Genomic DNA, 576716 nt, shown 5'->3' on the forward strand with positions numbered 1-576716 from the left:
TGTTTGTCATTTAAAGTTAGGGACAAATGCATTCTGGCTCGAGAAATGAGCTTGGCGATTACAGCAGGACACAACCTAGCACTGAGTTAACTGTCAGTTGGCTAAAGAACCATGTACCACAGTTCTTCAATATTTAAATGCATTAGGAATCTGCTTAAACTGCAATTCTGAGGGGAAATTAATCAGTGACCAGTACCTGTCTAGGAGCAGTGTTACAGTAATTGCTACAGATGGATGCGCTGGGCATTTGTACCAGCAGGATGTGACCTGACTAAAAGCAGCTGGCGTTCCCTTGCACTGCCCACCACACACAGCAAGTGGTCGCCACAAGTTCCCCCTCCCCCTCACTACCTTACCACCCACTACCAACTGCCTTCATCACGGTAACACCGCTTACTCAAAGGATTCCCATCCTCTGATCTCGCTTTTAAATGGACAGTCTCATTTTCAGGGGCTGTGTTACGAGGTCTCGCTTCACCTTGCCCCTAGCGGTCCCTCAAGTTGTACAGCACAGAAGCAAGCATACCCCTTGTGTGCCCCTGGCCATGTCACCTTGTATGCCATTTACACAAACCCCATTTGCCTGCATTAGAAATATAGAATTCTATGCCTATTTGTGTCTGTTTAAATGCCTCTTAAGTGTAATTATTGTATCTTAATTCAACCACATCCCCAGACGGTGTTCAGATATCAACCGTTCTCCGTTCAAAAGATCTACATCTCAGACCCTCTTTAAACCTCTTTCCTCTCACTTTTAGACGATGTGCTTATGTTCTTGATAGTCCTTACATGATTGCCACTCTCTACCCTATCAATGCCTTTCATATGCTTATGTACCTTTTCAGGCTGCGCCACAGCCTCCTTTGCTCTATGGAAAACAAGCACAGCCTAGCCAACTTCTCCCCATAGCTAAAGTCCTCCAATCCTTGCGAACTTACAGCACCATCCCATCTTTCCCATAGCGTGGTGACCAGAACAGCACACAATTCTCTAAGAGGACCAAACCGCTGCTTTGTGAAGTCGCAACACAATGTTCCAACTCTGACATTCTAACTCCCCACACACAAAGGTAAGCATGCCAAATGCCTTCTTTACCACTTGCAGGGAACTCTAGACGTAGATCTATGAGTTCATCGATATTCTTCAGTGTATTGGCCCTGCCCCTATGCGGCAACCATGAAATAGCAGGTAATGAAAAATCTTGCATTAATCAACTTCTTTGGATCAGAGAGAGTTTCAGCGCATGAATTTAATTGCAGTCATTTAATTCAAGATGATGGGATGGAAAGGTCAGCAGGAACAGTTACAAAAAAATCCAAACAGAATTTATTAAAGATTCATCACATTCGACATCTAATTAGTGTGTGTTATGTCAAGCTGAAAGACATTGCTAAAACATTGATAAGTGATTAGTCTGGTATCTATCATTCAGGTGACATGGCTGCACCACCTTAATGCTCATTGGACTAGAGAAGACTACAAAACTCTTCCTGATGCTTCAGGCTCTTTTAAACTATCTACTCACTCTACACCCATGACTGTGTGGCCAGGCACAATTCAAATGCCGTTGACAAATTTTCTGAAGACACCAGGGTCGTGGGCAGAATCACCAATAAGGAAGCGTACAGGAGGGAGTGGATCAACTTGTTGAATGGTGTCACCTCAACAACCTGACGCTCAACGTTAGCAAAACTTAGGAACTGATCATGGACTTCATAAGAGGGAAATCAAGAGAACACGAGCCAGTCCTCCTCGAGTGTAAGAACTTCAAATTTATGGTGTCAACATCTCTGAAGATCTATCCTGGAGCCTCCATGTCGATGCAATCAAGAAGAAGGCTCGCCAGCGGCTGTACTTCATAAGAAGGTTGAAGAGATCTGATACGTCACCAAAGACCCTTGCAAATTCCTACGTGGAGAGCATTCTGACTGGCTGCATCACTGTCCGGTATAGTGGTGCCAATGCACAGGACAGGAAAAAGCTACAGAGTTGTGAACTCAGCCAGCACCATCTCAGGCTTCAATATTCTCTGCTTTGATGACCTATACAAGAGGCGGTGCCTTAAGAAAACAACCTTGATCCTCAAGGATCCCTCACCCCCCAGACCATGTCCTCTTCTCACTGCTACCATCAGGAAGGAAGTACAGGAGGCTGAAGACAAGCATCCGAAGATACAAAAACAGCTTGTTCCCCTCCGCCATTAGGCTTCTGAATGAAGAATGACCCACAGACATGATCAAAGTTTCTCTTCATATGCACTCATTTATTTTTTAAATGTAATTTGTGGCGCTATTAGCGCTATTAGCGCTATTAGTGATGATGCCGCAACATGTTCATGACAATAAATTCTGATTTTGCTTCTTTCAGTCACACAAGCAACTTTATCAAGCAGGTTATCAATTAGAAGTAAAAGAATTTTCACTCACTGCAAGACATCCTGACCCACTTCACGGTCAATAGCATAAAGGCCAAGAGGATCAACCACGGGACATGAGTTCAAATCCCTTCATGGCAGCTGGGAATTTAAATTCAGTTAATGAAATAAATCTGTAATAAAAAGAAGAATGGAACACATGGACCATGAAACTACCCTATTGTCATAACAATCCAGATGGTTCATTTACATCCTTTAGGAAAGAAATCTGCTGTCCTCATCTAGTCGAATCTACTCATAACTCCAGATCAGCATTTTTGTTAACTCTTCCCCACCCTCCGATATGGTGTTCCTGGAGAGTCATAGTGTGCAAACTGGCTGCTGTCTTTCATGCCTGACAACAGTGATTGATTGGCAATAAATGGCTCGCAAAGTCTTTCTGTTTAACACATGGTCTCTCCTGTGTTTGTAGTCTCGAGGTTAATGCCATTGATACAGATGTGTCAGAGAAGGCAATGCATCATCTGATGGAGAGTGAGAGAAGAGGTAAAGTTATCCTCTTCCTTTCTGGTGGGTCTTTACCTCCCCCACCCCCCCCCCCCCACCTCCTCCCTAGCTTGCTGTAGATACAGTTATTGGGAAGGGGTGAAACCCTCTACTGGAGCCTATGTGTGCAATGCGTTACGAGGAGGAATGGGGCAGGGAGTGTGGGAACAGGATATGGAAAAGGCAGGGGAAGCTGAACTATGGTGGATAGGTAGCCCCAACCTTGGCTGAAAGCCCTTCAGTGACCTTGAAGACATGACCCTGAAATTGTCCCTGATCATCCCCATTTTGCTCTCACAGATTAAAAGGAATGACTACTTGCTGTTGCACTGATTGCGAGAAGATCTTGTCTTTGTGTACAGGATTGACTTGCTGGATCATTGGTACCTTTGAGCATGAATAGGTCACCGCAGGGTAGTGGCTGCTCACTATCCAGACTATCGTTGATTCCACCAATAAACTTCCAGAGTTGCAAATGTCATCCTTTCTGCTTGGCGTAGCAGACCTACAGTGTCCTCCATAATATTTGGGACAAAGGCATTATTTTCCTTTCTTTGTTCCTGTACTTCAGTTTTAAATTTGTAATAAAACAATTCACATGGGATTAAAGTGCACATTCCAGATTTTATTAAAGGACATTTGTATGCATTTTGGTATGACCATGTAGAAATTACAGGACTTTTTAATACATCATCCCCTCATTTCAGGGCACCATAATATTTGGGCATGGTTTGCATATTAAAGTTGTCATGTTTAGTACTTCGTTCCATATCCCTTGCATGCAATGCCTGCTTGAAGTCTGTGATTCATAGATATTACCAGCTGCTGAGTATCTTCTCAGGTGATGCTCTGCCAGGCCTCTATTGCAGCCATCTTTAGCTCCTGCCTGATTCAGGGGCTTGTCCCCTTAAGTTTTCTCTTCAGTATATGGAAGGCACGGTGTATTAGATTTAGATCAGGTGACTGACTTGGCCATTCAATAATTTTCCATTTTTTAGTTTTGAAAAGTTCCTTTGTTGCTTTAGCAGTATGTTTGGGATCATTGTCTTGCTGTCGTCCAATGAGTTTGGAGGTATTTGCTCGAACTTGATCAGATATTTCTATAAACCTCAGAATTCATTTTGCTTCTGCCATCAGCAGCTACGACCAATATAGATAAATGCACCAGTACCTGTGGCAACCGTACATGCCCAGGCCATATTTCACTGATGAGGTGATATACTTTGGATCTTGGGCAGTTCCTTTATTCCTCCACATTTTGCTCTTGTCATCATTTTGATACAGGTTAATCTTGGTCTCATCTGGCCACAAGTCATTTTTTTCCAGAATTCTGCAGGCTCTTTTAAATACTTCTTGGTAAACTGTAACCTGGCCACCCTGTTTCTGTGGCCAACTAGTGGTTTGCATCTTAGAGTATTGGCTCTCTATTTCTGTTCATGAATTCTTCTGTGGACAGTAGTCATTAACACTTTCACACCTACCTCCTGAAGAGTGTTTCTGATCTGTCGGACAGGCATTTGGGGATATTTCTTCATTATGATGAGAATTTTTCTATCATCAGTAGTGGAGTCTTCCTTGGAATACCAGTCCATTTGCGATTACTGAGCTCACCAGTACACTCTTTCTTCTTAATGATGTTCTAAACAGTTGATTTTGGTCATCCTAAGATTTGGGCAACGTCTTTTACTGTTTTATTCTTGTTTGACAGCTTCTTTGACTTTCATTGGCACAACTCTACTCCTCATTAAAAAATGGTAATACAGGTTCCAAGGAAGATCAAAAGCTTAGAAACAACCCTTGCTCTCTTATACCTGCACCACTGAGGCAATTAAACATACCTGAGTACTCATGAACACCTGTGAAGCCAAATATCTCAATTATTAGAGTGTATAGACAAGTACTGTAATATCTACATGGTCAAACCAAAATGTATATAAATAACCTTGAATAAAATCTGGAATGTGCACTTTAATCACATGTGAATTGTTTGATTACTAATAGAAAACTGTGGAGCACGGGGGCAAATAAAGGAGAAAAAAGTCTTTCCCTCAAACATTATGGAGGGCCCTGTATATTGGAGTTCACAGGAATATCTAAGGCCGTTAATTAAACCCAATCACATATTTTCCTCCAATCTCTCTGCCCAACTACCCTCTGACTTCACAGCGATACAATAATTTTGACAATGGAGCAGATCCTGAAGCTTGAGAATTTGGAAATTGACAACTCAATCACCTGAAGCCTCCACCAACTTTGAGATCTGGCTGCATTGTTTTGAAACATTCTTGCGGGTACCGTCTGCCATCGTCCAATCAGAGAATTACAAGCTGCAGGTATCACACTCCCGGGTCGGGCCCCTGGTGTACTCAATGATCAGGGACCTGGAGATGAAGGACAATCTGAAAGGCCAATACCTGGTAAAAAAAAGTCTATGTGAGACACCTCCTGGGCAGCCTTAGACAGCGACCTGGGGAATCGAGCGCTGAGTACCTCTGGGCCCTGCAAGCTCTCAGACAGGCCTGCCACTGTAAGGTCCTGATGGCCACAGAGAACACAGAAGACCTGATTAGAGACACATATGTATCAGGCATCAGGTCCAACGACATCCATAAGAGACTTTTGGAGCAAAGTGAGCTCAATTTGCAGATGGCGGTCAAATTGTCAGGCATGCTGGAGGTGTCCCTCCAGAATATGGAAGCCTACTCGGCTGCCTCATGGTTGTTCTGGTCACCGCCATCTTGGGTCGCACCGCCTCTGTCATGCACAACCAGTGATCCAACCATGGCCACTGTACAATGTGAGCACCCAAAATGGTACTTCTGTGGCCTGAGCAAGCACCCGAGGAAACGCGACATGGTGAAAGAAACAGTCTGCTCCAACTGTGGGAAGCAAGGGTATTATGCAAAAGTAAGTTCAAGTCACCCAAATCCAACAGTGTCACGTGTAGACCATGGGGACAGCCATCTTGGATGCCACCATCTTCGAGACCCAGCAGTTCCTGACCTGTGGACTCTCAATTCACCTTTGTTCGTGAACCTCACCTCCAGCTGTAAACCCATTGCCACTAAAAGTAGGCGGGACAGTGCCAGGGACAGGGCCTCTATTAGGTTTGGAGGTGCAGCGACTACTCAATGAGGGGATCATCGAAGCCAGCACCAGCCCTTGGAGACCACAAGCCATCAACGACAGTCAGACCATTAACAGATACATGCTGTTTGATGCATATCCAATATGGTAAACTAAAATGCTCAATATTGGATTTTCTCCACCATCAACCTAAAGTCAGCATACTACCAGCTCCCCAACTGCCCAGAGGACTGCCAATATACTGTTTTTGAGGTGGATGGCCATCTCTATCATTTCTTGTGGGTGCCCTTCCATGCCACCAATGGGATCTTTCAGTGGGAGATGGACCGAATGGTAGACCAATATGAGCTGCAGGCCACGTTCCCGTATCTGGACAACGTCACCATTTGTGACCATGACCTGCAGGACCATGACACCAACCTCCAAACTCCTTCACTCCATGTACAATAAGGCTAAATGCATTTTTTCGCACAACCATCCTTGGCTGCATCGTGGAGAACGGGGTCATCGTTCCCGACCCCAATCGCATGCATCCGGTTTTCGAACTCCCTCTTCCCCACCGCCTCAAAACCCTGAAAAGGTGCCTGGGTTTCTTCTCCTTCTATGCCCAGTGGGTCCCCAATTATGCGGACAAGGCCCACCCCCTCGTTAAATCTGCCTCCTTTCCCCTGGCAACAGAATCCCGTGCAGCTTTCATCCGCATCAAGGCAGACATTGCCAAGGCTATGATGCATGCTGTGGATGAATCTATCCTGTTCTAGGTGGAGAGCGATCCATCTGACTTTGCCCTGCCTGCCACACTTAACCAGGTGGGCAGAACCTTTGCCTTCTTTTCCCATTTCCTCCAGGGCCCCGAAATTCAACACACCTCTGTTGAGAAAGGGCTCAAGTCATTGTTGAGGCAGTACGGCACTGGAGACGTGAACTAACCAGCAATCAATTTACCTTGCTGATTGACCAATGATCAGTGGCTTTCATGTTCAACAACCAGCAGCGAGGTAAAATCAAAAACGACAAGATATTGAGGTGGAGAATTGAACTTTCCACCTATAATTATGATATCTCGTACCGACCCGGGAAACTCAATGAGCCCCCAGATGCTCTATCCTGCAGAACATGTGCCAGTGCACAAATAGGCTGATTGCAAACCCTCCACAGCGACCTCTGCCACCCTGGAGTCACCAGGTTCTTCCACTTTATCTGCCATACTCCATCAAGGAGATCAGGACCATGACCAGAGACTGCCAGGTCCATGCAGAGTGTAAACTGCACTTCTGGCAATCAGACAAAGCGCAGCTAGTAAAGGCCACTCACCCCTTTGAACATCTGAGCATCGATTTCAAAGGTCCCCTCCCCTCCTCTGACCGCAAAGTGTACTTCTCTGCATCATCAGCGGATATCACATTTTCCGTCCGCCATCCCCTGCCCGGACATGAGAGCTGCCACCATCATCAAGGCCCTACGAAGCCTCTTCACTCTGTTTGGGTTCCCCTGCTATATCCATAGTATCTAGGGGAGGGGGGGTTCCTTTATGAGTGATGAGCTGTGCCAGTACCCACTGGCCAGAAGCATCGTCATGAGCAGAACCACCAGCTACAACCCCTGAGGGAAGATGTAGGTGGAAAGGGAGAATGCCACTATCTGGAAGGCCATCCTCCTAGCCCTGGGGGCCTTTCAGTCTCCCACTGGCAAGATGTTCTGCCTGAGACATTCCCCTCCATCAGATCACTCCTAGGTACCGTCATCAATGTCACTCCACGTGAAAGAACGTTTTCCTTCCCCAGGAAGTCTTTAACAGGGACCGTGCTCCCAGCCTGGCTGATGACCCCAGGACTGTTCCTACTCCAGAAGCACGTGAGGAACCACAAGTCCGACCCACTGGTCGAGAGGGTCCACCTCCTCCACGCCAAGCCCCAATATGCCTTTGTAGCGTTCCCTGATGGGCACGAGGGCACAGTCTCTATTAGGGACCTGGCACCCTCAGGGGTTCCGGAGACTATTACCGAACACCCTGCACCCCCCTCACCTATTGTCACCCACAATACACCAGGCTCATGGCATCCAACCCCAGCCCCAATGGATGACGTGCCAGACTCATCGCCACACATCCACCCAACCAACGCTGACGACTGCAGACAGGTGCCCCAGACTGTCCAGGACCCCATCATAGCGGTGTAGCCACAGCCGACCCTATGACGGTCACAGCGACAGATCAGACCACCCAAAAGATTAAATTATGTAACTCAGATGCTCTTCACCCGCTGAACAAGGGGTGAATGTGGTCATCACTGGTTGTCTATTTAACCGTCTGGGCATGGCCTCTGACCAACTGGACCTGTGGCTCCTCCCACAGACTTGAATAAAGGGGACTGTTCCACAGCCCCCTCCCCAGTTCAGGGCAGTCAGCCAGCAGGGACGTGGCTCCATTCTATAAGGAATAAACGCCCATCAGTTTTACATAATTTCCAGTCTGTTGGAGTTACTGATGGTGCATCGCTGTATTAATAAAATATGGGTTTATCTTGAGAGGGAACAAGAATTCTCAAAACCTTATTTTGTTGTGTGTGGGGTGAGTTAGATGCTGATAAACCTTTCAAAGCAATTTGTCATCACCCCCTAAATTTAAAGGAACAGGCACTGAAAATTTTATGCGTCCATGATGATACCTGAAGGCGCTGTATGTTCAGAGCCTGTTATCTCCTGTCCAGCACATTCCCAAATGTATTTCACCACATCCAATATGCTTTCAACGTTGGGTGCTCAGGTTTTGGTGACACAGCCGTCAAGAAAATTTGTTACACTCGTTTGTCAAATGATACCATTTCAGGTCAAATCATTGATTTTGCAGAGGGCATTGAATCCCTGTTGAAGAAGCAGTGAACACATAACGCTCATTTGCCGTCCTGCTGATTGAAATTCGGAATGCTGTGGTTTACATGTAGTATTCTGGTCTAAAGGGGCCTTTTGTGAAGGTTTATATTGCTGTGAAATCATGTTGCAAATTACCACAGGAGCTGAACATTCTGGGCTCTGCTCAATACCTGACAGGTCATGGACTCCACTGATAGAGTGCCAAAATTAACAGGTGGTTGATCTGGTGGCTAGAGTGATGCTTGTTGTTTCTGTGCTCAGACAACACATCGCATCCTTCGTGGAGAGGGAGTGAGAGCCAACAAATTGTCTCCAGAGATGTCCTCATGGTAGGGACTAACATTTCCCATTCCTGTATCTGTGCTACTTTGTGAAGAACTGGCCCTGAACACGATCAGCTACTTCTCCTGCAGGTGTGGTGACTATCCTCTGGTGAAACACTGAGCCAGGACTCAGATCTGTCTTGCACTATAGATCAACCAGAGTCATGATCAATAGGCTTTAATCACCTTAAGACATTAGCACATCTCATAGGTTGCTGGCCTGCTTCTAAGGCAGGCACTGAGGGAGGAGTTTGGACGCAACAGCCTTTATGAGATTTCTGAGGTGAGGAGTCACAGGTGCAGGGGATGGACCAGTCCATACAATACATACATACAGAAAGGGCTAATAGCTATACAGTGGTCACACCACAATCTGTAACTGTGATGGAACACTTTCAGGATTTACAATGACTCACCAAGCTGGCCCGCCTGACATCACTTCAATCATCTAAATCTGACTGTGCAGAGTAGTGTATCCAGACTGTTGGAAATGGCAGATCTGAACATAGCTTTTAAAAGAAGTTTAAAATTTGAAAAGAAAGAGTCCAATGTACCTTTTGCCTGATGACAGCAACAAGTCAATCTCACTCACCAAAGCAAAATAGTATCATCCTGTGGCGGCTCACCACTAGGCAGGCGAACCGGCCCCGCTTGTAAGCCACCCGGCGGGGCAGCCGGCCAAAATGGCGCCGTCGGGGGGGGTTCCCTTCCTCCCAGCACAGGGCTCAGAAGCCCGCACTGGGGGACCACTTGACGCCTGGGTGTCCTCTGGGAGTATAAGTCCAGCCCAGTAGCCTGCAATAAATCAGTTCTGCTCACTGAGCTCAACCCATCTGGTTGTGTGTGTTCTTTCAGTAGCAGTGTAGCTGCTGCTACAAATGGTGACCCCAACTGACTCAAATGTCTTTGAACCCATCACGAACGAGCCTAGGATCAGTGCTATAGCCATGAAACTGCCTGAATTCTGGGTTCAGAAGCCGGAGACCTGGTTCGGTCACGCAGAGGCTCAGTTTCACCTTCGCCAGATTTCGTCCAACACAACCAAATTCTACCATGTGGTCGCTGCCCTGGACCAGGCCACCACCAACGCGTGTTGCACCTCGTTCCGCACCCACCCACCAAAGACAAATACGAGACCATCAAGCGAGTGCTTACCAGATCCCTCGGACTATCCAGACACCAGCGTGCCGCTCGGATACTGCACCTCGACGCCCTGGGGGACAGGTCCCCGATGGAGCTGATGGATGAGATGCTCACGCTCATGGGTGAGCACAACACCCATTCTTCAAGCGCATCTTCCTCGACCATATGCCTGGGGATGTCCGGCCGCTGCTGGTCCAGGAGAGCTTCTCCGACCCGAGGAAGGTCACCCAGAAGGCCCAAGAGCTATGGCTCGGATGATTCCCAGAGGGCTCAGTAGTCCAGCAGGTAACGAGGCACAGGCACGACCATACCAAGCCTGCCCCTAGTGCTGCAATAGAGCATCCGGCCCCTACAGGGCCCCCCAAGAGCATAACCAAGGCCTCAGCATCTGCTCCAGGCCTCTGTTTCTACCACCAGCGCTGGCGAGCCAAGGCTCGGAAGTGTCATCAGCCCTGCTCATTCCAGGGAAATGACCAGGCTGGCCATTGTTAATGGCTGCAGCAGCTGGCCAAGGACACAGCCTCCTCTACCTGTGGGAGTCAGTCATCGGCCGATGGTTCATCGTTGACACTGGACTCCAGATCAGCATCATCCCGGCCACAGCCATCGAGTCCAGGAACCGACTTCGTGGACCTCCCCTCCATATGGCCAACGTGACAAAAATCTGGATGTATGGAGAAAAGACAGTCCACTTCCAGATCGGTCAATGAAATTTTGCATGGAGGTTCACTGTCTCATCCCTCCTGACTGCCATCCTGGGTGCAGACTTCCTCCTCGCACATGGGGTTCTGGTGGACATTTGAGGTACCTTCCAGGCCGTTTGCCTCGACACCTCCCGCTCGGAGCAACTGCAGATGGCCACGATCAGCATGCCCAGAAACGAGTTCTAGTGAATCCTGGATGAGTTCCCGACACTCCTCAAGCCATAGTTCTTTGCTGCCTCGCTGTGTCATAGGGTGTTCCACCACATCCCCACCCAAGGCCCACCGGTTCACGCCAAGGCACGCCGGTTCCTGCCTGACAAGCTCCAGGTGGCGAAGGAGGAGGTTTTGCACCTGTTGGAACTGGGGATCTTTCAGTGGTCCAACAGCCCATGGGCCTCGCCACTCCACCTGGTCCCGAAAGCCTCTGGTGGCTGGTGTCCCTGTGGAGACTATCAACGGCTCAATGAGGCAGCAGTTCCTGACCGTTACCTCATCCCTCACATCCAAGACTTTACGGCCAACCTGCACGGTGCGAGGGTTTTCTCCAAGGTTGACCTGGTGCACGGATATCACCAGATCCCGGTGCACCCTGAGGACATACCCAAGACGGCCATTATCACCCACTTTGGCTTGTTCGAATTCCTGCACATGCCATTCGGGCTCAAGAACTCCACTCAGACCTTCCAGCGCCTCATGGACTCTGTGCACAGGGACTTGGATTTCGTCTTTATTTATTTGAATGACATCCTCGTCGCCAGCAAGGACCAGGCACCACACAAGGCCCACCTACGGGTCCTTTTCTTCCGGTTGGCCGATTTCGGCCTTACCATCAACCCGACCAAGTGCCAGTTTCGAAAAGAGTCCATGCAATTCCTGGGCCATACCATCACGGCCGAAGGAACCATGCCCGTCACTGCAAAAGTCGCCATTATCAGGGAGTTCCCATGCCCAGACAGTCTCAAGGGGCTGCAGGAGTTCGCGGGTATGGTCAACTTTTACAACTGCTTCATCCCGGGAGCTGCGCACATCATGCAGCCGCTATTTGCCCTCATCGCAGCCAATCACAAAACGCTCGCTTGGAATCCAGAAGCCTGCACTGTATTCGAGGCCACCAAGGAAACCTTCACAAAGGTCACCATGTTCGACCACCCGCACACCAACCTGCATATGACACTCTCTGCCAATGCCTCTGCCACAGCCGTCAATGTCGTCCTGGAGCAGTAGGTGAATGGATATTGGAAGCCGCTGACATTCTTCAGCTGCCTGCTCCGTCTGCCAGAACGCAAGTATACTGCCTTCGACCGCGAGTTACTGGGCATATACCTGGCGGTGCGGCATTTCCATTATTGTTTGGAGGAGAGATCTTTTACCATCTTCACCGACCACAAACCCCTCACCTAGGCACTCGTGATGGCAAAGGATCCTTGGTCGGCCCGCCAGCAGCATCACCTCTCCTTCATTTTGGAGTTTACCACCGAACATTCGGCACAAGGCGGGGAAGGACAATGTGGTCACCAATGCACTCTTGAGACTGGCCATCTGCGCACTGACGCCCGGCCTCGACTTCGACCAGCTCATCTGGGACCAGAAGTCTGATGAGGGGATGAGGGCTTTCAAGACTGCCATCATGGGTCTGCGGTTCCGAGAGCTCCCAACTTCGAGTGGCAAAGGCACCATCCTGTGCGATATCTCCATGGGCTCCCTACGACCAATGGTTCCCCAGCAGTGGCGCAGGCAGGTCTTCCATCACATCCATGACCTTTCACATCCGTCTATCAGGTCCACGGTCCAGATAGTAGCAGAACAGTTCGTATGGATTGGGCTGCGGAAGCAGATTGCGGGCTGGGCCAGAACATGTACTCATTGTCAGACATCCAAGGTGCACAGGCATACCAAGGTGCCTGTACAGGAGTTCGAGCACATCCAGGAATGGTTCAGCCACATTCACGTGGACATGATCGGGCCCTTACCCGTTTCCCGGGACAACCATTACCTGTTTATGATGGTGGACTGCACCCCTCGCTGGCCTGAGGCGATCCCGATGCCAGATGCCTCCACCGACTCCTGCTACTGAGCACTGTTGCATGGTTGGGTCGCCCGGTTCGGCATCCCAGGTCACCTCACCAGCGATCGGGGCACCCAGTTCACATCTGCGCTCTGGGCACAGCTCACCAACAGGTTCGCCTACCACCCGCAAGCCAATGGACTGGTCGAACGTCTGCACCGCCACTTTAAGTGGGCACTCATGGCTCGCCTCACCAGTCCCGACTGGGCAGATGAACTGCCTTGGGTGTTCCTGGGCATCCGCTCCACTCCCAAGTAAGACCTGCAGGTGTCATCAGCTGAGTTGGTCTACGGTGCGCCGCTGCCACTACCTGGTGAGTTCATCAACGCACCTCTCAATCCCCAGCACAGTCGCCGTATGAATTACTTCCTCACCTCAGGGCACGCTTGGACTTGTTCGAACCCCCACCACCGCCCAGGCACGGCACCTGCTCGCCTCACGTTCCCGGCGAACTGCTTTCTGTTAAGTACAGTTTCGTTCCGTGGAGCCCAACCGCAGCACCTCTGCAGTGACCGTACGAGGGGCCATACAGGGTTGTACAGCGTTCCAGGTCCACGTTCACGCTGGGCATTGGTGGCAGGCAGGAGCTATTTACCGTGGACAGGCAGAAGCCAGTCAACCTCGATTCCACTGAGCCCATGGTCATAGCCCAGCCCAAGAAGTGAGGCCGCCCGGTGAAAAAAGACATTGGCGCCAGTTCTGGGGGGGGTGGCGGGGAGGGTTCATCACTTGGCAGGTGAACCAGCTCTGCTTGTAAGCCACGTGGCATGGCAGCCGGCCAAAATGGTGCCATTGGGGGTGTTCCCTTCCTCCCAGCACGGGGCTCAGAACCTCACTCTGGGGGACCACATGACGCCCAGGTGACGTCAGCGCCCTCCAGCGTGGTTCTCAGCCAAGTCCTGGCTGGGAGTATAAGTGCAGCCCAGCAGCCTGCAATAAACTAATCTGCTCACTGAGCTCAACCTGTCTGGTTGTGTGTGTTCTTTCAGTAGCAGTGTAGCTGCCACTACAATCTCATCTAAAATCAGCTCTCCAAAAAATTCAAGGAGTATTTCCCTTTTAATTCTGATCCACAGATAGGAAAGTAATGGGTTGTGACCCACGTTGCCACATTTAGTGGGCAACTCCCTGCATTTGTCAAATGATTAGAGCCTGAAATTAAAAATTCAAACTGCATTATTTAGCTGTTTTCCCGATTAAAGATCCAGAACTCAGTGAACTTGCAGTCAAATTCTTATTGCCATTCCAGTTGACTGACCTTTGTGAGAGCCAGGTATCAAAACAGACTCGCCATTGAAGAGACACTGAATGTCCTTGGCTAACATCTCTGAATTAAAAAGCTGGCACAGAAACATCATTAGAATCGTCTGATTGAACCAGTTTTTTCTTAAATTCCATTATCTGCAATATTTAAATGTGGAATAATAGTGAGAGCTTGATTTTGTAATTAAGACTTTAATTATGTTTTTACTAAAATGATATAGTGATACCTGCAGTTTAATTTAGTAATGAAATTTGTGCAAAATAGAAAATAACTTGTGTGTGTGTGTGTGTGTGTGTGTGTGTGTGTGTGTGTGTGTGTGTGTGTGTGTGTGTGAGTGTGGACAGGAGGATTGTGCATGGTGTGTGCACAGTGTGAGTGTATGCGCGCATGCATGTGTGTGGACGGGAGTATTGTGCCTGATGTGTGTGTATGTGTGTGATGTGTGTGTGTGGGTGTGTGTGTGTGAATGTGTGTGTGTGGAGGGGGGATTGTGGGTGGTGTGTGTGAGGGGGTAAGATTGTGCATGGTGTTTGTGTGTGTTGGGGGATTGTACGTGGTGTGTGTGTGGGGGTGTGTGTGTGGGGGAATAGTGCATGGTGTGGGTGTGTGTGGGCAGAAGGATTGTGCATGGTGTGTGTGTGCGAGTGTGTGTGGGGGGATTGTGTGTGTGTGTGTGGGTGTGTGTGTATGTGTGTGATATGTGTGTGTGTGCATGTGTGTATCTGGAGGGGGATTGTGTGTGCTGTGTATGGGGGTAGATTGTGTGATGTGTGTGCATGTGTGGGTGTGTGTGTGTGTGGAGGGGGGATTGTGCATGGTCTGTGTGTGGGGGGGGAGGATTGTGTGTGGTGTGTGGGTGTGTGGGGGAGATTTGTGCTTGGTGTGTGTGTGTGGGTGTGTGTGGGAGGATGGGAAGATTGTGCATGGTGTGTGATGTGTGTATGTGTGTGATGTGTGTGTTGGTGTGTGTGTGATGTGTGTGTGTGGAGGGGGTATTGTGGGTAGTGTTTGTGTGGGTGGGGAAGATTGTGTGTGGTGTTTGTGTGTGTGTTGGGGGATTGTACGTGGTGTGTGTGTGGGGGGATTGTGCATGGTGTGGGTGTGTGTGGGCAGGAGGATTGTGCATGGTGTGTGTGTGCGAGTGTGTGTGGGGGATTGTGCATGGTGTGTGTGCAAGTGTGTGTCTGGAGGGGGAATTGTGCATGGTGTGTGTGTATGTGGACAGGAGAATTGTGTGTGGTGTGTGTATGTGTGTATATGTGTGTGTATATGTGTGATGTGTGTGTGTGGGTATGTGTGTGTGTGTGGAGGGGGGATTGTGCATGGTGTGTGTGTGGGGGGATTGTGCGTGGCGTGTGTGTGTGTGGAGGGGGGATTGTGCATGGTGTGTGTGTGGGGGGAGGATTGTGTGTGGTGTGTGTGTGTGTGGGGGAGATTTGTGTTTGGTTTCTGTGTGTGTGTGTGTGGAGGGGGATTGTGCATTGTGTGTGTGTCTCTGTGTGTTTCTGTGTGTTTGTGTGTGTGTGGTGGTGTGTGTGGGTGCATGAGTCTGTGTTTGTTTGTGTGTGAGTGTGTGTGTGTGTGTGTGGGAGGATGGGAAGATTGTGCATGGTGTGTGATGTGTGTATGTGTGTGATGTGTGTGTTGGTGTGTGTGTGATGTGTGTGTGTGTGGAGGGGGTATTGTGGGTAGTGTTTGTGTGGGTGGGGAAGATTGTGTGTGGTGTTTGTGTGTGTGTTGGGGGATTGTACATGGTGTGTGTGTGTGGGTGTGTGTGGGGGGATTGTGCATGGTGTGGGTGTGTGTGGGCAGGAGGATTGTGGATGGTGTGTGTGTGCGAGTGTGTGTGGGGGATTGTGCATGGCGTGTGTGCAAGTGTGTGTCTGGAGGGGGGATTGTGCATGGTGTGTGTGTGTGGATGGGAGGATTGTGCGTGGTGTGTGTGTGTGTGGACAGGAGATATGTGTGTGGTGTGTGTATGTGTGTGATGTGTGTGTGGGTATGTGTGTGTGTGTGTGTGTGTGTGTGTGTGTGTGTGTGGAGGGGGGATTGTGCATGGTGTGTGTGTGGGGGGATTGTGCGTGGCGTGTGTGTGTGTGGAGGGGGGATTGTGCATGGTGTGTGTGTGCGGGGAGGATTGTGTGTGGTGTGTGTGTGTGTGGGGTAGATTTGTGTTTGGTTTCTGTGTGTGTGTGTGTGTGTGGAGGGGGATTGTGCATGGTGTGTGTGTCTCTGTGTGTTTCTGTGTGTTTGTGTGTGTGGTGGTGTGTGTGGGTGCATGAGTCTGTGTGTGTGTGTGTGTGTGTGTGTGTGTGTGTGTGTGTGTGTGTGTGTGTGTACGCAAATGCGTGTGATAAAAAACAGGCAGCATTAGTTTTTTTTGCTTGCACTGTAAAGGGACACAAAGAGAGGCCACTAGTCCAGCATCATTATTAAGTCGAGAGAGACAGAAACAAGAGAGTCCTTTCCATAACTTAAATGTCTGTGGATCCCACCCTCTCTCTGATGCTGCTTCTTCTTGCCACAGCGAATGCTCCACAGCCCCATGACTTCCTGCCCAGTCGAGCAGTGATCCCGAGTTCCAGACATCCAAGTTGACCTTCTCCGCCACCCCCCTACCCCTGATTCGAACATCTGATTGATGTTTTTAAGATCTATCTGTTAAGAATCAGAATCAGAATTTATTGTCATGAACAAGTCATGAAATTTGCTTTGCAGGAGCATCACAGAGCAAACCTTCATATAAACCACCTTACAAAAAATAAATAAAAATAATTTTTAAAAAAGTCAAAGTGAGATATTGTCCATGGTTCATTGAAGGTTCAGGAATCTGATGGCAGAGGGGAAGAAGCTGTCCTTGTGCCGCTGAGTACTCGTCTTTAGGCTCCTGTACCTTTTCCCCGAGGGTAGCCAAGTGAAGAGGGCAGGGCCTGGGTGGTGGGGTCCTTGAAGAGGCTGCTTTTTTAAGACACCGCCTCATGTAGATGCCCTTGATGGAGTGAAGGCTGGTGCTCTGATGTTGCAGGCCCAGTTTACAGCCCTCTGGAGTTTTTTCTCTTGTACTAAGCATTGGCAGCTTTCCCGAATTCACCAGAGTGATGCAGCCTACATTTAAAAAATAAATTATCATATTCACTTCATGACAAACATTTCATCTATAATGTTAAATTTCAACAAAACAAAAAAATCTTGTTAGATCTGCTAAATAGGATGGTAATTAAACAGTGTGTGCACTTTAGTTTAATTTCAAGCTTCCATGCACAAATCCACTCAAAAGCAGGTAAAGTGGTTGATTTTAAATTTAGACATACAGCATGGTAATAGGCCATTTCAGCCCACAAGACTGTAGCGCCCAATTACACCCAATTAATCTTCATCCCTGGTACATTTTGAACGGTGGGAAGAAACCAGATCCCCAGGGAAAACCACACAGACATGGGGAGAAAGTACAAACTCCTTACCAGACAGCGTGGGATTCGAACCCTGGTCCTGATCGCTGGTGCTGTAACAATGATGCGCTAAGCCCTATGCTAACCGTGTAGTAGTTTTACAAAAGTTACCAGTCTGAATTTGGTATTAAAAGCCATTGAGAAACTCTATCAGAACAGCTCCGAACTCACAACCTCTCATATCAGGAAGGATGCACTTTTATTTTGCAAGCCATCCTGTTCTGGAATTATATTCTATCCTCTCATCATCACTGGGTCTAAATCCTATAAATGTCTCTCTCACAAGACTTTAACGGTGTGGCGATATGTAATTACACCACTAGGTCACCAGGGGTCAGCCCGGTGATCTTGTATATAAAGCAGTCCAGAGCTACAGTCTAGCCTTCCAGGTTTGTCTTGCAGAGAGACAAGACCTCTTAGTGTACATATTAGTTCATTAAAGCTGTCTTATGCTCACATTGCTTTTGTGGTTATTGTCAGTACAGACAGTACCCTCATCCGACTGCCATCTTCTCAAGGGCAGCTGAGGATGGGAAGGTTGATCAGGTCTTGGAAAGAAAATAACCAAGATGGTTGATCACTAGAGTACTCATGCATTTTGTGCTAGGTGAATTCTGTGCTGATTGTAAGCATCATTCGTTCAGGGAAATCACGCTGTTGGGACAGGCAGATGTCAGTTAGAGTTCAGATGTGTGACAGGGGGCAAATCCCAGAGTAGGCGACCTTTCCACAGTCACTGCCAGGCCATTCATCCAGAATCTGCCATCTCCTCCTGCTCAGTCCACCACCAATGCTCCAGTGTGTCTTCTGGTGATTCTCAGCGGCGACTGCACCAGCGTTGCTTCTCCACCACCAAACCACAGTTTGAGTAGCAGTTAACACAATGTCTTTACAGTGCCAGCGATTGAGACCGGGGTTCAAATCCGGTAACACAATGTCTTTACAGTGCCAGCGATCGAGACCAGGGAACAAATCCTGCACAGTCTATTAGGAGTTTGTATGTTCTCCCCATGACTGCGTGAGTTTTTCTGGAGTCTCCGGTTTCCGCCCACCATACGAAACGTAGCAGGGGTGTAGGTTAATTGGGTGTAAATGATTCGGCACGGACCCATGGGCTGAAATGGCCTGTTATCGAGCTGCATGTCTACATTTAAAACCCAATGATCATGGTCAAAATTTATTCCAGCCGTTAAATACGATTAGGGCCTTGTTTCACTTTCTGTGGGGTTTAAGGATTCTACACTCTAAGCCTAGTCCTGCTTCAGCACAACCTTGGGGATGTGGGTCTGAGGCAATGGCTCACCATGCACCCTCCTCTTGTTAAAACTTGCTGCAAAGTCTCAGCATTTTGATGACTCAAAGGCCCTTTGTATTCTCTGTAGTTGGCATGAAACTGGCTAGGGGTTGGGTCTCTGTCTTACTTTATCACTCAATCCCATATTTTATTTGTTCTTGGGTGTGGTGAGGTGACATTAATTAGACATTTGTAGTTGATCCAAGACGAGTAAGAGTCAACATGCCACTGATCAAAATGTCGGACAAAAACAATCCACTCTCACAACACTCCCAAAGTGCATTAAAGTTCTTTTTCATTCATTTTATTAATATTTCATAATATACGCAGCATTAGGAGAATAGAAATAACACAATTAAAATGGAATGTTCAAGTCTACACACAGTGGAAGTATCAGATATAAATTCCAAAGAGTGAACATGTGACGTATTAGAAATAATTCTCCTAGCAAAGAAAACAGAGATAAAGAAAGAATGTTAATTTTATATATAAAAATCCTCAATTAATCTACTAATACACACACACACACACACACACACACACACACACACACACACACACACACACACACACACACACACACACACACACACACACACACACACACACACACACACATATATATATATAAAATAAAGAAAAAAAAACTGAGCGGCCTGCCCCGAGAATCCATCAAATACATCGCTCAGGTCTACACCTCTTCTTTCTTTGGCTTGGCTTCGCGGACGAAGATTTATGGAGGGGGTAAATGTCCACGTCAGCTGCAGGCTTGTTTGTGGCTGACAAGTCCGATGCGGGACAGGCAGACACGGTTGCAGCGGTTGCAGGGGAAAATTGGTTGGTTGGGGTTGGGTGTTGGGTTTTTCCTCCTTTGCCTTTTGTCAATGAGGTGGGCTCTGCGGTCTTCTTCAAAGGAGGTTGCTGCCCGCCGAACTGTGAGGCGCCAAGATGCACAGTTGGAGGCGATATCAGCCCACTGGCGGTGGTCAATGTGGCAGGCACCAAGAGATTTGTTTAGGCAGTCCTTGTACCTTTTCTTTGGTGCACCTCTGTCACGGTGGCCAGTGGAGAGCTCGCCATAGAACACGATCTTGGGAAGGCGATGGTCCTCCATTCTGGAGACGTGACCCACCCAGCGCAGCTGGATCTTCAGCAGCGTGGACTCGATGCTGTCGACCTCTGCCATCTCGAGTACTTTGACGTTAGGGATGAAAGCGCTCCAATGAATGTTGAGGATGGAGCGGAGACAACGCTGGTGGAAGTGTTCTAGGAGCCGTAGGTGATGCCAGTAGAGGACCCATGATTCGGAGCCGAACAGGAGTGTGGGTATGACAACGGCTCTGTATACACTTATCTTTGTGATGTTTTTCAGTTGGTTGTTTTTCCAGACTCTTTTGTGTAGTCTTCCAAAGGCGCTATTTGCCTTGGCGAGTCTGTTGTCTATCTCGTTGTTGATCCTTGCATCTGATGAAATGGTGCAGCCGAGATAGGTAAACTGGTTGACCGTTTTGAATTTTGTGTGCCCGATGGAGATGTGGGGGGGCTTGTAGTCATGGTGGGGAGCTGGCTGATGGAAGACCTCAGTTTTCTTCAGGCTGACTTCCAGGCCAAACATTTTGGCAGTTTCCGCAAAACAGGACGTCAAGCGCTGAAGAGCTGGCTCAGATAACAAAACCGGCAAGAATTATATTACATCTGGAAAGGATGAGTTAATTCGTAGAATAACGCCAGTTATATCCCATGAAATTCATCAATAAATGGTTTCCATGTTTCTTCAAATTTAGTCGTTGTATCTAACGTCGTTGTATCTAACGTCCGACTTCTGATTTTTTTCTGAATTTAAGAAAGACATTACATGAGAAAGCCATTGAAATAATGTAGGAGAATCAGAGTCTTTCCATTTTTGTATGATGGCTCTGCATTAAAGTTCAAACTATTCTAACACATCATGGACAGTTGTGAAGTTAATAAATTGTTCACCAAACCAACAAATCACACGGTTGTACAGTAACACAAGTGATGTCCCATAGTTCTAGGGATGTTGGTTCACTCCCAATCTCAGGAACTGTTTGCATGTTTGTGTGTTCTTTCTGTGACCATGTGAATTTTCTCCGGGTGCTCCATTTTCCTCCAAATCCCAAAGCTACGCTGGTAAGTAATTTATGACTATAAATTGATTGAAGCAGAGGTAAACAGCAAAAAGAATCAAAGAAGAACTGATGGGCAGGTGTGGTACAGGGAAATAAAAAGAATGGAAATAAGGGGATTGCAAGCCTAGCTCCCAGCACTGACCTCATATGAGCAAAGCTAGGCTATTCAGCCCATCTAGACTGCCCCACCATTTAATTATTTAATCATAAGCTGATCCATTTCCTCACTCAGCCCCAAGGCCCAGCCTTCTCCTCATAATCTTTGATGCCCTGACTAATCAAGAATCCATCAATCTCTGTCTTAAATACACCCAATGACTTGGCCTCCACAACTGCCTGCAGTAACAAATTCCATAGATTTACCACCCTCTGGCTGAAGAAATTCCTCCACATCTCTGTTCTGAGCGTATGCTCTTCTGTCCTGAAGTTGTGCCTTCTTGTCCTTGACCCTTCCACCAAGGGAAACAACCATTCTACATCTACTTTGTTGATACCTTTCAACATTCAAAGTGTTTTAATGAGATTCCTCCTCATTCTCCTAAATTCCAATGAATACAGGCCAAGAGCTGTTGAAATCAGTTGCTTCTATTGACTGTCTGCACCCGCTGCAGCCATTGTACTCGCTAAGATGCTATTGCGCATGCATGAGTCCCTGCGAAGTGCGTTAGTTTTAAAAAAAGAGACGGAGGTGGTGGACGCCATTTCCAGGGGCTCCTGTTATACATTGTACTGTTGAATTTAACAGTAAAGTATTCATAAGAGGCTGCCACTTTGCGTTGTCTGGTTATTCGATGCATCAACAATCATGGTATCAGATTCTGAACCCGAGACCTTCAAGTGAAAAGTGAGTAATTATCTGTGGTGATATGTTTCCTCCATTGTATATAGTCATCATTGTAGTTGTAAATATGGAGCTGGCTCGCCCACGGATGACTCATACCCTATGGCTCCTCCCTCGGGGTCCTGGGCCATAAAGGTCGAGCCGCCTTTCCCTTACCGCCATTCCTATCCTGGGATCTGGGCCAGCAAGGTTCTTCTGTGTATTAAAGCCTATCGTTCCCTCAGCTTGTCTTTGTGATTACTAGTAGTGCCCTACAATTTAATACACAGAAGCTAACTCTCCGGTAATGGAGAAACTGCAGTGTCCTGATTAACTGGAAGTGGACCCCTAACTCCCAGGAGCGTCTGGACTCTATGAGCAGTGGATAAGCTGCTTTGGTAATTTCCTCGAGCCTGCTACTTTGACAAAAAGAAGTTCAAGGTAATGCAAGCAAGAGTCGGCCAGTTAGCATTCCAGGCAATCAGGGGCTGTGCCAAGTATGCCAAGGCGATGGCTGAGTTCCGGGCCCTCTATTAATCGAGGATCAAAGATGTCTACTCATGTTATCTCCTGGCTTCCTGCAAGCAGCAACCTGGTGAGTCAGCCGAAGAATTCATTCGTGCCTTGCTTGTGCTGGGGAAAGACTGTTGGGGTAGTTCAACAGCTCCTGTACCGGTGGCCCAGTGCATTGAAGACCTAGTCCGGGATGCCTGCGTGTCGGAATTGAGGTCTGATTACATTCGGCAGTGTCTCCTCAAAGAAGACCAGCTGCCACTGAAGTAAGCCATACAGTTAATCAGGACTCTAGACTCGGCCCAGCGCAGCGCAGAATTGATCACGGGCAAAAGCGGGCCCTTCATTTGTGTGCCAAAAATGCCGCCATCTTGGGAGATGGCATCAGGGATGGGCGACCCAACATTGACAGTGGTGACCGAATGCACAAATTGCTTTTTCTGCGGGCAGGTGAAATACCCACATCTATTTTGTCCCGTGAGGGGCACAAGTTGGTCAGGTTGCGGAAAGAGGGGACACTATCTGCGGGTATGTCAAGCTAAGACTTCCACTCAAAGAAGCACAGCATGTACGGCCGATGGGCTGATCCCGCCCTAGTTCCAATACAGACCCCATATGCACAGAGAGGGACACCATCTTACCCGCCACAGCCCCACCTTCTGCATGGTCTTGCGCAGGCACAGCCCGCTCCACCAACACCAACACCACTTCTGCCTTCTTCCTCGACCTTGGCAACCATGACTGTATGATCAACATGAAGGCCGCCATCTTGTGCATCGAGCCTCCACACCAACGAGGAAGACGACGCACCGATCCTGGCATCTGTAATGCTGAATCAGACCAGCTCTCATCCGATCACCAACTCAATGATGCAGATCGAGGTGAATGGACATAAAATGAACTGCCTATTTGACAGTGGCAGCACAGAGAGTTTTATTCACCCGGACGTTGCCCGTAGACTCCCACTCCCAGTTTAGCTGATGAGCAGCTCGATATCGCTGGCAGCCAAAGACCACTAAACTGACATCGGGGGGTATTGTGTTGCATCTCTGACAGTGGGGGATGAGTATTACAATAATTTCTCACTACTTGTTATGCCCCAACTCTGTGTGCCAATCTTCTAGGGCTTGGACTTTCAAAGCAAGTTCAAGAGTGTGATGATGGCATTCGGATCCCACACAGTGAGCAACCTACAACTCGTGGACCCCTCCCCCCACCCCCAGTCCCCAGCTCCAGTCTGGGGTCTCACCACCCATCGAGTATCCCCTCTATTGCTATTCGCGAACCTCACTCTGGATTGTCGACCCATCGCTACCAAGAGCAGGCGCAACAATGCTGAGAACAAGGCATTTATCCAGGCTGAGGTTCAGCGACTCTTGGCGGAGGGGATCATCGCCCCGAGTACCAGCCCCTGAAGAGCCCAGATTCTGGTGGTCAGGGGAGGGAGCAAGCCACGAATGGTCATTGACGACAGTCGAACCATTAATCGCTTCACCAGCTGGATGCTTACCCCCTTCCCCAGATAGGCAACATGGTCAACTAGGTCACGCAATATCATGTATTCTCGACCATTGACCTTAAGTCGGCCTATCACCAGCTTGCCCTCCACCCCAGTGACCAAATTTATACAGGTTTTGAGGCTGATGGAAAACTTTAATTTTATCTGGGTTCCCTTTGGTGTCACCAACAGCATCTCCACATTCCAGAGGGTGATGGACAGGAAGGTGGAGGAGAACAATCTGGCAGCGACCTTCCCCTACCTTGATAATGTCACCATCTGTGGCCATGATCAGCAGGACCACGACGCTAACCTAGCTAAATTTCTGCAGACTGCAAGGTCCTCAATCTTACATACAATAAAGACAAGTGTGTCTTTAATACCAATCGCCTGGCTCTCCTAGGATGTGTCGTGGCACATGGTGTCATGGCCCCAGATCCCGACCGCATGCGGCCCCCAATGAAGCTCCCAGTCCCGAACACCCTGAAAGCACTGAAGAGGTGCCTGGGGCTATTCTCCTACTATGCACAATGGGTGCCCAACTACACTGATAAGACCCACCCCCTCATTAGGTCCACAACATTCCCATTATCAGCGGAGGCCCAAGCTGCTTTTCATCAGATTCAAGAGGACATTGCTCAGGCCATGATGCATGCCGTGGACGAATCCATCCCTTTCCAAGTGGAGAGCGATGCTTCCGACCTTGCACTGGTCGCCACACTAAACCAGACAGGCAGGCAGGTCAGTAGCCTTTTTTCCCGTACCCTCCACGGCCCTGAGACACGACACTCCTCAGTCGAGAAGGAGGCACAGGCAATTGTTGAGGCGGTGCACCACTGGCGTCACTACCTGTCCGGGAAATTATTTACCCTGCTGACGTACCAGCGGGCCGTCGCCTTCATGTTCAATACAAAGCAGTGGGGTAAAATCAACAATGACAAGATCTTCAGGTGGAGAATCGAGCTCTCCATCTATAATTATGATATCTTGTACCAGCCAGGTAAACTCAACAATCCGCCTGATGTCTTATCCCGGGGGACGTGCGCCAACACACATCTCGACCATCTCCAAGCCCTTTGCCATCCTGGAGTTACGAGACGGTTCCACTTCATCAAGACTTGGCAGCTCCCATGCTCTGTCGAGGATGTCAGGTCCATGACCAGAATGCAAGCTGCAGTTCTAAAGACCTGACAAGCATGCCTCATTAAGACTACTCTTCCATTTGAATGACTGAGCGTCGATTTCAAGGGCCCCCTTCCCTCATCAAATAGGAACATTTATTTCTTGAACATTATTGACGAATAATCCCGGTTCCCTTTTGCCACCCCCTGTCTGGATATGACCTCGGCCACTGTGATAAAGGCACTAAGCAGTATCTTCACTCTGTTCGGGTACCCTTATTGCATCTACAGTGATCGGGGATCCTCGATCATGAGTGAGGAGCTGCGGCAGTACTTTCTCCCCAGAGGAATAACCACCAGTAGGACCACCAGTTATAACCCCAGGGGTAATGGGCAGGTGGAACGGGAGAACACCACTCTTTGGAAGGCTGTTCTCCTGGCCCTGAAGTCCAGAGACCTGCCAGTGTCGCGCTGCATTGCATGCCATCCACTCGCTCCTTTGTATTGCCACAAACACCATCCCTCACAAGTGCATGTTTGCCTTCCCTAGGAAGTCGGCGAATGGTTCCTCGATTCCCCCATGGTTCGTGACACCAGGTCCAGTCCTGCTCAGGAGGCACGTGAGGGGCCATAAGACTGACCCGTTGGTTGAAGATGTGACCTCATTCATGCGAACCCTCAGTATGACTCTGTGAAGAGTTGATAAAAGACAGGATGGTCTGCGGCATCTGCGATAAAGTCATGAGAAAGGCACTGCTGCATGACAATGAACTAACACTCACAAAGGCCATCTCCACAAAACCACGGAAGAGAACAGCAGAAAGCTAGCCCCTCCACAGCAGCAAGGTGCGAGCATAGACGCAGTCCAAACGGGACCAGCAAATAGGCAGTGGCCGGAAGCCAGAAGAAGATGAAGCCAACCAAGCCCTGCTACGCTCTCTTCCAGGATGGAGTATGACAACTGCGGCAGCGACCATGTAGCAAGATGAGAGATGTGCCAAGCATTCGGCCAGCAGTGCAGATCCTGCTAGAAATTGAACCATTTCAGCAGATGCTGCAGAGCCAGGCAGCAACTCACCCTGAGATCCAGATACAGAAGGATGATTAACCAGTTGGAACCTGAGCAAGGACAAACCAACTCAGATGACAAGTATTACATTGATGGATTGACTCTGCAGATGACAGGAGACCCAACCAGAATCAGAAGGAATAACGAAGCATTTGTAACAATGAAGATCAATGGTAAAGCAACAGACATGAAAGTCGACACAGTCAACAGTATTTGGTTCTTTTCGGTTCATACTCTGAATGGTTTGCAATAGACCTTTTACCCAATGTCACCTCGTCGGCAGTCATTATCAAGTTAAAAAGCCACTTTTCAGTGCATGGGCCCCCCCACACTCTGTTATCAGGCAATGGCACCCAGTTCACCAGTGACAAATTCAGCAACATGAGATTTCAACCATATCACTAGCAGCCCGGGAAACCCACAGTCAAACGGGTTGGCTGAAAGAGCTATGAGGAGCGCGAAGCAATTGATGGAAAAGTCCCATGGGGAAAATACGGATGTGTTCCTCAACCTGCTGAACCTAAGGAACATCCCCAGCGACGCCATATTGGGTTCTCCAGCACAACGTCTCATGTCCAGACAGACACAGATGACTCTGCCTGTGGCAAGGAGACTCATGGAGCCTCAGCTAAAAAAACTCACAAGAAATTAAATCCCAACTGCTGAACGGGAGGCTAATACAGAAAAAGATGCTACAACAGAAACAGCTGGCTGCTCATGCCATTAGCAAAAGGGCAAGTCCACAGGGCTACGACCGTATGGGCATAGTCAAATGGAGCTGCCAGGAGCCCAAGTCATACCTGGTAAAATCAGAAGGAAGGGTGTATTGGAGAAACTATCGACACATCCTACCCGTAAGGGAGCCACCCCCATCCTGAAGTATTCCTGATGAGACTATAAACCAGGATCTGGAACATGAACCCAGGGTGGGCGGAGTTCCCTCAGTAACAACACATGAAACAAATGGTCACAACCCTGAAACCACGGATGACCCATCCTTTCAAGCTGAAGCACTTCAAGCCTCCACCCACCAATGGCTACCATATAACATGCCTCGGGCCCAACCCAAAATATTGGGATTAAACTGGGCTGACTGTTCACTGCTGAACTATATTATTGTGAAGTACAACATCTACATGGATTGTGGTATGTGAAGGGTGTTGCCCAAGAAAGGGGATATAAACAGCCGCTTCTATTGGCTGTCTGCACCCACTGCAGCCACTGTACTCGCTATGATGCTATTGTGCATGCGCAAGTCCCTGCAAAGGCCGCTAGTTAAAAAAAAGAGACGGCGTTTAGCTTGAGGCAGCCACCATTTCCAGGGCTCCTGTTACACATTGTATTGTGGAATTTAACAGTAAAGCATTCGTCAGAGGCTGCTACTTTGTGTTGCTAATCTCATTAGCAAACCTGGTGTCAAATGCTCCTCAGATGATAACCCTTTCATTCCTGGAATCAGCCTAATGAACCTCCTTGAACCCTCTCCAACTTTAGCACATCCTTTCTGAAATGAGAAGCCCAAAACTGCTCACAATACTCCACGGGAGGTTTCACAAGGGCCTTATAAATACTCAACATCACATCCTTGCTCTTCTGTTCTATTCTTCTTGAAATGAATGAACGCCAGCATTGCATTTGCCTTCTTCACCACCGACTCATCGAGCAAGATACCTTCAGGCTCTCCTGCAGAAAAACTTCCCGTGTCCCTTTACATCTAGGTATTTTCAATTTTCTCCTCATTTAAAATATAGTTGCCCATTTCTTTTCTACCAAAGTGCATGACTGTTCACTTTCCAACAGTCTATTTCATTTTCCACTTCTCTGCAGGTTCTCAAAATTGGTGTAAGTCCTTCTGCAGCCTCCATGTTTACTCCACATGACCTGGTCCTCCACCTACCTTTGTATCATCTTCAAATCTGGACACAAAGCCATTCAATCCAGAATCCAAATTATTAATATACAGCATGAAAAGAAATGGCCCCAACACCACTACAACTAGCAACCAATCAGAATATGATCCCTGAAACTCTGTTTCCTGCCAAACAGCCAATGCTCTATCCTTGTTATTATGTTTCCTGTTACACTATGGGCTCTTACCTTGTTAATATTCTCATGTGTGGTGCCTTGTCAAAGGCCTTCTGAAAATCCAAATAGACAACATCCACTCATCTCCTTTATCCAGCCAGCTTGTCACTTCTTCAAAGAATTCCAATAGGTTTGTCAAGCAAGATTTTCCCTCAACGAAATCATTCTGGCTTTGGCCTATCTTGTCATGTGTCTCTGTAACCTCATCCTTGACAATCGACTCCAACATCTTCCCAACCACTGATATCGGGCTAACCGGCCTATCATTTCCTTTCCGCTGCCTCACTCCCTTCTTGAATAGTGGGGTGACATATGCGATTTTCCAGACCATGTCAGATCTATTGATTCCGAAACAATCAGTACCAATTCCTCCACAATCTCTCCTGTTACTTCTTTCAGGACCTGAGGATGCATCCATCTTGTCTGGGAGACTTATCCAGCCTTAGACCATCTCCCTTGAAATGGTAACTGCACTCACTTCCCTTCCCTGATACACTGCTGATGCAAAATACTCATTGAGTTCCTTTGCCACCTTCTTGTCTCCTACTATTTCTCCACCATCATTTTCTGGTTGTCCTATATCTACTCTCACCTCTCTTTTACTCTTTACACATTGAAGAAGCTTTTTGTATTATCTTTGACATTATTTGCTGACCTATTTTCATACTTCACCTTTTCCCTCCTTCCCAATCCTCTATCTTCCCACTAATTTTTGCTTCCTTTTCCTCTCCTTTTCCTTCACGTGGTCTTAGACTTCCCTTGTCAGCCACAGTTGTGACATTTTTCCATTCAAGTATTTCCTCTTTTTTCGTATCCTGCACCTTCCCCATTTCTTGCAGAAACTCCTCTCATTGCTGCTCTGCTGTCTTCCCTACTCGTGCCCCCTTCCCATTTGGCCAGTTCCTCTCTCATGCCACTGTAATTCCCTTTACTCCACTGAAGTACCAACACATCTGACTTTAGTATCTCCTTGTTAAATCTTAAATTGAACTCAGTCATATTTTTATCATTGTTCCTTTACTCTCAGTTCTCTAATCACCTCGGGTGCATTACACAACACCCAATCCAGTACAGCCGATACCTTCATGGGCTCATCAACAAGCTGCTCGAAAAAGCCATCTCATAGGCTTTCTACAATCTCTCTCTTGAGATCCATTCCCAACCTTGTCTTCCCAATCTAGTTGCATGTTAAAACCACCTATGACTAACATAACATTGCCCTTCTGACACATCTTTTCTAACCGTTGTTGTAATTTGTTGTTTGGAGATCTGTGTATAACTGCCAATAGTGTCTTTTTACCCTTGCCATTTCTTAACTCAACCCACAATGATTCTATACCTTCTAATCCTATGTCACCTCTTTCTAATAATTTGATGTTATTCCTTACCAACAGAGCCATGCCAACTCTCTGCTTATCTGCTTATCCTTTTGTGAAATTTCAATTTCAGCTCCCAATGATGTCCATCCTTTAACGATGACTCCATGACGGCCACATCATACCTGCCAATGTGTAGCTGTACTACAAGGTCAACCACTTTACTTCTTATGCTGTGTGCATTTAAATACACCACATTTAGCCTTTTATTTGTTACTTTAGACTCTGTGTCTCTATTGCATTGCAATGCATCCCCATGGCTGTAATTTCGCCTTGCCTGCCTGTCCTTCCACACAAACTATTCACCAACTGTTTCCAATTGTGCTCTAACTGCCTCTTCGCTTTGGTTCCCAGCCCCCTGCCAATCTAGTTTAAACCCCCTTCCCAACAGCATTCGCAAATCTTGCTACCAGGATATTGGTTCCCTTTGTGTTCACATGCACCCTGTTTCCCCTTATACAGGTCACCCTTCCCCGGAAAAGATTCAAATGATCCAAGAACTTGAAACCAAGCCCCCTGCACTATCTCTTCACCCACTTATTTGTCTGCACTATCTTCCTGTTCTGACCATCCTCAGCTTGGAGCACCTGGAATAATCCAACAGTTTCTTCCTTGGAGGACCTGCACTCTAAATGGTTAAACCTGTGTTCAATCTGAGTGCTTTTGAGGAAGAAGAGAGGCATTAAAACTTAGATGGTGAGCAATATGCTTCAGGGAGGGAGGGCTTCCACCCTTATCCTTACCCACTGTATGCCACGATCTGTTCCACATGATGGTTGACTACACTTGCCCTTGGATCAACTATGTGAGAGATGAGTAAAACTAATATGAAAATATGAGAGATGAAGAAAGCTAGTATGGATATATGTGTAATGAAAGCCAGTATGAATAGGATAAGGGTAGATAATAGAATGTAGGAAGTAAAGTTAGTCTGGTCTGAATAAGATAAGGGTCTTCTAGCCTTAGAGAGAGTCTCAGCAAGTTCCGCAAATGTAATTAGTAAGCCTTAGACAGAATTAGCAAGTTCTGCATATAAGAATTAGTAAGCCCTGAGGGTTGGGAAGGTGTGAATAAGGACAAAGGCAGGTGAATAAGGACAATGACATGATGGGACACAGACAGGATACCCCTGGTCCTCCAAGTTCACAGAAACAGCACGTAGGCAGACAGGATTGCCTAATGCCAAACTTATCCAGGAGGCAGAAGAATGTTGGGGGGGGGGAGGGTACCTCTACACTGAAATGAACTGTATAAAAGTTGGGTGAGCCCCAGTATGTGTGTGTATTCCCAGGGTAAGGGAAAGCACCCAACTTTGCATTGTTGTATAATAAATGTTCTTTGTTCTCAATTTTTGTCTCGAGCAAATTCTGTGAAGGTACTTCTGTTTCTCACAACTATAAACATACAATAAAGATGACCCCAACACACCCCAGAAAAAAATTATCTGACCCCTTGTGACAATGTTTCATGCTTTAATGGTCCAAGAGGCACAGTGAGTGCTGACAAACTCCTTGATTACTGGACTGATAGCAGCTCCTGTCTGAGTGGTGACATGGATCCATTCCAATTTGCCTACCACAGCAATAGGTCTACAGCAGATACCATCTCACAGGCTTGACACAAAACCTTGGAACACACTAACAGCAAAGATACATACATCAGGATGCTCTTTATCAACTACAGCTCAGCATTTAACACCATCATCCTCTCAAAACTGATCAGTAAACTCCAAGACCTATGTAATTGGATCTTAGATTTCCTCACCTCCATACCCCATCAGTTTGGATTGGCAAGATCATCTCTTCTACAATCTCCATCAGTATCAGAGAACCACAGAGCAATGTACTTTGCGCATTCCCCCCCCCCCGCCCCCGGCCCCCCAAGATTTTTATACTTACAACTACAAGGCCTTGTTACGACATCAATGCAATCTACAAATGGTAGATCGTGGTCTGATATGGGGACACCAATACCACCCCCCAAGCGTAAAGTCCTACAAAAGGCAGTGGACACTGTCCAGGACATCATCAAGAACATCTACAGGGAACACTGCTGTCGGAGAGCAGCAGCAATCATCAAAGACCCATATCATCTCGCTGCTGCCATCAGGAAAGAGGTATCGGTGCCACAAGGCTTGCACCATCAGGTTCAGGAACAGCTGCTCCCCCTCAACAACAGACTCATTCAGGGACTCGTTTAAGGACTCTTAACTTTGCACATTATTCATTCCTGAATATTTATATTTTCTGTATTTGCACAGTCTTCTCCCTTTTTGTATACGTAGCTTTTTCTTGAATGCCGATAAGTAGAAATTCTGCAGGAAAAATAAGCTCAGGGTATGTACTCTAACAATCAATTTAAACTTTGATGCTATTCCTTCTCTCTTCCACTGTTCTCACTCCAGGTTGCAATCAGCAATGGGAACTGCCAAGCCTTGGCCCAGAAGTGCTGAGTCCGATTGCATCACCACAGATGTTGATGTCAGGTGAAACCAAGTGGTGCCTGGAACACAATCCCCCGCTGACTTTGTCTTTTGTTTTCAGCCTGGTGTCTGTCCTGTGCTTGCAAATCCGAGTGCACAATCCTTTCCCTTAGTTTAAAGTCGGACCAGATCATGGAATCCAGGACACTAATCAGGGACTGTCGTTAAGCTAATCAAGTACTGCTCTGACACCACTCAAGGATTGTAGTCACTTTTATTTGCACTAGGAGAACTGTGAATCTTTATTATTTATTTTCTATTTATGGCCCACTTCTAATGTAATTAAGTGCACTATTGCCATTGATTTTTAGTTTTTGTTTGCAAAGTGCCTGTCTAACTGCAGCAAGTGAGAACTTCAGTGCAATGTCATATGCCTTGTTCAAGGCATATGAGAATAAATTCATTATCGTTATCACTTTGCAAACCTGATGTCAGTGAGTGACAGTGGTTGTCCTTCCAAAAGAAGTGGGGGGATGAGCTATCAGAGAGAGGGCAGTGCTAGGTTATGAACACCAGTCAGATGCTAACAGAATGACTAGACACTAAGGTGCCTCACTGACTATCCATTTTTCGAAACAAAATATAAAGAACGTCACTGGGTGACAGCTCAGAACATTCACAATAAATATTTAAACATTTTTTATCTCTGCTTTTCTTTCTCAAATCTATTTTATGCGTCGTCGTATTAAGCAGCCATACTGAAAGCACAGCATTCAACGTCCTGTCACTGAATAGCAAATGATAGATAGATGAATGGGACTCATTCTCCTGACAAAATCTACCACAAACAGTATTTAGCTTCGAAAGGCAATGATTAGCACCCTACACCAAACTCCACAGCTTCATCTCATAATGTCTGGTGAGAGACAACTGCAAAAGGAAACACTTGCCATTTAGTGCCGCTCTTGTGAAGGGTATTTATGAGAATCTATCTTACTTCTGAATTACTTCAAACATGAGGCATATCTCAGGCAATCCTTCATTTGGCTGTTCTCAGCTTCTGATAGATCATGGCTGGTCTAATCTGATCTTATCGGGCAAAGCTGCATTTAAACAGGTTGAATAGACTAATTAAATGTAATCCACTTCTTTTATGCGTGCATGCACATGTTTATGTGTGCACAGTTGGACACACCCAGATCCCCTTTAACAAGGACACACATCTACACACACAAACATATGCAAGTGCATATTAGTGTTCAATTGTATGCACGAGCATTTCTGTGTCTAGGTGCTCCTATGTCGTCTTCATATATGCTTATATCCCTGTGCAAGTGTGTCCATGTGGATGTGAGTCTGCTTGGGATCACTGGTTGGTGATCGGTGGTGATCGAAGTGCTGCAGGGTTGATACTAGGTCTGCAACTGCTCCTTTATAATCATTAATGATTTGGAATAGGGGACAAAGTGCAGCAGATGCAAGACTGATGATGACACCAAATTGAGTGGAAAGGCAACTTGTGCAGAGGATGTGAAGAGTGTACAGAGGTGTTTTCATGCTGGGCCTCCACTTCGAGGCTGGCTGCAGAGGCAGATACAAATTTTAAACTGTCCTGTGCATGGCGCAGCACTGAAAGGCTGCTCCAGTGCTGCTTTTATGCAGAGCGGCGCCTCGGTGCGCCACAGCCCAGTTCGGCTGTCCCATGACGGCCCCCGCCGGCTGCCCCTGCCCTGACGGCTCCCACCGGCCTCCCCTGCCCTGACAACCTCCCCAGCCGCCCTTGCCCTGACGCCCCCTGCCGGCCTCCCCTGCCCTGATGGCTCCTGCACTGAGGGGGTCATGGAGGGAGAGGGGTAAATGCTTGCAGTGACATTACATTTCATGCAGGGTGGTGGAGCACAGCGCTCCACTGCTGACCCTTTCCCTGAGAGAGATTGCAGTCAGCGCCTTGGAGCCGGCCAGGTGCATTCATGGAGGTAAGTCTCCTGATGAGGGCGGAGAATCTCCACCTTTACATTCGGCTTTTTTTTACTGTATGGAAGGGCCTATATATAGATTAAATGCCTTTAATTCAGGCACCTGTCTGTGACGCTCTGTGGTAGATGAAGTACAATATTGGTAAACCATTTTGGAAGAAAAACACTAAAAGGTCAGATTATTATTTAAATGGTGGAAGAGGGCAGCACACTGTTGTACAGAGGGATTAGGGAATGTTTCTGCATGGATCACATTGGTTTGCAGGTATAAGTTTATCAAGAAGGCAAATGAAATATTGGCCATTGCTGGAAGTATTGAATTTAAGAGCAGGGATGTTGTGCTGCAACTGTACAGGGTTCGGGTGAGTGCAGTGCATGCGAGTGTGTGTGATTCGGTAGGCACTTATGTATATTTATGTGTTTACGACTATATACTATTCTGACATGTTAAAGGAACGAACTGGAAATATTTCAAGAGCACTATAGACAACAGTAGTTATCACTTGGACCTCTCAATATTCTCTACAAGGGGGAAACTACAGAAGCATTGTTATTGAGTCAAATTCACACATTAAACTCAAAAGAATCTGACGAAGCGCAAAGAGATGGAACAAAAGTAAATCCCTGTGGAGTTTCTGTGAGATGAGTGAGTAATGGTGTTGAGGAGGTTGATTTGAATGCCCTAGATTTGCATTCACTGCTGGACCAGACAGGCTATGGAGGTTATCGGAGACGCAGAAGGGAGCAATATTGGTAAAAGTGGTGGGATCCAAAGGCCTTGAACGGGAGTTTAAGACAGTTTTTGTGTTAGTTAAATAAGAGGAACCTATTTCCCTATCAGACAGATAAAAACTCTAGGGGATAGTGACCAGAGTTTATGAGTAGGAGGGGACGGGGCATGTACTTCCCACACAGAGGATGACAGGGATGAGGATGATAGGCAGAAACCCTCAGTGCCTGTAGACAGGACTGGGATGATCAGCTGATGAGCTTCAATCAACAAAGGTGAGGATAAAGGATTAGACTGGATTGTTAATTTAACCAGGAGAGCCTAAAAGTTTCAGAGCTGCCTCTTCACAGCAGGGAAGAGCAAGATCCAACCGAGGAGTTCCATAATCATCACGTCATGACCTGCAAAGAGAAATTAAGTCAGAGAGCATTGTTCTATGCACTATTAACTCAGACATGAGGTCCTAGTCTTCATCCTTTCTGGGGCATTCTTGCTGTGGGGTCCTGGAGGCCAGATCTTCGAGTTGATTTATTAAAATCTTCATCATCGTGGAACACCAATGGTTGAAATCAAGTGGCGTGGGCACACCTCTTTGAGTTTGGAGCCATGCCATGCATAAACCTGGGGCAGAATTTGCCAAAGATTACTCCAATAATCTGATATCCACTTGTTTGGAAATCCCATGGGTTCAGCATTGGGCTCACCAGGTGATATATACTTCCCTTTCTTTCCCCAGCCTTTAATTCAGGCACCTGTCTGTGACGCTCTGTGGTAGCAGCAAGCAGACACAAAACACAAAAGGCTGTACTACAGGCTTTATTCTGCTAGAAATCTGTACACACCAGTTTCAGCTGTGGTGGCTCCGTGGAGTCAGCCCCCAGGTGGTCTTCCTGCAGGTACAGAGATCGCCCCCTGCATATCACCACACTGTCTTTTTTTCACTCATACCTTGAGGAAGGGCTCAGGCCCAACTGTCAGAAATCTATCTTTACCTCTCATGGACGCTGCGAGACCAGCTGAGTTCCTCCAGCATTTCTGTGTTTTGACTCTGATTGAGTTTGTTATCAAGGAGTCTGATGGTGGAGGGGTAGCAGCTGTTCCTGAGCCCGGTGGTACGAGTTTTGTGGCACCGATACCCCTTTCCTGATGCCAGCAGAGAGAACACAGCACTTCCTTGCTGGTGTGGATCCTTGATAATTGCTGCAGCTCTCTGATGGCATTGTTCCATATAGATTTACTGAATGGTAAGGACAGTTTGGCCTGTGATGCACTGGTCTGTGTCCCCTACCTTTTGCAGGGTTTTCTTCCCAGAGGTATTAGTGTCCCTATACTAAGCCACGATGCAGCCAGTTGGCACACTATCCACTACACATCTGTAGAAGTTTGCCAAGGTGTTTGGTGTCACACCAAACCTTTGCAAACTCCTGAGAAAGAAGAGGTGCTGAGGTGCTTTCTTCACAATGCCATTCATGTGTTGGGGTCAGGAAAAATCCTCTGAAATAGTGACTCCCAGGAATTTAAATTTGCTCACCCTCTCCACCTCTGATCCCTCAATGATCACTGAATCGTACACCTCTGGCTTTTCCCTCCTGCAGTCAACAATCAGCTCCTTAGTTTTGGTGGAATTGAATGAAGAGGTTCACCGTTCAGCCAAGTTTTCACTCTCCCTCCTGTTTGCTGACTCATCACCCCTTTTTGTACAACCCACTACCGTGGTATCGTCAGTGAATTTGTAGACGGTGTGATCTGTGGTCGTTCCAAGCCACACAGTCAAAAGTGTAAAGTGGTGGGGGGGGGGGGGGGGGTGCTGAGAAAGCAGCCTGTGGTGCTCCGGTACTGATGGAGATTGTGGAGGAGATGTTCTTACCAATCCTCACTGATTGTGGTCTGGAGGTGAGGAAATCCAGGATCTTCGCTGCTTGTTGAGTTTTCAGTCTCCCTCCTGTTTGCTGACTCATCACCCCTTATTATGCCACCCACCACGTGGTATTGTCAGTGAATTTGATAGATGGTGTTGTTGTACTGAGCCATTTAGTTATAAGTCTAAAGTGAGATGAGAAGGAGACTAAGAACACAGCCCTGTGGTGGTCTGGTACCGATGGATGTGGTGGTGAATGGAAGCTGTGGTCCCATTCCTTTTAAACACCAGGTGTTCTAATTCCTGCATTTCCCTTTAAACTCATTGGGGCTTCAACTCCACATTCCTTTCAAAACCACCGGGCCCCTTTCCCAGCCACTTTTTTTTAGCACACAGAACCTTGTATCTCGTGTTTCCCTTCAGCTCACTCAGTGCCCTGAAATGCTTAACATACAACGGTGTGACATCTTAAAAAAAGTGAATGAATGTTGCTTTGGAGTGTGCGAAACACAAAAGTCTACAGACGCAGTGATTGTAGGAAAAACACGTTGAAAAGGAGGAATAACCAGAAAAGAGGAAATCTCAGAATTCAGACAGTGTTGGCTGGGGGAGGACAGGATAGGATAAGGGGAGAGGTGAGAATTGATTATGACTATGCAAAAGGTGACAGGGAAAAAGGGGAGAGACAAAGCTGAGGGAAGAAGTGAGGGGGGTGTGATAGTACAGATCTATCACCAATGTACATAGTGTATATAGTTACTGTATCTAGACTGTGCTTACAGCGATTGGCTGAGAGCTAAGCCACACCTATTGTTTGGGCCTTAAAGGGTTGTGTCCCTAGCCAGGTCGGATCATTCCGGACTGGTCGGCCACCTGTGAAGAGCTCCGGTCTTTTGCTAATAAAAGCCTTGGTTTGGATCAACAAGTCTTTGGTTCTTTCGACGAGCTCTACAGGGGGTGTTTAACAAAGCCTTGGAATGCAAGTTGGAGTCACATACACTGGTCTGAAAAGTCCACTGGGTTTAAGGTGAGGTAACGGCGGAATCTGAGGGGTAGCCTTTTTACCTGAGGGGATAGTTGAGGCAGGTACTATTGCAATGTTTAAGAAAAATATTGGACAGGGTACATGAATAGGATTGGTTGAGAGGGATATGGTAATAGAAGATACTGTTGACACCGTGGTTAAGTGAAAAAGCACACAAATGGTGGAGAAACTCAGCAGATCAAACAGTCCCTTTATGTAAGGCTTGAACCCTTCATCAAGGTGTGAGGGAACATGAGAGGTGTCCAAACAAAAGGGGGAGGGGGGCAGGACAGTTGGTGAGGATGGGAGATGATGGATGGAGGGGGGAGGACCACAGGAAGTGGAGAGAAAAAGGGAACTGGAATAACTGGTTAAAGGGGGGAGGGGGGAAAAGGGCAAGCTGAATAGTGGAATGCAGTGAACTCAATGTTCATGCCCTGGGGTTGGAGGGTGCCCAGACAAAAAATGAGGTGTTGTTCCTCCAATGTGTGGGTGGTCAGGGTGGGGTAGAGTGAAAGGCCATGGACAGACATGTGAGCTTGAGAGTGTGACTCAGAATTGAAATGGTTGGCTACGGGGAGGTCGCTTTTGTGCGGATGGAGAGGAGGTGCTGGGCAAAGCGATCTCCTAATCTGTGACTGGTCTCTTCGATGTAGAGAAGGCCACAGAGGGTGCACCGGATGCAGTAAATGAGTTCTTTGGAGGTACAGGTGAAGTGTTGCTTCACTTAAAAGGTATGTTTGGGACCTTGGACCGTGGTGAGGGAGGAGGTATGGGTGAAAGTATTACACCTTGTACGATCACAGTGGAAGGTTCTGGGTGGGGAAATGGGTGGGGAGGGAAGATTGCATAAGCGAGTCATGGAAGGAGTGGCTCCTATGGAAGGCTGAGAAGGGAGGAGAAGGAAAAATATGTCTGGTGCTGGGGTCCTGTAGTAAATACCGGAAATTCTGGCAGATAATGTGTTGGATGCGGAGGCTGGTGGAGTGGTAGGTGAGGAGCGGGGGGGGGGGGGGCTAGGACAGCTGAGCAGGGAATGGAGGAGATGTGGGTGAAGGTCGAGTTAATAGTGGTGGAGGGGAAGCCATACTTGCTGAAGAAGGCAGACATTTCAGATGCTCTGGACTGGAAGACCTCATCTTGGGAGCAGATGTGGTGGAGATAGAGAAATTGAGAGAAGGGGATGGAGTCCTTACAGGGGACAGGTTGTGAGGACGAGTAGTCCAGGTTAGTTGTGGGAGTTAGATGGTTCAGTGGTTGTAGAAGGAAGGTGGGTTTAGTGTGGACAAGACTTTTTTTAGCGAGGGCAAATTAGGCCAAAGGGCATGTTTCCATGCCGGATTATACGAAGGGTCACTTATCTTCGTCAGCCTAAGAATTGGAAAATACAAAATAGGATGGAGGATTCTTGAGGTTTTTCTATCTCTCAGTAAGACCTTCTGTAATTTGCCCCTTCTTGATACATTTTGTCCAGAGACCTATCAATCTCAGTCAGAAATGTGCTCATGAAATTCAGTTTTACAACCCTCTGAGTAAAAATATCTCTCCTTATCTCAGTTTTGACACTTTATTTGTGAGGCTCTGACCTCAAACTCTCCAGCCTCTCAGCATCTACCTTACCATTTCCCCTCTCCCACAGAATCCTGCTGCTTTCAGTGAGTTCACTCCTTCTCTTCAATGTGAGTGTGAGTCAAGAAGACTCAACCTCTTCGAATCAGTCTCCACTAATCCCTCGTTTTGATCCAGCAAACCTTCTTTGTAGTTAGGTAGGCTCTTGCAAGCATTCCTTTCATTTCGCATTCCTTACATCCTTGTTTATCAATCATGGCTTAAGTGGGAGAGGCTAAGAAATCAGAGCCTTCAACATATGCACCTAACATAAATCAGTGCCTCCCTGCGAGAGGCATAGGGATGAACAGAAAGTGTATCTCTCATAAGCCCACTCTGAATATATTGGAGAATTAGCCAACAAGCCTTTAGTTCTTCTTTCCCAAAGCTGCAGTCCTCGTCAGTGTGTCAGGGGTCCAACCATTCACAATTGACATTGACAATTTAGCATTGGGGACCAAAAGGAATCCTTCTAAGCCCACTGCAACAGAGAGCCTTCAAGTTGGATACAGTGGCAACAACAACTAAAACTGAATGGTGAGAGATTTAAAAAGTTTGGCTTTCTTTATAAAGGCCTCATTAAAATTCCTCCAGCTGATTCTCGGAAGAGTTAGGAAAAAGATTTGACCCTGAGCCAGTTACGGAGATATTAAGACAGGCAAAGAAAAGAGGGCTTTTGAATTTATTCCCAGTGATGGAAGTTGTTAAAAGTAATGGAGGACAGGGGTGTATGGAATATGAAGGGTCATTGGAAAATGCAGGCAAGAGCGTCAGAAAAAGATGCTTGAGACACAAAAGCAGTGGCACAGAGGTGGAAATGAGCTGCTTGGGAGATGGTGCAGATATGCAATTAAAAACTCGCCTAAGGATTTGATATGACACTAAGGCTGCAAGTTGCCTCACTACTCCTATTCTGTGGCCTGAAGCAAAGGCCTTGTTACTAATTTGGTAAAATCAGGCAACTATCATCGCCAAACTGCACTGATGTGGAGATACTGTCAACCACGTGATGTTGGAATATTAGACGGTGCATTTACACTGGATCTGAAGTCATAACTCCTTTAGGCTCTTCCAGCAGATTTTGTTGAGCCAGTAAGTAAAGTTAAAATGTAAAGACCCTGTTGGCAAAAAAGAGGACTCACTGCATCAACCAAAACATTGTTCAATAGAATGAATAAAGGCAAAAGCTTTTCCATTGTTATGATGCTCTTGTTTCTGTCAAAGCTCTATGTTGAATTCAATATTAGTTGTGTATTAAAATTATAGAAAGTCTCTTTGTGATTTTTTTTCCCTTTATTGATTCTGAGAAAAAAAATCATAAATCAAATAATGCTAGAAAACATTGCAACCAATACAGGACACATACACAATACCACAGGGAGGTGGCACATCTCATCCACACCATGGTGAGGGAAGAGTCTTAATTTACTAAACAAACAGGACTTGGGTGTAATTTTGTTCATGCTGAGAGCTTGGACGAATTAGATCTCCACTGGGGTTAAAAGTGCATGGGCTGAAACCTTTGAACATCAGTGAATATGGAGACACTTGGTGACTGATAATGAATGCAATATTTATTTATCCATTGCAAATGTGGAAAAGGCGTCTGTGGTGATACGACCACCAGCCGACTGCAGGGGATGATCTCTGTACCTGCAGGAAGATCACCTAAAGGGCTGACTCCACCTGGCCGGCTCTCAGTCAGCCGACCCAAATATAGACCCGAGCCGGCCCCTCCTGAGCCAGTCACACGGGGACCCACCAAGCCATGAACTGATGTTCAGACTTTTACTGGAAGTTGTTCAGTCTTTCGAGCTTTGTGCTTGATTGCTGCTTCCTCAGCGCAGCGCAGCGTCCTGCATCTATTTTATATTTTCTGAAACCCCAACCTAACTCTGAGGTCAGTTAACGGGCTAAATTAAGTGACTATTCTGATAATCTGGCATACTTGGGACTTTGCTGGACTGGCAAATCTTCTGAATGTCACTCTGAATAACACTTCTATGCACATTTAATTTGTTTTGTACTTCCTATGTTACGCTGTCAGCACCTTCAACCCACACCCTCTAACCCAAAGAGCAATGCCAGTGAACACGGAAACAAGTTCCCCTCCTGGTCACGTTCAATATGAAAGTATTTTTCCAGTCCTTCCTTATCACAGGATCTAAATCCTAGAACTCCCCACCCAACAGCTCCATGGAAGCACCTTATTTCAACTGAAGGACCTTTAATTCAAGCAAACAGCTGATCTCCACCTCCTAAAGAGAAGTTACAGATGGGCTTTAATGAGTCACGAGAATTTATTGTAATTTATGTACAGCACTCCTCAACTTCCGATGGGGTAACATTCAGGCAAAACCACCGTAAGTTGAAATAATCACCAGTCAAAAAATTCTGCACCTACCAATTTTATAATTAAATTTTGAATACCTCTATTCCAGGCAGATAAAAAACCATTAATGTACACACTGGGCATGGAGAATGTTTGAAACAATGAACTAAAATTAATTGCTGTATGGTGGGGATGTACTGTATTTCACAAGCATGGGAACATAGCAGAATTTGAAATTGAAAGTACGGATTCGAACCATCATAACATTGAAAAATCGTAGGTCCGACCGTCAAAATTAGATGAGTACCTGTAACTACAATACCCCAAAATTCTTACTTGCTGCAGCCACCTCATTTACACAATAGTATCCATTAAATTACTATAATCCATCAAGATGGAAAACAAGATAATGTATAAAAAGATAGATAGATAAATGTTCACAGTTGGAAGAGAAAAAAGTAATGTTTCACTTCTGCAGACAGCTCCCTGACTAGTTTGTGGTTAGGGTTAGGGCAGAACAGGGAGGATCAAGAGTCTTTTACACATTGGGAAAGAACTGTTTGTGAACCTGGAGGTGCTGGTCTTCAGGTTTCTGTATCTTCTGCAGCATGAAGAGGTTGAGACCAGCAGGTCCTTGATGATGTTGGCTGCCTCCTTGAGGCAGTGCCTCACACAGATGTCTTCCATGGGCGGGAGGTCTGATTCAATGATGGACTTCGCCATGTTTGCTTTAATTTCAGTGATGCATGCATCCAAAAAGAGTGAATAAATAAAAGAAACATTTTCTCTCAGTTAAGTCTCCTCCGCTAAATTTTGTTAAGTGAAGCACGACCTCTTCCCCTCTGTGACTTCACATTTTATGATTTCTTGCAACTATTGTGTTTCAACAGGCCCCTTTAAGAGCAGAAGCCTCACATTGCGAAAAAAAAAAACAAGACTAACAGCTGGCACTAGTGCGACATTTCTTTTGAATATTTTCTGCAGGGTGCTGCATTATCTATTATGGAAGCTTCTGGAAAAAAAACACTTACAATGTGTTAATTTAAATTGTGATTGAAAGTCCAATCCTTTGATCATTTTTGAAACAATAATTAGGGCAAAGATTTACAGATTTAACAATGCTATTTGAGAGCAAGTTAATTTCTTGACTAATAAATTGTACATAGCCCACAAAGACAGTATCAAACTTGATGGACTGAATGGTCCAATTATATTATCAGCCTGGTTGGAAAGATGGGAAAGATCACAAAAGGAGGAACCGTTTAGTTTGCTGCCAGTCTTAGGGGAAATGCTGGAATGTCTTATCAAGCAGGGATGAGGGAACTTCGAGAGAACAGAGAAAATGCTGGAGGAGCTTGCATTTGCATCCAGAGCAACAGCATTTCCATGATTTTACTACAGACAAAGCATTGGCAAACTTTTTGTGTTTCACAGGGAATTTAGAGAGACACATGATTTATGAAAGGGAAATCACAGCAGACAACTTGTTAAGAGATTTTCGAGGCTGTGACCAGCAGAATTGGCACAGAAGAACCAGTCGATGCATTTGGACTTTAAACTCTTGTATAAAGTGCCGCACAAAAGGTCATGAAGCAAAAGTGGTGGAAAAACTACGGTAGTTTAGGCAGCATGTGTGAAAAGAGAAACAGTTAACATATCTGTTCCAGGACTCTTGATTAGAACTGGGAAAGAGAGAAACAAGTTAGTTTTAATTAAGAGGGAAGGTGGGGGAGGAGGACTGGTGGAATGAAGGAAATATCTCTGATAGGAAGAGACCAGATGAATGAACGATACTGCTAAGGGGCGGTTAAAATCAGATTAAGCTTCTTGGTCTATGTAACTTGTTGCTATTGTATAGACTTTGTGAAGAGGTCTGCTGGGATTTATTCATCAAATCAGACAAAACAGAATGTATAGCAAATAAAAATGCTCATTATTCATACCAAGAGAAAGAAAGAGAGAGCTGCCTAAGGTTGGGTCTATCTTACTACTGAATCCTGTAAGTTGCAACATGCCCAGATGAAAGGATGGATAGAACCATGATCAAGAGATTGCAGTGAATGTTCATCAGCTTGATTTTTAAAAGAGTTGGATGTGATAGTACATCCAAAGGAAGGCAAATGCCATGGCCGATGCCCTATCCAGCCACGACTTATGTGTCTATGTACATATGTACAGATGGTAGTGTAGGATGACTGTGATTGGCTGAGAGCGTAGCCACACCTACTGGCAGGTCTTAAAGGATTGCTCCTAGCCAGACCAGGTCATTCTGGACTGGTCGACCTACTTGTGATATGCTCCATTCTTTTAGTTAATAAAAGCCTTAGTTTGGATCAACAAGTCTTTGGTTCTTTCGAAGCGCATTACATTGGATTTATTGTCCAATGTGCAATGAGGCGGAGTTTGCCAATACTCTCCAGATTTTAGAAGAATGAGAAACATACAGGACTGACAGAATAGACATAGGAATGATGAGCGACACCTCACCCACCACCCCAATGTTATCTAAAATCTCAGAAACTAGCACAGAAACAGGCCCTTCAGCCCATCTATCCCATACTGAACTATTATTCTGCTAAGTCCTGTTCGGAACCTCCAAACCCCTCCCATCAATAAATGTATAAATTTAGATATACAGCACACTAACATGCCATTTTGGGCCTAGTCTATCCTACCCAATCTATTCCCCCTCCCCCGCCCCCCAACACCAGTACGTTACCAAGAGCATTAATCTTTAATGTTAAACAATATTTCTCATACATAAAAATGTCTTAGTGTTATGATCCCAAAGGACCCCAAAACCCAGCAGCAATACATATTCAACACAACAAATAGTTACTTAAACAAAAGTTATTTTTAATTATCTTTAAACAATGAAAACAGAATCAAACTTTAACTTATCACTATTAACTTAAATTACCCAACTTAACCCCCTTCTAATTCTAATGTGTGTAAATTTAAGAAAAGTTCTTTGGCTCACAGTTCAATCTCACCTCATTCTTCCAAGTTCACTGGTTGCAGCCAATTCTTATACTGTGCACAGACTTTAACATGTATAAAGTTAAAAAGGTAAATGTTTTCTGCTCAGAAAGGTTCTTGTAGGATAGATGTCTAGTTCCAGGATTTCCACAACTGAGGTACCACCATTAGTCACCTCAATGTCTTGCTGATGAAACTTGCCCCATCAGAGTTCTCCAGATGATAACCTCTTTCTTTCAGGCTACCACAGAGATAGCACTTCCAGCCATCCGCCACTCTGGAGCTTCTGTTTCAATTCCAACAAGCTTCTCCTGGCTTATTTCAGCTGTGACTCTCTCTCTCTCTCTCTCTCTCTCTATCTGAGATTCAAACTCCCAGCCACATGTTCTTCTCTTTCTCACTTGCAAAGCCCCCTCCTTCTCCAGCAAACAATAGGAGTCAGTCTTCTGCTCCCATCTGTTGTTTTAGGTAAACAAACCTCTCAATGAGCTTTAAGTGAGCACTTTGCAGAGAGGTCAAAAGACTTGCAAAAATGTCCAACACAGACAACCTGGCTCCAGTAAATTCATTTCATGACATAATTTCAATTAGCACCTACTTGTGAAATGTGCACAACATTCTCCATAGTTTCTGTAAAGTCACTGATTATGAATTCTTCAGTATTTTTAAATAAGATCTGTTTTAAAGTGTGTGTATGTAACCTCCTCTAATTTTACCAATTTATCTCCCTAAAACATCTCCAAATATTTCATCACACTTAGTAAAGTAAATTATAGAGTTAAAATATTGTATCTGTATTCTTAGTTGTGGGCTGGTACAGGATCACACACAGGTCATTTACAGATACACCAATGTACTCGGAGAAGAGGGTTCATTCTTGGAGTTGACATGTCTTGGACAGACAGAGCTAATGGATTTCCAGTGGATCTTAATTATTCAAGAACTGCAATCTGTTTTTAATCAAAGCCACATAAGCCTCTTGAATTGAGATGAAGTCAGAGGATATTATGGATATGTGTTTCATCTTATATTCATATGTGTGAGCTCTTAGACAACACATGGATGAAGGAAAAGGTTCCTTACTTTAAAGCTGATGTAAACAGCACCATGAGGCTTCAAGTCTCTACAGATCTGCCTACTATGTGTGTGTGTGTGTGTGTCTGTCTGTCTGTCTATGTCTCTGTGTGTGTGTGTGTGTGTGTGTGTGTGTGTGTGTGTGTGTGTGTGTGTGTGTGTGTGTGTGTGTGTATATATCAGCCCCCTGCTAGCAGCCAAGTCTAATCAAACAATAAGGCATTGTTAGTGTGCTGATATGTTTCCCCCATTGTATATAGTTATTGTTGGCTATTGTATATATGGAGCTGGTCCACCCACTGATGACTCATACCCTATGACTCCTCCCCTGTGGTCTTGGGCCATAAAGGTCGAGCCACCCCTCCCTTCCCTCCACTCCTATACCTGGATCTGGGCTGGCAAGGTTCTTCTGTACATTAAAGCCTATCGTTCCTTCAGCCTAGTCTTGGTGGTTACTGGTAGTGCCCTACAATTTAATATATAGAAATCATCTCTCCGGTAATGGGGAAGCTGCTGCGCCCCGATCGGTTCCAAGTGGACCCTCAATCTCCAGGAGCATCTGAACAGTACGAGCAGTGGATCAGCTACTTCAGCAACTTCCTCGAGGTTGATGCCGACCTGGTCGACTCTGATGAGAAGAAGCTCAAAGTTCTGCAAACGAGAGTCAGCCAGCGAGCTTTCCAAGCCATCAGGAGCAGTGCGATTTACGCCGAGGCAATGGCTTAACTTCGGGCCCTCTACAAACCGAAGGTCAACAATGTGCACTAGCGTTATCGCCTGGCGTCGCGAAAACAGCAGCCTGGTGAGTTGGCTGAAGAGTTCATTCATGACCTGCTTGTACTGGGGAGACTGAAGGGGTAGTTCCACAGTTCCTGGACCGGTGGCCCAGTGCATCGGAAGACCAGTTGCACTGAAGTGGGCCATACTGCTGGTAATAACTCTAGACTGGGCCCAGCGCCATGTGGAATTGATCACGGGCAAAAGCGGGCCCACCATGTGCGTGCCAAAAATGCCACCATCTTGGGAGATGGCTGACCCGACCACGGCTGCAGTGACGATCGAACTTCAGAAGTGCTACTTCTGCAGGCACATGAAATATTCATGATGACTCTGCCCCACGAGGGGTGTTAGCTACTCTGGCTGCGGAAAGGGGGGGACACTATCTGTGGGTGTGTAAGACCAGAACTTCCCTGCGAAGCAGTGTGGCGTGTATGACCGACGAGCGAGCCCTGTCTACACTTCTGGTGCCGACCGCGTGCACGGTGAGAGGAGTGTGATCTTACCTGCTGCCGCCCTCGTCCTCTGCATGGACTGCGCAGTCGCAGCCTGCTTTGCTGACATCACTCCCACCTTCTTCCTCGACCACGGCAGCCATGACGGTGTGGTCAACATGGAGGCCACCATCTTGTGCATCGAGCCTCCCCGCCACCGCCGAAGACGAGGATCCGATCCTTGCAGCGATTACATTGAACCAGGTCAGCCCTAACCCGATCGCCCACTCCATGGACATAAGATGAACTGTCTCTTCGATAGTGGCAGTACGGAGATCTTCATCCATCCTGACGTGGTCCGCAGGCTCTCGCTCCCAGTCTGGCCAATGAGCAGCTCCATATCATTGGAAGCTAAAGACCATCAGACTGATATTAGTGGGCACTCTGTGGGGTCTCTGACGGTGGAGGAGGAACGTTATGATAACATGGTCCAGCAGGCTTGACTTCCAGAGTCAGTTTAGGAGTGTGACGATGGCATTCAGAGGTCCTCAACCGCCCATCTCAGTAAGCAACCCACAACTCGCGGACCTCAGCCCCCCCTGGTGGCGGCGGTGGAAACGGACATCGGGCTACTGACGCCGGCGGCAGCAAAGGACATCGGGCCCCCCAGCGGTGGTGATGGACCTTGGGCCCCCCCAGTGGTGGCAGCAGCAAAGGACATCAGGTAGTCCGGCGGCGACAGTGGACCTCAGCCACCCCCACCCCCCCCCGGCAGCGGCAATGGACTTCGGTCCCCCCTCCCCCCGGTGGCGGTCTCAGGCATTGGCCCCTCGGCTTCCCCCAGTGGCGGCAATGGACATTGGCTCCCCAGCAGGAGCGGAGCCTCGGTGGCGAGAGGTCAGTGATGGGGATGAGCAGCTGCCGAGCGCCGACAAAGGTGGCTTCGCAGAAGTGACAACTGTGACTGTGGGAAGAACGACTGGAGTTGCTGATAATGTTTTTACAACATCTGTGGCAAATGCTTCCATATCAGAGCAGGTATTGTCAGGAAAAACTACACTGCAGATTGGAGGAGATCTCTCCACAGACAAAGCCACACCGATTGTGGTTCACACAGATGGCAGTATGGTGGAAACAACAGGATTGGAAATGCCCAGTGCACCTATAACTCAAGGTCCACAGGCACCATTAACTCCTCTGACACCAGGTTCTGACAAGGATGGAACCAAATACAACTGGGATCCATCTGGGTATGGGGACGAGCCTCCAGTCCATTGCCAAAATACAAGCGGAATTTTGTTCAAGAACAAGTTGGGTTCTGGAGGCCGAGGGTGTTGCATAAAACATGGAGAGAGTTGGCACACTCCCACCGAGTTGAATAGATGGCAGATCGTGCAAGTAGCAAAGACTGGAAAAGAAGCATCTGCTATGCTGGCCACCCCTTGCAGTATCTGATACAAGGTGGCATTCTAAATCTGCATGCAGCATCCTGCACCTGTGCTGCCAGCTGTGAAGACATGTCCCTGACTGGACCAGTCAGTCTCTTTGTTCCATACGCAAAACAGAAAATGAACCATGTACTGTTCCAGAGAAGAAGGAGTCTCTGAAGAACATCACTTTACGGCCTGCTACAAGTGCACCTACCTTTACAATGACTCCAGGCAGGGAGATCACCCCTCTGGGGCACTGGCCTTCGAGCGAACACCTGCACCAGATGCCACAATCATTGTTTCAGTTTTACCACAGACCTTTACCATTACCACAGAGGATGGCACTCACCAGGCTCAGCCCTGTCAGGACTGGTGGTGGTTGAAGAGGTGCACCTTATTCATGCCAGCCCTCGGTACATTTTCGATGACCATGAGGACACAGTACCTATCCAGGATCTGGCGCATTCCGGAGACCATGAAACCATCTCATACATCCCTGACCATCTTGCGTTTCACATCACCCCAACATAGACAGCACCCTCTCCAAGTAGTCAGTCGGTGACCCCGCCTCTAGACACCCAGCTGGTGGAACATCAGACCACCCCCACCCCTACTCCCCACAGGTCCCTTAGTCCGAGGAGGTCACCAGTGCCATTGAATCTATAGTTTTGGCAGATTTTTGTTTGTTTTGTTCAAAGACAGTGGGGTTCTGTTTTAAAAGGAGGGGTGAATGTGGTGATATGTTTCCTCCATTGTATTTTATTGTTATTGTTGACTACTGTATATATGGAGCTGACCCGCCCACTGATGACATACCCTGACTCCTCCCCCATGGTCCTGGGCCATAAAGGTTGAGCCACCTCTCCCTTCCTGCCATTTCTATACCTGGATCTGGGCCAGCAAGGTTCTTCTGTACATTAAAACTATTATTCCCTCAGCTTAGACTTTGTGGTTACTGGTAATGCAATACATGAAAACATGATCTCTATCCTTACATCTCCCTTTCTTAAAACAAAAGTAGCTCACTTTTAACTAACATGTTTACTTTGTATAACTCTCCAATTTTATCTTTAACATTATGAATTTTAATTATTATCAACATTGTTAACATTTTTAAAATTTGTTTTGTGTTCACATTTACATACACTAAAACTTGAAGAGCGAATAAGATAGAACCACTTCATCCTATCAGATGAGCCTTTAAATTTGCTCAATGAGTCTTTTAGGAGGATTCATGTGTCTTGATGATCTCCTGATTGATTGTCCTTGAATCTGAGTTGTTGCCTCAGACGATGTTTTCTCAGCTGTGTATTTAGGTTGTTCATCAGTATCTGTCTTTCCATCTTCTGTGGCTGGTCCCATTTGAAGGTCTCGACGATTTCTTTGCAGAAGAGCACCTTCATCTGTCTGAATGGTGTATGATCTTGGTTGGACTTCACTAAGGACAGTTCCCTTCTGAGTCCATAAGTTTGTTTTGTCTCTAAGCCTTACTTGGTCACCAGTGTGGAGTTCCTGTAGGTTTTTTCTTCCTCTGTCAAAATAATACTTTTTCTTTTTTTTCTGTTGTTCTTTGAATCTCCTCACTTTCTCCCCGTTTTGTTTTTAGGAGATTCTCCTGAATAGGTAGTTTTGATCTGAGCCTATGGCCCATGAGTTGTGCTGGTGACATACTACACTCAAGCGGCGTTGTGCGGCGTTATACTAGCATGCTTTGGTAGAAGTCCATTCCACTGTCTTTTGCCTTGTACATCAGTCTTATCACTGTTTGTACTGATTTTTACACTAGACCATTGGACTGTGGAAAATGAGGACTTGATATGGTGTGTACAAAGTCCTACTCTTTGGCAAAATGTCAGAACTTTGAATTGCAAGACTGGGGTCCATTCTCTGTGAAGACCTTGCTTGCCATGCCATGTATGGAGAATATGGCTTTCATACCTGTTATTACAGCATCTGCAGTGGTGGTGTTCAGTTTACACACCTGGATACAGGGAGTAATAGTCTGCGACTACAAGATCGTCCTTCCCTTGACATTCGAATAAGTCAGCGCCTACCTTCTGGTAAGGTCTGTATGGTGCTGGGTGTGGCTTTAGTGGTTCTGCAGAAGTGCTTGCTTGATATTTCTGGCATATTGTTCAGTTTGACACTTCATTTGTTATATCATTGTTGATTCTTGGCCAGTACATCACCTCTCGTGCTCTTTTCTTACACTTTTCGATTCTGAAATGTCCTCCGTGGATCCTTTTTAGCATCTCTTTTCTCAGATTCTTTGGGATAAGGATTTTGCTTCCTTTGTAGATTATGTCTTCAACCAATGATAGTCCTGCCCTGCAGTTCCAGTACTCTGCAACGTCTGGTGAGCAGTCCTATTTCATGTTGGGCCATCCATCCAAGATGTTTTTTCTCAGTTGTCTCAATGTTTCGTCATTTTTGATTCTGACTTTATGAGCTCCATTTTTGCATCTGATATGGGCAGTGCACTTGTGATCATGTCCACGAAGGCATTCATGTCTTCATCCATTTTAGTGTTTGCAGGCTCTCTCGCATCAACAGCTCTAGACAATGTGTCTGCTGTGTACATTAGCTTACACGGAGTGCACGCCACATTCAGTGTATAGTGTTGCAGGCTAATCATCATTCTTTGTATTCTCAGTGGACATTCATTTAATGGCTTTTGGAACAATGCAATCAAGGGATTATGGTCAGTCTCTACACTGATTGCTTGTGTTGACACAAAATGATGAAATCTTTCAAAGGCATATGTGATGCTGAGCAGCTCCTTTTCAATTTGAGCGTACCGTGTCTCCACATCTGTCATTGAGCGTGATAAATACACAATGGGTTTTCAGTCATCATATTTTTGTAGAAGAACTGCACTGAGCTGACTATGTGATGTATCTGATGATATACTGATGGGTCTCGCTGGGTCGTAAAACCTCAGAACTGGTTCCTCTGTGAGCAGTTTCTTTAGTTCACTCCATGACTTTTCATGCTTGTGATTCCATTCCCATTCAATGTTTTTTTCTGTTAGTCTTCTCAATGGAGCCATCTTTTCTGAGAGCTTGGATATGAATTTACCCATATAGTTGACCATTCCACAAAATCTCTGTACGACCTTTTTTCATTGAGGCCTTGGCATGTTCCCAATGGCAGACACCTTTCTGGGATCTGGTCTGATGCCCTTATCTCTTACAAATGTTAGTTCTGTCACCCCGCACTGGCATTTCTCTCTATTCAGCTTCAGGTTTGCTTTCCTTGTTGCTTCCAACACTTTGCTTATTCTCTCATCATGCTCCATTCTCATGGTTCCCCAGACTATGATGTCATCCATTGAGGTATCAACTCCGTCCAGGTGCTCATAGACAATGTGGATAGTTTTGTGATACACTTCAGGAGCTGAGGCGATTCCAAATGGTAACCTTAGGAATCTGGATCTGCCAAATGGACAATTGAACATATACAGTCTTGAACTTGCTTCATCCAATTTCAACTGCCAAAATTTTGATGATGCATCTAACTTGCTGAAAAACTTTGCATTTGCAAACTGTGACATGATTTCTTCATGTGTCAGAAGCTTAAAGTGTGCTCTCTTTATTGCTCTGTTTAGATCTCTTGGATCCAGGCAAATTCTAAGCTTTCCATTCTTTTTGTCCACAATGATGAGTGAACTCACCCATTCCATTGCCTCATCTATCTTCTAAATCACGTTCAGGCTTTCCATCCTGTCCAAATCTGCTTTTAGTTGCTTTTGAAGTGCAAATGGAACTTTTCTGCATGGACGTTTAATCGGTGGCACACATTTATCCACTCTGATTGTATGTTCTCCTGGAAAGCAGCCTAGACCCTGAAATAGGTCATTGTACTCCTTCATGAATTCATCATAGATTGTTTCTCCTTCACTTTCCACCACGAAGACTCTTTCTACCAGGTTCACTTTCTCACTGGTTGTTAAACCTAGTATGGCCTGTACATCCTTTGGTACCACGATGAATACTAGCATATGCTCTTTGTCCTTGTGTTTCACTTTGACCATGCATTCTCCTTGCACTGGTATATCAGTACCTGAATATCCTGTCACCTTCACTTTTGTTCCATACACCTTTGGTCTGGGTCTAATCTTCTTAAAATCAGTCTCTGATATAACATTAATTTGTGCTCCAGTATCCAATTTAACTGAAATGTATATGCCATTCACTTTTAATCTCAACATCCAGTCTCTGTTTTCTTTTTGGTTTTCAGTCACAACGCCTACATAGAATTCCTCTATCTCCCTTTCATCTACGGCATGAACCTTACTTTGTTACACTTGGTTCCTACAGCAACGGGCATAATGGTTGCTTTTGTTGCACATATAGCATGTTTTACCATAAGCTGAACACTTATTTGGTAGATGTTGTGCATAGCATTAATGACATGGCTTTCATTTTTGTTCACTAGGCCCACCTTTCTTTCCACTTTGGTGTGCTTTTTGTTAAACGATTTATGTCCGTTCTTGCTCACTGCATCGACATTGCATTTAGTTGCACTTAACAGCTCTTGTACCATATAACCATATAACCATATAACCACTTACAGCACAGAACAGGCCAGTTCAGCCCTACTAGTCCATGTCGTAACAAATCCCCACCCTCCTAGTCCCACTGACCAGCACCCGGTCCATACCCCTCCAGTCCCCTCCTCTCCATGTAACTATCCAGTCTTTCCTTAAATGTAACCAATGATCCCGCCTCAACCACGTCTGCCGGAAGCTCATTCTCCACATCCCTACCACCCTTTGCGTAAAGAAATTTCCCCTCATGTTCCCCTTATAATTTTCCCCCTTCAATCTTAAACCATGCCCTCTAGTTTGAATCTCCCCCAATCTTAATTGAAAAAGCCTATCCACGTTTACTCTGTCTATCCCTTTTAAAATCTTAAACACCTCTATCAAGTCCCCTCTCAATCTTCTACGCTCCAGAGAAAAAAGACTTAGTCTGCACAACCTTTCCCTGTAACTCAAACCTTGAAATCCTGTCAACATTCTTGTGAACCTTCTCTTCACTCTCTCTATTTTGTTTATATCTTTCCTATAATTTGGTGACCAAAACTGTACACAGTACTCCAAATTTGGCCTCAACAATGCCTTGTAAAATTTCATCATAACCTCCCTACTCTTCAATTCAATACTCCGATTTATGAAAGCCAACATTCCAAATGCCTTCTTCACCACACCATCTACCTGAGTATCAGCCTTGAGGGTACTATTTTCCATCACTCCTAAATCCCTTTGTTGCTCTGCACATCTCAATAGCCTACCATTTATTGCATATGACCTATTTAGATTTGCCTTTCCAAAATGTAACACCTCACACTTATCTGTATTAAATTCCATCAGCCATTTCTCAGCCCACACCTCCAGCCTTCCTAAATCACCTTTTAATCAACGATAATCTTCCTCACTGTCCACAACGCCACCAATCTTTGTATCATCCGCAAACTTGCTTATCCAATTCTCCACCCCTACTTCCAGATTGTTAATATATATAACAAACAATAGTGGACCGAGGACCGATCCCTGAGGAACTCCACTAGTCACCGGCCTCCAACTGGACAAACAATTTTCTACCACTACTCTCTGACACCTCCCATCCAACCATTGCTGAATCCATTTCACTACCTCCTTATTTATACCTAATGCCTCCACCTTTTTTCCTAACCTCCTGTGGGGAACTTTGTCAAAAGCTTTGCTAAAGCCTAAATAGACAATATCCATAGCTTTCCCTTCATCAATCTTTTTTGTAACCCCCTCGAAAAACTCAGTCAGGTTTGTCAAGCATGATCTACCCCTGACAAAACCATGCTGATTACTCCCTAGCAATCCCTGTACCTCCAAATATTTGTAAATACCATCCCTCAGAACACTTTCCATCATCTTGCCCATCACAGACGTCAGACTCACGGGCCTATAATTCCCAGGTTTACATTTGGACCCTTTCTTAAACAGCAGAACCACGTGCGCCACCCTCCAATCCTTTGGCACTACCCCCGTGGCCAGTGACATCCTAAATATCTCTGTTAATGGCCCCACTATCTGTCCACAAGCCTCCCTGAGTGTCCTTGGGAATATTTTGTCCGGTCCCGGAGATTTATCCACCTTTATCTTTTTCAACACAGCCATCACTACCTCCTTGGTTATCCTTATATGCTTCATGACCTCCCCACTATTTTTCTTTACTTCAATTGGTTCAATATTTTTTTTCCCTAGTGAATACCAAAGCAAAGAAATCATTCAAAATTTCCCACATTTCCTCTGACTTCTCACTCACCCTACCTCGCTATCTACAAGGGGTCCAATTTTCCCTCACTAATCTTTGTCCACATTTTTAGTTTCTGTAGCCCTACAGAGTGCTATGGCTTTTTCCAGGTTGAGATTTTGCTCTCTTAGCAGTCTTTCCCTTAGACTATTATCTTGAATACCACACACAAGTATGTCTTTTATCAGCTAGTTAGTCAGTCCACCAAATGCACACATTTTGCTTCTGTTTCTCAATTCATTCACATACTGATCAATACCTTCTTCCGTTTTTTGTACACATGAAACATCTGTGCCTCTCAAATGTTACATTATGTTTAGGCATGCAGTACACCTCAAACTGTTCCATTAATTTTTCCAGTTTCATTTTGTCTCCTTCAGCATCAAATGTGAAGTTATTTATACACCTCCAAGGCTTCATCACCTACGACATGTAAGAAAACTAACGGTTTCACTTTATCACTTTTCCAGTCAACTCTGACTGTCACTAAATACAATCCAAAATATTGTTTAAATCTGTTCCAATATTCAGCCACATTACCTGTCAGCTGAAGTTTCACTGGTGGATGTAATCCTTCCATGGTTCACTGTGTTAGCTTCTCTTCACTGATCAGTTACTGACTTTAGATTTTACCTTTTAAAGTATTTCCTTCTAATTCCCTTCATCCCGCTTCTGACACCATGTTTCATCTTGCATTCATATGTGTGAGTTCTTAGACAACAAATGGATGAATGAAAAGGTTCTTTACTTTAAAGTTCTTTTAATCAGCACCATGAGGCCTGCCATGAGGCATGCCATGAGGCTGCAAGTCTCCATTACAGGTCTGCATACTATGTGTGTGTGTGTGTGTGTGTGTGTGTGTGTGTGTGTGTGTGTGTGTGTGTGTGTGTGTGTGTGTGTGTGTGTGTGTGTGTGTGTGTGTGTGTGCCAGCCCCCTGCTGGCAGCCAAGTCTAATCAAACAGTAAGGCATTGCTAGTTGCCATGCAAACATGATCTCTATCATTACATATCGAATTGTTTTGAAAAAAGAACAGAATTTTGGTAGAAAAAAAACTGATGGTCATGTAGTTTCCAAGAATTTGGACTCACTTTGGTGATGATGTAATGGCCACATGATTTTTGAGAAATATATTACCAAATTTAAACATTTTGAGTTCAGTTTTGTAAGAGTTCAGTTTAGAGAGTACAGAAGTCAAAACTCCTGTGACACATGAGTTTAATCCTTGTGAAAGACAGGGTTGAGTTACAGTAACCAGAATTGGTGCTGTTGTTGTGTGCTACTCCTGGGAAAATGGAACACAGAATCAGTGGCTTTTGAATTAAGGAAGACCATTTTGCTGTCTCATTGTAAAAGAGGACAGATTTCTTCTGGGTCTATTTTTGTATGACCACTTCACTTAACCCTAATCTAGTTTGTGACTCCATTATGGAAGAAGATAACCACATTTGTTTAACCTTTGTCTTGGTTTGTGAATTTATTGTGGAACAAAATAGCCACATTGTGAGTAAAGAGGCCTAAAGATATGATGTTTAAATTGTCTTAATAATTATTTCTGAACTGAGAATTTAAGACCATCAAGCAAGATTAAAATGATGCTGAATTTTTAAAGAATGACTTTTCAGAATATGACTTTAATTATACACACACACACACACACACACACACACACACACACACACACACACACACACACACACACACACACATTTACATTTGTTCATAGTGGGGTTAAATTTAGCATTAAGTTTAGAAATGAGTAAAAAACATTATGTTCTTAATATATTAATTTAAAAAGATTTTATTTTGAATTTACCATTGTCTGGTGAATTTTCCATTGCTGGTCCTGTGTAAATGCTAACAAAGTCACTTTAGTCTCAAAAATAATTAAAAGGGTTGTTTGTAACAGTGAGAATTGAATCCCGGTCCCGATTGCTAACATTGTAACAGCATTGTGCTAACCACCATGCCAATCATGCTCTTCCCTATATTGTACTATTCCAATTCTTCTTCAGCTGGCAACTTGTTTCACACTCTCATCACTCTCTGCGTGAAGACATCCCCTCTAATGTTCTTATGAAAATCTCACCTTTCACCCTTAAGCCATGTCCTCCAGGTCTTCTCTCACCCAACCTCACTGGATAAAGCCTGCTCACCTTCACTCTCTCCATACCCCTCATAGGAGTCACTGTGAGTCAAGCTCAAAATCCAGGGATAGCAATTCAGGACTGAGATGCCTGCAAAAGGTGCATCCAGCTGCAGCTCCAGACAAACTGGGTTAGGGAACTGGAGCTGGAGCAGGATGAACTGCAGATCATTTGAGAGGCAGAGGGGGTATTAGAGAGGAGTTTTAGGGAGACAGTCACCCCTCAAAAGTCAGGAGGAATGCAGTTGGGTGACTGTCAGGAGAGGGAAGGTGAATAGACAGAGTGAGAGCAGAGCACTGCTGTGGCCATTCCCATCAACAATAAATAAAAGGAAGAGAATGTTAACACAAATTAAGAAAATGGAAATTAGTGTGGCTTTTCTCCAATAAACACATTTAAATGAAAAAGAACATTTGAAATTAAAAAGGGATTGGGCTGGATATGTGATGTCTTCTTCATTTAACTCTCAGGCAAGAGGTGTGACAATTTTGATAAAAAATAACCCTTCCAATTAACATTCAAAATGTTGTGACATACTCTGCATAATGGTTCATTGTTGAGTACATTCTGAATTGTGGACTTGCTTAAATTTGTATGTTCCAAATTTTGATGATGTTTAAATTGATGATATTTATTCAAGAAACATTTCTTAATCTAGCAGAGGCACATAAAATATTTTAATTGGAGGGGACTTTAATTTTTGTTTTGAACCATTGTTGGATAGATCTACGAAAGTAGCAATGAGAACAAAAGCAGCATAGCTACATTGGTATTAATGAGAGATTTAAATTAAATGTATGTATGGAGAAGGATAAATTTTATTTGAGTAGGCATGACTCTTATTCTAGAATTCACCTATTTTTAATTTCAGCACAAATGCAAGCTAGGATTCTTGAAACTGATTATAAAGCAAGGGTCTTATCTGATCATTCGCCTTTATTAATAACAATTGAAATGGCCGATGAAGAGAAAATTGTTTATAGATGGAGATTGATTTCATTAGTATAGAAAAGATTTTTGTGAGTTTGTTAGAACACAAATTTGGAGATTTTGTGATATAAACGTGTAATCTAAATGACGTTTATTATATGGGATGCTTTGAAAGTGTATTTAAGAGGTCAAATTATAAGTTTTACTTCTAAAATTAAAAAAGAAGAATATGAGAGAGACTGATCAGTTATAAAGAGAAATAGCAGTTTTGGAAAAGAATTTTCAAAAACAAGGTTCTGAAGATAAATGTAGACAATTAATTAATTAAAATCCTTCAGAATACACATTATAAACTTACAGATCTGAGAAAGCAATTACAAGAACAAAACAGAGGTATTATGAATTAGGTAAAAGATCACATAAAGTATTTGCTTGGCAATTTAACCAAATCTCAAGAATAATTAATGCAATTAAAAAGGATACTAATGTTAAGCCTCAAGAAATAAATTAATCCTTTATGAATTTTTATTCAAAATTGCATAATTTGGAATCTTTAAAAGATGAAAACAAAATAGAAAATAAAATGAACACAGATAATTGTGCCTAGATTAGGGTTGGAAGAGCAAACTGAATTGAGTGCTCCCTTTATTCAGTTGGAGGTGAGGGAGGTGATGAGTTCATTACAGAGAAATAAATCTCTAGATGAGGATGGATTTCTGCCAGAATTTTACAATGAATTTAAAGTTTATCAATTCCTATCTCTATGGAAGTATTAAAAAAGGCTTTGGAAACCCAAACTCTCCCAGAATCATTTTCAATGATAATAATTACAGTGATAAATAAAAAGACAGAGACCCTTTGAAGCCTTCCTTATAGACTGATTTCATTATTAAATGTATGTAATAAGATTGTTGCAAATATTTTGGCAAATAGAATAACTAAATTGCTACCTAAATTAATAAATATGTTTTGTAAAAAAGAGCAGTCAGCTGAAAATGTGGCCAGATTACATAGTATTAATCCATTTAGGGCAAAAAAAAGGAGGAGATTTCAGGATTGCAGTGCTCTAGATGCAGATAAAGCATTTGATAGACTGAAATGGGACTTTTTGTTTAAAGTATTGGACAAATTTGGATTTGGACCGACCTTTGTAAACTGGATTAGGGCATTACATATAATCCTCAAGCTAAAGTAGTGACTAATGGACAAGAATCTGCACCGCTTCAGTTGGCGATATCAAGTAGACAAAGATGTCCCTATCGCCAGCTTCTTTAAATTTATCAATAGAACCACTTGCAGAATCAATACAGAGTGATCCATAAGTTAAGGGATTTAGAGTTTGTCAAGAAGAGCATAAAATTAGTTTATTTGCTGATGATGTTTTGATATATTTGACTGCACCTGAAATTTCCTGACAAAAACTATATGTTAAATTGGAAGAATATGGGAAAATTTCAAGTTATAAAATAAATTGGGATAAAAGTGTAATTATGCCATTAACAGAAGGAATATACTGAGTGCCAAAGGGATACCCAGATTAAATGGCCAAAAGATGGTATTAAATATTTAAGGATTTGTACAAATAATAATCTGAAGAATTTATACAAATTGAATTATTTAACATTATTTAAAAAGTAATTTGTTCATTGTTCCAGGGATCCGTTCTATAAGACAAGATAGAAGGGGAGGGATGAAAGGGAGAGGAGTGACATTCCTAGTCAGAGAAAATATCACAGCTCTGTTTTGACAGGACAGCCTAGAAGGTTCAACTACAGAGGCCATATGTTGGGGGCTGAGGAACAGGAAGGGTGTGAATGCAATGATAGCATTGTACTATAGACCACCCAATAGTTGGAGAGAATTGAAGGAGTAAATCTGCAGAGAGCTAGCAGATTGATGTAAGAAACAGAATGTTGTGATAGTAGGAGATTTTAACTTTCCACATATTGATTTGCAATCCATACTGTAAAAGAGCTGGATGGCTTGAAGTTTGTCAAATGTGTTCAGGGAAGTTTTCTAATTCAATATATGGAGGTACCAACAAGAGAGGATGCAATACTTGATCTCCTATTAGGGAACGAGTCAGGTCAGGTGGAAGAGTATGTGTCGGAGAACATTTTGTGTCCTGTGACCATAATATTGTAGCCGACCGCTACAAAGACACACACACACACACACACACACACACACACACACACACAAAGTGTGGCAGGTTAAGCTCACTTTATTAGGGCTGGAAAGGCTGATTTTATACTGTTCAAGTTCCTGCTGCTTTGCTGATTGACTGAGTCAGCCATATGAATAATAATAGCGAGTGGAAATATCCATGGATATGAATGTCCTGCTTCCCCAACCTGTCCTGAGTTAGCTGGGCAGCTTGACCAATGCCATTTTAGGACAGTTGGTCTGATGCTGCCCCAGCTTCTACCCCTACCGGTTTGTTGTCCTGGGAGTCACTTTAGGGATCTCTGTCCATGTCTGCTGCTGCATGATGTGCTGGACCAATATCAGCAATTGCGGCGCCTCCCCCCCGCCCCCCCCCCCCAGAACCGGCGTTACAGTCTATAGTGTCTATAGGTATAGTCCCCAAAGTCTCTTGTGGTCTGCCTCTGCGTCGAGGTGTTGGTGTCTCCATGGGTTCTGCTGGGTCTGTGTGGGCAGGCTTGAGTCTATCTATCATGAAGACCTTTGGTTTACCACCGATGTCCAGCTTGAAGGTGGCTCTGTTGTTCTGTATAACTTGAAAGGGACCTTTGTATGGCTTCTGCAGTGGTGAATGGTGGGGTCCTCTGTATACAAATATGTTCTCATAGTCCTTGAGTTCTTTGGGGATGTTAGACTTGGCTTGAACGTGTCTGGAGGGTGGGATCGGTACCAACCTTTTCGCGCAGCCTGTCCAGAAAAGTGGTTGTCTCCTCCTGCTGTCCTTTGGCCTGTGGAACAAAATCTCTGGGAACTGTGAGTGGGGATCTGTAGACGTGTTCAGCGGAGGATGCGTGGAGATTTTCTATCGACGCTGTTCGGATGCCCAGTAGTGTCCATGGTAGCTCATCCACCCAGTTGGGGCTCTTGTGTCTGGCCATGAGGGCGGTCATGAGGTGCCTGTGGAAACGCTCCACCATGACGTTGGCCTGCGGGTGGTATGCCATCGTATGGTGTAGCTGAGCACCCCACAGGTTGGCAACGTCTGTCCACAAATTGGAGGTGAACTGTGTGCCTGAAGTGATGTGCTGTGGCAGTCCAAATCTTGTAATCCAGGACGAGAGGTGTGCTTTGGCACAGGACCTGGTGGATGTGTCGGCCAGGGAGATTGCTTCTGGCCACCGGGTGAAGCAGTCGACCACTGTGAACAGGTAGCGGAAACCCTGAGAGACTGTCAAGGATCCCACTATGTCCACGTGAATGTGGACAAACCTGTGTTCCGTTGGCTCAAAAGGTTGTGGGGGATCTTGTGTTGCTGCACTTTGGCTGTTTGACACTGCATACACACCTTGGCCCATGTGATAGTACAGATTCTATCACCAATGTGTGTATGTATAGATTGTAGTTTAGGATGACTATGATTGGCTGAGAGTGTAGCCACGCCTACTGGCAGGTCTTAAAGAGTTGCTCCTAGCCAGACCAGGTCAATCTGGACTGGTCAACCTATATGTGATACGCTCCAGTCTTCTAATTAATAAAAGCCTTGGTTTGGATCAACAAGCCTTTGATTCTTTCGACGCGCTCTACAATTTTATTAACTAGAAAGATTTAAAGGGATGGAGTGTATGCTATGGCTGGAACACCTCGACATCGACCCACAGTCGGCTACAGCCTCGAATTACTTTAAGCACTGGGTGAGGTGCTTCAAAACATAATTACAATTCTCTGACCCTGCCGTGATAGATGACAGCCATCGACTACTGATATTGATGACTATGGTGTCTCCGAGAGTCTACCAGGACGCAACCACTTACATCGCAGCCATGAAGGTGCTGAAAGGGCTCTACGAGTAACCAGTGAACAGGGTCTACGCTCGGTAAAAACTAGCGACATATTGATGACTATGGTGTCCCCAAGAGTCTACCAGGACGCAACAACTTACACCGCAGCCATGAAGGTGCTGAAAGGGCTCTATGAGTAACCAGTGAACAGGGTCTACGCTCGGTAAAAACTAGCGACAAGGAGACAACAGCCCAGTGAGTCCTGTAGAACTTATATTCAAACACTAATCCTCAGACAGCTCCAAGAAAAACAAAGGACTCTACATCACCTTTGTTGACCTCACCAAAGCCTTCGACACCGTGAGCAGGAAAGGGCTTTGACAAATACTAGAGCGCCTCAGATGCCCCCCAAAGTTCCTCAACATGGTTATCCAACTGCACGAAAACCAACAAGGTTGGGTCAGATATAGCAATAAGTTCTCTGAACCCTTCTCCATTAACAATGGCGTGAAGCAAGCCTGTGTTCTCGCACCAACCCTCTTTTCAATCTTCTTCAGCATGATGCTGAAACAAGCCATGAAAGACCTGTTTACATCCGGTACCGCACGGATGGCAATCTCTTCAATCTGAGGCGCCTGCAAGCTCACACCAAGACACAAGAGCAAATTGTCTGTGAACTACTCTTTGCAGACGATGCCACTTTAGTTGCCCATTCAGAGCCAGCTCTTCAGCGCTTAGCGTCCTGTTTTGCGGAAACTGCCAAAATGTTTGGCCTGGAAGTCAGCCTGAAGAAAACTGAGGTCCTCCATCAGCCAGCTCTCCACCATGACTACCAGCCCCCCCCACATCTCCATCGGGCACACAAAACTCAAAATAGTCAACCAGTTTACCTATCTCGGCTGCACCATTTCATCGGATGCAAGGATCGACAACAAGAAAGACAACAAACTCGCCAAGGCAAATAGCGCCTTTGGAAGACTACACAAAAGAGTTTGGAAAAACAACCAACTGAAAAACCTCACAAAGATTAGCGTATACAGAGCCGTTGTCATACCCACACTCCTGTTCGGCTCCGAATCATGGGTCCTCAACCGGCATCACCTACGGCTCCTAGAACGCTTCCACCAGCGTTGTCTCCGCTCCATCCTCAACATTCATTGGAGCGACTTCATCACTAACATCGAAGTACTCGAGATGGCAGAGGCCGACAGCATCGAATCCACGCCGCTGAAGATCCAACTGTGCTGGGTAGGTCAAGTCTCCAGAATGGAGGACCATCGCCTTCCCAAGATCGTGTTATATGGTGAGCTCTCCACTAGCCACCGAGACAGAGGTGCACCAAAGAAGAGGTACAAGGACTGCCTAAAGAAATCTCTTGGTGCCTGCCACATTGACCGCCGCCAGTGGGCTGATATCACCTCAAACTGTGCATCTTGGCGCCTCACAGTTCGGCGGGCAGCAACCTCCTTTGAAGAAGACCGCAGATCCCACCTCACTGACAAAAGACAAAGGAGGAAAAACCCAACACCCAACCCCAACCAACCAATTTTCCCTTGTAATTGCTACAACCGTGTCTGCCTGTCCCACATCAGACTTGTCAGCCACAAATGAGCCTGCAGCTGACGTAGACATTACCCCTCCATTAATCTTCGTCCGTGAAGCCAAGCCAAAGAAAGAAGAAGAAAGGCAATGGGCAGGGAGCACAGACAATCTAATTCGGGTTGCCTACGTGGCTGTGGTCCGATCGAATGAGGTGAGGCAGTGCCTGCTAGAGCACGGAGGAGAAAACCTCGAGGACATGATCCGGATCGCAGAGACAATGGAGGATGCGGTCTTAATATGGACGTGTACTCTCAGGGCTGGACCCCATGCTCTGATGTGAGTAGGATGCCCTCCCTAAACCCTACTATCCCCCGGCACACCGACGGCCTGTCAGCTGCTGCTATGCTGCCCGATGCAACCCCGAAGTGTTATTTCTGCGGGAGGGACAAGCACAGCAGGTCCCAGTGCCCGGCGAGAAAAGCCAGGTGCCAGGTGCCTTAAAAATGGCCACTTTGCTGTAAGCTGTCACTCCAAAATGGCCACCGTCAAACACAGTGCCTCATGAGAAGCCCAACCGCCATCCTTCCATTCAAACATTTCTTCCTCAGAGCTCTCATCCAATGGGAGCGAGGGCTCCACCGTGCGGCAGTGCCTGATGTCACGGGGCAGACATCGAGCACGGAAGATACAACCCACCCTCTCCGCAATGATGTTGGCCTGCTTCACCCTCCCTCATGAAGCAATGTCTGACCAGGCCCCAGCCCCGACTTCAACGGCCGCTGCTACTGCCAACCAGGGACCCACCACCACCATCACTGCTGAGCCCGCCATCACCGCTGCTGACCAAGGACACGCCACACCTGCTGCCGCTACCGACGCTGCCGACTGGTGACCCGCCACCACTGAGGCAGCCAACCAGGTACCCGCCACTGCAACCGATGCTACTGACCTGGTACCCACCGCTGCTACTGATGCTGCTGATGAAGGACACGCCAGCACGATTGCCAACAACTGCCCGACTGACCGCCCCACTGCCAACTGCAAGCAGTGACCCCCCAGCACTTACCGTTAGCTGGTTGACACTCCCAGCGGGCTGCAGGCAGCAGCACCAACTCCTCGACGCTGACTGCTCCAGCCCGACTCTTTCTGTGACGTCATCACGTAGGACTCCACTGTCCCCATTACAAGTCACTGCATTAGTAAACCTAGACCAGGACTGCTCCCATCCCCTCACAAAAGCAATGGAACTGATTAAAGTGCATGGACACCGCACCAATTGCTTATTTGACTCTGGGTCAGCTGACAGTTTTATCCGCCCAGACCTGGCCCACCGTTGCAGACTGGCTATTCTCCCCACTACCCAGAGAATTTCATTGGCGACCAGATCACACTTGACCGGGGTAAAGAGGTAATGTGTGGTGACCCTGAAAGTCCAGGGCATCATGTTCACAGACTTCAAACTATTACTCCTTCCCCAACTGTCAAAAACTCGTCGCCTCCATGCTGTTGGGACAATAGGTCGAACATGCCCGGTGGCCACGTCACACAGGAGGGTGGTAGTACCTGCCTGTGCCGACTGGAATGCCCAGATGCCGAAAGCCTGTGACAACGGTCCTGTACTGCAGGTCCTGCTGCTGTGCCTCTGCCAGTGCTGTGAAGTCCAGACCGTTGACCAGGGAGTGGATGCTGTGTCTTGACAAGGCGTCCGCGACCACGTTGTCTTTGCCTGAGATGTGCTGGACGTCGGAGGTGTACTCCAAGATGTAAGACAAGTGCCTCTGTTGGCTGGCTGACCAGGGGTCAGAGATTTTAGCCAAGGCAAATCAATGGTTAGTGGTCTGTGAAAGCCATGAAAGCTCTTCCCTCAAGAAAGTACCGGAAGTGGCGGATGGCTAAGTACAGCGCCAGCAGCTCTCTATCGAAAACACTGTACTTTAGCTTAGGGGGCTGCAGATGTTTGCTGAAGAGAGCTAGTGGCTACCAACTTCCTTCTATCTGCTGCTCCAGGATTCCACCAATCGCTGTTTCTGAGGTATCAACTGTGAGGCCCGTGGGTGCAGCTGGCCTGGGGTGGGTCAGGAGTGCAGCTTTGGCCAGGACTTCTTTGGTTTCCACAAATGCACATGCAGGTTCGTTGTCCCAGGTCAGGTCCTTCTCCTTGACGGACATCAGGACAATCAGAGGGCGCATCACTCGAGCAGCTGATGGGATAAACCTGCGATAGAAGTTTACCATCCCCACGAACTCCTGCAGACCTTTAGTTGTACTGGGCTTTGGTAACCTGTGGATAGCCTCTACCTTGTCAGGCAGTGGTGTGACCCCATCCTTTGTAATCCTTTGGCCCAGGAAGTCGATGGTGTTCAGGCCAAACTGGCATTTAGCCAGGATGTTGGTGAGGTCGAACTCCTGCAGACAACAACAGAGATTTTGGAGATGCTGAAGGTGTTCCTATCGGGTTCTATTTGCCACGAGGATATCGTCGAGGTAGACGAAAGTGCCGTCCAGGTCTCGGTCCACTGCGTCCATCAGTTGCTAGAATGTCTGTGCCACATTTTTGAGCCCGAATGGCATCATCAGGAGCTATAATAGCCCAGATGGAGTGATGACCGCCATCTTAGGGATGTCATCAGGATACACCGTGATCTGGTGATATCCTCGCATGAGGTGCACTTTTGAGAATATTGTTACCCCGTGCAGGTTTGCCACAAAATCCTGGATGTGTGGCATGGGGTAATGGTCCGGGGTGGTGCCTTCATTGAGCCGGCGATAGTTGCCATATGGTCTCCAGCCCACAGTTGCTTTTGGCACCATGTGCCCTCGCAGATGGGCTGTCTGACCATCAACTTCTCGAGCTTGCGGAACTCCTCCTTGGCCACTTGGAGCTTCTCCCCTTCTCACCCTTGCATGGAGAGGTGGACCCTTGGTCAGGTTGTGATGTCTGATGCTGTGTCGAGGCATCTCTGCTGTGAACTGAGGGAAAAAGATTGCCGGGAATCCCGCTAGCTCCTTGGAGAACTCATCCTCCGAGCTGTGGACGGAGTCCAGGTGTATTGCCAGAAACCTAGCGCCTCTCAGTGCGATGGTAGGTAGATCTCGGTGTGGACGAGTCACTTCCCCTTAAGGTCCACTAGAAGGCAGTGGGCTCACAGGAAATCTGCTCTGAGGAGTTGTTGTTCCATTGTGGCCAGCATGAACTCCCACAAGAAGTGATTGCCCCCGAACTGCAGCTCAGCCCTACGAGGGGCATAGGTCCGTATACTGCTGTTGTTGGCAGCCCTCAACGTGTGTCCCGCTAGCCTGCACTTAGTGTCCAACCCTGTTGGGGTTATCACGCTGACCTCTGCTCCTGTATCCACCAGGAAGCATCTGCCGGACAGGCAGTCCCATCCGTAGAAGAGGTTCTCTTGGTGACCAGCTGTTGTGGCCATCAGCAATGGCTGGCCTTACTGTTTCCCTGGAACTCGCAGGGGGGACTGGCATGGGCGGGTCTCGGTGCCCTATTTTCAGTGGTAGAAGCACCATCTGTTGCTGGACTCGCTCCTGCCTCTCGTCTGCCGTTCCTTGCTTGGGACTGCTCTGGTCTGATTGCAGGACTTCTTTATGAGCCCCACGGTAGCCGAGCATTTCTGTTTCTGTTTCCACAGAATGTCTGTCCATGCTGCGACTTTCTCAGGGTCGGTGAAATCCGCATCTGCCAGGAGCAGTTGGATATCTTCAGGCATCTGTTCCAGGAACTCCTGCTCGAACATGATGTCGGGCTGCTCATCTCCCAGGAGGGTCAGCATCTCGTTGATGAGTGCTGACGGGGATCTGTTTCCAAGCCCATCCAGGGGGAGCAAATTTGCTCCTCGCTCTTGCCGTGAGAGTCCAAACATCTCAGTTAATAGCTCTTTGAAGGCAAAGTGTCTTCCGATGGTGGCCTGTGGATAAAGTTGGGCACTCTGTCTGCAGTCTGCAGATCCAGGGCGCTGACCACATAGTAGTACCAAGTGGTCTCTGCTGTGATGCCCCAGATCTGGAACTGAGCCTCCGCCTGGTCGAACCACAAGCTGGGTCGAACTGTCCAGAAGGTCGGGAGCTTCAGGCCAACTGCGCTGACTGCTGCTTCGTTCTCCATCACTAGGTTTAGATTCTTTCTAAACTGTCGGGATCACCAATTGTAGCCGACCGGTACAAAGAAACACAAACACACAGTGTGGTAGGTTAAACTCATTCCTTTATTAGGGCTGGAAAGGCTGCTTTTACACTGTTCAAGTTCCTGCCATTTTTGTTGATTGACTGAGTCATCCAAATGAATAACAATAGTGGGTGGGAACATCCATGCATATGAATGCCCTTCTTCCCCAGCATGTTTCTGCTGAGTTAGCTGGGCAGCTTGACCAACACCATTTTAGGGCTGTTGGTCTGATACTGCCCCAGCTTCTACCCCCACCGATTCGTTGTCTTGGGGTCATTTTAGCAAACTCTGTCCGAGTCTACTGCCGCGCGATGTGCCAGCCCCGATCTCCGCAATTGCGGGCCGCCACAATATCATAAGTTTCAAGTTAATTATGGATAATTAACTGGTCCTCGAGTTGAGATTCTAAATTGGAGAAAGGCCAATTTTGTGGAAATGAGAAATGATCTAGGAAGAGTGGATTAGGATGTTGCTTTCTGGCAAGGATGTATCAGTAAGTGGAAGGCCTTCAAAGGTGAACCTTTGAGAGTGCAGACTTTGCATGTTCCTGTCAGGATTAAAGGCAAAGTAAATAGGCATAGGGAACCTTGGTTTTAAGGGATATTGGCAATCTGGTTAAGAAGAAGAGAGGTGTATAGCAGGTATAGGCAACAAGGAGCAAATGAGGTATTGGAAGACTATAGAAAATGTAAAAAAAAACACTCAAGAATGAAATCAGGAAGGCAAAAAGAAGACATGAGGTATCTTTGGCAGATCATTTAAAGGTAAACCCAAAGGGTTTTTACAAGTATATTAAGAGTAAAAGGATAGTAAAAGTCAAAATTAGTTCCCTCGAAGATCAGAGTGGTCATCTCAGTGCAGAGCCTCATGAGATGGGGAAGATCATAAACAGTTTTTTTGCATCAGTATTTACTCAGGAAACTGGCCTAGTGTATAAGGAAGGAAGGAAGGGAAACCAGTAGTAGTGGCATGGAACATGTCGAGATTAAAGAGGAGGAAGTGCTTGCTGCCTTACAGTGAATAAAGGTTGATAAATCCCCCTGACATGATATTCCCTTGGACCTTGAGGGAGACTAGCATAGAAATTGCAGGGGCCCTGGCAGAAATATTTAAAACATGTGATAAGGAGGGTAGCTCATGTTGTTCAATTGTTTAAAAAATGTTCCACAAGTAAACCAAGAGATTACAGGTCAGTGAGCCTGACGTCAGTAGTAGGTAAATTATTGGAGGGTATTCTGATAGATCAGATATTCAAATATTTGGACAGCCAAGGCTGATTAAGGATAGTCAGAATGGCTTTGTGTGTGGGTAAATTGTGTTTAATGAATCTTATTGAGCTTTTTGAGGTGGTTACCAAGAAAGTAGATGAAGGAAAGGCTGTGGACTTTAGTAAGGCTTTTCACAAGGTCCCACAAGGTCCCTTGCAACCGCTGCAATCGTGTCTGCCTGTCCCGCATCGGACTGGTCAGCCACAAACGAGCCTGCAGCTGACGTGGACTTTTTTACCCCCTCCATAAATCTTCGTCCGCGAAGCCAAGCCAAAGAAGACATGGGAAGCTATTTAAGAAGGTTCAGACACAAGGTATTTATGGAGAGATTGTAAACTGGATTTGAAATTGGCTGAATGGGAGAAGACAGAGGATGATTGATTCTAAGACTGGAGGCCTGTGATTAGTGGTGTGCCTCAGGGATCAGTGCTGGGACCATTGTTGTTTGTTGTCTATAATGTAGTAAATTAGATCAGCAAGTTTGCTAAATGACACTAAGATTGGAGGTGTTGTGGACAGTGAGGAAGGCTTTCAAAGCTTGCAGAGGGATTTGGACCAACTGGAAAAATGGGCCAGAAAGTGGCAGATGGAATTTAATGCAGACAAGTGTGAGATGTTGCATTTTGGAAGGACAAAGGAAAGACATATACAGTAAATGGTAAGATACTAAGGAGTGCAGAGAAACAAAGGGATCTGGGAACTCAGATATATAATTCTCTGAAAGTGGCATCACAGGTAGAAAGGGTTGTGAAGAAAGCTTTTTGCATCTTGGCCATCATAAATCAAAGTATTGAGTACAGGAGTTGGGATGTTATGGTGAGGTTGTATCAGACATTGGTGAGGCCAAGTTTGGAATATTATGGGCATTTCTGGTCGCCAAACTACAGGAACGATATCAGTAAGATGAAAGAGTGCAGAGAAGATTTACTAGGATGTTGCTGGGCCTTCAGGAGTTGAGTTACAGGGAAAGATTAAACAGGTTAGGACTTTATTCCTTGGAGAGTAGAAGAATGAAGGGAAATTTGATAGAGGTTTACAAAATTATGAGGGGTATAGACAAAGTAAATACAAGTAGGCTCTTTCCACTTAGATTAGTAGATAAATACAAGAGGTCATGGCTTTAGAGTGAAAGGGGTAAAGGTTTAAGGCAACATTAGTGGGATATTTTTCACTCGGAGAGTGATGGGAGGGTGGAACGAGCTGCCATCTGATATGGTAAATGTGGGCTAACCCTAAAGTTTTAAAAATAAACTGGATCGATACATGGATGGGAGAGGCCTGCTGGGTTATGGAATGGGGGCAGGTCAGTGGGACTAGTGGCATGATTTTTTTCAGCACAGACTAGAAGGACTGAATGGCCTGTTTTCTGTGCTGTCATTTTCTCTGTGGCAATATAATTTCTGGAATTTCAGGAATTCATTATCCATGAGATCACTGAGGATACTCAAGGCTGAGATGGATAGTTCTTTTGGTCTTTAGAAAAGTAAGGAACGTGAAGTTAGAGTGGAAAATGGGCTAGAATGTAAAAAAATCAGCTGTGATTTTATGAACAGCAGAACAGACATAATGTGCTGAATGGCCTCATTCTGCTTGTATTTGTTATATTTTTATTTCAATTTCTTCAAAATATAATTCAACGGAGATTGACTCAGCAGTCAAAAAGTTATAGCAATGTAATTTGCACATCTATCTCTTTTATATGGTTTCCTCTAGCATTTAAAAATAACATATGTGGCTGTAGGGTTTACTATAAAATCAAGATGCATTATTAAATAATATTTCATAAGACCGTGTTGTAGAAGCAAAATAAGCGATTTGACCAATGGAGTCTGCACCACAGTTCGAATCAGTGCTGATGTGTTTTCCCTCTCACCCCATTCTCATGCCTTTCTCCCGATAACATTTGACTTCTTTATGAACCAAAAACCTATCAATCTCAGTGACTTGGTCTCCACAGCTGTCTGTGGCAATGAACTCCACAGATACACCACGTTCTGGTTCTGAAATTATTCCTCATCTCTGTACTAAAAGGATGCCCTTTTATTCTGAAGTGTGCTCTGTGGTCTAAAACTCTCTCACCTCGAGAAACATCATCTCCAGGTCTACTCGATCCAGCCATTTCAATATTCAGAAGGTTTCATTCCTCCATATTGTCCCTAATTTCCAAGATTTTGATCAAGCCAAGTGCATTGGTTTATCTCATCGATCTCCAACTATCAGCTCTCTAAGTCTGTTTATTCTGCCCCTCCTCCAATCATGAATTATTTCAACACACTGAATCTCCTCTGACACCCCATTGAAAACTTTCCCTGTCACAGACTCTACCCACTAACTAATAAATCCTATCCCATACAGATTCTCCATATCCCATCCACATACCATTACATCCCATAAATTCTCCACATCACATACACATTCTACACCATATCCCATCCACATTCTCCACATCCCATAAATATTTTCCACATTCCTTACACATTTTCAACATCCCAAACACATTCTCCACCATATCACATACACATTCTCCACATCCCATCCACATTCTCCACAATATCTCATACACATTCTCCACATCCCAACCACATTCACCACATCGCATACAAATTCTCCGTCATAACCCAAACATTCTCAACATCTCATCCACATTCTACACATCCCATATACATTCTCAACAATCCATACATATACTCCACCATATCCCATCCACCTACTCCACATCCCATCCACATTCTCCAACAAATCTCACCCACATTCTCAAAATCCCTTTCACATTCTCCACTTCCCATATGCTTTCTCACCCATATCCATTCCACATACTCCACAATCCATACACATACTCCACCATATCCAATCCATATTCTTCACATCCCATACACATTCACCACCATATCCCATACACATTTTCCAAATCCCATCCACATCCCATATTCTTTCTCCACCATATCCCATCCATATACTCCACATGCCATACACATTTTCCACATCCCAAACACATTCTCCACCATATCCCATACTCATTCTCCAACATATCCCATACACATTCTCCAACATATCCCAAACACATTCTCCACAATATCTAATCCACATTCTCCACATCCCATACACATTCACCACCATATCCCATACACATTTTCCAAATCCCATCCACATTTTCCACACCCCATCAGGATTTTCCACATATCCCACCCTCATGCTCCAGCATATCCCATACACATTCTCCACATCCCATCCACATACTCCACAATTTCCCATCCACATTCTCCATATACCATATACATTCTCCACATCCCATCCAGATTCTCCACCTACCATACACATTCTCCACCATATCTCATCTACATTCTACACATTCCAAACACATTATCCACCATATTCCTTACATAAACACCACATATATTCTGCATGATATACCATTCACATTCTCCAAATCCCATAAGCATTTTCAACATCCCATACACATTCTCCATATCCCATCCACATTCTTCACATCCCATATACATTTTCCAACATCCCATATTCATTGTCAAACATATCGCAAAATTTTTGAAATTCCATCCTCCTTCTCCACCATATCCATTCCACATACTCCACAATCAATACACATACTCCACCATGTCCAATCCACATTTTCCACATCCCATAAACATTCACCACCATATCCCATATGCAAATTTCACATCGCATCCACATCCCATACTTTCTCCACCATATCCCATCCACATACTCCACATGCCATACACATTTTCCACATCCCAAAAACATTCTCCACCATATCCCCTACTCATTCTGCAGATCCCATCCACTTTCTCAAACATATCCCATCCACATACTCCATATAACATACACATTCTCCACATCCCATCCAGATTTTCCACATACCATACACATAAACAACCATATCCCAACCACATTTCAAAACATGCCAAACACATTATTCACCATATTCAACCATATATTCTACACCATATACCATTCACATTCTCCACATCCCATAAGCATTTTCAACATCCCAAACACTTTCTCCACCATGTCCCATACACATCCTCCATCATACCCATACACATTTTCCACATTCCATCCACATTCTGCACATCCACATTTCCTCTATATTCCATAAACATTCTCCACCGTATCCCATCCACCTTCTTCACATCCCAAACACATTCTCCATTATATCCTATAAATTCTCCACAATCCATGAACATTCTTCACCAGGTCCGATCAACTTTCTACCACATATCCCATACATTCTGAAAATCCCATCCACATTATCGACATCCCATTCACATTCTCAACCATATCCCATACACATTTTCCACAATCCATACACATACTCCACCATATCCCATCCACCTACTCCACATCTCACCTACATTTCACATTCTCCACAAACCATATATTCTCCACAATATCCAATCCAAATTCTCCACATACCACACACATTCACCACCATATCCCATACACATTTTCCAAATTTCATCCACATTTTCAACATCCCATATACATTTTCTACATCCCAAATACATTCTGCACATCCCATCCACATTCTCCTTCATATCCCATACACATTCTCCACCGTATTCCATGAACCTTCTTGATATCACAACCACATTCTCCACTATATCCAAAAAATTCTCCACATTCCATGAACATTCTCCACAATATCCAATCCTCATTCTCCACATCCCATACACATTCACCACCATATCCCATACACATTTTCCACATCCCATCCACATTCTCCATATCCCATACACATTTTCCACATCCCAAACACTTTTTCCACGATATCCCATATACATTCGTCACATCCCATCCACATTCTCCACCATATCCAAACCACATTCTGCATATCCCATACACATTCTCCACATCCCATCCAGATACTCCACCTACCATACACATCCTCCACAATATCCCATCCAAATTCTACACAATCAAAACACATTATCCATCATATCCCTTACATATTCAACACCATATATTGTGCACCATATAACATTCACATTCTCCACATCCCATAAGCATTTTCCACATCCCATAAACATTCTCCAACATATCCCATACATTCTCCACATTCCATGAACATTCACCAATTCCCATCCACATTCTCCACAATATCCCATCCACCTACTCCACATCTCACCCACATTTCACATTCTCCACAAACCACATATATTCTCCACAATATCCAATCAACATTCTCCACATTCCACACACATTCAACACCATATCCCATACACATTTTCCAAATTTCATCCACATTTTCAATATCCCATATACATTTTCCACATCCCAAATACATTCTGCACATCCCATCCACATTCTCCTCCATATCGCATAAACATTCTCCAATGTATCTCATGCACCTTCTTGACATCACAACCGCATTCTCCACTATATCCAAAAAATTCTCCACATTCCATGAACATTCTCCACCATATCCGATGCACATTCTGCAACATATTCCATACATTCTGCACATCCAATGCACATTATCCTCATCCCATCCACATACTCCACAATCCATACACATACTCCACGATATCCAATCCACATTCTCCACATCCCATGCACATTCACCACCATATCCGATACATTTTCCACATCCCATCCACATTCTCCACTCTATCCCATATATTCTCCACATCCATCCCTTCTACATTATACACATGCCATCAATGTTCTCCACCATGTCCCAAACATTCTGCATATCCCATCCACATTATCGACATCCCTTCCACATTCTCCACCATATACCATACATTCTCCACATCCCATCCACATTCTCTACATCCCACACACATTCACCACAATATCTCATACATTCATCCACACCCCATCCACATTCTCCACCATTTCCCATACATTCTCCACATCCCATCCACAATATCCACCATATCCCATACACATTCTCCACATTCAATAGACATTCTCAACCATATCACTTATATTTTCCCATGTCCCATCCACATACTTCACATCCCATGAACATTCTACACATCCCTTCCACATTCTCGACATCCCATACCATTCTCCACCATTTAACATGCACATTTTCCATATCCCAGCCATATTCTCCACATCACATCCACATTCTCCACCATATCCCATACATTCTCCACCATATACTATCCACATTCTACACATCCCAAACACATTCTCCATCATATCCTGTACACACTCTCCACATCCCATCCAATTTCTCCATCATATCCTGTACACATTCTCCACATCTCATCCACATTCTCCATCATAGCACATAGACATTCTCCACGTCCCATCCACATTCTCCGTCATATCCCGTACACATTCTCCACGTCCCATCCACAATCTCAACCATATCACATATACATTCTCTACATCCCATACACATTCTCCATCATATCACTTACAATCTCCAAATCTCATCCACATTTTCCGTATCCCATCCACATTCTCCACATCCCATACACATTCCCCACATCCCAAACACATTCCCCAGCATATCCCATCCACTTACTCCACATCCCATCCACATTCACCACCATTTCCCATACACATTTTCCACATCCCATACACATTCACCGCAATTTACCATGCACATTCTCCATATCCCGTTCCCATTCTCAACATCACATCACCATTCTCCAACATAGCCCATCCAATTTCCCCAATTCCATCCACATTCTCCACATCGCATACAAATTCTCAGCCATTTACCATACACATTCCCCATATCCCATTCGCATTTTCCACATCACATCCACATTTTCCACCATATTCCATATATTCTCCACATCCCACCCACATTATTCAAATTCCATCCACATTCTCCACCATGTCCCAAATATTCTGCATGTCCCATCCACATTCTCCATCATATCCCATATATTTTCCACATCCCATCCACATTTTTCACCATATCCCATACACATTCTCCAAATCCCATACACATTCTCCTCCATATCCCATACACCTTCCCCACCATATCACATGTACATTCTACATATCCCATCGACATTCTCCAACATATCCCATGCATTCCCCACATTCCATCCACATACTCCAACATATCTCACCCGTTCTCAACATCCCACTCACATTCTCTACATCCCATACCACACATATCCAATCCACATTCTCCATTTCCCATACACATTCTATACCATAACCCATCCACATACTCCACATACCACCCACATTCTCTACATCCCATACATATTCTCCACATCCCATCCACATTCTCCACATCCCATACTCTTTCTCCACCATATCCCATCCACATTCTGCACATTCCATACAGATTCTCCATGATATATCATCAACATTCTCTACCATAACCCATACACATCCTCTACCATATCCCATCCACATTCTTCACATCCCATACACATCTCCATATCCCATACACGTGCAACACCATAACCCATACATATTCTCCACCATCTCCCATCCACATACTCCCCATCCCATAAACATTTTTCACATCCCAAATACTTTCTCCACCATATCCAATACATATTTTCCAGAATCCATATACATACTGCACCATATCCCATCCAACTACTCCACAACTCACCCACATTCTCAACATCCCTTTCACTTTCTCCACATACCATATACATTCTCCACAATATCCAATACTCATTCTCCACATCCCATACACATTCACCACCATATCCCAGACACATTTTCCATATCCCATCCACATTCTCCATATCCCATACATATTCTCCACATCCCATCCAGATTCTCCACCTTCCATACACATCCTCCACAAAATCCCATCCAAATTCTACACAACTGAAACACATTATCCATCATATCCCTTACGTATTCAACACCATATATTGTGCACCATATACCATTCACATTCTCCACATCCCATAAGCATTTTGCACATCCCATAAACATTCTACAACATATCCCATACATTCTCCACACTCCATGCACATTCACCAATTCCCATCCACATTCTCCAGCATATCCCATACACATTCTCCACATCTCATTTACATTCTCCAGCTTATCCCATACACATTCTCCACAATCCATACACATACTCCACCATATCCCATCCACCTACTCCACATCTCACCTACATTTCACATTCTCCACAAACCATATATTCTCCACAATATCCAATCCAAATTCTCCACATTCCACACACATTCAACACCATATCCCATACACATTTTCCAAATTTCATCCACATTTTCAATATCCCATATACATTTTCCACATCCCAAATACATTCTGCACATCCCATCCACATTCTCCTCCATATCGCATAAACATTCTCCAATGTATCTCATGCACCTTCTTGACATCACAACCGCATTCTCCACTATATCCAAAAAATTCTCCACATTCCATGAACATTCTCCACCATATCCGATGCACATTCTGCAACATATTCCATACATTCTGCACATCCAATGCACATTATCCTCATCCCATCCACATACTCCACAATCCATACACATACTCCACGATATCCAATCCACATTCTCCACATCCCATGCACATTCACCACCATATCCGATACATTTTCCACATCCCATCCACATTCTCCACTCTATCCCATATATTCTCCACATCCATCCCTTCTACATTATACACATGCCATCAATGTTCTCCACCATGTCCCAAACATTCTGCATATCCCATCCACATTATCGACATCCCTTCCACATTCTCCACCATATACCATACATTCTCCACATCCCATCCACATTCTCTACATCCCACACACATTCACCACAATATCTCATACATTCATCCACACCCCATCCACATTCTCCACCATTTCCCATACATTCTCCACATCCCATCCACAATATCCACCATATCCCATACACATTCTCCACATTCAATAGACATTCTCAACCATATCACTTATATTTTCCCATGTCCCATCCACATACTTCACATCCCATGAACATTCTACACATCCCTTCCACATTCTCGACATCCCATACCATTCTCCACCATTTAACATGCACATTTTCCATATCCCAGCCATATTCTCCACATCACATCCACATTCTCCACCATATCCCATACATTCTCCACCATATACTATCCACATTCTACACATCCCAAACACATTCTCCATCATATCCTGTACACACTCTCCACATCCCATCCAATTTCTCCATCATATCCTGTACACATTCTCCACATCTCATCCACATTCTCCATCATAGCACATAGACATTCTCCACGTCCCATCCACATTCTCCGTCATATCCCGTACACATTCTCCACGTCCCATCCACAATCTCAACCATATCACATATACATTCTCTACATCCCATACACATTCTCCATCATATCACTTACAATCTCCAAATCTCATCCACATTTTCCGTATCCCATCCACATTCTCCACATCCCATACACATTCCCCACATCCCAAACACATTCCCCAGCATATCCCATCCACTTACTCCACATCCCATCCACATTCACCACCATTTCCCATACACATTTTCCACATCCCATACACATTCACCGCAATTTACCATGCACATTCTCCATATCCCGTTCCCATTCTCAACATCACATCACCATTCTCCAACATAGCCCATCCAATTTCCCCAATTCCATCCACATTCTCCACATCGCATACAAATTCTCAGCCATTTACCATACACATTCCCCATATCCCATTCGCATTTTCCACATCACATCCACATTTTCCACCATATTCCATATATTCTCCACATCCCACCCACATTATTCAAATTCCATCCACATTCTCCACCATGTCCCAAATATTCTGCATGTCCCATCCACATTCTCCATCATATCCCATATATTTTCCACATCCCATCCACATTTTTCACCATATCCCATACACATTCTCCAAATCCCATACACATTCTCCTCCATATCCCATACACCTTCCCCACCATATCACATGTACATTCTACATATCCCATCGACATTCTCCAACATATCCCATGCATTCCCCACATTCCATCCACATACTCCAACATATCTCACCCGTTCTCAACATCCCACTCACATTCTCTACATCCCATACCACACATATCCAATCCACATTCTCCATTTCCCATACACATTCTATACCATAACCCATCCACATACTCCACATACCACCCACATTCTCTACATCCCATACATATTCTCCACATCCCATCCACATTCTCCACATCCCATACTCTTTCTCCACCATATCCCATCCACATTCTGCACATTCCATACAGATTCTCCATGATATATCATCAACATTCTCTACCATAACCCATACACATCCTCTACCATATCCCATCCACATTCTTCACATCCCATACACATCTCCATATCCCATACACGTGCAACACCATAACCCATACATATTCTCCACCATCTCCCATCCACATACTCCCCATCCCATAAACATTTTTCACATCCCAAATACTTTCTCCACCATATCCAATACATATTTTCCAGAATCCATATACATACTGCACCATATCCCATCCAACTACTCCACAACTCACCCACATTCTCAACATCCCTTTCACTTTCTCCACATACCATATACATTCTCCACAATATCCAATACTCATTCTCCACATCCCATACACATTCACCACCATATCCCAGACACATTTTCCATATCCCATCCACATTCTCCATATCCCATACATATTCTCCACATCCCATCCAGATTCTCCACCTTCCATACACATCCTCCACAAAATCCCATCCAAATTCTACACAACTGAAACACATTATCCATCATATCCCTTACGTATTCAACACCATATATTGTGCACCATATACCATTCACATTCTCCACATCCCATAAGCATTTTGCACATCCCATAAACATTCTACAACATATCCCATACATTCTCCACACTCCATGCACATTCACCAATTCCCATCCACATTCTCCAGCATATCCCATACACATTCTCCACATCTCATTTACATTCTCCAGCTTATCCCATACACATTCTCCACAATCCATACACATACTCCACCATATCCCATCCACCTACTCCACATCTCACCTACATTTCACATTCTCCACAAACCATATATTCTCCACAATATCCAATCCAAATTCTCCACATACCACACACATTCACCACCATATCCCATACACATTTTCCAAATTTCATCCACATTTTCAACATCCCATATACATTTTCTACATCCCAAATACATTCTGCACATCCCATCCACATTGTCCTCCATATACCATACACATTCTCCACCGTATCCCATGCACCTTCTTGTCATCACAACCACATTCTCCACTATATCCAAAATATTCTGCACATTCCATGAACATTCTCCACCATATCCGATGCACATTCTGCAACATATCCCATACATTCTGCACATCCGATGCACATTATTCTCATCCCATCCACATTCTCCAACATATCCCATACATTCTCCACATTCCATGCACATTCATCAATTCCCATCCACATTCTCCACCATATCCGATACACGTTCTCCACATCTCATTCACATTTTCCAGCTTATCCCATACACATTCTCCACAATCCATATACATATTCCACCATATCCCATCCACCTATTCCACATCTCAACCACATTTCACATTTGCTACAAACCATATACATTCTCCACAATATCCAATCCACATTCTCCACATCCCACACACATTCACCACCATATCCCATACATATTTTCCAAATTTCATCCACATTTTCAACATCCCATATACATTTTCCACATTCCAAATACATTCTCCACCATATCCATACACATTCTCCACATCCTATCCACATACTCTACCATATCCCATCCACATTCTCCATATACCATTAAAATTCTCCACATACCATTCACCTTCTCCACATATCATCCACATTCTCCACATCCCATCCACAAAATCCACCATATCCCATACACATTCTCCACATCCCATAGACATTCTCCACCATCACTTATATTTTCCCATATCCCATCCACATACTCCACATCCCATGAACATTCTACACATCCCTTCCACATTCTCGACATCCCATACACATTCTCCGCCATTTAACATGCACATTTTCCACATCACATCCACATTCTCCATCATATCCCATACATTCTCCACCATATACTATCCACACTCTCCACATCCCATCCACGTTCTCCATCATAACCTGTACACATTCTCCACATCTCATCCACATTCTCCATCATATCATGTAGACATTCTCCACGTCCCATCCACATTCTCCGTCATATCCCGTACACATTCTCCACGTCACATCCACAATCTCCACCATATCACATATACATTCTTTACATCCCATACACATTCTCCATCATAACCTGTACACATTCTCCAAATCTCATCCACTTTCTCCATATCCCATCCACATTCTCCACATCCCATACACATTCCCCAGCATATCCCATCCACTTACTCCACATCCCATCCACATTCACCTCCATTTCCCATACACATTTTCCACATCCCATATACATTCCCCAGCATATCCCATCCATTTACTCCACATCCCATCCACATCCACCAACATTTCCCATACACATTTTCCACATCCCATACACATTCACCGCAATTTGCCATGCATATTCTCCATATCCCATTCGCATTTTCAACATCACATCACCATACTCCAACATATCCCATCCAATTTTCCCAATTCAATCCACATTCTCCACATCCCATACAAATTCTCAGCAATTTACCATACACATTCCCCATATCCCATTTGCATTCTCCACATCACATCCACGTTTTCCACCATATCCCATACACATTGTCCACATCCCATCCACATACCACACCATATCCTATCTACAATCTCCATATACCTTACACATTCTCCTCAGCCCATCCAGATTCTCCACCTACCATACACATTCTCCACCATATCCCATCCACATACTCCACATGCCATACACATTTTCCACATCTCAAACACATTCTCCACCATATCCCATACTCATTCTGCACATTCCATCCACATGCTCCTCTGTATCCCATCCACATTTCTACACATCCCAAACACATTATCCACCATATCCCTTACATATTCACCACCATATATTCTGCACCATATACCATTCACATTCTCCACATCCAATAAGCATTTTCCACATATCTCATCCACATGCTCCACCATATCCCATACATATTCTCTGCATCCCATCCACATTATCCACCATATCCCATCCACATGCTCCAAAACCCTTACACATTCTATACATATCCCATGCACATTCTCTACATCTCATAATCATTTTCCACATCCCATACACATTCTCCACATCCTATCAACTTTCTACACATCCCATCCACATTCTCCACATCCCAGATACATTCACAAGCATATCTCATACCCATTCTGCACATCCTATCCACATTCTCCTCCATATCCCATACACATTCTCCTCATCCCATACACAGCCTCCACTATATTGCATACATATTCTCCACATCCCTTCCACATTATTCACATCCCATTCACATATAACCATATAACCATATAACCATATGGCTACTTACAGCACAGAACAGGCCAGTTCATCCCTACTAGTCCATGCCGTAACAAATTCCCACCCTCCTAGTCCCACTGACCAGCACCCGGTCCATACCCCTCGAGTCCCCTCCTATCCATGTAACGATCCAGTCTTTCCTTAAATGTAACCAATGATCCCGCCTCGACCACGTCTGCTGGAAGCTCATTCCACATCCCTACCACCCTTTGCGTAAAGAAATTTCCCCTCATGTTCCCTTTATAATTTTCCCCCTCAATCTTAAACCATGCCCTCTAGTTTGAATCTCCCCCACTCTTAATTGAAAAACCCTATCCACATTTATTCTGTCTGTCCCTTTTAAAATCTTAAACACCTCTATCAAGTCCCCCGTCAATCTTCTATGCTCCAGAGAAAAAAGCCCTAGTCTGCACAACCTTTCCCTGTAACTCAAACCTTGAAATCCTGTCAACATTCTTGTGAACCTTCCCTGTACTCTCTCTATTTTGTTTATATCTTTCCTATAATTTGGTGACCAAAACTGTACACAGTACTCCAAATTTTGCCACACCAATGCCTTGTACAATTTCATCATAACCTCCCTACTCTTGAATTCAATACTCCGATTTACGAAGGCCAACATTCCAAATGCCTTCTTCACCACACCATCTACCTGAGTATCAGCCTTGAGGGTACTATTTACCATCACTCCTAAATCACTTTGTTGCTCTGCACATCTCAATAGCCTACCATTTAATGCATATGACCTATTTAGATTTGCCTTTCAAAAATGTAACACCTCACACTTATCTGTATTAAATTCCATCAGCCATTTCTCATCCCACACCTCCAGCCTTCCTAAATCACCTTTTAATCTACGGTCATCTTCCTCATTGTCCACAACACCACCAATCTTTGTATCATCCTCAAACTTGCTTATCCAATTCTCCACCAGATCGTTAATATATATAACAAACAATAGTGGACCCAGGACCGATCCCTGAGGAACTCCACTAGTCACCGGCCTCCAACTGGACAAACAATTTTCTACCACTACTCTCTGACACCTCCCATCCAACCATTGCTGAATCCATTTCACTACCTCCTTATTTATACCTAATGCCTCCACCTTTTTTCCTAACCTCCTGTGGGGAACTTTGTCAAAAGCTTTACTAAAGTCTAAATAGACAACATCCACAGCTTTCCCTTCATCAACCTTTTTTGTAACCCCCTCGAAAAACTCAATCAGGTTTGTCAAGCATAATCTACCCCTGACAAAACCATGCTGATTACTCCCTATCAATCCCTGTACCTCCAAATATTTGTAAATACCATCCCTCAGAACACTTTCCATCATCTTACCCACCACAGATGTCAGACTCATGGGCCTATAATTCCCAGGTTTACATTTAGACCCTTTCTTAAACAGCGGAACCACATGCGCCACCCTGCAATCCTTTGGCACTACCACCCTGACCAGTGACATCCTATATATCTCTGTTAATGTCCCCACTATCTGTCCACAAGCCTCCCTGAGTGTCCTTGGGAATATTTTGTCCGGTCCCGGAGATTTATCCACCTTTATCTTTTTCAACACAGCCATCACTACCTCCTCGGTTATCCTTATATGCTTCATGACCTCCCCACTATTTTTCTTTACTTCAACTGGTTCAATATTTTTTTCACTAGTGAATACCGAGGCAAAGAAATCATTCAAAATTTCCCACATTTCCTCTGACTTCTCACTCAGCCTACCCTCACTATCTCCAAGGGGTCCAATTTTATCCCTCACTAATCTTTTACTTTTAATGTACCTATAGAAACCCTTTGGATTTATTTTTACTCTGTCTGCCAAAGCCTCTTCGTGCCTTTTTTTGGCCTTTCAAATTTCTTTCTGAAGATTCCTACTACACTCCTTGTAGTCCTCCTTCAAACTCTCAGCTCCCTGCTCTTTATACCTCTTGTACACCTCCTTTTTTCTCCTAACCAAATTTCCAATATTCCTCGAAAACTAAGCTTCCCTATGACTTCCAGCCTTTCCTTTGATCCTCACTGGGACATATCAACTCTGCACCCGCAAAATTTCTTTTTTGAATATCCTCCATTTTTCATTTACATGCTTACCTGAAAATATCCTGTCCCACTCAATACTCCCCAAGTCCCTTCTTATTCCTTCGAAATTTGCTCTTCTCCAATCTTGAACCTCAACTTTAGGCCCCTCCTTGCTTTTCCTTAAAACTACCCGAAAACTAACAGAGTTATGGTCACTAGACCCAATTTGTTCTCCAACATTAATGTCCGATACCTGACCTAGCTCATTCCCTAACAAGAGATCTAGTATTACACCGTCCTTAGTCGGTTCTTCTACTAATTGATTCAGAAAACAATCTTGAACACATTTAACGAACTCTAGCCCATCCAGCCCTCTAGCTGAATGGGTACCCCAATCAATGTGAGGGAAGTTAAAATCTCCCATGATCACGACTCTATGATTCTCACACATATATGTTATCTCCCTACAAATTTGTTCCTCTAATTTTCTTGGCCCATTTGGTGGTCTGTAATACACCCCTATTAGCACCCTCATGCCTCCTTCACCCCTCAATTCCATCCAAACAGCCTCACTGGACGATCCCTCCAGACCATCCTGCCACCTCACGGCAGTAATGTCCTCCTTAACAAGCAGAGCAACTCCTCCCCCTTTTTTACCCCCTGCTCTATCACATCTAAAGCAAATGTATCCTGGAATATTAAGTTGCCAGTCCTGCCCCTCCTGTAGCCAGGTCTCACAAATTGCCACAATATCATGACCCCAAGTATCTATCCATGCTCTAAGCTCATCTACCTTGTTCACTATGCTTCTTGCATTAAAATATATGCACTTCATTCTCTATCATATCCCATAAACATTCTCCACATCACATTTACATTCTCCACAATATCCCATACACATTCTCCACAATCCATACACATCCTGCATCATATCCCATCCAACTACTCCACATCTCACACACATTCTCAACATCCCTTTCACATTCTCCACATACCATATACATTCTCCACAATATCCAATCCACATTCTCCATATCCCATCCACATTCTACACAGCCCAAACACAATATCCACCATATCCCTTACATATTCACCACCATATATTCTGCACTATATGCCATTCACACTCTCCACATCCATAAGCATTTTCTACATCCCATAAACATTCTCCAACATATCCCATAAATTCTCCACATCCCATGCACTTTCTCCACCATATCCCATCCACATGCTCCACATCCCATCCACATACTCCACAATCCATACACATACTCGACCATATCCAATCCACATTCTCCACCTCCCATACAGATTCACCACCATATCCCATACTCTTTCTCCACCATATCACATCCACATACTCCACATGCTATACACATTTTACACATCTTAAATACATTCTCCACCATATCCCATCCACTTTCTCCATATGCCATACACATTCTCCACATCCCATCAAGATTCTCCACAAACCATACACATTCTCCACCATATCCCATCCACATTTCTACACATCCCAAACACATTATCCACCATTTCCCATACACATTCTCCACATCCACTGCAATTTACCATGCACATTCTCCATATCCCATTTACATTCTCAACATCACATCCACATACTCCCACATGTCCCATCCAATTTCCCCATATCCCATCCACATTCTCCACATCCCATAGAAATTCTCAGCCATTTACCAAACACATTCTCCATATCCCATTCACATTCTCGACATCACATCCACATTCTCCATAATATCCCATACATTATCCACATCCCACCCACATTCTCCACTCTATCCCATATATTCTACACATCCCTTCTACATTATATACATGCCATCAACATTCTTCACCATATCCCTTATATTCTCCACATCCCATCCACATTATCCACATGCCATCCACATTCTCCACCATGTCCCAAACATTCTGCATATCCCATCCACATTATCGACATCCCTTTCACATTCTCCACCATATACCATACATTCTCTACATCCCATCCACATTCTCCATCGTATCCGATATATTCTCCATATCCCACACATTCTGCACATCCCATCCACATTCTCCACTATAACCCATCCACATGCTCCACAACCGTTACACATCCTGCACATATCCCATGCATATTCACTACATCCCATAACCATTTGCCACATCCCATACACATTATGCACCATATTCAATCCACATTCTTCACATTCCATACACATTCTCCACATCCAATCCACATTCTCCAACATAGCCCATCCACAATCTCCACATTACACACACATTCTATACCATATCCCATCCACATTTTCTATATCCCATACATATTTTCCAAATCCCATAGACATTTTTCAACATATCCCATACACATTCCCCACCATATCACATGTACATGCTCCATATCCCATCGACATTCTCCAACATATCCCATGCATTCTCCACATCCTATGCACATTCACCAAATCCCATCCATGTTCTCCACTATATCCCATACACATTCTCCACAATCCATACACATACTCCAGCACCTCTCATTCACCTACTCCACATCCCATCCACATTCTCCAACATATATCACCCATGTTCTCAACATCCCTTTCACATTCTCCACATCCCATACCATACATATCCAATCCACATTCTCCATTTCCCATACACATTCTATACCATAACCCATCCAGATACTCCATAATCCATACACATACTCCACCATATTCATCCACATTCTCCACATCTCATATTCTTTCTCCACCATATACTATCCACATTCTCCACATATCATCCACATTCTCCACATTCCATACATATTCTCCACATCCCATCCACATTCTCCACATCCCATAATCTTTCTCCACCATATCCCATCCATATTCTCCACATTCCATACACATTCTCCACGATATATCATCAACATTCTCTCCCATAACCCAAACACATCTTCTACCATATCCCATCCACATTCTTCACATCCCATCCACATCTCCATATCCCATACACATGCGACTCCATAACTCAAACAATTCTCCACCATCTCCCATCCAAATACTCCACATCCTGTAAACATTATCCACCATATGTCATGCACATTCACCATATTCTATCCACATTATCCACATCCCATCCACATTCACCATTATATCGCATAAATTCTGCACATCCCATCCTCATTTTCCACATATCATCCTGATTCTCAACATCCCATCCACATTCTCCACGATATCCCATACACCTTCTCCACATCTCTTTCACATTCTCCACCATATCCCATCGACATTCTCCACCATATCCCATAAACATTCTCCACATCCAATCCACATTCCCTTGCATATCCCATCCACTTACTCCACATCCCATCCACATTCACCACCATTTCACATACACATTCTCCACATCCCATACACATCCACTCCAATTTACCATGCACATTCTCCATATCCCATTTAAATTCTCAACATCACATCCACATTCTCCACTATATCCCATACATTCTCCACATCCCATCCACATTCTCCACTCTATCCCATATATTCTCCACATCCCATCCACATTCTCCACTCTATCCCATATATTCTCCACATCCATTCTACATTATACTCATGCCATCAACATTCTCCACCATATCCCTTATATTCTCCACATCCCATCCAGATTATCGACATCCCTTCCACATTCTCCACCATATACCATACATTCTCCACATCCCATACACATTCACCACAATATCCCATACATTCATCCACACCCCATCCACATTCCCCAGCATTTCCCATACATTCTCCACATACCATCCACATTCTCCATCATATCCCATATATTCTTGACATACCATCCACATTTTCCACATATCATCCACATTCTCTACATCCCATACATATTCTCGACATCCCATCCACATTCTCCACATCCCATACGCTTTTTCCAACATATCCCATCCACATTCTCCACATTCCATACATATTCTACACGATATATCATCAACATTCTCTACCATAACCCATACACATCCTCTAACATATCCATCCACATGCTTCACATCCCATCCACATCTCCATATCCCATACACATGCGACACCATAACCCATACATATTCTCCTGCATCTCCCATCCACATACTCCACATCCCATAAACATTATCCACCATATGCCATGCACATTCACCATATCCCATCCACATTATCCACATGCCATCCACATTCGCCATTATATCGCATGAATTCTGCATATCCCATCCTCATTTTCCACATACCATCCAGATTCTCATAATCCCATCCACATTCTCCACCACATTCCATCGACATTCTCCACAATATCCCATACACATTCTCCACATCCAATCCACACTCTCTAGCATATCCCATCCACAATCTCCACATTCCATACACATTCACTAGAATATCCCATACATTCATCCACACCCCATCCACATTCCCCACCATTTCCCATACATTCTCCACATACCATGCACATTCTCCATCATATCCCATATATTCTCCACATACCATCCACTTTCTCCACATATCATCCACATTCTCCACATCCCATCCACAATCTCCACCATATCCCATACACATTCTCCACATTCCATAGAAATTCTCCACCATATCACTTATGTTTTACCATATCCCATCCACATACTCCGCATCCCATGAACGTTCTACACATCCCTTCCACATTCTCGACATCCCATATTCTCCGTCATTTAACATGCACATTTTCCATATCCCAGCCATATTCTCCACATCACATCCATATTCACCACCATATCACATACATTCTCCACCATATCCTATCCACATTCTCCACATTCCAAACACATTCTCCATCATATCGTGTACACACTCTCCACATCCCATCCACATTCTCCATCATATCACGTACAAATTCCCCACGTCCCATCCACATTCTACATCATATCACATACACATTCTCTACATCCCATACACGTTCTCCATAATATCCCTTACAATCTAAAAATCTCATCCACATTCTCCATATCCCATTCACATTCTCCACATCCCATACACATTCTCCACCATTTCCCATACACATTTTACACATCCCATACACATTCACCGCAATTTACCATGCACATTCTCCATATCCCGTTCACATTCTCAACATCACATCATCATTCTCCAACATATCCCATCCAATTTCCCCAATTTTATCCACATTGTTCACATCCCATACAAATTCTCAGCCATTTACCATACACATTCCCCATATCCCATTCGCATTCTCCACATTACATCCACATTTTCCACCATATCCCATATATTCTCCACATCCCATCCACATTCTGCACCACATCCCATCTACAATCTCCATGTTACACACACATTCTAAACCATATACTATCCATACTTTCCATATCTCATATAAATTTTCCGTATCCCGTCCACATTTTTCACCATATCCCATACACATTCTCCAAATCCCATACACATTCCCCTCCATATCCCATACACATTCCCCACCATATCACATGTACATTCTCCATATCCCATCGACATTCCCCAACATATCCCATATATTCTCCACATCCCATGCAAATTCTTCACATCCCATACACATTCTCCACCATATCCCATGCACATTCACCAAATCCCATCCACTTTCTCCACTATATCCCATACACATTCTCCACAATCTATACACATACTCCACCAAATCTCATCCACCTACTCAACATCCCATCCACATTCTCCAACACATCTCACCCATGTTCTCAACATCCCTTTCATATTCTCCACATCCCATACCATGCATATCCAATCCACATTCACCATTTCCCATACACATTCTATACCATAACATATCCACATACTCCACAATCCATACACATACTCCACCGTATTCAATCCATATTCTCCACATCCCATACATATTCTCTACATCCTATCCACATTTTCCACATCCCATACACATTCCCCTCCATATCCCATACACATTCTATACCATATCCCATACAGGTTCTCCACATTACATACACATTCACCACTATATATTCTGCATGATATACCATCCACATTCTTCACATCCCATAAACATTTTCCATTTCCAATACACATTGTCCACCATATCCCATTCATATTCTATTGCATATCCCATACACATTCTCCACATTCCATCTACATACTCCGCCATATCCCATCCACATTCTCCATATACCATACACATTCTCGACATCCAATCCAGACACTCCACATACCATACACATTCTCCATGATATCCCATCCACATTCTACACATCCCAAACACATTATCTACCATATCCCTTACATATTCACCACCATATATTCTGCACATATACCATTTACATTCTCCACATCCCATAAGCATTTTCCATATATTCCAACCACATGCTCCACCATATCCCATACACATTCTCCACATGCCATCCACATTCTCCACCATATCCCATCCACATGCTCCACATGCCATACACGTTTTCCATATCTCAAACACATTCTCCACCATATCCCATAATCATTCTCCACATCCCATACAGATTCACCACCATATCCCATTAACATTTCCACACATCCCAAACACATTATCCAACATATCCCTTACCTATACACCAGCATATATTCTGTACCATATAACATTCACATTCACCACATATCTTAAGCATTTTAAAAATCCCATACACCTTCTGCACCATGTCCTATACACATCCTCCATCATATCCCATACACATATTCCACATTCCATCCACATTCTGCACATCCCATCCACATTCTCCTCCATATCCCATACACATTCTCCACCGTATGCCATCAACCTTCTTCACATCCCAACCACATTCTCCACTCTATCCAATAAATTCTCCACATTCCATGAACATTCTCCACCATTTCCGATGCACATTCTACAACATGTCTCATACATTCTGTACATCTAATGCACATTTCCCACATCCCATCCACATTCTTCAACATATCCAATACATTATCCACATCCCATGCACATTCACAAATTCCCATCCACATGCTCCACTATATCCCATACACATTCTCCACATCTCATTCAAATTCTCCACAATCCATACACATACTCCACCATATCTCAACAACCTTCTCCACATCTCACCCACATTCCCAACATTCCTTTCACATTCTCCACATACCATATACATTCTCCACAATATCCAATTCACATTCTTCACATCGCATACACATTTAGCACCATATCCCATACACATGTTCCATATCCCATCCACATTTTCCACATCCCATATACATTTTGCACATCCCAAATACTTTCTCCACCATATCCCATACACATTCTCCACATCCAATCCAGATTCTCCACCTATCATACACATTCTCCACCATATCCCATCCACATACTCCACATGCCATACATATTCTGCACCTCATTCACATTCTCCACATTCCATCCACATTGTCCACCATATACTATCCACATTTCTACACATCCCAAACACATTATCCACCATATCCCTTACATATTCACCACCATATATTCTGCACCATATAACATTCACATTCTCCACATACCAAAAACATTTTCAAAGTCCCATACACCTTCTCCACCATATCCTATACACAACCTCCATCACATCCCATACAAGTATTCGATATTCCATCCACATTCTGCACATCCCATCCACATTCTCCTCCATATCCCATACACATTCTCCACTGTATCCAATCAAACTTCTTCACATCCCAACCAAATTCTCCACTCTATCTAATAAATTCTCCACTTTCCATGAACATTCTCCACCATGTCTGATGCACATTCTGCAACATGACCCATATATTCTGCACATCCGACGCACATTACCCACATCCCATCCACATTCTCCAACATATCCAATACATTCTCCACATCCAATGCACATTCAAAAATTCCCATCCACATTCTCCACATCTCTTTCACATTCTCCACAATCCATACACATACTCCACCATATCTCATCCACCTACTCAACATCTCACCCACATTCTCATCATACCTTTCACATTCTCCACATACCATACACATTCTCCACTATATCCAATCCACATTCTCCACATCGCATACACATTCACCACCATATCCCATACACATTTTCCAAACCCCATCCACATTTTCCACATCCCATATACATTTTTCACATCCCAAATACATTTTACACCATATCCCATACACATTTTCCACATCCCATCCACATTCTCCACCATATCCAATCCATATTCTTCACATTCCATACACATTCTGCACATCTCATTCACATTCTCCACATTTCATCCACATTCTCCGCCATATCCTGTCCAGAATCTCCATATGCCATACACATTCTCCACATCCCATCCAGATTCTCCACCTAACATACTCATTCTCCACCATATCCCATCCAAATACTCCACATGCCATACACATTCTCCACATCTCATTCACATTCTCCACATTCCATCCACATTCTCCACCATATCCAATCCACATTCTTCACATTCCATACACATTCTGCACATCCCATTCATGTTCTCCACATTCCATCCACATTCTCCACCATATCTCATCCACATTTCTACACATCCCAAACACATTATCCACAACATCCAATCCATATTCACCACCATATATTCTGTACCATATAACATTCACATTCTCCACATACCAAAATCATTTTCAAAATCCCATACACATTCTCCACCATGTCGCATACACATCCTCCATCATATCTCACACACATATTCCACATTGCATCTACATTCTGAACATCCCAACCACATTCTCCTCCATATCCCATACACATTCTCCACCGTAACCCATACACATTCCACACAATCCAAACACATTATCCACCATATCCCTTACATATTCTCCACCATATATTCTGCACCATATACCATTCACATTCTCCACATCCCATAAGCATTTTCAACATATCTCATCCACATGCTCCACCATATCCCATACATATTCTCCGCATCCCATCCACATACTCCACCATATCCCATCCACATGCTCCACAACCCTTACACATTCTGCACATTTCGCATGCACATTCTCTACATCCCATAAACATTTTCCACATCCCATACACATTCTGCACCATATCCAATCCACTTTCTTCACATTCCATACACATTCTCCACATCCAATCGACATTCTCAACCATATCACATCCACAATCTCCACGTTACACACACCTTGCATACCATATACCATCCACATTTTCCATTTCCCATACATATTTTCCACATCCCATACACATTTTACACCATATCCTATACACATTCTCCAAATACCATACACATTCTCCTCCATATCCCATACACAATTCCCACCATATCATGTGTACATTCTCCATATCCCATCGACATTCTCCAAGATATCCCATATATTCACCACATCCCATCCAAATTCTCCACATCCCATACACATTCTCCACCATATCCCATGCATTCTCCACATCGCCTGCACATTCACCAAATCCCATCCATGTTCTCCACTATATCCCATACAAATTCTCCACAATCTATACACATACTCAACCACATCTCATCCACCTACTCCGCATCCCATCCACATTCTCCAACATATCTCACCCATGTTCTCAACATCCCTTTCACATTCTCCACATGCAATGCCATATATATCCAATCCACATTCTCAATTTCCCATACACATTCTATACCATAACACATCCACATATTCCACAATCCATACACATACTCCACCATATTCAATCAACATTCTCCATACCATATCCCATACTCATTTTCCATATCCCATCCACATTCTCCACATTCCATGCTCTTTCCACACCATATCCCATCCACATTCTCCACATATCATCCACATTTTTCACATACCATACATATTCTCCACATCCCATCCATATTCTCCACATCCCATACTCTTTCTCCAGCATATCCCATCAACATTCTCCACATTCCATAAACATTCTCCACAATATATCATCAACATTCTCTAACATAACAAATACACATCCTCTACCATATCCCATCCACATTCTTCACATCCCATCCACATCTCCATATCCCATACACATGCAAGACTATAACTCACACATATTCACCACCATCTCCCATCCACATACTCCACATCCCATAAACATTATCCACCATATGCCATGCACATTCACCATATCCCATCCACATTATCCACATCCCATCCACATTCGCCATTATATCACATAAATTCTGCACATCCCATCTTCATTTTCCACATACCATCCAGATTCTCAACATCCCATCCACATTGTCCACAATATCCCTTCTCCACATCTCATACACATTCTCCACGATATCCCATCGACATTCTCCTCCGTATCCCATACACATTCACCACATCGCATACATATACACACCAATTTACCATGCATATTCTCCATATCCCATTTACATTTTCAACATCGCATCCACATTTTCCAACCTATCCCATCCAATTTTCCCATATCCCATCCACATTATCCACATCACATACAAATTCTCAGCCATTTACCAGACACATTCTCCATATCCCATTACCATTCTCCACATCACATCCACATTCTCCACTGTATCCCATACATTCTCCACATCCCATTCAGATTCTCCACTCTATACCATATATTCTCCAATCCCTTCTACATTATCCACATGCCGTCCACTTTCTCCACCATGTCCCAAACATTCTGCATATCTCATTAACATTATCGACATCCCATCCACATTCTCCACCTCATCCCATCTACAATCTCCATGTTACACACACATTCTAAACCATATACCATCCATATTTTCCATATCCCATATAAATTTTCCGTATCCCGTCCACATTTTTCACCATATCCCATACACATTCTCCAAATCCCATACACATTCTCCACATTCCATATACATTCACCACCAAATATTCTGCACCATATACCATCCACATTCTTCACATCGCATAAGCATTTCCATTTGACATACACATGTCCACCATATCCCATACATATTCTATTGCTTATCCCATACACTTTCTCCACATTCCATACACATCCTCCACCATATCCCATCCACATACTCCACATGCCATACACATTCTCCACATCTCATTCACATTCTCCACATTCCATCCACATTCTCCACCATATCCCATCCACATTTCTAAACACCCCAAACACATTATCCACCATATCCCTTACATATTCACCACCATATATTCTGCACCATATAACATTCACATTCTCTACATACCAAAAACATTTTCAAAGTCCCATACACCTTCTCCACCATGTCCGATACACAACCTCCATCATATCCCATAAAAATATTCGATATTCCATCCACATTCTGCACATCCCATCCACATTCTCCTCCATATCTCATACACATTCTCCACCGTATCCCATCAACCTCTTCACATCCCAACCACATTCTCTACTCTATCTAATAAATTCTCCACTTTCAATGAACATTCTCCACCATGTCTCATGCACATTCTGCAACATGACCCATACATTCTGAACATCCGACGCACATTACCCACATCCCATCCACATTCTCCAAGATATCCAATACATTTTCCACATCCCATGCACATTCAAAAATTCCCATCCACATTCTCCACATCTCTTTCACATTCTCCACAATCCATACACATACTCCACCATATCTCATCCACATACTCAACATCTCACCCACATTCTCATCATCCCTTTCACATTTTCCACATACCATATACATTCTCCACAACATCCAATCCACATTCTCCACATCGCATACACATTCACCACCATATCTCATTTCTTTGGCTTGGCTTCGCGGACGAAGATTTATGGAGGGGGTAAAAAGTCCACGTCAGCTGCAGGCTCGTTTGTGGCTGACCAGTCCGATGCGGGACAGGCAGACACGATTGCAGCGGTTGCAAGGGAAAATTGGTTGGTTGGGGTTGGGTGTTGGGTTTTTCCTCCTTTGCCTTTTGTCAGTGAGGTGGGCTCATATCTCATACACATTTTCCAAATCCCATCCACATTTTCCACATCCAATATACATTTTTCACATCCCAATTACTTTCTCCACAATATCACATACACATTCTCCACATCCCATCCACATTCTCCACCATATCCAATCCACATTCTTCACATTCCATACACATTCTGCACATCCCATTCATGCTCTCCACATTCCATCCACATTCTCCACCATATCTCATCCACATTTCTACACATCCCAAACACATTATCCACGATATCCAATCCATATTCACCACCATATATTCTGCACCATATAACATTCACATTTTCCACATACCAAAAACATTTTCAAAGTCCCATACACCTTCTCCACCATGTCCTATACACAACCTCCATCATATCCCATACAAGTATTCGATATTCCATCCACATTCTGCACATCACATCCACATTCTCCTCCATATCCTATACACATTCTCCACCGTATCCCATCAACCTTCTTCACATCCCAACCACATTCTCTACTCTATCTAATAAATTCTCCACTTTCCATGAACATTCTCCACCATGTCTGATGCACATTCTGCAACATGACCCATATATTCTGCACATCCGACGCACATTACCCACATCCCATCCACATTCTCCAACATATCTCACCCATGTTCTCAACATCCCTTTCACATTCTCCACATGCAATACCATATATATCCAATCCACATTCTCAATTTCCCATACACATTCTATACCATAACACATCCACATACTCCACAATCCATACACATACTCCACCATATTCAATCAACATTCTCCATACCATATCCCATACACATTTTCCATATCCCATCCACATTCTCCACATATCATCCACATTTTCCACATACCATACATATTCTCCACATCCCATCCATATTCTCCACATCCCATACTCTTTCTCCACCATATCCCATCAACATTCTCCACATTCCATAAACATTCTCCACAATATATCATCAACATTCTCTAACATAACACATACACATCCTCTACCATATCCCATGCACATTCTTCACATCCCATCCACATTTCCATATCCCATGCACATGCAAGACTATAACTCACACATATTCACCACCATCTCCCATCCACATACTCCACATCCCATAAACATTATCCACCATATGCCATGCACATTCACCATATCCCATCCACATTATCCACATCCCATCCACATTCGCCATTATATCGCATAAATTCTGCACATCCCATCCTTATTTTCCACATACCATCCAGATTCTCAACATCCCATCCACATTGTCCACAATATCCGTTCTCCACATCTCATACACATTCTCCACGATATCCCATCGACATTCTCCTCCGTATCCCATACACATTCACCACATCGCATACACATACACACCAATTTACCATGCATATTCTCCATATCCCATTTACATTTTCAACATCGCATCCACATTTTCCAACCTATCCCATCCAATTTTCCCATATCCCATCCACATTCTCCACATCACATACAAATTCTCAGTCATTTACCAGACACATTCTCCATATCCCATTACCATTCTCCACATCACATCCACATTCTCCACTGTATCCCATACATTCTCCACATCCCATCCAGATTCTCCACTCTATACCATATATTCTCCAATCCCTTTACATTATCCACATGCCGTCCACTTTCTCCACCATGTCCGAAACATTCTGCATATGTCATTAACATTATCGACATCCCATCCACATTCTCCACCTCATCCCATCCACAATCTCCATGTTACACACACATTCTATACCATATACCATATGGTATATACCATATACATTTTTCATATCCCATACATATTTTCCACAACCCATACACATTTTTCACCATATCCCATACACATTCTCCAAATCCCATACACATTCTCCACATTCCATATACATTCACCACCAAATATTCTGCACCATATACCATCCACATTCTTCACATCGCATAAGCATTTCCATTTGACATACACATGTCCACCATATCCCATACATATTCTATTGCTTATCCCATACACTTTTTCCACATTCCATCCACATTCTCCACCATATCCCATCCACATTTCTACACATCCCAAACACATTATCCACCATATCCCTTACATATTCACCACCATATGTTCTGCACCATATAACATTCACATTCTCTACATACCAAAAACATTTTCAAAGTCCCATACACCTTCTCCACCATGTCCTATACACAACCTCCATCATATCCCATACAAATATTCGATATTCCATCCACATTCTGCACATCCCATCCACATTCTCCTCCATATCTCATACACATTCTCCACCGTATCACATCAACCTCTTCACATCCCAACCACATTCTCCACTCTATCTAATAAAATCTCCACTTTCAATGAACATTCTCCAACATGTCTCATGCACATTCTGCAACATGACCCATACATTCTGAACAGCCCATGCACATTACCCACATCCCATCCACATTCTCCAAGATATCCAATACATTTTCCACATCCCATGCACATTCACAAATTCCCATCCACATTCTCCACCATATCCCATACACATTCTCCACATCTCTTTCACATTCTCCACAATCCATACACATACTCCACCATATCTCATCCACATACTCAACATCTCACCCACATTCTCATCATCCCTTTCACATTTTCCACATACCATATACATTCTCCACAACATCCAATCCACATTCTCCACATCGCATACACATTCACCACCATATCCCATACACATTTTCCAAATCCCATCCACATTTTCCACATCCCATATACATTTTTCACATCCCAAATACATTTTACACCATATCCCATACACATTTTCCACATCCCATCCACATTTTCCACATCCCATCTACATTCTACACATCCCAAACACATTATCCACCATATCCCTTACATATTCACCACAATATATTCTGCACCAAATAACATTCACATTCTCCACATACCAAAAGCATTTTCAAAATCCCATGCACATTCTCCACCATGTCCCATACACATCCTCCATCATATCCCACACACATATTCCACATTCGATCCACATTCTGAACATCCCAACCACATTCTCCTCCATATCCCATGCACATTCTCCACTGTATCCCGTACACATTCCCCACAATCCATACACATACTCCACCATATCCCATCCACCTACACCACATCTCACCCACATTCTCAACATACCTTTCACATTCTCCACATACCATATACATTCTCCATTATATCCAATCCAGATTCTCCACATTGCATACACATTCACCCCCATATCCCATACACATTTTCCACATCCCATATACATTTTTCATATCCCAAACACATTCTCCACCATATCCCATCCACATACTCGTGAGTGACTTGTGTCAGAATTCTTTGTTCCAGGTTCTCTGTCCTGTTTTCTTGTTGATCTGGCTTAACAGCTGCTTTGGTGCCAGCAATTGGATTTGCAATGTGGAAGACGTTCCCAAGGAATTGTCTGTGGGGGACACGGCCCAATGCGTTACACCAAAGAAGTCCTCGGTCACCCGCCTCAGGTGCAGCTTGTATAAATATGTTATTGCCGATCACGGTTCCTTTGTTTTGTTTGCGGATGGAATGACTGATGGAGTCGCCCCCGACTTCTGTGATGATCGTGTATGTATCCATTTTGCATCCTGAAATGCCTCTGCACCATCTGTAACTAAATGGTGGGTGGATTCCGGGTCTGTGAAGGATTGGTGGCCTTCATCATCAAACATTCCTCCAAATTTGTCCGACAATTCCTTCCTTCATGTTTCCTATGCGTATGCTCACCGATTGAATGTTTCTGATTGTTGGGTTGGTACTATAGGCCCTTTGTATTCCGGTTCAGGTATTCCCATGATCCCCATCCCTTTCACCCGGAAAGAGGTTGCTGCATGGAAATATTTTGATACCTCCACAGGCAGGGTTCAAATTGATGAAACCGAGCCTGCGCCTGAGGAGGCCCAGTTTTTTAATATACGTGACATTTTGGGTATTTTTCAAGGATGGCATATACCGACCCCACCTTATAATATGGTACCCCCCCCATTTTACCGTTTCTTGACACGTGAAGGGTTCTGTCTGCTTCTGTAAGTTCACTAATAGGTCTGCTGATGTTTTGGGATACACTGATTGTCCAGCATATTCTTCTTTTATTTCCAAGCACCCAATGAATGGAACATATTGGGTGTGTGGGTCCCGCGCCTACGCATGGCTACCCCTTTCCTGGGGTGGTTGCTGCTACCTGGCATATGCTGTCCCCTACATGCATCATATTTCCCGTTTACAGAACCATCCCTCCCTTATGCGTGTGTCCCCTGTCCTGCAGCATGGACGTGCCCTTTCAGGTGCCAAACCTTTCTTTGGCGCCCCTATCCCAGGTTACGGCGTTGTTCGCCTTTCCCGAGAGGTTCATAAATTATATAATCTAATGAGCTCTATTGCCAATGAGACATCCTTCGCCCTTTCATCTGTTAATCGGGGCCTGGATGACCTTAATCACGAACTCTCTGCAGTTAGGACGGTGGCCTTACAGAACCGTATGGCCCTGGATTTTCTTTTAGCAAAACAAGGTGGCACATGCGCCGTTGTCGACTCTGAATGTTGCTCATTTGTCCCTGATGTATCCAGTAATGTTTCTAATATTGTTCAGCATGTTTCCAAATCTCTTCGTGAGCTTCAGCGTCTGGGTACTGTGGCCCATAAGGACAGTATGAGCTTCGGGTGGAATCCTTTCTCATGTCTGACTGCTACATTTGGGGGAGTGGGCCACACTATCCTCCGTTGGTTGCTCTCATCATTGCTTATCTTTGTAATTGTTGTTGTTTTGATTTCTCTTTTTCATTCCCTCTGTACTCAAATACTGGTTGGGCCTCGCAAATGACAGATTGTGACCAAGGGGTGGAATGTAATGGAGGATTAAAACCATGTGCTCAGATGCTTGTTTGCTTATGTGAAACTGTCGACACTGGGGCCACACTCAGGTCACCTTACTTTCAGAATTAACAGATGTAATTAAACTCAGCCATGGGGATTTATCTGAAGATACACTTTGAAATGGAATTCCACTGTGAGGCCTAGGGAAAGCAGTTGTCAAATACGACACTCTGAAATTGACGAATTGGTAACAACCTGTCTTGCTCAAGAAGTTTTAATGAGTCTTTGTATCTACGAGATAAACCAGGAAATCTTAGCATCCTGGTTCCATAATAATCAATCTTCTAAATTGTAGAATAGTATGCTCAGCTTTGATTTTGACTGACAAATCTTAGAAGGAGTAGGCGCATGACTAATTGTTCTTTCCTAAATGTAGTATATCATGGCATTGCAAAGCCTTAGAAGTTTCAATAAGTCTTTGTATCTATGAGATAAAGCAGGATATCATAGCATCCTGGTTCCATAATAATTAATCTTCTAAATTGTAGAATAGTATGCTCAGCTTTGATTTTGACTGACAAATGTTAGAGGGAGTGGGTGCATGATTAATTGTTTTTGGGGTATATAAGCCTGTGGTCCTGCTTCTGAAGTTTAGACTCTCCGAGGGATGGGAACATCCCTTGTCAAGAAGGAAGAACAGCCAGAGTCTGAGCAACGTCCCGGTCGGGGGAGGTGAAGAAGCTGCTACCGGCGCCCCGGCAACCTACTACAAGTCAATTGTATTATTTAAGAAAAGGTTGGACAGGTATATGGATGAGAAGAAGATGGAGGGTTATGGGCATTGTGCAGGGAGGTGGGACTAGAAAGGGGTGTTTGGTTCGGTGCGGACTAGAAGGGCCTAATGGCCTGTTTCCGTGCTGTAATTGTTATGTTAAGTGTGCCGTCATTGCCACGCTTTGGCAGTTGGGACCAGTCCAGAAGTTGTTAAGTATGATTAGGCAGGGCTTGCATATTGTAGTTTGAAACTTGCTTTTAATTTGTAATAAACATTTGTGTAGACTGAACTGCTCTCGGTGTGTGTCTCTGTTTTCTTTCGGTAGCTCAAACACTGTGACCAATCTAAAACGAACAAAGTGAGAGGTACAAGTTTACCCAAGACAATATCCCATACACATTTTACACCATATCCCATACACATTCTCCAAATCCCATACACATTCTCCTCCATATCCCAGACACATTCCCCACCATATCACATGTACATTCTTCATATCCCATCGTCATTCTACAATATTTCCATTTGCCATAAACATGTCCACCATATCCCATAAAATTCTATTGCTTATCTCATACACTTCCATCCACAATCTCGACATCCCATCCAGATACTCCAACTACCATACACATCCTCCACCATATCCCATCCACATTCTACACATCCCAAACACATTATCGACCATATCCCTTACTTATTCACCACCATATATTCTGCACCAAATCTAATCCACATTTTCCACATCCCATATACATTTTCCACATCCCAAATATATTTTTCATCATATCCCATACACATTTTCCACATCCCATCCACATTTTCCACATCCCATATACATTTTTCACATCCCAAATACATTTTACACCATATCCCTTACATATTCACCACCATATATTCTGCACCATATAACATTCACATTCTCCACATACCAAAAGCATTTTCAAAATCCCATACACATTCTCCACCATGTCCCATACACATCCTCTATCATATCCCACTCACATATTCCACATTCTATTCACATTCTGAGCATCCCAACCAAATTCTCCTCCATATCCCATACACATTCTCCACCATATCCCATACACATTCCCCATAATCCATATACTTCGTCCACCATATCCCATCCACCTACACCACATTTCACTCACATTCTCAATATACCTTTCACATTCTCCACATACCATATACATTCTGCACAATATCCAATCCAGATTCTCCACATTGCATACACATTCACCACCATATCCCATACACATTTTCCAAATTCCTTCCACATTTTCCACATCCCATATACATTTTTCATATCCCAAATACATTCTCCACCATGTCCCATACACATTCTCCACATCCCATCCACATACTCCACCATATCCCATCCAAAATCTCCATATACCTTACAAATTCTACTCATCCCATCCAGATTCTCCACCTACCATACACATTCTCCACCATATCCCATACATATACTCCACATGGCATACACATTTTCCATATCTCAAATACATTCTCCACCATATCCCATCCACATTTCTACACATCCCAAACACATTATCCACCATATCGCTTACATATTCACCACCGTATATTCTGCACCATGTATCATTCACATTCTCCATATCCCATAAGCATTTTACAAATATCTCATCCACATGATCCACCATATCCTATACATATTCTGCGCATCCCATACACATTCTCCACCATATCCCATCCAAATGCCCCACAACCATTACACATTCTGCACATATCACATGCACATACTCTATATCCCATAAACATCTTCCACATTCCATACACATTCTCCACATCCAATCCACATTCTCAACTATATCCCATCCACAATCTCCACGTTACACACACATTCTATACCATATCCCATCCACATTTTCCATATCCCATACATATTTTACACATCGCATACACATTTTACACCATATCCCATACACATTCTCCAAATCCCATACACATTCTCCTCCATATCCCAAACATACACCCCACCATATCACATGTACATTCTCCATATCCCATCGACATTCTCCAACATACCCCATATATTCACCACATCTCATCCAAATTCTCCACATCCCATACACATTCTCCACCATATCCCATGCATTCTCCACATCCCATGCACATTGACCAAATCCCATCCACGTTCTCCACTATATCCCATACACATTCTCCACAATCTATACACATACTCAACCACATCTTATCCATCTACTCCACATCCCATCCACATTCTCCAACATATCTCACCCATGTTCTCAACATCCCTTTCACATTTTCCACATCCCATACCATACATATCCAATCCACATTCTCCATTTCCCATACACATTCTATACCATAACCCATCCACATACTCCACAATCCATACACATACTCCACCATATTCAATCAACATTCTCCACATCACATACACATTTACTACCATATCCCATAGACATTTTCCACATCCCATCCACATTCTCCACATTCCATACTCTTTCTACACCATATCCCATCCACATTCTCCATATATCATCCACATTCTCCACATCCCATACATTCTCCACATCCCATCCACATTCTCCACATTCCATACACATTCTCCACGATATATCATCCACATTCTCTACCATAACCCATACACATCCTGTACCATATCCCATCCACATTCTTCACATCCCATCCACATCTACATATCCCATACACATGTAACACCATAACTCATACATATTCACCACCATCTCCCATCCACATACTCCACATCCCATAAACATTATCCATGATATGCCATGCACATTCGCCATATCCCATCCACATTATCCACATCCCATCCACATTTACCATTATATCGCATAAATTCTGGACATCCCATCCTCATTTTCCACATACCATCTAGATTGTGAACATCCCATCCACATACTCAACAATATCCCATACACCTTCTCGACATCTCATACACATTCTCCACCATATCCCATTGACATTCTACACCATATCCCATACACATTCTCCACATCCAATCCATATTCCCCAGCATATCCCATACACTTACTCCACATCCCATCCACATTTACCACCATTTCCCATACACATTCTCCACATCCCATACACATACACTCCAATTTACCATGCATATACTCCATATGCCATATACATTCTCAACATCGCATCCACATTCTCCAACCTATCCCATCCAATTTTACCATATCCCATCCACATTCTCCACATCACATACAAATTCTCAGCCATTTACCAGACACATTCTCCATATTCCATTACCATTCTCCACATCCCATCCACATTCTCCACATTCCATACTCTTTCTACAACATATCCCATTCACATTTTCCACATATCATCAACATTCTACACATCCCATACATATTCTCCACATCGCATCGACATTCTCCACATCCCATACTCTGTTTCCACCATATCCCATCCACATTCTCCACATTCCAAACACATTCTCCACGATATATCATCAACATTCTCTACCATAATCGATGCATATCCTCTACCATATGCCATCCACATTCTTCACATCCCATCCACATCTGGATATCCCATGCTCATGCAACACCATAACTCATACATATTCACCACCATCTCCCATCCACATACTCCACATCCCACAAACATTATCCACCATATGCCATGCACATTCACCATATCCAATCCACATTATCCCCATCCCATCCACATTCGCCATTATATCGCATAAATTCTGCACATACCATCCTCATTTTCCACGTACCATCCAGATTATCAACATCCCATCCACATTGTCCACAATATCCCATACACCTTCTCCACATCTCATAGACATTCTCCACCATATCCCATCGACATTCTCCACAATATCTGATACACATTCTCCACATCCAATACACATTCTCCACCATATCCCATCGATATTCTCCACAATATCCAATACACATTCTCCACATCCAATACACATTCCCTAGCATATCCCATCCACTTACTCCACATCCCATCCACATTCACCACCATTTCCCATACACCTTCTCCACATCTCATACACATTCTCCACCATATCACTTTGACATTCTCCACCATATCCCATACATATTCTCCACATCCAGTCCACATTCCCCAGCATATCCCATCCACTTACTCCACATCCCATCCACATTCACCACCATTTCCCATACACATTATCCCCATCCCAACCACATTCGCCATTATATCGCATAAATTCTGCACATCCCATCCTCATTTTCCACGTGCCATCCAGATTCTCAACATCCCATCCACATTCTCCACAATATCCCATACAACTTCTCCACATCTCATAGACATTCTCCACCATATCCCATCGACATTCTCCACAATATCTGAAACACATTCTCCACATCCAATACACATTCTCCACCATATCCCAAGCATTCTCCACATCCCATGCACATTCACCAAATCCCATCCACGTTCTCCACGATATCCCATACACATTCTCCACAATCCATACACATACTCCACCACATCTCATCCACGTACTCCACATCCTATCCACATTCTCCAACATATCTCACCCATGTTCTCAACATCCCTTTCACATACTCCACATCCCATACCATACATATCCAATCCACATTCTCCACTTCCCTACACATTCTATACCATAACCCATCCACATACTACACAATCCATACACATACTCCACCTTATTCAATCAACATTCTCCACATCCCATACACATTAACTACCATATCCCATAGACATTTTCCACATCCCATCCACATTCTCCACATTCCATACTCTTTCTACAACATATCCCATCCACATTTTCCACATATCATCCACATTCTACACATCCTATATATATTCTCCACATCCCATCGACATTCTCCACATCCCATACACATTCTCCATGATATATCATCAACATTCTCCACCGTAATCCAGACACATCCTCTACCATATGCCATCCACATTCTTCACATCCCATCCACATCTGGATATCTCATGCACATGCAACACCATAACACATACATATTATCCACCATATGCCATGCACATTCACCATAATCCCATCCACATTATCCCCATCCCATCCACATTCGCCATTATATCGCGTAAATTCTGCACTTCCCATCCTCATTTTCCACGTGCCATCCAGATTCTCAACATCCCATCCACATTCTCCACAATATCCCATACACCTTCTCCATATCTCATAGACATTCTCCACCATATCACATTGACATTCTCCACCATATCCCATACACATTCTCCACATCCAGTCCACATTCCCCAGCATATCCCATCCACTTACTCCACATCCCATCCACATTCACCACCATTTCCCATACACATTATCCCCATCCCATCCACATTCGCCATTATATCGCGTAAATTCTGCACTTCCCATCCTCATTTTCTACGTGCCATCCAGATTCCCAACATCCCATCCACATTCTCCACAATATCCCATACACCTTCTCCACATCTCATAGACATTCTCCACCATATCCCATCGACATTCTCCACAATATCCGATACACATTCTCCACATCCAATACACATTCCCCAGCATATCCCATCCACTTACTCCACATCCCATCCACATTCACCACCATTTCCCATACACCTTCTCCACATCTCATGCACATTCTCCTCCATATCACATTGACATTCTCCACCATATCCCATACACATTCTCCACATCCAGTCCACATTCCCCAGCATATCCCATCCACTTACTCCACATCCCATCCACATTCACCACCATTTCCCATACACATTATCCCCATCCCATCCACATTCGCCATTATATCGCGTAAATTCTGCACTTCCCATCCTCATTTTCCACGTGCCATCCAGATTCTCAACATCCCATCCACATTCTCCACAATATCCCATACACCTTCTCCACATCTCATAGACATTCTTCACCATATCCCATCGACATTCTCCACAATATCCGATACACATTCTCCACATCCAATACACATTCTCCACCATATCCAAAGCATTCTCCACATCCCATGCACATTGACCAAATCCCATCCACATTCTCCACATCCCATCAACAATCTCCAATATATCCCATACACATTCTCCGCATCCCATAGACATTCTCCACTATATAACTTATGTTTTCCCATATACCATCCACATATTCCATATCCCCTGAACATTCTACACATCCCTTCCACATTCTCCACCATATACTATCCACATTCTCCACATCCCAAACACACTCTCCATCATAATTCGTTCACATTCGCCACATCCCATTCACATTCTCCATCATATCCCATAAACATTCTTCACATCCCATCCACAATCTCCACATCCCATATACATTCTCCACCATATCACTTATATTTTTGCATATCCCATCCACATACTCCACATCCCATGAACATTCGACACATCCATTCCACATTCTCGACATCCCATACACATTCTCCGCCATTTATCATGCACATTTTCCATATCCCTGCCATATTCTCCACATCACATTCACATTCTCCACCATTTCCCATACATTCTCAACATCCCAAACACATTCTCCATCATGTCCCGTACACACTTTCCACGTCCCATCCACATTCTCCATTATATCCCGTACACATTCTCCATGTCTCATCCACATCTCCACCCTATCACATACACATTCTCTACATCCCATACACATTCTCCATCATATGACTTACAAACTCCAAATCTCATCCACATTCTCCATATCCCATCCACATTCTCCACATCCCATACACATTCTCCACATCCCATAGACATTCCCGAGCATATCCCTTCCACTTACTCCACATCCCATCCACATTCACCACCATTTCCCATACAGATTTTCCACATCCCATTTACCATGCACATACTCCATATCCCGTTTGCATTCTCAACATCACATCACCATCCTCCAAAATATCCCATCCATTTTCCCCAATTCCATCCACATTCTCCACATCCCATACAAATTCTCGGCCATTTACCAGACACATTCCCCATATCCCATTCGCATTCTCCAAATCACATCCACATTTTCCACCATATACCATATATTCTCCACATCCCACCCACGTTATCCACATGCCATCCACATTCTTCATCATGTCCCAAATATTCTTCACATCCCATCCTCATTCTCCACCATATCCCACACATTCTCCACATACCATCCACATTGTCCATCATATGCCATATATTCTCCACATACCATCCACATTCTCCACATCCCATCCACGTTCACCACCATTTCCCATACACATTATCCACATCCCATAAACATTCTGCACCAAATCCAATCCACATTCTTCACATTCAATACACATTCTCCACATCCCATACAAATTCTCAGCCATTTACCAGACACATTCCCCATATCACATTCACATTCTCCGCATTACATCAACATTTTCCACAACATCCCATATATACTCCACATCCCACCCACTTTATCCACATGCCATCCACATTCTTCATCATGTCCCAAATATTCCTCACATCCCATCCACATTCTCCATCATTTCCCATATATTCTCCACATACCATCCACATTATCCACATATCATCCACATTCTACACATACCATATACATTCTCCACAATATCCCATACATTGATCCACATCCCATCCTCATTTTCCACCATGTCCCACACATTCTCCACATCCCATCCACATTCTCCATCATTTGCCATATATTCTCCAAATACCATCCACATTCTCCACATATCGTCCACATTCTCCACATTCCATACACATTCTCCACGTTATATCATCATCATTCTCTACCATAACCCATGCACTTCCTCTACCATATCCCATCCACATTCTTCACATCCCATCCACATCTGCATATCCCATACACATGTGACACCATAACCTATACATATTCTCCACCATCTGCCATCCACATACTCTACATCCCATAAACATTATCCACCATATGCCATGCACATTCACCATATCGCATCCAAATTATCCACATCCCATCCACATTCGCCATTTTATCGCATAAATCCTGCACATCCCATCCTCATTTTCCACATACCATCCAGATTCTCAATATGCCATCCACATTCTCCACGATATACCATACACCTTCTCCACATCTCATTCACATTCTCCACCATATCCCATCGACATTCACCACCATATCACATACACATTCTCCACATCCAATCCACATTCCCCAGCATATCCAATCCACTTACTCCACATCCCATCCACATTCACCACCATTTCCCATAGACATTCTCCACATCCCATACACATCCAATGCAATTTACCATGCACATTCTCCATATCCCATTTACATTCTCAACATTGCATCCACATTCTCCAACTTATCCCACCCAATTTCCCCATATCTCATCCAAATTCTCCACATCACATACAAATTCTCAGCCATTTACCTGACATATTCTCCATTTGCCATTACCATTCTCCACATCACATCCACATTCTCCGTTATATCCCATACATTCTCCACATCCCATCCACATTCTCCACTCTATCCCATATATTCTCCACATCCCTTCTACATTATACACATGCCATCAACATTCTCCACCATATCCCTTATATTCTCCACATCCCATCCAAATTATCCACATGCCATCCACATTCTCCACCATGCCCCAACCATTCTGCATATCCCATCCACATTATCGACATCCCTTCCACCTTCTCCACCATATACCATACATTCTCCACATCCCATCCACATTCTCCACATCCCATACACATTCACCACAATATCACATACATTCATCCACACCCCATCCACATTCTCTACCATTTTCCATATATTCTACACATCCTTTCCATATTCCCAACATCCCATACAGATTCTCCGCCATTTAACATGCACATTTTCCATATCCCATCCATATTCTCCACATCACATCCACATTCTCCACCATATCCCATACATTCTCCACCATATCCTATCCACATTCTCCACATCCCAAACACACTCTCCATCATATCCCGTACACATTCTCCACATCACCTCTACATTCTCCATCATATATTTTAATGCCAGGAGTATTGTAAAAAAGGTGGATGAGCTGAAGGTGTGGATTGATACTTGGAAGTATGATGTGGTAGCGATTAGTGAGACATGGTTGCAGGAGGGATGTGATTGGCAACCGAATATCCCTGGGTTTCGTTGTTTTAGGTGTGATAGAGTCGGAGGGGCAAGAGGAGGTGGGGGTTGCATTGCTTGTCAGGGAAAATATTACAGCGGTGCCTAGGAAGGATAGATTAGAGGGCACATCCACGGAGGCTATTTGGGTGGAACTGAGGAGTAGGAAAGGAGAGGTTACACTTGTAGGGGTGTATTATAGACCACCCGGAGGGGACCGAGACCTAGAGGAGCAAATCTGTAGGGAGATAGTAGATATTTGTGATAAGCACAGGGTTGTAATTATGGGAGATTTTAATTTTCCACATATAGATTGGGAAACACATTCTGTGAAAGGAATGGATGGGTTAGAGTTTGTGAAATGTGTGCAAGATAGTTTTTTACAACAATATGTAGAGGTGCCGACCAGAGAAGGAGCAGTGTTAGATCTACTGTTGGCAAATGGGATGGGTCAAGTGACGGAGGTTAGTGTTGGCGAGCACTTCGGGTCCAGTGATCATAATGCCATCAGCTTCAATGTCATTATGGAAAGAGAGAAATCAGGGCCAAGGATTGAGGTTTTTGATTGGGGAAAAGCTAGATTTGAGGAGATGCGAAAGGACTTGCAGGGTGTGCATTGGGACAATTTGTTTTATGGGCAGGATGTAGTAGAGAGATGGAAGTCTTTTAAAGATCAGATTTTGAGAGTGCAAAAGCTTTATGTTCCTGTTAGGTTAAAAGGAGGGGCAAAAGGTTTGAGAGAGCCGTGGTTTTCAAGGAATATTGGAAACTTGGTTCGAAGAAAAAGGGAGGCGTACATTAGATATAAGAAGCATGAAGTTAAGGAGATGTTTGAAAGATACATTGAATGTAAGAGGAATCTTAAGAGAGGAATTAGGAAAGCTAAAAGAAGGTACGAGAAAACTATGGCAAGCAGTGTGAAAACTAATCCAAAAGAGTTCTACAAATATGTTAATGGTAAGAGGAAAGCTAGAGACAAAATTGGTCCCTTAGAAAATCAGAGTGGAAAACTGTGTGTGGAACCTAGAGAAATGGGGGAGATATTGAACAGTTTCTTTTCTTCGGTATTCACTAAGGAGAAGGATATTGGGAGATGTGGGATAAAAAAAGCAAATTGGGTAAATATGGGGAAATATAGAGATTACAAAAGGTGTAGTTTTAAGGCTTTTGAAGAATATAAAGGTGGATAAGTCTCCGGGACCAGACGGGATCTTCCCCAGGACATTGAGAGAAGTGAAGGAGGAAATAGCAGAGGCTCTGGCGGTAATTTTTCGAATGTCATTAGATATGGGGATAGTGCCGGAGGATTGGCACATTGCGCATGTGGTTCCGTTATTTAAAAAGGGTTCAAGGAGGAAGCCTGGCAACTATCGGCCTGTAAGTTTGACGTCTGTGGTAGGTAAATTAATGGAGAAAATTCTTAGAGATAGTACTTATAAACATCTGGATAGACAGGGTCTGATCAGGAGCACTCAACATGGATTTGTGGGAGGAAGGTCATGTTTGACCAATCTGATTGAATTTTTTGAAGAGGTGACTAGGAATGTGGATGAGGGTAGCGCAGTGGATGTTGTCTATATGGACTTCAGTAAGGCCTTCGATAAGGTACCACATGGAAGGTTAGTTAGGAAGGTGCAGTCTTTAGGTATAAATTTTGAGATAGTCAAATGGATTGAACATTGGCTGAAAGGGAGAGGCCAGAGAGTGGTAGTGGATAATTGTCTGTCAGGTTGGAGGCCAGTGACCAGTGGTGTGCCTCAAGGATCTGTATTGGGCCCATTGTTGTTCGTTATATACATTAATGATCTAGATGATGGGGTGGTGAATTGGATTAGTAAATATGCAGACGATACTAAGATAGGTGGAATAGTGGATAATGAAGAAGGTTTTCTAGGATTGCAGAGGGATTTGTGCTGCTTAGAAAAGTGGGCTGAAAAATGGCAGATGGAATTTAATGCTGATAAGTGTGAGGTGCTTCATTTTGGTAAGAAGAATCAGAATAGGACATATGTGGTAAATGGGAGAGCATTGAGGAATACAGAAGAGCAGAAAGATTTAGGAGTGACGGTACATCGTTCCCTGAAGGTAGAAACTCACGTGAATAGGGTGGTGAAGAAGGCTTTTAGTATGCTGGCCTTTATCAATCATTGCATGGAATATAGGAGTTGGGAGGTGATGTTGAGATTGTATAAGACGTTGGTGCGGCCTAATTTGGAGTTCTGTGTGCAGTTCTGGTCGCCTAATTATAGGAAGGATATAAACAGAGTGGAGAGAGTGCAGAGAAGGTTTACCAGAATGTTGCCTGGGTTTAAGCATCTGGAGTATGGGGAGAGATTGGACAGATTGGGTCTTTATTCTTTGGAGCGTAGAAGGTTGAGAGGGGATTTGATAGAAGTATTTAAGATTATGAAAGGGATAGACAGAGTGGATGTGGATAGACTATTTCCGTTAAGAGGAGGAAAGATTAAAACAAGAGGACATGAGTTAAGAATTAAGGGGCAGAGGTTTAGAGGTAACATGAGGGGGAACTTCTTTACTCAGAGAGTGGTAGCTGTGTGGAATGATCTTCCGGGAGAAATAGTGGCGGCGGAGTCAATTGTATTATTTAAGAAAAGGTTGGACAGGTATATGGATGAGAGGAAGATGGAGGGTTATGGGCATTGTGCAGGGAGGTGGGATTAGAAAGGGGTGTTTGGTTCGGTGCGGACTAGAAGGGCCTAATGGCCTGTTTCCGTGCTGTAATTGTTATGTTATGTTATATCCCATGCACATTCTTTACATCCCATCCACAATCTCCACCATATCCCATACACATTTTCCACCATATCACTTATATTTACACATATCCCATGCACATACTCCACATCCCATGAACATTCTACACATCCATTCCACATTCTTGACATCCCATACATATTCTCTGCCATTTATCATGCACATTTTCCATAACCCAGCCATATTCTCCACATCACATCCACATTCTCCACCATTTCCCGTACATTCTCAACATCCCAAACACATTCTCCATAATATCCCCTACACATTATCCACATCCCATCCACTGTCTCCATCATATCCTGTACACATTCTCCACATCCCATCCACATTCTCCACTCTATCCCATATATTCTCCACATCCCTTCTACATTATCCACATGCCATTAACATTCTTCACCATATCCCTTATATTCTCCACATCCCATCCACATTCTCCACATCCCATCCACATTCTCCACATCCCTCCCACATTCTCCACCATATTCATAAATTTTCCACATCCCATCCACATTCTCCACCATGTTCCATACATTCTACACATTCCATCCACATTCTCCACATCCCATCCACGTTTTCCATCATATCCCATATATTCTCCACATGCCATCCGGATTCTCCACACCTCATACGCATTCTCCACATCCCATCCACATTCTCCAGCATATCCCATTCATTCTGCACATCCCATCCACATTCGCCATGTCCCATCTGAATTCAACACATCACCTCCAAATTTTCCACCATATACCATACATTCTCCAGATCCCATCCACATTCTGCACTATATGACATCCACATTCTCCACATCCCATCCACATTTTCCACATCCCATCCTCATTCTCCACCATATCCCATATATTCTGTACATCCCATCCACATTATCCACATCCCATCCTCATTTTCAACATCCCATCCTCATTCTCCACTATATCCCCTACATTTTCCACATCTCATCCACATTCTCCACATCCCATCCATATTCTCCACATCTCATACACATTCTCCTCTATATCCCATCCACATTCTCCACCACATCTCACACACATTCTCCATCATATCCTATACACATTTTCCACATCCCTTCCACATTCTCTACCATATCCCATCCGCATTCTCTACATCCAATACACATTTTCCAAATCCCATACACATTTTCCACCATATCCCATCCACATTCTCCACATCAAATACACAATCACCACATCTCATACAAATTCTCCACATTCCATACACAATCTTGAACATATCCCATCGACATTCTCCACATCCCATACATATTCCCCACATCCTATACACATTCTCCACAATCCATTCTCATTCTCCACCGTATCCCATACACGTTCTCCACAATCCATACACATTCTCCACCATATCCCATACACATGCTCCCCATCCCATACACATTCAACACATCCCATACACATTCTCCACCATATCCCACACACATTCTCCATATCCCATCCACCTTCTGCACATCCCATCCACATTCTCCACATCCCATCCACATTCTCCACCATATCTCATACACATTCTCCACATCGCATACACGTTCTCGACATAGATGTACATTCTCCATATCACTACACTTCTTCTACATTCCATATACATTTCCTACATCCCGTACACATCCTCAGCATCCCATATATATCCTTTTAATTCCATACATGTTCTCAATAAGCCATACCCATCCTCCATCTCATGTATGGATTGACAGAAATGATAAAATTGTTGTCAACAATCTTTAGAATCTATAAGCAAGTTAACAGGTAAAACCAGTATATGTGTTTTTTTTTTCGAAACTTTATTTATTAATTTTAACATATAAAGAAAGTAAGTAAAAAAAAATACAAAATAAAGTAATACAAGTATAATATAACATAGTTAATACAATACCAATCTCGGCATCTCCCCCTAACAACTAAAAACTAAGACTAAGAAAAAAAAAACTATTTTTAACCCCAAACCCCCCCTCCCCACCCCCACGATAAAGAGTGAAGAATTAATACTATTAGTATAATAATAATTTAAAAAATATATATATATATATCTTAAAAACAGTATGTGTGTTTGAAAGGAACATAATATTACAATTAGTGAAGAGGCAGTCTCTCGGGATCTCCTGTATGGGTGGAATGACAAAAAAATAATTGAAGTAGCTGTTTAGCAAGAATAAATTATCTAATATAAGGCATGTTAAATATTGCTGTGCCATGTTGTCCAGCAGTAAGTGCCTGATTTCAGCAAGGCCTGAACATCCTGTCTCCTCCTGGATTGTGACTCTAATTATTTGAAAGTTTTTCATGTTAGACTTGTTCCGTCAGTGCCCTTTCTTCATCTGAACTGAAAACACACAAGCAATTTGGGTGCTGAGCTAAAGATTGGTACAGGAGGGAGGGTCAATGAACAGAGAACCCGAGGCAAAAGGGGAAAGTTGCAAGGAAAAGAAAACTGCTCCTCACTCCATCACGGACTGTGTCCAGCTGATGAATCATCTCCCACATCCCATGAATGCCCTCCCTTACTAGGAACTCAACCCACCCAAGAAATTGTCCTCCACACTCAATTAACTATATTGGACAGTTACACACACACGGCAAAATATATGTGAGGAATCTTTAGCATCCACAAACAGGCATAATCTCATTAAGGATCACAACACGTGTTGTTTGAACTCCATCTTCACTTGGTTCCTTAACAATGTTATTCCGTATTCTGACCACCATTGGTGTGAATTCCTCCTTCAGTCATGCACCAACAACTCGTGGCCTGTTCAAATTCATCTGCTAGTTACTGACCTGAATATTGAATGATATCTGTTTTGATGAATCAAACCACTGGGTCAAAACATGCCTTGCTTGGAGGGGCAAATGCTCAAAACTTCACCCAAGTACAAGGTCAATAGCATCGAGCATAAATGAAGAATGGGAGTGAAGTCTCCTCCATCATCCCTCTTAGCACCAGCCTCTCTATACTCCCTCTATGCTCCCTTTATACCCATGACTGTGTAGCTAAATACCCTTCAGCTCATTGACCACAGCACAGTTTTTGCCCAAATTTCAAACAATCAGACTTGATGGATATTGAACATTTTGTGGTCTGGTGCCAGGTTAACAGACTCTCTCTCTCTCTCTCTCTCTCTCTCTCTCTCTCTCTCTCTCTCTCTCTCTCTCTCTCTCTCTCTCTCTCTCTCTCTCTCTAACTAACTAACATCACTGAGGCAAAGGAGCTTATCAAAGATTTCAGGGAAGGAGCAGAGCTTCTATCTCTGTCCATCATCAATAGCACTGAAGTGGAGACAGTTGATAATCAGGTGAGGAGACTGGTGCAACCCACAAAGCAAGATTCTGCAATAACCACTCTGATAATGGCAGAATGGCCCATTATAGTGATTAATACTGGCCAAGGAAATGGAAGACTGCTCTTTTTCAGAAATACTGTAGATCTGGTTTCCTTTAATGAGTGAAGTGACTGGTGTCACTTTAATGACTGATTCAAAAAACTGACAGACCAGGGCTGCACTCCTCAGTTCGAAGTTAAATTCTCAGCTTTTTACTCTGAGCTTACCGTGGTTTTTTTTTCCCAAGTAGTCTTTATTCCCAATAAAACATTAAAATACAGTATAAGGTATTTCAACATTTGTAGTATTGTATATTTAAATACTCAAAAAATACCAGTGTAAAGTTTTTTTAACATGTAGTTTGTACTTAGGCACATTCATCAATTAAATTTTAAATGTAAATTTTACATTTAGATGTACAGCACGATAACAGGCTATTCTGACCCACAAGCCCGTGTCATCAATTAATCGACAGCCCCTGTATATTTTGAACGGTACGGAGGAAACTGGAGGACCCAGAGGAAAGCCACGCAGACACAGGGGGGGGGGGGGGTAGAACATACAAACTCCTCACAGACAGCGCTGGTATTGAACCCCGGTTGCTAGCGCTGAAACAGCGTTGCAGTAACCGCTACGCTAACCGTGCTGCCCTGTTTTATTATTGTACCTTGTAGTGCGAACCATTGTCAGTAACGTGCTCCCCACTCCAGGATTACTCCTCACCACCAATCTCAGCCCCCCATTTACTGGTAATGGAGTGATCCTAGACTGTGGTCCTTCACCACCGAGTTCTCATGTTGGCAGCACCAAGCCTCAGCATGCTTTCTTTTCAAAAGTCAACTTTATTCAAATGAAACTATATAAAAAGTTGAACAGTGCAAAGCTGTTTTTCATCCTTAGTGTCACATTCATATATGCATTCCAATACTGCATATTAATCCTCTAATTCGCTACCTAGCACTGTCACCACGAATTTTGCCCCTTGTCGTTTACTCTCTCCCCCCACCCCCACTTCCGTTGTTTGAGGGACTTCCCCTCTGGTCTCACGTGATCACATTCAGTAGAAGATTTAAGTTTTCCCTATGCCAGAAGCTATACTTTGTAGGAGTTTGAGGAGATTCAATATCAAAGAATCTCAAAAACTTTACAGGTGTACATTGGAGAACATTCTGGCTGGTTGCATTGTTATTTGGTACCGAGATGCCAACGCAGGATGGAGAAAGACTTTGCAGGATTGTGAACTCATCCTGTGACATCACGGACACCAGACTTCACTCCATTAAGGACAAGAGGCGGTGTCTTAAGAAAGCAACCTCAATCCTCAAGGATTTTCTCCACACCCCCACCACCCAGGCCACACCCTCCTCACTCTGCTTACAAGAGCCTAAAGACAAGCACTCAGCAGCAAAAGGACAGCTTCTTCCCCACTGAATGATCAATGAACCACACACACTGCCTTACTTTGACTTTTTCTTACATTATTTTATTTATTTTAAAATGTGATTTATAGAAATGTTTTCACAATGATGCTATCACAAAACAACAAAATTTGTGACATATTCATGACAATAAGTTCTGATTCTGATTCTGTCTGAACAGAACAAGTACCAGGACGGCATACCGAGCATCCTGCAGTGTGCCCTCTTGTCCTTGTTGGTTGTGTCAGTAGTGCCTGGGTAGGTTCACTCTCAATTCCAAGTGAATAACTATAGCTTCAATCATACTGAAATAGAACAGGAAAGTCTGCAGACACTGTGGTTGAAGTAAAAATATGAGGCTGGAGAAACTCAGCAGGTCAAACAGTGGCCTTTATCTTTTCTTCTTTGGCTTGGCTTCGCGGACGAAGATTTATGGAGGGGTAATGTCCACGTCAGCTGCAGGCTCGTTTGTGGCTGACAAGTCCGATGCGGGACAGGCAGATACGGTTGCAGCGGTTGCAAGGGAAATTTGGTTGGTTAGGGTTGGGTGTTGGGTTTTTCCTCCTTTGTCTTTTGTCAGTGAGGTGGGCTCTGCGGTCTTCTTCAAAGGAGGTTGCTGCCCGCCGAACTGTGAGGCGCCAAGATGCACGGGTTGAGGCGATATCAGCCCACTGGCGGTGGTCAATGTGGCAGGCACCAAGAGATTTCTTTAGGCAGTCCTTGTACCTCTTCTTTGGTGCACCTCTGTCACGGTGGCCAGTGGAGAGCTCGCCACATAACACGATCTTGGGAAGGCAATGGTCCTCCATTCTGGAGACGTGACCTATCCAGCGCAGTTGGATCTTCAGTGGCGTGGATTCGTTGCTGTCGGCCTCTGCCATCTCGAGTACTTCGATGTTAGGGATGAAGTCGCTCCAATGAATGTTGAGGATGGAGCGGAGACAACGTTGGTGGAAGCGTTCTAGGAGCCGTAGGTGATGCCGGTAGGACCCATGATTCGGAGCCGAACAGGAGTGTGGGTATGACAACGGCTCTGTATAGGCTAATCTTTGTGAGGTTTTTCAGTTGGTTGTTTTTCCAGACTCTTTTGTGTAGTCTTCCAAAGGCGCTATTTGCCTTGGCGAGTCTGTTGTCTATCTCGTTGTCGATCCTTGCATCCGATGAAATGGTGCAGCCGAGATAGGTATACAGCAAAGATAAAGACACAGAACCAACATTTCAGGCTTGAACCTTCATTGAGGTACCTTCATAAAAGGTTCAATCGTACTGCCAGCTCAAGAAACTCGAAGGAAGCACACTGCATCAGCTGCAGAGGGCACGTTTTATTATTAGTACGTATGTTCAATAGCTTCTAATTAATATCTTATTTTCCTAAATCTCCTCCCTAATTGAATAACTAACCCTCTGATGAGCACGTCAGTTCATTTACTATTTATTGAGCTTTTGTGCTTAATCCAAATGCTATAGCCTGGCTGTTGAAGATCGAACGTGTAGGGAAGAAAGAGATAATTCAGTAGGCAGACCTCATGACTTCTATTCCAACCCCGAAGCGAACATGAATCTCAAGCTAAAATATTTCACCTGAGGCTAGGCTTGCTATCAGCATTAATTGGAATATAATAGCCCAGTACAATCAATCTGCAATAAATGGAGTTGTACACAGAATAAAGCTTGGTTTTAATTGCTTTTGGATGGGTGAATTGTCCCTTAAAGGAATTTCTAGCCTTGTAATGAAGATCCTTTTTCAATTTAGGCCAATGACATGGAAATACATGGCTCAAAGATTGGTGTGGGAGAAATGGTTTATAATTCACGGGCCACTGGCACCAGAATGGATAAAAGAAAGAGTGTTCTGGTGTGATCGGATTAATTTGAACTGAGTTGCGACCAGGGTCCTAGTGAATTAAATAATGGGGCGAAACTAAATAGTCAGGAACTTCAGCCAAGGGGGCATTGAAGAGAAAAGATAACAGTAATGCAGGATGGTGATGTGTGCAATGATAACCAAAGGGTGTTAAGAAGGGAGAGGAAATTCAGATGAACAATGCACCTACAATTACATTTTTAAAAATTTTAAATGTTTTTAAAATTTAGACATGCAGCACGCTAACAGGCCATTTCAGCCCATGAGTCCATGCCCAAAATATACCCAATTAACCTACACCCCTGGTACATTTTGAAAGATGGGAGGAAACCAGAGCCCCTGGGGAAATCCAACATAGACATGAGGAGAACATACAAACTCCTTATAGATAGCACGGGACTGGAACCCCTGGTCCCGATCGCTGATGCTGTAAAGGTGTTGCGCTAACCGTTATGCCGACCGTGCCATCCAATTAGAGTCATGCTCTGTAAAATGGTAAGAAATATGGCATTTTAACTGAATTTATGTCAACCAGTTTACCTATCTTGGCTGCACCATTTCATTGGATGTAAGGATCGACAATGAGATAGACAACAGACTCGCCAAGGCAAATAGCGCCTTTGGAAGACTACACAAAAGAGTCTGGAAAAACAACCAACTGAAAAACCTCACAAAGATTAGCCTATACAGAGCCGTTGTCATACCCACACTCCTGTTCGGCTCCGAATCATGGGTCCTACCGGCATCACCTACGGCTCCTAGAACGCTTCCACCAACGTTGTCTCCGCTCCATCCTCAACATTCATTGGAGTGACTTCATCCCTAACATCGAAGTACTCGAGATGGCAGAGGCCGACAGCATCGAATCCACGCTGCTGAAGATCAAACTGCGCTGGGTAGGTCACGTCTCCAGAATGGAGGACCATCGCCTTCCCAAGATCGTGTTATATGGCGAGCTCTCTACTGGCCACCGTGACAGAGGTGCACCAAAGAAGAGGTACAAGGACTGCCCAAAGAAATCTCTTGGTGCCTGCCACATTGACCACCGCCAGTGGGCTGATATCGCCTCAAACCGTGCATCTTGGCACCTCACAGTTTGGCGGGCAGCAACCTCCTTTGAAGAAGACCGCAGAGCCCACCTCACTGACAAAAGACAAAGGAGGGAAAACCCAACACCCAACCCCAACCAACCAAATTTCCCTTGCAACCGCTGCAACCGTATCTGCCTGTCCCGCATCGGACTTGTCAGCCACAAACGAGCCTGCAGCTGACGTGGACATTACCCCTCCATAAATCTTCATCCGTGAAGCCAAGCCAAAGAAGAAGAATGTCACATTTATAAACAAGATAGACAAATTAAAAGCACAAATAGAAATAACAAATGGATCTTTGCTCATGCCCAAGCTATTGACAATTGGTATGTATTATTTGAATGAGGGGGCCAAATGTAACATATCCAATAAAAATACAGGAAAAACACACTGAAATGCTGAAAGAAATCAGCTGGTCTTACAGCGTCCATGGGAGCAAAGATATATTGCTGATGTTTCGGGTCTGAGCCTTTCTTCAAGGAATAAGTAGAATGAGCCAGAAGCAGGAAGTTTTAGGAAGTCTCAGAATTCAAACAATGGGGGAGGAATCCAGACCAACAAAAGGTGTTAATTGGATGTGATAAGGGAGTAGGTAGAATTTATCATGTCTGCGTGAAAAGAGACAGAGAATGGCAACGGGGCAGGAAGGGGGTGGGGTTAATGTAAGCCAGAGGTTGATATTAATGCCATTCACATGGTTGCTAATAATAGAAAATCAGGTGTGGGTTGTGAAGACAATGAATAGACCAGGGGTGGCTACTTATGGCCCATGGGCCAAATCCGGCCCGCGATCCAAATTTATCCGGTCCACAACCCAATGCACACACACTGCAGCCAAGCAATTGGGCTCCTACTATTTGGCAGGGGGACGGGTGGGCGGCCATCATGGCTTTGACAGGTGGAAATGTGTGATTTCCGAGCTCAGCTCCGGCAGTGTTAGAGAAAACCACAGAGAGCCTGACGCATACACCGTGCCAGGGATTTTGCACTATTCAGCACAAGAGGGTGCGTTTTGAGATGGAGAAAGCACAATAAGAAGTGGAAGGACCCGAACTGCAAGTACGCGGAGGGAGGGAAGGGAGGGATGGAAGGAGGGGGTGGGGGGGGAAGGGTGGAGGGGAACATTGAAAAGAAACTGCCCTGGTACACCTTGGCTTGTTCTTACCTCACAGGGGATTGATTGCTGAGGTAAAGCGTTTAAAAGTTTATCCACCTGTGATGCCACTTTAAAGGAATTATGTATCCCCACATCCCACTGTTCTACTGCACTCCTCACTGCCCTACCATTTACTGTGTATGACCTACCTTAGTTTGCACTTTCCAAATGCAACACCTCACATTTGTCCGCATTAAATTAAATAAGTTGGCAGAAAAAGTGATAGAGGCGGGTAAAATTGCAATGTTTAAAAGATATTTCGACAGGTCTATGGATAAGAAAGGAATAAAAGATCACAGGTCAAATGCAGTCAAATGGGAGGCAACTTGGTCACTATGGACAAATTGGGCCAAAGGCTTATTACCGTGGAAAAAAAAGTCAGTTTTCCGATGTGGTGTAGGACAGAGTTTCTTGAAGAAAATAAATGAACTAAGTGAGAATTCCACTCATTTCACCAGAGAAGAAAAACAATTACCCATGTAACTCTAAAGTTTGTTGACAACAAAAAATTGCCCAGCCTGGATCAACAGGCTGACTGCCAACTTTTATAAATATTGAAATGTTTTTGCTATGATTGTGCCCCACAGAGAAACTTTAATTACTTGTTGAATTTAAACCAGTGGTGAAAACTTCCACTGTATTATTACAAGATATTTTCTATGGAGAAGGTCAGTGCTTTAGTATGGAAAGTCTCAACAGGATTTCTATGCAAGGATTGCCAAGCAGTTTTAGAGAGAGGGTGTAAAAGCAAGAAGGTTTAGTACTTAGTGACATTCAGGGCAGTTTTGTGGAAAGGATAATCTGTGTTTAAGAGTATGCGAGGCATAGATAGGTGGATAGTCAAAACTTTTTTTTCTGTGATAGGGGTATTAGGTTCAGGGTAAGAGGAAGGAGTATTACAGAGTTCTCACAGAGAGTCATCGATCTCTGGAACATATTGCCCAAGGAGGTGGTGGAATCAGATATAATTATGGCATTTTAGAGGCATTTAGACAATGACTCAAACAACCAAGGATTAAGGATGCAGGTTAAATGGGGGAAAATGGCATTAGTTCAAATGGGCAAAACGGTCGGCATGGATGTGATGGGTAGTGCAGATGGGCAAAACAATCAACATGGAAATGAGGGGCTGAAGGGCTTGTTACATTGATGGATGGCCCCATGACTATCGACCCAGTCTCTCCTGATAGCATGATCTTCCATTCCAAGGAACCAAGGGGTTAATTGTGAAGAAGGCTTGCCAGCATCTATATATTATGAGGTGTTTGAGGAGATTTGGTATGTCACTGAATACTCTTGAAAACGTCTACAGGTGTACCATGGAGACCATTTGGGCTGGTTGCATCACTGCCTGGTATGAAGGCGCCAATGCTCAGGACAAGAATAAATTCCAGAGGGTTGTTAACTCAGCCTGCAACTCGACAGGTACCAGACCACTCCATCGATGACATCTATGAGCGGCAGTGTCTTAAGAAAGCAGCTTCTATCCACCCCCCAGGCCATGCCCTCTTCACTCTTCTACAATCGGGACAAAGGTACAGGAGCCTGAAAGCGAGCACAAGGACAGCTTTTTCCCTAGTTCATTACAATAAATTCTGATTCTGATTTTGAACTTCCATCACATAAACATCTTCCTCAGGTAGGGACATGTGACTTGAACATATCTTCCCGGAGCAATCTCAGTAGCCCTCTACACACTGGCCTCTTATCCAAATAATTAATGGCAAATATACGTGTTAAAGGGTCAGTGTGAATGTTCGCGAATCAGCATGCAGGCGTCAAATGACCCCGGAGATGGACCACCTAAGTAGGGTGTAAATGGGCAGACTATTATTTAGATGGGTAGAAAATTAAATATTTGGAGTGCAAAGGGTCTTGGGGGTCCTCGTGCACAACGCCCTAAAGGTTAACCTCCAGGCTAAACCGGCAGTGAAGAAAGAAAATGTAATGTTGGCATTCATTTTTAGAGGAATATCATACAACAGCAGGGATGCAATGTTGAGACTCTATAGGGCACTGGAAAGACCTCACTTAGAGTACAGTTTTGGGCACCTTATTGGAGAAAGGATGTGCTAGGTTCAATGAGGGTTCAGTGAAGATTTACTAGAATGATGCCAGGAATGAAAGGGTTAGTATATGATGAATGTTTATCGGCTCTTGGACTGTACTTGTTGGAGTACAGAAGGATGGGGGTGACCTCATAGAGGTATTTTGATCGATGAAAGGTCTGGACAGTTGTTTCCCATGTTTGGGGAGTCTAGGAAAATAGGCCACAATTTCAGTATAAAAGGCTGTCAATTTAAATCAGAAATGCAGAGGGTCGTGAGTCAATGGAACTTGTTGTCACAGGCGGCAGTAGAAGCGAGGTCGTTGGGTGGATTTAAGATGGAAATTGACAGGTGTTCGATTAGTCAGGGCATCAAGGGTTATGACGAGAAGGCTGGGGAGTGGGGTTAAGTGATAAGGATCAGCTGATGAGTAAATGGTACAGCAGACCTGATGGGCCATTTGGCCTACTTCTGCTCTTATATCTTGTGATCTTCCACAGGTGCACTGTGGAAGCTGAGTTGCACAGAGTGTTAAAGTGGACGGTGTTATAGAGAGAGAATTACTGGTGCAGGAATGTTACACTGAGAGCATTACAGGGACAGGGCAAAACTGAGAATATTGCAAGTAAGTTAATCAAACTCAAAGTGGATAAAATTCCCAGTTCAGAAGAGTGTACACACACTTTGAAAGAATGTAATGAAGAGATAACAGAGGCAGTCTTGCATATATTACTAATTCATTAGGATCAAGTTTAGTGCAAGAAGACTGGAACACAGCTAACATTAATTCCTATTATTTAAAAAGAGGGATGGAGCAGGTTCTAGGAATTACAGGCCTGTTAGCTTAACTTCAGAGGGAGAGAAAATAACAGTGTTGCAACTAAACAGAACCTCTGAAGAAAAAAAATAACAAATTGTAAGCAGAGATCTCAAAAGGGAACCATTGATTTTTCTGAGCGATTAACAGAGAGAGAAGATAATGGTAATATAGTAGATGTAACATATCTGGATTTTCAAAGACCTTCAATAAAGTTCTGCACAATGGAACAAAAAATAAGGTTCAGAGATGCAGAGGAAAGAGTCAAGCAACAGAACCGCTGGCTTCAGAATAGAAAGTGGGAGTAAAGAGGAGATATTTCTAGCAGTTGGTGTTCCACAAGTCTCAGTGCTGAGATCATTTACATCAACAATCAGGAATCAGAAACTTCCAAATAATGTTAAATTGGGCAGGTATGAGGGAGGGTAGGATGCTAATAAATGTAAAATTGTTAATATTAGGGAGCTTAATGTAAATAAACCATAAAGAGACACTATATGATAGAATTCACTCTGCAGCGTGAGAGGAATCAGATGTATCATTATTCCAGTTGAGTAAAGATAACTGCAGAGGCAGTTTGGCCAAAGTTTGTAGGAAGGGGGTGAACTGCCCTGCAAAAGGTAATGGACACAGCCCAAGAACTGGAGTTCTGGGAGTCATTTGGAAAACTCAGGAGGATTATTTTTTAATTTAGACATTCAACATGGTAATAGGCCCTTCCAGCCCAGGAGGCCTGGCCTCCTAAGGATACCAATTAACCTAAAATCTCTGGATATTTTTGAAAGCCATATAGACACGGGGAGAACGTACGTTTTCCTTACAGACTGTGCCAGATTCGAATTCAGGTTGGCGGCACTGCAGTAACGCTGCGTACATCCCAAAGAGGAAGGGAGGTAAGGGAGCTGTGGTTGACAAAGGAAGTCAAATATGGCAGGAGAGTGAAAGAGAGGGCATGCAACATTGCAAAAATTAGCAGTAAGTTCGAGGATTGAGAAGCTTTGAAAAACCAACAGAAGGTGACCAAAAAAACAAGAAGGGAAGAAAAGATGAAACATGAATCTAAGCTAACCAGTAATATGAACACTTATAACTAAGATCTTTTGGAGTATAAAGAGTAAGAGAGAGGCAAGAGTGGATACAGGTACCTTTATCCGGACATGTAAAATCCGGAAAGCTCCAAAAACTGGTAAGTGGGGAGAGAAATGGCAGTGTGAGTCAGGCAGGTGAGGGGGAGAGACCGGCAGTGCAATTCGGGCAGGCAAGGAGGGGGGGCAGACCGGCAACATAAGTCAGGCAGGTGAGGTGGCGGGGGAGGAGACAGCAGCGGACTGGAAGGGGGTGGGGGTGGATACAGAAGCACAGTTCAGATGGGCTTAAATCTGAAATTTGGAACACACTGTCCCCCAAGGGTTCCGGATAAAGGATTGTCTACCTGTATTGGACCACTGGAAAATGATGTTGGAGAAGTGGTAATGGTGAACAAAGAAATGATGGATGAACTAAAGAGGTAATTTCTCTCTGCCTTCACCGAGGAAAACATGTCAGGAATTCAAGAGAGTCGGGTGCAGATTTGAGTGCAGAAACTATTAGCAGAAGCTGAAGGGGGCTGAAGGTGGATAAGTCACTGGGACCAGATGGACCACAACCCTGACACTGAAAGAGGTAGCTGTAAAGACTGAAGAGGCATTAGTGGTAATCTTTAAGTCAGGAATGGTTCCAAAGAACTAGAAAATCACGTGTCTTTTTTAAGAAGGGGGAGAGATAGAGGACAGGAAATTATAGCCTGGTTTGTCTAAGTTCTGTAGTTAGGTAACATTTTTGGAGTCCATGATCGAGAACAATGTTTTGAGGTACTTAAAGGCATCTGATGAAATAAGTCAGGGAATATCAGGCCTGACAAATCAGTTAGATTTCTTTCAGGAAGCAACAAATAGACAATGGTGGATCTTATTTACGGGGATCTTCAGAGAGCCTTTGCCAATTACATCAAGCTGCTACACAAGGTAGGAGCACATAGTATTACAGGAAAGTTACTAGGATGGCTAGAGATTAGCAGACTGGTAGAAGACAAATGGTGGGAAATTTTCTGCTTAGCTGCTAGTGACTGGTGGTGTTTCACAGGTGTCAATGTTGGCTTAGCTACCTCACGTCAGCACCTCTACTTCCTCAGAAGTTTGGAGAGGTTTGGTACGACACCAGAAACCCTGGAAAATTTCTGCAGATGTGTGGTGGAAAGTGTGCTGACCGGCCACATCACAGTCTGTTATTGGGACACTAATATCCCTAAGCGTACAGCCCTGCAAAAGGTAATGGACACAGCCCAAGACATCACAGACAAAATTCTCCCCTCTATCGAGACATCTACAGGGAATGCTGCCATCGGAGGGCAGGAACATTCATCAAGGATCCACGTCACCCAGCACATGCTCTGTTCTCACTGCTGCCATCAGGAAAGAGGTATCGGTACCACAAGACTTGCACCACCAGGTTCAGGAACAGCTGCTACCATCAGACTCCTCAACAACAAACTCAATCAGAGATTCATTTATGGACTCTTACTTATGCACTTTATTGATTTTTTTAAATTCTCTCTGTATTGCACAGTCAGTTTGTTTACATTTATTATCTGTTTACAATTATTTGTTTACATGTATACGCTGCCTACAGTTTTTTTTTGCACTACCAATAACTGGTAATTCTGCCTTGCCCGCAGATAAAAAATTTCAGGGTTGCATGTAATGTCATTTATGTACTCTGTCAGTAAATTTGAAATCTATCAATATACATTAATGATTTACAGTACAGGATTGGTAGCTTTGTGACTAAATTTGTGGATGAGTGGATAGACAGGTAGTGTTGAAGAAGCAGGGAGTCTGCAGAAGTTGAAGAATGGGCAGATGGAATACAGTGCAGGGAACTGTATGATCATGTACTTTGATAGAAGGAATAAAGGTGCAAATTATTTTTTCTAAGTGGAGAGAGAATTCAGATAGCAGAGGTCTTAAAAGACTTGGGACTCCTAATGCAGAATTCCCTAAAGGTTAACTTGCAGGCTGAGTCTGTAGTAAGGAAGGCAAATGCAATGTTAGCATTCATAGCAGCAGGACTAGATTATAAAAACGCTAACGTTTTATGAGGTTTTGGTCGGACAACATTTGGAGGATTGTGAACAATTTTAGACCCCCTATCTATGGATGGATGAGCCAGCATTGAAGAGGTTCCAGAGGAGGTTTACAAGAAGAGTTGATGCGTGCGGAGGGTTTAATGGTCCTGGCCTTTACTTATTAGATTCTAGAAGGATGAGAGGGGAACCTGATCTAAACAAACCAAAAATTGAAATGGCTGGATAGAGTGGATGCGAAGAAGATGTTTCTAGTGGTGGGGAAGTCTGGGACCAGAAGGAACAACCTTAGAATAGTGACAGGAGGGATTTCTTCAGCCAGAATGAGGTGGATCTATGGAACTCATTGCCACCGATGGCTGTGTAGGCCAGAGCGTTGCATATATTGAAAGCGTTTGACAGGTTCTTGACTCATGAGGGTGTCAAAGGTTAAAGAGAGAAGGCAAAAGAATGGGGTTGAGAGGAAAACTACATCAGCCATGATTCAAGTGACAGACTAGATTCAATGGGCCAAATGGCCTGATTTGACTCCTCTATTTTATGATCATTAACTGATACATTTGAGAAATAAGCATGTCTGTCAATTATAGCTTGGAAGATGGGAGACTAGGTGGGGAAGAACAAAGGGATCTATAAGTACAAATATATCAATCATTCTAAGTTGCTCCACAGGTTAGGAACCATATAATAGTATAAATTAAATATGTAGGTTTATTGCCAAGGATATATAAATGAATGATAAAGAAGTGTTGTATCCAACCCTATTTGATCACTCTTATAGTACTGCTCTCAGTCTGGTTGCTAGATGAGGGAAAGGATCAAAAGGAAATGGAGAGGATGAGAGAAGATTTATAAGGGGGATGTCACAAATGAGCAAGTGTCCATGGCAAGAAAGGATGGGCTGAATGGTTCTCTTTCCTCCTCCGTCTAAGGAGTGAGGAAATTGAGGTGTTTATAATGAATGCTTTTAGAAATGGAAATGGAAAGGACCCTTTCACAGGGAGGCCAACATATTACAGAGAAGGGCAAATGGAGGGTGAGGCAGATTGATTTCAACAAGGAATGATAGGAGGATCCTCATCCGGGATAAGCCAACAATGGGCCAAATGTAATCCTAGTGAGAGTGGAAAGGATTATATCACACAGGGAGTATGACAGTAAGCATGCTTAATGCTGTAATGCTGAGATGTTCTTTAAATAGATCTATCTTGAATGCTGGTACTGGAGACTTTGTGCTTCACAGATTAATTCCATGCTCACTGTCTTCCAATGCACCTCACGTTTCTCTGCCACCACCCATTATAAATGTATTTAACACGATGCTCAAAACATGTCAAAACAACAGTATGCTTGCATGGGTTCTGAGAATATACTGAGTTCTTCTGAAAATCCAAACTGTACCAAGTTCAATGAAAATTACAGTAAATATTTGATCTTTGGAAATGTGTAGATTGTTCTGCTCCACTTTAACAGAATTGACAACCCCATGATATATCCTGGGATAATAGTGTGCAGGGGACCCTTTCCTATTTCAAGTTGTTAGGTGATTGAAAATTGTTCATACACAGGTTGTATGAATAAAAATAAATGATAAAGTACTAGGATTTTCATATTTGATTGAAATGAAGTGATAATTCAATAAAATGATATTGCCTGAAGGACACTATAAGGAATGAGAGGGCATTGGAAATAATGCACAGCCAAATTAGGGTTTCATTCCCCTTCATCTCCTGAGCACTAATGTTCCAGATTCAGTTGCCATCACCCCCACTCCTTCTCCAATGTGGACCTTCCTCAGTCCTTGGTTACAATTAGATACATCTAGTTCAATACCATGTTGTGCTGTCACCTTTGATCTGCATTTCTAACATTTTTGATGTTTACAGTCAGCTGCCCCTCACTGTTGTCCAATCAATTATTCTCTCTTGTCCCATCTCATTCATTAACCCTGTGGAAGTTGACCTGCACTGCCTTCCTGTTCAGCAAGGTGTCAGTTTTAGTGTTTGCAGTCCTTGCATTCAAATGAACTCGTTGACTCTTTCTCTGTAATCCCAATCAATCCAAGAAACATCCAAGTTCTCTGCAACCCTTTCATTTCAGCTCAGTTGGGGCTAGAATTTTTGTTCATGGCTCATGATGCGTTTCGTACACTTGCGAATTAAGCCCCAATGCTGAAGCAGCAACGTCGTATGTTGGTTGTACACCGACCGATGTCATTGAATGCAAACACAGATGCACAGCATTTGCCTGGAAGTTCTGGGGTTGGAGCAAGATTGATTTTAGACCTTGGTTTAATTACATAATGTATACAAATCACAAAAAATTCTTTTAAGGCTTTATACCGTAAAGTTTTGAACACTGGCTTATACCTTCTGTACATTTTGCATCTCAATGTTAGATCAATATTAACTTGTTAAGCAAGTAAAGTCTGTCAAGTAAATAGGCTCTGCAATGAAATAGCCTTGGACGATGACGATTTGACCCTGATGGTGTGGGGTATATAACTAGAGGTTCACTCATGACAAAGCCACCAAGTGGTAGATGTGTCCTGAACCGACACTAAAGCAATTCACTTCATTATGAAGGGGTGAGCAATCACTCTTGTGGAAGTGGTAGAGAAGGCATGGGATATAGCTGTCACTGAACAACAAGACTGTCCTTGGAATAACAATGAAATTACAAAATTTCCCTGTATCTCCTGCTGACTTTTTAACGTGGCTTTTCAGGTCTGTAGCGAAGCCCGATTAATGTGGCTCATAATTATACCGTCTTTTGCACTGATTTAAAATAAAATTACGCAATACAAAGCATAATCTCTCTTTTCCACCTCTCTCATTCATAAGGAGCGCGTCATTTACCCATCCCTGCACAATGCTTCAAGCTAATGATCAAAACATGACACCAAGTCCATCCTGCTCAAGACTCTCACATGTAATATCCAACAACAATTTGCACCTTAACAGATAATTAGTTTCAAATGACCAAAAACAAGGAACAACTTCAATTTTAGTCAAAGAGAAAGAATTTGAGGGGCGTTGATGTTCTAGTAATACATCTGTCTCTATTATTTTAATATATTCATTCCTGTGATATAAAGGTATCTAACAGCATATTAAAGATAATATTGCAGTGATAGACACCACAGTCTTTGGCTGTGTTTATTATTGTAATATTACCATTTCTTTTAGAACTTCAGTGCTAATGTTCCTATAATAAACCTCCCCAGTGATGGAGTGAATGCTTTAATGCTTTATACCAGTCTATGTTCGTTTCAGAACATTAATGCCAAATTTCCAGTAATTAATCTCTGCTGGAGATTTGTTGGTTTATGACTGTACCATTGGGCTGAATACTTTTCCAACCTACTCAATAGGCCATCCACAGTGATCCTGATGTCTTACAGCACATTCCTCAAAAGCCAGTCCTGGATGACCTAGAGACCTGTCGCCATTTACTGATGAGATCAATGAAGCGATCTCACAGATGAATTCAAATAAAGCAACAGGCCAGGATGGTATTCCTGCTGAGATCTACAAAGCTCTAAGTCTAAGGGCATTACAGGTGTTCCAAGACATCCTGGAAGCCATCTGGATCACAGAGGAGTTACATGATGACTTCCACGATGCCATCATCATGGCTCTCTATAAAAATAAGGGAAGCAAATCAAACTGCAGAAACTACAGGGGTATTTCATTGCCATCCACCACAGGCAAGGTTTTCACCCACATCATTCTGAACAGACTTGTCACTGTATCAGAAAGGAATCCCCAAAGGCGCAGTGTGGCTTTTAGCCAGAATGGAGTACAGTGGACAAGATATTTGCAGTGAGACAAGTTCAGGAGAAGTGTTTTGAGCAGAACAAGCCTCTTCATTGACCTGACAAAGGCATCATCCAGAATCATTATGGATACCCAAGGAAATTCATAAAGATGCTTCAGATACTCCACAATAGAATAACAGGTCAAGTCCTCTGCTTTTGCTGTTTCTAATGGGGTGAAGCAGGGATGTGTATGAGCCCCAATCTTGTTCAATCTGTTCTTCACTTGTATGTTGTCACGTGCTGGCCAAGGTCTGGAGGAGGGAGTGTACATCAGGTAGCGACTGGACAACTCTCTCTTTGACCTTGAACGCACAGACAAAGTGCCTCTACACAGTCCTTCAAGAAACCTTTTTTGATGATAACAATGTGCTCTTGGCACACAAAGATAGTGATCAATAGTTAAAGTTGAACAAATTTTCAGACGCTGCTACGCTCTTTGGCCTGACCATCAACCTGAACAAGACTGAAGTACTCCATCAGTCCGTGCCAAACACCAACACCATAGAAGCAAAAATCACTGTTGACGACACCCAGCTGACAAATGTAAACAGCTTCAAATACTTGGGGAGCATCATCTCAAGTGATGGGTCAATGGACAAAGATATTAACTCCAGGATCAGCCAGGGTCTGGGGAGGCTGCGTACCAGAGTGCTCAATCAACACAATGTCCTCTCCACAAAGCTGAAAGTCTACAGAGGTCATCCCTTCTCTCTTATATGGTTGTGGGACCTGGACTCTGCACCAACGTCACATCAAAAACTGAAGAAATTCCACATCTGCGCCCTTCGTTTCATCCTTGGCATTTGTGGGCAAGACTGTGTCTCCAACCTGGAGGTCTTGGGTCATCTGAAGTCCACCAGCATTGAGTCCCTGATGATCAGAGCCCAGATGCGATGGGTAGGACACATCATCAGAATGGATGACTACCGTATGCCTTGCCAACTGCTCTATGGTGAACTGAAGTCTGGAAGGAGACCTCAAGGTCATCCATGCAAGTGCTATACAGATGCTGTGAAGGAAACCCTACGCTGCTGTGACATCCAGCCTAGAGAACTAGAAGCTGCAGTTTCTGACAGATCCTGTTGGTGAGCCCTGTGCTATGAAGCCCACACTAGTTTTAAAGACAAGCACTGCCAAAAACTGATGGAAAACCGTGAATGGCGTCACAAAACAACAGCCACAGTTATTACAAAAATGGACTTCCGGTGCCCCCATTGTGCATCCAGACTGGGACTGCAAAGTCACCTTCGTGTCCACAGATGACTGCACAACAACATGTCTTCTTCGAACTGAAGGATGACTAATACTGTACCATTCATGTTTTTTTTTTCACCCCCATTATGTTAGACCACAAGACGATAAGACATAGGAGCAGAAATAGGCCATTCAACCCATTGAGGCAGTCCCACCACTAGCTGATCCATTTCCCCATTCAGCCCCTCTGCCCAGCCTTCTCCCCATAACCTTTGATGCCCTGGCTAATCAAGAACCCATCAATCTCTGCCTTAAATGCACCCAATTACCTGGTCTCCACAGCCATCTGTGGCAACAAATTCCATTGATTTACTACCCTCTGGGTGAAAAAGAATTCCTCCACATCTCTTTCCTAAGTGGATGCCCTTCAATCCTGAAGTTGTGCCCTTTTACCCTGAACTCTCCAACTATGGAAAACAACCTTTCTACATCTACTCTGACCATGCCTTTCAACATTCAAAATGTTTCAATGAGATCACCCAACATTCTCCTAAATAGCAAAGAGAACAGACCAAGAAGTGCAAACGTTCCTCATATGATCTCCCTTACATTCCTGGAATCATCCTTCAGAACCTCCTCTGAACCCTCTCCAATGTCAGCACATCCGTTCTTAAATAAAGAGCTGAAATCTACACACAATACTCCAAGGGAGGTCTCACCAGTGCCTTATCAAGCCTCAACATCACATCCCTGCTCCTACAGTATATTCTATTCCTCTTGAAATGAATGCCTGCATTGCATTCGGCTTCTTCACCACCGACACAACCTAGGGCTCTCCTGTACAACTCCAAGGTCCCTTTGCACCTGTATTTTCAATTTTATCTCCACTTAAAAAATAATTTGCCTGTTTATTTTTTCTACCAAAGTGCATGACCATACACTTTCCGACATCATATTTCTTTTGTGATGCACCATCAATTACTCAAAGACTGAGGATGAGAAACCAACAGGATTTTATTCACTGAAGAACAAAGCCACATCCATACTGCTCAACTGTCCTGCACTGAGGCGGGGGCTGTGGAATCGTCACCTTTATACAGGAGCCCATGGGAGGGGCCACAAGGACAGCCGGCCAATGGGTGTGCCCGGCCAATGGGTGTGCCCGACCAGACAAATACATACAACAGTTCTTTACTACATTCACCCCTCGTTTTTAAGAGTCCAGCGAGGTGAAGTGGTGCTTACAAAGTCACAAATTAAGTCTCTCAGCTGGGACCGTCTAGTACCGGTTGTGACTGCGGTGTTGTGATGAAATCCTGGATGATCTCGGGCACCTGTATGTGCTGTGCTGGTGGGTAAATGATGACGAGTCTGCTGAATCCTCTGTTGGGGAAGAGGCAGGACACCATGGTTCAGGAGCATCTTGTGTGGTCAGGGGTGAGGGGGTTATGGGGAGATCAGCGGAGGTCTCCAGGGCCCATGGAGGAGCCAGATCCCTCAGTGTCCTCGTGTCTGTCAGGATATGCCATGTAGGCATATTAGGGTTTGACATGGAGGTGATGGACCCTTTTGACTAGAGGGTTGGACTTATCGCTCCTCACATGCTTCTGGGGGTGTGAGCCATGCTGGCAGTGCTCCCTGTTGCAGATTTCCTGGGAAAGGAAATCACGCACTCATGTGGTGTGGCATTCGTGGCAGTACATAGAAGGGACCTGATGGAGTGGAGCACCTGCATGAGAACCTCTTGCCTGCAGGAGTCTGTAAGGCCCCTAGATCGCAAGGCCAAGCCAGGAGGATGGCCTTCCAGGCCATGGCACTCTCACTTTTCACTTTGCTGTTTCCCCGGGGGTTATAGCTTGTGCTTCTGCACGTGGCAATACCCCTGGCTCATCACTAATAAAAGAGGACCCCTGGTCATTGTGGATATAACTGGGGAAGCTGATTAGAGTGAAGAGACTACGCAGGGCCTTGATGACTGTGGCAGCGGTCATGTCAGAGCAGGACACGGCAGACAGGATACGGGAAATACACGTTACAGTATGTGGAGGGCAGGGGTCCTTTAAAGTCAACACTGAGGCGCTCGAAGGAGCGAGTGGCTTTTATCAACTGCACCCTGCCTGGCTGGTAGAGGTGTGGTTTGCACTCAGCGCAGACCTGGCAGTTCTTGGTCATTGACCTGATCTTTTCAATGGAGTACGGCAGGTTGCAGGCTTTGATGAAGTGCCAGAACCTGGTAACTCTGGGGTGGCAGAGATCATTTTGGATGGTTTGTAAGCAGTCAATCTGCACATTGACATGGGTCCCATGGGAAAGGGTGTCCAGTGGCTCATTAAATTTCCCCGGCTGATAAAAGATATCGTAATGGGAGATAGATAGTTCAATTCTCTACCTCAGTACCTTGTCGTTTTCAATTTTGCCCCGCTGCTGTTTGTTAAACATAAACACAACTGCACACTGGTCAGTTAGCAGCATAAATCATTTACCAGCCAGGTAACAGCACCAGTGCCTCGACAATGGCTTGGGCCTCTTCCTCGACCGAGGAGTGTTGAATTTCGGGGCCCTGTAGGGTGCAGGAAAAGAAAGCAACTGGTCTGACTGTCTGGGCAGCCAGGGTGAAGCCTGTCGCATCGCTTTCCACCTGGAACGGGGCAATGTGGCCTTGGTAATGTCTGCCTTGATACGGTTGAAGGCTGTACGAGTCTCTTCTGCCAGAGGGAAGGATGTGGATTTGACGAGGGGGTGGGCCTTGTCTGCATAATTTGGGACTGATTGGGCATAATAGGAGAAGGACCCAAGACACCTTTTTCAGGGCCTTAAGGCTGTGAGGGCGTGTAAGTTCCAGGAGCGGCCGCATGCCATCAGGGTCTGGACCAATGACTCTGTTCTCCATGACACAGCCGAGGATGGCAAAGCGGGTTGTGCAAAATACGCACTTGGCCTTACTATACATGAGGTTGAGGAGCTTGGGAGTTTGGAGGAAATTCTGGAGGTTGGCGTCGTGGTCCTGCAGGTCATGGCCGCAAAAAGGTACGGGAAAGTGGCCCGCAGCTTGTACTGGTCCACCATGTGGTCCATCTCCCGTTGGAAGACCGAGACGGCATTCCTAACGCTGAAGGGGACCTGCAGGAAATGGTAGAGGCAGCCATCCGTCTTGAACTCAGTGTTTTGGGCAGATAGGGAGCTGGTGATACACCAACTTCAGGTCGATGGTAGACCATGTCAGCTATGTGGGGGAGGGGTTATGTATCTAATTGTGTGTCCCTGTTACATAGGAACATAGGAAGTAGGAACAGGAGTAGGCCAAAAATGGCCCATCGAGCCTGCTCCGCCATTCAATACGATCATGGCTGATCTAATTTATGACCTAACTCCACCTACCTGCCTTCTCCCCATATCCCCTAATTCCTCTATCATGTAAAAATTTATTTAACCGTATTTTAAATATGTTTAATGAGGCAACCACTTCCCTGGTTAGAGAATTCCAAACATTCACTACTCTCTGGGAAAAACTATTTTTCCTCATCTCTGTCCTAAATCTACTCCCCCGAATCTTGAGACTGTGTCCTCTGGTTTTAGTTTCCCCGGCCAGCTCAAAAAACCTTCCTACATCTATCCTATCCATACCCTTCATAATCCTATATGTTTCTATAAGATCTCCTCTCATTCTTCTGAACTCGAGCGAATACAATCCTAGACAATTTAATCTTTCATCATAAGTCAACCCCTTCATCCCAGGGATCAACCTAGTAAACCTCCTCTGGGCCAGTATATCCTTCCTCAAATATGGAGACCAGAACTGGACACAGTACTCCAGGTGTGGTCTCACAGGTACCTTATACAGTTGCAACATTACCTCCCTACTCCTGAATTCAATTCCTCTAGCGATGAAGGCCAACATTCCATTTGCCTTCTTAATAACCTGCTGCACCTGCAACCTAACTTTTTGCGATTCATGCACAAGCACTCCCAAGGCCCTCTGCACAACAACATGCTGTAGTTTTTCACCCTTTAAATAATATTCAGCTCTTTTATTTTTCTTGCCAAAGTGGATAACCTCACACTTACTAACATTGTACTCCATCTGCCAGACCTTTGCCCACTCATCCAGCTTAACTATATCCCTCTGCAGACTTTCCACATCCTCATTACAATTTGCTCTTCCACTCAATTTGGTGTCATCCGCAAACTTGGCTACACCACATTTTGTCCCCTCCTCCAAGTCATCAATATAAATGATGAAAAGTTGTGGGCCTAACACTGACCCCTGCGGCACCCCACTCACCACTCTCTGCCAACCTGAAAAACTCACATTTATCCTGACTCTCTGCCTCCTGTCAGACAACCAATTTTCAATCCAGGCCAACATACTTCCCCGGACTCCACTTTCCTGTAACTTACTGAGAAGTCTTTTGTGCGGCACCTTATCAAACGCTTTCTGGAAATCCAAATATACAACATCAACCTGTTCCCCTCTATCCACTGCACCCAATATATCCTCAAAGAATCCTAACAAGTTTGTCAAACAAGATCTTCCCTTTCTAAAACCATGCTGCATCTGCCTGATTGAACCCTTACGTTCCAAAAGTTTCACTATTTCATCTTTAATGATGGCTTCAAGCATTTTTCAAACTAAAGACGTCAAGCTAATTGGCCAGTCTTCTGCCTACATCCCTTCTTAAAAAGTGGCGTGACATTTTCTGTCTTCCAGTCTGCTAGGACCTGCCCAGAATCCAAGGAATTTTGGTATATGACCACCAATGCATCAACTATAACTTCTGCCATTTCCTTCAGAACTCTTAGATGCATATCATCAGGACCAGGTGATTTGTCTGGCTTTAGTCCCATTAGTTTCTCCATCACTACTTCCTTTGTAACAACTATTTTATCAAGGCCCTCCCCAACATTCGCATCCTTAACTCCGCACTTGGGCATGCTGGACATGCCTTCCACCGTGAAGACTGACTCAAAATATTTGTTTAATGCCTCGGCCATTTCCTCATTTTTTGCTATCAGTTTTCCTTTCTCATCCTCCAAGGGTCCTATGTTAACTCTGGCCACCCTCTTCTGTTTTATATATTTATAAAATTTTTTGCTTTCTGTTTTTATATTTTGTGCCAATTTACTTTCATAATCCTTTTTCCCATTTCTTATTACCCGCTTTGTAACCCCTTGTTGTCTCTTAAAGTTTTCCCAATCTTCCAGTTTCCCACTGCTCTTTGCAGCTTTGTACACCTGCGCCTTCAATTTTATACTCTCCTTCATTTCCTTTGTTAACCACGGTTGATTTTTTCCTCCCTTGCTGCCCTTTTTCCTGACCGGAATATATTTTTGTTGAGCATTACAAAATATTTCTTTGAAAATCTTCCACTGTTCCTCAACTGTTTCATCAATTAGCCTGTGCTCCCAGTCCACTCTGCCCAATTCCTCCCTCATCCTATGGTAGTCACCCCTGTTTAAGCATAATATATTAGTTTTAGATCTAACTATTTCCCCTTCCATCTGAATGAGAAATTCAATCATACTATGATCGCTATTTCCCAGATGGTCTCTGACTATTACCTCGTTTACTCTACCTATCTCATTGCACAACACTAGATCCAGGAGAGCATTTTCTCTTGTGGGTTCTTTAACATGCTGTTCAAGAAAGCTATCGCGGATGCATTCTATGAAGTCCTCTTCTAGACTCCCACGACCAACTTGATTTTCCCAATCTATGTGGAAGTTAAAGTCCCCCATGACGACTGCCGTATCATTATTACATGCCTCACTTATCTCTCTATTTATTTCCTGTGCCACTAAGCTATTGTTATATGGTGGGCGATAGATAACACCCACCAATAATTTTTTCCCTTTGTTATTCTTTATCTCTACCCAAATGGACTCAACATCATGCTCTTTAGATCTTATATCATCCCTCACTACTGCCTGGAGCTCATCTTTGATTAAGACTGCAACTCCACCTCCCTTACCATCCTATCTCTTTGCACCACCTGATACCCTTGAAAGTTTAATTCCCATTTAGGGTCACCTTGTAGCCATGTTTCCGTGATGGCTACCAAATCATAGGCATGGGTACCGATTTGCGCCTCAAGTTCACTAACCTTATTTCTAATACTGCAGGCATTCAGATAAAGTGCCCTTATGCTCTTTGTCCTTTTAATATCTAGTGACTTTTGTAACCTTTTCTTTTGATTTTTCTGCCCACTATTTTTCTTTGTAATTTTCTTAACACTATCATTGACCCGAAAACTCACTGCACCATCTGATTTTTTACTTTCTCCTCCCAACATTACTTTTCCTATTTTACTTTTCCTGGCCATTACTTTATCTTCCCTACCCTTTTCCCTATCACTCTGGTTCCAATACCCCTGCCAAATTATAAATAATGAAGGCCCTGTCCCCATCACTGTACCATCTACTTTTAGTGGCGATGTGTTTACAGTCAGGGGTGAGATTAGTGAACAATGGTGGAGGGCTGAGAGCCCGCGACTAGGTTGTTGGCTGTGTACAATGTTGGTGGGGTGGGGGGGTAAGGGAGCTGGGGGGTGGGTGGAAAGCTGCAGTCAGTTTGAAAATTGCTGGTTACAGACAATGAGGGTTGGATCGGGCCCGTCAAACTCTGTTAAGCTTTTAAGGTGTCGTTGAAAATCGAGCCCCAATAGTATGGCAGCGCAGAGCTGCGACATTACCAAAAGTTTAAAATCTTTATCGTCTGTACCCCACACAGTTAGAGTCACCACGCAGTAGCCCCAGACATCCGCCGTATGGGATCTGGAGGCCAAGGAGACTGTAATAGTACAGATTCTATCACCAATTTGTATATGTACAGATGGTAGTGTAGGATGACTGTGATTGGTTGTCACACCTACTGGCAGGTCTTAAAGGATTGCTCCTAGCCAGACCAGGTCATTCTGGACTGGTCAACCTACTTGTGATATGCTCCAGTCTTTTAGTTAATAAAAGCCTTGGTTTGGATCTACAAGTCTTTGGTTCTTTCGACACGCATTACAGAGACCTTCTGGTTCACCGGCGTTACTGCGAGGGAGAAGCACTGCACCGGCGTCACTGTGAAGGAGAAATGCTACACTGGTGCTACTGCGAGGGATAAATGCTGCACTGGCATTGCTGTGAGGAAGAAGCGCCAAGCCGTGTTTGGGTGTATGAAACTCTCTGTGCTCTCACTATCGAATAGGCAACTCGCTATGTGGCCGTTTACCTTACTGTCCATCCTTACCTGGTGAGCTGACATGGGCTGTTTTGTTTGAGTGTGATGGAGGCCAGTGTCGGGTTGCTGCTTGTCGCTGTTATGGAGGGTGGTGGTGTCCAAGATAGTGGACCCCAGGGCCTGCATGGGGCGCTGCCAGATCCCAAAGATGGCACCCAAAATGGCGGCCCCCCCAGTTCGCACATGGTGCTGCTGGGTCCCGGTGATAGCAGTCTCCAGGATAGTGGCCCCCACAATCCACACGTGGGGCTGCTAGGAATGAGCTTAGACTTACACACTTTGGCGTAGTGTCCCCTTCTTCCCGCGGCTGGAGCAGGACGAATCCTATGCTGGGCAGCGTTTCCTCTGGTGCTTGCCCAGGCTTCAGAAGTAGCACTTCAGGTGCTCCTGGAGTACCACAGCTGTGGTCGGGTCGCCGACGGAACCAGGCAAAAGCGCTGGGGGACACTCGTGGAGCACTGCTGCCATGGTTGACTTGTTAGCAGAGCGAAGTGGTGGCACCTGGGGTAACCACGAGGTGGCCACATGTCGAGTAGGCCACCATATTCTGGAGGGCCATCTCCAGCATACCTGTCAGCTCAACTGCTCCCCACAGACTGAGCTCCCCTTGGTCCAAAAGTTTCTGGTGGATGTAGTTCGACCTGATCCTGGTGACATAGGTGTGAGGTCCTCAGCATCAGTCATGGCCTTTCAGTCACAGACCCTTCCAAAGGATCACCGGGCCCAAAGGTACTTGGCGTTCAACTCACCGGGTCACTATTTGCGGGTCATTAGAAGGTGCCTGACACAGACAAAATTGATCTTCTGTAGGTACTGGCCTTTAAGAATGTCCGTGGTCTCCTGGTATGATGTGGTGTCCCTGATTTGGAGTGCAGCACCTGCAATTTATAGGTCTCTGACCGCACGATGGCTGAAGATGCCTGTGGGAATGCTTCAAAACCGCGTAGCCAGAGTTCAAAGTTAGTTGGGTGATCGAGGGTTGATTTCCAGTTTTTCTGGCTTCAGGATCTGCTCCATTACCAACAACATTTAGTGAATAAAATTGATGCTGTGGTGGTACACCACCAGCCTACTGCAGGGGGCAACACCTGTACCTGCAGGAGTGTAAGGGGACAGGACATCACCTGGCCGGCTGCCAATCAGTCAGTCTGAATGGATCAAGCCCCACCCAGTCGGGTGTCAATCACCCTCCGGGATATAAGCCTGCGCTGGCCTCCCAAGGCCTCACACAGAGTTGCTCCAGCCCCAGCCAGCCTGGCTCTGTGGAAGTCTTTGTGGATTAAAGTCTGCTGTACAGTCTTTACCTTGTGTGTGTCTGATTCTGTCTAACAGCGCACCACAGATGCACTATCAATTACTCAAAGACTGAGGTTGAGAAACCAATAGGCTTTTATTCCCTGAAGAACAAAGGCACATCCCTAGCTTGACTGTCCTGCACTAAGGAAGGGCCTTTGGGAAGGGCTACAGGTATAGCTAGCCAATAGGTGTGCCCAACCAGACAACTACATCTGTCTAAGCCCTTCTGTAGCCTCTCTGTTTCCTCTGCACTACCTGCTGCTCCACCTGCCTTCATATCATCTGCAAACTTGGCCATTCATCCAGAATTCAAATCATTAATGTGCAACATAAAAGGAAGCGGCTCCAACACCGACCCCTGTGGGACATCACCAGCAACTGGCAGCCAATCAGAATGTGATCCCTGTATTCCAACTCTCTGCTTCCTGCCAATCAGCCAAAGCTTTACTCTTCGCCAGAATGTTTCCTATTACACCATGGGTTCTTATCTTGTTAAGTGTGGAACCTTGCAAAGTGCTTGTGGATATTCTAGAAAATCTCTACTTGTGAAGCGTACGTGCATTTTTTCCACCTATAATATTAGTGTTTTCCTCAGGGTGATATTTTGCCAGACATAAACAAAAGAGCTCCTCAGACTTAGAAGTTTGCATTCTCTTTGCTGCAGCTTTAGAGTTTACCAATCCACTAGTGAAGCGCTAGAACCAAATATACTGCTGTTAAATGAAGTTATGTTTTGCCTCCACCCAATTAAAATAATGTGCACTGCTTGTTAATAAAAGGGTACTGGACTGAGTCTGATAGGACTGCTTAAAACTGTCTTCAATCCAGCCAAGAGTAAATCATAAAAAGAACACACAAAGTCTGAAGTTTCATTTCAATTAGAGAACTGGATTGTTTTTCCAGCATCCATCGTGGTGTCAGAGTCTGGAAGATACATGACAATATAATTTGTTTTCCAGTAAACTGGCGATATTCAGTCAAGTGGATTTCTCATTACCAACTAAATGGCTGATCTGCAGATAAATTATTTTTACAACTGGCAGATTTTAATGGTAGATACTTTATTTAGTGCGTGTAATGCAGTATAAAATGGGAGAGTGAAGCTGCATTCTCATCAACTGAGCTATAATTGAACAGGTGTTCATCTGAAGGGAAGCTCTCTTCAGATATTCTGGGCTAAACAATGAAATTTTGTTTGATTTTCAGGATTTTATTTGTTGATTTATCATCCTTCTTTTCCCGTGAATCTCGTGCTGAATGTTTGCAATACAATGCATAGCCTTTGCAATCAGGATGGTTACAATGGGCCAAATGGCTTCTTGTCATATAGATTGTCTGTGATACCTTCAATAGCAGACTTATAGATATGGGAGCATATATATTTCAAATACCTCAGGTGCCAAACGCAATGGGATGTAGGAACGACCCACAAAATCAATAATATCTCTTGTCATGGCCGGGTCAGCAGATCTGAACTGAAATGGGGAGCAGTGGGGTAGCAAGGTTGGGAGAGGTGAATGGAAGAACTCCCAGTTGTGATTAAATTTCCCTTCTGTGGACGGTGGACAGTTTTGGGCTCTGATGTAAAGGATGCAGTGACACTTGCTGCTGAGATTAACATATTATGAATGATTCCGTGAGTTGTGCACCAGAGACTGCCTGATCCCATTATGCCCAATGTCAGAATGAATCCTTGCTTTCAGGAGGGCAGAGAACATCCTCAGTCTGGTATTAAGAAAAGATGCTATGTAAAGATAAGATAATTACAGTCACCATCTAGCTAGTGTTGGAAATGAAATCTCCTCAGAGATTGCTGAATTCAGTCATTTGGCAATAGATTGCCTTCACGTCTTTGCAGAATTATTAATTTCCTCTCAATGCCATTTCTGATCCAGACATCCTATCCCTCTGCCGAATGCACCATTGTCAAGAGTAATGAAGAAGGAGGAGGAAAGACTCGGGGATCCAGGTGAAAATGAGAAAGATGAAGAAGAAAAATAGGATGATGTGATCAAAGGTTAGAGGATGAGAGTGAAGATGGAGAGGTGACGAATGAACAAAAGTGGATAATGAGGATGAAGATGAATTTGTGGGGAAAATGGGCACTACACACCCTCATTACACATCTGTGTAAAAATGCATTCCGCACCTAAACTACACAAATATAGACCTCAGCTTTCCAATTACACATGTATAAATGTACACATCTGCCTTGTAATTGCACAACTGCGTTAATGGATATTGCATACCTTAATTACACATCTGTATAAATATAAACCTCTGTTACCTTAATCCAACTTTGTATACATGGGTACTTCAACTTCCTAATGACACACTTGTATAAATATTCTGATTACTCATCCATATGCTTCAGCATTCTCATTGCACATCTCTATATCTATATCTCTATATCTGGGCACCTCTACTTCATGATTACTAAGATTTGTGGCAATATTTACATTTGTAAAGAGCATGATCACACTCACCAGAGCAGCCAACACCGATGTAGAAAGATGGAATAATGGCTCCAGTGAGCAGTCAGCAAAGTCCACCAACGAGACGAGGAAACAAAACTCCTCCCAAATCTTGTTAATGTTTTTCAAATTTCATTCTTCAAATCCCACTGAGATTAAAGAAAAATCTCAAATCTTGTTTCAGAAATGAAATTGAGCATCCACAAGGAAACAAAGTAACATCTCGTGCCCAAAATATCTCTAGACACGCTGAATATTAAAGGCCAAAGCCTCAGTGAAGAGTTGGCAGCCTGAATCTTTGTTTGTACCTCAATCAATCCACACCAGGTAAATAGATCGACATTAAGTGGCAACATCTACAGCATAATGTACTGGAAGGCTTTTTTTTTAATGTACAACCATTCAGTAGCATGGCTTCCATGAAGTATTTGGCTTCCGTGAAGTAGTTGGGGAATTTAAATCGAAATAATTAAATAAGCCTGCAACTAAAACGGCAAAATAAACCCACTGCTCCAACAATGTGCTTGACTCTTGACTCCCTTCTAATTTGGCTGCAAAAGGAGGCCATCTGAGAATGGACAATGAATTTGCCAGTATGAGATAAAGTGAGTTTATTGTCATACACTTTGTACAAGTGCATATGCACCAAGATTCGACTTGCTGAAGCTGATCAGGTATTTTGTGTATAAAATAAATTACACTTGGTGTGAAATGGAAGATGGTGTGAATGCAGGGAGGAATGGAGTTATTGGATGGGATTCTAAAGGGTCAGGAGAATGGGATTAGACCTGGGTGGATATTCGGAATCTAAGATTATTAGGAGCACGAGAACTCACCCAGTCCATCAGTCAAGACCAATTTTTGGCGACCAAAGGACTCACATTAGGCTGCTGGCAGCTGCAGGCCGGCAAATGGGAACCAGGTTTGGAATCAGGATTTGTTGGCAAGCAGGGCTCCTGAAGCTAAGAGGTGTTCAGTACCAGGGGGCAGAGAGGGTGAGCTGGATGCCTGGAGGGTGTGCAGCTACGGAGGTTATGGGAATGCAGGTTAGTGTAGTGGTTACATTTACCACACCGTAGAAGGCAATTCCAGCCATTTAAACCAGTGCCGCCCTATTACTCCCAATTAACCTTCAAAATCATACATTTTGGAGACTGAGAGAAAACCAGAGAACCCAGGGAAAACCTATGCAAGTCGCAGGGAGAATGTACAATTTCCGTATATTCGAACCCAGGTTGGTGGAGCATTGTGCTAATCGCTCTGCCAATCGTGCTGGTTAGTGCAAAGCTATTAAAGTGCCAGTTTAAATACATTCTCCCTGTACCTGCTTGGGTTGCCTCCACGTGCTCCAATTCCCTCCAACCCTCCAAAAATGTATGGGATTGGTAAGTTAATTAGTGTATTTGTGTGGCACGGGCTCATGGGCCAGAAGGACTTGTAACAGTGCTGTATCTCTAAAATTTAAAAAAAACTAAATTAAATTCAGGTATCAGCATCAGAGAAGGTTATGGGATCCAAGAACCCTCAATGTCTCTTTGCTTCACTTTCTTTTCTTGATAGGGGCACCTTTACAGAGCCAATAGAAAGAAAATTAGAACCATAGATCCATAGAACATTCCAACACAAAAACAGGACCATTTGATCCTTCTAGTCTGAACCATTTTTTTGCCTAGACCCACTGACTGGCACCCAGTCCATAGCCCTTCATACTCTCCCATCTATATACCTGTCCAAATTCTTGTCAAATGTTAAAATACAGCCCATATTCACCGCTTCAACTGACAGTTCATTCCACACTCTGTGTAAAGAAGTTCCCCCTCATGTTGCCCCTAAACTTTTCCCCTTGCATCTTTAACCCATGTCCTCTTGTTGGTATCTCACCTATCCTCAGCAGAAAAAAACCTCTCTACATTTACTCTGTCTATACCCCTCCCATTTTTAAATATGTCTTTCTTATTCTACGCTCCAGGGAATAAAGACCTAACCTGTTTAACCTTTCCCTGTAACGCAGTTTCTGAAATCTGAGCAACATCCTTGTAAATCTTCTCTGCACTCTTGCAATCTAATTGATCCTCCATATATGGCCTCACCAATGTCTTAAAAATTTTATCATAACATCCCAACTTCTGTACTCAATACTTTGATTTATGAGGGTCAGTAAGACAAAAGCTTTATAATCCTATTCATCCGTGATGCCACTTTCAAGGAATTATGTATCTGTATTCCCAGATCCCTCTGTACTACCGCACTCCTCAGTGCCTCACATTTCTATATCCTTTGTACGTGACCTTGAAACTTGGCTCTCACTCAGCCAGAGACACTGACAGACACTTAGGTTCCTTGACTAAGTCTTCAGGGAGAGCAGAGCCAGTATCCAAGATTGGTACCATGCTTGGCAATTCATTTAGCATGTTAAAACAAGAAATGGTTGCAATGAATAAATTTATCAGAACTTCCAGACTACTATCAGACCTAATGAAAACCTTCAGAGGGTTTGATAACTATGAGCCATTTACCAGGTTGGATGGAGCTGGGCATTTTCTCAGTGTTGTGATTGATTACATATTTCTATATGACTGAGCACGTTGCTGATGGTATTTAATTTTCTTTATCCCAAAGGAAAATATGTGTGAAACCTCATGAATGACATGAAATCATAAAATCATTTGGACTGGCATCTATCCAAATTGTGTGCATTTATCACTGGGGACCACGTTTATCCAGTTGCCTTTCCTCCTTCCCACTCCCCCTTCCCTCATCCACACACACCTCCATGCTTCTACATTGGCCCTTTGTTTGGTTTGAATCTTCCTTCCTCGCGTCACAATACCAATCAGCAGGGTCCCCATGGAAAGTTACCTATGGCTTCTCTCAATGGATTGGCTGATCCAAGGACAAGCGACTGGAACAGTGGTGCAGAGCTGGGCAGCTCACATTGCATCATGGGATTCACAAGCCCAGGAATCCTATTCAAATTTTTTGTTGTTTTTTTTTAATAAGTGGTACAGCACAACCCTTCCGACCCTTGAGCCTGCACTGCCTAAATATACCTATGTAACCAATTCACCTACTAACCCCCAGCATCTTTGGAATGTGGGAGGAACCTGGAGCATCTGGAGGAACCCCACGCAGTCAAGCCATCTCTTTACAGACAACAGCAGAGTTGAACACAGGTCACTGGCACTGAAAGAGTGTTGCGCTAAACACTATGTTATCTGTGCCGGTTTGTGCTGTACTAAAAGGTCAGTCATTTAGGAACTGAGAGAATAAGATGGGCATGAAAGCTGCCAATGGCTATAAAAACCCCATCTGTTCACAGTGAGCTTCAGTGAAGGATCTCGCAGCCATTCAGTAAGGAACAGGCCCTTCAGTCATCTTGTCCATGCCAACCATCAAGCCCCACTCGAACTAATCCCATTTTTCCTCATATCACCATTGCATCCACTCCCATCCCATGATTTTCCCTCAACATACCTGCACAAATAATGCAATTTACCGTGGTTAATTGACTTATGCCCTTGGTCTGTGGGAGGAAGCCAGAGTACTTGCAGCAGTCACAAGCTCCTAACAGATGGAATTAATCCCGGGGGACGACACCAATCATCAGGGTTCCCACGGAGACAGTGTGTGACTCCTCTGAATGGTGTGACTGATCCAAGGACAAATGACTGGAACATTGATACAGAGCCGAGGAACGCAGATTAAAGATTTTCAGATTTCTTGTCAGAGGACATACATGACATCACATACAACCCTGAGATTCCTTTATCCTGCGAGCGCGGCAGAATTACCACTAATTGGTAGTGCAAAAAATAAATTGTACACAGTGTAAACATGTAAACAAACAAAGAACAGTAAACAGATAAATAATGTCAACAAACTGGCTGTGTAATACAGAGAGAATAAAAGGAAATGAACAGAAGTCAGAGTCCTTAAATGAGTCCCTGATTGAGTTGGTTGTTGAGGAGTCTAATGCTGGAGGGGTAAGCAGCTGTTCCTGCACATGGTGGAGCGAGCCTTGTGGCTCCTCTACCTCTTTCCCAATGGCAGCAGCGAGAACAGAACGTGTGTGCTGGGTGGTGAGCGTCTTTGATGATTGTTCATATTTGAATAGGATTCAGTAGCCCCTGGATCCTATTCAAATTTGTAATTTGAATTTTATTTTTATCAGAGATTCTTTGGCTTGGCTTCGCGGACGAAGATTTATGGAGGGGGTAAATGTCCACGTCAGCTGCAGGCTCGTTTGTGGCTGACAAGTCCGATGCGGGACAGGCAGGCACGGTTCCAGCGGTTGCAGGGGAAAATTGGTGGGTTGGGGTTGGGTGTTGGGTTTTTCCTCCTTTGCCTTTTGTCAGTGAGGTGGGCTCTGCGGTCTTCTTCAAAGGAGGTTGCTGCCCGCCAAACTGTGAGGCGCCAAGATGCACGGTTTGAGGCGATATCAGCCCACTGGCGGTGGTCAATGTGGCAGGCACCAAGAGATTTCTTTAGGCAGTCCTTGTACCTTTTCTTTGGTGCACCTCTGTCACGGTGGCCAGTGGAGAGCTCGCCATATAACACGATCTTGGGAAGGAGATGGTCCTCCATTCTGGAGATGTGACCTGCCCAGTAAAAAGCCCTTCCAGCCCACATACCTGTGCCTCCCAAATATACCCATGTGACCAATTCACCAGTTCACCATTGCTAGCCATTGGGTCACAGTATTACCAAACCTGCTTGAACTTACAAGTGCCTCCAGTCCCCCTCCATGTGAGAATAAGCACGAGAAACAGAAAAGGTATGCTTCTAGTTGTGGCTTCTGAAAGCGCAGGACAGCAGAAGGAGGGTGTGAATGCTTTTGGTTGAGAGCTGTTAGTGTCTTGGATCACTTGCACAGACTTTCCTCTTGAATGCTGGTATGAAGGGCTGTTGATGACTCTTACATTTGTTGTTCCCAGGAATCTCCATTAAGGAGTGGCTCTGAGAATTGTTTGCTTTAACAGGGCAAACTCTTTTATTCTTGTTTACTAAAGCAGTTCTCTCAAATATATTAATTGGATCAGAATGGCATTGTAATAACCCATGTTTTAGACAGTAACCATAGATCTTGATGGAAGACTTGCCTCTACGATTAATGCTATTTCTTTACGTACAAATCCTACATTAAAAGTGGGTGAGACTGTGCAACTGATCACGTCTGGGTGAAAGTATTGCCATTGGGCATTTAGATCATGTACTTTATGTTGGCGCATCTGATGTCTGGCATACTGCTAACCATGTCATAGTTCATGCACTCCTTTCTGTCCAAACCAACATAAATGGGAGCGTGAGGCTGCAACAGGAAACCTTTGAATGATCACAACAAGCAAAAAGCTGAGGACACGAGATCCTCGACTCTGGAGCGAAGAAAACTGCTGGAGGTACTCAGTGCATTGAGGAGCATCACTGGGAGAAAAACCTGGGCTGACAACCTTGTGTCTGCCATAGGGATGGCTCCTTTGCCTTCCCTGTACAGATCTGCAATGGTGTCATGAGTTCAAGTCCCATTGCTGTATATAGCACATTTAAAGTAATTTAGTGCAATGATAGAGTTTAAAAGTGGTGGTATCAGTAATGGCAGCCACAAAACTACCAGCTTGTTGTAAAAAAAACCCATCTGGTTCAGCTGAAGGCTAATTGGATTGCTCTTCTGAAGAGATGATGTAGACCTGATGGACTGTGGCTGATTTCAAGATTTCAGGATTCCAATCTTCCTTTGATTGAAGATTCATCTCCTGGATAGTCTTGGAAGCAAACTTGAGGGAAAGGTCAGAGGCACAATTTCAATTTGAGACGAACAGCTCAGCTGGAACACACCTGTCCTGTAATCTGGGCCTACTGGCAAAAGCAATGCTGGGCATTGTGGTGAATGCAACCCAGCAGGTTGCCATCATTGGGGATTTAATTTTTTTTTAAAAATCGAGACAGACAGCACATAACAGGCCATTTCAGCCCATGAGTTTGTGCTCCCCAATTTACACCCATTAGTCTACATGTCCAGTACGTTTTCAATTGTGGGAAGAAACCCCACACAGACACGAAGAGAATGTACAAACTACTTACAGAGGACATGGGATTCAAACCCTGGTGTGGTCCTGATCGCTGGTGCTGTAAAGGCATTGTGCTAACCACTCCGCCAACTGTGCTGCCCATATATTCATGTAACATGGTGCCAGAGTGCAGGGTGTGGTTGAATGCAAGGACAGCAGCTCCAACTCTGCACTTCATTCCCAAAACCAATCCTTTTCTGGGGCTGATTTTGTGAATCACTTCTGTCCCATCTCCAAACCTTTCACATCTTTGCCAGGATGGGTGTCCAGAATGTGACTCAAACTCCAGCTATGGCTGAATGTGTGCTTTATAAAGCGCTGAGACTTCCTGGCTTTTGCACTTTCAATTTAAAAACTTGGCATCTTATAAAGTAACAAATAAAATCTTGAATCTTGAGTTGTGTGCAGAAAAAAAATCTTTTGTTTACCTTGACTAGGTGCTAAGAACATTCTGCCACTATCAAGACAGAAGCAAGACTCCCTTCCGAGTCATGGATCCCACTTTCTCTTCTGATGCCAATTGCTTTGCCCCATAATCTCTTGAGTAGCACAACCTTCTGTCCTGTCTAGTGGTGAACACAAGCCGGGGACATCCAAGGCACACCACCTCAACCCCTGGTTTTAAATCCCTGAAGCAGTCAGTGTCAGCACTGACTATTGGGAGCCCTGCTCCCCATGGTACCTCTGAATCCTGGATCTCAGAGTTCAGTTACCAGCAGTCCATTGCTTGGTAGTGGGCCATCAGTTACTGAACCCTGAACTGGAGCCCCATTCTACTGGCAATTTAAACCTGCGCAAGGTTTTTGGATGTCACAGCTGAGTAGAAGGGTCCATGAGGAGTGCTGAAAGATGGTGGCCTTGATCTTATTGAGTCTGTAGCAGTGCTGCTACTTGAACAGTGCTACCACCTTGAATTACTTAGCTTATCTATCCTATTCATAGGTTTGTAAGCCAAAGTCTCTCTCCCGACACATCTCTTAAAATGCACATATAGGAAGTGTTGGATCTGCTCATCCTTCTGCCAAAGATTTAGACACTTGCAATGTATACATTCATCTTCACATGGTTGGCCTGCCTCCAATATTTTGAAGGCCATTATTTTGATTTTATTTCATCACATTGAGTTATTACAGAGCACAGAGTAGAACTGAGAATGACCTTTTATTCTTTTTCCCTAACTCCAAGTTTTTGCAAAACCCCCTCTCTTCTTGCTTGTCATCTTTAATTTAAAATACTGTGCCTAGAACTTCAATGTCCAAGGCACTGATGTAACACATCTTTCGAATGGGAAGTTCACCCTGCACTTCCCCAGATTAAAATAGTCATTCACTAAAACCTTCCATTGGAAGTTTCACATCTGCTCTGCAACTCCAGCTCTTTTATCAGAATCAGAAGTCATTATCATGAAAATGTCAAAGAAGTCATTGTTTTTTTCTGGCAGCATCTCGGGTGCAAATATTGCTATAAATTACATTTAAAAAATAAATGATCCCTTGGACTTCAACATTGCTGACAAGTCCGTTGTTAAACATGTGAGGGCACATCTTCAGCACTTCCCAGCTTGTCTCTCATCATTAAAAGAACATTCGTTTTGATCAATAATTCTAGAACAGTTCTTTCATTTGTTTCTCCTTGGCCTGCCAACCACTGGGGATTTTTGAGGTTCCTGGAACCACCGACATTCCAATGGGAATGGGATGATAAAAGCCATTACCCAATTTTCCCTCCCTTCTCTCAGCAATTCCCTTCTACGGTAGCTGTTTTTCTGCTCTCCTTGCCCTCTTATTTCTTTCCAATAGAGATGAAGGTTTGAGGACCTGAATGGAGCAGGATGGACAAAGTTCTTGTTGCCCATCATTCAGTGTTGCAACCATTGGCATTTTTTCATTCATTACACTGGACAACAATTTGTTTTCCAAAGGTTTACTTCCTGATAAAACATTGGGGATTATGATGGACCATTTCAAGCTGAACACAAAAGTAATATCAGGTTTGCTGTAGCACATAAAGTGCAGAAACATGAAATTAACTTTTATTGAATTTAGCCTGTTTAACCTCATGATGATGCAGGCAAGTTGCGTTAATTCAATAGACCTAAAAATGTTTTGCTGCGGATCTTCATTTGTACTCAACATCTGATGCCTCTTGTGTAAGTGTCCAACAATAGTCGGCCAGCATTGATGGGTTCCAGTTGCCCTGATACTGCTTTTCCATGCTCTCAATGTCCTGGTGAAACCTTTCACCGTGTTCAGCAGGGAAGATGTCCAAGGGCGAGTGTAGAAAATTAATTTTCGATGACATGTTGCATTTCATGGTTTTGTGTGATAGAAGCAGACAAAATATGACAGGAATCACAAAAATCGGTTGTATCTAAGAAAAGGTACGTGATAGGAAAATTTTGAAGGGACTTTTCATGATCAGCAGCTCAAAATCCATAAAATACAGCCAAAAAAGTTCAGGAAGCAAAACCTTCATTGTCCAGTGTTACATACAATGCATCCTTTTGTACAAAGAATGAGAAGAGAATGCTATCCAATAATAGGCATAAGGGGCTGAATGGCCTGCTGTACTGATCCATAATTGGTACCATATTGTATGTTTCTCCCTTTCAAGGTCTGCATGCCTTCTTCCCTGAACGTCATTCGGTAAACTTGTGATTTTTGAGACTGAAAGGCTTCAAGGTCACTTTTACTGAAAGAGGTAATTTTAATGTTCAGATTTTTAAAACTGAGTAGAAATTCTTGGAGTACTGTACTTGCCATTACTTGCTAGGTTCAGAATCAGAATCAGAATTTATTGTCATGAACAGTCTCAGAATTCATTGTTTTGTGGCACCATCACAGAGCAAACATTCATATAAACTACCTTACAAAAAATAAATAAAATAGTGCACGAAAAGTCAAAGTGTGGCAATGTCTTTGGTTCGTTGATCATTCAGGAATCTGAGGCCAGCGGGGAAGAAGCTGTCCTTGTGCCGCTGAGTGCTCGTCTTTAGGCCCCTGTACCTTTTCATCGAGGGTAGCAGGGTGAAGAGGGCATGGCCTGGTTGCTGGGGGTCCTTGAGGATAAAGGCTGCTGTCTCTTATAGATGTCCTCGATGGAGTGAAGTCTGGTGCCTGTGATGTCACAGGTTAATTTAACAACCCTCTGCAGTTTATTCTTGTCCTGAGCATTGGCACCTCCATACCAGACAGTGATGCAAAAAGAAAGAATACTCTCCACGGTCCATCTGTAGAAACTTTCAAGCACCTTCGGTGATGTACCGAATCTCCTCAAACACCTCACAAAGTATAGCCGCTGGCGAGCCTTCTTTGTGATTGCATCAACATGGAGGCTCCAGGACAGATCCTTGGAGATGCTTATACCCAAGAATTTGAAATTCTTTGATCGTCTCTGCTAGTGAGACCTCGCTGAGGACTGGGTCGTGTTCTCCTACTTCCTCCTGATGTCCACAATCACCCCTTTGGTTTAGTTGATGTTGAGTGCAAGGCTGTCGGCGTTTAGTTACATAGCTTGTTAGCTCCTTGTTGCAGTCTGGGATCCAAAGAGTTTGGGTAGTGACCGTTCAAAGCCCGGGTTCATTTCCTGATCGAGACCGAGTAGATGGTGAGGAAAGTATTCAGTCAGTCAAAATTCGGCAATCAGGGAGAGGCAACTGAAGGGTTGAGAATTATGCCCAATGGGTTCATTAGTTTGCCAATACTGTAGCTGTGGTCTTTGCTAATGAGTGATATAATTCACCAAGAGTCAATATTGTCCAAAGATGAGGAAGTATTACTTGTGGAACACAGAGCAATGATTCAGTTACTGTTATTATCCTGTTATCATTTCATTAAAGTGTTTCATTCTCATCAACTGCAGCTAATTATTAGACCTTTGTCATCTGTGGGATTCAATAAGTGCTTCCCTCTGCTTATAAATTGGACTTCCATTGGGACACATTAAGATGCCGGAGAAGGGGGAATTGATAATAAAAAGATCAATATATCTATGTAATACAGATTTGAAAAGCTACAAAACAGAATCTCCCATCAATTCCTTGCACTGATCCAGACAATTCCTGTAAGGAAAGCTGGAAATAAAAGTCCATATGAGGTGAGCTGGCACAGTGCGGTGGCACACTACAGCGTAGCTGGTGGCCCCTGCAGTTCTCTGCCACATCATGGATGCCATGGTACTATCCGGAAGATGAGCCAGGTGTTCTGGTATCCCACTCTCATTCTCACTCTCCGTAAAAGAAAATACCTTGTGTCGCCATTTGCTGTGCATTTCCTATGTAAACAACTGACACTTAAAAGGACAATGATGTGGAAGGGGGTCGGAGCAGTTGGAGAAGGTGTGAAAGCAATTCTCTCTGGCAAGATCTGTTCAGTGTTTGCGTTCATTTCCAAAGCCTGATGATGGCCAGAGGGGGGCAGCAAATAACCTCCCACAGACAGTGAGGACACCTCTCAATGTTTGGAGCAGATTTATTGCAGTTCTCTCTCTCTCTCTCTCTCTCTCTCTCTCTCTCCATTCATCCTTTGCTCCTGCTACATTTGGTTAGCAAATGCAGAGGCAGTTTTAATGTGGGAAGGAGGTAACGGGGAATGTGATGAAAGGTTGAGATGGAGAGAAGGTGTGATAGATGCAAGGTGAGTGGGAAAGGAAAAAAAAACAATAGGGAATATAAAGTGGCTTGTGAGAGGCTGAAAGGACCAAGTGAGAAAAGATGGCAAGAAGAGGCAGAGAAAGGAGAGCACGAATTGCAGAGCATAAGTTAGTGTCACAAGCATAATCTTAAGCCACGTTATCTTTGCAGCTGAATCCATGTAGCGATCTGGAGAGGCTGCGTCCTCGAGCTGTTAAGATTGGGAATTCTGTAATAAAGATGCATTGCATTCAGCATCAGTATTCCAAGAATGGCTTCTTGGGTATTGAGCTCAAACATTAGGTGGTTATTGCAGATCAAGTGTGATATACTTGTGCAACAATGAGATTATATCTCTCAAATTAAGTCCACAATTTTATGCAATTTGTCATCTGTTCAGCAGCATCTCTGCACCCAATCAACCCTCTACCCACTTTCAGTCTTGGTTCTTATCAAGGCCTGCTGAATCTGTTTGGATTGGCAAGGGGATTTATTCTGAAGGAAAACAAATCCAAATATAAACAAGCTCCAGCTGGCCAGGGAAGGGTTCTGTAGCCTTGTACATTAAATAACACCCTTTTGCAGTCCTTAAATTTTGTAATGCTATGCAGACTAAATTGGAATAGTGTAAAAAGAGAAAGGCAGAATGCAAAACAATAATAGATGGGAGATAAAGGGGAGAATATATTAAAGAAGGAAAACTGGCTTTTAAGGATTTAATCATTGCACGTGGGTAATGCTGCATCTTAATTGAACTGAAAACCCATTAGCTTCTTAGAATATTGAGGACAGTAGAAATCAATCACATGACTGAATTGAGGAGCAAGGACGACATTGAGTTGGAAATGTTGAAACGAGGGTGGCAGAAGTGACAAAGCAAATAGTTCTGCTGACTCTCCTCCCCAGAGGCCTGGGCTTGACTCTCTGACTGGGCATTTCCAGTGTTTAAGTTTGCATGTTCCTGTGACTGTTTCCCCTGGGTGCTCCAGTTCCCTGCCATGCTCAAAGGTTGTGCTAGAATGGAAACTGGCTGTTGCAAATGACCCCGAAGGTGATTAGCAGGAGGATCAGTGGCTGGGAGATGCGAAAGGCAGTTAGTTACAAGCAACGAGTGGGGCCAATGGATAGAGAATGCTCAGAGCTGGCATAGATTCAATCTTCTATAAGAACATGAGCAAGGAAAGGGGATGCAGACCAGCAGGAGAGTCAGTGTTGCCAAAGCATTGCTCCAGGCATCTTTGGGGCAGTTCTGGCACCTTCTTGTCACCATTTTTGGTGAGCTCTGGCACCTAAGAAATTAACACTGAACCCCTGAAGAGAGCCCATGGAAAAACACAAAAGCTGCAGCCGTCAGAATCTTGAGTACACATAGAATTGCTGGAGAAACTCAGCAGGTGAGGCAGGGGTAGAAATTTTTAGTCAATGAACCCTTTATTTATCGAGAGAATACATGGAAATTAAATGGAACCAGAAAGTCTGCAGATGCCGTGATTGTAGTTAATATGCAAAAGTGGTGGAGAGCCTCAGCAGATGCTGCAGGACCTGCTGAATTTCTCCTGCTCTTTTGTGCATAAACATGGAGATTAACGTCTCTCTCGGTACAATCTGATTTCAGCCTACGACTGGCCAGTATCAGACAACATTTCACCAGATTTATTGATACAAGCTTTACCTTTTAAGCACAAGTTGGCTGATTTCAGCTATGACAAATTGCTTAATCTCTCAGCATCCCATTGCTGCTGCTAAATAGAACTTTATAAAAGCAAAGCTTTGTGCGATTCCGAGTGATTTACAGCGGATTTTCCAAAATTATTGCAGTATTTAAGCTTTTAGCCTTTCTCTTTCTACACATAGGATGTGATAGGATTAGCATTTTCCATCGAATATGCTCAGAAAAATGAGGTGCTTGAATTGATGCTGTTTGTGCAACGACTCTCAGGAACAACTTGACAATTCGTTCGCCAGTGTTTGTTAGATACAGCTCACAAGCCTCGAATTTGAAAGATTGTGAGATGAGGCACCTGCATTGGTGCAGCAAAGTTAGCTAATAGGGATTAAATGTGGGAGGCAGCCAGGAACCTGTCAGTTCACAGAAAATATTCCCAGCGACTACATGCTGACAAATTTGTTTCAGCATCCAGAGAGAACTTGCAGAATATCAGGAATATTTCCACCAATCTGTATGAATCAGGAATATTCCAAACAAGTGGAGAGAAGACCATCAACAACCACTTCTATTTATGCGGTAGCTTTGATGCAGAAAATTATCCCAGGCCACCTTGCACCCACATTCTCCTTGTGACAAAATGTCACAAGGAGAAGACTGAACACTACAATGAAAGGTTTGGTGAAAGAGGGGAGGTTTTAACGTCTTAAAGGAAGAAGGAAAGGCAGTATTATGAAGGAAATTGTGGAGCTTGAGGCCTTGGTAGATACAGCAAGGCTGACAATAGTGGAGGAAAAGCTGCAAAAGAGCCTGGATCTTTTGGTTACAGGTCTGGAGATTAGTTACAGGGAAGAGGGTGGAAACTTATAAATGGTAATAAGGATTTTAGAATAAATGAGTTGTACACAAGATCCCAGAAGTGAGCAGGACTGAGTTGATGAGTGAGTTGAGAATGAGCAGAAGAATTTCTAGTGACATCAGGTTGAAGAACAGATCTGTGAGGGACAGTTGAGCCTGAAGGTGAAAAGATCAAGGTTTCGGCTACAAATGAGTAGTGGAGTCAAAGTACAAATATGTGATCCAAAGCTCCAATGGGTTCAGAGGTGACATGAATATTGCCAAGAGTGAACACACAAAAGTGAAACACAAATGCTGGAGAAACTCTGCAGGTGAAACAGTGTACTTTATATAGCAAAGATAAATAAATATAGCCAACGTTTTGGGCCTGAGCCCTTTATCAAGGTGTAAGTGAAAAAAAATGGTTGGCGATGGAGCAAGGGGAGGATCACAGGACACAGGCAGGAGGTAATAGGTGGATCAGGTGGGGGATGAGAAAACAGGGAGGGGGATATCTCTGTGAATGGAGAGGGAAAGTGTGGAAAATTGGAAGAAAGGAGCAATAGAGGAGAACAGGGTGTGGTTCTGGCAAAAACAGGAAAAGTTGATGTTAATACCACTTGGTTGGAGAGTGCCCAGACAGGATATTAGATGCTGCTCCTCCAATTTATAGGTGGCCCTGGTTTGACAGTGCACAAGACCATGGAAAGACATGTTGGTGCGAGAGTGGAGAGCAGAATTGAAATGGGTGGCCACTGGGAAATTCCTCTCATTGATATAGACAGGGCAAAGTTGCTCAATTAAATTATCTCCCAGTCTGCATCCAATCTCTATGATGTAGAGAAGGCCACAATGGAAGCATCGGCTGCAGTAGATGACTCCCGCAGATTCATGGGTGAAGTGTTGCTTCACTTGGAATGACTGTTTGGGAGATGAGGAGGTAATGGAGGGATGAGGAATGGAGGGATGAGAGGGGATGAGGAGAGAATGGAGGATGAGGAATGGAGGGATGAGGAGAGAATGGAGGATGAGGAATGGAGGGATGAGGAGAGAATGGAGGATGAGGAATGGAGGGATGAGGAGAGAATGGAAGATGAGGAATGGAGGGATGAGGAAAAAATGGAGTGATGATGGAGAGATGAGGAATGGAGGGATGAGGAGGGGATGAGGAGAGAATGGAGGATGAGGAATAGAGGGATGAGGGTATAATGGAGGATGAGAAATGGAGGGATGAGGAGGGGATGAGGAGAGAATGATGAGGAATGGAGGGATGAGGAGATAATGGAGGGATGAGGAGAGAATGGAAGCTGAGGAATGAAGGGATGAGGAGAAAATGGAGGGATGAGGAGAGAATGGAGGATGAGGAATGAAGGGATGAGGAGAGAATGGAGGATGAGGAATGGAGGGATGAGGAGAGAATGGAGGATGAGGAATGGATGGATGAGGAGAGAATGGAGGATGAGGAATGGAGGGATGAGAAGAGAATGGAGGATGAGGAATGAAGGGATGAAGAATGGGGACAGGAATGGATGGAATGTGTAAAGAATGGGGTGAAAGGAGAATTGAGGAGGAAGGAGTGAGAGTGAATAGATGAAGGGAGAAGAGTGACATTGGTCAAGGTTGAAGAAAGGTGGGGAGCAAAGGAGAGTGGGGAGAAGAGGGGAAGGCATGTGAGAGAGGTGGCAGTGTGAAGGTGGGGAATGAGGAGGGGGTTAGGGTGGAGATATGGGAGGAGGAGGTCGGGTGGAGGTGGGAGGTCGAGGTGGAGGGTGGGAGGAGGAGGTTGGGGTGGAGATAGGAGGAGGAGGAGGAGGTCGAGTGGAGATGGGAGGAGGAGGGTAGCGTATGAGGAGTGGATCAGGGTAGAGATAGGTGGAGGATGGGGTGGGAGGAGGTTGGGGTGATAGGAGGTGGAGGGTAGGGTGGGAGGAGGAGGTCGGGGTAGAGATAGGAGGAGGAGGATGGGGTGGGAGGAGGAGGTCCGGGTGGAGATAGGAGGTGGAGGGTATAGTGGGAGGAGGTCGGGGTGGAGATAGGAGGTGGAGGATGGGGTGGGAGGAAGGAGTTGGTATGGAGGGGACGGTATGAGGAAGGAGGGGGTCGGTGGGGAGAGGGGAGGAGACGGAGGAGGGTGGGGGGAGGAGATCAGGCGTGTGAAGAGGTGGTTGGGAGAACGGGCGGCTGGAGAAGGAGGGGCGGAGTGGAGATGGAAGGAGGAGGTGGAGAGAGGAGGAGATGAGAGGCCAGCAGTCGGGATCACAGCTGCCCCGCACATCGCGGAGACGCGGCGCTGCCGGCAGCGGCGCCTTTCACCTCGGCTGCGCCGTGCGGACGATCGCGGAGCTGGAGACGGGGCTTTGCCGGATCTCCGGGCGGCCAGATGCGCCGAGCCGGCGACTCTGTGACCATGAAGCCAGAATGTCTCCCGTGCTGAACGCTGCGGACGGACCTTCCCGAACAGGAGGAACAAAACTGCAATTTGTAAGGGACAAAAACATTCTAACAAGCCTGGCGAGAAAAGCGGAACGGGAGAGTGGGCTGTGCCTTGCAGTAGAATAAATCCGAGGTCATTTCGTTCCATCAGGATTAAATGGGGACAGTTTGTTACAAGCGTTCATGCCATACTTGGATAAATGAAAAGATGTCTCTCAACTGTCCTCGGAACAGCTTTGCTGTCAGAAATGGCTTTCTGGTCCAGTCCAACAGTCCCGCCATATAAAGTATCGCAGAGGGTCCTCTTTGTCTTCACGCTTTCTCTCTCCCTCACCTATGTCTGCTACACTTTGATGAGTTGCTACACCTCCATCCAGTTCCCCTTGCACGACGCCGGCTCCCTGTCCCAGCCCCGGCCCGAGCAAAGGCCGAGGGAGCGGGAGGAGGCGGGTGAGCAGCCAGCGACCTCTCCCAGGATCGGGGTCAGGTTGGAGCCGGCCAGCTCGGCCGTGCTGCCCGCCGAGGCGACGGCCAGTTCGGCTGGCTGGAAAGGCAGCCCGCCTCCGCTCTCGACGGCGCGGAACTGGCTGGAGAGAGAGGTGCAGGAATCGAGCACCCCCGACTTCGGGGTGCAACGCTTGCCTCAGGCCATCATCATCGGCGTGAAGAAGGGGGGCACTCGGGCGCTGCTGGAGGCGATCCGAGTGCACCCGGACGTCAGGGCAGTGGGAGTGGAGCCGCACTTCTTCGACAGACACTATGACAAGGGGTTGGAGTGGTACAGGTAAGGGGTCTCCGCCGCGGACGAGAGCGGGGTGGGGGGAGGGGGGGGGGGTTGCTGGAGAGAGTAGGGACCCCAGCGCTGGCGCCAACGGGTTAACATGTCTTGGCTCTGCACAGTTGACTTGCAATCAGCCCGGAGCTGAACTCGAACGCATCCACGCTGCATCGAATTCACGCAACATCGCCAATGTGTTCCTCCCGTCCCTGCGATGCATTTTATGAGCCGCGACTGTGGTCCAGGGACACAACGCTCCCGCTCGGTTGACTTGCTGCACCCATCGCCTGCACCGCTCCGGCCGGCCGCGTTCCGCCGGGGAACGGCGCAAATCCGCTGCGGGCCACTGGTCACCAAGGGGTTTTAAAGGTGACGAAGTGATCGAAAGCCCCTTCGGCAGTGCGGCCGGGGGGCATCAGCGCTCTCCGCTCCGCTCTGGAAGATGCAGGCAGGAGAGGGAGCGGGAGTGTCGGCGCGCTGGGAGCTTGACCTCGCTTTGCAGATTGTTGCGTTCGCATTGGGGCGCTGGGAGCTCACACTGGCTCAGGTGGGAAGAAGCAGTGCCCCAACTCTGGGGTCCGGAGTATCCTTCTGCTGCCGCCAGCAAAGCCCGCACAGCTGTGCGTCTTGGAGAAGCTGGTGTAGATGTTACTTTTGTTCTTCCCAAACATGCTTTTTGCAGCCCCCGACCCCCGTGTGGTGGAAAATCAGTTCCGATTATTTTACTGTGATGAGACCGCGCGGTGTGACCTGCACCGTAACAGTGTCCGTCAAACACCCTCCTGTGCTCGCCGTGAAGATGAGCCGGGACATTTGGACAGGGGTGGAGGGAGGGGGTTTGCATCGAGGGCTCGGGAGCCCCGGGACGAAGCCGCGTCGTCAAACCATCAACGAGGTCTCCTTTTTCTCGGCATGTGATGACCTTGCGTGGGTGGACAGTGGGATCCGTGGGAACTTCCTGAAAGATCGGGAAAGGCGGCGAGTGGCGGAGCCTGACGCAAAAAGAGACTTGGTTGAAATAAGGGGGCAAATGGACTGCAGAGAAAGGCCATTCGGCCCTTACGAGTCTCCCCCAGTCATTCAACACACTGGTGGCTAATCCTCCACCTTCGGTATCCGGTTCCTACTTTCTCTACGCAGCCGTGATCTCTTTCAATTCGATCTGGCTCCTTCTCAGCTTCGTCTGTGGTAGAGAATTGCCACAGGTTCAGCGCCCCTGGGTGAAGACCTGTATTCTCCTCCCAGTCCTGAGTGGCTTATCCCATTTCTTCAGCCTGCGATTCCTGGACCTGCATCTAATCCTTTGGCGACCATCAGCATTTTATAAGATCCCCTCTCATTCTTCTCAGCCCATTCATTCCAATGAAATCAGATCACTTTAGCCCACGGCGTTATGCTGGCTGTTTAAACCTACTCCACTCTTCACAATCTTTTTCCCTATTTCACACCCGTAACCCTCCATTTTTATTGCATCATGTGCCTGTCTCAGAGTCTTTTAAATGTCCCTATTTTACCAGCCTTCACCACCACCACCCCTGGCAATGCATTCCAGGCACCCACCACTCTTGAGTAAAACACACCTCTGACTTCTCCCTTAAACAGTCCTCTGCTCACCTCCACTCAACAGATGTCCTCTGGTATTTACTATTGTAGCCCCAGTAAAAAGGTGCTGGCTGCCCTTTATAATCTATTGTCCCCTCACATCTTTCTTCGCTCCAAAAAGAAAAGCCCGAGCTCTGCCAGTCTTGCTTTATATGAGATATTCTCCACTCCTAGCAACTTCCTAGTAAATATCTGCACTCTCTCGAAGCATTAACATCCTTCTTCTAATGAGGTGACCAGAACTGAATGCAGGTCTCACCAGAGTTCTATAGAGCTGCAAATTGAATTCAATCCCCTGACTAATGAAGGCCAGCAAACCGTATGCCTTCTGAACCATCTTATCTAGTTGTGGAGCAATCCTGAGGGATCTCGATTCCAATATCTCACTTTTCACCTTCAAATTCGAACTTCCAAAGTACATCACTTCACAATTGTCAGGACTGAACTTCATCTGCCACTTCTCTTCCCAACTCTGTATCCTGTCTATATCCTGTTGTAACCTACAACAACCTTCTACACTATCCACAACACATCCAACCTTTGTATCATCTGCAATCATTCCAAGCTTTGCCCATTCTATCACACACTGTGAAAACTTTGCTTCACTCCCTCCAGAGTAAATACATTCTTCTTCAGATAAGGAGACCAGACCTGCACAAAATGCACAGGTTGGTTACCAAAGCCTATACAATTGAAGGAAGACATCCCTGCTCCTATACTCAAAAGGCAAGATCCATAACTACCTGCTGCACCTATGGGCTTGCCTTCAGTGACCAGGTCTATACCCAGTCGGTAATAATCAGCCTTGTTTTTGCTACAAGAGCATATGATGTCACATTTACCCTCCTTGTTCTGCTTTTGCTATTTGCCACTCACTAAACCAAATGAAGCCAACACTGGAGTTTCTCTACATTGTGGTCTCTGTTCCATCCAGCTTTGTGTTGTCTTCAAACCTGGCAATATTGTGTTTCATTCCTCCTTGGTAATACTTGGCAGGATGGATAGACAGAATAAGAGAGAGAGAGAGAGAGAGAGAGTCAGTGTTTTAGGCCAATGACTTTTCAGTGGACAATAGATTGAATGGTTTTCTATACTGTGAGCATTCTCTTTATTTGTGACTCTTGTGATTTTATATTCATTTGTAAGGTTCCCCCTCAATCTCCAGGGAATAGACAGCCTATTTAACCATTCCCTATAACTCAATAACTTAATGGCATTCATTCCATAGACAACATCCACTGCCTGTCCTCATCAATCCTCTTCTCTGCAATCTATCACTCTAATAATTTTGTCTACCTTTATCAGGTAGACAGCCTCCTCCATTCCAAGGAAACAAACTCTGCCTAACAAATATACTGGGACTCATATTGTTTTGGTAAACCCACCATTTAAACCCACAGATGTTAATGAGAAGACACCACTTGGTATCCCCAATTTCCTACTGTTTTCCTTTAACATATAACTTTGTGACTAGAAAATATGGAAAAAATTTCTGTGTCTATTTGAACTGCATAGGGATGTTTCCCTTCTGCCCTTGATACCAGCTTGAGAGTCTCACTTTGGAGTTTGGCACCCAAGTAATGCTGTGCATTACTAATGGTCTTCCTGGTGTAGGTAATTCCCACATTACATGGATGCATTTGAGCATTCCTGCTACTTATCCACTTCCACCAGCGGTGATCGCTGGTTAACCATAGTTTAGTCTGATCCCACAAAGCTGAGTCACAATCATGGAAGTGTGGTGGATTCAGCTCGTTGAGCCACGCCAGCCCTGCGCCAGCCCATTCCAACTAGCCCCATTCATCTGCACACAACCCACAGGACAGCAGGAGGGGAAAATGGGGAGTCTGATCTGGACAACATGTCCAGCTTTGGTCAGCCCTTCATGATGGAGAAGAGAAGAGCACCCCTTCACCTGTGATGTGCTCAGATCCAATGTGGATGGTTCTCCCACTTCCTCCTTCCTCGCTCAGTGCCAGATTCAGGGAAAAAATATAACACATGCAGCAGAGATAGATGCCGGTGTGAAAAAAATCACTAAAACCTCCTTCAGCATAACTCTCAAAGCTTGATAAAAGATTTGCCTCGTGCCAGATAACACCAACTGATACTGCCACAGTTTTTGGCACCTTTAAGACTTCAACCTGTTCTAATTTAAGTCACTCAAGCAGCATGCTCGACAATGGGTTTAACCTGTGACAGCCCAGAATGTAAAGGAGTCTCTGTTGTTATATTTAATGCTTTCATCTGAAGCCTGTCAGAGTGAAGAATCTTTGTACCAAGAAACAGAACTCTTCTTGTACCAGCACAATGAAAACATCCAGTCGTATACCATTTTTAATATACTTTCAGGCACTTCTCAACAATATCATCTGACAAAGTATTGACCCCAAGCCCCATGAAGGGTAAATGAAGGAAAAACTTGGTGGAAAAAATAGGCTTGTAGAGAGTTTAAATTTAGCCATACAGCATGGTAACTGGCCCTTTCGACCCATGAGCCCATGCAGCCCGATTACTCTCAATTGACCTACCACCCGCAGTACATTTTTTAACGATGGGAGGAAACGGGAGCCCTTGGGGAAAACCAGACATGGGGAGAATGCACAGAATCCTTACAGGCAGTGCAGGATTCAAACCCCAGTCCCAATCGATGGTGCTGAAACAGCGTAGCGCTAACCACCACACTATCCGTGCTAACCCCAAAAGAGAGGTGGAGAAGTGGAACAGCGTGGGCAGAGGGAGTCAGAGCTTGAGGCCAGGCAGCTAAAGGCATGGCTGCCAGTGGTGGAACAACTAAATTCAGGGCTGAACAGAGGGTGAAATGGAGAACAGATTGTTTTATTTTTATTAATTCATGGAAGATGAGAATCTTGTCTAAAGCCAGTATTTCTTGTTCATCCCTACCTGCTGTTGAGAATGCGGTGCTGAGCTGGCTCTTAAACGTCTGCAGTCTCAGGCAGGGAGTTGCAATGTTTGGACCCAGTGACAATGAAGGAAATGCTATGTATTTGCTGTTGTTATCCTTGCAGATAATAGAGGATGGGGGGGGTTGTGGGGGGTGGGGGGGGGAGGGTGACAAAGAACTGAGAAGCAGACTTGGCAAAGTGCTGCATGGTTGGGCACACTCCAGCCAAGGTTGGAGTGAGACCACAGGGGGACCTGAGAACAAGGAGGTGATTTTTTATATCAACTTATCTTACTGGGTGCATGACTGGTTCACCTTGGAACATGGTTGGCAGAGGGCTGAACCAGCTGAGATTTATGAACAGGTTTACAAGCAAGACCACCTCATGAGATCTGCAATTAATATGGAGAGAAAGTGAGGGTGTTAGCAGCAGCTGAGTTGAGGTTTAGGTTGTGTCAAGCAAGGTCATGCAGGTGAAAATTGGTTTTAGATCAGATACCAGCTCAGTCATTATGTCATTAAGATGTTCATCAAGGGGTAAGTTGAATATAGTGTAGTTTCTGCTTCATTGTCCCATCCAGGGCACACGTGGCAAATGAAAAGCACAGAATAAACTCCCTGAATGTTGTTTCTGAACTCTCCCAGGAAGTATACAGTATGGAGATCAAGACATTACTCCTGCTGGAAACATGAAAAAGAAATAAATCCTAGAAATAGGTCAAGTTCCACCTGTGAAGACTACATTGTGTCTTGGGTCACTGAGCTCTCTCCGAATACTCTGAGGAAAGGCAATTGAACTGAAATGTTAGCTCCGTCTCTCTCCACAAATGCTACCTGACTTACCAACATTTTATGATGTTACTTCAGGTACTAGGTACAAAATTGAAGTTCCTTTTGTCCCATCAAACATTCCCAGGGCAGGTGCAGCATAGGAATCGCACTAAGCTCCATCTTCATTCATATCTAGCGCATGTACCTACTTCTGCACAGTACATACCTATAAAACCGATTTAGACAGGTTTTACTAATTAAATCTCATACCATATATTCATTGAATGTATCCTTTACTAACAATTTGTCCTGTGGTAAAGCAAAGTTTTATTGTATGCCAGTTCCCTATACGAATGTAACACAGGCAACCATTGTCTGCTTTTCGGTACCAAAATCAGAGTTGACAGGACACGGTCTACCCAACTAAAACACCCACACATCTTAGCTCCCATTTGCAGTCACAGCAGGACATAAAATGCAATAAACTGACACAATAGTTTTCACATCAACTTTACTTCAGAATCATAAAGATATTTCACCACCATCACAAATTAGCAACTAATTGTTTTTCATAAATCTGTGTGGGTGTTTGTGAAATTTGTTCCTGCATGAGTGTCTAAAATTAGTTAAATCATTTTAAGAATGCTTTTATAAATAAAATCCAGACTCCTTAATTAAATTCCAGTCTGCATTTATTTGTTTTTTTTAATTTATATATATATATATATATATATATATATATATATATATGTGTGTGTGTGTATATATATAAACACACACATGCACATAAGCACGAGACAATGAGGGTTATAATCTCGGGATTACTCCCTGTGCCCCATGCTAGTAAGATGAGATAAAGGAAGATGGGAGTGTTAAATGCATGGCTTAAGGGCTGAGACAGGGGAAGGATTCAGATACATGGATCATTGGACTCTTTTCTGAGCCAGATGGGACCTGTAAAGGAAGGTCAGATTGAATCTAAACTGGTGGGTATCCAGCATCCTAACAGAAAGGTTTGCCTGTGTTCCTCAGGAAAGTTTAAACTAACAAGGCAGGAGTATGGGAATTAGAGCAGCAAGCTAGTAAATGGAGAAATATGAGAGGGGCATAAGGGGTTAGGTCAAGTAAGTTTGAAAGGAAGGACAGACTGGTTAATAATTTATGGTTGATTGATGAGTTGAAGTGTATTTATTTCAATGCAAGGAATATGACTAACAAGCCAGATGAATTTAGAGCCTTAATTAGTGCATGGAACTACAATATTGTGGCCATTGCAAAGACTTGGTTGAGAAAAGGGCAGGGCTTACAACTTAACGTCCCAAGATTAGATACATTTGATGAGGAGGAGAGGATGTAAAATAAGTGTGGGAGTTGCAGAACTGATCAGGGAGAATGTCGCAGCAGCACTTGGAGATAACATCTGGAACAGATCTTCTGTTGGGAAATGAGCCTGGCCAGGAGATTGCAGTTTCATGGGAGAACATTTATGAAACAGTGATCCATCTCTAAGCTTCACGATGGTGATGGGTAAGGGTAAGGCTGGATCTCTGACAAAAGTGCAAAATTGGAGGAAGGCTAATAACAGCAGAATTTGCAAGGGACATGGAAAGTGAGTTGGAAACAGCTGTTAATGGATAAGACCACATCGGACACTGGGGAGCTGGTTAAAGGCCATCGATTTGAATTCAAGAACGGAATGTTCCTGTGAGGAAGACCGAATAGGATGGCAAGTTGACTGATTAGAGATGACAACATTTTAGTGAACATGATGTGTAAGGTTTAGGAAGTGGAAATTGAGCTGGGCACTTGAGGAATATATATCAAAAAGGAAAGGGGTCATGAACTATCTTAGGAAAGTAGGATTAAGGAGAATCACAAGGCATATTACGTAGACATCAAAAACAAGAGGGTAACGGTGGGGTGGGGGGGGGCGGGGAGAGACTAGGGCCATACAAGAACATAGGAGGGATTGTACGTCTGGAGCCAGTGGAAGTGGGTGAACTAATAAATTTCACAACAGTATTTCCAAAGGGACAGATGTGGAGGATAGTAATATCAGGAAGAGGCATGCTGATTACAAGAAGGAAGAGGGGTTGTGCCCTCAGAAGCACATCAATGTGGATAGGTCCCCAGGGCCTGATGGGATCTATGCCAGGTTTTTGAGAGATGCAAGAGAGGAGAACACTGGGGTCTTTAGTAAGATCTTTGTCTCCACTTTAGCAACAGATGATTGGAGAATACACAGTGTTTGATGTTCCTTTGTTTAAAAGGGCAATAGGGGCAAACCAGGAAATTACAGTCCAGTGAACATCAGTAGCAGAAAAATAATTGGAGAAGATTCCTCAAGATAAGATGCACTCACAACGTGTTAGGGAGAGTCAGCATGAGTCAGTGTGGGGCAGGTTGTCTTACAAAGTTGACTGACCTTTTTGCGATGAATGAAGAGGGAAGGGCAGTGAGTATTGTCTATACAAGGAAGTCAGTGAAACATTTGGTAAAGTCTCTTAAATTTACATTTTGACATTGTGATAGTACAGACCCATCACCAATGTATATAATTACAGTATCTAGAGTGTAATGACTGTGCTTACAGCGATTGGCTGAGAGCTTAGCCACGCCTACTGTCTGGGCCTTAAAGGGTTGTGTCCCTAGCCAGGTCGGATCATTCCGGACTGGTCGACCACCTGTGAAGAGCTCCTGTCTTTTGCTAATAAAAGCCTTGGTTTGGATCAACAAGTCTTTGGTTCTTTCGACGAGCTCTACAGACATACATCACGATAACAAGGCATTTCGGTCCACGAGTCTGGCGCTCAATTTACCCAATTAACCTATACCTTCAGTACATTTTGATCAGTTGGAGGAAACTGGAGCCCCTGGGAAAAACCCACACAGACACGGGGAGAATGTACAAACTCTCTCGTGGTAGAGTACTTCAGATTAAAGCATATGGGATCCATGGAGTGAAACATGAAAATATGTAGACACTGTGGTTGAAGTAAAACACAAAGTTGGAGAAACTCAGTGTCCTTTATAAAGCAAAAGTAAAAATAGATAACCAATGATCTTCATCAAGGTATGGAAAAATGTTGGCAGGCATCCAAACAAAAGAGTGGGGGGAGGCTTGGTCACAATTCATCAAGGTATGTTCGGATGCCTCTCGATTGGCTAAGTTTCTCCAGAATTGTGTTTTTGCTGGGATCCATGGAGACTTGGTAGATTGGATTCAAAATTGGCTTGACCACCAAAGGCACAGGGTAGTGGCGGGTGTTATTCTGACTGGAGGTCTGTGATCTATGGCGTCCATAGGATTCAGTGCTGGGACCTTGGTTATTTGTGATGCATGTGGGCAAATATATAGGTGGGCTAATTATCATCCTGGCAGATGTCACACAAATTGGCAGAATTGTGGATGGTGAAGATGGTTTTCAAAAGATACACCAGGGTACAGTTCAATTGAAGATATGGGTGGAGAAATTTAAATTTAGATATACAGTACAGTAACAGGCCCTTTTGACCCACGAGCCTGTGCTGACCAATTACACCCAATTAACCTACAACCCCCAGTATGTTTATTCAAGGGTGAGAGGAAACCAGAGCAAATGGAGCAAACCCACACAGACACGGGAAGAATGTACAAACTCCTTACAGACAGCACAGGATTCGAACCCCCCCACCACCCCCACCCCACCCCCGTCCCAATCACTGGTGCTGTAACAGCGTTGTGCTAACCACTACGCCCTTAATCCAGACAAATATAAGGTGTCACACTTTGGAAGGTTATATGTATGGAAAAATTTATAGTAGATGGCAAGACCTTTAGGACCAGAACAGAGGGACTTTGAAGTGCAAGTTCCTAGTTCCCTTACAGTGGCAACACAGGAAACAAGGTTAACAGCGTACTTTGTTCTGTTGATCAGGGGATAAAAGTTCCATTGCAGCTATATAAAGTTTTGGTTCAGGCACATTAAGAGTATTGTGTGCAGTTCAGGACAGCACCATGAAGCAAGGAATTGGAGCCTTTCGAGTGGGTGCAAAAAAGCCTCATGCAGATGTTTCCATGGTTCGAGTCTAAGCAAGAAGGAGAAGTTGGACAAACTCCGATTGTTTGCTCTGCAGCACCAGAGTCCAAGGAACGGATAGAAATTTGTAAAATTAGGAGGCATAGAAAGGGTTGCTAAGTATTTTTCCCAGGGCGGAAATGTCAAATACTAGAGGGCATAGATTTAAGGTAATTTGAAAGGAGATTTGCGAAGTGATTTTTTTTAACACAGACTGGGAGGGCCTTGGAACACACTGCTAAAGGAGCTAGGTGGAGGAGACAGGTACAATGGCAATGACTTTTGAGGCAGTGTTTGGAAGGATATCGACGGCATGCAGGCAGGTGGGATGTTTAAATTAGCACTGTGATTCTGTTCTGTGTTCGAAAGATTTTCTCCCTCATTCTGTTCAAATTTGTTTTCAACCAATAGAGTGTCACTCAACTAACATAATTGACTTGCTATCCTTTTCAATTAATCCTGCAGTGAAGTATTGTTAATATATCAATATCTTCTAATCTCCACAGTTCAAATAGAAGTCCCTATATGTTTAATGCTTGAATCGTCTCATGAAGGCAACAGCTAAATGCACAGTTTTTTTTTAATGACCTCAATGTCTCTTGCATGCTTTGGCTCCAAATGCTCTATAATACTCCAAACATAGCCACATGGAGGATCAATATGTTAATTTCTACCTTTTAATGTTCAGCTGAATTGAGAAAATTTATTTTATCAGCTTCCCTTCCGGACAAACTTCTATGCACGGTTTGACGAGAAGAACAGGATAATGTCAAAGAAAGCACCGTGTCCCCCTAATGAGTGAGCCCCTTGCATAGCAGTGACCAAGGTGAGGAGAATCCTATCCAAGGTGAACCCACACAAGGCAGTGGGATCAGACAACATACCTGGTCAGGTACTGAAGGACAGAGCAGACAAATTGACAGGTGTCTTCATGAACATCTTCAACACCTCACAGCAGTCCTTCATTCCCACAGGGTTAAAGACAGCCACCATCATCCCAGTACCCAAGAGGGCAATAATAACAGTCCACAATGATGACTGCCCTGACCTCCACCATTATGAAATACTGAGGGTCTGGTGATGGAACGTATCAATGCACTCCTCCTAGAGATGGTGGATGTATTTCAATTCAACTATAGAAGAAACCATTCCACATCTGATGTGATAGCCTTGTCGCTTCACTTCGTCCTGGCTCACCTGGAGAATGATGCCTTACACCAGGCTGCTGTTGATTGACTTCAGTTCGGCATTTAATGTGACCACTTGTGGACACTCAACATCTCTTCACTTGTCAGAAAGGTGCAACAGCGACAGCCCTTCCTGATAAGACTGAACCAGCCACCATTATGTCAACCTTCTTCAGGAGCTCTTTCGAGAGTGCCCTGGCCGGCTGCATCACAGTGTGGAATGGTGGCTGCAAAGAATGAATCTGAGGACCATAAGAGTGGCAGAGAGGATCACTGGAGTCTCCCTCCTCCTCATCGACGTGATCTACCAGGATCATTATCTGAAGAAGCCACACAAAACCATTGAGGACCCCTTCCACCCTGCTCACTGCGTCTATCAGCTGCTCTCATCGGGGAAGGGATACAGGAGTATCAGAGCCAGCACCACCAGGCTGAGGAACAGCTTCTTCACACGGGCCGTGAGAACGCTGAGCAATCAATGGAACTGCTCACTTTAACCATCCGAGTTTCTCACATGTGCAAAGCAATATTTATTTATTTACTTATCTAGTATATTTTGGTAGATAAGGCGACCTTCAGATAAGATGAGACCCCAATTTCATGGTTGTAGCTCATATCGGTGGTATAAGACAACTCCTGCAAATTCCAGATTCACGGTTCAGTCTCTTGCTAGCTTCTTTTTTAACCAGTTTAAATTTTTAAAATCAAAATGTTACCCAACAAAACAGGGAAAGTATGAAGCAAGTTTTAAGTTATGTCTCTGTGCAATGGATGGTACGGAGGATGGTTTATTGTGAGATGCTGACGACGAAGCCGAAGCCAACTCACCTGATCCAGACTGCGACCCATATGATGACGTGTAAACAGAAAGGCTCTGGATGTGCTTGCGATGAAGCCAGTGGTTTCCAAGGACTTTAAATGTGTGTGATTTGAAATGTGTGTGTGAGGTTGAAGACTGATTTATTGCACTGCCAGGTCTGTTTCTATTCACTCCCTGCCTCTGATGACAGGAGTGATGTCATCATAGTGAAGGCCTCCGACTGGCAATTGTTCCCGCCGTTGCCCACTGTTTCCCAACGTGCGTGATCTCACATGGGACAACAGCTATTGGTCCCTGCAGGACCCTTGCAATCACCAGCCACTTTGTGAGCTGGGTCGCGACTCAGTTTGCAGGCCACTACACGACCCCCCCCCCCACCAGAGGGTTTGGAATGTCCGCTGCCACCTTTGGGTGTCCTATCTCTGCGTCATGGGTGCTGTGTCTCGACTGGTTACGTGGGCAGGTTTCAGGCAGTAAAGGGTGAAGGTTTCCTCTTTACTGCCAATGTCCAATACAATGTTGACCCATTGTGCCTGTCAACTCTGTACGGCCCCTCGCATGGCCATTGGAGGGGTGCCCGGTCGCTCCCTTTCACACAAAAACATTCACAGGTGTGCAAGTCCTTGGGGCTGAAAGATTTGGTCTGGCTGTGCAGCAGGGGCAGAGGTGGGGCTAGGGTATCTAGTCTTTCCCTGAGCTGTTTCAGACCAACGCTTCCCCTGGAAGGGCCCAAAGCAGTTCATCCATCCAGTTGGGCCCCTTGTGCCGGGCCATCAGGGCTGCTTTTAAGTGTCTGTGGAACTGCTCCATCAACCTGTTGGCCTGCGGATGAAATGCCCAACAGTTTGGCCAGCGCCGCCCAGAGTCCCGAGGTAAACTACGCTCCCCAGTTGGAGGTGAGATGTTCCAAAACTCTGAACCTGGGCACCCAGGTGTTGATTAGTGCCCTGGCTCAGGTCTTTGTGGTCATTTTAGCCATCAGGACCACCTCTGGTCACCTCGTGAAGAGGTCAACCATAATAAGGAGGTATCTCGCCCCACGGAAACCGGTAGCGGCCCCACAATGTCAACATAGATGTGACTAAACCTTCGTTGTGCTGGCTCAAAAGTCTGGGGAGGTGCTTTAGTGTGAGTTTGCACCTTGAACGCCTGGCAGAGTGTGCAGGTCTTGGCCCACTGACTGACCAGTTTGTGGAGCCCATGCCAGATTAACTTGCTGGCCACCATCTTTACTGTCGTTCTGTTGGCTGGGTGTACCAGGTTGTGCACCACGTCGAAGACCTGCCACCTCCATGCTGCCAGCACGATGCGGCAGGGTTTGCTGGCAGAGACATCACAGAGAAGCATCTGGTGGCCGGGAACAATGACAACATCCTCCATCCGCAGCCCAGAAAGCGCCATCCTGTACACCGGGATCTCAGGGTCGTCATGTTGGGCCCTGGCTAGGACCGAATAGTCTTGGATAGGGGATGGATGGCAGGATGAGAGAGTGCATCAGCCACCATGTTGCTCTTGCCAGCAATGTGCTGGATGTCTGTGGTGAATTCGGAAAGTAGGAAAGGTGCCTCTGCTGCCTGGCTGACCATGGGTCAGATACTTCGTGAAAGGTGAAAGTCAGTAGTTTGTGGTCTGTGAAGATCTTGCATTGTCTACCTTCCAGAAAGTATCGGAAGTGCCTGACCGCCAGGCACAGTGCCAGTAGCTCCCAGTCAAAGGCACTATATTTAAGTTCAGGTGGCCGGAGGTGTCTGCTAAAGAAGGCCAAGGTCAGCCATTGCCCATTGATCAGCTGTTGAAGGACTTCTCCGACCACTATGCTGGAGGCATCCACTGTGAGGGCGGTTGGCACATCCGGCCTGGGGTGAACCAGAAGGGTGGCGTTGGCCAGAGCGCTCTTTGCCTTCTGGAATGCCTCCAAGGCCTCCCCGTCCCAGGCAATGTCTTTATTTTTCCCTGCCGTGAGCACAAAAAGGGGGCGCATGATCCGAGCTGCTGCTGGTATAAATGAATGGTAGAAGTTAATCATACCGGCAAACTCCTGCAGCCCCTTAACAGTGCGAGATTTCTTGAACCACTGAATTGCCTCCACCTTCTCAGGCAATGGTTTCGTCCTGTACCTGTTGATCCGATGCCCCAAGGAAGTCAGTTGTGTTCTGACTAAACTGACATTTAGTGGTGCTGATGGTCAGCCCAAACCCATGCAAGTGGATAAATAATTGTCTGAGGTGGGTCGTGTGCTCTGAATGGTTGCAGCTGGCAATGAGGATATCGTCCAGTAGATGAACGTGAATGGGACATCCTGGCCCACCGCATCCAACAGCCACTGAAAAGTCTGAGCAGCATTCTCATGAATTTGAACAGGCCAAAGGGGGTAATTATGGCGGTTTTGGGTATCTCCTTCGGTGCACTGGGATTTGATGATAACCCCTGATTAAATTGACCTTTGAAAACACCCGTGTCCCTTGTAAGTTGAAGGTAAAGTCTTGGATATGGGGCATGGGGTATCTGTCTGGTGCGGTGGCCTCACTGAGGCATCGGTAATCATCACACATTCTCTATCTTCCTGCTGCCTTTGGGATCATGTGCTGGAGGGGGCACTATCCCCAACTCTTCCATTTACTTAAATTTCTCTTTGGCGAAGGCAAGCTTTTGGAGGTGGGGGCGAAACCGTGCTCTGGCATGGAGCAGGGGGCCTTCAGTGAGGTTGTGGTGCCTTACCCCGTGCTTCGGTTCCATGGAGGAGAATTATGGCACCATGATGGCGGGGAACTCCGCCAGGACGTGCGTGCAGGAGTCGTTAGACAACATGACGGAGTCAAGGTGGGGGACCGGTAGTTTGGCTTCCCTAGGGGCATTGTATGAAAAGTTCTGGCGTGCACCAAACACCGCCCTTTCAAGTCTTCTACCAGGCAGCGGGCATGCAGGAAATCGGCTTCCAGGAGCAGTTGCACCACTGCAACGGTGGTAAAAGTCCACTTAAATCAGTGGCCAGCAAATCGTAGTGGGATGGCGCAGGTGTCGTAAACTCTTATAGAGGTATTGTTCACTGCCATCAGTGCCGGGACTGGCTTGGTCTTCCAGGTGTCGTAGGCCATGGGGGGTGGGGGTGGCGCAGGGGGAAGGACATTTATTTCAGCACCAGTTTCCTCAAGGAACTGCCTTTCTGACAGAGCATCACATATGTGGAGGAGGCTATCACGATGGCCAACCGCTGCAGCCATTAATGACGGATGACCATGGCGTTTCCCATAAACACGCAAGGTGGGTAGCATCGACGGGCCCCTGCACCCATCGTTGATGGTAATAACAATATGGCTGGCTAGGAGGGTCCACTTGCCTCTCCATGCTGTGGCCTTGTTGCTGGCTGGGGTTGGGATTTGGCGATCTTTTCCGCTGAGGTGCCGTTTTCTTTCTTCACTCTCCAGCGCACGTCCGCCCAGACTGCAACTTTCCTTCAGTCACTGAAGTCCTCATCAGTGAGCAAGGGTCTCATAGCCTGGGGCAGCTGCTCCAGGAAAATCTACTCAGAGAAGGCAAGGCTTTTGACCCTTAGCGAGTGCAAGCATCTCGCTCATGAGGGTGGATGGGCCCCTGTCCTCCAAACTGTCCAAGTGCAGCAGACGGGCGGCACATTTGCACTGTGATCGCCTGTAGGTGCAGGTTAGTAGCTCTTTGAGGGCACTGTACTTGCCTTGCTACAGAGGCTGCCATAGAAAATTGATGATCCTCGCTGCTGTGTCCTGGTCGAGTGAGCTCACTACGTAGTAGTAACGTGTGTCATCGTCAGTGATCTGTCAAAGGTAGAACTGGGCCTTAGCCTGTTTGAATCACACATATAGCTGTGATACCCAGAACGTTGGCAGCTTTAATGAGACTGAGTGGAGAGCTGCTTGGTCCGTCATCTTCAGATCCAACTCCCGGTAGAACCTGTCGAGGTCACCAATATAACGTGCACTACACGAAGAGTGGAATAAGAATGAAACATATACAGTCGAGTCGAGGTCGACTGCCGGCTCTGTTTAAAGTCACTCCCTGCCTCTGATGACAGGAATAACATCATCGCAGCGCCTGCCTCCAACTGGCTGGCATTCTGCCATTCTCCGTTCTTTTCCGCTTTGCAGGATGTCATGCGAGACAACGACTGTTGGTCCCTGCGGGGCCCTTGCAATCGCCGCATTCTCCAGCAATTTTGTGAGCCAGGTTGTGACTGGGTTCGCAGTACATTACAACTCTTTTGTTGGTTTAACTGGTGGTACACCACCGGTCTACTGCAGGGGTCAACCTCTGTACCTGCAGGAGTGTAAGGGGACAGGACAATACCTGGCCGGCTGTCAATCAGTCGGCCTGAATGGATCAAGCCCCACCTGTTTGGGTGTCAATCACCCTGTGGGATATAAACCTGCGCCGGCCTCCCGAAGCTCACTCAGAGTTACTGCAGCTACAGCCAGCCTGGCTCTGTGGAAGTCTTTGTGGATCAAAGCCTGTTGTACAGTCTTTACCTTGTGTGTGTCTGATTCTGTCTTAACAGCGCACCACATTAACACCACATTTTTAATGGATTTTCATGCAAAATAAAAATTGAGTAGAATTTGAAGATCACTGTTTTTGAATCTGGCCTATTGGACGACCCCTTTGTTTGGGGTGTTTTTTGGATGTTTAAAGTGTCGACTTATCTGCTGACTTATCTCCTCCATCTGTATTGTTTGTCTTTAAGAGTGTTATGTTTGGTTGAGTGTCTGAGTGTTTTGCACCGAGGACCAGAGAACAATGTTTTGTTGGGTTGTCCTCATACAATCAGATGACAACAAACTTGACTTGATTTGATTTGACTGTAGTTTACTCCCATATTAATCTGAGATGCTATGATTGCTCTCAACCTTCTACCCACTAAGGCTTCGGGACTTCAGTCTCAGTGCCAGATAGGGACACAACGCTTTCCTGATGGAAACTGAGGAAAAGGACATGGAACAGTAAGTGAAACTCCATTGTGACACTGCGCAACGTTATACTCGAGATGGAGATCAGTGGTGGTCAGCTATAACTCGATTTAAACCAGATAATGAACCCTTAGAGGCAATAGAGGTGTTACTAGTGTGCATTAGTTAGTTTAACTCTGTGGTAACCAGGGAATTGATCAAATAGGATAAGTGCTGAGATGATTGAGAAGTGGGAGGTTCCTGCTTTAATCATTCAATTAAAAATGCCCCATGCATCTAATTCGTAGAGTCTGCATGGCTGGCATGAGGCACTGGGGGATTGTTGATCTTGAGAAAAAATTTTATAATGAAGGCTACAAGAGCCAGTGGACCCAGCAACAGCTGGGATATTGGACCTCTGACTCAGGGTGAGAAGGATCAATTCACTGAATGGAGATTGGGAGAAGAGAGTTCATTTCAAAATCATCTGTTTAAAGATAATGGAGGAAATCAGAGGAATATGGGAAGTTCCAGGGCTGAAGGCTGACTGAGAGAGCTGAACAAAGTGAGTAGTGGCGAAGTGACAGCTCACCCACAACTCCTTGGTGGTTCGGAATATCCCAAGGGGTAAAATGTGCACTCCCAAACCAGAACCTGCTTTCAAGATATGTGTGATGTCACAGTGTGTCCAATGGATTATAATAAAATATTTATGAATTAATAGAGTCAGGAATGTAGCTATCAAATCAGATAATCTTTTTAACAAGATCCAACCCCTTCTACAAATAATCTCTGAGAGGCTTCAGGTTAACATTGCACCTGAAAGAGAGCACACAGCAGGTCAGCACTGCAGTACTGACCCTCCTGTAGTGCAGTGCTCCCTCAATAATTCCCTCCACATGTGCAGGAATATCAGAGAAATTCTCCAAATTTTCAGTATTCACTTCAGCACCCCCTCAGTACTACCCCTCCCACAGTGTGACCCCTTCCCCTCAGTACTGCCCTTCTCATACCATTGCTCTCTTGACAGAGGAATCCTCTCCCACCAACCTAAGTATTGGCTGCATTGTATCTTTGCAGCACTTGAACCATTGGCTTTATTGAAGGTAAGGAGCAGTTCCTGAGTCTAAATAAATAGATAGTAGCATTCTTAGCTAGGTGCAAACCAACCTTGTTGCAGTTGGTTGCAATCATGATGGAACAAGTTGGCTAGCTAGCCAGAAAATGATTAAGGAAGTCAGAGAGAGTTGATAGCTATCTACAGAATTTCTTTGGATCGATTCAGCTGAGGGAGAGTTAACTGCTCCACACTTTACTTCGGAACACACTTTATTTATAAACTGAACACCTAACCTGTGGTTGCAGTTATCTTTCAATTTCATTCGTCACTTGGCAATAACTTCGAGGCAAAAGAAGGAAAATTTATTCCACACATTAAGATAACAGTGAATTTGGGCACAGAAGCCAACTGTGCTCCAGATTTCAGTTGCATGTTGTACCATGCACACCGCAGGGTGGGCAAGGAGAGTGAGGAGTTCATCTCAGCCAAGGTTTCTCACGCTGAACATATGGAAGCTGTTTATAGCTCTGTCTCTAAACTCACGCTGAGAAAGTCAGTCTGTGTAAACTGAAACAGCATTCAGTCATTATCGGAAACTTTGAGGGACACGCGTTCTTCAAAACTCTTGCAGATGATTCGGGTGGGTTCTTCCAAAACTTACTCAAAGTAATTACATCCTTGTTTTGATTTTCCCGCTTCTCCCCTTGTTGTGTTCCCCACTTGTGGTGGAGTGGGCACCATTGGTAAACTGTCAACCCTTAATCTAGCAGAAGTGGGCACCATTAGCATTCAGTCAATCCCTACTGTAGTGGCAGTGGGCACCATTGGCACAGTTAACCCCTACTGGAGAGGGAGTGGGCACCATTGGCACACAGTCAACCCCAATGACAGTGGGAGAGGGCACCAATCAACCCACCATTGGTACACAGTCAAATCCTACATTTATGGAAGTGGGCACCATTGGCACACAACCCCTATTCTAACGGGAATCAACATCATTGGGACACCGACAATTCATAATCTAATGGGAGAAGACACCACTTGCACACGGACAGGAATGGACACCTTTGGGACACAGACAACCCCTACTCAAATGGAAGTGAGTACTATTTGCACACAATAAACCCCCACTGTAGAGTGGGAGGAAACCAGACCCCCTGGGGAAAACTCACGCAGACACAGGGAGAATTTACTAACCCCTTACAGGCAGCGCAGGGTTCGAACCACGGTCCCAATCTGCAACAGCATGGCGCTAATTGTGCTGCCCGTTTATTTTACCTGCTGGATCATCTTGTGGTTTTTCACTTGCTGAGGTAAGAAAGTAGCAGAGAGTGTCAGTCAACTAGTTGGGTAACTCACCAGAACTGATTAAGTGACGTGCGATGACATTGACTGCTGAAGATGGGAATATGAGGCTGTGCATGCTTTACACAGCGCACAGTCCTGTTGGTGCCCTACATCCAGTAAGGGATATCAATGTTTTCTACTTAAAGGAGGAGTTAAATATATTTAATAAATAATAGACAAAGCAGGACAGGAAATGCATTGGAGCTGCCATATGCGGAAGTAGAGGAAAATTATTGTGATATAACAATAACAAGAATGTATGGCTCTGGATTGTCCTGATGGAGAAGCTTGAGATCCCAAGAGTGATGTCATCTGGAGTTATGCTCCTGATAGGGCCACCCATGGTGGTAAGGTCGAGGGTGAGGTCCCTTAACAAAGAACAATCCAACCAAGTCCTCAACGGTGGGACAGACAGACAAAGTTACTCTGAACTCAATGGTTGTGAAGACGGATGAAGGCTGCAACAAATCCATCAGCTCCGATTGTTGTGGTTTTCATGCCATTGGAGTTAGTTGGTCAATTTGTAAAGTATCATGTGCTTCTTGGAGTTCAACATCAAGTGCACGTTAAACAAATATAGGCACAGGTGTCTTCGCTCTGTGGATCAACAGAACGAAGGCCATCATCCTCGACTACAAGGGATAGCCACGATGGCTCATGTGTACACCTTATGGGATTGTTTATCTCGAGATATGGGCAATGCAATGCATGATCCATAAGGGAGTCATAACTCTTGTAATGAAACCGAGAAATCAGCAGGTCTGGCAGCGCCCATAGGAGGCAAAGATATATAACCAACCTTTTGGATGCCAATGATGCTATTCCCATTGCAGTGAGGGTTGATTGTGTACCAATGGTGATCACTTCCACTCAGGCCCAAAACATCAGACAAGACCTGTTGAGTTCCTCCAAGCATTTCTGTGTTTTTAACTATAATGTGCAGATTTTCATGTTTCACTTAAATCATGATGAGATCAGTCAAGAGCAGGGTATGAGAAGTAGGGCAGGAATGTGGCCCCAGAGGGCAATGGACAGGAGCTGCAGCCTTTCCCAATTCCTATATTTAAAACAGCCATTCTCAACAGGAGCCACATTTTGCGCGTGGCTGTTTTAACCACACGTAACATTCAAGCACGTACTTGGAGAGGAAAAGTGGAGATGGATATCGGCCCATAGCAGGCGAATGGGTAGACAACTTGGTCACCATGGGTGAGTTGGGCCAAAGGCCCTGGTTCTTTGCTGTAAAACTCCATGCTTCATTTATACTGCAGGTACAAAATTCTTGCAGTCTTTGAGGATGATAGCTGAGTTTGCAGGGAGCAAGAACAAATGGACTGCAGCACTGTGAAATAGGCAACATGGGGTAATGAGCAGGAACAACATAATGAAGGGCAACAGTGTAGTTAGAGGGATAGGTACGGCTCTCGAGAGCTGCCAGTGACAGCCTGAAGGCTGTGTGGCTGCCAGGTGCCAGGATTAGTTTATGGTCACATGTACACAGGTGCTATGTGATCATTTTTTTTATGAGTGATCCAGCTAGACAAGCCCTGCACAAGTCCAGGAATTAAAAATACGTGCAGAGTAGGATGAGCTTAAGACCGTCACTAATAGAGATTTCCACTGTTCTTCAAGATGACGGATATTTTTATCTTCAATGCCATTTTCCTGCATGATCTCCATATCCTTTGATAACTGGAATATTCCGAGGAAGCTTATCAGTTTCTGTTTTGATGCTAAACATCCAGATTCCTCAACAGCAGAGAAGTCTAAACATTGATTACCTTCTGGTTGATGAAGTCTATCACGGCAGTCGCGAACAACTTCCCTCTTGTTTTGAGACTATGTGTCAGGTAATGTCAGCCAGGGGATATATCCTTCCTGGATCAAGCCTGTTGAACTTTAAGGGAGTGTGTATCAGTGGTAATCACTCAATGTTCACTGTACAGGGAGTGTGTATCATTGGTACACCCACTGTGTTCTCTGTACAGGGAGTGTGTGGGCATTTATCCAGTGGGGGTTATGTATGTTGTCTACATTGTCTTTATTAAGCCTCCCCACATGGGAGGTTAGTTCAGTAAGTTACCAAGTAGAGACTTAGGATCCATGGAGAGGTTGTAAACTGGATTGGACATTGGCTGTATGAGAGAAAACAGAGAAGGGTGATGGATGGTTGCTTCTCAGACTGGAGGCCTGTGACTAGTGGTGGGCCTCAGGGATCTATGTTGGGAGCATTGTTGTTTGTCAATGATCTGGATGATAATGTGGTCAATTGGATCAGCAAGTTTGCAGATGACACTAAGATAGGAGGCATTGTAGACAACAAGGAAGATTTTTAAAGCTTGCAGAGGGACCTGGACCAACTGGGGAGAATTGGCCAAAAACTGGCAGATGGAATTTAATGCGGGCAAGTGTGAGGTGGTGTATTTTGGAAGGGCAAACCATGGTAGGGCTTCTACAGTAAATGGTAGGGCACTGAGAAGTCCGCAGGAACAAAGAGATCTGAGAATACAGATGCATTGTTCCCTGAAGGAGGTGTTGCAGGTGGACAGGAAAGGAAAGCTTTTGGCAACTTAGCCTTTATAAATCACAGTATTGAGTATAGGAGTTGGGATATTATGCTGAAGTTTTTTTAAGACATTGGTGAGGCCAAATTTGGAATACTGTGTGAAGTTCTGGTCGCCTAACAACAGGAAGGATAGCAATAAAATTGAAAGAGCGCAGAAAAGATTTGCTAGGATGTTGCCGGGTCTTCAGGAGTTGAGTTACAGGGAAAGATTAAACAGGTTAGGACTTTATTCTTTGGAGCAAAGAAAAGATTTGATAGAGGTTTAGATGATTGAGAGGTATAGACAGAGTGATGCAAAAAAGCTTTTTTCCACTGAGATTGGGGGAGATAAATAGAAGAGGCCATTGTTTGAAATTGAAAGGGGAAAGGTTTAGAGGGAACAATAGGGGGATGTTCTTCACTCAGAGAGAGGTGGAAGCTGCCATCTGATGTGAATACGAGTTCAATCTTATGTTTTAAGAATAAATTGGATAGATTCAGATGGAAGAGGTCTGGAAGGTTATGGAATGAGAGCAGGTCAATGAGAGTAGCGGAATAATGGTTTGGCACAGACTAGAAGGGCTGAGTGGCCTGTTTTCTGTGCTGTAGTGTTCTATATTCTGCATCCTATGGGTGGCCAACACAGAAACATGCAGAACTGCCAGCATATCGAATGCTCATTATTGCTGCATATTCAGATTTATTAATCTCTCACCCCCTCCTCCTTCTGAAAAATGGCTTCTTAATACTTTAATTTGAACAAGTTACCATCCATTTTTATGGGCCTCTGCAGCTCATCTGTTTCTCACTTCAGCTTCAACAGGGAGATGGCACCCACTGTGTGCAATACATCTTCAATGCTGTACAATCAAGAATGAACATTTGGGCATATATTTAGTATAAGCCGGTGGTGCAACTCCATGACAGCATCAGTGACCTAGGTTCAAACCTGCTGCAGTCTCTAAGGAGATTGAAAGTTCTCCCTGTATCCTCATGCATTACCTCTACATGCTCAGGTTTCCGCCCACCTTCCAAATCCAAAGGGGTCAAAACAATTCATTTATTTAATTATTTAAAATGAGAGATTAAATGAAATAATTCAATTAGTATGTGACTCCAGAGCGTGTACCAGTGATGCAACCACCCCGTACAGAGAGCACTGAGCATGTAACAGTGATCTACACGCCCCAAACAGTGAACACTGAGTGTGTACCAGTGATGCACACTCCCCATACAGAGAACACTGAGCGTGTACGAGTGATTCACACTCCCCATACAGAGAACACTGAGCGTGTACCAGTGAATCACACTCCCCGTACAGAGAACACTGATCGTTTACCAGTGATTCACACTCGCTGTACAGTGATCAGTGAGCGTGGACCAGTGATTCACAATCCCCATATAGAGAACACTGAGCGTGTACCACTGTGTCACACTTCCTGTACAGAGAAAACTGTGCATGTACCAGTGATGAACACTCCCTGTACAGTGAACACTGAGTGTGTACCAGTGATTCACACTACCTGTACAGAGAACACTGAGTGTGTACCAGTGAGTCACACTGCCAGTACAGATAACACTGAGCGTGTACCAGTGATTCACACTCCCCATACAGTGAACACTCTCCCCGTACAGAGAACACTAAGCGTGTACCAGTGAGGCAAGCTCCCCGAACAGTGAACACTGAGTTTGCATCAGTGATGAACGTGCCCCGTACAGAGAACACTAAGCGTGTACAATGATTCACACTCCCCGTACAGAGAACACTGAGCATGTATCAGTGATGAACACTCCCCGTACAGAGAAAACTGAGCTTTTACCAGTGATTCACACTCCCCGTACAGAGAACACTGAGCGTGTACCAGTGATGAACGCTCCCCATACAGTGAATACTGAGCATGTACCAGTGATTATCATTCCCCGTACAGAGAACACTGAGTGTGTACCAGTGATTCACACTCCCCATACAGAGAACACTGAGCGTATACCAGTGATGCACACTCCCTGTACAGAAAACAGTGAGCGTGTACCAGTGAGTCACACTCCCCGAACAGTGAACACTGAGTTTGCACCAGTGATGAACGTGCCCCGTACAGAGAACACTAATCGTGTACCAGTGATTCACACTCCCCGTACAGAGAACACAGAGCATGTATCAGTGATGAACACTCCCCGTACGGAGCAAACCGAGCTTTTACCAGTGATTCACACTCCCCGTACAGAGAACACTGAGCGTGTACCAGTGAGGCACACTCCCCGTACAGAGAACACTGAGCGTGTAGCAGTTATGAACACTCCAACTACAGTGAAAACTGAGCCTGTACCAGTGATTCACACTCCCCATACCGAGAACACTGAGCCGATACCAGTGATGAACACACCCCTTACAGAGAACACTGAGCATGTACCAGTGAGGCACACTCCCCGTACAGTGAACACTGAGCATGCACCAGTGATAAACACACCCTAAACAGTGAACACTGAGCGGGTACCAGTGAGACACATTCCCAGTACAGTGAACACTAAGTGTGTACCAGTGATGAACACGCTCCATACAGAGAACATTGAGCATGTACCAGTGATGCACACACCCCATAGTGTGAACACTGAGCATGTACCAGTGATTCACACTCCACATACACAGAAAACTGAGAGTGTACCAGTGATGAACGCTCCTCATACAGAGAACAGTGAGCGTGTACCAATGGTTCACACTCCCCATATATAGAACACTGAGCATTAGCAGTGATGAACACTCCCCGTACAGTGAAAAATGAGCATGTACCAGTGATATACATGCCCCAAACAGTGAACACTGAGTGTGTGCCAGTGACTCCCACCCCCCGTGCAGAGAACACTGAGCGTTTACCAGTGAGACACACTCCCCCTACAGTGAAAACTGAACGTGTACCAGTGATAAACACTGCCCATACAGAGAAGACTGAGCATGTACCAGTGATTCACACTCCCCATACATTGAATACTGAGCATGTACCAGTGATAAACACTGCCCATACAGAGAAGACTGAGCATGTACCAGAGATTCACACTCCCCATACATTGAACACTGAGCGTGTACCAGTGATTCACACTCCCTTTACAGAGAACACTGAGCGTGTAGCAGTGATTCATACTCCCCGTACTGAGAACACTGAGCACTATACCAGTGATGAACACTCCCCGTACAGTGAAATCTGAGCGTGTACCAGCCATTCCCACTCCCTGTACAGAGAACACTGAGCGTGTACCAGTGATGACACTCTCCGTACAATAAACACTGAGCATGTACCAGTGATGAACACTCCCCGTACAGACAACACTGAGCGAGTACCAGTGATTCACACTAACAATACAGAGAACACTGAGCATGTACCAGTGATGAACACTCCCCGTACAGATAACACTGAGCATGTACTAGTGATGCACACTCACTGTACAGTGAACACTGAGCGTGTACCAGTCATTCACACTCCCCATACAGAGAACGCTGAGTGTGTACCAGTGATTCACAGTCCCCGTACACAGAACACTGAGACTATACCAGTGAGACACACTCCCCGTACAGTGAACACTGTGCGTGTACCCGTGATGAACACTCCTCGTACAGTGTAAACTGAGCGTGTAAATGTGATTCACACTCCCCATACAGTGAACACTGAGCATGTACCAGTGATGAACACTCCCCGTACAGATAACACTGAGCATGTACTAGTGATGCACACTCACTGTACAGTGAACACTGAGCGTGTACCAGTCATTCACACTCCCCATACAGAGAACGCTGAGTGTGTACCAGTGATTCACAGTCCTCGTACACAGAACACTGAGTGTGTACCAGTGATTCACACTCCCCATACAGAGAACACTGAGAATGTGCCAGTGAGACACACTCCCCATACAGAGAACACTGAGCGTGTAGCAGTTATGAACACTCCAAGTACAGTGAAAACTGAGCGTGTACCAGTGATTCACACTCCCCATACCGAGAACACTGAGCCGATACCAGTGATGAACACACCCCTTACAGAAAACACTGAGCATGTACCAGTGAGGCACACTCCCTGTACAGTGAACACTGAGCATGCACCAGTGATAAACACACCCTAAACAGTGAACACTGAGCAGGTACCAGTGAGACACACTCCCAGTACAGTGAACACTAAGTGTGTACCAGTGATGAACACGCCCCATACAGAGAACATTGAGCATGTACCAGTGATGCACACACCCCATAGTGTGAACACTGAGCATGTACCAGTGATTCACACTCCACGTACACAGAAAACTGAGAGTGTACCAGTGATGAACGCTCCTCATACAGAGAACAGTGAGCGTGTACCAATGGTTCACACTCCCCATATATAGAACACTGAGCATGTAGCAGTGCTGAACACTCCCCGTACAGTGAAAAATGAGCATGTACCAGTGATATACATGCCCCAAACAGTGAACACTGAGTGTGTGCCAGTGACTCCCACCCCCCCGTGCAGAGAACACTGAGCGTTTACCAGTGAGACACACTCCCCCTACAGTGAAAACTGAGCGTGTACCAGTGATAAACACTGCCCATACAGAGAAGACCGAGCATGTACCAGTGATTCACACTCCCCATACATTGAATACTGAGCGTGTACCAGTGATAAACACTGCCCATACAGAGAAGACTGAGCATGTACCAGTGATTCACACTCCCAATACATTGAACACTGAGCGTGTACCAGTGATTCACACTCCCAATACATTGAACACTGAGCGTGTACCAGTGATTCACACTCCCTTTACAGAGAACACTGAGCGTGTACCAGTGATGACACTCTCCGTACAATAAACACTGAGCATGTACCAGTGATGCACACTCACTGTACAGTGAACACTGAGCGTGTACCAGTCATTCACACTCCCCATACAGAGAACGCTGAGCGTGTACCAGTGATTCACAGTCCCCGTACACAGAACACTGAGACTATACCAGTGAGACACAATCCCCGTACAGTGAACACTGTGCGTGTACCCGTGATGAACACTCCTCGTACAGTGTAAACTGAGCGTGTAAATGTGATTCACACTCCCCATACAGAGAACACTGAGCATGTACCAGTGATGAACACTCCCCATACAGATAACACTGAGCATGTACTAGTGATGCACACTCACTGTACAGTGAACACTGAGCATGTACCAGTCATTCACACTCCCCATACAGAGAACGCTGAGTGTGTACCAGTGATTCACAGTCCCCGTACACAGAACACTGAGACTATACCAGTGAGACACACTCCCCATACAGTGAACACTGTGCGTGTACCCGTGATGAACACTCCTCGTACAGTGTAAACTGAGCATGTAAATGTGATTCACACTCCCCATACAGAGAACACTGAGCATGTACCAGTGATGAACACTCCCCGTACAGATAACACTGAGAATGTACCAGTGATTCACACTCCCCGTACAGAGAACGCTGAACGTGTACCAGTCATTCACACTCCCCGTACAGCAAACACTGAGCGTGTACCAGTGATGAACACTCCCCATACAGTGAACACTGACCGTGTAGCAGTGATTCACACTCCCCGTACAGAGAACACTGAGCGTGTACCAGTGAGACACACTCCCCGTACAGAGAAAACGGATTGTGTACCAGTGAGGCACACTCCCCTTACAGAGAACACTGAGCAGGTACCAATGAGGCACACTCCCTGTACAGAGAACACTAAGCATGTACCAGTGATTTACACTCACCGTACAGAGAACACTGAGTTTTTACCAGTGATTCACATTCCCGTACAGTGAACACTGAGCATGTACCAGTGATGAACATTCCTCGTACAGTGAAAACTGAGTGTTTACCAGTGATTCACACTCCCCATACAGAAAACACTGAGCATGTACCAGTGAGGCATGCTCCCCAACACTGAGCATGTACCAGTGATGAACACTCCTCGTACAGTGTAAACTGAGCATGTAAATGTGATTCACACTCCCCATACAGAGAACACTGAGCATGTACCAGTGATGAACACTCCCCGTACAGATAACACTGAGAATGTACCAGTGATTCACACTCCCCGTACAGAGAACGCTGAACGTGTACCAGTGATTCACACTCCCCGTACAGCGAACACTGAGTGTTTACCAGTGATTCACACTCCCCATACAGAAAACACTGAGCATGTACCAGTGAGGCATGCTCCCCATACAGAGAACACTGAGCGTGTACCAGTGATGAACATTCCTCTTACTGTGAAAACTTAGCGTGTACCAGTGATTCACAATCCTCATAAAGAGAACACTGACCGTGTACCAGTGAGGTACACGCCCTGTACAGAAAACACTGAGCGTGTACCAGTGAGGCAGACTCCCCGTACAGAAAACACTGAGCATGTACCACTGAGACACACTCCCCGTACAGTGAACACTATGCGTGTACCCATGATGAACACTCCTCGTACAGTGAAAACTGAGCGTGTAAATGTGATTCACACTCCCCATACGGAGAACACTGAGTGTGTACCAGTGAGGCACACTACCCATACGGAGAACACTGAGCATGTACCAGTGAGGCACACTCCCCGTACATTAAACACTGAGCATGCACCAGTGATGCACGCGCCCCATACATAGAGCACGGTACATGTACCAGTGATTTACACTCCCCATACAGAGAACACTAAGCATGTACCACTGATTCACTCTCCCCATAGAGAGAACACTGAGAATGTACCAGTGATTCACACTCCCCGTACAGAGAACGCTGAACGTGTACCAGTGATTCACACTCCTTGTACAGCGAACACTGAGCGTGTACCAATGATTCACACTCCCCATACAGAGAACACTGAGCGTGTACCAGTGAGACACACTCCCCGTACAGAGAAAACGGATCGTGTACCAGTGAGGCACACTCCCCTTACAGAGAACACTGAGCAGGTACCAATGAGGCACACTCCCCATACAGAGAACACTGAGCATGTACCAGTGATGCACATGCCCCATACAGTGAATACTGAGTGTGTATCAGTGAGGCACACTCCCCATGCAGAGAACACTGAGCGTGTACCGGTGAGACATACTCCCTGTACAGTGAACATTGAGTGTATACCAGTGATGCACACTCCCCGTACACTGAATACTGTGTGTGTACCAGTAATTCACACTCCCCTTGCAGAGAACACTGAACGTGTACCAGTGATGAACACTCCCCGTACAGTGAAAACTGAGCGTGTAGCACTGATTCACACTCCCCATACATTGAACACTGAGGGTGTACCAGTGATCACATTCCCCGTACAGAGAACACTGAGCGTGTACCAGTGATGAACATTCCCCTACAGTGAACACTGAGCGTTTACCAGTGATTCACACTCACCGTACAGAGAACATTGAGTGTGTTCCAGTGATGAACACTCCCCGTACAGTGAACACAGTGCTTGTACCAGTGATGCACACTCCCCGTTCAGTGAACACTGAATGCTTACCAGTGATTAGCAATAAATGCTTTACTTGCCTGCATAATCCAAATCCCTAAAACAAATGGAAGATCCTCAATTTCTCACCACACAACCTGTCCACCATGAGCTTTTTTTAAATGAGTCTAAGGAGATTGTGTTGGATAACGCTGAGGTTTAGGGGAATCATAAAGTGGGTTGGAGCAGTTAGTGATTTGGTGGATGCAAGCTCAGAATTAAAATCCTGTGAGCTGCAGGTTGGAAAGAATGCCAGGAGAGGCAAAAGGGTTGCATATTTCAATGGTGCTGCCAAACCCGAATTAAAGCCAGTGTAGAAGTGGTGAAGGTTCCCTTCCTAGATCCAGGCATCAGACTAAATGAGCATGCTGCTATGTGCCAGAGAGTACAGCAACCCTAAAGAAGAGTCCAAAATAAGTGTTGCAGTCTTCTCATCACATGGCCTCACTCTAAATATGGGCTGCTGTTGGAACAGCCTGGTGCTGGATAAAGCCAAAGTCTCCTCTGATCAATGAGCCAATAAGCTCAGTGCATGATATTGGATGCTGCATGAGGTTTGAGCAATGGCAAGGGAGGACAAGCAGCATGGAGCAGCTATACCATGTCGTGCATATCATCTTAGTACAGAGATGCAGAAACAATGCATAGTTTATATCTACATTGCACCTTGTTCCCGCAGTTGAGACACATCTTACATCACGTCATGAACTGAGGATTACTTTGAAGTATAGGCTCTGAAAGGGAAACAAGTGCAGGATGAATCTTTTCACTACGAAGAAGATTGGGAGGGATAGAAGGTTCTCGGCTTCATGGAGCAGACAACAATATTGTCCCTGTGGTTTGTCAATCATTGCTTGTCACTCATAATGATGACATTAATCCTAATTGTGTTTATTATTGCTGAGGCTAATTGTTAAGTAACTAGACAGCAAAATAATTAAATGGCAAATATCAGATGCCATTTGTATTAAATATCTTGAGTGTCTTGTTAACATGTGGAACAGTTTGCATGAGAGGGTTTAATGGATATTTCATCGCTATATTGATCTTTAAAGGCGTGTTCTCTTTTTATGTCTTGTTCTCTGTTCAGTTTTTGTCCCTTCCTCCTGAAGTCACAGTCTCAGGTTCCATTAATGAGATGCAAACCTCCCTAATTAGTGCTGGCAGGGTATTCACTCACTTTGCGCGAGCACCACACATGAACAATCACACACACATGCAGACGCATACTTGTGCAAACACACGCGCGCACACCCCCCCCCCCCCCACTGTGATGATTAGCTAACAACCATTGCTGAGGATGATTAGTGGGCGAAAGGCTGGGAGGTGAATGGACCTTAGTTACAAGGTTGGTATGGACACTTGAGATTCTGATGACAGGCTTTGGGAAATGGAATGAGGTTGGGGCAGGAAGAGAATGTCTGGTACCAAGAGGACAACACACACTTGCCTTCCAAGCGCCCTCAGTGGTTTGTTGGTGCATTATGCTCCACAGGTAGTTGAACTCTCGTGTTGTAGTCTTGCAGGTGGCAAATCTTTTGCAGCTGTTTGGCTGCAGCAAGTGAGAATTTTGATGAATCTGTGCATTGTGCTGATGTGCATGACAGTTAACTCTCAGCTGAACTTAATGTGTCTTGAAGCTTGGACTCAGGACCATATTGGACAGGTAACTATGGAGCCATCTGATTTCTAGCCACATTTTCCTCATATACTTCAAAATATCTGGTTATACTCTGCATCAGTAAGTAGTCAGGGTGGTGTGGGGGGAATAGGGGCGGATCAGCCTTTCTCATATTGAGCATGTGTATTTATGACTTTCTCTGATACCTTATAATATTTCATCCAAATGGAACACGAGGTGAGAACAGCTGGTGCAACACTAGACTGAGCAGCCTGCGTGTTGGCAGAGAGCTCATTCAAACTGCCTGCCTCAAGCCTCGATGAGTGTAGCAGCCAATTAACCAATTAGCACGGTCATGCATTTATTTTCAGATCAGCTCCGTGGCTGCACGAGGTTGCAGATGCATGGGGTATTGTGTCAAGTGTGAGTTCATGGAGCTCCCTGCTGCCCCACCATTCTGTCATGTTCACCCATCTGTTGAGTGCTTGAAGTTGGTTCTCTATAATTGGATTTTGAAACTCAGTACTTTTCAAAATCTATCTTCCTAATTCAACTGATCTGATTGGGGATTAACTTTACTGTTGAACATTTGAACCATTTCTCTTCAGTGGAATAAGAACGTGTGAATCTTTGGCATGTGGACACATTAGACTGTTTCTAGATAAGTGAGGGACAGGCCAAAACTCTGACCTTTGACCTGTGTGCAGAGACCAATCCAGGCCTTGATGATAAAAACATTCTCGATGAGGCAATCTGGATTACCTCAGTCAGAAGCCTATTACATAAGAAATAGAAGCAGGAGTATTTGTTCTGCCATTCAGTTAGTTCACAAGATCAAGGAACAGAAATAGGCCATTTGGTCCATCGAGTCTGCTCTGCAACTCCACCCTGAGCTAAACAGTTTTCACATCTAGTTCCAAATTCCTGCCTTTTCCCCATATCCCTTGATACCCAGTTGATGGCTGATCTTTTCTTCATTAGCCCCATATCATTGGTTTCTTTGATACCCAGGAACCTATTGATGAATACTACTGATCCACAAGGTAAAGAACGCTAAAAATTCATCACCTTCTGGATCAGGAAATTTCTTCTAATCTTTGGTGTGAATGGTAGTTCACTGTTTTTGAGATGGTGACTCCCAGCCCCTACTCCTGACACCTTGGAATCATTCTCATGAGATGTAGACCTGATCTGTTCAATCTCTCCTTATGGTTCAAGGAGACGACAAACATAAACAGCAAGTGAATGAGTCCCATTTGGATCCTTATGGGATCCAAAGCCTGAGTTGGGGACATCTCTTGCATGGAATGGGGGAATGATCTTGATTTCTTGTTCATTGCACATAAATGACATATGGAGGTTAAGGGAATAGGCCAGACTGAGTTCCTGCTTCTTTATAATCTGTCCAGTGGTCAACAAGAAGTCTGCAGATGCATAAAAACTGGACCAACATACAAAGTACCGAAAAAACTCAATAGGTCATGCAGCATCGATGGAACACAATGAATAGTCAATGAAAACAATGAAGAGTCAACATTTTGGGCCAAAACCCCTTCACCAGGAATGGAACATTGACCATCTATGGCTTTCCACGGATACTGCCTGACCCATTGAGATCCACCAACACTTTTTGTGTTGCTATTGTTTGAGAATGGAGAAGGCTCACCAGAGGCTAAACTACTTGAGGAGTTTGAGGAGATTTGGTATGTCATTGAGTATTCTCGAAAATTTCTTCAGGTGTACCATGGAGAACATTCTGTCTAGTTGCATCACTGTTTGCAATGGAGGTGCCAATGCACAGGACACACCTGAGAGTTATTAACTCAGTGAGCAACTCCACAGGTACCAGTCTTCACTCCACTGAGGACATCTACAAGAGGTGGTGTCTTAAGAAAGCAGCATCTGTCCTCAATGGCCCCCAGCACCCAGGCCTCTTCACTCTGTACAGGAGCCTAAAGACGAACACCCAGTGGCACAAGAACAGTTTTTTCCCCTCTGCCATCAGATTTCTGAATGGACAATGAACCACAGAACTACCTCACTTTCTCCTATTTTCTTGCACTAATCAGGCATCAATCAGGCATCCGTCTCCTGATTTCTACACAGTAAACCTTGATTTAAAGTGGAGAAAACAGCCACGTTCCTGCTTCAGAACTTGATCGAGTAACCCCTTGGGCAAACAGAATCAGAAATCAGATAGAATTGGAAATGCTGCCTGCTTTACAATGTCACTCATTGCATACATTAAGAAGGGTATTCAGTGCCTACAGACCCATAGCCTCTGATATTATATGAAGATTTATTGTCATATACATATGTGTAATGTACAGAGGCACCAAAATTATGACTTACTGCAGCCACACAGGTACATATGATACACTAAGAACTATAGTATTGCATTAGGGTTAGGGTCCAAATAAAAGGGGGTGGCACAGTTAGTTTGCAGCGGTTGATGCGACATTGCTATAGATCCAGTGACCCAGGTTTGAATCCTCTTCTGTCTGTAAGGAGTTTGTACGTTCTCCCCATGTCTGTGTGCATTTCCTCCAGGGGCTTCGGTTTCCTCCCACCAAAACTTAAAGGGGAGGGAGGGTGGTTGTAGGTCAATTGGGCGGCATGGGCTCATGTTACCTTGCTGCATGTCAAAAATAGGATCAGTAAGAATGGCGAAACTGCATGGATTCAGTAACTTAATGTGTTGCTGGATTTGTTTCCTGTATGTGGCTGGTGCACATTCATTGAAACTCAGTGACTATTGCAAATGTATGTGACTCGGGGTTAAAATGGGTGTAAAGATCTCTCCTGGTGCTGTGAGGCGTGAAGGAATCAATCTTCACAGCAGGTAATATGTAAACAGTGGAAAAAAAATGACAGCAACACTAATCAAATGTCCTGAATGACAGCTTATCTCCATCCAAGCATGCTAGCTATTAAATTGTTCAGGAACTCTGTTGGTAAACATATGCCCTTCTTCAGCACACCCTCTTGGCTTGGAAGGGTATACTGATGAAAACCTCTTCACCAACAGTCTCTATTGAACTGTACGTATCTCTGTCAACCCAGAATAAGGACATGAATCACGGAGATGGTTATTGTGAGCGATGTCAATGCAGGGAATTTCTGTCGTTTGAAAGCAAAGGCAACATTAGACACTCTCAGGACAGCAACACACCAAAGGTCCCTCTACATCAGGGCAGTGGTTAAATGACAGTAGAGCAGCCAATAGCTTGAGCATTGAATCTGAAACATGAGATTGGAGATTTCCCCAGGCAGCTGGGGAATTTTAAAGTTAAATTTGAGTAGCTAGAACATGGAACATAGATTAGTCGAATAGTACAGCACAGCACAGGCCCTTCAGCCCTCAATATTGTGCTGACCCATATATTCCTTTATAACAAACAAAAAAAAGTACTAAACCCTCCCTACCCCATAAATCTCTATTTTTCTCTCATCCATGTGTCTAAGAATCTCTTAAATTCCCCCAATGTTTCAGCCTCCACCACCATTCCCGGCAAGGCATTCCAGGCGCCCACAACTCTCTGGTAAAAAACATATCCCTGATGTCTCCCCTAAACTTCCCTCACTTAAAAGGAGTAGAAAAGGAGGGAGCTGCCAGCGAGGAGCGGCGCAGTGAGTGAGTGGCCCAGTGAAGGAGTGGGGACTTTGGTTCGAGGGACTTCGGTGAGCAGGGGCTAAGAAGGAGCTTATTAGTAAAGGGTATTATAGTAAGAAAGGAGGAAATGGAGTCAGTTGGGGTAGTTAAGTGCTCCAGTTGTGGGATGTGGGAAATCAGATTACACCTGCAAAAGGTGCATCCAATTGCATATAATGAGTGACCGTGTTAGGGAGCTTGAGCTGCAATTGGATGAACTGAGGATCATAAGGGAAGCAGAGGAGTTACAGGGAGACAGTCACCCCTAGAAGGCAGGAGTCAGGGAATTGTGTGACTGTGAGGAAAGGAGGGAGAGCGCCAGTGCAGAGTACCCCTGTGGAAGTGTCGCTCAGCAACATGTATTCAGCTTTGGATACTGTTGGGGGGAACAGCCTATCAGGGATAAGTCGTGGGGGTCAGGTCTCTGGCACAGGGGCTGCCCCTGAAGTTCAGAAGGGAAAGAAGGATAAGAATGGGATTCTTGTAGTTGGGGACTCATTAGTCAGAGGGACAGATAGGAGGTTTGTGGGAAGAGATAGGGGATCTAGGTTGGTATGTTGCCTCCCTGGTGCCAGGGTCAGGGATATTTCTGATCGAGTACATAGCATTCTGCAAGGGGAAGGAGAACAGCCAGAAGTCGTGGTCCATGTGGGGACCAATGACTTAGTTAGAAGTGCCCGTGCCACGAGCTAGTGACGGTAGAAATAGGAGGATGTGGAGGATGAATGCGTGGCTAAAGAGATGGTGTAGGGGGAAAGGGATAAGATTTCTGGATCATTGGGATCTCTTCAGGGGAAGGTCGGACCTGTACAAGAGGGATGGACTCCACCTGAACTGGAGGGGGTCCAATGTGCTGGCAAGTAGATTTTCTAGAGCTGTGGGGGTAGGTTTAAACTAGTTTGGCAGGGGGGTGGGGAACAGAGGGTGAGAGCAGTGTTCAGGGAGTATGGCCACCTAGCTAGGAATAAAAAAGATAACAAAGGTAGGATGGAGATTAGGGTAGAAGGTAAAAAAGAGAATATATGTGAGGGTCAATCTCTGAGATGCATATATTTTAATGCAAGAAGCATAGTGAACAAGGTAGATGAGCTGAGAGCATGGATAGATACTTGGGGTCACGATATTGTGGCAATTAGTGAGACCTGGCTACAGGAGGGGCAGGACTGGCAACTTAATGTTCCGGGATATATTTGTTTTAGATGTGATAGATCAGGGGGTAAAAAAGGAGGAGGAGTTGCTCTGCTTGTTAGGGAGGACATTACTGGCGTGAGGTGGCAGGATGGTATGGAGGGATCGACCAGTGAGGCTGTTTGGATGGAATTGAGGGGTGGAGGAGGCAAGAGGGTGCTAATAGGGGTGTATTACAGACCACCAAATGGGCCAAGGGAATTAGAGGAACAAATTTGTAGGGAGATAACGTATATGTGTGAAAATCATAGGGTAGTGATCATGGGAGATTTTTAACTTCCCACACATTGATTGGGATACCCATACGGTTAGAGGGCTGGATGGGCTGGAGTTCGTTAAATGTGTTCAGGATTGTTTTCTAAATCAGTTAGTAGAAGAACCGACTTGGGATGGTGTAATACTGGATCTCCTGTTAGGGAACGAGCTAGGTCAGGTAGCGGACATTAATGTTGGAGAACCAATTGGGTCTAGTGACCATAATTCTGTTAGTTTTAGGGTAGTTTTAAGGAAGAACAAGGAGAGGCCTAAAGTTGAGGTTCTGGATTGGAAAAGAGCAAATTTCGTAGGAATAAGAAGGGATTTGGGGAGTATTGAGTGGGACAGGATATTTTCAGGTAAGGATGTTAATGAAAAATGGAGGATATTCAAAAAAGAAATTTTGAGGGTACAGAGTAGTTATGTCCCAGTCTGGATCAAAGGAAAGGCTGGAAGTCATAGGGAGGCTTGGTTTTCGAGGAATATTGGAAATTTGGTTAGGAGAAAAAGGGAGGTGTACAAGAGGTATAAAGAGCAGGGAGCTGAGAAGTTGAAGGAGGACTATAAGGAGTGTAGAAGGAATCTTAAGAAAGAAATTAGAAAGGCCAAAAAAAGGCATGAAGAGGCTTTGGCTGACAGAGTAGAAATAAATCCAAAGGGTTTCTATAAGTACATTAAAAGTAAAAGATTAGTGAGAGATAAAATTGGACCCCTTGTAGATAGCGAGGGTAGGCTGAGTGAGAAGTCTGAGGAAATGGGGGAAATTTTGAATGATTTCTTTGCCTTCATAAAAAAATGTTGAACCAGTTGAAGTAAAGAAAAATAGTGGGGAGATCATGAAGCATATAAGGATAACCGAGGAGGTAATGATGGCTGTGTTAAAAAAGATAAAGGTGGATAAATCTCCCGGACTGGACAAAATATTCCCTAGGACACTCAGGGAGGCTAGTGGACAGTTAGTAGGGCCATTAACAGAGATATTTAGGATGTCACTGGCCACGGGGGTGGTACCAAAGGATTGGAGGGTTGCGCATGTGGTTCCTCTGTTTAAGAAAGGGTCCAAATGCAAACCTGGGAATTATAGGCCTGTAAGTCTGATGTCTGTGGTGGGCAAGTTGATGGAAAGTGTTCTGAGGGATGCTATTTACAAATTTTTGGACGTACAAGGATTGATAGGGAGTAATCAGCATGGTTTTGTCAGGGGTAGATCATGCTTGACAAACCTGATTGAGTTCTTCGAGGGGGTTATAGAAAAGGTTGATGAAGGGAAAGCTGTGGATGTTGTCTATTTGGACTTTAGTAAAGCTTTTGACAAATTCCCCACAGGAGGTTAGGAAAAAAGGTGGAGGCATTAGGTATAAATAAGGAGGTAGTGAAATGGATTCAGCAGTGGTTGGATGGAAGGTGTCAGAGAGTAGTGCTAAACAATTGTTTGTCCAATTGGAGGCCGGTGACTAGTGGAGTTCCTCAGGGTTCGGTCCTGGGTCCACTATTATTTGTTCTATATATTAACGATCTGGATGTAGGGGTAGAGAATTGGATAAGCAAGTTTGCGGATGACACAAAGATTGCTGGTGTTGTGGACAGTGAGGTAGATTACCGTAGATTAAAAGGTGATTTAGGAAGGCTGGAGGTGTGGGCTGAGAAATGGCTGATGGAATTTAATACAGATAAATGTGAGGTGCTGCATTTTGGAAAGGCAAATTTAAATAGGTCATATACATTGAATGGTAGACAATTGAGGAGTGCAGAGCAACAAAGGGATTTAGGAGTTATGGTAAATAGTACCCTCAAGGCTGATACTCAGGTAGATGGTGTGGTGAAGAAGGCATTTGGAATGTTGGCCTTCATAAATCGGAGTATTGAATTCAAGAGTAGGGAGGGTATGATGAAATTGTACAAGGCATTGGTGAGGCCAAATTTGGAGTACTGTGTCCAGTTTTGGTCACCAAATTATAGGAAAGATATAAACAAAATAGAGAGAGTGCAGAGAAGGTTCACGAAAATGTTGACAGGATTTCAGGGTCTGAGTTACAGGGAAAGGTTGTACAGACTGGGGCTTTTTTTCTCTGGAGCGTAGAAGATTGAGAGGGGACTTGATAGAGGTGTTTAAGATTTTAAAAGGGACAGACAGAGTAAATGTGGATAGGCTTTTTCAATTAAGAAAGGGGGAAATTCAAACTAGAGGACATGGTTTAAGATTGAAGGGGGAAAATTATAAGTGGAACATGAGGGTAAATTTCTCTACGCAGAGGGTGGTGGGGATGTGGAATGAGCTTCCGGCAGATGTGGTCGAGGCGGGATCATTGGTTACATTTAAGGAAAGACTGGATCGTTACATGGATAGGAGGGGACTAGAGGGGTATGGACCGGGTGCTGGTCAGTGGGACTAGGAGGGTGGGGATTTGCTACGGCATGGACTAGTAGGGCCGAACTGGCCTGTTCTGTGCTGTAAATGGTTATATGGTTATATGGTTAATCTTGTAAATATGTCCTCTAGTGTTTGCTTATTCTGCCCTGGGAAACAGGTGCTGGCTGTTCACCTATTTATGCCTCTCATCATCTCGTAGACCTCTATCAAGTCTCCTCTCATCCTTCTATGCTAACCTTGCCTCATAAGACTTGTATCCTTATCCAGAAAACATTCGGTAAATGTCCACTGCACCATCTCCATAGCTTCCACATTCCTTCTATAATGAGGTGACCAGAAATGAACACAATACTCTTACTGTAATTGGACAGCACGGCCTCGTTGGCCAAAATGGCCTGTTACCATGATGTCTGTCTAAATTTTAAAAAGAGTTAGTCCCACCTGCCTGCATTTGGCCCGTATCCCTTTAAACCAGTGGTTCTCAACCTTTTTCTTTCCTCTCACTTAACACTTTAAGAATATCCTATGTCATCGGTGCTCTGTGATTCGCAAGTGATTGCTTAAGGTGGTATGTGGATGGGAAGAAAAAGGTTTGAAAACCACTGTTTTAATCCTACCTACTTGATTCATTATGTGGTCAGTTTCAGAACTTCAAAGGAAATGGACCAATGACAATTTTTCTCAAGCAAAATATTTGGGCCTAGAGCAGCGATTCTCAACCTTCCTTTCCCACTCGCATACCACCTTAAGCAATCCCTTACTAATCACTGAGCTCTTATGGCATAGGGATTACTTAAGGTGGAATGTGAGTTTAGGGGGGCAATTTGAAAACCACTGGCCTAAGTGATGGCTTTTTGGAACAGCTTGTCAATAAGCCCACCAGGGTATCAGCGGTTTTGGATAAGGTGATGTGTAATGAACCTGTGGTGATTAGGGAATTAAAGGTAATAGGGATCATAACATGATAGAGTTCAGTTTCAAATTTGAAAAGGAGAAGCTGATATCAGATGTATCAATATTTCAGTGGAACAAAGGAAATTGCAGAGCTATGAGAGAGGAACTGGCCCAAGTTGACAGGAAAAATAAGCTCGATAGAGGGACGGCAGAGCAGAATTGGAGGATATTTCTACAATAAATAGAGCGAGATAGATGTATTAAAAAAAAATACAATTATGAATGGAAAAATGGACAAATGTGGGTAACAAGAGAGGCTCAGGCTAAAATAAAAGCAAAAGGGAGGGTATACAAGCAAACAAAAATTTGTGTGAAAACAGATGACTGGGAAACTTAAAAACTCACAGAAAGAGACAGGAAAGAAAAGATGAATTAGGAAAGGAAGTTGGCAAATAACATGCAAAAGGGCACTGAACTTTTTTAAATATATAGAGTAAAAGAGGAACACGGACCGATTGAAAATGATGGTGGAGAAATTATAATGGGTATCAAAGAGATGGCAGAGGAACTAAATGAGTATTTTGCGTCAGTCGTCACTAACAAAGTCAATAGCAATATGCCTGATAGTCAGAGAATAGAAGTACACTGTAAATACAGTCAAGAGAGATAGTGCTGAGTAAACTGAATGGACTAAAAATCGAAAAGTTTCCCGGACTGGATGAGGTGGACCCACGGATTCTGAAGGAGGTGGCTTTGGAGATTATGGAGGTATTGGAATTGTTTTTCCAGAAATCATTAGACTGAGGTATGGTTCCGGAGGATTGGAGGGTCACAAATGTAGTTCCGCTGTTTAAGAAAGGAGGGAGGCAGAAAAAAGGAAATTATAGGCCTATTAGACTGACATTGGTTGTCGGGAAGATATTGGAGTTGATCCTCAAAGATGAGGTTATGAGGTCCAAGCCAGCATGGGTTCATGAAGGGAAGATCCTGCCTGACCAACCTGATGGAATTTTTTGAGGACATCTCAAGTAGGATGGACAAGGGAGAGGTTGTGGATATAGTATATTTGGATTTTCAAAGGCCTTCAATAAGGTACTGCATAAGAAGCTGCTTAATGAGAGCACATGGAATTACAGGAAAAATATTAGACTGGGTGGAGCATTGGCTGATAGGCAGGAAGCAAAGGGTGATCCTGTTCCGGTTGGTTGCTGGTTGCCAGTGGTGTTCTGCAGGGGTCAGTGTTGGGGCCGCTTCTTTTCACAATGTACATTGATGAGTTAGAAGATTATGAATTGAATGGTTTTGTGGCAAAGTTTGCAGATGAAACCAGGTAGGTAGGGGAGTTGGAAGTGTTGAAGAAACTGAAAAGTTGCAGGGAGACTTGGACAGCTTAGGAGAAGGGGCAAAGAAATGGCAGATGAGATCCAATGTTGAGAAATGTTAGACATTTTGGAAGAGGAACTAAAGAGGCAGATTATTATTTGGATGGGGAGAAAATTCAAAAGTGCTAAGGGACTTGGTATCCTCGTGCAGGATACCCTAAAGGTTAACCTCCAGATAGGATCGGCAAGAAAGAAAGCAAATGCTATGTTGGCATTCATTTCAAGGAAAATAGTGTATAAGAGTAAAGAGATGTTGATGGGGCTCCATGGGGCACTGACGAGACCTCATTTCGAGTAAAATGTGCAGTTTTGGGCCCCTTGTCTAAGAAGGGATGTAATAATGTTGGAAAGAGTACAGAGGACATTGACCAGGATGGTTCCTGGAATATAGGGGCTACCATATGAGGAACGTTTAGAGGCTCTTGGACTATATTCATTGGAATATAGAAGAATGAGAGAGGATCTCACAGAAACTTATTGAATGCTGAAAGGATTGGACAGAGTAGATGTGAATAAGATGTTTCACATGGTGGGTGAATCCAGGACAAGAGGGTGCAGTCTTAGAATTTGAAGATACCCATTTAAAACAGAGATGAGGAGAAATTTATTTAGCCAAAGGGTCATGGATTGATGGAATACATTGCCACATACAGCTGTGGAGGTCCAATCATCGAGGGAGTTTAAAGGGGAGATTGATAGGTATCTACTTAAGTCAAGGTGTCAAGGGATATTGGGGAAAAGGCAGAAATTGGAACTAGAAGTGAGAACAGTCTGGCTCATTATGGTTTTGTGGAGCAGATTCAATGGGCCAAATGGCCTACTTCTTTTCCTTTATCTTCTAAGACTTCCTGGTCTATAATTCCTAGTATTCTCCCTATTACCTTTTTAACAAGGGACTACATTTTCCATTCTCCAATCCTCCGGCACCTCCCCTGCAGTCAAAGAGGATTCAAAGATCATAGCTACTGCCCCAGCTATCTCTTCATTTCCCACAGCAGCCTGGGGTATATCATGTCTGGGCCTGGGGACTTATCAATTTTGAATTTTTTAAGAAGATCCACACTTCATCTTCCTTAATCTCCACATTGTCCAATGCACAGGCCTGTTCAATTTCAACCTCACTGTGACAAAGGTCCTTTTCTCTTGTGAATACTGACACAAGGTATTAATTTAGGACCTCCCCAATCTCCTTCACCTCCAGGCACATGTTACCTCCCTTATCCTTTAGCAACCCTACCTTCATTCTTGTCACCCTTCTGTTCTTCACATACACTTAGAACGCCTTGGGTTTTCCTTAATTCTACATGCCAGGGCCTTATCATACCCCCTTTGAGCTCTCCTAAGTCCTTTCTTAAGCTCCTTCCTAGCTACCATATTCTTTTCATGACGCCTTCCTGTTTCCTGCTTCCTATATCTAATGTATGCTTCCTTCTTCCTCTTGACTAGTTGCCTGACCTGTTTCGTCAGTCACGGTTCCATTTTCCTACCTTGTTCCAATGGGACAAACCTAACGAACCCAGCACAAGTGGTACCTAAACTTCCTCCACATGACTTCTGTGCTTTCACCCTTATACATACATTTCAAATTTATTCTCGCTAGTTCCTGCCTCATCCCTTCATAATTCGCCCTTCCCCAGTTAAGCACTTTCCCAGTTTGACTGTTTTTATCCTTTTCAATAGCTCTGTTGAAGCTAAGGGAGTTGTGGTCTTTCTCACGAAAATGTTCCCTCAGTGCGAAGTCCTCCACCTGACCAGGTCCATTCCCCAGAACCAGATCCAATATGACCTCTCCTTTAGTCGGCCGGTCCACATACTGTATCAGTATCCTTCTGGTACACATCTGACAAATTCAGCCCCATCTATCCCTCTTGCAGTCAGTAGATGCCAGTCAATATTAGAGAAGTTGAAATCACCCATAACTACAACCCTGTATTTCCTGCACCATTCCAAAATCTGCCTACTTATCTGCTCCTAGGTGTCTCGAGGGCTATTTGGGGGCCTATAGACTACTCCCAGCATGGTGATGGCTCCCTTCCTATTTCTGACTTCCACCCACACCAACTCAGTGGACACTCCCTCTGCAGCACTCTCCCTTTCTATAGCCGTGATGTTTTCCCTGACCAGAAATGCTATTTCCCTCCCCACCCCCCCACCACCTTTTCTATCTCCCATCCTATTTTTTTAAAACACCTGAACCCAGGCCAATCTTGCCCTTCCTCCAGCCAAGTTTCAGTAATGGCCACAACATCGTAGTTCCACTTACTGATCCATGCTCTGTTCATCCCCTTTATTCCTGATGTGCCTAATGTTAAAATAGACACATTTCAACCCCTCTAACTGGCTGCCTTTATGTTTTGTCCCCGCCTGTCCTTTCTCACCAACTCACACAGCATCATGCTTTTGTCCTTCTACCTTAATCTCTGCACTCACATTCTGATTCCCATTCCCCTTCCAAACTCGTTTAAACCTTCCCCAGCAGCTCTAGCAAACCTGGCCGCCAGGACATTGGTCCCCTTCTAGTTCAGGTGCAGCTTGTCCTTTTTGCACAGGTCAGACCTTCCCTAGAAGGGAACCCAATCATCCAGAAATCTGAACCCCTGCCCCTGGCATCATCTGCCACAGCTTCCTTTTCCTCCCCTCTCTGGCATGTGGCACAGGCAGCAATCCCGAGATTATAACCCCCGAGGGCCTGCTTTTTAACTTGTTTCCTAACTCCCTATAATTCCCTCTTCAGAACCTCATCCTTACTCCTATCTATGTCATTGGTCCCCATGAGGATAATACATAATAGTTAATACATCTTGTTTTTTAAAAAATCTAGTCTCTGTAACAGTTGCCATGAAGCTACTGTTGTTCACCAATCTCCTTTGGAGAAGGAAACTGGCCATTTTTACACAACTGACCAAGGTTTGACCAATTGCCTTCTGGGATCTAGGACACCCGGCGATGGATTATATATGTTAGCTGTGCCATTTACATCCAATAAATTAATGGGAATAAAAATAGACTGTCCAACCAGGCATCTTCTAGCAAGTACAGTAAGGACCAGATACAAATGTAAGTTCTTCTTTGTTTTCTCACCTGGCATTCCAAAGTAGGGGTAACATGGCGAAGATGACAAGGTGAAGCTCCTCTACATAATCCCATCAGACAATCTGGGCTGGGATATCATGGGTTAGATGCAGAGTATATTTCCCAGAACACTTACCCATCAAATCCTTCAAGTAGTCTGGAGGTATAAAGGAATCTGTGGTGTACAAGTACAGTCATATATCACTTAACATCCATGCTATTTTCTGTGAAATAGGATGTTATGTGATTTGGATGTTGTGTGAACACCATATTAACATTATGACTAATGAGACCTATGTATTATAGGTTATATATGTACAGTTGGCAGCTCATCACTTTGTACTCAAAAGATATGAGGTACACGTGTTGCATGCGGGAAGCTGCTATTTCCCATTCTCCAAACAATTTCTGAACTCTATTATAACCTTATGGGGCCACGGATGTACTCTATATGCGATTGGACGTTGCATGTCTATATACAGATCACTGTAACTGAGCTTACAAAGTCACAGAAATACATGCACCGAACTGGGCCTTCCAGAGAGAATGAACCTGAAACCAGAGAATGAGGTGAAATGTACACAAGTTATAATGCGGGAAAAAATGCGAGGTCATCCATTTGGTGCAAGTTGTTTTCAAACACTCTGTCAAAAGGAAAATATATCAATTAATATCTGACCAATACCTGTTGAGACCAGATCAATTAATCATGTTCAAAACCAATTGTAAAACACAATCATCACAGTATTTTTTTGAGATACTTGTAAAATAAATACTATTTAATCTTTTCAGGAACTTGGGAAACGTTACCGTTAATGATTCATAGCACCTTGAAAACATCAATCTGGCATCGTCACAAAATCCAGGTTAACAGGGGCATTCTTGCTTTATTAATTAAAATTGAGAAACGATTCAGAAATATCCCAATGTATCACATCATTTTTTATTAACTTTTAATTTCAAAATTTCTCACCTGAAAATTATTGGACTGATAGTTTTTGTTGAAGCTCAGTTTGTTTCCTCGATTTAAAGTTTTATTCCTTTGGATGTAATGAACACCTTGATAGCACACTTTCATTTGTTTTCAATCAAAATTTATCAATTCCCTTGTAATTTGATGGGCAAAATAACCCTATAGCATTATCCTGTGAGTCTGTTGATAGTTGTATGCATCATTAATGCACACAGCCGAAAGGACCCTGGGCCTAAAGAATGTTTGAAGCATTGAACTAAAGTTGATTGCTAGATGGTGGGGATGCTAAAGCTATAGGTCATTTATTTCACTTCCATCTGTTGAAGCTCGAACAGCTTGTAAAAGGTGGTGAGGCATCGACACTCGTAGAAGGCGCTAGGGCATCGACACTCGTAGAAGGTGGTGGGGCATTGACACTCGTAGAAGGTGGTGGGGCGTCGACACTTGTAGAAGGCGGTGGGGCATCGACACTCGTAGAAGGTGGTGGGATAAAATGGCACTCGTAGACAGTAGTGGGGCATCGACACTTCTGGAAGGTGATGGGACATCGATACGCGTAGAAGGCGCTGGGTCATTGAAACTTGTACAAGGAGCTGGGGCATCGGCACACAGAGGGTGGTGGAGCATCGACACTCATAGAAGGGGGTTGGGCATTGAGAATTGTAGAAGGCGCTGGGGTATTGACGCTCGTTGAAGGTGGTGGGGCCTCGAAACTCATAGAAGGTGGTGGGGCATTGACACTCGAAGAAGGTGATGGGGCGTTGACACTCGTAGAAGGTGGTGTGGTATTGAAAATTGTAGAAGGTTGTGGGGCATCAACACTTGTAGAAGGCGTTGGGGCATCGACACTTGTAGAAGGTGGTGGGGTAGTGACACTTGTAGAAGGTGCTGGGGCATCGACACTCATAGAAGGTCTGGGGTATTGACACTTGTAGAAGTTGGTGGGGCATCAACACTTGTAGAAGTTGGTGGGGCATTGACACTTGTAGAAGGTGGTGGGGCATCGACACTTGTAAAAGGTGGTGGTGCATTGACATTCGTAGAAGGTTGTGGTGCATCGACACTTGTAGAAGGTGGTGGGGCATTGACATATGTAGAAGGCACTGCGGCAGTGACACTTGTAGAAGGTTGTGGGGCGTTGAAATTCGTAGAAGATGGTGGGGTTTTGACACTTGTGGAAGTTGGTGAGGCATTGACACTTGTAGAATGTGGTGGGGCATTGACACTCGTAGAAGGTTGTGGCACATCGACACTTGTAGAAGGTGGTGGGGCATCGACACTTGTAGAAGGTGGTTGGGCATTGACACATGTAGAAGGCGCTGGGGCGTCAACACTCGTAGAAGGAGCTAGGGAATCAACACTCGTAGAAGAGATAGGGTGAGGGTTAGGGTTAGGGTTAGAGTTAGGATTAGGGTCATCGACCATCGTAGAAGTTGGTGGCGCATCGACACTAGTATAAGGTGGTGGGGTATTTACACTTGTAGAAGGTGGTCGGGGATTGACAAATGTAGAAGGCGCTGGGGTGTCAACACTCGTAGAAGGCGCTTGGGAATCGACCCTCGTAGAAGGTGGTCGGTCATCGACACTCGTAGAAGTTGGTGGCACATCGACATTAATAGAAGGTTGTGGGGTATTGACACTTGTAGAAGGTGGTAGGGTATTGACATTCATAGAAAGTGGTGGGGCATTGACACTCGTAGAAGGTGGTGGGGCATCAATCCTCGTTGAAGGTGGTGAGGCATTGACACTCATAGAAAGTGGTGGGGCATTGCCACTTGTAGAAGGTGGTGGGGCATCAACACTCATAGAAAGTGGTGGGGCATCGACACTTGTAGAAGGTGTTGGGGCATTGACACACGTAAAAGGTGGTGGGGTATTGACCCTCGTAAAAGGTGGTATAGCATCGACACTTGTAGAAGGTGGTCGGGCATTGACACATTTAGAAGGCGCTGGGGCATCAACACTCATAGAAGGAGCTAGGGAATCAAGACTTGTAGAAGAGTTGGGGTTAGGGTTAGGGTTAGGCTTAGTGTTAGGATTAGGGTCATCGACCATCGTAGAAGTTGGTGGCGCATCGACACTTATAGAAGGTTTTGGGGTATTGACACTTGTAGAAGGTGGTAGGATATTAACATTCATAGAAAGTGGTGGGCATTGACACTCGTAGAAGGTGGTGGGGCATCGACCCTCGTAGAAGGTTGTCGGGCATTGACACTTGTAGAAGGTGTGGTGGCTCATCAGCACTTGTAGAAGATGGTAGGGCATCGACACTTATAGAATGCTCTGGACCGTCGACACTCGTAGTACGTGATGGCGCGTAAACACTCGTAGAAGGTGGTGGGGTGTTGACACTCATCGATAGTGGTGGGGCATTGACACTTGTAGAAAGTGGTGGGGCATTGACACTCATAGAAGGTGGTGGGGTATTGACACTCGTAGAAGGTGGTGTGGCATCAACACTTGTAGAAAGTGGTCGGGCATTGACACATATAGAAGGCACTGGGGTGTCAACACTCGTCGCAGGCGCTTGGGAATCGACACTCATAGAAAGCGCTGGGTCATTGACCCTCGTAGAACGTGGTGGTTCATCAACACTCGTAGAATTTGGTGGCGCATCGACACTTGTAGAAAGTGGTGGGGTATTGATACTAGTAGAAGGTTGTGGGGCATCAACACTTGTAGAAGGTGATTGGGCATTGACACTCATAGACAGTGGTGTGGTGTTCAAACACTTTTAGACAGTGGTATGGTATTGACATTTTTAGAAGGTGGTGGGGCATCAACGCTAGTAGAAGGTGGTGGGGTATTGACACTTGTAGAAGGTGGTCAGGCATTGACAAATGTTGAAGGCGCTGGGGTGTCAACACTCATAGAAGGTGCTTGGGAATCGACCCTCGTAGAAGGTGGTGGGTCATCGACACTCGTAGAAGTTGGTGGGGTATTGACACTTATAGAGGGTGGTATGGCATCAACACTTGTAGAAGGTGGTCGGGCATTGACACATGTAGAAGGCGCTGGGGCGTCAACACTCGTAGAAGGAGCTAGGGAATCGACACTCATAGTAGGGTTAGGGTTAGGGTTAGGGTTAGAGTTAGGGTCATCGACCCTCTTAGAAGTTTGTGGCGCATCAACACTAGTAGAAGGTGGTGGGGTATTGACATTCATAGAAAGTGGTTGGGCATTGACACTCATAGAGGTGGTGGGGCATCAACCCTCGTAGAATGTGGTATAGCTTCAACACTTGAAGAAGGTGGTCGGGGATTGACACATGTAGAAGGCGCTGGGGTGTCAACACACGTAGAAGGCGCTAGGAAATCGACCCTCGTAAAAGGTGGTGGATCATCGACACTGATAGAAGTTGGTGGCGCATCGACTCTAGTAGAAAGTGGTGGGGTATTGACATTCATAGAAAGTGGTGGGGCACTGACACTCATAGCAGGAGATGGGGCATTGACCCTCGTATAAGGTGGTGGGGCATTGACACTTGCAGAAGGTGGTGGCTCATCGTCACTTGTAGAAGATGGTAGGGCTGCGAAACTTGTATAATGGTCTGGACCATCTACACTCGTAGTACGTGATCGTGTGTAAACACTTGTAGAAGGTGGTGGGTTGTTGATACTCATATATAATGGTGGGGCATTGACACTTGTAGAAGGTCATGGAGCATTGAAACTCGTAGCAGGTGGTGGGGTATTGACACTCGTAGAAGGTGGTGTGGCATCGACACTTGTAGAAGGTGATCGGGCATTGACACATATAGAAGGCACTGGGGTGTCAACACTCGTCGAAGGCGCTTGGGAATCGACACTCGTAGAAAGCGCTGGGTCATCGACCCTCGTAGAATGTGGTGGTTCATCAACACTCGTTGGTGGCGCATCGACACTTGAAGGAGGTGGTGGGGTATTGACACTTGTAGAAAATGTTGGGGCATCGAAACTTGTAGAAGGTGCTGGGGCATTGAAAATTGCAGAAGGCGGTAGGGTATTGACATTTGTAGAAGGTGGTGGGGTATTGACACTCGTAGAAGGTTGTGGCACATCGAGACTTGGAGAAGGTGGTGGGGCATTGAAACATGTAGAAGACACTGGTGCATCAACACTCATGGAAGGCACGAGGGAATCGACACTAGTATAAGGTGGTGAGGCATTGACACTCGCAGAAGGTGGTGGGGCATCGACTCTAGTAGAAGGTTGTGGGGATTTGACACTTGTAGAAGGTGGTGGCACATCGACACTTGCAAAAGGTGGTGGGGCATTGAAACATGTAGAAAACGCTGGTGCATCAACACTCATGGAAGGCACGAGGGAATCGACACTCATATAAGGTGGTGAGGCATTGACACTTGTAGAAGGTGGTGGGGCATTGACACTCGTAGAATGTGGTGAGGTATTGACTCTCTTAGAACGTGGTGGGGTATTGACACTTTTAGAAGGTGCTGGGGCATCAACACTCATAGAAAGTGGTGGGGCGTCAACAATTGAGGAAGGTGGTGTGGCATTGAGACTCGTAGAAGGTGGTGGGGCATCGACCCACATAGAAGGTGGTGGGGCATTGACACCTGTAGAAGATGGTGGGGCATTGACACTCGAACAAAGCACTGGAGAATCGACACTTGTAGAAGATGATGGGACATTGACACTCATAGAAGGTCGTGGGGCATCGACACTTGTAGAAGGTGGTGGCGCATAGACACTCATAGAGGGCGATGGCATATCAAATTGTAGAAGGTGGTGGGGCATTAAAACATGTAGAAGATGCTGGTGCGTCAACACTCATGGAAGGCGTGAGCGAATCGACACTCGTAGAATGTGGTGTGGTATTGACACTCATAGAAGGTGGTGGGGCATTGACTCTCGTAGAACATGGTGTGGTATTGACATTTGTAGAAGGTGGTGGGGCATCAACACTTGTAGAAGGTGGTGTGGCATTGAGACTCGTAGAAGGTGGTGGGGCATCAACCCTCATAGAAGGTGGTGGGGCATTATAACTTGTAGAAGGTGGTGGCACATCGACACTTGCAAAAGGTGGTGGGGCATTGAAACATGTAGAAAACGCTGGTGCATCAACACTCATGGAAGGCACGAGGGAATTGACACTCATATAAGGTGGTGAGGCATTGACACTTGTAGAAGGTGGTGGGGCATTGACACTCGTAGAATGTGGTGAGGTATTGACTCTCTTAGAACGTGGTGGGGTATTGACACTTTTAGAAGGTGCTGGGGCATCAACACTCATAGAAAGTGGTGGGGCGTCAACAATTGAGGAAGGTGGTGTGGCATTGAGACTCGTAGAAGGTGGTGGGGCATCGACCCACATAGAAGGTGGTGGGGCATTGACACTTGTAGAAGATGGTGGGGCATTGACACTCGAACAAAGCACTGGAGAATCGACACTTGTAGAAGATGATGGGACATTGACACTCATAGAAGGTCGTGGGGCATCGACACTTGTAGAAGGTGGTGGCGCATAGACACTCATAGAGGGCAATGGCATATCAAATTGTAGAAGGTGGTGGGGCATTAAAACATGTAGAAGATGCTGGTGCGTCAACACTCATGGAAGGCGCGAGCGAATCGACACTCGTAGAATGTGGTGTGGTATTGACACTCATAGAAGGTGGTGGGGCATTGACTCTCGTAGAACATGGTGTGGTATTGACATTTGTAGAAGGTGGTGGGGCATCAACACTTGTAGAAGGTGGTGTGGCATTGAGACTCGTAGAAGGTGGTGGGGCATCAACCCTCATAGAAGGTGGTGGGGCATTATAACTTGTAGAAGGTGGTGGCACATTGACACTTATAGAAGTTGGTGGGGCATTGACACTTGAACAAAGCACTGGAGAATCGACACTTGTAGAAGATGATGGGACATTGACATTCATAGAAGGTGGTGGGGCATCGACACTTGTAGAAAGTGGTGGCGCATTGACACTCGTAGAATGTGGTGGCACATCGAATTGTAGAAGTCGTTGTGGCATGTAGAAGGTGGTAGGATATCGACACTTGTAGTAGGTGGTTCCACATTGACAATCGTAGAAAGTTGTGGCGCATCGACACTTGTAAAAGGTGGTGGTACATCGACAGTTGTAGATGGTGGTGCCGCATTGACACTTGTAGTAGGTGGTGGTGCATCGAATTGTAGAAGGTGGTGGGGCATTGATAATTGTAGAAGGCTCTGCGGCAGTTACACTTGTAGATCGCCGTGGGGTTTTGACACTCGTAGAATGTGGTGGGGCATCGATCCTCGTAGAAGGTGGTGGGGCATCGACCCTTTAAGAAGGTGGTGGGGCATTGACACTTGCAGAAGGAGGTGGGGCATTGACATTCATAGAAGGTGGTGGCTCATCAACTCTCATGGAAGGCACGAGGGAATCAACACTCGTATAATGTGGTGAGGCATTGACACTTGTAGAAGGTGGTGGGGCATTGACACTCGTAGAATGTGGTGGGGCATTGACTCTCGTAGAATGTGGTGAGGTATTGACATTTGTAGAAGGTGCAGGGGCATCAGTACTCATAGAAAGTGGTGGGGCACTAACACTTGTAGAAGGTGGTGGGGCATCAACAATTGTAGAAGGAGGTGTGGCATTGAGACTCGTAGAAGGTGGTGGGGCATCGACCCTCATAGAAGGTGATGGGGCATTGACACTTGTAGAAGGTGGTGGCACATCGACAATTGTAGAAAATGCTGGGGCATTGACACTTGAACAAAGCACTGGAGAGTAGACACTTGTAGAAGGTGGTGGAACATTGACATTTGTAGAAGTTGGTGGGGCATTGATACTTGAACAAAGCACTGGAGAATCGACACTTGTAGAAGATGATGGGACATTGATACTCATAGAAGGTGGTGGGGCATCGACACTTGTAGAAGGTGGTGGCGCATTGACACTCATAGAATGTGGTGGCACATCAAATTGTAGAAGTCATTGCGGCATTGACACTTGTAGAAGGTGGTGGGGCATCGACACTCATAGAAGTTAGTGGCGCATCGACATTAAAGAATGTTGTGGGGTATTGACACTTGTAGAAGGTGGTAGGGTATTGACATTCATAGAAAGTGGTGGGGCATTGACACTTGTAGAAGATGGTGGGGCATCGACACTTGTAGAAGGTGGTGGCTCATCAACACTTGTAGAAGATGGTAGGGCATCGACACTTGTAGAATGCTCTGGACCATCGACACTCGTAGTACGCGATGGCACATAAACACTCGTAGAAGGTGGTTTGGTGTTGACACTCATCGAAAGTGGTGGGGCATCGACAATTGTAGAAGGTGGTGGGGCATTGACACTCGTAAAAGGTGGTGGGGTATAGACCCTCGTAGAAGGTGGTATAGCATAGACACTTGTAGAAGGTGGTCGGGCATTGACACATGTAGAAGGTGCTGGGGTATCAACACTCGTAGATGAGCTAGGGAATCAACACTTGTAGAAGAGTTAGGGTTAGGGTTAGGGTTAGGGTTCGGTTTAGAGTTAGGATTAGGGTCATCGACCATCGTAGAAGTTGGAGGTGCATCGACACTTATAGAAGGTTTTGGGGTATTGACACTTGTAGAAGGTGGTAGGATATTAACATTCATAGAAAGTGGTGGGGCATTGACACTCGTAGAAGGTGGTGGGGCATCGACCCTCGTAGAAGGTGGTCGGGCATTGACACTTATAGAAGGTGGTGGGTCATCAAAACTTGTAGAAGATGGTAGGGCATCGACATTTATAGAATGTTCTGGACCGTCGATATTCGTAGTACATGATGGCGCGTAAACACTCGTATAAGGTGGTGGGGTGTTGACACTCATCGATAATGGTGGGGCATTGAGACTCATAGAAGGTGGTTGGCTATTGACACTCGTAGAAGGTGGTGTGGCATCAACACTCGTAGAAGTTGGTGTAGCATCGACACTCGTAGAAGATGGTGTGGTATTTACACTAGTAGAAGGTTGTGGTGCATCAACACTTGTAGAAGGTGATTGGGCATTGACACGCATAGACATTGGTGTGGTGTTGACACTTGTAGACAGTGGTATGGTATTGACACTTTTAGAAGGTGGTGGTGCATCGACGCTAGTAGAAGGTGGTGGGGTAATGACACTTGTAGAAGGTGGTCGGGCATTGACAAATGTAGTAACACTGGGGTGTCAACACTCGTAGAAGGCACTTGGGAATCAACCCTCGTATAAGGTGGTGGGTCATCGACACTCGTAGAAGTTGGTGGGGTATTGACACTCAGAGAGTGTGGTATAGCATCAACACTTGTAGAAGGTGGTCGGGCATTGACACATGTAGAAGGCGCTGGGTCGTCAACACTCGTAGAAGGTGCTAGGGAATAGACACTCATAGTGGGGTTAGGGTTAGGGTTTGAGTTAGGGTCATCGACCCTCATAGAAGTTGGTGGCGCATCAACACTAGTAGAAGGTGGTGGAGTATTGACATTCATAGAAAGTGGTGGGGCATTGACACTCGTAGAGCTAGTGGGGCATCGACCCTCGTAGAAGGTGGTATAGCATCAACACTTGTAGAAGGTGGTCGGGGATTGACACATGTAGAAGGCACTGGTGTGTCAACACTCGTAGAAGGAGCTAGGGAATCGACCCTCGTAGAAGGTGGTGGATCATCGTCACTGATAGAAGTTGGTGGTGCATCGACTCTAGTAGAAAGTGGTGGGGTATTGATATTCATAGAAAGTGGTGGGGCATTGACACTTGTAGAAGGTGGTGCTGCATTGACACTTGTAGAAGGTGGTGGCACATCGAATTGTAGAAGGTGGTGGGGCATTGATAATTGTAGAAGGTGCTGCAGCATTGGCACTTGTAGAAGTTGGTCAGGCATCAACACTCGTAGAAGGTAGTGGGCCATTGAGACATGAAGAAGGTTGTGATGCATTGACATTCGTAGAAGGTGGTGTGGTATTTACACTTGTAGAAGGTGGTGTGGCATTGATACTCGTGGAAGGTGGTGGGGGATCGACACTCGTAGAAGGTTGTGGGGCGTTGACACTTGTAGAAGGTGGTGGCACATCGACACTTGTAGAAGATGGTGTGGCATTGACACTTGAACAATGCACTGGAGAATCGACACTTGTAGAAGATGGTGGTGCATTGACACTCCTAGAAGGTTGTGGCACCTTGACACTCATAGAAGGTGGTGGGGCATCGACTCTCGTAGAAGGTTGTGGGGATTTGACACTTGTAGAAGGTGGTGGCACATCGACACTTGTAGAAGGTGGTGGTGCTTTGACACTCGTAGAAGGTTGTGGCACCTTGACACTCATAGAAGGTGGTTGGGCATCGACTTTCGTAGAAGGTTGTGGGGATTTGACACTTGTAGAAGGTGGTGGCACATCGACACTTGCGGAAGGTGGTGGGGCATTGAAATATGTAAAAGACGCTGGCGCATCAACACTCATGGAAGGCACGAGGGAATCGACACTTATATAAGGTGGTGAGGCATTGACACTTGTAGAAGGTGGTGGGGTATTGACACTCGTAGAATGTGGTGAGGTATTGACGCTCATAGAAGATGGTGGGGCATTGACTCTCGTAGAAGGTGGTGGGGTGTAGACACTTGTAGAAGGTGGTGGGGCATCAAAACTCGTAGAAGGTGATGGGGCATTAAAACATATAGAAGACGCTGGTGCGTCAACACTCATGGACGGCGTGAGCGAATCGACACTCATAGAAGTTGGTGAAGTATTGACACTCATAGACGGTGGTGGGGCATTGACTCTCGTAGAACGTGGTGGGGTATTGACACTTGTAAAAGGTGCTGGGGCATCAACACTCATAGAAAGTGGTGGGGCACTAACACTTGTAGAAGGTGGTGGTGCATCAACAATTGAAGAAGGTGGTGTGGCATTGAGACTCGTAGAAGGTGGTGGGGCATCGACCCTCTTAGAAGGTGGTGGGGCATTGAAACTTGTAGAAGGTGGTGGCACATTGACACTTGTAGATGTTGGTGGGGCATTGACACTTGAACAAAGCACTAGAGAATCGACACTTGTAACATAACAATTACAGCACGGAAACAGGCCATTAGGCCCTTCTAGTCCGCACCGAACCAAACACCCCTTTCTAATCCCACCTCCCTGCACAATGCCCATAACCCTCCATCTTCTTCTCATCCATATACCTGTCCAACCTTTTCTTAAATAATACAATTGACTCCGCCGCCACTATTTCTCCCGGAAGATCATTCCACACAGCTACCACTCTCTGAGTAAAGAAGTTCCCCCTCATGTTACCTCTAAACCTCTGCCCCTTAATTCTTAACTCATGTCCTCTCGTTTTAAACTTTCCTCCTCTTAACGGAAATAGTCCATCCACATCCATTCTGTCTATCCCTTTCATAATCTTAAATACTTCTATCAAATCCCCTCTCAACCTTCTACGCTCCAAAGAATAAAGACCCAATCTGTCCAATCTCTCCCCATACTCCAGATGCTTAAACCCAGGCAACATTCTGGTAAACCTTCTCTGCACTCTCTCCACTCTGTTTATATCCTTCCTATAATTAGGCGACCAGAACTGCACACAGAACTCCAAATTAGGCCGCACCAACGTCTCATACAATCTCAACATCACCTCCCAACTCCTATATTCCATGCAATGATTGATAAAGGCCAGCATACTAAAAGCCTTCTTCACCACCCTATTCACGTGAGTTTCTACCTTCAGGGAACGATGTACCGTCACTCCTAAATCTTTCTGCTCTTCTGTATTCCTCATTGCTCTCCCATTTACCACATATGTCCTATTCTGATTCTTCTTACCAAAATGAAGCACCTCACACTTATCAGCATTAAATTCCATCTGCCATTTTTCAGCCCACTTTTCTAAGCAGCCCAAATCCCTCTGCAATCCTTGAAAACCTTCTTCATTATCCACTATTCCACCTATCTTAGTATCGTCTGCATATTTACTAATCCAATTCACCACCCCATCATCTAGATCATTAATGTATATAACGAACAACAATGGGCCCAATACAGATCCTTGAGGCACACCACTGGTCACCGGCCTCCAACCTGACAGACAATTATCCACTACCACTCTCTGGCCTCTCCCTTTCAGCCAATGTTCAATCCATTTGACTATCTCAAAATTTATACCTAAAGACTGCACCTTCCTAACTAACCTTCCATGTGGTACCTTATCGAAGGCCTTATCGAAGATAAGAAGATGATGGAACATTGAAACTCATAGAAGGTGGTGGGGCATCGACACTTGTAGAAGGTGGTGGCGCATTGACACTCGTAGAATGTGGTGGCACATCGAATTGTAGAAGTCGTTGCTGCATTGACACTTGTAGAAGGTGGTGGTACATCCACACTTATAGATGGTGGTGCCGCATGGACACTCGTAGTAGGTGGTAGCGCATCGAATTGTAGAAGGTGGTGGGGCATTGATAATTTTAGAAGGCGCTGCGTCAGTTACACTTTAGATCGTCGTGGGGCATTGACATTCGTAGAAAGTCGTGGGGTTTTGACACTCGTAGAATGTGGTGGGGCATCGACCCTCATAGAAGGTGGTGGGGCATCAACCCTTTTAGAAGGTGGTGGGGCATTGATTCTCGTAGAACGTGGTGGGGTATTGACACTTGTAGAAGGTGCTGGGGCATCAACACTCATAGAAAGTGGTGGGGCACTAACACTTGTAGAAGGTGGTGGTGCATCAACAATTGTAGAAGGTGGTGTGGCACTGAGACTCGTGGAAGGTGGTGGCTCATCAACACTCATGGAAGGCACGAGGGAATTGACACTCGTATAGGTGGTGAGGCATTGACACTTGTAGAAGGTGGTGGATCATTGACACTCGTAGAATGTGGTGAGGTATTGACACTCATAGAAAGTGGTGGGGCATTGACTCTCGTAGAACGTGGTGGGATATTGACACTTGTAGAAGGTGCTGGGGCATCAATACTCATAGAAAATGGTGGGGCATTAACACTTGTAGAATGTGGTGGGGCTTCAACAATTGTAGAAGGTGGTGTGGCATTGAGACTCGTAGAAGGTGGTGTGGCATCGACCCTCATAGAAGGTGGTAGGGCATTGACACTTGTAGAAGGTGGTGGCACATCGACACTTGTAGAAAATGGTGGGGCATTGACACTTGAACAAAGCACTGGAGAATCGACACTTGTAGAAGGTGGTGGCACATTGACATTTGTAGAAGTTGGTGGGGCATTGACACTTGAACAAAGCACTGGAGAATCGACACTTGTAGAAGGTGGTGGCTCATCGAAACTTGTAGAAGATGGTAGGGCATCGACACTTGTAGAATGATCTGGACCGTCGACACTCGTAGTACGCGATGGCGCGTAAACACTCGTAGAAGGTGGTCGGGTGCTGACAGTCATCGAAAGTGGTGGGGTATCGACAATTGTAGAAGGTGGTGGGGCATTGACACTTGTAAAAGGTGGTGGGCTATTGACGCTCGTAGAAGGTGGTATAGCATCGACACTTGTAGAAGGTGGTCGGGCATTGACACAAGTAGAAGGCTCTGGGGCATCAACACTCGTAGAAGGAGCTAGGGAATCAACACTCATAGAAGAGTTAGGGTTAGGGTGAGGGTTAGGGTTAGGCTTAGGGTTAGGATTAGGGTCATTGAACATCGTAGAAGGTGGTGGGGCATCAACCCTTTTAGAAGGTGGTGGCGCATTGACACTTGTAGAAGATGGTGCTGCACTGACACTTGTAGAAGGCGGTGGCGCATCGTACTGTAGAAGGTGGTCGGGCATTGACACAAGTAGAAGGCTCTGGGGCATCAACACTCGTAGAAGGAGCTAGGGAATCAATACTCATAGAAGAGTTAGGGTTAGGGTTAGGGTTAGGGTTAGGCTTAGGGTTAGGATTAGGGTCATTGAACATCGTAGAAGGTGGTGGGGCATCAACCCTTTTAGAAGGTGGTGGGGCATTGACACTTGTAGAAGATGGTGCTGCACTGACACTTGTAGAAGGCGGTGGCGCATCGTACTGTAGAAGGTGGTGGGGCATTGATAATTGTAGAAGGTGCTGCGGCATTGGCACTTGTAGAAGTTGGTCAGGCATCAACACTCGTAGAAGGTGGTGGGCCATTGAGACATGAAGAAGGTTGTGATGCATTGACATTTGTAGAAGGTGGTGGGGTTTTGACACTTGTAGAAGGAGGTGGGGCATTAACACTCGTAGATGGTGGTGTGGTATTTACACTTGTAGAAGTTGGTGTGGCATTGATACTCGTAGAAGGTGGTGGGGCATCGACACTCGTAGAAGGTTGTGGGGCATTGACACGTAGAAGGTGGTGATACATCGACACTTGTAGAAGATGGTGGGGCATTCATACTTGAACAAGACACAGGAGAATTGACACTTGTAGAAGATGATGGGATATTGACACTCGTAGAAGGTGGTGGGGCATCGACACTTGTAGAAGGTTGAGGGGATTTGACACTTGTAGAAGGTGGTGGCACATCGACACTTGAGGAAGGTGGTGGGGCATTGAAACATGTAAAAGACGCTGGCGCATCAACACTCATGGAAGGCATGAGGGAATCGAGACTCATATAAGGTGGTGAGGCATTGACACTTGTAGAAGGTGGTGAGGTATTGACACTCATAGAAGATGGTGGGGCATTGACTCTCGTTGAAGGTGGTGGGGTATAGACACTTGTAGATGGTGGTGGGGCATCAAAACTCGTAGAAGGTGATGGGGAATTGAGACTCGTAGAAGGTGGTGGGGCATCGATGGTCATAGAAGGTGGTGGGGCATTGAAACTTGTAGAAGGTGGTGGCACATTGACACTTGTAGAAGTTGGTGGGGCATTCACACTTGAACAAAGCACTGGAGAATCGAGACTTGTAGAAGATGATGGGACATTGACACTCGTAGAATGTGGTGGAACATCGAATTGTAGAAGTCGTTGCTGCATTGACACTTGTAGAAGGTGGTGGGATATCGACACTTGTAGTAGGTGGTTCCACATTGACAATCGTAGAAGGTTGTGGTGCATCGACACTTGTAAAAGGTGGTGGTACATCCACACTTACAGATGGTGGTGCCGCATTGACACTCGTAGTAGGTGGTGGCGCATCGAATTGTAGAAGGTGGTGGGGCATTGATAATTGTAGAAGGCGCTGCGGCAGTTACACTTGTAGATCGTCGTGGGGCATTGATATTCGTAGAAAGTCGTGGGGTTTTGACACTCAAAGAATGTGGTGGGGCATCGACCCTCGTAGAAGGTGGTGGGGCATCAAGCCTTTTAGAATGTGGTGGGGCATTGACACTTGTAGAAGGTGGTGGGGCATTGATTCTCGTAGAACGTGGTGGGGTATTGACACTTGTAGAAAGTGCTGGGGCATCAACACTCATAGAAAGTGGTGGGGCACTAACACTTGTAGAAGGTGGTGTGGCATTGAGACTCGTAGAAGGTGGTGGCTCATCAACACTCATGGAAGGCATGAGGGAATCGACACTCATATAAGGTGGTGAGGCATTGACACTTGTAGAAGGTGGTGGGGCATTGACACTCATAGAATGTGGTGAGGTATTGACACTCATAGAAAGTGGTGGAGCATTGACTCTCGTAGAACATAGTGGGATATTGACACTTGTAGAAGGTGCTGGGGCATCAATACTCATAGAAAGTGGTGGGGCATTTACACTTGTAGAAGGTGGTGGTGCATCAACAATTGTAGAAGGTGGTGTGGCACTGCGACTCGTGGAAGGTGGTGGGACATCGACCCTCATAGAAGGTGGTGGGGCATTGACACTTGTAGAAGGTGGTGGCACATCGACACTTGTAGAAAATGGTTGGGCATTGACACTTGAACAAATGACTGGAGAATCAACACTTGTAGAAGATGATGGGACATTGACACTCATTGAAAGTGGTGGGGCATCGACACTTGTAGAAGGTGGTGGCGCATTGACACTCGTAGAATGTGGTGGCACATCGAATAGTAGAAGTCGTTGCGGCATTGACACTTGTAGAAGATGATGGGACATTGACACTCATAGAAGGTGGTGGGGCATCGACACTTGTAGAAGGTGGTGGCGCATTGATACTCATAGAATGTGGTGGCACATCGAATTGTAGAAGTCATTGCGGCATTGACACTTGTAGAAGGTGGTGGGGCATCGCCACTCGTAGAAGTTGGTGGTGCATCGACATTAAAGAAGGTTGTGGGGTATTGACACTTGTAGAAGGTGGTAGGGTATTGACATTCATAGAAAGTGGTGGGGCATTGACACTCGTAGAAGGTGGTGGGGCATCGACACTTGTAGAAGGTGGTGGCTCATCAACACTTGTAGAAGATTGTAGGGCATCGACACTTGTAGAATGCTCTGGACCGTCGACACTCGTAGTACGCGATGGCACGTAAACACTCGTAGAAGGTGGTGGGGTGTTGACCCCTATCAAAAGTGGTGGGACATCGACACTTGTAGAAGGTGGTGGGGCATTGACCCTCGTAGAAGGTGGTATAGCATCGACACTTGTAGAAGGTGGTCGGGCATTGACACATTTAGAAGGCGCTGGGGCATCAACACTCGTAGAAGAGTTAGGGTTAGGGTTAGGGTTAGGTTTAGAGTTAGGATTAGGGTCATCGACCATTGTAGAAGTTGGAGGCATCGACACTTATAGAAGGTTTTGGGGTATTGACACTTGTAGAAGGTGGTAGGATATTAACATTCATAGAAAGTGGTGGGGCATTGACACTCGTAGAAGGTGGTGGGGCATCGACCCTCGTAGAAGGTGGTCAGGCATTAACCCTTGTAGAAGGTGGTGGCTCATCAACACTTGTAGAAGATGGTAGGGCATCGACACTTATAGAATGCTCTGGACCGTTGATACTCATAGTACGTGATGGCGCATAAACACTCGTATAAGGTGGTGGGGTGTTGACACTCATCGATAGTGGTGGGGCATTGACACTCATAGAAGGTGGTTTGGTATTGACACTCATAGAAGGTGGTGTGGCATCAACACTCTTAGAAGTTGGTGTAGCATCGACACTCGTAGAAGATGGTGGGGTATTGACACTAGTAGAAGGTTGTGGTGCATCAACACTTCTAGAAGGTGGTTGGGCGTTGACACTCATAGACAGTGGTGTGGTGTTGACACTTGTAGACAGTGGTATGGTATTGACACTTTTAGAAGGTGGTGGTGCATCGACGCTAGTAGAAGGTGGTGGGGTAATGACACTTGTAGAAGGTGGTCGGGCATTAACAAATGTAGTAGCGCTGGGGTGTCAACACTCATAGAAGGCGCTTGGGACTCGACCCTCGTAGAAGGTGGTGGGTCATCGACACTCGTAGTAGTTGGTGGGGTATTGACACTCATAGAGGGTGGTATAGCATCAACACTTGTAGAAGGTTGTCGTGCATTGATAATTGTAGAAGGTGCTGCAGCATTGGCACTTGGTGAAGTTGGTCAGGCATCAACACTCGGAGAGTAGAATGTGGTGGGCCATTGAGACATGAAGAAGGTTGTGATGCATTGACATTCGTAGAAGGAGGTGGGGCATTAACACTCGTAGATGGTGGTGTGGTATTTACACTTGTAGAAGGTGGTGTGGCATTGATACTCGTAGAAGGTGGTGGGGCATTGACTCTTGAAGAACGTGGTGGGGTATTGACACTTGTAGAAGGTGCTGGGGCATCAACACTCATAGAAAGTAGTGGGGCACTAACCCTTGTAGAAGGTGGTGGTGTATCAACAATTGTAGAAGGTGGTGTGGCATTGAGACTCGTAGAAGGTGGTGGGGCATCGATGCTCATAGAAGGTGGTGGGGCATTGAAACGTAGAAGGTGGTGGCACATTGACACTTGTAGAAGTTGGTGGGGCATTCACACTTGAACAAAGCACTGGAGAATCGAGACTTGTAGAAGATGATGGGACATTGACACTCGTAGAATGTGGTGGAACATCGAATTGTAGAAGTCGTTGCTGCATTGACACTTGTAGAAGGTGGTGGGATATCGACACTTGTAGTAGGTGGTTCCACATTGACAATCGTAGAAGGTTGTGGCGCATCGACACTTGTAAAAGGTGGTGGTACATCCACACTTACAGATGGTGGTGCCGCATTGACACTTGTAGTAGGTGGTGGTGCATCGAATTGTAGAAGGTGGTGGGGCATTGATAATTGTAGAAGGCGCTGCGGCAGTTACACTTGTAGATCGTCATGGGGCATTGACATTCGTAGAAAGTCGTGGGGTTTTGACACTCATAGAATGTGGTGGGACATCGACCCTCATAGAAGGTGACGGGGCATTAAAACACGTAGAAGATGCTGGTGCATCAACACTCATGGAAGGCGCGAGCGAATCGACACTCGTAGAAAGTGGTGAGATATTGACACTTGTAGAAGGTGGTGGGGCATCAACACTCAGAAAGTGGTGGGGCATCGACACTTATAGAAGGTCGTGGGGCACCAACATTTGTAGAACGTGGTGGGGCTTTGAAACTTGTAGAATGCGCTGGGCCATCGACACACCTAGAAGGTTATGGGGTATTGATACTTGTAGAAGGTGTTGGGTATTGACACTAGTAGAATGTGGTGAGGTATTGAAACTCATAGAAGGTGGTGGGGCATTGACTCTCGTAGAATGTGGTGTGGTATTGACAATTGTAGAAAGTGCTGGGGCATCAACACTCATAGAAAGTGGTGGGGCACTAACACTTGTAGAAGGTGGTGGTGCATCAACAATTGTAGAAGGTGGTGTGGCATTGAGACTCGTAGAAGGTGGTAGCTCATCAACACTCATGGAAGGCATACTCGTATAAGGTGGTGAGGCATTGACACTTGTAGAAGGTGGTGTGGCATTGACACTCGTAGAATGTGGTGAGGTATTGACACTCATAGAAAGTGGTGGGGCATTGACTCTCGTAGAACGTAGTGGGATATTGACAATTGTAGAAGGTGCTGGGGCATCAATACTCATAGAAAGTGGTGGGGCATTTACACTTGTAGAAGGTGGTGGCACATCGACACTTGTAGAAAATGGTGAGGCATTGACACTTGAACAAAGCACTGGAGAATCAACACTTGTAGAAGATGATGGGACATTGACACTCATAGAAAGTGGTAGGGTATCGACACTTGTAGAAGGTGGTGGTGCATTGACACTCGTAGAATATGGTGGCACATCGAATAGTAGAAGTCGTTGCGGCATTGACACTTGTAGAAGGTGGTGGGACATTGACACTTGTAGAAGGTGGTGCTGCATTGACATTTGTAGAAGGTGGTGGCACATTGACATTTGTAGATGTTGGTGGGGCATTGACACTTGTAGAAGGTGGTGGCGTATTGATACTCATAGAATGTGGTAGCACATCGAATTGTTGAAATCATTGCGGCATTGACACTTTTAGAAGGTGGTGGGGCATCGCCACTCGTAGAAGTTGGTGGTGCATCGACATTAAAGAAGGTTGTGGGGTATTGACACTTGTAGAAGGTGGTAGGGTATTGACATTCATAGAAAGCGGTGGGGCACTGACACTCGTAGAAGGTGGTGGGGCATCGACACTAGTAGAAGGTGGTGGCTCATCAACACTTGTAGAAGATTGTAGGGCATCGACACTTGTAGAATGCTCTGGACCGTCGACACACGTAGTACGCGATGGCACGTAAACACTCTTAGAAGGTGGTGGGGTGTTGACCCCTATCGAAAGTGGTGGTGCATCGACACTTGTAGAAGGTGGTAGGGCATTGATCCTCGTAGAAGGTGGTATAGCATCGATACTTGTAGAAGGTGGTCGGGCATTGACACATGTAGAATGCGCTGGGGCATCAACACTCGTAGAAGGAGCTAGGGAATCAACACTCGTAGAAGAGTTAGTCTTAGTGTTAGGGTTAGGGTTAGGTTTAGAGTTACGATTAGGGTCATCGACCATCGTAGAAGTTGAAGGCGCATCGACACTTATAGAAGGTTTTGGGGTATTGACACTTGTAGAAGGTGGTAGGATATTAACATTCATAGAAAGTGGTGGGGCATTGACACTCGTAGAAGGTGGTGGGGCATCGACCCTCGTAGAAGGTGGTCAGGCATTGACCCTTGAAGAAGGTGGTGGCTCATCAACACTTGTAGAAGATGGTAGGGCATCGACACTTATAGAATGCTCTGGACCGTCGATACTCGTAGTACATGATGGCGCGTAAACGCTCGTATAAGGTGGTGGGGTGTTGACACTCATCGATAGTGGTGGGGCATTGACACTCATAGAAGGTGGTTTGGTATTGACACTCGTAGAAGGTGGTGTGGCATCAACACTCGTAGAAGTTGGTGAAGCATCGGCACTCGTAGAAGATGGTGGGGTATTGACACTAGTAGAAGGTTGTGGTGCATAAACACTTGTAGAAGGTGATTGGGCGTTGACACCCATAGACAGTGGTGTGGTGTTGACACTTATAGACAGTGGTATGGTATTGACACTTTTAGAAGGTGGTGGTGCATCGACGCTAGTAGAAGGTGGTGGGGTAATGACACTTATAGAAGGTGGTCGGGCATTAACAAATGTAGTAGCGCTGGGGTGTCAACACTCATAGAAGGCGCTTGGGACTCGACCCTCGTAGAAGGTGGTGGGTCATCGACACTCGTAGTAGTTGGTGGGGTATTGACACTCATAGAGGGTGGTATAGCATCAACACTTGTAGAAGGTTGTCGTGCATTGATAATTGTAGAAGGTGCTGCAGCATTGGCACTTGGTGAAGTTGGTCAGGCATCAACACTCGGAGAGTAGAATGTGGTGGGCCATTGAGACATGAAGAAGGTTGTGATGCATTGACATTCGTAGAAGGAGGTGGGGCATTAACACTCGTAGATGGTGGTGTGGTATTTACACTTGTAGAAGGTGGTGTGGCATTGATAATCGTAGAATGTGGTGGGGCATTGACTCTTGAAGAACGTGGTGGGGTATTGACACTTGTAGAAGGTGCTGGGGCATCAACACTCATAGAATGTAGTGGGGCACTAACCCTTGTAGAAGGTGGTGGTGCATCAACAATTGTAGAAGGTGGTGTGGCATTGAGACTCGTAGAAGATGGTGGGGCATCGACCCTCTTAGAAGGTGGTGGGGCATTGAAACTTGTAGAAGGTGGTGGCACATTGACACTTGTAGAAGTTGGTGGGGCATTGACACTTCAACAAAGCACTGGAGAATCGACACTTGTAGAAGATGATGGCCGTTGACACTCGTAGAATGTGGTGGCACATCGAATTGTAGAAGTCGTTGCTGCATTGACACTTCTAGAAGGTGGTGGGATATCGACACTTGTAGTAGGTGGTTCCACATTGACAATCGTAGAAGGTTGTGGCGCATCGACACTTGTAAAAGGTGGTGGTAAATCCACACTTATAGATGGTGGTGCCGCATTGACACTCGTAGTAGGTGGTGGCACATTGATAATTGTAGATGGCGCTGCGGCAGTTACACTTGAAGATCGTCGTGGGGCATTGACATTCGTAGAAAGTCGTGGGGTTTTGACAATCATAGAATGTGGTGGGGCATCGACCCTCGTAGAAGGTGGTGGGGCATCATCCCTTTTAGAAGGTGGTGGGGCATTGACACTTGTAGAAAGTGCTTGGGCATCAACACTCATAGAAAGTGGTTGGGCATTAACACTTGTAGAAGTTGGTGGTGCATCAACAATTGTAGAAGGTGGTGTGGCACTGCGACTCGTGAAAGGTGGTGTGGTATTGAAAATTGTAGAAGGTTGTGGGGCATCAACACTTGTAGAAGGCGCTGGGGCATCGACACTTGTAGAAGGTGGTGGGGTAGTGACACTTGTAGAAGGTGGTGGGGCATCGACCCTCGTAGAAAGTGGTCAGGCATTGACCCTTGGAGAAGGTGGTGGCTCATCAACACTTGTAGAAGATGGTAGTGCATCGACACTTATAGAATGTTCTGGACCGTCGATACTCGTAGTACGTGATGGCGCGTAAACGCTCGTATAAGGTGGTGGGGTGTTGACACTCATCGATAGTGGTGGGGCATTGACACTAATAGAAGGTGGTTTGGTATTGACACTCATAGAAGGTGGTGTGGCATCAACACTCGTAGAAGTTGGTGTAGCATCGACACTCGTAGAAGATGGTGGAGTATTGACACTAGTAGAAGGTTGTGGTGCATCAACACTTGTAGAAGGTGGTTGGGCGTTGACACTCATGGACAGTGGTGTGGTGTTGACACTTGTAGACTATGGTAAGGTATTGACACTTTTAAAAGGTGGTGGTGCATTGACGCTAGTAGAAGGTGGTGGGGTAATGACACTTGTAGAAGGTGGTCGGGCATTAACAAATATGATAGCGCTGGGGTGTCAACACTCATAGAAGGCGCTTGGGACTCGACCCTCGTAGAAGGTGGTGGGTCATCGACACTCGTAGTAGTTGGTGGGGTATTGAAACTTGTAGAAGGTGGTGGCACATTGACACTTGTAGAAGGTGGTGGGGCATTGACACTTGTAGAAGGTGGTGGGGCATTGACTCTCGTAGAACGTGGTGGGGCTCTAACACTTGTAGAAGGTGGTGGTGCATCAACAATTGTAGAAGGTGGTGTGGCATTGAGACTCGAAGAAGGTGGTGGCTCATCAACACACATGGAAGGCACGAGGGAATCGACACTCGTATAAGGTGGTGAGGCATTGACACTTGTAGAAGGTGGTGGGGCATTGACACTCGTAGAATGTGGTGAGGTATTGACACTCATCTAAAGTGGTGGGGCATTGACTCTCGAAGAACGTGGTGGGATATTGACACTTGTAGAAGGTGCTGGGGCATCAATACCCATAGAAAGTGGTGGGGCATTAACACTTGTAGAAGATGGTGGGGCATCAACAAATGTAGAAGGTGGTGTGGCATTGAGACTCGTAGAAGGTGGTGTGGCATCGACCCTCATAGAAGGTGGTGGGGCATTGACACTTGTAGAAGGTGGTGGCTCATCGACACTTGTAGAAAATGGTGGGGCATTGACACTTGAACAAAGCACTGGAGAATCGACACTTGTAGAAGATGATGGGACATTGACACTCATAGAAAGTGGTGGGGCATCGACACTTGTAGAAGGTGGTGGCGCATTTACACTCGTAGAATGTGGTGGCACATCGAATTGTAGAAGTCATTGCGGCATTGACACTTGTAGAAGGTGATGGGGCATCGACACTCGTAGAAGTTGGTGGTGCATCGACATTAAAAAACGTTGTGGGGTATTGACATTCATAGAAAGTGGTGGGGCATTGACACTCGTAGAAGATGATAGGGCATCGACTCTTGTAGAATGATCTGGACCGTCGACACTCGTAGTACGCGATGACGCGTAAACACTCGTAGAAGGTGGTGGGGTGCTGACACTCATCGAAAGTGGTGGGGCATTGACACTTGTAGAAGGTGGTGGGGCATTGACACTCGTAAAAGGTGGTGGGCTATTGACGCTCGTAGAAGGTGGTATAGCATCGACACTTGTAGAAGCTGGTCGGGCATTGACACATGTAGAAGGCTCTGGGGCATCAACACTCGTAGAAGGAACTAGGGAATCAACACTCGTAGAAGAGTTAGGGTTAGGGTTAGGGTTAGGGTTAGGCTTAGGCTTAGAGGTAGGGTTAGGGTAATTGACCATCGTAGAAGTTAGTGGCGCATCGACATTTATAGAAGGTTTTGGGATATTGACACTTGTAGAAGGTGGTAGGATATTAACATTCATAGAAAGTGGTGGGGCATTGACACTCATAGAAGGTGGTGGGGCATCGACCCTCGTAGAAGGTGGTCGGGCATTGACACTTGTAGAAGGTGGTGGCTCATCAACACTTGGAGAAGATGGTAGGGCATCGACACTTATAGAATGCTCTGGACCGTCGACACTCGTAGTACGTGATGGCGCGTAAACACTCGTAGAAGGTGGTGGGGTGTTGACACTCATAGAAGTTGGTGTGGCATCAACACATGTAGAAAGTGGTCGGGCATTGACACATATAGAAGGCACTGGGGTGTCAACACTCGTCGAAGGCGCTTGGGAATCGACACTCATAGAAAACGTTGGGTCATCGACCCTCGTAGAATGTGGTGGTTCATCAACACTCATAGAAGTTGGTGGAGCATCGACACTTGTAGAAAATGGTGGGGTATTGACACTAGTAGAAGGTTGCGGGGCATCAACACTTGTAGAAGGTGATTGGGCGTTGACACTCATAGACAGTGGTGTGGTGTTGACACTTGTAGACAGTGGTATGGTATTGACACTTTTAGAAGGTGGTGGGGCATCGACACTAGTAGAAGTTGGTGGGGTATTGACACTTGTAGAAGGTGGTCGGGCATTGAAAAATGTAGAAGGCGCTGGGGCGTCAACACTCGTAGAAGGTGCTAGGGAATCGACACTCATAGTAGGGTTAGGGTTAGGGTTAGAGTTAGGGTCATCGACCCTCTTAGAAGTTTGTGGTGCATCAACACTAGTAGAAGGTGGTGGGGTATTGACACTTGTAGAAGGTGGTGGGGCATCGACCCTCTTAGAAGGTGGTGGGGCATTGAAACTTGTAGAAGGTGGTGGCACATTGACACTTGTAGAAGTTAGTGGGGCATTGACACTTGAACAAAGCACTGGAGAATCGACACTTGTAGAAGATGATGGCCATTGACACTCGTAGAATGTGGTGGCACATCGAATTGTAGAAGTCGTTGCTGCATTGACACTTCTGGAAGGTGTTGGGATATCGACACTTGTAGTAGGTGGTTCCACATTGACAATCGTAGGAGGTTGTGGCACATCGACACTTGTAAAAGGTGGTGGTACATCCACACTTATAGATGGTGGTGCCGCATTGACACTCGTAGTAGGTGGTGGCACATCGAATTGTAGAAGGTGGTGGGGCATTGATAATTGTAGATGGCGCTGCGGCAGTTACACTTGAAGATCGTCGTGGGGCATTGACATTCGTAGAAAGTCGTGGGGTTTTGACAATCATAGAATGTGGTGGGGCATCAACCCTCGTAGAAGGTGGTGGGGCATCAACCCTTTTAGAAGGTGGTGGGGCATTGACACTTGTAGAAAGTGCTGGGGAATCAACACTCATAGAAAGTGGTGGGGCATTAACACTTGTAGAAGTTGGTGGTGCATCAACAATTGTAGAAGGTGGTGTGGCACTGCGACTCGTGGAAGGTGGTGTGGTATTGAAAATTGTAGAAGGTTGTGGGGCATCAACACTAGTAGAAGGCGCTGGGGCATCGACACTTGTAGAAGGTGGTGGGGTAGTGACACTTGTAGAAGGTGGTGGGGCATCGACCCTCGTAGAAGGTGGTCAGGCATTGACCCTTGGAGAAGGTGGTGGCTCATCAACACTTGTAGAAGATGGTAGTGCATCGACACTTATAGAATGTTCTGGACCGTCGATACTCGTAGTACGTGATGGTGCGTAAACGCTCGTATAAGGTGGTGGGGTGTTGACACTCATCGATAGTGGTGGGGCATTGACACTCATAGAAGGTGGTTTGGTATTGACACTCATAGAAGGTGGTGTGGCTTCAACACTCGTAGAAGTTGGTGTAGCATCGACACTCGTAGAAGATGGTGGAGTATTGACACTAGTAGAAGGTTGTGGTGCATCAACACTTGTAGAAGGTGGTTGGGCGTTGACACTCATAGACAGTGGTGTGGTGTTGACACTCGTAGACTATGGTAAGGTATTGACACTTTTAAAAGGTGGTGGTGCATCGACGCTAGTAGAAGGTGGTGGGGTAATGACACATGTAGAAGGTGGTCGGGCATTAACAAATGTAGTAGCGCTGGGGTGTCAACACTCATAGAAGGCGCTTGGGACTCGACCCTCGTAGAAGGTGGTGGGTCATCGACACTCGTAGTAGTTGGTGGGGTATTGAAACTTGTAGAAGGTGGTGGGGCATTGACTCTCGTAGAACGTGGTGGGGCACTAACACTTGTAGAAGGTGGTGGTGCATCAACAATTGTAGAAGATGGTGTGGCATTGACACTCGTAGAAGGTGGTGGCTCATCAACACACATGGAAGGCACGAGGGAATCGACACTCGTATAAGGTGGTGAGGCATTGACACTTGTAGAAGGTGGTGGGGCATTGACACTCGTAGAATGTGGTGAGGTATTGACACTCATAGAAAGTGGTGGGGCATTGACTCTCGAAGAACGTGGTGGGATATTGACACTTGTAGAAGGTGCTGGGGCATCAATACTCATAGAAAGTGGTGGGGCATTAACACTTGTAGAAGATGGTGGGGCATCAACAAATGTAGAAGGTGGTGTGGCATTGAGACTCGTAGAAGGTGGTGTGGCATCGACCCTCATAGAAGGTGGTGGGGCATCGACACTTGTAGAAGGTGGTGGCTCATCGACACTTGTAGAAAATGGTGGGGTATTGACACTTGAACAAAGCACTGGAGAATCGACACTTGTAGAAGATGATGGGACATTGACACTCATAGAAAGTGGTGGGGCATCGACACTTGTAGAAGGTGGTGGCGCATTGACACTCGTAGAATGTGGTGGCACATCGAATTGTAGAAGTCATTGCGGCATTGACACTTGTAGAAGGTGGTGGGGCATCGACACTCGTAGAAGTTGGTGGTGCATCGACATTAAAGAAGGTTGTGGGGTATTGACACTTGTAGAAGGTGGTAGGGTATTGACATTCATAGAAAGTGGTGGGGCATTGACACTCGTGGAAGATGGTAGGGCATCGACTCTTGTAGAATGATCTGGACCGTCGACACTCGTAGTACGCGATGACGCGTAAACACTCGTAGAAAGTGGTGGGGTGCTGACACTCATCGAAAGTGGTGGGGCATTGACACTTGTAGAAGGTGGTGGGGCATTGACACTCGTAAAAGGTGGTGGGCTATTGACACTCATAGAAGGTGGTATAGCATCGACACTTGTAGAAGGTGGTCGGGCATTGACACATGTAGAAGGCTCTGGGGCATCAACACTCGTAGAAGGAGCTAGGGAATCAACACTCGTAGAAGAGTTAGGGTTAGGGTTAGGGATAGGGTTAGACTTAGGCTTAGAGGTAGGGTTAGGGTAATTGACCATCGTAGAAGTTGGTGTCGCATCGACATTTATAGAAGGTTTTGGGATATTGACACTTGTAGAAGGTGGTAGGATATTAACATTCATAGAAAGTGGTGGGGCATTGACACTCATAGAAGGTGGTGGGGCATCGACCCTCATAGAAGGTGGTTGGGCATTGACACTTGTAGAAGGTGGTGGCTCATCAACACTTGGAGAAGATGGTAGGGCATCGACACTTATAGAATGCTCTGGACCGTCGACACTCGTAGTACGTGATGGCGCGTAAACACTCGTAGAAGGTGGTGGGGTGTTGACACTCATAGAAGTTGGTGTGGCATCAACACATGTAGAAAGTGGTCGGGCATTGACACATATAGAAGGCACTGGGGTGTCAACACTCGTCGAAGGCGCTTGGGAATCGACACTCATAGAAAGTGTTGGGTCATCGACCCTCGTAGAATGTGGTGGTTCATCAACACTCAAAGAAGTTGGTGGAGCATCGACACTTGTAGAAAATGGTGGGGTATTGACACTAGTAGAAGGTTGTGGGGCATCAACACTTGTAGAAGGTGATTGGGCGTTGACACTCATAGACAGTGGTGTGGTGTTGACACTTGTAGACAGTGGTATGGTATTGACACTTTTAGAAGGTGGTGGGGCATCGACGCTAGTAGAAGCTGGTGGGGTATTGACACTTGTAGAAGGTGGTCGGGCATTGAAAAATGTAGAAGGCGCTGGGGTGTCAACACTCGTAGAAGGCGCTTGGGTATCGACCCTCGTAGAAGGTGGTGGGTTATCGATACTCGTAGAAGTTGGTGGGGTATTGACACTCATAGAGGGTGGTATAGCATCAACACTTGTAGAAGGTGGTCGGGCATTGACACATGTAGAAGGCGCTGGGGCGTCAACACTCGTAGAAGGTGCTAGGGAATCCACACTCATAGTAGGGTTAGGGTTAGGGTTAGAATTAGGGTCATCGACCCTCTTAGAAGTTTGTGGTGCATCAACACTAGTAGAAGGTGGTGGGGTATTGACATTCATAGAAAGTGGTGGGGCATTGACACTTGTAGAGCTGATGGGGCATCGACCCTCGTAGAAGGTGGTATAGCATCAACACTTGTAGAAGGTGGTCGGTGTTTGACACATGTAGAAGGCGTTGGTGTGTCAACACTCGTAGAAGGCGCTAGGGAATCGATCCTCATTGAAGGTGGTGGATCATCGACACTGATAGAAGTTGGTGGCGCATCGACTCTAGTAGAAAGTGGTGGGGTATTGACATTCATAGAAAGTGGTGTGGCATTGACACTCGTAGAAGGTGGTGGGGCATTGACACTTGTAGAAGATGTTGCTGCACTGACACTTGTAGAAGGCGGTGGCGCATCGTACTGTAGAAGGTGGTGGGGCATTGATAATTGTAGAAGGTGCTGCGGCATTGGCACTTGTAAAAGTTGGTCAGGCATCAACACTCGTAGAAGGTGGTGGGCCATTGAGACATGAAGAAGGTTGTGATGCATTGACATTCGAAGGTGGTATGGTTTTGACTCTTGTAGAAGGAGGTGGGGCATTAACACTCATAGAAGGTGGTGTGGTATTTACACTTGTAGAAGGTGCTGTGGCATTGAGACTCGTAGAAGGTGGTGGGGCATCGACACTCATAGAAAGTTGTGGGACGTTGACACTTGTAGAAGGTGGTGGCACATCGACACTTGTAGAAGATGGTGGGGCATTGACACTTGAACAAGGCACTGGAGAATCGACACATGTAGAAGATGATGGGATATTAACACTCGTAGAAGGTGGTGGGGCATCGACACTTGTAGAAGGTGGTGGCGCATTGACACTCATAGAAGGCAATGGCATATCAAATTGTAGAAGGTGGTGGGGCATTAAAACATGTAGAAGATGCTGGTGCGTCAACACTCATGGAGGGCACGAGCGAATCGACACTCGTAGAATGTGGTGGGGTATTGACATTTGTAGAAGGTGGTGGGACATCTACACTCATAGAAAGTGGTGGGGCATCGACACTTGTAGAAGGTGGTGTGGCATTGAGACTCGTAGAAGGTGGTGGGCCATTGACCCTCATAGAGGGTGGTGGGGCATTGAAACTTGTAGAAGGTGGTGGCACATTGACACTTGTAGAAGTTGTTGGGAATTGACACTTGAACAAAGCACTGGAGAATCGACACTTGTAGAAGATGATGGGACATTGACAATCATAGAAAGTGGTGGGGCATCGACACTTGTAGAAGGTGGTTGGGCATTGACACTCGTAGAAGGTGGTTGGTGGCTCATCAACATTTGTAGAAGATGTTGTGACATTAACACTTGAACAAGGCACTGGAGAATCAACACTTGTAGAAGATGATGGGATATTGACACTCGTAGAAGGTGGTGGGGCATAGACACTTGTAGAAAGTGGTGGCGCATTGACACTCGTTGAAGGAGATGGCGCATCAAATTGTAGAAGGTGGTGGGGCATTGAAAATTGTAGAAGGCGCGGCGGCATTGACACTTGTAGAAGGTGGTGGGGTATTGACACTCTTAGAAGGTAGTATGGCATCTACACTTGAAGATGGTGGTTGGGCATTGACACATCTAGAAGGCGCTGGGGTCTCAACACTTGTAGAAGGTACTAGGGAATTGAGAATCATAGAAGGTTGTGGGGCATCGACACTTGTAGAAGGTGGTGGTGGTGCATCGAATTGTAGAAGGTGGTGGGTCATTGATAATTGTAGAAGGGGCTGTGGCATTGACACTTGTAGAAGGTGGTTGGACATCGACACTCGTAGAAGGTGGTGGGGCATTGACACTTGTAGAAGGTGGTGGCACATCGACACTCATAGAAAATGGAGGGGCATTGACACGAACAAAGCACTGGAGAATCGACACTTGTAGAAGATGATGGGACATTGACACTCATAGAAGGTCGTGGGACATCGAAACTTGTAGAAGGTGGTGGTGGTGCATCGAATTGTAGAAGGTGGTGGGTCATTGATAATTGTAGAAGGCGCTGTGGCATTGACACTTGTAGAAGGTGGTTGGACATCGACACTCGTAGAAGGTGGTGGGGCATTGACAGTTGTAGAAGGTGATGGCACATCGACACTCGTAGAAAATGGTGGGGCATTGACACTTGAACAAAGCACTGGAGAATCGACACTTGTACAAGATGATGGGACATTGGCACTCATAGAAGGTCGTGGGGCATCGACACTTGTAGAAGGTTGTGGCACATTGAGATTTGCAGAAGTTGGTGGGGCATTGACACTTTAACAAAGCACTGGAGAATCGACACATGTAGAAGATGATTGGACATTGACACTCATAGAAGGTGGTGGGGCATCGACACTTGTAGAAGGTGGTGGCGCATTGACCCTCGTAGAATGTGGTGGCACATCGAATAGTAGAAGTCGTTGCGGTATTGACACTTGTAGAAGGTGGTGGGACATTGACACTTGTAGAAGGTGGTGCTGCATTGACATTTGTAGAAGGCGATGGTACATCAAATTTTAGAAGGTGGTGAGGCATCAACACTCGTAGAAGGTGATGGGGCATTAAAACACGTAGAAGACGCTGGTGCGTCAACACTCATGGACGGCGTGAGCGAATCGACACTCATAGAAGTTGGTGAAGTATTGACACTCATAGACGGTGGTGGGGCATTGACTCTCGTAGAACGTGGTGGGGTATTGACACTTGTAGAAGGTGGTGGGGCATCAACACTCAGAAAGTGGTGGGGCATCGACACTTATAGAAGTTCATGGGGCATCAACATTTGTAGAAGGTGGTGGGGCATTGACAATTGTAGAAGGCGTTGCGGCATTGACACTTATAGAAGGTGGGGGAACATCGACACTTGTAGAAAATGGTTCCTCATTGACACTCATAAAAGATGGTGGCGCATCAAATTGTAGAAAGTGGTGGAGCATTGATAATTGTAGAAGGCGCTGCGGCAGTGACACTTGTAGAAGGTTGTGGGGCGTGACATACGTAGAAAGTGGTGGGGTTTTGACACTTGTAGAAGGTGGAAGGGCATTGACACTCGTAGAAGGTGGTGGGGCATTGACGCTTGAACAAGGCACTGGACAATTGACACTTGTAGAAGATGATGGGACATTAACACTCATAGAAGGTGGTGGCACATTGACAGTTGTAGAAGCTGGTGGAGCATCGACTTGTAGAAGTTTGTAGGGCATTGATAATTGTAGACGGTGCTGCGGCATTGACACTTGTTGAAGATGATGGGACGTTGGCACTCGTAGAAGGTGGTGGCGCATCGACACTTGTAGAAGGTGGTGGCACATTGACACTCTTAGAAGGTTGTGGCGCTTTGACACTTGTAGAAGGTGGTGGAGCATTGACAATTATAGAAGGCGCAGTGGCATTGACACTTGTAGAAGGTGGTGGAACATCGACACTTGTAGAAGGTAGTGCTGCATTGACACCGTAGAAGGTGGTGGGTCATTGATAATTGTTGAAGGCTCTGCTACAGTTATACTTGTAGAAGGTTGTGGGGTGTTGACATTCGTGGAAAGTCGTGGGATTTTGACACTCGTAGAAGGTGGTGGGGCATCAAGCCTCGTAGAAGGTGGTGGGGCATCGATCCTTTTAGAAGGTGGTGGGGCATTGACACTTGTAGAAGGTGGTGGGGCCTTGACACTCATAGAAAGTGGTGGGGCATCGACACTTGACAAAGGTACTGGAGAATCGACACGTAGAAGATGATGGGACATTGACACTCATAGAAGGTGATGGGGCATCCACACTTGTAGAAGTTGGTGTCACATTGACACTTGTAGAAGGTGGTGGCGCATCGACTTGTAAAAGTTGGTAAGGCATTAATAATTATAAAAGGTGCTGCGGCATTGACACTTGTAGAAGGTGCTGTGGCATTGGCACTTGTAGAAGGTGGTGGGGCATCAACACTCATAGAAGGTGGCTTGGTATTGAAACTTGTAGAAGGTGTTGTGGCATTGAGACTCGTAGAAGGTGTTGGGGCATCGACCCTCGTAGAAGGTTGTGGGACATTGACACTTGTAGAAGTTGGTGTCACATTGACACTTGTAGAAGGTGGTGGCGCATCGACTTTTAAAAGTTGGTAAGGCATTAATAATTGTAAATGGTGCTGCGGCATTGACACTTGTAGAAGGTGCTGTGGCATTGGCACTTGTAGAAGGTGGTGGGGCATCAACACTCATAGAAGGTGGCTTGGTATTGAAACTTGTAGAAGGTGTTGTGGCATTGAGACTCGTAGAAGGTGTTGGGACATCGACCCTCGTAGAAGGTTGTGGGACATTGACACTTGAACAAGGCACTGGAGAATCGACACTTGTAGAAGATGATGGGACATTGACACTCGTAGAATATGGTGGGGCATCGACACTTGTAGAAGGTGGTGGCTCATTGACACTCGTAGAAGGTGGTGCCACATTGACATTTGTAGTTGGTGGTGGCGCATCGAATTGTAGAAGGTGGTGGGGCATTGATTATTATAGAAGGCGCTGTGGGAGTTACACTTGTAGAAGGTCGTGAGGCGTTGACAGTCGTAAAAAGTCATGGGGTTTTGACACTCGTAGAATGTGGTGGAGCATCGACCCTCGTAGAAGGTGGTGGGGCATCGACCCTTTTAGAAGTTGGTGGGGCATTGACACTTGTAGAAGGTGGTTGGGCATTGACACTCGTAGAAGTTGGTTGGTCACTCATCAACATTTGTAGAAGATGGTGGGGCATTGACACTTGAACAAGGCACTGGAGATTCAACACTTGTAGAAGATGATGGGACATTGACACTCATAGAAAGTGGTGGGGCATCGACACTTGTAGAAGGTGGTGTCGCATCGACTTGTAGAAGTTGGTAGAGCATTAATAATTGTAGAATGTGCTGCAGCATTGACACTTGTAGAAGGTGGTGGGACATCAACACTCGTAGAAGGTGGTTGGGTATTGACACTTGTAGAAGGTGGTGTGGAATTGAGTCTCGTAGAAAGTGGTGGGGCATCGACCCTTGTAGAAGGTTGTGAGGCGTTGACACTTGTAGAAGGTGGTGGGGCATTAACACTTGTAGAAAGCACTGGAGAATTGACACTTGTTGAAGATAATGGGACATTGACACTCGTAGAAGGTGGTGGGGCATAGACACTTGTAGAAGGTGGTGGCGCATTGACACTTGTAGAAGGTTGCGGCGCCTTGACACTTGTAGAAGGTGGTGGGGTTTTGACAATTGTAGAAGGCGCAGTGGCATTGACACTTATAGAAGGTGGTGGGACATCGACACTTGTAGAAGGTGGTGCTGCATTGACACTCGTAGAAGGAGATGGCGCATCAAATTGTCTAAGGTGGTGGGGCATTGATAATTGTAGAAGGCGCTGCGGCATTGACACTTGTAGAAGGTGGTGGGGTATTGACTCTCTTAGAAGGTGGTGGGGCATTGACACTTGTAGAAGGCCGTGGGGTATTGACACTCATAGAAGGTAGTATGGCATCTACACTTGAAGAAGGTGGTTGGGCATTGACACATCTAGAAGGCGCTGGGGTCTCAACACTTGTAGAAGGGACTAGGGAATTGAGAATCATAGAAGGTGGTGGGGCATTGATAATTGTAGAAGGCGCTGTGGCATTGGCACTTATAGAAGGTGGTTGGACATCGACACTCGTAGAAGGTGGTGGGGCATTGACACTTGTAGAATTTGGGCTGGTATTGACCCTCGTAGTATGTGGTGGGGCATCATCACTTGTAGAAGGTGGTGAGGCATCGACACCTGCAGAAGGCACTGGGCTGTCGACATTCGTAGAAGGTGATGGCGCATCAACACTTGTAGAATATGGTGGGACATTGACATTCATAGAAGGTGTTGTGGTATTGACACTTGTAGAATGTGTTGGGGCATCAACACTTGTAGAAAGTGGTGGGGCATTGACACTCGTAGAAGGTTGTGGTGCAGCGACACTCGTAGAAGGTGGTGGGGCATCAACATTTGCAGAAGGTGGTGGGGCTTTGACACTTGTAGAATGCGCTGGGCCATCGACACTCCTAGAAGGTTGTGGGGTATTGATACTTGTAAAAGGTGGTGGGGTATTGACACTAGTAGAATTTTGTGGGGCATCAACACTTGTAGATGTTGGTGGGGCATTGACACTTGTAGAAGGTGGTGGGGCATCAACACTTGAAGAAAGTGGTGGGGCATCGACACTTGTAGAAATTCGTGGGGCATTGACACTCGTAGAAGGTGGTGGGGTATTGACACTCATAGAAGGTGGTATAGCATCGACACTTGTAGAAGGTGGTCGAGCATTGACACATATAGAAGGCGCTGGGGTGTCAACACTAGTAGAAGGAGCTAGGGAATTGACACTCGTTGAAGGGTTAGGGTTAGGGTTAAGGTTAGGGTTAGGGTTAGGGTTAGAGTTAGGGTCATCGACCCTCGTAGAAGTTAGTGGCGCATCGACACTAGTAGAAGGTGGTGGTGTATTGACACTTGTAGAAGGTGGTCGGGGATTGACATATGTAGAAGGCGCTGGGGTGTGAACACTCGTAGAAGGTGCTAGGGGATCGACCCTCTTAGAAGTTGGTGGATTATCGACACTCATAGAAGTTGGTGGAGCATCGACTTTAGTAGAAGGTGGTGGGGTATTGACACTTGTATAAGTTGGTAGGGTATTGACATTCATAGAAGGTGGTGGGGCATTGACACTCGTAGAACGTGGTAGGGCATCGACCCTCGTAGAAGGTGGTGGGGTATTGATAATTGTAGAAGGCTCTGCGGCATTAACACTTGTAGAAGGTGGTGCCACATTCACATTCGTAGAAGGTGGTGGTACATCAACACTTGTAGAAGGTGGTGGGGCATTGACAACTGTAGAAGGCGCTGCGGCATTGACACTTATAGAAGGTGGTGGAACATTGACACTTGTAGAAGATGGTTCCGCATTTACACTTGTAAAAGGTGGTGGCGCATCGAATTGTAGAAAGTGGTGGGGCATTGATAATTGTATAAGGCGCTGCGGCAGTGACAATTGTAGAAGGTGCTGTGGCATTAACACTTGTAGAAGGTGGTGGGGCATCAACACTCATAGAAGGTGGTTGGGTATTGACACTTGTAGAAGGTGGTGTGACATTGAGACTCGTAGAAGGTGTTGGGGCATCGACCCTCGTAGAAGGTTGTGGGGCATTGACACTTGTAGAAGGTGGTGCCACATTCACATTCGTAGAAGGTGGTGGTACATCAACACTTGTAGAAGGTGGTGGGGCATTGACAACTGTAGAAGGCGCTGCGGCATTGACACTTATAGAAGGTGGTGGAACATTGACACTTGTAGAAGATGGTTCCGCATTTACACTTGTAAAAGGTGGTGGCGCATCGAATTGTAGAAAGTGGTGGGGCATTGATAATTGTATAAGGCGCTGCGGCAGTGACAATTGTAGAAGGTGCTGTGGCATTAACACTTGTAGAAGGTGGTGGGGCATCAACACTCATAGAAGGTGGTTGGGTATTGACACTTGTAGAAGGTGGTGTGACATTGAGACTCGTAGAAGGTGTTGGGGCATCGACCCTCGTAGAAGGTTGTGGGGCATTGACACTTGTAGAAGGGGATGGCACATCGACACTTGTAGAAGATGGTGGGGCATTGACACTTGAACAAGGCACTGGAGAATCGACACTTGTAGAAGATGATGGGACATTGACACTCGTAGAATATGGTGGGGCATCGACACTTGTAGAAGGTGGTGGCGCATTGACACTCGTAGAAGCTTGTGGCACATTGAAACTTCTAGAAGGTGGTGGGGCTTTGACAATTGTAGAAGGCGCTGCGACATTGACACTTGTAGAAGGTGGTGGGACATCGACACTTGTAAAAGGTGGTGAGACATCGACACATATAGAAGGTGGTGCCACATTGACACTCGTAGTAGGTGGTGGAACATCGAATTGTAGAAGGTCGTGGGGCATTGACAGTCGTAAAAAGTCATGGGGTTTTGACACTCATAGAATGTGGTGGGGCATCGACCCTCATAGAAGGTGGTGGGGCATCGACCCTTTTCGAAGTTGGTGGGGCATTGACACTTGTAGAAGGTGGTTGGGCATTGACACTCGTAGAAGGTGGTGGGTGGCTCATCAAGATTTGTAGAAGATGGTGGGGCATTGACACTTGAACAAGGCACTGGAGAATCAACACTTGTAGAAGATGATGGGACATTGACACTCATAGAAGGTGGTGGGGCATTGACACTTGCAGAAGGTGGTGTCGCATCGACCTGTAGAAGTTGGTAGGGCATTAATAATTGTAGTATGTGCTGCAGCATTGACACTTGTAGAAGGTGGTGGGACATCAACACTCGTAGAAGGTGGTTGGGTGTTGACACTTGTTGAAGGTGGTGTGGAATTGAGTCTCGTAGAAAGTGGTGGGGCATTGACTCTTGTAGAAGGTTGTGGGGCGTTGACACTTGTAGAAGGTGGTGGGGCATTAACACTTGTAGAAGGCACTGGAGAATTGACACTTGTAGAAGATGATGGGACATTGACACTCGTAGAAGGTGGTGGGGCATAGACACTTGTAGAAGGTGGTGGCGCATCAACACTTGTAGAAAGTGGTGGGGCATTGACACTCGTAGAAGGTTGTGGTGCAGCGACACTCGTAGAAGGTGGTGGTGCATCGACACTTGTATATAGTTGGCCGAGATTTTTGTTTATTTGTACACCTAGGTATCTTATTGCTTGCATTTGCCATCTAAATGGTGATTCCTTCTTAAATTTTGAGAAATCCGCATTATTCATAGGCATTGCTTCACTTTTATTTACGTTGATCTTGTAACCCGACACTTCTCCATATTCCTTCAATTTCTTATATAATTCTTTTATTGATAGTTCTGGTTCTGTTAAGTATACTATAACATCATCCGCAAATAAACTGATTTTATATTCCTTGTCTTTTATTTTTATCCCTTTTATATTATTTTCTGTTCTTATCAATTCTGCTAGTGGTTCTATAGCTACCGCAAACAATAAAGGTGATAGTGGGCATCCCTGCCGTGTTGACCTGCTTAAGTTAAATTGCTTTGATACATGTCCATTTACTGTCACTTTCGCTAATGGTCCCTTATATAACGCTTTAATCCAATTAATATACTTCTCCGGTAAACTGAATTTTTGCAATACTTTGAACAAATAATTCCATTATACTCTGTCAAAGGCCTTCTCTGCGTCTACTACTGCATGAATTAAGTTAATAAATTTACAAATATTGTCTGTTGTGTGTCTTTTTTTGATAAATCCAGTTTGGTCTAGATTTACCATTTTCGGTACATACTCTGCCAATCTGTTTGCTAATAGTTTAGCTATTATCTTATAATCCGTGTTAAGTAAAGATCTTGGTCTATATGACGCTGGTGTGAGTGGATCTTTCCCTTGCTTTAGTATTACTGTAATTATTGCTGTTTTACATGAATCTGGTAAGCTTTGTGTTTTATCAATCTGGTTGATTACTTCCAGGAGGGGCGGAATTTATAAGTCTTTAAATGTTTTATAAAATTATATTGGGAATCCATCCTCTCCTGGTGTCTTATTATTTGGTAATTTTTTTATTATCTCTTGTATTTCTACTATTCCAAATGGCTCTGTTAATTTATTTTGTTTCTCTATTTGTAGTTTTCTCTATTTGTAGTATGCTGGCCTTTATCAATCATTGCATGGAATATAGGAGTTGGGAGGTGATGTTGAGATTGTATAAGACGTTGGTGCGGCCTAATTTGGAGTTCTGTGTGCAGTTCTGGTCGCCTAATTATAGGAAGGATATAAACAGAGTGGAGAGAGTGCAGAGAAGGTTTACCAGAATGTTGCCTGGGTTTAAGCATCTGGAGTATGGGGAGCGATTGGACAGATTGGGTCTTTATTCTTTGGAGCGTAGAGGTTGAGAGGGGATTTGATAGAAGTATTTAAGATTATGAAAGGGATAGACAGAATGGATGTGGATAGACTATTTCCGTTAAGAGGAGGAAAGTTTAAAACAAGAGGACATGAGTTAAGAATTAAGGGGCAGAGGTTTAGAGGTAACATGAGGGGGAACTTCTTTACTCAGAGAGTGGTAGCTGTGTGGAATGATCTTCCGGGAGAAATAGTGGCGGCGGAGTCAATTGTATTATTTAAGAAAAGGTTGGACAGGTATATGGATGAGAAGAAGATGGAGGGTTATGGGCATTGTGCAGGGAGGTGGGATTAGAAAGGGGTGTTTGGTTCGGTGCGGACTAGAAGGGCCTAATGGCCTGTTTCCGTGCTGTAATTGTTATGTTATGTTATGTTATGTTAGTTTTGGTAGCTCAATTTTAGTTAGAAATTCATCTATTTTCCCTTCTTTCCCTTCGTTTTCAGTTCGGTATAATTGTTCATAGAATTCTCTAAAGTTTTCCTTAATTTCTTTTGGATTATAGTTTGTCTTTTTTCTTTGATGCCAATACCATTTTCTTAGCTTGTTCTGTCTTAAGCTGCCATGCTAGGATTTTGTGCGTTTTTTCACCTAGTTCATAATATTTCTGTTTTGTCTTCATTATATTCTTCTCTACCTTATATGTTTGTAGTGTTTCATATTTTATTTTTTTATCCGCCAATTCTCTTCTTTTAGTTGTATCTTCCTTCATTGCTAATTCTTTTTCTATATTTACTATTTCCCTTTCCAACTGCTCTGTTTCCTGATTATAGTCCTTCTTCATCTTGGTTACATAACTTATTATTTGCCCTCTAATGAATGCTTTCATTGCATCCCATAGTGTAAACTTATCTTCCACTGATTTCGTATTTATTTCAAAATACATTTTAATTTGTTTTTCAATAAATTCTCTAAAATCCTGCCTTTTAAGTAACATGGGGTTTAATCTCCATCTATACATTCTTGGAGGGATGTCCTCTAACTTTACTGTCAATATTAAGGGTGAATGGTCCGATAGTATTCTAGCTTTATATTCTGTTTTTTTTACTCTATCTTGCATACGAGCTGATAACAAAAATAGGTCTATTCTTGAGTATGTTTTATGTCTAGCCGAGTAATATGAATACTTCTTTTCCTTTGGGTGTTGTTTCCTCCATATATCCAAAAGTTGCATTTCTTCCATCGATTTAATTATAAATTTGGTTACTTTGTTCTTTCTGTTAATTTTTTTCCCAGTTTTGTCCATATTTGAATCCAAATTCAGGTTGAAATCCCCTCCTATTAATATGTTCCCTTGCGTATCTGCTATCTTCAAAAAGATATCTTGCATAAACTTTTGATCTTCTTCGTTAGGTGAATATACATTGAGTAGATTCCAAAACTCTGAATATATCTGACATTTTATCATTACATATCTCCCTGCTGGATCTATTATTTCCTCTTCTATTTTAAATGGCACATTTTTACTAATTAATATAGCTACTCCTCTTGCTTTTGAATTATACGATGCGGCTGTTACGTGTCCTACCCAATCTCTCTTTAATTTCTTGTGCTCCAATTCAGTTAAATGATTTTCTTGCACAAATGCTATATCAATTTTTTCTTTTTTCAGTAAATTTAGCAGTTTCTTCCTTTTAATTTGGTTATGTATTCCATTAATATTTAAAGTCATATAGTTCAACGTAGCCATATTATACTTTGTTTATCTTCCCTTTCCGTTTCTCGATCATTACCTTTCCTTCTTATCCATTTCTGTTTTCTTGTTTTGAACCCTTTATAAGACAACATTCCTAAAACATCAAACATTTTCCTTATTCTCCTATTTAAAACTTCTTTAGCCCCAATCTCCCCTTCCCCTCCTGAGTTGTCCTTTATCCCTTGTCGGACAACCACATCTCCTCTCTCCATTTGGATTTGCGAATTCACTCGCAAGCGTCAGCTGATTTTGCAGTGACCGTAACTCGTCCCCACCCAGCACCCCCAGAAAAGATTTCACTTTTCATATGTAACAAAGGTCACTCTTTTAATTCCCTCCTTATTCCCTCTATTCCATTTCCTTCCCTTATTAATTCTTGTCTATACTATCTATATTTTCCTCTAAATATGGATACATTCATGTATCACACATATACCTCTTTACCCACATACATATAAATCGTGGTCATTTTTACTCTTATTACATGTCTTCATCTCTCTGTTTGTTTTGTAGTTGTTCTGCAAATTTCCTTGCTTCCTCTGGATCCGAGAATAGTTTTTTTCCATAAGATCGTTTTCGATGTATTGAACTCCTTCCTCTTCTTCAGGAGTTCAAAACTTATCTGTCTTTTTAGTTCGCAGTCTTTTGTACTCTCGTTACATGTCTTCATCTCTCAGTCTATTTTGTAATTGTTCTGCAAATTTTTGTGCTTCCTCTGGATCCGAGAATAGTCTGTTTTGCTGTCCTGGAATAAATATTTTCAATACCGCTGGATGCTTTAGTATAAATTTATACCCTTTCTTCCATAAAATCGCCTTTGCTGTATTGAACTCCTTTCTCTTCTTCAGGAGTTCAAAACTTATATCTGGATAAATGAAGATTTTTTGCCCTTTGTACTCCAGTGGCTTGTTGCCCTCTCTTACTTATTCCATTGTTTTCTCCAGTACCTTTTCTCTTGTAGTATATCTTAGGAATTTTACTAAAATAGATCTTGGCTTTTGTTGTGGTTGTGATTTAAAGGCCAATGCTCTATGTGCCCTTTCTATTTCCATTTCTTGCTGTAGTTCTGGACATCCTAGGATCCTAGGGATCCAATCTTTTATAAACTCTCTCATATTCTTGCCTTCTTCATCTTCCTTAAGGCCCACTATCTTTATGTTATTTCTTCTGTTATAATTTTCCATTATATCTATTTTCTGAGCTAACAGTTCTTGTGTCTCTTTAACTTTTTTATTAGATTCCTCTAATTTCTTTTTTAAGTCCTCTACCACCATTTCTACTGCTGCTTCTCGTTCTTCCACCTTGTCCATTCTTTTTCCCATTTCTGATAAGGTCATATCTATTTTATTCATTTTCTCTTCTGTATTGTTTATTCTACTTCTTAAATCATTAAATTCTTGTGCTTCCCATTCTTTAAATGACTCCATGTATTCTTTAATAAGAGAAAGTATATCCTTTATCTTGCCTTTCCCTTCTTCTTCTATTTCACTGTACTCTTCCTCTTCCTCTTCTTCTTCCTCTGGGTTGGCCATCTGTTGTTTCTTTGTTGTCATTTTCTTCTCTTCTTTCTTGTTTTCATTGTCTTCTATATTCTCCTCTTGCTGCAGGTGTTCTGCAGCTGTCATTGCCGGCTGTGGAGATCGACTCCCCAGCTGGTCACCCCTCCCGTCGGTGTGTTTTTTTGCATGCGCATCGCGCACTTTTACTCGGCTCAGCGAGCCATTTTTGTAGTCCACTTTCTACCGACCTGAGGGAGCGGGTTTCTCTCTCCACCGCGGGCCTCTTCGAACAGGTAAGGCCTTCTCCTTCTTCTTCCATTGTCTTCTCTTCCTCTCTTCTTACCATTGGTTTTGATTTTTCTTTTTTCGTCGCCATCTTCTTTCCACCTTTATATTCACTTTACTTTAATTTTTAATTTTGTGCCTTTGTGTTTTCCTTTGTTTTTTCCGACTTTTCTGGAGAGGGCTGGAGTTCACCGTCCGGCCACTACTCCATCACGTGACTCCTCCCATCGACACTTGTAGAAGGTGGTGGGGCATCAATAGTTCTAGAAGGTGGTAGAAGGTGATGGCGCATCAACACTCGTAGAAGGCAGTGGGGCATTGACACTCATAGCAGGCAGTGGCACATCGACACTTGTAGAAGATGACGGGGTATTGACACTCATAGAAGCTGGTGGGGTTCGACACTCGTTACTGGTTTAACAGGCGTAGTCTGCAAGAAGCTATCAATTTTGACTAGCTAATCTTCACATTATGTAAATCTTGTAACTGTTTGAAGCGTTAGAACCACCCATGACTTTCTGTAAATGTTTGGGTGTACATACAATGATTAGCAGGCTCTTTAAGCGTATCAAAAAGACATATTGCTTTAGCCTGTATCATCAGTAGGCTCAGCGCTATCCGCTTTTGCAGATGATCTTCCATCCCCGTGACAAGTAATCCTTCGATACCATCAACTGGGCCAGTTCTTCTTCATGCTGATCGTGGAATTCACTGAATATGTATTGCTTTCTTACCGTCATAACTTCCAAAAACTGTAAGGCAAACCGTTGTAAATAGAGGAACATCTATGGATAAATCGTCAGAACAAATCTCTGCTATGTCTCTTGTGAATCCAAAATGATAATCAGGAACAGCTGGATATGCTTCCAATTGCTCACCTGCATTTTAAGTGTTAAAGTTAGAGAGGCAACTTAACGAATGTGTATAAGATTATGAGAGGCAAAGAGTCGACAGGCCGGCGATGATCAATACCGGAGGACATCTGTTTAAGGTGAGAGGAGGAAAGTTCCAAGGAGATATCAGAGGTAGGTATTAACACTGAGAATGGCGGGTATCTGGAATGTATTGCCAGGGCCAATGGTGGAGGCAAGCACAACAGGGGCATTTAAGACACTTGGATAGGCATATGCAAGAAAAATGGGGTGTTGTGGTTTGTGAGGGAGGGAAGGATGAGGTTGATCATGGGATGCCCAACATTCAGAGCAGAGTGCTGTATTCCATTCCTGATAAATCAAAAATTAGTTCAATCAGTAAAATGGCAAGTTAAACCATTTGACTGTGGCCAGAATTAGAGATCCTGGCACCACATGGTGCTAAGTGTGCCTCACGTCTCAGGAGCCAAGGTTAAATCTTGACTTCTGGAACTATCTGTGTAGAGTTTGCATGTTCTATAGAGCTTTCCTCCAAGAGCTCCAACTTTATTTTGTATCTCAAAAAATGCATGGGTTGGTGGTGGTTAAAATCTGGGAGAGTTGGTGAGAATTGGAGGGGTTAGGGTTATTAATCTAAGGTGGCATTACAAATGTTACCGATCAGGAGAAATTCACCCAATTCAGGAATGTTGATCCACACGCAGGTGTTATTATGCATGTGTAATAGAGGAACTATATTTCCCAGTAGGCAATGCATGTGGTTTGTGTGGGAACCAAAAGTTGATGACAGGGTGACATCTAAAGTCAGATTTTCTCATTGTAGAAAAGAGTACAGACAATATTAGGTCTGAGTGCATGTGAAGAGCTCAACCTGGTGAAAAGAGTCTTCCTAGTGGCTTCACAGACTGAAGATTAGCACACAACACTCATGGAAGTGTACACAGATGTCCTTGAAGGGCTTGGATGTTTACCTGGTGTGCACAAGATCCACATAGATGAAACAGTGGCTCCTGTTGTCCATACATGCAGGAAAGTTCCACTTCCACTTCTAGACAAAGTTAAACAAGTACTGATGTGCATGGAATTGATGATATACAGAAAATTGAAGAACCTACAGATTGGGTCAGCTCACTGGTCATCATGCAACAGTAAATTGGAGCATTGCGAATATGTCTGGACTCAAGAGATCTCAATAAAGCCATCCAGATAGAGCATTCTAATTTGTTGACTTGGGAGGAAATCATGTGTCGGTTTTCAGGCATTTGGCAGATGAAGCTCGTTGAGGCAAGTTCGAGGCTATGCACCTTCAATATTCCACAAGGAAGATATCTCTTTCTTTGGCTACCATCTGGGATCTTGTCTGCATCAGAAATTACCATAAACCATCCACATGATCTTTGAAAATATACCTGGAGTTGAGACCATGAAGGGTGACATCATTGCATGGGGGTCCACCAAGAATGAACCAAGACATGCACCAGACCACTGCTTTATGTGAAATATGCCTTACCTACAGACTAAAGCAGCAAGCAGATATGGTTACACCACACCCTATACCAGACAGGCTCTACTTCAAAGTTGGAGTAGATTTATTTGACTGTAGTAACAAATTATTTTTCCAATTACTCAGCGGAGGCCACGCTGCTGTCAACATCCAGTGAAGCAATTATCACTTTCTTAAAAAACATGTTTTGCAAAGCATGGAGTTCCTTGTGAAATCGTATCAGACAATGGTCCACAATTTTTGAGCAGTGAATTTGAATCCTTTGCCTTAAGTGTATTTGGCCTAACAGAAAATTCTGTCAAGGTGATGAAGAGCTTCATGAAGAAAGTGCATGATGCACAAGAGGATTTCCACAGAAATCTTATGATTCTATAGAAGTGTGCCACTATAGAATGGCCTTTCTCCTGGCCAAATGGGTTGACACATACGGACCAACCTTCCAATGCATCATTCAAAATCTGTTGACATCTAAAGGAGCAACACAAGGTCAAACAGGCTAAAGTGGAAGAAGAGAAAGGTTAGTTAGGAAGGTGCAGTCTTTAGGTATAAATTTTAAGATAGTCAAATTGATTGAACATTGGCTGAAAGGGAGAGGCCAGAGAGTGGTAGTGGATAATTGTCGGTCAGGTTGGAGGCCGGTGACCAGTGGTGTGCCTCAAGGATCTGTATTGGGCCCATTGTTGTTCGTTATATACATTAATGATCTAGATGATGGGGTGGTGAATTGGATTAGTAAATATGCAGACGATACTAAGATAGGTGGAATAGTGGATAATGAAGAAGGTTTTCAAGGATTGCAGAGGGATTTGGGCTGCTTAGAAAAGTGGGCTGAAAAATGGCAGATGGAATTTAATGCTGATAAGTGTGAGGTGCTTCATTTTGGTAAGAAGAATCAGAATAGGACATACGTGGTAAATGGGAGAGCATTGAGGAATACAGAAGAGCAGAAAGATTTAGGAGTAACGGTACATCATTCCCTGAAGGTAGAAACTCACGTGAATAGGGTGGTGAAGAAGGCTTTTAGTATGCTGGCCTTTATCAATCATTGCATGGAATATAGGAGTTGGGAGGTGATGTTGAGATTGTATAAGACGTTGGTGCGGCCTAATTTGGAGTTCTGTGTGCAGTTCTGGTCGCCTAATTACAGGAAGGATATAAACAGAGTGGAGAGAGTGCAGCGAAGGTTTACCAGAATGTTACCTGGGTTTAAGCATCTAGAGTATAGGGAGAGATTGGACAGATTAGGTCTTTATTCTTTGGAGCGCAGAAGGTTGAGAGGTGATTTGATAGAAGTATTTAAGATTATGAAAGGGATAGACAGAGTGGATGTGGATAGACTATTTCCGTTAAGAGGAGGAAAGATTAAAACAAGAGGACATGAGTTAAGAATTAAGGGGCAGAGGTTTAGAGGTAACATGAGGGGGAACTTCTTTACTCAGAGAGTGGTAGCCGTGTGGAATGATCTTCCGGGAGAAATAGTGGCGGCGGAGTCAATTGTATTATTTAAGAAAAGGTTGGACAGGTATATGGATGAGAAGAAGATGGAGGGTTATGGGCATTGTGCAGGGAGGTGGGACTAGAAAGGGGTGTTTGGTTCGGTGCGGACTAGAAGGGCCTAATGGCCTGTTTCCGTGCTGTAATTGTTATGTTATGTTAAGAAACAGTATCACGATAAGACTGCGAAAAGTCTACCAATGCTGAAGCCTGGAGTTCAAGTGCAAATCTGAGAGCACAATTCTGGTGCATGGGCCATGCAAGGATATGTGCAAGAGGAAATAGATCCACACTCTTCCCAGACCCAGACAAAAGGAGGGGCACCTCTGAGAAGGAACCATGTCGATCTACCTACCACCACAAGCTCCAATCCATGGTCGTGAACCGTCACCGGTCAGTACACAAAAGGGGCCGGCGCATGTAGAAAAGGAACATGTTATTCAGGGTTCACAGGAATACTAACGCAGCAGACCAAAAAGGACAGTTAAACCATCTAAAGAACTGATTGAAAAACGCTGAGTGGAAAGAGACTGGCCACGGAAAGTAGATACCCTTGTTATCTACATTGTGTTTGTGTTTTTTCAAAAGGGGAAAGATGTGTTCTTATGGGTGTATAATAAAGAACTATATTTCTCAGTAGGCAATACGCGCGGTTTGCTTAGGAACTGAAAATAAACCACGACAGGAATTGAGTGCTTTGTTGGTTCAAGCAGCTCGCAAAAAAATGTTGTTTTAAGCATTAAACCTAAGGAATAGCATAATAATATAGTTCTGATGCTCAATTGTCAGTCAATCAGTAACAGCGAAGTGACCTAGCCACAGTAAGCAATGAACCTCTGCCTGGTCATATCCTTCTCCAACTGTTTAGCCAAGGTTCGCATACATTCTCACTGAGCAACTTTTAGTTGTTTGCCTGCTCTTTACTCTTCATGACATTTCAGGAGGTTAGCAAATGTTTTCTGTCCATCTCCAACCTACTTGTACGACTCACCAGTGAACCAATAGCAAACACAATCTTTGAAGTAACGTAGCCTTGTCCCTCTCTTTTCCTTGGGCTTACTCAAGAGACGTTGGTCTGCCCTGTGTGTGTGGTGTGTGTGAGAGTGAGAATGTATGTGGTGTGTGAATGTGTGTGTGTGTGTGTGTGTGTGTGTGTGTGTGGGTAGGTGTGTGTGGGTGGGTGTGTGTGTGTGTGTGTGTGTTTGTGTGGGTGGGTGTGTATGTGTGTGTGGGTGTGTGTGGGTGGGTGTGTGGGTGGGTATGTGTGTATGTGAGTGTGTTTGTGGGTCAGTGTGTGTGTGTTTGTGTGTGTGTGAGTGGGTGGATGGGTGTGTGTGGGTGTGTGTGTGTTTGTGAGTGTGTGTGGGTGGATGGGTGTGTGAAGGTGTGTGTGGGGTTCGTGGGTGGGTGTGTGGGTGTGGGTGTGTGTCTGTGTGGGTGTGTGTGGATGTGGTGTGTGTGTGTGTGGGTGTGTGTGTTTGTCTGGGTGTGTGTGTGGGTAGGTGTGTGTGTGGGTCTTTGTCTGGGTGGGTGTGTGTGGGTGTGTGTGTGTTGGTGGGTGTGTGTGTTGGTGGGTGTGTGGATGGTGTGTGTAAGTGTGTGTGGGTGTGTGTGTGGGTGGGTCTGTGTGTAGGTGTGTGTGGGTGGGTGTGTGGGTGTGTGTGTATGTGGGTGTGTTTGTGGGACAGTGTGTGTGTTTGTGTGTGTGTGTGTGTGTGGGTGGATGGGTGTGTGAAGGTGTGTGTGGGTGGGTGTGCGTGGGTGGGTGTGTGGGTGTGGGTGTGTGTCTGTGTGGGTGTGTGTGGATGTGGTGGGTGGGTGAGTGGGTGGGTGTGTGTATTTGTGTGGGTGTGTGTGTGTGGGTGTGTGTTTGTTTGTCTGGGTGTGTGTGTGGGTAGGTGTGTGTGTAGGTGGGTGTGTGTGGGTGGGTGTGTGTGGGTGGGTGTGTGTGTGTGTGGGTGGGTGTGGGTTTGGGTGTGTGTATGTGTGTGGGTGGGTGGGTGTGTGTTTGGTGAGGGTGTGTGTGTACACATATATATCTTTTACTTTGGCTTGGCTTCGCGGACGAAGATTTATGGAGGGGTAATGACCACGTCAGCTGCAGGCTCGTTTGTGGCTGATAAGTCCGATGCGGGACAGGCAGACACGGTTGCAGCGGTTGCAAGGGAAAATTGGTTGGTTGGGGTTGGGTGTTGGGTTTTTCCTCCTTTGTCTTTTGTCAGTGAGGTGGGCTCTGCGGTCTTCTTCAAAGGCGGTTGCTGCCCGCCGAACTGTGAGGCGCCAAGATGCACGGTTTGAGGCGATATCAGGTCACTGGCGGTGGTCAATGTGGCAGGCACCAAGAGATTTGTTTAGGCAGTCCTTGTACCTCTTCTTTGGTGCACCTCTGTCACGGTGGCCAGTGGAGAGCTCACCATATAACACAATCTTGGGAAGGCGATGGTCCTCCATTCTGGAGACGTGACCTACCCAGCGCAGTTGGATCTTCAGCAGCGTGGATTCGATGCTGTCGGCCTCTGCCATCTCGAGTACTTCGATGTTAGGGATGAAGTCGCTCCAATGAATGCTGAGGATGGAACGGAGACAACGCTGGTGGAAGCTTTCTAGGAGCCGTAGGTGATGCCGGTAGAGGACCCATGATTCGAGAACGTGACCTACCCAGCGCAGTTGGATGTTCAGCAGTGTGGATTCGATGCTGTCGGCTTCTGCCATCTCGAGTACTTCGATGTTAGGGATAAAGTCACTCCAATGAATGTTGAGGATGGAGCGGAGACAACGCTGGTGGAAACGTTCTAGGAGCCGTAGGTGATGCCGGTAGAGGACCCATGATTCGGAGCCGAACAGGAGTGTGGGTATGACAACGGCTCTGTATACGCTAATCTTTGTGAGGTTTTTCAGTTGGTTGTTTTTCCAGACTCTTTTGTGTAGTCTTCCAAAGGCGCTATTTGCCTTGGCGAGTCTGTTGTCTATCTTGTTGTCGATCCTTGCATCCGATGAAATGGTGCAGCCGAGATAGGTAAACTGGTTGACTGTTTTGAGTTTTGTATGCCCGATGGAGATGTGGGGGGGCTGGTAGTCATGGTGGGGAGCTGGCTGATGGAGGACCTCAGTTTTCTTCAGGCTGACTTCCAGTCCAAACATTTTGGCAGTTTCCGTAAAACAGGACGTCAAGCGCTGAAGAGCTGGCTCTGAATGGGCAACTAAAGTGGCATCGTCTGCGAAGAGTAGTTCACGGACAAGTTTCTCTTGTGTCTTGGTTTGAGCTTGCAGGCGCCTCAGATTGAATGTACGAATGCACTGAAATTCTCACTTGTTGCTGCACAACACTTAATTGTGGATCCCCTGTACCAACTATTCTAATTTGAGAGAAGACTTTCTCTTCTAGGCACCATAAGTGTTGTGCTGTTGTAGACTTTGCAGAAGCTGGTTTCTTGGTGTAAATGTAATGATTGCACAAAGTTTAATTTTACTTCCTTGCTACAGGTGGCTTTCATTTCTCACAGGAAATTGATTTAATTGACATTACCTCAACTATTGCAAATTTAAGTGTGGTAAATCTAGTCATTGAACAAAAATATAACTAGAATGTGTGAATCAGGAAGGATGACTGAGCTTCTCCCGGGGAGGGAGGGAGGGAGAAAGAGAGAGATGAAGACAGAGCAATGGGTCAAAGAATGTACAAACAGAAGAAAATGAACACAGTGTGAGATACACAAGGAGATCTGAGAGAATGAGGTAGAGATAGAGGGAAATAGTGAGAGTGAGTGATGAAGACAGAGTGGCAGGGACAAAGAAATGTATAAATAGAGGGAAAAAATGAACAAACTGTGAGAGACTCAAGGAAAGAGAAACAGACAAGATAGAGAAAAGGGAGAGAATGAGACAGAGAGAGAGAACAAGCAGCCGAGGTTTGGGGACCTCACCAAGGGACAGGAGTGAGCAGGGAGTAGGGAAGGTGGGGGAACAGAGGTGGGGAGAGGGCCAAATGGTGCAGGAGGGAGAGTAGGGTGATGGGCAGTGATCAAATGCAGGAAGGAGCATGGAACGTAGTGGGGGCTGGAGAGTGTGTGAAAGTGGGAGAGTATGGCAACGCAGGGAAGAGCAGGAGAGGGAATGAGTGTAGGGGAAGGATTGAAGGGGCAGAATGAGAGTGTCTGGAGGGAGAGGAAGGGAGGGAAGGTGAGGCAGTCTGGGGGGGTAAGTGAGAGTCTGGCTGAGAGTGGGGGAGTGAATGTGGAGCAGAGAGGGAGAGTAGAGACTAGAGAAGGAGTAAGTGGAGCTGCAAGTTATGCAGAGGGAGGAGAGTGACAGGGAGAAGGTGAGACTGGCTGGATCTCAACAGAGTGCATCCTGGAAGCAATGGCTATGAAATGGGATTTTGTGGCGAGAGCAGAATTTTGGAGCTTCAAGAGAGGAATTAAGAGAATTAAATTTTTGATACATCACTGATTGTGTCTTGTAGTGATGAGAGTAAGGAAGAAACAGAATAAACTCGAGACTCCTTGGAGCTGACAACAGATGATGTACCCATACTTTGTCAATTGTTCAGCACACATGGTGATGACGTCAATTCTAACTGTTTATTATTGCTCAGGTGAAATGGTGAGTAACCAGCCAGACAAATTCAATGGCAAACATCAGATCTACAGAGCAGGACCAGTTTGTTAATGGACACTGTTCACATTGGAGGTGGACTTCGAGTAATGGGGTGCTTTTATTTTTGCAGTATATTTCTTTAATTTAGTCTTAAACTTTGACCTCCTTAAGTTTATAGTTTTCATTTGGAGTCATAAGCAAGTAGTAAACATGATAAGCAATTAGTCCCAGTCCTCAAGGTAACTTGGTCAACAACCCCAACTGTCAGATCCCTGGTGTCTGGGAATACATATAAATGCAGGTTCTGTGAAGACATGGCAAGTCCTCCTGTTGTGCGATCTGACCAATGTTGACTTTGAGTTCGAAACTTCTTTGAGACAAGTACAATGATGAAGCTTTATTTTTAAAGATCTAAATAAATTATTGATTAAATTATTAATTAAATTAAGGCAGGTGCAGAACCAATGTGATGTTGCATTTGTTATACATTGGAAATCGGTATCTACGGCAATGATCCATCCCGTAAGTGGCTGCAGTTCAAGGATCTTCAGTTTCGAGATGATGAGCTGAAGCCTGAGCTTTGAATACCCAGACTGATCAGGGAGGAGCAAAGGCCCATCACAGCTATGTTGCAAGAGGTTCCCATTAAGTATTGTAGAATGGGTCAGTAAGGTGCAGGTCCATTAGGTAGCCCTTACACATGTTGTGCAGGTTCTTTCATAGACTGTGTGGTAGATAGGTAAACGACCCATAGTGCAATGTATACATTGGGGAAATGGAGGGGAAAGTAATGGGAATAATGGTGTGTGGCCTCCGTCGGTCTTGGTTGACCAGGGGTACTGCACCTGTCCGAAGCTATAAAGTGAAGCTGGAGTGGCCTCTCCAGGGCACAAGCCAGAGATATTGAGATCTGTCTATTGCCCATGCAGTGGGAAGCCCCCTCTCTGTGCTTATGACTGGTCCAAAGGAACGATGAAAGTCAATACAGTTTGGTACCAGCAGCATTGCAGGAGTTGCCGAGCCAGTGCTGGATACAGCAGTCAGCTGCCTTTGGGATTCCAACCCTAGATTTTTCCCCAGGGTTTAGTCTCAAAGCCTTTTATGTGAGCAGGTATTGCCACATGGCAGCGGAGGTTTGAAATCAGAGTTTTCCCTCTCCTAGATGAGTTACCGTCTATGGTTAACGAGTGGGCACAAGGAACAATTGGATAAGCTGCAGAGGAATGTGACAGGAGACTTGGGTAGATAAATTATGAAACATTTAGATGGAATAAATCAGAAGGACCAATTTCCTTTGGCTGAATAAATAGTCATAAAGTAATTGGCAGAAGGGTGACAGAAGAAGAATTCACCTGGATATGATGGGATGTGCCTTTGCAGGGGGTAGAGACTGAAATGTTAGCAGTTCTTGGATGTGGGCTCGGGCTGGAGGGTGGGACTACACTGGGGAGACTTTTATAGCTAACACAGATCTAATGGGCCAAATGGCATCAAGCATGACAGTTTTTTTTTCTCTAATTGTATTGAGTCTTTAATAATTAACTGTAGAAAACCATGTTGCAATCACAATTGCACGTGAGACCGATAGTCTGATAAGTGCTTTTAAAAACATACACCAACTCACCATATAACTCCATGATTTGCAGTGAACGATTGACATTTCAAGTGTGGCGTGTATTTGTGGAGCTTGCATCAATAAACTAACCACAGCAGGATCCCAGAAACAGCAGTCGATGATGAATGAGTTAATCATAGCTGATGAATGACTAACAGGTATTGGCCAAGGAACTAGAGATGATTCCTGGCTCTTGTTCAAACAGTGCCATGGCATGACTTTAGATCCAGTTGAGAGGATTGATGGGGCGTGGCTTTAACATCTCTTTCTCCACACAGCACGTGCAGTGTAGACATTCGCTCAGAGTAACCGTACACGTGCGGAGTTCACAGGGTGTGGGAGCTTGTCAATAAAGAAAACATCAGCAAAAAGTGAATAAGCATTTGGTGAAGTTTAAATCAATAGGAGTCAGCACAGATTATATTTGACAAAACTGACTTTTTTGTTTCGATTTGATGAAGAGCAAGTCGGCTCAGGAATGCAGGAAATAATTATGTAAACATTTAGAAGGAGCTTGACAAAGTTCTTTAAATACCATTAGGAAAATTGATGCTTGTGGAATAAATATGGTTGTAAGGATTAAATAAATTGTCTATTTAAGAAGCAGAGAACCATGGCAAAGGAGTTAATCAAGAACATTTGCAGACACTGGAGTCGAATGCAATTCCCAATTTTAATTTTTTTTTAAATCACGGTAACAGGCCATTTTGGCCCGTGAGTCCATGCTGCCCAATTACACCCAATTAACCTACACCCCCAGTACGTTTTGAACAGTGGGAGGAAGCTGGAGGCCCCAGGAAAACCCACACAGACACGGGGAGAATGTACAAACTCCTTACAGTGGGATTCAAACCCTGGTCCCAATCGCTGGCACTGTAACAGCTTGGGGGCTACCTGCTACACCAACCGGGCTGCCTCCTGTGATGGAGAAACTCAGCAGGTCACACAGCATTGACATGAAGTAAAGGGTAACCAAAATTCCTGGTCTGCACCCATCATCAGGCTTGCATTTGCAATCATGATAAATGGTTGTGTATCAGACGAGGTGATCAACAGGGGTTGCTCTCGTGGGGGGGGGTTACAGATGTTTTGTATTAGTAACTCGGATATAAATGTAAAATATAGCATCAACATTTGCAGCTGGCACTAAACTTGGAGACATGGTGAGTAGTAAGTGAATAAAGACAGAATACACCAAAAAAAAATCATTTTTGCTGTAAAAATGAAGGGAGAGACAGTATAACCTGAATGGAACACATCAAAAGATTTCACTGGAACAGGGGGAGCTAGGTATGTATATGTATAAATCTTTGGAATTGGCATGACATGTTGCTAATAAATCATATGGGATCTTGGCTTTTATAAAAAGAGTAATAAATACAGAAGCAAGGAAACTTTGTTAAATTGTAAAGCTCAATTCTGGCTAATTCTGCATGTCCACTTTAGGAAAAATGCAGAAAATATTTTCTTTTTTATTAATATTTTATTTAAAATTTAATATCACATAACATAATATTAGTTACTATATATTGATACAAACATAATGTGATAAGTTGTTTATATATAAAAAAATCCATCCTCCCCAACCACCCCACTAATACCCTCCCTTCCTCCCTTCCTCCCTTCCCCACCTTCAAATTAAAGAAAATGGAGATCATCATCTACTACAATCATATTTAAACTTTCCAGCTCCAGGAGTGGTGGCATCCATCGAAGTGGACCGAGATATCAAATTTGAACACCAATAATTTTCAGATAAGGGCTCCAAACTTTAATAAAGAAAAATATATTTTTCTCTTAAATTATATGTAATCTTTTCTAAAGGAATACAAGATCTCATTTCATTATGCCATCTATTCATACTTAAAATCATATCAGGTTTCCATGTAATAGCTAAACACTTTTTTGAAACTGCCAGTGCCAAACGAAAACATTCAATTTGATACATAGTCAATCTCAATCTTAGAACTATCGACTTAATATCTCCTAGTAAAAATAACATTGGATCTAAAGGTAAATTCACTTTTAATATCTGTTCCAAAAACAATTTAATCAGTAACCAAAAACTTTTAACCTTAGGACAAGACCAAGTCGAATGAAAAAAGTACCTATTTCTAGACCACATCTAAAACATAAGTCTGAAGAACTAAGTTGGAAATTTTTCAACTTCTGTTGAAAAAGATTTTCTTGATCAGTTCCAGGGATTAAAGGCTACAGCTACATTTAAATTGGAAAACTTGGGATGGCTTTCCTTTTGCAAAAGAAGGTTGAAGAGATTGGGGTGCTGAGATCATAGATTTAGATAGGGGAAGCAGAGGGAGGAATTTTCTAATTATGGCCAACCAGACATTCAAGAGGATGGGCAGAAGATGAAGAGAGAATGAGGAGAAAGGTCTTTGCACAGAGTAATGTTGATCTGACCTGGGTTGTGGGAACAGAGACAGCGAGACTTTCAAAAGGGAAATGGATACGGTTAATTTTCAGGGCTCCAGAGGAGGAGTGAGGGACATGAGATTTCTGGGATGGATTCGACATGCCGTAATGATTCTGTGATTTTGTGTTGTTTATCAGCCATTGGGGCAAACATCAAACACCTCATGTCATGTAAAACTGCAAATGACTTCCATTTTTTTCTTATTCTAGTTATTTTAAAAAGTGAATCCGTATTAAATAATATTTCACCAAATAGTCCACTATATTTGTGCCTAAAATAGTAAATTCCTTAATTTTTGTATTCTGTTTCTGTGCATGATAACTCAAGAGTAAGTGACTCCTGGTATGGACTGGTGTATGAACTGGTGTACGCTACTTGATCAGAATCAGAATTTTAAATGTTTACATTTTTTTTAAAATGCTACATTTAGATATGCAGCACAGTAACAGGCCATTTTGGGCCTTGAGCCTGTGTCGCCCAATTACCCCCGATTGACCTACAACCCCAGTAAGTTTTGAATGGTGGGAGGAAACTGGAGCCCTGGGGGAAAACCCACGCAGATGCAAGGAGAATGTACAGAATGCACTGACAGTGCATGATTCGAACCCCGCTCCCGATTGCTGGCGCTATAACAGCATGGCGCTAACCGCAACACTAACTCTGCGGCCCCAAAGCTTGAGCAGAGTGGAGTGGGAATGAAATCTTTGGGACAGATGAGTTGATAAGATTGATGTTGAGTACGACGCTCCTCACCAAGTGGCCATAGTCTTGGGATAAGGGATTGACGATGAGATGACCAGTGGCGTAACCACCCAGTTCTGGGAAACATTGGGCTGTGGCCTCTTCATTGCTGAGTATACTCAAGTGTGGCATCAATAGCACCAAAGAATGAAAAGATGCATGGAATGTGAGGATTGGATGGGGAGTGGGGACTAGGTAAGGATGTGAGGAATACTCCCAGTCTTATCCTTCCATTCTTAAACTGATGCTTCATGTTCCCGGTAGGTTGAGAAAATGAGCTCCATTTTCTCATTACTGAAGAGCAGGCCCTCCAGCTACCTGTAGATATAAATTGAGTCTATAGATTGAAATTCAAGTGCCCTCTGCAGATCTGTTTGAGGAAAAAATTCCCTCAAAATGAAGATTGCTGGACTAATTGGAGAAAAAATAATTGTTCCTCATGCTCAACATTGGATCAGACAATACTGAGTCATCCATGGCGGAAGGCATAACAGTGAGGATTTATTGTTCACTAATGGTCTCACTTTAAGTTTATTTGTCACTAAGTACGAAGTACAATGAGAAACGTTCTTCTGCAGGTGGACCAACAGATTATCTCCAGCATTCATGCAGCTGGGCAAAGAGCACAATTACAGAGTTGGGATTGCAATGAAAAGGAAGCTTAATTCGCACCAAGTATGGGGAGTCTGATAACACTGTTATGGGATTCATTTAGGAGCCTGATGGCTGCAGGGAAGAACCCATCCTTAAGCCTGTTAGCACATGCTTTCACACTCTTAAAGCTGCCTCCCTGATGAGAGGAGGGAGAAGGGGAAATGTCTGGGCTGTGATGGAACTCCACCTACCAAAATATCACAGATTTGGGAGAAGATGGGCAGGAAATAAGTAATTAACCCCTACTAACGATTTGTGAAAGACCTGATTTGTCTCTTTTCTGAATGTGCTAACTCGCTCAGGAAGAATATTGGGGGGGAGGGGGTTGGGGAGGAGGGGGCGTGACAAAAAGTCTGCTCATCCAAGCAGGGGAACCCAAGGGAACTCCAGAGAGCTGCACATGATCCACACCATGCAGCTTCATAAAGGAGAGTCCCTCCGTGATTAAAAGTGATGAGTGGCTTTTATTGTTGCCTCCTTTGTTATGGTGGTGGTGGGGGGGGGTGGAGGTAGGGGCATTCACCAGAATTAATTGCAGTACCTTCCAGTGCCTTTGCAGAGATCAGCAAACACTTCACAGCTTAATCTGGAAACTGCTGTACATAGATCCGTACCACATCGCTTGATAGTTTATTCTCCAAAGTGGCATTATTCACCAGTCAGTGAGCTGGTTGCTATGCTTAGCTTTGAATGCCTGACACACAGATGTCAACTGACAACGTGGTGGATTTTAGGCCAAGAAAATAGATCTTTCAGGTTTTAGCCTCATTGATCTTGGGGATGAATAGTTTTTTTGGTCTTGTGTATGAAAAGGTCTTCATCTAATTGAGGGCTGTGCACACCTCTACTCTCATCCATCTATTAACCATTATACCTTGTTGGAGAGACCTTGGCATTGAACTCGATCATATTGAAGAAGGCAGCTGCAGCAGTGGGTTGCCTCAGAGTGGCCATGTACTGTAGGAAATCATGCAGTGATTTCAGTTTAGGGCACTCAACAAGGACTCAACACTCACTCAGAAATGTACGTCAAGCAACACATCAGGGCAATAATTCAAAACAAATACCAGGTTTGAGTAAAGCATCTGCTTGAGTTGTATGAGTCCTCCAAGCCAACGTATGGTCCCAAGGTACAAGATGGGTGGCCAATACAGACCAATCTTTTAGACTATGGTCACGGCCCACTTGATATGGTTTTCAATTGACCTCACTTCAGTGGGCTGCTTGCACTATATCCATTCTCTTTCCTTTTTATTGAAGCATTCCTTTACTGGAATCATTCCTTTCGACTCCTGACCACCAACTAACCCCTCCCAAATTTTGATTGGCACCCCTGTGATGTTTGGGACCTCTTCAGGTCCTCCCCAATGTATCTGGTAATGTCTGTGTTCTAGGCAGGTGTTTTTGATAAAATGCAAGACAACTCCAAAAGATGAACACATAAGTACCACCAAGCAGGCCCTTCAGCCATTTTGTCTACAACAAATCCCTCCATTCCCTGCATGCTCACATGTCTGTCTAAACACCACTTAAATTCTCTTAGCGTGCCTGCTTCCACCATGACCATTGGCAGCACCCACTCACTGAATGAAATAAAACTTGCCCTTTAAATTTTTCCCCTCTTCCTTAAATCCATGCCTTCAAATATTTGACATTTTTAGCCTAGGTAAAAGATTCTTACCTGCTTGCCCCATCTATACCTCTCATAATGTTATAAATTTCTGCTGTTTCCTTGCAACTGAAAAAATAAAACACATTGGATGCTGCAGTCAATAACATCTTTCATGAAGTGAAGTTTGTTGTCCTCACCCAGTCCAACCTGGTTGTGAGTCTTAATTATCACCTCAGTTCACAGGCTCACCATCAGACTCCTCCACAACAAACTCAGTCAGGAACTCATTTGCATTTTATTTATTATTCTTTTCCTTTCTGTATCGCACAGTCAGTTTGTTATAGTTGTGTACAGTTTTGTATTACCAATAAGTGGAAATTCTGACTCGTCCACAGGAAAAAAGAACCTCAGGGTTGTATGTGATATTATGTATGCATTCTGATAATAATTTTTTATTTCTCCCGGGGAAAACCCACACAGACTTGGGGAGAACGTACAAACTCCTTACAGACCATGTGGGACTTGAACCTCAGTCCCGATCACTGGCGCTGTAACAGTGTTGTGCTAACTGGGACGCCAACCATGCTGGCCAAAAATAAGTGTGAACTCTGATGTTGCCACTGATACCCATACCCTGTGAGCTATAAATACATTAGGAAAGGATTCTGCTTTGCTGACATGCTCACCAAGTCCAGCAGGTCAAAGGGTCACTTGCAAAATTTCTGACTCTCCAAAGGTCAGCCAAGTCAAGAAATGGCAGAGTGCCAGAGAAAGGGACTATCATGCTGCATCCTATCGCCAGTCAGATCCTTCACACTGCACACCACAGAGAGGACACCTCTGATCATTGGAGGTGTGTGCCAACACCAACATGGCCATGGAGCCCTCCAGAAGCTGGAGGCTCAGCGTACTGAAGCGTTTATCCAGAAGCTTCATATTTGACAAAAACATCAGTTTATAAGTCAAGAAATAAAGGTTTTTTTTCAGCCAGTAGACAGCCATTGTTGATTGGAGGTTGTGTCGGGAGATCTGGTTTGGTGCACAAGGGCTGTTTCCTGAGCTGAGACACACAAGAGATGCATCGACACCTCTTTTAACAAACTCATCCTCATGCTGCAGTTTACTGTCAAGGACACAATAGTTTTAAGTAATTGTGACTGAGATGTGGTGAAAGGAAAACACACAGATGTCCCCTGACTGACTAGTGGGTGCCAGTTGCATAGCAACCTGTCACTGAATACCAGGCTGAGCAGGGAGAAAAAAATCCACGCTGTGCGTCAAAAGGATTGTTCTCCAAAGAATAGAAGACTTCACCAAACAATTATCTTCATGCTTTGGGGGGGGGGGCTACAGTTTAATTGATTTGTGTGGCTGTTGTTTTCTCCAATTTAAAAAAAACATGGCACCAATCAACAGATTCCACAAGACCACAAATTTGCTGAGCAGTATTTTTCTGGAATATTCTCTCACTTTGCAATATTTTTCAAAGAGTGAAACACAGTTTTAATTGGATATCCCCTTGATTTGCAATGGTGCTTTCTAATTGAAGAGTAAATATTAAGGTAGTTAAGACCAAACCTGACTACACATGAGGTTAACCTTTAGTTTCGCTTCAGTCCACAGCCCTGACATCCTGGTAAATATTAGGATTCCACTACTTCTTCTTTAGAGAGGCTAATTTTCAAAGTCACAGTGTACGAAACGTCTTCATTCTGAATTGAAATGTAAGCTTTACTCTGTAATTTGCTCCTTTCCTGAGAGACTTTTACTCTTTTTCTGCTCCTTACATTCAATGCAGAGTTTTGCATCGGACTTGAGGTCATGGCCTTTGGAGTATGTGTTAGTTAACAATGTCAAATAAACTTTATTCAGTATTTATTCATGTGCTTTTTAATCTTTAATGTAGAAGAAGCTTTACCTCTGTATCGAACCTGTGCCTCCCCTGTCCTGGAAAAGTGCACTTTATTCTCAAACCTATTATTTTTCCTCCCTTGTTCATGCCAATACTGTACTTAATTTGGTTTTGTGGCAACAAAGAAAAAAAAAATCAAAACTTGAAATGTTGCACAGCATCCAGAATTCAGTGTACACCATCCAGGACCCTTGAGCAACCACTGAACTCTGTGTGCTCCACTCCTAAGACATCCAGGCATGGGTATAACCTTGAACGAAGAGCAGGCAGAAAAGAGTGAAAGATGGAAGTCTGCAGATGCTGTGATGGTCGTAAATTGCTGGAGAAACTTAGCAGGTCACAAAAGCCCCTTTCACACTTGCAAATGGTCCCAGGAATTAACAGCCAATCGGCCTTTAAAGTGTCTAGTGTGAAAGGAAAATCTTCTCAAGGCTGGCATCAGATAACATCATCTCACACTGGGAATTGATGGCCTTGAACTCTAGTACAATCCCCAGTGTCTGCAGACGCCAGCATTAGAATCAGGCAAGTGTAGAATGGGCAATTGCTTTGGGGGATGGAAATGACCCAATTTTTTGTGCGAGTGTGGAACGTGAAAGAAGAAAAGATTAAAATGAAGGTATAAACTTTGCCGTGGGAAAGATGCAGAGGGAGAGAGAGGGGAAATAAATAGCAGACAATTTTTAAGCAGCTTGAGAAAGTTGGTAGCACTATAGCGCACAATTTATGAAGGCCAAGGGAAAAAGTGATGGTAGACCTGACTTCCCAGAATGCCATGTGGCAGAGAAACCCCTCCATGAGTGCTCTGTCCATGCAGTTCACGCACACATCCCTTTCTGTACCACATGGCATTCTGGGAGGGCAGGTCCACCATTGCTTTTACCCATGGCCTTTATAAATTGTACACAATAGCGCTACCATCGTTTCCACGCTGGATAAATTGTGTGCTGTAGCCCTACAAACTTTCCCACCTGTTTAACAATTGTCCACTATTGCTATTTATTGCTAGTACTTTCCCACAGTCCTTTATAAAGGTTTTATAGCTCATACTGTGCTGTACATAAAGGTTAATTCTGTTATAAATAGGTCTGATTAATTTTGTTCAAATATCCCCATAGGTGAATAATGAAGGAGGACACAAGAGGGTATTGAGGGACTGTGGGTGGGGGAAGCCAGAGGGAAGGGGGAAAAGGGGTTGGTGGCTAGAGAGGCCAGAGGGGTGGCAGGAAGAGGAGGCCTGAAGAGAATTGGGGGAGGGGTTGATGAGGGCCAGAGAAGTGGGAAGAAAGGATGAGTTCATAGGAAGAGATGCAAGTGTGATAGCACATATTCTATCACCAATGTGTATATGTATAGATTGTAGTGTAGGATGACTGTGATTGGCTGAGAGTGTAGCCACACCTACTGGCAGGCCTTAAAGGATTGCTCCTAGCCACACCAGGTCATTTTGGACTGGTCGACCTACTTGTGATATGCTCCAGTCTTTTAGTTAATAAAAGCCTTGGTTTGGATCAACAAGTCATTGGTTCTTTCAACGTGCTCTACAGCAAGGAGAAAGAGAAAGGCTAGGTGTGGTGGTGGGAGGTGAGAGGATGAGCAGCAGCTAAGGAATCGACACAGCCACCTGTGCAGAGGCTGAGGTTGGAGTGGTAACTGGCAAGGGAGTCAGCATGGACGCTGGAACGGAGATGGTCAGGACCAGGCCAAGCTGCTGTATGCACAGTGATGTCAGAGGTTTCAGGGCAAGGGCAGCGGAGGTGTAGGGAACAATGGCCTGTGGGTGGCTGGGGCCGAGTGCCTGGACCCATGAATGGCTATTGCAGCCAAGCCCAGGAACAGACTAATGTGGAAATTTCCAGACCAACTAGGCCCCTTTCACCTCCACTTTAATCTGAGATGTGGGACTGAGATGCAAATGAAATTTGAGGAGCTGCTACCTTAGGCATTCCATGGAACACGGACACAAGAGCAATATTTAGCCAAGTACAAGCAAATATCAATAGTGGCAGACACATTTCTCAATTGGCGTCACAGAGAGCAAAATAGACCAGGTGAACTGAGAGAAAGACAGGAAGGTAATACTACAATTAGAATGTAACATACAAGAAATTCTTTAAATTTTGTCTCGGGAGAGGAAAGCAGAGATGAGGGGAAGGAAGCAGAGAGAATGAAGGCGATGGGAAGAGTGATGAGAACCTGCTTTTGGCTGGGCTCCCCTGAATTTTGCAGGAACTTCCTTGAGCATTGCTTTGCAGACTGAATAACCCAAATTAGAACATAGGATGCAGAAAATTACAGCCCCTTCAGCCCACAATGTGGTGCCAACTGATGGAAACTAACTCTGCCACAATCTATCCTTTCCCAACCTCACACCCATAATATTCTAATTTTCTTACATCCAATTGCCAGTCCAAGAGTTTTTGGAATGTTTCTATTCCAGCATCGACCTCTCTCAGTGCTCCACTGATATCTCCCTGAAATCTGCTCCATTCACTTTAAGCAGATGCTCTGTGTCACCCCCATGAAAAATTTTTTTGGCTACCAGCACCCAGCCCTGTGTGATCCATGGTATTACCAGTGTGTTGGGTAGCTGAGGAAAGCCATGCAACTGCCCATCTAATGCTAATCACTGGCTCTCAAATGTGCAGCTAGAGGATGATTCCTCATCCTCACACCACCAGTGAAAGGTAGGACGTATAGACAGCTTTGTTGCCTGGGTCAGAGATGAGGGAATGTGGGCACGACGTGACACTGCAGCATGGATGACCTGATAGCAGTCTGTAGCAGCAGCCTAGGGTGGCTGGCACCACTGTGCTCAATTGCAGAAGCTGACAATCCTGCAGAGGCCAACCCAAGACAGTAGGACTCGGACCTTGACCAAGCGTTTGGTTTTAAAATGCAGCATTGAAGTTTTGGCCCGTGGAATGGCCTGAGGGAGAGAGGAGAACTTTACGCTGGAGCAGAGCAGAAAGTTTACGTCCAGCTCTGCTTGAAGTCATCAACAGCCAGGTGAGTTATTGCAAGTGAATTGACAGCCAACACCAGTCAGTGAGAGACTGGATGTTTCAAATTCATGCCTGCCTCAGGCAGCTGGTATCCAGTTTGGACACATCTCACATCCACCATATCAACCTAACAATGGAAATCAAAGACTGAGGGGCATGGCTATTCAAATATCTCCTTCCATATTCTGTACACAACAGAATCTCCCTCTACAGCTTGTACCCACTAAATCTCCCTCCACATCCTGTACCCACTGAATCTCACTCCACACGCTGTAAATACTGTATCTCCCTCCACCCCCTGAGCCCAACGAATCTCCCTCCAGACAGTGTACCCACTGAATCTCTCTCCACATACTGTACCCACTGAATCTGCCTCCACACACTATACCCACTGAATCTCCCTCCACTTCTTGAACCCACCAAATCTCCCTCCACATGCAGTACCCACTGAATCTCCTTCATCACGCTGTACCCATTCAATCTCCCTCCACAGCCAGTAGCCACTGAACCTCCCTTCACACACTGTACCCACTGAATCTCCCACCACACCCTGTATCAACTGAATCTGCCTCCATACACTCTACACACAGTATTTTTTTGGACACAATTCACCAAAAATATTTGCCTCCACACACTGTAGCGACTCAATTTCCATCCACACAATCTACCCACAGAATCACAAACCACAATCTCTTACCCACTAATCTACCTCACACATTGTACCCACTGAATTTCCCTCAACACCATGTACCCATCGAATCTCAATCCACATCCTGTCTTTGGCTTGGCTTCGCGGATGAAGATTTATGGAGGGGGTAAATGTCCACGTCAGCTGCAGGCTCGTTTGTGGCTGACAAGTCCGATGCGGGACAGGCAGACACGGTTGCAGCGGTTGCAGGGGAAAATTGGTTGGTTGGGGTTGGGTGTTGGGTTTTTCCTCCTTTGTCTTTTGTCAGTGAGGTGGGCTCTGCGGTCTTCTTCAAAGGCAGTTGCTGCCCGCCGAACTGTGAGGCGCCAAGATGCACGGTTTGAGGCGATATCAGCCCACTGGCGGTGGTCAATGGGGCAGGCACCAAGAGATTTCTTTAGGCAGTCCTTGTACCTCTTCTTTGGTGCACCTCTGTCACGGTGGCCAGTGGAGAACTCGCCATATAACACGATCTTGTGAATAGACAATAGACAATAGACAATAGACAATAGGAGCTGGAGTAGGCCATTTGGCCCGTCGGGCCAGCACCGCCATTTTAGATCATGGCTGATCATTACCATCAGTATCCCTTTCCAGCCTTATCCCCATAACCCTTAACTCCGTTACCCACAAGAGTCTTATCTAACTCTCTTTTGAACATAGTCAGCGAATCCGCCTCTACCACCCTCTGTGGCAGAGCATTCCACAGATTCACACTTCTCTGGGTAAAAAAATGCTTTCTCATCTCCGTCCTAAAGGGCCTACCCTGTATTCTTAAACTATGCCTCCTAGTCCTCGTCTCCCCCATCATTGGGAACAAGTAATCAGACTTCACCTTGTCTATCCCCCTGATGATTTTGTATACCTCAATCATGTCCCCCCTCATCCTTCTAAACTCCAATGGATACAAGTCCAGTTTTTCTAGCCTTGCTACATATGACAACCCTGCCATCCCTGGAACTAACCTTGTAAATCTGCGCTGCACACCCTCTATAGCTAGTATGTCCTTCCTCAAGTTTGGAGACCAGAACTGGACGCAATACTCCAGGTGGGGTCTCACCAGGGCCCTGCATAACTGCAGAAGGGCGTCTCTGTTCCTATACTCCAATCCCCTCTTTATGAAAGCCAACATTCCATTTGCCTTCTTCACAGCTTTCTGAACCTGCATGCTAGCCTTCAGTGACCGGTGAACAAGTACACCCAGATCCATTTGCACTTCCCCACTCCCTAGCTTGTCTCCATTTAAATAATACTCAGCTTTCCTATTACTTCCCCCAAAATGAATAACCTCACATTTGTTCACATTGAAATTCATCTTCCATTTAGCCGCCCACTCCTCCAGCCTGTCCAAGTCCCTCTGCATTTTCCTTACATCCTCCTCACACCCCACACCGCCACCCAGTTTAGTGTCATCTGCAAATTTGCTCATGTTATTTATAATCCCCTCATCCAGATCATTAACATAAATTACAAACAACTGAGGACCCAACACCGATCCCTGAGGCACTCCACTCGTCACATCCTGCCATTCTGAAAAAGACCCATTTACTCCAACCCTTTGTTTCCTATCTCTTAACCAATTTCCTATCCATGTCAGCACCTTACCTCCAATACCATGCTCCCTGATCTTGCCCACTAGACTCCCGTGCGGTACCTTATCAAAGGCCTTCTGGAAGTCCAAATACACCACATCCACTGGCTCTCCCGAGTCCACCCTCTTTGTCACATCCTCAAAAAATTCCAGAAGGTTAGTCAAGCATGACTTACCCTTAAGGAATCCATGCTGACTAGCCCTTATACTATTATTACTGACTAAGTGTTCTGCTATTTCTTCTTTTATGATGGACTCCAATATCTTCCCCACCACTGATGTCAGGCTAACCGGTCTATAATTTCCCGTTTTCTCCCTCCCTCCTTTCTTAAAAAGCGGCACCACATCAGCCACTCTCCAATCCTCAGGGACCTCCCCGGAATCTATGGAACTTTGGAAAATGTCGACCAGTGCCTCCACAATTTCCATAGCCACCTCTTTAAGCACCCTAGGATGCAGCCCATCAGGCCCTGGGGATTTATCAGCCCTCAGTCCCAACAATTTACTCATAACCTCCTGCTTCTGGATCCGGATATCTATTAGATCCCCTACCTCCCCAGTAAAGTTCCCCAAGTCTCTTGGTACCGCATGACCACTACCCCCTAACTGACTATAACCTATATCCTCCTTGGTGAAGACAGTTGCAAAGTATTTGTTAAATTCCTCTGCCATCTCCTTGTTTCCGGTAATAATTTCACCCTTGCCCATTTTCAAAGGGCCAATTTTAGACCGAACCAATTTCTTCCTCTTCACATACTTAAAAAAGCTTTTGCTATCCTCCGCAATATTATCTGCTAATTTCCTCTCGTACTTCATTTTCCCGTCTCTTATGGCTTTCTTAGTTACCCTCTGATGTTCTTTGAAGGTTTCCCAATCCTCTAATTTCCCACTCCGCTATCTTATAATTACTCCCTTTGGACTTGATAATGCACTTGATTTCCTTAGTTAGCCAGGGCTGCCATTTGCATCTCCTAGAGCCTTTCCTCCACTTTGGAATAAATTTGTCCTGAATCCTGTGAAAAATGTTCATAAAAACCTGCCATTTTTCCCCAGTTGTCCTCCCAGCTAGTGTATCTTCCCATTTTATTTTGGATAGCTCCTCCCTCATAGCTGCAAAATTCCCTTTATTTAACTGAAGTACAGATGCTTCCGACTTCCTTTCCATTTCCCTTTCTAATTGCAGCTTAAAAGTAACCATACCATGGTCACTATTCCCTAATGGCTCCCCTACATCAAGGTCACTTATTAAGTCTGCGTCGCTGCACAGCACCCAGTCCAGAATCGACTTCCCCCTGGTAGGTTCCTCCACTAGCTGTTCCAAGAAAGTATCTCGTAGACATTCTATAAACTCGCTCTCTTGTGTTCCTGCCCCCGTCTGATTATCCCAGTCCACCTTCATGTTGAAGTCCCCCATAACTACCGTATTGCTACCACTTTGACATGCCACTCTTAATTCCTGATTTATACTACTACCGATATCTGAGCTACTTTTCGGAGGCCTGTAAATGACCCCCATTATATTCCTCTTGCCCTTGCAATTTCTTAATTCAATCCAAACAGACTCTACCTCACCTGTTTCAATGTCACCAAAAATATTTGCCTCCACACACTGTAGCGACGCAATTTCCATCCACACAATCTACCCACAGAATCACACACCACAATCTCTTACCCACTAATCTACCTCACACATTGTACCCACTGAGGCGATGGTCCTCCATTCTGGAGACGTGACCTACCCAGCGCAGTTGGATCTTCAGCAGCATGGATTCGATGCCACATCCAGTACCCACGGAATCTCCCTCCACACCCTGTGCGTACTGAACCTCCCTCCACACACTGTACCCACTGAATCATCCTCATCACCCAGTACCCAATGAATCTCCCTCCACACCTTGTACCCACTGAACCCCCCACCACACATTGTACCCAATGGATCTCTCTCCACACACTGTACCTACTGAACCTTCCTCCTCATCCTGTACCAACTTAACCTCCCTCCAAACCCTGTATTCACTCAATCTCCCCCCATAAACATTACCCCTCTGAATCTCCCTCCAAACCCTGTACCCACTGAATCTCTGTCCAGACCCCCAACCTATTCAATCTCCCTCCACACCCTGTACCCATTGAATTTCCATCCATATCCTATACCCACTGAATCTCCTAAACTTCCTCAAGAAAATGTTCCCACTGAATCTCCCTCCACACCCTGTACCCAATGGATCTCCCTACACATCACATACCCAATGACTCACCTCCATACCATGTACCCACCTAATCTCCCTCAACACCCTGTACTCAATGAATCTCCCTCCACGCCATGTAACCACCTAATCTCCCTCCAAACCCTGTACCCAATGAATCTCCCTCCACACCCTGTACTCACTGAATGTCCCTCCACACCTGTGCCCACTCATACTCACTCAACACCCTGTATCCACTGAATCTCACTCAACAAACTGTACCAAATGAATCTCCCTCCATATGCTGTACCCACTGAACCTCCCTACACATACCGGACACACTGAATCTCCAACCACATTCTTTACCCACTGAAAATCTTTTCACACACTGAATCTCCCTCTACACCCTGTACCCATTGAATCTTCCTCAAAACATTATACGCACAAAATGTCCCAACACATTCTCTACCCACTGAAATTCCCTTAACACTCTGTACCCACTGAATCTCGCTCCAAATCCACTTATCCACTAAATATCCCTACACACACTGTACCAACTGAATCCCCCCACTCTCGCCACCACATACCTATTCAATCTCCCTCCTGACCCTGTACCCTCTGAATGTCCGTCCACGCCCTGTACTCACTGAATCTGCCTCCACACGCTGTGCCAACTGAACCTCCCTGCAAACACCGTACCAAATGAATCTACCTCTCCACCCTCTACCCATTGGATCCCCCTCTACATTCTGTACCCACAGAATCTGCAACCACATCCTGTATAAACTGCATCTACCGCCACACCCTCTACACACAGTATCTTCCTGCACACCCTTTTCCAAATGAATCTCCCTCCACACCCTATACCCATTGAATCTCCCTCAACAACCAGTGTCCACAATCTCCTTCCACATCTTGTACACACTGAGTCTCCCTCCACAACTTCTTACCCACTGAATCTCACTCCACACACTGTACCCACTGAATCTCCCGCCACTCACTCTACCCACTGAATCATCCTCCACACCCTGTACCCACTGAATCTCCCTCCAAACAATGTACCAATTGAATAATGCTCCATACACTCTACCCACTGAAAATCCCTTCACATCATGTACCCACTGAATCTCCCTAATCACCCTGTACCGATTCAATCTCCCTCCACACCGTGCACCCATTTAATCTCCCTCCACACCCTGTACCTACTGAATCTCCTCATTACAATGTACCCACTGAACCTCCCTCCACATCCTGTACACTCTCAACCTCGCTTCAAACCCTGTACGCACTTAATCTCCCTCCACATCTAATACGCACTGAATCCTCCCCCAGAAATGAGGTTTCTCATTTCTCATCACATCCTGTACCCACTGAATCTCCCTACTCCCCACAAACCCAATGACTCACCCCCACATCATGTACCCATCTAATCTCCCTACACACCCTGTACTCAATGAATCTCCCTCCACACCATGTACCCACCTAATCTCCCTCCACACCCTGTACCCAATGAATCTCTCTCCACACCCTGCACATACTGTACGCACAAAATATCCAATCACATTCTCTACCCACTGAAATTCCTTAACACTCTGTACCCATTGAATCTCGCTTCAAATCCACATCCATTAAATATCCCTACACACACTGTACCAACTGAATCCCCCCTCCCTTTACCACATACCTATTCAATTTCCCTCCAGACCCTGTACCCACTGAATGTTCGTCCACACCCTGTACACACTGAATCTTCGTCCACGCCCTGTACTCACTGAATCTCACTGTACATACTGTACCCACTGAATCTCCCTCCAGACCCTGTACCCACTGAATGTCCGTCCACGCCCTGTACACACTGAATCTCCGTCCACGCCCTGTACCCACTGAATCTCCCTCCAGACCCTGTAGCAACAGAACTCACTCTACATCATTTACCCACTGAATCTCCCTACACACTGAGAACCCACAAGATCTCCCCCACCCCCCAAACCATGTAGGCACTGAATCTCCCTCCACACCCTGTGCCAACTGAACCTCCCTGCAAACACCGTACCGAATGAATCTACCTTTACACCCTCTAACCATTTAATCCACCTCCACATTCTGTCCCACTGTATCTCCCTCCACACACTGTACCTACTGAATCTATCTCAACACCCTGTAACTACTGAATTTCCTTTCACACCCTGTGCCCACAGAATCAGCCACCACATCCTGTCTAAATTGCATCTACCTGCACACCCTTTTCCAAATGAATTTCCCTCCACACCCTGTACCCATTGAATCTCCCTCAACAACCAGTGTCCACAATCTCCTTCCAATCTTTTACCCACTGAGTCTACCTCCACACCCTTTTCCCACAGAATCTCCCTCGAAATTCTGAACCAACTGACACTCTCTCCTCATTCTCTTACACACTGAATCACCCTCCACACCCTGTACCCACAGAATCTCCCTGCACACGCTGGATCTACTCAACCTCCCTCCACATCCTGTACCAACTTAACCTCTCTCCAAACCCTATATTTACTCAATCTCCCCCCAGAAACATTACACACTGAATCTCCCACCACATCTTGTACCCAATGAAACTCTCTTGACATCCTGTACCCAGTGAATCTTCCAACACACCCTGTACCCACTGAATCTCCCTACACACCCCGGAACCACTGAATCTCCCACCACACCCTGCACGCACTGAACATCCCTCCACACCTTGTACCCACTGAATGCCCCATGACACACTGTATCCAATGGATCTCACTCCACATCCTGTACCAGCTTAACCTCCCATCAAACCCTGTATTCACTCAATCTCCCCCAAGAAACGTTACACACTGAATCACCCTCCACACCCTGTGCACATTGAATCTACCCCAAGAAACTTTACCTACTGTATCTCCCTCCACATCCTGTACCCACATATTTACTCAATAAACTCTACCCACTCAAACTCCCTCCACAACCTATATCAATCAATCCCTCTACACATCATGAATGCAATGAATCTCTCTCGACATCCTGTACCCACTGAATCTCCATGAACACCCTGGAACCTGTTAATCTCCCCCCACAGAAAATACCTTCACACCCTGTACCCACTGCATCTCCCACCACACCCTGTACCCACTGAATCTCCCTCAACCACTTGTAACCACTGGATTTCTCTCGACATCCTTTACCTACTGAATCTCCCTCCACATTCTTTCTCCACTGAATCTCCTTCCACATGGAGTACCTACTGAATCTCCACCGACTCCCTGTACCCACTGAATCTCACTCCACACCCTGTACTCACTGAATGTCTATCCACACCTGTGCCCCCTTAAACTCACTCAAAACCATATCCACTGAATCTCACTCAACAACCTGTACCAAATGAATCTCCCTCCACATTCTGTACCCACTGAATCTCACTACACATACTGTACCCACAGAAAAACCCTTCAAACACGCTATACCCACTGAATATCGCTCCAAATCCACTTACCACTAAATATCACAAACACACTGTGCCAACTGAGTCTCCCTCCAGACCCTGGACCCACTAAATCTCCGTCCATGCCCTGTACTCACTGAATGTCCCTCCAGACCTGTGCCCCCTCAAACTCACTCAACAACATATATCCACTGAATCTCACTCCACATACTGTACCCACAGAAAATCCCTTCACACACTGTACCCACTGAAACTCCCTCTGCACACTGTACCCAATGAATCTCCCTCATTAACCTGTACCCAGTGCATCTCCCACCGCACCCTTTAACCATTGAATCTCCCTCCACATATTGTACTCACTGAATCTCATGCCACAACTTCTTACCCACTGAATCTCCCTCCACACACTGTACACACTGAATCTCACTCCACACACTCTACTCACTGAATCTCCCTCCACATTCTGTACCCACTGAATCTCCCTGCACACAATGTACCCATTGAATAACCCTCCACACACTCTACCCACTGAAAATCCCTTCAACAACCTGTACCCACTGAATCACCTTCCTCACCCTCTACTCACGGTATCTCCCTCAACGCCGTGTACCAACTGAATCTCCCTCAATAAGCTGTACCCAGTGAATCTCCCACCACACCCTTTAGCCATTCAATTTCCCTTCACATTCTGTACCTACTGAATTTGTCTCATCAACCTATATCCACTGAACATCCCTGTACACACTGTACCCACTGAATCTCCCTCCACACACTGTATCCACTGAAACAACCCTCGCACCAGGTACACACAGAATCGTCATCCACACCCTGTACGGAATGGATCTACCTCTACACCCTGAACCCACTGAATCGCTCTCCACACCCTGTACTCACTGAATGTCCCTCCATACCTGTGCCCCATCAAACTCACACAACAACTTATATCCACTGAATCTCACTCCACATCCTGTACCCACAGAAAATCCAGTCACACACTGTACCCACTGAAACTCCCTCTGCACCCTGTACCCACTGAATCTCCCACCACACCCTGTATCAACTGAATCTGCCTCCACATCCTCTACACACAGTATCTTTCTGCACACACTTCACCAAAAGTATCTGCCTCCACACCCTGTAGCCACTGAATCTCCATCCACAGCTTGTACCCACAGAATCTCACTCCACAATTTCTTACCGAATGAATCGACCCCACACATTGTACCCACTGAATCTCATTCCACACCATGTACCTATCGAATCTCTCTCCACACCATGTACCCATCGAATAACACTCCTCAATCTCTTACCCGCTAAATTTACCCCACGCCCTGTACCCACTGAACAACCCACCACATCCAGTACCCACTGAATCTCCCTCCAAACACTGAACTATTTAACTTCCCTCCACATCCTCTTCACACTGAATCTTCCTCAACACCCTCTATCCACTGAAACTCTCTCCATACCCTGTACACACTCAATCACTCTCCCCACCTGTACCTAATGAATCTCCCTCCCAATCCTGTACCCACTGAATCTAGCTAGACACCCCAGAACCCCTGAATTTACTTCCACATTCTCCACCCGCTGAAATTCCCTTCAGAACCTGCACCCACTGAATCTCCCACCACAAGCTATACCCACTGAATCTCCATCCAGAACCCATGCTTACTCAATCACCCAACACACCCTGTACACACAGAATCTCCCTGTACATACAGTACCCACTGAATCTCCCTCAACACCCTGTACCCACTGAATCTCCCTCCACACCCTGTGCCCACGGAATCTCCCTCCACTCCCTGTACGCACAGAACATCACTCCAAACCTTGTACCCACTGAACCCCCCACCACACATTGTACCCAATGGATCTCCCTACATACCCTGTACCTACTCAACCTCCCTCCACATCCTGTACCACCTTAACCTCCCACCAAACCCTGTATTCACTCAATCTCCCACAAGAAATGTTATCCACTGAATCTCCCTCCACACGCTTTACCTACTGAATCTCCCTCCACACCCTGTTCCCACTGAATTTCCCTCCAAATTCTGAACCAACTGAATCTCCCACCCCATCCTCTTACACATTGAATCTCCCTCCAAATTATGTACCCATGGAATCTACCTCCACACCCTGAACCCATTGAATCTCCCTCAACATCCAGTGCCCACAATGTCCCTCCACATCTTTTACCCACTGAGTCTCCTTCCACAACTTCTTACCCACTGAATCTCACTCCACAAACTGTACCCACTGAATCTCCCTCCACTCACTGTACCCACTGAATCTTTCTCCACACCCTTTTCCCACAGAATCTGCCTCGAAATTCTAAACCAACTTACACTCCCTCCCCATTCTCTTACACACTGAATCACCCTCCACACCCTGTACCCACGGAATCTCCCTGCACACTCTCTATGCTCTAAACATCACTCCAAACCTTATACCCACTGAACCCCCCATCACACACAGTACCCAATCGATCTCCCTCCACACCCTGTACCTACTCAACCTCCCTGCACATCCTGTACCAATTTAACCTCATTCCAAACCCTGTATTTATTCAATCTCCCCCCTGAAACATTACCCACTGAATCTCCCACCACACCCTGTACCCGCTGAATCTTCCTCAAAAACCTCGACCCACTGAAACTCCCTCCTCATCTTGTACCCAATGAATCTCTCTTGACATCCTGTGCACAGTGAATCTTCCAACACACCCTGTACCCACTGAATATCCCTACACATTCAATACCCAGTGAAAATACCTTCACACCCTATACCCACTGAACCTCCCACACACCCTGTACCCACTGAATCTCCCTCAAATTCTTGTAACACAGAATCTAACTCTACATTCTGTACCCACGGAATCTCCCTCCACACCCTGTATGCACTGAACATCCCTCCACACCTTGGACCCACTGAATGCCCCATGACACACTGTATCCAATGGATCTCCATCCACATCCTGTACCAACTTAACCTCCCACCAAACCCTGTATTCACTCAATCTCCCCCAAGAAACGTTACACACTGAATCACGCTCCACACCCTGTGCGCACTGAATCTACCCCAAGAAACTTTTCCTACTGTATCTCCCTCCACACCCTGTACCCACATACTTCCTCAATAAACTCTACCCACTCAAACTCCCTCCACAACCTATACCCAATCAATCCCTCTCCACATCATGAAAGCATTGAATTTCTCTCGACATCCTGTACCCAGTGAATCTCCCAACACTCCCTGTACCCACTGAATCTACATGAACACCCTGGAACCTGTGAATCTCCCTCCACATTTCCTACCCACAGAAATTACCTTCACACCCTGTACCCACTGCATCTCCCACCACACCCTGTACCCACTGCATCTCCCACCACACCCTGTACTCACTGAATCTCCCTCAACATCTTGTAACCACTGGATTTCCCTCGACATCCTTTAACCACTGAATCTCCCTCCACATTCTTTTTCCACTGAATCTCCTTCCACATGGTGTACCTACTGAATCTCCACCGACTCCCTGTACCCACTGAATCTCACTTCACACCCTGTACTCACTGAATGTCTATCCACACCTGTGCCCCCTTAAACTCACTCAAAACCCTATCCACTGAATCTCACTCAACAACATGTACCAAATGAATCTCCCTCCACATCCTGTACCCACTGAATCTCCCTACACACCCTGTCCCCACAGAAAAACCCTTCACACATCGTACCCATTGAATATTCCTCAACACACTGTATCCTTTGAATCTACGTCCAAACACTGTATGCACAAAATTTCCCTAAACATTCTCAACACACTGAAATTCCCTTAACACTCTCTACCCACTGAATCTCGCTCCAAATCCACTTACCACTAAATATCACAAACAAACTGTGCCAACTGAATCTCTCTCCAGACCCTGGACCCACTGAATCTCTGTCCATGCCCTGTACTCACTGAATCTCCCTCCACAGGGTGTACCCACTGAATCACACTCGACACCCTTTACCCACTGAAGCTCCCTCCACACAGTGAACCCACAAAATCTCCCGCCAAAACATGAAGGCAATGATATAACTCCACACGCTGTGCCAACTGAATCTACCACTGCACACTGTACCCACTGAATCTCCCTCCACACTCTGTACCCATTGAATCTACCTCAACACACTGTACTAAAAGAATCTCCCTCCACACCGAGTATCAACTGAATCTGCCTCCACACCCTCTACACACAGTATCTTTCTGCACACACTTCACCAAAAGTATCTCCCTTCACTCCCTGTAGCAATTAAATCACCATCTACAGCCTGTACTCAATCTCACTCAACACCGTGTACCCACTGAACCTCCCTCATTAACCTGTACCCAGTGAATCTCCCTCCACACCCTTTAACCATTGAATCTCCCTCCACATATTGTACCCACCGAATATCATGGCACAACTTTTTACCCACTGAATCTCCCTCCATGCACCCTACCCACTGAATCTCCCTCCACACCCTGTACCCATTGAATCTCCCTCCACACAATGTACCCATTGAATAACCCTCCACACACTCTACACACTGAAAATCCCTTCAAAAACCTGTATCCACTGAATCATCTTCCTCACCCTCTACCCACGGTATCTCCCTCAACGCCGTGTACCCACTGAACCTCCCTCAATAAGCTGTACCCAGTGAATCTCCCTCCACACACTTTAACCATTGAATTTCCCATCACATTCTGTACCTACTGAATTAGTCTCATCAACCTATATCCACTGAACCTCCCTGCACACACTGTACTTACTGAATCTCCCTCCACACACTGTATCCACTGAAACAACCCCCGCACCATGTACACACTGAATCGTCATCCACACCCAGTACGGAATGGATCTCCCTCTACACCCTGAACCCACTGAATCTCTCTCCACACCCTGTAATCACTGAATGTCCCTCCACACCTGTGCCCCCTCAAACTCACTCAACAACTTATATCCACTGAATCTGACTCCACAGCCTGTACCCACAGAAAATCCCTTCACACACTGTACCTACTGAAACTCACTCTGCACACTGTACCCACTGAATCTCCCTCATTTACCTGTACCCAGTGCTTCTCCCTCCACACCCTTTAACCATTGAATCTCCATCCACATATTGTACCCACCGAATCTCACACCACAACTTCTTACCCACTGAATCTCCCTCCACACACTGTACACACTGAATCTCACTCCACACCCTCTACCCACTGAAAATCCCTTCAACAACCTGTACCCACTAAATCAACTTCCTCACCCTCTACCCACGGTATCTCCCTCAACGCCGTGTACCAACTGAACCTCCCTCAATATGCTGTACCCAGTGAATCTCCCTCCACACCCTTTAACCATTGAATTTCCCTTCACATTCTGTACCTACTGAATTTGTCTCATCAACCTATATCCACTGAACCTCCCTGTACACACTGTACCCACTGAATCTCCCTCCACACACTGTATCCACTGAAACAAGCCCCGCACCATGTACACACTGAATCGTCATCCACACCCTGAACGGAATAGATCTCCCTCTACACCCTGAACCCACTGAATCGCTCTCCACACCCTGTACTCACTGAATGTCGCTCCACTCCTGTGCACCCTCAAACTCACTCAACAACTTATATCCACTGAATCTCACTCCACATCCTGTACCCACAGAAAATCCCTTCACACACTGTACCCACTGAAACTCCCTCTGCACCCTGAACACACTGAATCTCCCACCACACCATGTATCAACTGAATCAGCCTCCACATCCTCTACACACAGTATCTTTCTGCACACACTTCACCAAAAGTATTTGCCTCCACACCCTGTAGCCACTGAATCTCCATCCACAGCTGGTACCCATAGAATCTCCCTCCCCATCCTCTTACACATTGAATCTCCCTCCAAATCATGTACCCATGGAATCTACCTCCACACCCTGTACCCATTGAATCTCCCTCAACAACCAGTGCCCACAATGTCCCTCCACATCTTTTACCCACTGAGTCTCCCTCCACAACTTCTTACCCACTGAATCTCACTCCACAAACTGTACCCACTGAATCTCCCTCCACTCACTGTACTCACTGAATCTTTCTCCACACCCTTTTCCCACAGAATCTGCCTCGAAATTCTGAACCAACTGATACTCCCTCCCCATTCTCTTACACACTGAATCACCCTCCACACCCTGTACCCACGGAATCTCCCTGCACACCCTGTATGCTCTAAACATCACTCCAAACTTTATACCCACTGAACCCCCCACCACACACAGTACCCAATCGATCTCCCTCCACACCCTGGACCTACTCAACCTCCCTGCACATCCTGTACCAACTTAACCTCCCTCCAAACCCTGTATTTACTCAATATCCCCCCAGAAACGTTACCCACTGAATCTCCCACCACACCCTGTACCCACTGAATCTTCCTCAACAACCTCGACCCACTGAAACTCCCTCCACATCTTGTACCCAAAGAATCTCTCTTGACATCCTGTACACAGTGAATCTTCCAACACACCCTGTACCCATTGAATCTCCCTACACACCCCATAATCACTGAATCTCCCTCCACATTCACTACCCACTGAAAATACCTTCACACCCTATACCCACTGAACCTCCCACCACACCATATACCCACTGAACCTCCCACCACACCCTGTACCCACTGAATCTCCCTCAACTTCTTGTAATCACTGAATCTCCCTCCACATTCTGTACCCATGGAATCTCCCTCCACACCCTGTACGCACTGAACATCCCTCCACACCTTGTACCCACTGAATGCCCCATGACACACTGTATCCAATGGATCTCCCTCCACATCCTGTACCAACTTAACCTCCCACCAAACCCTGTATTCACTCAATCTCCCCCAAGAAACGTTACACACTGAATCACCCTCCACACCCTGTGCACTGAATCTACCCCAAGAAACTTTACCTACTGTATCTCCCTCCACACCTTGTACACACATACTTCCTCAATAAACTCTACCCACTAAAACTCCCTCATTAACCTGTACCCAGTGAATCTCCCTCCACACCCTTTAACCATTGAATCTCCCTCCACTTATTGTACCCACCGAATCTCACGCCACAACTTCTTACCCACTGAATCTCCCTCCACACACTGTACACACTGATTTTGACTCCACACACTCTACCCACTGAATCTCCCTCCATGCACCCTCCCCACTGAATCTCCCTCCACACCCTGTACCCACTCATCTCACTCCACACAATGTACCCATTGAATAACCCTCCACACACTCTACACAGTGAAAATCCCTTCAACAACCTGTACGCACTGAATCACCTTCCTCACCCTCTACCCACGGTATCTCCCACAAAGCCGTGTACCCACTGAACCTCCCTCAATAAGCTGTACCCAGTGAATCTCCCTCCACACCCTTTAATTTCCCTTCACATTCTGTACCTACTAAATTTGTCTCATCAACCTAAATCCACTGAACCTCCCTGTACATACTGTACCCACTGAATCTCCCTCCTAACAATGTATCCACTGATACAACCCCCGCACCAGGTACACACTGAATCGTCATCCACACCCTGTACGGAATGAATCTACCTCTACAACCTGTACCCACTGAATCTCTCTCCACACCCTGTACTCACTGAATGTCCCTCCACACCTGTGCCCCCTCAAACTCACTCAACAACCTATATCCACTTAATCTCACTCCACATCCTGTACCCACAGAAAAACCATTCACACACTGTGCCCACTGAAACCCCCTCTGCACCCTGTACTAACTGAATCTCCCACCACACCCTGTATCAACTGAATCTGCCTCCACATCCTCTACACACAGTATCTTTCTGCACACACTTCACCAAAAGTATCTGCCTCCACACCCTGTAGCCACTGAATCTCCATCCACAGCTTGTACCCACAGAATCTCACTCCACAATCTCTTACCCACTTAATCTACCCCACAAATTGTACCCACTGAATCTCCCTCCACACCATGTACCCATCGAATCTCACTCCTCAATCTCTTACCCACTGAATTTACCCCACGCCCTGTACCCACTGAACAAACCACCACATTCAGTACCCACTGAATCCCCCTCCAAACACTGAACCATTGAACCTCCCTCCACATCCTGTACCCACTGAATCTTCCTCAACATCCTCTATCCACTGAAACTCCCTCCATACCCTGTACACACTCAATCACTCTCCCCACCTGTACCTAATGAATCTCCCTCCCAATCCTGTACCCACTGAATCTAGCTAGACACCCCAGAACCCCTGAATTTACCTCCACATTCTCTACCCACTGAAAATGCCTACAGAACCTGCACCCACTGAATCTCACTCCACACACTGTACCTACTGAATCTCCCTCCACATCATGTACCCACTGAAACTCCCTCCAGACCCTGCACCTATTGAATCTTCGTCCACATCGGGTTCACACAGAATCTCCCTCCAAAACCCGTACCCATGAAAGTTCCCTCCAGACCCTGTACCTACTGCATCTTCCTCCACACCCTGTTCCCACTGAATCTCCCTCCACACACAGTATCCATTGAATCTCCCTCCACACCCTCTCACCAATGTACCTTCCTCAACACACTGTACCCCTTGATTCTCCCTCCACACCCTGTACCCACTGAATCTCCTTCCACACCATGTTCCAACTGAATCTCCCGCCAAATTCTGAACCAACTGAATCTCCCTCCCCATCTTCTTACACACTGAATCTCCCTCCAAACCATGTACCAATGGAATCTACCTTCACATCCTGTATGCACAGAACATCCCTCCCACCTTGTACCAACTGAACCCCCTACCACACACTATACCCAATGGATCTCCCTCCACACCATGTACCTACTCTACCTCCCTCCACATCCTGTACCAACTTAACCTCCCTCCAAACCCTGTATTCACTCAATGTCCTCCCAGAAACGTAACCCACTGAATCTCCCTCCACACCCTGTACCAACTGAATATTCCTCAACAAGATCTACCCACTGAAACTCCCCCCACAACTTGTACCCAATCAATCTCTCTCCACTTCAAGTACCCAATGAATCTCTCTCATCATCCTGTACCCATTGAATCTCCCAATGCACCCCATACCCACTGAATCTCTCTCTACGCCCTGTACTCACTGAATGTCCCTCCACACCTGTGCCCACTCATACTCACTCAACACACTGTATCCACTGAATCTCACTCAACAACCTGTACCAAATGAATCTCCCTCCACATGCTGTACCTACTGAATCTCCCTACACACCCTCTACCCACTGAACCTCCCAACACATACCGGATACACTGAATCTCCAACCACATTCTTTACCCACTGAAAATCTTTTCACACACTGAATCTCCCTCTACACCCTTTACCCATTGAATCTTCCTCAACACACTGTATGCACAAATTGTCCCAACACATTCTCTACCCACTGAAATTCCCCTAACACTCTGTACCCACTGAATCTCGCTCCAAATCCACTTATCCACTAAATATCCTCACACACTGCACCAACTGAATTCCCCCACTCGCCACCACATACTTATTCAATCTCCCTCCATACCCTGTACCTACTGAATCTCCGTCCACGCCCTGTACTCACTGAATCTCCCTGTACATACTGTACCCACTGAATCTCCCTACAGAGCCTGTACCCACTGAATGTCCATCCACGCCCTGAACTCACTGAATCTTCCTCCACACGCTGTACCCACTGAATCTCACACTACACCCTTTACCCACTGAATCTCCCTACACACAGTGAACCCACAAGATCTCCCCCAAACCATGTAGGCACTGAATCTCCCTCCACAACCTGTGCCAACTGAACCTCCCTGCAAACACTGTACCGAATGAATCTACCTCTACACCCTCTAACCATTTAATCCACCACCACATTCTGTACCCACTGCATCTCCCTCCACACACTGTACCCACTGAATCTACCTCAACACCCTGTACCTACTGAATTTCCTTTCACACCCTGTGCCCACAGAATCTCCTAACCACATCCTGTATAAACTGCATCTACCTCCACACCCTCCACACACAGTACCTTCCTGAACACCCTTTTCCAAATGAATCTCCCTCCACACCCTGTACCTACTGAATCTTCCTCCTCATCCTGTAGCAACTTAACCTCCCTGTAAACCCTGTATTCACTTAATCTCCCCCCAGAAACTTTACCCACTGAATCTCCCTCCACATCTTTGTACACAATGAATCTCCCTCCAAACCCTGTACCCACTGAATCTCTCTCCACATCCTGTACTCACTGAATGACCCTCCACACCTGTGCCCCCTTAAACTCAACCTGTAACCTCAAACCCTGTATCCACTGAATCTCACTCAAGACACTGCACCCATTGATATCCCTCCACACCCTGTACCTATTGAATCTCCCTCATTACCCTGTACCCACTAAATCTTCCTCCACATCCTGTACCCTCTTAACCTCTCTCCAAACCCTGTATGCACTGAATCTCCCTCAACGCCTGTACTCACTGAATCTCCCTCCAGAAACTTTACCCACTCAATCTCTCTCCACAACCTGTACCCAATGAATATCAATCACTTCACATCCTGTATACACTGAATCTCCCTAGACATGCTGTACCCACCTAATCTCCCTCCACACCCTTTACCCAATGAATTTCCCTGCTCACCCTGTACCTATTGAATCTCCATCGACTACCTATACCCACTGAATCTTCCTCCAAACCCTGTATCCACAGAATCTCCCTCCATATTCTTTTTCCACTGAATCTCCTTCAACACCCAGTACCTACTGAATCTCCATCGACTCCCTGTACCCATTGAATCTCCCTCCAAACCCTGTACCCACTGAATCTCTCTTCATACCCTGTACTCACTGAATGTCCCTCCACACCTTTGCCCCCTCAAACTCAACCTGTAACCTCAAACCCTGTATCCACTGAATCTCACTCAACAACTTGTACCAAATGAATCTCCTCCACATCCTATACCCACTGAATCTCCCTACACACCCTGTACCCACTGAACCTCCCTACACATACCAGACACACTGAATCTCCTATCACATTCTTTACCCACAGAAAATCCCTTCACACACTGTACCCAATGAATCTCCCTCTACACCCTGTACCATTGAATCTTCCTCAATACACTGTATCCTTTGAATCTACCTCAAAACATTGTACGCACAAAATTTCCCTAAACATTCTCTACCCACTAAAATTCCTTTAACACTCTGTACCCACTGAATCTCTCTCGAAATCCAGTTATCCACTAAATATCCCCCCACACACTGTATCAACTGAATCTCACCCCCTCCCCACCCCACCCCACACCACATATCTATTGTGGTGCGCTGTTAGACAGAATCAGACACACACAAGGTAAAGACTGAACAACAGGCTTTAATCCACAAAAACCTCCACAGAGCCAGGTTGGCTGTGGCAGCAGCAACTCAGTGTGAGGCCTCTGGAGGCTGGCACAGGCTTATATCCCGGAGGGTGATTGACACCCGACCGGGTAGGGCTTGATCCATTCAGGCCGACTGATTGACAGCCGACCAGGTGTTGTCCTGTCCCCTTACACTTCAGCAGGTACAGAGGTTGCACCCTGCAGTAGGCCGGTGGAGTACCACCACATTCACCCACTTCTTTAAAATTGTCCTGGAAGTTGGGAGGGGGGGAGGGTGGTGCAGTAACAGGAATCACACCAACTATGTACACACAATATTTACAAGTTGAGACGATTTGGCGGCAGCCGGAGTCTCTGTGACCATCGTAGAACTGGCTCCTGGTCACTGGTCAGAGGGGAAGTGGGGGTGCTGGCGGCAGGGGTGTGTGTGGCTGGTGTGGAGCTGCGCGGAGGGGTGGCCAGGAGTGCCGGGTTTCGACATATGTAGGTCGTATTGGGTGGGTGGGGAGGCGGGTTCATCTCCTAAGTCTGAAGCAGGCCCCTGGTGGTCAAGGAGGCCCTGTGTGCCCCATAGTTGCCTGGGGATGGGGATGTATGCCCAGTCAGTGTCATTCTGGGTTGGAGGGTGGCGTGGTGTGGTGGGTGCTTCTACTGAGGCCAGGTCCCTGGGTTGACACGGTGTCCTCCCTGCCACTGCCGAACCTAACATAAACGTAGTTATGGTTTGCATGAAGGAGGAACACCTGCTCCACCAGAGCTTCGGCCTTGTGTGTCCATATGTCCTTACGCAGAAGCACCGGTCCTGGGGACGTGAGCCATGCTGGGAGTGACATTCCAGTCGCCAACCTGCTGGGGAATAAGAACAGGCGATCAAGAGGGGTCTCGTTGATATCCATACACAGCAGTGACCGAATGGCATGAAGCGCCTCGGGCAGGGCGTCCTGCCAGAATTCAACGACCCACCCTTTTGACCTGAGAGCCAGGAGGACTGCTTTCTAGACCACCCCATTCTCGCGTTCCACTTGCCCGTTGCCTCTTGGGTTATAGCTTGTCGTGCGACTGGTCGCGATACCCCTTGCCATTAGGTAATGGTGCAGCTCATCACTCATGAAACTAGACCCCCAGTTACTGTAGATGAAGGCGGGGTAGGCAAACATGGTGAAGAGCTGCCCCAGGGCCCTGATGACAGTGGCCGTGGAGGTGTCTGGACAAGGGATGGTGAAAGGGAAGCATGAGTACTCGTCCACTACCATGAGGAAGTAGACATTTCGGTTCATTGAAGGCAGGGGCCCTTTGAAGTCCATGCCGAGATGCTCAAAAGGCCGAGTAGCCTTTACAATGTGGGCCTGGGGGGGTGGGGGGCGGAAGAAGCAGAGTTTACACTCCGCACAGACCCGACAGGCCTCAGTCATGTTCCTGATGTCCCTGATGGTGTAAAGCAGATTTCAGGACTTAATGAAATGGTACAACCGGGTGACGCCCGGATGCCAGAGGGACTCATGCAAGGCCTGCAACCTGTCGTCATGCATAGACATGCAGGTGCAAGAGAGGGCATCGGGGGAGTTGTTAAACTTCCTGGGGCGGTACTGGATGTCGTAGCTGTATGTGGCCAGCTCGACTCTCCAGCGCAGGATCTTGTCATTCTTTATCTTGCTCTTTTGGGAAGTGTTAAACATGAATGCCACAACCCGCTGGTCCATGAGGAGCATGAATCTCCTGCCGGCCAGGTAGTGGCGCCAGTGGTGGACTGCTTCCACAATCGCCTGGGCCTCCTTTTCAAAGGTGGAGTGCCCTAGCTCGGACCCATGGAGGGTCCTGGAAAAGAAGGCGACAGGGCACCCCACCCCTTGGTTGAGGGTAGCAGCAAGAGCCACCTTGGAGGCATCGCTCTCCACCTGGAAGGGGAAGTCCTCATCCACAGCCTGCATCGTGGCGTCCACAATGTCTTGCCTGATGCGGATGAAGGCTGCCTGCGCCTCAGGTGGGAGGGGAAAAGTTGTGGCTTGAGCCAGTGGGCAGACCTTGTCCGAGTAGTGAGGGACCCTCTGCGAGAAATAAGAGAACAGGCCCAGGCACCTGCAGAGGGCCTTTAGTGTGGGGGGGAGGGGTAACTCCATTAATGGGCGCATCCTTTCCGGATCTGGGCCGACGACTCCATGGGCCACGATGTACCCCAGGATGGCGAGGCGGGTGATGCTGAACACACATTTCTCCTTGTTATAAGTCAGGTTCAGCTCCCCGGCCATCTGTAGGAATTTTTCCAGGTTAGCATCGTGGTCCTGTTGGTCATGGCCGTAGATAGTGACGTTATCCAGATATGGGAACGTCGCCTTCAGCTTGTGCCGATCTACCATGCGATCCATCTCCCGCTGGAAGATGGAGACCCCGTTCATGAACCCAAAAGGAACCTGGCGGAACTGGTACAGGTGCCCATCCGCCTCAAAGGCGGTGTAGAGCTTGTCCTTCGGGTGGATGGGGATTTGGTGATACGCCGACTTCAGGTCAATCGTGGAGAAAACCTGGTAGCGGGCTAACTCATTGACCATGTCGGTGATCCTCGACAGGGGGTAGGCATCCAGCTGGGTGTACCGATTAATGGTCTGGCTGTAATCCACGACCATCCTCGGGTTACTTCCCCCTTTGACCACCAGGACTTGGGCTCTCCAAGGACTGTTATTGGGCTCTATAACGCCTTCCGCCAGGAGTCACCACACCTCCACCTTGATGAAGTCCCAGTCTGCAGCGCAATAACGCCTACTTCTGGCAGCGATTGGCTTGCAGCCTAGCGCAAGATGTGGAAAGAGCGCCGGTGGGGTGATGCGCAGTGTGGAGAGGCTGCAGTTTGGCTGGGGTTGGTAGGTTGGTGTGGTGTGCAATGTGAGTGGAGGTTGGGGCCCCCCCGAAGGCAAGGGTGAATGTTGTGCGGTCAGAGTCGGGGAAAGTGGAAGTCATCGCGGGGACAATGGCGCCATCCAGCATGCACACATGGAGGATCTGCGGGGGAGGTAGGGAGGTTTAGAGAGGCAGGTTTAAACCTGCTGCCGGCAGGTTTAGAGAGGCACACTTTTGCAAAGTGGCCTTTCTTGCCACATCGGGAACAATACTGGTTCCTAGCTGGGCAGTTTTGGCATGATCATCGATCTGACCCGCACCATGACCCACAGTACTTACAGGGGCACCGAGTGCCTGCCGCAGCAACGTTCTCCTCCCCAGCTCGGCCTGGGGCTGCAGCTGCAGTGTGAGAGGGCCATGAGGGAACATGGGGGAACCTGGAATCGAAGGCTTCGACGTGCAGGCCTGCTGCTTCCAGGGTTTGGACCACTTCCACAGTCCTGGTTAGGGCATAGATGTTGTCTTCCAGCAGCTTCTGCCGGATGGCCCTCGAGCGTAGCCCTCAGACGAAGGCATCCCGGATCAGCCTCTCGACCTCTACACCTACCCCGGGTTCAGCCAGACACGGTCGGGCCAACTCTCACAAGTGTCCCAGGTAAGTCTCAGCCATCTCCCCGGGTTGCTGGGCTCGTGTGTTGAGGAGGTACCTTGAACAGACAACATTCATGGGGGGGCTTGTACAAGTTCTCAAGAGTTTCCATTCTGCTCTTGTACGTGGTGCAGCCTTTGGTTACCTGGAAGGCTCGAGGACCCAGCTTTGACCGGAGTAGGACCAACCTCTTCCGATCGGAGTCCAGGATGTCGCCCTCATGTGCCTTGATGTTTGCCTCAACCACGTGCTGCCAGATTTCGAAGTGTGTCTGGGCTTCCGGGTGGCATGGGTGGAACTCGAGGATCCCTGCACACAGGAGTTTTTCCATGGTAACCGTGGGAAAATTTTGTGGATTGAATTGTGATGCGCTGTTAGACAGAATCAGACACACACTAGGTAAAGACTGAACAACATGCTTTAATCCACAAAAACCTCCACAGAGGCAGGCTGGGTGTAGCTGCAGTAACTCAGTGTGAGGCCTTGGGAGGCCGGCATAGGCTTATATCCTGGAGGGTGATTGACACCCGACCGGGTGGGGCTTGATCCATTCAGGCCGACTGATTGGCAGCCGGCCACGTGTTGTCCTGTCCCCTTACACTTCAGCAGGTACAGAGGTTGCCCCCTGCAGTAGGCTGATGGTGTACCACCACACCTATTCAATCTCCCACCACACCCTGTACCCACTGAATCTCCCTCCAGACCCTGTACCCACTGAATCTCCGTCCACGCCCTGTACTCACTGAATCTAACTCCACACGCTGTACCCACTGAATCACACTCTACCCCCTTTACCCACTGAATCTCCCTCCACACAGTGAATCCACAAAATCTCCCCCCAGACCATGTAGGCACTGAATCTCCCTGCACACGCTGTGCCAACTGAATCTCCCTCCAAACACCGTACCGACTGAATCTACCAGTACACACTGAACCTATTGAATCTCCCTCCACATTCTGTACCCACTGTATCTTCCTCCACACCTGTACCCACTGAATCTACCTCAACACACTGTATTAACTGAATTTGCCTCCACACCTTGTACACACAGTATCTTCCTGCACACTCTTTTCCAAATGAAGCTCCCTCACACCTTGTACCCACTGAATCTCCCTCAACAACCAGTACCCACAATCTCCCTCCAAATCTTGTATTCACCAAATCTCAGTCCACAACTTCATACCCACTGAATCTCACTCCACACTATCTACCCACTGAATCTCCATCAACACACTGTACCCACTGAATCTCCATCAACACACTGTACCCACTGAATCTCCCTCATCAACCTGTACCCTCTGAACCTCCCTCTACACACTGTACCCACTGAATCTCCCTCTACACACTCTATCCACTGAATCTCCCACCACACACTGTACCCACTGAAACAACACCCATACCATGTCTGGACTGAATCGCCATCCACACCCTGTACAGAATGAATCTACCTCTACACCTTGTACCCACAGAATCTCCCTCCACATTCTGGACCTACTGTATCTCCTTCCACACACTGTACCCACTGAATCTCCCTCAACACCCTGTTCCCACTGAAATTCCCTTCACACCCTGTACCCACTGAATCTCCTACAACATCCTGTATCAACTGAATCTGCCTCCACAACCTCTATACACAGTATCTTCCTGCACACACTTCACCAAAAGTAACTGCATCAACACTCTGTACCCACTGAATCTCCATCCACACCTCGTACCCACAGAATCACACTCCACAATTTCTTACCACAGAATCCACCCTACATATCGTACCCACTGAATCTCACTCCACACCCTGTACCCATTGAATTTCACTCCACACCCTGTACCCTCTGAAACTCCCTCATCAACTTGTACCCACTGAACCACCAACCACATCCAGTACCAACATAACATCCCTCGAAACCCTGTTGCCATTGAATCATTCTGCAAACACTATACCACTGAACCTCCCTCCACATCCTGTACCCACTGAATCTTCTCAACACTCTTTACCCACTGAAACTCCCTCCACACCCTGTAGCCACACAATCTCTCTCCACATCTCTACCCAATGAATCTCCCTCCCAATCTTGTGCCCACTGAATCTCACTACACACCTTATACCCACTGAATCACCCGAGACACCACGGATGCACTGAATTTCCCTCCACATTTTATACCCACTGAAAGTCCCTTCACACACTGCACCCACTGAATCTCCCTCCACACCCTGTACCCACTGAATCTCCCTCCACATCCTGTAAACACCGAATCTCCCACCACACCATGTACACACTAAACCTCCCACATCAACCTGCACCCACTGAATCTCCCTCAACACCCTGTACCCACTGAATCTACCTGTACATACTGTACCCACTTAATCTCCGTCCTCAACCTGTATCCACTGAACTTCCCTCCACACACTATACCCACAGAATCTCCCTCCATATCCTGTACCCACTGAATCTCCATCATCACCCTGTACACATTGAATCTCCCTTAACATCTTGTACCCACTGAATGTCCCTCCACACCCCGTACCCACTGAATCTACCTGTACATACTGTACCCACTTAATCTCCCTCCACATCCTGTACCCACTGAATCTCCATCATCACCCTGTACCCATTGAATCTCCCTTAACACCTTGCACCCACTGAATCTCCGTCCACGCCCTGTACTCACTGAATCTAACTCCACACGCTGTACCCACTGAATCACACTCTACCCCCTTTACCCACTGAATCTCCCTCCACACAGTGAATCCACAAAATCTCCCCCCAGACCATGTAGGCACTGAATCTCCCTGCACACGCTGTGCCAACTGAATCTCCCTCCAAACACCGTACCGACTGAATCTACCAGTACACACTGAACCTATTGAATCTCCCTCCACATTCTGTACCCACTGTATCTTCCTCCACACCTGTACCCACTGAATCTACCTCAACACACTGTATTAACTGAATTTGCCTCCACACCTTGTACACACAGTATCTTCCTGCACACTCTTTTCCAAATGAAGCTCCCTCACACCTTGTACCCACTGAATCTCCCTCAACAACCAGTACCCACAATCTCCCTCCAAATCTTGTATTCACCAAATCTCAGTCCACAACTTCATACCCACTGAATCTCACTCCACACTATCTACCCACTGAATCTCCATCAACACACTGTACCCACTGAATCTCCATCAACACACTGTACCCACTGAATCTCCCTCATCAACCTGTACCCTCTGAACCTCCCTCTACACACTGTACCCACTGAATCTCCCTCTACACACTCTATCCACTGAATCTCCCACCACACACTGTACCCACTGAAACAACACCCATACCATGTCTGGACTGAATCGCCATCCACACCCTGTACAGAATGAATCTACCTCTACACCTTGTACCCACAGAATCTCCCTCCACATTCTGGACCTACTGTATCTCCTTCCACACACTGTACCCACTGAATCTCCCTCAACACCCTGTTCCCACTGAAATTCCCTTCACACCCTGTACCCACTGAATCTCCTACAACATCCTGTATCAACTGAATCTGCCTCCACAACCTCTATACACAGTATCTTCCTGCACACACTTCACCAAAAGTAACTGCATCAACACTCTGTACCCACTGAATCTCCATCCACACCTCGTACCCACAGAATCACACTCCACAATTTCTTACCACAGAATCCACCCTACATATCGTACCCACTGAATCTCACTCCACACCCTGTACCCATTGAATTTCACTCCACACCCTGTACCCTCTGAAACTCCCTCATCAACTTGTACCCACTGAACCACCAACCACATCCAGTACCAACATAACATCCCTCGAAACCCTGTTGCCATTGAATCATTCTGCAAACACTATACCACTGAACCTCCCTCCACATCCTGTACCCACTGAATCTTCTCAACACTCTTTACCCACTGAAACTCCCTCCACACCCTGTAGCCACACAATCTCTCTCCACATCTCTACCCAATGAATCTCCCTCCCAATCTTGTGCCCACTGAATCTCACTACACACCTTATACCCACTGAATCACCCGAGACACCACGGATGCACTGAATTTCCCTCCACATTTTATACCCACTGAAAGTCCCTTCACACACTGCACCCACTGAATCTCCCTCCACACCCTGTACCCACTGAATCTCCCTCCACATCCTGTAAACACCGAATCTCCCACCACACCATGTACACACTAAACCTCCCACATCAACCTGCACCCACTGAATCTCCCTCAACACCCTGTACCCACTGAATCTACCTGTACATACTGTACCCACTTAACCTCCGTCCTCAACCTGTATCCACTGAACTTCCCTCCACACACTATACCCACAGAATCTCCCTCCATATCCTGTACCCACTGAATCTCCATCATCACCCTGTACACATTGAATCTCCCTTAACATCTTGTACCCACTGAATGTCCCTCCACACCCCGTACCCACTGAATCTACCTGTACATACTGTACCCACTTAATCTCCCTCCACATCCTGTACCCACTGAATCTCCATCATCACCCTGTACCCATTGAATCTCCCTTAACACCTTGCACCCACTGAATGTCCCTCCACACCTTCTACCCACTGAATCTCCATCCAAATCCCGTACCTACTCAATCTCCCACCACACCCTTTACCTACTGAATCTCCCTCAATATCTTGTACCCATTGAATCTTCCTCCACACCCCATACCTATTCAATCTTTCTCCACATCCTGCAACCAATGAAACTCCCTTCACATCGAGTACCCGCTGAACCTCCATACACACCCCAATCCCACTGAATCTCCCCCCACACCATGTAACCACCAAATGTCCCTCCATACCCAGTACCCACTGAATCTCTGTCCACACCCAATACCTACTTGATCTCTCTCCACATCCTGTACCAAATGAAACTCCCTTCTCATCCTGTATCCACTGAATCTTACTATACACAACAATCCCACTGAATCTACCCCACATCTCGTAACCACCTAATGTCCCTCCACATCCTGTACCCACTGAATCTCCCTCCCCACCGTGTGCCCACTGAACCTTCCTCATCACCCTTTACCCAGTGAATCTCCCTCCACACGCTGTACCTATTCATTCACTTTCCACATCCTGTACCCAATGAAACTCCCTCCACACCCTGAACCCACTGAACCTCCCTCTCCACCATGTACTTACTGAATCTCCCTCCGCACCCTGAACCCACTGAACCTCCCACTCCACACTGTACCCACTGAATTTCCCTCCACACCCTGTACCCACTGAACATCCCTCCTCACAATGCACCCTATGAATCTCCCACCACACCATCTACCTACTGGATCTCCCTCCACATATTTTTCCCACTGAATCTCCTTCAACACCCTGTACATACTAAATCTCCATCCATTCTCTCTACCCAGTTAAGCTCTCTCCAAATCCTGTACCCACTGAACCTCCCTCCACATCTGTACCCACTGAATCTCCCTCCACATCTGTACCCACTGAATCACCCTCCACATCCTTTTCCCACTGAATGTCATTCAACACTCTGTAGGTACTAAATCTCCATCAATAACCTGTATCCAGATAAGCTTTCTCCAAATATTGTACCCACTGAATCTCCCACCACACCCTGTACCTACCGAATCACCCTCCACAATCTTTACCCACTGAATCTCCCTCCACACTTGTACCGACTCAAACTCACTGCCCTGTACCCACCGATTCAACCTAAACACCCTGTATTCACAGAAACTCCCTCAACAAACTGTACCCAATGAATCTCCCTCTACATCCTTTACCCACTGAATCACCCTACACACCCTATACCCACTGAATCTCCCTACACACACTGGACCCACTGAATCTCCCTCCATATCCAGTAAACACTGAATCTCCCTGCAGACCATGTACACACTAAACCTCCCACATCAACCTGTACGCACTGAATCTCCCTCAACAAACTGTACCCATTGAATCTACCTGTACATACTGTACCCAATGAATCTCCCTCCACATTCTGTACCCACTGAATCTCCATCATCACCCTGTACCCACTGAATCTCCATCCAGATCCCGTACCTACTCAATCTCCCACCACACCCTGTACCCACTGAATTCAACATCTTGTACTCACTGAACATCTCTCCACACCCTGTACCCACTGAATTTCTCTCCACATCCTGTACCCACTGAATCTCCGTCATCACCCTGTACCCTCTGAACCTCCCTCCACATCCTGTAAACACTGAATCTCCCTCCACACCATGTTCACCCTGAACCTCCCTCATCAACCTGTACCCATTGAATCTCCCTCCACACCCTGTACCTATTCAATTGCTCTACACATCCTGTAATCAATGAAACTCCCTTCACATCCTGTACCCACTGAATCTCCCTGCACACCTCAGTCCCACTGAATTGCCCCCCACACCATGTAACAACCAAATCTCTCTCCACACCCAGTACCCACTGACTCTCCCTCTCCACCCTGTACCCACTGAATCTCCCACCACATCCTGAACCCACTGAACCTCCCTGTCCACCGTGTACCCACTGAATCTCCCTCAACACCCTGTACCCACTGAAACTCCCTTCACACAATCCACCCAATGAATCTCCCACTATACCATGTACTTACTGAATCTCCCTCCACAAACTTTACCCACTGAATCTCCCTCAACACCCTGTACCCACTGAAACTCCCTTCACACAATCCACCCAATGAATCTCCCACTATACCATGTACTTACTGAATCTCCCTCCACAAACTTTACCCACTGAATCTCCCTCTACATCCTGTACCCACAGAATCTCACTAAACACCCTGTACCCAATGAATCTCTCACCACATTCTCTACCCACTGAATCTCCCTCTCCACTCTGTACTCACTGAATCGCCCACCACACCTTGAATCCACTGAACCTCCCGATCCACCGTGTACCCATTGAATCTCCCTCCACACCCTGTACCCACTGAAACTCCCTTCACACAATGTACCCATTTAATGTCCCACTATACCCTATATTTACTGAATATCCCTCCACAAAATTTACCCACTGAATCTCCCTCAACACCTGTACCCACTCAAACTCACTCGGCACCCTGTACCCACCGAATCAACCTCAACACCCTGTACTCACTGAATCTCCCTCAACAACCTGTACCCAATGAATCTCCCTCTATATCCTGTACCCACAGAATCTCTCTACACACCCTGTACCCAATGAATCTCCCACCACATTCTCTACCCACTGAAAATCTCTTCGCACACTCTACCCACTGAATTTCCCTCCACACCCTGTACCCACTGAATCTTCCTCAACACACTGTATCCTTTGAATCTACCTCAAATCACTGTACGCACAAAATTTCCCTACACATTCTCTACACACTGAAATTCCCTTTATACCCACTGAATCTCACTCCAAATCCACTTGTCCACTAAATATTCCCCCAGACACTGTACCAACTGAATCTCCCCCGCATACAACATACCTATTCAATCACCCTCCACACACTGTACCAACTGAATCTCACTCCAGATCCTGTACTCACTGAATCTCCCCCCAGAAACATTACCCACTCAATCTCACTCCATATCCTGTACCCAATGAATCTCTCTTCACATCCAGTACCCACTGTATCTCCCTACACTCCCTGTACCCACTGAATCTCCCTACACACTAACAACCCACTGAACTTCCCTCCAGACCCTGTACCCATTGAATCTCCCCCAGATCGTGTACCCACTGAATCTCCCTCCACACTCTTTACTCACTGAATCTCGCGCCCAGGAACTTTAACCACTAAATCTCACTCCATAACCTGTACCCAATAAATCTCCCTTCACATCCTTTACCCACTGTATCTCCCTACACACCCTAAGCCCACTGAATCTCCATCTACACCCTGTACCCACTGAATCTCCATCCATAACCTATACACACTGAATCTCCTTCCACACACTTTCCCGACTGAATCTACCTCAAGAGACTGTTCCCACTGAATCTTCCTCCACACCCTCTTGCCAATGAACCTCCCTGAACAACCTGTACCCTTTGATTTTCCATCCACACCCTGTACCCACTGAAGCTATCTCCATATCCTGTACCCACTTATCCTCCCTCCACATCCTGTAACCACTGAATCTCCCACCATATCCTGTACCCATTTAACCTCACTCCACACCCTATACCCACTGAATCTCCCACCATATCCTGTACCCACTTAACCTCCCTCCACACCCTGTACCAGCTCAAACTCTCTCCAATTCCTGAACCTACTTAATCTCCTCCACACCCTGTACCCACTGAATCTCCCTCCACACCCCGTACCGACTGAGTCTCCCTCTACACCCTTTACCCACTGAACCTCCCTCATATTTCCGTACCCTCTGAACCTTCCTCAACACCTTGTACCCACTGAACTTCCCCCCCACACTCTGTACACAATGAACCTCCCTCCACATCCTATACCCATTAAATCTCCCTTCACACCCTCTACCCACTGAAACTCCCTCCACATACTGTACCAAATGAATCTCCCTCTACACCCCGTACCCATTGGATCTTCATCCACACCATGTACCCACTGAATCTAACTCCACACCCATTACCCACTGAAAAACCCTTCACACCCTGTACCCACTGAATCTCCTCCACATCCTTTACCCACTCAATCTCCCTCCTGACACTGTACCTACTGAATCTCCCTGCACACCCTGTACCCACTGATTCTCACTCTACACCCTGCACCAAATTAACTTCCCTCCATATTCTGTACCTACTGAATCTCCCAACACACCCTGTACCCACTTAATCTCCCTCCATATCCTGTACCCACTGAATCTCCCACCACACCCCGTACCCTCTAAGTCTCCCTCTTCACCATTTACCCACTGAACCGCCCTAATATCTGCGTACCCACTGAACCTTCCTCTACACCTTGTACCCACAGAACCTCCCCCATACTGTGAACACACTGAACCTCCCACCACATCCTATACCCATTAAATCTGCCTCCACTCCCTCTACCCACTGAACATCCATCCACACCCTGTACCCACTGAATCTGCCTCCACACACTTTACTAAATGAATCCCCCATCACACCCTATACTCATTGAATCTCTGTCCACATTCTGTACCCAATGTACCTTCCTCGACATCCTGTACCCACTAAATCGCCCTCCAAACTCTGTACGCACTGAATCTTCCTACACACCCTGGACCCACTGAATCTCCCTTCACATTCTCTACCCACTGTATATCCCTTCACACCCTGTACCCACTGAATCTCCCTCCACACCCTCTACCCACTGAATCTCCGTCCACACCCTATATCCACTGAATCTCCCTCAACATCTTGAACCCACTGAATCTCCCCCCACACCCTGTACTGATTGAACCTCCCTCCACACGCTGTACCCTCGAATCTCTGTCCACATCATGTACCCACTAAATCTCTTTCCACACCCTGTAACTACTGAATCTCACTCCACACCTTGTACCCATTTAACCTCCCTCCACACCCTGTACACACTGAATCTCCCTCCACATCCTATTCACACTGATTCTTCCTCCACACCCTTTACCCACTGAATCTCCCTCTACACCCTGAACCCAATGAATCTCCCCGCACAACATGTACCCACTGAATCTCCCACCACACACTTTACCCACTGAAACTCCCTCAACATCCTGTACCAATTGAATCTCCCTCCACACCCTGTACCCAACTATAACTCCCTTCACTCCACATACCCACGGAACCTCCCCTCATTTCATGTACCCACTGAACCTTACTATACACCTTGTACCAAATGAACACACTGAATCTCCCTCCAAATACTATACCCATTAAATCTCCCTCCACACCCTGTACCCACTGAACCTCCATCCACATCCTGTACCCAGTGAACCTCCCTCTACACTCTGTACCCACTGTATCTCCCTCAACACATTGTACCAACAGAATCTCCCTCCACATTCTCTACCCACTGAAACTCCCTTCACACCCTGTACCCACTGATTCTCCCTCTTCACACCCTACCCACTGATTCCCCATTCACACCCTGTACTCACTGAATCTACATCCACACCCTGTACCTACTGAACCTCCCTCCACACGCTCTACTCACAGAATCTCCCTCCACACCCTGTATCAACTGAATCTCACTCCACACCCTGTACCAACTGAATTTCCTTCCACATCCTTTTATCCACTGAATCTCCCTCCACACTCCATCCCCACTGAATCTCCCTCCACACCGTTTACCCACTGAATCTCCCTCTACACCCCGTACCCACTCAATCTCCTTCCACATTCTGTACACACTGAATCTCCCTCCACACGCTCTACCCACAGAATCTCCCTCCACACCCTGTTCCCACTGAATCTCCCTCAACTGCCTGTACCCACTGAATCTCCCTCCACACGCTCTACCCACAGAATCTCCCTCCACACCCTGTACCCACAGAATCTCCCTCCACACCCTGCTCCCACTGAATCTCCCTCAACTGCCTGTACCCACTGAATCTCCCTTCACACCCTGTACCCACTTAAACTCCTTCCACATCTTCTGCACTCTTTACCACCTCTGAATGCCCATCCCTTTTCTACAGTCTCTCCTTTGTGCCTTAATATCTGGTTAACCTGTTCTCCTTTTCCAACGTGTCTATCCTAGAATTATTGTGGAATATTTATTTCCCAATGTTGGTCATCTTAAAATCATTGGTAATGGCTGTTGAATCCTCACTCTCCCCATCCTTTTTTCTATTTGTGCCAATATTTCCTCTACTGTGTTGCCAATTCTACCCTCTTTCCGACAATGAATCTACTGTCTTGTCCTGACACATTTTTTGCCTACGGTAGGTCAAATTTAATACGTGCTCTTACACTTCTCATTATGCAGAAGAAAAATCCAAATGAGTTCAGACACTGTGGCTGAAATAAAAACATGATGCTGGAGAAACTCAGCATTTCATCCTTTATGTTGCAAAGATGCCGTTACATAACTGATATTTCGGGCTTGAGCCCTTCCTCAAGATACCTCGATGAAGGGTTCAATCCTAAAACATCCGTCATGTATTTCCATCTTTGCTGTATAAAAGACACTGCTTGACCCACGGAGTTTCTCCAGCATCGTGTTTTTACCGTTATCATTTTGCACTTTGCTGCCCTGTATCAATGTATGGTCTTTCAGCAGAACCTGCCCTCCCCTCACATCTAAGTTTGAGCTCTTATCTGCAGTCCTCCTTATTTGATTCACCCTGACGGACACTGTTGTTTGCTGCATTCAAGTGAAGGCCTGGGCACCCTCCCCATACCCAGAATCGGTTAAATCCTGCTCTTCCACAATCTTTGAGCCTTCATTCAATTCTCTGATCTCATTTACTTGACTAATTTGCATGTGGCTCATGTGGTAATTCAGAGATTATTTCCTTTGTGACTTAACTTTTTAATTTGTGCTGGAGTTGCTCATTCACCTTCAGTAGGACATCCTTTGTCTGCAAAATGTCATTGGTTCCATCGTGGATAACAACAATTGTAACTTTTCTCTCTCTCTCCCTTCATTTTCTTCTTCAGTGCAGAGAGATGCCCGTAACTCATTCACACATGCTGCAAGGCGATGCAGCCTTTGGTATTCACGGTTCAACCAGCCCCTGACTACACTACTCCTTTTACAAGTCTCGCCCTTGGTCTGATTGCACTCACACAGTAAATGGCCGGGCCTTGGGAAGGGCTGTGGGACAGAGAAACTTAACGAAAGTGGAAATGCAGAAGCTGTTGGGCACACTTGCCTTCATCAGTCATGGTGTTCAGGCGTTGGGAGTCATGTCACAACTGTGCATGTTAATTCTGCTCTATTCCTTTTGCTCAGAGACTTTAAATGGCTCTCTGTTCTACAGCATGTGGTTGGTTCGATTACCTACACCTTACATTTTGTTCTCAAGCACTCAATGAAGAGTGGAGATACAGCACTCCCATGGGGTCCAACCGGCCAGTCAGCTGCCATCAGCTCCGCACAGGCTTTGAATGGCCCGTTAAAAGAACCGACAGTGATTTTATTTAAAATCCTACGACCATGGGGTCTGCACCCAAGATGGCGGTGTCTCTGATCGGCAGCAGCCACGAGGGGTTGCAGACTCCAGGGGAGCGTAGTTCTGGCGCAGGGCACCAGACAACGGGGAGTCCATCCCCCCCCATCAGAAAAAGGAGAAGCAAAGGAGATGATCCATGGGATGGTGACCACGGCAGTAGACCAGTGAAAGGGAGGGATGGGGGGAGTCCTGCAGCTGTTTTACACAATCAGATGAAGGAGATGTGAGTGTTTCCAAAATAGTACATTTTAATACTTAGACCTACCTACAGCACGGTAACAGGCCCTTTTGGCCCAGGAGCCCGTGCCACCCAATTATACCCAAATGACCTACATCCTTGGAACGATTTGAGTGATGGGAGCAATCTGGAGCACCTGGAGGAGACCAACACAGACATGGTGAGAACGTGCAAACTCCTTGCAGATGGCATCAAATTCAAAACCCAGTCGCTGGTGCTATGACAATGCTGTGCTAAAGGTCAAAGAACCCAGCGAAACATCCCGCTGTTGATGCATCTCAATATCCGAATCTCAGACTCCAGCTCATCTACTCAATTCACGTTCATCAAGCTGCAGTTGGTTACTACAAATGTGGTAGACATGGACCTCAGTGGCTTCTGGAGAATTGTCACCTTCTACAACGCCTCACCTGCCCTGCAGTACCTGTCTAAATCTCATTCATTAATTTGATGGTTCCATGATATTTGACACCATTGAAGTCACTTACTTACCACATCCTATGAATGTAAGTTTCGTTTAGCTAGCTCCATAGTTCCGTCTTCATGGGATCCAGAGCAGAGACGGGCAAATTTGTTTCTGTTACAGATTAACCAGCAACTAACTAAATGACAGAAGAGGCTCAGGTGGCTGTGCACCTACTCCCACCTGTATCCTTTTCCAAGTTCTAACATTTAATTAAGATGCTCTTGCACAGTTTTCCTGAGTTTGTTAATCCTCCCCCTTCTTGAACAGTTGCCAGTTGCTGCAGATGATATGATATAAACAATGAGATGCTTGAGAGAATCACCAGGTCAAATAGCCTCCCAGAATGGACCATCAACACTTCGGTTGGGGGCCCTTTTCTGATACTGTCACTGTTTAGAATCAGGATCCCTTCATGATGTTTTGTCTCTTCTGAGGACCTGCCAAGGTCAATTTCAAGGCTTTGTTGAGACTTGTTTTTTTGAAAAAAAGTTACTACTGGTTTATTCAGGTTTCTGAAACCAAACAGAAGGGGTGCTTGGAGAGGAAGAAGAGTTGGGAATGATCCAATGCCTCATTCAGTGCAAAAAAGAGCATGGATAGCTGAGTTTGAAGGTTCAAACCAGAGAATAATGATACTCAGAGAGCAACATTCAACAGTGAATTTTTTTACCATCTTAGAATGAAATATCTTCTGAGTGTCAATCTGGCTTTAAGTCCTAATGCTCAAGACAACCGGTCGATGAGGGGATTGTCAGAAGCAGTTTAGCCAAAGGAATGCCTTATTGATTTCTTCTTTATTTCAAAACCAAGCTACTGACTCTGTGAAGCTATAGTGTTATATAATAAAGCACGACTCATTTAATTTTCCATTTGGTTTAATCAAATCTTTGGGATCAGGGGGTTCTGGTAGCTTGAGTTGGTGATATTGTGTGGTACTGCTGGCAGTGCTAATACATCCTTCAGGGACCAGCCAGCTATAGGTGCAGAGATTCAATTCATGTGCCACTTATTCAACAGGATTAAGTTTGTCCCAGGTATGGATTTTTTCCCCCTATCTGAAGGAGTTTCCAAAGAACTACACAGAAATTCACTTCAAAAGAGCCTTGCACCCTGCGTCCAAAGCTGTGCAACAATCCAATATATTTTCCACTTGATGTGGAGACATGCTGAGGGAGAAGGAAATGGCAAAGATGTTCTTGGTCATATTATGACTTGAGTTCCCTGGAATTATAGCCAGCCAAAGGGACTCCAAGGTGGGCAAAGCTGGTTCTTTTGTTGCCGTTTACCTCAGACTTGGCATCAATTTGGAGAGAAATTGTTTCATACTCCAGGAGAAGTCCCCTGGGGATTGTTAAGAGGATGAATGACAATAGAATTATCTACTCGTTAAGAAGGCTGCACGACAGTTCGCTGGGTAGTGCTTGAATTAATCACCACCTTTAACAGTACTTTAACAGCAAGGCTAAACAAGTGATTGCAGAGGATTCTGAGTGCCACTTAGAGGCATCTTCAACTTTTGCAGCTCTCTTGTTGCTAGCAATGGGCTGGCAATGCCACATTGGAAGAGGGCCTTTGAGTGACTGCGAAGTGATACTTCGCTGAAGGCCAATCACTGGCTCCACAGATTTTGCTTAAGTGTAATGTGTCCTTTCATTAGACAGGCAGCAAGAGAAAAAGAGCTGGTGGAAGACAATGGGATTAGCTGCAGAGCAGCCTGCTCTGAGAGAGATGAGAGAATGTTATGAGAGGTCTAGCTCACCCATGGTCTTCAGAGAGTAAAGCTCCTGCAATAATATCACCTTGAAACCAAGCTTTCACCAAGACACTTCATGGAGTGAAAACCTTAGCATCAGGATACATATACAAGATTCAATTCATTATCATAGTAATAAAATAGTGTCATATTACATGAAATTTATTTTTGCCTGATGCAAGACAAACAGATTTGCCACCAGCAGGAATTGCCTAAGTCAAACAGTCAGACTTACAGTCAGAGAGAGAGAAGCAAAAGCAAGTCCCCCCAGAGTCACTGAGTGCCCATAGATTCACCCCCAGCGCTTCCACAGCCCTCACAGCCTCACAGAATCCAGTCCAAACCATTGGTGGCCCAAGCTCCAGATCTGAACCTCCAACACGGTCAGGAACCCTTCAGCACCCTCGGCACCTCCTCACATCTCAGTTTCGATACCCGGTACCCCTGCAGCCAGTTCGAGCCAGACTCCAGCAGTCTGCAGCCCGGCACAAGTCTCCCGACAGCAGGCCATAGCTTCTGAGGGTTCCTCACCTCGAGTCGCTAACAGCCTGCCACGTGCTCTGGTCCCTTCACCGACGTGGTCACCGTCCCAGCGGGTCATCCCCTCTGCTCTCCTTCTCAGATGGCATATGGCAGTCAAAATCCCAGGAGTTTCTTCAAAGCCCTGCAGGCTCTCCCCTAGAGTTGGAGCTATGGGTGCGACAGTGGGACATCATTTGCATTACACACTCACTGGAACGTAGACTTGAAGGCATTCTGTAATGATTTCCATGAAATTACACCTTTAATCTAGTCAAATGATCTAAAGTGCCTTATGGGGTTGTTGTCCCTTGAGGAAATAGGGTCTATGTGGAAAATTAGAAGGATTTTCCACCTGGAGGAGAGAAAGCAAACTTTGGCAGAGAATTTTGGAAGTTGGGGTTTTCTCATCTGAAGGCATGCCCATCTTTACCATAGCAACAGAATCAGGAAATGATCAGGACACCAGCCTTGAATCGATGCTCTTATCCCCTTGACTTTTTGTTGCTAATCTCATGTAACAACCTCGTGAGTGAAATGTTCAATGCTTTCGAAAATCCAAAAACCATGGTTTCTCCACAAATGTTGGTGGGCAAACATTTGATCAGATGATCAGATAGGACAGAACTAATTAAATGCAAGGAAGGGTGCAAGCAGAATTTAAATCACGAGTGGCAAGGCGATCTCAAAGAATCTAAAGGCTTTTTCAGGTGCATTCTACACTAAGAATGCGCCTGAAGAAGCAGAAGCGGCCCTTTAAATTGCCGTTCAGGTGGCAGCGTTTAAAGCACAACGCTGGCCACCTGAAGGATACAGCTGCACAGGAGGTGGCTCTGAGGACACTCCGGCTCCTGCCCAGTGTCAGCTGTGATCAGCAGCCTGACCTTTTAACATCTGCTTTCAGCCAGCTGCATTCAGGTGGCTGGGGGAGCCACTGAGCTGAGCTGATTATCTCTCTCGGAGGAGGGTTACGTAGCTCGCCTCGAGCACCTCCTGCACATTCAGGTGGCCTCAAAACAGCCGCATATTGCCTAAACCTACGGCTTTACATGTGGGGCAATTGGGCACCTGAAAATGCCTTGTATTGCCTTTATAAATCAAAGTATTGTATGGGAGTTGGAATGTTATGGTAACATTTTATAAGACATTGATGAGGCCAAATTTGGGCACTGAACTACAGGAAAGATATCAATAAGATGGAAAAAGTGGGTTTACTGGGATGTTGCTGTGACTTCAGGAACTGAGTTAAAGGGAAAGGTTAAAAAAGTTAGGAACTTTATTTCCCGGAGAAGAATGTTTGGCGATTTGATAGAGGTGTTTAAAATTATGAGAGGAATAGACAGAGTAAATATAGATAGGCTTTTTCCACTGAGGGTAGGTGAGATACAAACCAAGGGACATGGATTAATAGTGAAAGGGGGAACGTGAAGGGGAACTTCTTACTACAGAGAGTGGTGGGGATGTGGAACAAGCTGCAGGTTAAGTGTTGAATGCAGGCTCATTTTTAACATTTGAGAAGAATCTGGACAGGTACATAGATGGGAGAGGTATGAAGGGCTATGGGTGCGACAGTGGGACTAGGCAAAAAAAATGGTTCGGCACAGACTAGAAGGGCAGAAGGAGACTATGATTTTGTGGACAATCCTTTGCACTGCAATGGTGCTACTCATTGGGGGAATGGCGATAGAAATAAGCTTGTAGCAGACAAAATACTTGCCCATGCTATTGTAATGTTTTATGTTAGAAATAGCTCCAACTCTAGGGGAGAGCCTGCAGGGAATTGACATGATCTCATTGACATGTTTTCTACTGCTGCAACATGATGTCCCATGGGAATAAATGGGATTAATGAAGGGTTAGAGAAAATGGATGATCGATGGACTCACTGGGTTGAGGGGCTGTTTGGCTCTACATTTAAGCTGCAGTGACTGGGAGACCAGCAATATCCATTTGAAGAAGTTAAATAAAACTAGAGCAACTTGTTTTAATGCATCACAGGAAAGTCATTAAACATTGACCCATAAACAGAGATGTCATGGAGATGACTGAACGCTAATCAAATGTGTAGGTTTTGGGGTGTTTCTCAGGACATAGAATTGAAGCATGGAGCTGGATAGATCTGACATAGATTTCCAGGGTTTGGGCATTGGCATCTGATCGCCATGGAGAATCTAAATTGAGCATGATGAAAAAATAACATTAGAGGGTCAGAGAGAGCTCAGAGGGCCTAGAGTTGGAGATGGGAAGCAGAGAATCAGATATCTGTTCTCAACTTTAAGGTGTTCCACAGCAGTGCACGGACATGAAGTGATAAGTGATAGGCACAATTGGCCTGCACAGGAACAGGCCCTTCTACCCACATCTCCAAGTGAACCATCAATTGCCAATGAACACTATTCTCATTGTTCTCATAAGACGCAGATAGATTTTTGCATAGTAGGTGAATTAGGAGTTATGGGGAAGAGGCAGGTATGATCTTATTGACTGACAGACCAAAGCTGATGGACCAGATGCCCAACTTCTGCTCTTGTTTCTTCTGTAGTATTCTTGATCTGCAGCCATCTATGATTCGCCAATCAAGTGTTCGCCTTTTACATCTCTGAATGTTCTGAGAGTTTCTCCCTTTACTACTCTCAGGCAGTGCATACTGGTCTCCAACCACCCTTTGGGCAAGCATTCTTCCTCCGTTCTCCTCTAAGCATCTTCCCCTTTATCCTAAACCTATGCCTTCCAGATTTTGACTCCCTCCGTCCAGGGGAAAAACTTCCTATCATCTACCTGGTTGATGCCCCTTGTGATTCCGTACACCTCAGTCAGGTTCCCTCTCCACTTCCACCACTACAAGGAAAGGGTGCCCAGCCTGATCATTCCCACAGAGAGATAAAGATGAGGGAATGCCAGAGGATCAGAAACACCAACGTTTTCCCACTGATTACTGAAAGTACACAAATTCAGGAAGGACACAGAAGGTCAGGCAGTATTTAGTAGAAGCAGCAAATCAACATTTCGGGTTGGGACCCTTTGTCATCCAGACCCACTATTTCAGCCATATATCCTTCTAGGAATGTGTCTCCACCACCAAGACACTCCAGTTGGCTTCAGGATTCATTTTCGAGTCTCGCAATTTGAACCTTCTGAGGACCTCAGATACACACATTCATTTGACTCTACCTCATGGCACTCCTCACGTCAAGCTCTGAGGGCCACACCATCCACCATGAGAAGGTATCTGGCGTCCATATCCCCTTTCTCACCTCCGGGACTCGCCCTTCGCTGTTTGTAACAGACCAACTCATCATTTCATCCTATATTGGATCCATGCTTGCAATCGCCGTTTCTTCAGCGTAATCACATCGTACAAGGATCAGAAGATTGTCCGTCGACAAACCCCAGAACCTGCAGTCTCCAACCCCAGCAGACAGGAATTCCTAACTATGACCACGCTGCTGATCTCAACGGCTCCACCAACCCAAAGCACATGCACAACCCAGACTCCATCAACATCCATCAGGGTTCCTATAACCATAGACACCTTCCAAATGATGACACCACCTCAAACCATGACTCCAGCCTCGAACTCCAGTCTGGATCCCCATGTGCAACCATCCCTCCTGCTGCCTTCCCCTCCCCCACCACCAGTCGACAATCCCATCTCCCTCAGATCCCATCATCAGCTCCTGGGCCATCAGGGGCTCCATCTTCCTCTCACTCCAACCCTCCCCTCTCCACTAACACTGTCAATCCCCCTTCCCCCTCTAATCCCTGCTCTCATCCATGCCAGTCTTTATCATCCCCTTCGACCTTCCACTCTCTGAGACAGAGCACTCTGTCCTTAGTAAGGGCCTTGTCCCCCTATGCCCTCACTTCAGTGAGTTCCACATTCTCCATGATCCTGAACTATTTTTCCACTGGCTCCATCTCTGAGCTTACTCCTTCAACAAGGACTCACCCACCCCCTTCTCCCATCTTCAACCCCCTCCTCTTCATGGACACCCAGCCGTGGTCTCCTTCCTACTCTGGACATTTTCATTGCTAATTGCAGATTGGACATCAACTGTCTCGACTTCACCACACCTTGATCCAATTCCAACCTCATCCCTTCCAAACACTCTGCTCTCCACACCAATCATGACCTTACCATTCAACTCGCTGATAAAGGGGGTGCAGTAGTTGTCTGCCATGCTAGCCTCTACCTGGCCGAGGCGCAGTGACAACTTGTGGATATCTCCTCTTATTTACCCCTCCAACATGACCCCACTAAGGAACACCAAGCCATTCTCTCCCCCACTACCACCAATCTTATCAGCTCTGAGAATCTCCTATCTACTATTACTAAGCTCATAGTTCCCACACCCTGCACCTCCTGTGTCCACCTCCTTCCAAAGATCCACAAACCTGCCTGTCTGGGCAGACCCATTGTTTCAGCCTACGCTTGCCCTGCAGAGCTCATTTCTGCATACCTCGACACTGTTTTATCCCCCCCTTGTTCAATCCCTTCCCTCCTATGTTCATGACTCTTCCCATAATCTGAATCTTTTCAATGATTTCAAGTTCCCTGTCCCCCATTGTTTTATTTATATCATGGAGCACCTTCCCTCATGAGGAAGGTCTCAAAGACCTTTGCTTTTTCTTAGATTCCAGACCTAATCAGTTCCCCTCTTCTCTGTCTGGCGGAATTGGTCCTTACCCTCAATAATTTCTCCTTTGGCTCCCCCCACTTCCTCTAAACTAAAGGTGTAGCTATGGGCACCCGTATGGGTCTCAGTGATGCCTGCATTTTTGTTGGCTATATGGAGCAGTCCATGTTCCATGCCTGTATTGGCATCCATCCCCCTCCTTCCCTTCGCTACATTGACAACTACATTGGTGCTGCTTCCTGCACACTTGCTGACCTCGTTGACATCATCAACTTTGCCTCCAGCTTTCACCCTGCCCTCAAATTTACCTGGTCCATTTCCAACACCTCCTTCCCCTTCCTTGATCACTTAGTCTCTATCTCTGCAGATGGATTAGCTACCGATATCTACTATAAGCCCACAGACTCTCACAATTACCTGGACTATTTTCTTTCCCACCCCGTCACTTACAAAAATGTCATCCCTTTCTCTCAGTTCCTCCGTCTCCATCGCATCTGCTGCCAGAATGAGGTTTTTCATTCCGAGATGAAGGAAATGTCTTCATTCCACCACCATCAACTCTGCTCTCACATGCATCTCCCATATTTCACACACATCTGCTCTCACCCCATCCTCCCCTACCACCCCACCAGCCTCCATGTCCAACATATAATTCTCCACAACTTCCGCTATCTCCAGCGAGATCCCACCACCAAGGACATCTTTCCCTCCCCATCACTTTCTGCTTTCTGCAGAGACCACTCCCTATGCCACTGCCTGTCCTCTCTTCCCCCCCACCCCCATCGCTTCCCACCGATCTCTCTCCTGGCACCTATCCTTGTAAGCGGAGCAAGTGGCTACACATGCGCTTACATATCCTCCCTCACCACCAATCGGGGCCCCACACAGTCCTTCCAGTTGAGATGACACTTCAGCTGTGACTCTGCTGGTTTGGTATACTGCGTCCGGTGCTCCCGGCCTTCTGTACACTGATGAGACCCAACGCAGACTGGGAGACCATTTCGTTGAACACCTCTGCTCAGTCCGCCTGAGGAAGCGGGATCTCCTAGTGGCCACACATTTCAATTCTACACCCCATTCCCAGTCTGATATTCTTCTGCCGAGATGAGGCCACACTCAGTTTGGAGGACCAATACCTTATATACCATCTTGGTAACCTCCAACCTGATGACAGGAACATTGATTTCTCCAACTTTCGTTAACCCCCCACCTCTTTCTTTTCTCTCTCCGTTTCACCCATCCTCCCCCTTTCCTTCTTTCCCCCTTACAATTTCTCCTTACCTATTCTCCATACCCCTCCCCTCCCCTCCTCCTCCATTCCTCTCAGACACTCCATTCCTATGATACTTCTCTCCCTTCAGCCCATCACGGATCCCCCCCACACATTCTCTCCCTCTCGCCAGTCACTAGCCTCCCCTCCCCACCCCCTTTTTAAAATCTCTGAACATTCCTTCCTTTTGCCACTCTTGACGAAGGACCCCAAACCCGAAACATTGACTTACTGCTTCTATTAGATGGTGCCTGGCCTGCTGCGTCCTTCCAGCATGTGTATATTTTCATTTCATTTATTCCGGCATCTGCAGATATTTTTTTGTCTCACACTGTTTACTGTTTGGTTATTTCTCACATAGTTTTGAGCCTGGGCTGATGGCAACAAGTACTGTGGGTAAATAGTGAGAGCTGATGCCACAGGTCGATAGTACAGTGAACATCAATCTGCAGCATTCAACAATTAGCTTATAATTGACTGAAAAGAAAGGCAGTTGCCAGGGATTCCTTGGAGATGTCAAAGGGCAGATAATTATCCAATGGCGTGACTTCTCTGAGCAGATTCCACCTTATGATCCTAATTGTCAATTACTCTTTCCAGAGAAGGACAGCCCCCCCACTCCCAAGCATCAGAGGTCCGTTTCGAGCAAGAGCATCAGTAACAGTGGCAGGAAGCAGCAGAGATTGAGGTGGTGGGGGGTGTGGTGGGGGGGAGGATGGTGGATGGACGTAGTGAGTGCAGGTAGGAGCCAAAGATCTTGCTGACTGACAAGCAATGGTGGAAATACTCTGAGAAGCTATACTCCAACGGATCCATATAACCATATAACTATATAACCACTTACAGCACAGAACAGGCCAGTTCGGCCCTACTAGTCCATGCCATAACAAATCCCCACCCTCCTAGTCCCACTGACCAGCGCCCGATCCATACCCCTCCAGTCCTCTCCTATCCATGTAACTATTTAGTCTTTCCTTAAATGTAACTAATGCTCCCGCCTCGACTACGTCTGTCGGAAGCTCATTCCACATCCCCACCACCCTTTGCATAAAGAAATTTCCCCTCATGTTCCCCTTATAATTTTCCCCCTTCAATCTTAAACCATGCCCTCTAGTTTGAATCTCCCCCACTCTTAATTGAAAAAGCCTATTCCATGTTTACTCTGTCTGTCCCTTTTAAAATCTTAAACACCTCTATCAAGTCCCCTCTCAATCTTCTACGCTCCAGAGAAAAATGCCCCAGTCTGCACAACCTTTCCCTGTAATTCAAACCTTGAAATCCTGTCAACATTCGCGTGAACCTTCTCTGCACTCTCTCTATTTTGTTTATATCTTTCCTATAATTTGGTGACCAAAACTGGACACAGTACTCCAAATTTGGCCTCACCAATGCCTTGTACAATTTCATCATAACCTCCCTACTCTTGAATTCAATACTCCGATTTATGAAGGCCAACATTCCAAATGCCTTCTTCACCACACCATCTACCTGAGTATCAGCCCTGAGGGTACTATTTACCACAACTCCTAAATCCCTTTGTTGCTCTGCACATCTCAATAGCCTACCATTTAATGCATATGACCTATTTAGATTTGCCTTTCCAAAATGTAACATCTCACACTTATCTGTATTAAATTCCATCAGCCATTTCTCAGCCCACACCTCCAGCCTTCCCAAATCACCTTTTAATTTATGGTAATCTTCCTCACTGTCCACAACACCACCAATCTTTGTATCATCTGCAAACTTGCTTATCCAATTCTCCACCCCTACTTCCAGATCGTTAATATATATAACAAACAATAGTGGACCCAGGACCGATCCCTGAGGAACTCCACTAGTCACTGGCCTCCAATTGGACAAAAATTTTCTACCACTACTCTCTGACACCTCCCATCCAACCATTGCTGAATCCATTTCACTACCTCCTCATTTATACCTAATGCCTCCACCTTTTTTCCTAACCTCCTGTGGGGAACTTTGTCAAAAGCTTTACTAAAGTCCAAATAGACAACATCCACAGCTTTCCCTTCATCAACCTTTTTTGTAACCCCCTCGAAAAACTCAATCAAGTTTGTCAAGCATGATCTACCCCTGACAAAACCATGCTGATTACTCCCTAGCAATCCCTGTACCTCCAAATAATTGTAAATACCATCCCTCAGAACACTTTCCATCAACTTGCCCACCGCAGACGTCAGACTCACGGGCCTATAATTCCTAGGTTTACATTTAGACCCTTTCTTAAACAGCGGAACCACATGCGCCACCCTCTAATCCTTTGGCACTACCCCAACCCAAGAGCTGTTAAACGCTCCCCATATGCCAGCCCCTGCATTCCAGGAATCATCCTGGTAAATCTCCTCTGTACCCTCTCCAACAACCTCACATCTTTTCTAAGATAGGGGGCCCAAAACTGTACACAGTACTCTAGATGGGGTCTCACCAGTGCCCCAGAGTCTCATTAACACCTCTCTACTATAAATGAATGCTAGCATAGCTTTGCCTTCTTCACTACCAATCCCACCTGGGCATTAACTTTTAGATTACTCTGCACAAGGACCTTCTGAGTTGTGGAAGACATCTCTGATCACGTGTAGGTAGGCCTGGAAGCAGTCTAGCCAGTAAGTGAACTCCTCATACACTTTTATTAGCTTATAACTGAGGGTAGGGTCATACAGTGGTCTTCAGAGGGGCTCAGGATTTAGACAGGAAACCAGGGATATATATGGGTAGATGGAGGCGGAGCCAGCCATCAGTATAACACACCATCAGTGAATCTCAGTTTACTCCAGTATGTCTGTTTGTGTGTGTTCTCCATGTAAATCAATATGGAGCACTCTAAAAGTGTCAAAGGAGGTTCAGTAGGGGTAACATTTGATGCTGAATGTGATGACCACATTGAATTTAACCTTTAAGGTCATATGGAGTTCCAAAAACCAATTTGCACTTGCATCAGGGATACCTCAATTAATTACAGGGCTGTGCATTCAGGATAAAAACAAGTGGCCAAACCCAGTTTAATATGAGCCCAAAAAAGCAAAGCAGAAGTTCTTCATCAGCCAGAAGAGTTAGACCAAGGAGAAAACAAGAGACAGTAGAGGAACATCAGTCTCGTTTTTCTGTTGGTGCTTCCAGACGTGCAAGGAGCAGGTAGCAGGAAACAGAACAGTAGCGATAGGCCCGTCACAGGGCTCAGGCCTCTAGACAAACAAGGAGCAGGCAGCGTAAAACTGAGGAACAATGCCAAACCCGCCTCAGGGCTGATGCCACCAGGAATTCCATGAGCAGACAACAAGACTCTGCTGAGGAAGAACAAGCAAGACTCCACCCCACATGAGCAAAAGCCACCAGCCGAAAGGCAGCACTTGCTAGATGCTGCATTCAATTACTCAGCTGACAACATTGTGGAGCAAAGAGGTGGAAAAGAGAAACGTCATCGATATGTTGTTCCAATGTAAAACTTAGCACACTCCTACTGGCCCAGCCTCCACATCCATTGAGTCCAAATGTGCTTTGAGTATTTTGTTTCAACTATGTATTTTGTTTCAAATATTTCCCAGACAACATTGGGTATATCTATAAATTAGATTTAAAAAAGATAAATTTTGGGGAAAGAGAGTGAGGGAAGGTAGATTGCCATTGGTGGTTGCTGTACCATATGCTGCCTCTGTTCTGGGAGGGTTTGGTGGGACACAGTAGAATGTACACTATGTGGAAAGGGAAAGGAAAAGAAGGGAGATGTAGGACAAGGGGGCTAGCAGTTCAACACAGAGTCTGTCTATTGGTCTCACATCCAAACCTCAGCCTGTTCCGTGGGATAAGACTTGAATTTTGGAAGAGGAGCAGAGTGTGTGGTCGCTGCTTTATCCCAATTTAAAGCATTCATTGCTACCCTGGAGAGTTGAATGCAGTGAGGGAGGAGAGGTGGATGAAGAGGGAGTGAGGAAAGAGTGAATGAGAAGAGCATAACAAAAAGGTTCAGTGTTTATAAAAGATGGTGAGAGAAGAAAGACTAAAGAATGGGGAATTAACAAAAAAGTGGAAGAGTGGGTAAGGGAGATAAGGGGAGTGTTAGGATAAACAGGGAAGGTAACCTCATTATTCCTTATCAAATCCATAAGCAGCGGGAGACGATGGGGTAAGTTGAAAGGAAAAGATTAGAAACATAGAGGGTGTAACTGAGGAGCAAGGTTGCCAGGAAGATGATGAATCTCAGTGGGAAAAGATGCATTAATGCCAGAATGTGCCATTCTTTGAGAGGTGGGGCAAATTATTTCTTGCTGGGTATAAAGGCAGCATAAATAATGTTCAATTGTGCGTGCTGTGACAGTGATTAGACTGGATGCTGAATATTGTGGTGTCTATAAAAGTGACTGGCAGCACATTTCTGTTCAGCTGTGTCTTTACAGTCAGGGCCTGTTTCTCACAGACAAAAGCTGATGCACCTCCTTTTCTTTTCTTTTTCAAATATTTTATTGATATTTGTACAATAGAAAAAAATGAACAGTACAATTATGATACGTACTGTAGAACTAGTAAAAATGGGTTACAATAGAGATCATATGTGAACATTCAAAAGTACAAAAGCACGAAAATGTTACAGTAGAATCGAACAAAAAAACGATAAATTCTAAACCCCTTCGCTGCTCAGCAAGGTTGAAGGTTGACATTAAAAAAAAATTCAAGTGGCATAATCTTGGAGAAAAAAATGCCAAAATTCCAACTCACCACTAACTCTTAAGGTGATGGCAGTTGACCAGAAATGAGCCCCACATTGTTTGGAATTTGATATTTGTATCAATAACAGCATATCTTTTTTTCCAAATTTAAACAAGACATAATATCCCTTGGCCTTTGTGTATGAGTAGGTGAAACATTCTCTTTCCATTTTGACATTTGCCTTTTTAATTATATAATAATAAAAATATTCTTGGTGAGGCACAAGGTTCCAACAATCACCTGTACCGTAAAAGATATATTAGAAGTCACCTGACAATTCCTTCTTGTTTCAGGATTATGTTTTCCATGAAAGAATTGACTGTTTAGCTCCGTGATGAAGAGATGTGGGAGCTGTGTTTCCACTCATTCACATGGAGGCATTTTAGCATATAATAAGTTCCCCAATGGTATTCCATCTCCAAAGAGAGGGAGGCTTTAATGTTTATCAGTGGATTCCCAGTTTGGGGTGGTAGAGCCACCTCTTACAATTCCCGTGACCTAAGTTAATACTACCCGTGGTGCTATTGATATGAAGTTTGCAAGTTCTCCCTATGACCTCGTGGGGATCCTCCAGATGCTCGGGTTTCCTCTCACTTGCCAAAGATTGGTTAATTGACTCCATAAATTGTTCCCAGGTTGGACGTGAGTGGGTAGAACCTGCGAGGAGTTGATGGGAACATGGGAAGAATAAAATGGAATTTGTGTAGCATTAGTATTAGTGAATGCCTAATGGCTAACATAGATATGATGGGCTGAAGGGTTGTTTCTGTGCTGCAGTCTGTGGTTTTATCTGATGGCTTCAATATTTGCGAGAGGCCGTTGATTCGACCTATTGCTCAGGGCCCCTCGCTGGGAAGCAGTCAGTGGGATGAGGATAAGATGAGCTCGGCAGTGAAACTGCCTCTGTCGTCCCTCAGCCTTTCAAAGTGCAGAGAGCTGATCTGGCAATGGAGAATGACTACTCGGTGATGACTGCAGAGGGGGTATACGAGGGAACAGCAGAATGGAAGATATTGCACTGGTAATTACTGAATTAACAGGGATGCTTGAGGACTTGGGAATTCACTCAACTGCAGTGATGGAAGTCCTTTAAGTACTGCTCAACATGATCTATCCTAGCTTCTTGTCAATGAGAGAAGCAAGTCTCCAGCATTCATTGCCAGATGCTATCCCCACTAATAGCAAATATAGATTGGAACCCACGCAATGCACCCTGGGAATAATCTCAGAGCCTCCCCGAGACTGTTACTAGCCTTCATTAACCTGCACAGTGGAAAACTGCATGCTAAAGATCTGCTGAGTTAAGGAATTAGAACCATGGATTGGTAATCATAATGGTTTTGTCTGGAGAAAATTATCTAATTATCTTTATATAGAGTGAATATATTTTATTTACTTTTATTGGAGAATATACCAGGGAGGCAGTGAAATTGGAGAGAGCAGAGAAAGTCCGAATAAACAGGAATACTTTCAGTCTGACTGGCCTTTTGCCACAGTTTCCGGAATACTGACTACGCAGTTACCAGCATAAGGGCAGCTTGTCATCTTTCCATTGTTTATTAATGGTGATTATTTGATTGCTGTTAGGGTTACATACCCATATGAGATGTTTTATATCCAGACATAAACCTAGTTTGAAAGGCCAGTGGTTATTTCCCATCTCTTGCTTCACTGTGCTGGTCATGACAGAATTTGGAGGAACCCTTGCTGGTACGGGACTGGAGTCACGTGTATTCTAGAGCAGCCAAAGACAGCATCAGACCTTGAGATGCAGGAGCAGAATTAGGCCCATCAAGCCTATTCAAGGCGGCTCCGCCAATCAAATTATGGCCGATGTATTTTTCCTCTCTACCCCATTCTCCTGCCTTCTTCCCGTAACCTTTGACCACCCGAACTGATTTAAATTTACTCAATCATCATCCTCAACATCAGGTTCCCATCTCTCTAAATCAGTGAAGTTCTTAATACAGCCAGTTCCAGGTTACTTTAAAATGCTTGCTTTAATTTTATTTATACTTTAACAAACCATCATGGTGAGTGGCTACATCTTCAAGATTATTAACCTACACCTTTGCATGACCAGTTGTGTTGCAAAGCAATTCTATCATAAACTGGTAAGAGGGAACAAGGGAGTGAAATGTAAAAGAGACAGAGAAAGGCCAAGGATTGTGAAATGGGCTGGTGAGTGGACACACAATGCAAGGAGAGAGTGAAAGAAAGAGCAGGGGAGTGAGAGAGAGAGAGAGAGAGAGAGAGAGAGAGAGAGAGAGAGAGAGAGGGGGCGAGATGTTGTGGGAAGAGGGTGCATTTAAAGCAGAGATGGATAGGTTCTTGATTAGTAAGGGTGTCAAAGGTTATGTGAGGAGGTAGGAGAATGGGTTTGAGAAGCAAAGTATATAAATCATGATTCAAATGACAAAACAGGTTTGATGGGTTGGATGGCCTCATTTTGCACCTACATATTATGGTCTGTATTTTCTGTACAATTCAATAATACTCCAATCTAGCATGCAGGCCTTCACCCAAGTCATTTATAAAAGAAGTGTGAGGAAATTGAGGGCTTGCCACCACTCACTGTGGCATCTCAGTCCATAAACCTTGTGATGAACCATCAGTAACTCCAACAGACTGGAAGTTATGTAAAACTGATGGGCTTTCATTCCCTATAGAATGGAGCCACGTCCCTGCTGGTCGACTGCCCAGAACTGGGGAGGGGGCTGTGGAACAGTCCCTTTTATTCAGGAGTCTATGGGAGGAGCCACAGGTCCAGTTGGCCAGTGGCCATGCCCAGACGGTTAAATAGACAACCAGTGATTTACCACATTCACCCCTTGTTCGGCGAGTGAAGAGCATCTGATGCTATATAATTAAATATTTCGGGTGGTCTAATCTGTCGCTGTGACCGTTGTAGGGCCGGCTGTGGCTACGAAGCAGCAATGGGTCCTGGACAGTCTGGGGCACCTATCTACAGTCATCGGCATTGGTTGGGTGGATGTGTAGTGACGAGTCTGGCACGTCATCCGTTGGGGCTGGGATAGGATGCCATTGCCTTAATGCATTGTGAGTGACAATAGGTGAGGGGGGTGCAGGTTGATCGATAATGGTCTTCAGAATCCCTGATGATGGCAGATCCCTAACAGAGGCTGTGACCTCATGCCCATCAGCGTACGCCACGTAGGCATATTGGGCTTGGCATGGAGGAGGTGGACCCTTTCGACCTGTGGGTTGGACTTATGGCTCCTCACATGCTTCTGGAGTAGGAACAGTCCTGGGAACATCAGCCAGGCTGGCAGCGCGGTCCCTGTTACAGAATTCCTGGGGAAGGAAAACATTCTTTCATGTGGAGTAACAATGATGACGGTACATTGGAGTGATCTGATGAGGGGAATGTCTCAGGGAGGACATCTTGCCATTGGGCAACTAAAAGGCCTCTAGACTGCAGGGCTAGGAGGATGGCCTTCCAGACAATGGCGTTCTCCCTTTCCACCTGCCCGTTCCCTCAGGTGTTGTAGCTGGTGGTTCACTTAGTGGCGATGCCTCTGGCCAGCGGGTACTGGCACAGCTCATCACTCATAAAGTAAGGGCACTATGGATATAGCAGGGGAACCCAAACAGAGTGAAGAGGCTGCGTAGGGCCTTGATGATGGTGGAAGCTGTCATGTCCAGGCAAGGGATAGTGGACGGAAAATGCGATATTCACTGATGATGTTGAGAAGTACAGGAGGGGAGGGGTTCTTTGGAATCGATGCTCAGATGTTCAAAGGGGTGAGTGGCTTTTACCAGCTGCGCTTTGTCTGATCAATAGAAGTGCAGTTTGCACTCTGCGCAGACCTGGCAGTTTCTGGTCATGGTCCTGATCTCCTCGATGGAGTATGGCAGATTGTGGGCTTTGATAAAGTGGAAGAACCTGGTGACTCCAAGGTGGCAGAGATCGCTGTGGAGGGTTTGCAATTGGTCTATTTGTGCACTGGCACACATTCTGCAGGATAGAGCATCTGGGGGCTCATTGAGTTTCCCGGGCCGGTACTAGATATCATAATTGTAGGTGGAATGTTCGATTCTCCACCTCAATACCTTGTCATTTTTGATTTTACCTCGCTGTTGGTTGGTCGGAGAGCAAGGTAAATCAATTGCTGGTTAGTTCATGTCTCCTGTGCCGTACTGCCTCGACAATGGCTTGGGCCTCTTTCTCAACAGAGGAGTGTTGAATTTCGGGTCCCTGGAGGGAATTGGAAAAGAAGGCGAAGGGTCTGCCCACCTGGTTAAGTGTGGCAGCCAGGACAAAATCAGATGGATCGCTCTCCACCTTGAACGGGGTGGATTCATCCACAGCATGCATCGTAGCCTTGATGTGGCTGAAAGCTGCATGGGCCTTTGGTGCCAGGGGAAAGGAGGCAGATTTAATGAGGGTCGGGCCTTGTCATAATTGAGAACCCTCTGGGCATAGTAGGAGAAGAAGCCCAGGCTCCTTTTCAGGGTTTTGAAGTGGTGGGGAAGGGGGAGTTCGAAAACCGGATGCATGGGATCGGGGTCAGGGCCAATGACTCCATTCTCCATGATGCAGCCAAGGATGGCAAGGCGGATTGTATGGAACATGCATTTAGCCTTATTGTACGTGGAGTGAAGGAGTTTGGCAGTCTGGAGAAATTTTTGGAGGTTGGCTTCATGATCCTGCAGGTCATGGCCATAAATGGTGACATTGTCCAGATACGGAAACATGGCCTGCAGCTCGTACTGGTCAAGCATTTGGTGGATGATCGAGACCCCGTTGGTGACACTGAATGGAACCCTCAGGAAATGGTAAATGTGGCCATCCACCTTTAAACCAGGATATTGGCAGTCCGCTGGGGGGGATGGGAAGCTGGTGGTATGCTGACTTTAGGTCAATGGTGGAGAAAACTTGATATTGCGCGATTTGGTTTACCTTATCAGATATACGGAGAAGAGGGAAAATCTTCAGCTGCATGTATCTGTTAATGGTCTGACTATAGTCGATGACCATTGTGTTTTGCTCGCCGTGCCTCACCACCACCACTTGGGCTCTCCATAGGCTGTGGCTGGTTTCAATAATCCCCCCATTAAGTAACTGTTGTACCTCCAAACTAATGAAGGCCCTGTCGCTGGCACTGTCCCACCTACTTTTGGTGGCAACGGGTTTACAGTCGGGAGTGAGGTTAGTGAACATTGGTGGAGGGGTGATCTTGAGAGCTGAGAGTCCACAGGTCTTGTGCTGTGGGCCACATTGGCTGGGAATGGTCATTGGGCGATTTAAGAACTGCTGGTTACAGACAGTGGGGGTGGGGGGGGGTCCATCATACTCCACTATCACACTTTTAAGATAGTATTGGAAGTTCAGTCCCAATAGCATGGCAGCGCAAAGCGGTGACATCACCAAGAGTTTCAAGTTCTTGTAGGCAGTGCCCCTCATGGTCAGGGTCACAATGTAATAGTTGCAGACATCAGCGGCATGGGATTTCGAGGCCAGGGAGACTTTGTGACTCACTGGCTTAACCGTGAGGGAGTAGGTGTCTGGGTGAATGAAATTCTCCGTGCTTCCACTATCGAACAGACAGCTTATCATGTGGCCTTTTACCTGGATGTCCATCAATGACCTGATGAGCTGGTAAGGACTACCTTGATCCAGCGTGATGGAGGCCAGTGTTGGGTAGCTGGGGTGGAGTGTTCAGCCGTTCAGTCGCAAGATGGCGGCATCCAAGATGGCAGCCACCACGGACTGCACATGGCGCCCACCAAAGTCCGCACATAGTGCTGCTGAGTTGAGGAGATTTGGACTTGCATACTTTCGCCATTTCTTCCTGCAGTTGGAGCAGACCATGTCTTTCACCAGGCCATGTTTCCTCGGGTGCTTGTTCAGGCCATAGAAGTAGCACTTTGGGTGCTCATCGAGTACAGCGGTCATGTTTGGGTCGTTGGTGGAGGTGTGGAGTAGTGGTGGCGAGACCCAAGATGGTTGCTCCTGGGGTAACCACGAGCTGGCCGCGCTGTTGATTGAGTAGGCTACCATATTCTGGAGGGCCACCTCCAGCATGCCTGCCATATCAACCTCCCTCTGTAAATTGAGCTCACCTTGCTCCAACAGTCTCTGACGCATGTAGTGGGACCTGATGTCTGGAATATACATGTCTCTAATCTGGTCCTCTGTGCTCTCCACAGCTGTCATGACTTTGCAGTTGCAGGCCTGTCCGAGAGCATGTAAGGGCCCGAAGGTTCTCGGCATTCGATTCCCCAGGTCACTGTTTATGGGTGGCTAGGAGGTGTCTCGTGTAGACCTCATTCACCCAGGAGTGTAGTACATGCAGCTTGTCATTCTCTGATCGGATGATGGCAGGTGGTGCCTGCAGGAATGTTTCAAAGCAACACAGTCAGAGTTCAAAGTTGGTGGAGGTTTCAGGCGATTGAGGGTCAATTTCCAGCTGCTCTGGCTTCAGGATCTGCTCCATTGTCAAAATTTATTGTGAATAAAATTGTGCACCATCAGTAAATCGAACAGTCTGGAAGTTATGTAAAGCTGATGGGCTTTTATTCCCTATAGAATGGAGCCAGGTCCCTGTTGGTCGACTGCCCTGAACTGGGGAGGGGGCTGTGGAACAGTCCCTTTTATTCAGGAGCCTGTGGTAGGAGCCACAGGTCCAGTCGGCCAGTGGCCATGTCCAGACCGTTAAATAGACAACCAGTGGTTTACACATCTTGGCAGCCAGAAAAAGATGTGTTTATGCTTGCTCTGTTTCCCATTATCCAGCCAGTCTTTAATCCAGGCCAATATTACCTCTGGCCATCTTAGATGTTGGGATGCCACGAGGAATGGAACTTGGGCCCATTGGCTTGGGTGCTGGTCTGTGCTCAATAGCAATGGTAAAGGAGGGCAACATAACATACTGGATGCTGCTCCTTGCTGAATCCATTCATCCCGGTTAGGAAGGCAATGAGAGTATATGATATTCTCAAAACCCCCCGCGGGTAGTTAAAAAAAGAGTCATTAACAGGAATTTCTGCTGCTGTTGATGGATGTCGAGATCCCCACGTATCAATAGCCTGCCCAGGGCATCGCGTGGCTGTGTTGCAGGTGATTGGCTGTTTCATGTAATCCACATCTTCAGGAGAGATGGAGAAAGGAGCAGTGGAGGCAACGAGTCTCCGCCACTTTCAGCCCGAAGGCACATGTAAGTGGTGTGATGGGAGATGCAGATACTCCATCACCGTCCCCAGGTTTTATTTCAGAGACCTCATTAATCTCCAGTTCAAATTGTGAGGTAAGTATATTTAGTGAGCTCTCTTGCTGTCTGATCTTATCACGGTTTAAACAGGCTGCCCTGCCTCCAGCAGTAGGAAAAGTAGGTTTGAAGCTAGCTGCAGACACTGAACTCACCCTCAGTGAACCATAAATTAGATCTTACTCCCTGGACTGACCTCACTCACTGTCAACTCTTCGTGATTAATGGAAGTCAGGAGATGTTCAATGGGTACAAGAATATTGATCAGTAACTGCATTTAAATTTTGGGCACTCGGTAATGGTACCTCAGGCATTAATAATATTGGGGCAGCGTCTCACTTAACCCTCTGAAAGGGGAAGCTTGATAATCCAGACCCCCACCTTTTACCCTTTGGGAAGTGAAATGGATAGAAATTCTGGTTAAAATCCATAAGGTTCTGAATAGTAATTGACAAAATTAGACCGCTACTTTAAACACCGGAATGGAGAAACTGGGCAAGGAAGGGGCTCTGCTGAAAGGGAATTGAGGTCGGAGACAGCAGCAAGGATAGGTTCAAAGAGGATAATATGCAAGTGGCCATTGAAGAATGGTGGCATGTTACAGAGATTGGATAGAGGGATTTGGGGGAAGATGGAATGGCAAATGTAGGGGGGCATTGGTCGAGTAAAGGTAGTTGAGTGGAGTCCTGGGTCAAGATGGGTGGAAGATGGGGAATGAAATATAAAGATTTTAGATTTATTGTCAGTACATACATGACATCACATGAGATTCCTTTTACAATATATTTTAAATATAAAGGGTAAGGAACCTGAGAGAGAGGGGCATGGAAAGAAGTTAGAGGATGGCGATATAAAATATGAGAGAAAATAGAAGGTGAGGTGTAAGATTTGGGGGAGTGTGCTGCGAAGGTGAGAGGGAAGGGAAGGGGAGAGGAAGAAACTAGATTGCGGAATTAGGAAGAAGATAGTGAAACACGATGGGCTGCAGACGCTGTGACTGTAGTAAGAACTGTAGACACTGTAGTAAAAAAAATGCTGGAGGAACTCAGCTGGTCTATTCAGCATCTACAGGAGACAACGATATATTGTCGACGTTTCAGGCCTAAGCCCTTCTTCGAGGCAACATCAGAAAAGGCAGAAGCAGGATATATCAGAAAGTCTTAGAAATCAAACAATGGGGGAGGAATCCAGACCACAAAAGGTGTTAGTTTGATGTGATAAAGGAGTAGGTAGAATTTATCACGTCTGTGCAAAAGGAGACAGGGAATGGAGAGATGACGGAGGAAGCAGGAGGTTGGTGGGGGGGGGAAGGTTTAACAAAAGCCAGAGAAATCGATATCAACGTCATCTGGATGGAAGGTGTCCAGTCGGAAAATGAGTTGTTCTTTCAATTTGTGGGTGGTCTCAGTCTGGCAGTGCATGAAACCATGGACAGTCATGTCGGCAAGGGAATAGGATGGGGAATTGAAATGGGTGGTCACTGGGAGATCCATGCTATTGTGGCGGACGGAGCTGAGGTGCTCAACAAAGCGATCTCCCAATCTCTCCGATGTAGAGGAGACCACAGCAAGAACACTAAATGCAGTAGATGATCCCTGCAGATTCACAAGTGAAATGCTGCTTCACTTGAAAGGACTGTTTGGGGCCCCAAATGGTGCCTGAGACTTTCTGATATATCCTGCTTCTGCCTTTTCGGATTTTAATTTGAAGATGGGCTCAGGCCCGAAATGTTGGTGTAGAGCTCGTCGAAAGAACCAAAGACTTGTTGATCCAAACCAAGGCTTTTATTAGCAAAAGACAGGAGCTCTTCACAGGTGGCCAACCAGTCCGGAATGATCCGACCTGGCTAGGGACACAACCCTTTAAGGCCCAGACAGTAGGCGTGGCTAAGCTCTCAGCCAATTGCTGTAAGCACAGTCATTACATACTCTAGACACTGTAACTATATACATTGGTGATAGGTCTGTACTATCACAGTTGGCGATATATCTTTATCTCCTATAGATGCTGAAAAGACCAGTTGAGTTCCTCCAGCATTGTGGTGGGTTAAGGAGTAGAGAGAATATTGCTATTCAGAGACAATGAAGACTGTAGCTGAGGTTTGCGGAGGAGGAAGATGGGGAAGAGGGATGGGTGGAAAATAAAGGAAGCTGAGGGACTGGTGGCAGCAGATAGGCCAGTAACACGAGAGGCATTCAGATGGGCAAATAAACATACAGAGAATAGAGAGATATAGAGTGTGTGTAGGCAGATGTACACTGTAAATTGGCTTCATGGTCAACATAGACATAATGGGCTGAAGGGCCTGTGTCTGGGATGCACTGTTCGATGAATTGTTTGACAGTGCACCCTAAACAATGTGCTCACTGATCACTGCAGAACAACAAAGCAGCCAAGACCAGACCCAAGCACTCAGTTCAAAAGCCTTCAAAGAGGACCATCAAAAAGTTCCGATCAAAAGATTTTACAGAGGATCTTAAAGGAGTAAAAATAAAATCTCCTTGAAAGGAAAATCTAGCCAGATTTACTCAGCAATTTGGTTTCTTCTGCGCATGAAAATGGTTCCAAAATTGAAAATGGAATCATATTAGAGTGGTTACTTTGAGATGACACTGGTGTTGATATGAGGTTCAGTCAAGATAACTTCTTTGAAAGACAAGTAGGTAAAATCCTAATACCTTCAAACATCTCTCACTTGTTGATTATTTGAAAGTTCATGGAAAATCGACAGCATGGATGTTTTTTAAGAGGTCTAGTCAGAATTATTCTTAAAATGGTCTCTTGTTGATAAGCCAAGCATTCTCAGGACAGGAGCATCACCAGTCAAATTCAGAGTGAAGCTCCCTTCATACTCTTGGCTGTGGAATGTTAAAACACTTCTATATTCAAAAATCCAATTTTGGCATCAGGTGTTCCCAGGACTTTTAAAGAATGGGTAAGATGCAGTTGAAAGTCTCAGACTGAACTGTCAAATTTAAATCTCCCAGGGCAAGTATCACAGAATAAAGCTCTTTTTTAAAATTCTCCAAAGGCAGGTGCTGTACATATTCACTGCAAAATAAAGCCTCCTTCAACAATATCCCATCAATCCGTTCCAGACACACACAGAATATGTAATGTTCCAGGCTCCTTTTGGATATTTGAAGGGGTTACTTCTCAAGTGCTGCTGCATGTCCCTGCAGAAATGCTCCAGGTGGCACCATTGAAAGCACCAAAGAATGGAGCTACGCACCACAGAGCATCCCACAAACCATGCTTCTCACCACCTTGGATAGGTGGCCGACATACTGAGGGACCCAACCACCCCAGGCACACTCTCTTCTCCCTCCTCCTTTTGGGGAGAAGGTTCAACAGTATGAAATCACCCACTGACTGGCGCAAATACATTTTGCAATACAAAGACCCAAGACCTTTTCCGGAAATGTCAGACTCCTACCCGTTTTTCCACATTCTGGACAAAGGGCTCAGGTGGAGTGTACTGCACTAGACCCCAGTGTCAGTTTCTCCCCTGCAGCCATCAGACTCCTGAAGAAATCTCGCAACAGTGCTTTCATGCTCCCCTTGCTCTGGTCAAATTGATCTTTTCACTCATATTGCACACCATTTGTTCTCTTGCTCTTTTTTGTCAAGTCAAGTCAAGTTTATTGTCATCTGATTGTACAAATACAACCCAATGAAACAGTGTTCTCCAGTTCTCAGTGCAAAACACGGAGACACACAACCAGACATAACCCACATACAGACAGATAATACATGAGCAGGACAAGGATTTCATTGACACAAATAAATAGTGCTTTGTGCAAATGAGAGCCTCAGATGGTTAGTGTGAGCAGTCCTTTGGTTGTTCAGCGCTCTCATTGCCCATGGCTGTGTATGGCTGTATGCACACTACAGTCGATTTGCAGGACTACTCATGAAAACAAACACTGCACAATAAACTTGCACTTAAGCCCCATGGGGTTTCCCAATGGAGAGGGAGGCAGGTAGAGAAGGAGATTTCATCCAAATGGCCACGTAGATTCAGGAGCAGGCTGTAGCAGAGAAGGTGTTGGACCTTCTAAGCCAACAGCCCTTCCCTCTTGCATGTGGCCAGGTGCCTACTGACACTCTGGAACCCTTCCAGGTCTGGTGTGCACTGCAGGGCATGGACTGCATCTGAACAATGTTTTAACTTGGCAGAAAAGATACTGAGCAAAATTACAGTGTCCTATCACACCCACTCAGAGCAGGAAGTTCAGGGAAGGTCTTTCCGTATTCTTCAGTGAGTGCGTCTCCTTATATTTCACGTTCATTCAACATCAAAGGACACATTTAATTTTTTTTAAACTTTAGACATACGGCACAGTAACAGGCCATTTTGGCCCACGAGTCGATGCTGCCCAACTTACACCCCATTAACCTACACTTCAGTACGATTTGAATGGTGGGAGGAAACCAGAACCTTGCAGAAAACACATGCAAACACGGGGAGAACATACTGTGACAGATATCATATTTTATATTGAACATAGATATGCTTTTGAAGGAAATTGATTGTGGGGGTAGTGTAGGTCACAAACACAAACACTTCACACAACTGATCTCATTTAAAATGCCAGAGCTCTACTCATGCCAGACAGTCCAGGCTCCGAGTGCCTTTGCAAAAACTTTTGAAGAATGCCTATAAGGACTTCACAAGTAGGTGTTAATTGGACATGTTGCGGAGTAATGGATTATTGTTTTGAAAGCAACAGACTTAGAAGTTTGGGTCCGGTGACGCAATCATTCTGTTGCAGTTTGCTGTTCTAAGAAGGTCATGTGGTTTTGCAAGCAGAGAGAGAGAGAGAGAGAGAGAGAGGGAGACAGACAGACAGACAGAGAGCCAACAGGCTTTCTCTGAGAGAGAGAGAGAACTGGTTTCTGCAGCATGGCAAGCTGGCAGCTTGTTGAAACCCTATTTTGAAGCCGGGTTGTGAGTTCTGGAGTTCAGCCTGTTGAAACAACCCATATAATTCATACAAGAGGAAATGGCTGGCTAGAGTCTTAGGTTAAGTTAATAGTAATAAATTAAAGTTTGATTTTTTTAAAGTTTATAGAAAATTAAAAATGACTTTTGTCTTGGTGAATTTCTATTGCTACTGGGTTTTGGGGTCCTCTGGGCCTGTAATATTACAAACTCCTTGCAGACAGTGCAGGAATCAAACCTCAGTCTGGTCCTGATCGCTGGCACTGTAAAGCACTTACCGCTACACCAACCACGTCACCCTGTTTAGCTCATCACATGCTAACTGTCAGAAGAATCCCATCACTCCCAGTTCATTTCCTATTCTCTCCCAATCAACTACCACCCACTTATTTACAGAGTGCAACTAACCCACCAGCAGCCAATTAATCTACTGGTTGATAACGAATCTACCAGTGGCCAACTAACATAGCAGTGGCCATCTAACGTACCAGCACATGTTTAGATACAAGTTCCACCAGACTGCCAGAGGTCAGTATTTAACCCTGGTCTCTGGAGCTGTGTAACATCAGCCCTATTTGCTGTACCTCATTGCACCATTGTAAACTACTGACTGCTGTGCTGATGACTCACGCCAGGATCTGAATCACATTTCCATGTAATTCAATGACATAAAGTCGACAGCAAAATAAAGCCATTGTAAAATTTACCAGCAGGACGTTAGGCCCATCCGTTCCATACCAGCAAAATACCAGCCCCTGACAGAATCCCCCCCTTCCAGCATGTCCATGTTCCTGCAGGTTTCACCACTTCAAGCTCAAGTGCTACTTAAGTATTTTCAATGTGATGAGGAGGTTTTGCCCTGCATACTCTTTCAGGCAGAGGGTTGCAGCCCTTACCTCCCTCTGGTAGACACGCATTTTCCTCATCTCTCCTCTGAACACGACGACACACCAGTCTTCTGTTTCAATGGCATGGGAAATGCCCATTTTACCCACGATCCTCTTTATGCTCTTGAAGATTAAGTTTGTTTAAAGAAGCATCATTTTTTTTATCTGGCCACCAGGATTCCTGTTAAATGGGAGTTTCTGCAGCCAATTACAATGTCAGAGGAGTTGGTCAAGGTGCTTTGTGCTTGGGTCCCCTGTGCTGATGCACAACCCATCTGGCCTGATGTTCCCTGGGGCTGGAGAGGACCCAGTTACTGACTCCTAGTTCTAGTGTAGCATATTGTGGGGAGACACCAGCTGAAATTCAAGAGATCAACTTCAACTTTGGTGCTGCAGGCCAGTGCATGCTAGTAATGGAAAATGCAAATATCACCTTGGCTCACACGCAGAGGTGATGCGCCATCATTTTCTGATGGAACCAAGCCCTCCTCCCCAGAACTCCCTTCATTGCCACATTGACAATTTCAGAGATGCCAAGTGGCAAAGTTGGAAATGAAAAACGATCCTCACTGGAAAAGAGCACAAACTTTCCGCCAGAGATTGTTCAAATTTCAGAATCTGATTAATTCAAAGGAAATATACCAATTATGCCCCAAAATGTAATGTCAGATCGATATATTTATTTGTTAGCCAGAGCTTTAGCAGTAATTATCTCTAAGTGTGACAGATAAGGAGAGTTATGGCAGCTTAATTGCTTTCTGCTTTCTTTTACACTAATGGAGCTGCATTGTTGTGTGAGTGTAGTCAACATCTAACTCATTCTATCTCAGTCTGAAGAAGTCACTGTTTACATTAATGACTGATTTATAGCATGGACCTGCTGAGTAATCACTGTTTAATAAACACGTGTGATATGTACTGACCAGTCTAATCTCATATTTATTAACCACTAACAGACGGATCAATCATCTTTAATCTCATTTGAGGCAGCAGACACCAGTCAGTTTGCATATTTGTCCTCTCAATAAATTTTGGTGTTCTCTTCCTTCCTATCAAGTGTAAAATTAACACCCCAATAAATTAGGTTAAAAATATCAGCATTTTCATCATAACTCCACTTTGGTCACTGAATTTAATTGAATTTTTGCCATAAATTTAGTGAAGTGAGTCTTGTGAGTATTCACATATATGCAGAGAATTAATCTCCTGCAAAGTTGCTCTCTTTGTATTTCTTCAGGTTTTTTTTTGCACTGTCCTTTTAATCAAAAACATTTCAAATAGAGCAGGTCACTCTTCAGGGCCAGATTAGGAAGAGATTTTGAAAATTTGGAAGATTTAACACTCTCGATGTACATCACTATGGCAACAGGAAGGCTGAAGTTGACCGAAGGTCAAGATTGCACCATTTAATTGAAATGAAAATGGCTACCTGGTAGCAGCTCTCTTGGTGCGGTTTGCCTTGAAGTTGGTAGCTTGATGATATCTGTACTGGTCCTCTCCATCCTTTAGCCTACTGTATACTCTAGAGAGGGGGATGCCTCTAGTTTTGGGTTTGAGTTTCAGTAAGCTAAAGATAAAGGCTGGGGGAGACTCATTCCAAATTTATTATTGTGAAGTCTAACATTTACGTTATACAAAAGGCATTTTGCAATGTCCTGAGGTCCCAGTATGGGAACTGAGAAGTTTCTCCTTTTCCTGCTGTTTCTTCATAACATTGGTGACAGGAACAGCTAACTTTAGAGGGAATCAGTACTTAGAGATAAAATGAGAAAGGCAGAGAAGTGGAGGAGAGGAGAAAATCACTAGAGAGGGAATAATAAAGAGGATTTTATTAATATAGATGGGATGAAATTGTGTACTTAAGAATAAAACAGAATAAGAGCTGTAAAGAGAGAAGTGATACATAGAGTTCAACAGAGGTGCAGAAGGTATCAATTCAAAGGCAAAGAGAGAGGGAGAGAGGAAAGTAGCCAGAAAGAAACACCAGATAAGAAGAAATACAGATGACACGAGAGTACATGACCTCCTGACAGAATTTGAGCTGTGTCCCTGCTATTATTTATTCATAAGTGCAGAGAATGTCACTTAGGTGAACCAAGGACTGGAGTGTTCAGTTAATCACACTGACTGATACCCTTTCCAGTTAATGGTAGCTAAGTGCAAAGATGATATGGTGCCATGGATCCATGAATGACACCGTGATATTACACAGTGAAAAAACCAACTGTATAGCATTGCAATGTTTGAACATGAATTATCCTGAGTGTTCAATTATCAAAGAGTCTAATGTATTAGTGTGTCAACAGCTCTACAAGAACTGAATCTACATAGAAAATGAACTCTCCTCCCTCTCCCAGATGTGAACTACATGTAGATAGGATGGAAAAAACATACGATAGGTTTGGCCTGAATCCCCCTCCCCACCTATCCATAAACCAAAATATTAACTTCCTTCATCTTGGCCTGACTATTTCTCCAATATTTTCAAGTTATATCTCAGAATCAGAATTTATTGTTATGAACATGTCATGAGATTTGGTGTTTTGCGGCAGCGTCACAGTGCAAACATTCATATTATTATTATATTTTTCAACATTACTTTAAAAATAAAAATAACAGTGCATGAAAAGTGAGCCAGTGTTTGTGGTTCATTGATGATTCAGGAATCTGATGGCAGCGGGGAAGAAGCTGTCCTTGTGCCACTGAGTGCTCATCTTTAGGCTCCTGTACCCTTTTCCCTGATGGTAGTCGACTGATGGTCTGGGTGGTGGGGGTCTTTGAGTGCAGAGGCTACTTTTTTAAGATACCGCCTTAAGCAGATGTCCTCGATGGAGAGACATCTGGTGCCTGTGATATCACAGGCCAAGTTAGCAACCCTCCGGAGTTTATTCTTGTCCTGAGAATTGGCGACTTCATACTAGACGGTGATGCAACCAGCCAAGATGCTCTCCACGGTACACCTATAGAGGTTTATGAGGGTCTTTGGTGATGTATAGAATCTCCTCAGACACCTCACAAAGTATAACCACTGGCAATTGCATCAACATGGAGGCTCCAGGATAGATACTCGGAGATGTTGGCATCCATGAATTTAAAATTCTTGGCCCTCTCCACTACTGAGCCCTCAGTGAGGACTGAAGTTCACAATCATCTCCTTGGTTTTGCTGACTTTGAGCGCAAGGTTGTTGTTGCATCATTCAACGAGCTGATTTATCTCCCTCCTGAACACTTCCTCATTGCCATTTTGTGATTCTGCCGACAACTGTGGTGTCATTGGCCAAATTGTAGATGGCATTGGAATTGTGCCTGGCCACGAGTAGAGCAGTGGGCTAAGCTCGCATCCTTGGGGTGCACTTGTGAGGAGGTGTTGTTTCTAATTGGTACTGACTGTGGTCTTCTGATGAGGATCCAGTTGCAGAGGGGGGTACAGAGGCCTGAAGGAGGGATTGCCTTATCACTACCCCCACCCCCCAACTTCACCAGCTCCTCTCCTGAAAGAGATGGGACTGCAATGACACACTATATCCTCCCTCCTTTGGTCAATTAGGGATATGCAAGCTGAAACAGCAGAAACACTGCCACAATAATCATCAAGCTCGTTAGTGCTCATTTACATGCATGTTCTTTGTACTGTACTTGTTGATTCCTTACACGGTTACATTTATTGTCCATTCTTTATTGCTCTCGAGAAAGAAATCGTGAGCCATCTTCTTAAGCCACTGGGTCTTTCAGGTGAAGATACTCCACAGCACTGTTGAGGAGGGACTTGGACACATTAGAGACTCTCAAGCAAAACACAATCTGCTGGAGGAACTCAACAAGTTGAGCTGTTCTTCGACCAGCTGAGTTTGTCCTGCGGAATGTGCTTTGCTTCTTTTTCCAAATCAGACCCACATGTGACTTGGGAAGTTGATGCATATGATATGTCTGCACATCATGCACCTCTTCAAAAGCCGCTGCAGTTAAATGTCTATGCCCTGAAGATCCTTTTCTACTATAATATGCAGAAAGAAAGAACTTGCTTTTCCAAATGTCAGCTGAGGTGCTCTGGAAGGCTGCTTGCCTCGTAGTTGAAGGGATGCTCCAGAGAGTGGTTAAACATCTCAGCTGACACCAAGGGAGTGCTGCACTGTCAGAGCTGGTGACTTTCAGAATAGACATTAAAGTAAGATTCTGTCTCTCCTCACAGCTGGATACAAAAAAACTCCTTAGAACTGTTTTGAAGAAGGGGAGGGAAGTTCTCTCGAGCGATAAAACCAACAATGATCCTTCAATCAGCCTTAATAAAAATAAAAAAATAAGATGATCTAATTATTACAAGACTGATTAACTAAACTGCAGATACTGGAAATCTATAATAAAATCTGGAGAAACTGACCTGTCAGACTGATCTCCATGAATACTGGCTATTCCACCAGATATATCCAGCATTCTCTGTCTTTATTACATAACTGCCTGTGAGAATGTATGCTAATCTGTCACTCTTCTGACCTCACAGCAAAGACTACATTTAAAAAGAAGTTTGTCGACTACAAAAGGATGTGCAAGATGCCATACAAATCCAAAGTATTTTTCTGTAATTTTACTTCATACCAAACATTCACGGACACTGAATCGTTTCCCTTCCATCTCTGACCTGTATCCACCATTGTCATTGTAATAAAAGAGTGTCATGTTACATGAAATTGCCTTTTGGCTGCTGTAAGGCAGACGGATTCGCCATCAGTGGAAATTGCCTGAAGTGCCTCCTACAGTCAAAGAGAGAGAGAGAGAGAGAGAGAAAGCCTGCTAATAGACTCGTAAGCTCTCATTGCATTCCAGTCTCACTAGGAGTCTAAAGTTAGCGATAGCAAAGTGAAAATTTGTCACCAAATTCCAGGATTCTAGACCTGGGAAGTTGCTCTGAACTTCAAAGCTTTTGACAACACAGAAGTCTCCCAATTCCCTGACAATTTCCAACTTCAGAGCCGTTGGCTTCAGTTGCCTTCAAAGACTTCTTCCCATTGACCTGCTGAAGCAGTGTTCAAGACCTCCCATCACATTACTGAGTCTACCAGCAAAACCTCCTGTCCACCAGTCTCAGCTTGACTTCTGGTTGAAACCCTCATTAATGCCTTCATGACCTCTCGACTTGCATCCTGCCCGTGTTCCTTCAGTCTATTCTTGGTTGTCTTGAACTCAACTAAAATTCTGTTCCTCACATCCTAAGTCACATCAGATCTGTTTGCTGAGTTACACTCCCTCCTTATCCGGTATTCCCATTCCCATTTCCAAATTTGTTCACTTTCAGATGACTCAATCAAATGCAAGCCATTTAGTGAGAGATGGAAATTGATTTGAAAAGAAGGAATGCACCATTAGCATTCATTTCTAGAGGAATAGCATTCAAAAGCAGGGATATAATGTTGAGACCTCACTTGGAGTATTGCATACAGTTTTGGGCACCTTAAGTGCTAGCATTGTAGAGGATTCGGAGAAGATTTACTTGAATGATACCAGAAATGAAAGGGTTACCATATGAGGAAAGATTTTCGGCTCTTGGATTGGACTCGTTGGAGTACAGAGGGATGAGGGGGCCCTTATCGAGGCATTTTGAATGTTGAAAGACCTGGACAGAGTAGATGTGACAAAGTTGTTTCCCATGGCAGAGGAGCCAAGGACAAGAGGCCGCAATTTCAGGATAAAAAGGCATCAATTTAAAACAGAAATGTGGAGAAATTTCTTCAGCCAGAGGGTCGTAAGTCTGTGGAATTGTTGCCACAGGCAGCTGTGGAAGTGAGGTTGTTGAGTGCATTTAAGACAGAAATGGATGGGTATTTGATTAGTCAGGGCATCAAGGGTTATGGGAAGAAGGTTGGGGAGTGGGGCTGAATGATAAGGATCAGCTGATGATTAAATGGCAGAGCAGACCCGATGGGCCGATTGACCTACTTCGACTCTTATATCCTGTGGTCTTGAGATCTTGTGAATTTAAGCAAGCTCCCCATTTCACTGTGACCTGTGGTTCTCATGAAGTCAGAATGGCAGGCTTAATTGGAGTGTGTCCGTTGCACCAGCCTGGGTGGCACTAGTTCTTAGAAAACAGGGTTAATATTGATTTATTGATCTATATTTATAACTGCATGATCTAACATGTGGCCTGCAGCAAAGGCTAACTCCATGCCAGATTGGATAGCAGATTCAGAGCACTGATCACCCCTCTGAAAGCTTCACATAAATCGTGAGGTCAATGAATAAGCCACAAAAACCGTTATAACAACCTCAACCATTGCCAGAATCAATCAGCTGATAGACAGGATCTTACCAATAATTGCAGTACTTTTAGAGAGCAGTTCCGGCAACAGGCATCACTGCAACTGATGACCACTGCAGCTACCAAACTTAAATAATGGTAATTACCGGTAATTACTGTGGTTTGATAGTTATTTCAGGTAATAGTTACCTGAAATAACTATCAAATCACAGTAATTACTGGTAATAGCAAACTAAAATGATATTGGACAGCCTGAAAATTATGATTTTCTCCACCCCCATTTGACTCCACTGTTAACAGTCTCTACCTATTCCTGCACTTAGTTTTCTCCTCCATTCCTCCTTCTTTCTGGTCTCTCCCTCTACCTGTCTCACTGGATCTCTCACCCTGATCCTATCATCTCTGAGGTTTCTGGGCCCTTCTCCCCCCACCCCACCCCCCCAGCTTCCTTCCCCCTTTTTATAAATAATGTCACCCTTTTACTTAACCTTAGTCTTGATAACGGGCCCTGAGCCTAAAAGTGACCGACAATTTCTACACACAGATGCTGCCTGCCCCAGTGAACTCTACCAGCAGTTCATAATAACAGCAGGTCTTTCTGTCTCGACAATTAAATTTATTGTTGGTTCGCTTTTAAAAAAAAATATTTTTATTGATTTTAATAAAAAAAGGTACAATTCAATAAAATGATACAGATATTTACGCAAACTAAATAAAATATTGTGTATATCACCTGCATACATAAACTTTAAGTCCTATCCATAATTCATATTCTAAACAGTATATACCTTTTATTGGAAAAACAACCTAATAATATTTAAAAAAAGAGGAAATAAGAAAATAGTAGAGGAGAAAACTCAAATCTTAACACAAATCCTAGTACAAGAAAATGAAGGTTAAATGAAAAATAAGGAACATGGAAAAGATACAAGTCAAATTTAAATTGGAGTAAATTTTTTAAAATAGTGACCATCTGGAATCTTATATCTGAATTATTAATTGAATAACGAATCTTTCCCATGTTCAAACCGGACATGATGTCACACAACCTCTGTTCGTGAGAGGGCAGGGCAGCATCCTTCCATTTCAGTAAAATCACTCACCTCACCAAAAGAAAAGGCGCGATCTGAACCAAAGATAAAGAAGAATCATTCCCTCCTGTTGTACCAAAGGATTTGGTGTTAAATCTACATTGACAATTGTTAGTTTTGAGTGATTGCCAGACTAATGAGTAAATTAAGTATTAATTTTTAATTAAATTTTTAATTTAAAAAAAAATTAGGCATACAGCAAGGTAACGGGCATAGAGTTCATGCTGCCTAATTTACACCCCATTAACCTACACCCCCGGTACATTTAGAATGGGGGGAGGAAACTGGAGCCTCCAGGGAAAACCCACGCAGACATGGGGAGAAGGTACAAACTCCTTACAGACAGTGTGGGATTCAAATCCCGATCCCATCCCAATCACTTGCGCTGTAAAGGCACGGTGCTAACCACGACACCAACCGTGCCGCCCCAAGTGGCAGATGAAGTTCAATCAGGATAAGTGCGAGGTGATAACTTTGGAAGGTCGAACAAAGGCAAAGTATGTGGTTAATGGCAGGATTCTTAACAGTGTGGAGGAATGAAAAGATCTTCGATTCCAGGTCAAAAGATCCCTCAAGGCACTCCCGCCACTTGATAGGGTGGCTATGACACCATTTATGGTTAGTTGGCCTTCATCAGTCTGGGGACTCATGAGGCAAAGTTGCAGCTCTATACATCTCTGGTTTGACCACATGGAGTTTCACATTGAATCCTGGTCACTTCATTACAGAAAGGACGTCGATGTTTTGGTGAGGGTGTAGAGCCTTCGACACCGTGAGCAGGATAGGGCTTTGGCAAATACTAGAGCACATCGGATGCCCCCCAAAGTTCCTCAACATGGTTATCCAACTGCACGAAAACCAACAAGGTCGGGTCAGATACAGCAATGAGCTCTTTGAACCCTTCTCCATTAACAATGGCGTGAAGCAAGGCTGTGTTCTCGCACCAACCCTCTTTTCAATCTTCTTCAGCATGATGCTGAACCAAGCCATGAAAGACCTCAACAATGAAGACGCTGTTTACATCCGGTACCGCACGGATGGCAGTCTCTTCAATCTGAGGCACCTGCAAGCTCACACCAAGACACAAGAGAAACTTGTCTGTGAACTACTCTTTGCAGACGATGCCGCTTTAGTTGCCCATTCAGAGCCAGCTCTTCAGCGCTTGACGTCTTGCTTTGCGGAAACTGCCAAAATGTTTGGCCTGGAAGTCAGCCTGAAGAAAACGGAGGTCCTCCATCAGCCAGCTCCCTACCATGACTACCAGCCCCCCCACATCTCCATTGGGCACACAAAACTCAAAACGGTCAACCAGTTTACCTATCTCGGCTGCACCATTTCATCAGATGCAAGGATCGACAACAAGATAGACAATAGACTCGCCAAGGCAAATAGCGCCTTTGGAAGACTACACAAAAGAGTCTGGAAAAACGACCAACTGAAAAACCTCACAAAGATTAGCGTATACAGAGCCGTTGTCATACCCACACTCCTGTTCGGCTCCGAATCATGGGTCCTCTACCGGCATCACCTATGGCTCCTAGAACGCTTCCACCAGCGTTGTCTCCGCTCCATCCTCAAAATTCATTGGAGCGACTTCATCCCTAACATTGAAGTACTCGAGATGGCAGAGGCCAACAGCATCGACTCCACGCTGCTGAAGATCCAGCTCCGCTGTGTGGGTCACGTCTGCAGAATGGAGGACCAGCGTCTTCCCAAGATCGTGTTATATGGCGAGCTCTCCACTGGCCACCGTGACAGAGGTGCACCAAAGAAGAGGTACAAGGACTGCCTAAAGAAATCTCTTGGTGCCTGCCACATTGACCACCACCAGTGGGCTGTTATCGCCTCAAACCCTGCATCTTGGCGCCTCACAGTTCGGCGGGCAGCAACCTCCTTTGAAGAAGACCGCAGAGCCCACCTCACTGACAAAAGACAAAGGAGGAAAAACCCAACACCCAACCCCAACCAACCAATTTTCCCCTGCAACCGCTGCAACCGTGTCTGCCTGTCCCGCATCGGACTTGTCAGCCACAATCGAGCCTGCAGCTGACGTGGACTTTTACCCCCTCCATAAATCTTCGTCCGCGAAGCCAAGCCAAAGAAGAAAGAAGAAGAAGAGGAGATTTACTAGAATGGTGCCTGGATTGGAGAACATGTTATGAAGCAAGTGAATAAAACTGGGGCTTTTCTTTTGGGAATGATGACGGATGAGAAGTGACTTAATAGAGATATATAAGATTATGAGGGGCTTAGATAGGGCGACACCAGCAAATATCAGGGGATATCTGTTTAAGGTGAGGGGAAGAAAGTTTAGGGGAAACATCAGCCAAACATTTTTACACAGTAAGTTGTGGGAGCCAATAATGCATTGCCAGGGGTGATGGTGGAGGCTGGAACAACAGGCACATTCAAAAGATTCTTAAGAGTAATAGGTGAAATAGGTATTAGATGGCTGTGGAATTGGTTTACATAAGTCAGCAAAACATTATGGGCTGGATGGCCTGTTCTGTGTTATAATGCTCTCAGTAAACCATGAAAAGCAGGAACATTTACAGTGACATTTTTTGGGTTATTTACTTGATTGCTTCAAATACTGATCATTGCTAATACGGGTTATATAATTTATTGATCTTTGCTGTGTTAACCTATAAAAACTATTGGAATGTATGACTAGTTCTGCTTTGGCAGTTTTGATGGGCAGGGATAAAGTGAAGTCACAGTCTATTTCCCAGGGTAGATGATTCTAGAATTAGAATAAATCAGTTTAAGGGGAGAGGGACCTGAGAGGCAACATTTCCACTCAAAGGGGATTCTGCATCTGGAACAAGCTGACAGAGGAAGCTGGAGAACTGAGTATGATTACAACAGATAACAGGCATCTGGACAGATCTATGTCTTGGAGGAACAAAGAAGGATGTGCAGGCAAAGGGGACTTGTCCTGAAAGCCAACTTGTGTGATTCTTTGACCCTATGAAGGGGGTGCCCAAGTGAAATCACAGATAGAAGGAGAAACCAAAAGTTCCAGCCAAACGTATTAATTTATGGCATTACTCAGTTGCCTGCAGTTCTCTGAAGCTCCAAATATGTCTCAGCATCAATAACCTCCTGATGCTGATGTCCACCTCTTGATGTCTGATTACTGGGTCTGAGACTGAGGAGCATTGCACACTAATCTTCAGTTCCAAGCCAATACATTACTCTCAATACATACCCACCTCCCCCCACCACCCCCCCCCCCCCACCCACGCCCTCCACCTTGCTGCTTACTTTGGAATGACAGTCGCACACAGCTGAGCAGCTTGAAAGGTTAAAGCCTGCAGAGTGCTGATATGTCATATTGACTTTGTTGCCTCTGTCATGCTGTGCACCCGTGAGCTGAAGCCCACTGCAAGCGGTCCGATGCAGTCACCTGGATGAGACATAATTAATACACACCAAGTGAATGATTGAAGCAGCTGCTTCCTCATTGAAGGTTTCCAGGTCCATTCATGGCCTGTCTTTTTAACCTTCTCCAGCCCTGAATCCAATATAAATCTCCAAGTCCAAGTTTATTATCATCTGACTATACATAAGCAACCAGATGAAACAGCACGCACACACACACACACACACACACACACATACACACACACACACACACACACACACACACAGTCACACACACACACACACACACACACACGTACACACACTGTCAACACACACACACATGAGCACACACAAACACACACATACACATGCACACGCACACACACGTACGCACACATACACACACAAACACACACTGTCACACACACACGTACACACACACGTACACACATATACACACTGTCAACACACACACGCACACACACATGTACACACACAAACACCCATTGTCAAACACACACACACACGCACACACACGTATACACACACACACACACACACACACACACACACACACACAGCACATAATAATCACATTGAGGCACCATCAATAATCATGAAAGACTGAAGTTGTGAAAATGATCGGCTATTATTAACTATAGACAGGAACAGCCGTCAACCTCATTGACTGATCAAGGCAGAGTGGATTGGTCTCAGGAGGCGTGTCCAGCCGGCACCAGCCAATCATAGCTTAACAGTGGTTTACCACACACATGCATACAGATATAATGGAAAATAAATATGTATCAATAAATTACAATGTTACAGGATACTGTTCATCAACTTCATAGCCTGTGGGAAGAAGCTGTTTCCCAGCCTGGCGGTTCTGGTTTTGCTGCTCCTGTACCACCTTCCAGATAGTAGTGGGTCAAAGATACTCTGTGCAGGATGGAAAAGATCCTCAATAATTCTTTGGGTCCTATTTATCAGCCCTCCCATCAAGTTTGCTCAGCTACTCAAGTCATGGTGGATATTTTTTTTTCTTTTGCCCCATTCTTCTGTCTTCTTCCCGTAACCCAGAATCCCCCTTACTATGCAAGAACCTTTCAGCCCCTGCTTTAAACATACTCAATGACTTGGCCTTCACATCAGCTTCCCTTCCATCAGAAACCCTGACCAAGCCCCCATCTCACTGCACCAGTCCTCTTTCCCCACATGTGCTGGTGATGGAACGCATCAAATCGCACCTTCCAGCGACATTGGACCTGTTCCATTTCACATACCCTCCAAACCTGTCCACAGATGATGCTATAGCCTTGACCCACCACTCCAACCTGACCCACCTAGCAAACGATGCCTCATGTGACAGCCTGTTGCTGATTGACTTCAGCTCACCCTTCATTCAACACAACTATACCTCAGAGGCTGGTGGATAAACTGACTTCGCTACGTCTCAACACCCCTGTCTGCAACTGGATCCTGCACCTCTTGTTGGAAAGAGCACAGTCTGTTCGGGTTGGCAGGAAAATCTCAAGTCCCATCACGCTGAGCACTGGTGCCCCTCAGGGCTGTGTGTTCAGCCCACTATCGGCCGTGCGCTGACTCACAACTGCACTGCTAGATTCAGTCCTAACAAAATTATCACATTTGTGGATGATCAAAATGAGTTGGTCTCATCATCAACAATGATGAGTTGCACTACAGAGACCAGGTTGAAAGGCTCGTAAAATGGTACAAGAAAAGCATATATGTCTTAATGTGGAGAAGACAAAGGAGTTGATTTGTGGATTTCAGTCGGACAAAACTAAACCATTCTCCATTACACATTCAATGATTCTGTCATGAAAAGGGTTGAGAACACAAAGTTCCTTGGTGTATGCACAAGGGACAACCTATCCTGGACACACCAGACATTGTCATTGGTCAGGAAGGTGCAGCAATTCCTACACTTCTGAAGGAAGCTGAGGAGGACACAGCTACCAACTCCCATCTTGACACATTTTACAGGGATCTATTTGAGAGGGTCTTGTATCATTGTGCGGTGTGGTGTCTGCAAAGCATCAGTCCAGAAGTCAATACAGAGGATAATTAAAACAGCCGAGAAGATCACTGAGATCTCCTTTTCCTCTACTGATAACATTTAGACATAAATACATTGTTATACAGCGCGGTAACAGGCCCTTTCAGCCCACAACCCTATGCTGCCCAATTACACCCAATTCACCTACACCCCCATTACGTTTTGTACAGTGGGAGGAAATCGGAGCCCCTGGGGAACACCCATGCAGACAAGGGAAGAACATACAAATGCCTTATGGAGGGTGTGGGATTCAAACCCCAGTTCCGATTGCTGGCACTGTAACAATGTTGCACTAACCGCCATGCTAACCATAACCCCTCCACTAGCCATACTGCCCTTACACGAACCGTGACATTCTCACGCTAACTATGCCTCCCCATGCTAACCATGACACCCCTACACTAACTGTGCTGCTTTAAGGACTCAAGGAATTATAGAAGATCCTTTCCATCCAGCACACGGTATCTTTAACCCAGGCCCTTTCAAATTGCCTTGTAAAATGGGGTTAACAGGCAATTTACTCAGTTGAAGACCCAGGTAGAGGGCTATTTGAAAGGGCCGAACCGGGCAAGCGCAGTCAAAATCTGCCCAGTTCCCAGACCTAACTCAGAGGTAAAACTTACCTGGGCGTTCTCCTCCCCCTATTTGAAAGGGGAAATGGCTCACCAAGTTACTCTGGAACTTTAAGCAGAAAGGGAACAGAAAGAACTCAGGGAACAGGGGATTGATTCCCTGTGGCTGCGTGATGCATCACTCACCACGTCATCGCAGGGGCGGGATCCCCTTTAAATCAACAGGTTGGTGATTTAACAGGTAGGGTTAGGCTGCTATTTGAAAGATGCAGGAGGCCCAGACGACCCAGTCATCTCACCCAGGTCTCAGGATGCTGCGATTTGGAAGCACCTATTAGGAAAGAGGCATGGAAGCATCAAAATCAGGACTAGATTCATCCTGCAGGCTGTGAGATTGATGACAGAATCCTGTAACCCTGTAAATTCTTTCTTTTTCTATCTTTTTATTGGTTTTAACATACGCAAAATACAGAGGTACATATAGTAATAATAATAAAGGAGATAAGTATCAAGTTACAAGTATCAAATAACAATGAACAAGGTTCATCTGAAATGAAGGGGAAGAGAATAAAAACTCATATATTCTAAACTAAGAATCAAACCCCACCCTATGAGGGCCACAGACCAAGTTAGTCCATGACTAATAGTAATAACTATGGGGTCACGAAATAAAACCCCCAGAATAGTTAATCTCCAAGTTTTGAAATTGAGAAAGGGACCCCAAAGAGAAAGAAAGTAAAAATCCATTGCAGTAGGAGAACACCTAATTTTTTCTCGAGAGAGACATGCCATCGCATCCGATAACCATTGAGTGTGAGTGAGAGGGGCAGCATCTTCCACCTTCACAACAAGGGAAGCAAAAGCCACCATATGGGATTGGGAAAAAGTCAGTATTAAATCCATTGGCTCCACTCACTCCAAAAACAGCAATGAAAGGACTAGGAGTCAAGTTAATATTAAGAACGAATGATAAGGTGTGAAATAGCCCTTGCCAGAAATTAAAGAGGGAAGAACATAGTCAAGACGTGCCTTCCTCAGTACTGCATTTATCACATTTAGAGGAGACGTTAGGATAACTGAACCTTAGAAAAGTGTGTGTAACCATATAACTCATCCTATATATATAAAATTGTAAAATTTATTTTTCATTTGCATCAATACAAGTACAGTATTTATCCATATCACAAAGAATAATAAAAAAAAGATGCAAAAAGAATACATATTTTCATATTTTCTCCCCCCACCCTCCCCCCTCCCTCACCAATAAAGTAGGAAAGATACAAGAAAAGAAAAGAAAGCTAAAGTCTCCAAATCTTATCAATTTTTTCTGGTTGATTCCGTAAATTATATGTTATTTTCTCTAATGGTATACAATTTAGTAGTTCCATTTGCCATTTATCTAACCCCACATTAGTGTCTTAATTTCCACGTTACAGCTAATACATTTGTTTTGCTATTGCTACACTTAAAAACTTCTTCTTATCAATATCTAACTTCAAATCAAAAATATCTCCTAATAAAAATATTTTGGGATCTTTCAAAACTTGCACTCATCCCAATAAAATACTTATATCTTCCCAAAATTGTCCTACTTTTTCACATTGCTAAACTGCATGGAAAAAAGCTCCTACTTTATTACATCTAAAACAATTAGAATTAATTCCATGTAATTTATATGGAGTATAATATAATTGATGTAAAAAATTAAATTGTATCATTTGGTATCTAACATTAATTGTATTAGTTACACTTTCATAACATAATTTTGACCACACTTCTTGAATTTGTATATTTAAATATATCTTTCCCATTTCAATTTAGATTTAAATAGATCCTTTTTCTGCATAGTCTCTTGCAAGTTAATATTCATATTATTAATAAATCAAGCAATAAATGTTTCAGTTATTAAATATTCAATTTGACTTTGTTCAAGTAATTAAAATTTGTCCCTAACTTTCTTTTTAAATATGATTTAAGCTGATAATTTAAAAAACTGGTATTATTTTGTTATATGTAACTTATCTTTCAATTTGTCAAAAGTTAAAAAAAAACAGAACCCAAAAAACAATCCTTTATCCTTTTTATTCCACAATTGTCCCAATACCGAAATAAACATTATTAACCATAAAAGGAATCAAAATATATTTATTTTGATTATTTATGTGATCATTATTACTGTATTGTTTTGGAGTCCAGAGGACCCGAAAAAACCAGTAGCAATCGATATGCACCACAACAAAGGGTTATTTGAACAAAAGTAGTTTATAATTATATTTGAACAAGAAAACAGAATTAAACTTTAACTTACTACTTAACCTACTTACTTAACCTACCTAACTCACTTAATTTCCCCCCCTAATAATAAGCACAGGTGTGTGTAATGTATATTTAAGATTAGAAAAGTTCTTTGGATCATGGTCGGATCTCACTGGTTGCAGGCAATTCTTGGACTGTTCACAGAAGTTAGCATTAACAAAGTTCACCAGGCTTTGGTGTTTAACAGGTAAATGGTTACCACTCAGGAGGGTTCTTTCTGGTTTTCAGAGAGAGATTTCTTTTGTTCCAGGACATCTGCACTTGATTCCTTTCCAATCAGTCTTGCTGACGAAACTTGCCCTCTTCAGGGTTCTCCAGATGATCCTCTTTCTTTCAGGTCACCTTTCAGACCACCAGTCTTCTCCTTTGACCAGACAGCCTTCCAAAGTTTACCAGCTTGTCCCTCTAGAACTGATTTCTGTGACTCTTTCTCTCTCCCTCCCTCCATCTCTGAGAGCAAAGCTGTTCTGACTCTGCCTGCAAGAATCACATCGTCTCCTAGGTGAGTTATATATTGATACTTTGTTGCTTATTTGCAAAAAGCACCATGCAAAAGTCCTGCAAATATTCTGTGTTTTAAAAGGTGTGTGTGCAATATGCTCCAGCAAATCCTCCCAAACCACCTCTAAATACTCTGTCACTGTATTATCCATTGTCTTTTTGTGTGTGACCATGGTCCAGAGAGACATTGTTTTGCAGGTTGTATTTGTACAATCAGATGATAATGAATTTGAAATCAAGCCATCTGTCTCCCCTGAAAGTGTCCCATGGGGTGGTGAGATGGTTGGGTGTAGGGTTGTAATTGTACAGGGGTACAGGGGTAGAGCAGGTGCAGATTGGAAGGCTTTGAGATCTGGTGGGAGATTGGTAGAGGGCTATACTTGGCATTTACCTGTAGCCTGTGCTCCTTCCCCTTCCCTTTTGCCCCCTCTCCCCAACTTTTTATTCTGCCTGATTTTCGGCACTGAATAAAGGCTCAGGCCCAAAGTGTCAGCTGCCTTTTGCTTCCTATCGATGCTGGGTGACCTGATGAGTTTCTCCAGCACTTTTGAGTATTGCATTTGCTGTTGTCACTCCCATCCATTCAATGTGTTTTTGTGGGGCAATCCTGAGGAGGTTCCCTTCCATCAGAAGACCCCAAGAGACTGCAGATGCTGGAATCTAGTGTGAAGCACGATCAGTGGAAGGAACTCAGCAGGTGGAGCCGTGACCATGGTAGAAAAGAAAAGAGTTCCACCAGGTGATTGTGGTGCTCCCTTCCATCCGTGAGCAACAATGAAGCACTGGCAATGGCCAAATCTTGCTGTAACATGTGCCCCTGTGTAACATGTGCCATGTGTAAACTGGAATCCCCAGCCCACCACATGGCACAGTACCAGCCACCATGACGGTGGAGAGAGGCTAGTGTCCATTCAGTTGCCTGTTAGACCTCTCTCCCTTTTATCACATCAGCTGACGTCGATGAGAAGAAACATCAGGGATTTCAGATTTATTGTCAAAGTACATACACATACAACCCTGAGATTCTTTTTCTTGCGGGTGCGGCAAAAAAAAATACAATGTAAACAAATAAAAAACTGTAAATAGATAACTAATGTAAACAAACTGACTGCAACACGGAGATAAAATAAAAAGAGAAACAGTCTGAAATATGTCCATGTTGATTGAATTGTTATTTTCTACATGTGAAGAGATACAGTGAAAAGTTTAATGTACCATACAGTCACAACACTCCATTTTGAATCCACTAAAAAAGTTCACAGAAAATGGTAACAAGGTTTATCAAGGCAATAACAGAATATAGGAATGGGCCAGGACTGAGCTGAAATCCAAGGCAAGCAACCTATCCCTGCAATCCTCAGAGAACCATGGGAGATAAGAGGGAAGGAGGCTTCCTCCAGACTTGGTTTAGTGTGTTCTAGAGGGGGAGAGAGCACTGAAAGATAATCTTGAATCCAGATGCCTATCAGACTGTCAGTATAAGTATCATCCCTTGGCGAGCAGTTATACATTTTGAGTGGCATGCTTTCAGTTGTTTTTTTCCTTGCATAAATGATTTAATGTCATTTTTTAAAATGTCAAAACAGTTCTGGTGAGCTGGGATAACTGTTAGCTTTTTATGATTACTTCAACTGCCAGTCTTGTGAAGAGTTGTTTGTCACACAGCGAACCAAAATGGGCCTTCTATTCATCTTTGCTTGGACGGCAAAAATATCAAGATTCCAACTTTTGTTCTCAAGGGGGAGAGGCATCAGTGAGGGGGCGGGAGGAGTGTTATGCAGCTGAAATATTGGTTTGTTTTGCAGGGGTGGGTGGGTGGGGAGAGATGTGGATATATTAAATTAGGGGAGTCTTGCCACTACTGTACAGGGTGGAGTGTTGGTCTCTGTAGTTAGAACTACACAGTTTGATGAGCATTCACCTGCTCAATTCCTGGGATTATAGGGTGAAGATTAAACAATACCTACCGAGTTTAGAAGAATGAGAGGTGATTTTATTGGAATATATGATTCTAAAGGGATTGATTAGGTGGACGGTCAAGTGATGTTTCTTTGGATTTCCCACAAGACAAAAACAAAAAACAATGTCTTCTTCCAAGACGTCTGTGAATCTCGATATAACAGGAGGCAGTCACTGAGGTAGAAATGAAAAGGTTTATGCTCTATAGGTAAGTAAGAAGATATGATGAACAGCCGGGAAAATGAAGCAGATTCTATGATGAGCTTATGGATCTAGTTCAAGAATTGATTGGCCCATTTGTTGCATTCTTAGAAATGATAATGGTATAAGCAAGACCTTGTTGGGTGGGAGCTGGATAAATACTTGAAAAGAAAAATAATTGTATGGATTTGGAAAAAGTGTGCAAAGTGGAAGTAATTAGACTGCACCTTTGGACACCTGACTTAGACACAATGAGTTCTGTATGTTTCTGTGACCTGGACTTTGGAGACAGGAGCAGGATTAGGCCATTTATCCCCTCAAATCTGCTCCATTAATCTTGACCCCAACACCCTTTCACCTTCTCCCCATCCCTCTTCATTCCCTTGGAGTTCAAACCACATAAACCCAGGCTGCCAGGAACTGGACCAAGACAGATATGCCTGTGTGGGTAAATCACTGTTTGTACATTTAACTTGTCTAGACACATCCATTGGCCAGCTGTGCCTGTGGCTCTTCCCACAGGTTCCTGAATAAAGGTGACTGCTCTACACCCCCTCCTCAGCTCAGGGCGGTCGACTAGCAAGGACGTGGCTCTAGTCTATAACCAATAAAAGCTGAACAGTTTTGCATAACTTCAGTCTTTTGGAGTTATTGATGGTGCATCAATCTGCTTTTAAAATATGATTTCATTTGCTCTCTCTATTCCTTCACAGCATAAACTGATCCATGATTTGCCAGAGCCCCTCAGAACATCCCTGAGAGACACTCAAGAGTACATCACATAATAACTCACTTTGAAACGCAGTGGATGCCTTTATTCTGGCACATGCAGCAGTTGTCTTCATTTAATCTCAGTGGCCCTCTGTACGAGGTAGCATTTTAGTCCTTCCACGACCTGACTGAAAAACAACTAGGCCTTCGCCCACTGTACTGGGAAAATCTCTCCCCTTGTTATCAATGCTTTCTTTGGCTATTAATCTCTGGATATTGGCGGGTGGGTTTTGCATTTATGATAGTGACAGCATTTCAAAAAACATTTTACTGGATGCTTGAAATGGAAAATGTCAGAGCAGCAGGAGTTCATTTCACCCCTTGGTCCTGGTTCACCATTCAACATAATCACAGCTGATTATCCTGTTCCCACCATCTCCCTGTGTAATGATAATGAATTTATCCTCGTACATGTTGTACAATGTCCATATGCACCAAAATTCTTTCTTGCTGCAGCTGAACAGGTACTTCATGGAAAAAATTATAATTGATAAAGAGATAATAAGTACAAAAGATATAAAATAAATATTCACAGTTATCCTAATGCAATAAAAATGTGGTGTTGCAAATGTGCTGTTTTCTTACGGTGTTGGAGCAGTCCACGATTAGTGTGAAAAGGCGAGGTTCAAGAGCCTGGCAGCTGTTGGAAGGAAACTGTTCCTGTACTTATAGGTGTGTCTGTGCCTTCTGTCTGACGGTAGCCAGGTGACCAGGGAGATGGGGATCCTTTATGAAATTGGCTGCCTTCTTGAGGCAGCGCCTCACATAGATGCTTTCAGTGGATGGGAGGTCAGAACCTGTGATGGACCTGACTGATATTTGCTACCCTCTGCAGCCTTCTGCATATCAATAGCTCCCCTTCATATTAAGAAATACATCACTTCCTTCTTGAATATTTTGAATTACCTGGTAGCAGGGGTGCAGTGCTAACTTTATCAGGTGCTGGAGCGCACCAAAAACGTCAACAAGGAGGAGCTAGAGCCACTCCATGAGGTGCCCGGAGTGGCCCCATGAGATGCCTGGAGCAGCCCCATGAGGTATTACACCCTTGCGTGGTAGAGAATTCCACTGACTGAAGTAATGTCTCCTCACTTTGATTTAGCCTTTGTGTGAGCTGCCGTAGACAATGAGAACGGAAACATGCCCTTCGGCCCATCTTGTCTATGCCAACCAAGCGGGTTGCATTTTGCTTGAATGTGACCCATATCCCTCTAAACATTTCCTATCCATACAATTTTGAATGTCACATTTGACCTCTCTTCTACCACGCCTTCCGGCACTCCGTAATTGTTTCGTCTTCGGCCACTTCTGGCATCTATTTCCCTTCCTCTGCGGAGTGTTTACTGATATGTATCAAGTTATCGGTGGTGTTAATGAGAGTCATGGAGCAGGCTGTTGTGATGCAGCCCAGTGGTGTTTAAATTTCCTTCTTCCAGAAACACTATGACATCTTTTACATCCATCCAGGGTGTTTGAATAAATCCTCCCTAGAAACCCCTCAGCAGTCATTATGGTGCATTATGTTCATTATAAGGGCGGAACTGTTGGTGTAGTGCTTAGTCCAACGCTGTTACAGCGCCAGCGATCGGGTTCAAATCCCAAACTGTCTGTCAGGAGTTCTCCCCGTGTCTGCATGGGGTTTTCCCGGGGGCTCCAGTTTCCTCCACCGCTCAAATCATACAGGGGATGTAATTGGGTGGGACAGGTTCGTGGGCGGAAAGGGCCTGTTACCGTGCTGTATGTCTAAATTTAAAATAAAAAATATCGGAGGCATAGTCATGGCAGCCAATGACGGCAGCTGCACCAGGGTCCAAGGGCACAAATGCAGCAGGTTACTTGTCATTGAATACTTTGTATTCCTTTGTAGAACAGAGAACATTACAACACAGTCTTTCCCACTGCCATCAGATTCCTGAATAATCTGTGAACCAAAGACACTGCCTTATCTTTGTGCACTATTTAAAAACGTTTATTGTTGTAAGGTGGTTTATATGAATGTTTGCACTATGGCACTGCCACAAAACAATGTATTTAATGACTTGTTCATGACAATAAATTTTGGCCCTGATTCTGGTTCGGACCTTTAGCCCACGACGTTGTGCCAACTGATGTAAGCCTACTCCCCAACAATCTAAACCTCCCCAACCACACATCCAGAACCCTTCATTTTTCCTACATCCACCTGCCTATCTCAGAATCACCACCTCCCCTGGCAATGCATTCCAAACACCCACCACTCTGTGTAAAAAAAATTACCTCTGTCATCGCCCCCAAGCTTTCCTCCACCCATTTTAAACAGGTGTCCTTCAGTATTTGCTAATGTGTCCCCGGGAAAAGGGGCTGGCTGTCTACCCTATGCTAGCCCGTCATAAAGGTAAAAGTAAAGGTTCTATTATTGTCTTGTTGATCGATGGTACTCGGAGACTTGTGTGGAGCACAAACGCGCTTTTATTAGCTTACAATTAATGGCCAGTATCTTCAGACGTCTTCAGGTAAATTGGAGGTAAGGCAGGAAAACAGGGTTTATATCAGGACCGTCTAATCTACACACAGACAGTGAATTCCAGTGCACTGGATTCACCCGTTCCTTCTGAAAAGAACCTGCAGGTGAAAATAGAGACCACTTTCAGCAACATGAATTTTTACAGTTATTTACAAGTTGAATCTGTTAGGGGTCCTGGTTATTCTGGTCGAGTGCCTTAGTACTGGTGGACTTTAATCTTCCAGAACTTCCTGTGTCTCCTGTGGTTCTTGGATAGTGGGACTCAAAGGGGGACTCGGTGGGGGGGGGGGGGGGGGGAAAGTTCGGGGTCTAATGGTAGCTCCTTTGGAACCATGTCATTCAAACCCTGCACGGGGTATTTGGAGGTTCCAGGCTATTGTGAGCATCAGGGCCTCAGTTCCTGAAGGTGCCAGATCTCTGATCGAGACCGTATCCTCCCTGCCATCCGGGTATGCCACATAGGAAGACATTGGGTTTGCGTACATTAGGTACACTCTCTCGACCAGCAGGTCTGTTTGGCTTCTCCTCACGTGCTTTGTCGGCAGGACTGGTCCTGGTGTCATGAGCCATGCTGGAAGGGTGATCCCCGATGTGGATTTCCTCAGGAATGCAAACATTAGTTTGTGAGGAGTTGCATTGGTCTGGTGCAGAGAAGCGACCTTATGGAATGGAGCACGGTGGGCAGAACCTCTTGCTAGCGCGAGTCTGGAAGGCCTTTAGACCGAATGGCCAATTTTACAGCCTTCTAGACCATTGCATTCTCCTTTTCAACTTGTCCATTCCCCCGGGGGTTGTAACAGGTTGTCCTGCTTGAAGCGATGCCTCTTGTGAGCAGTTGATGGTGTCGCTCTTTGCTCTGTAAACAATGAGCCCCAGTCGCTATGAAAATAGCTGGGATAGCCGAACATGGTGAAAATGGAGTGCAGAGCTCTGATGACTGTGGTGGTGGAGGTGTCTGGACAGGGGATGGCGAACGGAAATAGTGATTACTCATCGATAACGTTAATAAAGTACATATTTCTGTTGGTGGAGGGGAGGGGCCCCTTGAAATCAATGCTGAGTCATTTAAAGGGACGGGAAGCCTTTATCAGGTGCACTTTGTTCGGGCGGTAGAAGTGCGGTTTGCACTCAGTGTAGACCTGGCATGACCCGGTCATCTCCCTGATATCTTCGATAGAGAAGGGCAGGTTGCGGGAATTGATGAAGTGGGCCATGCGGGTGATGCCCGTCGTGAAGTGACCACAACTGGCTGGTGTCTGCAGCAGCACAACTTCCTCAGGATCGGGCATCTGGAGGCTCAATGAGCGAACCTGGCCTGTACACCATCTCCTAGTTATAGGTGGAGAGTTCGATCCCCCACCTCGCAATCTTGTCGTTCTTTATTTTGCCCCTGTTTGTATTATTGAACATGAATGCTACAGATATCTGATCAGTGAGCAGAGTGAATTTCTTGCCAGCCAGGTAGTGCCTCTAGTGCCTGGTGGCCTCCACAAAGACCTGAACCTCCTTCTCCACAGATGGGTTTCAGAGCTCATGGCCTTGCAGGGTGTGGGAAAAGAAAGCTACCAGCTTGCCCACTAGGTTAAGGGTCCGGGCCAGAGCTACGTCGGAGGCATCACTCTCCACCTGGAATGGTGCGTTTTCATCCACCGCGTATATGGTGGCTTTCGCAATGTAGCTGCTGACGTAGCTAAAAGGCGCTTGGGCTTCGGCCGATATTGGGAAGGAGATGGACTTTAACAGGGGGAGAACCTTTTCAGCGTAATGAGGTACTCATTGGGTGTAGTATGAGAAGAAGCCTAGGCACCTCCTTAATGCTTTCATGGTCTGCAGGATATGGAGGTCTAAGACAGGGCGCTCGGGGATAATGATGCCGCTCTCCACCACATAACCCAGGATAGCTAGATGTTTGGTCCTGAACAAGCACTTACTTGGCTGCATGGAGAAACTTCTGGAGATTGGCGCCTTAGTCCTCCTGATCCTGTCCATAAATGGTGACATTGTCGAGATAGGGAAAGGTCGCCTTTAGCCCATACTTGTCTACCATTTCATCCAACTGCCTCTGGAAGACTGAGACCCCATTCTTAATACCGAGAGGGACCCTCAGGAACTGATAAAGCCATGCGTCTGCCTTGAATGTTGTGTAGGGATGGTCCTCGGAATGGATCAGTAGCTGGTGATATGCAGCTTTCAGGTCGATGGCCAAATAGACCCAGTACTGCACAATATCATTCACCATGTTCGAGATTCAGGGGGTGGGTGTATGTATCCAGGAGTGTGAAGCGATTACTAGTTTGGCTAGAGTCAATCACTAGCCTGGGCTTTTCTCCCCCTCTCACGACCACCACCACGACCATCTCCATGGGCTGTTGCTGGGTTCAATGATTTAAGCAGCCGCTGGGTTTTAGCTCTAATAAATTTTCAGTCTCCTGCACTGTATCACCTGCTCTTGGTGACTATCGGCTTACAGTCGGGGGTTATGTTTTGAAACTGTTGGGGGACTTCAATATTCAGCATGGAGAGACCGCGTATAGTATAAGGATTTTGGGACCTTCTGTTCCGCACTGTGATTGGGGGTGTGTGGGCCTGAGTACTCCATGGTCACGCTTTAAGGTGACACGGGAAATCCAGGACCAGCAACACAGAAGCTCACAAACCTTTCAATACGTATAGTCAGAACTTGCAAAATTCCCCCCCTTTTACAGTTAAGTGTACAGTACAATACCCCTGAATAGTTGCCGAATACAATTGCGACACTAGATAGTTGTGGTAGTCCATGAGGTAGACCTTTAACTTGTACTGCCAAGTGGTTGTAGAGTTTATAAAGCTCTCCGTTGAGCTAGTATCTATTAAACAATCCGTCAGATGTTCGTTCACCCTCATCTCCATCGTCAAGTTACTCAGCTGGTGGGGTTTCGCTTGGTCAAGGATGACTGATGCCAGCATTCTGGAGGCTACATCGCTCCCCCTGCCGCTGTTGTCTTGATCTAAAGGCCGGAGAGGTGGCATCGACCAAGAAGGCCACCATTCCCACTGTTGCTTCTCTTCCAGTAGCGGTTCCTGCCACAAGACGCAGCAAGTTGGCAGCGGCAAGCAGCATGGAGAGGTAGGGGCCCACACCTCTGGGCTTGGGCACGGGTTGTATGACTGTTTGGGGGCCATGCACATGGTAACGTTCCTGGGGTCCCCTTTGCCTGACAGATTTTTACCCAGTGTCCCCTCTCTCTGCATTCTGAGCACACAGAGTCTTTCGCGGGGCATCTGGTGTGGGGCTGTTTGGGCTGTCTGCAGAAGTAGCACCTCCCGGTCATGTGTGGCTGTGGTAGTCGGTACCTGGGACAGCTGGGCCTGGTTTTCCGAGAAGGCACTGCTTTTGTTAGGCGAGGTGGTCCACTCCCATTTGGGCCTGTTCAAGGGATTTCACCAGATCGAGGGTAGTGGCAAGGTCCTTCTTCTCCAACTCCAACAGTTGCAAACTCACTCCAACCACGAGTGTATCCCGGACTTGTTCCCATTCCCTTACCTGGGCTGAGACCAACTTATAGTGGCACTTTCTCATCAGCGTCCGTAATTCCAGGATGTAGTCATCCAGTGATTCACCCAATCGTTGCCGACGTTGTGAGAGTTGGTGTCTCGCCAGCATGTCGTTCTGGGGCTTCATGTAGTGAGCCATCTCATATGTCGTGCAGTCCCTGATGACCTCGTATTCCTTGGGCCAACTCGAGAGAGGAGGGACAATCTCTGGAGGGCATGGGAATGGAAGACTTCGTGGGTGTATGCTAAGTAGGACTGGAAGCACTCCAACCAGTAGGCAAAATTGTAACGTGATCAATAGTACTCAAAGACTTGTGAGGAGTATAAACACACTTTTATTAGCTTACAATTAATGGATAGTATCTACAATAGTCTTCAGGTAAATTGGAAGTAAGGCGGGAAAACAGGGTTTATATCAGGACCGACAGGGTGGAGCCAAGAAGAGGGGTCAGCCGTTGAATCTATACATAGACAGTGAATTCCTGTTAATTGCACATGTAATACTGCATTAGAATGTAACATACATGAAAGTCTTTAACCTTGTTTATCGTATGGAAGACAGAGGGTCACCACTTTGTCCAGCGCCCCTCACAGAAATGAGGCTCCAGTGAGAAACAAACTCGCAACCCTTGGTTTACAAGACCAGTGCTCTAACCACTGATCGCTAAGAGCCTCTCATATGCCTCTATTAATTCACCTCTCATCCTTTGCTGCTTAACCCCTCTGTCATGAAACCTGAGTGCTGTTTGCCATCCTCCCATGACTCACAAGAAGATTCCTGTTCAAGATTGAGCATTGCCTATCCTGTGAAATAATTTCATCCCTGAGTTACTGCGTTTGGTTTTAAGACTCAGCATCATAAAGGTGAAAGGGATTTTCCTTCTTCTACTCTGACAAGATGTTTTCTCATTTTATCACTCGAAATGTCAAAGGATACAACTGTCCTCTCTGTAAGCCCGAGGGCCATTCTGTTCCCCTGGGCCACATCCTTGCTGGAAGTGTGCTTCACCGGATTGTGTGCAAAGGTCACTGTCACAAGGCTGTCTGGCAGATCTGACCCAGGTCAGCTGAGATTCGACCTGCTAGTGGGCTGCCTACAGCTATTCAGCTCACAGTCACACAAGGAGGAGAGGAAAACAGCAAGCAGAAGGGAATCAATCAAAGTCTGGGATTTTGCAGAGTTTCCAGTATGTAGCTGTAATACATGGAAAGCATTGGTTCGTTTAGACAGGGCTCTGGGCCAGCTTGATGGACAGATAGATGCTGTTAGTTATGTTGACTAAATAGCTCATATCTTTCAGACAAATTGAAATGCCTCAGTTGAGGTTAGATCGTTTAAAAGATTTATTGCAATGCATATGTTCCAGAATGTTCTCCTTAAGCAAGCAGAGAAGATTGATGGCTTGAAGGCCTGGTCCAAGGATTGCAGGTGTTAAAAATCCCTGTAGGTAGGTAATGTGCTGTGATATGCAGAAACAACATTGTATTGTGGTCTGCACTCAGTACTCGACCCTCCTTAGATCTATTGTCCTGTTGATGTGGGAGAACCTTGCCCACTCAGTACCAGCCTGGTACCTTGTCCAGCTGAATATAATCGAACAACCAAGATGTTCCTGCTTTACAGAAAACACCGTGATGTGTCCTGGAGGATAAACAAGGGCCAAACTCCAGAACTACCCTGAGCACTGAAAAGAGATGTTGGTACTTAAAGATGAGGATGTTTCAAGGCAGTCTGGATAAGAGAGACGAAAACAGAGAAAACTCAGCAAAGAGAAATCAGAGAGGTAGAGGCAAAGGTGTGAAAATGACAAATAGAGAAAGAAAGACAAAGGTGCAAGGAGAAAGAGGGAAAGGTTCCACTCCTGTCATGTAATCCTACATTCGGAATGTAACATGCATGAAATTCTTCAACTTTGTCCGCAGACAGAGAGTCGCCACTTGGTCTAGTGCCCCTTGCTGAAGCCGACAGCAGCTGGTGTTCCGAGACAGTCTCCTCTCCAAGTACTGCTAAGCTCCCGAGATCAGACAATCCGAGGCGTGTTCAGCCTATTAGGTGCAGTTTGAGAAGGGATGGAGAGAAAGTTAAAATGATCAGTAGAAAGAGAACCAAAGGAGTGAACTGAGAGTGAGTGAAAAAGAGGCAGGTGATAAGAGAAACAGAGAGGAAGAGAGTGGAAGAGAATGATTGGAAGAGACAGCGAGATGGAAAGGAGGAGGTATAGTTTGGAACAGAGTCAGATATCTAATGTAAGCGGGAGAAAGAATAGGAGAAACTAAAAGAGAAACACAGGCAGTGCCTGAACAGAGGGAGGAATTTTTAAAAAAAAGTAAATAGGCAAATAAATACAAGGGTGGGAGGGACAGGTGCAGACAACCATGCAGAGGAGATGGATACGGGGGTGGGAGGGACAGGTGCAGACAACCGTGGAGAGGAGAAGAGGGTGGAGATGGATATGGTGGCAGGAGGGAGAGGTGCAGAGAACCGTGGAGAAGAGAAGAGGGAGGAGATGGATACACTGGCGGGAGGGACAGGTGCAGACAACCGTGGAGAAGAGAAGAGGGAGGAGATGGATACAATGGTGGGAGGGACGGGTGCAGAGAACTGTGGAGAGGAGGATCATTATTGAAAATTACAGTTAAACCCAAGGAGATATGACCCAAAGCATCCCCCAACTCTCTTTGCAGAGTGGAAGGGCTGTGAAATGACAATGGTGTTTTTATCCCACTCATCCCTACAGTAACAACTCCCTAACATGGTGCAGTTTAAAATGGAGCTGGTTTATCCAGAATGCTTCTGTATGAGGTGAGATGTAACTTGACCGTAGTTCTCCAGAACTGCGGGACTTGTTCTGCCCCACCATTGCTTGGCACATTCAAAGGTACATGCCCAACTTTAAGGAACTGCCATCTCCAGTCACTTGATCTGTGCTTTGAGATCACCCACTTTGGCTTATTTCCTAAATGAATTGTTCTGTTTGGTGAGGTGAAGATTATCTGTGTCATTTCATGTTCATTTCAGGGAACCGCAGCCCAGCAGGGACCGTCACTCATAACATCACTTGGGCTGTGGACACCTCTGGGTGTTCTCCAAAGAGCCCATGCATATCATTCTAAAATGCCTCTTGCTTCTTAATTCATTTCCTACATGCCCTGCTGAGTTTCTCCAGCATGTTTGTGCATTGCCCTCGACCCCAGTGTTTATCTTGTTTTCCCCAGTGGCCTGGTAGCATACAGAGACACTCTCTTAATCTGAGGATAAGCAGGAGGTCTGCAGATGATGAAGGACTGGATCTATCCACCCAGGTCCTGGAAGAGCCCAGCAGGTCAAGTAGCATCCATGGAAAGTAGTAGACTATCAACATTTTGGGCCTGAACCTTTCCTCAGAAGCTGCACAGACTCAGGGACCGAATAGCTGACTGAAAGTGGAATATAGGGCCAAACAGCACAGATTATGGGGCCTAAATCTCTTCATACCCCTCCAGTCTCCGCATATCAACAAACCTTAGAAGCACTATTATTGCATCTGCTTTCACCACTGTTCCAGGGACCCACCAGCCCTACGTTAAAAACCTGCCCTTCGTCTGTCCTTTAAATGTTCTCCCACTCCCTTCCCTTTTCACCTTAAATTGTACGTTACTATTAGCATTGTTTCAAATAATACATCCGTGGTTCTCAAACTTTTTATTTGAACTCACATTCCTATGCCATAAGTGTTCTGTGCTTAGTAAGGGATTGCTTAAAACGGTATGTGAGTGGAAAAGATTTAAAAACCACTGTTTTAATTGACTTGTTATGTCCACAGTTTCATAACTGCAAAGGAAATGGGTCAACGACAACTTTTCTCAAGCCAAATATTTCCGTAACAATTGGGTCTAGAGCAATGGTTCTCAACCTTCCCTTCTCACCTAAAGTCATTCCTTACTAATCGCAGAACACCTATGGCATAGAGATTACTTAAGGTGGTCTGTGAGTGGAAAGAAAATTCTGAAAACCACTGGTTTAGATTAAAACAAAACAAGTGGTGACTGAACTCCAAAGGCACTTTGTTCACCGGGCCAGCTCGTTACAGTTTAATCTCAGGGGGCAAACATTTCCCACTTACCTATGTTCCCACCTACCTCCATCAGCTGTATCAGGGAACCCTTCAGGTTTTCAGATACACCCCTGTCTCCAATAGGGAAGGAATCACAGGACAAGTGGTTAAGGCTGGAACCCAGGATTGTCCCTGAATTCTGGTTCTTCCCCAATATCCTATGAGATTCAGACATGGCATCAGCCCATTCGTCTCAGATACCAGGCAGAAAGCAGGGACCACTGTCTTCAACTGAGTCTTCAGTCCTCCTTCTGCCAACTGGGAGACTTTGGGTGATGACTGTGGTGATATGTAATTACACCACTAGGGCACCAGGGGTCATTTCAGTGACCTTGTATATAAAGCAGTCCAAAGCTACAGTCCAGCCTTCCAGGTTCGTTTTGCAGAGAGACGAGACCTCTCAGTGTACATACTAGTTTATTAAAGCTGTCTTATACTCGCACTGCTGGTGTGGTTATTGTCAGTACAATGACCTCAGCATTAGGCCAAGCAGCTGATAGGAGAGACACAATCCATATTTTGGTTTAAGATCCCTTCTTCAGGACCAGAGTGTGTGAGAAAACAAGAATGTCGAATTGCAGAGAGGAGAGCAGAGGGATTGTCAGTCAAGGTTACAAGTAATTCAAACCGCCAGTAGCTGGAGACAAAGCAATCAAAAATAGAATGAATCAGCAAAGTATGGCCGCATGTGGAGAGAGTGAGGAAAATGGACCAGTTATCTGAAAAGTTCAACTTTATGTTCAGAACATGCTGAGAGGGTAGAGAGGAGCTGCTCAGGACCGATGAGCAGTCTCCAAGAAATATGGGAGGCCAAAGACAGACGGGTCAGAGTGACAACAAGTTGGAGAGTTGAACATACAGAGTCCCCTACACATCAGACAGGTGTTTTACGATGCACTCACCTAATTTGTGTTTAGTTTCTCTGGTGCAGCAGAATTTATATTATGTGTCCCAAATGAGGTTGGGTAAATTACAAATGCATTGCTGCTTCACGTGGAAGGACTCTTTTTGATCCCTGGCTGTTGTTAATTTTAATTTGATTTCGAGATACAACACGGTGACAGGCCCTTCCGGCCCAAGGCCTGTGCCACTCAATTACACCCCATGAGGTCAACTAACCTACATTTTGAGAAAGTTGTAGGAAAGCAGAGTACCTGGAGGAAACCCATGCAGGTCATGGGGAAAATGTACAAACTCCTAACAGACAGAGACCAATTCGAACCTGGGCTGCTGATGCTTTAATGACATTGTGCTAATTGCTATGCTAACCGTGTTGCGAAAGGACGATATAAAAGGGCAGGTGTTGCACCTTGTGCAGTTGCATGGAAAAATGCAGTGAGATGTAATGAGAGCTTATTGTCATGTCCTTAGGTACAATGTACAAAGTCTTGCTTGCTTCAGCAGTACATCCACATAAAATACACTAGTAAGTGAGGAGTACAAATGAAATGACCATATTAGAGAGAAAGGCAGAGTGGTTGATGAGATGGAAGTATGAGTAAGGAGTGAAAGCGGGAATGATCTCCAGAGAGCACATAGATACAGGAGGAGGATGGGGCTGGGGAGGTATGTCTGGAGATCGAATCCTCCTGAAGGTGATGGAAATCAGATTTAGATTAGTCAGATTTCCGACGTATTGTCAGAGAACATCACATCCAACCGTGAGATTTTTTTTTCTGCTGGCGCAACAGAATTACCACTTATTGGTAGGGCAAAAAAAAAACTGTACACAGCCAATACAGGTAAACGAATAAAGAACTGTAAGCAGATAACAAATGCAAGCAAACTATGCAATGCAGAGTTAATTTTAAAAATCATAAAGCCCCTGATTGAGTTTGTCGTTGAGGAGTCTGATGTGGAGGGGGAGCAGCTGTTCCTGAACCTGCTGAGTCTTGTGGCACCTGTACCTCTTTTCTGATGGCAGCAGCGAGAACAAAGCGTGTGATGGATATTGTGGACTTTTGATGATTGCTGTTGCTCTCTGACAGCAGACTGTGATGTCCTGGATTGTGTCCACAACCTTTTGCAGGGCTTTACACTCAAGAGTATTGGTGTCCCTATTCTAGACCTGAGATTCAGCTGATCAGCACACTTTCCACCACACATCTGTAGAAATTTGCCAGGGTTTCTGGTGTCACACCAAACCTCTGCAAACTCCTGAGGAAGTAGAGGCGCTTTGAGGATAAGGGAATGTGAAGATGTGATAAAGGGGTCCCATGCTGGGAGGAGAGGAGCTGAGAGTGGAGGAGTGACAAATAAAGGAGACATGGTTGTCAAGTGTGGTAAAGGGGAAGCCATGGTTAATGAGAAAATCTCATCATCTGAGCAGATGCAACAGAGATAGATAGACTGAGAGAATAGAACACGATCATCTAGGAAGCAAAATGTGAGCAGGTGTAGTTGATGCAGCTGTGGGAGTTAGTGAGATTAAAAATGGATCATGGTAGCTAATGTATCCATTGGGGTGGATTTAGAGGTGTCAAAAAGACAAATCTCTCAGATTCTGTTATCCATACATTATTTACCCAGCTACCTCCTTTTGGAAGGAAATTATCAGGTCCTCAGGATATATTGGCTTTCCATTCCAATAATTGCAGCATCACAATTTTCTTAGAAATACGAGTTTCTGAACATCAGCCCACAGATTCTTTGCCATCTTTCTCAGTGCACTTTGTTCCTCACTTTAACAGCAGGCCATCTCTGAGGCCATCACTGACATCCTTGTCTCTATGGCCTCCAGTCCATAGTTCCCCTAACCCTCATAGCTTGCTCCCACTTCCTCTCCAAGATTGACATACTACCCTGTCCAGGCAGATGCCCGGTTTTAAGTTTTCTTGACCCAGAGAACTTATTTCTATCCACTTTGACTCTAATCCTCTACTTGTCCAGTCTCTTCCCACTTACATCTGTGAAACCTGGCAGTTTTCAGTTTCCTGGTCCCAACCGGCTTATCTTCGGCTTGGATGTAAAATCCCTCCGCACCTCCATCCCATACCAGGATGGTTAGAGGGCCTGTCACTGCTCTTTAAACAGAGGTCAAACCAGTCCACCACCCCTCCTCCCCCCACTCACCACCACCCTCACTCGCTTGGCTGAACATTCTTCTTTGAAACATTTGCCCCTTCAAATCCATTCACTCTTTCAGTCAGAGATCCAGCATTGGGAACTACCATGGCACAAGCCTCACCCACCTCTTGATGGAATATAGTTCAGTCCTATTCAAGCCCCCTTTCTTTCTTCATGCATCACCATCTGCACCTCCTGCTCTTCTCTCATTTACACATTGTCCATGGCTGCCTTCACTTTCCATTCTTGTCACATCAATATTCATACCTTGAAGAAGGTCTCAAGCCTGAAACATCACAATATTTCTTTACCTTATATGAGCGCTGTGACATCTTCTGATCTCCTCCTGCATTTCTGTATTTTTACCTCAGGGGAAAGGTTGGATGCCAATATCCACTACAAGTGCACAACCTCCCAGAACTGGTTCCTTCAGAGACTCTATTGGATTTTCCTCATCCCCAAAGATTTGTAAGTCTTATCACCAGAGAAGCTGTATCTTCTGATAAGGCTTTGTCACAAGTGTCTTTATAATATCTTCCTGTGGCATCCCCTCTACTATAGGTGTCTGGGCTCTCAGTTACATCTCTATATCCCTCACTTCTGTTCTCACCTTCCATCCACTAAGTCAGAACACAGGTAGGATTCCCCTAGTCCTCACTTTTCTTCACATCACCCTGTAAGTTTACCCCTTCAGACCTATTCACAGGCGATCATGTCTCCTTCCAGACTGGCACTTCCCCATTCAACCATGGCAGATGTAACACCTGACCTTTCCCAAACATCTACTATTATGTGATCCCATTTTTCAGTTCATTTTATTGTGTAGGACTGTCACTTGAAGAGAACAGATTTCCAAAGCCCTATAGGCTTTGGTGTGTCTGTGAACTGACTGCAGGTTGAAGACAGCATGTTCTTAAATTGGATACATCTTGGAGAAAAACCCAGGTACAGAGACCATGTGACCTACAGATTCAAGACTGAGTACACAGCTTTGCTCAGGGGTCATTTTAAGGAGACAGCCCAGGAGCAACAGCTCTTGGAAGAAATACTGTGCTGGATTGGTCTCATGTGTGGTTATAGACAATCTGTCTGATTTTATCCCGTCTGTTATGGAGGAATGAGATGACCTCTCTGTGACCAAAAGAGTGAAGGTCACTTTTTGTTTAACTGACCTACGGAAAGAGTTCTGAAGGTAGAAGAGATTCTGTGCTTGGTTAGAGACAAGACTGAGGGTGACTTGAGTTTGGCTGAGCCATGAAAAGGGTTCTGGAAGCTTTGTGAGCATCACTTGCTTCGTGTCCCCTGTGCAAAAGAAGAGAAGAGGTTTGGTTGGCACTCGTCTAAAAAAGGACTTTAGCTGAAAGCACCTCAACAAGAGTTTTGTGAGTTAATGAACACTTTGTTGCCCACTTCATGAGCTGCTAATTTCATCTAAGGTCTTATCTGTGAGTCACAGCAATTTCAAGCCTATGTTTCGTCACTGAATTTCTGAAACTGAACTTTGAACTTTGAACTGCCTTTTGAGAATTGTGCCTTGTGGCTTGGGGTAATCTCCCCACACACTAGCATATTCGCGCATTAAGTTGGATATGTTTAGTTAAGTTTAGGTAAGTGTAAATAAATTAGATAAGGTGTTATATCATTGTTAATTTATAATTAAATATATTATTTTAAATATAACACCTTCTGGGCTAATTTCTATTACTGCTGTCTGGTATGTACAACCACAGATTCAAACCATTCTTTCAGGTGAAGCACCAATATTTCTTCCAACATCTTCTAAGGTTAGATACTTGAATTTCAATCGTCTCCTTAACAGATAATGAGACAAGAACATATGGAGTTAGTGAGATTGTACTGATACGGATTGAGAATTGGGTATTGGACAAGAAACAAAGAATGGGCATGGAGAGGTTTCTCTCAGATTGGCAGTGATGGCTACTGCTGTACCATGGAGACTAGTGCTGAACTCCAACCATGCTCAATCTATGTCAAGAAGTTGGCTGAGCATACCCAGTACATTGATGATACAAAGACCAGATGGGATTGTGAGTAGAGAGGAGGATGTAAAGAGTGATTTGGAGAGAATATGGCAGATGCAATGTCATGTGTAAAATGTGAAGTGAACTTGTTGATCATGAGACAGAGAATTGGATTAATTTTAAATGGTGTGAAATTTGGCATTGCTGACTTTTCAGAAGGACTCAGCTGATTTTATACACCAGTCAAAATCAGGTGCAGCAAGTGATTTGGAAGGCACGTCATTCTTCATCCGGAGAGGGTTAGGGCAGAAGTAAAACATGAAAGTCTGCAGACACCGTGGTTGAAGTAACAACACGATGGTGGAGAACTCAGCAGGTCAAACAGCGTACTTAATACAGCAAAGATAAAAGATACAGAACCGCCATTTCAGGCTTGAGCCCTTCATTAAGGTATGAAAAAATGTTGGCAGGTGTCCAAACAAAATGGTAGGGGGAAGGGGGAGGGGAGGAGCATGGTCCCAAAGGCAGGATAATAGGTAGATAAGGGAGGGATAGCACACCAACAAGCAGGGGAAGGGGGGTGATTCTGTGAATATAGAGGGAAGGGGGTGGAGAGCAGGAGGAAAGAAGACAAGGGGAAAGGGAAGGGAGGAAGAACAAAGAGCAGGCAAGCAGAAACCAGAGGTCGATGTTAATGCCATCTGGTTGAAGATTGCCCACGTGGAAAATCAAATGTTGTTCCTCCAATTTAGGGGTGGGCTTGGTGGAATAATATGAGCCATGGATAGACATGTGAGGATGGGAGTGGGGTACAGAATTGAAATGGTTGGCCACTGGCAGATCCCTGTCACTGATGTGAACAGAGCGAAGATGCTCAGTAAAGTGATCTCCAAGTCTACGCCCAGTCTCTCCAATGTAAAGAAGGCCACAAAGGGAACACCAGACCCAGTAGATCACTACCCTGGCAGCAGAGTGGTGCACATAGTAGACTGGCTGCATTGAGGCTTCAGTGGCCAGGTTCAGTCCTGACCTCTGGTGTTCCCTGTGTGGAGTTTGTATGTTCTCCCTGTGACTGCATGAGTTTCCCCTGAGACTTGCTGTTTGATAATGATATTGAGTTTATTGTCGTACAGTGGAACCCCAATTTATCGTGACCCGATATTTAATGCAAATCCGAATATAACACAATGAGTCTGGAGCGAGTTTGTGGACTACGGGCTATCGCAAGGAGTGGGTTGCTGCCAGGAGTGGGGACTTTGGGCTGCCGTGGGGAGCGGGGACTATGGGCTGCCACAGGGAGCGGGAACATCTGGCTGCTGCTGGGAGCAGGGACAACAGACTGCCGCGAGGAGCGGGAACTTTGGGTTGCCACTAGGAGCGGGGATGGTCCTTTTACAAAAAAATGAATTTGTGTTTTAATTTCCACTGTAACTACAACAATTTACTGAAACCCTGATTTAGTGCGACCTCGCTTTTCTCACTATTCAATTTTTGGAATCAAACCACCTTGTTATAATAGGGTTCCACTGTACCTGTTGTACAATGTGCATATTGGTGGAATAATATGAGCCATGGATAGACATGTGAGGATGGGAGTGGGGTACAGAATTGAAATGGTTGGCTACTGGCAGATCCCTGTCACTGATGTGAACAGAGCGAAGATGCTCAGTAAAGTGATCTCCAAGTCTACGCCCAGTCAACCAGTTTACCTATCTCGGCTGCACCATTTCATCAGATGCAAGGATCGACAATGAGATAGACAACAGACTCGCCAAGGCAAATAGCGCCTTTGGAAGACTACACAAAAGAGTCTGGAAAAACAACCAACTGAAAAACCTCACAAAGATAAGCGTATACAGATCCGTTGTCATACCCACACTCCTGTTCGGCTCCGAATCATGGGTCCTCTACCGGCACCACCTACGGCTCCTAGAACGCTTCCACCAGCATTGTCTCCGCTCCATCCTCAACATCCATTGGAGCGCTTACACCCCTAACGTCGAAGTACTCGAGATGGCAGAGGTCGACAGCATCGAGTCCACGCTGCTGAAGATCCAGCTGCGCTGGATGGGTCACGTCTCCAGAATGGAGGACCATCGCCTTCCCAAGATCTTGTTATATGGCGAGCTCTCCACTGGCCACCGTGGCAGAGGTGCACCAAAGAAAAGGTACAAGGACTGCCTAAAGAAATCTCTTGGTGCCTGCCACATTGACCACCGCCAGTGGGCTGATAACGCCTCAAACCGTGCATCTTGGCGCCTCACAGTTTGGCGGGCAGCAACCTCCTTTGAAGAAGACCGCAGAGCCCACCTCACTGACAAAAGGCAAAGGAGGAAAAACCCAACACCCAACCCCAACCAACCAATTTTCCCTTGCAACCGCTGCAATCGTGTCTGCCTGTCCCGCATCGGACTTGTCAGCCACAAACGAGCCTGCAGCTGACGTGGACTTCTTACCCCCTCCATAAATCTTCGTCCGCGAAGCCAAGCCAAAGATATACACCAAAATTCATACTTGCTGCAGCTTAAGAGATTTGTTGTATTGAATAACAACAACTTTATAAGCTACAATTATATATTTAAATTGAATTAAAAATCAACAATAGATACAAAAATAAGTCATAAGTAATCACAGTTACTCAAATGCAGTAAAAGTGACTTTGCCTTATCCCAAGGATATGCAGTTTGGAAGATTAATTGGCAGCTGTAAATTATCCCTAGTTTAAAGTTGATTGGTAGAATCTAGGGGGTGTGATTGGGAATGTGGGGAGAATAAAGTTGGATTTGTGAGCATTTGATAGGCCAAAGGACTTGTTTCTTTACTCTATGACTGTATGAATAAGATAAAGCAGTGTTACTAAAGTTATAGAGGGCCTCTGTGAGACTTCATATGGAGCATAGAACCTGGGGCCGCCATTTCAGAAGGATGGCTCTAAAGGTAAGATTAGGGACGAGAATTGTCTTCATGCTGAGAATGACGAATTCTAGGATTTCTTCACCCTGGCAAACAATGGAGGGTCATTTAAAATTCAAAATTAAAAATCAATAGTTCTGAATCAAGTGATTAAGCAAGTGTGCAGGGAAATGGTAGAAGATCAGATATGATCTTGATGAGAGGCTTAACATGTTTGAAAGGACAAATAATCAACTTGTGCTCCAGTTTCTAGTGCACCAGGTTCAGTGCACACAATGTGGTCTCCTCTCCACTGGAGAGACAACACATTGGGTGACAGCTTTGCAGAACACATGCTCAGACTGCAAGGATGACCTGAACTTCCTCATCCCCTTCCCATCCTGATCTCCCTGACCCTTTTTGGCCTCCAATGATGGAACAATGTCTTATCTTCTCTCTGGGACACAATAGAATTTAGCAATTTCATGTCATCAGATCTTTTGCTTTCTCTCCATAAATATGGCTAGACCTTTCCATATTCTCCTTCACTCTTCCGTCTCCAAATAATTTATACCTCACCAGTTTTGATTTCCATCCAATCCAAAACATTCCCTCTGTTTTTCAGATGAAGGGTCTCTCCCAATTAATCCAGTATGACCTCCCAAGATTGAATGCCTTTACTCTCAAGGCACAAGTGAGCTGAGGCTTGCTTTAGATATAGAGAACAGTACAGTACACAGTACAGACCCTTCCACCAATGATGTTGTGCTGGCTTATGTAAACCTTCTCCACGACTCTCTAATCCTTCTCTATCTCACACTCATAGCCCTCTTTTTTTCTTATCTAAGAGCCTTTTGAAAGTCTCTCTTTTCCCAGCCTCCACCACTATTCCCGGGAATGCATTCCAGGCACCCACCACTCTCTGTGCAAAAACATCTGATGCCTCCCCTAAACTTTCCTTCCCCCACTAGATATCCACTAGCTATAGTCACTCTGGGATAAAGGTAATGCCCCTCATGGTCTTAGATACCTCTGTTAAGTTACCTCTCATTGCTCCAAATAAAGAAGCCTTAACGCTGTCAACCTTGCTTTGTTGTCCTCTATTGAGATGCCAAATGTACCTGCAAGGGTTGAAAAGAATTTCAATCCCCAAATGGATCACTGTGTACCCATGTCCACTGATGTGCCCAGGATCTTTTAGAAGCTTGTAGATTACACCGATACATTTACTTGTATAATGGGATCATCTAGCAAGGATGCTTGCAGATATTAAAAGCATTAATGCAGATTGGCAGGCAAGGTTTGAACATTTGATCCTGACCTCGAGGAATATTTTTAATTATTTCCCAAAAGCTGCAATACTAAATTGAGGTCACATTGTGCGTTTGCTGGAGGCTTCTGTTGAGAATAACATGAATGTAAACTATCCTGAGATTTGCATAATCCTCTGGTCTGTGTTGCTGGAGTGGTTTGAAGAGGATTTCTTGGAATCTTCAGGACGGGTTATATCAACACGCAGTCTTCTGGAGGAACTCACAGGGTCGAGCAGCAGTAGTGGGAGTGGTCAAACGTAATGGACTGGAGCCTTTCCTCAGTCCTACTTAAAGGTTCCGGCACACAGTCGACCATTCCTTTTTTCCCACCGAAGCTGTATGGCCCGCTGAGGTCTTCCAGAAGATTGCGTGTGTCTCCCAATTTCAGCGCCTGCAATCTCACACGTCTCCAGTGGCATTGATAATGTTGGCTCCTTGTTCCCACCGACGGGAGGATCCTGCCCTGGGTCCATATATTTTTGTTCCGCATTGCCACTTACAAGGTGGTTGTGATCTTATTCCATGTGGAGCAGCCTCAGCATATTTACCAATGCGAATCCTTCACAAGATCTGCTGACTCATCACGTTTAATTTGGAGAGTTACACAGGATGTCGGACAGATGGTTTTCAGCTGAGCTGGTCCCTCCTCATCTAAAAACCAAGAATCTCCACCTACTTTCCTGCTGATGGCATTGAAAAGATAATGAGCAAACTGTGGGAGTTCTGGCTAATTTTGTACCATGACCTGTTGTCACACTGTGCTGGTAAAAAAATAATCAGCTGACCAGGGCTGACCTTCTCATCTATACAGGCCTACTGCAGATGGGTCCATGGATGCATCTCCCCTTCACCCTGGTCTCAAGGGAGAAGTGGAACAGGTCTTTGGTGTCAAGGGACTTGGTTAATGTGTCCCAAAAAGTTGCTCACTTGGACATGGATAGAGGGCTGTTCTGCCAAAGTTCAATGGGGGACAATTTTCATTTATTAAAATAAGAGCTGTTCACATTTATATCATGTTTATAAATGTTTTTCTCTTCTGGATTCAGAATTCAGTGCTGGATTACAGCTGCCCATTTCCACAAACCTTGCCTCCATAGAAACATGCCCTTCCTCCTGGCTGAGTCCCAGAAATCTGATGCCTGGATCCTTATTTGTGATGTGAGCATGACATATCTGCCCATCAGAGTAATATAGCAACTTTCTTATTTCTGTGCCCTATCAACATGCCTCACTGGATCAATCCTCCAGGATACCCTCTCTAAATGCAGATCTCTCATTCTCCCTCAGAAGTCAGGCAATTCCCCCACCACTTTTCCATTCCTCTCCATCACGTCTGAAACATCGTGTTGAGCTGCCAGTCAAGCCTCTCTCTTAACTACATTTGAAAAAAATGATTTACAACATGGTAGAAGCCAATTCCACCAATTGAAACTCACGTTGCCCAATTCCACCCAATTCACCAACAACCTTGTACATTTTGGAGGGTGGAAGGAAACTGCAACACTCAGGGAAAACCATGTAAGGTCACAGGGAGAATGTACAAACTTGTTTGAGACAGTGCTGAATTCCAACAGGGGTCGCTGGTGCTGTAATTGTGTCATGCTAACCACCACCTCACTAACCGTGTCATCCACACAGTCTGTGTGAAGGCACCAACATCATAATCACTTTCACTAATCTAATCCTGAAATACAGTTGGTGTAGCAGTTAGCGCAACACATTTACAGCACCAGCGATTAGAACCCGGATTCAAATCCCGCACTGTCTGTAAGGAGTTTGTACGTTCTCCCTGTGTCTGCATGGGTTTTCCCCGGAGGCTCCGGCTTCCTCCCACTATTTGAAGCTTACTGGGGGTGTAGGTTAATTGGGTGTAAATTGGTCGGCACAGACTTGTGGGCTGAAATGGCCTGTTACTGTGCTGTATGCTGTATGTCTAAATAAATAATAATTCTTTTTTATTTTTAAAATAATGTTCATTCATTTTCAATAATAATAAGTTTGGTATTAACTTAGGACTAGGATGAGGCCTGGTCAGTACTTGGAGGGGAGACCAGCCAGGAACACCAGGTGCTGTAGGTTACTGTGAGGGCGCTGGACAAAGTGGCGACTCTCTGTCTGCCTTACAGTAGACAAAAGTTAAAGAATTCCATGTACGTTACATTCTAAATGTCGTATTACATGACAATAATGGAACCTTTACATTTACAGTACAATTATGGAAAGAAAAACACTGTGAGAATAATCATACATATAAATTCCCAAAATAAAGAATAGACATAATAAATATCAATTTAAATTTAAAATTTCCTAAACACCTAGCCCTAAACAAGTTTGAAAATTAATATTAATGAAACAAAGTAGCTCACTCTGAAGTGGGATAACACAGGGCCAAAGTTCTGCATTAACACTGAACCTAGAGATTATGATAATCATCCATGAACAGGCCCCATAACATTTGGAATCTAATGTTTAAATCATTAATTGCATTTTTCTTTTCTAAATCTAAACAGCACATAAGGTTCCTGAGCCATTGTACATGAATAGGTGGGGTATTATCTTTCCACAATCAAAATAACACATCTGGCCAGCAATGAAGTAAAGGGTAAAATGTGAGTTAGTAAAGCATCATCTTCTCCAAGAGTTACAAATGTTTGATAAACTTCTCTCCAATATTTTTCCAAACCGGGGCACGTCCAGAGCATATGGATTAAAGAAGCATCACCTATTCTACATTTATCACAATGATAAAAATAAGATTATTTGACTTTTGACATGTGAGCACTATTTACCACTTTGAATTGCAACAGACAGTGGCGAGACTGATTATTAAATAGTAATCAGTTTGAAAAAGAGTCCCAAACCTCATTGGACAGCGATAGGTTCAAATCCCGCTCCCAGCCATTCTTAATTTGAACTAAAGGGGCATGTCTTAGACCAGTCAACTTGTCATAGATAACAGATATTAACCCTTGACCGGAAGGTTATAATCCAAATCAGAGTCCTGAGATTGACTAAAATGCCTGATTGGTAAAGATCTGAAAAAATGAGCATTTGGTAAATTGAATTTTCCAACCAATTGTTCAAAAGATGCAAAACTGTTATTAATAAAATGGTCTTCAAAACATTTAATACCCAATCTATATCAATCATTAAAAGCAGAATCCCTGAAGGAAGATCTGACAAAGATGAGTGGACACAATGGGACTTGCAAGAGAAAAGCCCTGAAATCCAAAATACCTTCTAAGCTGCACCCATATTCTCAAACTGGATTTAACAACTGGATTGTCGGTTAGTTTATATGAAATGAGAAAGAGAGGAGGCAAGAAGCGCTGAGATAGAAACATTTCTGGTGGAATTTAATTCCATTTCTACCCAAGCAGTCAGCTCGATTATGAAATTGTAACAAGAGCGTAAGATTACATATATTAGCCACCCAGTAATAAAATCTAAAATTAGGAAGCACCAAACTACCATTCCTTTTAGACTTTTGAAGATGAACCTCATTTAAACAGGGGCACTTTCCTTCCCAAATGTAAGATGATATAAGCAAATCGAGTGAGTAAAAAAAACAGATTTCAGAATAAAAATTGGTATAGACTGAAAGAGATACAAAAATTTAGGAAGAACATTCATTTTATTAGAATTAATATGACCCATCAAAGAGATAGATAAAGGACACCAATTCGTTAAAGACAGTTTTGCATGCTTTTGCCTTAAAAATATACTTATGATTCTTCATAATTGTAATGCCAAGATCTTTCACAATCTTAAAAGGAAAATTAGAATATGTTAGCATAGGTGAACTTAAAGGGAAAAGTTCACTCTTATGCAGATTTAACTTACCTCCTTTATCAAGAGTTAAAGGAGATCTGTAATAAAGGAGATTTCTCCCTCACGAAATGGATTAGCAACAGTCGAGATGTGCTGGCTGTTATTCCTGAGGGAGAAGAGCAAAGGAGATAAAACATCCTGATTTGGATTGTGACGTTCTACCTATTGAAAGAATCCTAGGAGCGCAAAGGTGTGTTCAACCTGATGTTTTCAAATTCAAAATTGTTTTGAAAGAACGCCCTTTAACAAGATGAGGTATTCTTTAAATTGTCAGCTCAATATACAATCCTATGGGAATATTGGCAGCAGTAGTATTAATAGCCAAGATAATTCTGCAAGAATTGTGCAAAATTTGGATGGGATGAAACTATACCAGATTCCATCGCACAAGATTGGAAGATTCACTGTAAACTGACTAAATGGAAAATGTAAGGATAGTATGGAAGGAAAGAAGGATCAAGGTTTGAAATAAAAAAAACAAAAGGTCATCTGTGTAAAGGGAAATGTTGTGTTCAATTTCCTTCCTATTGATCCCTGAAATATCTCTGCACTCACGAAATACAATTGCTAGAGGTTCTAAAGCAAAATCAAACAGTAATGGGCTTAAAGGACAGCTTTTGCAGGTACCTCATTTGAAATTGGAAGGTTTGGGTTGTTGTAAGTTAGTAAGAATTGAAGCAGTATTTTAATCCATGTAATAAATCATGGTCCAAAATTGAAATTTTCCAAGATCGTGAATAAGTATCCCCACTCTACCCGGGCAAATGCTTTTTCTGCATCTATTGAGGGAACACATTCTGGGACTGTGGTAGGAGGTAAATACAAAATATCAAATAAATTATTATATTAAAATAAGAATAACGACATAATAAAACCAGTCTGATCTTCAGCTATAATTATTGGTAAATATTTTCCAGGTTATGAGCCAAATCTTTAGCTAAAATTAACTAAGATTAGCTTAAATTTTTGTGTTTCTTTATCAACGTTTAATAAAGAATTTGGGCTGTAGGAGAAACACTCAGCTGGATATTTTACCATTTTCACAATGAGGGATATATTAGCTTCATTAAAAAATGATGGAAGATTGCCCTGTTTAAATTAATCAGTTAATTCAGAACTTAATTGGGGTAAAAGCAATTTAGAAAAGGATTTGGAAAAACTCTACAAGATATCCATCAGGTCCTGCAGTTTTACCTGACTGTAATGAAGAAATATTAAAAAAAAAACTATTTAATCTTGTGATAGAGGCTCTTTCAAACTCAAACAATTATTCAGAGAAAGCATGGGAATATTTAAGTAGTCAAAGAAACCCATCATTAAACTATTATCATTAATAGACTCAGAGGTGTAAAGCCTAGAATAGAATTCCCATGTTCTTTCAAAACATTTTATTTTAGAATGGTCTGGAAATATTACCATCATCCATCCAGATCTTAGACATTTGTCTCTTAGCAGCAATTCCTTCCAATTGATTGGCCAAGACCTTGCCAGATTTTTCACCATGAATATAAAATTGACTTTTGTTCTTCAAAAGTTGATGTTGAAAGAAGATCAAATTTAGTCTTGAGTTTAGGTTTCTTTTTATATAACGACAAATCTTTAACTTGTGCATATTGTTGATCTATTTGTTTAATCGTATTAACTAAATCTAATATTTCTTTATTAACCTTCTTCATATGAGCAGTATAAGAAATAATTTGGCCTCTAAGATAAGCTTTTAAAGTGACCCAGACAATTAAACTAGAAATTGAAGAAGAGGAATTTGGTTAAAGAAAAAGTTACCTGCTCCTCCATAAATTTCAAAAATTCATTATCTGAAAGTAAAGTAGAATTAAAACGCCAGTGCCTCTTTGTGGGAGGAAGATCTGGAAAATTCGTAGAAAAAATAACTGGAGCATGATCAGATATCACTATCCTCTGAAAAGGAGAATAAAAAATTGTCTCCTATTGTGGTTAAAAAAAAAAACCCACCATACATCTGAGATTCTAAAGTTGGATAAGAAAGGATGAATTACAGAGGCAGATTTATTGAAAGTAGCAGGATAAATGATCCAAATCAGGGTCTAACCAATGATTAAAGTCTCCACCCAGAAGCAATGAACAAAGACTCAAATCTGGTAAAGCTGCAAAAAGACTTTTAAAAATTCCCACATCATCAATGTTTGGGGCATATACATTAGCAAAAAATTCCACTTTATGATATAATTTGTCTGTAATGATAATGTATCGACCATTATGATACATAAAAGAAATGTTTCGGTTAATTAAAATAGAGGCTCCCCTGGCTTTAGCTTTGAAGGAGGAATGAAAGAGTTGCCCGCTCCATTTTGACATAAGACGAGAATTATCACAGCTTCGAATGTGGGTTTCTTGTTAAAAAAAAATCTCAGACCTCATTTGCTTATAAAACATAGAACACTATGGCACAGTTCAGGCCCTTCAGCCCTCAATGTGCCAACCCATATATCCCTACCCCATAACCTTCTATTCTTCTTTCATCCATACGTTTGTCTAAAAGTCTCTTAAATTCCACAATGTTTCAGCTTCCACCATCATCCCAGCCAAGGCATTCCAGGTACCCACAATGCTCTGTGTAAAAAACTTACCCCTGATGCCTTCCATAAACTTCCATTCCTTAATTTTGTAAATATGTCCTCTGGTGTTTCCTGATCCTGCCATGGGAAACAGCTGGCTGTTATGCCTCTCATAATCTTGTAGACCTCTATCAAGTCTCCTCTCATCCTTCTATGCTCCAAAGAGAAAAGACCCAGCTCTATTAGCCTTGCCTCATAAGACTAGTTTCCCAATCCAGACAACATCCTGGTAAATCTCCTCTGCACCCTCTCCATAGCTTCCACATCCATCCTATAACGATGTGACCAGAACTGAACACAATACCCTAAGTGAGGTCTCACCAAAGATTTGTTGAGTTGTAGCATGGCCTCTCGACTCCTGAACTCAACCCTCCTATTAATGAATCCCAGCATCCCATAAGCCTTCTTAACTATCCTATCAACCTTGAGAGATATATGGATTTGCACCCCAAGGTTCATCCACTCTCTTAAGCAACCAACCATTAACTCTGTACTCAGCCTCTGGTTAGTCCTTCTAAAATGCATTACCTCACATTTAACGAGATTGAAATCCATCTTCCATTTTTCTGCCCAATTCTGCATCCTATGTCATCTTATAACCTTTGACAATCTTCAGCTCTGTCTACAGCTACTCCATCCTTCATGTCATCTGCAAACTTATTGACCCATCCCACTTCCTCTTCAACCAGATCATTTATAAAAATCACCAAGAGCAGGGGACCCAGAACAGATCCCTGCAGCACTCCACTAGCCACCAACCTCCAGGCAGAATACTTTCCTTCCACTACTACTCTCTGCTTTCATCCAACAAGCCAAATTTTAATCCACACAGCTAATTTTCCACTGATCCCGTGACTCATGACTTTCTGGATGAGTCTCTCATGAGGGACCTTGTTAAATGCCTTGTTAAAATCCATGTAGACCACAACTACTGCTCTACCCTCATCAATTTCTTTTGTTATCTCCTCACAAAACTCAATTAGACTCATGAGGCATGACCTTCACTTCCCAAAGCCATGCTGATTATCCTTGAGTAGATGGTACTTCTCCAAATGCTCATAGATCTTATCCTTAAGAATCCTCTCCATTAGTTTACACACCACTGACATAAGACTCACTGGTCTATAATCCCAAAGATTATCCCTATTACCTTTTTTTAAACAAGGGACTACATTTGCCATTCTCCCAATCTCTGGCAGCTCCCCTGTGGCCAAAGGGGATTCAAAGATCTTAGCTATTGCCCCAGCTATCTCTTCCTTTACTTCCCACAGCAGCCTGAGATATATCGTGCCTGGCCCTGGGGTTGATATTTTTAAGAAGATCCAACACTTCCGATGTAGCTCCACTTTATCCATCACACAGGACTGTTCAATTTTGACCTCACCGTGATCAAGGTCCTTTTCTCTTGTGAATACTGATGCAAAGTATTTATTTAGGACCTCCCCAACCTCATCCACCTCCAGGCACATGTTTCCTCCCTTATCCTTCAGCGGCCGCACCTTCATTCTCCTCATCCTTCTGTTCTTCACATACGCTTAGAACGCCTTGGGATTCTCCTTAATCCTACAGGCCAGGGCCTTCTCGTGTCCCCTTCCAGCTCTCCCAAGTCCTTTCTTAAGATCCTTCTTGGCTACCTTATACTACTCATAAGCCCTTCCCATTTCCTGCTTCCTATATCTAATGTATGCTTTTTTCTTCATCTTGATTTGTTGCCTGACCTGTTTTGTCACCCACGATTCCCTTTTCCTATCATATTTTCTTTGTCCCAGTGGGACAGACCTACCTTGAACAAGTGGTCCTTAAATTTCCTCCACTTTGCCTCTGTGCTTTCACCCTTAAGCACAATACCCTAAGTTTGGTCTCACCAAAGATTTAGTTCTTCCCTCATCCCTTCATAATTCGCCCTTCCCCAGTTAAGCTCTTTCCCAGTCTGACTGTTTTTATCCTTTTCCATAGCTATGTTGAAGCTAAGGGAGTTGTGGTCATTCTCACTAAAATGTTCCCCCACCGAGAGGTCCTCAACTTGTCCGGGTTCATTCCTCAGAATCAGATCCAATATGGCCTCTCCTCTAGTCGGCCAGTCCACATAATGTGTCAGGAATCCTTCTTGTACACACCTGAAAAATTTAGCCCCATCTATCCCTCTTGCAATCGGTAGGTGCCAGAATTTCCTTTGCTTAATTGGATTGTTTAAAACTTTCCTATTCGAACTAAGAACTTTGATAAGATTGTTCATGGTTTTTAATTAATATTATGAGTAAAACTAGGCATGAGTTATCACCAAACTCCAAGTGGCCACCTTGAAGTCATGCTATTCAGCTTACACTGAACATAAAGCCATAACAACCTTGTAAACCCAACACCTTAAACCAAAATACCCACCTCCTTCCAAAGCAATCAAAATCGGAAGGTTGCTGTGTGAAACAGCAACAAGCTCAAAAAAGACATTTTAACCCAAAAACTCTCCTGCTGTGAATTCTAATTGTAGCTCATTTTTTAAAAAAAATTATTATTATTAATGTTTGCAAACAGTATAAAATTGCATTTAAAGCTACAACCAAAGTGAAAGACAAAGAATTTACATTAAATAGTCCTTAATGCATGTACATGAATGGTGTATTCCCGTCCCTCTTTACCATGGTTGGCTACAGAATAAATGCTTAACGCATTGATGTCTCAAGTGTTTCTAAGCAATAGGTATCCAAAATAACAAAAAAGTGCCCCATTAATACTAAGAGAACAATGAATCTCTGTTTACTCCCTGTTGAGATTTACAAAAAACTGAAGCACATACATGGCAAGCTTTAAAGTTTCCCACACATCATTTGGAATGTACGCATAAATATTATTATAACTTTTAACCTTATTTCCCACAGTCGTCTAATAACCTGAGTGCATAAATGCATACATTTCATGTGCTATTAATAAGTAACTATCTAAAGCAGCAAATACAAATTAGTATTATTAAGATAAAATTATGTATTCAACTTAGTACTGTTATGAACCCAGAGGACCCATAAACCCATCTCTTTTAAAGTGACCTACTCTAACAAACCTTTCCCAAATTATCTCACAAAAACATATCTATATACTCTATCACAGTACTCTCATCCAAGAAAATGTAATTAAAGTGTAGTGAAACTAATAGAATGCGAAACAAGCTTACATAACTATAAACAAACTTCACCCAAACAAAGAAAAAAAGCAATAAGGTTTCAGACACCAAATAACAGTTCATGCAAGACTTGATGTTGAAGGAGAATCTTCCAAGAATCTTCATGCCTCTTCTACCGAATTCAAAAACATTTTGTGTCCATCGATGAGTGTAATTCAGTGGCATGCTGGGTATAACAAAACAGGTTTGGAACCTTTCTTGTACAGTTCAGTCATGAATTCTCTATATTCTGTACGCAGACTCATCACTTCTGGACAAAGGTCATCCAAAAATTTGATCCGTTGTTCATGATATTTGAAGAGTTCCTTTCTGATAGGCTTTATGAATTGAGATCTTTTATTTGGTTGTGATGAAATTGTAGACTACATGAACATGGCGGGGGGGGGTTCCTGGAGTTGGCTTGAGAATCAAAGAGCCATGTGGTCTGTTGAGCTCAGAAGGAAACAGCTCCTTTCCAAAATCTTCCAAAATCACCTCTGAAAAGTTTGCCAGTTGGCTAGTTTCAGTATTTTCAGCAAAGCTCAAAATTCAAATATTCTGTCTCCCACATCTGCTCTCCAAGTCGATAACTTTTGAAGTTAAAGTTGCTACCAGAGCAAACTTCCTCTAATTTATCCACATGATTCTTGACTGTTTCCAAATCTCCCTCCACAGATCTCAGACAAATGTCAATATCTGCTAATGACTCCAAAACCTTTTCAAATGTAGATTTGACTTCTTGTTGACTTTCTTTCACGGGGTTCTGTTATCAGATCAGAAATGGAGTCCTTAATCAGAATGGCTGTCTCTTCCCCCTTTTACCATTTTTGTCCAGCTATAGCACTCCTCGTAGTCATTTTAAAATAATTAGCAAAGATAGGTAGCAAGGGGGAAAAGTATAAAGCACTTTGGTTTAAAAAAAAGCAGGAGCACCTAATATTGCTGCTAGCCCATGCAGTAGCCCGCAGGAAGTCAGTCCTAAATAATACTTCTTCCATAGAAATAAATAGACGTCAGACACTGGTTCAGAGACACACCCTGACTCGTGTAAGAAGAGGCCTGTTGTCTCTTTTGGACATATTATTCTCTGGCTAGCATTTTCAACACCCACTGGTAGGCTCCCATATAAAATGGTGCCAGCCACAATGGTGCAATAAGATTATAGAGAGAGCGGTTACTGCCCCATTATCACTGGGAGAATGCAGTAAGAATTTTTCATCTAAAACTAAAGGACAAAAAAAATTGATTAATGTGTTAGACACACACAAAAACAGCCACAGTCAGCAAGAAAGGTAATTTAATTATACGACCAAGCAATAGAGCTTTGACGAATCTAGATTGCATTATTGAGATGCTATCTTGTCATTGTACAACCCCGGAGTACCGATTAGACAAATTTCCAATGCCTGGTGTTTTAGAATCTATTTTTTTGTAATATTTTATTTATCATTTTAAATATATTTAACCATCAACAATAACATAACATAACATAACAACAATTACAGCACGGAAACAGGCCATTAGGCCCTTCTAGTCCGCACTGAATCAAACACCCCTTTCTAGTCCCACCTCCCTGCACAATGCCCATAACCCTCCATCTTCTTCTCATCCATATACCTGTCCAACCTTTCCTTAAATAATACAATTGACTCCGCCGCCACTATTTCTCCCGGAAGATCATTCCACACGGCTACCACTCTCTGAGTAAAGAAGTTCCCCCTCATGTTACCTCTAAACCTCTGCCCCTTAATTCTTAACTAATGTCCTCTTGTTTTAATCTTTCCTCCTCTTAACGGAAATAGTCTATCCACATCCACTCTGTCTATCCCTTTCATAATCTTAAATACTTCTATCAAATCCCCTCTCAACCTTCTACGCTCCAAAGAATAAAGACCTAATCTGTCCAATCTCTCCCTATACTCTAGATGCTTAAACCCAGGTAACATTCTGGTAAACCTTCTCTGCACTCTCTCCACTCTGTTTATATCCTTCCTATAATTAGGCGACCAGAACTGCACACAGAACTCCAAATTAGGCCGCACCAACGTCTTATACAATCTCAACATCACCTCCCAACTCCTATATTCCATGCAATGATTAATAAAGGCCAGCATACTAAAAGCCTTCTTCACCACCCTATTCACGTGAGTTTCTACCTTCAGGGAACGATGTACCGTTACTCCTAAATCTTTCTGCTCTTCTGTATTCCTCAATGCTCTCCCATTTACCACGTATGTCCTATTCTGATTCTTCTTACCAAAATGAAGCACCTCACACTTATCAGCATGAAATTCCATCTGCCATTTTTCAGCCCACTTTTCTAAGCAGCCCAAATCCCTCTGCAATCCTTGAAAACCTTCTTCATTATCTACTATTCCACCTATCTTAGTATCGTCTGCATATTTACTAATCCAATTCACCACCCCATCATCTAGATCATTAATGTATATAACGAACAACAATGGGCCCAATACAGATCCTTGAGGCACACCACTGGTCACCGGCCTCCAACCTGACAGACAATTATCCACTACCACTCTCTGGCCTCTCCCTTTCATACCAAATGTAAAACATTAAGAGAACCCCTCTCTCCACCTCCTCCCCTCTATACAAGTCCTATTAAACAGAAAAAAATGAAGAAAAAGAAACAAAATAAAGATCATCCCCTTGTCAGTGCGTAGAGTAAAACATAAGGAGACATGATAACACCAGAATGTTAAAATCTTTACAGAGTTCTACTGGCTAGCCAGTAGCAATCTTAACTCTATATTGAAGCCAGTGAAGTTCCGATATGCTCTAAATAAGGCTGCCAGATTTTCAGGAAGGTGTTATATTCCTTCCTGAGATTATATGCGACCTTTATCTCTGAAGACCACCTATCCATGAGTAGATGGGAGTCAGCATTCCTAGTTACTGCTATGCATTTCCTGGCCAGACACAAGACAATTCCTATGAATTTAATCTGAGAATTAGTTAGTGATCTACCAAATGTGGTAAAGTTCCCCAGAAGACAAAACTCTGGGTCTACTAGGAAGGTGATCTGGATTAGAGTGTCACATAGGCCATACCAGAAGGACTTCACCTTCGTGCAGAGACAGGTAGAATGTACCATATCTAAAACACATCTCTGATAATTTGGGTTTATATTGGTGTAATTTCTGTGAGGTGAAATGCATTTGATGGAGAAAATTATAATGAACCAATCTATACCTGTTATTGATAGTAGCCAACAAACTTCCCTGACACAGATCTGACCAGAGTTGTTCGTCAATTGTTGAATCTAAGTCTGACTCCCATCTCACACTAGATTTATGCAAACATGCCTTTGTGCTCTCACTCATCGATTAAAAATACATTCAAGAACAAAACATATACATTTCCTTCATGGAATAGTTTCTCCTTTTCAGTGAGTCCCGATAGAGTCATTTCAGGGCCCAAATTGGCCCTAAGAAAAGACCATAACAAAAAAAAGGTCTTATTGGACAAGTCATATTTCTTCTTCAGCTTTTCTTATGACATGAAAAGTCCTTTCTCATAGCAATCTCCCAGACATTGTAACTCCTTATGATACCAAGTTTCCAAAATTTTATTGTTTAAAGTCATGGGTATAAGTTCATTCTGTCTTAAAGTTGTCCTCGGTGACAATTCTCTTTTCAGTCCAGAGCCTCCACAGGTCTCACACCACATTTTACCTAAATGTTTTTAAATGGGGTCGTCTGTCCTGCTGGCTATAATTCTGGAATTCCATTTATATTTGAAATCATTGCACACCTTCTCTTTTAGAGAGTGGAATCCAATTTGTACCCAGGAGGGGGTATCAAAAAATGAAGAAATGAATCTCATTTGGGACACCAAATAATACTTTTTGCAACAAGGCAACCAGATGCCTCCTAACCTGTAACCTTTTCCATGAATAGTGTAGGCCCCTTACAGTTCCAAATAAATTGCTCAACGTGTTTATTAAGGGTTTTTTTTTAAGTTTTGAGTTAAGGGAATGGGATGTTTTAGGACCTCTTGAGAAAGTACTGTTGCTAAATAGGTAGATATGAGAGTAGCAGGACTAATTAAAAATAAATGAAGATCCAAAGAATAAATGGTGAGGTATATAAAGGTGTGGTGGTTTGGTTAAAGTGCATTTAAGCCATTAGAAGGGCAGATTGAAAGAGCAGGGGTGCAGACTGAAAGAGGAGAGCAGAGTGGAGTCTTTAGCAAGCAAGAATATCTTCCCCAGGAACTTCAGTGAACAAATAACAGGGTAAATCTTTGGCTTGGCTTCGCGGACGAAGATTTATGGAGGGGGTAAAAAGTCCACGTCAGCTGCAGGCTCGTTTGTGGCTGACCAGTCCGATGCGGGACAGGCAGACACGATTGCAGCGGTTGCAAGGGAAAATTGGTTGGTTGGGGTTGGGTGTTGGGTTTTTCCTCCTTTGCCTTTTGTCAGTGAGGTAGGCTCTGCGGTCTTCTTCAAAGGAGGCTGCTGCCCGCCAAACTGTGAGGCGCCAAGATGCACGGTTTGAGGCGTTATCAGCCCACTGGCGGTGGTCAATGTGGCAGGCACCAAGAGATTTCTTTAGGCAGTCCTTGTACCTTTTCTTTGGTGCACCTCTGTCACGGTGGCCAGTGGAGAGCTCGCCATATAATACGATCTTGGGAAGGCGATGGTCCTCCGTTCTGGAGACGTGACCCATCCAGCGCAGCTGGATCTTCAGCAGCTTGGACTCGATGCTGTCGACCTCTGCCATCTCGAGTACCTCGACGTTAGGGGTGTGAGCGCTCCAATGGATGTTGAGGATGGAGCGGAGACAACGCTGGTGGAAGCGTTCTAGGAGCCGTAGGTGGTGCCGGTAGAGGACCCATGATGCATCATGGTCCATCATGCATTCAGATTCTGCAGGGAACCACGGTTTCTGTCACACAATGCTGCTGCAATCTGAACTCCTGCTGGGAATCTGGCAGTATCAGAAATGATAATAAGTGGCTAAAGCACGTCCCACTCCACATGTAGCATCTTTCAGGTTTCATTGCAGCATGACCACAGGTGTTTTTTTTGTTTTGACCAAAGTGTATCATAAAATATAGTACAACTATATTGAGTCAACCTTGTCCTTGGCATCCAAGCTGACAGAAGTTGTGAGGTGAAGTGAAGCAACAAAATGGACCAGCTATTGTTATCAGGAAGTCAAGGTTGAAGATCCATTGACCCATGCTTTGTGATAATAACCATTCCCTGAATATCCCATCCATCATGTAAACATCCTCAGAAACCATTTGGCTGAGGTCTGTGTGCAGTTCATATCACCCCAGGTGTTGGAGTAAGGAAGCTTCAAAGTTACATTAATGAGAAGTAGATATATCAAGTTTGAATGATGTGTCAAATGAGGCAACCAGTGTTTCCTTTCCATCGTCAGATGAATCCTAGACTCATCAGTTCATATAACATGGATCTCAGGCTTAAACAGAATAGAGAAAGAGTCCAAAGGCTACTGAAAAAGCCACGAGTGGACTATCATGATCCTTCCTGGCAGACCTGTGATATTAGCAGGAAGTTCCTGAGGTATACAAATAATCTATACAGAAAGTTCCTTATCTGGTGGGTGGTGGGGTGGGGGGGGTTGGAATTTGGGATGGTTTAGAATAAGGGAATATTGGAAGTGTTTGAAGGTTTGAAAATACTCAGGTGGGAGAGAGGTTTGATATGGGGATTTTTGTTTGATTTTCTCTGGGGTCATCTTAAGATTTGACTATAGATGGGTTTTGAGAGCTTTGGTTACAGCAGTAGTTGTCAGAGCTGGAAATCACCGGGGGTCTATAAAAATTGGGAAAGAATGGGTCCCCTAAATATGCAATCAAACAATGCCATGGCGTATTGGTTAACATACAGGAGCAGCCGTAGCTCTCCAGATAGCATTCTCACCTCTGAGTGCAAAAGCCCTAGTTTTGAGGTACATTTCTTAGACACGACCACAGAATCTGGCTGTCAGTACCAGTGTAATTTTAATGGAGTTCTGCATGCTCGGAAATGCCATCTAATATGGCATCAGCTTCCTTGGGTGGGCGTAAAAGATTCCATTTTTGCTATTTCAAAGAAGAGCAGAAGAGTTATGATCCCTTTATCGTTGATCAACCTCCATTAATTGGTGTGAGCTCATTTGATTGTTCAGTTGTTCTTGAATGACTGTTAGTGGGAGTTTGGAGTACACATATTGGCTGCCACATTGTGACTCGGGTATGTGAATGGTCAGGAAGCATTTCAAGACTTCTGGAAATTGTGAAATGCGCAACATAAATTCGAGGGCTGATGTGTTCGTCAGCTTTTAGAAAACATCTATTACATTCTCTTGCATTTTGGAGCCCAGTTATGATGTTTAGCTGTTAAGGCCACCTTCCTTTTAAACTGAACTGCCCCGTTTCTCTCTGGAATTGATGTCAACTCCTCAGGTTTTCATTCTGTTCTTTGAAGATTTTTTGACATATTTTCCTGTCTATTCTGTAGCATTAGGCATTTTTTAAAAATATATAATGAATGGACCGTGAGTTAGTTATTTGAGAAAATTGAATATTTCATAGCTAAAAAAAAGCAGACACTATTTACCTTGCAGAGGAGAGTTTACACAGAGGGTAACAAATCTTCACAGCAGAATAATTAGTTTCTGAGTTTTACAACGTTCCTCTGGAAAGCTGCTTGGGCCTTTAAAAAAAAGCGATCATCAATCAGAAAGTAGAGCATGCTTGGGGAAGATTCTTTGATTAAAATAGGTTTTCTGTCCATCATATTTAAGAGTTTGCTCCTTGCTCTTGCTCTGTTCCTGTTGTATGCTTGCATGCAGACTATCCTAGATGTAATAGGGGCGAGGGTGGACTGTGGGTGGGGGCTGAGGTGAGGGTTTTGGGAATGGAGCCTGATATTGCAATGAAGCAAGGTTCCAAAGATGTTCCACCAAGGCTGGAACTGATCACTGGAAGGAATGGAAGGGAGCAGGGAATGCTAGAAATCCTCAGCAGGTCTGCCAGCATCTGTGGAGAGAGAAGTAGTAATGTTAAGGATCGATGACCTATACCAGGACATTCAAGCATGTTCGGAGTATGTTCATGTTAAAATCATATCTCATTTGGTCACTTCAACTGAAAAAATTAGCATCTGTCCTGAGGTGAGCTGTAGCACATCATTTGAAAATGTAACTGCAACTTTGGGATCACGATCGGACAATCAGTAATGACATGGTTTGAGTTCAAGTTTGTTATCATTTGACTGTACATACATTGCCCGGCATAACAGCATTTCTCCAGACTACAGTACACTCACAGTACACATTGCATAATAATCACAGATATACAGAAAGATACAATTTAAACTAAACAAATATAAATATTTTGGGATAACTTACTTCGTTGCAGGAAACTGTTCTTCATTGAAACAACCTACAGGACAAAGCTATTTCTTAGTTTGTCAGTCCTGATTTTGATGTTCCTGTACCTCCTTCTTGATGGTAGTGGGTCAAAAATACTGTGTGCTGGATGGAAAGGTTCTTTGATAATTCTTTGAGCCCTGTTTAAACAACGGTCCTGATAGATGTCATCAATAGAGGAAACGAAAACCCCAGTGATCTTCTCGGCTGTTTTGATGATCTTCTGCATTGACTTCGGGTCCGATGTCTTGCAACTATGATACCACACAATGATGCACCCAGAATCATTGCCAAAGATGAAGAGGCAGACATGTGCTTGGTTAAACATTCCTCCAAGGGGCAGTATCTGAAGCCATGCACCATTACCATAGTTTCATCCCAACATCAGCCTGGTGTAGCTGAAGTTCCAGAGTATTGATTTGGGCCATTCCCTGTCATTTTTAAATGAAAGTACCACTATTGAGTCAAGCTGCCACTGACCAACCATTTAAAGCATGACTGACTGTGTGATCAACTTTTCCCCAGGAATTTATTTCATTTTTTTTGTGTCTATTCGATTTGCATTTAAGATTAATATATAAAAAATGTACACAAACTAGCCCACTTGGTACTGGGCTGATAACATTATTCAAAAACTTAAACCTTCCTAGTGTAGTGGTTGCTGAGTCATACAGCATGGAAACAGACCCTTTCCACTCAACTTGCTCATGTCCCACCTGCCGGCATTTGGCCCATTTCCCTCTAAACCTATTGGTTCAAATTTTTTCTTAAAAATTTCAATAGCACCTGCCTCATCCACCAACTCTGGCAGCACATTCAATGCACCACCACCCTGTACAAAAAAAACTTATCCTTCAGGTTCCCTTTAAATCGCTATCCCCTCAGCTTAAACTTATCCTTTCTCCAAGCCAAAGACTCTGTCTTTGCTCGATCTATTCCTCCAATTATTTTGCAAACATCCATGAGATCACCCCCTCATCCTCCTGTATTCCAGGGGATAAAGTCCTAGCCTCCTCAACCCATAACTCAGCCTGCCACCACCATCCCCCCCCCCCCCCCCCACCACGCTAACCCCCTCACCCGGGTCTTAATAACATCCTCATAAATCTTCTCCACACCTTGTCCCTTTACCAACCACAGACTATCTATAACAAACCACAGATCAAACCACCAACAGTATTTTTGTTATTTTAGGAGGAAATTTTTTGTGCATTTTAATTTTTTATTGTTAAATTTCCAACCGGATTTTAATATTACATCGGGAATAAATATTGCGCCATGTTTCCGCATGGAGACCAATGATCCATGGACCACAGGTTCAGATAAATAGTTCTCATGCATATAAACATTTCTCATAGTGCTTGCTACTATAAAGATATAGGGTCCACAATCGTTCTTCGACGACCTCACTGAAATGTCTGTGCACTGCACAGAGAATGATTGACAGCTATCAGAATTGCAAAACAAGAAGCTGGTCAAGGGCTTCAAGTGACATCCGAAACCTGATAGCTTTACTTAAAATGAATGACAGTGATTGAGCACTCCTTAAACAGGGTCAATATTGCAAGGCTGTTTGCAGACTTGCAAAAGTCACCATTTAATGTGCTGTAGATTGGGCTTTTTTGATAGTAAATTGGTTTTAGACTTAGTGTCACTGAACTCCTTTTGCATCCCATTACTGTCAACAGACTCTTTTGGTTTGAATTTAATAGCAGCTGACTCCTTTGATTCTGAATCTGAAGGCTGACGTTTTGAAATGACTTGAAAACGTAATGTCATGGAAGGCAATTAGTTACAGTGGAGAAATATAAAACGATAGAACCATAAAACTATTCTTTTGCCTTGTCCCACTGATCTGCACCTGGACCATATCCCTCCATACTCCACTCATCCATATACCTATCAACATTTTTCCTAAATATCAAAAATGAGCTTGCATTTACCAATTTAACAAGCACCTCGTTCCACACTCCCACCACTTTCTGTGCAAAGTTCCCCCTCATGTTCCATTTAAATGTTGAACCCTTAACTCATGTCCTCTAGTTTTTACCTCACCTAACTTCAGTGGAAGTTAACTCTAACATCATTTTATGTACCTCTATCAAATCTCCCCTCCTTCTTCTATGCTCCACAGATTAAAGTCCAAACCTGTTTAACCCTTCCCTGTAACTCATTCTTCAAGCCTCAGAAACATCCTTGAAAATCTTGTCCATACTCTTTCAATCTTATTGATAACCTTCCTGAAGTTAGGTGACCTAAACTGCACACAATGCTCCAAATGTGTCCTCAACAATGTCTTATATAACTTCATCATAACATCCCAACTCCTATACTCAGTTTTTTGATTTATGAAGGCCAATATGCCAAAAGCTGTCTTTACAATCCTATCTGCCTGTGACACCACTTTCAGGGAATAATGTATCTGTATTCCCAGATCCCTCTGCTCTACCACACTCCTCTGTGCCCTACTGTTAGCCACGCTTGTCCTTCCAAAGTTTACATTTGTCTGCATTAAATTCCATCTGCCATTTAGCAGCCCATTTTTCTAGCTGCTCCAGATCCCCCTGGAAGCTTCCTCTCTGCCCACTAAATCTCCAATCTTCATATCATCTGCAAACTTGCTGATCCAATTTACCACATTATCATCCAGATCATTGATATAGATGACAAATAACAATGAACCCAGCACCGATCCTTGGAGCACCCCACTAGTCACAATCCTCCAGTCTGAGATGCAGTCATCCACCACAGCTCTCTCTGGCTTCTCCTGTAAAGCCAATTTCGAATCCAGTTTATTAGCTCACCACGAACACCAACTAACTAATCTTCCTGAGTAACCTCCCATACAGGTCCTTGTCAAAAACCTTATTAAAATTCATGAAGACAACATCCACAGCCTTTCCTTCAACAACTTACCTGGTAACCTCTTCAAAAAAAAGTCTGCGATTGGTTAAGCCTAACTTGTACAAAGCCACATTGGCTATCCCTCATAAGTCCTTGCCTATCCAAATAATTTACCAACTGCTGATGTCAGGCTCACCAACCTGTAATTTCTCCAATTATTTTTAGAGCCTTTTTTAAACAATGGAACAACATTTTCAAGCATATCACCCATGGCTAAGGACATGCTAATTATTTCTGCCACGGTCCCTGCAAAATCTACACTAGCCTCCTCAAGTTCCGAGGCCATACCTTGTCAGGCATTTAGGACTTATCCACCTTTAATTGCTTTAAGACAGCAAACACCTCCTTCTCTTTAATCTGCATAGGTTCCACAAACTCACTGCTTTTCTGCTGCACTTTCATAACTGTGTGCCAGTTTACCCAGTAAATACTAATGGAAAAAAAACACACTTAAGATCTTTTCCTTCTCTTTTGGCTCCATACATAGCTGACCAGTCTGATCATTAAGACCAAATTTTCTCTAAATATACCTATAGAAGCCCTTGGGATTTTCCCTCATTTTGTCTGCCAAAGCAACCACGTGCCTTCTTTTAGCCTTCCTGATAACTCTTCAGTTTTTTTCTTGCATTTTTAAAATCCTCAAAGTACCTTATTTGCTCCTTGTTGCCTATACACCTCTCTTCTTCTTAACCAGATAAACCAGATCCCCAAAATGTCGGTGCCTCTTTACTTGTCTTTCATTGGCTTGGCTTCGCGGATGAAGATTTATGGAGGGGGTAAAAAGTCCACGTCAGCTGCAGGCTCGTTTGTGGCTGACAAGTCCGATGCGGGACAGGAAGACACGGTTGCAGCGGTTGCAGGGGAAAATTGGTTGGTTGGGGTTGGGTGTTGGGTTTTTCCTCCTTTGCCTTTTGTCAGTGAGGTGGGCTCTGCGGTCTTCTTCAAAGGAGGTTGCTGCCCGCCAAACTGTGAGGCGCCAAGATGCACGGTTTGAGGCGTTATCAGCCCACTGGCGGTGGTCAATGTGGCAGGCACCAAGAGATTTCTTTAGGCAGTGCTTGTACCTTTTCTTTGGTGCACCTCTGTCACGGTGGCCAGTGGAGAGCTCGCCATATAACACGATCTTGGGAAGGCGATGGTCCTCCATTCTGGAGACGTGACCCATCCAGTGCAGCTGGATCTTCAGCAGCGTGGACTCGACAGCATCGAGTCCACTTTGTCTTTAACCCTGACATAAACATACAAACTCTGTACTCTCAAAATTTCACCTTTGAAGGCTTCCCACTTATCAGGCACATTCTTGTCAGAGAACAACCTGTCCCAATCCACGCTTTCTAGATCTTTTCTCATTTCCTCAAATTGGCCCTTTGTCCAATTTAGAATCTCAACCTGAGGACATGACCTACATATTCAATAATTATCTTGAAACTAATGGCATCACGATCACTGAACTCAAGGTGTTCCCCTACATACAGTTCCATCACTTGCCCTGTCTCGTTCCCTAATAGGAGATCCAGTATTGCACTTTCTCTAGTTGGTACCTCCATATATTGATTTGAAAACTTTTCTGAACACATTTGACAAACCCTAACCCATACAGTCCTTTTACAGTATACGAGACCCATTCAATATGTAGAAAGTTGAAATCACCTACTGTCTCAACTTTTTGTTTCCTGCAGCTGTTTGCTACATCTCTGCAGAGATTCTCACTCACTATTGGGTATAATCTCTTCTTTTTCTTCTTTGGCTTGGCTTCGCAGACGAAGATTTATGGAGGGGTATGTCCACGTCTGCTGCAGGCTCGTTGGTGACTGACAAGTTCGATGTGGGACAGGCAGGCACAGTTGCAGCGGTTGCAAGGGTAAATTGGTTGGTTGGGGTTGGGTGTTGGGTATTTCCTCCTTTGTCTTTTGTCAGTGAGATGGGCTCTGCGGTCTTCTTCAAAGGAGGTTGCTGCCCGCCGAACTGTGAGGTGCCAAGATGCACGGTTGGAGGCGATATCAGCCCACTGGCGGTGGTCAATGTGGCAGGCACCAAGAGATTTCTTTAAGCAGTCCTTGTACCTCTGTATAATACAACCCCATTAATGTGGTCATACCTTTCCCGTTCTTCATTCCTCCATATAACCTCAGTGGACTCAGTCTATCTTGGCTGACAGATTACCTGACAAGCAATCCCTTTCATTCCTCACACTTTATCATGTCTGAGCGACCAATCCTGCCCCTCTTGCAACCAAGTTTCACTAATGATAACAATTCCACTTCCAAATTTACTTTCTAAGATCATCTGCATTTCCTACAATACTTGATTGGTGAAGTGGTTAACGTCATGCCTTTACAGCTCCAGCGATTGGAATTGGGTTCCGAATCCCATGATGTCTGTAAGGAGTTTATAAGTTCTCCCCATGTTTGTATGGGGTTTCCCCAGGGGGGGGGGTCTGGTTTGCTCCATCTATTCAATGGGTGGCACGGAAACATGGACCAAAATGGCCTGTTTCCCTATTGAGCGTCTAAATTTAAAAAAAAAGAAATAGACTCACTTCAGAACATGATTACCACTGCACACAACCTTTTGATTTCTGTCTTTATGAGCAATCTTCACATCATCTTTTTCCTGCTCCACTCCACAATCTGTTCTCCACTCTGGATCCCATGCCCCTGCAAATCTAGTATAAACCCTTGGAACAGCACTAGCAAACCATTCTTCAAGGATATTAGGCCCTCTCCAGTTCAGATGCAAACCGTCCCATCAGAAGAGGTCCCACCTTCCCTAGAAGAGAGTCCAATAATCCAGAAACCTGAAGCCCTCCCTCCTGCACCATTTCTTTAGCTACATTTAAATTTAAATTTAATAAGAATATTAAGATGAATTATCTTCCTATTTCCAGCCTTACTTGCATGTGGCTCGGGTAACAATCCTGAGATCACATCCATAAAGCCACAAGATACAAGAAAGAAGTTGGTCATTTGGCCCTTCGAGTCCTGGAGGTACTGTCCTTCAACTTGGCACATAACTCCCTGATGTCTCTTTGCAGGATCTCATCACCCTTCCTACCCATGGCATTGGTCCCTACATGGACCACAGAATCTGGCTACTTACCCTATCTTTGAGAATGCTGTGAACTCGATCTGATACATCTCATTCCCTGCACTTGGGAGGCAACATACCATCTCAATCTCTTCCACCAAACCTATCTGTTCCCTATTAAATCATCACCACCCTTCCCTTCTTAGCCACAAGGCCGGACTCTGTCCCAGAGATCTGACCACCATGGCTTGTCCCTGGTAGGTGATGCCCCTCAACAATATCCAATATCCAGCATGGGCAGCATGGTTGGCCTAACAGTTAGGGCAACATCATTACAGCGCCAGCAATAAGGACCGGGGTTCAAATCCCATGTTATCTGTAAGGAGTTTGTACTTACCTTTTGTGTCGTCACAGACTAGTAGGGCCAAACAGGCCTGTTTCTGTGATGTAAATGGTTATATAGTTATATGGATTACCTCCTGGGGCTCTCGTTTCCTCCCATTGTTCGAAACTTACCTGGGTTGTAGGACAATTGGGTGTAATTGGGCGACATGGGCTCATGTGCTGAAATGGCCTGTTACTGTGCTGTATGTCTAAAAAAATATAGTATGTATATTATTGACTGCTTGTTTCCTTTCCCTTTCTTGACTGTCACCCCAACTACCTTTCTCTTCCCTCCTCGGTGAGATTGCTTCCATGTAACTCCTATCTATCACCCCATCAGCCTCCCAAATTATCCAGAATTCATTCAGCTCCAGTTCCCTAATAGCTGCAGCTGGACCCACTTCTCATCGGTGAAATCTCCACAGACACTACTGGCTTCCCTGACTATCCACATTCTGCAAGAGGACCACCCTGCCCTGACTGCTTTCCCACTGGTTATGAAGTATAAAATGAAAAGAACAGGTGTCCTGGTCTGTGCCTTCTTGCTAAATCCTTTTGTTTCTATTTTACCCCAACTCCTGCACCACTAGGAGAGAGCACATTGGACATGGGAGGATATTCAATGTGTAGGCAGAGTATATGATAAGAGGGAGTTGAAGAGGAGAGTCAATGGTTATGTCACATGACAGAGTGCGTACGAGGTGTTAAAGGAGATGGGTGGGATTCACAGTTGGGGAAAGTTTACATGGAGTGTGGAAGAAGATTCAGTGGGTGGGTCGAATCATGATAGGGAGGTTTCATGGGTGAGCTTAGTCTATGAGAATTGGTTGGGTTGAATCCATAAAAGTGGAGAGTGCATATGGGTTGAGGGAGGAGATACCAGGGGTGTCTGGAGTCCATGGTAGGGAAAACTGAATGGATGGGTGGAGTCCATGTTAGAGAAGCGAGTATATGGGGTGAGTGAGGGGATTCCATGGGTGTGTTGAGTCTGTAGCAGGGAAGATTGAATAGGTGAGTAGAGTCCATGAGAGGAGAGATTGTAGATGGGTTGAGGAAGGAGGTACCAGAGGTGGGTTGAGTCCATGGTAGAATGATTTAATGTGTGGGTAGCAAACATGATATAGAAGGTGATATTTCTGGGGTGAGGGAAGAGATTTGGTGGTTGTTCATCACATACCATGGTGATGAAAGGAACAGGGTAAGTCTTCCATTTCACATTGCATGTTTTCTTCATTTCTTTACTGATCCGCCTGATTGCTTTCATACATTATTACTCTCAGACCATTTCTCGCGGTATTGGGTTAATGCTGACAGTTTCCCTGTGGTGGAATGATGACACCAGCTAACTTCCTTTGCACTCTATTGATCCTATTCAATTGCTTTGTTATTGTGTTATTGAAGGCTAATGTAAATTGTTGAATTGACAATACTGAATTCTATTGTAGTAACATTGATGGTACCAAATTTTTTGCGTGAAACTGTTAACATTCAACATTTGTAAAAGCAATAGGGCAGGGTGCAGACACTTGCCTATCTTGTCCTTTATGCAGTATAACCACAGTGTAAGCAGCAAGCCAAATTTCTGACTTTCAGTGGCCTGTGAGAGGCACTGTATTCATCCTGTGAAGACCTGATACTCTCTCTGCTCACATTTTTATCAGAACAACATTGACTCTACAGAGCACTCTGCTATCTGAATACACCCTTGATGAATCACATTGCAAAGTATTTGAAAGGAGCTCACAAATCTTTATTCAAAGAAGATGAAACATTTACTGGCAGGGAAATTACTTTTTCTGCTTGAACTGTGCTGAACTGATATGATTGTCTTGAATGCTTTTGTTTCCCTCCCCTTTCAACTTGCAACACCATCCACCCAAAAGTCAGGGGTTTTCAAGCTTCAGGTTTCTTTAGTGATGTAACATTTTGGGCCCAGTGTTGGTGAGCACAGCAGGAACAGGCAGCTTTGAACCTCTTGCTATCCACCAAGGGAATTTCCTGGAGGTGTTATCAACCAATTGCTGGAGCTCTTTTTGCTGTGGTCAACCAATCATTTTGCAAAAGTTATATCAGGCAGATGCTAGAGCAGGGTCAGCACCAAGGGGGGGAGGGGGGACATTCATGGGTATTGCCCACCCAAATGAGGTATTATGACCCCCCCCCACCCGCTCACACCCACTGGCCCCCCCAAATAAGGTATTGTGCCCCACAGCCTAGTGTCAGTAGCATCTAGCGTCACAGTGGGATCAATGGCCACCTTCGTCACTCATAATCCCCCACACAACTGGAACTGCTCTGTCAGTGCCAGCGCCAGGGAACCGTGCGTCACGGCAAGGCTGATGATACAAAACAGGAGAAATCCTGGGGGGCTTGGGTGAGGAGCATGGGTGGAAAGGGTTTGCGCAACGGCTCGCAGCATTGCATCCACCCTGTGGTGCCGAGGACTTGTCAAACCGGCCTCACTGATGGAAGCTGTTCCTCTGCTGCCTTCCTACCTGTCGCCTGCTGGGAAGGTGTACGAAGCAGGTTCATGGTAGGCAAGTGGGCAGAAATATTTTCTGTTTATGTGTGATTATTGTGTGCTGTGTTCTGTGTGCAAGGAGATCATAGGCATGTGCAGGGCAGCCACCCTCCCCCCCCCCCCCTCACCACACAGGCTGAGCAGATCTTCAGTGATATTGTGACCCCCACTCCCAAGTGGTTACCCTAATGCCCCCCAGTAAAACTTGCTCTGGTGCCGACCCTGTGCGAGGGGGCAGAAATGAATGGGTTTTCCTCCCTAGTCAGCATGTGACTTCATTCTCCTTTCAGACTGGGCTATTGCATTTAGAAGCCCTGTTGCTTCTGTTGTGCCTCCTTTCAATGATCTCCACATTGTCAATAGCAATTGATGCCGCGTTATACCATCATCGTTGTCATACCCATGCTCCTGTTCGGCTCTGAATCATGGGTCCTCTACCGGCATCACCTATGGCTCCTAGAACGCTTCCATCAGAGCTGTCTCCGCTCCATCCTCAACATTCATTGGAATGACTTCATCACCAACATCGAAGTACTTGAGATGGCAGGATCCGCAAGCATCGAATCCACGCTCCTGAAGACCCAACTGCGCTGGGTGGGTCACGTCTCCAGAATGGAGGACCATCGCCTTCCCAAAATTGTGTTATATGGTTATATGGCGAGCTCTCCACTGGCCACCAAGACAGAGGTGCACCAAAGAAGAGGTACAAGGACTGCTTAAAGAAATCTCTTGGTGCCTACCACATTGACCACTGCCAGTGGGCTGATATCACCTCCAACCGTGCATCTTGGCACCTCACAGTTCGGCGGGCTGCAACCTCCTTTGAAGAAGACCGCAGAGCCCACCTCACTGACAAAAGACAAAGGAGGAAAAACCCAACACCCAACCCCAACCAACTAATTTTCCCTTGCAACCACTGCAACCGTGCCTGCCTGACCCGCATCGGACTTGTCAGTCACCAACGAGCCTGCAGCAGACGTGGACATACCCCTCCATAAATCTTTGTCCACGAAGCCAAGCCAAAGAAGGAGAAGAAGATACCATCATCGAGTTGTAGGGCACAGAATCAGGGCCTCACGTCCACCTCCATGACCATGATTACCTGCCTACAATTGTCCCATTGTCCCGCAATAAGCCCAACAATCCGCCCACTGCTCCCCTTTGCCCCTGAGCACTAAGCTGATGTCGGATCTAGTGTGACAACATGCCTCAAATTCCTTGTGCTTCAACCTGCTGGACCAAGGTATTATGTGGGACCAAGCTAAAAGCCTGCTGATAGCCACTCTACCTTCATCAATTACTTAGTTTTCTCCTCAGAAAACAAACCATTCACTTTTGTGAGACATGATCTCTCCTGCAGAAAATTCTGCTGACCCGACCTTTTGAAGCGAACAGAAATCCTTACACAACACTCAAGATGCTTGAGGAACTCAGCAATCAGGGAGTATCCATGGACAGTGAAAGATAGTCCACATTTTGGGCCAAAACCTTTCATCAATAACTGCAGGAAAAGCAAGAAACTGGCAGATGCCTGAAATGAAGAGGTGGGAAGCAGGGGAGGAGCTTGGGCTGGCAGGAGATGGGTGAATACAAGTGAGGGTAAAATAAATCTCATCCTTCTGAAACTTATCCAACAACTCCATTAGACCCTAAGACCATAACACATTGGAACAGAAATAGGCTATTCAGCCCCTCGAGTCTGCCCACCATTTAATCATGAGCTGATCTATTTTCCCACTCGGCCCCACTGTCTGATCTTCTCCCCATAACCTTTGATGCTCTGGCTAATCAAGAACCTATCAATCTCTGCCTTAAATATACCCACAACTGCAACAAATGTCGCAGATTTACCACCCTTAAGAAATTGCCAACCATTGATGTAAGGCTCACTGACCTGTAGTTTCCATGCTTATCCCATCTGCCATTATAAAGGACAACATAATAAGACCATAAGATATAGAAACAGAAGCCCATTTGGCCTACTGAGTCCGCTCCGCCATTCCATCACGAGCTGATCCATTCTTCCACTCACCTCTTCTCCTCTCCTTTCTCCTCATAACCCTTGATACCCTGTCTATCCTTATCCATCCTCTAGTCTTCTGGTAACTCATCTATGACTACCAGATGATACAAAAATTGCCCTCAGAATCCCAGCAGTCTTCCTCCCTTAACAACCTGGAAAAGATCCTGTCAGGCCCTGGGAATTTATCCATCCAAATATGTGCCAATCTTTCCAATATTTCTGCACTTCCTGATAAAAATGATGCAGGCAAGGCTACTGGCCACCATTATGTCACCTTTTACAGGAGCTCTATCGAGAGCGTCCCAGCCGGCTACATCACAGTGTGGAATGGTTGCTGCAGAGAAATGGATCGGAGGTCAATCCACAGGACCATAAGAATGGCAGAGAGGATCACTGGAGTCTCCCTCCCACTAGCAACGTGATCTACCGGGATCGTTGTCTGAAAAGGGTGAACAAAATCATTGAGGACCCCTTCCACCCTGCACACAGCATCTTTCAGTTGTTCCCATCAGGAAGAGATACAGGAGTATCAGAGCCAGCACCATCTGGTTGAGGAGCAGCTTCATCCCTTGGGCAGTGACAGTGATGAAAGGAACTGCTCACACTCACCAAATGAGACTCTCATATGTACAAAAGAATCAGAATCAGGATTTATTGTCATGAGCAAGTCATAAAATTTGGTGTTTTGCGGCATCTTACAACATAAAATGAAATAAAATAATAATAACAAATAATAGTGCAGGAAACATAAGGCAGTGTTTTGGGTTCATTGATTATTCAAGAAACTGATAGCAGTGGGGGAAAAGCTGTCCTTGTGTCGCTGAGTGCTCATCTTTAGGCCCCTGTACCTTTTTCCCCTATGGTAGCAGAATGAAGAGGGCATGGCCTGGGTGGTGGGGGTCTTTGAGAATAGAGACTTTTTTTAAGACCCCCCCATCATGAAGATGGAGTGGAGTCTGGTGTCTGTGATGTCACAGGTCGAGTTTTCAACCCTCTGGAGTTTATTCTTGTCCTGAGAGTTGGCGCCTCCATACCAGGCAGTGATGCAACCAGCCAGAATGGTCTCCACGGTGCATCTGTAGAAGTTTATGAATGTCTTCCGAGGCCTATTGAATCGCCTCAGACATCTCACAAAGTATGGTGAGATACACAAAGGCTGGTGAGCCTTCTTTGTGATTGCATCAACGTGGAGGCTCAGCGTAAATATATATTTATCAATTTATCTGTATAGATAAAATACTTATCCTGCATATGTATTGTCTGTCTGTATGTGTGTTACGTCTGGTTGTGTGTTTGTGTGTTTTGCACTGAGGACCGGAGAACGCTGTTTCGTCAGGTTACACTTGTACAAATGGATGACAATGAACTTGATTTGACTTCCTACTTCCCGAAACAGCTGTGCTTCAGAATATCAGTGTACCCTTCCAGCGGGAAGAGAAAGGGGGAGGCAACGGCAGGAGGGGATAGGTGGGGAAGGGAATAGGTGGAGAAGGGAGGGAGGGGACAACTGCAATCAGAGGAAGGGAGGAAGGATGACTGGGTGAGTGGAGGGGGAAGGGAAGGGGAGAACTGGGAAGAGGGAGGGGGAAGAGGAGACCAGGTTAACAGAAATGATGTTAATGTTGATGTCGATGTTAAGGCCATCTGGCTGGAGGGTGCCCAGACGGAAAATAAGGTGTCATTCCTCCAATCTGCAGGTGGTCTTGGTGGGACAGTACATAAAATTATAGATGGACATGTGAGTGTAGGAGTGCAACTCAGAATTGATATGCTTGGCCATTGGTGGGTGGGGGGGTCTCTGTTACTATAGTGGAGGGAGAAGAGGTGCTCAGTGAAGAGATCTCCCAATTTGCGACCGGTCTCTCTGATTTAGAGAAGGCCACAAAGGGACCACTGGATGCAATAAATCAGTCCTGTCATATACTTCACTATCCTGTGATATGCTTCATTTGAAAGGCCTGTTTGGGGCCCTGGACTGTGGTGAGGGATGAAGTGCAGGCATGTGTTGCACCTCCTGCAGCTACAGGGGAAGGTGCCGGAGGGGGGGAGGGCACAAAAGGTGGGGAGGAATGAGTGCACAAGGGAATCGTGGAGGGAATGGTCCCTACAGAAGGCAGAGAGGGGAGGAGAAGGGAAAATGTGTCTGATGGTTGGATCCTGTAATAAGCACTGGAAATTCCGGTGGATAATGTGTTGGATGCAGAGGTTAGTAGGGTGGTAGGTGAGGGCAAGGAGGTTTCTATGTTTATTACGTCTGGAGACAGACGGTGAGGGCTGAGTTGATGATGGTGGTGGTGGGAAAGCCATGTTTGTGGCCAAGTACCATGGCCAGGTGGGACATACCTTGCAACGGATGAAGGGAAAGGTAACTACCAGAATGATGACTGAGTACCAAGGGTAATTGGTTTGCACATTACATTACCCAGGCGAATGCATGACAGAACTTCAGGACATCACTGCGACACAAGCCTTTTTGCGGGACTCAGAACAGTCTGCTTAAGATTAGGAAATGAGAGCGATGGTGAATTTGAGTGTCATGAATTGTTTCCTTTTAACTGTTGTGCACTCGACAAAGTTCAGAGCTGTGACCAATGCACACATGCACACACACACATGTACACACATGCGCACACACACACACACACACACACACACACACACACACACACACACACACACACACACACACACACACACACACACACACACACACACACACACACACACACACTCCATTCATAACTAAACAGAAATCAATCATTCCATTTTGCTTGGTGTAGGGCAGGTATCACTGTCAGCCACAATGGTTGTACCCAGACAGGAGTTGGCTCTGTCATTGACATATTGCTGCGCTTCGTGATTACATCTCTTTTCAAAACTATGAGTACCGAGGATGTCACTGAATGGCATTTTCTCAATTACCAAAGGCTGCATCATGCACACTTTTACAATAAGCAGTTTGAACTGCTTGGTCAAACCTTAGTGACCCGCAAAGTATTAACATGTTTTACTGCTGGTGCGTTGTCATTAGGAGTACATGCTGCAGGAGTGAGGTCTTCAGGAACCATGTACGCCTGAAGCACTCATCCCCACCATCCATTACCCAATTGTTAATTGTGTTGAAAATGACAGGGAGTTCTCCCGTTTTTCTTGTGAGCACTGTCTGGCCCTCAGTGAGTTAAAAAATGAATCAGCAGATCTGTGTTTTGCGTTTCGAGATCCTGGAAGCCACAAGCCAGTTACACTCATTACACTAAAATGAGAATGGTGGGGCTGGGAGGTTTAATGATGCCTGACTGAAACTATATACCAAGGGGCAATCAGCTGAGAAAGTTAAACGACAAAGAGAATTGCAGAGAGAGAACAAAAGGATAAATTAAAAATTATGCCATGGAAGAATGAAGAACATAGAATATGGAACAATGCAGCACGGTGCAGCCCTTTCGGCCCTGGATGTTGTGCTGACCCTTATGTTCCTTCATTAAAAAAGTACTAAGCCCTCCCTACCCCATAACCCTCTATTTGTTTTTCATCCATGTGTCTGTCTAAGAGTCTCTTAAATGCCCCCAATGTTTCAGCCTCCACCACCATCCCCAGCAACGAAAGATAATAAATTCAGTTCGGGGCTACAGTGAAGAGGAAGGATGGATCCTTACTCACAAGTATATGGGGGAGAGGTGGGACTTTGCTAGTTGCCTATAATGTATTACTCACTGACAAAAGGCAAAGGAGGAAAAACCCAACACCCAACCGCAACTAACCAATTTTCCCCTGCAGCCGCTGCAACCGTGTCTGCCTGTCCCGCATCGGACTTGTCAGCCACAAACGAGCCTGCAGCTGACGTGGACTTTTACCCCCTCCATAAATCTTCGTCCACGAAGCCAAGCCAAAGATTACTGGTGGGATTTAAACAAAGCACCCTCATTGTTGGGGTGGGTCGCAGATCAGGCAGGCACAAGTTCAGCTTTCATAATTTTCTCCTGGTGATAAATGTCCTAAAAATAAAAGTGTGCATGGTTTTCCCTCCTCAGTGATCGAGGAGGTGGGTGGGCCATTCAGCCAATGTATGCCCAGCAAAATGATACCATCTGTATATACTTCCCTTCCCTCTTTTATCAGAGAGCTACCCTCTCTCCCTTCTACCCACCCACTGGTTTCTTGATCCCTTAACTGTTAGCCTGTGCTCCTCCCCTGCCCCTTCCTCCCTCCTCCTCCCCCCCTCTCTACCCCACATTTCTATTCAGAAGCCTGACTGTTTGTGTGTGGACCCGACGAAGGGCCCAGGCCCGAAATGTAACTTCCTATGGATGCTGTGTGACCTGCTGAGTTTCTACAGCACATTTGTGTGTGGAACTTGACCCCAGCATTTGTGGACCTTTTTGTTTAACACCAAACCTCGAGTGCCTGGAGTGGTGGATTACGATTGAGTGGCTTTTTCTGGCACACACAGTGAGAGACTAAAGTCACAGGTAGGCCAGGCCAGGTTGCAGACTTCCAGCTTTGACCACAATATTTCTCTGGTAAATATAAATATCAGAGGGTCAGTGACCGCGATGGATAGAGAGACATGATCGCCCATGCCAAATGCCAAGGCAACTGAATGAAATGGAAATTTGCTGGTGTTAGACCAACAATTCGGCTCATATCTCTCAAAACCTTTCCTCTCCATATAGCTGTGTATCCATGTAGTTGTCAAAATGTCTTTTGAATGTTACAATTGTTGCCGCCTCTACCTCTGGCAGCCCATTCCACAGACCCACCACCCTCTGTGTGAAGTAGATGCCTACCCCCTCCAGTCCCTTATAAATCTTTCCCCCTCAATTCTGGGCAAGGTTTTGATTTAGCTTTTATAGATGCTTTGGGATCATTTTCAAAGTAGCAAACACTTTATAAAGGACAGAGTTTGCTTATCCACTCTGTTCCATCCCCATGATTATTTCCACAAGTAGCAGTTTTCCACCCCACCCACATGACCAGCCACTCCTGTGAGGTGCGGCAGCCTCATTGACTAGCATGCATCGCACCCCAAGAGACCCTATCACTTAAGTGATGGTGATTGGCAGAGCTCACTGGATGGCAGCCAGAATTTTAATTTAATTTTTAAAAATATTAACAGGCCATTTCAACCCACGAGTCTGTGCTGCCCAATTAACCTACAACCCCAGTATGCTTTGAAGGGTGGGAGGAAACCAGAGCCCCCGGGGAAAACCCACGCAGACACGGGGAGAATGTACAAACTCCTTCCAGTGTAGGATTTGAACCCTGTTCCCGATCGCTGGCGCTGTGACAGCTGCGCCAACATTGCCACCCAGGGTCCTTGCTAAATGAGATTTTGTTCTTGGCCACTGTTACCAATTAAAGGGCATTGTAACAACTGGTGAAACTGAAACTAAAGAGAAACAGCAGAGGTCAGTGATTTGTAATTTGAAATTCATTGAGCCAGACAGTCATACAGCATAGAGTAGGCCCCTTCAGGCCAACTTGTACGTGTGGACAAAGTTGGCTTACTGCGCTACTTCCATTTGCCTGCATTTCGACCATATCCTTCTAAGCTCTTCTGATGCATAAATCTATCCAAATGTCTTTTGAATGTTGTAACGGAGCCTGCTTTTGTAGTTTCCCCTGACAGCTTGTTAAAAATATGGATGACATTCTGAGTGAAAAAGTTGCATCTCAGGTCCAACTTAAATCTTTCCTCCTCATCTTAATCCTATATCCTCTAGTTCTAGAATCATCTACCCTGAGAAAAAGACTGTGAGCATTCATTTTATCCATGGCCCTCATTATTTTATTTGGACATACAGCACGGTAACAGGCCATTTTGGCCCATGAGTCTGTGCCACCCATCTACATCCAATTAACCTCCAACCCCCTGGCACGTTTCGAACAGTGGGAGGAAAACCCACACAGGAATGGGGAGAACGTACAAACTCCTCACAGACAGCGTGGGATTTGAACCTTGGTCCCAATTGCTGGCGCTGTAAAGACCAATCACTATGCTAAATGGGCAGCGCTTAAACCCTTATTTGGTCACCTCTCTGCCTCCTACACTCTAGGGAATACAGACCCAGCCTATCTAACCTCTCCCAAAAACCTAAGCCCGCCAGACCTGGCAATATCCTAAAGAATGAAAAGGTAATTTTTAAACAATCTTTTCAACAAAAACATACTGGGGTTTGGAGGTTAATTGGAAGTAATGGGGCAGAACTGGGCTGAAAGGGCCTGTTACTATGTTGTATGTCTAAATTTAAACTTAAAATCACTGATAACTGATGATTCAGAATTCTGGAATTTTTATTTAAGACTTTTAATCCAATGTATGCTTACCTTCAAATTTCCTTACACCTTTCAGCCTCTCTTATTTCTCTCACGCATGCCTATCAATTTCCTCCAATTGTCCAGCTCCTGACGTATATAGGGACAATTTACAGTGGCAAATCAATCGACTAACCTACATGCCTTTGGGAAGAGACCAGAGCAGGGAGAATAGGACAACTCAGACACCCTTGGAGCTCAGGATCAATCCCGGGTTGCTGGAGCTGGGCAGGAACAGCAGTAACTACTGCAGCACTGTGTGTGTCTTATCCACGGAAAATGGCCATTATTTAGCTGTGTGTATGGGCAATTTATTTCACACTCAAGTAACAGAGTTTATGGAGGAACAGGAAGACAGGGGAAAGCTGGCCGAACAAGCTCAGCTTATTCATTATTCAACCCTCTAGCTATACTACACTTGTGGACATCATACATTGAAGGTTCAATGCTGATTCCTTTCTTGAAAAGAACAAATGATTCACATGTTTGCTTTATTTGTCAATTTAATCCATTGGCTGATTTTCTGAGTCACATTGATCTTCTCAAGGGAAGATATGCTATTGGCATTGTATCTTTTCCGGAATTGAAGAATTTGTCACACCTTGATTCAATCTTGTGTGGCTGCATGTGCAGTCTCTGTTCTATCAACTTCTGGCTCCTTGAATCACGTAACACTGTGGCATTCTCTTGTGTATCTCTTGCAGGGATACACCTGCACTCTTTTGATTTTATCTTTTGCTTCCCAGAGATCCCTCTTTGTATTGCAAACTGGCACAATCACTGGAGCAGGCCATTTCCAAATGTCAGATGTGTTTGATGATGTCAGTACCTTTCCAAACTGCACCATGATTTTATTCTCTCCATGGAGCCAGTATTGTTTCTGACATAGAACAATGCCAGTTTCCTCATCAAGTTTATGCTGGCTCTCAGAGCAATCCCATCAGCATATTCCCAATTCCATCCCCCCCCCCCCCCCCCCCCCTCATTGTAATTTATTCTCCTTTACATGCCAATTACCTTCTCTCTCCCTGGTTTCTTCCCAATACTCAGGGATACAATGGATAATTTACACCTAATTAACCTATCAATTAGTGCCTCTTTGAGATGTGGGTGAAAATTGGAGTAACTGGAGAACACAGACAATCACATACAGGCAGCATCTGAGATTGGATGTCACTGGAGATGTGCTATGCTGTCTTTCCATCATTCTTACTTTAATGAAGTTCAATCCATTTCCGGATTCTACACATAAGTAACTCAGCAGCAGTGTGACCTGTGGTGAAAAGTGGCTCCGCACTGCAGTGTGCAATTCTTAACTGTGTACAGCTCAATTCTTCTCTCTGTCCTTGACCATTCTTACTGATTCTATGACACCATTCCACGCAGATAATATAATGGTCAAATACATAATGCAATGTACTGATGAACCCAAATTCTTACTTGCTCCCGCCGCAAGTAAGAATGCACAAAATACAACCATAAGCAAATAAGATACACCAAATCTTCTTTGGCTTAGCTTCGCGGACGAAGATTTATGGAGGGGGTAAAAGTCCACGTCAGCTGCAGGCTCGTTTGTGGCTGACAAGTCCGATGCGGGACAGGCAGACACGGTTGCAGCGGCTGCAGGGGAAAATTGGTTGGTTGGGGTTGGGTGTTGGGTTTTTCCTCCTTTGCCTTTTGTCAGTGAGGTGGGCTCTGTGGTCTTCTTCAAAGGAGGTTGCTGCCCGCCAAACTGTGAGGCGCCAAGATGCACGGGTTGAGGCAATATCAGCCCACTGGCGGTGGTCAATGTGGCAGGCACCAAGAGATTTCTTTAGGAAGTCCTTGTACCTTTTCTTTGGTGCACCTCTGTCACGGTGGCCAGTGGAGAGCTCGCCATATAACACGATCTTGGGAAGGCGATGGTCCTCCATTCTGGAGACGTGACCCACCCAGCGCAGCTGGATCTTCAGCAGCGTGGACTCGATGCTGTCGACCTCTGCCATCTCGAGTACTTCGACATTAAGGATGAAAACGCTCCAATGGATGTTGAGGATGGAGCGGAGACAACGCTGGTGGAAGCGTTCTAGGAGCCGTAGGTGATGCCGGTAGAGGACCCATGATTCGGAGCCGAACAGGAGTGTGGGTATGACAACGGCTCTGTATACGCTTATTTTTGTGAGGTTTTTCAGTTGGTTGTTTTTCCAGACTCTTTTGTGTAGTCTTCCAAAGGCGCTATTTGTCTTGGCGAGTCTGTTGTGTATCTCATTGTCGATCCTTGCATCTGATGAAATGGTGCAGCCATAAAAAAATGCAAGACTAGAAAAGAAATAAATAAATATCAAAGGATGGATAAATAAATATTCACAGTTGCAGTTAGTGCAAGAAAGAAAACAGAAAGTGGCATTTCAGTGGTGGAGATTGATATTTTGGTGGTTCCGGGGTAATTTAAGGTTAGGTTCCAGTAGTACGGAGATGTTCAAGAGCCTGACAGCTGTCAGATTAAAAACTGCTCTTGAAATTGAAGGAGCTTCCGTACCTTCCGCCTGAAGGGAATGGCGGGAAGCTGTCGTGTCCAGGGTAATGGGAGTCCTTCTTGATGCTGTCTGTCTTCCTGAAGCAGCAGCAGCTCATGCCGATGCTACCAGTGGACAAAACCAAGCCAAGCTGTGCTTTACTTGACATATTTCGCAAAGTGCTCAAGTTGAAATGAACAGGATGGTGAACCTTAATCCACAACTCATTTTTCTGGTAAGCCATGAGAAAATGGGTTTCAATTTCTTTACAGAACGCTCTGCGGCAGATTGGACTCAATATGTCACGCCTCAATGCATTCCAAGTGAGTCTTTATGAGAATCAAGTACTTATTAATCACTTTCTCATAATAATCAATATATGCTCGTTCAAAAGGTCATCTTTTAGTGTCTTCATTGGTTGAGCTCTCTAATGTTGAGTGTGAACCGGACTAAAAGACTTCTCTAATCATCCCAGACAACAGACTCATCTTCTGGCCATCCGATCCTAGTAGTCCCAAAATGAAGCTCTTCTCAACTCTGCTTTCTCAAAGCACTTGAAATGGCAACTCCGTATCCTCACTTAACACAACCTTGTTCTGACAACATCTCATGATGTTTGTGATTATACTTCATCGGGATATAATTATTTTATTATGTGTTCATCTGGATATTTGTCAGCTTCACTTCATTCAACTGAGACCAATATCTTTTGTGTCTTCTCAGTTTTCTTTACCATTCTATCCAGAAAAGAATCTCCTATGATTTAACAATGAAAATCATGCCTTCATCAGAATATCTGCCTTTTCATATGGCAATTTTGACAGTATGTTTCCAGTAGTATTTTGTTTAGGACTTCTATATTTGTTTGTTGAATCACATCGAAACAAGAAGAGACTTCAATTCACTGCCTCCTTTCTCTTGATCCATTAACCCTTTCAGTCTTCCATTTCTGTCCCTCCCAATCTCTCCCTCTCTGGTTGCACCTTCTTCCCCTCTCACAATCTACTGTCTCTCTCCTGAATCACCATGTCTCCTGGTCCATCTATCCCAATTTCCTATCTCTCCCAATCACTTCTCTTCAGATCACCATCTTTCCCAACTCACTGTCTCACCTGTCACCAACTTTCTCCATCCACATTGGTCCAAACCTTCTGTTTCCCCATCCCAATTCCACCGTATCTCTCTGGAGAGGGAGTTTGATGATCAAGCTTCCAGATGTGTACATCAGCAACAGTAGCTAACTTCCATTCTATCAGGCATTGAGAGGTCATTGCTGGGAACATGTTTTAGTTTATCGAGAAAAATGGGAAACTGTGGTCTTTGTGCATAGACTTCTAGAGCAGGTCTGGTAAAATACAGTCGTAATACATAGTTAAACTGACCATATGCAGACAGATGGTATCATTTTATTTGCTTGTGACAGAACACAAAAGAGCAATATAAAAACTCTCTAAGTGGCCTTGTCCCATTGATTTTCATTGCCATAAGCTTTAAAATTATTGAGCACTGTTGTGTGGCCAAATCTCCCTCCGTTGCTTGCTTTCAATGAAATATAATGCTGGATCTCACTCCTGCTTATGAAGTTAGAAATGTAATTCCTGACCCAGACTCCATTACTGACCACACTTCCTTTGGTTCCCTCCATGTGTGTCTGACTGGACTTCCTGCAAGTCCACAAAGTCAAGTCGTTTGAAAAATACTGAAAGTGGCCAGTTTTTGTGCATTTTATCTCACGGCACTGTCCAGTAACCATATAACCATTTACAGCACAGAATCAGGCCAGTTTGGACCTATTAGTCCTTGTCGAGCATCCTCTCCCTCCTAGTCCCACTGACGCACATTCAGCCCATAGCCCTCCACACATCTTCCGTCCATATACAGATCCAATTTTTCCTTGAATATTAACATCCAGGACATAATAAGATTTACCCAATGGGCTGATGAAGTTCAATGTTGAGGTAACACCTGGGCTGAGGTAGGGCAGTTTTGAGGTAACACCTGGGCTGATGTAGGTCAGTGTTCAGGTAACACCTGGGCTATGTAGGTCAGTGATGAGATAACATCTGGACTGATGTAGGTCAGTGTTGAAGTAATATCTGGGCTGATAGAGGTCAGTGCTGAGATAACATTTGGACTGATATAGGCCAGTGCTGAGGTAACACCTGGGCTAATGTAGATCAGTGTTGAGGTAACACCTGGGCTGATGTAGGTCAGTGCTGAGGTAACATCTGGGCTGATGTATGTCAGGGCTGAGGTAACACCTGGGCTGATGTAGGTCAGTGTTGAGGTTACATCTGGGCTGATGTAGTTCAGTGCTGAGATAACACCTGGGCTGATGTAGGTTAGTGTTGAGGTAACACCTGGGCTGAGTAGATCAATGTTGAGGTAATATCTGGGCTGATGCAGTTCATTCTTGAGTAATATCTGGGCTGATATAGGTCAGTGCTGAGATATCACCTGGGTTGATCTAGGTCAGTGTTGAAGTAATATCTGGGCTGATAGAGATCAGTGCTGAGATAACATTTGGACTGATATAGGCCAGTGCTGAGGTAATACCTGGGCTGATGTAGGTCAGTGCTGAGGTAATATATGGGCTGATGTAGGTCAGTGTTGAGGTAACACCTGGGCTGATCTAGGTCAGTGTTGAAGTAATATCTGGGCTGATAGAGGTCAGTGCTGAGATAACATTTGGACTGATATAGGCCAGTGCTGAGGTAATACCTGGGCTGATGTAGGTCAGTGCTGAGGTAATATATGGGCTGATGTAGGCCAGTGGTGAGGTAACACCTGGGCTTATGTAGATCCGTTTTGAGGTAATATCTGGGCTGATTTAGATCATTCTTGAGTAATATCTGGGCTGATGTAGGTCAGTGCTTTGGTAACACCTGGGCTGATGTAGGTCAGTGCTGAGATAACACCTGTGCTGATATAGGCCAGTGTTAAGGTAACACCTGGGATGAGTAGATCAGTTTTGAGGTAATATCTGGGCTGATTTTGATCATTCTTGATTAATACCTGTGCTGATGTAGGTCAGTGGTGAGGTAACACCTGTGAAGATGTACGTCAGTGATGAGGTAACAGCTGGGATGATGTTGATTTGTGTTGAATTAACACATGGGCTGATGTAGACCAGTGTTGAGGTAACACCTGGGCTGATATTGGTCAATGTTGGGGTAACACATGAGCTGATGTAGATCAGTGTTGAGGTAACATCTGGGCTGATTTTGATCATTCTTGAGTAGTAGGTCAGTGCTTAAGTAACACCTGGGCTGATGTAGGTCAATGCTGAGGTAACACCTGGGTTGATGTAGGCCAGTGTTGAGGTAATATGTGGGCTGATGTAGGTCAGTGTTGAGGTAACACCTGAGCTGATGTAGGTCAGTGCTGAGGTAACATCTGGGCTGATGTAGGCCAGTGCTGAGGTAACACCTGGGCTGATGTAGGCCAGTGTTGAGGTAACACCTGGGCTGATGTAGATCAGTGTTGAGGTAATATGTGGCAGATGTAGGTTAGTGCTGTGATAACACCTGGGCTGATGTAGAGCAGTGCTGATGCAACACGTAGCACTCCCTTAAACCTCCCACTGAAGATTCAGACTGTCCACCCGATAAATGCCTTCCATGATTTTATACACCTCAATCAATTCTCCTCTCGCCATCTTGTGCTTCAGAGAAAATGACCCTTATCTGTCCAACCTCTCCCTATTACTCATACCCTCTGAACCTGACAAAATCCAGGTAAAACCTCTTATGAACTACTCTCAGACCCTTCGCATCATTCCGTAGTGAGTGACCATAACTGCCTCCAGTGCTCCAAATGCAGCCTGACCAAAGTTTTATGCTGCTTCAACGTGACTTCTTTACTTTTGATCTCAGTGTCCCGGCTAATGAATCCAGACTTGCTGTACTCCTTGACCAACCTATCGACTTGCATGGCACTTTCAAGGAGCTATAAACCTGGACCCCCAGACCACTCTGTCTATCAACCCTTTTAGGAGTCATCCTGTCAACTGTATACCTTCCCCCTCCCGAAATGCAACACCTCACATTCCATCTACATTTCTCAACCCAAATCTGTAATTGATCTGTCCTCTTATATTCTTTGATGATTCTCTAAATCTGTCCTGAAATCTCTCTTTCATCTGCAAACTTGTAAACCCTCCCACCTATTTTTCATCCAAGCATTGCTGCAGCTGCTCTCTGAACTCTCTTTCAAAGGTTCCTGCCGCTAAACGTTTGTTCCTCCTGGGCTCAGCACTGGTTGAGCTGCTCACTGGACAGTGAAATAAAAGGAACGAAGTCATGCTCAAGCTGTGCATGTCTACAGAATGGTAAATTCTGTCATTGGAATGAAAACTGGTTGGGTGTTCTCAGAATCCAGGAATAATGTTAGGAGTTCTGAGGGAGAGGACCCAGTAAGTGAGACAAAAGATGAATTTCACATCCAGTAAAATGAATACTGAGAACGAAGTGAATTTTATGTAAATGTTGAATATTTTCGCAGACGGTTCCTTTCAACTTGTTAGGGATTTTACTGAGACTGGAACATATTATAATGCTCCCAAATTCAATTCTGGTGAGCATTATATATTTTTTGTGTAAAATAATTTCTCCTTTAGACTTTAATTACACATTGGCTAACGATGAGTTAATTAGTATTGTGCTCAATCTGCCTCATTCACCAGATGGGAATTATATAAGAAATAGGAAGGGGAGAAAGCTCTGGAGATCAGAAGCCTTCTGCATTGTTCAGCAGATGAGAGCCTGTACTTGCCCACGGTCCCACCTTATCCCCATTCATTTCATTACAGGGGTGGAAAAATCTATAGCCCTTTTTACACAGAGATCCCACAATACTGCTGTAAAGAAGACCCGTCATTAAGCCGGCTTTGCTCATTTTCACTGAACCGAACAACGTCAGCATAATGCTGGGCCAGTGTGTCATTTTACACAGCAAGCCAGCATTCTGTCAGCAGAAGAGGTGGGACTTGTGGCGTGGATGTGACGAATAACATACACATCTTTTCCCATCCTGGTCCCAGCTTCCTGGATTGCCCTTTTTACACAGAAGTTGTTTCGGCACTGTGACTATCTACATTGCCTGCTTAAAGGCAGGATAATCCCCCCCCCCCCCCATTCCGTGGGGCAGGAGGTGTGTACAATAAAGACACAATATTCACGCATTGAAGTGGCTGTGTAAAAGGGGCTAATGACTCTCAACAAACATATTTAGATAGATTCTATTCCCCTTTGAGAAGCAGTCTACTCTGTCAAGTTGTCTTGGGACTACCATATTGGAAGAGGGAGGAATGATGAATTTAACAAGCGGGAATGTGAAAATATTGGCAAAAGCGAACTTACTAAGTGGAGAGTATTCGTGGATTTAATATCTTTGACACCAGCTCCAGATGAAATACTGTTAAGAGAAGCGAGAGAGGGAACAATAGAGGTTCTGCCCATCTTTGTTCCGCAACCTGGCAGAAGGAAAATTGCTGGTCTAATCGGGAGCAAGGGGACCTGGTCAGTCAGTCTAACATCAAAGGATGATAACTTATTGCATGAGATTGGTGCCACAAAACTCGCACCACCAAGTTCCGGAACAGCTCCTGCCCCTCCTCCATCAGACTCCTCTTTTTTTTTAAATTTATTTTTCACACTATGAACCATATTAATCAAAATACACACAATCATTTCCCTCTTGAATATACACAATGTCATTTTCTCCCCTTTTCTCCCCTCCCTCCCCTCCCTTCTTCCCACCCCCCTCTAAACCCATTCAACATATACAATACAATAAACCTATTAAACAATGTCATCACACAAATAAACAAGAAAATTGTGTCATCTACTTTTACACACTGGGTCAGTTCATTTCGTCTTCTTCTCATTCTATCATTTTAGGGGGTGGAGGTACCATCCTCAATGACAAACTCAATCAGGGACTCATTTAAGGTCTCTTACTTGTGCATTTTATTGATTTTCTTTTTGTTCTCTCTGCTTTGCACAGTCAGTTTGTTTACATTCGTTATCTGTTTCTTTGTTTACTGTGTACAGTTTATTTTTTACACTACCAATTAGTGGTAATTCTGCCGCGTCCACAGGGAATAGGGATCTCAAGGTTCTATGTGATGACATGTAAACCTGAAATCTGAATCTGACTCTGTAATTTTCCAATCTCTCCATAAAGAAAGGTCCTGTCATCCCAGGATTCAGATGCTGAGCCTTTGTTGCATTTCCTCTGGGGCAAGTATGGGAATAAAGCCATTATAAAGCTTCAGACAAAACTCATTGTAGAGACTGGGCAAATGTAGAAGAGAAGCCAGTGTAAAGAAGAGACGGTGGGAGGGATGAGACTGGGGCCTCATATGGAGTTGGTGAATAAAGGAGAGGTGGTGAAGACTGACAGACAAAGACAGTGGATTGGCAGCTGCCAGACCAGAGGCAAGAAAAATGAAGGGGTCAGGTCATGGAGTGGTGATAATTCAAAAGGTGAAATCTGATTAGAAGGGAGGTTGACAATGGTGGGATAAAGAAAGACATGATGGAACTAAAGGGGTAGGGAGGGAAATAAAGTGGGGAGATGGGGATCCAGTGGGATAAGAATGGATGGTGGCTAGGTGGGGTGGGTGGGAAATAAAGTGGGGAGATGGGGATCCACTGGGATAAGAATGGATGGTGGCTAGGTGGGGTGGGTGGGAAATAAAGTGGGGAGATGGGGATCCAGTGGGATAAGAATGGATGGTGGCTAGGTGGGGTGGGTGGGAAAGGGGGCAAAAAAGTCGACAGGGGTGTGTTGGTGAGCGGGAAGAGTGGGCATGGTACAAAAGAAGAGATGGGGCACTCAGTACTTGAAATAAGAAAATTCCATATTCATACCATTCATCATGAGATTGGAATGTGTCTGAGTATCATCTTCCTGTAGCCATCTTTGTGGGTCTGATTAAGGCCCGGTTCTCATGTTTGCTCCATGGATCAGAGAGAGCTGCTAACTATAGCAGAGGTTTGCAGAGGTGGATCCCAAATTCTGCTGAAAATGACTTGTGAGGAAATGACTAATAATGGACAAACAATTCAAACAGTTTTAAATATGACGATAGAATGCTACAACACAAAAAGCCCTTCTAGTCTGTACTGACCATCATTCCGCTAGTCCCATTGACCTGCCCATTCCATGACCCTCCAGACCTCTCCCATCCATGTATCTATCCAATTTATTCTTAAAACTTAAGATCAAGCCCACACTCACCACATCAAATGGCAGCTCTTTCCACACTCCCACCACTCTCTGAGTGAAGAACTTCCCCCTAATGTTCCCCCTAAACCTTTCCCCTTTCACCCTAAAGCCATGTCCTCTTGTATATATCTCTCTAATCTAAGTGGAAAGAGCCAACTCATATTTACTCTGTCTATACCCCTCATAATTTTGGAAACCTCTATCAAATCTCCCCCCATTCTTCTTCACTCCAAGGAATAAAGTCCTAACCTGTTTAACTTTTCCCTGTAACTCAATTCCTCAAGACCTGGCAACATTCTAGTAAATTTTCTCTGCACTCTTTCAATTTTATTGATATCCTTCCTGTTGTTCAGTGACCAGAACTACACACAATATTCCAAATTTGGTCTTAAACAATTTCAGCATTACATCCCAACTCCTATACTCAATACTTTGATTATAAAGGCTAAGATGCCAAAAGTTTTCTTGTCCACCTGCGCCGCCACCGTCAGGGAGGAATGCATCGATATTCCCAGATCTCTCTGCTCCACCTCACTCCTCAATGCCCTACCATTTACTCTGTATGTCCTACCTTGGTTTGTCCTTCCAAAATGCATCACTTCACATTTGTCTGCATTAAACTTCATCTGCCATTTTTTGGCCATTCTTCCAGTTGGTCCAGATCTCTTTCCAAGCTTTGAAATTCTTCCTCACAGTCCACAACACCTCCTCTTTTTGTGTCATCAGCAAACTTGCTGATCTAAATCACCACATTATAATCATTCATATAGATATCAAACAACAATCGTCCCAGCACCGATCCCTGAGACACAGGCCTACTGTCTGAGAAACAACCATCCACTACCACTCTCTGTTTTCTCCCCACAGCCAATTTTGAATCCAGTTTTCTCCATGGATACCTAGTGTCTTAACCTTCTGAACTAATCTCCCATGAATGGAAATGAACAGTCAGCGTTTCAGGTTGAAACACTACTTCAACTAAAATGTACAGTCACTGCACTTCCATTTTCAGTCTAGACTGGGGATCTCATTCAAGGAATGAGACCGCATTTGTCATGCCAGACATCCCTCAGGTAAGGTTGAGCATGGAGGGGTGGAAGTGCTCCAGGCTTGTGGACTCAGATGTAAGGCCAGCAGCAGTGGGAGGTCAGACACTGTGGCCAATGCGTGTCTTTCAGATCATCACTGGCTCCTGCATTTCAATGTGCGAACACCTAAATTAGGAACACATGGAAATGTGCACTGCATTTAAGTATGAAGTTCAGTTGGCTGAAGATCAGGACATTCAGGGCCATTCAAAAGCATTAAAAGTTAAAAATGCATTTAAAATTTTCAGAGATAGTTACAAAAAGGGTGAAAAGAACTCAGAAGCAATTAAATATATCTAAAAACAATTCATAAAAGTACTTTTCCTCTTTGGCTGGCACTGGGTGAAGATCCAGAGGTTCAGAGGTATGGCCCATCCTGAGTACTGGGATGGCTTTGGATGTTTGTATTTCCCAGCTGGCTCTGAAGAGACCTGCAATTGAGGCACGTTGTTCCAGTGGCAGTGATCGGCTGCCGGTTCAAGACTTCTGCCTTTGTCCTGGATTTCAGATCATGCAGTTCCACTACTTCTGGAAGGCTAAATATGGACTAAGACTCCGTCCGAGTGGTTGTGCAACTGAGAAACCTGAGTCACAAGGAGATCAATTCTCTTCCACCGAGCCCGCCTCAGACACTTCTGTCTGTTCCGTCTGATAACTGGCCATACCTAAGTTGACTGTAATCTGTGTGCACGATCCATGATGTAAAAGGCAGGAATGAGTCATTCCATTTTCTCTTCTGTGGTGAATTGCCACTGAGACACACACAAGGCACGAAATGAAACTGAAACAATAATCAGGGAATGCGTCACAATGAGGGATGTGAGGCACATCATGATGGATATGAGTTTCGTCATGATGCTACTTTTAGGGTGTGGGGTAAAACCATGTTATAATGAAGGTATGCAGGGAGAGGCGTGTGGGGTACAGTATATCAGTGTTCAAATGAAGGGGTAGGATGTGTTCAAAAGACATTGTGAGATGATGTGTATGATGAAGGAATGATGTAAATCATAACGTTATACAGAGGGTGTAGTGAATATCAGAGTGTTATGGTGAGGGTACAATATCACTGTTAGAATGAGGTGTTGGTGGATATCAGAATGTTGTAATGAAGATGCAGAGTCTATCAGAACATTAGGATTCGGCTTGGGTATATATCAGTCTATTATAATGGACATCTTAGGTATGTTCAATGTTATAATAAGGATGTGGGAGTATATCAGTGTTATAATGAAGATATGGGATACAGTGAGAGGGTTTGGTGTCTACAGTGTGTTGCAGTGCAGGTGAAACCTTGATCAGAATGTTATGGTTAGGACGTTGGGTGTTACAGAGGTTTATTATGAAGGTATGAAACCAGAAGGTCTGATGACACTGTGATTATAGTTAATACTCAAACGGTTAGAGGCAATGATACTTTGACGAAAGGCTCACACCTACATACATCTTTGACTCTATAAATGCTATGGACCTGCTACATTTCTCATTTGATGTCTGTGAAGGTGTGAAGTTTTTGAGAAGTATGTGACAATGTTCTGACAAGGATGATGTATATCAGAGTTGTTATGAAGCGATGGTATTTACCGGGATGTTACAGTGAAGTTTTGGTGTATGTTATAAAGAAGATGTAGTGTTTATCAGAGAGTTATGAGATAGACAACAGACTCGCCAAGGCAAATAGCGCCTTTGGAAGACTACACAAAAGAGTCTGGAAAAACAACCAACTGAAAAGCCTCACAAAGATTAGCGTATACAGAGCCGTTGTCATACCCACACTCCTGTTCGGCTCCGAATCATGGGTCTTCTATCGGCATCACCTACGGCTCCTAGAACGCTTCCACCAGCGTTGTCTCCGCTCCATCCTCAACATTCATTGGAGCGACTTCATCCCTAACATCGAAGTACTCGAGATGGCAGAGGCCGACAGCATCAAATCCATGCTGCTGAAGATCCAACTGCGCTGGGCAGGTCATGTCTCCAGAATGGAGGACCATCGCCTTCCCAAGATTGTGTTATATGGCGAGCTCTCCACTGGCCACTGTGACAGAGGTGCACCAAAGAAGAGGTAAAAGGACTGCCTAAAGAAATCTCTTGGTGCCTGCCACATTGACCACCGCCAGTGCGCTGATATTGCCTCAAACCGTGCATCTTGGCACCTCACAGTTCGGCAGGCAGCAACCTCCTTTGAAGAAGACCACAGAGCCCACCTCACTGACAAAAGACAAAGGAGGAAAAACCCAACACCCAACCCCAACCAACCAATTTTCACCTGCAACCGCTGCAACCGTGTCTGCCTGTCCGGCATCGGACTTGTCAGCCACAAACGAGCCTGCAGTTGACGTGGACATTACCCCTCTATAAATCTTCGTCCGCGAAGCCAAGCCAAAGAAGAAAAATGATGAATATGTGATATCTGTCAGAATACGATCTAGAGAGTATAGTATCTAATGGAAACGAACCATAGAACCACAGAACATAGGAAAACCATAGAACCATAGAAAAAAGGTTCAGCACAGACACAGGACTCTTCAGCCCTTCTAGTCTGTGCAGAACCTTTTTTAGGCCTAATCCCACTGACTTGCACCCAGTCAAAAGTTCTCCATACCTTTCCCATCCATGTACCTGTTCAAAATTGAGCCCACATTCACCACCTCAGCTGGAAGCCCATTCCACACCCCCACCACTCTTTGTGTGAAGAAGTTCCCCCTCATGTTGCCCGCTAAACTTTTCCCCTTTCACTTTCAACCCATGTCCTCTGGTTTGTATCTCACCTACCCTCAGTGGGAGAAGCCTATCTACATTTACTCTGTCTATCCCCCTTATAATTTTAAATACCTCTATCAAATCTCTCCTCATTCTTCTACGCTTGTCTGCATTAATTTCCATCTGCTATTTTTTAGCCCATTTTCCAGCAGGTCCAGATCCCTTTGCAAGCTTTGAAAACATTCTTCACTGTCCACAATGCCTCCTTATCTTAGTGTCATCTCAAACTTGCTGATCCAATTTACCACAATTATCATCCAGATCATTGATATAGATGCAAACAACAATGGTCCCAGCACCGATCCCTGAGGCACACCACTAGTCACAGACCTCCAGTCTGAGAAGCAATCATCCTCCACTACTCTCTGGCTTCTCCTGTCCAACCATTGTCAAATCCAGTTCACTTCACCATGAATACGTAACGTCTGAACCTTCCTGACTAACCTCCCATGTGGAACCTTGTCAAATACCTGACTAAAGTCCATGTAGACAACATCCACAGCCTTTTCTTCATCAACTTTCCTGGGAACCTCCTCAAAAAACTCCATAAAATTGGTTAAACACAACATACCACCACAAAGCCATGTTGACTATCCCTAATCAGTCCATGGCTATCCAAACAACTGTATATCCAATCTCTTAGAACACCTTCCAATCATTTACTACTGATGTCAGGCTCACCGGCCTATAATTTCCAGGGCTACTTTTGGAGCCTTTTTTAAATAACAGTATAATGTGAGCTACCCTCCCATCTTCTTCCACCAGATCTATAGCCAAAGACAGTTTAAATATTTCTGCCAGAGCCGCTGCAATTTCAAGGAATATCTTGACACATCCTCGTTTATTTGCTTTAAGACAGCAAGCACTTCCTTCTCTTTAATCTCTATAGGTTCCATGACCTCACTGTTTGTTTTCCTTCCTTCTCACAACTCTATGCCCCTTTCCTGAGTGAATACTGATAGAAAAAACATACAATATCTCCCCCATCTCTTTGGCTCCATACTAAGCCGACCAATTTTGTCCCTTACTATCCTTTTGCTCTTAATATACCTGTAAAAACCCTTAAGATTTTCTTTCACATTGTTTGCCAAAGCAATCTCATGTTTTCTTTAAGCCTTCCTGATTTATTTCTTGAGGTTTTTGTTGCATTTTTATACTCCTCAAATACCTCATTTGCTCCATGTTGCCTATACCTGTTATACACCTCTCTTTTCTTCTAAACCAGATCTCCAGTATCCCTTGAAAACCAAGGTTCCATAAGCCCTTAACCTTGCCTTTGATCCTGACAGGAACATACAAACTCTGTATTCTCAAAATTTCACCTCGCACATCCTTGTCCGAAAACAACTTATCCCAATCCACACATTCTAGATCCTTTCTCATTTCCTCAAAACTGGCCTAGTCCAATTTAGAATCTCAACCCGAGGCCTAGACCTGTCCTCCATAATTAACCTGAAACTAATGGCATTATGATCACTAGGCCCAAACATTCCCTGACACATACTTCTGTCACCTGTCCTGTCTGGTTCAAATCAAAAAGTGTATCAAGGATATTTGCCTCAAGGATTCGCAGAAAGTCAGGGATCTGAGACTGAACAAAATGTACCTAAAAAAATGTATTTGGTAAGTTAAATTTTACCACCAATTATTCAAAAGAAGTGAAATTATTATGAAAAAAAGGACTTTGGAACATTTAATACCCAATCTGTGCTAGGCATTAAACACAGTATCTTGCAAAGTAGATTGAAAAAGATGATTAGATATAATAAGGCTGGCAAGAGAAAAACCAAAATACAAAAATCCTTCTAAATCAGTGGTTCTCAACCTTTTTCTTTCCACTCAAGTACCACTTTAATTATTCCCTATGGCATCAGTGCTCTGTGATTAGTAAGGGATTGCTTAAGGTGGTATGTGGGTGGAAATAAAAAGTAAAAAAAAAACTGTTTTAATTGTTCCTAATTGACTCGTTATGTGCACGGTTTCATAACTCCAAAGGAAATGGGCCAATGACAATTTTTCTCAAGCAAAATATTTCAGTAACAATTGGGTCTAGAGCAGTGATTCTCAACTTTCCCTTCCCACTCACATCCCACCTTAAGCAACACCAGAGCACTATAGCATAAAGTGCTATAAAGTGTTATGTGAGTGAGGTAGGTAAACTGGTTGACTGTTTTGAGTTCTGTGTGCCCGATGGAGATGTGGGGGGGCTGGTGGTCATGGTGAGGAGCTGGCTGATGGAAGACCTCAGTTTTCTTCAGGCTGACTTCCAGCCCAAACATTTTGGCAGTTTCCGCAAAACAGGACGTCATGCGCTGGAGAGCTGGCTCTGAATGGGCAATTAAAGCGGCATTGTCTGCAAAGAGTAGTTCACGGACGAGTTGCTCTTGTGTCTTGGTGTGAGCTTGCAGGCGCCTCAGATTGAAGAGACTGCCATCGTGCGGTACCGGATGTAAGTCATTATTGAGGTCTTTCATGGCTTGTTTCAGCATCATGCTGAAGAAGATAGTAAAGAGGGTTGGTGCAAGGACGCAGCTTTGATTCACGCCGTTGTCAATGGAGAAGGGTTCAGAGAGCTCATTGCTGTATCTGACCCGACCTTGTTGGTTTTCGTGCAGTTGGATAACCATGTTGAGGAACTTGGGGGGGCATCCGAGGCGCTCTAGTGTTTACCAGAGCCCTTTCCTGCTCACGGTGTCAAAGGCTTTGGTGAGGTCAACAAAGATGTTGTAGAGTCCTTTAATTTGTTCTCTGCTCTTTTCTTGGAGCTGTCTGAGGGCAAAGACCTTGTCGGTAGTTCCTCTGTTTGCACGAAAGCCACACTGTGATTCTGGGAGGACATTTTCGGTGACACTAGGTATTAGTCTATTAAAGAGAATCCTAGCGAAGATTTTGCCTGCAATGGAGAGCACCAGCCCCCCCCTCCCCCACATCTTCATCGGGCACACAGAACTCAAAACGGTCAACCAGTTCACCTACCTCGGCTGCACCATTTCATCTGATGCAAGGATCGACAAAGAGATAGACAGCAGACTCACCAAGGCAAATAGTGCCTTTGGAAGACTACACAAAAGAGTCTGGAAAAACAACCACCTGAAGAAACACACAAAGATCAGCGTGTACAGAGCCGTTATCATACCCACGCTCCTGTTCGGCTCCGAACCATGGGTGCTCTACTGGCATCACCTATGGCTCCTAGAACGCTTCCATCAGCGCTGTCTCCACTCCATCCTCAACATTCATTGGAATGACTTCATCACCAATATCGAAGTACTCGAGCTGGCAGAGTCCGCAAGCATCGAATCCATGCTGCTGAAGACCCAACTGCGCTGGGTGGGTCACGTCTCCAGAATGGAGGACCATCGCCTTCCCAAGATCGTGTTCTATGGCGAGCTCTCCACTGGCCACCGAGACAGAGGTGCACTAAAGAAGAGGTGCAAGGACAGCTTAAAGTAATCTCTTGGTGCCTGCCACATTGACCACCGCCAGTGGGCTGATATCGCCTCCAACCGTGCATCTTGGCACCTCACAGTTCGGCGGGCAGCAACCTCTTTTGAAGAAGACCACAGAGCCCACCTCACTGACAAAAGACAAAGCAGGAAAAACCCAACACCCAACCCCAACCAACCAATTTTCCGTTGCAACCGTGCCTGCCTGTCCCGCATCGGACTTGTCAGTCACCAACGAGCCTGCAGCAGACGTGGACATACCCCTCCATAAATCTTCATCCGCGAAGCCAAGCCAAAGAATGTGAGTGAAAAGAAAAAGTTTGAGAACCACTGCTCTAAAATTATGCCTATATCCTCAATCTGTGTTTAATTATTGGATTATCAATTAGTTTATACAAAGAAGAGGATAAAAAGGACCATAAAATTGCCAACATGGATGTATTCTTAGTAAAATTCAGTTCCATGCCTACCCCTAAAGGGCAGTCAACAAGATAATCCAAATGTAGCAAAATAATCAAATTACATCTATTGAGTGCCCAATAATAAAATCTAAAATTAGGAAATGCCAAACCGCCATATCTTTTAGCTTTTTGAAGATGAACTTTGTTTAAGCGGAGTGTTTTCCTTGCCATATGTAGGAAGATATGAGCAAATCAAGTGAATCAAAGAAGCATTTGGGAATGAAAATTGGTATAGATTGGGAAAGATATAAATATTTTGGTAAAATATTCATTTTAACAGAATTGATGCAACCCATAGATTAAGATCGATAACAATAATTTAACCTGATTAAATAAAGTAGAGACATTTTCCTTAAAAAGATGTTTATAACTCCTAGTAATTGTAATACCGAGATAGGTAAATTGATCCTTCACATTCTTAAAAAGGAAATTAGAATATCTTGGTACAGAACCTTTTAAAGGTAAAAATTCACTTTTATGCAGATTCAACTTTTACCCAGAAAACTGACTATTATGAGAAAGCAAACCTAATAAAGAAACACCTGGATTAGATACAAAAAGCAAAAGATTATCTGCATGTAAGGAAACCTCGTGTTCAATACCATTCCTATGAATCCCTGTAAAATCTCTACATTCACGAAGAGCAATTGCTGAAGGTCAAAACGTAATGGACTTAAAGGACTGCCCTGATGAGTACCCCATTGAAGATTAAAAGGTTGACATGGCAGTTCTAAAGTTGAACATCATAGAAATGAGGACAATTAGTTGACTTGGCAAATGGACTTGGCTGAGTAACAGCCCAGAGAGAGCAGGATAATTAATGGCAGGATATGATTACTGAGGTTCCAATTAATGATGGGTTAGAAGTTGATCACTCAATGTGAAGTGGGATTGTAGGTAGTGAGAAGGCAAAGGCCAAAGAGATTTCAGTAGATTAAATGAATAGGCAAATCTGACAAATGTGTTTTGGATCAAAATGGAACAGAATACTTGGTAGCAAGTGAGAGGCATATTCACCCATGTACCTACACCACTGAGGTGTCATGGACAGCTGTAGAGTATAATGACATGGTTGGCACTACAAATGCAGGACAGGCACCAGTAATACTGGAGCTATCCAAAGCCACAGGTTAGACCACACCTGGAATATTGTGAGCTCTCTGGGTAGAAGTGGTCAGTCAATCCCTTTTCGCACCCTTTTTCTACCTCTGGATGCTGTCCGACCTGTTGAGTTCGTCTAGCACTTCTTTGCATCCGGAGCCTTTGTGATTCTCCAAACAATACTTTGGCGAATGCTAATTTACCTCTTAGCATTAATTATGAGGAGAATCTAGTTTTGCATTCCCTATAATTTGAAAAAATAGTGTGCGATTGGATTTTTCAAGATGTTAAGGGAATAAATAGATGGAGAGAAATGATCATGAAGGCCTGCTGTAACTATTCAGTGAGGGAAAGAGAGTGTATGGGTTACAGAAGGGAATATTACAGTAGGGGGATGGCACATTAAGACTGTCACTAAAGCTGGGCATAAGTGAGAGAGTGTCATGGAAAGGATGAGGGGTATATCAGACAATTCTAGAGAGGGCGAGCAGTGTGAGAGAATGCTAGACTGAAGGTGAGTAGATCAGAAACAGAATGGAGTGGAGAATCTTGTTATTTTAGCACGTTACACCTGGAATGCATTACATCAGAATATGCAAGTAAAATTCGGAATTTTTGCTTGCAGGTTCTTCTTAGACATGTGGATGAAAGGCTCCCCCCTCCCCCCTACAGAGATATCACTTGATTTTGCTGTGGGTTTTTTTCACTAAGTATCTCTTTAAACAACTCACTGTTCAATGAAATATCCTGTGCAGAAAACTCTTGTCATTCCACATGGAGCTGGTGTGAAGTCATATTTTCCTGTTTGTTGACTTGAGGTTGCATTAAGCTGTGATCACTGGAAACAGCAGACGAGTAAGATTTTGTCACAATGTTTCATGTTTTTGGCACAAGATCGTGGGAACGTGCGAGGGAAATGTGCGATGGCTGTTTTCTCTATTGCATCATTTTTGCTGATTCTTCAGTGAATAATATAGCTGGAAATTCCCCTCCAGAATATTTACTGCTGATCTGAAGATTCTTATCTTTCAAAATATATTAGTGAACTTTGAGTAACACTGATTTTTTTCTTGCTAAACCTTTGTTGACACTATCAGTGGTCAACTCCTATTGCATTCCAACAGCACCTGCATCTGTCAATAAAATAGCATCTAACTCCAGGTTAGATCTAATATTTCTGAATTCCATGATATGGATAAAACATTATTCAGCAGAAGTGAACGGGTTGGAAACAATTTATCAGGAGTTCATGAAAAGGATGTCTGTAAGGAGTTTGTACGTTCTCCCCATGTCTGCATGGGTTTTCCCCGGAGGCTCCGGTTTCCTCCCCCTGTTCAAAATGTACCGGGGGTTGCAGGTCAATTGGGTGGCACAGGCTCGTGGGCTGATAGGGCCTGTCACCGTGCGGTGTGTCTGCACGTATGCAGTGGCAATCTCTCATTTGCCCTCTCAGTCACACACCCACAAATACCACAGACACGATGCATCCATTTGGCTTCATTGCTGGAGTTATGCAGACATGGGTTATGCAGCATGGAAACAGCTCTTTCAGCCCATCTTGTCCATGCTGACCAAGTCCGCCCCCCCCCCAAACTAGACCCATTGGCCCATGCTTGACCCATGCCCCTCTAACCCATTTCTATTCAGCTATCATCTGAGTCCCTTTCAAACATTGTAATTGTATCCATCACCACTTCCTCTGGCAGCTTGTTCCACACATCTTTTGGTGAAAACATTGCCCCTCAGGCCCTGTTTAAATCTTCCCCCTCCCCCCCCCCCACCCCCCCACAATTAAATTGATGCTCTCTAGTTTTAGACTGGGAAAAAAGACTGTAACCATTCATCTTTTACACACTGGATCAAGTCATTTTGTCTTCTTCTCATTTTATCATTTTAGTGGGTGGAGGTCCAAGGCAAGCTCTCTCTGTTATGTTCCATTTACGGTTCCCAAATTTGTTCAAATAATGTGACTTTATTTTTTAAATTGTATGTTATTTTTTTCCAATGGAATACATTTATTAATTTCCATGTACCATTGCTGTACTCTCAGGCTCTCTTCTGATTTCCAAGTTGACATTATACATTTTTTTGCTACTGCTAAAGCTATCATAATAAATCTTTTTTGCACTTCATCCAGTTTGAGGCCTAATACTTTAATTCTTATATTACGAAGAAGAAAGATCTCTGGATTTTTGGTATGTTGCTTTTTGTGATTTTATTTAATATTTGATTTAGATCTTCCCAAAACATTTTCACTTTCTCACATGCCCAAATTGCACGTACTGTTGTTCCCGTTTCCTTCTTAAAGCGAAAACATCTATCTAATACTGTTGGATCCCATTTATTTAACTTTTGGGGTGTGATATATAACCTGTGTAACCAATTATACTGTATCATATGTAACCTCGTGTTTATTATATTCTTCATAGTTCCAGAACATAACTTTTCTCATGTTTCATTTTTTTATCTTTATGTTTAAATCTTTTTCCCACTTTTGTTTGGGTTTATAGCTTATTTCATCATTTTCCTTCTCTTGCAGCTTGATGTACATGTTTGTTAAAATCTTTTAATTCTCATTGTGTCTGTAATCACATACAATTACAATGTCCTTTAAGTAGGCTTTCAGTTGATGATATGCAAACATTGTATCATGAGTTATTCCATATTTGTACTTCAACTGTTCAAATGTTAATAAATTATTTCCCAAAAAACAATTTTCTATTCTTTTAATTCCTTTTCTCTCCCATTCTCTAAAGGAAAGGTTATCTATTGTAAAAAGGATTAGCTGATTTTGCGTCAATAACAATTTTGGTATTTGGTAGTTTGTTTTTTTTTCCTTTCTAAGTGGATCTTCTTTCATATATTGAGTAAATGATGCAGTACTGGTGAGCTTTTATATTACACCACCTTTTCATCCCACTTATAAAGTATATGTTCCGGTACCTTCTCCCCTATTTTATCTAGTTCTATCTTAGTCCAGTCTGGTAAAAATCTGATAAATACCTTAATTGTGCTGCTCTATAATAATTTTTAAAGTTTGGTAACTGCAAACCACCTTGGTTGTACCTCTCTGTTAACTTATCTAACGCTATCCTCGGTTTCCCCTTTCCATAAAAATTTCCTTATTATTCTCTTTAGTTGTCCTGTTTAAATCTTGAAAAGATGCGTTACTCGATTAATACCGTGATTCAAGTATAAGGTTTTAAATGCTGTGGGGACCATTCCTTTAAATCACTCTCATAACCCCGAGGCGTAATATTATTTTTGAATTGTAATATTTGTCATTTTACTTCATGATCAAAGTACATATTTTCTTTAGTCCAACACCAAGTACTGGACCACCTCAACCTTCTCAGGGAGGGCTCTGGCCCTGTGCTTGTTAATCCTGTGTCCCAGGAAGTCAATGATGTCCAGTCTGAACTGGCCCTTAGCGGTTGATGGTCAGTCCGAATTTGTTCAGCCGGATGCACAGCTGTCTCAGGTGGGGAACGTGGTCTTTGTGGCTGTGACTGACAATGAGGATATCGTCCAAATAGATGAATGCAAATGGAAAGTTTGTGCCGCATTTTATAGACTGAAGGGTATGCGGAGAAATTCAAACAAATCACAGTCCTGGGGAGGTCCTGGGGGTGAACTGGGATTTGGTGGTACCTCCAGATGAGGTCCACCTTGGAGAATACCTGTGCCCCACGCAGGTTGGCAGCAAAGTCTTGGATGTGGGGCATGGGGTATCTGTCGGATATGGTGGCCTCATAGAGGTGATAGTGGTCACTGCATCGTGTCCAACCCACTGCTGATTTGGGCACCATGTGGAGGGGGGATGCCCAGGGATGGTCAGACCACAGCACAATCCCAGCTCCTCCATGTTTTGAACTCCTCCTTCACCAGGCTGAATTTCTTGGGCAGGAGTTGGCGTTCCCTGGTATGGAACAAGGGACCCTTGGTCAATATGTGGTGTGCCGTACCCTGTGTTTTGGCTCAGCCGTGGTGAGCTCTGGTGCTACTATCGAGGGGAAATCTGCCAGGATGTGGATGAATTTATTGTCTGAGAGTGTTATAGAGTCAAGGTGGGTGGCAGGTAGTTTGGCTTTCCCCAGAGACAGGGTCTGAAAAGTTCTGCCAAGTGCTGTCCCTTGAGGTCGACTAAGAAGCAGTGGGCCAAAAGGAAGTTGACCCCCAGGAACGGTTATGCCACTGCCGTGAGGGTAAAGGCCCATGTAAAATGGCTGTTGCTGAACTGAAGGGGGATGGTACGGGTTCCAAAAGTTCAAATGCAGGAAATATTGGCTGCCCTCAGTGCTGGGTCCTGTTTGCTGCAGTGGATGTCCAGGTCTGTGGGGGGTAGGACGCTTATCTCAGCGCCCGTGTTGACCAGGAAATGCCTGCCCGACAGTAAGTCCCAGATGTGGAGGAGGCTATCACGTGGGCCAACCACCACAGCCATCAATGACAATTGACCCTATCCACATGTAGCAATTGGGCAGCGTGCTCAATTTGCACTGGGAAAGCCCAAAAGTGCAGGTTAGTAGCTCTTTGAGGGCCGTGCATTTGCCTTGTTCTGGAGGCTGCTGAAGGAAATCTACGACCCTTGCCGCTGTGTCCTGATCGAGGGTGCTCACGACATAGAAGTGGCAGGTGTCAGCGTCGGTGATGCGGCAAAGCTGGAACTGGGCCTTGCCCTGCTCAAACTGCACGTGGTGGCTGCGAACCCAAAAAGTTGGGAACCTGAGTGAGACCAGGTGGATGGTTGCCAATGTAGTGTTTGCGCTACGATGAGTGTGGAAAGGAGACACAAACACAAGGAGTCGAAATTGAAAACTCCTTTATTACACCGGCAGCTCTGCTTATATGGACTCCTGGGCCTGACATCAGGGGCCACATCATTGGAGCGCCAACCTTAGGTTGGCCAGCATTCCTGACAGAGTTCTCTGACTTTCCACCATGTGGAGGTCACCTGGGATGATGGCTGGTGTCACCCCCAGGTCCGTGTGGTCGCTGTGTTCATTGGCCATTTTGCGAGCCGGTTTGCATTTCCATGTGTGGGCTGTTACAGTCATACATAAATGAGCCCCATGTCTTTTGGAATGTAATATTTGAATCCTTGATGGCATATCTATTTTTTTCTAGATTTAAGTTGGACATCATATCATTTACTCACTGTGCATGTGCAGGTGGGGTATTACCTTTCCATTTTATCAAAATTTCACGTCTGGCTATCCTCGAAGTAAGGATAAAATTTGGCTCTGAATGGAAGTCAGTAATACATCATTCTCTCAGAATGTTCCAAAAAGAGCAATTAAATGGCTAGGTTCCAATTTTAAATTTAAAATCACCGATAATGTTTGAAAAACATCCTTCCAAATTGTTTCTAAATGAAGGCGTCCAGAACATGAACTAAAGAGGCATCACTTGTTTTACATTTGTCACATAAAGAATTGATATCTGAATAAAAATGGGATAGTTTAACTTTAGACCTGTGTGCTCTGTTGACTACTTTAAATTGCAGCCAACAATGCCATGATGTTGAGCTAAGCTGCTCAATAAAGCAATCTCCCAATCTACATCCTGTCTCTCCAATGTAGAGCATTAGTGGGAGAAAAAGGATGGTCCTGCCATTAGGTCTAAAGGCTGTACAAGGGGGAATATGACATTTCTTTCTCTCAAGTTTACATTTGGGCTCACCCTAACAGTGAATGACATTGAGGACAGGCATCATTGCGTGAATGGATGGGTTCAAATAACAGGAAGCTGTCTGGAATAGAAAGAAGCAGACCTATCAGAAGGACAGTTTGTGTGGAGTAACAAAGGTCTAGAGGACTTGAAAATGGTGGTACAGTGGCTACACAGCCACAGAGACCCAAGTAGAATCTTAACATCGCATGATGTCTGCGTGGAGTTTGGACATTCATATGGCCAAATGGTTTCCTCCAGATACTCCTGTTTTCATCTATATCCAAAAGATGTGTTGCTAGGTCCATTGGTCACACGCGCATGCAGCCATCTTCAGCGCAAACTCCGGGAGATCCAAAATGAGTGGTGGACTAGCCTCGCCAAACGAACCCAGCTCAGCGCGGACATTGGCGACTTCAGGGGTTTCTACGAGGCTCTAAAGGCTGTGTACGGCCCCTCACCCCAAGTCCAAAGCCCGCTGCGCAGCTCAGACGGCAAAGTCCTCCTCAGCGACAAGATCTCCATCCTCAACCGATGGTCAGAACACTTCCAATCTCTTTTCAGTGCCAACCGCTCAGTCCAAGATTCCGCCCTGCTCCAGCTCCCTCAACAGCCCCTAAGGCTAGAGCTGGATGAGGTCCTCACCCTGGATGAGACAAATAAGGCAATCGAACAACTGAAAAGTGGCAAAGCAGCAGGTATGGATGGAAACCCCCAGAGGTCTGGAAGGCTGGCGGCAAAACTCTGCATGCCAAACTGCATGAGTTTTTCAAGCTTTGTTGGGACCAAGGAAAACTGCCTCAGGATCTTCGTGATGCCACCATCATCACCCTGTACAAAAACAAAGGCGAGAAATCAGACTGCTCAAACTACAGGGGAATCACACTGCTCTCCATTGCAGGCAAAATCTTTGCTAGGATTCTACTAAATAGAATAATACCTAGTGTCGCCGAGAATATTCTCCCAGAATCACAGTGCGGCTTTCGTGCAAACAGAGGAACTACTGACATGGTCTTTGCCCTCAGACAGCTTCAAGTAAAGTGCAGAGAACAAAACAAAGGACTCTACATCACCTTTGTTGACCTCACCAAAGCCTTCGATACCGTGAGCAGGAAAGGGCTTTGGCAAATACTAGAGCGCATCGGATGTCCCCCAAAGTTCCTCAACATGATTATCCAACTGCACGAAAACCAACAAGGTCGGGTCAGATACAGCAATGAGCTCTCTGAACGCTTCTCCATTAACAATGGCGTGAAGCAAGGCTGTGTTCTCGCACCAACCCTCTTTTCAATCTTCTTCAGCATGATGCTGAACCAAGCCATGAAAGACCCCAACAATGAAGACGCTGTTTACATCCGGTACCGCACGGATGGCAGTCTCTTCAATCTGAGGCGCCTGCACGCTCACACCAAGACACAAGAGAAACTTGTCCGTGAACTACTCTTTGCAGACGATGCCACTTTAGTTGCCCATTCAGAGCCAGCTCTTCAGCGCTTGACGTCCTGCTTTGCGGAAACTGCCAAAATGTTTGACCTGGAAGTCAGCCTGAAGTAAACTGAGATCCTCCATCAGCCAGCTCCCCACCATGACTACCAGCCCCCCCACATCTCCATCGGGCACACAAAACTCAAAACGGTCAACCAGTTTACCTATCTCGGCTGCACCATTTCATCAGATGCAAGGATCGACAATGAGATAGACAACAGACTCGCCAAGGCAAATAGCACCTTTGGAAGACTACACAAAAGAGTCTGGAAAAACAACCAACTGAAAAACCTCACAAAGATAAGCGTATACAGAGCCGTTGTCATACCCACACTCCTGTTCGGCTCCGAATCATGGGTCCTCTACCGGCATCACCTACGGCTCCTAGAACGCTTCCACCAGCGTTGTCTCCGCTCCATCCTCAACATCCATTGGAGCGCTTTCATCCCTAACGTCGAAGTACTCGAGATGGCAGAGGTCGACAGCATCGAGTCCACGCTGCTGAAGATCCAGCTGCGCTGGGTGGGTCACGTCTCCAGAATGGAGGACCATCGCCTTCCCAAGATCATGTTATATGGCGAGCTCTCCACTGGCCACCGTGACAGAGGTGCACCAAAGAAGAGGTACAAGGACTGCCTAAAGAAATCTCTTGGTGCCTGCCACATTGACCACCGCCAGTGGGCTGATATCGCCTCAAACCGTGCATCTTGGCGCCTCACAGTTTGGCGGGCAGCAACCTCCTTAGAAGAAGACCGCAGAGCCCACCTCACTGACAAAAGGCAAAGGAGGAAAAACCCAACACCCAACCCCAACCAACCAATTTTCCCCTGCAGCCGCTGCAACCGTGTCTGCCTGTCCCGCATCGGACTTGTCGGCCACAAACGAGCCTGCAGCTGACGTGGACTTTTACCCCCTCCATAAATCTTCGTCCGCGAAGCCACGCCAAAGAAGAAAGTCCCCAATACAGGTCGATTTGCTGAAAGAACAGAACAGGTCATGAGGTTCATGGGTGGAAATGGTGAGTCATGGGCTGATGATGACGATGACGACGATAATGATGACGACGATAATGATGACGATGCTGACGACTATGACGATGATGATGATGACGACAATGACGATGACGACGATGATGAAGACGATGATGATGACGATCTGATTTAACAGTGCAGAAAGATCTTTGGTGGTCCTGGAATAATATAAGGATGTTCAAGAGTCTGATAGCTGTTGGCTGATGGTGAGATTTTCTGAGTGTGCCAGACAGGGAAATGGGACAAATGGGAATTCACAATGAGTCAGCAAACTAATGATCTCCTGTATGATGTGAAAAAACAAAAGTATTGGGAAGTTAACAAAATAATGTGGGAGGAATAGAGAAGATTACAGCCCAGTACATATGTGGTGCCTATCCACATATGAGTAAAAAAAAATGAAATCCCTCCATATCTCATAACCTTCTATTTTTCTTTTATGTTGAAAATCCGGAAAAATTCCGCAAATGCTGATATCAGAAATTTATGATTGTCAGCAATTTGTTGAACCATAAAAGCTATCTTGAACCTGGTTCTTTCTCTCTCACTGAGTTCCCCTTCTGGATTGTGTTCAGTTTCAGACCACGGCATCTGCCATCTCCTTGTGTTCCTCCAGTCAATTGGGTGTCAATGGTATAACTCCCTGCTGATTGGGCATGTTCAACCCTTCAGCTATTAGCTGGCATGGATCAGAGATTGCATGTCGTACACGCATGAATCACCACAAACCCAAGACGTGAAATTATATTCGATCTATATTTGAAGTAAATCTGAGAGATGTGAGTAAAATGTTTTATTTAAAGACTGAATTTATTAGATGCAAGTTGTGCCCCACAGTTTAGATAGGCTGAGGGGAGGTTTCAGAATCAGACCATTGGGAACTCTGGTGTGTGGTAGGTTGAGGGGAGGGTTCAGAGTTGGGCGTCAGGAGCTCCTGGGTGCAGTAGGCTGAGGGAAGGGTTCAGGGTCAGGATGTCAGAAGCCCCAGTGGATGGTAGGCCACTACAAATAACAATTCAATACAAATAACAATTTAAATACAAATAACAATTATTTACTTCCTTTAAAACTGTATATTCCTTAATTTCCTTGTGTTTTGATATTAAATATAAAATAAAAATGTATAATGTGTTTGATATGCGTCATGGATATGCACATATTAGTTTCCTTTGTGCACTGGTTACCAAATGTGTGTGCACACGCATACGCACACAGTTTCATGCTGCCTTTTTTATGTGTTCGCTCCCCCTAATGTTAAAACCTCGCTACGCCCGTTTGCATGATTCAATTTTGCAGCAGTTGCAACACAGTCAAAATGCTCCATCCACCTATCATAACAGCATCCATGCATTTCTATAATGTCTAGTATTGAAGTGATACAGTTCCTGCTGCCAGCGACATGTGCAAGAATGAACTTGGACAAGTTTTGGAAGGGCACATTAAATGCAAATGTGTATGAGTGTGGATCATGAATGATGATTGCAAAGAGATACATCCCTGTTGACTCCACCCCTTGTGCTCATCCTTGCTTGCAATTACATTCTTAATTTTTAAAAATTTAGACATGCGGCACAGTTACGGGCCCATCAACTCATGCCACCCAATTACACCAATGTGACAAACCACTGTTATACCGCGATTGGCAGCTACCGACTGGACACGCTTTCTGAGACCGATCCTGCCCATAACCCCTTTCATGCCACCCTTCAACTTTTGCTTTGATCAGTCAAGGAGGTGGATGGTTGTTTGATAGAGGATGATACTAATTGAGTGGAAAAACAAATTGTACAGAGGATGTGGAGAGGCTGCAGAAGGATATAGTTAAGTTAGGTGAGTGGACAAAGGTCTGTAGATGGAATACAACGTTAGTAAATGCGAGGTCATCCAAATAGAAGAGCAGATTATTATTTAAATGATGAAAAACTACAGCATGCTGTCGTACAGAAGGACTTGGAAGTGCTTGTGCATGAACCACAAAAAGTTGAGTTGCAGGTTCAACAGATTATTAAGAAGCCAAATGGAATGTTGGCTTTCATCTCTAGAGGAATTGAATTCAAGAGCAGGGAGGTCATGCTGCAACTGTACAAGATACTGGTGAGGCTGCACCTGGAATACTGTGTGCAGTTCTGGTCTCCCTACCTGAGGAAGGATATACTGGCCTTGGAGGCAGACCAGAGGAGGTTCACCAAGTTGATCCCAGAGATGAGGGGTTGATCTATGAGGAGAGACTAAATCATCTGGGACTATCCTCACTCGAATTCAGAAAAATGACAGGAAATCTTATAGCAACATGTAAAATTATGAAAGGGATAGATAAGATAGAGGCAGGAAAATTGTTTTTGCTGGTAGGTGAGACCAGAACTAGGGGACACAGCCTCAGATTCAGGGGAGTAGATTTAAGACAGAGATGAGAAAAAACTGTTTTGCCCAGAGAGTAGTGAATCTGTAGAATTTTCTACCCAGGGAAGCAGTTGAGATGACTTCATTAAACATATTTAAGGTTCAGTTAGATAGATTTTTACATACATACATTAAGGGATATGGGGCAAAGGAGTTCTAAAGGTAGATGGAGTTCAGTCAATGATCAGATCAGGCATGATCTTATAGAATGGGGGAGCAGGCTCGATGGGCCGGATGGTCATCTCCTGCTCCTATTTCTTATGTTCTTATGTTCGTCTTTAGCTATTAAAAGCCTGATTGTTTCACTACTCAGTCATTTGTGAATTATTGATGGTACATCAATCCAATTGACCTACAACCCCTGGAACATTTTTGAACAGTGGGGGGAAACTGGAACCCACAGAGAACACACACAGAGTCACGGGGAGAACGTAGAAACTCTTGATAGACAGAGCAAGATTCGATCCCTGGTCCCGATTGTTGGTGCTGGAACAGGGTTGTGCTAACTGCTACCCTAACTGTGCCACCTAACTTTGATGAAAACGGGTACAAAAAATTTTTCAGTTGCCATGGCACGGCTTTCCCCTTTGCTAACATGAGAAGGTCCCTGGTGCCGACCACCTGTGGTAGTATCATGTTAAATGATTAGCCATCACACTGATGAATTCCCACAGCTCGCACATCAGGATGTAAAAAGCACAAATAAGTTTTATCTTCAAATTTCAAATCAATTTTTGGATATAAAGTTTGGGTCAAGATTACAAACTTTAAAAGTTTATATAATTAAAAACCATGGAACTTAGAAAAAAAAACTAGAATCATTCGGACTTTGGAGTCAGAGAAATTATAAGGAGAGATTGTGGCCTGTGTAATATCAGTAGTTGTTTCAACTTCTTTCATCATGAAGCAACATTTTCAGAGTTGACTCACAGCCAGAAGAGGTTCTAAATAGTAGGAGATTTTTTTTAAATTCCCTGTTTTCTGAAGATTACACTGGAGAAAACTGCAGAAGCAAATTATCCCTGATCTGCAGCACAGAGATTGCTCCTAATCAATAGTTGACATGAATGGTTCCAATCTATGGATAACAAGGATTGTATTTTAAAAATAGTTTTAGAATTCCCCTCTTGCCATAGTTTCTACAAGGCTGTTGTATCTCTCTTTAGAAGGACTACCTTTGATCAAGCTCTCTTCAGAAAACACCCTGTTGATAAGATTTTATCCGGATTAAATCACATACTTTTTCATGGAGGGAGCCTGTCTAAGGGTTGCACTGCCCCCTAGGCTGCCTCCCATGGAATGTGAAATAAAGGGAAAAGAGGTACCCTGAAATATTTTCATTTGACGTTGGCAACTGTCCGGAATTGAGGATTACCCTCTGCATTGTCTCTCTGAGAAATCCAGGAGAAAAATTTAAAAATTGGCGCAATTTCAATACCTTTCAACACTTTCACTGATGAAGTATGAAAATATTGGAGATGGATGAAGGCTGTTTAAGTTGCCAAGCTGCTTCTGAGCCAAATGGAAATCTCCCGGAATGCATCCCAACAGTGCTGGCAGCTTTATTTCTGTTGTAAAACAGCAACCTCCCAATCATCTCCTCAATCGATGATTTAATGAAACACAGAGTGCTCCGCTCTCTCCAAGCAGAGAATTTTGCTTTCTGTAGTTCATGGCAGAGCCATTAAGTTGTTGAAATCCTTTGCTCTGACAATACCAGTTGTGCAAAAAGTGATAATCAATTCTAATTATACATTAACCAATGAAGAAAATCAATATTTCCCACTGAACAGAAGCACCATAGCTATTCCTTATGTTGTGAGCTTATATCACTCGTTACCAAACCATTGGTCAAAGATTAGAGTAATGTATTGCATCATGTCACCTAGCTTGAAGGTTTATCATGTATGTTTATGGTTAGCAGTGATTTATGCACAAGATGAAGGCATCTGTCACATTCTTTCATCCAACACTGCCATTCCTTGACCTGGTACTGCATGGGATATCTATATGGAGCCATTCTCTTATGTCTTGTTCTTGCTGGTTGATGGTCTTGGTGAGGCAGGGAGAATGTCCTCTCTGCTTACATGGATCCTGTCAGCCTGCAGAAGATTCACAGCAGATTTTCAGCCAGAACGCCTGCACAGCAAACAGGCAGGGGCAGGAGAAATCACCTCCCAGCCAGCCCACAAGTCACAATTCAAGGGTGGGCCACTGATCATCAACTAACCACAGTGCTCACTTTGGTGCCACTCTTTGCTTTTGCCATCAAAATCTTCTGGGACAAGAGGTCACTGGGTCTCTGCAATGGCCTGAACCTCCTGACACCAGTGCGTAATCACTCCCAGACTGCTCTTCTCTGCCATCAGATCTGTCAAAATCCCTGGGCCAAAAGGTATTCTTTGGATGGTGTCCAATGGTGATGTGTTTTTTCTGCCATACACTGCATTCAGGATGATATCCAAACAGCGGGCACCAGCCATACCATACTAAGTGAATTGTCTGCCTCTGCTAAGCCTGGGACATGGCTGCCTCCAGTCACTCAGTGTAGCCCAGTTGACAAAGGAAAGTGATTACCTATTAGGGCAATTAGTCAAGAGCTCAAGAGTCCGGCATGATCCCTACTGGGCAGGATCCACTCAACTCGAATTATTTGGCAGGTCGAGACCCTGAAACTCTCCTGGTGAGTGGGTCCTGGAACATCTCTCTGTCTTGCAGAAATACCCTCTGACCTCTCTTCAAAATCAGGAGGGCTTCCCTGCATGGGCTGCTCTCATAGACTATCCATTTCTGTGTCTTTATCTGCCCTAATGGCGGCACAGTTAGCATAGTGATTAGTGCAATGCTATTACAGTGCCAACGACCCCGGTTCGAACCCTCCGCTCTGTAAGGAGTTTGTACGTTCACCCTGTGATGTTCCTCTGGGTGCTCCAGTTTCCTTCCACCCTCCAAGATCGTATGGAGCTAGTAGGTTCATTGGGGAGCATATATTTCATGGCTGGAAGGGCCTTCTTCCATGCTGTATTGTTAAAATTAAATCTGGACATGGTGTCCTGGACCATTCTGATATCTGACAGTGAAGGGAACGTGTCTTCCTTCATGGGAATCTTTCCTTTATGTTGGTGCTCCATCCTGTAATTCCTTCCATGTCATTTCACAGATTGCAGTGTGCAAGAGCCTATGTTGCATGTGTCCATGGGATACAAGCGGTTGCAGCCCCTGCCTGAGTACTTGGAGGGACTGCTCCTCAAGGTTTTTTTAGTCATACAGTACGGTATCAGGCCCTTTTGACTCACAAACCCATGCTGCCCATTTACACCCAATTGACCTACAGCCTGATACGTTTTGGAGGGTGGGAGAAAACCAGAGCACCCGGAGGAATCCCATGCAGACAGGGGGAGAACGTACAAACTCCTTACGGATAGCGCTGGATTTGAACCTGGGTCGTTGGTGCTGTAATAGGATCATGCTAACCGTTACACTAACCATGGCAATTCAATCCCACACCCTCATTCTTTGGATACCCAGTGCCAAGGGGTATGGTTCAGTGGGAGACTTCCATATCTATGCTGCTGCCTTAGCCATTCACAGGTCTAGGCAATGAGTCATCGTAGGGTGTGCTGAGCTGACTGTCTGTTCCTTTTCCAAGGTGATGGTTGAGTCCTGTTTGTCCTTGGTGAGGAAACACCCAGCATTGGGGAAGACCTTCTGGTATTGATAAGACATTGCCAGGGCTGGACCCATCTTGGGTGAGGACAACGGAGTGAAAATAAAAAATGGTGGAAAAACTCAGCAGATCTGGCAGCATTCACAAAAAAAAACAGTTTTGTTTAAAGTCATGGATCTTTTGTCATTAAAATTATTTTAAAAGGAGAGAAACAAGAAAAACTAACAAAATGAGGCCTGGGGATAAAAGTGAAGAAAAATGGATTTTGCAGGAGAATTACTGTCCCTTGAGGACTGCCTGAATGGATCAGACACATGAGATTTCATTGCCTGAATGTATCCACTTCTGTTCAAGGGACAGACCAGAATCTCACAACCGACACTCCCTAGTGGGATATTGTGCCGGGTTTAGCTTGAGAAACGCTCTCTCGGCAATGTCCAATCAGTCTTTCTCTGGACTAGAACGCAGTATGAAATTTCCCCAATGCTCTTCCTTGAAGAAGAGGTTTAACCATTTGGGATTACACTTGGGGTGCAGGTTTAACCATTTTTCATTACATGTGAAGACATTCTTCTGAATGAGGAAGGATCATGTGTTACAAGGCCAGAGGACCTTAAAATCCAGCAGCAATAGATATTCACCAAGACAAATGGTTACTTAAACAAAAGTTGCTTTTAATTATCTTTACACATGAAAACAGGATCAAACTTTAACTTATTACTATTGACTTACTTAACCTAACTTAACCCCCTTCTAATTCTAAACGCACGTGTATGTAATGTGTGTGTAAATTCAGAAAAGTTATTTGGTTCACAGTCCAATCTCACTTCTCATCCCTCCAATTCACTGGTTGCAGGCAATTCTTATACTGTGCACAGAATTTAACATTTATGAAGTTCACCCGGCTTTGGTGCTTGAAAGGTAAATGGTTACCACTCAGGAAAGTTCTTGTTGGTTTTCAGAGAGATTAGTTGTTCACTGGACACCCACAAAACTGATTCCTTTTAATCAGCCATGTCAGTGTCTTGCTGAAGAAACTTGCCCAATCAGGGTTTTCCAGATGATCACCTCTTTCTTTCAGGTCACCACAGAGTTCCTTTTTGTTTCCCTCTCCTCTTGTATGGACCACAAGGGTTTTGACCAGGCTGAACTAAGCATTCACAACCTGTCTTCAAAATGTTTTTTTCCCACAAGCTTGCCAGCTTGCCCCGTTTCAGTACCAGCTGCTGCTGCTGAACTCTCGCACTATCTCTCTCTCTCTCCCTCCCTCTCTCTCTCTTTCTCTCTCTCTTGCTCTCTCTATCTCTCTCTCTCCCCCTCTCTCTCTCTCTCTTGCTCTCTCTCTCTCTCTCTCTCTCTCTCTCTCTCTCTCTCTCTCTCTCTCTCTCTCACTTACTCAGAGAAAAACCTGTTTGATTCTCTCTGCTTGCAAAACCACATGACCCTCATAGAACACCAAGCAACTTGGGTACTCTCCAAAATTTTTTCAAAGGCTCTCGGAGCTGGCCTGTCTTGCTTGAACAGAGCTCCAGAATTTAACATGAGATCTGTTTTGAAGTGTTTGTATGTGACCTACACTAAAAATACCTGCCACACTTTTTCTCTCAAAATCATATCTTTTTACAATACAAACACAACATAATCTGTCACACATGGAAATACTGAAATGCAGAAACTCATGCACACATCCACACACACCCTCACAAACCCACACGCACACACACACACACACACACACACACACACACGCACACATGGACACTCACACCCACCCATACATGCACACACACCCAAACGCACAATTTGAAACGATGATAAGGATAGTTCTACAATATTAGTAAAACAATCAGTATATCAAAACTATACATGTGGTAGATCATATTCCAAGTGCAAAAAAATTTAATTAAAAAAGAACTAGTAACAAAAAGAGGGGATAAAAGAAAAGGAAATAGTAAAAAGGAGAAACAAAAGAAAAGGAAAGGAAAACTCAAAACCCCTGCCTGAAAGTGTTGCCAGATGCTATATAGCTATTCCCAATTCACCTCCATCTACACTGGGGTAAGTGATTTTCATGACCATTCATTTTCACCCATGGAAATAGAAAGTTACATCTCCCTGCATATGAACATTTTTTTCAATTCTCCCACGGTCTTCATCACCTCACAACTGCATCTGCAATGATTGATGTTATCCAGACTTGAACAGCATTCCATTAAAATCCCTAGTAACCCTGACAAATTGGCTATTTTGGCCAGTTAGAGGATTATTCTTTGGATCTACAATGTGCAAGGTCATGAGGTGTAACTGCCTGAGAGGGTAAGTCTGTTAAAATTATGATCTCAGATCTCAGATGACACTCGGCAAGCCCACACTGCCTGGAGAGTTGTATAAAGTGTTAGCAGACCACTCTTTCATTTGGATGCCTGCTGACATTTTTCTATATTGAATCATTGGTTATGTATTTTTACCTAAAGGATGCTGATTTTAAAAAAATATTTTATTTTTTTTTAATTTTAAATCATATAACATTAATTATAACATATTGATACAAACATTTATATAATTGAATAATCTCCCCCCAACTTCCCTCATCCACCCCACTAACACCCTCCCTCCTCCCCTTCCACCTACAAAGAAAGAAGAAAGGAGATCATCACTAAAGGACAACAATAATCAACTTTCTAGCTGTGGAGATGGAGGCACCCACTGGAGCGACCAAGAGATTAAATCTTCATACCAAGAGTTTTTCCAATATGGGCTCCATACTTTTACAAAAAAATGATATTTATCCCTCAAATTATATGTTATCTTTTCTAAAGGAATACAGGATTTCGTCTCAGCATACCATCTTTGCATTCCTAAAACTAAATCAGATTTCCAAGTAATAGCCAAACACTTTTATAAACAGCCAAAGCCAGACGTAAAAATTCAATTTGGTACATAGTCAATCTCAACCCTAAAGCAATCCACTTAATGTCCCCTAATAAAAATTACATTGGATCAAAAGGTAAACTCACTTATAATACTCGATACAAAAACAATTTAACTTGTGTCCAAAAATTCTTAACTTTAGAACAAGTCCAAATTGAATGAAAAAAATGTACCTATCTCTTGTCCACATCTAAAACACAAATCTGAAGAAATTAATTCAAATTTCTGAGGGGTTAAATACAATTGATGTAAAAAATTATATTGTACTAATCTAGATCTTACATTTATAACCTTAGTCATATTATTCTGACATAAATTTCTCCAAACATTTTCATATATCTTTCTATTTAAATCAAGTTCCCATTCCATTCTTGATTTATGAACATTCAACTTTTGCATTTTATTTTTTAAAAACTTATACATCTCAGAGATAAACTTATTTGTTTCTTCCTTAGTAAACAGTAATTCTAAAGCAGATTTTCTAGGTAATTTTAAACTCTGACCTAATTTTTCCAATAAAAATAAAGTATTAACAAAAATAAAGTATTACTAGGAACTTGAAATTTCTCCTTCTTTTGATTAAAAGGTAAAAACTTCCCTGCTTCAAAGCAATCTTCAACTTTTTAAATCCCCAATTGATTCCATATCTTTAAAAACTGATTATTTACAGTAAAAGGAAAATGTTTATTTTGATACGAAGGCATTTTCACTGAAATCTTTCCCTTTCCACTTATCTCATAATCAATTTCATTCCATATTTCAATTAAATGTTTCAAAATTGGTGGATCCTTACCAATTAACAATTTTGAATTCCATTTATAAATAAATTCAGACATAAACTTCTCATCAATTTTATCAACTCTATATTCACCAAAATAGAAGATTTATTCAAATCAAACATTGCATTAATAAATTTCAATTGTGCAGCCTTATAATAATTCTGAAAATGTGGAAGTTGCAAGCCACCTAATTCAAATTTCCAAGTTAATTTCTCCAAAGATATCCTGTTCATTTTCCCCTTCCATAAAAATGTCCTTACAATTAAATTAAGATTTTTGAAATTTTTGGGGGTACTAAACAAGGAATAGATTGGAAAATATATTGAATCCTTGGAAAAACATTAATTTTAATACAATTCACTCTGCCTATTAAAGTAATAGATAAGTCGTTTCATCTATCATTGGAACATAATTTAACTTATACAGGATATCTAAATTTTTATAAATTCTAATGCCTAAATATTTAATCAGCCTATTTGTCCACTTAAATTGAGCTAGACATTTACAACAATCATAATCTCCTTCTATTAATGGCATAACTTAACTTTTATCCCAATTAATTTTATAACCAGGTATTTCCCCATAATCTTGTAATTTTTATATTAAAAAATTAAAGAATTTCCAGGATCTGTTATATAAATCAATACATAATCTGCAAACAAACTAATTTTATACTCCTCATTATTCACTTTAATTCCTTTAATACAAATATCTTGTCTTATTGATTGTGCCAGCGGTTCACTGCAAAAACAAACAATGCAAGAGATAAATTACAACCTTGTCTAGCTGATTGTGTTAGTGAAAAAGGAGAAAGTTGTCCATTAGTAATTACCTTAGCCAAAGGATTTCTATATAAAACTTTAATCCAATTCATAAATATTGGTCCAAATTGAAATTTTTGTAAAACCTTAAATAAATAATTCCATTCTAATCTATCAAAAGCCATTTCTGCATCTAATGATAAAACTAATGATAAATCTGATTGTCTCTGAGAATTAGTATGAAACTAATTAATTTAGCTATATTATCAGCAGAATATCTTTTCTTAATAAATCCAGATTGATCTAAATTAACAAACTCAGGTAAATATTCATTTACTCTATTAGCCAAAACTTTAGCAACAATTTTATAATAAACATTTAATAACGATATAGGTCTATACGTGTCTGCCTGTCCCGCATCGGACTTGTCAGCCACAAATGAGCCTGCAGCTGACGTGGACATTACCCCTCCATAAATCTTCGTCCGCGAAGCCAAGCCAAAGAAGAGGTCTATAAGACTCAGATTTTAATAAATCTTTATCTTTCTTAGGTATTACTGTTATTACAGCATTTGAAAAGGATTCTGGTAATGAGCAAGGTACTGTTGCTTGTTTTAATACTTCCATTAATAAAGGCATTAACAAAACTTTAAACTTTTTATAAAATTCAGAAGTAAACCCATCTTCACCAGGAGATTTCACATTTTGCATAGAATTTAAAGCCTTAATAACTTCTTTCAACATAAATGGAGAAACTAAATCTTTCCGAGCTTGGCAATTCAAAGATGGAAGTTGAAGCTTCTGTAAAGAATCATTAATTTCTTCTTCATTATCAAATGATTGAGATGAATATAACTTAGTGTAATACTTTCTAAAAGAATTGTTTATATCCTGTAATTTATGTAATTTTTGAATTCTTCTTGACAACATTAATAATCCTTGATGCTTCCATCATTTTAAATTATCAAGCTAAACCTATGTGCTCGTTCTCCTAATTCATAATATTTTTTGTTTAGTTTTGTCAATTAATTTCTCAATCCTATAAGTCTGTATTGAATTATAAAGGATTGTGTACCTGTAATACATTTTAAAAAAATAATCAATTCTAACCTTTTCTTTTCTGATGGCTTTTTTGTAAATATTTTTCCAAAATTACAATCTCCTTATCTAAGTTATCTACTTCTTTAAGATATTTTTACTTAATTTTAGTCAAATAATTTATTATTTGGCCTCTTAAATAAGCTTTTAATGCATCCCATAAAACAAATTTATTTTTCTTTGGCTTGGCTTCGCAGACGAAGATTTATGGAGGGGTAAATGTCCACGTCAGCTGCTGGCTCGTTTGTGGCTGACAAGTCCGATGCGGGACAGGCAGACACGGTTGCAGCGGCTGCAGAGGAAAATTGGTTGGTTGGGGTTGGGTGTTGGGTTTTTCCTCCTTTGTCTTTTGTCAGTGAGGTGGGCTCTGCGGTCTTCTTCAAAGGAGGTTGCTGCCCGCCGAACTGCGAGGCACCAAGATGCACGGTTGGAGGCGATATCAGCCCACTGGCGGTAGTCAATATGGCAGGCACCAAGAGATTTCTTTAAGCAGTCCTTGTACCTCTTCTTTGGTGCACCTCTGACACGATGGCCAGTGAAGAGCTCGCCATATAACACGATCTTGGGGAGGCGATGGTCCTCCATTCTGGAGACGTGACCTACCAAACGCAGTTAGATCTTCAACAGCGTGGATTCGATGCTGTCGGCCTCTGCCATCTCGAGTACTTCGATGTTAGGGATGAAGTCGCTCCAATGATTGTTGAGGATTGAGCGGAGACAAGCTGGTGCAAGCGTTCTAGGAGCCGTAGGTGATGCCAGTAGAGGACCCATGATTCGGAGCCGAACAGGAGTGTGGGTATGAAAAACGGCTCTGTATATGCTTATCTTTGTGCGGTTTTTCAGTTGGTTGTTTTTCCAGACTCTTTTGTGTAGTCTTCCAAAGTTGCTATTTGCCTTGGCGAGTCTGTTGTCTATCTTGTTGTCGATCCTTGCATCCGATGAAATGGTGCAGCCGAGATAGGTAAACTGGTTGACCGTTTTGAGTTTTGTGTGCCCGATGGAGATGTGGGGGGGGGGGGGGCTGGTAGTCATGCTGGGGAGGTGGCTGATGGAGGACCTCAGTTTTCTTCAGGCTGACTTCCAGGCCAAACATTTTGGCAGTTTCCGCAAAACAGGACATCAAGCGCTGAAGACCTGGCTCTGAATGGGCAACTAAAGCGGCATCATCTGCAAAGAGTAGTTCACGGACAAGTTGCTCTTGTGTCTTGTTGTGAGCTTTCAGACGCCTCAGATTGAAGAGACTGCCATCCATGCGGTACCGGATGTAAACAGCATCTTCATTGTTGAGGTCTTTCATGGCTTGGTTCAGCATCATGCTGAAGAAGATTGAAAAGAGGGTTGGTGCGAGAACGCAGCCTTGCTTCATGCCACTGTTTATGGAGAAGGGTTCAGAGAGCTCATTGCTGTATCTGACCCAACCTTGTTGGTTTTCCTGCAGTTGGATAACCATGTTGAGGAACTTTGGGGGACATCCAAGGCGCTCTAGTATTTGCCAAAGCCAAAGCTTTGGAACTATTTATTATTAATTATCAACTGAATTAATAGTTATATCTAAATACACCTGTATTTGACTTCTCATAAAAATCACAGAATTCTACACTTATTAATAATGATGAGTTAAATCTCCATCTATAAACTGTTTCAATTCTATCAGAATTTAAGCATGGCATTAATAATGGTGAATGGTCTGATATAATTCTAGGTTTATATTGTGCATACTCAATCCTTCCTTGTAAATGAGCCAAAATTAAGAAAACATCTATTCTAGAATAAGAATCAAATCAATAAGAATAAAATGAATAATCTCTCTCTCTAGATTTTACTTTCCTCGAAATATCTACCAAATTTAACTCTTCCATTAATATCAATATTATTTTAACCATTTTCATTTTCATTAAATATTTTGTAGACTTATTTAAAATTGTGTCCAAACAGCAATTAAAGTCTCCACCAATTATTATATTTCCATTTACTTGTGCCAAATTAAGAAAAACATCTTGAATAAATTTTTCATCATCTCTATTAGGAGCAAACACATTCATAAAAATGCAAGGTTCTGAATACAATTTACCAACACAAATCTACCAACAAGTTCAATAACTGTTGATTGTAATTTAAATGGCAAATTTTTATTAATCAAAATAGCTACTCCCCATGCTTTAGAATTAAAAGATGAAGCTATAACTTGACCAACGAATTCGCTTTTGATGTTCTTTCTCCTTTAGATGAGTTTCATGTAAAAAAGCAATATCTACTTTTAACTTCTTGATGTGAGCTAAAACTCTCTTCCTTTTAATTGTGTTATTGAGCCCATTCACATTAAGCGTGACCTAATTCAAACCTGTGTTACCTTAATTTAATTTAAAAAATACTCAACTCTCCTCTCCACCCTGGGTCATCCTAGTTCCACAGTTAACTTTCAAAACGCATCATCACCAAAGATAGAAAGTAAGAAACCTCAAAAGTTAAAAAAAATTAAAAATTAAAAAACCCAAAAGCGCCGATTAGGTCAGTGCTAACTCCCTTAATAATGAAAAGTGGTCCTCGCCACTAGTGGCACGAGGCCTCGGAAGAGGAAAGCGGAAAAAAAGAGAATCCGCCTACCCCAGACAGAATATCAAAATTTAATTTCAATCAGTCAATAAGCTTCTTCAAGGTCTCTATTAACTTGATCATCAATTTCAACTTTGGGTTCAGTCGGCTGTCTTCCAGGTGAAATCCCTCCTTTCAATTTTTCTTGATCCCCTTTGATTTGTTGAGACACATAAGATTGTCTTCCATTCTGCTTAATGTTAGGTAATGAATTGGCAAATCCCAAAGCTTCACAGACTCATTAGCAAAATGTTGAGCTTGATATTATCCATTAAAAACTTTAAGAACGGCTGGGTATTGAAAAGCAAATTTATATCCCTTCTTCCACAAAACTGACTTTGTTTCTTTTGACAATTTCATTACTCAGATCCGCATAATAAAATTCTCTATTATTCTGGATCATTAAAAGGGCTTTGTTGTTCCCTGGCTTTTTGAACTGTTATTTTTAAAATCATTTCTCTATCTTGGTGACGTAAACATTTAATCAAAATAGAGCGTGGCGGTTATCCCGGATACTGGTTTTTTTCCCTTAGAGCTCTATGTGCTCTATCAAGTTCAAAACCATTTGAAAAATTCTCTGGTCTCGAAATTTCAGGGAGCCAATTTTGAAAAAATATTTACTGGATTATTGCCTTCAAAGTCCTCAGGCAAACCAACAACTTTTACATCATTTCTTCAACTCTGATTTTTCCAACATATCAACTTTGTGCAATAAATATTTCTTCTGAATTTCCCATGTTGAAAAAGAATCTTCTATCTTATTAACTGCATCTTTACATTTTTACACCTCCATATGACATTCCTGAAAATCTTCTTGAAAACTTTGAACTTTAATTTTGATTTTGTCAACAGTTTTATAACACTTTGCCACATGTCTTAATTACAGTCATTTTTCTCTAATAGTTCCCAAATGAGTAGTAAAATCAGCTTTCACTTCAGCAAAGTTTGCATCTATTTTTTGACTGAATCAATTTTTTCAAGAATGTTATAAAAATGTGTAGGTCAAGAGGTTTTGGGGGTAACATAATATGCACCCTCCATCAGCCAGCTCCCCACCATGACCACCAGCACCCCCCCCACCCCCCACATCTCTATCGGGCACACTGAACTCAAAACGGTCAACCAGTTTACCTACCTCAGTTGCACCATTTCATCTGATGCAAGGATCGACAGAGATAGACAACAGACTCGCCAAAGCAAATAGCGCCTTTGGAAGACTACACAAAAGAGTCTGGAAAAACAACCACCTGAAGAAACACACAAAGATCAGCGTATCCAGAGCCGTTGTCATACCCACGCTCCTGTTCGGCTCCGAATCATGGGTCCTCTACTGGCATCACCTACGGCTCCTAGAACGCTTCCATCAGCGCTGTCACCGCTCCATCCTCAACATTCATTGGAATGACTTCATCACCAACATCAAAGTACTTGAGCTGGCAGAGTCCGCAAGCATCGAATCCATGCTGCTGAAGACCCAACTGCGCTGGGTGGATCACGTCTCCAGAATGGAGGACTATTGCCTTCCCAAGATCATGTTCTATGGCGAGCTCTCCACTGGCCACCGAGACAGAGGTGCACCAAAGAAGAGGTACAAGGACTGCTTAAAGAAATCTCTTGCTGCCTGCCACATTGACCACCGCCAGTGGGCTGATATCGCCTCCAACCGTGCATCTTGACGCCTCACAGTTCGGCGGGCAGCAACCTCCTTTGAAGAAGACCACAGAGCCCACCTCACTGACAAAAGACAAAGGAGGAAAAGCCCAATACCCAACCCCAACCAACCAATTTTCTCTTGCAACCGCTGCAACCATGCCTGCCTGTCCCACATCAGACTTGTCAGTCACCAACGAGCCTGCAGCAGAAATGGACATACTCCTCCATAAATCTTCGTCCACAAAGCCAAGCCAAAGAAAGAATATGCACCCATTTTACCTTGAGTATATTGGTCTCCTTTTTCTTCTGATACCTCTCCCTGTGATTGTGGCCCAAGGCTTTCTTCTTCCACTCCTGCCTCTTCTTCTTCCTTCTCTGTTGAAGTTGCCAAGGGGTGAAACTGCAGGTGGGCTTTCTGCTTAGCCCTTGTTTGACCTGCAATCACAGAGGGAATCGGATCCGCAGACTCTGTCTTGATCACTTCTATAGTGCGTGTGCGCAAAGTTCCGCGCATACGTGTTGGTTCCATGATCAGTTCTGTAGTTTTCTTCCAAGCCCCGGCGCCATCTTATCCAGCTCCATGAGAAGGTGGCGCTGGAGCCTGAATCCTTAACCATGGAACCTTTGATGATTGGGGCTGGAGAGGAACCAGAATCGAGCCTGAGTCTTCAAGGTTGGCCCAGTTTCTTCCATCAAAGTAACTTCAGTTACAGCTGATGTTTTTGCAGTTTGTGTTCTGGATTTTTTGCAGCCATCCTTTGAGACCTCGATAAAAATTTTAAAGTTATTTAATACTTTAAAAATTTTGAAAAAGTCGGGTATTGATTAATTCTGCCAGGAGAGGTGTTTTCCATGTCTTCTCCCTACCCCATTACGCTTTGTCCCTCTAAAGGACACTGATTGACCTGCTGAGTTTCTCCAGCATTGTGTTTTTATGTGTTTTACATGAATTATTGATTCTGCTAAAAAAGAAATAAAGAACTTGCTTATACTTGGGAAAAATGCTGGAGCTAATTCTTTTTTCTTTGGCTTGGCGGACAAAGATTTATGGAGGGGGTAAATGTCCACGTCAGCTGCAGGCTCGTTTGTGACTGACAAGTCCGATGCGGGACAGGCAGACACGGTTGCAGCAGTTGCAGGGGAAAATTGGTTGGTTGGGGCTGGGTGTTGGGTTTTTCCTCCTTTGCCTTTTGTCAGTGAGGTGGGCTCTGCGGTCTTCTTCAAAGGAGGTTGCTGCCTGCCGAACTGTGAGGCGCCAAGATGCACGGTTTGAGGCGATATCAGCCCACTGCCGGTGGTCAATGTGGCAGGCACCAAGAGATTTGTTTAGGCAGTCCTTGTACCTTTTCTTTGGTGCACCTCTGTCACGGTGGCCAGTGGAGAGCTCGCCATAGAACACGATCTTGGGAAGGCGATGGTCCTCCATTCTGGAGACGTGACCCACCCAGCGCAGCTGGATCTTCAGCAGCGTGGACTCGATGCTGTCGACCTCTGCCATCTCGAGTACTTCGACGTTAGGGATGAAAGCGCTCCAATGAATGTTGAGGATGGAGCGGAGACAACGCTGGTGGAAGCGTTCTAGGAGCCGTAGGTGATGCCGGTAGAGGACCCATGATTCGGAGCCGAACAGGAGTATGGGTATGACAACGGCTCTGTATACGCTAATCTTTGTGAGGTTTTTCAGTTGGTCGTTTTTCCAGACTCTTTTGTGTAGTCTTCCAAAGGCGCTATTTGCCTTGGCGAGTCTGTTGTCTATCTCGTTGTCGATCCTTGCATCTGATGAAATGGTGCAGCCGAGATAGGTAAACTGGTTGACCGTTTTGAGTTTTGTGTGCCCGACAGAGATGTGGGGTGGCTGGTAGTCATGGTGGGGAGCTGGCTGATGGAGGACCTCAGTTTTCTTCAGGCTGACTTCCAGGCCAAACATTTTGGCAGTTTCCGCAAAACAAGACGTCAAGCGCTGAAGAGCTGGCTCTGAATGGGCAACTAAAGCGGCATTGTCTTCAAAGAGTAGTTCAAGGACAAGTTTCTCTTGTGTCTTGGTGTGAGCTTGCAGGCGCCTCAGATTGAAGAGACTGCCATCCATGTGGTACCAGATGGAAACAGCGTCTTCATTGTTGAGGTCTTTCATGGCTTGGTTCAGCATCATGCTGAAGAAGATTGAAAAGAGGGTTGGTGCGAGAACACAGCCTTGCTTCACGCCATTGTTAATGGAGAAGGGTTCAGAGAGCTCATTGCTGTATCTGACCCAACCTTGTTGGTTTTCGTGCAGTTGGATAACCATGTTGAGGAACTTTGGGGGGCATCTGATGTGCTCTAGTATTTGCCAAAGCCCTTTCCAAACCCTCTGGGATCAGCTGAAGACTACCATACTGCTATCCACTGAAGATGTACTGGGCTTCTCCTCCAGGAGAAACAAGGACTGGTTCGACGAAAACAGCCAGGAAATCCAGGAGCTGCTGGCAAAGAAGCGAGCTGCCCACCAGGCTCACCTTACAAAGCTGTCCTGTCCAGAGGAGAAATGAGCCTTCCGTCGCGCATGCAGCCATCTTCAGCGCAAACTCCGGGAGATCCAAAATGAGTGGTGGACTAGCCTCGCCAAGCGAACCCAGCTCAGCGCGGACATTGGCGACTTCAGGGGTTTCTACGAGGCTTTAAAGGCTGTGTACGGCCCCTTACCCCAAGTCCAAAGCCCGCTGCGCAGCTCAGATGGCAAAGTCCTCCTCAGCGACAAGATCTCCATCCTCAACCGATGGTCAGAACACTTCCAATCTCTTTTCAGTGCCAACCGCTCAGTCCAAGATTCCGCCCTGCTCCAGCTCCCTCAACAGCCCCTAAGGCTAGAGCTGGATGAGGTCCTCACCCAGGATGAGACATATAAGGCAATCGAACAACTGAAAAGTGGCAAAGCAGCAGGTATGGATGGAATCCCCCCAGAGGTCTGGAAGGCTGGCGGCAAAACTCTGCATGTCAAACTGCATGAGTTTTTCAAGCTTTGTTGGGACCAAGGAAAACTGCCTCAGGACCTTCGTGATGCCACCATCATCACCCTGTACAAAAACAAAGGCGAGAAATCAGACTGCTCAAACTACAGGGGAATCACGCTGCTCTCCATTGCAGGCCAAAACTTCGCTAGGATTCTCCTAAATAGAATAATACCTAGTGTCGCCGAGAATATCCTCCCAGAATCACAGTGCGGCTTTCGCGCAAACCGAGGAACTACTGACATGGTCTTTGCCCTCAGACAGCTCCAAGAAAAGTGCAGAGAACAAAACAAAGGACTCTACATCACCTTTGTTGACCTCACCAAAGCCTTCGACACCGTGGAGCTAATTAAGCCATGTACAAATACCTTGAGAAATTAATTTTATTTCTTTATTTTGCTACTAAGTATCGATGCATTTAATGTGAATGATGAATTTTGCCAGAGAGCTTGCTTTCATACATCTTGTAAATAGCATTCAGTACAAAATGAACTGAAATATTGTCGGGCTTTGTAAACATCATATTATTGTTTTCACTGCAAAGGTCTGTCCAAGTCACAATTTCTGTCATGCTCTACTGGAGCACACGAAAAACTCATTGCTCTGCTCTCTCCTTTAGTCCTGCTGTCTCATTGCATTGTGCCGGTGTGTTGCTTACATTGTTCTACCTCGAGTTGAAAATGATATGAGACTGGCCATTGTGGAGCACCAGTAAGAAAGTGTCCGTCGTAATCTATTTGACTTTGTTAGCAGTATGGCGATGGAGTTACTCTTGTGCTATCGAATACGTTACAATTCATTAAGTATGAAAAGGCTTGGCAGCAACACACACAGAAATAAACATCGAGAAAACTGGTGCAACTGGAAATCAGCAGGAAATGCTGTATCCACGGAAGGAGAATCTGTTAATGTTTCAGCTCAGATGTATTTGCTGTGCTCCTCTCTCTGCAGTTCCTGCTTGACCTGCTGTGTGCTCCCAGTTTCAACAGTAGTATACCCAGGGGAAATAGTACCTATGGCAAGCCCTGAAATTGTGCCCCCCCCCCCATTAAAACTTTCTTCAACCCTGCACCCCGCAACATCTCTCGCCACTGGCACACCATCCACTTTGCCTTCCCTACCTGTCCTTGCTGCGGCACATCCCTAAAATAGTCATGTGTGAGATATCTTGAGATAATGGAAAATAATCTCCACCCTAAAAAGAGCATGGCAGTCATTTCAATTAAAACAAAAACCCTCTGCCTACTTCAAAGAGGCAGCATTCACTGAATGAATGCAGTGAGCAGTGTTCCCCGGGCCGGAGTGGAGCGGTCAAGATTACCGTTCCTGTGGGCACCCTCTCTTACTTTAGGTGGGAAGGTGACTCTTGGCACCGAGAACCCGGTGGGACAGAAGCAAGACGATGCTGAAGCCCAGGCTCAGACTCATCCTTCAGCGCTCACCCTCCCGAGTGGCTTGGCCCCACTTACTCTGGCTGAGACACCAGGTATGCCTGCCGACTGTCAACAAAACAAATACCACGAGAGGAATAACTGGAGGAGCAAGTTAGCGTGTCTGCCCTCCTCCAGTCGTCAGCTCACGTCCAGGTTGAGAGACCCATTGTCTGGGAATTGCAGTCACCATTCAGATAGTATCAAACCCGTCAGCCCATGGCATCAGCCCCATCAGCCCACGGTATCAACCCCGTTAGCCCACGCCATCAACTCCGTCAGCCCACGGTATCAACCCCGTCAGCCCATGGCATCAACTCTGTCAGCCCACGGTATCAACCCCGTTAGCCCACGGTATCAACCCCGTCAGCCTACGGCATCAACTCCGTCAGCCCACAGTATCAACCCTGTCAGCCCCTGGCATCAACTCTGTCAGCCCACGGTATCAACCCCATCAGCCCACGGTATCAACCCCATCAGCCCACGGTATCAACCACGTCAGCACATGGCATCAACCCCATGGGCTGACAGACACACACCCCTCCTCCCTCTCTCCCCTCCTTGCAACACTGGCCACCAACAGCCCCATCCGAGAGGGGAAGAATGGCATCTGCCTGGTCTATGATTCTCACTACTTTAATGATTCTCTTGCCTGTGAGATAGCAGGTTGGAGCTGCTTTTATAGTAAAATTACTAACACCAATGATTTTCTTGCTGGTCTGAAAAGTATTCTGTTTGAAAGAAAACAGACAAAGGGGTGTTGGGGGAGTTGGGCTTTGGGCAGGGGGTAAATAATTTCCAGGCTCTGCCTGTCAGTGTGTGCGCGCCACAAATTGCCCAACTTTCAGCCCTCACCCCTGGGAGTGCTGGGTTTAGCAGGAAGTCCAAGGCAGAATGTTGAAGGGTTTCAGTAGGTGAGCGAGGACACCGCCAGCAAAGGGTGATGCTGAACTGGTGCCTCTGAGGCACAGACAAGTCAGGGAACCAACAATGCCTGCAGTCAATGCACATTCCTGCTGCTAAATAGCACTTACGAGCTTAAATTCTTATCAGGATTAATGGGCGAGGACAATGGCATCACCCCTTCAAATGGCGTCCAGGCCACATCCCCTGGCTGTTGTTCCCTTGATACACCTATGGTTTTCATTCCAATGCATGCACAAATGGAATCAGACATGAACGTAAGTAGTCTGAGCAAGTCCACAGTTCCGGAGGAAATCTGCAGGTCCATGGACCTCACCATCTGCAGACTTTGTGTATGAGCAAGATATTCAGTCCCTTCTGCCTGTTCAATAAGATCATGGCTGATATGTAATCTCAGCACTGCAATCCTCCAGGGAATCCACATCCCGATTCCCTCAATATTTCTAAATCTGTTGAGTTCTGAATGTACTCAGTGACAGAGAACCCAGTCCTAAGACTTGTTATCCTGTGAGTGAAGAAAATAAGTGTTTTGTTGACACAACTAGTTGGTTTGTGATTGCGACTTCTCAATCTTGACAAGGGAGACAATGACTCTGTCTCACCCAACAAGAACCTGATGTGCTTCGTTAAGGTTTTTAATTAACACATACAGCTCGGTAAATGACCCTTCCAGCCCACAGGACCATGTCGCCTAAACACACCAATTTACCTCCAACCCCTGTATGTTTTGAAAGGTGAGAGGAAATCAAAGGACCTGGTGGAAAGCCACACATACATAAGGAGAACGTCCCAACTCCTGACAGACAATGCCAGAAGTGAACCCTTGTCACTGGCACTGTAATAGCACTACACTAATCTCACTCTTCAAAACTCTAGAGCAGGCCTGTCCTATCCCTTCACCTATGGTTTACCTGACATCCCAAGTAGCAGAAGCACGCTGGATTAATAGGATAAATCCTATATGGTTTTGAGGATCATGGCCAAGTTCTTCTACATTAGAGATGAATGGATTTGAGAGTGATCATCCCCTTCCTGTACAGAGTAAGAGTGTCAACTGTGAGTGATGGAGTAATGGCATTGTCTTTCTGTGTTAGTGCTTCAGAGATGGTGCTTCTTGGTACTGGTGATGTTCAAGGGATCCAGGTTTAAACAGGTGACAGAGAACTAACATAAAGGTGAAGTAAACCACTAGAAAGGCTGTTACGTATGTTGACCTTTATTGCCAAAAAATCTCACTAAAACATAACAAGAGTCTTACAGAGCTTAGATGAGTTGGATGCACTCGAGGTTCAGGGGTTGTAGAATAAGTCAGGACAGAAATGAGGAGGCATTGCTTCACTTAAAAGTGGCCAATCTTTGGAGTTCTTCATCTTGGAAGGCTGTGGAATTCTCTATCTTGGATATTAAAAGAGTCAAGGGTAAATGAGGGTAGGAAATCAGCTGCTCTGTCGATCAGTGACAGAGAAAACTTGAGAGGTGACTCCTGCTCTTATTCTATATTTCCTTTTGTTTGTCACTTGATGAAGTTAATGCCATTGAATTTTGTAGAGGTGGTTGGACTATCTCGTTGAAGATAGCCTTCACCTGGTGCCTTTCTGGTATTACTGTCACTTCTCATTTCATGGGCAGTTTCACTTGTTGAAGAGTTGCCAATGACATTGAATGCTACCCAATTATCAAGGATCCTCCCCACCTCTCTCCTTATGATGAAAGGAAGGTGGCTGATGAACTAGCTGGAGATGGTTAAGCACAGGACTCAGGCCTAAGGAACTGCTGTGGTGATGTCCTAGATCCAGTATGATTAATCTTCAGCAACCACAACCACTGTGCAAGAAAAGACTCCAACCTTGGCAATATGAAGGAGCACTGATGGACAGCAGTTGGTGGTAATTAAGGGGATGCTTCTTTCACCTTGTTTGACTTGATGGCATGAGACTTCCACAATGCTTGTGCAATCAGGTGTGTCTGCACTCAATACCCAATGTGAATGGATCAAGCTGCCACCTGACTCAAGTGTGGGACAGCTCATTGAATTTGGACACCAGACCCCAGCTGTTTTCAAGGTGCACTGTAAGGTCAACTGGGTTGGGAGAAATTTTGACATGCAAGAGGTCGGTGCAAATGTATAATCAAAGCTGTAATGATGCAACTGAATAATTCACAAGATAATTTCAGAGCACATTGTCAATCACGGTGGATCTGGAATTGTATACATGTCAAGGATTTCCTTCCCTGAATGACATTAGTGAATCAGGAGGGTTCAGTTTTGACAGTCAGAAAATGAGTGGTCATCATTGCTAGTGGCTTATTTCTCTATTTTAAGATTCATATTATTCAAAGCCTTGCTTATTGGAGAACACAACATTGCCACTCTGGCTAATGTGAGATTATCATTGCCTCTCTGGGAAAGAAGCTGATAGCATTGCCTCTCTTACCACAGTCAGCGCAGATTGGTAACATCTCGTCCTCATTGACAATCAACACTGGTGCACCTCAAGGATGCATGCTTAGCCCACTGCTCTACTCTCTCTATACCCATGACTGTGTGACAAGGCATGACGATGACGCCACAGTTATTGGCAGACCCACACATGGCAATGAGGAGTAGTGCAGGAGGGAAATAGATCAACTAGTTCAGTGGTGTCACAGTAACAATGAATGTTAGCAAAACTAAGGAAATGATTGTGGATTAAAGGAATAGAAAATCAGAACAGAAACCAGTCCTCATCGATGGGTCAGCAGCAGAGAGGTTCAAGAACTTAAAACTCCTGGGGCATCAACATCTCTGAAGATCTGGGGCCACCATGTCGAAGCACCCATGAGGAAGGCTCACTTAAATTTCTACAAGTGTACTGTGGAGAGCATTCTGACTGGTGGCATAACTGTATGGTGTGGTGGTGCCAATGAACCGGACAGAAAAGGCTACAGAAATTTGTGAACTTGGCCAGAGCAATCCTTGGCTTCTCTCTATTAAGGACATCTGTAAGAGGCAATGTCACAAGAAAGCAGCCTCTATCCGCAAGGACCCCCACCGCCCAGGCCGTGCCCTTTTCTCACTGTTCCCATCAGGAAGGAGATACAGGAGCCTGAAGGCACATACCAGTGTTGCAAGAATAGCTTCTTCCCCTCTGCATCAGGATTTCTGAACAGACAATGAACCACAAGAGGATATACACTACCTCACTTTTTTTTCTCTTTCTTTGCACCAATTATTTATTTTTAAATATTGTATTTATAGAACCATATCTATTGCAAGTTTGCATCTGTAATGCACAACATTGCTGCTGCAAACCAACAAATGTTCATGTCAATAAACCTGATTGTGATTAGAGGGTAACGCCCACTTGTTGGAAATCTTTGGGTGAAAGGAAAAGGGGCTACCCCTGTGGGTTAAGGAGTGAAGGGGCAGTCCATCTGGACGAGAGTGAAGGGACTGTGACCAGGTTGTCGAGGTCAGTCTCTGTCCCATGGGATTGCAGGCTCCAATTCTCATGATTCCTGACAGTTACCAGCACTCCACCGTGCTGAGTTGAGCAATTCTGATTGGTTGACTGTTTCTGATTTCTTTTTGCTGTTTGAGTCACTGTCCAGCTGCCCAGAAGTTAGCTTGAGTTAATGGAGGGGAATTATGACAGTGCTTTTGCCACTAATCCAGCAATATCCTGTAGCCTATTTAAGGATGATACTTTAAGTATGGCCAGAATATCCATGGAATCATCCTCCAGCACAAATCACTATCTGTGGGGAGTTATGATTGGATTTTTTTTTCTGAAGTGTCTGTTTCTCTTTCTCTTTAGAAGTTTGATGCCGAAGACATTGGATGGCCAGCTCACCATGGAGAAAACGCCCAGTTACTTCGTCACCAGAGAGGCACCAAAACGCATCTTTTCCATGGCAAAGGGCACCAAGCTGGTGGTGGTGGTCCGGAACCCAGTGACCAGAGCCATTTCGGACTACACCCAGACACTCTCCAAGAAACCTGAAATTCCAACCTTTGAGGTCCTGGCCTTCAAGAACAGGACCCTGGGCCTGATCGATGCCTCTTGGAGTGCGATCCGCATTGGCATCTATGCCTTGCACCTAGAGAACTGGCTCCAGTTCTTTCCCCTCTCCCAGATCCATTTCGTCAGTGGGGAGAGGCTCATCGTTGACCCGGCCGGAGAAATGGGAAAAGTTCAGAACTTCTTGGGCCTCAAGAGGATCGTCACAGACAAACATTTTTACTTCAACAAAACCAAGGGATTTCCATGCCTGAAGAAACCCGAAGACAGCAGCCTGCCAAGATGTCTCGGCAAATCCAAGGGGAGAACTCATCCAAAAATAGATCCCGATGTAATCCACAGATTGCGGAAGTTTTACAGACCTTTCAACGTCATGTTCCATCAGATTACAGGAGAAGATTTTGACTGGGAAAAGGACGAAAATCAAGAAATTAGTTGAGACTATCAACATCTGATCAATGGAAGAGAACAGGAACTGTTTCTAATGGAAGAAAGAAATAAAACTAATAGGACCATACTGATCGTCCTTCAAAATTAAAAAAATGTTAACAAGACTGTAATAAATAAAAAAGAGAATGATTTTTTTCCAGCTATATTACAGGTTACCAAAGTTGTTGTGCTTATGAATGTGTTTCCATTGATGATGATTTCCATGTGGAGGTCTGCTCATTTTCCTGTTCTTTTCCTACAGTTCTCTTCATCCTCATCAGTTTGGTTGATAAAGTCTTCTGAGGAAGCTCCAATCTGTCTTTGTTGTGTCTCCTTCAGGACATGCTTCTTCGGTTGATTTACTTTGATTCCAGCCATCAATATTCAAACTTGCACCAAGCTAGTAAACGTCCTATACACTGTCCCATCAAAACATTCCAAAGGAAGGACAATTTGCTTTATATATAGACTAAAGCTTTCCAGTTCTGTTCCTTCGAGCATTGTCATCAGGAACAGGTACCCACGAGCACTTTTCTTCTCTCTCGCTCAATGATTTTTGTTTGTAACTGCACAGCAGTAATCGGGAATCGAACATCTGATCTCACTGGGCAATATGACTTCATCGATTGGTGTTAGTTGCAGAATGCAGGTTGGGTGCAGTTGGCAGAGACTTTGCATGGTGTTCTGCCTTATTCTGGCCCAGCAGGCAGTGTAATAAGAAGGGAAGGGACAAAATACATTCCAATTCGATGGCCTGATTCATGCTCTATACCAAGTCAGCTGATCAATACCTTAGCAAAGGTAATGAGTAATGAAAATGGAAAAAAACACTGAATAGACAGCACTTCAATCAGTATCTGCAAACACAAAAGGAAATCGACACGGTTGGCGTAGCGGACAGCGCGATGCTGTTGCAGCACCAGTGATTGGGGCCAGGGTTCAAATCCTGCTCTGTCTGTCTATCAGTTGCCACCCACCTTTCGAAATGTACTGGATGTTGTAGGTTGATTGAGTGCAATTGGGTGGCACGGGCTCATGGGCCAAAATAGCCTGTAACCGTGCTGCATGACTAAATTTAAAATTAGGTCTAAAATTTAAAAACTTTAGATTAAAAAAAATGTTTCAAGCATGGGCTCTCATGAGGTCTGAAAGAAATAATACCATTTCACTGGAACAAAAAAGTGAGAGCTCTTGTGATCTTGTAGACAAGTAACTCATTAGTGAGGTCATGAAGGGATATGGGGAAAAGGCCGGAAATTGGAACTAGTGTAGAGTAGCTTAGTGTAGATTTACGGAACAGACTCGATGGGCCTAGTGGCTGCCTTCTGTTCCTTTGTCTTCTGATCTTGTGAAAAGGGAAAGAGAATTGAAGGTTCGCTTAGAGGGTCCATCAGAGAAGGTTTGGCATCTCTCTCCATGGTTGGCATATCTGTTTGTTCGATAATTGCCACTCTAAACATTTCATTTCTTCCAAGTGTTGCCTTTTCATAGTCACAGTGAACACACGTCTTTCCAGACAAGCTGTCTGTTTGTTTCCACACTTAGCTCCAGCTGACCCTGACATGCTTTCCAATATTCTGTGACACTTCCTTGCTGAAGAAGATAGTCAAAGGTAAGTGTAAATTTATAAGCAATGCCAACAATTAGTGTGGTTTGTAGATGCTAATTCTGGGTAAATGCCTATCTTAAATCTGCAGAAACTGTATTTGCTCAGCTTAATATTTTACCAATTTTGACATCAACAGCTTTTAGCAGAACCTGCCAGAACCAGAAACACACTTGATGCTGTGAGTTTTTCCTCTGTGCAATCATGGATGATCTCTACATTCCCTCACAAGTCTTGCAGCACAAGTCTTGCAGTAAACAAGAATGCTTTCAATTGTTTGCCTCTAATGTTCCCCCCCCCCCCCCCCCACACACACACACACACACACACACACACACACACACACACTTCCCTGCTCTACACCACCCCTCAGTCTGTCCATTAGCTAGAGCCTAAAGGTGGCTTGATTTCACTGGTCACCTGTGCTTTCTCAGCTCTGTCACAGGAGCTATTCAAAACACAAAGAAGAACATCTCATTCTTCAATTAGGTCAGTCAAGCCTCCTTGATAGCCCAGTGGGTGGTTACTGTGCAGCCTATTCAAAAATAAAGATTGCCTTGCAACCCCTAAATTTATGGACGTTTCAAGTGAGAACCAGTTAGCATAGAACATGTAAATCACACAGGACAGTAAGGAAATTTAGGGGGAACACACCAATGCATGAAAGATGTGACTTCCGAAGACTGAAGTGCATTCAAATGCTATTCTGAAATACTACAATAGCGCTCTTCAGATTTGCGGGCGCTGCACTATTGAGTGCTACATGGTGTAGGGTTTGCATGCACCGAGGTTGCTGGTTGGATGGTTTAGCAGTCTGTGCCAGTGTAATGGTTATCATGGGTTCCCCATTCCAATGTCCTCCACCTCCCTCATTAAAGAGGATGTGCCTCGTGGTACGCAGTAAAGATCTTTGCTGGCCCATCAACATGCTTCTCAAAGCTGTGTATCCATGTTTCTCTATGAAGAAGGAAGAAGTGTGGACTGCAGCATTAAATGACAAGAGGAAGGGAGAATTGACAGGACCTGTAAGGTCCTTTGGATTAAAAACGACAGAGGAGAAAGCTTTCTAAGCAGTTAAAAACTGCTCAGAGATTTGGCAGTCCATTTACATTATTCAGGCAGCAAGAAATAATGAGTGGGCTAACAGAATGGTGTCTCTGATATTTACAGGGTTGGTACAAGAAAGGAGGTATAGTGCTGGGAGGCAGAGATCTCGACTTGGATTCCTGTGAAAGTTGTGGGTATCACACCTCAGGAAGGATACATTGGCCTTGGAGCACCCAGCATGTAGATTCACCAGAATAACATCCAAATTCTGAAGTGAGATCAAAGAAACCAAAGGGTGTGTTCCCTGGAATTTTTTCCTCAATGTTTTTATTAACATTGAAATTTCACATCCAAAATACAGAGTACATCCAGATATATACTACAAGTCAAGAAGATACATTACACTTAAATCATATCATTTCATCCAAGGTACTCCACATTTTAACCAAAGAGATTATATTGTATTGATATTTTATTATAAAAAAAAAGGAAAATCGAAACCCACGACCAAGAAAGAAGCTGGTTGGCCAAAAAAAGTGGAAGACAGAATTATTATCAGAGTGATGAGTTACCTCATTAGTCAACAGTTCTACCTTCATATCAAATCAAAAATTACGAAAGTAACACAAAAAGGGTCCCCACAGTGATTGAAAGTTTTTTAAAAAAATACTTTATTTAAAATGTTTAATATATGAATACAAATGAAAACCTCCTTCCCCTCCTCCAACCATCCCCCAAACACCCACCCTCCTCCCACCCCAAAAACCCCAAAAGAAAGAAAGAAAGTAAACGGGAGATTTGAACCATCACAAACACAAGCAACTACCATGGATCAGAGCAACACCACCACCACGAGCCCCAGGGAACTCAGCATTTTAAGTCTATATAATCTAAATAAGGGCTCCACACTTTCCAAAAAAAAGCTCATTATCACATAAATTATATGTTATTTTTTACAATGGAATACATGATCTCAATTCCAGATGCCATCTCTGTAATCCCAAATCAATCTAATTTTTCCAAGTAATGGCTACAGCCATTGCCAATCTTAAAAACACAATTTGGTACATAGTCAACCTCAATTTCAAACTTAACATTTTAACATTATCTAATAAAAATAATTTTGGGTCCATTCTTTAAAACTTTCTCTAAAATTCCTTCAGTCATGTCCAAAAAAATTGAACCTTATCACATAACCGAGTCGAGTGTAAAAAAGAGCCTACTTCTTTACAAGATCTAATATCAATTATATTTCTTTAATTTCTGAGGTGTTAAATATAACTGATGTATAAAATTATAGTGGGCTAATCTATATCTTACATTGACAATCTTAGTCATATATAGCTCTCCATTTATCTTAATCCAATTTGAATTCCTGTAAAAATATTCATCTTAATACATTTGAATCTACCTATTAATGTTATAGGTAAATCTTTCCATCTATTTGTTATCTTTAATTTTATGAAATATAGGTAAATAATTTAACTTGTATAAATGATCTAAATCATTATCAATTCTAATACCTAAATATTTAATTTGATCTGACCATTTAAATTGAACAATTTTCTTACATTGAGTGTAATCACCATCAATCAACAGCATAATTATAGGAAGGATATCAATAAGGTAAAGAGAGTGCAGAGAAGATTTACTAAAATGTTGTCTGGATTGCAGTATTTAGAAGACAAAGAAAGATTGAGTAGACTGTGTCTTTATTCATTGGAGCATAAAAGGTTGAGAGGGGATTTGATAGAGGTATATAAAATTATGAGGGGGGTAGATAGAGTAGATGTGAATAGGCTCTTCCCCTTGAGGGTAGGTGAGATTGGAATGAGGGCTCATAAGTTAAGGGTTAGGGGGCAGAACATTTGAAGTAACATAAGAGGAAACTTCTTCACTCAGAGAGTGGCGGCTGAGTGGAATGACCTTCCAGAAGAGGTGGTTGCAGCAGGGTCAATTTTGTCATTTAAGAGAGGGTTGGATGAGTACATGGATGTGAGCGGCCTGGTGGGTTATGGAGAGGGAGCAGGTAGGTGGGACTAGTGGAGTTCACTTAAATCAGTGCGGACTTGAGAGGCCATAATGACCTGTTTCCATACTGTAATTATATGGTTATATAATCTCACTTTTAACCCAATTAATTTTATAACCCAGTGTTTGAAAATTTCAATTCAAATCTGAAATTGACCAACTAATCTTCTCTAAGTTTAAACATGACATGGCATCATGTAGCCATTGAGCATGATGAGGAGGGGTAACATCCCTCCATCGGAGCAACACCTCCCACCTGGCCATAAGAGAAATAGAAGGTCAGATGCCATTAAACTTATGTCACTCTCTCCAACAATACCAAAAAAATCAGTTAAGGGATTTACTTTAAAATTAACTTTATAAAGTGCAGAGAAATACTTTGTTCCAATACCTCTCAAGACTCTGACGTGTCCAGAACAAATGAATTAATGAAGTGTCTCCATTTATCAGAATGAGTAGATATTGTTAGAGTCCAGAGGATCCCAAAAACCAGCAGCAATGGATATGCACCACAACACAGGGCTACTTAAACAAAACCAGTTTATAATTATAATTGAACAAGAAAACAGAATTAAACTAACTTATTGCTTAACCTACCTAATCTACTTAATCCCCTCTCTAAGACTAAGTGCAGGTGTGTATAATGTATATTTAAGATTAGAAAAGTTCTTTGGATCACAGTCCAATCTCACTGGTTGCAGGCAATTCTTGTTCTGTGCACAGAAGTTAGCATTAATAAAGTTCACCCATCTTTGGTGCTTAACAGACAAATGGTTACCACTCAGGAGGGTTCTTGCTGGTTTTCAGAGAGAGATTCCTTTTGTTCCAGGACATTCACACCTGATTCCTTTCCAATTAGTCTTGGTGATGAAACTTGCCCCCTTCAGGGTTCTCCAGATGATCCTCTTTCTTTCGGGTCACCTCAGACAGCTAGTCTTCTCCTTTGACCAGATAGCTTTCCAAAAGTTTGCCATCTTTGTCCTTTTGGAACTGATTTCTGTGTCTCTCCTCTCTGTTTCACTCCCTCCCTCTCTGAGAGCAAAACTGTTCTGAGTCTGCCTGCAAAAATCACATGCTCTCCCAGGCAAGCTGTAGTCTGTAACTTTGGTGCTCTTTCTTCAAAAAGCACTCTGTAAAAGTCCTGCAAATATTTTGTGTTTTAAAATGTGTGTGTGCAAGCTGCTCCAGCAATTCCTCCCAAACCACCTCAAAATACTCTGTCACAATGCATCTGCATAAAAACAAGATAGCTTGACTTTGGACATGTGAGTCCTATGAACTACTTTAAATTGTAGGAGAGAGTGGCAGGCAGATAAGGAAGAGGTATAAATCAATTTGAAAATTATATTCCAAGTTTCTTCAGAAATTAAAAGCTGTAGGTCTTGTTCCCAGGCTGTTTTTAAATTTCATCTGAGGGAGCCTCTCTTATTCCCAACAACACATCATAAATGATAGATATTGAACCATTATAGAAAGGTTGTAAATTAAAAATCACATCAATTAAATTCTCATCAGTCCTCTTAAGAAATATATATAATTGAGATCATAAAAATTCTCTAATCTGCAGAAAATGAAAAAAATGAGTATTTGTTCCTTTGAATTTTAAGATTGATTTAATTAAAATGTGCAAGAAATTAAATGAGAAAACAACTTTTTTTTTCTTTTGGGAAATCCAGGACTAAACTCGGCTAACTGTGGAGTTTAGGAAATAATTTAGTTTGTAAAATATACCTGGCCTTCCTTCCACAAGTGCCAGGGGAAATTGTTAATTTCAAATTGGCGATTGATAGGATTTTATTAACAAGGTACTGTAGTAAGGGACAGAAGGGAATGATCAAGTATATGGAGTTTGAGCTCAGATCAGCTATGATCTTATTGAATTGTAGAACTGACAATGGGCTCCTCTGCCAATCTCCTCTCTAATCTTTTCTCTACCTGACCTGACTCTCTCTGCTCACTTCTTTCCCATCAAGTGTCCTTCTCTCCTGACTAATCCTCTGCTCCCATCTTTGCCAACTTCCATTCTAAATTCTCTTTCCGTCTCTCGGTGCACATTCAGCTGTGACAAGGGATCCTCATGGCCCCAGCTATTCAGGTTTTAACTCCTGCATGATTTAGTCCTCTGAGATGATTTGCTGTCAAGATTTGCAGAAATTGCAGTGTTTTTTTTTAAATTTCTGCCATTCACTATGTGACCTATGGGCTCAGGTGAGGGAAAAAAATCAAAATAGATACTTTCCACACCCCCATAGATCTGATCTACCCTGCAATCTGAGGTCTTTTTCAGTCAAATACACTCGGGGAGGTTTGCAAGATTCTCACAAGATTCTCTTTAACAATGACATTCTGAAAAAGAGTGAGGGTGCAGTTCAGAAAACAACAGAAAAGGAGTGGACCTATTTAGCCCCTGGAATCATTTTGTAATGCAATAGGATTAGGTCCAAACTAACATGACGAAGGCAGAGAAACCAACTGAGGAGGCCTTTGCAGCTTGGTATACTGATGCAGGGATCTGGGTTTGATGCTGACCTTGATTTAAATTTATGAAGAGTTTATTGTCACATACATATACAATGCAGAGATGCATTGAAAATTCTTACTTACTGCAATCAAATGGTTACATAGGAAACACTGGTAAATAGGGGCCGTAAACAGTCCTTCCAAGTGAATCTACAGGGGTCATCAACTGCATCAGGTGCTCCTGCTGTGGTCTCTACATTTGAGAGATGGGACGCAGACTGGGAAATCGCTTCGTTAAGCACCTCTGCTCTGACCATTTCAAGAGCGTGGATCTCCTGGTGGCCTCCCATTTCAATTCCCCTAACATTCCCATGCTGACGTGTCTGTCCATGGTCTCATGTACTGCCAGACTGAGACCATCTGCAAATTGGAGGAACAACACCTCATCCTTCTGACTGGGCCCCCTCCACTGGATGGCATTAACATTGACTTCTCTGGGTTTCGTTAAACGGCCCCCCCCCCACTTCTTCACCTGGTTCCTTCCCCTAGCTATGTCTCCCCTTTAAGTCTCTTTTCGCACAAACATGATGAATTACTTCCTTGTCCCTTAATCAGAGCTGATAACACCTTGTGTTGGTTTGGATTTCTCCCCTAGCCAATATGGACATTGGAAAGACCGGCTGAGCTCCTCCAGCATTTCGGTGTGTTTTTATGTACATAGGATACATCAACTGAAATAGTACAATTTTAAATTCCACAAATAGCAAGTTAGAAAATGAAATAATATCAAAGGATCGTCATCATTCAGGTGCCTTGACATTCGGCGTGGGCGATCATGTCTCTCCATCCATCATGATCCCTGACCCTCTGAATTGTAGTTGTTGCCTCCCCTGTTCTCTGTCAGTAAAGGCTCCATCTTTGAGTTGAGTTCATGATTAAACAAAGGAAAAATACTGGAGTGGTTTCCCGTGGCCTTCTTCAGTTGCAGTGTCCATACTGGATGGGTAACCCTGGCCATTGATCAGCCAATTCATCTGCCCAGCGTTTTTAGTTTAACAACCATAAATTCTAAATGCTTGCCATTTGTGCAAGATAAAAAAGGTGACATTTCAATATTCCTGGCATTTATGTATATTAAAACTTTCAGAATTGCAGTTTACTCAATTTGGCTTTAAAGTGAACTCAACTTGACTTCCTTGTGTAACTTGGGAAAAGATACTCTACAGAATAAGCAAACAGCAGTGGTGGTGGGGGGGGGGGGGGGGTGGTGAGGGGGTGGTCAGGACTCGGCCAAAGTGTGAGACAGGCTACAAGGAGTATTGTTTAGTGTAAAATGGAATTTGGGGGGTTTGGAAATTCTGTATCTGGAGGGCATTGAACTTGAGGATGAGGCCTAAAGCAGTCATGGCATGAGATGTTGGAACTAGAAGAGCAGAAGATATACTTGACAACAGGATGAACTCAAGGAGTCAGGATCGAGCTTTGGGTTCCAGATTTAATTAGTTTGTGTTCATTATTCAGTGTTGATGGGTAGGACGGCTGCATGGATTCAATGAATGAATGAAGCTTACTGTCCTATATATCAGGTCAAGGTATAGATTCAATGAAAGTCTTACTTGCTGAAGCTTCCCAGGTACACAAAACACAGAATGCACAACAAGAGAAAAAAGATAATAAGCAAGAGCAAAATAATATTCACCTTTGATTGCAGTTCCAAAAATCTGTAAAGTCAATAGTGCAGGCAGATCTTCAATAGTCTGGGTTAGAAAGTTCAGGGAGATTCAAAAGCCAGATAGCTGTTGAAATATGACTGTTGTTAAACCTGGAGGGGCCAGATATCAGGCTTCAGGCCTGAAAGTAGCACCTAAGAAGAGAGTGTGTCCAGGGTAGTGGGGGTCTTTTATGATGTGGCTGCCTTCTTAAGACAGCACCTCATGACTTGGATGGCTGGGAGGTCAGTGATGGATTTGGTGCAACTTTCTGCATTCCTATGTTACGAGCCCAGAGGACCCCAAAACCCAGCAGCAATAGATATTCACCAAGAAAAAGGGTTACTTAAACAAATGTTACTTTTAATTATCTTTAAACATGAAAATAGAATCAAACTTTAACTTATCACTATTGACTTAACTAACCTAACTTAACCCCTTCTAATTCTAAGCGCACATGCATGTAATGTGTGTATAAGTTCAGAAAAGTTCTTTGGTTCACAGTCCAATCTCACTTCTCATTCTTCCAAGTTCACTGGTTGCAGGCAATTCTTATACTGTGCACAGAATTTAGCATTTATGAAGTACACCAGATTTTGGTGCTTGAAAGGTAAATGGTTACTGCTCAGGAAGGCTCTTGTCAGTTTTCAGAGAGAGATTTGTTGTACATTTACTTCCATCAGCCACTTCAGTGTCTTGCAAAAGAAACTTTCCCCTCAGGGTTCTCCAAATGATAACCTCTTTCTTTCAGGTCCTTCTTGTTTCTCTTATTCCAAGTGAAACATTAGGCAGCCAGTTCTCTCCTCTTGCATGAACCTCAAGCTCTTTGATCAGGCTGAACAAATGGGGTTTTCCACAAGCGTGCCAGCTTGTCCTGTTCCAGTCCCAGCTGCTGTTGCGACTCTTAACACTGTACAACTGATCTCTGTGTGTGTCTCTCTTTCTCTCTCTCTGAGAGAAAGCCTGTTTGACTCTCTCTGCTTACAAAACCACTTGACTCTCTTAGATCACCAAGTTCCCTTCCAGACAATATGCGGCTCCAACAAGCTCTTTCATCTGTTGCCTTTCTGTAAACAACAATCCATTAGAGAAGTCTCTTGGGCACTTTTCCAAAGCTTTTGCAAAGGCTCTGAGGCCCTACATGTCTAGCATGAGCAGAGCTCTAGTATTTTAAATGAGATCTAGAATTAGGGTTAGGATTGGGGTTGGATTAGCATTAGGGTTAAAGTCACTGTCAAAGTTAGGGTTAGGGTTAAGGCCAAGGGTAAAGGTTAGATTTAAGGATAGGGTTAGGTGGTCATGGGGCTCATCAACTGGCAATGGTATATAGGCCTATACTTGATTGGTAAGAAAGGGCAAGAATCTGAACAGAGGCCATGTGGTCCCAAAGGACTGGGAAGGACATTGGAACCGCAAAGTGAGAACCCATTCACGTGGCACGAGCCTTTGGGAAGGGGAGGACCTCACAACAATGGCAAATTCAAGGAACAGACAGGCAAACCCAGTTGACATAAATAGAGCAGTAGAACAATAAAACAGGACCTCAGTGGCTGTTTCTTATTGTAGACTCTATTTTCTTTCACTCCATGTCTCAGTGGCATGTGTGTCGCTCAGAGGGCAAACTTGAGATAATTGAGAATAATTCTTGATGTGATTCTAATTTCCTTCTGGTAATTGCTTCCATTGTCTGGCACTGGCTGCTGATTTGTCCAGCTCTATCATTGATTGAAGTATGCACATTAATTGAAGACTGGAGAATTAGCTTTTCTGTATATACGTGAGGAGAGCAATTGATCCTGAAATATGTCTATCTACTGTGATCATTCGTCACTTCAGTGAACATCTCTATCAATCCAATGCAGACAAAAATTACATTTGTTTCCAACATCAACCTATGAACCAACTAAAGGTGGATGCACTTGTGATTGCAGCAACTTGCCAAACCTTATTTCACCATGCCCTCTAAACCCTGTACCCCTTGGAAGGACAAGGGCAGTGGAAACATTGGAATGCCACCAGCTACACGTTCCCTTCTGGAAACCATACTTCCTCTGGAGTTGTTAGCATCTCATGAAATATGTTGCAGAGTGTAAGTATTTACATGTGTGAGACATGAGTGCAAATGTGATTCATTCAAGCACTCTTCACTGACGGCCCCTAGAACTTTCGATCAACATTTCTGCAATTTGGAGAGAAATGGGATAATTAGTTAGAGGCGGGAAAGTTGATTCCACTGGGCAGTGAGACAAGAACCAAGGGACATGACGTCAAGGTTCAGGTAAGTAGATTTAGGAAGGAGATGAGGAGGAACTGTTTTCCAAGAGAGTAGTGCATCTGTGGAGCTCTCTGCCCAAGGCATATTTAAATTACAGATCATTTTTTGCATTGAAGGAATTAGGGTTATAGACGATTCATGCTCTTATTTCTTATGTTCTTATATTAACATGACCCTCAAACCCTCAAGTTCTGACAATGGGTTTTTGACCTATTGTTGTTCCTCTTTTCTCAGATTCTATGAGACCCATTGAGTATTCCTATCATTTTCCATCCCTCGTGATCCAGTCATTGACACCGCAGGTTCACCTCCTGCTTACTAATATCGGCTGAGAGCATTTCCTCCGCACAATTTTAATTGTCACTGAATGATCCGTTTCAATTATCAAATGAGTCAACAGAGAATTTAACGTCAGAATGCATAATTCCAACTAATGTTAAAAATCCTGGAATTGGAGTAATAATTGCCTTATGCCAGGGCAAAAACTTTCCACTGCAAGCTGTTTCTGACCAATTACACTCTGATCTGGGACATCCTTGTGCCTGTGGTCTCTGTGATTCAGCATCAGCTCCTGTGTTTACACATTGCAGGTGGAAGGGAGTGATTTTTTCCAGTCCGAGGAAACACTGATATGACTCAGTGTTTTCTCAGTGAACACTAAATGAAACGCATTCAGTTCTTGAACTGCCTCTCACCAACAATGAAGCTCACCTTCTGTCTCTTTCACTCTCAATCTCTTTGTGCATCTGTCACACTTGCTCTGTGTTTCCGAGTCTCTTTCTTTATCTCTTGTTTCAAAATTCCTCCCTGATAGTCGCTCAACTCCAGCTCATAGCCAAAAGCCAAAGCTTCAAAGCTCTTTAGTGTATCAGGGCGAGATGGTATACTTTAAACAGAGGTGCATAGTGATCAAAAATAGCTGGTGGAACAGCAAACAGCCCAGCCAAGTGTGAAATGTCTGATACACTGAGCATGAAGTCCAGAAGGAATATGCTCTGCAGTCAGAAAGTCTGACTGGACACAGACTAGAACATGATCCATTGTAACTCAAAGAAATTATTCTGTGTTAGAAGCAAACCAGCAGCCAACTAGTCCAGGGAGTTTTACTGCACAGAATAAAACAAGTGTCAGTGCAGAGGGGTGAGATAGATGTGAGGTGTGAGATAGGTGATGAGATAGATGTGAGATAGGTATTGGTGCAGAACAGGTGCAGGGATCACACCTCCATACCATCTAAGTTCACATGCAAACCATCCAAGTTTGGTCAGCGTAGTGGTTAAGGAGGAAAAACCCAACACCCAACCCCAACCAACCAATTTTCCCCTGCAACCACTGCAACCGTGTCTGCTTGTCAGCCACAAACGAGCCTGCAGCTGACGTGGACATTTACCCCCTCCATAAATCTTCGTCCGCGAAGCCAAGCCAAAGAAAATTACAGTGCTAGAGACCCGTGTTTGAATCTGGCGCTGGCTATAAGGAGTTTTTACGTTCACCTTTGTCTGAGTGGGTTTCCTCCGGGTGTTCTGATTTTCTCTCACCTTTCAAACGTACCGGGATCGTAGGTTAAATGGGGTATTTGGGGGGCACAGTCTTATGAGCCAGAATGGCCTGTTAACATGCGATATGTCTAAATTAACTTAAATTAAATGATTGAAGATTTCTATATTGTCATGTAAGAAAACAGGAATAATATTACTCAAAATTGATTTTACTTCTGTTGTAAGGGCCAAGATTCATTATTAGCAGCAATTGCCCCTACCCCTTACAGTTAGAGAAAGAGAAGTTCATCAAAATCCCAGTGTGGAGGGTGCTAGTGGCTGTTTCGCTCGAATGTCCAAGATAAAATGTATCATTGCATTTTATGGCTGTTAGCTCCCTCATTGCAGAAATTCAGCAACACCATCTGTCGAGGGAGTGGAGAGGTGCACCTTAAACTGGCATCGCAATTGGCGTAGCAGTTAGCGCAATGCATTACACCGCCAGCGATTGGGTCTGGGGTTCAAATCCTGCGCTATCTGTATGTTCTCCCCGTGTCCAAATGGGTTTCCACTGGGGGTTCTGGTTTTGAAACGTACCGGGTGTTGCAGGTCAATTGAGTATAATTAGGCGGCACAGGCTCATGGGCCAAAGTGTCTGAAATGTCTGTATGTCTGAAATCATAAATTCAACCAAGGTCAAGCTTCATCAGGTCACCAAGAACTCGATCCTTCAGCAGAAGCCTGCACCAGCCATCATGGACAGATTCTCATTGATCCCAGTTTTGTTATTCTGCCCACATCCCAATCAACCCTTCAGCCCCACACTGACTCAGGTCAAACAATCAGACCTGTGCTGTCCCTGCCTGGGGGGAGATCACTCCATGTTTGGGAGTGATTAATAGGACAATCGCGAGGGAGATTTAGTCTGACCTGTGCTGTCCCTGCCCTGGGATTGTGGGATGGGACAATAGGGGATTGGACTATTCTGTGCCAGACTTGTGGTGTTCCTGTCCTGGGAAAGTTTGATGGACTACATAGAGGGAGCTCTATTCTTTATAGAATCATTGTTGTGTGCAACAGGAGGAGTGATTAACATGAGTCAAGGTCCAGTTACACAGGATGCTTTGGTAGAACATTCGCTGAGGGACACTTTGAGCGTTAGAGTTGTGAACGCTGCAGGAATATGACAAGATTGCCCTGTATCTAATATAACAAGAGGAAATGCTGGAAACATTGAGCTGGTCAGTCAGCAACTGTGAAGAGAGAAACAGAGTCAACATGTCAGGTTAAAGTCCCTCTATCTAAACTTCCCATGAAGGATCTTCGATAATGAAGAGTCTGCGTTTGTCTTTCCGCAGATGCAGGACAAAGTGTTTCCAGCCATCTTATTTTTATTTGACCAACAGTTATTAATTTTGAAAGTAAAACACAAAAGTCTGCAGACACTGTGATTGGAACAAAAACACAGAAATGCCACAGGAACTCAGCTGCTCTCACAGTGTCCATAGGAGGGAAAGATCTATTTTGTGCCTGAGCCCTTCCTCAAAGTATAAGCAAAAAACAGGCAAGGGGTCTATATTAAAAAGCAGGTGTAAAGGGAAGAACAGGGAGGGGTGGAGCACAGACCAATGGACAAAAGATTTTAACTGGATGTAATAAGAGGTCAGGAGAGAGGAAAGGTGACAACTGATTGGGGACGAAGGTTGTTTGTGTTGCATGAAAGGAGAGAGAGGGAAAAGGGAAGAGAGAGAGAGAGAGTTGGAGGAAAGTGGATAAGGGGAAAATGGTGTGTTGGAATCCAGAGAAGCTGACGTTAATGCCATCCAGTTGGAGGGAGACAGAAGATGAGATATTGTTCCTCCAACTAATGAGTGGTCGTAGTCTGATGGTGCATGAGACCACTCATAAATTGGACTAGGAAATGGGGTGGGGAATTGAAATAAGTTGCCACTGGACGGGAGATCTGCGCTATTGTGGCAGACAGAGCCAAAGTGCTAAACAAAGCGATCTCACAGTTTGCGTCCAGTCTCTCCGATGTAAGGGAGACCACAGTGGGAGCACCGGGTGCAATAGATGACCCCTGCAGATTCACAAGTGAAGTGTTGCTTCACTTCGAAGGACTGTTTGAGGCCCCTAATAATTGTGATGGAGGAGGTGTGGGTGGAAGTGGAGCAACTTGCGCAGGCTTGTGCCAAGGGGGCGATTGGTGGGAAGGGAGGTGAGGACAAGAGAGTCACAGAGAGAGCAATTCCTGTGGGATCATGCAGTAGTTGACAGAAATAGCGGAAGATAATATGTTGGATGTGGAGACTGGTGCGGTAGTTGGCAAAACAAGGGGGCAGATGGGGCCAGGGCAGATGTGAAGGAAATGGAAGATATGTGGGTGAGGGCTGAGTTGATGGTGGTAGCGGGGAAGCCATGTTGTTTGAAGAAGGATGACATCTCTGATGGAAGACCTCGTCCTGGGAGCACATGTGATGGAGATGGAGTAATTGAGAGAAAGGAATGGAATCCTTACAGGGGACAGGGTGTGAAGACGAGTTATCGAGGTAGCTGAGGGAGTTGGTGGGCTTGTAGATGTCTGTCGAGAGTTCTCCCGAGATGGAGACTGAGAGATTGAGAAAAGGAAGAGATTTGCGAGAGATGGACAGTGAGTTTGAGGACAGGATGGTGGTTGACAGCAAAGTGGATAAAGTGATGAGCTCATCATGAGGCATCATTAAAGTAGCAGAGGAAGAGGTGAGAAGGCTGCCTCTCTCGGCTTATCGCTGGGATTGCTCCATGTAGCCAACAAAAAACAGGCACACTTGGGGCCTGTGTGGGCACCCATGGCTACCCCATTAACTTGGAAAAAGTGGGATGAATCAAAGAAGTTATTGAGGGTGAGGACAAGATCTGCTGGTTGGAAGGTGGTGAGGGACGGAGGGGGACTGCTTGGGTTTGTTGTCAAGAAAGAAACAAAGAGCTTTGTGGCCTTCTGCATGGGGAATGGAGGTGCATAGTGATTGGATGCCCATGGTAATCATGAGGCGGTCAAGTGCAGGGAACTCGAAGTTGATGAAGTGATGGAGGGCATGTGAAGTATCCCAGTGGTGGGGAGGGACTGGACCAGGGGTGACAAAACAGTCAAGGTAAGCAGATACCAGTTTGGTGGGGCAGGAGCATGCAGGCATGATGGGTCTGGCTGGACAATTGTATTTGTGGAGGTAGGAGGGAGAGCCTGGCAGTGTGAAATTGGGAAACAATGAGGCTAGAACTGTGGGAAAGAGATGACTGGAAGTGATGAGTTCTGAGAAGAGCATGACACAGTGGTTTGATGAGTTTTGGTGAACGGGTTGGAGGGGTAAATAAGAGGAGGTGTCTAAGAGCTGTCATCTGGCTTCAGCCAGATAGAGGTCATAGCATCAGACTACAACAGCACCACCCTTCTCTGGGGGTTTGATGCTGAGGTTGGGGTAAGGGAGTAGAGTTCCTGGTGTTCCGAGGGGGTAAGATTGAAATGAATGAGGGGAGTAGTGAAGTCAATATGTTTGATGTCACAGTGGCAGTTAGAAATAGACAGGTCCAGAGCAGGCAGAAGTCTGGAATGAGGTGTCCAGGAGGAGGAAGAAGGTGTAAAACAGGAGAAAGGGTCTATAGTGTAGGGTGGAGAATTGTTGTTATAGAAGTGAGCTTGGAAACGTGGTCGACAGATGAAGAGTTCAGCATCATGGCGGGCACAGAACCCGTGGAGTTGTGGGTGAAGGCAGATGTAGGCATTCTGTCTCTGAGAGTCAAGTCAAATCAACTTTATTGTCATCTGATTGTACAAGTACAACCTGATGAAACAGTGTTCACTTGGACCTTGGTGCAAAACGTGGAGGCACACAACCAGATATAACACATATACAGACAAATAATACATATGCAGGACAAAGATTTTATCTATACAAATAAAAAAATAAATATTGCTTTGTGAATGTGAGTCTTGAATAGTTCGTTTGAGCAGTTCCTTTGGTCTTTGAGCATTCTAACTGCCCATGGGAAGAGAGGCGATCTGAGGGGACCAGGCAGGTTTGGTGGCGGTCAATATGATGGCTGGTTTGTGGAGGGGGGGGGAAGAGGACGGGGTGGATCAGAGGGGATCCAAGGGAGGGAGGGGAGGTTTGGGGATTATTGGAGGGAGGGGGAGGGGGAGTGAGAGGGGCCAGAGAGGGATTTTGTGACAGGTGCTCCCTCAAGTGAGCCACCAGAGCCAGGGATTGGAGGGTCGTTCCTGGATGTTGCTGGCGCCAGGGTGAGAGGTCACATCAGAGACTCAGTCCTGTAGGATGCCTGGGTCAGGGCGAGAGTTTGGGTTGGAGCCTCGGTCCTAGATATTGCCGGGGCCAGGGTGAGAGCTTGTGACAGAGGCTCAGACCTGAAGTTCACCAGAGCCAAGGTGGAGACCTATGTGGGAGGTCACAGAGGCCACATTCTCCAGGGAGGTGAGTTTCTGATCCTTGATGGACACCAGGTGGGTGTGTAGAACCAGCAGTTGAATGTGCGGATTGGGCACAGGATCTAGGAGAGGTTCAGCATGGCAAGTGAAGTTCGGAGCTGTGGTAGCAAGAGAACAAGGGCTTGCCCACATTTCCTCCATTACTTACACTTCTGCCCTGGCCCTCTCCACCCTAATATGCAACAAGGATAGGATTCTCCTTGTCCTGACCTACCACCCACCAGTCTCTGCATCCAACATATCATTCTCTGCCAAATGCCACCTAGAACGAGATCCCACCTCAAGACACATCTTCCCTTCTCCTCCTCTCTCCTCTTTTCACAAGGACTTCTCCCTACGTGACTCCCTTGTCTACTCCTCCCTGCCCATCAATTGCCCCCTTGGCACCTACTCTTTTGACCATACGAGTTGCTCCACCTGCACCCACACCTCCTTCCTCACTGCCATTCAGGGGCCCAAACAGTCCTTCTAAGTGAAGCAAAACTTCACTTGTGAATGAGCATCCAGTGCTCCCGCTGTGGTCTTCTCTACATTGGAGAGACTGGGCGCCAACTGGGAGATCACTTTGTTGAGCACCTCGGCTCTGTCTGCCGCAATAGCGTGGATCTCCCAGTGGCCACCCATTTCAATTCCCTACCTCACACCATTGCCAATGTGTCTGTCCATGGTCTCATGCACTGACACACTGAGACCATTCAAAATTAGAGGAACAACATTTCATCTTCCATCTGGGCATTCTCAAATCGGATGACATTAACATCGACTGTCATCCTTTCCTTATCTCCTTTCCTCTCTCTCTCTCTCTTCCATTTTCCCTGCCCCAATCAATTCTCACCGTTCCTCTCTCCTCTCATCTTATCATATCCAATTAACACCTTTTGTCTGTTGGTCTGTACTCTTACCCACCCCCCCCCCCATTCTTTCCTTTCCACCTGTTTTTTAAAATAGGCCCCTGCCTGCATTTTGCTCAGCCCTGAAAATGTCGGTAATATATCTTTACCTCCTGTGGGTTCTGCGAGACCTGCTGATTTCCTCCAGCATTTCTGGGCAATTAATTTTTGATCCTCTCCCTCTGTTTGTCTGCCATCTATACTTGGCCACAGAAGCAGCATGTCAGAGGTGCCTGAGTTAGCAGGAAATTCCAGGTCAAGATGCAGGAATGGTTAATTACTAAAATGAGAGGATTATCATCAATGATTCGAGATTATTTTTGAGTTGACAGCTGGCAGGCAATTACTTAATTACTTAAAACCAGGGATGATCAAAGAGGCATGGACCTGAGGGACGCAGGGATTGGGTAACCTCTTGATAAAGGTGTTGAGATGTAGAGTTAGAGATGGGTAAGAGTGCGGAGAGCTGAGGGCAATTTCCTTCTCCTTGTCCCGTAAAGGCTAATCAACAACCACGATAATCACAAGGGGATCCCAGTCACTGTGGGGCCAAAGGCTGGACCTGAGGGACGCAGGGATTGGCCAACCTCTTGGTAAAGGTGTTGAGATGTAGAGTTAGAGATGGGCAAGAGTGCGGAGAGCTGAGGGCAATGTCCTTCTCCTTGTCCCGTGAAGACTAATCAACAACCACGGTAATTACAGGCGGATCCCAGTCACTGTGGGGCCAAAGGCTGAACTAAGGTGACATTGTGGAGTGGGTTTGCTCAGTGTGTTGTAGCAGCCACACGACATTAACCCCCTGCCCCTTCTTGCCTGAGTCTGCCTTGTGAGAGACACTTGAGTGTATGGTGGAAATGGATTTCCCCCTGCTTTGCTGCATGGATTACTGCTGGATGTTTACATTTAGAACACAGCGAATTATAGGCTGACCTAAGCACTGGAGTGTTTGACAGGAGACCTGATTTCTTAACCTTCCAGTAATATTATTTGCTGAAAGTAAAAGCTAATAAATCCCAAGAATTTAAAGTTCTACACCCCAGAGTTTTGAAGAAGATGGCTCGAGAGAGAGTAAACACAGGAAATCGTCTTTCAAAACTATAGATTCTAGAATTGCATCTTTGGATTGGAGAGCATAAAATCTAATCTCATGATTAAGAAAGATGGGGAGGACTACTGCTCTGTGTCTTAATGCTAATAGGAGAGTAAATGTTGGAATCTATAATGAGAGATTATTAGCATGCACAAAAGTACATGTACAAATGCAACGACATCCTGGCTTATTGCAGCTACACAGGTGCGTAAAACACATTAACATCCAATAAGCACAAATTAAATCAACACAATGCACCACAAGAGAAAAATAACAGTAAATATAACCAAACAAATAAATAAATATTCACAGTTGTAGTGGTCAAAAAATGTTGCTGCCTCAATCATGCAGACAGTATCTCCTCAGACGCCTTAATTTTTAATAACAGAATGCATAGAAAACGATAATACATTGAGCAGAGTCAGCAAATAAATGGAGTTCTTTGAGAATGTGATTGGTCGAAGACTTCAGGGGATGCACCTAAGTCTTCAGAAATCTTTCAATAAGGTCCCATGCAGGAGGTTGTTCAATGAGGTTAGAGCGGACAAAGCAGGGGATAATATGCCCAGACGGAAAGCATACCATGATAATAATAGGTCTTTGGAAGGTTGGCAGACCTGGTTGGCAATCGTGGGGAACCTCAAATGAAGCCCATTCAATAGCAATGATTTAGGTGTGGGAACACTGGTAATTTTCCAAGATACAAAGCTGGGTGAGAATAGGTGAAAGAGAATGTCAAGAAGGTTCAAGGGGATATGAATTCCCTTGAGTGAATGGGTGAGGACATGGTGGATACATATTAATGTGGAAAAAAGTGAAGTTATCCTCATTGGTCCTCATATCCTCATCCAGCCCACAAGCCCGTGCCACCCCAATTACCCCAAGTAACCTACAATCTCCATATGCTTTAAAAGGTGGGAAGAAATTGGAGTGCCTGGAAGAAACCCAGGCAGATACCAGTTCCTGACAGACAGCAGCAGATTTGAACTTGGATCGTTGGCACTGTAACGGTGTCATGCTCACTGTCCCGCCTGGTAATACTTTACTGTCACCACAATTGAAGACAATAACAGATGGGCAATAAATGCTGGCCAACAACAATTCAATTGAAAAGAAATTCAGGCTTAAACATGAATTCCATTTTTAAATCTTCTGAGGCTGCCTGAATTGCTTAGATTTTCCAACGTGTTCTGTCTTTGTTTCAGATTTTCAGTAACCGTAGTAGTTTTTCATGTAATTAAAACTCACTGACTGACTGAATGGAAAACTGGAGAGATCAAGGGTAAGTTTTTTTGCACAGTGAGTTGTGGGTGCCTGGAATGCCTTGCCAGGGGTTGTGGTGGAGAGTGAAACATTAGGGGCATTTAAGAGGCAGGCACATAGATGAAAGAAAAATAGAGGCTTACAGGGTAGGAAGGGTTTTGTACGTTTTTTTGATAGAAATATATAGGTCGGCACAACATCGAGGGCCGAAGGGCCTTTACTCTACTGTAATGTTTTCAGTTCTATGTTAAAATGGTCAGTGCATCAGAACAGCACATGCACCTCAAAACAAGCCCCAGTAATCGTAAGAGAGCAGGAAGAAAGTGACATCCTACATGCCAGCAGAGATGTAAAAAGAAAGGGGAACTTTCTGGAAGGCTCAGTCTTTGCCTTACAATGGCACATTTTCAGTCCAAGAGAGACTGCGCTAGTTGTTAATGACACAGCTGACCCATAAAGCAGAAATTCAGCACGTTTTGGATTATAATTAATGACTAATTAACAATTGGAAAAAAAAACTTGGTGAATGCCTTGCAAAATGATCAGATAGCGTGCTGCAGAAAATGCAAAAGCAATTAAAAATCACACAGAGCCTGTGTGACCATTTAGATTAGAATAAGAGGAAGAGACAGGAATGGTTTACAACTCAACCCCTTGATTAATTACTGGTAGAATCAGCAATGGGCTTTATCCACCTGTATCTCACATGTACCCCTGCAGAACCTCACGTAGATGAGCTACTCACTTATCACACTTTGATCCTGCTGGCCTTTTAATGTTTCCAGAAATCTACACATTATCCATAAGGACAATAATACAAAAATCCACAAATCATTCTTGACTAATGAGACCCATTAAAGGTATTGCAACAGATCCTATTGTGGCTCCTGATATCTTTGGAAAATGTCTTGGAAAGCAACATCAATAGTCCTGCGATAATAAGTTAAGAAAATGATGAAATACCAACGAGTCTGGGTAATATTATCAGCTGTACAGTAATTTCTGAAAAAGAAATTTGCTCGTTTATTTTGCTTAACCTTGTCACACTAAAATTAAATGAAGCCTAATACACTGTCAAATTTAATTTATTCACTATCTCTCAATGAGTGTGGCATGTAGAGCATGAGTTATGCTTAGAATTTCTTGTTAAGTAGCCTGAGCACACTTGCGATAACAGAATGTACATGCCACACTACAACCGGCACCGCACATCCAATTTGCCCTCGAATTAGGAAGGGAATCACAGGGAGTGGGGAGAAGGCAGGAGAATGGGGTTGAAGAGGATAATACACCAGCCATGGTGAAATGGCAGGGTGGACTTGATGGGCTGAATGGTTTAATTCTACTCCTGTGTCTTATGGTCTTATAATGAGTGTCACGTTCTGTGCTAATCCTGGTGTTGAGTTGTTGCAATCTATGGGGTTTCATGCACAGATGAGAGCATAGGTGGAAATGTGACTGGGCTTGAGATGATGTCTCTCCTCAAATGCCTTTCTCCTTCAGGAGTGTGAAGGTGAACCATTGGTGGGAGAATTCACATTGCGTGCCCCATGATGGGAAGAAAGAGAACCTGAAATAGACCAGTCATTATTCTTCCATACGAAGAGTGGGAAATACTCAGGCAATCAGGTAGTGTCAGTGGAGAGTGAAACAGAGATCTATCAGGTTTTATTAGAACAAGTGAAAATCAGAAATCAAGTGAATTTCAAGCCCTTTTTCCACTGGCATCCCAGTTAAGTGGCTGTGCTGTGTCACGGGATAGGAAGCCATTTGTGCTGTTTCCACTGGGCCACACTGACTGCTTTCCCACTGAACAGAACCCTGGGAATCGGAGAGTCTACCTTCAAATGGAATTATATGGATGGAAGTCGACCTTTTTCTACTGGTTTAATCTGCATGCCAGTATCAACTGACGAGGAGGATATGAGTAGGGGTAGAGGCCGTCAATCCTCGATGTGATTTGATGTTATTTAACACCGGTGTACTGAGTGTTTTCTTTTTCCATTGGATCCTTAACCGGTTAATTCCACATTAAATCCTGGGAGCTGCGCAGTGAGCTTTGGACAGATGCAAGGATCGACAATGAGATAGACAACAGACTCGCCAAGGCAAATAGCGCCTTTGGAAGACTACACAAAAGAGTCTGGAAAAACAACCAACTGAAAAACCTCACAAAGATAAGCGTATACAGAGCCGTTGTCATACCCACACTCCTGTTCGGCTCCGAATCATGGGTCCTCTACCGGCACCACCTACGGCTCCTAGAACGCTTCCACCAGCGTTGTCTCCGCTCCATCCTCAACATCCATTGGAGCGCTTACATCCCTAACGTCGAAGTACTCAAGATGGCAGAGGTCGACAGCATCGAGTCCACGCTGCTGAAGATCCAGCTGCGCTGGATGGGTCACGTCTCCAGAATGGAGGACCATCGCCTTCCCAAGATCGTGTTATATGGCGAGCTCTCCACTGGCCACCGTGGCAGAGGTGCACCAAAGAAAAGGTACAAGGACTGCCTAAAGAAATCTCTTGGTGCCTGCCACATTGACCACCGCCAGTGGGCTGATATCGCCTCAAACCGTGCATCTTGGCGCCTCACAGTTTGGCGGGCAGCAACCTCCTTTGAAGAAGACCGCAGAGCCTACCTCACTGACAAAAGGCAAAGGAGGAAAAACCCAACACCCAACCCCAACCCACCAATTTTCCCCTGCAACCGCTGCAATCGTGTCTGCCTGTCCCGCATCGGACTTGTCAGCCACAAACGAGCCTGCAGCTGACGTGGACTTTTTACCCCCTCCATAAATCTTCGTCCGCGAAGCCAAGCCAAAGAAGAAATCCTGGGAGAGGATGCCAGTGGAAAAGGGGCTTCAGATTTCAGAGAAATGGGGAGGGGGGTGATAATTGTGATAGGCTAGGGTCCAGGGTTGGTTCCTTGTCAAGGGTCGTCGAGGATAAACGGGGACTCATCGGGGGTGCTGGGGCGGGGACTGGAGCGGCTGGTGTGGGGCAGCACGGAGGGGTGGCTAGGGCGGCCAGAGTTGAAGATTGTGTGAGGCATTGGATGAGTGGGGGTTGGGGTCGTTCCCCCACGGTTTGAGTGTGACCGGGATGCCTGGGGTAGGGAAAGTGCGGCAGGCTGACATGGTCCTAAGTGTCCCACAGCTATCCAGGGCAGGGGAGGTGCATCGGGCTCTTGGGATCCTGGGGCGATGGAGGCTGTGGTGCTACAGTGGGTGCTCCCACTGGTGCCAGGTCCCTGGTTGACACGGTGTCCTCCCTGCCGCTGGGGTACCTAACGCAGGCATAATTGTGGTTGGCATGTAGGAGGAACACCTACTCAAGCAGGGGGTTGGCCTTGTGGGCCCGCACGTGTCTATGCAAGAGCACCGGTCCCAGGGATGTGAGCCATGCTGGGAGTGAGATTGCAGTCATTAATTTCCTGCGGAATGAAAACAGGTGTTCGTGAAGGGTTTCATTGGTAGCCATGCACAGGAGCGACCTGATGGTATGGAGTGCCTCGGGGAGGGCATCCTGCCAGTACTCTATGGACCAGCCCTTGGACTAAGGGCCAGGTGGACTGCTTTCCTGATTAGTTCATTTTCGTGCTCTACTTGCCCATTACCCCTCGGGTTGTAACTAGTCGTGTGACAAGTTGCGATACCCCTTGCAGTCAGGTACTGGTGCAGCTCCTCACTCATGAAGCTGGACCCCTTGTCGCTGTGGATAAATGCAGGAAAGGTGAACATGGTGAAGATCTGCGACAGTGCATTGATGACAGTGGCTGTGGAGGTGTCTGGACATGGGATGGGAAAGGGGAAACGGAGTCCTCATCTTTGACCACAAGGAAATAGACATTCCAATCAGTGGAAGGCAGTGGGTCCTTGAAGTCTATGCTGAGGTATTTAAAGGGCTGGGTGGCCTTTATGACGTGGTCCAGGGGCGGGCGGAAGATCTGCTTGCAAGGAAGATTGCGGAAGATCTGCTTGCATTCCGCGCAGACCTGGCACACCTCAGTCATCATCCTGATGTCCTGGATGGTTTACGGGAGCTGTCGGGACTTGATGAAATGATAAAGGCTGGTGATGCCCGGGTGGCTGAGGGACTCATGGAGTGCCTGCAGCTGGTCGTTGTGGAGCGACGCGCAGGTCCGGGAGAGGGTGTTAAACTTTCCTGGTTGGTTCTGGATGTCATAGCTGTATGTTGCTAGCTCAACTCTCCAGCACAAGATCTTATCGTTCTTGATCTTGACTTTGTGGATGGTGCTAAACATGAACATGAACATGAACATGAACACCACTACACACTGGTCGGTGAGGAGGGAGAATCTCCTGCCAGCCAGGTAGTGGTACCAGTGGCGAACTGCTTCCACGATCGCCTGGGCCTCCTTTTTAATAGTGGAGTACCCTAGCTCAGAACCATGGAGGGTTCTGGAGAAGAAGGTGACAGGGCGCCCCTCCTGGTTAAGGGTAGCGGCAATGGCCACATCGGAGGCATCAGTCTCCACCTAGAAGGGGGTGTCCTTGTCTACAGCGTGCATTGTGGCGTCCACGATGTCCTGACTGATGTGTGTGAAGGCTGCCTGCGTCTCGTGTGGGAGAGGAAAAGTTGTGGCCTGGGCCAGTGGGCGGACCTTGAGAAAGTAAAGAGGCAGGGGATCCAAGGGGACATTACTTTGTGGATCAGGAACGGGGAACCCACTGTGAGTAGTACGAGAAAAGTCCAAGGCACCTGTGGAGAGCTTTGAGCATGTGTGTGGGAGGGATAGCTCCATTAATGGGTACATCTGTTCTGGATCTGGACCGATGACTCCATGTGCTATGTTGTACCCCAGGATGGTGAGGCGGGTGGTGCTGAACACGTATTTCTCTTTATTGTACATGAGGTTCAGTTGCTCGACCATCCGGAGAAATCTCTCCAGGTTGGCGTCGTGGTCCTGCTGGTCATGTCTGCAGATGGTGACATTATCCAGGTACGGGAATGTCACCTTTAATTTGTGCCGGTCTGCCATGCGATCCATCTCCCTCTGGAAGACGGAGACCCCATTAGTGACCCAAATGGAACTCGGCGGGATTGGCAGAGGAGCCTGTCCGCCTTGAAAGCAGTGTAGGTCTTGTCCTGTGGGTTGATGGGGAGTTGGTGATGTGGAGGTAGGGGCCCCCGAATGCGAGGGTGATGCTCTGCAGGTGGCATTGAAAGTCTAAGCCCAGGAGGACTGGGACGCAGAGTTTGGGCATGACCACGAGCCTGAACCCTGTGTATGTCTCCGCCCCCTACAGTCAGATCGACAGAGCAGCACCCGAGAGTGTTAATGGTTCAGTCCTGGGCAGCAAAGGCGATAGAGAAAGTGGTGGGGTGGATTTTGAGTTTCAGAGAACAAGCCACGTTCGGGTGAATGAAGCTCTCAGTGCTCCCACTGTCAAGTAGGCACTTTGTCACCTGTCCGTTGATTTCAACATCCATCATGGAGCACTCAAGGCCGTTAGGGATGTCTCTGGACAGTATGGTGGCCGCTAGGACCATCTCAGGGTCCAGGTCACAGTTCCCCAACGGTGGAGGTGAGTTGCAGCCAGTGTCGTCCTTTGCAGGCATGGGGTGTGTCAGAAGGGTGGCCTAGTCAGTGCCCGTGTTAACCAAGTTGTCATCATCGTCATCGGTGATGGTGAGGTCAGCAGTGTGTGGTGTAGGCCTGGAAGGCCCTGAGTGGCTGTGGTGCCTGCGCTTGCCCGGCACAAGATGGTGGTGCCACATGGGAGTGCATGTCGGCGGCATTGTTGGCTTTTCTCTTTGGCTGTGCTGGTGAGGAAGTGAGGTCGTCGCAGGCAGCAGAAGTGACACCATTTTAGTCCGTGGATGTGGCACCTTAGCGGGACTGTGCTGCCGTGGCCTGGGGCTGTTCTGGACGCATGGTGAGCATGCAGCGATGGTTCCCGGCGAGGCTGGAAGTAGGACTGCCGAGGCTGGGGAGGCCGAAAGTCGCTGCGGGAGCAATGGTGCTGCCCGGCAATCGCATGTGGCCGGGACCAGGAAGGAGGGGTGTTGGTTGTGGAGGGCTGCTGAGCTGCTGGCAGGATTAGAACGGCATACTTTAGCATAGTGGCCTTCCTTGCCGAATTTCGAGCAGAATTGGTTTCTGGCCGGGCAGTTTTGTCGCGACGGCTGATCCAACCCACAGTATTTACAAGGGCATGAGGCAACCGCTGTGGTGATGCTCTCATCCACCAACTGGTTTTGGGCCAATGCTGTGGTCTGCGCTGTCCCCAAGGAGACCTGGGTGAGTCTGGAGTCGAAGGCATCAGTGTGGAGGACTGCTGCCTCCAGGGCTTGGATTACCTAAGCAGTTTTGGCCAGTGGGTTCTGATCACTGGCGCTGTAACAGCATTGCATTAACAACTATGCTATCCATACCACTACAGCACATTATAGGCCCTTCAGCCCATAATGTTGTGCTGACCTATATACATACCGACTAAAAAAAATGAAACCCTCCCTATCTCATAACCTAATTTTCTTTTATCCATGTGCCTGTTTAAGAGGCTCTCAAATGCGCCTATTGTTCCAGCCTCCACAACTCTCTGATGCCTCCCCTAAACTTTCCTCCCTTCTCTTTGTACAGATGTCCAGATTTGTGCAATTCTGGTCACTCAGCTCCATAGAAACAACTCAGATGAAAAGAAATGACCAAAGATTTAGATACATAGAACACTTACAGCACAATACAGGCCCTTCGGCCCATAAAGTTGTGCCAATCATGTTCCTCCTGTAGAAATTACTAGGCTAACCCAAAACCCTCTATTTTTCTAAGCTTCATGTACTGATCCAAAAGTCTCTTAAATGACCCCATCGTATCCAGCTCCAACACCATTGCCGACAGCCCATTCCACGCACCCACCACTCTCTGGGTAAAAAACGTACCCCTGACATCTCTTCTGTACCTACTCCCCAGCACCTTAAACCCATGTCCTCCTATGGCAACCATTTCAGCCCTGAGAAAAAGCCTCTGACTATCCACAAGATCAATGGCTCCCATCATCTATGCACCTCCATCAGGTCACCTCTCGTCCTCCATCACTCCAAGGAGAAAGGCCGAGTTCACTCAACTTGCTTTCATGAGGCATGCTCCCTAAACCAGGCAACATCCTGGTAAATCTCTTCTGCACCCTTTCTATGGATTCCACATCCTTCCAGTAGTGAGGCGACCAGAAATGAGCACAGTTCTCCAAATGGGGTCTGACCTATGTAGCTGCAAAATTACCTCTCGACCCCTAAATTCAATTCCACGATTAATGAAAGCCAATACCCTGGGTTCCTTCTCAACCCCACAATCAACCTGTGTAGCTGCTTTGAGCGTTGTATAGACTCGGACCCCAAGATTTATCTGAACCTCCCCACTACCAAGGGTCCAACCATTAGTACTATATTCTGCCATCATATTTGACCAATCAAAATTAACCACTTCATGCTTTTCTGGGTTGAACTCCATCTGCCACTTCTCAGCCCATCCTATCAATGTCCCGCTGTAAACTCTGACAACCCTCCACACTATCCACAATGCCCTTTGTGTCATCAGCAAACTTACCCATCCCTCCACTTTCTCACTCAGGTCATTTATAAAAATTATGAAGAGTTAGGGTCCCAGAACAGATCCCTGAAGAACATCACTGGTCACTGACCTCCATGCAGAATGTGATCCATCTACAACTGCTCTTTGCCATCTGAAGGCAGGCCCGTTCCTGATCCACAAAGTAATGTCCCCTTGGATCCCCTGCCTCCTTACTTTCTCAATAATCTGTGCATGGGGAACCTTATCGAAAGCTTTGCTGAAATCTATATACACAACATCCTTCATCAACGTGTTTAGTCACATCCTCAAAACATTCAATCAGCTTTGTAAGGCACAACCTGCCCTTGACAAAGCCATGTTGACTGTTCCTCATCATATTATACGTCTCCAAATGTTCATAAATCCTGCTTCTCAGGATCTTCTCCATCAATTTACCAACCACTGAAGTAAGACTCGCTAGTCTATAATTTCCTGGGCTACTCTACTCCCTTTCTTGAATAAAGGAACAACATCCACAACTCTACAATCCTCCGGTACCTCTCCCGTCCCCATTGATGATTCAAAGATCATCACCAGAGGTTCAGTCATCTCCTCCCTCCCCTCCCACAGTATCCTGGGGTACATCTCATCTGGTTCTGGCGATTTATCCAACTTGATGTTTTCCAAAAGCTCCAGCATATCCTCTCCCTTAATATCTCCATGCTCAAGCTTTTCAATCTGCTGCAAGACTTCACGACAATCACCAAGATCCTTCTCCATGGTGAATACTGAACGAAAGTATTCATTGTCCCTCTGCCATTTCCTCAGGTCCCATCCACATTTTCCCACTGTCACACTTGATAGGTCCTATTCTTTCACGTCTTATCCTCTTGTTCTTCACATACTTGTAGAATTCCTTGGGGTTTTCCTTAATCCTGCCCGCCAAGGCCTTATCATGGCCCCTTCTGGCTCTCCTAATTTCCTTTCAAGATCCTTTCTGTTAGCCTATAATCTTCTAGATCTCTAACTTCACCGAGCTCTCAGAACCTTCTGTAAGCTTTTCTTTATGAGGGTGTTACTGGGACTAGGGGGATTGAATTATAAGGAAAGACTGGATAGACAGAGACATTTGTCCCTGGAGTGTGGGAGGCGACCTTACAGAGGGTTATAACATCAGGATAAGGTGAATGTTCAATCTTCTTCACAGGGCTGGGCAATCAAGAACTAGGTGCATTGATTTAAAGTGAGAGGACACCTGAGGGCAGGTTTTTTTCCCACAGAGGGTGGTTGGTTTGTGAAACCAACTGGCAGTGGGACAATGACATCATTTGGATATGTATGTGGATATGAAAGGTTAAACGGGATATGGCCAAACACAGGCAAGTGGAATTTGCTCAGGCAGATGGGTCAATATAGATGCTGGGTCAAAGGGCCTGTTGCAATGCCATATGAGCCCTAAGCTCAAGGTTTCAACACCATTGATGTGGGGAGGGGGGGGAGAGAGAGGTTTCTGGAGGAAGAAACAGCAGAGGCATTTTTAAGGCATAGTGAGTGCAGGGAGATGTGAATGGACTCTGAAGAGTTTGTGACAAAGTGCAGGAGCATGTAGGGAGGGGTTTGAGGATGAGGTCTGGCCGGGAGTGGGGCTGTGCGGAGGGAATCGGGCATGGAAAAAAATTTCAGCAGTTTTTTAAAAGTTTGAGCAGTCCAAATTCAGCATTCAGGGGTAGAAGGGAAATGCCCCAAGGGACCCTTACCCACACCTCGACAAGTCTACAAGGCTAGGAACTCTGCATGTTTTTAACTCGATCAACCTCAGGTTGCTCTAAATCTTCCTTACTGCATCCCTCCTTCACCTCCCATCCTGCAAGTCACGAAAGACTTGCACCACAGCCGGAAGCCCATCTGCTTCATCAAGGCACCTTTCACGGCTCTATGGATACTGAGTCCCCCCCCCCCTTTAAAGTGGGGCTGATCATGAGGGTATTTAAAGAGTAAGAAGATCAAGGAATTGAAATCTATTATGGTGCAGAAGAGGAGGTGAGACCCCGGGTAGATAACCCATGATTACACTGAAAGGTGGGGCTGTTCTTACTTCGATTTTCTTATGTTCTTAAGAGACCCCAGTCTTCTTACTTTAAAAGGGGATCAGATGTTGGGATTCTCTCATTAAAGGGAATTCTTAATAAGAGGACTATTTAAAAAGGGTCCATGATATTTGGACACCATTAAGAGGGGACTTTGACATGAATGACGCTGCCGCAAAATACTGAATTTCATGACTTGTTCATGACAATAAATTCTGATTCTGAATGCAGCACTAACAGAGACAAGATTTATACCCACTCAGCTTTCTCAGCTTGCACAATGGCAGACATGGTCAAAAGGTTTGCAACAAATGCTGCTCTCTTCACTGAGCTCTTGAATGAGCTGCTTCAGTTTCAATTATTAATTTTGCAAAGATATAGGAAAAGGCACTACTGAGGAACTTGGAATTCTTATTAAAGGCAAATATCTATTGAGTTTTTTGGGTCATACCCACCTATATTGATTAGAAAGAAAAAATGCTTAGATGCACTGATGAATGAACAGGTTTATTTGATCTGAGGCTTCATATTCTTTTGATGAAATATAATTCAGGAGTCAGACTCGATGGAACTGTGGATTCCCTGTTCTTTTATTTATCTAACACTTCATTCCTACTGTTAATGATAATCTGTCCAGCTGCACATTTGAAGTTGATTTTTTTTTCCTTTTTTTTATTACAACCCTTTAACTTGGACTTGTACATGTGGGAACACTTGGGTTTTAGTCAAGGCAATTAGGTGAAATTTACGATAAATTCAAAATGTTAAAAAGTACTTAAAAACAGGTCGGTTGAGAAGAGTGAAGGAAGAGCCTTGTTGAGATCAGGCAACCTCTGCATTGCAAACCAACTCTCTCGTTGAGCCAGCTGCTATATAGCAATAGTTCATAGCATCTCTAGTGACTCTAAAGTTTTAAAAAAATAACTATGACCATTTCTTGAAAAGGAAAAGGTTTCTCTCCCGAGGTTGTCAGTGATCAGCAGAGGGTACATGAGCAAAGTTATTGTTGTAATCTTTAACATGAATAGGAGTCTGATCCAATAGTCTGCAAACCCTGCCAGTCTGGCAAAACCAGAATCCGAATGGTACAGCATTATCAGAATTTTACTGTTCCTTCAAAAATGTTACATATTTTCCATGTGGTCTAATTATATTTTAATTTCAACCAAAGGCATAATTAGGTAACACTGTGGCTTAGTGATAATCCAAGACTGATGATCCAGAAACAATAAAATCATCCAGTTAATGAAATAATGTAATCAGTAGAGGTGATTGTAAAATGCCTGGATTGTTATAATAACCTATTGATTCACCAACATTATATCGAAGGAGATAATCTCCCCTCTGTTGGCAGGGTGAACTTGTACTAACATTCAGTCAGATCCTCTGCAAATATTGCAGAATTGGCTGAAAAGACAGGAGCGCTTTGGGTTGGTTAACATCCTGAGCTCCAGTGGTTCCTGTCCCAAGGGGACCACATCCAGTTGAACTCAGCCTCCAATACCCACTGTGGACTTGCGTGAGAAGGACATCGACCCTTAAGAACACAATCCCCATAGCAGCCAGACTCAAGGTCCACCTGGGAGGAGAGGAACGCAACATGGAGAAGAACAATACTGCAGTTCCATTTATGACAGATTAGAGATATGTTTTTGGGAGATAAATTGAGGCAGCTTTTTTAGTGTAGGTCACATTCAAACACTTCAAAACAGATTTCATTTAAAACACTAGAGCTCTGCTCAAGTCAGACAGCCCGGCTCCAAGAGCCTTTGCAAAAGTTTTGGGGAGTGCCCAAGGGACTTCACTAATGGATTGTTGTTTTGAAAAGCAACAGATGAAAGAACTCAGAGAATTAGGTTCGGAGCCGTAGGCTGTTTGGGAATGCTGTTCGAAGAGGGTCATTTGGTTTTTGCAAGAACAGAGTGAGTAAAACAGGTTTTTCTTTGAGTGAGAGAGAGAGAGGATTCTGTTCTACAGTTTTACAGTCAGCAGCAGCAGCTGGGACTGGAATAGGACAAACTGGAAAGCTTGTGGTAAAACCTTATTTTGAAGATGGGTTGTAAGTGCTTAGTTCAGCCTGTTCAAAGCTCTTGTGGTTCCTGCATAATGTTTCACTTGAAATAAGAGAAACAAAAAGGAACTCTGTGGTGACCTGAAAGAATGAGGTTATCATCTGGAAAACCCTGATGGTGCAAGTTTCTTCGGCAAGACCCTGAAGTGGCAGATTAAAAGGAATCAGTTTGTGTCCAGGAACAACAAATCTCTCTCTGAAAACCGACAAGAACCTTCCTGAGCAGTAACCATTTACTTTTCAAGCACCAAAGCCTGGTGAACTTCATAAATGTTGAATTCTGTGCACAGTATAAGAATTTCTTGCAACCAGTGAACTTGGAGTGAGAAGTGAGATTGGACTGTGAAATAAAGAAGTTTTCTAAAATTACACATGTTACATACACGTGCGCTTATAATAAGGAGGTTAAGTTAGGATGTTAAGAGTGATAAGTTAAAGTTTGATCCTGTTATGTTTAAAGATAATTAAAAGCAACTTTTGTTAAACTAACCTTTTGTCTTTGTGAATTTCTATTGCTGCTGGGTTTTGGGGTCCTCTGGGCTCAAAACACATTCAAGATGGGAGAAAAGTATGTATGTCCTCATCCTGGAGTGGGGCTTTCTGCATCAGAGTGGAGGTGGTGGTGGGGTGGGGGTGGGGGTTGTTTGGGAATGGTGTTGAATTCAGGAGACCATAGTACGATCTAACTCTGATGAGCTTATCTCCAGGGCATATTGTGACAGACGATACGTGAAGCATTTCAACGGAAAAAGAAAATGTATTTGATCTTCACAGTCCACTTCTCTCTGCAAACCTCTGCACATTCCCAATCCCTTCTTCAGATTCAACCACACATCCAACCCATGGTCGGACACAACCACACCCTGACCCAGCTCTGACCTCACACCTGACCCACAGTCAGACACAGCCACACCCTGACCCAGCACCATCCTCACACCCTACCCACAGTCGGATATGGCCACACCCTGACCGAGCTCTGACAACACACCCGACCCACAGTCGGACACAGCCACACCTGACCCAGTTCCCACTGCACACCTGACCCACAGTCAGACACAGCCACACCCTGACTGAGCTCTGACTGCCACCTGACCCACAGTCAGACACAGCCAGACCCTGACCCAGCTCCAGCCTCACACGTGACTCACAGTCGGACACAGCCACACCCTGACCTGAAGATGATGGACCAAGTGGAGCCAGTGACCATCCACCCGGTCTCACTCAGGCTTCCGACTTTCTGGATGTTGCAGCCACATGTGTGGTTCGAGCAGGCTGAGGCTCTGTTCCAGATTCGCCACATCACCAGAGACGACATACGTTACTTCTACGTCATGAGTGCCCTCGATCATAACACAGCGGCAAAGGTCGTAGATTTCCTACGGCAGCCTCCAGAGCAAGGCAAATACATGGCCCTCAAAGAGCTGCTAACTCGCACTTTCAGGCTTTCTTGTTGCGAACGCACCATCCGATTGCTGAATATGGATAAATTGGGGGACAGGGCCCCGTCTGCCATAAAGAGAGAGATGCTCATGTTAACTGAGGACCACAAGCCTTGCCTGATCTTTGACCAGATTTTCTTGAAGAAGCTGCCTGATGATGTACAGCTCTTGCTCACAGACAAGGACTCCAGCCACCCTCGAAGGGTCGCCATCCAGACGGATATGCTCTGGAGAGCGAAGAAGGACACTAGCGCCATCGTAGACCACATCATCAAGCCCCACGGACAACCCCCGGTGAGATCAAGGCCAGTGGAGAGGCAAACGAACACCCCAGGACAGCTATGCTACTACCTACAGCGATAGGGTGCGGAGGCTCGTCGATGCTGCCCACCCTGCGGTTTTCAGGAAACACCCTGGTCAACTGTCATTGATGGGTGCGGTGGTTGGGCCACGTGATAGACTCCTCCACATCTGGGACACACTGTCGTGCAGGCATTTCCTGATCAATGTGGGCATTGAGATAAACGTCCTACCCCCCGCAGACCTCGACACCTACTGCGGAAAACAGGGCCCAGCACTGAGGGCAGCCAACGTTTCCTGCATTTGAACATTTTGGACCTGCACCATCCCCCTTCATTTCAACAACAGCCGCTTTACATGCACCTTTACCCTCACGGCTTCTGGGGGAAGCCAAACTATCCCCTCCCCCACATGTTCTCTATAACACACTCAACTGAGTGGACGAACTGCCTTGTGTCCTGCTGGGAATCTGGACCATGCTGAAGGAGGACTTCAATGCCTGGGCGATGGAGATGCTCGATAGTGCACCTTTAATCATCCACGGCACATTCCTAGCCCCTGATAAATGCCCAGAAGATGCCTTCATCATTGGCATTGGTGGTTAGGAGGAAACCTTTACCATTGACCACCTGAAACTGACATATCTGGACTGTAATGGGCCCATCTACACCCTGCTCCTGTGGGCCATGGACAATTGTCCGGTCGCTGGTTCTTGTGGGGGTTATGTAGTGGCCCACGCGCAGGGATGGAAACCGACCCGCTTAATGGCCGATGAATACGGTGACCATGCGGACCTGGGGGGTGGGGGTGACACTGGCTGTTGAAGACTGGGACGATGGTGGGAAGACTGGGAACTCTACACTACACTAGAACAGATTACAAAGGGAAAAAAAAACTATAACTACAGACAATATATATCCCCACACCAGAATCTCCAGCCCCAAACCCCCTACCCTCAAAATAGTTAATATAAAGATATAATATATTTATAAAAGAAAAAGAAAGAAACTTTCAGGATTGCACAGAGGGATGTCGTCTAACACACATATTTAAACAGAATTCTTTAATACGATTCAGAGGAGACTCTCGCAGGTCGAGAGGAACAGGAAGCATAACATTATAAATTTAAACCTAACAGTTGAGTGCACAGGCACCAAATTTGGAAAAACATTGCATATTTATTCCTCAAATTAGATGTAATTTTTTCCAAAGGAATACAGCTTTGTATTTCTGCATTCCATCATGCCGTACCCAAATACGTATCTGATTTCCAAGTAACTACAAATCATTTCCTTGCCACCGCTAAAGCAACTTCAACAAATGCCAATTGATATATTGACAGTTTTAATTTAGATTTTATTCCTTCAATATTTCCTAATAAAAACAAATCTGGATTTTCTGGAAATATAACATCTGTAACTTGTTCCAAAATGTTTCCCAAATCCATGCAAAAAGGACTTACCTTAGGATGAAACCCAATTGAATGTAAAAAAAGTTCCTATATCCTCACCACCCCCTAAAACATTGATCTGATAAATCTGATTTAAATCTATTCAATTTCTGTGGTGTCAGATATAATTGATATAAAATATTATACTGAACTAATCTATACCTTACATTAATAGTGTTAACATACAATCTCTGCAAAGATCTCCCCGTCTTATAAATTCTTCAGATGATTATCTGTACGAATCCCTAAATATTTAATACCATCTTTCAGCCATTTAAACTGCATATCCCTTTGGCACTAAGTATCGTTTCCTTCTGTTAATGGCATAATTACACTTTTATCCCAATTTATTTTATAACCCAAAATTTTCCCATATTCTTCCAAGTTAACAAATTGTTTTTGTAAAGAAGTTGCAGGTTCAGTCAAATATATCAAAATATCATCTGTGAATAAACTAATTTTATGCTAATTCTAAATTCCTTAATTTCCAAATCACTCTGAATTGATTCTGCAAGTGGTTCTATTGATAAACTAAAGAAGCTGGAGATAAGGGACATCCTTGTCTACTTGATATCACCAACTGAAATGGTGCAGATTCTTGTCCATGAGTCACTACTTTAGCTTTTTCTGCATCTCGAGCCACTTCAACACTCAAATTTCTTCTTTTTTGCACTAACTGGATTACACTAAGTAATCTGGCCACATTTTCAGCCGACTGGTTCTTTTTTATAAAACCTGTCTGATCGATATTTATTAACTTAGGTAGCAATTTAGTTATTCTGTTTGCCAAAATTTTTGAAACAATCTTATCATATACATTTAATAATGAAATGAAGGCTTTAAAGTAGTGGCTCTCAATCTTTTTATTTCCACTCACATACCACTTTAAGTAATCCCTATATCATAGGTGCTCTGTGATTAGTAAGGAATTGCTTAAGGCGGTGTGTGGATGGAAAGAAAAAGATTGAAAACCACTATTTTATTCATACCTAATTAACTCGTTATGTGCACGGTTTCATAACTCTAAAAGAAAAGGGCCAATGACAATTTTTCTCAAGCAAAACCTTTTAGTAACAATTGGGTCAAGAGCAGTGATTCTCATCCTTCCCTTCCCACTCACATCCCACCTTGTTCTGTAATGAACTCATAGCCTCCCTTACCTCTGAGTAAAGGGGGCACTCAATTCAGTTTGATCTTCCAACTGTGATAAATATCTATTTTATTTTTGTCTTTGAATGATTCTGAGCTATACAATTTCAAAGAAAAATTCTTAAATGATTCATTTACTTCTTGAGGCTTATGAGTAATAACATTAGTATCCTTTTTAATTGCATTAATTGTTCTCAAGATTTGCTGTTTTTAATTGCCAAGCAAGCACTTTATGTGATCTTTCACCTAATTCATAATATATCTGTTTTGTTCTTGTAATTGCTTTCTCTGTTCTGTAAGTTTGTAATGTGTTATATTGAAGTTTTTTTTAATTAATTAATTGTCGACGTGTTTTTGAAGATCGTTTTCCAAAACTGCTATTTCTCTCTCTAACTGATCAGTCTCTCTCATATTCTCCTTTTTAATTTTAAAAGTAAAACTTATAATTTGACCTCTTAAATACACTTTTAAAGCATCCCATAGTAAACTTACCATTTTAGAGTTCAACTTTATATCACAAAATGTCCAAATTTGTGTTCTAACAAACTCACAAAAATCTTTTCTTTTCAATAATAATGAATTTCACTCTCCTTCTATAAATGATTTTCTCTTTATCAGGCATTTCAATCATTATTAATAAAGGTGAATGATCAGATAAGACCCTTACTTTATAATCAGTTTCAAGAATCCTGGCTTGCATTTGTGCTGAAATTAAAAATAGATCAATTCTAGAATGAGAGTCATGCCTACTCGAATAAAATGAATAATCTTTCTCTCCAGGATGAATCCTCCTCCGTACATCAATTAAATTTAAATTCTCATTAATACAAATGTAGCTTTTGCCGCTTTTGTTCTCATCGCTACTTGCGTACATCTATCCATCAATGGATAGAAACAAAAATTAAAGTCCCCTCCTATTAAAATATTTTCATGTGCCTCTGCAAGATTAAGAAATGTTTCTTGAATAAATTTATTGATTTGGAACATACAAATTTAAGCAAGTCCACAATTCAGAATGTACTTGACAATGTACCATTATGCAGGGTATGTCACAACATTTTGCATTTTAATTGGAAGATTCCTTTTTTATCAAAATTGCCACACCTCTTACCGTAGAGTTAAAAGAAGAAGACACTACATATCCAGCCTAATCCCTTTTTAATTTCAAATGTTCTTTTTCAGTTAAGAGTGTTTCATGGAGAAAAGCAATATCAAGTCCAATTTTGTTACTATGTGTTAACACTCTTCCTTTTTACAGTGTCATTTAACCCATTGACATTAAAATTTACAAGTTTCATTCTCTTACTCATCTTGGTAAATTATAATCAATCCCTTTCATGTTAATTCCATTGCCTCCCCCTGCAAATCTCCTCCTAATTTCATTGTTTAATATCCCATGTGTTAATACACATCTCCTCCAGAAATCCACACAAAAGAAAAACAGATAAACATTCAATAAATATGTAATCCCACAGTTATAACTAAATGCATGAAAAACAAAACCCTCCCTATAAGTGTTGTTTAAAAAATGTACAACACCCATCCCTTCCATTTTCCGGGTTGTGACCAAGGTCACAAAGTCACACGTGATCCCGCAGCAATCAGTACCACCAATTCCTCCTGCCTTGGTACTATATAATCTACAATTAGTTTGTTATCCACATCTAAAATAACTTGCCAAATTTCAAACAGATAAAAATCAGAAAGACATAGAGAAGAAAAAAAAGAATTATTCTTATTCTTGTTTCTTCTATCTTACAAACTTCCTCTTTTCTAGTAAGAATGAAACAGAAGAAAGAAAGAAGTTCATTCCAACAGAGATAAAGTACCTTCTTGAGATTTTACTGCAGGGAGACCCCGGGCAAATTCTTCTGCTTGAACAAAATTAGAAAAGAATTTATTTTGGTCTCCCGGTTCGAAAATCTTCAAAGTCGCATGGTAGTGTAGTACAAAATTGTAGTCTTTATCAAAAAGAACTTTTTTTAGCTGGACTAAATTCCCTCCTTCTCTTCAGAAAATCTTCACTCAAATAAGGATAAAATAAAATTCTATTTCCATCCCATTGCAACGGGCCTTTCCATTCCCTTGCCCCTCTAACAGCAAGTCTTAAAAACTTATCTCTGTTTTCATAACATAGAAATCTAATTAACACAGAAACGCGGCTTCTGATTTGGAAGATGATTTGGTCTCAAATGAGCTCTTTTAATTTCAATTAATTTAATTTCAATTAGATTTTCAAAATTATGTATCCCAAACTTTTTGGATCCATTTTTGAAAAAAAAACCAAATTGGCTCTGCATGCTCTTTCCCTCCTGGAAGGCCCACTATTTTAATATTATTCCTTCTGCTGAAATTTTCCAATATATCCACTTTCTCCAAAAGCTTTTGGTTCACTGTAATTAAACCAGTAGTTGTATTCTCCATATTCAATACCATCTCTTCAACATGCTGCATTTCCTCATTCATTTTGTTAATTTTCTTCTTCATTATATTCACAACTTCTAACACTGTTCATTTCCCTTATTTCTTCTTTCATTTCCACTTCTATTACGTTAAACTGATGCATTATTTCTGCAGTTAAACCTTCTACTTATATTCCTTTTCTGACCTTCTCTTCCTGCTGTTCTTCTTTTTCCTTTTCGCTTGCAGATCCTCCTGTGGAGCCCAACTCCTCATCGACCAGTGCTGAAGTGGAGGTCTGCGACTTCATTGAGCTTTTAGCCCTTTTCTCAGTAATGCTTTGTGTTTGCTGCATCACACATGTGTGATCACTTGTGCAGATTCAGGTTGCCTCCGACGCTATCTCTCCATAGTTGCAGGTGAGTGACGCTGGTGGATGGGCTTTCAAAGGAATTGCTCACCCGGGGAGCTGCCTGAGCATTAGCTCCCTGCTTCATTGTCAAGGTAGGCCTCGTATCTCCTTCTGCCTTCTCTTCGTGCCGGGCTCCAGGTAAGATGGATTTTGGATTTTCTTTCCTCAGAGGCATTTTTATTATAAAGTACAAGTATTTAGATGAATTTTTAAACTGTCAATTAGTTTAAAACATTGCATAATGAGCACTTTTTAAACTAATTAATCAAGTGAGTCAGTTCATCACATGCTGATCCTATGTCCCCAAGACACAGCTACTCCCTGACCCAGCTCTGTCCATGCACCTGATCCAGAGTCGGACACAGTCACACCCTGACCCAACTCTGACCACACACCCGACCCACAGTGGGACACAACCACACCCTAACCCAGCTCCGACTGTACACTTGGCCCACAGTCAGACACAGCCACACCCTGACCTAGCACCAACCTCACACCCTACCCACAGTCGGACATACCCACACACTGACCCAACTCCAGTCTCACACCCGACCCACAGTCGAACACAGCCACACCCTGACCCAGATCTGACCATTTACCCGACCCTCAGTCGGACACAGCCACACCCTGATCCAGTTCCGATCATGCACTCGACCCACTGTTGGACGCAGCCACACCCTGACCCAGCTCCAACCACACACGTGACCCACAGTCAAACACAGCCACACCCTGACCCGCTCCAACCGTGCACCCGACCCACAGTCGGACAAAGCCACACCCTGACCCAGCTCTGATCATGCAATCAACCCTCAATCAGACACAGCCACACCCTGATCCTGTTCCGATCATGCACCTGACCCATTGTTGGACACAGCCACACCCTGACCTAGCTCTCTGCATACTCCTGCTGAATGCCCAAGTCATATTCAAGACCAATAAGTGAGCCAAATGCCTGACTCTCTGGATTTCTGTGCAATCACATCAGATTATTGGAGGTGTACACTCATCTGCAGGGAGAATCTTCATAAATGCCTTGATTTGAGACATTGGTGAAGGCTATGAACAATGAAGCTTGTCATGTGTTGTTGACAACTGCTCTCTCTTTTCATTTTAATTTTAATTGTACAGTATGGTAGAAGGTCCTTCCTGTCTACGAAATCTGTGCTGCCTAATTAAGCCCAATTAACCTTCCAAACACTGTACAAGGGCGGCGCCGTTGGCATAGCAGTTAGTGCAATCCCTTTACAGTGCCTGCAATCGGGACCTGGATTCGAATCCCACACTATAAGGAGTTTATATGTTCTCCCCATGTCTGCGTGGGTTTTCCCTGGGGTATCCGGTTTCCTCCCTATGTTTGAAATATACAAGGGGTGTGCAGGTTAATTGGCTGTAAATTGGGCAGTACGGATGTAGGCTGAAATGGCCTGTTACCGTGCTGTATGCCTAAATTAAATTAAATTAAATCTTTGGAACATGGGAGGAGACCTGAGAACCTGGAGAAATTCCACACAGGCCATGGGGAGAATGTCCTTGCAGACAGTGTCGGTTTCAAACCTTGGTCGCTGGCGTTGGATCAGCATTGCTCTAACGGCCATGCTAACTGCGCCACCCACATCCTTCTCCATGTTCAATTCAGTACATAGGGAAACCATGGAGTTGTCTGATTCAGTATTAATGATGGCAAGTGGCAGCTGAGGAACAGACCCTTCAACCCACAATGTCTATGCTAGACACAATGCTCAAATTAAACTAAATCTTTGTTTCTGCACGTGGCCCATGTCTTCCATCCCTGCATATTCATGTGCCTATCTGGAAGCCTCTAAAACGCTTTCACCACTGCCACTGACAGCCTGCTCCAGGCACTTACCACACTCTTTAAAAATGGTGAACAACAAAGCTCCACCTCCCCAACTTAATTTTTTTTTAAATTTAAATTTAGACATACAGCACGGTAACAGGCCATTTCGGCCTATGAGTCAGTGCCACCCAATTTACACCCCATTAACCTACAATCCTGGTGTGTTTTGAATGGTGGGAGGGAACTGGAGCCCCTAGAGAAAACCCTCGCAGATACAGGGAGAGTGTACATACAAACACTTTACCGACAGCGCGGGACTCGAACCCTGGTCTGGTCCTGATCGCTGGCACTGTAAAGGCATTGAGCTAACCTCTACGTCAACCAAGACATACAGCATGGTAATAGGCCTTCCCAGCCTACGAGCCCGTGCTGCCCATTACATTACAACTCCCGAACGTTTTGAAGGAAGAGATGAAACTGGAGAAGACATGGGGAGAACGTGCAAACTCAGTCCAAGCATTGCGGGATTTGAAACTCGGTCACTGGCACTGTAAAGCGTTGTGCCAACCACTACACTGTTCGTTAAAATGGTTCTTCTCTGGAACATGACAATTTCACCAATGGGAAGAAGATTCTGACTGTCTATCTAATCCGTGCCTTTCATAATTTTATAAGCTTCTATCAGGTCTCCCTCAGCCCCAATTAAGCAGTTGTACGCAGCAAAATCTGGGCCATTCATTCCAGTTTCTCCCAAGAGAAAGGTTATACTTTGAGAAAACTCCTCTCTGACAGAATTCTTTTCGGAATGAGAAGGACACATCATCAATGCTTCTTTAATGAAGGAGTCGATCTAAAATTGACAGAAGTGGTCTCAGTAATTCCAAGGATCATCTCAGCCCAAATTCCTCTTGAAGGTGAAGCTCTCCTCCAGAGCTAGTCTGTGTTAACTATTCACTACAGGATTGGCTGGCCAGTCTCTGATGCTGAGGTTATTAGAAACGTACCCAACAGTGTGAAATCAATGCTAGACTTTATAAGATGCTGTTGTGTCACATTATTGATTTACTGGTGACACAATTCAGGCCAGTGAATGCTGCTTCAACTTTGAACCGCATGCCCAAGTGTTTTAACAATCTCGATCCTCTAAAGGGGCACTCTAAATTCCACCAAATTCTGCTGGCATGTTGCAGCAAATTTTATACTGACTCTGTGAGTCCATATGATGACCCTGATCAGCAGGGTAATATGTGAGCCCTGAACTGCCTGTGTGAACACTCAAGACATAGAAACCTGGCGGGTGTTAACGACTGGGCAATAATGCTATCAATGAATGAAGCCAGGGCCGACATGTGCCTGGTGGCTGAGAATGAAAGTGAGATACTTGTAAAATATGAAAGTCTGCAGACACCGTTGTTGAAGGGGAAACTCGGCAGGTCAAACAACGTTCTTTATGTAGCAAAGATAAAGATACATTCCAACATTTTGGGCTCGAGGTACGGAAAAATGTTGGCAGGCATCCAAACAAAATGGTAGGGGGAGGGACAGAGGGAAGAGCACGAGGTAAGAGATGGATAAGGAAAGGAGGGAACAGCAGTGAGCGGGGGAGAATGGCTTGGTGAATGGAGAGGGAAGGGGGTGGAGAGCTGGAGGAAAGAAGACAGAGGGATGGGGAAGGGAGGGAGCAAGGAGAGCAGGTTAGCAGAAACCAGAGAACTCAATGTTAATGCCAACAGGCTGGAGAGTGCCCAGACGGAAAATCCAGTTTCTCCTATTTATGATCTTCGTAGGACAGAACATGAAGCCATGGACAGACATGTGAATGTGTGAGTGGGGCACAGAATTGAAATGCTTGGGCATTGGGAGATCCCTGTCACTGATGCAAACAGAGTGAAGGGGCTCAGCGAAGTGATCTCCCAGTCTGTGTCCCATCTCTCCGATGTAGAGAAGGCCACAAAGGGAACACCAGATGCAGTAGATGACTCCCGTGAACGCACAAGAGAAGTGCTGCTTCACTTGAATTAACTGTTTGGGGCCCCGAATGATGGTGAGGGAAGAGGTGTGGCCACAAATGTGGCACTTCACATTGCCACAGAGGAAGGTGCCAGGGGACAATTGGTGGGGAGCAATGAGAGGACGAGGGAGTCACAGAGGGAGCGGTCCCTACAGAAGGCAGAGAGGGTAGGAGAGGGGAAGATGTGCCAAGTGGTGGGATCCTGTTGTAGGAGGCAAAAATTATGGAGGATACGGCAGAATCACAAACAGCGAGGAAGCATATAGGGGGGAGATAGATCAGCTCGTTGAGTGGTTTCACGCTTACAACCTTGCTCTCAACTTTAGCAAAACCAAGGAGATGATTGTGGACTTCAGGAGGGAGTCAGGAGATCATGACCCAATCTTCACCAAGGGCTCAGTAGTGGAGAGGGTCAAGAACCTCAAAATTCCTGGTTATCAACATCTCCAAGGATCTGTCCTGGAGCCTCAACGTTGATGCAATTTCAAAGAAGGCTCACCAGCGGCTCTACGTTGTGAGGCATCTGAGGAAATTTGGTATGTCACTGAAGACTTTCAAATCTTCTACAGGAGTACTGTGGAGAGCATTCTGGCTGGTTGGATCAATGTCTGGTATGGAGGTGCCAATGTTCAGGACAAGAAAAAACTCCAGAGGGTTGTTAACTCATCCTGCGATATCTCAGGCACCAGACTTCACTCCATCGAGGACATCTACATTAGACGGTGTCTTAAGAGAGTAGGCTCTATCCTCTAGGATAACCATCACCCAGGCTATATCCTCTTCACTCTGCTACCACCGGGAAATAGGTACAGGAGCCTGAAGATGAGCACGCAACTTCTTACCCACTGCCATCAGATTCCTGAATGATCAAAGAACCAAAGACACTGCCTTACTTTGACCTTTTGTGCACTATTTTTATTTATTTCTGTAAGGTGGGTTTACATGAATGTTTACACTGTGACGCTGCTGCAAAACAAATTTAATGACTTGTTCATGACAATAAATTCTGAGTCTGATTCTGGTGAAGTGGTGTTTGGAAAGCATCAGGTTCAGTGGGCTCACAGAAAGACGAGTCTGGACACATGTTAGAATCAAAGTTAACTTTATTGAACAAACAGAGGAAGACGTCAAATGATACTTAATTATTCTACTACGTAGACATTCACATCGGACCCAGGTTGGACTCCGACACCAGTGGCCACCTATCTTCTACATGGTATGAGACAAAAACTATAACAGTCCAGATAGGCACATCGGCCACAAGGGACTCTGCTTACCCTACCACACTCTCCCGCACGTGTACACACTTCACAGACAGGGACCTTCAAACACACTCCCAATAATCTGTATCGATGGGAGTGCAGCTCTTTGCAAACACTGATTTATTGCAGTACTACAGCTCAACTAAGTGTAGTGCACACCTTACTCATCACTCCTCCAGCGATGTCCACTCTAGTGACCTGGCATGGAGTGATGTTCGGGACTTGGACCAAGAGGAAAAGAGAGAGAAATCTGGCATGCATCACGCTTTAAACTCTTTGGAGCTGGGTGTCTGTTCATGATGACACTGAGTCATTTAAATGAGCCAGTGGTTAGGGCATGCACTAGTGGGTGGCCGGAGTCCAGCCTTGATTGGCAGGTGATGCAACCTCCAAATAACTTTCAGACAGGGAGGTCATGTGTTCCTCCACAATCCACATGTAACAGGTAGTAGGTAAGGACAAGGTATATCCTGCATCTGTTACATCTTGGGGCAGTTGAGTGGGAAATAGAGGAGATGCGGGTAAGAGCTGAGTTGATGCTGGTGTAGGGGAAGGTGGACTTTGCAGATGATCTGCATTGGAAAACTTCATCTTTGGAAAGTGTCTGGGGCAGAGGAGGCCATGGCAGATGAGTGAGAAATGGATTACGTTTAGGGGCAGAGGGGACCAATACATCTTGGGGCAGAGGGAACCAATTTGCTACTTATTTTGTAATTGGGTAGGAGACACGAGATGCACCATGAGCCATGGGAGCCCAATGCTTTTCATGGAGGATGTGGAGGGGGAGTAGTATCAATCCCCTTGCCCACAAATAAAATTAATGTAATGATGACTGTGGTGTTATACTGGCCACACTCCTACCAGGCTATTGTGGGGGTAACCACTGTACTTGCAGTTAGGCAACCTGGGAGGCTGGCCCCACCTGCTGGCTGTCAATCACCAGCCCATATAAAGACTCGAGTTGGCCCCTTTGGAACCAGTCAGGGACATGGAGCCAGGGGCCATGCAGACCTGGTGTGCAGGTTTAAGCTGATTAAAGCATTTAGTCGTCTTTTTGTTGTTTCTGCTTGCCTGTTTGCACTGCAGCATGCCACAATTTAATCATCTTAAAATTAAAAGGAGCAGGGAGAAGTTTCTCACCATCAAGAGGCTGGACATCGACCCTCAGCACCAAGACACTCCAGCATACTTCGAGATCTGGAAGCATGCGAATGAGGTGATTATCCACACACAGGCTGAGGTCATCAACACTCTTTTTCTTTCTTTGGCTTGGCTTCGCGGACGAAGATTTATGGAGGGCGTAAAATGTCCACGTCAGCTGCATGCACGTTTGTGGCTGACAAGTCCGATGTGGGACAGGCAGACACGGTTGCAGCGGTTGCAGGGGAAAATTGGTTGGTTGGGGTTGGGTGTTGGGTTTTTCCTCCTTTGTCTTTTGTCAGTGAAGTGGGCTCTGCGGTCTTCTTCAAAGGAGGTTGCTGCCCGCCGAACTGTGAGGCGCCAAGATGCACGGTTTGAGGCAATATCAGCCCACTTGCGGTGGTCAATGTGGCAGGCACCAAGAGATTTCTTTAGGCAGTCCTTGTACCTCTTGTTTGGTGCACCTCTGTCACGGTGGCCAGTGGAGAGCTCGCCATATAACACGATCTTGGGAAGGCGATGGTCCTCCATTCTGGAGACGTGACCTACCCAGCGCAGTTGGATCTTCAGCAGCGTGGATTCGATGCTGTCGGCCTCTGCCATCTCGAGTAATTCGATGTTAGGGATGAAGTCGCTCCAATGAATGTTGAGGATGGAGCGGAGACAACGCTGGTGGAAGCGTTCTAGGAGCCGTAGGTGATGCCGGTAGAGGACCCATGATTCGGAGATGAACAGGAGTGTGGGTATGACAATGGCTCTGTATACGCTTATCTTTGTGAGGTTTTTCAGTTGGTTGTTTTTCCAGACTCTTTTGTGTAGTCTTCCAAAGGCGCTATTTGCCTTGGCGAGTCTGTTGTCTATCTCGTTGTCGATCTTTGCATCTGATGAAATGGTGCAGCCGAGATAGGTAAACTGGTTGACGGTTTTGAGTTTTGTGTGCCCGATGGAGATGTGGGGGGGCTGGTAGTCATGGTGGGGAGCTGGCTGATGGAGGACCTCAGTTTTCTTCAGGCTGACTTCCAGGCCAAACATTTTGGCAGTTTCCGCAAAACAGGACGTCAAGCGCTGAAGAGCTGGCTCTGAATGGGCAACTGAAGCGGCATCGTCTGCAAAGAGTAGTTCACGGACAAGTTGCTCTTGTGTCTTGGTGTGAGCTTGCAGGCGCCTCAGATTGAAGAGACTGCCAGCCATGCGGTACCGGATGTAAACAGCGTCTTCATTGTTGGGATCTTTCATGGCTTGGTTCAGCATCATGCTGAAGAAGATTGAAAAGAGAGTCGGTGCGAGAACACAGCCTTGCTTCATGCCATTGTTAATGGAGAAGGGTTCAGAGAGCTCATTGCTGTATCTGACCCGACCTTGTTGGTTTTCGTGCAGTTGGATAACCATGTTGAGGAACTTTGGGGGGTATCCGTTGCGCTCTAGTATTTGCCAAAGCCCTTTCCTGCTCACGGTGTTGAAGGCTTTGGTGAGGTCAACAAAGGTGATGTAGAGTCCTTTGTTTTGTTCTCTGCACTTTTCTTGGAGCTGTCTGAGGGCAAAGACCATATCAGTAGTTCCTCTGTTTGCACGAAAACCGCACTGAGATTCTGGGAGAACATTCTCGGCGACACTAGGTATTATTCTATTTAGGAGAATCCTAGCGAAGATTTTGCCTGCAATGGAGAGCAGCGTGATTCCCCTGTAGTTTGAGCAGACTGATTTCTCGCCTTTGTTTTTGTACAGGGTGATGATGATAGCATCACGAAGGTCCTGAGGCAGTTTTACTTGGTCCCAACAAAGCTTGAAAAACTCATGCGGTTTGACATGCAGAGTTTTGCCGCCAGCCTTCCAGACCTCTGGGGGGATTCCATCCATACCTGCTGCTTTGCCACTTTTCAGTTGTTCAATTGCCTTATATGTCTCTTCCCCGGTGAGGACATCATCCAGCTCTAGCCTTAGGGGCTGTTGAGGGAGCTGCAGCAGGGCGGAATCTTGGACTGAGCGGTTGGCACTGAAAAGAGATTGGAAGTGTTCTGACCATCAGTTGAGGATGGAGATCTTGTCGCTGAGGAGGACTTTGCCGTCTGAGCTGCGCAGTGGGCTTTGGACTTGGGGTGAGGGGCCGTACACAGCCTTTAGAGCCTCGTAAAAACCCCTGAAGTCGCCAATGTCCGCGCTGAGCTGGGTTCGCTTGGCGAGGCTAGTCCACCACTCATTTTGGATCTCCCGGAGTTTGCGCTGAAGATGGCTGCATGCGCGACGGAACACTAACCAGAAATTCATGGTACTTCGTACCAAGCTGGGACCCTGCGCTTTCCAGGCTATCCAAGACTGCACAGAGCTGAACGAGCCATGGCCATCCTGGAAGGCATGTACTGGCCCCTGAGGAATATACTCGACGCCTGGTACCTGCTCAGCATCAGGGTACAGCAGCCAGGTGAGATAGCAGACGCTTATCTGGGGGCACTGCGAGAAATAGCACGCCCGTGAATGATTGAAACTGGGGTGACTGATGGGGAAGTGAAGCGACTCGTCCGAGATGCCTGTGTGCGAGGGTTGTGGTCGAGGGCAACTCGACAGAGGCTGTTGGAGGAGAATAATGCTTCCCTTACCAGGATTGTGGAGGTGGTCTCCCTCGAAGCTACAGCTCACCATGTTCGATGCTCACCTCTCCCAACCTCCAGCCTTGCCGACGCCAATGACAGCAATCGCTGAAGGGCCCCACGTGGAGGAGACATTCACTGCCATTGACGCAGTCCGCCACTGTAAGTACTGCGGGGCCCGGTGTGGGTCGGACAGGCGCTCCTGAAAGAACTGCCCAGCGAGGAACTCGCATTGCTCCCAATGTAGCAAGAAAGGCCACTTCATGAAAGTGTGCATCTCCAAACCCACCGGGAGCACTGGAGTCCTCCACAACTGACTGGGAGCTCCTCTCGACCGTCTGGACACTCTAAGTTGTAAGTACCAGGCAGCACCATTACTCCACCCACCATTTCTTCCCACACCAGTGACATCACTTCCAGCCCAGCATTCAAACCACGCAGCTGCCATGTGCTCACCATGGGTGCCTCCATCTTTCATCATCCAACTTCTGCCCGCACCGATGAATTCACTTTCTTTAGCATCAAACTCTTCTCTTCTGCCTGCACAGATGTCATCACTTCCAGCCGGAACACCAGGCCATGTCGATGCCAGGTGCATCTCCCAGGCACCACCATTATGGGCTGGCCGACATGTGGTCAACACGTGTACGTACAAAACCATGCACCTCGTCACAACCCACGTCTCCGAAGACATCCACAGACCGCTACTTGCCACAGCTGGCTGGCAGCAATGACTCGGACCCCAAGGTGGTCCTATCGGAGGACATCCTCCATGAATTCAGGTGCTCGATGATGGCCACTGGTCATGCTCAAGCTCTGTATTCCAGTTATCCTGGGTCTAGACTTCCAGTGTCACCTCCACAGCCTCACCCTTGCCTTTGGTGGCCTACTCTCCCCACTCACCATCCACAGCACAAAGTCCAGCGACTGCCCCCAGTCCACCTGCAGACTCTCCACCCGACGGGTAACCCCTCCATGCCTCTTCAGTTACGCCAGACTGTAAGCCCATAGCGACCAAAAGCAGACACTACTGTGCAACAGACAGGACCTTTATCAAGGCCGAGGTGAGACGGCTTCTAGCGGAAGGAGTAATAGAGCCCAGCACCAGCTCCTGGAGAACCCAGGTCCTTGTCGTAAAAGGGGACAGCAAACCAAGGATGGTCATTGACTATAGCCAGACCATCAACCAGTACATCCAGCTGGACGCCTATTATCTGCCCAGCTTTGCTAACATATCAACGAGACAGCCCAGTACAGGGATTTCTCCACGACTGACCTGAAGTTGGCCTACCATCAGCTCCCCATCCAAGCCCAGGATAAACCTTATACCACCTTTGAGGCAGACAGGCTCATCTACCAATTCCACTTGGTCCCATTTGGGTTCACAAATGGAGTCTCAGTGTTCCAATGGGAAATGGACCAGCACAATCTAAAAGCAACCTTCCCGAACCTGGATAATGTCACATCTGTGGTCATGACCAGCAGGACCACGATGCCAACCTGGAGAGATTTCTCCAGACAGCAGAGGCACTGAATCTCACGTACAACAGGGAGAAGTGCGTGTTCAGCAACACTCACTGCCATCCTGGGGTGCATCATGGAACATGGTGTCATTGATCCCAACCCAGAACACACGCTTTCTCTAATGGAACTGCCCCTCCCCCATATGCTCAAGGCCCTCCGCAGGTGACTAGGGCTCTTCTAGGGGGGTTCCCCGCTTCTCACAAGAGGTCCACCCACAGGCCCAAGCCACCACCTTTCCCCTCCTCACAGAGGCACGTGGCCTTTGCACGCGTCAGACTGGACATCGCCATCGCGACAATGCGTGCTGTGGACGAGACCACTGTGATGAATCCGTATCATGCTGTCAGTCTTTCGCTGTACTTAGTCTTCTCTACTGACATTGGACGTGTATTATCTTTACCACTAAAGACACTCCCCTTGGCTATAACTGTGTACGCACCCATTATCATTCATTATTGTATTACTAAGTTTCTACTAATAAAAGCCATGATTCCTGGTTAACTACACAGCCTTCGATTTCTTCATTAACTGGCACTTCAACCACCTTATTCCAGGTGGAGTGCGATGTCTCTGAGGGAGGGAGGACCTGTGGCCTTTTTCTCTAGGACCCTCCGCGGTTCCGAACTCGGACACTCCGCCATCGAAAAGGAGGTCCAGGCGATTGTGGAAGCGGTCCGCCATTGGTGCCACTAAATGGCAGGCAGGAGGTTCACCCTCCTCACAGACCAGCGTGCAGTGACATTCATGTTCAGCACCACCAACGGGAGCAAGATCAAAATCAACAAGATCTTGCACTGGAGAGTGAAGCTGGACACCTTCAGCTATGACATCCAGTATAGGTCGAGGAAGCTCAATCCCCTATGCCCTGATCCCCTATCCCGGTCCTACACCAGTGTACAGTCTGAACAGCTTCAAGTGCTGCACAACACCCTTTGCCACCCGGGCATCACGCGCCTGTCCCACTTCATTAAGTCCCGGAACCATGACAGAGTCCTGCAAGGTCTGTGCAGAGTTCAAAGCACTTCTTCCGCCCACCACAGGCCCATGTAGTGAAGGCCACTCTGCCCTTCAAGCGAATCAGTATTGACTTCAAGGGACCACTGCATTCCACGAATAAGAACATCTATTTCCTCTCGGTCATAGACGAATACTCCTGTTTTCCCTTTGCCATCCGTTGCCCTGACACCTCCACCGGCTCCATTATAAAGATACTGGCACAGATCTTCACCATGTTCGATACCCAGCATTCATCCACAGCAAATGCGGGTCCAGCTTCATGAGTGAGGAGCTGCACCAGTACCTGGCAGTGCAAGGCATCATGGCTAATCGCGCGACTAGCTACAACCCCAGGGGCAATGGGCAGTTTGAACACAAAAACTGTATAATCTGAGAGGAGTTCTCCTGGTCCTGAGGTTATAAAGATGATCCGCCAACTATTGGCAAGTGGCCTTCCCCGAGGTGCTTCACACCATACCAATCACGGCTACCAATCATATGCCTCATGAGTGCCTTTTGTCCGATCCTAGGAAATCGGTGTTTGGCATCTCCCTGCCAGCGTGGCTGATGTCTCTGGGACCAGTACTCATCCTTAAACACGTGAGGACCCACAAATCCGACCCCTAGTTGAGCAGGTGCACCTCATCCATTCAAACCCAAATTACTCCAACATCAGGTACCCCAATGGTCACCGTCTTGACCAGGGAGGGATCTGGCAGCAGCAGGTGCCTAACCCTCTCACCATGGCACCCCTGCCCCATCCAGGATTCCCCTAGGGCTGGCACCCTCTGTCCATCTCTCCACAGGCCCCCATCCCCCCCCCACCCACCATGGACCTGCCCTGCAACTACACCTCCACACAGGTTGGCATCCCCACTCTGCCGGACACCATCCTGCCTGCACTGCCGGCTGCTACAGCCACCCCAGACCCAGCTGACCTTCAGGTGAAACTGCCCCCACGACCATTGACCAGGACCCTGTCCTGTGATGGTCCCAGGGACAAACGCGATCGCCGGACCACCTGAACTTATAAATATGCCTTCAGACTACTTGGTACCAGAACACTGTTCCCCCGCCCCCCTGAGACTCTTTCAATAAGGGGGTGTATGTGGTGATACAACCACTACACTGGCCTCACTCCTACCAGCCTACTGCAGGTGACAACCACTGTACCTGCAGGTAGGCAACCTGGAAGATTGGCCCCACCTGCCGTCTGTCAATCACTGACCCAGAGCACAAATGGCTTTCTTTTCTTCTTTAGCTTAGCTTCGCGGACGAAGATTTATGGAGGGGTATGTCTACGTCTGCTGCAGGCTCGTTGGTGACTGACAAGTCCGATGCGGGACAGGCAGGCACGGTTGCAGCGGTTGCAAGGGAAAATTGGTGGGTTGGGGTTGGGTGTTGGGTTTTTCCTCCTTTGTCTTTTGTCAGTGAGGTGGACTCTGCGGTCTTCTTCAAAGGAGGTTGCTGCCTGCCGAATTGTAAGGCGCCAAGATGCACGGTTGGAGGTGATATCAGCCCACTGGTGGTGGTCAATGTGGCAGGCACCAAGAGATTTCTTTAAGCAGTCCTTGTACCTCTTGTTTGGTGCACCTCTGTCTCGGTGGCCAGTGGAGAGCTCGCCATAGAACACGATCTTGGGAAGGCGATGGTCCTCCATTCTGGAGACGTGACCCACCCAGCGCAATTGGGTCTTCAGCAGCATGGATTCGATGCTTGCGGACTCTGTCAGCTTGAGTACTTCGATGTTGGTGATGAAGTCATTCCAATGAATGTTGAGGATGGAGAGGAGACAGCACTGATGGAAGCATTCAAATGGGATAGGGATTACTTAAAGTGGTATTTGAGTGGAAACAAAACAAAAAGGTTGAGAACCCCAAAGAGACTCGAGCTGGCTCCTTTGGGAGCAGTTGGGCACATGGAGCCAGGGGCTAGAGACCCGGTGTGCATGTTTAAGCTGATTAAAGCCTGTAGTACAGTCTTCTTGTTGTTTCTGCTTGTTTGCTCGCACTGCAGTGTCCTACAAACCTCACTCACCTGCTGGACTTCTGACCCCGACTCTCAGAGCAGGTCATGACCAGAGGGCAAGACATCTTTGACCAATATACGCCGGATGCTTGTTTTTGCAAGATCAAATGAAGGAAGCAGAAGAGCACATGAATCCTGAGTGCACTCCTGCTCCAGCATCCAATATGACAATAACCTCAGCTCTACATCTTGCTTCTCCTTTGTAACCAGGCAGGGAGAGAGGCTGAAAATGGGCCCACATTCCTTTCATATTCTACCTCAATCTGGGATGAACTAATATGTACTGATCAGTTCAAATTGAGATAATTAAATGAAAATAGCCTGAAGCACAAGAAAACTTGCTTGCTAAATGTGCTACATGACTGAGATAGAAGGGCATCATGTTTTAATAATTTCTTCCCACGCACACAGACAACAACTCACAAATTCCCAGGAGTTTATTCAAGCTGGCTTCTAAAACTCACCGATCAAAAAAAACCTATCAGATTTGTTTTGCAGAACAACAAATCCCTGAAGCACTGTGGCACTTTTCCAATAACATTTCAGCGGCATTTGACGTGAAAAAAAATCAACCAAAATTTAGCGAAATCAAAAGAAGGGGCCAATGTGCTTTCTGATAACAAAGAAGCAGGAAACTGAGAGCTTCAGGCAAAAACAAGTCCTTCTCCCCTCTCCAAACCAGAACAAGGCACAAACAGATGGGCAGAATTTTCTCTGCCCCTTCATTACTTTTGGATTTCCCTCATTCCCAATGAAAGCACATCTCTTATTAGCAGTAATTTATTTATCTTAACTTGCTGACCTTTGGAGAGGAAGATCAAAATGGTACCTGTACTGAGGTCGAACTTGAGATTTCTCCTGCAGCAAGAGAAGTTTTACTCTGCCTCTAACCTGCATTTAATGGGATAAAGTACAGCAAGCTTTATTCTTTATTAGTCAGTGCTTGACTGGCCTTAAAAACACTTAAAGGGTTATAGTAGAAAAAAGCTTTTCACTCTAAATTACGTGGATCCCTGCCCCATCCAGGATTATCCTAGAGCTGGCACCTGAGTGTTTGCTGGGACAGTGAAGAGCCAAGCGTACTCTGCACCTAATCTTTGCTGGTGATACCCTGGGAGTGCTTGATCAGCCAGTGTACAGGGATCTTTAGTTCAAAACGTAACGAGGGTGTAGTTTAATTGGGTGTAAATTGGGTGGCATGGACTCGTGGGCCATAATAGCCTGTTACCGTGCTGTATGTCTACATTTAAAAAAAAATGTTTCCCTTATTTACCAAAGTTGGTATGCCTGTTGTCTATGGACAGATATGGTCGTCAGGACACAACAAAAGCTACTCAAGGCATTGAAATCCAGGCTCTGCATAGTGAGAGTAATTATTAGGTCTAACAGCCTGTGACCTGCAACACTGTCTCTCCTCTGTCCACAGATGCTGCCTGCCCTACTGAGTATCTCCAGCATTTGATGCTTCTATTTCAAATTGGCAACACAGTTTGTTTCTCAAGTTCTCATTACAGCATTTAATTGATAAAAAAACTGTTTTGTCAACTTTTGGTGAATTACATGAAAGCCAAGAATTCATAAATGATTTTGTGATCATGAGCATTTCCTAAACTCTTTGTTAATTTTAAAGGTTTTAATTCAGAAGGTGACTATGGAGATCCCAGACCATTCTCTGCTCCACTGCTGTCTCCTACCAATGGAGAATATTTGGCCAAGGCATGAATGGGTTACTTGATGCAACCTCAGCATGGAAATTGCAGTATCTACTGCAGATTCTTCATTTGACTGCTGTGCAAAATCTTGAACAAAATCTTGAGCTTCATCATTCAATGTTTACTCCAATGGTTTCTCTGGATTGACTGTGAAAACTTCTCTGAACAACCTTGCCCATGGGAGGTCACCTAACATCAATCTTAAAGAGGTGCCAGGCTTTTAAAGCCCTATAAAACAGAAATTAACTGGGTGCCAATGAATGTTATAACATGGCATTTATTCCATCAGTGCTGGACAGAAGGCCAATCTATCCTCAAGAGAGAGGCTGATGCAATGTCTGAGTCCATTTCACTTTAGTTTAACCTTTGTGAGCCTTTGTGAGCAATTGTTAATCATAAATGTGGGTAGTTAATTGTTAAAGGTAATGTGGGTAGTAAATTGGTTAAACGTGGGTCCTAAACTAATGTATGTATTGTACTAAAAGTGATTAGGATATATTGTCAAGCAGTACCAGGCCAGAAACTAGGTAGCGGAATTATGACTTGTATTTGTTCAAAGGTGGACAGAGTGGGGGTCTGGAATGTGGTGCATCTGATGAGTTAGCTGCAGTATAATTGGAACCAGACCATGAACAGATGTGATAAGGAATAGCCGGTCAGCAAGAACAATGAAACGCAATTGTCTGACTGACATACGGATCATTCACTGCGGAGTACAGATCGTGAGTCTAGACTTGTAATAGGCATTACAATCTAAGGGTGTTCATTTTGGTTACTGGGACCAGGTGGTAGGTCAATAGTCTTGACCACCACATTGGATCAGTGTATATTATTTCAGCATTTCTCAGGTGTGTTGGCAAGTGTTTCTAAGATTTTATACATGTCTGTAAATATACAAACACAGAATGTATCTGTTGTGTGGGAAGAAAGAAGTTCAGTGGGTTCAAAGCGCAGCGAGTCTGGGCACAGGCTGAACAAAGGATGGATCTTTATTCTTCTTTGGCTTGGCTTCGCGGACGAAGATTTATGGAGGGGGTAAAAAGTCCACGTCAGCTGCAGGCTCGTTTGTGGCTGACCAGTCCAATGCGGGACAGGCAGACACGATTGCAGCGGTTGCAAGGGAAAATTGGTTGGTTGGGGTTGGGTGTTGGGTTTTTCCTCCTTTGCCTTTTGTCAGTGAGGTGGGCTCTGCGGTCTTCTTCAAAGGAGGCTGCTGCCCGCCAAACTGTGAGGCGCCAAGATGCACGGTTTGAGGCGTTATCAGCCCACTGGCGGTGGTCAATGTGGCAGGCACCAAGAGATTTCTTTAGGCAGTCCTTGTACCTTTTCTTTGGTGCACCTCTGTCACGGTGGCCAGTGGAGAGCTCGCCATATAATACGATCTTGGGAAGGCGATGGTCCTCCATTCTGGAGACGTGACCCATCCAGCGCAGCTGGATCTTCAGCAGCGTGGACTCGATGCTGTCGACCTCTGCCATCTCGAGTACCTCGACGTTAGGGGTGTGAGCGCTCCAATGGATGTTGAGGATGGAGCGGAGACAACGCTGGTGGAAGCGTTCTAGGAGCTTCCTAGAACGGATCTTTATTAAAACACATGTAAGGGCACTGGTTCTCACACTTTTTCTTTCCACTCACATACCACTTTAGTATTCCCTATGCCATCGGTGCTCTGTGATTAGTAAGGAATTGCTTAAGGTGGTATGTGAGTGGAAAGAAAAAGTTTGAAAACTACTGTTTTCATAACTCCAAAAGAAATGGGCCAATGACAATTTTTCCTCAAGCAAAATATTTCAGTAACAATTGGATCTAGATTTCAACCTTCCCTTCTCACTCACATACAACCGAAAGCAAACCACAGAGCACAAATGGCATAGGGATTACTTAAAGTGGTATGTGAGTGGAAAAAAAACAAAAAGGTTGAGAACCACAACAGGGATAACACACAGTTGTACTCTCAATCACACAACACAGTATAATCAGTCACATTGGACTTAACACTACCGATTCTAGCAACTGTTTACACTCATACAAAAACAGGACAACCTAGTCACATCCAATTTAACTCTACAGATTCTCGCAACTGTGTACAGATTTATAACAACCAAGGATTACAACACTCTACCTTGTCTAATGTAGGCATGCCTCCAATGCTATCTAACAACCCTGGTCCCTGTGTAGTGTACATCTTACCAACAACTCTTCCAGCTTTGTCCACAGTTCAAGTCAAGTCAAGTCACCTTTATTTATCATTTATACCATGCTCATATGATAAAGACAAGATAGCGTTTCTCCATGACCATGGAGCAGACTTGCATAAATATGTTAAAATAGAAGTTAATCAAAGAATCTATTAAATATTAAGATGTATACTGTTAGAGTCTTTGGTACCAAGGTAGTCTGCGCACATGCTTTGGGAATGATGGCCTAGGGGAAAAAAACTGCTGCCCAATCTGGACATAAGGGCCCGAATGCTGCAGTACCTCCTACCGGATGGCAGAAGGGAGAACAGTTTAGATGTTGGATGTGTAGAGTCCTTCACAATGTTTATTGCCTTTCATCTGCATCATGTGTTTCATGGTAGAAAGAGAGGTCCCAATGATCTTTTCCGCTGACTTCACTATCCTCTGCAGGGTCCTGTGGTCCAAGGTGGTACAGCCAGGTGATGGTGCAGATACACAGGATGCTCTGTAGAATGTAGTGAGGATGGAGGGTGGGAGATGAACTGTCCTCAGCCTTCGCAGGAAGTAGAGGCGGTGCTGGACTTTCTTGGCTATGGAGCTGGTGTTATTGGACCAGGTGAGATTCTCTGCCAAGTGCATTCCAAGGCACTTTATACTCTTGACGACCTCAAAGGTGGAGCCATCAATGGTCAGGGGAGTGTGATCTCCCCCCAGCCCTCCTGAAGTCGACAACCATCTCTCTTCTTTAACAGTCAGACACAGGTTGTTGGTTCCACGCCAGTCCATTAGCGATTGCACCCCATCTCTGTACCTGCCTCCTCATTCTTACTGATACAGCCCACCACAGCCGTGTCGTCAGTGAACTTGGTGATGTGGTCCAAGTTGTGTTTAGCTGTCCAGTTGTGGGTCAGCAGAGTGAACAGCAGTGGACTAAGCACTCAGCCCTGGGGAGCTACCGTGATGGTCATGGTGGTGTTGTTTCCAATTCAGTCTGCTTGAGGTCACCCCATCAGGAAACTGAAAATCCAATTGCAGAAGGAGGTGTTTCGCGATCTGGAGTGGAGCAGGATTTGTCTCAGGATCAAAGAGCCAAGAAGAAGAAGAGCTACTGCACATGATGGACTTTTTAGTGCAGCAGATGGCCCAGGCAGCCACCAGGTGATTAAGGGGCCTAGTGGTCAGATGTACACTAATGGTTGGGCAGAGTCCAACTTTGACCTCCACAATCTACATTCCAGCCAGGTTCCTGCCAGAGAGACCACATGACCCTGCAAAATACACACTTCACCAGCCTGGGAGTTCGGAGGTAGAGCAGGCAGGATGAATTAAAGGGGAAGTGGACTTACCAATTTGGATCACTGCAATAGAACCTTGTTGGAGGATGGTGATCAGGAAAGAACAGTTGATGTAGTTTCTCATCTTGATCCCTGCTTAGTCTTTACCATTCCCTCTGACCTTCCCTACTCAGTGATGGAATACTCTGTCCTCCTTCATCCCCTTTCGCCCACACTTTAATGAATTCTGTGCTGAACTCTTCTTCCGTCATCTCTATTTCCATGCCCATTTCTTATGCCAGGAACTGAAGACCTCTTCTCCCACTGTTAAGCCTTCTTCCTCTTCGTGGATACCTCGTTCTGGCCAGCTGCCCATCTGGATCTTTATATTACCAAATGCCGCCAAGATATCAACCATCTTAACTTCACTACTCCCCTCTCTTATTCCAATCTCACCTCTTCTGAATGCTCTACCCTCCACTCTCGCCACACAAATCTCAACCTCACTATTAAACCAGAAAAAGGCAGTGTTGTTGTGGTCTGGCATACTGACCTCTATCTTGCCGAGGCCAGACAACAACTCTCAGACATCTCCTCTTACTTACCCCTTCAACAGGACCCCACCAAAGAACATCAAGCCACTGTCTCAAGTACTACCTCTAACCTAATCCCTTCTGGTCATCTCCTTTCTATGGTCTCCAACCTCAATGTTTCCCATCCCCACATGGCCTGGTTCTACCCCTACCCAAGTTACACAAACCCAATTATCCAAGTAGACCCATTGTTTCCACTTACTTCTGCCCGACTGAACTAGTATCATCTTACCTCAACTCCATTTTTTCTCCCCTGGTTCAGTTCCTCCCTATCTACATCTGTGAAATTTCATGTGCACTTCATCTCTTCAATGACATCCAGTTTTCTGAACTTGACCACCTTATTTTCACTATGGACGGCTACTCTCTTTACTCCTCCATCCCCCATACAGAAGATCTCAAAGCCTTTTGTTTCTTTCTTGATAAGAGATCTAACCAGGCTCCCTCCACCATCACTCTCCTCTGCCTGGCAGAATATGTTCACACCCTTATTAATTTCTCCTTTAACTAATCACACTTTCTCCAAATCAAAGAAGTAGCAATGGGTCCCAGCTACACCTGCCAGTTTGTGGGCTTTGTGGAGCAATCCTGGCTCCAAGCCTACACAGGGAACACCCCTCAACTCTTCCTCCACAATATTGATGACTATATTGGTGCTGCCTCATGCACCCTTGATGAGCTTGTCAACTTTATCCACCCCGACCTCAAATTCACTTGGTCCATTTCCAGCGACACGCTCCCCTTTTTTGATCTCTCTGTCTCCATCTCAGGAGACAAGTATTCTGCAGACAATTTTTACAAACCTACCAACTTCCACAACTACCTCGACTACACTTCCTCACACCCTGTCCTGGGCAGAGATTCTATTCCTTTCCCTCAATTCCTCTGTCTCTGTAGTATCTGTTCCTAAGATGAGGTCTTCCATCCAGATCATCTAAGAATTTGTCCTTCTCCAAAAGTGTAGCTTCTCCTCCACCACCTTCAACTCAGCCCTTAACCACAGCCCCCCCATTTCCTGCTTATCTGTCCTGTCCTCCTCAGCTGCCAGATGCAACAAAAATAGGATTCCCCTTGTCCTCTCCCACCACCCCATCAACTTTCGTATCCAACACATTATCTTCCGTAATCACCTACAACATGATCCCACCACCAGAACAATTTTCCCCTCTCCACCTTCCATAGGGACAGCTCCCTCCATGCCTCCTTCGTCCACTCACCCCTTCCCATTAATCACCCCCTTGGCACCTTCCCCTGCAGGTATAGGAAGCGCCCCCACCTCTTTCCTCACCACCATTCCTGGCCCCAAAAAGTTCTTCCAAATGAAGCAACACTTCACTTATGAATCTGCGGGAGTTATCTACTGCATCCCCTGTTTTGGCCTTCTCTATATTGGAGAGACCGGACGCAAACTGGGAGATCACTTCACTGAGCAACTTCGCTCAGTCCACATCAATAACAGGGATTTCCCAGTGGTCATCCATTTCAATTCTGCACCAGACTCCTGCACTGACATGTCTGTCCATGGCCTCATGCACTGTCAAACCAAAACTAACCATAAATTGGAGGAGCAGCATCTAATATCCTGTCTGGGCACTCTCCAACATTAACAGCGACTTCTCCGGTTTCTGCAAGCCCACTCCTCATACTCCCATCCAGCTCTCCACCCCCTTCCCTCCCCATTCCCAGATCCACCCCCCCTCCCGTTTGCTGGTGTGTCCTCCCTCCCTTCTCCACCTTTTGCCTGTGGGACTGTGCTCCTACCCCTGCCCCTCCCATCGCCCACCAGTTTGATCAGGATCCTGCCTACATTTTGTTCATACCTGATGGTCTCAAGCCTGAAAAGTTGGTTCTGTATCTTTATATTTGGTGTGTAAAGAACATTGTTTAACCTGCTGAGTTTCTCCAGAATTATCTTTATTGCAGGAGGGATGTGATTGGCAACTGAATATCCCTGGGTTTCGTTGTTTTAGGTGTGATAGAGTCAGAGGGGCAAGAGGAGGTGGGGTTGCATTGCTTGTCAGGGAAAATATTACAGCGGTGCCTAGGAAGGATAGATTAGAGGGCACATCCACGGAGGCTATTTGGGTGGAACTGAGGATTAGGAAAGGAGAGGTTACACTTGTAGGGGTGTATTATAGACCACCCGGAGGGGACCGAGACCTAGAGGAGCAAATCTGTAGGGAGATAGTAGATATTTGTGATAAGCACAGGGTTGTAATTATGGGAGATTTTAATTTTCCACATATAGATTGGGAAACACATTCTGTGAAAGGACTGGATGGGTTAGAGTTTGTGAAATGTGTGCAAGATAGTTTTTTACAACAATATGTAGAGGTGCCGACCAGAGAAGGAGCAGTGTTAGATCTACTGTTGGCAAATGGGATGGGTCAAGTGACGGAGGTTAGTGTTGGCGAGCACTTCGGGTCCAGTGATCATAATGCCATCAGCTTCAATGTCATTATGGAAAGAGAGAAATCAGGGCCAAGGATTGAGGTTTTTGATTGGGGAAAAGCTAGATTTGAGGAGATGCGAAAGGACTTGCAGGGTGTGCATTGGGACAATTTGTTTTATGGGCAGGATGTAGTAGAGAGATGGAAGTCTTTTAAAGATCAGATTTTGAGAGTGCAAAAGCTTTATGTTCCTGTTAGGTTAAAAGGAGGGGCAAAAGGTTTGAGAGAGCCGTGGTTTTCAAGGAATATTGGAAACTTGGTTCGAAGAAAAAGGGAGGCGTACATTAGATATAAGAAGCATGGAGTTAAGGAGATGTTTGAAAGATACATTGAATGTAAGAGGAATCTTAAGAGAGGAATTAGGAAAGCTAAAAGAAGGTACGAGAAAACTATGGCAAGCAGGGTGAAAACTAATCCAAAGGAGTTCTACAAATATGTTAATGGTAAGAGGAAAGCTAGAGACAAAATTGGTCCCTTAGAAAAGCAGAGCGGAAAACTGTGTGTGGAGCCTAGAGAAATGGGGGAGATATTGAACAGTTTCTTTTCTTCGGTATTCACTAAGGAGAAGGATATTGGGAGATGTGAGATAAAAAAAGCAAATTGGGTAAATATGGGGAATATAGAGATTACAAAAGGTGTAGTTTTAAGGCTTTTGAAGAATATAAAGGTGGATAAGTCTCCGGGACCAGACGGGATCTTCCCCAGGACATTGAGAGAAGTGAAGGAGGAAATAACAGAGGCTCTGGCGGTAATTTTCCAAATGTCATTAGATATGGGGATAGTGCCGGAGGATTGGCGCATTGCGCATGTGGTTCCGTTATTTAAAAAGGGTTCAAGGAGGAAGCCTGGCAACTATCGGCCTGTAAGTTTGACGTCTGTGGTAGGTAAGTTAATGGAGAAAATTCTTAAAGATAGTACTTATAAACATCTGGATAGACAGGGTCTGAACAGGAGCACTCAACATGGATTTGTGGGAGGAAAGTCATGTTTGACCAATCTGATTGAATTTTTTGAAGAGGTGACTAGGTATGTGGATGAGGGTAGCGCAGTGGATGTTGTCTATATGGACTTCAGTAAGGCCTTCGATAAGGTACCACATGGAAGGTTAGTTAGGAAGGTGCAGTCTATAGGTATAAATTTTAAGATAGTCAAATGGATTGAACATTGGCTGAAAGGGAGAGGCCAGAGAGTGGTAGTGGATAATTGTCTGTCAGGTTGGAGGCCGGTGACCAGTGGTGTGCCTCAAGGATCTGTATTGGGCCCATTGTTGTTCGTTATATACATTAATGATCTAGATGATGGGGTGGTAAATTGGATTAGTAAATATGCAGACGATACTAAGATAGGTGGAATAGTGGATAATGAAGAAGGTTTTCAAGGATTGCAGAGGGATTTGGGCTGCTTAGAAAAGTGGGCTGAAAAATGGCAGATGGAATTTAATGCTGATAAGTGTGAGGTGCTTCATTTTGGTAAGAAGAATCAGAATAGGACATATGTGGTAAATGGGAGAGCATTGTGGAATACAGAAGAGCAGAAAGATTTAGGAGTAACGGTACATCATTCACTGAAGGTAGAAACTCACGTGAATAGGGTGGTGAAGAAGGCTTTTAGTATGCTGGCCTTTATCAATCATTGCATGGAATATAGGAGTTGGGAGGTGATGTTGAGATTGTATAAGACGTTGGCGCGGCCTAATTTGGAGTTCTGTGTGCAGTTCTGGTCGCCTAATTATAGGAAGGATATAAACAGAGTGGAGAGAGTGCAGAGAAGGTTTACCAGAATGTTACCTGGGTTTAAGCATCTAGAGTATAGGGAGAGATTGGACAGATTAGGTCTTTATTCTTTGGAGCGTAGAAGGTTGAGAGGGGATTTGATAGAAGTATTTAAGATTATGAAAGGGATAGACAGAGTGGATGTGGATAGACTATTTCCGTTAAGAGGAGGAAAGATTAAAACAAGAGGACATGAGTTAAGAATTAAGGAGCAGAGGTTTAGAGGTAACATGAGGGGGAACTTCTTTACTCAGAGAGTGGTAGCCGTGTGGAATGATCTTCCGAGAGAAATAGTGGCGGTGGAGTCAATTGTATTATTTAAGAAAAGGTTGGACAGGTATATGGATGAGAAGAAGATGGAGGGTTATGGGCATTGTGCAGGGAGGTGCCATAGCCTGTTTCCGTGCTGTAATTGTTATGTTATGTTATGTTATATTTAAATCACAGTATCTGCAGACTTTTCTGTTTTACTAATGCCGTTTACTGTGCTAGCATACAGTAAAAATCTTCATTATGATCATTGCAAAAAAGTCACCACAATACTCTGCCATTTTGGATTTAAATGTTACTCTTCAGCGCTTGACGTCCTGTTTTGCGGAAACTGCCAAAATGTTTGGCCTGGAAGTCAGCCTGAAGAAAACTGAGGTCCTCCATCAGCCAGCTCCCCACCATGACTACCAGCCCCCCCACATCTCCATCGGGCACACAAAACTCAAAATGGTCAACCAGTTTACCTATCTCGGCTGCACCATTTCATCAGATGCAAGGATTGACAATGAGATAGACAACAGACTCGCCAAGGCAAATAGCGCCTTTGGAAGACTGCACAAAAGAGTCTGGAAAAACAACCAACTGAAAAACATCACAAAGATAAGCGTATACAGAGTCGTTGTCATACCCACACTCCTGTTCATCTCCGAATCATGGGTCCTCTACCGGCATCACCTACGGCTCCTAGAACGCTTCCACCAGCGTTGTCTCCGCTCCATCCTCAACATTCATTGGAGCGACTTCATCCCTAACATCGAAGTACTCGAGATGGCAGAGGCCAACAGCATCGAGTCCACGCTGCTGAAGATCCAGCTGCGCTGGGTGGGTCACGTCTCCAGAATGGAGGACCATCGCCTTCCCAAGATCGTGTTATATGGCGAGCTCTCCACTGGCCACTGTGACAGAGGTGCACCAAAGAAGAGGTACAAGGACTGCCTAAAGAAATTTCTTTGTGCCTGCCACATTGACCACCGCCAGTGATCTGATATCGCCTCAAACCGTACATCTTGGCCCCTCACAGTTCGGCGGGCAGCAACCTCCTTTGAAGAAGACCGCAGAGCCCACCTCACTGACAAAAGACAAAGGAGGAAAAACCCAACACCCAACCCCAACCAACCAATTTTCCCCTGCAACCGCTGCAACCGTGTCTGCCTGTCCCGCATCGGACTTGTCAGCCACAAACGAGCCTGCAGCTGACGTGGACATTTACCCCCTCCATAAATCTTCTTCCGCGAAGCCAAGCCAAAGATTACTTGAACATCCCAGAGTAGAAGTAAGTTATGAGATGAATTCAAACTGGGTTTCTGGCATTAAAACACCACTGGTAAATCAGACTTATTCACGATGGCTTCCCCCACTCCAGGAGCCACTTGTTCCCCAACAGGTGGATGGGAATCTGGCACAAACAGTGGCGCCGTGTCATCAGTCACCATCCCAGCCCAGCCCTGGTACCCACATGAGCAGTCGTCACAACTCCCTGGGTGCACTGGTTTCCAGTGCCATAGCCATAGCTGTAACCACCACCATCCTGGCCTCTGCCATGTGACTGAGCTTGAATTACCCATTCGTGTGTATTTACCAAGATACCATCATGAGACTGACAATCTAAATGTAAAGGTTCCATTATTGTAATGTATAAGAATGTAACATACATACTCAACAACAATCTAATTTTTTCCTCCGTCACATCCATAACCATTTCTTACATCCAGACTTTATAAGAGTCTTTTAAATATCCTTATAACATCAGAGTCAACCACCACCCCTGGCTGTACATTCCAGGCCCCCACAACTCTCTGTTTAAATAAGGTTACCTCTGACATCTCCCTGAACTTTTCGTTTATTCACCTTAAACTGATGTCCTCTGGTCTTTGTTATTGTTGCCCCAGGAAAAAGATTCTAGCTGTTCACCCTATCAAAGCCCCTCATAATCTTACATACCTTGAATAAGTCACATCTCACCCTTCACTGCTCCATGTGTAAAGGTTTACAGGCAGTTAACGTTGACAAAAATCAAAATCTAAATTGCTTAAAAGCAATAAACCTGAGGATAAAGCCTGAGTGTGCTCCTTGTTGTTGGTGAATCATGGGCTGGACAGATGGCAGTAGCATTTAAGGTGATGGTGGAAGTGTTTGTGGAATCACCAACTAGTCCATCTTCACACAGAGACAGTGAGCCTTCACCGTACCTATCCCAGCTTCTGTACCAGTCATGAGTACTTGTAATGCTGTGATATTTTTGATGTGTATTGGGTGATATTGATCAGTTTTCATAAATCAAGAATTAGTAATGCCACCCGATGTTTGCCGTTAATATCACAAAACCATGGCTGAAATGAAATGTCATTCAATCTGCGTAAATATTAACCTCCGACTCTAATATTATCATTGAATATTTTAGACCAGATCAAAACATTACACAACCCTCTGGTCAAAAAGTAGTTTTCAGATTTCAGATTTATTGTCAGAGGACATACATGACATCACATAAAACCCTGAGATTTTTTTCCATACAGGCGAGGCTGAATTACCACTTATTGGTAGTGCAAAAAAAAACTGTACACCACAAATACATGTAAACAAATAAAGAAGAGTAAAGAGTTAATGAATGTAAACAAACCGATTGTGCAATGCAGAGAGAATTTTTAAAAAAATCAATTGTGCACAAGTGAGCATTCTTAAATGAGTCCCTGATTGAGTTTGTTGTTGAGGAGTCTGATGGTGGAGGGGGTGTGTTTGCCATCTAAATGGTGATTCTTTTTAAACTTTGTGAAATCCGCATTATTCATTGGCATTGCTTCACTTTTATTTGTGTTGATCTTGTACCCTGATATTATCTTTTATTGATAATTCTGGTTCTGTTAAGTATACTATGATGTCATCTGCAAATAGACTGATTTTATATTCCCTCTCTTTTATTTTTATCCCTTTTATTTTATTTTCTGTTCTTATCAGTTCTGCCAATGGTTCTATTGCTAAAGCGAATAGTGAGGGAGATAGTAGACATCCCTGCCTAGTTGACCTGCTTAATTTAAATTGGTTTGATATATATCCATTTACTGTCACCTTCACCATCGGACCTTTATATAATGCTTTAATCCAATTAATATATTTCTCTGGTCGGTTGAACTTCTGTAATACTTTGAATAAATAATTCCATTCTACCCTGTCAAAGGCTTTCTCTGCATCTAAAGCAACAGCCACTGTTGGCGTCTTATTTCCTTGTACTGCATGGATTCAGTTAATGAAATTACAAACACTGTCCGTTGTTCGTCTTTTCTTAATAAATCCAGTTTGATCTAGTTTTACTATTTTTGGTACACAGTTGGCCAATCTGTTTGGTAATAGTTTTGCTATTATCTTATAAACTGAGTTAAGTAGAGATATTGGTCTATACGATGCTGGTGTTAGTGGATCTTTCCTCGTCTTTGGTATTACTGTAATTATTGCTGTTTTATATGAATCTGGCATGTTTTGTGTTTCTTCAGTCAGGTTCATTACTTCCAGGAGAGGAGGAATTAGTAACTCTTTAAATGTTTTATAGAATTCTATTGGGAGTCCGTCCTCCTCAGGCATTTTATTGTTCAGTAGCTTTTTTAATATATCTTGCATTTCCTCTATTTCAAATGGTTTTATCAATTTGTTTTGCTCCTCTGGTTGATAGTCATTAAAGCAAGATACTAGAAACAGTCACAGCAGATGTAACAATACAGGAAAATATCCACAATCCTTCCCAGAACCTTGGTTGAAATTGGTGTTCATCACCGCATAAGCAATGAAATATATATAGTTGATCTTCATTCATCATCTTCTTCATGATCAGCATATTCAAATCGCCACCATCTTCTCAAGCATAATAATCAATCAGAAATAAATGCTTGTCCTGCCAGAGGTCCTCCCCGACACCTTTCCCTTTGGCCACAGAAGTTGTCACACTTGTGCCCACACTTCCTCCCTCACCTCGGTCCAGGGCCCCAAACAGACCTTTCATGTGAAACAACACTTCATTTGTGTATCCACAGGACTGATTACTGCATTTGGAGCTCCCTTTGTGGCCTTCTCGACATCATAGAGACTGGATGCAAATTGAGAGATTGTTTCACTAAGTACCTTCACTCCGTCTGAACCAGTAACAGAGACCATTTCAGTTCTGTGTCACACTCACATGTCTGTCCATGGCCTTGTGTACTGTCCCACCAAGACCACAAGCAAATTGGAGGAACAACACCTGACTTTCCATCTTTGCTCTCTCCAGCAAGATGGCATTAATATTTGACTTTTCCGTTTTCTGCTAACCTGCTCTCCTCTTCCTCCTCCCCTCTTCCAGTTCTCCTCCCTCCCCACCCAGCCATCCCTCCTCCCCTTTATCTCTGCTGTCTCCTCCTTCCCTTCTCCACCTATCACTTTCTACCTTGTGACCACCTTTCCCCCCACTCTTTTGTACGGACGCCTGCTGACATTTTCCCATACCTTGATAAAGGGCTCAAGCCCGAAATGTCAGTTATCCATTGTGGTCCTCACTGGGCCTTCTGTACCTGAAGCCCCTCCCCATAAGATCCACTAATAAAGGCTACCCCTTCATACCTGCCTTGGATGCAAGCCAACAGCATGTTGAGACATGCCAAGTTTTCTGATTAATAAAATCTTTGACTGTTTGCTTTGAGTCTGAGGGTGGTCATTGATCAGGCCACAATTTATTAATCAGAATTTTAATTGTCATGGAAAAAGTGATTAGACGGGAGAATCAAGAAACCGATCCAAAGGACCCAGAGGCCTCCATCAGGTTCAACATGTGGCTACATTGCTTGAAGGCCTACATGAGGTGCCACGAGATCACAGCCAATGACAATCAATATCACCTGCTCTTCGCAGTGGTGGGCAACAGAGCGTACCAAATAATCTGTGACTGTAAAGGGTATGAAGAGGCAATGTCCCTACTGCGACAGCAATACGGATCCCCGATAAACTCGATGTATGCTCGCTACCAACTGGGCACCTGATGCCAGGGTCCTGGTGAGAAAGTCAAGGATTTTGTAAGGGACATGTGGGAGCTGGGGTGAGCCCGCGGGTGCCAGGATTTGATTGCAGCGACCGACCAGGAGGAGCTCACTTGCGACAGGCTAGTCATGGGCCTCCATTCCCATCACATAAGGGAGTGACTCCTGGAGAAGGGGGACCCTTCAGGAAGTGGTGCTGATGATCCGATTGCTGGAGACTGCCCAAAAGAATGCGGAGGCCTACTCAGTGGGCCATGTGGCCAGCAGGTGGGGAGAATGGGTTACTCAATCTTGGGACGCGGGGTCCCTGACTCCCGCTGCCACTGCTGAGCACACAAAGTGCAACTACTGCGGCAAAGCAAACACCCGCAAAAGTACTGCCCGGCCCGTAGCGCAACCTGCTCAAACTACTGGAGGAAAAGACACTATGTCAAGGTATGGCGCTCCAAAACCCACTCTAGCAGTGCCGTGTGCAGACTGCAACCTGCGTCACCACCTTGGGCTGACACACTTTCGGCGTCATTTCTGGTGGCCAAGAACTGAACATCCGGACAAGGGACATGATGACTCAGGTAATGTCACATCCAGCTTCACTTCCAGACTCCACCGAGTATGATCCACGGGGACGGACATTTTCACGATCTACCGGGTGGCCATTTTGGCAGCAGCCGTCTCAACTACATAGCAGCAGCGACTCAGACAGTGAGTTGACGTTGGCCTCCATTGTGCTGGACCAGAGTAGACCACACCAGCTGGGACAATCAATGATGGACATCGAGGTAGACGGTCACATCACAGGCTTCCAGATCGACACGGAAAACATCGAGAGCTTCATAAACCCAGGCACGGCCAAACGTTATTCCCTGACCATGTCCAAGTGCAAGGTATCCCTCTCTGTGGAAGTCCGTGGGAGCTACACCATCACCCTAACCATGGGGACCACGAAATATAAGAACTTCAGACTGCTGGTGATGACCCACCCTTGTGCACCTGTCATATTGCGGCTGGATTTCCAATGTCAACTTAAGGGCGTGCTGATGCTGTTTGACAGGCCCCACCACCCCATCCCCTCACCATCAGTAATAACCAATTCCGGGAAGCCCTGCCCATTCCTACAAAGAGGCCCAAACATATGCTCGAATGTTGGGTCAGGCACCTGACTGCGGACTGGCCACTCTCTGGGTCCCTTCACCTCTGCTGTTTCAAAAATTCACGCCAGAATGCAAACCTGTTGTGACTAAGAACAGGTGATACAGGCCCGGGGACAGGAAATTAATTAAGATGGAGGTGGAGCGACTGCTGGGGGTGAGTATAATAGAACCGAGTAACAACCCCTGGAGGGAACAAGTAGTGGTGGTGAAGTGGTGGTGAGAAGTACCGGATGGTGATAGACTACAGTCAGACCATCAACCGGTTCACCTTAATGGACACCTACCCTCTTCCATGCATAGCCGATATGGTGAATGAGATCACCCAGTTCATGGCCTTCTCCACCATAAACTTCAAATCGGGGTACCATCAAATTCAGATTCGCCCAGAAGACCGGCCATACACAGCATTTGAGGCAAACGGCCATCTCTATCACTTCCTGCAGTTCCCATTCGACCTTACAGATGGGGTGTCGGTGTACCAAAGGGAATGGACCACATGGTGGATGACAATTAACTAAAAGCTACTTATCCCTATTTGGACAATGTCACCATCTGCAGTCATAACCAGAAGGAACATGACGAGAACCTGCAGAGGTTCCTAGCCACCACAAAATCCCTCAACCTCACATACAATAAGAAAAAGTGGCTGGCAATCCTGGGGTAGGTGTGGAGCGAGGTGTCATCACCTCCAACTCCGAGTCCATGTGGCCCCTTTTGGAATTACTTCTGCCACAGAACCCAAAGCTTTAAACATAGAAACATAGAAACATAGAAACATAGAAGATAGGAGCAGGAGTAGGTCATTCGACCTTTCGAGCCTGCTCTGCCATTCAACGAGATCATGGCTGATCTTAAAGTTCAGTACCCCGTCCCTGCCTTCTCTCTGTAACCTTTAATACCCTTATACTGAAGAAATATATCTAATTCCCTCTTAAATAGATTTAATGAACCTGCCTCTACTGCCCTCTGTGGCAATGAATTCCATAGATTCACCACCCTCTGGGTCAAGAAATTCGTCCTCATCTCGGTCCTAAATGGTTTGCCTATTATCCTCAAACCATGGCCCCGGGTTCTGGATTTTCCCATCATTGGAAACATCCCATCGGCATCCATTCTGTCCAGTCCTGCCAGAATTTTATATGTCTCTATGAGATCCCCTCTCAATCTTCTAAACTCCAGCGAGTACAATCCCAATTTGCGCAATCTTTCCTGATAAGTCATTCCTGCATTCCAGGTATCAGCCTGGTGAATCGCCTCTGCACTCCCTCCATTGCAAGAACATCCTTCCTTAGATAAGGTGACCAAAACTGCACACAATACTCCAGGTGTGGTCTCACCAAGGCCCTGTACAGCTGCAGTAAGGTATGCTTGTTCCTATACTCAAACCCTCTTGATATGAAGGCCAACATACCATTTACCTTTTTAACTGCCTACTGTACCTGCATGCTCGCCTTCAGAGACTGATGTACAAGTACCCCTAGGTCTCTCTGCACTTCCCCATCTCTTAATCTATTGCCGTTCAAATAGTAATCTGCCCTCCAGTTTGTATTACCAAAGTGGATAACCTCACATTTATCCACATTGTAGTGCATTTTCCATGTATCTACCCAGTCCCTCAATTTATCCAAATCACACTGGAGCTTCCTGACCCCCTCTTCCGTACACACAACCCCTCCTAGCTTAGTGTCATCTGCAAATTTGGAGATACTACATCCAATCCCCTTATCCAGATCATTAATGTAAATTGTGAACATCTGGGGTCCCAGTACAGATCCCTGTGGCACCCCACTGGTCACCGCCTGCCACTCAGAAAACGAGCCATTTATCCCAACTCTCTGTCTTATACCTGCCAGCCAGTTCTCAATCCACATCAATTCTTTGCCCCCAATCCCATGAGCCTTGATTTTGGAAGCCAGTCATTTATGCGGGACCTTATCGAAGGCCTTTTGGAAGTCCAGGTACACCACATCCACTGGCTCTCCCCCATCTATTTTACCTGTCACCATCTCAAAGAATTCCAATAGATTTGTCAAGCACGATTTACCTTTTGTAAATCCATGTTGACTCCGTCCAATCCCTTCTCTGCTAGTCATATGCTCCGCTATTACATCCTTAATAATGGATTCCATCATTTTGCCCACTACTGATGTAAGGCTCACCGGCCGATAATTACCCACTTTTTCTCTACCCCCCTTTTTAAATAGTTGGGTAACATTAGCTACCCTTCAATCCATGGGTACTGATCCTGAGTCTATCGAGTTCTGGAAAATAATTCTTGAAGTATCTGCTATCTGAATGGCCACTTCCTTAAGTACCCTAGGATGTAGATTATCAGGCCCTTGGGATTTATCTGTCTTCAATCCCATCAATTTCCCCAAGACCATGTCCTTAGAGATACTGATTTCTTTCAGTTCCTCCCTTGCATTAGTCTCTATGTTTCCCAACATCCTTGGGAGGCTATTTGTTCCTCTAAAGTAAGAATTTAATTGGTCTGCCATTTCCTTATTCCCCATTATATATTCCCCTGATTCCGACTGCAAAAGACCTACTCTGGATTTCACCAATCTTTTCCTCTTGACATATTTATAAAAGCTTTTGCAGTCGGTTTTTATATTTGCCACAAGCTTACATTCGTAATTTATTTTTGCTCTCTTGATTAATCCCTTTGTCTTCCTTTGGTGCATCTTAAACTGCTCCCAGTCTTCGGTTGCGGTACTTTTTTTGGCCAATTGATATGCTCTCTCTTTGGACCTAAGGCTGTCTCTAATTTCCCTTGTTATCAACGGTTGAGTGGATAACGTGGATAAGGTGCGTGGGACTCCTCTCCAAAGGATCCCCAACTATGCTGACAAGGCCCAACCCCTGATGAAAACCATTACCTTTGCCCCATCAGCAGAGGTCCAAAAGGCTTCATGAGGGAATCATGGACGACATTTCCAAGATGGGGATGCACGTCATTGATGAATCCGTCCCTTTCCAAGTGGAAAGTGATGCCTCTGACTTCGCTCCGGCCCCCACACTGAACCAAGCAGGCCGCCTAGCGGCATTTTTTCCCCACACCCTCCAAGGCCTCGAATGCAGGACCTCCACATCAAGAAGGAGGCACAAGCTATAGTGGAGGCCATGCGTCACTGGAGGCACTACTTGGCCGACAGACCATTCACCTGCTGATGGACCTGCTTTTATGTTTAACAATAAACAGGGGGTAAGATCAAAAACGATGATCATGAGGTGGAGAATTGAGCATCCACCTACAGTGATGAGAACTTGTACCGGCTGGAAAAGCTCAATGAGCCACCTGAAGCCCTGTCCAGGGGGACCAGTGCCAGGGTGCAAGTTGACCTCCTCCAGGCCCTCCACGATAGCCTCTGCCACCCTGGGGTCACAAAGCTCTACCATTTTGTGAGGACCTGTAACCTCCCCTGTTCAGTGGAGGAAGTCAGGGAACTGACTTGTAATTGTCCAGTCTGTGCGGAATGCAAGTCGCAATTTTACAGACCAGAGAGATCCCGACTTATCAAGGCCACTCGACCCCTTTGAGCGTCTCAGTATGTACTTCAAGGGGCCCCTTCTGTCCACGAATCGGAACATCTACTTTGTGAGCATCATGGATGAGTGTTCACATTTCCCGTTCGCTATTCCCTGCCCCGACATGACCACATCCATGGTCATTAAAGAATTCTGCACAGTATTCACTTTGCTCAGGTACCCCAGTTACGTTCATAGCGACCGGGGATCCACCTGCAGCAATACCTCATTTCCAGGGGCATAGCTACGAGCAGAACCACCAGCTACAACCCCCGTGGAAAGAGGCAGGCGGGGAAGGAGAATGGTACGATCTGGAAGGCCATCCTGTTGACACTCAAGTCGAAAGGGATGCCTGTATCCCAGTGGCAAGGTCCTTCCAGAGGTGCTGAATGCCACTAGGTCCCTATTTTACATGGCAACTAATGCAACCCCACATGAAAAATTGTTCTCCTTCCCTAGAAGGTTGACATTGGGAACCACGCTGCTAGTCTCGCTGACAACCCCAGGGCCGGTGCTTCTCCCAGAGCATGTTAGAAGGCAGAAGGTGAACCCTCTGGTTGAAGAAGGGCATCACCTGCATGAGAACCCCCAGTATGCACTGGTGAGGTATCTGGACAGACGGGACAATACAGTACCCATCCGGGACCTGGCACGAGCCGGGGCCCCAGCAGGCGAGCTGCCACCGTCCCTCCGAGTTTCCCTCCATTGTTACAAACAAGTCCCCCATCCCCCGCAGAACCCATACACACAGACATAGTTAAGCCTGCCGAACAAGGAACCGATGACACAGTTGATGCTTTGGCGAACGCAGCACTGGATGAAACCACAAGAGCAGGTGAACCTATGAACTCTATGGAATACAAGACCCAGGCCGATAGACATTGCCCCGCATCATCCCGCTGGGCTTCATTCAAAAAAAGGAGGGGGGAATGTGATGGAACATGGTACTGCAGGCATATCTTCACTGGCTGGGCAGGCTGGCCTGCCTTCTGTACCTTTAGCCCCTCCCCATAAAGACAGAGAGCCCTAGTCTCCTCCCTCATACCTGCCTTGGACGTGAGCCAGCAGCATGTAGAGGCATGTGCGGTCAACTAATCAATAAAGCTTTTGACTGCTTGCTTCGTGCCTGCAGGTGGTAATTGATAGGGCCACCTTTACAATATAAAGGACATTGGTTGACCTGTTGAGTTTCTGCAGCATCGTGTCTGGAGAGTTTTGTGTTTTACTTGTGGTGGGAAGTGTGCTGACCAGCTGCATCACGGTCTGGTATGGGGACACCAATATCCCTGAGCGTAAAGCCCTACGAAAGGTAGTCGACACAGCCCAGGACCTCATAGGCAAAACCCTCCCCATTATTGAGTACATCTATAGGGAATGCTAGCATCAGAGGGGAGCAGCAATCATCAAGGACCCATCCCACCCAGCACACACTCTCTCCTCGCTGCTGCCATCAGGAAAGAGGTTTGGGTGCCACAAGACTCACACCGCCAAGTTCAGGAACAGCTGCTACCATCAGACTCCTCAACAACCAACTCAATCAGGGGCTCATTTAAGGACTCTGACTTGTGAATGTATTTGATTTTCTTTTGTTCTCTCTGCAGTGCACAGTCAGTTTGCTTACATTTGTTATCTGTTTACAGTTCATTGTTTACACTGTGGACTGTTTATTTTTTACACTACCATTTAGTGGTAATTCTGCCATGCCCGCAGGATAGAGGGACCTCAGGGATGTATGTGATGTTATGTATGTTCTCTGACAATAAAATCTGAAATCTGAAAAAGTAGAGAGATTAGTCAGTAGGTTAGCAGATGATATGAAAGTTGAAGGTGTTGTTAGAAATTAACGTACCTTTAAAGAAATTGCTCGAGACAAAAATTGAGAACAAAGAACATTTATTACTACAACAATGCAAAGTTGGGTGCTTCCCCTTACCCTGGGAATACACACACACACTGGGGCTCACCCAACTTTTATACAGTCAATTTCAGTATCAGAGTGCCCTCCCCCCTTACATTCTTCTGCCCCCTGGATGGGTTGGGCATAGGTAATCCTTCCTGCCTACGTGCAGTTTCAGTACACTTGGAGGACCAGGGGGTATCCTGTGGGTGCCCCATCATGTCATTGTCCTTATTCACACCTTCCTGATTCTCAGGGCTACAGTCTCTTGATATGCAGAGTTGACTCATTCTATCTAGGGTTGGCTAATTTCATATGTATAAATCTGTGTATGGTTAGCTAATTAGATATGTAGGACTTGGTACTTCTGTCCAGGGCTAGGAGACCCTTATCTGATCCAGACTACCTCAACTTCCTACATTCTATTGTTCCTTACCACTCCTTATCTTAGTCTTATGGTCTTGTCACAAAGACTAGAAGATTCTTATGTTAATCGTGCTGACTCTGCTTTCCTGCATCCTAACCCCCCAAGCTTATCCTGTTTGTACTGGTTACAGCCATTTACTGATGGACTTTAGTTTCTTCCACGTTCATAATTTTAGATCAATTTTCCCATCTCTCACAGTGTTGTGGATTGTGGTGAAAGATGTTGTAGGTTACAGCAGGGTATAGACAGGATGCAGAGGTGGGCTAAAAAGTGGCAGATGGAATTCAATCTGCATAAGTGTGAGGTGATGAATTTTAGGTGGTGAAATATGGTTAATTGTAGTATACTTTGCAGTGTGGGAGAACAGAGTTGTGTTCCAAATCTATAGCGCTCTCAAGGTTGCTATGCAGGTTAATGGGATAGTTAAGAAGGCCTATGGGATGCTGGGCCTCATTAGTCGGGGGACAGTGTGAAACCACACTAGAATATTGTGTTCAGTTCTAGTTACCTCATTACTGGACGGATGTGGAGAGGGTGGTGAAGAGATTTACCATTCTGTTGGTTGGATTGGAAAATGTGTCCTTTGAGGCAATGTTGGTTTTCCTCTTTGGAGCAAAGAAGGATAACAGGTGACTTAATAGAAGTCTAGAAGTAAATCACAGAATTATGTAGACAAAGCACACACAAGGCTGGAGAAGCTCAGCAGGTCAAACAGTGACCTTTATGTAACAAAGGCAAAGATACAGAACCGACATTTCAGGCTTGACCCCTTCATTATAGTATGAGAAAATGCCAGCAACTGTCCAAACAAAAGTGTGGGGGGGAGGGGAAGAGAATGGAAAAGTCAAGAGATGATAGGTGGATAAAGGAGGGAGGGGACGGCAGTGATCGGGGGGGGGGGCATGACTGGGTGGGTAGACAAGAAAAGGGGGAGGGGAAAGAAAAGGTGCAATGATAGGGTAGGATGTTGTGCTGATGGCTGGCCCCACCTCCCGGCTCCATCCCCATCTGCTCACATATAAACTTGGTTTCCAGTCTAAACCCAGAAGCCTTCTGAAGACTAGTGTGGTTTGCTTGGTTTGCCTCTTTTATCCATCATAAATTTACCTATTGTGGTCAATTGCATCGTTTATTTTCCTCTTTATTAAAAGGTAACGTTCTGCATTGGGATCCATGTCTTCTGCCTGTTTCAGTGCACTGCTAAAGGTTGAGAACATTTCTGCTGGACCTTTCACAGTGAATCTTTTGGGCGGCTCCTCCTTTTCTTCTTATCCTTCCTTTTCTCCAGCTGCTCCTTCTGCAACACGCCACTTTTCCATTTCAAGCACTTCATCATTTGTCAATTCTTCACGAATGGTTTCAGCCAGGTGGAGCGGCTGCTAACGCTGGACAGGTTATGCTCAGAGGAGACACACTCAGTGAACTGGGATTCACGATTCAGTGGTAGGATGTTATGCTGAGGGCTGGCCCCGCCTCCTGGCTCCGCCCCCATCTGCTCATATATAACCCTGGTTTCCCACCTAAAACCAGAACCATTCTGAAGACCACTGTGAGACCCTACCCTTGTTATAAGCTAATAAAAGTGTATGTTCTCCCTCCAGTCATGAGAGCTTTCATTCATGCTACAATTTTATTAGCTTATTCCCTAACGATGGAAGCGCTGCTCAAGCCAGGGATGCTACTGATAGGCCCTCTGACCCCGACATGGATGAGGAGTTCACATACTGGCTAGACTGCTTCCAGGCCTACCTGAACATGACCAGAGACGTCTTCCACACTGATGAACTCAGGAGGTCAGCATTCATTTCGAGGGTAGGAATGAAAGGGTATGAAGTCATCAGGGACTGTTCTATGTATGACATTGCTATCGAGGCTTTGAAGGCTCGGTAATTGAAGTTGCAAAACTAGGTCCTAGTGAGGCACCGACTTGTTTTACTTCACCAGTGGCCAGGAGAGACCATTGATGACTACCTGCTGGATCTGTGGACGCTTACCAAGAAGTGCAGGTACGAAGCTGCTAAGGGTCACATTCATGAGGAAGAACTGATCCGGGACACTCTGGTCGCAAGAGACCACTCGAGATACATGAGGCAGCGGCTGCTCGAGTCAGGAAAGAAAGACCTGGCTAGCCACGCCGAGTGGTCAAATTACTGGAACAGGCCAAGCTCAAGAGTGACAACCTCGAAGCCAGCAAGCTCACCTACCGAGGTGAGCCCTTCCAAGGACCAACAGCTCCCGTTACCTCTGCCCTAACGGCTTCCTGTGCTAGGGAGAGCTTTTAATGTGGCAAGAGCCAGCATTCCCGATCTTGTTGCCTGGCAAAAGACTCTGTGTTCCATCTGTGGCAAGAAAGGACATTGGGCGAGGGTTTGCCGCATGAGGAGAAGCCCAGGGAAATTCATGGCCTGCTCCGCTCCTGGATCCGATTCCAGCCCCAAGCCGTTAGCCCCGAATTCACCCAAACCCACTTGCTGCACGACACGCCAACAGTGGGTGGCAGTAAGGAAACAGTGCGAAAACGCTCAGCGGCTATCTTGCCATGACCCAAATTCAAACTCAGCACCATCATCGTCGGAGGAAGAAGGAGGGTGGCCATCTTACTGCACCACAAGGTCAATGCCATCTTACCCACGCATGGCAACCCAGGATGGAGGGGGCCACTCGAGTGAGGAGTATGGAGTCTCCAGTGTCCTAGCCTTGATGGTCCTGAATCAGGACAAACCTCACCAGCTCAGCAACCTAGTGACTGTGAAGGTAAACGGACATTCCACTAAATGCCCAAATGACACGGGCTCTACTGAAAGCTTCATAGACTCATGGACTGTGCAAAAATACAATCCAATAGAAGGATACAAAGATGTATCCTTCTAAATACCGCATACTTCTCATGTCTCAATCACATTCTACACGTGTACAAAAAACACCTGTCGTTTAAAGGGGGGGGGGAAATTCTGTAAATTTCACCTGCATATTCTCAATGAACTGTGTGCTCCGGTGTTGTTGGGTCTGGACTTCCTGTGTCACCTTAAAAGCGTGACCTTGGAGTATTCTGGACCCCTCCCCTCTGTAACGGTTCGGAACGGAGGACCCTTAAAATCAGAATCCACATGCAGCCTCTCCACACTGAATATCGACCCTCCCCCTCTCTTCCCGAATCTGACCCCAGACTACAAGTCCATTGCTACCAAGACCAAGAGGTACAGTGCAGCAGACCAAGAATTTATAAAGTTGGAGACTCAACATCTGCTGGATGCAGGTATCATCGAACCTACCATCAGTCCGTGGAGAGTGCAAGTGGTAGTGGTAAAAGGAGAAAACAAGTCCAGGGTAGTAAATTACTATAGCCAATCCATTAATTAGTACACACTCCTGGACGCAATTCCCTCGAATTGCAGACATGGTGAATGATATTGCACAGTATCGGATCTATTCGACCATTGACCTGAAAGCTGCCTATCAAAAGCTACCAATCCATTCCTCATATATGGCATTTGAGGCTAACGGTCGCCCCTATCAATTCTGGAGGGTCCCTTTCAGTGGGGTTTCTATCTTCCAGAGGCAGATGGACAGAATGGTAGATGAGCATGTGTTAAAGGCTACCTTCCCTTATCTCGATAACGTCACCATCTGTGGTCACACCTTGAAGACCATGATGCCAACCTCCAGAGTTTTGTCCATGCGGCAAAAGCTCTGAACCTCACTTATAACTCTGACAAGTGCGTGTTCAGGACTAAACATCTGGCTATCCTTGGCTATGTGGTGGAGAATGACATCATTGGCCCTAATCCCGATAGGATGCACCTCTGTTAGACCTCTCCGTTCCCAGGACCACAAAGGCTTTGAGGAGATGCCTGGGGTTTTTCTCATATTATGCCCTGTGGATCCCTCAGTTCGCTAAAAAGGTTCATCCCCTCTTAAAAGCCACTAATATCCCCCTCTCGGCCGAAGCCCAAATGTCTTTTCACTACACATTGTGGTCAAAAATGTACTTTTCCAAGTGGAAACCAACGCTTCAGACATAGCCGAGGCTGCTACCCTCAGAACCCATTGGAGGAAAAGAAGGCTCAAGCCATTGTAGAAGCTGTAAGGCACTGGAGACACTACCTGGCTCCTCACTGACCAGTGCTCGGTCGCATTCATGTTTAATCATGTCAAGAGGGGAAAAATCAAAAATAACAAGATTGGTGTTTGTGGAGGATCAAGCTCTCAACCTACAATTATGACATCGCCTATCAGCCAGGAGCCCTTAATGATGCTTCAGATGCCTTATCTAGAGGAAGCTGTGCCTCTGCACACACCGGCCAACTGCAGTCTCTGCATAATGAGCTCTGCCATCCAGGGGTCACCCACATGGTTTATTTTGTCAAGGCGCACAATCTGCCCTACTCCATGGAAGATGTCAGGGAAATAACCATGTCTTGTTAGGTCTGTGCGGAGTGCAAGCCACACGTCAAACGGGGCAAAGGCACCTGATTAAGTCATCCAGGCCTTTCGAACAGCTCAGTGTCGATTTTATGGGACCTCTCCCCTCCATGAACAGGAACATTTTCTTCCTCTCTAACATTGAAGTATACTCCCACTTCCTATTCGCCATTCCATGCCCAGACATGTACCCCTCATCTGTTATGAAGGCCCTAGACTCCATTTTCACCCTGTTTGGGTATCCCAGCTATATCCACAGCAATCAGGGCTCATCCTTTATGAGTGACGAACTGCGTCAGTACCTGCTGGTGAAGGGGATTACATCCAGCGGTCCTGCTAGTGGTCCTACTAGCTACAACCCACGGGAGAACAGGCAGGTTGAAAAGGAGAATGCCACAGTCAGGAAGGCTGTCAAACTGACCCTGAGGTCAAAAGGCCTTCCAGACTCACGCTGGCAGGAAGTCCTTCCTATGGCACTCCAGTCCATCCGGTTGTTACTATGTACAGCGACCAACGCTACTCCTCATGAGTTCCTATTCACCTTCGAAAGAAGGTCGTCATCGGGAACTACACTCCCAGTCCGGCCCTTCTCAGGAAGAACGTGAGGAGAAGCAAGTCCCCCTGGTGGAAAAGATGAAACTGCTCCATCCCAATCCCATGTACACCTATGTGGAGTACCCGGGTGGAAGGGAGGACACCATCTCCATCAGGGACCTGGCACCTGTGACCCACGGAACTCATTCTCACCACCCCCAGTCAGGGCCTTGGGGGATCCAGTTCACCCCCCCTCCATCGTCGAGCTGGAGACCCAGTCTGCCTCTCCTCCCTCACAAGGGTACCAGGAAACCCAAGGAGCCCAAGGCCCCCCAGTGATAAGGCACTCCACCAGGATCTCCAGACACCTGGGCCGCTTAAACTTGTAGATTTGTATTTTTTTTCCACTTGTTCTGAACCCATGTTCTGTCTTCATTCACCGACCTTAAATTCTACAGGAAGGGGTGAATGCAGTGAATTGGGATTCACTGGTAGGGTGTTGTGCTGATGCCTGGCCCTTCCCCCATCTGCCCACATATAACCCTGGTTTCCCAACTAAACTCAGAATCCTTCTGAAGACTACTGTCAGACCCTACCTTTAGTTATAAGCTAATAAAAGCATTAGTTTTCCCTCCAGTCGTGAGAGCTTTTATTCGTGCAACAAAAGGCTTAATGGAAGTAGTAAAGTTCATGCCATGTGGCTGGCGAGTGCCCAGATGGAAAATAAGGTGTTGTTCGTCCAATCTGCTGGTGGTCAGGGTGGGACAGTACACAAAGCCATGGACAGCCATATGAGCACAGGAGAATGACCCAGAATGGAAATGGTTGGCCACTGGGAGGTTGCTGTGGTCGCGAATGGAGTAGAGGTGTAGAGTGAAGCAATCTCCCAGTCTGTGACCCCATCTCTTTGCTGTAGAGAATGACATAAAGGGTGCATCAGATGCAGTAAATAAGTCCTCTGCATGTACAAGTGAAGTGATGTTTCACATGAAAGGCCTGTTTGGGGCCCTGGATCGTGGTGAGGGAGGAGGTGTGGGCACCTCCTGAGGGCACAGGGGAAGCTGCCGGGGGTGCAGGGCCATTGGATCAATTGCTCCCAATTGGGCCTCACTCTAGGGTAACATCCACTCTACATACACACCATGTTGCAGGCTTTATAGAGAACAGCAATGATTTTAATTTTCTTCTGAATTCTTAAAAAGTCAGTAATGTTTGTTTATATTTTCAAATTTTTTTTAACTGTATTGTAGAAGTTCAAAATAACGACCTCCAAAATACTGGTTTGTCCAAGATAACGAACATTTTAAAACTCAGTCTAAATTTAGATTAGCGCCACTGATGCTCAAGTTTTGAACATGATGTTAACAAACATTGCAGCATCATTTTTAGTTGTGAACAAGCTACGCACAGCCTTTTAATATTTTGTTTTTTTTTAGAATTCTGTGGTTCCTATAAATATGAGTAAATGACTAAGGGGCATCGGAAGAAAATATTTAAGTGGTAGTAAGAAGAGGGCTGTGGCTGAGGCAAAGAAGGCCGGGACAGAAAAGGAGAAAGGTGCATTAGAGAAGTATTTCAACAAACCTCGCTCAGAAACTGCAAGTGGAGCCACAACATAGTGGAGATGAGAACACTGATGGAGGCTGGGCTGAAGACATTCCGCAAGGTGAATTTATTTACTCAAAATTATATCAGCCATTTCGAAAGTGTTGAATTTGACAAACAAGGAATCTTGTCCATTGATGTGAAAGTTGGTGCCTGTGAGCCAAGGAAGGACTGGAATTCAAATTCTGCCACTCCTGCAGAATTAACAGACGATCCTGAAACATATGGCCAGAAATGATAAGTCAGAGCGTCAGGGACAATTTCGTGAAAAAAAGACCACCTACAATTATTGTAGAAGACTAGCCCAAAAATGAGAGTGGATTACGGTTTTCAAACTTTCATGGCAAATGGTGAAATTGTAGATCGTCCATGGTTAATATATTCTGCATCAAGTGACCAATTCTTGTTACTACTGCAAGCTTTTTCACAATAATGCAGCAAGGGTGCTTTAATAACTGGTTGAACATTTGTATAAGACGAGTTGAGCATGAGAACTCCAGAAAGCAATGGGTATGAAGATGATCTGCTGAAAAAACTATTGATCGAGTACAAGAAAAACTAATCAGACAAGAAGCAAAATGCTGGCATCAAGTTTTTGAGCGACCGGTGGCCACTGTACAGTTCCTGTCAGAAAGAAACTTCCCATTCTGTCGATCTGAGGAAGATATAGGAACACCACATAATGGAAATTTCCTTGGACTCATTGAGCTGCTAGGAAATTTTGATTTGCTCCCAACAATGCTGTTCATTTACAGTTTGAATTTTTTTTTCTAAACAAAAAATAAAATTAATATTTTTCCTATATCATTTTACAGTCAATAAAACAAGTGATTTTGTAACTATTTCGCCCACGCAACAGGCAAACCTGCTCACAGAGTCGCAGGCAAGTCCGTGGCAGATCAGACTGTGAGAGCTCTGGGTGCGGGGCAAATCCACAGCCTGGCGGCTGATGTCATAAAGGTCCCAGGAGTGACAGCGTCATTGGGATTCGAGGGATTTAAAGGCGTGCGAGAGTTCTATTAAGGTCAGTTGGTTCAACTCACTTTTGACTTGGCGCATTCTTTTGCTCACATTGCTGACTACATTGGTGACCCTGAAGGTTCAAACAGCATCTGGACCCAATGACGACTGACCCAAGCAGAATGTAGTTTCACTGAACCTGCCAACATTCTGGACTTTGCAGCCGCTGGTCTGGGTTGAACAGGCTGAAGCCCAATTCCAGGTCAGGCAAATAGTCTCAGACGCCACAGAGAACTACTATGTGGTCGGTTCACTCAGGCAGGAAACAGCATCGACTTCCTCCACCAGCCACCGGTTGTGGACAGGAATGAAACAATTAAGGCGGTCCTGATCCTTACTTTTGTTCTCTCCCACCATGAACGCACAGCTCCACATGGATGCCTCGGCGACCATGCACCATCGGCTTTAATGAACGAGATGCTGGCACTAGCAGACGGCCATAAGCCATGTTTACTGTTTGAACAAGTCTTTGTCAAGCAGATGCCAGAAAATATCCACCTCCCCATCACTGACGACGATTTCAGTGACCCACGCAAAGTAACGGCCCGTGCAGATATCCTGTGGCCTCCATCGACCAAGTTGCTGTATCACACCCTAAGGCCTGGGCCTTCCCCACGCCACCAATGAAGCTGGTTATGCCCAAAGCAGGGACCGACCCCAGTTCAGACCATTGGTGTTTTTACCACCAAAAGTGGGGTTCAGGAGCCCACCATTGCTGCCCCCTCTGTCCTTTTCCGGGAAATGTCGGGGCTGGCTGTTGCTAATGGCTACAGTGGCTGGCCACTATGATAGCCTCCTTTACTTATGGGACCAACACTCCGGGTGAAAGTTCCTCGTAGACACAGGGGTGGAGGTTAGCATCTTTCCCCTTTCGAGCCACGACACCCACACCGGGAAGTCAGGAGTGGTGCTCACCACTGGCAACAACAGCAGTATTCGCACATACGGCACGCGAACCATCCCAGTACCGTTCGGTTCCAGCCATTTATGCTGACAACAATGTCGCAGCCTTTACTGGGTGCAGATTTCTTCCGGCCACACTGCCTCCTAGTGGACCTCAAGGGTCAGCGCCTAGTGAATGCCAAGATCTTCCTGACCTTCTCACTCGCTGAAGCCAAGTTACAGGGCCCACACCTGGAATCTGTGACTTTGTCAGGCAGCGAATTTGCCAGAGTACTAGCGGAGTTCCCAACCATTCTCCACAGATGCCCCTCAGCATGGTGTACAGCACCACATTCTCACTCAGGGACCCTCACTACACGCCTGGGCACGCAGACCCCCTCCCAACAAACTCCACCTTGCCAAGGAGGAGTTCTGGAAAATGGAGGAGATGGGGATCATCCAGCACTCAGACAGCCCGTGGGTCTCTCCGCTGCACATGGTGCCCAGGTTGGCTGGAGGATGGAGGCCATGTGGTGACTACAGAAGGCTCAATGATGCCAATGTGGCTGACCACTCCCAGTCTCCCACATACAGGATTTTCGGCCAATTTGGATGGGGCGCGCATCTTCTCTAAAGTTAACTTGTGGGGCACACATCTTCTCCAAGGTCGACCTGGTCTGCGGGTATCACCAGATTCTGATCCACCCCAGCGATGTCCTCAAGATGGCCCTCATCATCCTGTTCAGCCTATTCAAGTTCCTGCAGATGCCTTTCGGACTCAAGATCATGGCACAAACGTTCCAGCAGCTCATGGACTCATTGGGGCATGGCTTGGATTTCGTATTCATCTATTAGATGAGATCCTGATCTCCAGCGACTTGCACCAAGAGCATTTAACACATCGGCACCAACTCTGTCGCTGTCTGAATGAATAAGGCATGGCCACCAACCCTGCAAAGTGCCAGTTCGGGCTGTCGGCCATTGATTTCCTTGGGCACCGCATTGACCAGCATGGACCGGTTCCCTTACCCCAGATGCTTCCCTTCACTTTGTACAGATGATTGTTACTCCTGCCATGGGAGGCCATACACCAGTTTGCCAGGCCCAGTACAATCAAGGGCCGACAGGAGTTCATGGTCATGATCAACTTTTACCACCAATTCCTACCGTCAATGCCCCAAATCATATGACCCCTGTTTGGCCTGATGTCCGGCAAGGCCAAGGGAATCACTTATTAGGACACAGAGTCAGTTGAGGCTTTCGAGCAGGCCAAGGACACCATAGCAAACATCACCCTCCTGGTGCATCCATGGGTGGATGTGCCCACAGCCTTCATGGTTGACGTTTCCAATGCAGCAGTTGGTGATGTGCTGGAACAGCAAATGGAGGGTCAGGGGAAACCACTGACGTCCTTCAGCCGGCACCTGCGACCCCCAGAGCTGAAATAAAGCCCCATCAACAGGGAGCTGCTCACCCTCGACCTCACCATCCAGCACTTTCAGTATTTCTTGGAGTGACGGGAGTTCACAGTCTTCACGGACCACAAACCTCTCACCTTCCCATACACCTAAGTGTTGGATCCATGGTCAGCGGCAGCAACTCCACCATCCAACATCTTGGAATTTACCACCATTGCCCAACACATCTCCGGGAACAACGTCATGGCCGATGCACTGTCTCACACTTCCATCCACTCGATGCATTCCCTGTTCCCAGGGCTGAACTACTCAGCACTCTCTGAGGCACAGCAGCTGGACAAAGAAATGCCGGCCTCCAGCACCACAGTCTCGGGCCTTCAACTTGAGGATATCCCCATCGGCCCAACAAGCGGCAAGCTCCTCTGTGACATGTCAACCGGACAACCCTGCCCCGTCGTTCCAGCCACTTGGAGGCATCGCGTTTTTGATGCACTACATGGTTTGGCCGAACCGTCCATTCGGGGAACCATCCAACTGGTGGGGGATAGATTTGCTTGGCACGGCCTACACAACCAGGTCAGGCACAGGGCCAGACATCCAAAGTCCAGAGGCTCGTGAAGGCCCCCCTTCAACCCTTCCAGCTGACATACAGGAGGTTTGAGCATGTCCATGTGGACATTGTCGGTACACTGCTGGTCTCCTGGAGGCAAGGTACCTGTGCACCATGGTCAACAGGTTCACCGGGTGGCCAGAAGCTGTGCCGCTCACTGACACATCCACGGGGTCCTGCGCCAGAGCCTTCATCACAAGCTGGGTTGCATGTTTCGGCCTGCCTGCCAACATCACCTCAGTCCTGGGGTCGCAGTTCACATCCACCCTATAGTCAGTACTGGCACAGCTTCTTGGGACCTAGCTAAACCACACCACGGCCTACCATCTGCAGTCCAACGGCCTGGTAGAGCGTTTCCCCCAACACCTGCTTGGCTCTGATGGTGCGCATCTGAGGTCCAGATTTGGTGCTTCTTGGCATCTACGTGGCTTCCAAAAACTTAGCCACATCTTCGGCAGAGTTGGTATACGGCATACACACTGAAGGTTCCAGGTGAGTTTGTTCCAGCAGCCCATGGCACAGAGGAGACACCTGTGGCAGTGCTCACAAGGCTCCGAGATAATTTAGGAACACTGACTCCTGTCCCAACCTTGTGCCATGGCCCAACACCTTCCTTTGTCCCCAAGGACAGAGGGGGCAGAGGGGGCCAGGGCATACAAGTGGGAAAAGGAGGAGATGCAGGTGAAGGCTGAGTCGATAGTGGTGGCGAGGAAGCCACCTTTGCAGAAGAAGGCAGACATTTCGGAAGATCTGGACTGGAAGACCTCATCTTGGGAACAGATGTGGTGAAAACAGAGAAATTGCATGAAGGGAATAGAATCCTTGCAGGGGACAGGGTGTGAGGAGGTGTAGTCCAAGTAGTTGTAGGAGTTGGAGGGTTTCGTAGTATATGTCAGTGGAAAGCTTGCCTCCTGAGATGGAGACATAGAGATCCAGAAAGGGGAGAGTGTTGTCAGAGATGGACCAGGTGAGTTTGAGATCAGGGTGGACGTTGGACACAAAGTGGATGAAGTTGAGAAGCTCATCATGGGTGCATGAGGTAGCCCCGATGTAGTCATCAATATATTGGAGGAAGAGTTGAGGGGTCTTGCCTCAGTAGGCTTATAGCTGCATAAAGCCCACAAACAAGCAAGCATAGCTGGAACCCATATGGGTAGCCATGGCTACTCCTTTGATTTGGAGGAAGTGGGATGAGTTGAAGGAGAAGTTGTTTAGAGGATAAGTTCTGCAAGGTGGAGGAGGGTGGTGGTAGAGGGTGCAAAGAAACAAGGTTCTTTCAGACCTTCTGTGTGGGGGATAGAGGTATAAAGGGATTGGGCATCCATTGTGAAGCTGAGGTGGTCCGGTCTACAAGTTTATGAGAGGCATAGATAGGGTAGGCAGCCAGTATGTTTTTCCCATGGCAGGAGTAGCAATCATCTGTACAAAGTGAAGGGAAGCATCTGGGGTAAGTTGTTTTACGCAGTGAGTTGTGGGTGCCTGGAATGGATTGTCAAGGATGGTGGTGGAGGCAGGGAGGGTTTAGTTTGTTTTTATTGGGGGAGGTATATATAGGTCAGCACAACAATGTGGGCCAAATAATGTTCTATGTTGCTCTAAGATAAAGCTAACATCTGCCAAAGAAATCCAACAGATGCTTCCTCCATCATGAGTCCTGCCAGTGTTGTCACCTTTGGAGGGAAATGTTTTAACAATGAGAAAATAAATGGTATTTCCTCTCAGTTTTGTAGACTTGTTGCTACCTGTGTACATAGGCAGTGCATTCATTCAGGAATGTGGAGCTCCAGAGAGCCATTGAACCTATTCCCAGCCACTGTGGAATATCCTCCCATTAGAGCACAATCTCATCATTCCTTCGAGTAAATTTGAGGCATGTTGTTATGCTTCTCAGGGAATGTGAGTGCAATTCCCCACTGCCTCATCCAAGGAGAATGAGCATATCTCTCACTATCCAATACATCCAGCCAATTGGGAACCCAGTATCAGCTAATTACATGCATTGATTTGTTAATGAGAAAGCACCAGCTTGACCAGGTGATCTCAATCTCCAGATTAACATTGCTCTGTATTGAATGATTCCACAGGAAGGCAAAAACAGTGGAAATAACATTGAGTGGAATATCAGCAAAAATGCAGAATTGGATATTTAGGCGTTTGCAGTTTGGGGCTGATATTTTGGCAAAAAAAAAGCAAAACCTTTGCAGCCTTTGGATATTTGGACGCCAATGAATATAAATTTATGAAATTATTAATTTTATTTACACATCCCTCCGAAACAATGCCACTCTCACCCGTCTGTGAGAGGACTCTAATGGTTAGAGACAGAATGTTCAGCGCCAAACTATGGACCCTCAAAAATGGCAGCACTGTGGAGCTGCTTGAATGGCAGTGTTGCCAGTGGTGTAGACCCAGGAGAGCAGAGAGCAGAGATATAGCGCTGCTCCGAAGGGTTTAACCATCCAGTTCTAATGCCAGTTCTGAAGGGCTCGACTGCCCAGTCCTAATGCCAGCAGCCCCGTACAGGCATTGAATGGCCAGTTAGAGGAGCCAACCATGTTTGTAAACTAAAATCCTGAGACCACAGGTCTGTCTCCAAGATGCCAATGCCTGTGCACCAGTGCAGGGCACCATAAATAGGGAGAACACCAACTCCATTGAGGAAGAGAAGCAGAGGAGATGACCCCACAGGATGGTGACCACGAAGGCAGAGCAGCAAGGGGCTCAGCATCTGAGGGGGGCTATACTGGCTGCAGGCAACATGTGGTCTGAGGAACCACACAGGCTCTGGGCTGCTGGAAACTGGCTCATGGGAACCAGCTGGAATTCGAGAAGGTGCTGAGGGCAAGAAGGTTTGGAATGACACCAGAAATCTTGGTGTGGTGGAATGTGCGCTGACTGGCTGCATCACAGTCTGGTTTGGGAACATCAGTACCTCCTGAGCATAAAGCCCTCCAAAAGGTAGTGGACACAGCCCAGCACATTACAGGCAAAACCTTCTCCACTACTGAGTACATCTACAGGGAACACTGCCATCAGAGAGCAGCAGCAATCACCACAGACCTTCACCACCCAGCACACACTTTGTTCTCACTGCTGTCATCAGGAAAGGTGCCACAAGACTCGCCCCACCAGGTTCAGGAACAGCTGCTCCCCCTCCACCATCAGACCCCTCAACAACAAACTCAATCAGGGGCCCATTTAAGACTCTTGTACTTTATTAATTTTCTTTTGTTCCCTCTGTATTGCCCAGTCAGATTCTTTACATTTGTTATCTGTTTACGGTTCTTTTATTTGTTTATATGCTTACCTGTGTACAGTTTTATTTGCATTACAAACTGATAACGCCTCAAACCGTGCATCTTGGCGCCACACAGTTTGGCGAGCAGCAACCTCCTTTGAAGAAGACCGCAGAGCCCACCTCACTGACAAAAGGCAAAGGAGGAAAAACCCAACACCCAACCCCAACCAACCAATTTTCCCTTGCAACCGCTGCAATCGTGTCTGCCTGTCCCGCATCGGACTTGTCAGCCACAAACGAGCCTGCAGCTGACGTGGACTTTTTACCCCCTCCATAAATCTTCGTCCGCGAAGCCAAGCCAAAGAAGAAATTAGTAGTAATTCTTCCGCACCCACAATAGAAAGAATCTCAGGGTTGTATGTGATGTCATTTATGTACTCTGACAATAAATCTGATATCTGGAAAAATCTGAAGGGCTCCCAAAGAACCTTAGGCCCTGAAAGCTACTGAATCCTATCAGAGATTTGGATCTAGATCTCAGATCAAACAGGAGTCTGTGCGCTGGAGGCGAATCCACGGACACTCAGTGACTCTGAAGGGACTCTCTTTTACTTCTCTTTCTCTCGTACTGTAAGGGACATTGGGAGACACTAATGGTGACTGTCTGCCTTTCGGCAGGCATGTAATATTACACTTTTTGCACTATTACGTGACAATAAAGGAATATCAAATCTCAAATGAATATCGGAACAGGTGCAAACGTCTTATGTGCTTCTATTTCCTGTGTGCTTATGCATTTAAGGATTTTCTTATCACTAAATGCTTTTCTTCCTTGGTTAAATGAATGGCAGTTTCTATGGTTTAAATAAATAAACGTGTCATACATTTGATGATATTTTGTGACAATATGAGAATATTCTATTGAAAAAGTGCATGTGATGAAATGGTGTCACTTTGTCAATAATTTGCATTAAACAGTCTCTATTGATAAGAACAGAAAATCTGGATTAACATAAAACATCCAAAGCAAGACGAGAGAGAATTAATGGTGGAATAAGTATAAAATCAATGGATATGTGCAATTAGAAGGCAGAAAGGCAGAACATTATTTAACTGGTAACAGACTGAGAAATGTGGGATTACAAAGGGACCTCAGCACCTTTGCACACCACTCACTGAAAGCAAACATACACGATCAGCAAACAGTTCCAAAAGTAAATGGCATGTTGACCTTCATTGCAAGAAGTTTTTCAGTACAGGGGCAAGGTATTTAAATTACATTAAAAAAATTTAGCAGACCCTTTCAGACCACAAGCCCATTCTTCCCAATTATACTCAATTAACCAACGTTTTGAATGGGGGAGAAACTGGAGCCCCGGGGGGAATCCCACGTAGACATGGAGAGAATGTACAAACTCCTTACAGACAGTACAGGATTCGAATCCCAGTCCCGATCACAGGTGCTGTAAATGCGTTGCGCTAACTGCTACGCCAAACGTGCTGCCCCCACTTATTACATCTTACCTAAAGAACATCTTAGTAAAATTATTCAGGACCTTCTTGAGACCACACCTGGAGTGTTCAACTTGAGGGTCTTTAGCTCAGGAAAGATATACTTGGCAAAAAGGGAGTGCCACAAAGATTTGCTGGAGTGATTCGCGAGATGATGTGCCTATCTAATGAGAGGAGATTATTTTGACCACTACGAGACATGAGAAGCATAAAAGGAGAATTCAATATTCTAACAAGGCTCCATAGATTAGATACAGGAAGGATATTTCTGTTGTCTGGGAGGGTCTGGAATCAGGGATCGTAGTCTTAGAATATGAGGGAAGACACTTAAACTGAGATGGAGAGGAGCTCCTTCACTCACAAGGTGTCTTGGGTAAACTTATACCTCTCATTTTGTTCGTTTTAGATTGGTCACAGTGTTTGAGCTACCGAAAGAAAATAGGCACACACACCGAGAGCAGTTCAGTTTATACAAATGTTTATTACAAATTCAAAAGCTGATTTCACACTACAATATGCAAGCCCTTCCCAACTATACTTATCAACGCTTGGACTGGTCCCAACTGCCGAAGCGAGGCAACGACTGCATACTTGTAGTTGGTTGTCAGGGCACCGGTAGAAACTTCTCCACCTCCCCTGACCGGGACGTTGGCTGGACTCCATAAGTTCTTCTTCTTCTTGCTGAGCCTCGATGGTGGCACTAATCTCTTCTTGCCCTCCAGGGAGGCAATATTGTGGAATGCACACTGGTTTCATGGGGGGTGGCACCATCACAGGATCCCACTTAGCCTGACCCACTACTAGTTTTTTTGTAATAGTCCGAATTCCAAATGCAAATCCCCCTTGGCTAGTATTAAGGGCCGTAACGGCCAACATATTAATACCCAGGATACACTCGTCAGTAGCAGCCAGCAGGGCATGTAACCAGATAGGGGAAGGGCTATCACCCACTGTGGCACGGACTTTTATTTCCTTTGCCAGGGTGACCGCTCCTCCCAACCCCTCTATTCGAAAGGTCGGACCAGTCCAGAGGTCGGGGTTACCCGGAATCACCGAGTGCTCCGCACCGGTATCGACCAAGGCCAAATATTGGCAGTCATTAACCCCACCCCAATGGATTGTTAACGGTATGTAGGGCCGTGGGTCCCCGTGTATCGGCCCTATCTCGATGGTGTAAACACGGGAGCCCTGCCCACACCTTCATGCTTTAGTAGGGTTCGGGGGCTTCCAGGCCCACATGCCACTATTATCCATAAGAGCCTTGTTAATCATTTGTTGTACCTCATCACGGGTAGCTGGAGCAAGAGAAGCTGGCTCGATAGAAGCAGCAGGGGGAGCAGAGGGCACAGCTGGGCCAGGAGGACTCAGCAGCTGGGGATGATGTTCCCCTGCTTTTCTCTTATAAAGGGCATAAAGGACCGTGGTAGGTTTCCCATCAATATCACTTTTAGGTACGCCTAACTTTAACAAGGTTAGAAAAAGGTCCTTTCTTGTCGGTCCGTTATTAGCAGTAGCCCCTCTCTTTTTATCCTGCTTGTCTGATTTAACCTGGGCTGTACGTGAGTGGATTTTACCTCCAAACTCTAATTCTCTAAGCCCAGATAAGGCGTGCACCGCCTCAGACACAGGGTGCCCAATTAGTGGACTAGTTACGGACAGAACCAGCCCCCGTGTAGTGGGTTGGGTGGAACGAACCAATCTGGTATGCATTCCGGCCGTGAATATCTCTTCATCAGGGCTCCCCCCATGTACCCAGAGCCTCAAACGCCCTCCATACAAGGCAGAGGCCAGGGCCGGTTGACGAATTACTGCTATGCCCTCCTCTGGGGTTCTCCAATTGTTCTGCAAAGGTAAATCCCAATCTACTGGTGATGGGTATACTCGTAGCAGGGAATCCCCTAGAGTAGTAAGTAAGTAATCCATCTCTCTCCCTCTACCCCGCAGCTCAGCAGTGACCCTGATATCAGTAGTCAATGTTCCTAATCCCAACAATTCCTCAGGGGTTAATTACATTACCCCCTCCTTGCTCCCAAACACGCAGGAGCCAGGCTGCCAGAGTTTCTCCCGCCTTTTGCCTAAATCGATCTCCAATGACAACCAGCTCTTTTACAGAGAAGTCACGGATCATTGACGGCTTCCGACCCCTGTTCCCACTTTGGCCCACAGGGCCCTCCACCCAGCCTAGGGGCCATCCAGTAGAGGGAGTCGGCCATAGAGCATCAGCAGGTATTTGGGTATTTTCCCCTGGGTCCACTTGGGAGACCGGGGTATCTATCCCTTCAATCTCTACCCTGACATTATTCCCCCTTCTGTCTGTTTGGGAAGTCTGCTGCCGTATGGGGTGGGAGTGAACAGCAGGTGGTGGAGAGAGTAGTATATTAGACAAATGCTGGGGAGTATCTGCATTATTACCAATTTCATTCCAGATATTCCCATCCCAATCCTCAATTACATCAGGATCGTTACCATTCCTGATCATGGCACAATACGATATGGATCAGGTTCTACTCCATGCCTTTCCTTATCTGCATAGAGCTGCTGCCGGAGTTTAATATTACGGCAGATCGTTTGGACATGCTTATCTTCCCATTCTTTGGCTCTGTCTTGACTGGTGCGAACAATCTCGCTCATCATGGAACAGCGTTGTCGCATGGCATCTAGCTCCTCCTCTAATTGCTTTATCTTGCGCTGAGATTCTACTTCTCTTTGAACTGATTCTGCTTCACGCTCAATGGAGTGGCGTAAGGCTGTGGCCAGCAACCAAAAACCATCCATCAGCGTCCCCTTTTTATCAGGAAATTTACTTTCTCGAAGGAGAGTGGCAACCCGCTCTCCCAGAGGTGCACTTGATGGATCTAACTTCTCATCCCAACTGATTGGTGGTCCCAACAAAGACAGGGTATTGGCTAACATGCCAAACCCATCGTCTTTGGAAGTCAATCCTGGAATCAAGAACTGCTCAGGGCTCACCTCTTTCTTTCGGAGAAACATCTTGAGACCAACCCTGCTCGCAGCACCAATTGTCTTGGGTAAACTTATACCTCTCATTTTCTTCGTTTTGGATTGGTCACAGTGTTTGAGCTACCGAAAGAAAATAGGCACACACACCGAGAGCAGTTCAGTTTATACAAATGTTTATTACAAATTCAAAAGCTTATTTCACACTACAATATGCAAGCCCTTCCCAACTATACTTATCAACGCTTGGACTGGTCCCAACTGCCAAAGCGAGGCAACGACTGCACACTTGTAGTTGGTTGTCAGGGCGCCGGTAGCAACTTCTCCACCTCCCCTGACCGGGACGTTGGCTGGTCTCCAGAAGTTCTTCTTTTTCTTGCTGTGCTAGGAATAGGTGCTTGGGTAAGCAGTTTTTGGGTAATATAAGGCATGGTCCCGCTGCTGAAGTTTGAGACTCTCCGAGAGGTGGCAACATCTCTCAGCAAGAAGAAGAGGAACTTTTGGAGTCCAGCCAACGTCCCGGTCAGGGGAGGTGGAGAAGCTGCTACTGGCGTCCTGACAACCTACTACAAGTGTGCAGTCGTTGCCTCGCTTTGGCAGTTGGGACCAGTCCAAGCGTTGATAAGTATAGTTGGGAAGGGCTTGCATATTGTAGTGTGAAATCAGCTTTTGAATTTGTAATAAACATTTGTATAATCTGAACTGCTCTCGGTGTGTGTGTCTATTTTCTTTCGGTAGTTCAAACACTGTGACCAATCTAAAACGAACAAAGTGAGAGGTACAAGTTTAGCCAAGACACAAGGTGATATATCTCTAACATATAAGGTAGTGGAGTTGAAGATCCTTTGCAGACATCAGAAAAAGATGGAACCAGGGTGCAATCAGAAGCTTGATCAAAGGGAGTGATTTTAAGGAGGGTCCCAGGGAAATGATGGACAGAGAGGGGAGCTGAGGGAGGGAATTCAAGAACACAGGGACACTGGCCCCAATCGAAAGGATGAAGAGATCAAGGTGGGAGTAGGGGAGATAAACAAACCATTGAATTTTCAGTGAGGACTATTGAGAACTGCAATCATAGCAGGATCAGAAACGAAATATAGTTCAGAATCGAACATCAAAACACCATGTGCCTCCGAATTGATTTAATGCTTCTCATTAGGTGTTTGATCATAGTATTAGCTGTTAGATAACCCAGATCAAATGCCAAAGCACATTTTACAGGACTGAAAGCTGCAGGAGATGAAAAGAATAAATAAACAAAAATGATTGGTAAATTGACTACTAAAGCTGCTTGGTTTTGTGAGATAGAGTGCATAGATTGGGACAAATTAGACGAGTTCAAAAGAAAGTTTTGCAACCAGATTAGGATAACACAACTGTTTTAAAAAAGAATATATTCAGAAAGTGGAAGTTATAAAGGCATAGATTGTTTTGATTTCCAACCTTTGATAATGAAAGGAAAGCAATACAATGTGCGACTGGAATAACATGCAGATCCCCTGAAGTGCGTTAATAAACATGATAGGATTTTATGACAATCTACACTATGTGTATTTTTCTTACTCTGGCAACAACCCATAAATTGCCTGATGTATTGCTTTCCATTTCACAGTCCTGCTTTCATTTCTGTATTAGCAACTTTCAATTTGATTCTATCAATAAACCTGTGCTCTCTGAAATCTGTAAGTCCAGTGAGACTGGGTATAAAGGGGGAATGGGTGAACTGACAGAGCATGCAAACCCCTCATATGTGCAGCATCAAAGATTAGATTGGGAGGGCTGGTCAATGGTAATCAGAGCAAGGACGAACATTAGGACATGAGTGGAGTAAATCGGGTGAATGTAGGGAACTTATTGCCCAGGAGAGGGGAATTGGTAATCAGAGACATAGGTTTAAGTTGAAGGGGAAGAGATTTCACTGGAACTTGAGAGGAAACTTTTTTTTTACACGGTGGGTGGTGGGGCATGGAATCAGCTTCTGGAGGAGGTGATCGAGGTACATGCTGTTGTTGTTTCAGATAAAAGTTGGACAAACATATATGAATAGGATAGATATATAAAGATATGGCCCAAACACAGGCAGGTGGGACTTGTATGGGTGGGACATTTTGGTCAGTGGTTGAGCTATGTGTCTCTATGGTTGTAGAAGTTGCTGCTATCTGACCAATTTCTCTTGCATTGGTCCATACAGATAAGACTCTGTTCTCCCCACATCATCCAGGAAGACAGACCTGTGGGAAGACCTGAGTGTTCACCGTTGCATTTGTTGAATGCATTCATCACCAGCCTAAATGGATTTCAAACATGTTGTGTTCAAGAAGTTTCTGCTTTCTTGAGTTTTGTCGACAGCAGAGAATGGAAGTGTCGAGGGTGGGCTTGTGGGGAGAGGGGTGGAGGGGAAGGGTAAATTTTGAATGAAGAGAATGGTCAGCTTCTTCAACTCGACAGAATCTCCGTCTTGTCCCTGGTGCCTTCACCTGTAGACCTGGAGGAGGATAATCTCATATATACACCTCATCCTTTTGCAACAATACCTTTCCTGCATTTTGGCAGTGTCCAGATGCAAGCAGAATTCTCTCCACTGGGCCTACATACCACATACTAGAACTTTAACAGACAGGTGCCAGAGGAAGATTAGATCTGCCATTCATTCACTCAGATCTGGATCAACCGAAGAAGGAAGTAGTGAGATTCCCTCTTTGAGGGGTTTAGTTGTGTCTCTTTTGTCAGGAGTGACCAAAGGATTGGTGATCAAGTGGGAGCTTGAGATTGACTCCCTTGAGAAGGCAGACCTTCATGCATCTGACAGGGTGCATATTTGGCCAGAGGGCATGGCTTCAAGGTGACGAGGAACAGGGACCAAGAACAAGGCTGCTTTATCACACTGAGGGTGGTGTATGTATAGAACAAGCTATCAGAAGAGGTGTGTGCAATTAAGCCATTTAAAAGAGGGTGCATGAATGGGAAAGGATTTGGTCAAAACACAGGCAAATGGACCTAGTTCAGATGGGTCAACTTGGTTAGCATGGATGAGTTGGGCCAAAAGGCTTCTTTCCATGTTGCACAGCTCTCTGACTGAATGGCTGATGTCCAAAATAAATTAGATACTGAATAAAGTTCCCTTTCATGTTAAACACTCCCAGGATGTGCACAATCCAAATTAGTTATGGAGTAAAGTTTTGCTTCACAGAGTAAAATTCCCTTTAAACTATCCCAGTAAATATTCTCGACAAGCTACAGTATGAATTAGACATGGAGCGTATATCCTTTTATTCTGCCCATCTCTGAGGCCAGCAAAGATTAGCTACAAAGCTCCCACTTTACCCCAATCAGACAATCCCAGAGCAACAAGGGCTTGGAACAGAATTAAACCTTCTCAACTCTGTCCTATCAAATATTCCTATTAAGCATTCCTCAAACTCAAGGATGACTTGTTTCTGCTGAATCGAGGAGTGGAAAGTGCCTGTGTGTGGTTTCTTCTAATACACCAGCAACCATGCAGTCTTGTCAGTGTGAGGTTTCAGTCCAGTGGTAAGAAGGTACCAAATATCAAGAGATTAGGTTTTGTTGCACTGATTTAAACACACACACACACACACACACACACACACACACACACACACACACACACACACACACACACACACACACACTCAGACCCACACTCATCCACACACACATCCACACACACTAGCACACACACACAACCACACCCACGTGTACACACACACCAGCACACACCCACATCCACGCATATACACCCACCCACACGCTCACGCACATACACATACACACACACATCACCACATACACCCACACCCACACACACACCCATTCACACACCCACACACAAACACCAGCACACACTCACACACATACTCCCACACACATACCCCCACACACACCCACCCACACACACTCACACACACACACACACACACTGACCCACACTCATCCACACACACACATCCCAACACACATCCACACACACTAGCACACACACACCCACACCCACGCATGCACACACGCCAGCACACGCACCCACACCCACACATACACATCCACCCACACGCACACACACCAGCACACACACCCACACCCACACCCACACATACACAGCCACCCACACGCACACACCCACATGCACACACACATAAGCACACATCCACACACAAACACAAGCACACACTCACACACATACCCCCACACACACACATGCATCCACACACACACCCACAGACACACACACTTACACCCACACTCATCCACACAAACACCCACACACATACCCACGCATACCCACACACATACCCCCACACACACACATCCACACACACCCACACACACCCACCCTCAGACACACACACTCACAATGTCACACACACTCACACCCACACACATCTACACACAAACACTCACACACACCCACACACACTCACACACATACCCCCACACACACAACCACACACACTCTCACACAAACACCCATCCACAGGCACACACACTCACATGCAAACACACCAACACACACACCTTAACACACACCCACACATACACACCCACCCACACACATCATCACACACGCCCACACCCACAGACACAAACACCAGCACACAATCACACACACAAACACCAGCACACACTCACACACATACCCCCACCACACCAATCCACACACACACACTCACACTCACACACATCCACACACACACCAACACACACACACATACCCCCCACACACATCAACACACTCCCACACACACACCCACCCACAGACACACACACTCTCACTCACACCCACACACACCCACACCCACATACGTCCACACACACACACCCCCACACATACCCCACACACACATCCACACACACACGCACAGACAGACACCCACCCATACACACCCACAGACACACACTTATAGCCACACACACTCACACGCACTCACACCCACATGCACCCATACACACCCACCCACACCCAGACACACACACTCACACCCACAAAAATCCCCCATATACACATCCACACACAATCTCACATACACACCAACCCACAGACACACACACTCACACACACACACCGACACACACCGACACACACACTCACACCCACCACACCCATACACACACACATACCCGCACACGCACACCCACACACAAACGTCAGCACACACTCACACATATACCCCCACACACACACATACCTCCCATACACATACCCACACACCCACACACACACCCACACACACACCCACCCACAGACACTCACACTCACACACACCCACACGCACACACACACCAGCACACACACCCAAACACACACCCACACATACACACCCACCCAAACACACACACACCAGCACACACACCTTAGCACACACCCACACATACACACCCACCCACATGCACACATACATCCACACACACCCACACACATCAGCACACACACCCACACCCACACACACACAAACATCAGCATACACTCACACACATACCCCCACATGCAAATCCACCCACACACACCCACACACACACCCACACCCAGACACATACCCCCACACACACATGCACAGACACACACCCACCCACACACACACACCCACAGACACACAGTTACACCCACACACACTCACACACACTCACACCCACACACACCCATACACACCCACCCACACCCAGACACATACCTCCACACACACACATCCACACACACACACACACCCACCCACAGACACACACTCACACCCACATACACCCATACACCCACACACACACCCACCCACACACCCACACACTCACACCTACACACACTCACACCAACACACACCCACACCTACACATACACTCACACCCACACACACTCACACCCACACCTACACACACACACTCACACCCACACTCACACTCACACACATGCTCACACCCACACCCACATGCTCACACACACACACACACACACACACACACACACACACACACACACACACACACACACACACACACACACACACACACTCACCAGCACAGTTTACATATCTATTACAGCATGCTGAGTTTGAATCTGGTACTGTTTGTAAGGAGTTTCTACGTTCTCCATGTGGTTATCCCCAGTGTTCCTGCTTCCTCCCACCGTTCAAATGTTTTGGACTGCAGATTAAGTTGGGAGCTATTGGACAGCACAAATTTAAATGGCGGAATAAGCTTCCACCTTGCTGTAAATAAAATGTTAAAAAAATAATTTACAGACATGCACTCAAGTGCAGACACACTAATCACACAGATACCCACTTACATTAACCACACACAGAAATAACCCAAACCTCCTGCTTTCCCATTCCCCTTCTCCATGATCCATTGCCCATTTCACTCTTCTCCTTCCACTCAACTCCCTCTAGCTTTCAGTCTTCCATTACTCCCTTCTCTCTTCCCCCTGGCAAATCTCCTATCTCCCCTCCCCCCACCTCATTCCCCACCATCACTCTCTTTCACTATTTGAAGGAGAGGAAGAGAGAGCAGGGAGAGAAGGAAAGAGAGAGATTGTAAACTGTCATATAATTTCATTTTAATTCTCAATTCAAACCTGATAAAATCAAATCTATATACCTGAGTCAAGTTTATTGTCATCTGATTGCACAAGTACAACCCAGCGAAACAGCGTTCTCTGTTCCTCGGTACAAAACACAAAGACACAACGAGACATAATGCACGAACTGACAAATAATATATATGCAGGACAAGTATTCATTAATAGAAATAAATGAATAAATATTGCTTGATGAATATGTGAGTCTCAGATGGTTAGTGCGAGCAGTTCCTTTGGTCGTTCAGTATTCTCACTGCCTGTGGGAAGAAACTGTTCCTCAGCCTGGTGGTGCTGGCTCTGATACTCCCTGTATCCCTTCCCCGATGGGATCAGCTGATAGATGCTGTGTTCACATACATAAGGATGTGGAAGTAGTGGGTGCAGAGGAGATTTACCAGGATGTTGACTGGACTGGAGAATGTGTTGTATGAGGCAAGGTTAGCAGAGCCTGGGCCTCAATGATTTTGTGTGCCTTCTTCAGGCAATGACCCTGGTAGATCATGTTGATGGGAGGAAGGAGACTCCAGTGATCCTCTCTTATGGTCCTGTGGATTGACTTCCGATCCATTTCTCTGCAACCATACCCCACTGTGATGCAGCCGGCCAGGACGCTCTCGATAGAGCTGCTGTAGAATGTTGATATTATGGTGGCTGGGAGCCTTGCCCACTTCAGTCTTCACAAGAAGTACAGTCACTATTGTGCCTTTCTGACAAGTGAGGGGATGTTGAGTGCCCACAATAGCTCACTCATTAAGTGAAATCCAAGGAACTTGATGCTCTCCACTCTCTACTACAGAGTTGCTGATGAGAAGTGTAGGGTGGTTGTTCCTGGTCCCCCTGAAGTCAACAATCATCTTGTCCACATTGAGACTCAGGCTGTTACTCTCGCACCATTTCATGAGAATTTTCCACCTCTTTAATGGGCCTCATCATTGTTGCTGACAAGGCCAATGACTGTCGTGTCATCTGCAGACTTGATGACCCTGTTGGAGCTGGATCTGGTGATGCAGTCGTGCAAAAGTCACTGACTTCTCTATCAGCCGTTTCATGAAATCATTATGCCATTGTTGGTGTGACCAATCTTCAGTATTGTACCTCAGCCCATTTGGTTACTTGCCTTGCATTCAGTAGGGTATGGGTACAAGTACCATTGCGGTGACCCAAGTGTGGAGGGAGCTGCACTGTTACAGGGACTACCATTTGCAGGGAATGTTGTACAAGCAGTGAGAATGTGTATTGTAATGGGCAAAGAAGCTTGAAGTCAGTGATGACCCTCTCAAAGATCCATGTATGATGGATTGATTATGAGGGAGAGGAGAATTAAGCTATTCAACCCATCAAGTCCGCTCTGCCATATGAATCATGGCTGAAGTATTCTTCCTTTCAATACTATTTTCCTGCCCTCTCCCCATCACTTTTGAGGCCTTTACTAATCAAATATAATTAATTAATTATGGCATAGTTGGTGTCGTAGTTAGCGCAACACTGCCAGTGCCAGCGATCAGGACCAGGGTTCAAATCCCAATCTGTCAGTAATGAGTTTGTACGTTCTCCCTGTGTCTGCGTGGATTTCCTCTGGGGATTCTGGTTTCCTCCCAGCGTTTGAAACGTACCAGGAGTTGTAAGTCAATTGGGTCTAATTGGGCGGCACGGGCTTGTGGGCGCCTGTTACCGTGCTGTATGTCTAAAATTTAAAATTGAAATGATCATTATAAAAGTAAATTGACCAGAAACATAGTTTGATTGGTCCTGAAATAGCTTGGGATATTATCAAAGGAATTGCATAAATACAAATTCTCTCCTGCAGTAAAGTTTAGAAAATGGGAAGAGAATTATATGTCAGAAGTGAGAGAGCCCATTATCCAAGCATTCCCTCTGTTTTCCAGAAAGTGGAGCAGTTCCACCACTGTACAAACTCTCCTCTGAACCAGCCCAGAGTTGTAGCCCTCTCATTAATTAATCTAAACACTACCTTTCGCCAGGTTGGATAGATCCTTTCTTGCAGAGAGAAAAGATTGGTCACCATGGAGATGATGGGATTCCTTTCCCCCACACCCCCCCCACCTGCCCCCAGCATGATGAGATTATACATCCTTCCCCCAGTTGCAATAATAAATAGAAATTCTTACATGTTGCAATTTAATATATTTTTGGTGTTGCAGCCTGAAGGGGCAAAGCTCGACACCTGAAGAGGAAAACTTTCATCTGTATCTCATTTCAAAGTTCTTTCATGATGAGAATTTCTCAGCATGGAATCTTCCATTGTCAGTGCCCACCATCTTCGTGTGCTTGGGTCAATCCCTCAGCAGAGGGACTATTCGTCAATGGGCAAGTTTAAGCTAAAGGTTGAAGATTCTCAGGGAGATTAGGTGAAATGTATTGACAAGTTTCGTGGCGGGAGACGTGGAACTCACTGCCTGGGAGGTGTGTTTACAGAACCCCTCACAACACTTGAATTTGAAGAGTCTAAATTTATAGGACAACAGACTGAGAGGTGAAAAGTAAGATTGTAGGATCGTTCTTCTGCTAGTACAGACACAAAGGGCCAAATGGCCTTCATCTGTGCTGCAAATTCAGTGAGTGTAAAAACAGCTGATGGCCTCTCCAAGGTAAAAACAGATGCTGACTCTCAGGAAACTCCCTCAAATCTCCTGCTGGTAACTCAGGAGGTTGTAACTGGAGTAAGAAAACAAAAGAGACGTGGAAAGACAAGGAGCAGATTGTTGATTTCAGGAAAGGGAAGTTGGAGGTGTACGATCCAGTGATCATCGGGGATCAGAGGTGGAGAGGGTGAGCACATTTAAGTTCTTGGGAGTCATTATCTTGGAGGATCTTTCCTGCACCCAACACACCAATGGCATTGTGAAGAAAACACGACAGCACCTCTACTTCCTCAGGAATTTGTGGGGATTTAGTATGACACCAGAAACCCTGGCAAATTTCTACAGATGTGTGGTGGAACTGTGCTGACCGGTTGCATCATGATCTGGTATGGGAACACCAATACCTCTGAGCATAAAGCCCTGCAAAGTAGTGGACACAGCCCAGGACATCACAGGCAAAAACCATCCCACCATCGAGAACATCTGCAGGGAAAGCTGTCGTCGGAGAGCAGAAGGGATCTTCAAGGATCCACACCACCCAGTACACACTCTGTTCTTGCTGCTGCCATCAGGAAAGAGGTATCGGTGCCAGAAGATTCACACCACCAGGTTAAGGAACAGCTGCACCCTCTCCACAATCAGAATCCTCAATGACAGACTCAATCAGGGACTCATTTAAGGACTCTGACTTGTGCACTTCATTGATTGTTTTTTTCTCCTCTGTATTACACAGTTGTCGACATTTGTTTATTTGTTTACATGTGTATATTGTGTACTGTTCAATTTTTCATTTCCAATAAGTGGTAATTTTACCGTGCCCACAGGAAAAAAGGAATCTCAGGGTTGTATGTGATAGTGTGCATTAAATCAGAAATTGGACAAATCTGAGCCCAGATCAATTCAGAAGTTTTGAAGCACCCCTCATTCACTGAGATAACAGTGGCCCTCCTTGTTCAGTCACCACAGTGAATGGGCTGTTGTTGTCGATGCCAACCGAGCATGAGGAGCAGATGCACAGTGCTCCCAGCCCATCAGGATAGCACTTTATGTCTGCCATTGGGTGCAGTAGTGAGTCCAACAGTCAAGTGGATGATCAGGGGTGCTGCCAGCTGCTTTGTCTCTGACACCTGCTTTTCAGTGCTTTGCCACAGGTGTGGGAGAGCAACTGATTCAACGGGAGGATAGGGCAGCTGGTTCTCTGCCAGTTCACACTATTCCTTGAAAATGTCAACATTACCCAACCTCACCAGAGAAAAATAGATGAATTTGTCACTTTCCATCCCTGTTACAAAGGGCTTCAAAAGTAATTCACTGGCTGCAAAGTTCCTTCAGTCATCATCAGCCCATGCAATGAATCATACACTCTCTGTTTCACCCAACCCATAACCTCCCACATCACCCAAACCTTAACCTTCCCACATCAACCAAACAAAACCTTACCTCAACACCAAAACCATAACAACCACATCACGCAAACCATAACCACACCCAACACCCAAACCATAACCTTCCCCAACACCCAAACCAGAACCTTCCACCAACACCCAAACCATAATATCCCCAACACACAAACCAGAACCTCCCCAAACATCCAAACCAGAACCTCCCCAAACACCCAAACCATAACATGCCCAACACCCAAACCATAACCTCCCCAACACCTAACCTATAACCTACAAAAAACCCAAACCATAACCTTCCTCCCACACCCAAACCATAACCTCCCCAATATCCAAACTATATAATTCCCCTAACACCCAAACCATAACATTCCCCCAACACCCAACCCATAACCACACCAATCACCCAAACCAGAAACTTACCCCAACACCCAAATAATAATCTCCCCAACACCCAAACCATAACCTCCCTCCAACACCCAAATCATAACCTCCTCAGCACCCAAAAAATAACCTCCCCAACGCCCAAACTATAACCATCCGTAACACCAAAACCATAACCTTCCCGAACACCCAAACCATAAACTTCCCCAAACACCCAAACCATAACCTTCCCCCAACACCCAACCCATAAACTCCCCCCAACGCCCAAACCATAAATTGCCTCCAACACGCAAACCATAACCTCATCCCAACACCCAAACCATAACTTCCCCAATAAAAAAACCATAACTTTTCCCAAAACTCAAAGCATAACCTTCCCCCAACACCTAAACCATAACCTCCCCAATACCCAAACCATAACCTCCCTAACACCCAAACCATAACCTCCCATCATCCAAACCATAACCTCCCCAACACCCAAACCAAAACCTCCCCATCACCCATACCATAACTTCCCCAAAGCCCAAACTATAACCTTCCCACAACTCCCAACCTATAACCTCCCCATCACCCAAACCCTAACCTTCCCCAACACCCAAACCATAACTTCTCCAATCACCCAAACCAGTACCTTCCACCAACACCCAAGCCATAACCTCCCATCATCCAAACCATAACCTCCCCAACACCCAAACCAAAACCTCCCCATCACCCAGACCATAACTTCCCCCAAAACCCAAACCATAACCTTCCCACAACACACAACCCATAACCTCCCCCAACACCAAAATCAGAACATCCACCAACACCCAAACCATAACCACCCCAACATCCAAACAATAGCCTTCCCCAACACCCAAACCAAAACTCCCCAACAAACAAATCAAAACCACCCCATCACCCAAACCATAACCTCCCCCAACACCCAAACCACAACCTTCCACAACACACAAACCATAACCTCCCCAAGACAAAACTATACCTTTCCCCCAGCACTCAAACCATAACCTTGCCCCAACACCCAAACCGTAACCTTCCCCAAAACCCAACCCATAACCCTCCCCAACACCTAAGCCAAAACTTCCCCTATCACCAAAACCACAACATTCCCCAAACACTCAACCCATAATCATCCCTTCACCCAAACCATAACGTCTCCCAACACCCAAACTATAACCTTCCCCAATACCCAATCCATAACATCCCGTCATACAAACCATAACCTCCCCAACACCCAAACCAAAACCTCCCCATCACCCAAATCATAAACTCCCCCAACACCCAAACTATAACCTTCCCACAACCCACAACCCATAACCTCCCCAACACCAAAATCAGAACGTCCCTAACACCCAAGCCATAACCTCCCCAACATCCATACCATAACCTTCCCCAACAACCAAACCATAACCTCCCCAAACACCCAAATCAAAACATCCCCATCACCCAAACCATAACTTCCCCCAACACCCAAACCATAACCTTCCAACAACACCCACCCCCATAATTCAAACCATAACCTACCTCCAACACACAAACCATAACCTCTCCCAACACCACAACTATAACTTTCCACCAAAACACAAACCATAACCTTCCCCAAACACTCAACCCATAACCATCCCTTCACCCAAACCATAACGTCTCCCAACACCCAAACTATAACCTTCCCCAACACCCAATCCATAACATCCCGTCATACAAACCATAACCTCCCCAACACCCAAACCAAAACCTCCCCATCACCCAAATCATAAACTCCCCCAACACCCAAACTATAACCTTCCCACAACCCACAACCCATAACCTCCCCAACACCAAAATCAGAATGTCCCTAACACCCAAGCCATAACCTCCCCAACATCCATACCATAACCTTCCCCAACACCCAAACCATAACCTCCCCAAACACCCAAATCAAAACATCCCCATCACCCAAACCATAACTTCCCCAACACCCAAACCATAACCTTCCAACAACACCCACCCCCATCACCCAAACCATAACCTACTTCCAACACACAAACCATAACCTCTCCCAACACCACAACTATAACTTTCCACCAAAACACAAACCATAACCTTCCCCAACACCCAACCCATAACCTCACTTATCACCCAAACCAGAACCTTCACCAACACCCAAACCATAATCTCCCCAACACCCAAATCATAACTTGCCCCCAACACCCAAACCATAACCTCCCCAACACCCAAACCATAACCTCCCCAACACCCAAACCATAACCTTCCCCATCACGCAAACCATAACCTTCCTCCAACACCCAAAGCATAACCTCTCCCAACACCCAAACTAGAACTTTCCCCCAACACTCAACCCATAACCTCCCCATCACCCAAACCATCATCTCCTCAACACCAAACCCATAACCTCCCCTATCACCAAACCAGAACCTTCTCCCAACTCCCAACCCATAATCTCCCTATCACCCAAACCATAATCTTCCCACAACACCAAACCTATATCCTCCCCATCACCCAAACCCTAACCTTCCTCCAACATCCAAACCATAACCTCTCGCAACACCCAACCTATAACCTCCCCATCGCCCAAACCATATCCTTCCCCAAAACCCAAACCATAACCTCCCCCAACACCAAACTATATCTTTCCCACAACTCTCAAACCATACCCTTCCCCCAACACCCAAACCATAACCTTCCCCAACACCCAACCAATAACCTCTCCATCACCTAAACCAGAAGCTTCCCCCAACAACCAAACCATAATCTCTCCAACACCCAAACCATCACCTCCACAACACCCAAACCATAACCTTCCCACAACAACCAACCTATATCCTCCCATCACCCAAACCATAACCTTCTTTCAACACCCAAACCATAACCTCTCCCAACACCCAACCCATGACCTTCTCTATCACCCAAACCAGAACGTTCCCCAACACCCAAACCATAATCTCCCAAACACCCAAATCATAACCTCCCCCCAACACCCAAACCATAACCTCCCCAACACCCACACCAAAACCTCCCCAACACACACACCAAAAACTCCCATTCACCCAAACCATATCTTCTCCAACACGCAAATCATAATCTTCCCACAACACCCAACCTATATCCTCCCCATCACCCAAACCATAACCTTCCTCCAACACCCAAACCATAACCTCTCCCAACACCAAAACAAACTTCCCCTATCACACAAACCAGAACCTTCCCCCAACACCCAATCCATAACCTCCCCATCACCCAAACCATAACCACCCAAACGATAACCTCCCCAACACCCAAACCATAAACTCCCATCATCCAAACCATAACCTCCCCATCACCCAAACCCAAACCTTCCCCAACACCCAAACAATAACTTCCCCTATCACCCAAACCAGTAGCTTCCACCAACACCCAAGCCATATACTCCCATCATCCAAACCATAACCTCCCCAACACCCAAACCAAAACCTCCCCATCACTCAGACCATAACTTCCCCCAAAACCCAAACCATAACCTTCCCACAACACACAACCCATAACCTCCCCAACACCAAAATCAGAACATCCACCAACACCCAAGCCATAACCACCCCAACATCCAAACAATAACCTTCCCCAACACCCAAACCATAACCTCCCCCAACACACAAATCAAAACTTCCCCATCACCCAAACCATAACCTCCCCCAACACCCAAACCACAACCTTCCCCAACACCCAAACCATAACCTCCCCAAGACAAAACTGTACCTTTCCCCCAGCACTCAAACCATAACCTTGACCCAACACCCAAACCGTAACCCTCCCTAACACCTAAGCCAAAACTTCCCCTATCACCCAAACCAGAACCTTCCCCCAACACTCAACCCATAACCATCCCATCACCCAAACCATAACCTCTCCCAACACCCAAACTATAACCTTCCCCCAACACCCAATCCATAACATCCCGTCATACAAACCATAACCTCCCCAACACCCAAACCAAAACCTCCCCATCACCCAAATCATAACTTCCCCCAACACCCAAACCATAACCTTCGCACAACCCACAACCCATAACCTCCCCAACACCAAAATCAGAATGTCCCTAACACCCAAACCATAACCTCCCCAACACCCAAATCATAACCTCCCCAACACCCAAACCATAACCTCCCCAACACCCAAACCATAACCTTCCCCAACACCCAAACCAATACTTCTCCATCACGCAAACCATAACCTTCGCACAACCCACAACCCATAACCTCCCCAACACCAAAATAAGAACGTCCCTAACACCCAAACCATAACCTCCCCAACATCCATACCATAACCTTCCCCATCACCCAAACCATAACCTCCCCCAACACCCAAATTAAAACATCCCCATCACCCAAACCATAACTTCCCCCAACACCCAAATCATAACCTTCCCACAACACCAACCCCCATCACCCAAACCATAACCTGCCCCCAACACCCAAACCATAACCTCCCCAACACCCAAACCATAACCTCCCCAACACCCAAACCATAACCTTCCCCAACACCCAAACCATATCTTCCCCATCACGCAAACCATAAACTTCCTCCAACACCCAAATCATAACCTGCCGCCAACACCCAAACCATAACCTCCCCAACACCTAAACCATAACCTCCCCAAAATCCAAACCATAACCTTTGCCAACACCCAAACCATAACTTCCCCTATCACCCAAACCAGAACATTCACCAAACTCCCAACCCATAACCAGCCCATCACGCAAACCATAACCTTCCTCCAACACCCAAAGCATAACCTCTCCCAACACTCAAACTAGAACTTTCCCCAGCACTCACACCATAACCTTGCCCCAACACCCAAACCGTAACCTTCCCCAAAACCCAACCCATAACCCTCCCCAACACCTAAGCCAAAACTTCCCCTATCACCCAAACCAGAACCTTCCCCAAACACTCAACCCATAACCATCCCATCAGCCAAACCATAACCTCTCCCAACACCCAAACTATAACCTTCCCCAACACCCAAACCATAACCTCCCCAAGACAAAACTGTACCTTTCCCCCAGCACTCAAACCATAACCTTGCCCCAACACCCAAACCGTAACCTTCCCCAAAACCCAACCCATAACCCTCCCCAACACCTAAGCCAAAACTTCCCTTATCACCAAAACCAGAACCTTCCCCAAACACTCAACCCATAACCATCCCATCACACAAACCATAACCTCTCCCAACACCCAAACTATAACCTTCCCCCAACACCCAATCCATAACATCCCGTCATACAAACCATAACCTCCCCAACACCCAAACCAAAACCTCCCCATCACCCAAATCATAACTTCCCCCAACACCCAAACCATAACCTTCGCACAACCCACAACCCATAACCTCCCCAACACCAAAATCAGAATGTCCCTAACACACAAACCATAACCTCCCCAACATCCACACCATAACCATCCCCAACACCCAAACCATAACCTCCCCCAACACCCAAATTAAAACATCCCCATCACCCAAACCATAATTTCCCCCAACACCCAAACCATAACCTTCCCACAACACCCACCCCCATCACCCAAACCTTAACCTACCTCCAACACACAAACCATAACCTCTCCCAACACCACAACTATAACTTTCCACAAAAACCCAAACCATAACCTTCCCCAACACCCAACCCATAACCTCACTTATCACCCAAACCAGAACCTTCACCAACACCCAAACCATAATCTCCCCAACACCCAAATCATAACCTGCCCCCAACACCCAAACCATAACCTCCCCAACACCCAAACCATAACCTCCCCAACACCCAAACCATAACCTTCCCAAACACCCAAACCATAACTTCCCCATCACGCAAACCATAACCTTTGCACAACCCACAACCCATAACCTCCCCAACACCAAAATAAGAACGTCCCTAACACACAAACCATAACCTCCCCAACATCCATACCATAACCTGCCCCCAACACCCAAACCATAACCTCCCCAACACCTAAACCATAACCTCCCCAACACCCAAACCATAACTTCCCCTATCACCCAAACCAGAACATTCACCAAACTCCCAACTCATAACCAGCCCATCACGCAAACCATAACCTTCCTCCAACACCCAAAGCATAACTTCACCCAACACCCAAACTAGAACTTTCCCCAACACTCAACCCATAACCTCCCCATGACCCAAACCATAACCTCCCATCATCCAAACCATAACCTCCCCAACACCCAAACCAAAACCTCCCCATCACCCATACCATAACTTCCCCCAACACCCAAACCATAACCTCCCCTATCACCTAAACCAGAACCTGCCCCCAACACCCAAACCATAACCTCCCCATCATCCAAACCATAACCTCCACAACACCCAAACCATAACCTTCCCACAACACCCAACCTATAACCTCCCCATCGCCCAAACCATAACCTTCCTCCAACACCCAAACCATAACCTCTCCCAACACCAAAACTATATCTTCCCCTATCACCCAATCCAGAACCTTCCCCCAACACCCAATCCATAACCTCCCCATCACCCAAACCATAACCACCCAAACCATAACCTCCCCAACAGCCAAACCATAACCTCCCATCATCCAAACCATAACCTCCTCAACACCCAAACCATAACCTCCCCATCACCCATACCATAACTTCCCCAAAACCCAAACCATAACCTTCCCACAACTCCCAACCTATAACCTCCCCATCACCCAAACCCTAACCTTCCTCCAACACCCAAACCATAACCTCTCCCAACTCCCAAACTATAACTTTCCCCCAACACCCAAACCATAACCTTCCCCAACACCCAAACCATAACCTCCCCCAACACCAAAACTATAACTTTCACTATCACCCAAACCAGAACCTTCCCCCAACACCCAATCCATAACCTCCCCATCACCCAAACCATAACCACCCAAACCATAACCTCCCCATCGCCCAAACCATAACCTTCCTCCAACACCCTAACCATAACCTCTCCCAACACCAAAACTATAACTTCCACTATCACCCAAACCAGAACCTTCCCCCAACACCCAATCCATAACCTCCCCATCACCCAAACCATAACCACCCAAACCATAACCTCCCCAACACCCAAACCAATACCTCCCATCATCCAAACCATAACCTCCCCAACACCCAAACCAAAACCTCCCCATCACCCAAACCATAACCTTCCCAAAACTCCCAACCTATAACCTCCCCATCACCCAAACCCTAACCTTCCTCCAACACCCAAACCATAACCTCTCCCAACTCCCAAACTATAACTTTCCCCCAACACCCAAACCATAACCTTCCCCAACACCCAAACCATAACCTCCCCCAACACCAAACTATAACTTTCCCCCAACACTCAAACCATAACCTTCCCCAACACCAAACCATATCCTTCCCCAACACCCAACCCATAACCTCCCCTATCACCTAAACCAGAACCTGTCCCCAACACCCAAACCATAACCTCCCATCATCCAAACCATAACCACCGCAACACCCAAACCTAAACCTCCCCATCACCCATACCATATCTTCCCCCAACACCCAAACCATAACCTTCCCACAACACACAACCTATAACCTCCCGCATCACCCAAACTATAACTTACCCCCAACACCCAAACCATAACCTTCCCCAATACCCTAACCATAACCTTCCCCCAACACCCAAACCATATCCTCCCCCAACACTCAAACCATAACCTTCCCCCACCCCCAAACCATAACCCCCCCCATTATCTCTATATCATTGGTTCTCCACTCAGCTCTGGATCACAATGAAAACAGAAAATCTTATATACGGCTTCTCTTCATCAACTATAGCTCAGTTTTCAACACCATTATTTCCTAAGTGCTGGTCAAGAAGCTCCAAACCCTGTGCCTTAGTATTCCTTTCTGCAACTGGATTATTGACTTCTTTACGGAAGACCACAGTTTTGGCGAATTAGAAAAACATCGCCTCATCACTGATTATGCACACAGGTGTACCTCAAGGATATGGGCTTATCCCACTGCTCTACTCACTGTACACCCATGACTGTGTGGCCAAGCACAATTCCAATGCCACCTACAAGTTTGCTGATGACACCACAATTCTCAGCAGAATCACACATGGCGATGAGGAAGTGTACAGGAGGGAGATAGATCAGCTCGTTGAGTGGTGTAACAACAACAACCTTGTGCTCAATGATAGCAAAACCAAGAAGATGATTGTGGACTTCAGGAAAAAGTCAGGGGACATGATCCAGTCCTCATCAAGGGTTCAGTTGCAGAGAGGGTCAAGAACTTCAAATTCCTTGTCAACATCTCCGAGGATCTGTTCTGGAGCCTCCATGTAGATGGAATCATGAAGAAGCCTCGCCAGTACCTATATTTTGTGAGGTGTTTGAGGAGATTCGGTATATCACTGAAGAACATTGAACATAGAACACTTCAGCACAGTACAGGCCCTTTGGACCTTGATATTATGCCAACCCATTCCTTAAAATTGTACTAAACCCACCCTACCTCGTAACCCTCTATTTTCCTTCCAACCTTGCGCCTGACTAAGAATCTCTTAAATTTCACTAATGTTTCAGCCTCCACCACCATCCCTAGCAAGGCATTCCAGGCACCCACAACTCTCTCCTAAACTTCCCTCCCTTCACTTTATACATATGTTCTCTGGTGATTGCTGATCCTGCCCTGGGAAACAGGGGCTGCCTGTTCACTACATCTATGCCTCTCATAATCTTGTAGACCTCTATCAAGTTTCCTCTCATCACTCCAAAGAGAAAAGTCCCAGCTTTGCGAAGCTTGCCTGATATGACTTGTTTCCCAATCCAGGCAACATTCTGGTTTAATCTCCTCTGAACCCTCTCCATAGCTTCCACATCCTTCCCATAATGAGGTGACCAGAACTGAACTCAATACTCTAAGTGTGGTCTCACCAAAGATTTGTAGAGTTGCAACATGACATCTCAACTCTTGAACTCAATCCACTGACTAATGACGCCCTTCTTAACTATTCTATCAACCTTTGTGGCAACCTTGAGAGATGTATGGATTTGGATCCCAAGGTTCATTTGTTCTTCCACACTATTAAAAATTCAACCATTAACCATGTACTCAGACTTCAGGTTTGATCTTCCAAAATGTCTCACGTCACACTTACCCAGATTGAACTCCATCCTGTCCATATCCTCTTGTAACCTTCTACAACCCTCAGCTACATCCAAAACTCCTCCAATCTGCAAATCGCCTCTTTATCCAGGCCATTTATAAAAATCACAAAGAGCAGGGGTCCCAGAACAGATCCTTGTGGTACTCCACTAGTCACTGACCTCCAGGCAGAATATTTTCCTTCCACTATTACTCTCTACTTTCCACTACGTTCCACTGATCTCATGCTTCATGAGTTTTTCATGGGGAACCTTGTCAAATGCCTTGCTAAAATCCATGTAGACCACATCTACCACCCTACCCTCCACAAAAAAACTCAATTAGACTCGTGAGTCATGACCTTCCCTTCAGTAGACTGTACTTCTCCAAATGCTCATGGATCTTATCCTTAAGAATCCTCTCCAGTAGTTTACACACCACTAACACTCACTGGTCTATAATTCCCAGGATTCCCCCAATAATCTTTTTAAACAAAGGGACTAAATTTGCCATTCTCCAATCCTCTGGTACCTCCCCTGCAGCCAAAGAGGATTCAAGGATCATAGCTATTGCCCCAGCTCTCTCTTGTATAACTTCCCACAGCAGCCTGGGTATATCATGTCTGGCCCCAGAGACATCAATCTTGATAATCTTGAAGATCCAACATTTCCACTTCCTTCATCTCCACATTGTCCAGCACACAGGCCTGTTCAATTTTGAACTCACCGTGATCAAGGTCCTTTTCCCTTGTGAATACTGATGCAAAGTATTCATTTAGGTCCTCAAAACCTCCTCCTCCTCCAGGCACATGTTGCCTTCTTTATCCTTCAGTGGCCGCACCTTCATTCTCCTCATCCTTCTGTTCTTCACATACGCATAGAACACCTTGGGGTTCTCCAAAGTCCTTTCTTAAGCTCATTTCTGGCTACCGTTTACTTCTCATGAGCCCTTCCTATTTCCTGCTTCCTACATCTAATGTATCTTTCCTTTTCCTCTTGACATTTCCTCACCTGTTTTGTCAGCCATCTAATGTATCTTTCCTTTTCCTCTTGACATTTCCTCACCTGTTTTGTCAGCCATGGTTCCATTTTCCTATTATCTTTTCCTTGTCTCAGTAGGTCAAGCCTATCTTGAACCCAGCATGTGATCCCTAATCCCTGCACATTATTTCTGTGTTTTCACCCTTGAACGTCTGTTTTCAATTTGCTCATGCTATTTCTTGCCTCATCCCTTCATAATTATCCCTTCCCCAGTTAAGCACTTTCCCATTTTATCTGTTTTTATCCTTTTCCATTGCTATGTTGAAGCTAATGGATTTGTAATCATTGTCACCAGAATGCTCCCCCACTGAGGGTCTGCCACAAGACCAGGTTTATTATCGAGAATTAAATCCAGTATGGTTTCTCCTCTCATTGGTCGGTCCACATAAGGGGTCAGAATCCTTCCTGAAAACAACCTGACAAACTCAGCCCCTATACCACTCTTGCAGTCATGGGGCACCAGTCAGTATTAGAGAAGTTGAAATCACCCATAACTACAAGCCTATATTTCCCTCACCGTTCCAAAATCTGCCTGCTCCTTGGTGTCCCGATGGCTATTTGGGGGCCTATAGACTACTCCCAGCACGGTGATGGCTCCCTTCCTATTTCTGATTTCCACCCACACACTCTCTACTCCCCACCCCTCCACCCTACTTTTCTACCTCCCATCCTATTCCTTTTAAAACACCTAAACCTCAGGACCTGCATCAGTCAATCTTTCCCTTCCTCCAACAAAGTTTCAGAAACATCATAATTCATCTCCTTTATGCCTAGCATTGAAATAGACACATTTCAACCTCTAACTGGCTACTTTTATGTTTTGTCCCTGTCTGTCCTTCCTCACTAACTCAGAACACATAGCATCATGCTTTTGTCCTTCTACCCTAATCTCTGCACCCACATTCTGATTTCCACTCCCCTTCCAAATTAGTTTAAACCCTCCCCAACAGATCTGGCAAACCTGCCTGCCAGTTTATTGGTCCCCTTCCAGTTCAGGTTCAGCTGGTCCTTTTGGTACAGGTCAGACCTTCCACAGAAGAGATCCCAATGATCCAGAAATTGAAACCCCTGCCTCCTGCACCAACTCTTCAGCCACACATTCATCTGCCACAACTTCCTGTTCCTACTCTCTCTGGCATGTGGCACAGCCTCTCAAAAAGACACTTAAAATCCTCCAAAGGTGCACGGTGGAGAGCATTCAGGTTGGTAGCATCACTGTCTGGTACAGAGTTGCCAACACTCAGGACAAGAAAAACCTCCAGAGGGTTGTTTAACTCGACCTGCAACATAGAGCCATCAGTCTTTGCTCCATTGAGGACATCTACAAAAGGCTGTGTCTTAAGAAAGCAGCTCCTATCATCAAGGACCTGCCACGATCCAGGCCATGTCCTCTTCATCGGGAAAAAGGTACAGGAGCCTGAAGGTGAGCACTCAGGACAGCTTTTTCCACACGGCCATCAATTTCTGAATAATCAATTCCAGCTGCAAATCAACAAATTTTGTGGCTTATTCTTGACAATAAATTCTAATTCTGGTTCTGAAAATCACCCCATCACCCAAACCATAACCTCCCCCATCACCCAAACCATATCATCCACCATCACCAAAATCTTAACCTCCCCCATCACACAAACCTTACCCCCACCCCCAACCCAATCATCCTGAACCTGGTGATATGAGTCTTGTGGCATCTGTACCTCTTTCCTGATGGCAGTAGTGAGAACAGTGGGTCCTGGGTGGTTTGGATCCTTGATGATTGCTGCCATCCTGCGACTGCAGCATTCCCCATAGATTTTGTCAATGGTGGGAATGGGTTTGCCTGTGATATCCAGGCTGTGTCCATTACTTTTTGCACAGCTTTACGCCCAAGGGTATTGACATCCCCATATGAAACGATGATGAAGGCAGTCAGCGCACTTTCCCCCACACATTTGTCGAAGTTTGCCAGGGTTTCCAATGTCGTCCCAACCTTCCCCCAGCTCCTGAGCAAATATCATGTATATTACATTTTTATGTATTACTTTGAAGATTCCACCCCCTTCTCCTCTCTACCTCTGCTGCAGCCTGCAGCTGACGTGGACTTTTTACCCCCTCCATAAATCTTCGTCCGCGAAGCCAAGCCAAAGAAAAAAAACATTTTTATGTATTACTTTGAAGATTCCACCCCCTTCTCCTCTCTACCTCTGCTCAGAACTTATCTTTAGGTCCACGCCAAAAGTAATCATATTCTGGCAGGGTTGACTAGAATTTGAGTTTGTCAGGTGTTTTCAGGAAGGATTCTGACCCACTATGTGGACCGGCCAACGAGAGGAGAAGCCATACTGGATTTCATTCTCAGTAATAAACCTGGTCATATGGCGGACCCTCAGTAGGGGAGCATTCTGGTGACAATGATCACAAATCCTTTAGCTTCAACCTCAGCAAGGCTGATCCAGATAGAGTTAAACCTTGCAAGGTGTAGCTGCAAGCAACATTTGGTGCTGAACGCTCATCTATTTTCAACTAAAAGGATTTTTTAAATTATTCATTATTAAGTGACAATTTGGAGAATTTGTTTTAATGATGCCAATTTATACATTATTTATTCCATAGCTTGAAATGAAAAAAAAACTGCACCCTATTGAAATGAATATTAATAATCAGGAGTCCACCATGCCTGTTAATTATTGAGATCAATGTTAAGAATCAAGTCAGGCATCAGGCTCAAGCCATGTAAAATATGCAGTTGTCCAAGAGAATTTATCATTGCATCATGCTGACTGTGATTGGCTGCTCACAGCAGTCTATTTGACACTGGCTTTTTCTGTCGGCTGCAAACTCATTCTTAGAATCAGAAGTGACAGCATGGGTACTGTGCATCAGAAATGGCCAGCTGACCTCTCATTTTTCACCCCACTGTTCCCTTATCCCCATGTTTTTTAAAATCTATTTTCCCTTTACCCTCTGCTAATTTACTCGGGAATGCTGACCATTTCCGTGTCTGCAACAAGCATGGGAAGAAAATTTCACAGGCTCATTGAATCACTGCCTCCATTCTTGGTCTCTTACATTTAAACGTATTAAGGTGGCGAATAAGCTGAGAAGCAATTGGAGAAGAGGGTGAAGAAGGAGCTCGCTTCAATAGGAGAAGGAAGGGGAAGAGAGAGGGATGTAATGGAAATTGAAGGTTGATATTGATGCCGTCTCGTTAGGGAGTTGTTCCTCCAGTTTGGAGCTGGATGGCCTCAATGTGGCAACAGATACAGTTATGGACAGACCTGTCAGGGTGGCAATGAATTAAAGTGCTTAGCCTCATGGACTGCCATATTGAAGCTTGGAAGTGACATCATGCAGTAAGCTGGAAGTGACATTGCTGTAGTTCTCAGTGAGCGGCGCCGGCGAGGGCAGGGGCTGGTGCAGATGCTCGGGGCGCACGCTGTGACGGTCGCTGGGGGGGCTGAATGTTGCGCGGTCGAAGTCGGGGAAGGGGGAAGTCGTCGCGGGGACAATGGCACCGCCCGGCACGTGCACGTGGGGGGGGGGTCTGTGTGTGAGGTGGGGTGGTCATAGAGGGCCGCTGAGCTGCCGGCAGGTTTAGGGAGGCACACTTTTGCAAAGTGGCCTTTCTTGCCGCATTGGGAACAATACTGGTTCCTAGCTGGACAGTTTTGGCACGATCGTCGATCTGACCCACACCAGGACCCACAGTACTTACAGGGTTGCTGGGCGCCTGCCGCAGCGACGTTCTCCTCCCCAGCTCAGCCTGGGGCTGCAGCTGCAGTGTGAGAGGGCCATGAGAGAGCCTGGGGGAACCTGGAATTGGAGGCTTCGACGTGCAGGGCTGCTGTTTCCAGGGTTTGGACCACTTCCACAGGCATGGTTAGGGCATAGATGTTGTCTTCCAGCAGCTTCTGCCAGATGGCCCTCGAGCGTAGCCCTTGGACGAGGGCATCAGCTTCTTTGTCCTCTACGCTCCCACCTATACTTCTATCCTGCTAGCTCAGGCTCCGCCCTCTTCCCCTCCCCCTCCTCTTTCCCTTCCCCCTTCCCTATATTTTTATTCAGGTCCCTCCCTGATTTTCGACATCAATTAAGGGCTCAGGCCTGAAAGGAAGACTCCCTTTTACTTCCTAGATATTCTAAGTGACCCGCTGTAGTTTGGATTGTGGAGGGTCATTTGACCTCTCGGCCTGGAACCTGATTGGAGTGTGGATTGCGGAAGGTCATGTGACCTCTCCATCTGAAACTTGGTCAAAAGACATCTTACCAGCCAATCAAGGGTTAGATCTGTGAGACTGATGCACAATTGGTCCGAATGGGTCCTGCATTGAACAGCCATACTTGTGGTGATACAACCACTACCCTGGCCATACTCATACCAGACTACTGCAGGGGTCAACCACTGTACCTGTAGGTAGGCAACCTGGGAGCCTGGCCCAACCTGGCCGGCCATCAATTACTGGCCTGTATAAAGACTCAAGCCGGCCCCTTTGGAGAGGCAGACACGTGGAGCCAGCAAAGATACTGAGACCTGATATGTACAAGTTTAAGCAAATTTAAGCCTGTTGTTCAGTCTGTGGATTTTGCATCAGAATCATTCACACAGCAATGCTCACAATTTAATTAGCTTAAAATTAAAAAGACCATGGAGAAGTTCCTCACCGTCGAGAGGCTGGATATCGACCCACAAATCTTGGACGCTCCAGCATACTTCGAGATCTGAAAGCATGCGATCAAGGAGATCATCCACACACAGGCTGAAGTCATCAATGCAAACCACTCAGGTGGAGCAGCATGTGGTCAGGTGGAGTGCCTGTAGACAGGTGGAGTGGCCTGCAGACAGGTGGAGCAGCCTTTCATCAGGTGGAGTGGCCTGTAGTCAGGTGGAGTGGACTGCAGAGAGATGGAGGAGCCTGTGGTCAGGTGGATCAGCCTGTGGTCATGTAGATTGTCCTGTGGACAGGTAGAGTGGCCTGTGGTCAGGTGGAGTGGCCTATGGTCAGGTATAGTAGTTTGTGGTCAATTGGAACAGCCTGTGGTCAGGTGGGGTGGCCTGTGGTCAGATGGAGTGGCCTGTGGTCAGGTATAGTGGTCTGTGGTCAGCTGAGTGGCCTGTGGTCAGGTGGATTGGTCTGTGGTCAGTTTGAGTTGCCTGTGGTCAGGTGGAACAGTCTGTGGTCAGGTGGATTGTCCTGTGGACAGGTGGAGTGGCCTGTGCTCAGGTGGTGTGGCCTGTGCTCAGGTGGAGTGGCCTGTGGTCAGGTATAGTGGCCTGTGGTCAGGTGGATTGTCCTGTGGACAGGTGGAGTGGCCTGTGGTCAGGTGGAGTGGCCTGTGGTCAGCTATAGTGGCCTGTGGTCAGGTGGAGCATCGAATCTGGCCAGGAAAGGGGCATTGAGAAGCGGGGAAGTTTGCAGTGCTCAGACTGTGAGATATGCAATTGGTGGTGTTACCAAGGGACACGGGAATGAGTTTTCTTCACGCACAAACACTAACCTGGAGAGAGTGAGTTTCCTACATTAACAGGCTGATTTACTGTGTGTTCTGGATCTGGTGATGGTGGTGCTGAACGGTGTTTGGGTGAAACAACTTGAATGCTACTAAAGGACAGCTGCGTGCACTGATCCTCACTAACACTGAAAACAGTGACTCGGTGGGTGGGGGGGGGGGGGGGGGTGGATCTGTCCAGCTTCACAGGTTTTGATATTCCTTTTTTTTTTGAAACTTTATTTAAAGATTTTATTACATGAATAAAACAAAGAAATTACATTTAAAGAAAAAATAAAAATTAAGTAATTATTGCAACACAACATTAATAACCTAACTTAAATCAATCTAACCCCCCCATTTATACGACCACTAAAAAAGCTATATATGTAAAAAAAAACACCCTTCCCCCCAAAATAAAGAGTGAAGAATTAATAAAGTTAGTAATATTATATATAAAAAAACACTCACAAACAAAAGAAAATAACAAGTAAAAATATTAATTAAAAAAAGTTATCAAATCTAAAATATCACACATAAATATATTTAAATCAGACTTAATTGCAAGTACTTAACAAATGGAGTCCACTTCAACTTATAAAAAGACATCTTATCTTGAATTGAAAAAGATATCTTTTCCATAATTAAACAAGACCTCATCTCTAAATACCACCTATCTAAGGTTAGTATATTTCTATCTTTCCAAGTAAGCGCTATACATTTCTTAGCCACTGCTAAGGCTAAATAGCTAAAAGAAATCTGATAATCATTTAAGCCTAAATCGATTAATGATTGCATATTCCCAAATAAAAGTATATCAGGATCTAATACAATATAGATATTATATAAACTATTAAATATAGATTGAATACCTTTCCAAAACTGTTGCAATCGATCACAAAACCAAACTGTATTCTTTATTCGCTATAGTTATTGAACTTTTGGCACAATTAATACGTCAAAATGAAAATGTTAAGGTTATGAGAGTTTTGAATGAGGAATATAAGATTAATTTATTTGCTGATGATGTCTTATTATACTTGGTGGATCCTGATATTTCTTTACCAGCAATTCAAGAATCTTTAGCAAATTATGGTCAATTATCTGGTTACAAAGTAAATTGGGCCAAAAGTGAAATTTTGTCAATTTGTAAAGATGATTATTCAATATATAAAAATATTATAAATTTGAAGTGGACTAAACAAATTAAATATGTAGGAATTAATGTTAATACAGAATATCAAGATTTATATTCAATTAATTATCTTCCTTTAATAAAAAAGATTGTTAGATTTGATTAGGTGGAAGGATTTACCTTTAGGTTTATTGGGGAGGATGAATGAATATTTTTCCTTGGATACAGTATTTGTTTCAATCAATTCCTTATTTTTTAAAAAAAAGTTTTTTTAAGGATTTATATAAAGCAGTTAGAGATTTTTTATGGAAGGGAAAATTTCCGAGGGTAGCAATGAAAATGTTGATGTGGGATTTTCAATTTGGAGGTTTGAGGTTACCGAATTTTCAATATTATTATGAGGCAGCTCAATTTAAATTTCTTAGTGCATTAATGAATATGGAGGGCACACCTAGTTGGGCAAAGATAGAAATGGCAGTTATTTCAGAAAAATTTCCACGAGTTTTTGTTTCGATGGAATAAAAATTTATTACGAATTTATGATGTACCAATATTGAAACATTTATTGAATTTATGGACAAGTAAACTTAATAAATTGGGGCTTAAAAATAAATGGTCTGGGCGATTGCCGTTATATAATAATCAACTTGTTCCTTTTACAGTCTCCAATATTACTTTGAAACAATGGGAAAGGAAGGGAATAAAACATTTATCAGATTGTTTTTGTTCTTTTGAGGAATTACAAAGGAAATTTGGTATTAGTGGAAATTCTGTATTTGTATATTATCAGTTAAGATCATTTGTAAAACAGGTATGTGGCCGACATATGATTTTATTGTCTGAAACTAGTTTTGAGAAATATGTACTTTCTATACCAAAAAAGGGGAATATATATGATTTGTATTGTATTTTACAAGAAAATGAAAATAAGACAGATTGGGATAAAGATAAGTTGAAATGGGAAAAAGATTTAGGTTCTATAATAGCTGAAGAAGCTTGGATGGAAATTTGTCAGAATAGTATTCGGAAATTGATTAATGCTAGATTAGGTTTTGATATTCCTGAGTAACAATCGCCAGCCAACTTCGCCCCACACCAGCGCACATCTGGTAACCCTCGGTGGAGTGGAGTACTCTTTCCCTGTGCACAATCTGACCAATACAATGTCCTGGCTCTCAGAGAGAGTCCCGAAATGGTGAGCAGTTCTTGGGAACATTTGTGCAGACGGCAGTACTCTGAGCAATCAGTAGGAGTGCGAGCAGAGACAGTATCTAGGCACGAGAGGGTCTGCAGCTGACAGCCCTGCGAAGGTTGGTGCTCCCTGGGGGCTAAATTGTACGCCATGGAAACACGACTGCCGGGCCGACTCCTGGTTACCCATGGGATGGTACGGTGCCCACTATCTGGAATGCATGCCACCATGTGCCTTGGGGAGGCGCTGGCCAATGAGGTGGTAGTGGCACTGGCAATAGGAGGAGTCAGGATGGCCTTGGACTACTTGCTTGCGGATGGAGGTAGTACCGGTGCTGTTGTCAGTAGTGGAGCACTTGCACTCCAGCCAGATGGGAAATACCACTCTCTCACCACACATATGAGTCGGTGAACAAGTTAAAGAAGCAGGGACCTTGGACACAACTCCCCATGGGAAGCTGGTGGACTGTGGGGTTGGGGGGTGGGGGGGAAGTTGTTGGCTGATAATGTGTGTGGGCTGTGTCATAGAGTACTATCCAGTAAGTGGATTGGCAAGGTGTGGTGACTTCTAGGGGTGGAATGTAGTGTGGATTGTGGAGGGTCATGTGACCTCGCCGGCCTGACATCTAGTCGGAAGTCACCTCACCTGCCAAGGAGTAGATCTGCCCACCTGTGCCATTGGACTGAGCATGTCACGTGAACGGGCCCTGCATTGAAAAGCCATATATGGAGCCTGGTCGTGCTCTTTTCCTTCTGCCTCGAGACCGTCACTGAAATGCAGGCTGCTGGTCATGGGCAGGCCAACTGCAATGCGCCCATCCCAAATCCTGACCCATGGTCGATCCTGGAAACAAGTTCATTGGATATGCTTGTTACTTGTAATTAATTTACAGTTCATTGGCGTGCTGTGCCTGAGGGTGGATGGGCAGTGTGTGTTTAACCCTTGCATTCCCAATGTTTTTTTTTAAGCCAGTGTGTAGTTATTTGTGTATTGTGGCTGTGTAAGTCGGTCTGTGAGTGGGTGCCCTTTTTGTGAATTCCCCTGAGTGTAAATAAAGCCCACTGCTTGTTGATAACACTGTGCAGTCTTGATTCCCTTTGAACCCATAGAACCTAACCTTGTACACAACACCTACTTGGGCTGCATTTCCAGCACTTGGGCATTGCATTCAGCCCCAGCATCTGCAGATTTTCTTGTTTGCTCCCATGTTATCAGGCCCGTCAGACTAAATGCAGGCACAGACAGAAAATGGAGGAGTTCATAATGGAAGGGTGTGTAGAGGCAGGAGAGGGTGTTACCACTCTGCAAGCGCTAAGCACACCTGGGCAGGTGTGTTGCATCAGTTCTAACCTGCAGTAGCTGCTGGGGTGAGGCAGTAGAGTAATAAAGATAGCAGGTTACAGAAGGCACACTGCTACACCTAGTGGAGCGATAGCCTCAGTGACTGATGTCTGATGCAGTGTGTGTGACGCTTCCACTCTCTTTGTGATCGAATGGGTTTCTTTCCACGTCCCGGAGATGAGCAATTTCAAGATCATGTTCAATTTCATCATCATCCAAAAATGTACAACTACAACCCGACGAAGCAGCGTTCTCCGGTCTTTGATGCGGAAACATGCAAACACACATCCAGGCATGACACACTGACAGATAAACAACACATATACATATCTAATATATATCTGTCGCTCCTGTAACAGTGTAACAACACTCTATTGTGACCGTACCACACTGTGATGCAGCCAGGCCTGGATTAACCATTAACCAAAATAAGCATGTGCTGAGGGCACCAAGGGAAGCGGGCATCAGACCGAGATTTTGTCCAGGATGCAGCTGAACTAGAGGTCTATAAAAAGCCTCCCCCAACCCCACAATAAATGAAAAAAAAACACATATATATATACGTTATATTTAATATCGTTGTGGGGTCTGGCCTACAAGAAAATTGAATTTTTAATCTATTATTTCACATTCAGCTCTTATTGAGTCTTGTCAGTTTGACAATGAAAGGGTTGAGGGGGAACCATTGTTGGGCTGTGCTTAGGGCATTAGTTGGCCTTAATCTGGTCCTGGATGCAGCCAGCCAGTTCACTCTCGGTAAAGGTTCCTGTAAAAGTTGGGATGATGGTGGCTCTCTACTCTCTCCCTACTGAGAGTAGTGGAGGGTGGTACTCTCTGGTTCTTCTCAAGTTCACAATCATCTCCTTTGTCCTGTCCACATTGA

General features: G+C 45.0%; 1 protein-coding gene and 1 pseudogene across 1 annotated transcript; both read left to right on the plus strand.

The window, feature by feature from the left end:
* Positions 1-47746: 47746 nt before the first annotated feature.
* On the plus strand, positions 47747-48958 carry LOC138746608 (deformed epidermal autoregulatory factor 1 homolog pseudogene; annotated as a pseudogene).
* Positions 48959-160384: 111426 nt separating this feature from the next.
* LOC138747789 (heparan sulfate glucosamine 3-O-sulfotransferase 4-like) lies at positions 160385-452737 on the plus strand. Its single transcript, XM_069907374.1, has 2 exons — positions 160385-160980; positions 451941-452737. The coding sequence occupies exons 1-2, from the start codon at positions 160397-160399 to the stop codon at positions 452581-452583; spliced, it is 1227 nt and encodes a 408-aa protein (XP_069763475.1). The 5' UTR covers positions 160385-160396; the 3' UTR covers positions 452584-452737.
* The last annotated feature ends 123979 nt before the right edge of the window (positions 452738-576716 follow it).

This window comes from Narcine bancroftii, chromosome 12, assembly GCF_036971445.1.
Source record: "Narcine bancroftii isolate sNarBan1 chromosome 12, sNarBan1.hap1, whole genome shotgun sequence".
NCBI lineage: Eukaryota > Metazoa > Chordata > Chondrichthyes > Torpediniformes > Narcinidae > Narcine > Narcine bancroftii.

Excerpts from the sequence above, each read along its gene's own strand:
- LOC138747789 (XM_069907374.1), top strand. The coding sequence starts at position 160,397 with ATGAAAAGATGTCTCTCAACTGTCCTCGGAACAGCTTTGCTGTCAGAA. Across the intron at positions 160,981-451,940 it reads AAGGGGTTGGAGTGGTACAG|AAGTTTGATGCCGAAGACAT; the intron begins GTAAGGGGTCTC and ends CTTTCTCTTTAG.